Below are 545284 nucleotides of genomic sequence, written 5' to 3'. Positions count from 1 at the left end.
GCTAGTTTTTTCTTAAGTTTTTTTTTTTTTTTTTTAGACGAGGTCTCGCTATGCTGCCAAGAAAATGCTATTATTCATAGAGCACTTAGTCTGCACCAGGCCTGGTCATAAGTTTTTTTTTTTTTTTTTAATCTATTTTAACTCATTTACTCCTTAAAACATCTGCAATGATGTTGTCATTCCCATTTGACAGAGGAGGAAACTGAGGCACAAATGACTCACCCAGCTGAGAAGATCCACAGGTGGGCAGCCCAGCCCCGGAGTCCCTGCGATGAGCCCAGGGGACAGTCTCTACTGGGCACTAACATATCTTTAGCGCCTCCGTGACCCTGAGGCTCAGCAGGCGTCTGTATCCAGCCAGAATTCAAGGACTTGGTTTTGTGTTCCTTATATTCATATTTATTTTTAGGTTTCCCTACTATTTGGGGCAATGAGGAGGGTTTTTCAATGAGGATGCCGAAATCAAGTCTCCTTGTTACATGAATAAATTCAAGATGCAGAAGTGATGAATGCTAAGGAAAATATAGTTCAATTGTTCAAAGGGGGAGATTGCGGCAATGGGGAAAAAAAGTCACTAATGACTGAAGTCAGAGAACTATTGTCCTGGGAGTAACCAAACATCCCCAGTCCGAGAATTTACCCCTTCCTGTCCCGGGCTCCTGTAGGGGTGGCCTAGGCTGTGGGGGAGGGGAACGAACACCAGCCTAAGCAGGAAGGAGAGAGGGCCAGACCAGCTCTGGAGGGATTTTGCCTTTTTTTTTTTTTTTTTCTCAGAAAGCCAGAAACTCCAGCTAGAACCCCAGGGCACAATGTCCCTTCTCTGCAGATCAGACGGGCAGGTCAGACAGCTGGCGTCTGCAGAATCTCAGGGAGGCAGGAGGCGCTTCCTGATGCCAAGGGTTGTCCCTACACCCCTTCATAGTGATCATCGACACTATTTTATTTTATTTTACTTTATGTTAGAGACGGAGTCTGCTGTTGCCCAGGCTGGAGTACAATGGCACGATCATAGCTAAGTCCAGCCTCAAACTGCTGGGCTCTAGTGATCCTCCTGCCTCAGCCTCCCGAGTAGCTGGGATTACAGCTGAGCACAACCAGGTCCTCATTTTTAAATTTTTATTTATTTATTTATTTTTATTATTATTATTTTTTGAGACAGAGTCTCTCTCTGTAGCCCAGGCTGGAGTGCAGTGGCACGATCTTGGCTCACTGCAGCCTCCGCCTTCCAGGTTCAAGCGATTCTCCTTCCTCAGCCTCCCAAGTAGCTGGGGTTACAGGCATGCACCACCATACCTGGATAGTTTTTTGCATTTTTAGTAGAGATGAAGTTTCATCATGTTGGCCAGCCTGGTCTCGAACTCCTGACCTCAAATGATCCACGCACTTCAGCCTCCCAAAGCGCTGGGATTACAGGCGTGAGCCACCATGCCTGGCGGCTTTCTTGAGTCTCTCCAGTACTTCTCACCATCTCCCTTCTTCCCTTGCAACCATCTGCCCTTGAGCCGCATTAGGCTGTCAGCCCCCTGAGTGACTTTTGTCTTGTTCTCTGCAGAGCACCAGCACAGAGCCTGTGCTGAGTGGGGTACTATATGGTAAACCATGCAAATTAGTAGTACTCCTGCCACTCCACTCCGCTGCCGCCCAGCTAAAGGAAGCCTCCTTCAGCCTTGCTGATCTGGTCCCTGCCGGGGTGTCTGCCCATGTTTCTCCGCCTTCTCTTTGTCCTGAAGTCTCAGTCCTGCTGACCTATTTTGCAGCTTCTGGACAACCTCATGACTTTCGTTCTGCAATGATGGGGGTCGGGAACATGGTCCTCATTTGTCAAAAGGGAAACTGGCACCTGGGGGTTTCGGGCCACTGGCCCCAAGTTGCTCAGCTCAGAAGTAACACAAGATTGCCTGTAATCCCAGCTGCTTGAGCGGCTGAGGCAGGAGAATTGCTTGAGCCCAGGAGACGTAGATTGCTGTGAGCTGAGATCGTGAGATCGCGCCACTGCACTCCAGCCCGGGCAACAGAGCAAGACTCCATCTTAAAAAAAAAAAAAAAAAAAAAAAAAAAGAAGCAACCCAAGATCCAAGATTTTCCAACCAGTAATAATAATTACTATAGTATAATAATAATTATATAATATAATAATAATTATAATCTATAATTATATAATATAATGATTGTAATATATAATTATATAATATAATAATAATTGTAATACATAATTATATATAATTATATCATATAATTATATGATATAATTATAATTATAACATATAATTATATGATATAATTATAATTATAATTATAATAATTATATTAGTATAATTGTTTTTTGAGACAGAGTTTCACTCTTGTTGCCCAGGCTGGAGTCCAATGGTGCGATCTCGGCTCACCACACCCTCCACCTCCTGGGTTCAAGCGATTCTCCTCCCTTAGCCTCCCAAGTAAGCTGGGATTACAGGCGCCTGACACTGCACCGGGCTAAATTTTTTTTTTTTTTTTTTTTTTTTTGTATTTTTAGTAGAAATGGGATTTCTCCATGTTAGTCAGACTGGTCTCAAACTCCCGACCTCAGGTGATCCGACTGCCTCAGCCTCCCAAACTGTTGGGATTACAGGCGTGAGCCACCACGCCCTGCCTAATTTATTATTATTTTAGAGACAGGGTCTCCGTTGCCCAGGCTGGAACTCAGTGGCACAATTATGGCTTGAGGCAGCCTGCACCTCCTGGACTCATGCCACCCTCCTGCCTCAGCCTCCCACGTAGCTGGGACTACAGGCGCATGCTGCCATGCTGCCATGCCTGGCTAACTTTTTTTACTTTTTTCTTTTTTTTTTTGAGATGGAGTTTCGACCTTGTTGCCCCGGCTGGAGTGCAGTGGCACGATCTTGGCTCACTGCAACCTTCGCCTCCCGAGTTCAAGCGATTCTCCTGCCTCAGCCTCCTGAGTAAGCTGGGATTACAGGCACCTGCCACTGCACCAGGCTCATTTTTTTGTATTTTTGATAGAGATGGGGTTTCCCCATGTTGGCCAGGCTGGTCTCGAACTCCTGACCTCAGGTGATCCACCCTCCTCAGCCTTCCAAAGTGCTGGGATTACAGGTATGAGCCACCACGCCCAGAGCTCCCTTTTGGGCTGTGTGGTCTCAGGCAGGTGATGTGGCCTCTCCGGGCCTCAGTTTCCCCATGTGTGAAATGGTCAGCACTTCTCCAGGTGCCTGTGAGGACCAGACTGGAGGGAACGCATTGCAGAAGTGCAGCTGGGCATGGACACTCAATAAACAACAGGAGCCGCGGTTAGGATGATCCCAGAGCGGGGTGAACTGTCTCTTTGCTGCCCTCTGCAACGGGGAGGGACACCAGGAGACCCCAACGCCCCACTCCCTGGCTTCTTATGCCGCCAGCCCATGCTCAGCACCCGCACAAGCCTGGGCTGAGGCGGGGGGTCAGATGGGGTCTCCGGGTGGAGGGGGGCATAACAGGATGCCCCCTGGCTGGGAGACAATGGCAGAGGAAGGGGCCGGGCAGCCCCCACGCGGATGAGCCCCGCAGCTGGCTCCAGGAGGGCGGCGCAGCTATTGTGAGACCAGACAGCTGTCCCTGCGCCAGGAAGCCCCAGAGAACGGGGAAGAGGGTGGGAAGCCCGCTGGCCAACCCTGATCCCCCACCGAGGGCAGGTCCCACTATGGTCTCTTTGTCTCCTCCAGCAGGCTGAACAGCTGGGTTCCTGGGATCCTGGCCTGTCAGTGGGCACCTGGACCAGGGGGCCCTCACTGCAGACTCCATCTGGCCCCACTGACATCTCCCTAACTCCTTGCTCCCTACTCATCTCAGCCTGGCCTGGGGATTTTGGAGGCTGCACTGATCTGGGCTGTATTTATAGTTCCCTGGTGCTGCTGAGCCAGCTTCTAAATATAGAAGTCCAGCTATTTGGGGCCTCGGCCCTGGAGCAGAGTGGGGAGGAGCCAGTCCTGCACATATGTGCCTCCCCGCCCATCCCAGAGACCACCTAGGCCTCTCAGTCTCTTGGGGTCAGGGCTGCAGGGGTCTCTGATGCTGAAGGGAAGTCCAGGAGGAGCCCAAACATAATGAGGGCAGACGCGAGAGGCCGCGATGGCTCAGAGGGACAAGGCAGCGAGGCCCCGTGCTCCGGGGCTGAGGGGGAGTGCATGTGTTTGTGACCTGGCACCTGGTTTGTCTTCTTCCTCCTTGGCCCCATCACCCACTGCGGGAAGGAAGGGGGGTTGATCTGTCAGCTCAGTGTTCTCAGCTTCTAGGAAATGAAGCCCTTCAGGAAGCGGCAGAGGCACCCCCAAACCCCAAACAAACTCTAGCACCTAGTAACCCACTTCCCCTTCCCCATGGGCACTGAGTTCACTGGTTGCCCTGGCAGGGGACGGGTGACGTGAGGTGGGGGGGTGGGGTTATAAATAGACGGTATATAAGCAACCGCGGGGATAGCTGAGCAGAAGTGGCTGAAGCAGAAGTGGGGTCCCCATGGGCAGCTGGGCCCAAAAGTATCCCCAGTCTTGGCCCCTCCCAGAGATCACCAAGATTTGGGGCAGTAAGGAGGAAGACGGGTGAAATGCTTAAAAGGGCATCATTAATCCTTCAAAGCAATCTATGAACATGATGGTCATTAAGTCATTAATAAAACCCTGGCACTTCCTCAGCGGTAACTTTATAAAGCACTTGGAATATTATACAGCTGTGAAAAAATAACTCCAGGGGTGTGCAATTTTTTGGGGGGGGGCGGGGGACAGAGTCTTGCTCTGTTGCCCAAACTAGAGTGCAGTGGCGAGATCTCGGCTCACTGCAACCTCTGCCTCCTGGGTTCAAGCAATTCTCCTGCCTCAACCTCCCTAGAAGCTGGGATTACAGGCACATGCCACCATGCCCAGCTAATTTTTGTATTTTTAGTAGAGATGGGGTTTCACCATGTTGGCCAGGCTGGTCTCAATCTCCTGACCCTCAAGTGATCTGCCCACCTAAGCCTCCCAAAATGCTGGGGTTACAGGTGCATGCCACCATCCCTAGCCACACCCCTTTCTTAAATTTAAAAACTGAGTGAAGTCAGGAGAAAAAAATTTTAAATTGCAGCGTGACAGATTCCATACTAGAATCTTGAAAAAGTCTCCAAAGCCCCATAGGAAAAAGCCACCTTGCGAAAAAGCTCAGACACAAAGATCATAAAAGATTTGGTTTCAGGATACAAACATATGCAAGAAGACTTTGAAAAATAAACAAGGCGGCTGGGCTCAGTGGCTCACCCCTGTAATCTCCCAGCACTTTGGGAGACTGAGGCGGGTGGATCACCTGAGGTCAAGAGTTCAAGACCAGCCTGGTCAACATGGTGAAACCCCGTCTCTACTAAAAGTACAAAAATTAGCCAGGTGTGGTGGCAGGCACCTGTAATCCCAGCTACTCGGGAGCCTGAGGTCAGAAAATCACTTGAATCCAGGAGGCGGAGGTTGCAGTTAGCCGAGAAAGCGCCACCGCACTCCAGCCTGGGTGACAGAGCAAGACTCCACGTCAAAAAAATTAATAAATAAAAAAAAATAAAAATAAATAAATAAAAATAAACAAGGCTGGGCCAGGTGCAGTGGCTCATGCCTATAATCCCAGCTACTTGGGGAGGCCAAGGTGGGAGGATCGCTTGAGCCCAGGAGTTCGAGACCATCCTGGGCAACATAGTGAGACCCCCCATCTCTCCAAAAATACAAATAAAAAATTTGCCAGGTGTGGTGACTCGCACCTGTAGTACCAGCTACTCAGGAGGCTGAAGTGGGAGGATGGCTTGAGGCCAGGAATTAGAGGCAGCAGTGAGCTGTGATCACGCCACTGCACTCCAGCCTGGGTGACAGAGCAAGACTCTGTCTCAAAAAAAAAAAAAAAAAAATTAAGTAACTGAGCAAAGGAATAAGGGGCAAAGAATATTCAGAGTGGTGGTAATCAGCAAGATAAACATGGGAGCATGGGAACAAGGTCATGTCTCAGTTCTTGGTGACGAGGGAGGCTCATGAGTGTGCCTTCCTTCCCTTTTATTTTTTAATTTACATATTTTTTGCAAAGTAAAATTCTTCATTCCCACAAATTGTGAATAATACACATAGAAGTTTCCACGTGTAAATGTTTCCTAAAATGATGGCTGGTTGTTTTTTGTTTTTTGTTTTTTTTTTTTTTGAGACAGAGTCTCTTGCTGTGTCGACAGACTGGAGTGCAGTGGCACAATCTTGGCTCACTGCAACCTCCGCCCCCCGGGTTCAAGCCATTCTCCTGCCTCAGGCTCCCAAGTGGCTGGGATTACAGGTGCACACCACCACGCCCGGCTAATTTTTTTGTATTTTTAGTAGAGATGGGCACGAGTCACCGCGCCCAGCCAAAATGATGGGTGTTTAACATAACGCCACGTAACGCAGGCATGTGGTGTTTTGCGGTTATATTCAAACGTAATTTTATCAGAGACCAAAGCAAAAACAAAGAGAATTCTGAAAAGAGTTTGTATCAAGGAAGATAAAATGGGCCAGGGACAGTGGCTTATGCCTGTGATCTCAGCGCTTTGGGAGGCTGAGGCAGGAGAATCCCTTGAGCCCAGGAGTTCTAGACCAGTTGTAGATGGGGTAAAACCCCGTCTCTACAAAAAAAAAAAATGCAAAAATTAGCAAGGAGTGGTGGCGTGTACCTGTAATTCCAGCTACTCAGGGGGCTGAGGTGGGAGAATCTCTTGAGCCTGGGAGTTTGAGGTTGCAGTGAGCTATGATCTCACCCCTGCACTCCAGCCTGGGCCACAGAGTGAGACTCTGTCTCAGTAAATAAGTAAGTAAAATAAAGCTGATCATGGATAGACCGATGGTCCCAAGAATTACATTGTTTCATGTATTCTATAAACCTGAGGCTCTATACAAATATTTAGAAAAGAATTTTAAAATGTTTAAAGGTTTTAAGGAGAAGCGTTTAGAGGAAGCAAAGGAGAGAGTAGGGTGGGGGAGGGGAACAGCTCGAGGTGGCTGTGGGGGTGGGGAACTGGTGGCAGCCAACAAGAAGCCCCGAGCTGGGAACACCGTGTGACACTTGGTGGCATTTTTGTCACTTTCTTGCACTCTCAGTGTCTTCCCCATTTGGCAAAGGCTTCTGAGCTGGGTGGTGCCGATGTCCCGATACGGATGGGGTCAGTCTTCTGGGGGGCACTGTGAGGACGGGGGTCTCAGAATCCTTCCTTTGACTTTCGATGGGTGGGGAAGGGCAGGGGAGGACAGGGGCTTATTTAGGCTGGGTGCCCACCCGGGTCAACCCCTCCTCATGCCTCTGGGCCTCTTCTGTTGTGGACTTGTGGGTTCCCGAGAAATAGGGCCACAGATGGCACTGACGGTCCCAGCCAGTTCCAGAAAGAAGCGATGGGAAAGCATTGGTGAGAATCAACCCATCCCCAGGGCTCTGTCCCTTGGATGGAGGTCTCCCTTTCACTTCTTTCCAGGCATAGAAAACAGTTTGCAGCTCCTCAAAAAGTTACGTGTAGAGTGACCCTGTGATCCAGCCATTCTGCTCGTGAGTATACACCTGAGAAAACTGAAGGCAGACACTCAAATGGATACTTAGGTTTATTTTTATTTTTTGAGACGGAGTCTCACTCTTGTCCAGGCTGGAGTGCAGTGGCGCGATCTCAGCTCATTGCAACCTCCACTTCCTGGGTTCAAGTGATTCTCCTGCCTCAGCCTCCGGAGTAGCTGAGATTACAGGCACCCACCACATTCCCTGGCTAAATTTGTATTTTAGTTAGAGACAGGGTTGCACCATGTTGGTCAGGCTGGCCTCAAACTCCTGACCTCAAATGATCTGGCCGCCTCGGCCTCCCAAAGTGCTGGGATTCCAGGCATGAGCCACAGTGCCTGACCTCAAACAGATACTTGCACACCCATGTTCACAGCAGCATGGTTCACAATTACCATAAAAAGCAATTTTTAATTCAACCATAAAAAGGAATGAGGCTCTGATCCATGCTACAGGGTGGATGAACCTTGAAAACATGATACTGAGTGAGAGAAGCCAGACACAGAAGGTCACATAGTGCACGATTCCATTTATATGAAATGTCCAGAATAGGCAAATTCATAGCCAGAAAGCAGATTGGTGGTTGCCAGGGGCTGGGGAGGAGGAATGAGGAATGACTGGTAATGAGGACGGGGTTTCCTTTTGCGGTGTTGAAAACATTCTGGAACTAGATAGAGGTGATCGTTGCTCAATGCAGTGAATATACTAAATGGCGCTGAACCATGCACTTTAAAAGGGTCTATTTTATGTCATGTCAACCTCACCTCCATAAAAACAACAACAACAACAGAAAAAAACAGGCCGGGTGCAGTGGCTCATGCCTGTATTTCCAGCACTTTGGGAGACTGAGGAGGGCAGATTGCTTGAGTCCAGCAGTTCAAGACCAGCCTGGGCTACATATTGAGACCTTGTCTTTACAAAATCTCCAAGAATTAGCTGGGCATGGTAGTGTGCACCTGCAGTCTCAGCAACTTGGGAGGCAGAGGTGGGAGGATCGCTTGAGCCTGGGAGGCAGAGGTGGCAGTGAGCCGAAATCGCACCACTGCACTGCAGCCAGGGTGACAGAGTGAGACTCTGTCTCAAAAAAATAAAATAAAATAAAATAAATACATAAATAAAATAGACCAGACATGGTGGCTTATGCTTGTAATCCCAGCACTTTGGAAGGCTGAGGTAGGTGGATTATTTGAGGTCAGGTGTTCGAGACCAGTCTGGCCAACATGGTGAAACCCTGTCTCTACTAAAAATGCAAAAATTAGCTGGGCGTGGTGGCACATGCCTGTAATCCCAGCTACTCAGGAGGCTGAGGTAGGAGAATTGCTTGAACCTGGGAGGCAGAGAGGTTGCAGTGAGCCGAGATGACGCCACTGCTCTCCAGCTTGGGCGACAGAGTGAAACTCTGTCTCAAAAAAAAAAAAAAGAAAGTCTGAGTTTTTCACAGCTATATCTCTGACACCTCTAAACACTTCAGTCGCCGCTTTCGGTTTTTAATTTCCTTCTCCACTTTTTTTTTTCTTTACGTTTTTATAATGAGACGGGGTCTCATTATGTTGCCCAGGCTGGTCTTGGACTCCTGAGCTCTAGCGATCCTCCCGCCTCTGCCTCCCAAACTGTTGGCATTACAGGCATGAGCCACTGCGCCTGGCCTATTTCTTTCCCTCTTTGTCTCTTTTCAATTTTTTTTTTAAACAAAAAGAGCAGTCTCTTTGATCCAGAGCTTCACTGGAGGGTGAGGCTGCGGCTCCCAGGGTCCTGCGAGTGAGCGACTCATTACATTTTATGCCTGGGCACCTCCCTCTCCGTACCCTAGTCCCAGCTCTGAAGCTTCAACCAGGCAACAGCAGGAAGCAAATTTAATTTCACCCCCACCCCTACCAATATAGGTCCTTTTGCTGTTGCTTTCTACTTATGGAAATGGCCCTGGTTTCTGGTTTCCTTTTGTTTCCTTTTGTGGTGGTGGCATAAAAGTTCCTTCCCAAATAAATTCATTTAAGTTTTTTTTTTTAAAGGAAAAGCAAGTTGATTGAAGGAAAAATCTGTGGTCCGGGGAGATGTTCCAAATCCTGGAGGTGGAGAGGAATGAATGACGTTTGTGGCTTGCAGATCAACTCCCCGCAGCGGGCGTGACGTTGCCACAGCCAAAATTGTCCTCCACGCGCTGCTACGGTGAGTCAGGGGGAGAGGGGCCCCCTGGGCAGACGGCAAAAGGCATTTTTGAGTGTACAAGGAGGCATTTTTCTGAGGGCATTTCCTGTCGGTACCCTCCTATCTAGGGGCAAAGGTGTCACTGGGGCTTTCTGGGGCCTTTAGTGTGGGTCTTAGTGACAAAGTTCAGTGGCAATCTGGCATTCCCCTAATGGAACTGTTGCCCCCACGACAGCCTCTCATGCCTAGCTTCTGTCCGGCTCCAGGAGCCAGCTCTGGGCTGCCTGCTATCCACGAGGTCAGGCGGCCTTGACATTGGCAAGAAGATTGACACCCATGCTCTGTGCTTCCTTTGAAACAGAGTCGTTAAAATTCCAGGCCAGACAAATGTTCAATAGGCCTATGAAAAGATGCTCAAAGTCACCAATCATTAGGGAAATGCAAATCAAAACCACAGGCCAGGTGCGGTGGCTCACGCCTGTAATTCCAGCACTTTGGGAGGCCGAGGTGGGAGGATCACTTGAGGCCAGGAGTTTGAGACCAGCCTGGGCAACATAGCAAGACTCCATCTCTATAAATAAATGAATAAACAAATAAAAACCACAGTGAGATACTACCTAACGCCCATTAGGATGGCTACTATCAAAAAAACAGAAAATAGATTAGAAGTGGTGACTCACAACTGTTATCCCAATGCTTTGGGAGGCCAAGGAGAGAGGATCACTTGGGCCAGGGGTTCAAGACCAGCCTGGGCAACAAAGGAAGGCTTCATTTCTAAAAATATTTAAAAATTAGCTGAGCATGGTGGCATGCCCCTATAGTCCCAACTACTTGGGAGGCCAAGGCAAGAGGATCGCTTGATCCCAGGAGGTCAAGGCTGCAGTAGCTATGATCGCACCATTGCACTCCAGCCTGGGCAACAGAGAGAGACCCTGTCTCCAAAAGCAAAGCAATATGGGCATGATGGCTCATGCCTGTAATCCCAGCATTTTGAGAGGCCGAAGCAGGAGGATCACTTGAGCTCAGGAGTTTGAGACCTACCTGGGCAACGTGACAAAACCCAGTCTCTACAAAAAATACAAAAAAATATAGCCAGGCATGGCAGTAAGTGCCTGTAGTTCCAGCTACTTGGGAGGCTGAGGCAGGAGAATTGCTTGAGTCCAGGAGGTCGAAGCTGCAGTAAGCTGTGATCTGTGATTGCACCACTGCACTCCAGCCTGGGCAACAGAGTGAGACCCTGTCCAAAAAAAAAAAAGCAAAACAAAACAAAACCCCATAAATTGAAACCGTTGTGGGTTGCTGGTGACAATGTAAAATGGTGCAGCCACTGTGGAAAACAGTATGGAGAGTCCTAAAAAAATTAAACATAGAGGCCAGGTGTGGTGGCTCATGCCTGTAATCCCAGCACTTTGAGAGGCCGAGGTGGGTGGATCATTTGAGGTCAGGAGTTCGAGACCAGCCTGGCCAACATGGTGAAACCCCGTCTCCACTAATAATACAAAGATTAGCCGGGTGTGGTGGCAGGTGCCTCTAATTCCAGCTACTTGAGAGGCTGAGGCAGGAGAATCTCTTGAACCCGGGAGGTGGAAGTTGCAGTGAGCGGAGATCACGCCACTGCACTCCAGCCTGGGTGACAGAGCAAGACTCCATCTCAAAAAAAAAAAAAAAAATTAAACATAGAATTGTCATATGATCCATCAATTCTACTTCTGCGTATACACCCGAATTGAAAGCAAAGTTCAAAGAGACATCTGTACACCTATGTTCACGGCAGCATTAGTTAAAATAGCCAAAAGTTGAAAGCAACCAGTTTCCATGGATAGATGAATGGGTAAACAAAATGTGGTCTATCTATACAGTGGAATATTACTCAGCCTTAAAGAGGAAGGAAATTCTCGTACATATAACATCAATGCACCTTGAGGGCATTATGCTAAGTGAAATAAACCTGCCACAAAAGAACAAATACCGTATGATCACATTTACAGGAAGTAACTAAACTCATCAAATTCATAACAGAAAGTAGAATTGTGGTTTCCAGGAACTGGAGGGAGGAGGAACGGGGAGTTGTTTTCTGGATACAGTTTTAGTTTTGCAAGATGAAAAAGTTCTGGAGATGGATGATGGTGTCGGTGGCAACTATGAGAATTTTTTTTTCTGGTTTTTGTTTTGTTTTGTTTTGTTTTGAGACAGGGTCTCACTCTGTTGCCCAGGCCGCAGTGCAGTGGCACAATCTCTGCTCACTGCAACCTCCGCCTCCTGGGTTCAAGTGATTCTCGTGCCTCAGCCTCCCAAGTAGCTGGGATTACAGGTGTGCACAACCACTCCTGGCTAATTTTTGTATTTTTAGTACAGCCAGGGTGTCACCATGTTGACCAGGCTGGTCTCAAACTCCTGATCTCAGATGATCTGCCCACCTCAGCCTCCCAAAGTGCTGGGATTACAGGTGTGAGCCACTGTGCCTGGCTGAGAATTTTCTTTTCTTTTTGAGACCGAGTCTCACTCTGTTGCCCAGGCTGGAGTGCAGTGGCTCGATCTTGGCTCTCTGCAACCTCTGTCTCCCGGGTTCAAGTGATTCTCCTGTCTCAGCCTCCCAGTAGCTGGGACTACAGGTGCACAACACCATGCCTGGCCAATTTTTGTATTTTTAGGGGAGATGGGGTTTTACCATATTGGTCAGGCTGGTCTTGAACTTCTGACTTCAAGTGATCTGCCCATCTCGGCCTCCCAAAGTGCTGGGATTACAGGCATGAGCCACCACGCCCGGCCTGAGAATTTTCTTAATGTAACTGAACTGTACACTTAAAATGGTTAAGATAGAACATTTCATGTCATGTGTATTTCACCACAAATTTTATCCAGGCTGAAGGACAGGCACAGTGGCTCACTTTGGCAGGCCGAGGCAGGAGGATCACTTAAGGCCAGGAGTTAGAGACCAGCTAGGGCAACATAGCGAGACCCACACCCCCGTCTCTACAAAAAAAGTTTAAAAATTACGCAGGCCTGATGACACATGCCTATGGTCCTAGTTACTCGGGAGGCTGAGGCAGGAGGATTGCTTGAGCCCAGGAGGCTGAGGCTGCAGTGAACTATATGGTTGCACCACTGTACTTCAGTGAGATCCTGTCTCAAAAAAAAAAAAAAATTCCAGGGCCGGAGGGTTCAGAGGAGACTGGGGCAGGAATCCCATCCTGTGGGTCCTGGCAGGTGACCCCCATGTCTCCTCCACAGTAGGGGGTGATCAGGCCCTCCAAGAAGTCAATACCAATTATATCCCAAAGCCTCTTACGTGTCTCCACCTGGACCTCCCTGTCTACCTCCAGACATCCAGCTGCCCTCTGGACCTCACCCAGGGATGCTGCTATGATGACTGAGCCATTCCCTAATATTCCAGCTCTTTCCAGGTACAAGGTAGGAAGGCATTGCTCCACCCACTTGTGTGGCCACGTGACTTGTTCTGACCAATGGCACGTGAGCAGGTTTGACGTGTGTCACTTCTGGGCAGAGGCTTTAAGAGCTGCTGCAGAGCATGCTGTATGTTCTTTTTCTTCCGCCTTGGCAACGGGCAACATGCCAGATGCTGGCTGAGTGAAAAGTGAAACCTCTGATGTTTTAAGCTCCTGAGATTTGGGGCTTAAAGTAGCTGGGACTACAGGTGTGTGCCACCACGCCTGGCTCATTTTTTTTCCCTGGCTTGTTACTACAGCAGAACTGAACCTGTCTTGAGTCCAGTGTGGCAGCAGAATCTGTAGATGTCACTCGTCCAGTCCTCTCTTGTGCATGACGATAGTCTCATATCATTAAGCTCTAGGGCTGGAATGAGAGGCAAAGTGGATGCTTGACTTGGGAACAAAATTTCAGGGGGTGTCAAAGAACTCAAGAACTCAAGAACTTTGTCCTGAACTCATAAATATTATTTTATTGTGATATTTTGTAAAAGTCAAGATTAATGCAAAACCATGATGAATAAAATAATAACTTTAAATATATATATATATATATGTATATATATACACATAGGCCAGGCGCGGTGGCTCACGCCTGTAATCCCAACACTTTGGGAAGCCGATGCAGGTGGATTGCTTGAGGCCAGGAGTTCGAGACCAGCCTGGCCAACATGGTGAAACCCCGTCTCTACTAAAAGTACAAAAAATTAGCAGGTCCTGATACCGCACGCCTGTAATTCCAGCTACTTGGGAGGCTGAGGCACGAGAATCGCTTGAACCCAGGAGGCAGAGGTTGGAGTGAGCAGAGATCACACCGCTGCACTGCACTCCAGCCTGGGCAACAGAATGAGACTGCATCTCATCTGATATATATATATCTCCATCTGATACATATATATATCAGAGAGACAAGGTCTCACTCTGTCACCCAGGCTGGAGTGCAGTGGCACAATCATAGCTCATTGCAGCCTTGACCTCCTGAGCACAAGCAATCCTCCCACCTCAGCCTCCCGAGTAACTGGGACTACAGGTGTGCACCACCACACCTGGCTAATGCTTTAATTTTTATAGAGATGGGGTCTTGCTATGTTGCCCAGACTGGTCTTGAACTCCTGGGCTCAAGTGATCCCTCTGTCTCAGCCTCCCAAAGTGCTGAGATTATGGGCGTGAGCCACTGCTCCTGGCCTACATTGTCCTAGTCTATTGTTAGAAGCAAGTTATTGGGTCCAGCTCACACTCGAGGGATCACACAGAGTGCAGACATCAGGAGGTGGGAATCATGGAGGCGTCTTGGAGCCTGTCTGCCTCACCTCCCCTCCTCTAATATCCCTAATTTCTTTTTTTTTTTCTTTTTGAGATGGAGTTTTGCTCTTGTTGCTTAGACTGGAGTGCAATGGCAGGATCTCGACTCGCTACAACCTCTGCCTCCCGGGTCCAGGTGATTCTCCTGTCTCAGCCTCCTGAGTAGCTGGGATTACAGGCACCCCCTATCACGCCTGGCTATTTTTGTATTTTTAGTAGAGACGGGGTTTCACTATGTTGGTCAGGCTGGTCTTGAACTCCTGACCTCAAATGATCCGCCTGTCTGGGCCTCCCAAAGTGTGGGGTTACAGGCATGAGCCACCATGCCTGGCCTCTTTGCTGATTTTCATCTGTACCTTTCACTGTAATAAACCATAACTGAGAGTAACACCACTTTTCTGAGATCTATCAATTTCAGGAAATCATTGACCCTGAGGGTGGTCTCAGGGACCCCCGACACAAGCCCCATTTCCCAGCCACCGTCTTTTGCAATCTCTATTGCCCTAGTTACCGAATGGCATATACTTATCCATTTGCTATTTCCTGCCTCTTTCCTCTGGATTGAAGGCTCCAGAAGGTCAAAAACTCATCTGTCTTTCCCATGAAAGGCTGTAGAACAAAATGATCAGGGGTCAAGTCCTGGCTCTGTCACTTTTTTGTTGTTGCTGAGTCAACGTCTCAGCCAGGGTGGAGTGCAGCAGTGCAGTCATAGCTTACTGCAGCCTTGAACTCCTGGGCTCAAGCAATCCTCCCACGTCAGCCTCCCTTGTGGCTGGGACTACAGGCACATGCCACCACACCCAGCTATTTTTTTTTTTTTTTTTTGAGACAGGGTCTCACTCTGTCACCCAGGCTGGAGTGAAATGGCATGATCTCGGCTCATTGCAACCTCCGCCTCCCAGGTTCAACCAATTATCCTGCCTCAGCCTCCCGAGTAGCTGGAATTACAGGCATGCACCACCACACTTGGCTAATTTTTTTTTATCTTTATTAGAGACAGGGTTTCACCATGTTGGCCAGGCTGGTCTTGAACTTCTGACCTCAGGTGATCTGCCCGCCTTGGCCTCCCAAAGTGCTGGGATTACAGGCTTGAGCCACCGCACCCGGCCCTACACCCAGCTAATTTTTATTTTTTGAGATGGAGTTTTGCTTTGTTGCCCAGGCTGGAGTGCAGTGGCACGATCTCAGCTCACTGCAATCTCCACCTCCCAGGTTCAAGCGATTCTCCTGCCTCAGCCTCCCCAGTAGCTGGGATTACAGGCATCCGCCACTATGCCCAGCTAATTTTTTTGTATTTTTAGTAGAGACGAGGTTTCACCTTGTTGGCCAGGCTGGTCTTGAACTCCTGACCTCAAGTGATCCGTCCGTCTCAGCCTCCCAGAGTGCCTGAAGGTTAGCTTTTAAGTGTTGGTTACTTTATCTCCTCAGTAGCTAGATCAGGGTCCAGGTGGTCAGGATTCAGTCAAAAGCAGGTAATTAAGGAGACTCCTCTGGGGAATTTGCGATAGAGAGGCAGGAGGGGCCACGAGCGGGGGTGGGGAAGAGGAGAGGGCACAGAGGCCAGCGGATGAGAGAGACACCAGGGAGCGTGGGATGCCTGCCCGAGTCTCCGGCCACGCCCATGCCCTGCATGTCCGGCTAAGGTGAGCTGGTCCCTCTGTGATCACCCGGGGAGGAGGCCTACAGGAGCTGCAGAGCTGAGTAGAGAGGGAATGCGCGGGGGAGGCCAAGTCCCACCGGTCTGGGCTTCCAGGAGGAAACGTGTGGGAGGTTGGGACGGGAGGCGTGGGGGCGGAGGACAGGCAGGGCAGCTGGAGCCGGAGCTGTGGTCGGGCGCCGGCCAAGCCCCAAAGAAAGCCTGTGTTGGGCAGCGTCCGGTCTGGCATGGCCTGGGAGGATGCCTCCCTGCTGCTGGGAGGCCCTGGAGATGCCGACATAGCTCTGCACTCCCAGGAGGAATGTGACCCCCTCCTCACCCCCACCCTCCAGATTTTTCCACATAAGGCTTCGGGGGGTGCTCATGCCGCATGAGTTCAGGACAAAGGAATCAAAAGCACATGGACTGGATTCCCTAGGGAGGAGAAATTCTGGAAATAAGACCAAGAGGAGGACAAAGGGGCCCGGGGGCGCGTGAGGGTGCTGGGACAGAAGCGGGGGGCGCGAGGAGGGAGCGGGGATTGGGAGGCAGCGGGGGAAGTTTCCTGGCTCTGAGTGGCCTTAGACTGGGGACACATCGCAGCTGGGGATGAGAGCCACTGTGGCCCCGGACCGCCAGGGCAACTCCTTGGACCTCTCTGAGCCTTGTTACCTTTCTTTTTTTTTTTTTTTTTTTTTTGAGATTGAGTCTTGCTCTGTCGCCCAGGCTGGAGTGCAGTGGCGCAATCTTGGCTCACTGCAAGCTCCGCCTCCCGGGTTCACGCCATTCTCCTGCCTCAGCCTCTCCGAGTAGCTGGGACAACAGGCGCCCACCACCACGCCCGGCTAATTTTTTGTATTTTTAGTAGAGACGGGGTTTCACCGTGGCCTGGATCTCCTGACCTCGTGATCCGCCCGCCTCGGCCTCCCAAAGTGCTGGGATTACAAGCGTGAGCCACCGCGCCCGGCCTTGAGCCTTGTTTCTTTTTTTTTTTTTAGACGGAGTCTCACTCTGTGGCCCAGGCTGGAGTGCAGTGGCACAATCTCGGCTCACTGCAAGCTCTGCCTCCCAGGTTCACGCCATTCTCCTGCCTCAGCCTCCCAAGTTGCTGGGACTACAGGCGCCCGCCACCACGCCTGGCTAATTTTTTGTATTTTTAGTAGAGACAGAGTTTCACCGTGTTAGCCAGGATGGTCTCGATCTCCTGACCTTGTGATCTGCCTGCCTCGGCCTCCCAAAGTGCTGGGATTACAGGCGTGAGCCACCACGCCCAGCCACCTTGTTTCCTTTCTTTTGGCCCAGATGCTCGGGGCAAAATACTTGGAGTCCTCCATGTCTCTGTCTTTGTTTTATTTTCATCTATCTCTTTCTGTTTCCTTCCTTCTTTCTTCTCTTTCTTAGTTCTCTATCTCTCCTTCCTTCCTTCCTTCCCTCTCTTTCTTTCTTCTCCTTCTTTCTTTCCTCTATCTGTATCTCTCCTCCCTTTCTTTCTCCTTCCTCCCCTCCCCTCCCTCCCTCCCTCCCTGCCTTCCTGCCTGCCTGCCTGCCTGCCTGCCTGCCTGCCTTCCTTCCTTCCTTCCTTCCTTCCTTCCTTCCTTCCTTCCTTCCTTCCTTCCTTCCTTCCTTCCTCTCTTTCTTCTCCTTGTCAGGTCTCACTTTGTTGCCCAGGCTGGTCTTGAACTCCTAGGCTTCGGTGACCCTCCTGCCTCTGCCCCACAAAGTACTGGGATTACAGGCGTGAGCCACCATGCCTGGCCTCTATCTCTGCCCCTGTCCCTTTCTCTCTCTCTCTCTCTCTCTCTCTATTGTATCAGCAAATCCCGAGGGCTCTATTTTCAAATCCAGCATCTACCCACTTTTCACCTCCTCCACGGCTCCTACCTGGTCCGGCCCCATCAACTCCCCGTGGCCCAGTGCAGGCTCCTCTGCCCTGGTCTCCTTGCTCCTGCCCTTCCTCACCTGCTGCATGCTTTTCTGTCAGGGCATGTCCCTCCTCTACTCAAGGACCCTCCAGGGCTCCCACCTCACTCAGTGCAAAAGCCAAATTCTGGCCGGGCGCGGTGGCTCGCGCTTGTAATCCCAGCACTTTGGGAGGCCGAGGCGGGCGGATCACGAGGTCAGGGGATCGAGACCACGGTGAAACCCCGTCTCTACTAAAAATACAAAAAAATTAGCCGGGCGCGGTGGCGGGCGCCTGTAGTCCCAGCTACTCGGAGAAGCTGAGGCAGGAGAATGGCATGAACCCGGGAGGCGGAGCTTGCAGTGAGCCGAGATTGCGCCACTGCACTCCAGCCTGGGCGACAGAGCGAGACTCCATCTCAAAAAAAAAAAAAAAAAAAGCCAAATTCCTTCTTGTGGCCCACAGGGCCCTGCAGGATCTGCTCAGCACTTATCTGCCCTCACCTCCTCCTTCTCTCCTCTTTGTTCATTGCCTTCAGCCAGGCCAGCTTCCTTGCCGTTTGGGGCATGCTCCTACCTTAGGGGCTTTGCAGGGCAGTTCGCTCTCCACTTGTGGCACCACCTCCTCCTCCAGATCCCCACATGGCTTTCTCTCGCCCCCTTCAGGTCTTTTTTTTTTTTTTTTCTGAGACAGAGTCTCATTCTGTCACCCAGGCTGGAGTGCAGTGGCACAATCTCAGCTGGCTGCAGCCTCCACCTCTCGAGTTCAAGTGATTCTCCTGCCTCAGCCTCCTGAGTAGCTGGGATTACAGGCACGCACCACCACACCCAGGTAATTTTTGTATTTTTTTTTTTTTTTTTGAGACAGAGTCTTGCTTTGTCGCCCAGGCCAGAGTACAGTGGTGCGATCTCGGCTCACTGCAAGCTTTGCCTCCCGGGTTCACGCCATTCTCCTGCCTCAGCCTTCCCAGTAGCTGGGACTACAGGGACCCACCACCACGCCCGGTTAATTTTTTGTATTTTTAGTAGAAACGGAGTTTCACCGTGTTAGCCAGGATGGTCTCGATCTCCTGACCTTGTGATCCAACCGCCTCAGCCTCCCAAAGTGCTGGGATTACAGGCGTGACCCACTGCGCCCGGCCTAGGGCAACATTTTTATAGCCTTATTGAGGGATAACTTATATAGCCTATAATTCGCCCATTACAAACCTACAGGTAGATGACTTTTAGTACACTCACCTAGTTGTGCAGGTATTACTACAATCCAGCGTTTGAGAACACTTTGATTTCCCCCCAAATCCCCACATTTGCAATCCATGCTCACTCCCAGCCTCAGCTCCAGGTAATCACTAATCTGCTTTCTGTCTCTAGAGCTCTGCCTTTTCTAGAAATTTCATACAAATGGAATTGTACAATATGTAATATTTTGAGTCTGGCTTCTTTCACTCGGCATGATGTTTTTGAGGTTTATCCATGTTGCTGTGTTTATCAACAGTTTGTTGCTTTCTATTGCTAACCAGTGTTTCCTTGCATGGGAGGACCACAGTTGTTTCTCCATTCATCTATTGATGGACACTTGAATTTGTCAACATAAAAGGAAGAGGCTGGGCCGGGTGCGGTGGCTCAAGCCTGTAATCCCAGCACTTTGGGAGGCCGAGGCGGGCAGATCACGAGGTCAGGAGATGGAGACCATCCTGGCTAACGTGTGAAACTCCGTCTCTACTAAAAATACAAAAAATTAGCCGGGCGTGGTGGCGGGTGCCTGTAGTCCCAGCTACTCAGGAGGCTGAGGCAGGAGAATGGCGTGAACCCGGGAGGTGGAGGTTGCAGTGAGCCGAGATAGCGCCACTGCACTCCACACTCCAGCCTGGGCAACAGAGCGAGACTCCGTCTCAAAAAAAAAAAGAAAAAAGGAAGAAGCTGAAGCATAAAAGATGATTTAAAGAGTTTACTTGGGGCCGGGTGTGGTGGCTCATGCCTGTAATCCCAGTGCTCTGGGAGGCCAAGGCGGGCGGATAACCTGAGGTCAGGAGTTCAAGACCAGCCTGACCAACATGGAGAAACCCTGTCTCTACTAAAAATACAAAATTAGCCAAGCATGGTGGTGCATGCCTGTAATCCCAGCTACTCGGGAGGCTGAGGCAGGAGAATCGCTTGAACCCAGGAGGCGGAGGTTGCAGTGAGCCGGAGATGGTGCCACTGCACTCCACTCCAGCCTGGGCAACAAGAGCAAAACTCCGTCTCAAAAAAAAAAAAAAAAAAAAGAGTTCACTTGAGGCCAGGCACAGTGGCTTATGCCTGTAATCCCAATACTTTGGAAGGCTGAGGAAGGAGAATCACTTGAGCTCAGGAGTTTGAGACCAGCTTAGGCAACATGGCAAAATTCCGTCTCTATAAAAAATACAGGCCGGGCGCGGTGGCTCACGCTTGTAATCCCAGCACTTTGGGAGGCCGAGGCGGGCGGATCACGAGGTCAGGAGATCGAGACCACGGTGAAACCCCGTCTCTACTAAAAAATACAAAAAAAAATTAGCCGGGCGCGGTGGCGGGCGCCTGTAGTCCCAGCTACTCGGAGGCTGAGGCAGGAGAATGGCGTGAACCCGGGAGGCGGAGCTTGCAGTGAGCCGAGATTGCGCCACTGCACTCCAGCCCGGGCGACAGAGCGAGACTCTGCCTCAAAAAAAAAAAAAAAAAAAAAAAAATACAAAAAAATTCTCAGCACCTTGGGAGGCTGAGATGGGTGCATCACTTAAGGCCAGGAGTTCACGACCAGCCTGGCCAACATAGCAAAACCTAGTCTCTACTAAAAATACAAAAAAAAAAAACAAAAAAAATAGCTGGGTGTGGTGGTACATGCCTGTAATCCCAGCTACTCTGTAGGCTGAGGAAGAAGGATCACTTGAACCCAGGAGCGGAGGTTACAGTGAGCTGAGATTGTGCCACTGCATTCCAGCTGGGCAACAGAACGAGACTCTGTCTCAGACAAACAAAAAATTAATCAGGCAGAGTGGCGCATGCCTGTGGTTCCCAGCTACTTGGGAGGCTGAGGTGGAAGGATCACTTGAGCCCAGGAGTTCAAGGCTGCAGTGAGCTATGATCGCACCATTGCACTCCAGCCTGTGCGACAGAAATAGACCCTGTCTCAAAAAAAAGAAACCCCAAAACACAACTTAGCCAGGTGTGGCGGTGTCCACTTGTAGTCCTAGTGACTTGGGAGGCTAAGGTGGGAGGATCGCTTGACTCAGGAGGTCGAGGCTGCAGTGAGCTATGATTGCACCACTGCACTCCAGCCTGGGTGACAGAGTGAGACTCCGTCTCAAAAATAAAAAATAAAAAATAAATCTTAGCTCTTCTAATAGATGTATGAAGTGGTATCTCCTTGTGGTTTTAATTTGCATTTCTGTAACAACTAATGCTGTTGAGCATCTTTTCATATGCATATTTACCATCTAAATGTCCTCTTTGGTGAAGCATCTGTTCAAATCTTTTGCCCATTTTTAAACTGGGATTTTTTTTCCTTCTTATTGTTGAGTTCCGTATATATTCTTATATAAAGAGTTTTTATTTTAAGAGTTCTTTATATATTCTGGATACACATTCTTTCAGAAAAATGATTTGAAAATATTTCCTCCTAGTTGGCAGCTTGTCTTTTTATTTTCTTTATGTCTTTTGAAGAGCAAAAGTTTTCATTTTGATGAAGTCCAATTCGCTCATTTTTTTTTTCTTTTACAGATTGTGGTTTTGGTGACATAGGTAAGAAAACTTTGCCTAAACCATGGTCTCAAAGATTTCTTTTTCTTTTTTTTCTCCTGAGACGGAGTCTTGCTCTGTTGCCCAGACTGGAGTGCAGTGGTGCAATCTCGGCTCATTGCAACCTCCGCCTCCCCAGTTCAAGTGATTCTCAGGTCTCAGCCTCCCGAGTAGCTGGGATCACAGGCATGAGCCACCACGCCTGGCTACTTTTTAAATATTTTTAGTGCAGACAGGGTTTTGCCATGTTGGCCAGGCTGGTCTCGAACTCCTGACCTCAGATGATCCCCCAACCTGAGTCTCCCAAAGTGCTGGGATTACAGGCATGAGCCACAACGCCTGGCCTCATTTAGTTACTTTTTGTGTATGGTTATGAGGTAGGGTCTAAGTTCTTTTTTTTTTTTTTGAGACGGAGTCTCGCTCTTGTTGCTGGAGTGCAATGGTGCACGACCTCGGCTCACTGCAACCTCTGCCTCCTGGGTTCAAGTGATTCTCCCTCAGCCTCCCGAGTAGCTGGGATTACAGGCACCTACCACCAGGCCCGGCTAATTTTTTTTTTTTTTTTTTGAGATGGAGTCTCCGCTCCCATCACGCACGGTGGAGTGCAGTGGCTCAATCTTGGCTCACTGCAACCTCTGCCTCCCAGGTTCAAGTGATTCTCCTTCCTCAGCCTCTCAAGTAGCTGGGATTACAGGCATGTGCCACCAAGCCTGGCTAATTTTTGTATTTTTTTTTTTTTTTTGACGGAGTCTCGCTCTGTTGCCCAGGCTGGAGTGCAGTGGCGCGATCTCGGCTCACTGCAAGCTCTGCCTCCCGGGTTCACGCCATTCTCCTGCCTCAGCCTCTCCGAGTAGCTGGGACTACAGGCGCCCGCCACCATGCCCGGCTAATTTTTTGTATTTTTAGTAGAGACGGGGTTTCACCGTGGTCTCGATCTCCTGACCTTGTGATCCGCCTGCCTTGGCCTCCCAAAGTGCTGGGATTACAAGCGTGAGCCACCGCGCCCGGCCAATTTTTGTATTTTTAGTAAAGATGGCGTTTCACCATGTTGGCCAGGCTGGTCTCGAGCTTCTGACCTCAAGTGATCCACCCACCTCAGCCTCCCAAAGTGCTGAGTTTACAGGCATGAGCCACCATGCCCAGCTGGGTCTAAGTTCTTTAATTATTATTATTTTTTTTGCATGTGTGTATCCTATTCTTGGGAAAATTTAAAGGGGATTATTTCTGTTTCTGGTAACGCGAGCATTCAGCGTGTGCTCCCCTGCCTGTAATTCTCCCAGTAGGGTCAGAACAGGGCTGGAGAAGCAAAAACCATAACTAGAAGAGACTTCCCCAACAGGATGTTGCCCAACCCTGGCCGGGCTGACATTCAGCCTCGAGGGTCCTTATCGGCAGTGCAATCGCAGCTGTGACCAAACCCAGCCACCCACAGCCTGACGCCCCCACACCCTTGACCTTCCCTTTAGCTTCGGGCTTGAGCAGGCCTTTGATACTCAAATAGAGAAAGGAGACAGCAAGACCTCTGTGCCTTCTCAGAGGGGGCGCCCCTTCCCTGATGCCTTCACGGGTCCTGCCTCTCCGGGACCCAGCTTCCCTCCTAGCCCCCCCCACCTCCCCAGGCACACCCCATTTCCACCCATCTAGAGAGGGCGAAACACAAACACTCCTGGCAGCCTGCCCGAGTGTGTCCTGGGACATGGTGGGGTGGGGGCTCCCTGACTCCTGGGAAGGGAAACTCTGGGGTGGCCTGTCCTCCCAGCTCCTCGCCCCCCCACTGGTGCCTCTCCCCATGAGTCGTGGGAAAAGGCAACAAAACCAACCGCAGGGACATATAAAATCTCTTCCTGTATCTGTGACAGCTGTCTTGTTGGTCTGGCCGTCTATTCTTGAGAGCACCTGAATCCGTTCAGACCAAGCTCTTCCTCTCCTCGAGAACCCTCTATGGCTCCCACCTCACCCAGTAAAATCCAGTCTTCTCCAAGGCCCACAAGGCTTGGCTGTGTGATTTGCCCTGTCACCTCCAGCTCTCTTCCCCTCATTCACTTGGCTCCAGCCACCCCAGCTTCCTCACTATTCCCCAAATAAATATACCAGGCCCAGTCCAGCCTCACAGCCTTTGCATGCACTGTTCCCTCTGCTTGGAACACCTTTCCCCCAGATATTTTTTTATTTTTTTATTATTTTGTTTTTTTGAGACAGAGTCTTGCTCTGTCGCCCAGGCTGGAGTACAGTGGCGCAACCTCAGCTCACCACAGCCTCTGCCTCCTGGCTTCAAGCCATTCTCCTGCCTCAGCCTCCCGAGAAGCTGGGACTACAAGTGCGCATCACCACGCCCGGCTAATTTTTGTATTTTTAGTAGAGACGGGGTTTCACCATGTTGGCCAGGCTGGTCTCAAACTCCTGACCTCAACTGATCTGCCTGCCTCGGCCTCCCAAAGTGCTGGGATTACAGGCATTAGCCACTGCACCTGGCCCCTCTCACTCTTTCGTCTTCCTCACGTTTGCTCAGAGGTCACCTCCTCAGTGAGGCCTTCCCTGACGACCCCCATATTTGAAATTTTAGCTTCCTTCCCCCAGTCCTTTCTAACCTTTCCGCTCTGTTTTATTTTTCTCTATAGCACATTACCTTCTAACATTTTAATTCATGAATTTACATAGAGTGTCAGTCCCATGAGGGCAGGGGTTTTTCTGTCTTGTTCACTGCTGTATCCTCAACACCCAAAACAGGGCCAGGCACACCACAGGTGCCCAATTAATATTTCTCAGCCAGGTGCAGTGGCTCAGGCCTGTAATCCCAGCACTTTGGGAGGCCAAGACGGGCAGGTCACCTGAGGTCAGGAGTTCGAGACCAGCCTGGCCAACACGGTGAAACCCCGTCTCTACTAAAAATACAAAAATTAGCTGGGTGTGGTGGCACGTGCCTGTAATCCCAGCTACTAGGGAGGCTGAGGCAGGAGAACTGTGTGAACCCAGGAGGCAGAGGTTGCAGTGAGCTGAGATTGCGCTAGTGCATTCCAGCCTGGGCAACAGAGCGAGACTGTGTCTCAAAAAATAAATCAATCAAAATAAATAAATAAATGTTTCTTGAATAAATTGTCAGTTTCGCTTACATTCTTTGTCTACTGAGGTCTGTAGGGCCATCCCCACCCTTATCAACAGGAGTGGCTCATGGACTCATTCTGTCCTTTCTAGCCACTGTGATTGGTTTCTAAATGACATGTGACCCCAGACTGTCCAATCAGAGGGAGCCTGGGAATTATTATTTTCTTTTTGTGAAGGAGGGCTTCACTTTGTCACCCAGGTGTGAGTGCAGTTGCACAATCATGGTTCCATTGCAGCCTCAATTCCCAGGCTCGAGTGATCCTCCCTCCTTATTTTTTAATTTTTTTTATAGGGATGAGGTCTCACTATGTTGCCCGGGCTGGTCTCAAACTCCTGGGCTCAAGCGAGCCTCCTGCCTTGGCCTCCCAAACTGCTGGGATTACAGGCATGAGCCACCACACCCAGCCAGATTACTTTGAGTCCGTGAATCCAGCTGTCCCTGAAGCCAATATATCTTAAACTTTTCAATGACACAAACCAACAAATTATCATTATTTTTTCTTTAAGCCAGTTTGGGTTTGGATTTTTTACTTGCAACTAGAATAGTCTTCCCCAATTGACCACCTCTCCCTCCCTCCCTTGCTCACTGCTCACTCCCTTCCTTCTTCTTTCCCTCCCTCCTTCCTTTTTTCTCTCTTTTATTTTTTTTCAGGACCAAGTCTCTCTCTCTCGTCCAGGCTGGAGTGCAGTGGCATGATCTTGGCTCACTGCAATCTCTGCCTCCCGATTCAAGCAATTCTCCTGCCTCAACCTCCCGAGTAGCTGGGATTACAGGCACCCGCCACCATGCCTAGCTAATTTTTGTATTTTTAGTAGAGACGGAGTTTCGCCATGTTGGCCAGGCTGGTCTCAAACTCCTGACCTCAAGTGATCGGCGCACCTTAGCCTCCAAAAATGCTGAGATTGCAGGCGTAAGCCAGCGTGCCTGGCCTCTGTCTTTAACTTAATCTCTACTATATCTTGGCAGAGTCACCATCTCCAACACAGCTGAGTCAAAACCGTATTTCACCTTTCTGCCAAACAGCTCTCCACCCATCATTCCCTCCCCCGCCTTCCCCTGCCAATCCCTCCCCCCTGTGTGGGGGATTCTGCCCAATGTGGGAATGAATTATGGCTCCCCCACTAGAGGGCTGTGTGCCCTCCCTAAGTGACTTCACCTCTCTGGGCCTTACTTTCCCCATCTGTAAAACGAGGTCATAACAGTATACTCATTGTTCCCAAGTCTGCCTCCTCTCTAACCCCACCCCCCCTTTTTTTTTTTGAGACAGAGTCTCGCTCTGTCACCCAGGCTGGAGTGCAGTGGTGCGATCTTTGCTCACTGCAATCTCCACCTCCTGGGTTCATGTGATTCTTGTGCCTCAGCCTCCTGAGTAGCTGGGACTACAGGAGCCCGCCACCATGCCCAGCTAATTTCTTTTTCTCTTTTTTCTTTTTTGAGATGGAGTCTCCCTCTGTGAGGCTGCCAGTGGAGTCCAGGCTGGAGTCCAGTGGCATAATCTAGGCTCACTGCAACCTCTGCCTCCCGGGTCCAAGCCGTTCTCCTGCCTCAGCCTCCTAAGTAGCTGGGACTACAGGTGCATGCCACCATGCCCATCTAATTTTTGTATTTTTAGTAGAGACGGGGTTTCACCACATTGGCTGGGATGGTCTCAAACTCCTGACCTCCTGATCCACCCACCTCAGCCTCCCACAGTGCTAGGATTACAGGCGTGAGCCACCGCGCCCAGCCTCTAATTTTCTTATTTTTAGTAGATACGGGATTTCACCATGTTGCCCGGGCTGGTGTTGAACTCCTGATGTCAAGTGATCCCCCCGCCTTGGCCTCCTAAAGTGCTGGGATTACAGGCCTGAGACACCATGTCAGTCCTCCAACCCCTTCTGACTGACCCATCACTTGAGCCTTGCTCACTTGCCCTGCTCCGGCCCTCTGGCCCCCTGTCCTAAAAGTTTGTGTAGAATCCCCCAAGTCCACTCCTTGGCCAGTAGAAGAAGGTCTCAACCCACCGGACCCCCACGGCCACCACAGTCAGGTCTGGAACTCTGAGGGGGCTGTCATCACCCCCATTTCACAGATGAGGAAACTGGGCCCTAAGTCACCCAGCCAGGATTACATAAAAGAGGTAAAAGTGTGGCCAGGGGCAGTGGCTCATGCCTGTAATCCCAGCACTTTGGGAGGCAGAGGTGGAAGGATCTCTTGAGGCCATAAGTTTGAGACCAGTCTGGGTAACATAACAAAACCCCATCGCTACAAAAAACTATTTGTAAATTATCTGGATGTGGTGGTGCGTGCTTATAGTCTCAGCTACTTGGGAGGATCGCTTGAGGCCAGGAGTTCAAGGCTGTAACGAGCTATGAGCACACCACTGCACTCCAGCCTGGGCAACAGAGTGAGACCCTGTCTCTGTAAAAACAGAGAGCGAGGGCCGGGAACGGTGGCTCATGCCTGTAATCCCAGCACTTTGGGAGGCCGAGGTGGGTGGATCACTTGAAGTCAAGAGTTCGAGACCAGCCTGGCCAACATGGTGAAACTCCATCTCTACTAAAAATATTAAAAAATTAGCCAGGTGTGGTGGTGCGCGCCTGTAATCCCAGCTACTCGGGAGGCTGAGGCCTGAGAATAATTTGAACCCGGGAGGCGCAGGTTGCAGTGAGCCCAGATCATGCCACTGCACTCCAGCTTGAGTGACGGAGTGAGACTCCATCTCAAAAAAAAAAAAAAAAAAAAAAAGAGAGAGAGAGCAAAAGAGAGATACAAGTGTGATAAGCTGGAGAATTCCCAGGAAGGAGTGGTTCAGGAGGAGAAAGGGTGGTCAGGGAAGTCTCCCTGGAGGAGGTGACATTTCAGGACAAAAGCTTCTCAGACACAGCACCATCAGGGGGAAAGTAAGCCAGGCAGGGGGAACTCCAGGGACAAAAGTTCTGAGTTGGGAACCAGTGCGGTGTGTTCAAAGCCCATCAGGGGGGTTAGAAGGAAGGCAGGGAGATGAGGGCTGGGAAGTGGGCGGGCCCTAATTCTTACATTACTACAAACCCAGGCAGGGGAGCAACAAGCTGGATGAGCTGCAGATGAGTGATGTCTCCTCGGTGCCCACCAGGATTTCCTCTCCGAGGGCAGCCTTTATTCCCTGCTCACTCTGCCTGGCTCATCGCAGCCTTGGCCCCATTTAACAGGTGAGGAAACTAAGACTCCAGGCAGCACACCCATGCCTGAAACCATCAGCTCCAGCTTCCCCAGGCCCTGCTACCCTCTAGGTGGCACAGAATTCTAGGAGCCCTTGGCTTACCTGGGAGGTTGACTTGGGGTCCTTAAGACCAACCCATGGCCACCTCTTCCAGGAAGTCTTCCTGCCTTGAGCTGGCTGGGAACCTCTCTCCTCTGAATCCTGCTCTTGCCTGTGGCAGGCCTGGCAAGTGTGTTCTCTGAGGCGAGACTGGTGGTTCCCAATCCTCCAGACCCCACCCAGCTCATCGTGCCCCTCCTTGCAGGGAAATTAGAAAAAGCAAAAGGGAGGAGGCACTTCTGGAAGGGAAAATATTTTGATTCTCTGAAGGCACAAAAATTGCCTGATTCCCGACCAATTAGGGGTAATTAACCCTTCACAAGGTAGTAATTAAGTCGGTGTCTCTGAAGCCTTAATTACAAGCTCCAAGAGGCTCTGCCCTCTCCCCAATAGCCAGGCAGCCCCCAGAACTGAGGCCAGGCTGTGGAGACCGGGTGTACCCTTTCTGCACTGGCGGGGAGTCAGGGACAGGGCTCTGCTCCTCTCCTGGGGCTGAGCGAGACCCACAGCCCCTCTCCTGGCCACCCCCAGGCAGGGATCCCAAGAGCAATGTTCATCAAACCAGATCTTTTCCCTGCATAGTCCCTTTTGGGGTTGTCAGGCCACACGGGGAGACTTTGCTCTTGGGGGTATGAAGGCAAAGGGGGCAGGCCGGGCTGGAGTTCGTGTGTGGGGCTGGCAACTTTTTTTTTTTTGAGGCAGAGTCTCACTCTTTCACCCAGGCTGGAGTGCAGTGGCACAATCTCAGCTCACTGCAACCTCTGCCCCCCAGTTCAAGTGATTCTTCTGCCTCAGCCTCCCGAGTAGCTGGAATTACAGGTGCCTGCCGCAACACCCGGTTAATTTTTGTATTTTTAGTAGAGACGGGGGTTTCACCACGTTGGCCAGGCTAATCTCGAACTCCTGACCTCAGGTAATCCGCCCACCTCGGCCTCCCAAAGTGCTGGGATTACAGGCATGAGCCACCGCGCCTGGCCAAGCATTGGTCTTGGAAGGCACATTGCCTGGTTCCCTGTGTCTCCCAGGGAGATGGGCAGGGGGTAAGAAGGAGACTTTGCAAGCAGAGCCGACCACGTGCACCTTAACTGTGTAATTGGGGTCAATATGGTCAGAAGCAAAGTCCTGGGAGAGTGGCAGGGTGGGTAGGGGGACAGTGCATGGGCCAGGGTTTCTTTCTGTGGGCGACACCACATCTGTGGGTGGGTGATGAGGAGGGTGCAGCTGATGGTGTTGGAGGGCTTTTAGCTCAATATGAGCCGCCTTCTTCTCCCCTCGGGCTTTTAGGAGGTGACTCCTCAGGGGGAGTGAGAGGTCAGATTTGTCTCCAAAATAGGCCTTGACATCGCGGCCCACCTGTTTCTCCATCTCTCGGCTATGGCTACTGTGACCTCCTTTCCCACTGTCCAACACCCAAGCTCCTTTCTGCCGCAGGGCCTTTGCGCTGGCTGCACCTTCTACGGGAAATCCTGGCTCCACACTTGGCATGGCTGGGGTTTTATTCTTCTCAGGCCTCAGGACAAGCGTCACTTCCTCAGAGCCCACTCCACCCACTCTACCCACAGCAGGTGCTTCAGTGACATCCCTGTATATACTTTCTCCTTCGGAACACTTACTGCACTTACTGCCATCAGCAATGATCTTGCAGCCCGTTGTCCTCTTCCTCCTCTCTTTTCTCTCTTCCCTTGGACTATAAGCTCCAGAAGGGCATGGAGGTTTATCTGTTTTGTTCCCATTTTTTTTCTTTTTTTTTTTTTTTTGAGATGGAGTCTTGCTCTGTCGCCCAGACTGGAGTGCAGTGACACGATCTCTGCTCACTGCAACCTCCGTCTCCTGGGTTCAAGTAATTCTCCTGCCTCAGCCTCCTGAGTAGCTGGGATTACAGGCACCCACCACCACGCCTGGCTAATTTTTGTATTTTTAGTAGAGAGGGGGTTTCACCATGTTGGCCAGGCTGGTATCGAACTGCTGACCTCATGATCTACACGCCTTGGCCTCCCAAAGTGCTGGAATTACAGGCGTGAGCCACCACGCCTGGCCGAGCCACTGTACCTTGCCTCTTTACTTTTAGAGACAGGATATCGCTGTGTTTCTCAGACTGGAGTGCAATGGTGCGATCATGACTCACTGCAGCCTCTATCTTCTGGGCTCAAATGATCCTCCCACCTCAGCCTCCTGAGTGGCTGGGGTTACAGGTCTGAGCCTGCCCCATTCTGTCTTCTGTGTACGGTAAACCTAGTGCAATGATCTAGGCTTGCTCAATACACACAGTAGGTGCTCAATAAATGTTGCATGAATACATGGACGACGAGTTCTAGCTGGGAAATGGCAGCTGGGAAAACTGGTTTGTGGAGGAGAATTTAAGAGATGAGAGCTGTTTCCGAAACTCCTCGGGGGCCCCAGGCCTCCCGGGTTGGGGAGAAACGGGGGCGACCATCCACTGGGGGAGGGGGGAACTGACCGCAGCAGCCAGGCCAGAGACGGGGCTAAAGCTCGGGTTTTTCCACCTCCGCGTCGCACGCACCTCCCCTTGGAGGCCCACAGGTGGCGCTCGCTCCCCGCGCTGCAGTGGCGGGAAGCGGAGGTGGAAAAACCCGAGCTTTAGCCCCGTCTGCGGCCTGGCTGCTGGGGTCAGTTCCTGGCCCGGATTTGGACGCCAAGCCCTGGGACCCTGCTTGGGGTCCTCCCTCCTGGTAGAGGGGCTTTTTGGTCAAACGAGGGGGTTCTGAGAAGAGTGGGGGTGGTGGGCTGCAGAGTCCGGGCAGCTGAGGGCTCCCTCCGTCTGTCCACGCATGCTCTGATTCCCCCATTCCCAAAATTAGTTCAGCAGCTCCATGCCTGGGGGAGGGGGGAACGCACTTACCATGTTCGTGTTCTGCCTTAACTTTATATAGGTTAGAGCTGGGCGCAGCGCTTGGTGTCAGTGGGTCCTGGGTGCACATTTGTGGAACGGTGAATGAGTGAATCCCCGTTTTACAGATGGGGAAACTGAGGCTCAGGGAGGCGATGTGGCTCACCCAGGTTCATAGAGCCAGAAAATGGCAAGGCTGGGATTGGAGACACCAGGCCTGTGTGAGTTCAGAGTCAGCCCGTTTTGTTTGTTTGTTTGTTTGAGACAGGGTTTTGCTCTGTCACCCAGGCTGGAGTGCAGTGGCAGGATCTTGGCTCAGTGCAACCTCCGCCTCCTGGGTTCAAGCGATCTCCTGCCTCAGACTCCCGAGTAGCTGGGATTACAGGCACGCGCCACCATGCCCAGCTAATTTTTTGTATTTTTAGTAGAGACAGGGTTGCACCATGTTGACCAGGCTGGTCTCAAACTCCTGACCTCAGGTGATCTGCCCGCCTCAGCTTCCTAAAGTGCTGGGATTACAGGCGTGATGCTTGGCCAAGAGTCAGCCAATGTTTAAAAAACATTGTATTTGGTGTGGTGGCTCACGCCTATAATCCCAGCACTTTGGGAGGCTGAGGCAGGTGAATTACTGGAGGTCAGGATTTCAAGAGCAGCCTGGCCAACATGGCGAAACACCGTCTCTACTAAAAATACAAAATTAGCTGGGCGTGGTGGCGTGTGCCTGTAATCCCGGTTACTCGGGAGACTGAGGCAGGAGAATCGTTTGAACCCGGGAGGCAGAGGTTGCAGTGAGCCGAGGTCGTGCCATTGCACCCCAGTCTGGGCAAAAAGAGCAAAACTTTGTCTCAAAAAGCAAACAACCAACAACAACAACAAAAAATTGTATTTTATTTATTGCAGAGATGAGAAGTCTTGCCATGTTGCCCGGGCTGGTCTCCAACTCTTGGGCTCAAGACATCCTCCTGCTTTGGGCTCCCTCGGTGCTGAGATTTCAGGTGAGCACTACCTCGCCCAGCCTAAAAACATTTTTCAATGGATTTTCTAGTTACCCAAAGTGATACAGGATTCCCTCTGGAAAGCTAAAGTCCTTCCTGTCCCTCTTTATCTCAACTCCGAGATGATGGTGGGGAGGGTCTCCTTTCATCCTGCCCTCTTTGCCTTCAAAAGCGTGTCTACACATGCCTAAGGGGTCTCTGGGTTTCTAGCCGGGTCATAAACTTCTCCTGTCTGAGCTGGGCACAGTGGCTCATGCCAGTAATCCCAGCACTTCAGAAGGACGAGGTGGGAGGATCATTTAAGGTCAGGAGTTCGAGACCAGCCTGGTCAACATGGTGTGACCCTGTCTCTACTAAAAATACAAAAATTAGCTGGGTGTGGTGGCACGCGCCTGTAGCTACTTGGGAGGCTGAGACATGAGAATCGTTTGAACCCAGGAGGCAGAGGTTGCAGTGAGCTGAGATGGTGCCACTGCACTCCAGCCTGGGCAACAGAGCAAGACATCTCAAAAAACAAAAACAAAAACCCAACAACAAAAAACTTACCCTGTCTGGGCCTCAGTTGCCTCATCTGTAAAATGCTTTTAATGGTCATTGAACCACTTTCCAGGGTGTCTGTGAGTTGCACAAAAAGCTGGTCTGGGCAGGGCCCCACACCTGGGTGGAATTGGGGGTCTCCTCTGGTGGTCTGTACATCTTGGTAGGAAAACACACCAGGTGTAGATGATCCTGCTGTTTCCTTAGTTCGAGGGCTTGGTGCACAGTGGGTATGTGTGGTCTAATGCTGCCGGTGCACCCACTGTGTGTCTGCATTGTGTGTGCATTGAGCTGTTTCCACGTGGGGCCCAGTGGCTTCCCGCAGACCAGGGTTTCTCAACCTCAGCACTCTTGACATTTGGGACCACATCATTTTTTGCTCTGGGGGACTGTTCTGTGCCTTGTAGGATTTTTTTTTTTTTTTTTTTTTTTTTTTTGCAGAGGAGATGAGGTCTTGCTATGTTGCCCAGGCTGGCCTTGGACTCCTGGTCTCAAGTGATCTGCCTTGACTTCCCGAAGCGCTGGGATCACAGGCCTTAGCCACCTTGCCCAGTCCCTTGTAGGACATTGAGCGTCCCTGAACTGGACCCACTAAATGCCAGGAGTACCCCTGCCCCATTTTTTTTTTTTTTTTTTTTTTTGAGATGGAGTCTCACTCTGTCGCCCAGGCTGGAGTGAGGTGGAATGATCTTGGCTCACTGCAACCTCTGCCTCCCAGGTTCAAGTGATTCCCCCACCTCAGCCTCTTGAGTAGCTGGGATTACAGGCACTCACCACCATGCCTGGCTAATTTTTGTATTTTTAGTAGAGATGGGGTTTTCCCCATATTGGCCACGCTGGTCTCGAACTCCTGACCTCAAGTGATCCGCCCACTTCGGTCTCCCGAAGTGCTGGGGTTACAAGTGTGAGTCACTGTGTCTAGCCCCCTGCCCCAATTTTACAGCCAGAAATACCTTCAGACATTGCCAAATGTCTCCTGGGTGACAGAGTTACCCTCATTGAGACCCATAGCTGTGTACACTTCTGGGAGGTACACATACAGGTCAGAAACAGACCCTGATAGAGGGTTGGAGGGCAAGTGGTTTATTTGGGAAATGAACACAGGAAACCTGAGAAGGGGAGAAGAGAGATGACAAGGGATATCAAACAGGTTGTCACTACGGAAAACTGGAGCCTGATCCCTCCAGGGGTCTCTGGGAGACTGTGGATTAGGCATCTGCTGGGGAGGGAGCTGGGGTATTTATCCACCAACTCACTCCATTTCTGGCTCAGGGCTACTCCCAGGGATGTTAATTTCCCCCACTCTGTCTCCTGTTCAAGTACACTGAAGTGATCAGGTCCCAGATGTGGCCAGGGTCCAGCAGGACATCTCTGCAGTGGTTTCTCTTCCTTTTTGTGTGGCTGTTCCTGGGGGTCTCTTTGGGCTGTGTGAGCTGGGCTGTGGAAGCCCACCCGGATGTCTGCAGCCGGCTGTGTGTATATTTGGTGTGCCAGTGTGTGTTTATCTGCCATGCATGTGTTTGCGTCTGTATTTATCTGGCACGAGTGTGCTTGTCTTTGTTTTCCCTTCTGCTCCGTCTCCACGAATGTGGGGAAAACTTCTGTTTTTAATCAGGGGCCAGGGAACTGTCTTACTGCCACATTAGCAACTGTGTTATTAATGAGGCTGATCGGAAGTGATTTATTGTACTTGCCCCGAGGTCTGAGTCAAGGCACCATGCCCGAAGCCCTCCCAGGTAGCTGGGACTACAGGCGCCTACCACCACGCCTGGTTAATTTTTTGTATTTTTAGTAGAGACAGGGTTTCACCATGTTAGCCAGGATGGTCCCGATCTCCTGACCTCATGATCTGCCCGCCTCGGCCTCCCAAAGTGCTGGGATTACAGGTGTGAGCCACCACGCCTGGCCAGGAGCAATTTTTTTGCAGGCAGGGGGTGGATAGTACAAAGTACATTCTCAAAGTGGGCGGGGAGAATATTACAATGTACCTTCTCAAGGGTGGGGAGGGTGTATCGTACAAAGTACATTCATAAGGGCAGGGGGAATATCACAAAGTACATTATCACAAGGGCGGGGAGGGTATATTGTCACAAAGTCAATTGATCAGTTAGGGTTGGGCAGGAACAAATCACAATGGTGGAATGTCATCAGTTAAGGTAGGAACTGGCTATTTTCACTTCTTTTGTGGATCTTCAGTTGCTTCAGGCCATCTGGATGTATATGTGCAGGTCACAGGGGATATGATGGCTTAGCTTTGGCTCAGAGGCCTGACAGTCTCGAACTCCTGACCTCAAGTGATCCGCCTGCCTCGGCCTCCCAAAGTGCTGGGATTACAGGCATGAACCACCATGCCTGGCCTCAAATGGCAACCATTCTTAAAGCTCTCCAGGACTGTTGGTGCTCAGCAGTGCCTCAGTTTCCCCTTCTGGTCACCATGAGTCCTTCCCAGCTGGCCCTGGGCAAACCAGCCCTTGGGTGTCTGAAGAATCCCTGCTGTTTGGCAGGGTGCCAGGGTTCTTGTACTTTCCTCCTGTGGATGCTCCAGGCCCAGGGGCCTGCCTGGCTCTGTGAACACAGATATTAATTAGCATTCATTAATAACCCCCTGTGCGGTGAGAGCGGCTCTGGTGGATCGTCGGGCTCTGAAATACCTAGAAGCTGACTCAGGTCCCCAGAGCGTGGCAGTTGCTGCCTGGACCAAGAGCAGGGCCTATGGGCAGTGCCACCTGAAACGTCTTTTTTCGTTTTTTTGAGATGGGGTCTCGCCATGTTGCCCAGGCCGGTCTCAAACTCCTGACCTCGTGATCTGCCTGCCTCAGCCTCTCAAAGTGCTGGGATTACAGATGTGAGCCACCACGCCTGGCCTACCTGGAAGGTCTTAACCAGTCAGGGCTTCTCCGTGGCCCAGTCCTGAGGAACTAGGCTGCAGTCCCTGTTTCTCCCTATGGCTATGGAACATTTGTGCTGAAAGAGACCCTCACTCCACCGCCCAGGAGATGGAGCCTGTGGTCCCCCAGAGGGTCCCGTGGTCAGCTACCGAGGCTCAAGTCCCTGCTCTGGCACCCACCTGACCTCAGGCAAGTTGCTTACTCGCTCCTTGCCTCCGTTTCCTCATCTATAACATGAAGGTATTTTCTGCCTTGCAAGGTTGTTGGAATACATAAATGACCATGTGTGTTTCATGTCATATACATGTAAGGGCTCAGCAGCCACTGAGACCAGCTCTGCCTCTTACCAGCAGTGTCATATGCTCACAGGGAATCCATGTACTTGGGTATCAGTTTTCTGTCTGTAAAATGGAGCTGTCGACCAGGTGCGGTGGCTCACACCTGTAATCCCAGCACTTTGGGAGGCCAAGGCTGGCAGATCACCAGAGGTCAGGAGTTGGAGACCAGCCTGGCCAACATGGCGAAACCCTGTCTCTACTAAAAATACAAAAATTACCCGGGCGTGGTGGCCCTTGCCTGTAGTCCCATCTACTCAGGAGGCTGAGGCAGGAGAATCGCTTGAACCCGGGAGGCAGAAGTTGCAGTGAGCCGAAACGCGCCATTTCACTCCAGCCGGGTGACAAAGCAAGACTGTGTCTCGGGAAAAAAAAAAAAAAAAAGATATTTTCATGCGCGTCCGTGTGAAGAGACCACCAAACAGGCTTTGTGTGAGCAACATGGCTGTTTATTTCACCTGGGTGCAGGTGGGCTGAGTCTGAAAAGAGAGTCAGCAAAGGGTAGTGGATTATCATTAGTTCTTACAGGTTTTGGGATAGGCGGTGAAGTTAAGAGCAATGTTTTGCGGCCAGGGGTGGATCTCACAAAGTACATTCTCAAGGGTGGGGAGAATTACAAAGAACCTTCTTAAGGGTGGGGGAGATTACAAAGTACATTGATCAGTTAGGGTGGGGCAGGAACAAATCACAATGGTGGAATGTCATCAGTTAAGGCTATTTTTACTTCTTTTGTGGATCTTCAGTTACTTCAGGCCATCTGGATGTATACATGCAAGTCACATGGGATGCGATGGCTTGGCTTGGGCTCAGAGGCCTGACAGATATGTTGATTCAGGTGCGGTGGCTCATGCCTGTTCCCAGGCTATAATTTGAATTTTGAGAGGCTGAGGCAGGAGGATTGCTTGAGTCCAAGAGTTTGAGGTTGGTCTGGGCAACATAGCAAGACCCTATCTCTATTAAAAACAAACAAACAACAAAAAACAGAAGGCTGAGTGTAGTGGCTTATGCCTGTAATCCCAGCATTTTGAGAGGCTGAGGTGGGTGGATTGCTTGAGGTCAGGAGTTTGAGACCAGCCCAGGCAACCTGGTGAAACCCCGTCTCTACCCAAAATGCAAAAATTAGCCGGACATGGTGGCATGCAGGAGGCTGAGGCACAAGAATTACTTGAACCCAGGAGGCAGAGGTTGCAGTGAGTGGAGATCATGTCACTGCACTCCAGCCTGGGCGACAGAGCGAGACTGTCTCAAAAAAAAAAAAAACATGAAGTCCTAACCCCCGGTTCTCCTGAATGAATTATTTGGAAACAGGGTCTTTGCAGATGTAATCAGTTAAGTTAATGTGAGGTCACATTGGATTAGGGTGGGATCTAAATCCAATATGGCTGGTGTCTTTATTTATTTATTTAATTTTTTTTTTTAGACAGTGTCTTCCTCTGTTGCCCAGGCTGGAGTGCAGTGGTGCGATCATAGCTCACTGCAGCCTCAACCTCCAGGGCTCAGGGGATCCTCCCATCTCAGTCTCCCAAGTAGCTAAGACTACAGGTGAGCACCACCATGCTTGGCTAATTTTGTATATTGTTTTGTAGAGACGGGGTTTTGCTATGTTGCCCAGGCTGGTCTTGAACCCCTGGGCTCAAGCGATCCTCCCGCTGCACTTCACTTTTTTTTTTTTTCTTTTTTCTGAGACACAGTCTCACACTGTCGCCCAGGCTGGAGTGCAGTGGTGCGATCTTGGCTCACTGCAACCTCCGCCTCCCAGGTTCAAGTGATTCTCCTGTCTCAGCCTCCTGAGTAGCTGGAACTACAAGCGCATACCACCAAGCCCGGCTAATTTTTGTATTTTTAGTAGAGATGGGGTTTTGCCATGTTGGCCAGGCTGGCCTTAAACTCCTGACCTCAAGTGATCCACCTGCCTCAGCCTCCCAAAGTGCTGGGATTACAGACATGAGCCATTGCACTCGGCCTGCACTTCACGTTTTAATGCACTCTGCCAAGCTGCTGCCCAAAAGTGCTGTGCACGTTACACTCCCTTCCAAATGGAACCTTTCTAAGAATTTATTTCAAATATAGGTCATAGCTGCCCAGCGATGCTGCATTCTGATCATAATAGTGGTTTTGTCCAGAGTGAGAGAGGTGCAGAGGCTTTATTTTGTTTTATTTTATTTTTTAAAAGATGGGGTCTCTGTCACTCAGGCTAGAGTGCAGTGGTGGGATCATAGCTCACTGCAGCCTCAAACTCCTAGGCTCAAGTGATCCTCCCATCTCAGCCTCCCAAATAGCTGGGCCTATAGGCATGCATTACCATGCTCAGCTAATTCTTTTTGTTGTTGTTGTTGAGACGGAGCCTCGCTCTGTCACCCAGGCTGGAGTGCAGTGGCGCAATGTCAGCTCACTGCAAGCTCCGCCTCCCAGGTTTGCGCCATTCTCCCGCCTCAGCCTCCCAAGTAGCTGGAACTACAGGCGCCTGCCACCACGCCCTGCTAATTTTGTTTTGTATTTTTAGTAGAGACGGGGTTTCACTGTGTTAGCCAGGATAGTCTCAATCTCCTGACCTTGTGATCCGCCCACCTCGGCCTCTCAAAGTGCTGGGATTACAGGCCTGAGCCACCTTGCCCGGCCCATTCTTTTTTTTAGAGGTGGGATCTCACTATGATGCCCAGGCTGGTCTTTTTTTTTTTTTTTTGATGTGGTATCTCGCTTTGTTGCCCAGACTGGAGTGCAGTGACATGATCTCGGCTCACTGCAGCCTCTGCTTCCTGGGTTCAATTGATTCTCCTGCCTCAGCTTCCCAACTAGCTGGGACTACAGGCATGAGCCACCATGCCCAGCTAATTTCTGTGTTTTTAATAGAGATGAGGTTTCACCATGTTGGCCAGGCCGGTCTTGAACGCCTGGCCTCAAATGATCCTCCTGCCTCTGCCTCGCAAAGCACTGGATTACGGGCATGAGCCACCATGCCTGACCTTGCAGAGGCTTTCTTAACCTGTTCCTAGGGTGTTGAGACCCTCTCTGAGATGTGGTTTGCCTGAACTCCAAAGGGGCTGGGAGATCTAGGATATGGTTGATCTGAGAGATGATCTCAGTAAGCATGGGTAGGGGAGAAGGGGAGTGAGGAAGGGAAGGGCAGGTAGCCAATGAAGGGTGTTTATGAGCCAGTTTCCACTGTGGGCAACTCAGTTATGCTGGAGAATGCGGAAGCCAAATAGAACACAACTCTTCAGAGGGTGCACACCTAGGGGCGAGGGAGCTGGGATATTTATCCACCAACTCCCATCAGCCATTGCTCAAGGTCTGCTCCAGGAGCGTGTTTGTTCTCCATACTTTCCACCCACTCAGCAGCCAGAGCCACTTCTCGGGAGCTGGTTCTTAGAAGCTGTGGGGTCAGCGTGCCTAGCAGTGCCTGGGGGACATGAGTGGGTGTTGACATTCTGGGGAAGGGGAGACAGAGGATAAAAAGAACAAATAAAGCATAGAGCATGTTCTAAGGGGGCTGGGCGCAGTGGCTCACACCTGTAATCCCAGCACTTTGGGAGGCCAAGGCAGGCGGATCACTTGGGATCAGGAGTTTGAGACCAGCCTGGCCAACCTGGTGAAACCCCCTCTCTACTAAAAAAAAAAAAATACAAAAATTAGCCAGGTGGTGGTGCACGCCTGTAATCCCAGCTACTCAGGAGGCTGAGGTGGGAGAATCGGTTGAACCCGGGAGGCGGAGGTTGCAGTGAGCCGAGATCGCACACCTGCACCCCAGCCTGGGTGACAGAGTAAGACTCTGTCTCAACAAAACAAAACAAAGCAAAAACAAAAAGGGGTCAGTGTTGGGGAAAAAAAGAAAATCAGACCAGACCAAGATAAGGTGAAGAGGCTGTGGGGGAAGGTTCCTAGCATCCAAATTGGCACCCAGTAGGCGACAATAAATGTTCTGTTGCTTCTCTCTGGTCCATGGGGTGAAGGAGAGAGAGAGAGAGAATGCCCTGGTGTAGTGGGAGCCTGGGCAGGGGAGGAGGAAAGTGGGGAGGGAGCCAGTGTTAATGATGCTGAAAAGTAATCGGCCCTTCTCTCTGGGAGGCGGTGAAACTCTAATTAGAATGAAAATGTAGTTTAATGAGGATGAAAACGGTAATTGTGCCAGGCAGTGCAGTTCAGAAGTGTTGCTTTCCCTTGGGGCACCTGGCCGGCCTCTGAGGCTCTGGGCATGGGTGAGAAGGACTCAGGGCTGGGAAGGCAGGGGATTGTCAGTGCCTCGGTTTCCCCCCAAAGTGTCCTCCCGCTGGCATGGGGTAAAGAGCCTGTGCAGAGCCCCACGTGTCCCTGGGGCTGGTTCCAGGTGCCCAGAGCAACGTTTTTCCATCCCACACTTTATTCCTATTAATAATACAACCATCTGTGGAACCATATCAGTGATGCCATTTATTGAGTGCCTTCTATGTGCCAGGTACCATTCTAACCCCTTCACAGATGCTAATCCTTAAAATTATCCTCATTTTACAGATGGGAACACTGAGGCACAGATAAACCATAGACCCTGGTAGGGATATTTTAAAGAGTAGGTGAGGGCCAGGCGTGGTGGCTCACACCTGTAATCTCAGCACTTTGGGAGGCTGAGGCAGGCGGACCACTTGACGTCAGGAGTTCGAGACTAGCCTGAAAAACATGGTGAAACCCCATCTCTACTAAAAATACAAAAATTAGCCGGATGTACTGGTGCATGCTTGTAGTCCCAGCTACTTGGGAGGCTGAGGCAGGAGAATAGCTTGAACTTGGGAGGCAGAGGTTGCAGTGAGCTGAGACTGTGCCACTGCACTCCAGCCTGGATGACAGAGAAGGACTCCATCTCAAAAAAAAAAAAAAAAAAAAAGGGTGAAGAGAAAGGTGGAATACGGTAGCCAGGTGCCTCCTTTCTTTATTTTATTTTCTTTTTCTTTCCTTTTTTTTTTTTTTGAGACAGTCTTGCTCTGTTGCCCAGGCTGGAGTGAAGTGGTGTGATCTTGGCTCACTGCAACCTTCGCCTGCTGAGTTCAAGCGATTCTCGTGCCTCAGTCTCTTGAGGAGCTGGGATTACAGGCATACACCACCACACCCGGCTGATTTTTGTGTTTTTAGTAGAGATGGGGTTTTGCCATGTTGATCAGGCTGGTCTTGAACTCGTGGCCTCAAGTGATTTGCCTGCCTCGGCCTCCCAAAGTGCTGGGATTACAGGAGTGAGTCATTGTGCCCGGCCATCCTTCTTTCTTTAACCAGGTGGGTGCTGGGGGCATGAAGGAATTGCCAGCCATCGAGGCCAGGGGATCTTCTCCCTCCTCCTCCCCCTGGCCCAGGATCCTCACTATTTCGGTTCTTCACTTCTCTTTAATGCTCTGATCACGCCTCTCCACTCGAAGGTGGGCGTGGCTAGATGATTGGTGGGCGTGACTAGATGAGAGGGCGTGGTTTATGTACAGTGGGCATGGTTTGATACACAGCGGGCGTGGCTAGAAGCACATTCTGCGTGGCAGAATTTACCAACCCATCTTAACTTGGAGGAATCAGAAACTGGAGCCATAGCAGTGAACTACAGAACCCAGACACAAAGCCGTGGCTTCTGGCTCCAGGGCCTGAGCTTTCTTGCTATGGAAAGCTGAAGGGTTCTTCAAGTGTTCTGAGTAAGACTGAGGTTCATAAGACCTCAAAGTCTCTGCTTTTGTTTCTGGAGGAACCGCCAATAAAACGCAACCTGCAGTGAGGCCTAGATAGAAGAGAAATGTTCATTGAGGCCAGTTGGGCAATAAAAGGAGATCTAGCTGGACTTTCAAAGGAGTCTCAGATCAGAGGAGATGGCCAGCCTGGGCAACATAGTGAGACCCCATCTCTACAAAAATAATTTTTAAAAAATTATCTGGGCATGGTGGCACGCACCTGTAGTCCCAGCTACTCAGGAGGCTGAGGCAGGAGGATGGCTTGAGCCCAGGAGGTTGAGGCTGCAGTGATTGCGGTGAGCTATGATGGTGCCACTGCATTCTAGCCTGGGCAACAGAGTGAGGCTCTATCTCAAGAAAAAAAGGAAAAGAAAAGATCAAGGGAGATTAGATTGTTTGCCACGTATGTGGCAGACAAATCATTAAGAGCTTTAATATACAAAAGGCACATATGAATCAATAAGAAAAAAAAAAAGACAAACATCCCAAATGTGAAATTGGCACAGGGCTTGAATAGGGGGTTCACAAAGGAATGGGAGAGCTTAACAAACCTCTGTAAAGATGCTCAATCTGACCGTTCAGCTGAAGAATCACTTTTCCTTGTCAAGCTTATGAGTGTGTGTGTGTGAAGTTTTGGGAATGTACACTTGAGCACAGTCATGGGAGTTTAAATTGACACAACTTTCTTTTTTTTTTTATTTTTTGAGACAGGGTCTCACTACGTCACCTATGCTGGAGTGCAGTGGCACAATCATGGCTCACTGCAGCCTCAACCTCCTAGGCTTAAGGAATCCTCCTACCTCAGCCTGCCAAATAGCTGACTACAGGTACACATCACCACACCCAGCTAATTTTTTAAAAACTTTTTGTAAGATGGGGTCTCACCACTTGCCCAGGCTGGTCTCAAACTCCTGAGCTCAAGTTATCCTCCCTCCTCGGCCACCCAAAGTGCTAGGATTACAGATGTGAGCCATTGCACCCGGCCACAATACAACTTTCTTGGGATGGTGTTCTAGATATTAGTATTAAACCTTTAAGTGTGTGGATTCTCTGACCCAGCAAATCCACCTCTAGGAATTTATGTCAGGGAGATAATCAGTCAAATAGGTGGAGAACTATAAAGAATAGGCTGGGCACGGTGGCTCACGCCTGTAATCCCGGCACTTTGGGAGGCTAAGGCGGGCAGATCACCTGAGGTCAGGAGTTCGAGACCAGCCTGGCCAACATGGTGAAACCCCATCTCTATTAAAAATACAAAAATTAGCTGGGCGTGGTGGCAGGCGCCGGTAATCCCAGCTACTCGGGAGGCTGAGGCAGGAGAATCGCTTGACCCTGGGAGACAGAGGTTGCAGTGAGCCGATATTGTACCATTGCACTCCAGCCTGGGGGACAAAAGCGAGACTTCGTCTCAAGAAAAGAAAAGAAAAGAAAAGAATAACTAACACAGGGTGGTTAAGAGCTCTGGAATCAGACAGCCAGGGTTCGAATTCTGGCTTCACCACCTTCAAGCTGTGTGATCTAAGTCATATGGTTTATTGTTACGGTTCCCAGATTTTCTCATCGGTAAAATGGGCCTCTCATGAGGACTCCATGAGGCAAAGTGTGTGAAATGCTTAGCCTTCTGCCAGGCACATAGAGGGTGCTTGCTGTTATCATCATTAAGAAAAGCTTTAAAAGAGGCTGGAAACAATGGAGGTACCTGGGCTCTGGGGATTGGTTACAAGCATAGTAGAAAATAAAAGTGGGCTGGGCATGGTGGCTCATGCCTGTAATCCCAGCACTTTTGGAGGCCCAGGTGGGAGGATCGCCTGAGCCCATGAGTTCAAGACCAGCCTGGGCAACATAGCCAGATCCCAACTCTACAAAAACTAAAAAATTAGCCAGGTGTGGTGGCACATGTCTGTACTCCCAGCTACTTGGGAGGCTGAGGGGGGAGGATTGCTTGAGCCCAAGGAGGTGGAGGCTGCAGTGAGCCGCATATTGCACCACTGCACTCCAACCTGGGTGACAGAATGAGACCCTGTCTCAACAAAGAAAAGGAAATTAAAAGCTGGGTGTGGTGGCTGACACCTGTAATCTCAGCACTTTGGGAGGCTGAGGTGGGTGGATCACTTGAGGTCATGAGTTCGAGACCAGCCTGGCCAACATGGTGAAACCCCATCTCTACTAAAAATACAAAAAATTAGCCGGGCGAGGTGGCGCACGCCTGTTCCAGCTACTAGGGAGGCTGAGGCATGATAATCGCTTGAACCCAGGAGGCAGAGGTTGCAGTGAGCCGAGATCGTGCCACTGCACTCCAGCCTGGGTGACAGAGGGAGACCCTGTCTCAAAAAAAAAAAAAAAATGAATCACTCTTTTGCAGCAACATGAATAGAGCTGAAGGCCATTATCTTAAGTGAAACTAACCAGACACAGAAAAACACTGCATGTTCTCACTCCTAAGTGGGTGCTGAAATCTAAGCACACATGGACATAGAGAATGAAAAGATGGACAATAGAGACTCAGAAGAGTGAGGGGGTGGATGATGAGAAATTTCTTTTTTTTTTCCCCCAAGACAGTCTTGCTCTGTGGCCCAGCTGGAGTGCAGTGGCGTGATCTAAGCTCATTGCAACCTCCACCTCCCAGGTTCAAGCAATTCTCCTGCCTCAGCCTCCCGAGTGGCTGGGATTACGGGTGCCCGCCACCAAACCCGGCTAATTTTGTGTGTGTGTGTGTGTGTGTGTGTGTGTGTATGTGTGTGTGTGTGTTTAGTAGAGACGGGGTTTCACCATGTTGGCCGGGCTGGTCACGAACTCCTGACCTCGTGATCTGCCTGCTTTGGCCTCCCAAAGTGCTGGGGTTACAGGCATGAGTCACCGCACCTAGCCTCTTTTTTTTTTTTTTTTTTTTTTTTTTTGAGGCGGAGTCTCGCTCTGTCGCCCAGGCTGGAGTGCAGTGGCGCGATCTCGGCTCACTGCAAGCTCCGCCTCCTGGGTTCACGCCATTTTCCTGTCTCAGCCTCCCGAGTAGCTGGGACTACAGGCGTCCGCCACCACGCCTGGCTAATTTTTTGTATTTTTAGTAGAGACGGGGTTTCACCGTGTTAGCCAGGATGGTCTCGATCTCCTGACCTTGTGATCCGCCCGTCTCGGCCTCCCAAAGTGCTGGGATTACAGGCGTGAGCCACTGCGCCCGGCCTTTTTTTTTTTTTTTTTTTTTTTTTTTTTAAATATAGTGATGGGGTCTTACCACGTTGTTCAGTCTGTTCTCAAGCTCCTGGGCTCAAGCGGTCCTCCTGTCTTGCCCTCCCAAAGTGCTGGGATTGCAGGCCTGAGCCACTGCGCCTGGCCGTGGTAACCATTGAATGGGGGAAAAGTGGGCACAGACGGGCCCCACGATGGTCCAGACTCCAAAGCGCAGCCGCCTGAGTCTTCCTCTCCAGCCTCCGGCACAAGGGGAATCTCAGTGGCTGAGACTTTTGGGGATGGAGGAGAAGCGGCATCCGGGGAGGGTGAGCCGAGCCCGGCGTGCGGCTGCGGAGGAGGCTCCGCCCGGCTCCGCTCCCTCCCGGGGGCTGGGCTGGCGGGAAAGGCCCAGGCTGCCGGGCAGTCAGAAACGGAGCCTGGGAGTCTGCTATCGACCGCCTGGGCCGCAGTAGGGAAGCTTTTAGATCTGCCAGCTCGTCCCGGAGGGGGGCAAGGGCGAGGCTCCCCCTCCCCTAAAGAGGGGAGGCCCGGGGGTTTCCTGTCACCCCCACATGCCACCCACCAGCAAGGCTTGCAGGCTAGCCTCCGAACTGAGCCCAAAATCCGGTTGCTGGAATTGGAATTACTTTTCCTGGAACTTTATTGAGGGTTAATTTACATGCGGTGAAGTCCCAAGCCTGCGCATATTATTTGCATGCACGATCCCGTGCCCCCACCCCATCAAAGTAAGGAACATTTCCATTCAGACGGCCCAGAAGTCAATCGCCCTTCATCCATTCCCCACCCACAGCCACTCCACTGATTTATTTTTCTTTTCTTTTCTTCTTTTCTTTTTTCTTTTTTTTTGAGACGGAGTCTGGCTCTGTCACCCAGGCTGGAGTGCAGTGGTGCGATCTCGGCTCACTGCAAGCTCCGCCTCCCGGGTTCACGCCATTCTTCTGCCTCAGCCTCGGGACAAGCTGGGACTACAGGCGCCGGCCACCACGCCCCGGCTAATTTTTTGTATTTTTAGTAGAGACGGGGTTTCACCGTCTTAGCCAGGATGGTCTCGATCTCCTGACCTCGTGATCTGCTCGCCTTGGCCTCCCAAAGTGCTGGGATTACCTGCGTGAGCCACCACGCCCAACCTCTTTTCTTTTTAGAGACAGGGTCTTGCTCTGTTGCCCAGGCTGGAGAGCAGTGGTGCAACCATAGCTCACTGCAGCCTCTACCTCCTAGGCTGAAGTGATTCTCCTGTCTCAGCCTCCGAGTAGCTGGAATTACAGGCCCTCACCACCAAGCCCAGCTAATTTTTGTATTTTTTGTAGAGACAGACAGGGTCTTGCTGTTATCCAGGCTGATGTTGAATTCCTGGCCTCAAGCGATCCTCCTGTCTCAGCCTCCCAAAGTGCTGAGATTACAGGTGTGAGCCATAGGGTCGGGCCCACTATCCTGAATTCTTTTTGTGTGTGTGACAGAGTTTCACTCTGTTGCCCAGGCTGGAGTGCAGTGGCGCGATCTCAGCTCACTGCACCCTCCACCTCCCAAGGTCAAGTGATTCTCATGTCTCAGCCTCCCAAGTAGCTGAAATTACAGGCACACGCCACCACACCCGGCTAATTTTTGTATTTTTTGTAGAGATGGGGTTTTGACATGTTGGCCAGGCTGGTCTTAAAGCCGTGGCCTCAAGTGATCTGCCCACCTCGGCCTCCCAAAGTGCTGGGATTATAGGCGTGAGTCACTGCACCTGGCTACTATTCTGATTTCTATCACCCTAGATTAGTTGAGCCTTTTGCAAAATTTCAGATAAATAAAATCACACAGTGTGGTCTCTCTTCCACTCAGCATCATGCATTCTGAGATTTATCAACATTGTGTGAATCAGTAGTTTGTTCCTTTTTGTTGCTAAGAATTACTACATCCTATGGATGGGCCTTAATTTATATTCTCCTGTCTGTAGATATTTTGATTGTTTCCAGTTTTTCAGCAATAATTGAACAAATCTGCTATGAACATTTGCCAACAAGTCTTTATATGGACATATTCTTTCATTTCTCTTGGGTAAATATATAGCAATGGAATTGAAGGGATGAATGGTAAGTCTAACTTTATTTTTTTTAATTAATTATTTTATATATTTTTTGAGACAGAGTCTCACTCTGTCACCCAGGCTGGCGTGCAGTGGTGTGATCTTGGCTCACTGCAACCCCCACTTCCCTGGTTCAAGCGATTCCCCTGCCTCAGCCTCGTGAGTAGCTGGGATTACAGGTGCCCGCCACCACACCCAGCTAATTTCTTTTGTATTTTTAGTAGAGATGAGGTTTCACCATGTTGGCCAGACTTTTCTCGAACTCCTGACCTCAGGCAATCTGCCTGCCTTGGCCTCCCAAAGTAACTTTATTTTAAAAACTGTTTTCCGCCTTCCTTCCTTCCCTCCCTCCCTCCTTCCTTCCTTTCTTCCTTCCCCTCTGTGGCCCAGGCTGCAATCTACTCGGCTCCCTGCTGCCCGCACCGCGGACTGCCTGGGACTGCCGGCGCGCGCCACCGCTGCCTGCTTTTTCTCCTTTGGCTGCAGGCACGCGTTCGCCATCTTGGCCACACTGGTTGCCAGCTCCTGACGCGGAGTGCTCTGCCCGCCTCAGCCTCCCGAGGTACTGGGACTGCAGACGGAGTCTCGCTCACCCGGTGCTCGCTGTTACCCGGGCTGGAGTGCGGTGGCGTGGTCTGGCCTCGCGGCAGCCTCCGCCTCCCAGCCGCCTGCCTTGGCCTACCAGGGTGCTGGGATTGCAACCTCTGCCCGGCCGCCGCCCCGTCTGGGAGGTGGGGAGCGTCTCTGCCCGGCCACCCATCGTCTGGGAAGTGAGGAGCGCCTCTGCCCGGCCACCCCGTCTGGGAAGTGAGGAGCGCCTCTGCCCGGCCGCCCCGTCTGGGAAATGAGGAGCGCCTCTGCCCGGCCACCCATCGTCTGGGAAGTGAGGAGCGCCTCTGCCGGGCCACCCATCGTCTGGGAAGTGAGGAGCGCCTCTGCCCGGCCGCCCCGTCTGGGAAGTGAGGAGCGCCTCTGCCCGGCCACCCATCGTCTGGGAAGTGAGGAGCGCCTCTGCCCGGCCACCCATCGTCTGGGAAGTGAGGAGCGCCTCTGCCCGGCCACCTATCTTCTGGGAGGTGAGGAGCGCCTCTGCCCGGCCGCCCCATCTGGGAGGAAGTGAGGAGCGCCTCTGCCCGGCCACCCATCGTCTGGGAAGTGAGGAGCGCCTCTGCCCGGCCACCTATCTTCTGGGAGGTGAGGAGCGCCTCTGCCCGGCCGCCCCATCTGGGAGGAAGTGAGGAGCGCCTCTGCCCGGCCGCCCCGTCCGGGAAGAAGTGAGGAGCGCCTCTGCCCGGCCGCCCCGTCTGGGAAGTGAGGAGCGCCTCTGCCCGGCCGCCCCGTCTGGGAAGTGAGGAGCGCCTCTGCCCGGCCGCCCCGTCCGGGAGGAAGTGAGGAGCGCCTCTGCCCGGCCGCCCCGTCCGGGAGGAAGTGAGGAGCGCCTCTGCCCGGCCGCCCCGTCCAGGAGGAAGTGAGGAGCACCTCTGCCCGGCCACCCATTGTCTGGGAAGTGAGGAGCGCCTCTGCCCGGCCACCCATCGTCTGGGAAGTGAGGAGCGCCTCTGCCTGGCCGCCCCGTCTGGGAAGTGAGGAGCGCCTCTGCCCGGTTGCCCCGTCTGGGAAGTGAGGAGCGCCTCTGCCCGGCCACCCACCGTCTGGGAAGTGAGGAGCGCCTCTGCCCGGCCGCCCCGTCCGGGAAGAAGTGAGGAGCGCCTCTGCCCGGCCGCCCCGTCTGGGAAGTGAGGAGAGCCTCTGCCCGGCCGCCCATCGTCTGGGAAGTGAGGAGCGCCTCTGCCCGGCCACCCATCGTCTGGGAAGTGAGGAGCGCCTCTGCCGGGCCACCCATCGTCTGGGAAGTGAGGAGCGCCTCTGCCCGGCCGCCCCGTCTGGGAAGTGAGGAGCGCCTCTGCCCGGCCACCCATCGTCTGGGAAGTGAGGAGCGCCTCTGCCCGGCCACCCATCGTCTGGGAAGTGAGGAGCGCCTCTGCCCGGCCACCTATCTTCTGGGAGGTGAGGAGCGCCTCTGCCCGGCCGCCCCATCTGGGAGGAAGTGAGGAGCGCCTCTGCCTGGCCACCCATCGTCTGGGAAGTGAGGAGCGCCTCTGCCCGGCCACCTATCTTCTGGGAGGTGAGGAGCGCCTCTGCCCGGCCGCCCCATCTGGGAGGAAGTGAGGAGCGCCTCTGCCCGGCCGCCCCGTCCAGGAAGAAGTGAGGAGCGCCTCTGCCCGGCCGCCCCGTCTGGGAAGTGAGGAGCGCCTCTGCCCGGCCGCCCCGTCTGGGAAGTGAGGAGCGCCTCTGCCCGGCCGCCCCGTCCGGGAGGAAGTGAGGAGCGCCTCTGCCCGGCCGCCCTGTCCGGGAGGAAGTGAGGAGCGCCTCTGCCCGGCCGCCCCGTCCGGGAGGAAGTGAGGAGTGCCTCTGCCCGGCCGCCCCGTCCGGGAGGAAGTGAGGAGCGCCTCTGCCCGGCCGCCCCGTCTGGGAAGTGAGGAGCGCCTCTGCCCGGCCGCCCCGTCTGGGAAGTGAGGAGCGCCTCTGCCCGGCCGCCCCGTCCGGGAGGAAGTGAGGAGCGCCTCTGCCTGGCCGCCCCGTCTGGGAAGTGAGGAGCGCCTCTGCCCGGCCGCCCCGTCCGGGAGGAAGTGAGGAGCGCCTCTGCCCGGCCGCCCCATCTGGGAGGAAGTGAGGAGCGCCTCTGCCCGGCCGCCCCGTCCAGGAGGAAGTGAGGAGCACCTCTGCCCGGCCACCCATTGTCTGGGAAGTGAGGAGCGCCTCTGCCCGGCCACCCATCGTCTGGGAAGTGAGGAGCGCCTCTGCCTGGCCGCCCCGTCTGGGAAGTGAGGAGCGCCTCTGCCCGGTTGCCCCGTCTGGGAAGTGAGGAGCGCCTCTGCCCGGCCACCCACCGTCTGGGAAGTGAGGAGCGCCTCTGCCCGGCCGCCCCGTCCGGGAAGAAGTGAGGAGCGCCTCTGCCCGGCCGCCCCGTCTGGGAAGTGAGGAGAGCCTCTGCCCGGCCGCCCATCGTCTGGGAAGTGAGGAGCGCCTCTGCCCGGCCACCCATCGTCTGGGAAGTGAGGAGCGCCTCTGCCCGGACACCCATCGTCTGGGAAGTGAGGAGCGCCTCTGCCCGGCCGCCCCGTCTGGGAAGTGAGGAGCACCTCTGCCCGGCCGCCCCGTCTGGGAAGAAGTGAGGAGCACCTCTGCCCGGCCGCCCCGTCTGGGAAGAAGTGAGGAGCGCCTCTGCCCGGCCGCCCCGTCTGGGAGGTGAGGAGCGCCTCTGCCCGGCCGCCCCGTCCGGGAAGAAGTGAGGAGCGCCTCTGCCCGGCCGCCCCGTCCGGGAAGAAGTGAGGAGAGCCTCTGCCCGGCCACCCATCGTCTGGGAAGTGAGGAGCGCCTCTGCCCGGCCACCCATTGTCTGGGAAGTGAGTAGCGCCTCGGCCCGGCCGCCCCGTCTGGGAAGTGAGGAGCGCCTCTGCCCGGCCACCCATCGTCTGGGAAGTGAGGAGCGCCTCTGCCCGGCCTCCCATCGTCTGGGAAGAAGTGAGGAGTGTCTCCGCCTGGCCACCCCGTCTGGGAGGTCTACCACGGAGGCCAGAAGCAATGTGGGGGCTGGACGTGGTGGCTCACGCCTGTGGTCCCGGCACTCTGGGGGGCGAGGCGGGTTGATCACTTCGGGCTAGGAGTTCGAGACCAGTCTGGCCAACTTGGCGAAACATGAAAAATACAACAGACAAAGCAACCAACCAACTCAGTGACAACAAAACAGGTCTACCCTGGAGTCATACTCTAATTTTTTCTATTTTCCTCCCTTTCTGATCCTTTATCCCACTTTCTTTTTCTTCCTCTTCCTTCTCCCTCTTCTTTGTCAATAGAGGATTGAGTTGTTATCACTGATCCATATAAAGTCCCTCTCTCATTTATTTTTAACTCCCACCCCCCATTTCTATTCCCCGACTTCCCATGTGCAACCTTCCTAATATGTTTGATACGCATCTTTTTGTTTGTATGTATTTTTAGAAAATGTTTATTGTTTTTGTGTGCAAAAAAATTTAATTAAAAAAATAAATAAATAAAAAAAATAAAAACTGTTTTCCGGCTAGGTGCGGTGGCTCACGCCTATAATCCCAGCACTTTGGGAGGCTGAGGTGGGCAGATCATGAGGTTAGGAGATCACGACCATCCTGGCTAACATGGTGAAACCCCATTTCTACTAAAAATACAAAAAATTAACTGGGCGTGGTGGTTCGTGCCTGTAGTCCCAGGTACTCTGGAGGCTGACGCAAGAGAATCGTTTGAACTTGGGAAGCGGAGACAGCAGTGAGCGGATATTGTGCCACTGCACTCCAGCCTGGGCGACAGCGCAATTCCGTCTCAAAAATAAATAAATAAAAATAAAAACTGTTTTCCAAAGTGGTTGTGCCATTTCACACGCAAACCAGCAGCAGATGAGCAAGTGATTATCCTGCCTCAGCCTCCCGAGTAGCTGGGATTACAGACACGTGCCACCACGCCCAGCTAATTTTTTGTATTTTTAGTAGAGACAGGGTTTCACCATCTTGGCCAGGATGATCTCGCTTTTTTGACCTCGTGATCTGTCCACCTCGGCCTCCCAAAGTGCTGGGATTACAGGCGTCAGCCACCGCACCTGGCCTTTTTTTTTTTTTTGAGTTGGAGTCTCTCTCTGTCGCCCAGGCTGGAGTGCAGTGGTGGTGATCTCGGTTCAGTACAACCTCCAACTCTCAGGTTTACACGATTCTCCTGTGTCAGCCTCCCGAGAAGCTGGGATTACAGGAGTGTGCCACCACGCTGGGCTAATTTTTGTATTTTTAGTAGAGACAGGGTTTTACCACATTGACCAGGCTGGTCTCAAACTCCTGACCTCATGTGATCCACTCGCCTCAGCTGGGATTACAGGTGTGTTAATTTTTTATTTTTGTAAAGATGGGGTCTCACTATGTTTCCCAGGCTGGTCTCCAACTCCTGGCCTCAAGCCATCCTCCCGCCTCGGTGCTGGGATTACAGGCATGAGCCACTGTGCCCTGCTCACCCAACTTTTAAAATAATGAGCTTTCAGCTGGGTGCGGTGGCTCACACCTGTAATCCCAGCACTTTGGGAGGCCGAGACAGGTGGATGACCTGACGTCAGGAGTTCGAGACCAGCCTGGCCAACATGGTGAAACCCCGTCTCTATTAAAAATGCAAAAATTAGCTGGGTGTGGTGGTGCACCCCTGTCATCCCAGCTACTTGGAGGCTGAGGTGGGACAATTGCTTGAACCCGGGAGGCAGAGGTTGCAGTGAGCCAAGATCGTGCCACTGTACTCCAGCCTGGGTGACAGAGCAACACCCCATCTCAAAAAAAAAAAAAAAAAAAGAGCTTTCTTAAATCAAATACCAAGGCCGGGCGCGGTGGCTCACGCTTGTAATCCCAGCACTTTGGGAGGCCGAGGCGGGCGGATCACGAGGTCAGGAGATCGAGACCACAGTGAAACCCCGTCTCTACTAAAAATACAAAAAAATTAGCCGGGCGTGGTGGCGGGCGCCTGTAGTCCCAGCTACTCGGAGAGGCTGAGGCAGGAGAATGGCGTGAACCCGGGAGGCGGAGCTTGCAGTGAGCCGAGATCGGGCCACTGCACTCCAGCCTGGGTGATAGAGCAAGACTCCGTCTCAAAAAAAAAATAAATAAATAAAATCAAATACCAGATACCATATTACTTCAGTAGATATCGTAGGAATCTTAAATCAGATGACATCATGTGTTGGCTTGAAATTGCACTGTGGTTTCTCATGGTTCTTAGGAAAAATTCAGAAAGTTACTTCTCATATGGTCCCCAGGACCGCTACTGGCCTCTCTGTCTTCATGTTCTACCTCTTCCACCCCCAAATTCCTGCTCCAGCCACATTGCACTCCTTGTCCTGACCACATGGCTTCGCTTATTCCTGCTTCAAGGCCTTTGCACTTGCCATTCCTTCTGCCTGTAATGCTGTTCCCCCTGATGGTTCCTGTGGGAGGCAGTATCTAAGACAGCCTCCAGGGGTCCCTGCCTCCTGGCCTTCATGCCCTTGTCTAATCCCCTCCCCTTGAGTGTGGGCTGGATCGAGTGACTCATTTCTTTTTTTTCTTTTTTTGAGACAGAGTCTCATTCTGTCACCCAGGCTGGAGTGCAGTGGCATGATCTCAGCTCACTGCAACCTCAGCCTCCCGGGTTCAAGCGATTCTCCTGCCTCAGCCTCCCGAGTAGCTGGGACTACAGGCGTGAGCCACCATGCTCTGCTAATTTTTATATTTTTAGTAGAAATGAAGTTTCACTAGGTTGGCCAGGCTGGTCTCCAACTTGTGACCTCAGGTGATCCACCCACCTCGGTCTCCCAAAGGGCTGGGATTACAGGCACGAACCATCGCGCCCAGCCTAGGGGCTCCCTTCTAACCAAAGAAAATGGCAAAAATGATGGATGTCACTTCTAAGATTAGGTTATAAAAGACCGTGATGTCTGGGCCAGGTGTGGTGGCTCACGCCTGTAATGCCAGCACTTTGGGAGGCTGAGGCAGGCAGATCGCTTGAGGTCAGGAGTTTGAGACCAGCCTGGCCAACATGGTGAAACCCCGTCTGTACTAAAAACACAAAAATTAGCTGGGTGTGGTGGTGCCTGTAGTCCCAGCTACTGGGGAGGCTCAGGCATGAACCCAGAAGGCAGAGGATGCAGTGAGCTGAGATCGCACCACTGCACTCCAGCCTGGGCAACAGAGCGAGACTCCATCTCAAACAAAACAAAACAAACAAAACAAAACCATGATGTCTGTCCTGCTGAATTTCCTCCTTCTTGTCAGCACTCTCTCTTGCCCACTGGCTGGCTTGCTCTGATGAAGTCAGTGGCCATGTTCTGAGACGCTCTTTGGAGAGACCCACGTGTCAAGGAACTGAGACTAGCCTTCAGCCAACAGCCAGTAGGGAACTGAATTCTGGCAGCAGCCACATGTGTGAGCTTGGAAGTGGGTCCTTCCCAGTTGAACCTTGGGAAGGCTATAGCCCAGCAGATGCCTTGACTACAGCCTTGTGAGTGGCCCTAAGCCACATCCAGATTTCTGACCCACAGACACTGTGAGATAATCCATGTTGTTGATTTAAGCTACCAGATTTTGGGGGTGGGGCAATTTGTTAGGCAACCATAACTGACTAATACAACTCCCTCACCTTCTTCAACTCTTTGCTCCAGAGTCACCTTCAGGCGGGGCGCGGTGACTCATGCCCGTAATCCCAGCACTTTGGGTGGCCGAGGCAGGCAGATACCCGAGGTCAGGAGTTCAAGACCAGCCTGGACAACGTGGTGAAACCCTGTCTCTACTAAAAATACAAAAGATTAGCCAGGCGTGGAGGTGGGTGCCTGTAGTCCCAGCTACTCAGGAGGCTGATGCAGGAGAATCACTTGAACACAGGAGGAGAGGTTTCAGTGAGTCGAGATTGGGCCACTGCACTCCAGCCTGGGCAACAGAGCGAGACTCTGTCTCAAAAAAAAAAAAAAAAAAAGGAGTCACCTTTCTCAGTGAGGCCTTCCCTGGACACCCAATTAAAATTGCAACCCTGATCCTCAGCACTTCCTATTTGTCTCCTTTGCTTTATTTTATTTTTTTTCTTTTTCTTTCTTTCTTTTCTTTTTTGAGATGGAGTTGCACTCTGTTGCCCAGGCTGGAGTGCAATGGTTCAATCTCGGCTCACTGCAACCTGTGCCTCCCAGGTTCAAGCAATTCTTCTGCCTCAGCTTCCCAGGTAGCTAGGACTACAGGTGCACGTCACCATGCCTGGCTAATTTTTTTTTGTATTTTTAGTAGAGACAGGGTTTCACCATGTTGACCAGGATGGTCTCAATCTCTTGATCTCGTGATCCTCCCGCCTCAGCCTCCCAAAGTGCTGGGATTACAAGTGTGAGCCACTGGGCCTAGCCTATTTTTTTCTTTATTTTCCTTGTTGAACCTACCACCTATTTTATTTAACTAACTCATTGCTGCCTTCCCCCACTGGAATGTTGTCTCTCTGAGGACAAGGGACTTTGTCTGTTTTGTTTACTGAATTTAATGAATTAATTTTTATTTTTATTTTTTGAGTTGGGATCTTGCTCTGCTGCCCAAGCTGGAGTGCAGTGGCACAATCATAGCTCACTGCAGCCTTCATCTCCTGAGCTCAAGCAGTCCTCCCACCTTGGCCTCCCAAAGTGCTGAGATTAACAGGTGTGAGCCACTGTGCCCAACTTAAAGGGGCAATTTCTATTTTATTGATTGATTGATTGATTGACTGATTGATTGAGACAGGGTCTCATCTTGTCGCCCATGCTGCAGTACAATGGTGTGATCATAGTTCACTGCAGCCTCAACCTCCTGGGTTCAAGCCATCCTCCAGTCTCAAACTCAGATAATCAGCTGGGGCAACAGACATCTGCCACCACACCTGGCTAAATTTTTAAATTTTTTTTTCTTTAGACAGAATCTCGCTCTGTCACCCAGGCTGGAGTGCAGTGGCCAGTGACGCAATCTGGGCTCACTGCAAGCTCCGCCTCTCGGGTTCACACTATTCTTCTGCCTCAGCCTCCCGACAAGCTGGGACTACAGGCGCCTGTCACCATGCCCAGCTAATTTTTTTGTATTTTTAGTAGAGACAGGGTTTCACTGTGTTAGCCAGGATGGTCTCGATCTCCTGACCTCATGATCTGCCCGCCTCGGCCTCCCAAAGTGTTGGGATTACAGGCGTGAGCCACCATGCCTGGCCATTTTTAAATTTTTTGTAGAGACACGTTCTCACTATGTTACCCAGGCTGGTCTTGAACTCCTGGCCTCAAGCAACCCTACTGCCTTGGCCTCCCAAAGTGTTGAGACTACAGGCATGAGCCAACATGTCTGAACTGTTTACTGGATTATTATTTTTCTTTTTTTTGAGACAAGGTCTCGTTGTGATGTGGAGTGCAGCGGCACGATCTCGGCTCACTGCAGCCTCCACCTTCTGGGTTCAAGCAATTCTCCTGCCCCAGCCTCCTGAGTAGCTGGGACTACAGATGCATGCCACCATGCTCAGCTAATTTTGGAGACAGGGTTTCACCATGTTGCCCAGGCTGGTCTCAAACTCCCGACCTCAAGTGATCTGCCCACTTCTGCCTCCCAAAGTGCTGGGATTACAGGTGTGAGCCACTGTGCTTGGCATTTTTTTTGTTGTTGTTGTTGACATGGAGTCTCGCTCTGGCTGGAGTGCAGTGGTGCGATCTCAGCTCACTGCAGACTCCGCCTCCCGGGTTCAAGTGATTCTCCTGCTTCAGACTCCCAAGTAGCTGGGATTACAGGTGCGTGCCACCACATCTGGCTAATTTTTCTATTTTTATTAGAGACGGGATTTCATCATGTTGGCCAGGCTGGTCTTGAACTCCTGACCTCAAGTGATCTGCCCGCCTTGCCTCCCAAAGTGCCGGGATTATACGTGTGAGTCACCGTGCCTGGACTGCTGGATTTAATTTAAATATACACCTACCATGCTCTTCTGCCTCCCTGGGGTGTGGGGCTCCATCACAAGCTTCTGGTTTTGCAGCCAGACTTTGCAACTTGGGGTCCTAGTTGTCCTCCTCTCATTTGAGCTGAACTGTCTGCATATGATTCCTTCCCCTCCCTGCCCCCCTCAAATTGCCATGGCTTTCACATCTTCCCAGGATCTCAGGAATTTTTTCAAGGACAGGAAATCCTCCTCCTGACCAAATATAGAACCAGAAAGCAGTCACCCATGTCTGCTGAGCCTGGACTTGGAGAGGTGGAGAACTGGGCTGGTGCACCACCCACTGGGGCTTTCTTGTTCTTTATGCAGCTGCCTCTGTATAACCTTGTTGGGCAGGGGGGCTGGGAACCCATATCATGGGGGTGGGGGATGATTTTCAGCTCTGGAACACTGTCCTGCATGAATTACACTTTTGGGGGGCTTCTGACAGCCGTTTCCAAACACTCCATCCATATGTGTACCAGCCACTGCGTGCAGCCCAGCAGACCCCCACTCCAGCTCTCCTGTCCTTGATCTACAAACTAATGAGGAGACCCAGCCCCTATTCATGAAAGATCTGTGAGTCTGTATGTACCTGGGGAGCTCGCAGGCTGGCTGTGTGCTGAATGTTTTTCATTTGTCCCATTATGGACTGAATTGTGTCCCTCCAAATTAAAATGTTGAAGTCCTAACCCCCAATGTGACTGTATTTGGACATAGGGCCTTTAAAGAAGCAATGAAAGTTACATGGGGTCATCAGGGTGAGGCCTTAATCCAATAAAACTGGTGTCTTTATAAAAAAAGGAAGAGGTGCCAGAGATCTATCTCTCTTCAAGCACACAGAGGAAAGGCCATGTGAGGACACAGTAAGAAGGCGGCTGTCTGCAAGCCAAGAAAAGAGTCCTCACCAGGAACCAACTCTGCCGACACCTTGCTGTTGGACCTCCAGCCTCTATAAGTGTGAGAAGGAAATTTCTATTGTTTAAGCCACTCAGTCTATGGTATTTTCTTTGTTGTTGTCGTTTTTGAGACAAAGTCTCGCTCTGTTGCCCTGACTGGAGTGTAGTGGCATGATCTCGGCTCACTACAACCTCCACCTCCTGGGTTCAAGCAATTCTTCTGCCTCAGCCTCCCAAGTAGCTGGGATTACAGGTGCCCACCACCATGCCTGGCTAATTTTTGTATTTTTAGTAGAGACAGGGTTTCACCATGTTGGCCAGGCTGGTCTTGAACTCCTGACCTCAAGTGATCCACCTGCCTTGGCCTCCCAAAGTGCTGGGATTACAGGTGTGAGCTACTGTGCCCAGCCCACTTATGGTATTTTCTTATGGCAGCCTGTGATGTTTATTCTGTTATCAACTTAACTAAGGGATACCCAGAGACCTGGTGAAACATGATTTCTCCATGTGTCTGTGAGGCTGTTTCTGGAAGAGATTAGTGTTTGAATTAGTAGACTGAGGAAAGAAGATCCACCCTCCCTAGTGTAGGTGGGCATCATCCAATCCATTGAGGACATGGCTAGAACCGAAAGGCAGAGGAAGGTTAAATTCATTCTCTCTGCTCCAGCTGGGACATCCCTTTTCTCCTGTCCTCAGATACTGGCGATCCTGGTTCTCAGGACTTTGGTCTCGGACCCGGGACTTACCCCATCTGCTCTCCTGGTGTGCAGGCTTTGAGTTTGGGCTGGAATCACACCACCAGCTTTCCTGAGTCTCCAGCTTGCAGATGGCAGATTGTAGGACTTCTCAGCCTCCATAATTACATGAGTCAATCTCTCATAATAGATCTCCTTCTCTGTATCTATATATATCCTATTGGTTCTGTTTCTCTGGTGAGCCTTGACTAATACACAGTCCAAGCTGACGAAGACGTGCCCCTTGCATCAGTTCAGGTCCTCTGAAAAGCTGATGCTGAGATGGAGTTGAAAGTACAAGAGATTCGGCCAGGCGCCGTGGCTCACACCTGTAATCCCAGCACTTTGGGAGGCCGAGGTGGGCAGAACACGAGGTCAGGAGATTGAGACCATCCTGGCTAACACGGTGAAACCCCATCTCTACTAAAAATACAAAAAAATTAGCTGGGCGTGGTGATGGGTGCCTGTAGTCCCAGCTACTTGGGAGGCTGAGGCAGGAGAATGGCGTGAACCCGGGAGGCAGAGCTTGCAGTGAGCCAAGATCATGCCACTGCACTTCAGCCTGGGCGACACAGCAAGACTCCGTCTCAAAAAAAAAGAAAAAAGAAAAACGAAAGTACAAGAGATTCACGGGGGGAGACACCTGTGAGTGACAGTGGGGCAGGAGCTGATGGGACAGCCTTCAGACAGTGATGGAAGTCTGAAGTCTTTGCATGCAGAGGGGGAATAAGGAGAACTGAGCGGTGTATCTTTGGGATACGGGCCACCCTTCGTCTTCCTCCGCCCTGTTCCATGCCTAGGAGGCTGATATGTAAGAACCCATTGCCAGGCACGGTGCCTCACGCCTGTAATCCCAACACTTTGAGAGGCTGAGGCAGGTGGATCACCTGAGGTCAGGAGTTCAAGTGGCCTGGCCAACATGGAGAAATCCCAGCTCTACTAAAAATACAAAAATTAGCCAGGCATGATGGCACGCGCCTGTAATCCCAGTTACTCGGGAGGCTGAGGCAGGAGAATCACTTGAACCTGGGGGGCAGAGGTTGCAGTGAGCTGAGATCGCACCACTTCACTCCAACCTAGGTGACAGAGTAAAACTCCATCTCAAACAAACAAACAACAACAACAACAAACCCCAAAATTAGCTGGGCGTGGTGGCCCATGCCTGTAATCCCAGCTACTCGGGAGGCTGAGTCAGGAGAATCGCTTGAACCCAGGAGGTGGAGGTTACGGTGAGCCAAGATCACACCATTGCACTCCAGCCTGGGAGACAGAGTGAGACTCTGTCTCAAAAACAAACAAAAAAAGAACCCATTAATAACTCCCTTGTCCTTTGGCTTCAGCCAATAGAAAGCCCCAGAAGAAGGTTAGAAGGCAGAGGAGAGAGGTGGTGGGCACTGACTCTCCGCTTCCTCCCTGTGTGGTTGCCTGCATCCCTGCAGTCTGGAGATACTTGGGGTTGTTGCAACTTGGGATCCTGCTAAACATCCACCAATGCACAGGACAGGACCCCCCAACAAAGAATGGCCCAGCCCCAAATGTCAGTAGTGCTCAGGTCAAGAAACTCCAGCCTGGGCAACATAGCAAGACCCTGTCTCTACAAAAAAAAAAAAAATTAGCCAGGCATGGTGGTGTGCATCTGTAGTCCCAGCTACTCCACAGGCTGAAGTGGGAAGATAGAATGAGCCCAGGAGTTTGGGGCTGCAGTGAGCTATGATTACACCATTGCACTCCAGCCTGGGTGACAGAGCAAGACCGAAAGAAGAAAGGAGAGAGACAGAGAGAAAGAAAGGAAAGAAAAACAGAAAGAAAAAGAGAGAGAGAAAGAAAGAAGAGAGAGAAAGAAAGGAAGGAGGGAAGGAGAGGAAAGGAAGGAAGGAAGGAGAGAGGAAGGTCAGGTTTGGTGGCTCACAACTGTAATCACAGCCCTTTGGGATGCCAAGACGAGTGGATCACCTGAGGTCAGGAGTTCAAGACCAGCCTGGCTAACATGGTGAAACCCCGTCTCTGCTAAAAATACAAAAAGTAACCAGGTGTGGTGGTACATGCCTGTAATCCCAGCTACTCAGGAGGCTGAGGCAGGAGAACCACTTGAACCCGGGAGGCAGAGGTTACAGTGGGCTGAGATCATGCCACTGCACTCTAACCTGGGTGACAGAGTGAGAAGAGAGAAAGCGAAAGAGAGAAAGGAAAAGAGAGGAAAGAAACCCCTGCTCTAGAGGTACAGGAACCAAATGCTCCCTCCCTGAAGCCTCAAAACACTGTATTAGAGGCAGGCACTAATATATACCCATTTCACAGAAGGGAAAACTGAGTCTCCAGGAGGGAAAGTGACAGGGCCAAGCTCAGACAACTGAGCTGGGTGCTCACACTGCTCTTGAGCATACAAGACTTAGTGTTTGATAGATCAGTAGGGTGACTACAGTAAACAGTAATCCATTATACCTTTCGAAATAGCTAGGAGAGGCCGGATGTGGTGGCTCACGCCTGTAATCCCAGCACTTTGGGAGGCCAAGGCGGGCTGCTCACCTGAGGTCAGGAGTTCGAGACCAGCCTGGCCAACATGGTGAAACCCTGTCTCTACTAAAAATACAAAAATTAGCCAGGCGTGATGGTGCTTGCCTGTAATCCCAACTACTCAGGAGGCTGAGGCAGGATAATGGCTGGAACCCGGGAGGTGGAGGTTGCAGTGAGCTGAGTTCACACCATTGCACTCCAGACTGGGCAGCAAGAGCAAAGCTCTGTCTCGAAAAAAAAGAAAAAAAAAAAAAAGCTAGGAGAGCTCTTTTGAACATTCCTAGCATAAAGAAAAACCTTTAAGATGATGGATACTGCAATTACTCTGATTTGATCTCTACACATGATATGAATGTATCAAAATATCACGTACCCTGAAAATATGTACCTCTATTATGAATCAGTTTTAAAAATCCATAAAAGCCGGGTGTGGTAGTGTATGCCTATAGTCTCAGCTACTCAAGAGGATGAGGTGGGAGGATCATTTGTGCCCAGGAGGTTGAGACCAGCCTGGGTAACAATGCAAGACTCTTTCTCTACAAAAACTAAAAAACTTAGCCGGGTATGGTGGAACGTGCCGGTAGTCTCAGTTACTCCAGAGTCTAAGGCAGGAGAATCCCTTGAGTCCAGGAGTGTGAGGCTGGAGTGTGCTATGATCACACTACTGCACTCCAACCTGGGTGACAGAGCAAGACCCCGTCTCTAAAAAAAAAGAGAGAAAAAAAAAGGCAACTGGGCATGGTGGCTCACACCTGTAATCCCAGCACTTTGGGAGGCCAAGACAGGCAGATCACCTGAGGTCAGGAGTTCGAGACCAGCCTGGCCAACATGGTGAAACCCCATTTGTACTAAAAATGCAAAAATTAGCCAGGTGTGATGGCGGGCGCCTGTAATCCCAGCTACTTGGGAGGCTGAGGCAGGAGAATTGCTTGAACCTGGGAGGCAGAGGTTGCAGTGAGCCGAGATCACGTGACTGCACTGCAGCCTGGGCAACAAGAGCAAAACTGCCTCAAAAAAAAAAAAAAAGTGGCAGCAAAGACAGCAGTGGGTAGGGGTCCCCATGTAGCCACTTGGACAAACTCTTGGTTTCCCAGCAGGGGCACTGGATGGCGTCTACTCAGAATGGGTGGGGACAGCTCAGTTATCAGTATCTGATGGAAGAGCATCCCCAGCAGAGGTCCCAGGGAGTAGAATGGCCCCACAATGGAAGGAAGACAGGGAGACTGGCTTCACCCTCCTACTTGTCTTCCCTTCCTCCTAATCCCAAACTGGAGAAAGGGTCAACTCCAGGCCAGGAGATTCCACCCTGCGGTATACTGGAGCTGGGTCAAAGTGGCTCACAAGAGTCATTTCATTATGCAATCTCTTCCTAAGTTGGGATTCAGTGGCGTCACACTCATAGCTTGAATTCAGCAAAGGGGAAAGAATTTATACCATGGAAATTGGCAAATACTACAAATTGGGTCCCCTCCCTGCAGCTGGCTTACCAGCACATCATTGATTACACCCATCTGGACACCACCTCACAATCCCCTTGCCCCCTCAAACTTCCCCCACCCTCTCAAGGAAATCTCACATTCAGAGGTTGAAGTCAGCCAAGGTGGCAGAATTTACACCGCTGGAATTGGCAAACACTACAAATCCGCTTCTCTCCCCACAACGGGTTCACAAGCACACCACTGTTTACACCCATCTAGAAGGCCCCTCCCAGCTCACATCTTTTTTTTTTTTTTTTTTTTTGAGATGGAGTCTCGCTCTGTCGCCCAGGCTGGAGTGCAGTGGCGCAATCTCGGCTCACTGCAAGCTCCGCCTCCCGGGTTCACGCCATTCTCCTGCCTCAGCTTCTCCGAGTAGCTGGGACTACAGGCGCCCACCACCACGCCCGGCTAATTTTTTGTATTTTTAGTAGAGACGGGGTTTCACCGTGGTCTCGATCTCCTGACCTCGTGATCCGCCCGCCTCGGCCTCCCAAAGTGCTGGGATTACAAGCGTGAGCCACCACGCTCGGCCCAGCTCACATCTTTCTGCCCACCTTTCAGGAAGACAGACAAAACTCTCTGCCTTCAGGTGAGGCGAGGTAGGTGGCCAGTCTAATGGGAGAGGCAGATGACAAACATCATGACAGAGGGCGATGAGGAAATCTCACAGAGAAAAATATAGCAGAAGCTGGGCACAGTGGCTGACACCTGTAATCCCAGCACTTTGGGAGGCTGAGGCAGGAGGATCGCTGGAGCCCAGGAGTTTGAGACCAGCCTGGGCAACATAGGGAGACCCCATCTCTACAAAAATTAAAAGATTAGCTGGGCATGGTGGAGCACACTTGTAGTCCCAGCTACTGGGGAGGCTGAGGCAGGAGGATGGATTGAGACCAGGAGTTGGAGGCTGCAGTGAGCTATGATTCCACCACTGCACTCCAGCCTGGGCAGCAGAGTGAGATCCTGTCTCTCAAATCAAAGAAATAAAACAGCCAGGCGCGATTGTTCACGCCTGTAATCCCAGCACTTTGGGAGGCCGAGGCTGGCAGATCACCTGAGGTCGGGAGTTTAAGACCAGCCTTACCAACATAGAGAAACCCTGACTCTACTGAAAATACAAAATTAGCTGGGTGTGGTGGCGTGCGCCTGTAATCCCAGCTACTCGGGGGGCTGAGGCAGGAGAATCACTTGAACCCAGGAGGCAAAGGTTGAGGTGAGCCAAGATTGTGCCACTGCACTTCAGCCTGGGGAACAAGAGTAAAATTCTGTTTCATAAATAAATAAATAAATAAATAAATAAATAAAAAGAAAACAACAGCAGAGAGAGGGTAGAGGGAGAAGCAAGAGACAGGGGCTGCCATTTCAGATTGAGGGGCAGGGAAAACCCCTCTCCACCCATTGTGCAGACCCCAGTATCTTCCTGCCCCCATCCTGCCCCCTTCCTGCCCCCATTCACCACATTATTGCATGTCCCGATCTTGTTTTTCATCCCTTCCCTCCCCTCCTATGCCCCTGAGTCCTTCCAGAGGCTCTTGCTCAGCTGCTCCTGGGTCTGTCCTGCTCCCTGGAATTTTTGTCATGCAGAAATTTCTCGGCCCGGAGCTCATTTCTGCCCACTTAACTCATCTTTCACCTGAAATTGGCTTTGCTGCCTGCTCCGGGAGCGTCTTTGCTGCTGTTGGAATGATGCACATGGGTAGTGACTTGAAGGTCACCGTGTCCTTTCGGGAGCCCCGTGGTCACTGCCTGTTCTCCATCCACCCCACCGCAACACCACGGCCACTGAGGGACCTCCTTCGGCTGGTGCCTGCTCAGGGGGGCACCCCCACCCCCAGCCAGGGCTTATCCACCTGGAAGGAAGGTGAGCTCTAGCTGACTCCAAGTGGGTGGGGAGGGCACCCAATACATATCCTGTGGTCCAGCCTTCTTTGCTGTGCCTCAGTTTCCCCATATGCTCATCTCAGCATCTCCCAGAGGAGCCTCTGAGGAAGAATTTCCAGACATACAAGAATGAGGCAGAGGCCGGGCGCAGTGGCTCACGCCTGTAATCCCAGCGCTTTGGGAGGCCAAGGCGGGCAGATCACCTGAGGTCAGGAGTTCAAGACCAGCCTGGCCAACATGGTGAAACCCTGACTCCACTAAAAATACAAAAATTAGCCAGGTGTGGTGGCGCATGCCTATAATCCCAGCTACTCGAGAGACTGAGGCAGGAGAATCGCTTGAACCCGGGAGGTGGAGGTTGCAGTGAGTGGAGATTGTGCCACTGCACTCCAGCCCAGGTGATAAGAGTGAAACTCTGTCTCAAAAATAATAATAATGAGGCAGAACTCCTCCTCATACCACAGCCCAAATGGGTCCAGGAGATCAGGAAATTCTAGATCTTTCTCAGATCAACACCCCAGTCAACCTGAGCCCATGAACACTGACGATTCCTGCTGAACTTGGATAGAGACCACTTCCATTCTCCCTGTGGTTGGGAACACACTCGCCCAAATATATATATATATATATATACACACATTTTGTTGTTGTTGTTTGTTTGTTTGTTTGTTTGTTTTTGTTTTTCCAGAGACAGAGTCTTGCTCTATCACCCAGGCTGGAGTGCAGAGGCACAATCTTAGCTCACTGCAGCCTCAAACTCCTGGGTTCAAGCCATCCTCCTACCTCAGCCTCCAGAGTAGCTGGGACTACAGGCACATGCTACCATGCCAGGCTAATTTTTAAATTTTTTTGTAAAGATAGGGTCTTGCTATCTTTCCCAGGCTGATCTCCACCTTCTGGCCTCAAGCAATCCTCCCGCCTCAGCCTCCCAAAGTGCTGGGATTATAGGCATGAGCCACCGTGCCTGCCACCCCCCTTCCCCAAATCTTACAGACACCCAGCTACCTTTGCAGGGGGGCCCCTCCCCTGCTGTGGCTTTGCCCCCAACACCCACCCCAGCCAATCCTCACCCACCTAGACTCCCACTGTCAAAGCCAGCAGGCATGGCTCCTGTTTATAGATTGGTGTCAGGGGGTGGGAGAGAGGTTGGCAAGTTTTAAAAGCTCGTTAAGGCCTGAATTCTTTTTATAGATGTAGTTTTCTGCGTCTTTTACTCCACCCCCCTCCAACCCGCCCCGCGTTCTGAACGCCATATTTATTTGAGTTAGAAAAATAATGAGGTCCCTGAGGTCGTACACAACACATCAGCTCTCTAATCAAAATATGGCTGTGGAATTAAAAATATATGGGAAGCTGTGTTTGTGCGCGTGCCGCCGGCCGTGGACGCGGAACACACTCGCCCGTCACCACCCAGACCCCACCAGATGGGCTCGGGGCAGAGATATAATTAGCTCTTTTCCAGCAAAGTCTCTGGGTGGAGAATGGGATTGAATCGCTCACGGTCCTCGCCAGTGGGGACTTGGGGATGGAGTGCCGTCCACTAGAGCGGAACTTAGGTGCTGGATCCCACCAGACGTGGATGTGGTTACTGGTGGGGCCTCAGGGAATAGGGGTCCCAGGTGTAGAGGCCAGGTTAGGTGCAGAGGGCAAGGAGACTATCAGAGAGGAAGTCCCCTGGGGTACACCCAGCCTGAGAGGCCCAGACTCCACTGTTTTTGGTTTTTAATTTAATTTTTTTTTTTTTTTTTTTTTTGAGACAGAGTGTGCTCTTGTCACCCAGGCTGGAGTACAGTGGCTCGATCTTGGCTCACTGCAACCTCTGCCTCCCAGGTTCAAGCAATTCTCCTGCCTCAGCCTCCTGAGTAGGTGGGATTACAGGTGCCTGCCACCACGCCTGGCTAATTTTTGTACTTTTAGTAAAGACGGGTTTTCGCCATGTTGGCCAGGCTGGTCTCTAACACCTGACCTCAGGCAATCTGCTTGCCTCGGCCTCCCAAAGTGCTGGGATTACAGGCATGAGCCACCGCGCCTGGCAAATTTAATTTATTTTGGGACAGAGTCTCGCTCTGTCACCCAGGCTGGAGTGCAGTGTCGCGATCTTAGCTCACTGTAGCCTGCAACTCCTGAGTTTAAACAATCCTCCCGCTTCAGCCTCCCAAGTAGGTGGGGCTACGGTTATGCCAACATGCCCAGCTGGTTTTCTTTTTTATTGTTATTTTTATTTTATTTTGTTTTAAGAGATGGAGTCTCACTCCGTCACCCAGTTGGAGTGCAGTGGTACAATCTTGGCTCACTGCAACCTCTATCTCCTGGGTTCAAGCAATTCTGTTTTTTTTCTGAGACAGAGTTTCACTCATATTGCCAGGCTGGAGTGCAGTGGTGCTATCTCAGCTCACTGCAACCTTAGCCTCCCAGGTTCAAGCAATTCTCCTGCCTCAGCCTCCCAAGTAGCTGGAATTACAGGCATGCGCGCCTCCATGCCCGACTAATGTATTTTTGGTAGAGCTAGACGGAGAAGTGAGTCACCAATGGGCCCCATAATACAACCCATTACACTGCCTCCCACATCCCCAGGAAGCTCTGGTCTCTGGGGAACTTTCTTTCTTTCTTCAGTTGGGGTCTTGCTCTGTTGCCCAGGCTGGTCTCAAACTCCTGGGCTCAAGAGATCTTCCCAAGTAGCTGGGATTATAGGAGCGCAGCAACACACCAGGCTCCTTGGGGAGACATTCTTTTTTCTTTTTTTTTTTTTTGAGACAGAGTCTCGCTCTGTCGCTCAGGCTGGAGTGCAGTGGCACAATCTCGGCTCACTGCAACCTCCATCTCCCAGGTTCAAGTGATTCTCTTGCCTCAGCCTCCTGAGTAGCTGGGACTACAGGCACCTGCCACCACGACTGGCTAATTTTTGTATTTTTAGTAGAGACGTGGTTTCACCATATTGGCCAGGCTGGTCTCAAACTCCTGACCTCATGATCCACCCTGACCATGTTGGTCAGGCTGTTCTTGAACTCCTGATCTCAGGTAATCCGCCCACCTCGGCCTCCTGAAGTGCTGGGATTACAGGTGTGAGCCATCATGCCCAGCTGGGTTCAAGCAATTCTCCTGCCTCAGCCTCTTGAGTAGCTGGAATTACAGGTGTGCACCACCACGCCCAGCTAATTTTTGTATTTTTAGTAAAAACAGCATTTTACCATGTTGGCCAGGCTGGTCTCAAACTCCTGACCCACAAATGATCCGCCCACCTCAGCCTACCAAAGTGTTGGGATTACAGCTGTGAGTCACTGTGCCCGGCCCAATTTAATTTTTTAAATTTTGTGTAGAGATGGGGTCTTGCTATGTTGCCCAGACTTGTCTTGAACTCCTGGGCTCCAGCGAATCCTCCTGCCTCGGCTTCCCAAAGTGTCGAGATTGCAGTCATGAGCCACTGGGCTCAGCTCTTTTTTCCCCTTTTATATCCCTTATTGGGGCTTCTCTCTGTCACACATGCACACCCATACTTTTGTTTATGTCTGACTCTCCACTGGACATCAGCCCCATATAGGCAGGGATTTCTATCTTGGGTGCTGGGGTGCCCCCAATGGCGTGGACAGAATGGGACACTCAGAAACCGCTGGATCTAATATGCAAGATAAGCCGGTTGCGGTGGTTCACGCCTGTAATTCCAGCACTTTGGGAAGCCAAAGCGGGTGGATCACTTGAGGTCAGGAGTTGGAGACCAGCCTGGCCATCATGGCGAAACGCTGTCTCTACTAAAAATACAAAAATTACGGTGGATCACGCCTGTAATCCCAGCACTTTGGGATGCCGAGTCGGGCAGATCCTGAAGTCAGGAGATCGAGACCATCTTGGCCAACATGGTGAAACCCCGTCTCTACTAAAAATACAAAAATTAGCTTGGCATGGCAGCGCGTGCCTGTAATCCTAGCTACTTGGGAAGCTGAGGCAGGAGAATCGCTTGAATCTGGGAAGCGGAGGTTGCAGTGAGCTGAGATTGTGCCACTGCACTCCAGCCTGGCAACAGAGCTAGACTCCATCTAAAAAAAAAAAAGAGAGAGAAAGAAAATTAGGCCTGGCACGGTGGCTCATGCGTGTAATCCCAGCACTTTGGGAGGCTGAGGCAGGCAGATTACCTGAGGTCAGGAGTGGGAGACCAGCCTGACCAATATGGTGAAACCCCGTTTATACCAAAAAATACAAAAATTAGCTGGGTGTGGTGGCGCACGCCTGTGGTCCTGGCTACCAGGGAGGCTGACGCAGGAGAATTGCTTGAACCTGGGAGGTGGAGGTTGCAGTGAGCCGAGATGGTGTCACTGCATTGCAACCTGGGTGACAGAGTGAGACTCTGTCTCAAAATAATAATAATGATAATAACACGCAAGATGAATCAATGAATGAACAAAAAGCAAAAGAATCTCAGGCGCCCTCATCACTCCAGGACTGGAGCCATTCCTCTGTCTGGGAGGGTTTTCCTGCTCCTCCTCACCCCGGAGACCCGGGGGGTGCTGGCGTTGAGGGGTTCTGGTTTTCAAAGGGCGATCCTCTCTCTAAATGGGGCTAGTCAGGAAGCAGAGGGATTTGAGGCATCTTCAGGCCCCTGCTCCCCTCCCACCCGGCCTCCCCTTCTGCACTCCCCTCCTGCTCAGGCCACAGCAGCAGCAGTAGGTGACATTTACAGAGTCTTCGGGCAGCTTTGGGAGGGGGCGAAGGCAGAGGAGGCCACGGGTGTTTGCAGAATATGTGTGTGTACGCATGTGTGTGAGAATGTGTGAGACTGTGAGACTATGAGTGTGAGTGCCTATAGGTGTGAGTCTGTGGTTGTGTGTTCTTATGTGAATGTGTGAGTCTGCATTTGTGCAACAATGTGTGTGATGCGAAGGGTATGAGACTGTGTGAGGATGGATGTGTGTGAGGCTGTGGGGCTGTGTGTGAGGATGGGTGTGAGTGTGAGAGGCTGTGGGGCTGTGTGAGGGTGGGTGGGAGTGTGCGAGGCTGTGGGGCTGTGTGAGGATGGGTGTGAGTGTGAGAGGCTTTGGGGCTGTGTGAGGGTGGGTGGGAGTGTGTGAGGCTGTGGGGCTGTGTGAGGGTGGGTAGGAGTGTGTGAGGCTGTGGGGTTGTGCGAGGGTGGGTGTGAGTGTGTGAGGCTGTGGGGCTGTGAGGATGGGTGTGAGCGTATGGGGTGTGAATGTGAAACTGTGTGTGTGAGACCACGTATGAGCATGCGTGTGACTGTGTGTGACAGAGCATGAGTGTGAGTGTTGACTGTGAGTGTACGTCCTGGGGACAGGGCCCCCTGTTTGCTGAGAATGCACATGTGCTCCAGGCCTGGCCACCGTTCTCTTCCATCCTGCCCCTCCTGCCCTAAGTTCTCTCCTTTCACACTTCACACCCGGGTTACTTCTCTCCCCTCCCGAATTCTTTTTTTTTCGTTGAGACAGAGTCTTGCTCTGTCACCCAGGCAGTGGCGCCATCTCGGCACACTGCAACCTCCACCTCCTGGGTTCAAGCGATTTTCTTGCCTCAGCCTCCTGGGCAGCTGGGATTACAGGTGCCCCCCACCACGCCTGGCTAATTTTTGTATTTTTAGTAGAGACGGGGTTTCACCAGGTTGGCCAGACTGGTCTCGAACTCCTGACCTCAAGTGATCTACCTGCCTCAGCTCCCCAAAGTGCTGGGATTACAGGCGTGAGCTACCATGCCCGGCCCCCTCCTGAATTCTTATTCCCTTTGTTGGCCCCATTCCTGTCTCTCTCCCTAGCCAGGGCAAAGAGGCTGAGGGAGAGGAAGTCCTGAGCAGCCTCGGGAGGCCTCTGTGGGCCCAAAGGAGGTCACTGGGATCCCCTAGTGCAAGCCAGGCCACCAGGCCAGGGATCCGCAGAAGAACTTGGGCCTGGGGCTGGGGGCTCAGAGGCTGAGGCTGTTTCCACCAGCAGATCTTCCCACCCCCTCTATCCACAGACGCCCAGTAGAAGGGGAACCAAGAGAGAGGTTCCAGGTGGTGCAGCTGGGGACCGGATGGGAGAACTCTCTGACCCTCTGCACTGGCGGTCCCCAAGCCTGGCTGCACCTGAGAGTCACCTTGGGGAGCTTTAAAATGTTTCTGGCAGGGTGCGGTGGCTCACGCCTGTAATCCCAGCACTTTGGGAGGCCGAGGTGGGTGGATCACCTGAGGCTGGGAGTTCGAGACCAGCCTGGCCAACATGCTGAAACCCCATCTCTACTAAAAATACAAAAACTAGCTGGGCGTGGTGGTGTGCACCTGTAATCCCAGCTACTCGGGAGGCTGAGGAAGGAGAATGGCTTGAACTGGGAGGAGGAGGTTGCAGTGAGCCGAGATCGTACTTCTGCACTCCAACCTGGGTGACAGAGCAAGTCTCCGTCTCAAAAAAATAAGTAGCCGGGTGCGGTGGCTCATGCCTGTAATCCCAGCACTTTGGGAGGCCAAGACGGGTGGATCACGAGGTCAGGAGATTGAGACCATCCTGGCTAACACGGTGAAACTCCATCTCTACTAAAAGTACAAAAAAAAAAAAAAATTAGCCAGGCGTGGTGGCGGGTGCCTGTATTCCCAGCTACTTGGGAGACTGAGGCAGGAGAATGGCGTGAACCCAGGAGGCAGAGCTTGCAGTGAGCCGAGATCGTGCCACTGCACTCCAGCCTGGGCAACAGAGTGAGACTCCGTCTCCAAAAAAAAAATAAATAAATAAAGTTAAAAAATAAAATAAAATAAATAAAATGTTTCTGATGTCCTGGCACCCCCACCCCCACCCTGGCTGCACCTCCTGTCTGAGGCAGAGCCTAGGCACTAGGGAAATTTGGAACCAGACCATTCACTCTCTGTTTTGGGAACCGTCATAGGATCCCTAGCCTCTACCCCGAGACGCCAGTAACAATCCCCACCTCCAGTTGTGACCACTAAGTACGTCTCTAGATGGTCCCCGTGGGAGACAGAATCACCCCGGGTGACAACTTCCGGGCTAGATGGAGAAGTGAGCCACCAATGGGCCTCATAATACAACCCATTACACTGCCTCCCACATCCCCAGGAAGCTCTGGTCTCTGGGGAACTTTCTTTCTTCAGTTCGGGTCTTGCTCTGTTGCCCAGGCTGGTCTCGAACTCCTGGGCTCAAGAGATCTTCCCAAGTAGCTGGGATTATAGGAGCGCACCAACACACCAGGCTCCTTGGGGAGACATTCTTTTTTCTTTTTTTTTTTTTTTTTTGAGACAGAGTCTCGTTCTGTCGCTCAGGCTGGAGTGCAGTGGCACAGTCTCGGCTCACTGCAACCTCCGTCTCCCAGGTTCAAGTGATTCTCTTGCCTCAGCCTCCTGAGTAGCTGGAACTACAGGCACCTGCCACCACACCTGGCTAATTTTTGTATTTTTAGTAGAGACGTGGTTTCACCATATTGGTCAGGCTGGTCTCAAACTCCTGACCTCGTGATCCACCCGCCTCAGCCTCCCAAAGTGCTGGGATTACAGGCATAAGCCACTGTGCCTGGCCTGGGGAGACATTCTTTTTGCCACATTTTCCCCCAAACTCACTGGGGTGAGGTGGGTCCATGGGGGGAACAGTGGAGAAGTGGCACTGGGCTCTGCAGGGGGGCCACAGACCCAGGACTGTGAAAAATGGGAATTGGGGGGTTCCCCCAGATGCCCTGTGCCCTGGCAGGTGCTGGAGGAAATTATTTCCACCTACCTTCTCAGCAGCGCTGCCCAGGGCTGCAGACTAAGAATCAATTAAGAGGGGGATGGAGGATTTGCCAGGCAGAGGTGATGACAGCTGGGGGCGCTGGACCCAAGATGGATAGGGGCGGCCTGCAGGGACAGGGGGCGTGGGGGGAGTTGGTGGGTCCCAGGCAGTGAGGGGGACACTTTTGGAGACCGGAATCCAGAGTGGTGGTTGAAACTGGTCTGTTTTCTTAGGTTGTTGTGAAGATGCCAATGTGTGCAGTTCATAGGATAAAGCTTGGCACCCAGAAGGTGATATAGACAAATGTTTGCTAAGTAAGGATAAGATGGCCAGGCGCGGCCGGGCGCGGTGGCTCAAGCCTGTAATCCCAGCACTTTGGGAGGCCGAGGCGGGCGGATCACGAGGTCAGGAGATCGAGACCATCCTGGCTTACACAGTGAAACCCCATCTCTACTAAAAATACAAAAAATTAGCCGGACGTGTTGGCAGGCGCCTGTAGTCCCAGCTACTCGGGAGGCTGAGGCAGGAGAATGACATGAACCCGGGAGGCGGAGCTTGCAGTGAGCCGAGATCGCGCCATTGCACTCCCGCCTGGGAGACAGAGCAAGACTCCGTCTCAAAAAAAAAAAAAAAAAAAAAAAGAAAGATGGCCAGGTGCAGTGGCTCATGCCTGTAATTCCAACACTTTGGGAGGCCAAGGCAGGAGGATCACTTGAGGCCAGGAGTTCGAGACCAGCCTGGGCAACATGGAGAAATCCCATCTCTCCAAAAAAAAAAAAAAAAAAAAAACAAAATTAGCCAGGCCTGGTGGTGCACACCTGTATTCCCAGCTACTTGGGAGGCTGAGGCAGGAGGATCATCTGAGCCCAGGAAATTCAAGACCGCAGTGACCTATGATCAGCCTGGGTGACAGAGTAAGACCCTGTCTCTAAAAAAGTAAAGATAAATTTTTTTTACAAAAGGAAATATTCCATGAAAGATATGCTGTCAATATCCACAACCAAATCTACTGGAACCCTGTCAGGGCAGGGCTAGAGTTTACAGCCATGCTCCAAAGAGAAACCTGAAGGCCAAAGAGTTTACAAAACAGTAAGGAACCGAACCTCAGAGGGTCACCTTCATAGTATACGAGGTCAGCAATTCACACACCAGCTTGCACACAGTCCTAAATAGACTCCCCATCCCTATGGTGACCTCCCTATGTCCCCATAATTCCAACTCCTATTTCTTTTTTTTTTTTTTTTGAGACAGAGTCTCGCTCTGTCGCCCAGGCTGGAGTGCAATGGCGCGATCTCAGCTCACTGCAAGCTCCGGCTCACTGCAAGCTCCACCTCCCGGTTTCACACCATTCTCCTGCCTCAGCCTCCCGAGTAGCTGGGACTACAGGCGCCCACCACCATGTCCGGCTAATTTTGTTTTTGTTTTGTTTTAGACATATTTTAAAACCACTGCACTCTGCTTTATTTTTCTTCTCCTCTTAGAGAGCCACATAAAATCATGCATATATCACTGGCTTATTTTTTTGAGACAGAGTCTCACTCTCTCGCCCAGGCTGGAGTGCAGTGATGTGATCATAGCTGGCTGTAGCCTTAAACTCCTGGGCTCAGGCAATCCTCCCACCTCAGCACCCCTAGTAGCTGGGACCACAGGTGAGCACCATTAAATCTGGCTTTTTTTTTTTTTTTTTCTGGTAGATACAGGGTCTCATTATGTTGCCCAAGCTGGTCTCAAACTCTTGGGCTCAAATGATCCTCCTGCCTCGACCTCCCAAAGTGTCTTTGGTTTTCTTATTTATGGTTTATGTCCACTGCTTCTAGAATGTAAGATATCCAAGAGCAGAAACTGGGTCTTCTTTGTTCTCTAGCATAGAGCAGATGCCTAATAACTAGATCTTAGTCTGGGTTCCTCAGGAGCAGAAACCAAGGCAAGGATTCAAGGGCAAATAGTTTATCTAGGAGATGACCCCAGGAAACACCAGTAGGAGGGTAGGGAAGCAGGACAGGGAAGGGAAGGTAGCTGGTGGTAGTGGGTGTGATACCAAATAGGCTACCACTATAGGGAACGGGAACTCACACCTGGTGGGGACCTCTGGGAGGCAGCATAGGACCCCTCTGAGAGGTGAGAGAGGTGGCCATGTGTCCACACATTCCCATCAGTTTGAGAGATGCTCCAGGGAAGGCCAATTCTTCCCGTGATACTCCCAGCCTGCCATGCTCCATACAGAGTCCCCTTCAATAGCTTCAGAGAAAGCCCTCAGGCCAGGAACTGCTGCAGATAGCGGCTGGACATTGGCAAGAGCCTGTTGAAATGGTGAGGCCAGAGAGATATGAATTGGGCATCAATAGCTTCTGCTCCAAACTATTAGTTGAATAATTGAATACCAATTTTTAGTACCTCCTTATAGCCCAAAGGACAAAACCCAGACTTCTGAGCTGGCACATAAAACCACTGTGACACAGCTTTATGTCCTGATCTACAGAATGTCTTTATTAGGGCATAAAAACACACAGCAAAATGTGCACATCATAAGCACACAACTCAAAGAATTTTCATGAAGCAGACACCCCTGTGTGACCAGCACCAGATCAAGAATGGAACATTCCCAGCTTCCAGAGACCTCCTGTGTTCCCTTACAGCCACCACCTCCTTCCCTAGGAATAACCATGATCCCAATTTCTATCACCATGGAATAGTTATGCCTGTTCTGGAACTTCATATGAATGGAATCATTCTCTACGTCCTCCTCTCTATTTGCTTCTCTTCTCCAATATAAAGCTTGAGAGATTGATTCACGTTATTGGTTCATAGCAATGATTTGCTCTTTTTCATTGCTGCATACTATTCCATCGATCCATTAAATTGATTCTTTTTTTTTAAGAGATGGGGTCTCACTACATTGTCCAGGCTATCCCAAACTCCTGGGCTCAAGCGATCTTCCCACCTTGGCCTCCCAAGTGCTGGGATTACAGTCATGATCCACCATACCCAGCCCACACTATTCTTTTTTTTTTTTTTTTTTTTTTTTTTGAGACGGAGTCTTGCTCTGTCGCCCAGGCTGGAGTGCAGTGGCGCAATCTCGGCTCACTGCAAGCTCCGCCTCCCGGGTTCACGTCATTCTCCTGCCTCAGCCTCTCCGAGTAGCTGGGACTACAGGCGCCCGCCACAACGCCCGGCTAATTCTTTGTATTTTTAGTAGAGACGGGGTTTCACCGTGGTCTCGATCTCCTGACCTCGTGATCCGCCCGCCTCGGTCTCCCAAAGTGCTGGGATTACAAGCGTGAGCCACCGCGCCCGGCCCACACTACTCTTTAAAACAAAAAAAAAAAATGTTTTGAGACAAGGTTAGGCCTCTCTCAGTTGCCCAGGCTGGAGTGCAGTGGTGCAATCACAGCTCACTCTAGCCTCGATCTCTCAGGCTCTAGTGATCCTCCCACCTCAGCCTTTCAAGTAGCCGGGACTACAGGCACTCGCCACCATGCTCGGCTAATTTTTAAAACTTTTTTGTAGAGATGGGGCCTCACTATGTTGCCCAGGCTGGTCTCAAACTCTTGGGCTTAAGTAAGTGATTCCCCCACCTTGGCCTCCCAAATTGCTGGGATTACAGGCATAAGCCACCGCACCCAGCTAAAAATTTTTAATTTTTATTTTATTTATTTATTTTTTTGAGACGGAATCTCACTCTGTCGCTCAGGCTGGAGTGCAGTGGCGCTATCTCGGCTCACTGCAAGCTCCGCCTCCTGGGTTCACACCATTCTCCTGCCTCAGCCTCCTGCCTCCTGAGTAGCTAGGACTACAGGCACCCACCACCACACCTGGCTAATTTTTTTTTTTTTTTTTTTTTTTGGTATTTTTAGTAGAGACAGAGTTTCACCGTGTTAGCCAGGATGGTCTCGATCTCCTGATCTCGTGATCCACCCGCCTTGGCCTCCCAAAGTGCTGGGATTACAGGCATGAGCCACTGTGCCCGGCCACCAAAAACTTTTTAAAATATATATCCCTCTTGGGAACATTCTATTCTTGTGGGCATTTTGGGGAGTTTCCGGTTTGGAGCTATTTTCCCAAGAGTGGAACTGCTGGGTCATGGAGGAGGTGAATATTCAGCTTTAGGAAATGGTATGACATAATTTTCCAAAGTGGTTTTTATCATTCATCCTTCCACTGCCTGTGTGTGGGATTCTGGGGGTAGAGCTGCTTTCTTAAAGTGCAAACCATCAGATCAAAGCCTTCGTGGCTCCTTGTGGCTTTTCTTATTTTTTATTTCTTGAGCTGGAGTTTCACTCTTGTCGCCCAGGCTGGAGTGCAATGATGCGATCTCAGCTCACTGCAACCTCTACCTCCTGGGTTCAAGCAATCCTCCTGCCTCAGCCTTCAGAGTAGCTGGGATTATGGGTGACCACCACCACGCCCAGCTAATTTTGTGTTTTTAGTGGAGATGGGGTTTCACCATGTTGGCCAGGCTGGTCTCGAACTCCTGACCTCAAGTGATTCACCCGCCTCAGCCTCCCAAAGTGCTGGGATTACAGGAGTGAGCCACTGTGCCCGGCCTGGGGAGCACTGTTCTGAAACATACCTAGGATGTGTTTAATCAGGCATGGTGGTAACACATGCAGACATGGAAATGAGTGTCATGAAGGAAGAAGGTAAAAGTCACAGATCCCTAGAAACAGGAGGCACAGCACACCACGTGGGGCCATGTGGGCAAGCCCTGGGGTTGGTCAGGAGACAGACGGGGAGAGGGAAGGGCATGGTCTAGAACCTTTATTGGGGGTTTTCATGGGAAGGAACAGGCAAGGCAGAGTAGGTACACTGAGTAAGCTTAAGATTTGATGGTTTGAGGCCAGATGTGGTGGCTCACATCTGTAATCCCAGCACTTTGGGAGGCTGAGGTGGATGGATCGCTTGAGGTCATGAGTTTGAGACCAGCCTGACCAACATGGTGAAACCTCGTCTCTACTAAAAATACAAAAATTAGCCAGGCATAGTGGTGCACACCTGTAATCCCAGCTACTTGGGAGGCTGAGGCACGAGAATCACTTGAACCCAGGAGGTGGAACTGAAGTGAGTTGAGATCACGCCACTGTACTCCAGCCTGGGCAATGGAACAAGACTCTGTCTCAAAAAAATATAAATAAAAATGAAGATTCAGCCAGGTGCGGTGGCTCACGCCTGTAATCCCAGCACTTTGGGAGGCTAAGGCGGGTGGATCACCTGAGGTCAGGAGTTCCAGACCAGGCTGGCCAATATGATGAAACCCTGTCTCTACTAAAAATACAAAAAAATTAGCTGGGCGTGGTGGCAGGCACCTGTAATCCCAGCTACTTGGGAGGCTGAGGCAGGAGAATCACTTGAACCCGGGAGGCAGAGATTGCGGTGAGCCGAGATCACGCCATTGCACTCCAGCCTGGACAACAAGAGCGAAACTCCGTCTCAAAAAAAAAAAAGAAGATTTGATGGTTCAAATAATTTTGGCAGTCTCTGAGTTATAGGGGTGATCCCTAGTTGTCCATACCTGATTCTGGGGTGATTTAGGGCAGGAGGAATGTTGTCTTGGTGTGTGAGAGTTTGATAAAGGAGATAGTTGGGGGTTGGGCTCTGGACTGCTTGGTTTGTATATTAAACGTGCGCTCGCAGCTGTGATGTTTACTATCTCTAGGAACTAGCTAGCCCTGGGAGGAGCAGTCTTTCCAGGATCAGTAAGCCTCCAAATGTCAAAGCATCATAAAATTCAGAAAATAAAAAAACGTAATGAATACAAACAGCGGCCTGGCACCGTGGCTCATGCCTGTAATTCCAACACTTTGGGAGGCTGGGGTGGGAGAATCGTGAGACAAGCCTGGACAACATATTTTCCCATGGGGGTTGCGGATGGACTTGTTTAAATAAAACTAGTTTAAAGAAAAGGGAACTTATTTATATAGCTCTAGTGTTGGCCATTAGGTTTCACTGTGGTTGGCAGTTGTGGGATGTGTTATGTTTTGGGTTAGTAAGATGAGGAACAAGTGAACTACATCACAAACAACCACACAGAAAGGGAAAGTTGGTGGGGTTTTTTTTGTTGTTTTTTTGTTTTTTGTTTTTAGATGTTGTTTCGCTCTTGTCCAGGCTGGAGTGCAATGGCACCATCTCGGCTCACTGCAACTTACACCTCCCAGGTTCAAGTGATTCTCCCGCCTCAGGCTCCCAAGTAGCTGGGATTACAGGCACCCGCCACCATGCCTGGCTAATTTTTTTGTATTTTTTAGTAGAGACAGGGTTTCACCATGTTGGCCAGGCTGGTCTCAAACTCCTGACCTCAGGTGATCCACCCGACTCGGCCTCCCAAAGTGCTGGGATCACAGGCGTGAGCCACCGCACCCAGCAAAGAAGGGGAAGTTTTTGTTGTTGTCGTTTGGTTGGTTGGTTTTGTTTGTTTGTGTTTGTGTTTGTTTTTGTTTGTTGTTGTTTTTTTTGAGACAGAGTCTCACACTGTAATCCAGGCTGGAGTGCAGTGGTGTCATCTCAGCTCACTGCAACTTCCATCTCCTGGGTTCAAGCATGAGCCACCGCACCCAACCAGGAAGGGGAAGTTTTTTTTTTTTTTTTTTTTGAGACGGAGTCTTGCTCTGTCACCCAGGCTGGAGTGCAGTGGCACTATCTCGGCACACTGCAAGCTCCACCTCCCGGGTTCATGCCATTCTCCTGCCTTAGCCTCCCGAGTAGCTGGGACTACAAGCGCCCGCCACCACGCCTGGCTAATTTTTTTTGTATTTTTAGTAGATACGGGATTTCACTGTGTTAGCCAGGATGGTCTTGATCTCCTGACCTCGTGATCCGCCCGTCTTGGCCTCCTAAAGTGCTGGGATTACAGGCATGAGCCACGGCACCCAGCCAGGAAGGGGAAGTTTTAACTAAGCCAAAGGTGATGGGATACAACTGTGCTTCAAACAACTTAGGTCAGGCCTAAAAATGGCTGCTGAGGCAGCAACTAGATTAAACAAATCTATGAAGAGATGGACAAAAACAGACTCCTGGTGACATCATCTCAGCACCTGGATCCAGCCACACCTGAAGATATACTGCTGCTTTACATTTTTCAGTTGTGTGAGCAAATCTCTTCTCTTTAAAAAAAAAAATTTTTTTTTCAGGCTGGGCGAGGTGGCTCACACCTGTAATCCCATCACTTTGGGAGGCCGCAGCAGGTGGATCACTTCAGGCTAATAGTTTGAGACCAGCCTGGGCAACCTAGTGAAACTCTGTCTCCACTAAAAATACAAAAATTAGCCAGGTGTGGTGGCACACACCTGTAATCTCAGCTACTCGGGAGGCTGAGAATTGCTTGAACCTAGGAGGCAAAATTTGCAGTGAGCCGAGACTCTGTCTCAAAAAAGGGTCTTGCTCTGTTGCCCAGGCTGGAGTGCAGTGACATCAGTCATAGCTCACTGTAGCCTCAAACTTTTGGGTTCAAGGGATCCTCAGGTCCCAGCCTCCTGAGTATCTAAGACTACAGTTGCTCTCCACATTGCCCAGCTAATTAAAAAAAGATCTTTTGATAGAAACAGAATCTTGCTATATTGCTCAGGCTAGTCTCGAACTCCTGGGCTCCAGTGATCCTCCTGCCTCGACCTCCCAAAGTGCTAAGATTACAGGAATGAGCTACCATGCTCAGCCTCTTCTCTTCTTAATTAGTTGTGGCAGGTAAGGATTCTCTTATGTGCTAACAACAACAAAAATGTTCTGTCTGCTGCAACCCCAGCTGTAATCTCCCCTAACCAGAAAGGTGTACATTTTTCAGTTGTATGAGCGAATCTCTTCTCTTTAAAAAAAAAGGAGCACCTGTCTTTACTCCATTGGATTAATCATCCACCCTCCCACTTCAGGCCTCACCTCTGTCAGAAAGGAAGATGAAAATCCCTACACAAGCTACCATAAACAATAATAATAGTCACCATTTCACAGAACAATAAATTCAGGGTTAGGGCAGCTCTAGAATTGGTTAATTCTGTGGCTTCATGATACCATCAACCAGGTTCTTTCTGTCTGTCCAGTCCACCTTCCCTAGCATCTCAGCTTTGTCCTAAGGGTATTCCCTCCTCATGGTCCCAAGACAGCTTCCAAGACTCCAGCCATCACATGCAGAAATAGCAGATTCCAGAGGAAGAAGAGGCCTTCTAGAAGGAAGGAAGTCCTTCCTGGTACTTGCCTTCAGTTCTCCCTAACCTGAAATCTGTCATGTGGTGTCTTGATTTGAGGCCTCCCAGAAGTCGATCCAGGAATAAGAATTTGAGTGCAAGCAGTTTATCTGGGATGGAATTGAACTGTGCATGCCCCTCCAAACTCACATGTTAAAGTCCTAACCCCTAGTGTGGCTGTATTTAGAGATGGAGCCTTTAGGTAATTAGATAGAGGTAATTAAGGTTAATCGAGGTCATAAGTGTGGGGCCCTTGTTCAATAGGATTGGTGTCCTTAGAAGAAGAGACAACACAGAGCCCACTCTCTTTCCCTGTGTGCACTCTGAGGAAAGGCCACAGGAGGATGCACTGAGAAAGCGGCTGTACACAAGCAAGGAAGTGAGCTCTCACCAAGAACTGAATTGGCAGACACTGTGATCTTGGACTTCCCAGTCTCCAGAACTGCATGAAAATTAGTGTTGTTTTGTGATATTTTGTTAGCCCTACCAGACTAAGACTGAGTGATTCCAGGAATCACTGATAGGGGAGAAGAAAAATGAGACAGGAACATGAGAACAGCCCATGCAAGGTATAAATAAGTAGTTACTGCTCAGAGCCGCTGGGTCCCAATCCCACTGGGGCTTGCTGTGAAAACTGTGTGACACATGCGCCTTGGAGACATCCCACCCAAGTGGAGAGGGAGCTGAGGTTTGGTTTTGTTTTGTTTGAGACAGAGTCTCACTCTGTTGCCCAGGCTGGAGTGCAGTGGTGTGATCTCAGCTCACTGCAACCTCTGCCTCCTGGGTTCAAGCCATTCTCCTGCCTCAGGCTCCTGAGTGGCTGGGATTACAGGTGCCCACCACCACGCCCTGCTAATTTTTGTATTTTTAGTAGAGATGGGGTTTCGCCATGTTGGCCAGGCTGGTCTTGAACTCGTGACCTCAAGTAATCCACCCACCTTGGCCTCCCAAAGTGGGGGGTTTACAGGCATAAGCCACCGCACCACCCGGCCGAAGCTGAGATACTTGACAGTTACCACCCGTCCTACACTGAGGGCTGTGCCCTGGGCACTTCTGACCTGTCCCACATGTGGGCCAGGAGAAAGCCCCCAGGCAGAGAGGTGTAGGCAGCACATGCTGTTAGTATACACTAGCCCAGGGCTCAGCAACATCTTTCTGTAAAGGATCAGATAGTATTTTCAGCTTTGCAAGCCAGATATTCTCTGTTGCAACTACCAATTTTCCTTGACTTCCAATGGAACTATGTTCCAATAAACCCATTGTAAACTGAAAACATTGCTGAAGTGGGAGGATCACTTGTGCCCAGGAGTTTATCAGCCTGGGCCACATAGTGAGACCCCATCTCTACCAAAAAAAATTTAAAATTAGCCAGGTATGGTGACACATGCCTGTAGTCCCAGCTACTTGGGAGGCTGAGGTAGAAGGATCACTTTAGCTGAGAGTTCAAGGCTGCAGTCAGCTGTGATGGAACTACTGCACTCTAGCCTTGGGTGACGGAGCAAAATTCTGTTTCAAAAGGAAGAAAAGAGAAGGGGAGGGAAGGGGAGGGAAGGGGAGGAGAGAGGAAGGAAGGGAAAAGGTAAAGGAAAGGAAAAAGGAGAAAGGAAAGAGTCACAAGTTGAAAATACATGGAATACACCTAACCTAGTGAACATCACAGCTTAGCCTAACTTACCTTAAACACGCTCAGAACACTTAACATTAGCCTACAGTTGAGCAAAATCATCAAACACAAAGCCTATTTTAAAATAAAGTGTTGAATATCTCACATAATTCTTTGAATACTATACTGAACGTGAAAAACACAATGTATGGGTACCCGAAGTAGGGTTTCTACCAAATGTGTATCACTTTCACACCATTGTAAAGTTGAAACATTGTAAGTTAAACCATCCTTAAGTTGGGACCCTCTGTATTTAGTTCTGTCCTTGAGTGAAAGCTGCCCCAAACGACGTGCAAACAGATGAGCACAGTTGTGTGCCAATAAAACTTTATTTACAAAAACAAGTGGTGGGCCATCCCTAAGTCAATTACGAGGGAGGAAATGGAGCATTAGATGGATTTGAACCGACCAGGGCTGACCCTCTGAAGCATGTGACCACTCAGGATGGAAATAGATTTGCCCTGCTGCATCTTCCTAGCCTGTTCTCTCAGAGCAGCTGCCCTTGACAATGAGGTCTGCACAGCCTCACAGCAGGTCCCAGTCCCAATAAACTATGTCCCAAGAAATGCACTTGGCTCTGGGGTTTGGTTTGGCTTTTTTTTTTGCTCCACGGACTGCTGATGGCTGGAACAGGAGCTTGGCACCTCCACCCTGACCCAGGCACAAGCCTGTCTGTCCCACTCAAATCGAGCTGGCCAGAGACTACAACTGTGTTGGTTCCCAAGACATAGAAAAGCCAGAAGAGGCTGGGCGCAGTGGCTCACACCTGTCAGCACTTTGGGAAGCCGAGGCAGGCAGATTACCTAAGGTCAGGAGTTCAAGACCAACCTGGCCAATGTGGTGAAACCCCAGCTCTACTAAAAATACAAAAATTAGCTGGGTGTGGTGTTGCACCTATAGGCCCAGCTACTCGGGAGGCTGAGGCAGGAGAATCGCTTGAATCCAGGAGGCAGAGGTTGCAGTGAGCCGATATCGAGCCACTGCACTCCAGGCTGGGTGACAAGAGCTAAACTCCATCTCAAAAAACAACAACAACCAAACAAACAAACAAAAAACAAGCCAGAAGAGATGGGGAGGAACTGGAGTGTGATCTCCCATTCCATTAACCTAGATCTGGGACTACCAGGTGGAACATTCCAAACATATCATTTTTTATTTCCTCTCTCCCTCTCTCTTAAGGCACATCTTCCAGTACTCTGCAGTCATTAAGCAGAATGAGGCAGGTCTGGATGTGCTGATTTGGGGAAGGTGTCCACAGTATATAATTAACTAGAAAAAGCTATCATGGAACCGTGTGCCTGCAACGATCCCTATTTGTGAAAGTAAAAGGAGGATATTTGAATAGACTCTGGTGTGCAAACAGAAAATGCCAGGGCGCATGCACCGGGCAGCTTTTAGCAGAGCTATATTAGGGGGAAGGGAGGAGCTGAGAGGGAGACTCCATTCAGTATGCTCCCTCTTCAATAGGGTTTGAATTCCTTGCATTTTATCATGAGCATGTATTGCTTTTCTAAGAAAAGAAATCCACCAGGTGCAGTGGCTCATGTATGTAATCCCAACACTTTAAGAGTGTGAGGTGGGAGGACCGCTTGAGGCCAGGAGGTGGAGGTTGCAGTGTGCTATGATTGCACCACTGCACTCCAGCATGGGTGACAGAGGGAGATCCTGTCTCATTAAAATTAAAAAAAAAAATCAGAAAATGAAGGCCAGGCATGAGCCACCACTTTAGGAGGCCAAGGCAGGCGGATCACTTGAGATCAGGAGTTCGAGACCAGCCTGGCCAACATGGTGAAACCCTGTCTCTACTAAAAATACAAAAATTAGTTGGGCATGGTGGCGTGCGCCTTTAATCCCAGCTACTTGGGAGGCTGAGGCAGGAGAATTGCTTGAACCCAGGAGGCAGAGGTTGCAGTGAGCCCAGATCACGCCATTGCACTCCAGCCTGGGTGACGGAGCGAAACTCCGTCTCAAAAAAAAAAAAGGAAGCAAAGAAAAATGAGACACTGTCTCAAAAAATAAATAAATCTCTCTCTGTCTCTCTCTTTGTGTGTTTGTCTCTCGCCTGTGGATTCTGTTTCTCTGGACAACCCTGACTAACACAGCAGAACTTTACAAATTGTCTCTCTAGTCTGCAGCTACCCATTTTATAGATGAGAAAACTGAGGCCCAGGGAGGGGAATGGCTGCTCAGGGCCTCTGGAGTCCAGGACGCTTTCTGTTCCAATCCCACAGCCTCCCCCTTCCCTGTTTCCCATTGGAAGGAGCAAAAAGGGTTTAAACAGCAGAGAGATGAGGGAAGATCTGGAGTCAGCTCCTCTCCTGGCTGGCTGGATGACCCGGAACATCCATTCGCCCACTTGCCCCCTGGGTACCAGGCCCTGGGTTCAGTACCACAGAATCACTAGTGAGAAAGTGACTTCCTTTACTGAACTATCAATCCCTCTAATCCCTCAAAAAAAGCAAGTCTCAGGCCGGGCGTTGTGGCTCACACCTGTAATCCCAGCACTTTGAGAGGCCGAGGCAGGGGGATCACCTGAGGTCAGGGGTTCAAGACCAGTTTGGCCAACATGGTGAAATCCCCCCTACTAAAAATACAAAAATTAGCGAGGCGTGGTGACACATGCCTGTAATCCCAGCTACTTAGGAGGCTGAGGCAGGAGAACTGCTTGAATCTAGAAAGTGAAGGTTGCAGGGAGATTGCACTATTTCACTCCAGCCTGGGTGACACAGTGAGACTCTGTCTCAAAAAAAAAAAAAGCAATTCTTAGAGAAGTGCTAGCTAGCATGATTTTCACACCCCTCCGATGCTTCCTAATCCAATTTTTTTTTTTTTTAGCAAAAAAAAAAAAAAAAAGGCTGGTCCCAGCCTTACAGTCTTGACAAAGTATAGGGAGAATGTCACGACACTCTCTGCACTTTCATTATTTTTATTTTTCATTTATTATTTTCTTTTCTTTTTTTTTTTTTTTTTTTTTTTTTTTTTTGAGACGGAGTCTCGCTCTATCGCCCAGGCTGGAGTGCAGTGGCGCGATCTCGGCTCACTGCAAGCTCCGCCTCCTGGTTCACGCCATTCTCCTGCCTCAACCTCTCCAAGTAGCTGGGACTACAGGCGCCTGCCACCACGCCCGGCTAATTTTTTTTTTTTTTTTTTTTTTTTTGAGACGGAGTCTTGCTCTGTCACCCAGGCTGGAGTGCAGTGGCGCAATCTCAGCTCACTGCAAGCTCCGCCTCCCGGGTTCACGCCATTCTCCTGCCTCAGCCTCTCCAAGTAGCTGGGACTACAGGCGCCCGCCACCACGCCTGGCTAATTTTTTTTTGTATTTTTTTAGTAGAGACGGGGTTTCACCGTGGTCTCGATCTCCTGACCTCGTGATCCGCCCGCCTCGGCCTCCCAAAGTGCTGGGATTACAAGCGTGAGCCACCGCGCCCGGCCTTTTTTTTTGTATTTTTAGTAGAGACGGGGTTTTACCGTGGTCTTGATCTCCTGACCTCGTGTTCCGCCCGCCTCGGCCTCCCAAAGTGCTGGGATTACAAGCGTGAGCCACCGCACCCGGCCTATTATTTTCTTTTGAGACAAAGTCTCGGCTCTGTCACCCAGGCTGAAGTGCAGTGGCACAATCTCAGTCACTGCAACCTCTGTCTCTTAGGCTCAGGTGATCCTCCCACCTCAGCCTCTCAAGTAGCTGGGACTACAGGTACACGCCACCATGCCCAGCTAATTTTTGTAGAGATGGGGTTTTGCTATGTTGCCTTGGCTGGGCTTGAACTCCTGAACTCAGGCGATCCTCCACCCTCAGCCTCCCAGAGTGCTGGGATTACAGGCATGGGCCACTGCACCAAGCCTCATTTTGTCTATTTTATACTTGTTTGTGGCCACTCGTGGTGGTTTTTCTTTCATGGCCATGAGAGAACATTCCTTTTGTGAGTGAGTTGGGTTAAGTTTAAAACCGAGTTAGTCCATTTTAGAAATAAAGTAAAATCGCTTGTGTGTAGCCTGGGGCCCCGAAGAGCTTGCACTCAGCCACACTGGCCACACTGGCAGACTTACACAGCTGCATTCTGGAAGCAGTTCTTCAGCAATGGGGCACCCTGCAACTCATCCTTCAGACACCTGGTCCCTTTTCTTTTATTACTATTCTTTCTCTTTTTCTTTCCTTCTCTCTCTTTTCTTCCTTTCCTTTCCTTTCTTTCCTTCTTTTCTTCCTCTCCTCCTCCCCTCCCCTCCCCTCCACTCCCATCTCCTCCTGTCCCCTCCTCTCCCCTTCCTTTCCTTTCCCTTTCTTTTTCTTGACAGAGTCTTCAGTCTTGCTCTGTCGCCTAGGCTGGAGTGTAGTGGCTTGATCTCAGCTCACTGTAACCTCCACCTCCCGGGTTCATGCCATTCTCCTGCCTCAGCCTCCTGAGTAGCTGGGACTACAGGCATGCGCCACCACGCCTGGCTAATTTTTTTTGTATTTTCAGTAGAGACGGAGTTTCACCATGTTAGTCAGGCTGGTCTCGAACTCCTGACCTCAGGTGATCCACCCAGCTCGGCCACTCGAAGTGCTGGGATTTCAGCTGTGAGCCACCGCGCCCGGCTCCTTTTTTCTTTTTTTAGAGATGAGATCTCTCTCTGTTGCCAAGGCAGGAGTGCACTGGTGTGATCACAGCTCACTGCAGCCTCAAACTCCTGGGTTCAAGTGATCCTCCCACCTCAGCCCCCTGAGTAGTTGGGACTACAGTTGCACGACACCACACACGACTAATTTTTAAAATTATTTTTTGTAGAGATGGGGTCTCACTCTGTCGCCCAGGCGGGGAGTGCAGCGGTGCAATCTCGGCTCACTACAATCTCTGCCTCCCGGGTTCAACCAGTTCTCCTGAGTCAGCCTCCCGAGTAGCTGGGATTACAGGCGCACACCACCACGCCCAGCTAATTTTTGTGTTTTTAGTAAAGACAGGGTTTCACCATGTTGGCTGGGCTGGTCTCGAACTCCTGACCTGATTATCCACCCACCTCAGCCTTCCACAGTGCTGGGATTATAGGTGTGAGCCACCGTGCCCAGCTGGCTTCTTGTATTTTTACCGGGCACACCTGTCTGGCCTGCCTGCTGTGTGCTCGCCAAGGTGATGTGTTTGGGAAGATGGACGGAAAGTGATGAAACCAGGCGACCCTTGGGCTGCCTCAAGCCCAGACCTATTTGCTCTATTTTTATTTTTAGAGGTGGGGGTCTCACTCTGTCACCCAAACTGGAGTGCAGTGGCATGATCATGGCTCACTGCAGCTTTGACCTCCTGGGCTCAAGTGATCCTCCCACCTCAGCCTCCTGAGTAGCTGGGACACAGGTGTGTGCCACCACACCCAGCTAATTTTTTTCTTTTTCTTTTTTTATAGAGATAAGGTCTCACTATGTTTCCCAGGTTGGGGTCTCAAACTCCTGGCCTCCAGTGCTCCTCCTGATGCAGGAATAAGCAGGCCCCCAAAAGTGGGGCTTAGGCCGGGTGGGTGATTCATGCCCGTAGTCCCAGCACCTTGGGATGCGAGGCGGGTGGATCATTTGGACCCGGGAGTTCGAGACCAGCCTGGGCAACATAGCGAGATCCCATCTCTACAAAAATTACAAAAATTAGGTGGGTGTAGTGGCACAGACCTGTACTCCCGGCCACTCGGGAGGTTGAAATGGGAGGATTGTCTGACACCCAGAGGTCAAGGCTGCAGAGAGTTGAGACTGCACCTCTGCATTCCAGCCTGGGTGTTGAAGACCCTTTCTCAAAAAAAAAAAAAAATGCCAGGTGCAGCGGCTTACGCCTGAAATCCCAGCACCTCAGGAGGCCATGGTGGGTGGATCACCTGAGGTCAGGAGTTCGAGACCAGCCTGGCCAACATGGCAACATCCCATCTCTACTAAAAATACAAAAATTATCTGGGCTTGGTGGCATGTGCCTGTAATCCCAGCTATTCAGGGAGGCTGAGGCAGGAGAATTGCTTGAACCCAGGAGGCAGAGGTTGCAGTGAGCTGAGATCGAACCACTACATTCCAGCAGCCTGAGCTACAGAGCGAGATTCAGTCTGAAGAAAAAACAAAAAAAAATTAGGGCTTAGCCCTGGAGGGTTCTTAGATTCACCCAAAAAGGAATTCAAGGGTGAGCTGGTGGTGTTAAACAGAAAATTTAGTGAAGAATCAGGGCTACCCAAAAGGCAGTGTGCCCAGAGTAGCAGCTCAGAAGTGCTGCTGTATTCACTCATATTTATAACCATTTTTAATTATATGCAAATTAAGGGGCAGTTTATGTAGAAATTTCTACGATGAGGGTGGTAACTTCCAGGTTGTTGGGTAGTTGCCATGGAAAGGGGCGGGGAATTCCAGGTGTTGCCATGGTAATCGTAAACTGACATGGCATGCTGGTGGGCGTGTCTTATGGGGAGGTGCTACACACACACACACACACACACACACACACACACACCTGCTTTAGCTACTTGTTTGTTTGTTTTTGGAGACGGAGTTTCACTCTTGTCTCCCAGGCTGGAGTACAGTGGTGTGATCTCGGCTCACTGCAACCTCCACTTCCTGGGTTCAAGCGATTCTCCTGCCTCAGCCTCTCGAGTAGCTGGGATTAGAGGCACCTGCCACTACACCCGGCTAATCTTTGTATTAGTAGAGCCGAGGTTTCACCAAGTTGGCCAGGCTGGTCTCGAACTCCTGACCTCAGGTGATCCACCCACCTCGGCCTCCCAAAGTGCTGGGATTACAAGTGTGAACCACCGCACCTGGCCATCAATTTGGTCCGGTGTCTGAACTTCACCTCCAGAGTCCCTTCCAGCCTCCTACCTTGGCCTCCTGAGTAGCTGGGACAACAGGCTTGCGACACCATTAACCAGCTAATTAAAAAAAGGTTTTTTTCTTTGTAAATATGGGGTCTCCCTATGTCTCCCAGACTCCAAACCTATTTCCTAACCTTTATCATTATCTGCTTCTGTGGGATGTGAATGGAAGTGAGGTGTGCTACATTCAGGCTTTTAACGCCTCCCACCTGCACCTTCTAATTCTTCCTTTGCATCTGCTGGCTGGACAAAGAGGGTCTTGTGGGGCCTCTGAGTCACTGGAAGAAGGTGAAGCCACAATATAGCCAGAGCCTGGTTCCCAGGTGCAGCAGTGTGATGTGAGTGAGAAAGAAGCCTTTAGTGCATTAAGCCACTGGGATCTACAGGTTGCTTGTTACAGCAGCTGGTGTGTCCTTGTTCTAGTACACAGTTTGTCTTTTGTTTTGTTTTTGGATTTTTTAGGGACAGAGTCTTGCTCTGTCCCCCAGGCTGCAGTGCAGATCCTCTCGCCTTAGCCTCCAGAGTAGCTGGGACTAGACCTGGGGGTGTGGATCCTCTCACCACAGCCTCCAGAGTAGCTGGGACTACAGATGTGGGGGCGCCATCATGCTCAGCTAATTTGTTATATGTTTATTTAGAGATGGGGTCTTGCTATGTTGCCCAGGCTGGTCTCAAACTCCTGGGCTTAAGCAATCCTCCCATCTCAGCCTCCCAAGTAGCTGGGACTGCAGGTGCATGCTACCATGCCCAGCTAATTTTTAATATTTTTTTCTGTAGAGATGGAATCTTGCCATATTGCCCAGGCCAGTCTCGAACTCCTGGGCTCAAGCAATCCTCCCATCTCAGCCTCCCAAAGTGCTGGGATTATAGGTGCAAGCCACTACACCCAACCAGTTGCTTAATTCTTATAACAGCCCTCGGAGGTAGGTTCCATTGTTAGCCCCAATCTTATTTATTTATTTATTCATTTATTTATTTATTTATTTACATGGAGTCTCACTCTGTTGCCCAGGCTGGAGTGCAGTGGCACGATCGCAGCTCACTGCAACCTTCGCCTCCTGGGTTCGAGTGATTCTCCTGCCTCTGCCTCCCGAGTAGCTGGGATAACAGGCACAGGCCACCATGATTGGCTAATTTTTTTGTTGTTGTTGTATTTTTAGTAGAGACAGGGTTTCACCACGTTGGCCAGGTTGATTTCGAACTCCTGACCTCAAATGATCTGCCCACCTCAGCCTCCCATAGCCCCATTCCTTAAATGAGGAAATTGAGGTGCAGAGAGGGTCGGCCACTCACCAAATGGGAAAAGCTAGAATTCTAACCCAGACCATTTGCCTTCAAAACCTACCCTGACCACCACAGTAACCTGTGATAAGGTGCAACTCAGAGGAAATTACCTTCTCCTCTCTGGGCCCTGATGTCTCTCTGCCTACAACGGATTTCCTGTTCCTGTGTGGGGAGGGAGGTGCAACACCAGCCCCCGAGCTTTGAGCCTCGCCTCATCCTCCCTGTATATTAAGGAGTGCTCAGATGTGGCTGTAGCTGCACCTCTTCCTCCAAGATGGAGCCCACCCAGAGATGCTGTGTGCAAAAGGCTTGACTCACAGCCGGCGCATAATAAGCCCTCAATAAATGTTAGAAATTGTTATTATCGATGGTGTCAGGGTGCTGGCTGAAAGGCAGCATAGCTCAGCAGTTAAGCCAGACGGGCTGGGTTCAAATCCCATCTCTACCATGTAATAGCTGTGTGACCTTGGGTAAGTTACTCAACGTCTCTGTTCCCCCATCTATAAAATGGGGGAAATGACACTATCTATTTTATAGAGCTATTGCAAGGATTAGCATAGAAAATGCCTCAACCATGCCTGCCACTGATGTCAGGTTTTGTTAATGCTGTAGCACTTTCCCTATTCAGAGTTTCATCTCCTAGGTCCCCGGGCATGGCAACAGCTGGCTTTCAGATCAGGGCCTCCCTGGGAGGTTTTAGTCTCAGCACAAGTCCCCTGCCTTCCCTCTTTCTGGCTCCCAGCAGCCCCATCCTTCCCCCAGTCTTGGCCCGGCTTCCAGCACCGTCTCCTCCCCTCCCCTTTGCCCCTCAGCCCCAGGGTGACCAAAGCCTCTGCCTCGTGGGACAGCTTTCTAGCACTTTCCTCCTTTTAAGAGATTGACTGCAATTTCTATAATAACATCACATTAGCCAGAAATTAATGTCCTCATTAAGATAGCAATTAGGCACATTAGCGTGGCAATAAAAGAGAAGCTTATGAAATAATTGCTGGTTCCAAAATGCCTTTAATTTAGTATTTTATATTGTGCCATGTTATTAATTTTTTTCCCTCGGCAGAAGATAATAAGAGAAACGTTTGAATTGTGGGGAGGTTTAAAATAAAAAAAAATTTTGAGAAGGAAAGCAATGTTGATACCTGTAGACAGACGATCTCTCTTCTCCCCAAAACCCCACTGGTCCTGAGTCCATAGGGTGACTCCATGGGGTGTCAGAAGAGGGAGAGCGTTGATGGGTAGGGGGCCAGGCCATGTCCTGGGAGTTTTGGCCAGGCTTGGCATCCAGCAGAGATGGAGTGGAGCAGCCTTTGATCCTAGAAGCAGGAGAAATGGTGCCATGTTTCTTTGCCCTAAACAACAAATACCTGTTTGTTTGGGTTTTTACCCCCAATAGGCTCCATCTCCTGAATTCAAATTCTTTCAGCCAATGTTTCCTTGGTACCCTGTGGCTCTGACTCTGCTGTTGAGGGGTTTCCAGATTGTTGGAGACGACAGATGTATAAATGGGAAAATGCCATCATAAACTGGGAATGCAGTATTTTGCAACTTGTAATGAAATCATGGCTCTAGGCCGGGCACCGCGGCTCACGCCTGTAATCCCAGAACTTTGGGAGGGCAAGGTGGGAGGATCGCTTGAGGCCAGGGGTTCGAGATCAGCCTGGGAAACATAACGAGACCCCCCAACCCCGTCTCTTAAAAAAAAAAAAAAGAAAGAAATCATGGATCTAGGACATGATTAGCCGTGGATAGTAAAATCATTAGGGGAAAGGTGGATGAGGAATGGTTTTGTGTGGCCGAGCACAGTGGCTCACACCTCACACCTGTAATTCCAGCACTTTGGGAGGCTCAGGCAGGTGGATCACCCGAGGTCAAGAGTTCGAGACTAGCCTGGCCAACATGGTGAAACCCTATCTCTACTAAAAATACAAAAATTAGCCCGCTGTGGTGGCAGGTGCCTGTAATTCCAGCTACTCGAGAGGCTGAGGCAGAAGAATTGCTGGAACCTGGGAGGCAGGGGTTGCAGCGAGTCAAGATCGCACCACTGCACTCCAGCTTGGATGACAGAACAAGACTCCATCTCAAAAAAAGAAAAAAGAAAAAAAAAAGGAATGTTTTAGGGGAGGCCTGTTCTCCCATCTGAGCCCTGGGTCAACTTTAGCGTCCTAGGCTGGACATGACGTGGCTCCCATTGGGAGCAGTAGTAGGTTGGTGAGGGCCTGGGAGGAGATGTATCTATCTCAGTTAAGGAGGACACCTGAGAGGATCAGGCACATGAACAGAGACCTGAAGGAGTAAAAGCAGAGGATACACATAGAGATCTGGGGGAAGAAGATTCCAGGCAGGAGGAACAGCGGGTGCCAAGACTCTCAGGTGGGAACTAGCATGGAGAAGTGGAGATCAGCTGGGAGGCTGATGTGGCTGGACGGAAGTGAAAGAGAGAGGAGAGGAGGTGCAATCAGAGAGATACCAAGGAAAGAAAACATCAGGGGCCAGGCACGGTGGCTCACGCCTGTAATCCCAGCACTTTGGGAGGCCAAGGCGGGCGGATCACCCGAGGTCAGGAGTTAGAGACCAGCCTGGCCAACGTGGTGGAACACCGTCTCTACTAAAAATACAAAAATTAGTGGGGCATGGTGGTACATGTAATCCCAGCTACTCAGGAGGCTGAGGCAGGAGAAATGCTTGAGCCTGGGAGGCAGAGGTTGCAGTGAGCCGATATCGCGCCACTGCAATCCAGCCTGGGCAACAAAGCGAGACTCCGTCTCAAAAAAAAAAAAAAAAAAAAAAAGGAAAAATGGGGAATTTCATTGGAAGGCCATGCCAAAAAAACAAACATAAAATAAACAAAGGAAAAATGGGGAAGGATTCCTCAGGAAGTTAAAGAGTTGACAATTTCAGGGACCCCAGGATTTGAGTCTAGCTCCTTTGTGGGCAAGGGGACGTTCTGACCAATGCACACCTGTGCCTGCCAGGCTCCTTGTCAGTTACCTATTGCCAGTTAAGCTAACAAAGGCCAGGCACAGTGGCTCATGCCTGTAATCCCAGCACTTTGAGAGGCCAGGCAGGTGGATCACTTGAGGCCACGAGTTTGAGACCAACCTGGCCAACACGGCAAAACCTCGTCTCTACTAAAAATACAAAAATTAGTCAGTCGTGGTGGCGGGTGTCTGTAATCCCAGCTACTCGGGAGGCTGAGGCAGGAGAATCGCTTGAACCCGGGAGGCGGAGGTTGCAGTGAGCCAAGATTGCACCACTACATTCCAGCCTGGGCCACAAAGTGAGACTGAGTCAAAAAAAAAAAAAGCTGCCTAACAACACCCAGATCCAGCAGCTTAGGACAATCAGCATTAATTTTGGCTTCGCAGGCTACAGGGCAGTTTTTCTGCTCCTGGCTGGGCTCACCCACCAATGTCTATGGGTCCAAGAGGCACATGGTATTTATTCAGGCTGGGTCTTTTCGTATATTTGGGGCCCGGCTGGCTGTAGGCTGGTCTAGGACGGCTTGGCTGGGATAACAGGATTCTTCCCTGATCCTCCAGCAGGCTAGCTCGGGCTTGGTCATCAGACAGGGGCAGGGTTTTCAGACCTTGAGCAGAAACATGCACCACGTATTCAGGCCTAGACTGGGAAGTGACTTCCCTTCTGCTGCAATCCATTGATTGGCCAAAGGAGATCACGAGACCAACCCAGATTCAAGGGGTGCGGAAATAGGCTCTACCTCCCAGTGGGAGGAGCTACCTAGGCAAAGAGTATAGATGGTGGGCGGTAGAATTGGGTCCATGAAGCCAACTTGACCAGCCCCATGATTCGTTTGGAGCTTTTGATAATCATTCCCTGCCTCTCCCTGGGTACCCCAAGGCATTCTACGGTCCTCGACCCTAGCTTTGGCCCCTGTAGAAGTTCTTTTTTGTTGTTGTTTTTTTGAGACGGAGTCTCGCCCTGTCACCCAGGCTGGAGTGCAGTGGTGCAATCTTGGCTCACTGCAAGCTCTTCCTCCCAGGTTCACGCCATTCTCCTGCCTCAGCCTCCCGAACAGCTGGGACTACAGGCGCCCACCACCACGCCCGGCTAATTTTTTCTATTTTTAGTAGAGATGGGGTTTCACTGTGTTAGCCAGGATGGTCTCGATCTCCTGACCTCCTGATCCGCCCGCCTCGGCCTCCCAAAGTGCTGGATTACAGGCATGAGCCACCGTGCCTGGCCCCCTGTAGAAGTTCTTTCTGCCCAGGTTTGCTCTCTCTAAGCTCCCACAGGAGCTGTGGCTTGGGTTGTTCAAGACCCCAAATTCCCGACTGGACTTCCCTTCTTCAGCTCTGCATTGGGGTGTGACCAGGACTGAAGTATTTTATTGAAATCATTGGCTCTCCTGATAGCAAACAGAGAGTTGGTGTCAGTAAGGCAGAGGAGAGGTTAGTCTGTAGTGTGCTATGGAGTAAGGGAGCAATGGAAATTGGGAGCTTAGTTTGAACACACTCAGTATCCCCTTGTGCAGTGTCCAACCTGCCCAACCGTACCAGCCCACCCTGATTGAGGGACTAAAGAGTGGAGGAAAGGAAGGGGAAAGGGATTTCACTGAGAGCTGGAGCCTTAGCCCTCGGGCCAAATGAAGGACCTTCCCAGAACAGAGTGACCCAGAAGGAAGCTGTGGCCCAACCACCCAGATGGGTAACCCTGACAGGGCAACCTGCCCTCTTGTTGATCAAGGCTGGACCAGGTGGTGTGGGGGAGAGGTGGAGGACTAAGAGAGGGGGCAAAGGGGAGGGTAGGAAGGTCCTGGCCTAAACGACCCAGTTAGTTTCCCCATCACCCCCTACCCCCATCCTGTATCCCAGGGAAGTAAAGTGCAGCTGGGTTCTTGGTTGCCATGGCGACTGACGGGGGTTGGAAAAAAAGACTTGGGGGGAGGAAAACACCCCGGGGGCATGAAGAAGCAATTTGCTCTCAGGTCTGGGAGTCAGCACCGGAATCAGAATGTCCTAAGGAGGAAAGAAAACTGAGCGAGCCGGGCTTGGGTAGGTGGCAAACCTTCCCAAGGCCTCCTGCCAGCCATCCTAAGGGAGAGAGGGTAGGGGCGACCCCAGCTCTGTGTGGGAGGCGCCAACTCTAAGCCCCCACCCCCGAGGCTGCCCCTCCCACCTGAAGCGTTTAGCACCCAGGGTCTCTCGGGGGGGCGGGGCTCCCCAACGGATTGCTTTTTTTTTTTTTAATTTCCTTCTTGGGACGAGGCCCTGGCTGGGGGAACCGCGTCAGGCCTGACACCCATCCCATTCCCCCCTAAACCCAGAACGAGATCCAATCTCACTCCCCAGCCCTTCCCGACCTCGCCGCTCAGGGTGTGATGGAAAGGTCCCTGGGAGTGGGGAGGAGGGCGAATTTAAACCCGGAGAGGGATCCTGTAGCCCAGTTCTCCTCGGTTCCCTAAACCTCCAGGAAAGCGGAGAAAGTCACATTGTGGTGGCAGCTGCGGGTTTTTTTTTTTTAATCTGTTAATAAAACGCAAGTGAATCAAATCCGCCCTAAGGGAAGGGGGGGGCGCGGCGAGGCAGGGGCCATGGTGTTTGCAGAAGTTGGAAATTTAATAAGAAGGAAAAATAAAAATAGCCACTGTGCTGGAGAGAGAGAGAGAGAGAGAGAAGGTTGGGAGAAGCAGGCAAGTGTGGGACTCCTGGCTGAGTGGAAACGTGCAGAGGGGGCTGGGGAAGGGGAGGGCACCCCTAGTCTGGAGGAGCAAGGGAGACACTGCTGGGGATACCAGGAGGGGAGTCTTTGGGGTGTCACCCAGAACAATCCAGTTCCTTGGCAGATTTTTCACCAGCAGTAAGCTGGGCACAGAGGGTGGGGTTTGGCCCTCTAAACACCTGGGTGTAGAGGTCCAGCCTCTGGTTACTTGGTCTTCACAGCGCCCCCCACCTTCTGAGCTACTCAAGAGATGGGGGACAGGAGCAGTACTGCCAAGAACAGTTGTGCAAGTTGCGCACTGCACAAGCATACCAGACAGAAGCTAGAGCAGAAGCTGACGTCATCTGTTCCCCTCACCACACATTGCATCTGCCCAGAGGAAGAGGTACGTTTTACTTATTTATTTTATTTTATTTTTTGAGATGGAGTCTCACTGTTATTGCCTGGGCTGGAGTGCAATGGCACGATCTCGGCTCACTGCAACCTCTGCCTCCCAGGTTCCAGCAATTCTCCTGCCTCAGCCTCCCGAGTAGCTGAGATTACAGGCGCCCACCACCATGCCCAGCTAATTTTTGTATCTTTAATAGAGACGAGAGTTCACCATGTTGGCAAGGCTAGTCTCGAACTCCTGACCTCAGGTGATCTGCCCACCTCAGCCTCCCAAAGTGTTGGGATTACGGTCATGAGCCACGGCGCCCGGCAAGGAAGGGGTACCTTTTAAAGATCTACACAAGGCCGGGCGCCGTGGCTCATGACCGTAATCCCAGCACTTTGGGAGGCCAAGACAGAAGGATCGCCCAGGACTTGAAGACCAGCTTAAGCAGCATAGGGAGACGCCTATCTCTACAATAAATAAATAATGAAAAAATAAACATCCTGGCCGGGCTCACGCCTGTAATCCCAATGCTTTGAGAGGCCCAGGCAGGCAGACTGCTTCAGCTCAGGAGTTCAAGACCAGCTTGGGCAACATGGTGAATCCCTGTCTCTATGAAAAATACAAAAATTACCCAGGCATGATGGCGCACAACTGTGGTCCCAGCTACTCAGGAGGCTGAGGTGGGAGGATCGCTGGAGCCTGGGAAACCAAGGCTGCGGTGAGCTGTGATCACGCCACTGCACACCAGCCTATGTGACAGAGTGAGATCCAGCCTCAAAAAAAGAGAGAAAAGTCCACACAAAGTTGACAGTGAATCAGCTGCATCTCTGAACACATCCAGTGACACCCCCTCCACCCCCCTCCAGGAAACCCAAGATTGCTGACAGGCCCAGCCAGAGCAGCTTTGCGCTGGCTGCAGCCTGCAGGGCGCTCCGGGAGCAGCTGAGTGGAATTTGTTCATGAATTCACTCAACAAGTATTTACTGGGTGTTTATTTCATGCCAGGTGCCGTGCTGGGCAGTGAATGAATGAACCCTTGCCCTGGGATTAACACTCCAGTGGGATGAACAGACAAACCCCACAAGCACTGCATACGGTATGCAAAATGGGGTGCATGCTATGGAGCGAAATACAGCTGGAGGGGTGGGGGCGGGCAGGGGCCCTGGGTGCAATTTTTGCAAAGTGACCTCACTGAGGAGGGGACATTGCAGCAAACCCAGAGGCAGGCAAGGAGGAGTCACATGGCTGGCTGAGGGAACAGCATTTTAGGCAGGGGGAACAGCCTGGGCAAAGCACTGAAACCTTGTTTTGTGAATTGAGCGCCTTGAAATATGGGTTGCTTGGCCCTAGTTAAGGTTCTGAAAGAGCCTTTAATTTTTTTTCCCCTAGACCTGGGTGTGGTGGCTCATGTCTGTAATCCTAACTACTCAAGAGGCTGAGGTGGGAGGATTGCTTAAGTCCAGAAGGTTGAGGCTGCAGTGAGCCAAGATCATACCACGGCACTTCAGCCTGGGTGACAGAGCAAGACTTTGTCTCAAAAACAAAAAACACAAAAATCCAATTCTGGCCCGGTGCGGTGGCTCACGCCTATAATCCCAGCACTTTGGGAGGCCGACGCAGGTGGATCACAAGGTCAGGAGTTCGAGACCAGCCTGGCAAAGATGGTGACACCCCATCTCTACTAAAAATAAAAAAAAAAAATAGCTGGGCGTGGTGGCACGTGCCTGTAGTCCCAGCTACTCGGGAGGCTGAGGCAGGATAATTCCTTGAACCTGGGAGGTGGAGGTTGCAGTGAGCTGAGATCATGCACTGCACTCTAGCCTGGGCGACAGAGCGAGACTCCATCTCAAAAAAAAAAAAAAAATCAAATTCCAACCTATACAAAGCAGCAGCTGTGAGGTGACACAAGTATGAACCCCATTAAGTCCCCCCAAAAGCCAAGAATCTTGGATTTCTTTCACAAGTGAATGACCCCCCCCAGTCTTGAAGGAAAATCATTCTAGCAGCAAATCCTAGACAGGACTTACTATCAGCCAGATATTGCCATCTGCCTTAACTGGTTTAATCCTGACACAGTGAACCCCAGTGATGCAGAAAATGTTACCACCATTTTTTTTTTTTTTTAATACGGAGTCTCGCTCTGTCCCCCAGGCTGGAGTGCGGTAGCGCAATCTCGGCTCACTGCAACCTCTGACTCCTGGGTTCAAGTGATTCTGCTTCAGCCTCCCAAGTAGCTGGGATTACAGGGGCACGCCACCACACCTGACTAATTTTTATATTTTTAGTAGAGATGGGGTTTCGTCATGTTGGCCAGGTTGGTCTCGAAGTCCTGACCTCAGGTGATCTGCCCGCCTCAGCCTCCCAAAGTGCTGGGATTACAGGCATGAGCCACCATGCCCGGCTGTTATCACCATTTTACAGGTAGTGAAACCAAGACACAGAACAATGCAGTGGCTCCCATGTGTGGATAAGAAGTAGCTTGTGGATCTGAACCCAGGACACCTGTCTGTGCATTAAGCCAGGCCAATCTGCACCCAGGCACCTGCCCAGGTGGATGCAGGGCCTGTGAGATTCTTCCAAGGCCTCCCATTTTGATGCGGTCCCCAGGCCTGCATTGGAGCTGGTCTGCTTCCAGGTGGAGCCAACGGAGGGTCCTGGTGCGGGGGAGTCAGCGTTGGCGGGTGATTGATGGTTTAATATCTTGCGCTGCGACCCGGGCCCCTCCTCGCCCACGCCACTGCGGGCGGCCCCCAGTGAGAGGCAGAGATGGGATAATTCAGTTACCAAAAAGAGAATGAAAATTCCAGAGAGAGAAAGAGACAGAGAAAGAGGTGCAGACCAGGGAGTGAGCTGGGAGTTGATTTGGCAGGGCTGGGCTTGGATAGGAGGGAGGAGGCTGACTCTCAAATCCGGAATCCCTCTGGGGGCCTGGGGACTCACAGGTCCCAGCCATCTTCAACTCCCATCTGACTTCCTGTCTTGAGAACAGAGACAGCAGATGTGACAAGTGAGAGGTCACAGGCAGGGGCAAGGCCTCACAGGAGAGGGAAGCATGTGGCCTCCGCCTGGGACAACTGCTGGCAGGTGAGGCCAAGGGGAGGTAGGGACTGGTGGAGTTGGGGTGGAGGGAACAGGAGACTCCAAGTTCCCAGCTCAGAGGCTCTGGTCATCCTTGACTCGAGTCCTCTCTCTCTCTTTTTTTTTTAGATGGAGTCTTACTCTGTCGCCCAGGCTGGAGTGCAATGGCATAGTCTTGGCTCACTGCAACCTCCGCCTCCCGGGTTCGAGCAAGTCTCCCGTCTCACCCTCCCGAGTAGCTGGGACTACAGGCGTGCACCACCACGCCTGGCTATTTTTTGTATTTTTGGTACAGACGGGGTTTAACTGTGTTGGCCAGGCTGGTCTCAAACTCCTGACCTCAAGTGATTCTCCCACCTTGGCCTCCCAAAGTGCTGGGATTACAGGCATGAGCCACCGCGCCCCGCCGGAGTCCTCTCTTTTTTTCTCTTTCCATCCACATTCAAACCTCGGACTTCATTTCTTCCCCACCGCCCCGGCCCTCACCTGGTCCAGCCCAGCATCCCTCACCTGGACTGTGCAGTTCCCTCTACCCTTGCTCAGGTCTCCAGCCTGGCCCTGAAGCCTGTTCCCTCCGCAGCCTCCAGAGGGCGCGAGCGAACACCTGAGTCAGGACGCCCCCTCCTCCCGCTCAGAACCCGGAAGGCTCCCACCTTGTGTTAATTTCCCATGGTTGCCTTCACGAACTAGCATTTTTTTAACGACGCAAATTATCCTACAGCTCTCGAGGTCAGAGATGTGGTTCGGGTCTCACCTGCCTGAGACCAAGATGTCAGCAGGCTGCAGTCCTTTCTTGGAGGTTTTAGGGGACGATCTATTTCTTGCTCATTTAGGGGTGCAAGATTCAGTTCCTTCGGGTTGTAGAACTGAGGCCCCTGTTTTCTTGCTGGTTGTCCGTTCCCCGTTTCTAGAAGTTACCTGCATTCTTTGGCTCGTGGGCCCTCCCTCCATTTTCAAAGCCAGCAATGAGGGGTCAAGTCCTTCTCATATGACAGCCTTCAACTCCCCTCTGCCGCCTCCTTGTACTTTAAGGACTTGTGTGATTAGATGATCCAAGGTCATTTCCCTGTCTGAAGATCCTTAATTACCTAATGAGCAAAGTCCCTTTTGTTACATGAGGTAGCAATTCACTAACTCTGCTTCTCAGGGCCTGGCTGTGTCCAAAGGAGTCTCCTTTAGACACTTTTAAGTGTCTGACCTGTCCTCTGCCTCTCCCTGGGCACCTGCTCCCTGCTCAGCCTGCCTCTCCCACAATTCAAACCAGTCATATGCTTGACACTCCTCCAGGAAGCCTCCCTGAAGTACCCATGTTTATCAACCCCCTGGAGCAGTTACCAGCTGCTTTCTCCTATCCTCCCCAGGCCACGAGATCTTGAAAGTTTAGGATGAGGAAGTAGATATCTTGGGAAGGAGGGCATTATTCTCCTTACCAACTGTCTCACTCAGAGCAAAACTCCAGTCCTCACGGAGGCCAGAAAACCCAGCTTTCTCCAGGCAGATGGGTCTCCTTACTGTTCTCCAAACTCTCCAAAGACATCCTGCCTCAGGGCCTTTGCACAGGCTGTTCCCTCTGCCTGAGTCATCCTCCCCCAGATATCCACATGGCTCCTCCCTCACCTCCTCCAGGTCTCCCCTCACTTGTGTCCCTCTCCAGGGAAGCCTTCCCTCATGCACACACACCCGATTTACAATATCCACTGACTCTTATTGCTGCTTTTTTTTTTTTTTTTTTTTTTTTGAGACAGGGTCTCGCTCTGTTGCTCAGGCTGGAGTGCAGTGGCATGATCTCAGGTCACTGCAACCTCCACCTCCGAGTTCAAGTGATTCTCCTGCCTCAGCCTACCGAGTAGCTGGGATTACAGGCATGCTCCATGACACCTGGCTAATTTTTGTATGTTTAGTAGAGATGGGGTTTTGCCATGCTGACCAGGCTGGTTTTGAACTCCTAGCCTCAAGTGATCCGCCCGCCTTGGCCTACCAAAGTGCTGGGATTACAGGCCTGAGGCTGCTGTATTTTCTCTATTGCACTGGCTGCTTTTGGCTACACCACAGAATATTCACTCCTTGTTCATCTTGTCATCGCCCAGGTCCCCCACTGGAAAGTCAGCTCCAAAAGGGAAGTTCCTCCACACTGTTCCCTCCTGGCTCTGTATGCCGCCCCCTTCCCTGGCCCTTGGCATACAGCAGGTGCTCAATAAGTGTTAGGGCTGGACGCAGTGGCTCACACCTGTAACTACCAGCACTTTGAGAGGCCAAGCGGACAGATTTGAGCCCAGGAGTTCAAGACCAGCCTAGCCAACATGGCAAAACCCCGTCTTTACTAAAACTACAAAAATTATCCAGGTGTGGTGATGCATGCCTGTAATCCCAACTACTCAGGAGGCTGAGAAATTAGAATCGCTTAAACCTGGGAGGCAGAGGTTGCAGTGAGCAGTGATCGTGCCACTGCACTCCAGCATGGGCGACAGAGCAAGACTGTGTCTCAAAAAATAACAATAGTAAGTGTTTGTTGAGTGAATGGATGGCAGGCAGGCAGGGCCCCAACCCAGAGGAGGATGGGGACGCAGTGGAAGGTGGGAGCGTCAGGTGGAGAGGGATTGGTGTGGAGATAGTAGAGAAAAAGACCTTCTAGAACAATCCTGGGGGTCAGGTGGTCCCTGTGATGAAATGAACCAGCACTGTGTGAATTCTGGTCAAGGGCTGATCTCTCATGATCTCTATAACGTGCTTTTCACGGGGAAATGTGTCCCCCCTGCCCCGCAGTCCCCTCGATAAAATCTTAGCCTTATGACTTTGTTCTCTACTCATCTCAGATAACAGATGTTCCTGGAGTCGCCTTAGTCACAGGGCAGCTTGGCTTCGATTCAAAACAAGGAATGTCCAGATCCAAGCTGGGGCCTTGATTTAGACTTAAATCCTATTTCCTTCTGCCTCTCCTCCATCCCCACCAGCGTCAGGTTCTGGGGGCCTAGGTGGTGCAGGGGCCCCTTCCTTTCTTTCTTCTCCTTTCCTTTCACGGCCAGGGCTGCAGCTCCAGGAGGGAGTATAGTGTGTCAAATGGTGGCCCCTCAAAGGGATGTGCCCATACTCTGGTCCCTGCAACCTGTGAATGTGATGTTTTTATATTAACTCTTTTTTTTTCTTTTGAGATGAAGTCTTGCTCTTGTCTCCCAACTGGAGTGCAATGGTGCGATCGAGGCTCACTGCAACCTCCGCCTCCCGGGTTCAAGCGATTCTCCTGCCTCAGCCTCCTGAGTAGCTGGGATTACAGGTGCCTGCCACCACGTCTGGCTAATTTTGTATTTTTAGGAGAGACGGGGTTTCCCCATGTTGGCCAGGCTGGTCTCGAACTCCTGATCTCAGATGATCTACCTGCCTCGGCCTCCCAAAGTGCTGGGATTACAGGCAGGAGCCACCATGCCTGGCCAACTTTTTTTTTTTTTTTTTTTTTGAGATGGAGTCTCGCTCTGTCACCCAGGCTGGAGTGCAGTGGCGCAATCTCGGCTCACTGCAAGCTCTGCCTCCCGGGTTCACGCCATTCTCCTGCCTCAGCCTCTCCGAGTAGCTGGGACTACAGGCGCTCGCCACCACGCCCGGCTAATTTTTTGTATTTTTTAGTAGAGACGGGGTTTCATCATGGTCTCGATCTCCTGACCTCGTGATCTGCCCACCTCGGCCTCCCAAAGTGCTGGGATTACAAGCGTGAGCCACCGCGCCCGGCCAGCTTATTTTTTTTTTAAAGACATGGTCTTGCTCTGTCACTCAGGGTGGCTAGAGTGCAATGGCATGATTTTGGCTCACTGCAGCCTCGACTCCCAGGCTCAAGTGATCTTCCCACCTCAGCCTTCCAAGTAGCTGGGACCACAGGCATGCAACACCATGCCCGGCTAATTTTTGTATTTTTTGCAGAGAGATTCTTGCTGTTTCCCGGGCTGTTCTTTTTTTTTTTTTTGAGACGGAGTCTGGATCTGTCGCCCAGGCTGGAGTGCAGTGGCGCAATCTCGGCTCACTGCAAGCTCCGCCTCCCGGGTTCACGCCATTCTCCTGCCTCAGCCTCCCGAATAGCTGGGACTACAGGCGCCCGCCACCACGCCTGGCTAATTTTTTGTATTTTTAGTAGAGACGGGGTTTCACTGTGGTCTCGATCTCCTGACCTCGTGATCCGCCCACCTCGGCCTCCCAAAGTGCTGGGATTACAAGCGTGAGCCACCGCGCCCGGCCTCCCGGGCTGTTCTTGAAGTCCTGGCCTCGAGCGATCCTCCCACCTCGGACTCCCAAAGTGCTGGGATTACAGGTGCGAGCCACTGCGCCTGGCCTGAATGTGATCTTAGGTGGATAAACTGTAACTGTCATAGGCCCATTGTTCGAGGCACTGGACAAGTCAACATGCTGAGATACCAGTTTGCAGCAGAGAAGGAGGTTTAATCATAGGGCCACAGATCGAGGAGATGGGAGCAAATCTAAAATCCATCTCCTCGGTGGGCGTGGTGGCTCACACCTGTAATCCCAGCACTTTGGGAGGCTGAGGTGGGCAGATCACTTGAGGCCAGGAGTTTGAGACCAGCCTGGCCAACATGGCAAAACCCTGTGTCTGCTAAAAATACAAAAATTAGCCAGGCTTGGTGGTGCATGCCTGTAGTCCCAGCTACTTGGGAGGCTGAGGTGGGAGAATCAGTTGAACCTGGGAGATGAAGGTTGTAGTGAGCCAAGATCGCGCCTCTGCACTCCAGCCTGGGTGACAGAGTCAGACTCTCTCAAAAAAAAAAAAAAAAAAAAAAAAAAAAAAAAAAAAAAATTAATAAATAAAAATGAAATAAACAAATTTATCTCCCCTAGGAATCTGGGGCTGGGGTTTTTAAGGGCTATAGAGTGGGCCCAAGTGTGGAGATCCTTTGATTGGTCAAAGAGTGCAAGGTGAAGTCTTGGGATGGGGGATTGGGTGGGAGTTGAGGCACAGGGGGTGGGTGAAGAAGCTGTATTCTCATGCTGATCCCATTCCTATATAGGGGGTCTTCTTCAGACTGGTTGCTGGAATTCAGGATCTGCAAAAGCATCTGAAGTGATCCTTAAGCAATAGCCATATGATCCTGACTGGGTGCAGTGGCTCACGCCTATAATCCCAGCACTTTGGGAGGCTGAGGCAGGTGGATCACTTGAGGTCAGGAGTTCAAGACCAGCCTGGCCAACATGGTAAAACCCCTTCTCTACTAAAAATGCAAAAATTAGCCAGGCATGGTGGTGCACACCTATAATCCCAGCTACTCTGGAGGCTGAGGCAGGAGAATCGCTGGAACCCGGGAGGCAGCGGTTACAGTGAGCCGAGATCGCATCAGTGCACTCCAGCCTGGGCGACAGAGCAAGACTCCATCTCAAAAAAAGAAAGCCATATGCACTTAGGTGAGAGTATGTCAGAGATCCTGTCTGTAGAAACAATGGGATGTATTTGTGTTTTGTTTTGTTTTGAGACAGAGTTTCGATCTTGATGCCCAGGCTGGAGTGCAATGGCGCGATCTCGGTTCACTGCAACCTCTGCCTCCCGGGATCAAGCGATTATCCTGTCTCAGCCTCCCCAGTAGCTGGGCTTACAGGCATGCACCACCATGCCTGGCTAATTTTTGTATCCTTGGTAGAGATGCGGTTTCTCCATGTTGGTCAGGCTGGTCTCGAACTCCCAACCTCAGGTGATACACCCGCCTTGGCCTCCCAAAGAGCTGGGATTACAGGCGTGTGCCACTGCGCCCGGCGAAACAATGGGGTGTAAAAGTGCTACCTGACTTTTAGCAGCAAGGAAGGGGGCCCTAGTGCAGCCTGATTCATGGTTCGTTGTAACTGTATTTCTGTCTGGAATCTGGCATGCAATGCTTGTCAACTCTGTGGGAGGGGTTTTGAAAGGGTCATTGCAGATATTAGAATTCTCAAGATGAGATCATCCTGGAAAACACGGTGGTCCTAAATCCATAGATGACTCTCCTTAGGAGAGACACATAGAGGAGACACAGTAGAGAAGGACCCATGAAGACGGCAGCAGAGGTTGGAATGCTGTGGTCGCCACCGAGGAATGCCTGGAGCCCTCACAAGCTGGAAGGGGCCAGGAGGGATTCTTCCCTAGAGCCACTGCGGGGAGTGTGGCCCGGCAGATGCCTGGATTTCAGACTTCTGGCCTGCAGAACTGTGGGAAAATAGGTTTCTGTTGTTTTAAGTGACTCAGTTCGTGGTACTGTTATAGCGGCCACAGGAAGGAAACAAATCCAGGGGTCAGATGGTTCTCATTAAACTGGGTCTGCTGTCAGCCAACCTTGCCTCTCAGAGCCTAGTGGTGTTCAGAATGAAATCTTTCACTTTTGCTTTTTTTTTTTTTTTGAGACAGGATCTCACTCTGTCACCCAGGCTGGAGTGTAGTGGGGTGATCTCGGCTCACTGCAACTTCTGCCTCCCAAGTTCCAGCGATTCTCCTGTCTCAGGCCAAGGCAGGTGGATCACTTGAGGTCAGGAGTTCAAGACCAGCCTCACCAGTGAAACCTCGTCTCTACTATAAAAAAAAAAAAAAATACAGAAATTAGCCGGGCGTGGTGGTGTCTAACTGTAGTCCCAGCTACTCGGAGGCTGAGGTGGGAGAATCACTTGAACCCAGGATGTAGAGGTTGCAGTGAGCTGAGATTGTGCCACTGCACTCCAGCCTGGGCAACAGACTGAGACCCTGTCTGAAAAAAAAAGCTGGGTACAGTGGCTCACGCCTGTAATCCCAGCACTTTGGGAGGCTGAGGCGGGTGGATCATGAGGTCAGGAGTTTGAGACCAGCCTGACCAACATAGTAAAACCCCGTCTCTACTAAAAATACAAAAAATTAGGCCGGGTGCGGTGGCTCACACCTGTAATCCCAGCACTTTGGGAGGCTGAGGCAGGCAGATCACGAGGTCAGGAGATTGAGACCATCCTGGCTAACATGGTAAAACCCCATCTCTACTAAAAATAAAAAAATAAAAATAAATCAGCCGGGCATGGTGGCGAGCGCCTGTAGTCTCAGCTACTCCAGAGGCTGAGGCAGGAGAAAGGCGTGAACCTGGGAGGCAGAGCTTGCAGTGAGCCAAGATCGCATCATGGCACTCCAGCCTGGGCAACAGAGTGAGACTCCGTCTCAAAAAAATTTATCTTCTGAGTAATGTGCAAAGGAAATGAAATCAGTATTCGGAAGGGCTATCTGCACTCCCAAGTTCTTTGCAGCACTATTCACAATAGCAAGATATGGAAGCAACCTAAGTGTCCATCAGTGAATGAATGGATAAAGAAAATGTGGTGCATATACACAATGGAGTACTGTTCAGCCTGAAAAAAGAAGGACATCTTGTCATTTGCAACAACATGGATGAATCTGGAAGACACTATGCGAAGTGAAATAAGCCTGGCGCAGAAAGACAAATAGTGCATGATCTCACTTGCATGCAGAATCTAAAAAAAAAAAGTCACATTCACAGAAGTAGAGAGTAGAACAGTGGTTACCAGAGTCGGGACAGGGAAAACATGTTGCCCAAAGGATACAAAGTTTCCATTAGGAAGAGTAAGTCCTGGTGATCTATTGCACAACAAGGTGGCTATAGCTAATCATAATGTATATTTCTTTTTTTCTTTTTTTTTTTTTTTTTTTGAGACGGAGTCTCGTTCTGTCACCCAGGCTGGAGTGCAGTGGCACAATCTCGGCTCGCTGCAACCTCCACCTCCTGGGTTCAAGCAGTTCTCCGCCTCAGCCTCCTGAGGAGCTGGGACGACAGGCACCCGCCACCACACCTGGCTAATTTTTGTATTTTTAGTAGAGACGGGGTTTCACCATCTTGGCCAGGCTGGTCTTGAACTCGTGACCTCGTGATCCACCTGCCTCAGCCTCCCAAAGTGCTGGGATTACAGGCGTGAGCCACCGTGTGACTGCGCCCCGCCCCATAATGTATATTTCAAACTTGTGAAATGAGTGGATTTTAAATGGTCTCACTATAGGGTCTGTTGCAGTAGCTCACATGTGTAATCCCAGCACTTTGGGAGGCTGAGATGGGAGGATCATTTCAGCCCAGGTGTTTAAGACCAGCGTGGGCAATATTTTAAAGACCCTGTCTCTAAAAAAACAAACTGTTCTCGCTACAAAGAAATAAGTATGTGAGGTGATGGATATGTTCATTAGCGCAATCTGCTTTATAATATATACAGTATTGAAACAGCATATCATACTCCATAAACATATGCAATTACTTGTCAATTAAAAATAAAAATTAGGGATCAGATGTGGTAGCTCACACCTGTAATCCCAGCACTTTGGGAGGCCAAGGCGGGTGGATCACTTGAGGTCAGGAGTTTGTGACCAGCCTGACCAACATGGTGAAATCCCAACTCTACTAAAAATATGAAATTAGCCGGGCGTGGTGGCACGCACCTCTAATCTCAGCTACTTGAGAGCCTGAAGCAGGAGAATCGCTTGAATCCAGGAGGGGGAAGTTGCAGTGAGCCAAGATTGTGCCACTGCACTCCAGCCTGGGCAACAGAGCAAGACTCTGTCAAAAAAAAAGAAAGAGGCTGGGCACGGTGGCTCACGCCTGTAATCCCAGCAATTTGGGAGGCAAAGGCGGGCGGATCATGAGGTCAGGAGTTTGAGACCAGCCTGGCCAACATGGTGACACCTCGTCTCTACTAATAATACAAAAATTAGCCAGGTGTGGTGGTGTGCACCTGTAGTCCCAGCTACTCAGGAGGCTGAGGCAGGAGAATGGTGTGAACCTGGGAGACAGAAGTTGCAGTGAGCCGAGATTACCTAGTGACAGAGGACGACTCTGTCTCAAAAAAAAAAAAAAAAGAAAGAGAAAAGGAAGGAAGGAGGGAGGGAGGGAAGGAGAAAGAGGAAGGAAGGAAGGAAGGGCTGGGCTCAGTGGCTCATGCCTGTAATCCCAGCACTTTGGGAGGCCAGGCGAGCAGATCACAAGGTCAGGAGATTGAGACCATCCTGGCTAACACGGTGAAACCCCGTCTCTACTGAAAATACGAAAAATTAGCTGGGCGCGGTGGCAGGCGCTTCTAATCCCAGCTACTCAGGAGGCTGGGGCAGGAGAATGGCGTGAACCCGGGAGGAGGACCTTGCAGTGAGCTGAGATCGCGCCACTGCACTCCAGCCTGGGCGACACAGCGAGACTCCGTCTCAAAAAAAAGAAAGAAAAGAAAGATAGAGAGAGAAAGGGAGGGAGGGAGAGAGAGAAAACAGAAGAAAGAAAGAAAGAACGAACGAAGGAACAAAAGAAAGAAAGAAAGAAAGATGTTCACTGTGGTCTGGCTTCTGTTGCTAGTCGTTGTGTCTGCCTGGTTGAAACGTCCATCTTAGCATCCTGTTACTCTATCGGCATTCAGCTCTGGTAGTCACTGGTGTGACATTATTGCGTAAATGTTCCTGGCCAACAGAGAAGAGGAAAATTTGTGGAAGGGAAGAAAGAATGGATGAAGGAGCATGGGTGGAAAACTTAAGAGTGGTCTGAGCTAAACCCAGGAAGCCTGGGATCTGGAAAACCCAACTCTCAGCGCCCTTGGGGCTGAGAGCAACATAAGGTTTAGCAGCCTTAGTAATTTCTTTAAAATCTAAATTGGGGCCAGGCGCGGTGGCTCGCGCCTGTAATCCCAGCACTTTGAGAGGCTGAGGTGGGTGGATCACCTGAGATCAGCAGTTCGAGACCTGCCTGGCCAATGTGGTGAGACTCCATCTCTACTAAAAATACAAAAATTAGCTGGGTGTAGTGGCGGGCACCTGTAATCCCAGCTACTTGGGAGGCTGAGGCAGGGATAATTGCTTGAACCCAGGAGATAGAAGTTGCAGTGAGCCAAGATGGCGCCACTACATTCCAGCCTGGGCAACAGAGCAAGACTCCATCTTAAAAAAAAAAAAAAAAAAGAGGCCGGGTGCAGTGGCTCACACTTATAATCCCAGCATTTTGGGAGGCCGAGGCAGGCGGATCACGAGGTCAGGAGATCGAGAGCACGGTGAAACCGTCTCTACTAAAAATACAAAAAATTAGCCGGGCGTGGTGGCAGGTGCCTGTAGTCCCAGCTACTCGGAGAGGCTGAGGCAGGAGAATGGCATGAACCCGGGAGGCGGAGCTTGCAGTGAGCCGAGATTGCGCCACTGCACTCCAGCCTGGGCAACAGAGCAAGACTCTGTCTCAAAAAAAAAAAAAAAAAAAAAAAAAAGAGAGTCTAAATTGGACCATGCATGGTGGCTCACACCTGCAATCCCAGCACTTTGGGAGGCCAAGGAGACCAGCCTGGACAACACAGCAAGACCCCATCTCTACAAAAAACTTTAGAATTTGCCAGGTGTGGTGGCACAACGCCTATAGTTCCAGCTACTTGGGAGGCTGAGGTGGGAGGATCGCTTGAGCCTAAGGAGGTCAAAACTGTAGTGAGCCATGATTGTGCCCCTACACGCTAGCCTGGGCGAGAGAGCAAGACCCTGATTCTATATTAATAAATGAAATTCTCTATTCCTTAAGCCACTGTGATTTTGGCTTTTGTCCTAGCAGCCAACAAAGAAAAAGGATTCCTTCATTGACCTGTGGGGATTCAATGAGGTCGTACACATAAAGCACTTAGCATATGCCTGGTACATACCAGGTGTTCAGCAAATGTTCATTATTCCCACCCCCGCTTTGGTTTTGGAAAGGAGATGCCTTTGATCTCCAGACTGGCTTCTTAGGGGCGTCCCTAAGGTGTATGAGGAAGTTACGACATGTGACTTCTGTGCAGGTCATTCTCTGTTCCTGTTACCTACCCCAAGTTCCATCAATCTGCAGTCCAATCCTGTTTTTTTTGTGTGTGTTTTTTTTTAGACAGTCTTGCTCTGTCTCCATCTCCTAGGCTGGAGCGCAGTGGAGTGATCTTGGCTCACTGCAACCTCCGCCTCCCAGGTTCAAGCAATTCTCCTACCTCTGTCTCCCACAGTGCTGAGATTACAGCCATGAGCCACTGAGTTCGGCCGACCATCCTGTTCTGTGTCCTGGGAGCTGACCTCTAGGGCCACACCACTGGGCTCCACTGCCCTCTGCTTTGGGGTTGGATTCAGCCAAAAGGAGTTATTGGTGGGAAGGAAAAAGCCTTGGCGTTCCCCCGCAGCTTCACCCCGTCATGAGCAGATCTTCTGCTTCTTCCAAAGGGAACCTCTATTCTTCAGTTACATCCATTTTTTTTCTTTTTATTTTTTTTTTCTTGAGACAGAGTTTCACTCCATCACCCAGGCTGGAGTGCAGTGGCGCAATCTCAGCTCACTGCAACCTCCACCTCCCGGGTTCAAGCAATTCTCCTGCCTCAGTCTCCTGCGTGGCTGGGACAACAGACAAGGCATGTGCCACCATGCCCGGCTAATTTTTTGTATTTTTAGTATAGACGGTGTTTCACCATGTTGGCCAAGCTAGTCTTGAACTCCTGACCTCAAGTGATCCACCCGCCTTGGCCTCCCAAAGTGCTGGTGTCCGGAATCGGTGGTTCTTGGTCTCACTGACTTCAAGAATGAAGCCATGGACCCTCGCGGTGAGTGTTACAGTTCTTAAAGCTGCTGTGTCCGGAGTTTGTTCCTTCTGATGTTCCGATGTGTTCGGAGTTTCTTCTTTCTGGCGGGCTGGTGGTCTCGCTGGCTTCAGCAGCGAAGCTGCAGACCTTCACGGTGAGCGTTACAGCTCTTAAGACGGCGCGTCTGGAGTTGTTCATTCCTCCCTGTGGGTTCCTGGTCTTGCTGGCCTCAGGAGTAAAGCTGCAGACCTTCCCAGTGAGTGACACAGCTCATAAATGCAGTGCGAACCCAAAGAATGAGCAGCAGCGAAATTTATTGCTAAGAGCAAAAGAACAAAACTTCCACGCTGTGAACATAAACACAAATGGGTTCCCGTCGGCTGGGGCAGCCCGCTTTTATTCCCTTATCTGGCCCCACCCACACCCTGCTGATTGGTCCATTTTACAGAGAGCTGATTGACCCGTTTTACAGAGAGCTGATTGGTCCGTTTTGACAGGGTGCTGATTGGTGCATTTACAATCGCTGAGCTAGACACAAAAGTTCTCCAAGTCCCCACTAGATTAGCTAGACACAGAGCACTGATTGGTGCATTTACAAACCTTGAGCTAGACACAGAGTGCTGATTGGTGTATTTACAATCCCTTAGCTAGACATAAAGGTTCTTCAAGTCCCCACTGGACTCAGGAGCCCAGGTGGCTTCACATAGTGGATCCCGCACCAGGGCCACAGGTGAAGCTGCCCGCCAGTCCCGCACGGTGCACCCGCATTCCTCAGCTCTTGGGCGGTGGATGGGACAGGGCACTGTGGAGGGGGATGGGGTGGGGGGAGGGGAGATCCCAAGCCCTGCCCCGTGGGGAGGCAGCTGAGGCCCAGTGAGAATTTGAGGGCAAGGCTGGGCACGGGAGGCGGAGCTTGCAGTGAGCTGAGATCGCACCACTGCACTCCAGCCTGAGGGACAGAGAAAGACTCCGTCTGAAAAAAAAAAAAAAAAGAATTTGAGGGCAGCGCTGGCAGGCCGGCACTGCTGGGGGACCCAGCGCCCCCTCCGCAGTTGCTGGCCCAGGTGCCAAGTCCCTCACTGCCCGGGGCCGGCAGCGCCCGCCAGCTGCTCCAAGTTCGGAGCCCGCCGAGCCCACACCCACCCGGAACTCGCGCTGGCCTGCAAAGGCAGCCCCAGTTCCCGCCCATGGGCACCTCCCCGCAAGCTGAGGGAGCCGGCTCCTGCCTCGGCCAGCCCAGAGAGGGGTTCCCACAGTGCAGCGGCGGGCTGAAGGGCCCCTCAAGCGCAGCCAGAGTGGGCGCCGAGGCACAGGATGCGCCGAGGCACAGGATGCACCGAGAGCGAGTGAGGGCTGCCAGCACGCTGTCACCTCTCACTGGGATTACAGGCGTGAGCCACCACAGCCGGCCGACATCCTTTTCTTAAATGCCCCTCCACTAAACCCCTTGAGGCTGCCCCGCGTGCTTCCCTCCAGCCCCAAACCCGCCAGCAACCCCAGGCACAGGGCCTGGACTGGTTTCTTTTTTTTTTTTTTTTTTTTTTTTTTTTTGAGACGGAGTCTCGCTCTGTCACCCAGGCTGGAGTGCAGTGGCGCGATCTCGGCTCACTGCAAGCTCCGCCTCCCGGGTTCACGCCATCCTCCTGCCTCAGCCTCTCCGAGTAGCTGGGACTACAGGCGCCCGCCACCACGCCCGGCTAATTTTTTGTATTTTTAGTAGAGACGGGGTTTCACCGTGGTCTCGATCTCCTGACCTCGTGATCCGCCCGCCTCGGCCTCCCGAAGTGCTGGGATTAGAAGCGTGAGCCACCGCGCCCGGCCTGGACCGGTTTCTTGCAAAACTTTTTCTGAACCTGCTCTGACTACTAAGTGGTTAAAAATATCCACTCCGCCCAGGCAATTTTGCTAAGCTCATGTCAGGGGGAGAAAGGGAGACTCCCGAGAGCTCACAAACGAAGCAAATTGCTGAAAATCGGATTTTTACTGTCTTATCTCGGAGCCACATGAGAGGAGAGGAGATTGCAATTTCTGCCAGAACTTTCTCACATCCCCGAGTTTGAAGAGAGCAAGTGGCAGGGGAGGAGGTGCAGAAAGAAGGCTGGGAGAGGGAACGAGAAGAGAAGAGAGAGGTGTGAGAAGGAAAAAGCAAGTAGAGGCTGGGCGCGGTGGCTCACGCCTGTAATCCCAGCACTTTGGGAGGCTGAGGTGGGCAGATCACTTGAGGTCAAGAGTTCAAGACCAGCCTGACCAACATGGTGAAACCCCGTCTCTACTAAAAATACAAAAATTAGTTGGGCATGGTTGCGTGCTCCTGTAGTGCCAACTACTCGGGAGGCTGAGGTGGGAGAATTGTTTGAACATGGGAGGCAGAGGTTGCAGTGAGCTAAGATCACACCACTGCACTCCAGTCTGAATGACAGAATGAGACTCTGTCTCCAAAAAAAAAGGCAGGAAGACAGAGGGGGAGGAAAGAATACACAAGAGAAAAGTAAAACAGCCACATGAGACATTAAGGCAGAACTGAGAAAGGTGGCCAGGTGCAGTGGCTCATGCTTGTAATCCCAGCACTTTGGGAGGCTGAGGAGGGAGGATTGCTTGAGGCTAGGAGTTCGAGACCAGCCTGGCCAACATGGCAAGACCCCATTTCCACTAAAAAGAAAGAAAAGGGCCAGACACAGTGGCTCACACCTGTAATCCCAGCACTTTGGGAGGTTGAGGCAGCCAGATCACCTGAGGTCAGTGTTACGTGTGTCCGTGTGATGAGACCACCAAACAGGCTTTGTGTGAGCAATAAAGCTTTTTAATCACCTAGGTGCAGGCAGACTGAGTCCAAAAAAGGAGTCAGCAAAGGGGTGGGGCAGTTTTATAGGATTTGGGTAGGTAGTGGAAAATTACAGTTAAACATGGTTTTCTCTTGCGGGCAGGGGCAGGGGTCACAAGGTGCTCGGTGGGGAGCTCCTGAGACTCCTTGTCCAGGAGAAGGAATGTCACAAAGTCAATTGATAAATTAGGGTGGGGCAGGAACAAATCACAATGGTGGAATGTCATCCACCATTAGCCAGTTAAGGCAGGAACTATTTCACTTTTTTTGTGGTTCTTCCGTTGCTTCAGGCCATCTGGATGTATACGTGCAGGTCACAGGGGTTATGATGGCTTAGCTTGGGCTCAGAGTCCTGACAGTAAGGAGTTTGAGACCAGCCTGGCTAACATGGCGAAACCCCATCTCTACTAAAAGTACAAAAATTAGCCGGGCTTGGTGGTGGGCGCCTGTTATCCCAGCTACTCAGGAGGCTGAGGCAGGAGAATAGCTTGAATCCGGGAGGTGAAGGTTGCAGTGAGCTGAGAACATGCTACTGCACTCCAGCCTGGGCAACACAGTGAGACTCCGTCTCAAAAAAAAAAAAAAAAAAAAAAAAAAGAAAGAAAAGAAAAGAAAGAAAAGGGCTGGGCACAGTGGCTCACACCTGTATTCCCGGCACTTTGGGAGGCCAAGGTGGGCGGATCACCTGAGGTTAGGAGTTCGAGACCAGCCTGGTCAACATGTCAAAACCCTATCTCTACGAAAAGTACAAAAATTAGCTGAGCGTGGTGGTGGACGCCTGTAATCCCAGCTACTCAGAAGGCTGAGGCAGGAGAATAGCTTGAACCCAGGAGGCAGACGTTGCAGTGAGCCAAGATCAAGATCAAGATCACGCCACTGCACTCCAGCCTGGGTGATAAGAGTGAGACTCTCAGAAAAAAGAAAAAGGAAGGAAGGGAGGGAGGGGAGGGGAAGGAAAGGAAGGAGGAAGGGGGAAGAAAGAGAAAAGAAAGAAAGAGAAAAAAGAAAGAAAAGAGAGAAAGAAAAAGAGAAAGAGAGAGAAAAAAAGAAAGAGAAAAGAAAGGAAAGATGTGGGGATTACTGGGGGTTTTGGATCCTGTGACTCCAGCCAAGAGCACCTGCAGGAGCTGTCCCACTTTCAAAGTCCCTTGGCCCATGACATGCAATTTTAATTGCAGAGCAAGCTCGTGCAGTTAAGTAGGGGCCACTCACCCCATTTTACAGAGGACAAAATGGAGCCTTAGAGAAAGAACACTGACAAGTTTGACTGTGTCTCCACCCAAATCTCATCTAGAATTGTAATCCCCACGTGTCCAGGGGAGGGACCTGGTGGGAGGAGATTGGATCACGGGAGCAGTTCCCCCTTGCTGTTCTCCTGACAGCGAGTTCTCACCAGATCTGGTTGTTTTAGCGTCTGGCACTTCCTCCTTCTCTCTCTCTCTCCTGCCTCCATGTAACATGTGAGTTGCTTTCCCTTCACTTTTTGTCATGATTGTAAGTTTCCTGAGGCCTCCTCAGCCATGTGGAACTGTGAGTCAATTAAACCTTTTTTCTTCATAAGTTACCCACTCTCACATAGTTCTTTATAGCAGTGTGAAAACAGACTAATACAGACATGTTTGCTCAAGATCCTAGAACTAACTTATTCATTGTGGGAATGACCAAATGAAGTCAAGAGCAGAGGATAGAAAACTTTTTCCATCAAGGATCAGAATCTAAATATTTCTGCCTTGGCAGGCTGCATGTTCTCTCTCTTTTTTTTTTTTTTTTTTTTTTTGAGATGGAGTGTCACTCTTGTCACCCAGACTGGAGTGCAATGGTGTGATCTCAGTTCACTGCAACCTCTGCCTCCCAGGCTCAAATGATCCTTCCGCCTCAGCCTCCAAAGTCACTGGGATTACAGGCGTGTGCCACCATGCCCTGCTAATTTTTTGTATTTGTAGTAGAGACGGGGTTTCACCATGTTGCCCAGGCTGGTCTTGAACTCCTGAGCTCAAGCGATCCGCCTGCCTTGGCCTCCCAAAGTGCTGGGATTACGGGTGTGAGCCACTATGCTGAGCCAATGCTCATTTATAGAATCCACCCCGTAACCCTCCTGGCAAGAGAATCTTAAGACAAGGAGTAGTTGCCAGAATTCCAGTCTCTGAAATACGCAGGAAAACAAGATGCAGATAGGATAACAGATAATCCAACACATTCAAAAAAGTGACAAATGGCAGTGTTGGCCACAGGGTTCAAAACATGCTGGAGGGAGGAATTGGGAGTGTTCTGGGCCGTGGTGGAAATCCAACTCCATTCCAGATGTCCAACACAGCTTCCTTGTTCCATGAGGTCATTGCCTCCTGGTGTCTCTTTGGTTGCGTTCCTCCCCACAAAGCAATAAAAGTTGGATGACAAAGTTGAGCCCTGGTGAATGAAGGGGATATTAAAAAGTAAAGAATGGAGAATTGTTGGTAATAAAAGGAAATGAACAGGGCAGGGCACTGCGGCTCACGCCTGTAATCCCAGCACTTTGAGAGGCTGAGACAGGAGGATTGCTTGAGCCCAAGAGTTTTGAGACCAGCCTGGGCAACATAGTGAGACCCCATCTCTACAAGCAGTAAAAAAAAAAAATTAGCCAGTCATGGTGGTGTGCACCTGTGGTCCCGGCTACTCTGGAGGCCGAGGATGGGTTGAGCCCAAGACTTTGAGGCTGCAGTGAGCTATGATTGCTCCACTGCATTCCAGCCTGGATGACAGTGAAATCTCATCTCAGAAAAAAAAAAAGAATAGCCAGGCATGGCGGCTCACACCTGTAATCCTAGCACTTTGGGAGGCCGAGGTGGGCATATCACCTGAGGTCAGGAGTTTGAGACTAGCCTGGCCAAAATGGTGAAACCCCGTCTCTACTGAAATACAAAAAATTAACCGGGCATAGTGGCACACGCCTGTAGTCCCAGCTACTCGGGAGGCTGAGGCAGGAGAATCGCTTGAATCCAGGAGGCGGAGGTTGCAGTGAACCAAGATTGCGCCACTGCACTCCAGCATGAGTGACAGAGTGAGACTCCATCTCAAACAAAGAAAAAAGAAAAGAAAAAGAAATGAGCTATGAACTAGGCAAAGGCATGGAAGAATCTGAAACGAGTATTGCTAAATGAAAAAAGCCAATCTTGGCCGGGCACGGCGGCTCACGCCTATAATCCCAGCACTTTGGGAGGCACGAGGTCAGGAGATCAAACCCATCCTGGCTAACACAGTGAAACCCCGTCTCTACTAAAAATACAAAAAAATTAGCTGGGTGTGACGGCGGGCACCTGTAGTCCCAGCTCCTCAGGAGGCTGAGGCAGAAGAATGGCGTGAACCTGGGAGGCGGAGCTTGCAGTGAGCTGAGATCGCGCCACTGCATTCCAGCCTGGGCAACAGAGCGAGAATCCGTCTCAAAAAATAAATAAATAAAAAGAAAAGAAAAAAAGAAAAAAGTCAATCTCAAAAGGCTGCATGTATGGACCGTGTCATTCCAACTCAGTAACATTCTGGAAAGGGCAAAACTATGGATTCAGTGAAAAGATCAGTGGTTACCAGGGGTTCAGGAGGAAGAATGAATAGGTGGAGCGCAGAGGACTTTTAGGGCAGTGAAATTATTCTGTATGATATTGTAATGGTGGATACATGTCAGACATTTGTCAAAACCCACAGAAGGTGCAACACAGAGTGAACCATAATGTAAACTACAGACTTCAGTTAATAATAATGCATCAATCTTGGCTCATCGGTTGTGACAAATATACCACACTAATGCAAAATGTTAATAATAGCAGAAAGGGCAGGCGGGAGTGGCCCATGCTTGTGAGCTCCACACTTTAGGAGGCTGAGGCAGGAGAATCACTTGAGCGCAGGAGTTTGAGACCAGCCTGGGCAACAAAGCAAGACCCCATCAGCTCAGCTACTCGAGAGATTGAGGTGGGAGGTCTGCTTGAGCTAGAGAGGTCGAGGCTGCAATTAGCTGTGATGGTTTCACTGCATTCCAGCCTGGGTGACAGAGCAAGACCATGTCTCTAAAAATAAAATAAATAATAACAGGAGAAAGAGGGGAGGGGATAGAGCGGGTATATGGAAACTGTCTGTACTACCTGTATAATTTTGCTGAGAACCTAAAATTGCTCTGACAAGTGAAGTCTATTAATTAATAACAACAACAAAAGGATAGAGTGGCTTTTTTCTTTCTTTTTTTTTAGACGGAGTCTCATTCTGTCACCCAAGCTGGACTGCAGCGGTGTGATCTTGGCTCACTGCAACCTCTGCCTCCCGAGTTCAAGCAATCCTCCTGCCTCAGCCTCCCAAGTCGCTGGGACTACAGGTGTGTGCCACCCACACCCGGCTAATTTTTGCACTTTTAGTAGAGATGGGGTTTCACCATGTTGACCAGGCTGGTCCTGAACTCCTGACCTCAAGTGATCTGCCCACTTCGGCCTCGGCCCACAGTGTGAGCCACTGTGCCTGGCCAGAGTGGCTTCTTGAGGCTGGACTGGAGGAGGTTTGAAAGGTGATAGAAGCTGGGTATAGCAGCTGGGTATAGTAGCTCATCCTAGCTACTCAGGAGGCTGAGGCAAGAGGATTGTTTGAGCCCAGGAGTTCAAAACCAGCTTGGGCAACATAGCAAGACCCCATCTCTATACAAAATATGAAAATTATCTGGGCATGGTGGCATGTGCCTGTAGTTCCAGCTACTTAGGAGGCTGAAGTGGGATGATTGCTTGAGCCCAGGAGTTTCAGGCTGCAGTGAGATAGGATTGTGCCATTGCACTCCAGTCTGGATGACAGTGTGAGACCCTGTCTCTTAAGAGAGACAGAGAGAGAGGCTGGGCACGGTGGCTCACGCCTGTAATCCCAGCACTTTGGGAGGCCAAGGCAGGCAGATCACAAGGTTAGGAGTTCAAGACCAGCCTGGCCAAGATGATGAAACCCTGTCTCTACTAAAAATACAAAAAAATAGCCGGACATGGTGGCAGGCGCCTGTAGTCCCAGCTACTCGGGAGGCTGAGGCAGGAGAATCGCTTGAACCTGGGAGGCGGAGGCTGCAGTGAGCTGAGATCGCACCACTGCACTCTAGCCTAGGCAACAAAGCGAGACTCCATCTCAAAAAAAAAAAAAAAAAAAGAGAGAGAGAGAGAGAACGTGATAATTCTGTGATCTCTAATGAACAGAAATGAGCTGACTCCTTGAGCTGCCAGGGATGTACTAGGCATTGATTTCCAGCCTCTATGGCTGCAAGCTATGAACCCTTCATGGCCTCACCTAGGTTTGTATGCAAACTGGGCCTCTGTTGTGAAACTGAGGTCAGGGTGATGGGGGTGGATATTTCCAAGTCACCACCACAGAATCAGCAAACATGACAGTTGTCAATGTTTTTGCACACGCCTCCATCTGTCTCCTGCCCAGAGGAGAAAATTACCTGGGCATGGTGGCATGTGCCTGTTTCACCAACTATGAAGTGGAGATACAATATGTAATAGTCAGATAACCTAAGTTATGCTACGTAACAAGCGATCCCATACAAGGCCAGATTGTTGAACTGAAAGAGGCTGTATTTCCAGATTCAGGACATGCTGCCTGCCAATAATTTGGGAAGTAGGACTATAAAACACACTTGATTATGGGAGGGCAGTCCTGGTTCTGTAGCAGGTCAGGGTGGTGGGGGTAGATATTTGCAAGTCCCCACTGCAGAGGCAGCAAACACACAGATGTTAATGCTTTTGCACACCCCCCCATCTGTCTCTTGTTCAGAGCCCAACTAGGAGACAGCACAGCTCCAAACCCACCCTCTCCCTGGGTCCAATCTCCTAATCTGGAAAACTCTCTTCTTTCCTTCCCTCTCCCCTGCCCCCACATTCCTTCAGAGCTGGAGGTTAATAAACTCATCACTGCTGAGCAGGGAACACGTCTGCAGAGGTTTTAATTACAGCAGAAAATTGGTCCAATTGGTATTTAATGTAGAATAAGTGTCGCGTTAACTGGTCAGGGCGGGAGGAGCGGAGGTTTGCCTGGAAGTGTCCTGAGCCTTGTCTGGCTGGTCCTCCCTGGGTGCTTCTGAGTGCAGAGGGGACTCAGAGACCCTGGGAAGTGACAGGAGGCAGCCCAAGGGGTGACGAGGTGAGAAGACATTTCTGAAACCTCAGCTCCGGGCTCTCCTCAGGACCCAGGAGTCTAGTGGCTCAGCTCTCTGGCTTGAGGATTTTTCTCCCTGTAGCAAACAATTGCTCTCCAGCCCTTAGGAGGAAGTGTTAGGGCTCACGTGATCAGAGCGTAGGCAGAGCAGGGGATTGGCAAGATCAGAGGGGATCCGAGGTGTAAGTCTGAAGGAACTAAAGGGTCCAGGTGAGTGTTAGAGGGAAGAGAATGCTACTCAGTCCTCTTGTCCAGCCTCCTAGATCTCCCCCAGGGGAGGTGCTAGAGAGAGACCAACCAAGAGAGCCAGTGCTCGAGAGGGAAAGAAACAAGAAGCCAAAATTGATCAGGGGTGGCAGAGTGAGATGGCTCGTGCCTGTAATCCCAGCACTTTGGGAGGCTGAGGCAGATGGATCAACTGAGGTCAGGAATTCGAGACCAGCCTGGCCAACATGGTGAAACCCCGTCTTGGTCAGGCGCGGTGGCTCACGCCTGTAATCCCAGCACTTTGGGAGGCCGAGGCGGGCGGATCATGAGGTCAGGAGATCGAGACCATCCTGGCTAACACGGTGAAACCCCGTCTCTACTAAAAATACAAAAAATTAGCCGGGCGTGGTGGCGGGCGCCTGTAGTCCCAGCTACTCGGAGAAGCCGAGGCAGGAGAATGGCGTGAACCCGGGAGGCGGAGCTTGCAGTGAGCCAAGATTGCACCACTGCACTCTAGCCTGGGCAACAGAGCAAGACTCCGTCTCAAAAAAAAAAAAAAAAAAAGAAAAAAGAAACCCCGTCTCTACTAAAAATACAAAAATCAGCCAAGCATGGTGGCACATGCCTGTAGTCCCAGCTACTAAGGAGGCAGAGGCAGGAGAATTGCTGGAACCCAGGAGGTGGAGGTTGCAGTGAGCTGAGATCATGCCACTGCACTCCAGCCTGGGCCGCAGAGCGAGAAACCATCTCAAAAAAAAAAAAAAAAAATTATCAGAGGCAACAGGACAGCAGAGGCCAACCTCATCCAGAATCTGTTGCAGTTTGTGAATTTTCCATAAGTTTAGGGACCTCCCCCAAGATAACGGTTTAGAAACAACAGCAGACCAGGCCTGGTGGCTCATGCCTGTAATCCTAACACTTTGGGAGGCTGAGGCTGGAGGATCGCTTGAGGCCAGGAGTTTGAGACCAGCCTGGGCAACATAGTGAGACTTAGTTTCTACAAAAAAATAAATAAATAAAGCCAGATGTGGTGGCACATGCCTGTAGTCCTAGCTACTTCAGAGGCTGAGGTGAGAGGATTGCTTAAACCCAGAAGTCTGAGGCTGCAGTGAGCCATGATTACACCACTGCACTCCAGCCTCAGTGATAGAACAAGACTCTGTCTCTAAAAATAAAAAAAAGGTTTGAGGCTGCAGTGAGCCGTGATAATACCACTGCACTCCAGCCTGAGTGACAGAGCAAGACTCTGTCTCTAAAAATAGAAAAAGAGGTTGGGTGTGGTGGCTCATGCCTGTAATCCCAGCACTTTGTGAGGCTGAGGTAGGTAGATCACCTGAGATCAGGAGTTTGAGACCAGCCTGGCCAAATGGTGAAACCCCGTCTACTAAAAATACAAAAAAATTAGCCGGGCATGGTGATGTCCGCCTGTAATCCCAGCTACTGGGGAGGCTGAGGCAGGAGAATCATTTGAACCTGAGAGGCAGAGGCTCCAGTGAGCCAAGATCGTGTCACGGCACTCCAGCCTGGGTGACAGAGCGAGACTCCTCCTCAAAAAAAAAAAAAAAAAAAAGCCGGGGCCAGGCATGGTGGCTAACACCTGTAATCCCAGCACTTTGGGAGGCCGAGGCGGGCGGATTACCTGACCTCAAGAGTTCGAGACCAGCCTCAGTAACACGGTGAAACCCCATCTATACTAAAAAAAAAAAAAAAAAGCCGGGCGTAGCTTCGTGCACCTGTAGTCCCAGCTACTCGGGAGTCTGAGGCTGGAGAATTGCTTGAACCTGGGAGGCGGAGGTTGCAGTGAGCCAAGATCACACCACTGTACTCCAGCCTGGACGACAGAGTGAGACTCCGTCTCAAAATAAATAAATAAATAAATAAATAAATAAGTAAAGCCAGGCATGGTGGCTCATGCCTGTAATCCCAGCACTTTGGGAGGCCGAGGCGGGAGGATCACCTGAGTTTGGGAGTTCGAGACCAGCCTGACCAACATGGAGAAATCCCATCTCTACTAAAAATACAAAATGAGCCAGGCATGGTGGCGCATGCCTGTAATCCCAGCTACTCGGGAGGCTGAGGCAGGAGAATCGCTTGAACCTGGGAGGCGGAGGTTGCGGTGAGCCGAGATCACACCATTACACTCCAGCCTGGGCAACAAGAGTGAAATTCCGTTTCAAAAAAAAAAAAAAGAAACAAAGAAAAGAAAGTACGAAAGAAAGGAAAGAAAGGAAGAAAGAAAGAAAAGAAAGAAAGAAAGAAGAGACTTTAGAGTCAGACTGTGTGGATTCTAACCTTAACTCTATCACTTTGTCACTTACTAGCTGGGTGACCAAGAACAGTGATTAACCTGTCTATGCCTCAGTTTCTTCACCTGTAAAAAGGGGTGTGTAATTTGTAATGGTTAAGATAGGCTAGGTCATGCTGCAGAAACAAACTAGCCCAAGAACCTTAAAACTACAACGTTTATTCCTTACCCAGGCTTCATGTCCATTTTGGGTCGTTGCAAGGAGGTTCTGCTCATCATACTCTCCAATGGAAAAGCCACATTCTGGAACATTATGAAACATTGCTTGCTGTCATGCTGGAAGGAAATAAGAGCTTTTGGGGAGCTCACACAGGTAATTAAATGCTGTAGTTTGGGAATAATGCCTGTCAATTTCACTCACAGCTCATTGGTTAGAGCTAGTCACATGAACTCATCCAACACAAGGTGGGCCGGAAGTACAGCTACTGTAACCAAAATGTGGGTTAGTCACTTGCCAGCTTGCAAAGTCCAATTAACGAGAGCTAGGTCTGGTCTAAAGAAAGTGATTTATTCCAAAACTAGCTTAGGGGAAGAAGCACAGGCGTCCCACCTTTAAACATACTGCTTCCGTTTTGGAGCAGAAAGCCAGCACTTTAAAAGGCAGGGGAAAAAGTAGGGTGGGGGGCACATGTTAGCTCTGGTGCCTTATCTACTGGGCGGTTGAGCTGGTGGCTGCTGGCACCTTTGTGGACAGGACTAGGCCAAAATCTCCCCAGGTGGGAGTTTTTCGAGGTAGTCTCCTGGTGGAGGGAGCTTCGTAGATTTGGCTGTTACCTCTTGAGGCAACCTCCTGATGGGTGAGAGTTCTGTAGCAGGCATGCTTTGGTCTCTAAATCAACTGTCAACTCTTGAGGAGTTTGACGAACTTGCCCTGTAGGGAGTGTCTGGTGAATAAAGGGGGGGGTTGGGGGAGGAAGGTGTAAAAGGTTATATTTGTTTTTTTGTTTGTTTGTTTATTTTGTTTGGGTTTTTTTGTTTGTTTTTTATTTTTGGAGACAAAGCCTCGCTCTGTAGCCCAGGCTAGAGTGCAGTGATGTGATCTCGGCTCACTGCAACCTCAGCCTCCCGGGTTCAAGAGATTCTCCTGCCTCAGCCTCCCGAATGGCTGGAATTACAGGTGCGTGCCACTGTGAGATGGGGTTTCACCATGTTGGCCAGGCTGGTCGTGAACTCCCGACCTCAGGTAATTCTCCCACCTCGGCCTCCCAAAGCGCTAGGATTACAGGAGTGAGCTACCAAGCCACGCCTATATTTGTATTTCTAAAGGGCTGAGTAGGAAGTGGGGAACCAGGGGAATGATAAAAGAGAAGAGAGAGAGAAAAAAATAAACCATATCTTAGAAAAATGGGGGTGGCTGTGTGCAGTGGCTCATGCCTGTAATCCTACCACTTTGGGAGGCTGAGGCAAGTAGAAGGCTTGAGCTCAGGAGTTCAAGACCAGCCTGGGCAATATAATGAGACCCTATCTCTACAAAAAATTAGCCGGGCATGATGGAACACTCCTGTAGTCCCAGCTACTTAGGAGGCTGAGGTGGGAGGATCACCTGAGCCTGGGTGATAGTGGCTGCACTGAAGTGAACCATCATCATGATTGTGCCACTGCACTTCAGCCTGGGTGACAGAGTGAGACCCTGTTTCAAAAAATAAACAAAAAGAAAGAAAGAAAAGAAAAGAAAAAGAGAAGTGGGGGTACTCAGTTACACTACCTTGCTCACAGGAAAGGTGAGAGCAGGAAATATCTAGCCAACAGAACGAATGGCCTCCAACTAACAGGATGTTGTGAAAACAAAATGAGTTAATGAAAGTTAACTCACTTAAGACAGTACCTGGTATATAGTGAGTGCTCTTTATGTGGTTCCCAATTTTGTGTTTCATCAAGAAAGGTGATCTCACTCAGGTACCTGATGCCTCTCTGACACTGGGTGAGCAAGACCAAGATGGATCAGTGGCTGAAAGCCTGAAAGATATATGCCATGCGTACACCAAGTGTATGCCAGGCATAGAACAGGTGTGCACCAGGAATGTGGCAGGCGTGTGCCAGGTGTACACCAGCTGTGCACCAGGAATGTGGAAGGCGTGTGCCAGGTGTACACCAGGTGTACATCAGGAATGTGGCAGGTGTGTGCCAGGTATATACCAGGTGTGCATCAGGAATGTGGCAGGTGTATGCCAGGTATACTCCAGGTGTGCACCAGGAATGTGGCAGGTGTGTGCCAGGTATACTCCAGGTGTGCACCAGGAATGTGGCAGGCATGTGCCAGGTGTATGCCAGGTGTGCACCAGGAATGTGCAACCACTGAGGCACAGGTCAGGGCACACTGGTGCCTGGTTCTGAACTCTGACCACACTCATGTCTGGTCATAGAGCTCCATCGCACATTCCTAGGGAAATATAAACTGAAGACCCAGATCCTTTACCTAGACCCTTTACCACTGGGCCAATAGACACCCACCTCCTCCCCACCAAGAGACCCCCTGGGCATCCACACCCGCTGGGCAAAAGCAGGTATTCATGTCAGTTTTGGCCTACAGCCTGGGAGCTCTAAAAGGTAGGAGCTGGCAACCTCCCCAACCCACCAGCCCCGATCCCTACAGCTGTCCCACCCACCCCTGTCCTTCCTCCTTCTCTCTTGGCCAGGAGGAGCACTCATTCTGAACCAGGCCCTTTTAGTCATTCAGTTCCCGACCCAGAGCAGCTGAGAAGTCAGAGGCGAGGAGAGAGCTCCAAGAAGCAGTCACTCACTCAGGATCTCCCAGTGCTGGGTGGTGGAGGCAGGATTCGAACCTAGGCTGCTCTGTCTTCCAAGTTTTTGTTTCTTATTTTATTTTATATTTTATTGTTATTATTATTATTATTTTGAGAAAGGGTCTCACTGTGTTGCCCAGGCTGGAGTGCAGTGGCACGATCGTAGCTCACTGCAGACTCAAACTCCTGCTCTCAAGTGATCCTACTACCTCAGCTCCCCGAGTAGCTGGGACTACGGGTGTGCCACCATACCTGCCTTTTTTTTTTTTTTTTTTTTTTTGTAGAGATAGGGTCTCACTATGTTGCCCAGGTTGGTCTCAAACTCCTGGGCTCAAGCAATCCTGCCTCAGCCTCCCAAAGTGCTGATTACAGGTATGAGCCACTCATGCCCAGCCTGCCACAGTCTGGACAACATAGTGAGACCCCTTCTCTACCAAGAAAGAAAAAAAAAATTAGCATAGCATGGTGGCATGCACCTGTAGTCCCAGCTACTCAGGAAGCCAAGGTGGGAGGCTCACCTGAGCCTAGGACTTCGAGGCTGCAGTGAGCTATGATCACGCCACTGCACTCCAGCCTGGGCAACAGAGCAAGGCCTGGTTTCAAAAAAAAAAGAAACAAAAATTTTAAAAACATTTTTTAAAATGTTAGCAGGCTGTCTCTTTGACACTGCCTCTGTTTCCCCCATTAACCCCCCGCATTTCCCGCGAATTCCTCCCAGACCCGGCCCAGCAGAACACCCCGCCCCCCCGCCCCCCACCATCCAACCAGAGCTCACTTCAAAAGTGGGAACAGAGGGCTGCCAGGCACCCAGAGAGCCCCCTGAACAACCGACATCGCCCGGGGCCCGAAAAGCGCTGGCAACTCGGGTTAAAGCCGTGCGCCCTCGGAGGACGCATCCTAATCACCCCGGCAGAGGGCCGAGCCAGGCCGGGGCTCCACTCCCTCCAGCGGCGCTGGTTTCTTTAAGGAAAGGAGAACAGCAAGTCAGGGCGGCTCCCCAGCTCCTAAATCCTCCTTCCCCTGATGGGGACCAAGGGAGGCCACGGCTGGCCCAGGGGGAAGTGAGGGCGGTGTACCTGGATTCTGGAGCCACAAGAGGTGTCTTCCAAGATCGGGGATTGGGAGGGGCAGAAACGGGCGGTGTCCTCGCCCACAGGTGGGTAGGGGTTGGGAGTCCCGAGATGCTTGTGGGGGGGGGAGTCACCATCCCTTCTCTGTTTTAGGGGGGCCCCAGAGGTCTCCCAATGCGCTCCAGTTTTCCAGCCCTCATTCGCTGCGAGCTAAACCTAGCCCGGGGGCCTCCCTGCCCGGAAAGGGCAGGAACGGAGAGTTAAGGAGGATTTAGAGGCCCGCCCGCCTGCGGAGAGATTAGATGTGATCAATAAACAGAGGGCTGGGCAAAGATCCCCTCGGAGGGGCTCCTTAAGACCGGTGACCCTGAGAAGTAATTAACAAGCTTGCTGGGGTTGGGCCAGGCCCGGGGCAGCCCCACCCCCAAGGCAGCTCCTCTGAAGCTGGGGCTGGGGTCTGGCTGCTTTGGCTCCAAGGCTTCTGGGGGTGTAAGTGGGGGGCTCACCAGGCTCCCTCTTCCTCTTCCATGCCAACTCTGTGGGTTCAGAATCTGGGTCCTCCAAACTGCTACTCCCTGGAGAGCCCAAGGGATCACTGTGATGGAGGCTTCACTGATTGATTGCTTGCCGCCAACCAGTCACTGTCTAAAGCTTTGCATAGCTCCCTCAGTTCACACCACAATTCTAGGAAGCAGGTTACTAAGACCAGGTCTACTTTACAGATGCAGAAACTGAGGCAAGGGACAATGAGAGGCCTTGTCCAAGGTCACACCACAAGTAAATGATGAATCTGGGATCCAAATGCAGGCATTTGGGGACCAGGGCTTCAGACCTTATCCCTAGGGACTACAGTCAGTTTCTTTTGTCCCCTTCCCACTCCCAAAATTGCTCCCTTCCTAGACAAGGCATCACCAGTGACAGCACCTTACTGTCCCCCAGCCATTGTTCTGACACCTTTATCTGAAACTCAACTTAGCATCCAGTGCAAAGAAAAACTCTCTAAGAACGGAAGCACGTATTTAAAGGTCTGCGCAGGCCAGGCGCGGTGGCTCACACCTGGAAAGTAATCCCAGCACTTTGGGAGGCCAAGGAGGGCAGATCCCTTGAGGTCAGGAATTTGAGACCAGCCTGGGCAACATGGTGAAACCCCATCTCTACTAAAAATACAAAAAGTAGCCAGGCGTGGTGGCACATGCCTGTGGTCCCAGCTACTTGGGAGGCGTGTCACTTGAGCCCAGGAGGTTGAGGCTGCAGTGAGCCAGATCACACCACTGCATTCCAGCCTGGGTAACAGAGCGAGACCCTGTCTCGAAAATAAATAATAATAAAATAAAAGTCTATGCATAAGCTAAAGGATGTGTCCCGGAAGTCTTACAAGCTCCAGGAAGGTGGGAGATCTGAGCTGTTTTTCCTTGACAGATATAAGGTCTAGCATGTGGTGGGTGGTTACTATATTCTGGTCAAGTTGAACTGATGGTTATGGCCCTTACTTATAGCCAATTTGCTTGTGGTTTAGACACAATAATAACAAGTTTGGTGATGTCAAATGAAGGCAAGGCACAACTTAGGGGGATATACCGACAGTGCTCATGGCAAAGGATGGAGTGAAATCTTGCCTCCTCCTCCACTTACTTGCACTGCCTTGATCCTCCTTTCTTTCTCTTCTTTTTTCCTTTTTTGAGACAGAGTCTTGCTCTGTTGCCCAGGCTAGAGTGCAGTGGCACTATCTCCGCTCACAGCAACCTCCACCTCCCAGGTTCAAGCGATTCTCCTGCCTCAGCTTTCCGAGTAGCTGGGATTACAGGCGCCAGCCACCACCCCCAGCTAATTTTTGTATTTTTGGTAGAGACCGGGTTTCACCATGTTGTCCAGGCTGGTCTGGAACTCCTGACCTCAAGTGATCCGCCTGCCTCAGCCTCCCAAAGTGTTGGGATTATAGGCGTGAGCCACGCGCCCAGCCCTCCTTTCTTTCAAATGGGTTCTTGTGACTGTTATAGAAAATAATGTCTGTCAAAGTGTTTAGCCTTTGTGCATGGAACTTAGTAAGCACTCAATGAAACATTCACTTGATTTTTTTTTTCTTTAAGAGATAAGGTATCTAGCATTCTGTGGCCCAGGCTGGAGTGCAGTGGCACGGTCATAGCTCACTGCAGCCTTAGACTCCTGGTCTCAAGCCATCCTCCCACCTCAGTCTCCCAAAGTGCTGGGATTACAGGCATGCACCATTCTACCTGGTCTCACATTTATTTATTTATTTATTTATTTATTTATTTATTTATTTATTTATTTTTTGAGATGGATTCTCACTCTTGTTGCCCAGGCTGGAGTGCAGTGGCACAATATCGTCTCACTGCAACCTCCGCCTCCTGGGCTCGAGCAATTCTCCTGCCTCAGCCTCCTAAGTAGCTGGGATTACAGGCATGCGCCACCATGCCCAGCTAATTTTTGTACTTTTAGTAGAGACGGGGTTTCGTTATGTTGGCCAGGCTGGTCTTGAACTCCTGACCTCAGGTGATCCGCCCGCCTCAGCCTCCCAAAGTGCTGGGATTACAGGCGTGAGCCACCGCGCCCGGCCTTAAATTTTTTTTTTCTTTTCTTTTCTTTTTTTTTCTTTTGAGACAGAGTTTCGCTCTGTCGCCCAGGCTGGAGTGCAGTGGCACGATCTCGGCTCACTGCAAGCTCCGCCTCCCGGGTTCACGCCATTCTCCTGCCTCAGCCTCTCCGAGTAGCTGGGACTACAGGCGCCCGCCACCACGCCCAGCTAATTTTTTGTATTTTTAGTAGAGACGGGGTTTCACCATGGTCTCGATCTCCTGACCTCGTGATCCGCCCGCCTCGGCCTCCCAAAGTGCTGGGATTACAAGCGTGAACCACCGCGCCTGGCAATTTTTTTTTTTTTTTTTCAACAGAGTCTCACTCTCTTGCCCAGGCTGGAGTGCAGTGGCATGGTATCGGCTTACTGCAACCTCCAACTCCCGGGTTCAAGTGATTCTTGTGCCCCAGTTTCCCAAGTAGCTGGGATTACAAGCGTGCACCACCTCACCCAGCTACTTTTTGTATTTTAAGTAGAGATGAGGTTTCACCATGTTGGGGAGGCTGGTCTCGAACTCTTGACCTCAAGTGATCCACCCACCTTGGCCTCTCAAAGTGCTGGGATTACATGTGTGAGTCACCATTCCTGGCCCAGACATAAGATCTTAAAAACCAATGGCAGGTTTGAAACCCCGTCTCTACTAAAAATACAAAAAAATTAGCCGGGTGTAGTGGCAGGCGCCTGTAGTCCCAGCTACTCAGGAGGCTGAGGCAGGAGAATGGCGTGAACCTGGGGGGTGCGGAGCTTGCAGTGAGCTGAGATGGTGCCACTGCACTTCAGCCTGGGCAACAGAGCAAGACTCCGTCTCAAAAAAAAAAAAAAAGGCAGGTTCTAGGACTGTGGAACAAGACCAAAACTTGGCCTGGGTCACATAAAAGAGGGGCTGAAATCCTGTTATCTATAGAAAGCCTGAACAAGAATTTGAACATCTATTATATAACATTCCTGTAGCCAGGGTGGTGGCTTGTGCCTGTAATCCCAGATACTTGAGAGGCTGAGGAAGGAGGATCACTTGATGCCAGGAGTTCGAGACCAGCCTGGGCAACAAAGCGAGACCCCTGTCTCTAAAACAAATATTTTAAAAAATTAGCCAGGCATGGCTGGGTGCAGTGGCTCATGCCTGTAATCCCAGCACTTTGGGAGGCCAAGGCAGGCAGATCACAAGGTCAGGAGATTGAGACCATCGTGGCTAACACGGTGAAACCCCGTCTGTACTAAAAAATACAAAAAATTAGCCGGGCGTGGTGGTGGGTGCCTATAGTCCCAGCTACTTGGGAGGCTGAGGCAGGGGAATGGCGTGAACCTGGGGGGCAGAGCTTGCAGTGAGCCGAGATCGTGCCACTGAACTCCAGCCTGGGCAACAGAGCAAGACTCCATCTCAAAAAAAAAAAAAAAAATTAGCCAGGCATGGCATACTACTACTAGGGAGACTGAGGGGAGGATCGCCTGAGCCCAAGAGTTTGAGGCTGCAGTTAGCTATGATAACACCACTGCACTCCAGCCCGGTGACATAGTAGGAACCGACATTTATCAACCTCGGGGCATTTACACCCAGCAATCCGACAAAGTTGACACTATGCTTACCCCGTTTATAAATGAGGAAACTGAAGCTCAGAGAGGTTGAGACACTGTCCCAAGCTCACAGAGCATATCGTGGTCAGGCAGGCATTCAGGCCCGGTTTTGTCTGATCCCAAAGCCCTGTCCCGAGAAAGACAAGAGGGAGGGTGGCTGCGGCGGCTCAGGCTTGTAATCCCAGCACTTTGGGAGGCTGAGGCAGGCAGATCACCTGAGGTCAGGAGTTCAAGACCAGCCTGGCCAACATAGTGAAACCCCGTCTCTACAAAAAATGCAAAAAATAGCCAGGTGTGGTGGCACGCCCTTGTAGTCTCAGCTACTCAGGAGGCTGAGGCAGGAGAATGCCTTGAATCCGGGAGATGGAGGCTGCAGTGAGCCGAGATCACACCACTGCACACCAGCCTGGGCGACAGAGCGAGACCCCATCTCAAAAAAAAAAAAGGGGCCAGGCGCGGTGGCTCACGCCTGTAATCCCAGCACTTTGGGAGGCCGAGGCGGGCGGATCACGAGGTCAGGAGACAGAGACCATCCTGGCTAACATGGTGAAACCCCATCTCTACTAAAAGTACAAAAAAATTAGCTGGGTGTGGTGGCAGGCGCCTGTGGTCCCAGCTACTTTGGAGACTGAGGCAGGAAAATGGCGTGAACCCAGGAGGCGGAGCTTGCAGTGAACTGCGATCGCACCATTGCACTACGGCCTGGGCGACAGTGCGAGACTCTGTCTCAAAAAAAAAAAAAAAAGGCCGGGCGCGGTGGTTCACGCCTGTAATCTTAGCACTTTGGGAAGCTGAGGCAGGCAGACCACGAGGTCAGGAGATCGAGACCATCCTGACCAATATGGTGAAATTCCATCTCTATTAAAAATACAAGGCCGGGCGCGGTGGCTCACGCTTGTAATCCCAGCACTTTGGGAGGCCGAGGCGGGCGGATCACGAGGTCAGGAGATCGAGACCACGGTGAAACCCCGTCTCTACCAAAAATACAAAAAATTAGCCCGGCGTGGTGGCGGGCGCCTGTAGTCCCAGCTACTCGGAGAGGCTGAGGCAGGAGAATGGCGTGAACCCGGGAGGCGGAGCTTGCAGTGAGCCGAGATCGCGCCACTGCACTCCAGCCTGGGTGACAGAGCAAGACTCCGTCTCAAAAAAAAAAAAAAAAAAAAAAAAAAAATACAAAAATTAGCTGTGGTGGCAGTCGCCTGTAGTCCCAGCTACTTGGGAGGCTGAGGTAGGAGAATTGCTTGAATCCGGGAGGCAGAGGTTGCGGTGAACCAAGATCACGCCACTGCACTACAGCCTGGGTGACAGAGGGAGATTCCATCTTAGAAACAACAACAACAACAACAACAACAAAAAAAAAAAAAAAAGAAGGGCAGGCGTGGTGGCTCATGTAATCCCAGCACTTTGGGAGGCCGAGGCAGGTGGATCGCCTGAGGTCAGGAGTTCAAGACCAGCCTGGCCAACATGGTAAAACCCTGTCTCTACTAAAAATGGAAAAAGTATCCAGGCATGGTGGCAGGTGCCTGTAATCCCAGCTACTCGGGAGGCTGAGGCAGAGAATCACTTGAACCTGGGAGGCAGAGGTTGTGGTGAGTGGAGATTACACCACTACACTCCAGCCTGGGCAACAGAGCAAGACCCTGTCTCAAAAAAAAAAAAAAAAAAAAAGACAAAAAAGATAGACACCTAAAGATCAGCAGTGGTTTCCTCAGGGCTGGAAATGTGGAGATCTTTATTGTCTTGGTTTACACATAGCATATTTCCTGCCTATAATAACAAAGAAGAAGAAAAAGTTATTTTTAGATGTTCCCAAGATCTAACGCTTTTGGTATCAGGAAAAGCTCCTGGGGAAGAATGCTTTTTGGTTACGATCCCCTTGGGAAGCATCCTGCAATCACAGTGGGTGACTGAGGTCTGTCATAAAGATAAGAGAATTTGCAGGAAAAGCTTCAAAGGCCTGCACAGTGGCTCACTCCTATAATCTCAGCACTTTGGGAGGCCAAGGCGGGCAGATCACTCCTTGAGTCCAGGAGTTCAAGACCAGCCTGGATGTGGCAATACCCCATCTCTAGAAACAAATTAAAAAATTAGCCAGGCGTAGTGACCTGCACCTGTACTCCCAGCTACTCAGGAGGCTGAAGTGGGAGGATCGTCTGAGCCCAGGAGGTCGAGGCTGCAGTGAGCCATGATTTTGCTGCTGCACTCCAGCCTGGGTGACAGGATGAGACTCTGTGTCAATAACAAACTAACAAACAAACAATAACTGACTAACTAAATACATAAAAATTTTAAAAGCCTTCAATCACAACCCTAGCACCCTGGGACACTGGGCAGATGTTGCCATCTCCAGAAACCATGGCTCTGGGTCAGGTGAGTGACCCGTTCTCAGGACAGGCTTGAAGCTGAATTCACTCCCCTCCTGCCATCCATCTCCTCTCAGTTGTCTGACCCCAGATGGAAGGCAGAGGACCAGGGAACCCCAGATCTGTCCAAAGAACCAGAGCCAAGTAGAGGCGCGTGAAAAGTGGATCTAGAAGGCCAAGTGGGTACTATCTTATCCTACCCAACTCAGAACACAAAAACAGCCCATCGGCCGGGCACGGTGGCTCACACCCATAATCTCAGCACTTTGGGAGGCCAAGTTGGGCAGATCATGAGGTCAAGAAATTGAGACCATCCTGGCCAACATAGAGAAACCCTGTCTCTACTAAAAAAAAACAAAAATTAGCTGGGTGTGGTGGGGCACACCTGTAGTTCCAGCTACTTGGGAGGCTGAGGCAGGAGAATCACTTGAACCCAGGAGGCGGAGGTTGCAGTGAGCCGAGATCACGCCACTGCACTCCAGCCTGGTGACAGAGCAAGACTGTGTCTCAAAAAAAACAACAAAAAAACCAAACCAGCCCATCAGCAGGGCGAGGTGGCTCACACCCGTAATCCCAGCACTCTGGGAAGCCAAGGCAGGCGGATCACCTGAGGTCAGGAGTTCGAGACCAGCCTAGCCAACATGGTGAAACTCTGTCTCTACTAAAAATACAAAAATTAGCTGGGTATGGCGGCAGGCGCCCATAATCCCACCTACTCGGGAGGCTGAGGCAGGAGAATCATTTGAACCCGAGAGGCGGAGGTTGCAGTGAGCCAAGATGATGCCATTGCACTCCAGCCTGGGTGACAAGAGTGAAACTCTGTCTCAAAAAAAAACACCCAAAAACCAAAAACGAGCCTGTCCTTCCACCAGTGGGAACACTTCTTGGAGAAATATTTGTTCTCCAGTACAATACAGTGCAGACAAAAAACTAGGAAAGAACAGAGTTGGCAACAACGTACAGTTCATCAATAAAAGGAAATGGTTTAAATGAATTGTGGCCCAGACTGTGAAAAACAAGACAAAAAAAAGAAAGAGGTGGAAAAATCACATCTATTGTGATTGTAGCAGGTTGAATTGTGGCCCCGAAGCAGGTATGTGTGGGCCAGGCATGGTGGCTCACGCCTGTAATCCCAGCACTTTGGGAGCCTGAGGCAGGAGGATCCCTTGAGTCCAGGAGTTCAAGACCAGCCTGGGCAATATAGCAATACCCCATCTCTACAAAAAAATTTAAAAATTAGCCAGGTGTGGTGATGCATGCCTGTAGTCCCAGCTACTCGGAAGGATGAGGCAGGAGGATCACCTGAGCCCGGGAGGTCAAGGCTGCAGTGAGACATGATGGTGCCACTGCACAATCACTGCCTAGGCAACAGGGTAAGGGCCTGAAAAGAAAGAAGAAAAGAGAAGAGCAGGAGGAGGAGCAAGGGGAAGGGAAAGGAAGAAAGAAGAAGAACAAAGGGAAGGGGAGGGGGAGGAGGAAAAGAAGGGGAAGGAAGAAAGAAGAAGAAAGGGAAGGGGAGGGAGAGGGGGAGGAGGAGGAGAAGGGAAAGGGGAAGGAAAAAAGAAGAAAGAAGAAAGGGGGCCGGGCGAAGTGGCTCACGCCTGTAATCCCAGCACTTTGGGAGGCCGAGGCGGGCAGATCACAAGGTCAGGAGATGGAGACCATACTGGTTAACATGATGAAACCCCGTCTCTACTAAAAAATACAAAAAATTAGCCAGGTGTGGTGGCGGGCCCCTGTAGTCCCAGCTACTGGGGAGGCTGAGGCAGGAGAATGGCGTGAACCCGAGAGGCAGAGCTTGCAGTGAGCCGAGATCGCGCCACTGCACTCCAGCCTGGGCGACAGAGCAAGACTCCGTCTCAAAAAAAAAAAAAAGGTAGAGGAGGAGGAAAGAAGAAGAAAGAAGAAGAAATGTGTAACCTTTGGTATCTGTGAATGTGGCCTTACTTGGAAATAGGGTCTTTGCAGACGGAATTAAGTTAAAGATCTCACTATCAGATCATCTTGGATTTTAGGGTAGGCCCTAAATCCAATGACTGATATCCTTAGAAAGAAGAGGGCTAGGTGCAGTGGTTCACACCTGTAATCCCAGCGATTTGGAAGGCTGAGGCAGGAGGATCACTGAGCCTAAGAGTTGGTACATGCTACCCACCCTCTGGCTAATATTTTAGGAGAGCTGGGAGGATCCTCGAGCCCAGGAGTTTGAGGCTGCAGTGAGCTATGACTGCAGCTATGATTGCACCACTGCACTCCAGCCTGGGCAATAAATTGAGACCCTGTCTCTTTTTTTTTTTTTTTTTGAGATAGAGTCTTGCTGTTGCCCAGGCTAGAGTGCAGTGGTGCGATCTTGGCTCACTGCAACCTCTGCCTCCCAGGTTCAAGCGATTCTCCTGTCTCAGCCTCCAGAGTAGTTGAGACTACAGATGCATGCCACAACGCCCAGCTAATTTTTGTATTTTTAGTAGAGACAGGGTTTCACCATATTGGTCAGGCTGGTCTCCAATTCCTGATCTCAGGTGATCCACCTGCCTTGGCCTCCCAAAGTGCTGGGATTACAGGCGTGAGCCACTGCGCCCGGTGAGATCTTGTCTCTTTAAAAAAAAAAAAAAAAAAAAAACAGTTAAAAACCACCAGACAGAGTGGCTCATGCCTACAATTCCAGCTACTCTAGAAGCTGAGGCAGGAGGCCGGGCGCGGTGGCTCAAGCCTGTAATCCCAGCACTTTGGGAGGCCGAGGCGGGTGGATCACGAGGTCAGGAGATCGAGACCATCCTGGCTAACACGGTGAAACCCCGTCTCTACTAAAAAATACAAAAAAACTAGCCGGGCATGCTGGCGGGCGCCTGTGGTCCCAGCTACTCGGGAGGCTGAGGCAGGAGAATGGCGTGAACACAGGAGGTGGAGGTTGCGGTGAGCCGAGATCGCACCACCGCACTCCTCCAGCCTGGGGGACAGAGAAAGACTCCGTCTCAAAAAAAAAAAAAAAAAAAAAAAAAGAAGCTGAGGCAGGATTTGAAGCTCAAAGTTCAAGACCAGTCTGGGCAACATAATGAGACGCCCATCTCTACAAAAAAAATTTTTTTTTTTGAGATGGAGTTTTGCAGGCAGGAGTGCAGTGGCACAATCTCAGCTCACTGCAACCTCCGCCTCCCAGGTTCAAGCGATTCTCCTGCTTCAGCCTCCCAAGTAGCTGGGATTACAGGTGCCCACCACCCCCACCAACTAATTTTTGTATTTTTATTAGAGACAGGGTTTCACCATGTTAGCCAGGCTGGTCTCAAACTCCTGACCTCAGGTGATCCACCTGCCTCAGCCTCCCAAAGTGCTGGGATTACAGGCATGAGCCACCACGTCTGCCACAAGACTCCATTTCTACAAAAAATTTAAAAATTAGGCAGATGAGGCACCATGTGCCTGTAGTCTGAGGCACTGGGGAGGCAGGGGAGGATCACTTGTGCCCAGGAGTTTGAGGTTGCAGTGAGCTATGATGGCACCACTGCACTCCAGGCTGGGCAGCAGAGAAAATAAGAAAGCAAGCAAGCAAGCAAGAAAGAAAGAAGGGAAGAAAGAAAGAAAGAAAAGAAAGGAAGAAAGGAAGGGGAGGGGAGGGGAGGCGAGGGAAGGCGAGGGAATGCAAGGGAAGGCAAGGGAAGGCAAGGGAAGGGAGAAAGAGAGAGGGAGAGAGGGAGGGAGGGAGAGAGAGGGGAAGTGAAGAAGAGAGGGAGGGAGGGAGGGAAGAGAGAGAGAGAGAGAGGGAGAAAGACAGGCCAGGTGAAAGCCATCTTCTACGACTCAACCTTCAAAACCTCATTGACTCACTTCCTTCATACTCCATTGGTTGGAGCAGTCACAAGTCCCACCCAGGTTTAGGAGGTGGGAACACAGATCCTGTGATATGGTTTGGATTTGTATCCCCCCCACAAATCTTATGTTGAATTGTAATCCCCGGTGTTGGAGGAAGGGCCTGGTGGGAGGTGATTGGATCATGGGGTCAGAGTCCTGCCTTGCTGTTCTTGTGATAGTGAGTGAGTTCTCACAAGATCTGGTTGTTTAAAAGTGTATAGTACCTCCCTCCTCTTTCTCTTGCTCCTTCTCCAGCCATGTAAGACATACCTGTTTCCCCTTGGCCTTCCACCATGATTGTAAGTTTTCTGAGGCCTCCCCAGCTATGTTTCTTGTACAGCCCACAGAACCATGAGCCAATTAAGCCTCTTTTCTTTATAAATTACCCAGTTTCGGGCATTTCTTCATAAAAGTGTGAGAAGGAACTAACACACCCGCCTCTCATGAGAGGAGCACCAGCACTCTGTAAGAAGAGCCTGTGTTGGCCGGGCGCGGTGGCTCAAGCCTGTAATCCCAGCACTTTGGGAGGCCGAGGTGGGCGGATCACGAGGTCAGGAGATCGAGACCATCCTGGCTAACACGGTGAAACCCCGTCTCTACTAAAAATACAAAAAATTAGCCGGGCGTGTTGGCGGGCGCCTGTAGTCCCAGCTACTCGGGAGGCTGAGGCAGGAGAATGGCGTGAACCTGGGAGGCAGAGCTTGCAGTGAGCCCAGATCGCGCCACTGCACTCCAGCCTGGGGGACAAAGAAAGACTCCGTCTCAAAAAAAAAAAAAAAAAAAAAAAAAAAGAAGAGCCTGTGCAATATGATCAATGTCAGGGCTGGCAACCTTTGCAAATCACAACCTGTCATTCCTTTCTCACTTCCCAGCTTCCCTGTCGCTATTTCCTGGGATCTGCTCCCAGGTCAACAACTTATCCCTGCAAATCTTTGTCTCAGGGTCTCTGCCTTTGTGGGGACCCAAACTAAGATATCCCACAAAATCAATAGTGTGTTTATATAGCTGGTATAGGTGTATGTAAACATTTAGAAAAAGGTCTGTAAGGATACACTCCAAACAGACATCAGTAGCTTCTGTAAGGAGGGAACTGGGATGGGAGTTGAGAGGGTTCATGTATTAGGCCGTTGCCTATATGGGTAAATTTGCTATAAAGAAATATCAAAGAATGGGTACATTTTATTTTGTTTATTTTACTTTATTTCACTTTATTTTATTTTATTTGAGATGGAGTCTCACTCTGTTACCCAGGCTAGAATGCAGTGACACGATCTTGGCTCACTGCAACCTCCCCCTCCCGGGTTCAAGCAATTCTCCTGTCTCAGCCTCCCAAGTAGCTGTGATTACAAGTGTGTGCCACCACACCTGGCTAATTTTTGTATTTTTAGTAAAGATGGGGTTTCACCATGTTGGCCAGGCTGGTCTCAAACTCCTAACATCAAGTGATCCGCCTGCCTTGGCCTCCCAAAGTGCTGGGATTACAGGTGTGAGCCATCACACCTGGCCAGAATGGGTAATTTATAAAGAAAAGAGGCTTAATTGACTCACAGTTCTGCGGGCTGTACAAGCACAGTGCTGGCATCTGCTTGGCGTCTGGGAAGATCTCAGGGAGCTTTAACTCATGGCAGAAGGTGAAGGAGGAACTTCACATGGCAAAAGCAGGAGCAGGAGAGAGAGTGGGGTGGAGGGGAGGTGCCACACACTTAAACAACCAGATCTCCAGGCCAGGCGCAGTGGCTCATGCCTGTAATCCCAACACTTTGGGAGGCCAAGGCAGGTGGATCATTTGAGGTCAGGAGTTCGAGACCGCCCTGACCAACACAGTGAAACCCCATCTTTACTAAAAATACAAAAAAATTAGCTGGCCGCAGTGGTGCAGGCCTATAATACTGGCTACTCAGGAGGCTGAGGCAGGAGAATCGCTTGAATCCAGGAGGCGGAGGTTGCAGTGAGCTGACATTGCACCACTGTGCTCCAGCCTGGGTGACAGAGTGAGAATCCATCTCAAAAAACAAACAAACAAAACAACTAATTCTCCAAAGAACTCACAATCTTGTGGACAGCACCAAAGAGATGGCGCTAAGCCATTCACGAGGGATCCGCCCCCATGATCCAATCCCCTCCCACCAAGTCCCACCTCCAATATTGGGAATTACAGTTCAACGTGAGATTTGGCAGGGACACAGATCCAAACTACATCAGTTCATCTATAATATATGGATTTTTTTTTTTTTTTTTTTGCCCCGAGGGAGGAAGAATTTTCTGAATCCCTGTGGTTACTAAAAGAGAGACGCGGCCGGGTGCGGTGGCTCACGCCTGTAATCCCAGCACTTTGGGAGGCTGAGGCAGGCGGATCATGAGATCAGGAGATCGAGACCATCCTGGCTAACATAGTAAAACCCCGTCTCTACTCAAAATACAAAAAAGTTAGCCGAGGGTGGTGGTGCGTGCCTGTAGTCCCAGCTACTAGGGAGGCTGAGGCAGGAGAATGGCGTGAACCCAGGAGGCGGAGCTTGGAGTGAGCCGAGATCCTGCCACTGCACTCCAGCCTGGGTGACAGAGCGAGACTTCATCTTGAGAAAAAAAAGAGAGAGAGAGCTCCATGATCAGGAAGCCGTCATGATGACTCGTGGAGACACTGGCCCTGAAGTAGCTGCAACCCTCTTAATACACAGGATGCAGGAAGAAAGGGCTGGGGGGCAGGCACAGGCAGCCCCTCTGTGAACCCTCAGGTGGGAGCCACCACCCCATTTTACTGCTGAGTTTAGCATGTGGGGTTGTTCAAGAGTCCAGGGCTTCTGGGAAACTAGAGAATGCCCTCATCTCCAGGGCACTAAAACCTCAGTTACCTAATCTGTGAAATGGGTATGATCATAGCAATCCCACAAAACTGCTGGTAGGGTTACATGTAATTATTTCTTCTTCTTTTTTTTTTTTTTTTTTTTTTTTTTTATAAGAGATGGGTTCTCCCTATGTATGTTGCCCAGGCTGGACTTGAACTCCTAGGCTCAAGTGATCCTCCCACCTTGGCCTTCCAAAGTGCTAGGATCACAGTAAATTTTTTTTCTTGTAGAAACAGGGTCTCCCTGCTGGGCACGGTGGTTCACGCCTGTAATTCCAGCACTTTGGGAGGCTGAGGCGGGTGGATCACCTCAGGTCAGGAGTTCGAGACCAGCCTGGCTGACATGGTGAAACCCCGTCTCTACTAAAAATACAAAAAATTGGCCGGGCACGGTGGCTCACGCCTGTAATCCCAGCACTTTGAGAGGCCGAGGTGGGTGGATCATGAGGTCAGGAGATGGAGACCATCCTGGCTAACACGGTGAAACCCCATCTCTACTAAAAATACAAAAAATTAGCCAGGCGTGGTGACGGGAGCCTGTAGTCCCAGCTACTGGGGAGGCTGAGGCAGGAGAATGGTGGGAACCCGGGAGGCAGAGCTTGCAGTGAGCCGAGATCGCGCCACTGCACTCCAACCTGGTTGGGCACCTGTAATCTCAGCTACTCAGGAGGAGGAAAATCGCTTGAACCAGGGAAACAGAGGTTGCAGTGAGCCGAGATCACACCATTGCACTCCAGCCTGGGTAACGAGTAAAACTCCATCTCAAAAATAATAATAATAATAATAATAATAGCAATCGATTGGTTGAGAGATCACCGTATGCCAGAAGTTGCTTTAAGCATATTGCATGTGTTAATCCATTTTACACCTCACAATGTCGCTACCAAATAGAAACGATTATCTTGATTTTGTAAAAGGTGAAACACGAAAAAACCACTAGAGCAAAGCTGCCAGACCCTCAACCTTCTTTTCCTTCTGACTCCAAATGACAGGCAGCATTCTTTCCATCTCTCACCTCCTCATGCCTCCTGTGGAAAAAATGAATGAACAGATGAGAAAAGTTGGAGCTGGAGAAAGACCGTGTTCCTCGTGTTCTGTGGAACCTGGGAAGGCTGCTAAAACCCTGGGAGCAGGAGTTCTCCTCCTTCCATCCTTATCCACAGTCTGGGTCCCATCCAGACCCTCCTCTCCAAACTGGGGGTTTGAGACAAAGCAGGTGAGGGAGGCATTTCATTCCAGAGCAGAAGGGGGTTCCTCCCCCGTCCCACTCCCGTTTCATTTTTAAGGGGGAAAAGCAGCTCCCCATACGGTGAGGCAATGAGGCGGACCAGCAGGTTCCTGGGGATCTCCGCAGCCCTGTTGCCATAGCAACCGAACTCACTGGCAGCCTCTGATAGGGGAGTCAGCTGGGACCACAGCTTGGGCAGGAAAGGGATGAGGGAGTAGGAAAGAAACTTCAAGATCAACCACTGGCCCTCACACCGAGCTGCCCACACCCCAAGGCCAACGGAGGCTGGAAACCCTTATTATCTTTGGGAAACTGGGGAGGGCACTCGTATCCCTGGGACCTCCCTCCTGAATCTGGGCAGCTTTAAACATTTTTTTTCCATCTTTGGAAGACGGTTGTACAACCTCGAAGGAGAGGAGGTGTCAGGATTCACAAAGCGTATGGATCACACATGGCTCTAGGGGACATTCTCTTTGCTCTGTTTTATTTTTATTGTATATTTTACTCTTTTATTTTTTGAGACAGGATCTTGCTCTATTGCCCAGGCTGGAGTCCAGTGGCGTGATCACACCTTACTACAGCCTCAAATTCCTGGACTGAGGTGATCCTCCTGCCTCAGCCACCCAAGTAGCTGGGACTACAGACGTGCACCACCACACCTGGCTAATTTTTAAAATATGTATTTTTTTTTTGGCCGGGCGCGGTGGCTCACGCTTGTAATCCCAGCACTTTGGGAGGCCGAGGCGGGCGGATCACGAGGTCAGGAGATCGAGACCATGGTGAAACACCGTCTCTACTAAAAAAATACAAAAAATTAGCCGGGCGTGGTGGCGGGCGCCTGTAGTCCCAGCTACTCGGAGAGGCTGAGGCAGGAGAATGGCGTGAACCCGGGAGGCTGAGCTTGCAATGAGCCGAGATCGGGCCACTGCACTCCAGCCTGGGTGACAGAGCGAGACTCCATCTCCAAAAAAAAAAAAAAAAAAAAAAAAAATGTATGTTTTTGTAGAGATACGGTTCTGCTACATTGCCCAGGTTGGTCTGAAACTCCTGGCCTCAAGTGATCCTCCTGCCTTGGCCTCCCAAAGTGTTGGGATTACAGGCATGAGCCACTGCATCCAGCATGATTTCTTTTCATTATTTTATTATTATTATTATTATTATTATTATTATTATGAGATGGAGTCTCGCTCTGTCACCCAAGCTGTAGTGGAGTGGTGTGACCTCGGCTCACTGCAACCTCCACCTCCCAGGTTCAAGCGATTCTCCTGCCTCAGCCTCCTGAGGAGCTGCGATTACAGGTACCCTCCACAACGCCTGGCTAATTTTTTTTTTTTTCTTTTTGAGATGGAGTCTTGCTCTGTCACCCAGGCTGGAGTGCAATGGCATGATCTCAGCTTACTGCAACTTCTGCCTCCCGGGTTCAAGCAATTCTTCTGCCTCAGCCTCCCAGGTAGCTGAGACTACAGGCTCCCGCCACCACACCTGACTAATTTTTGTATTTTTATTTTTATTTTATTTTATTTTTATTATTATTTTTTTTATTTTTTGAGACAGAGTCTCGCTCTGTTGCCCAGTCTGGAGTGCAATAGCGTGATCTCGGCTCACCACAACCTCCGCCTCCCAGGTTCAAGCAATTCTCCTGCCTCAGCTTCCCGAGTAGCTGGGATTACAGGCGCCTGCCACCATGCCCGGCTAATTTTTGTATCTTTATTAGAGACGGGGTTTCACCATGCTGGCCAGACTGGTCTCAAACTCCCGACCTCAGGCGATCCGCCCGCCTCGGCCTCCCAAAGTGCTGGGATTACAGGCGTGAGCCACCATGCTGGGCCTAACCTGGATAATTTTTTTTTTTTTTTGAGATGGAGTCTCACTCTGTCGCCCAGGCTGGAGTGCAGTGGCGCGATCTCAGCTCACTGCAAGCTCTGCTTCCCAGGTTCACGCCATTCTCCTGCCTCAGCCTCCTGAATAGCTGGGACTACAGGTGCCCACGACCTGCGCCCGGCTAATTTTTTGTATTTTTAGTAGAGACAGGGTTTCACCGTGGTCTCAATCTCCTGACCTCGTGATCCGCCCGCCTCGGCCTCCCAAAGTGCTGGGATTATAGGCATGAGCCACTGCACCCAGCCTAATCTTTTTTTTTTTTTTTTTTTTTTTTTTTTTTAATGAAGACAGGGTCTCACTACATTACCCAGGCTGGTCGCGAGCTCCTGGCCTCAAGCGATCCTCCCATCTCAGCCTCCTGAGTAGCATGGATTACACGTAAAGCCACCATGCCTGGCTTCCTTTTTTTTTTTTTTTTTAACGTATATGGTAAAGTACACAAATCATAAATTTCAGCTTAGTGAATTTCTACACGTGTATACCTGTATATCCACTATGCAGACTAGAAGAACATATTTGTCCCTCCAGAAAATTCCCAAATGCTCTTTCTCAGTCAATATCCTCCAATTTGACATTTTCATCACAGATGAGTTTTGCCTGCACCTGAACTTTGTGTAAGTGGAAATACATGGTGTGTCCTCTTTGGCGGCTTGCTTTTGTGCAACATTGTATCTGTAAGACTCTATTGTCATGGCTGTTTTCCTGTTCTTTTTCTTTGTTGTATAATACTCCATTGTGGAGATGTATCACAATGTATTTATCTTACTGCTGATGGATATTTGAGTTGTTTGCAGTGAATGGTTATTGTAAATAAAGCGGCTATGAACATTCTTGTACACGTCTTTTGATGAACATAAGTTTACCTTTTGTGGGGGTGTGGACAGGGTCTTAGTCAGTAACTCAGGCTATACTGCATGAACCTGGCTCACTGCAGCCTCAACCTCCCAGGCTCAAGTGATCCTCCCACCTCAGCCTCCCAAATAGCTGGGACCACAGGCGTACACTATCACACCCAGCTAATTTTTTTGTAATTTTTGTAGAGACAGGGTCTTGCTATGTTGTCCAGGCTGCTCTTGAACACCTGGTTCAAACTATCCTCCTGCCTTGGCCTCCCAACATGCTGGGATTACAGGCATTGAGCCACTGTGCCCAGCATCTTGGTTTATTGAATGCTGGTGACCTGCCAAGAACTTTACATCAGTTATATCCTTACATAGTCACAACATTATTTATTTAATTCACTAATTCAACACATATTTGAAAATCTAGTAGGTGCCAGGTATTGTGGGACACACCGCAAATAAGAGTCAAGGTTTAGAAATAAATTTGGGGGGCTGGGCGTGGTGGCTCACGCTTGTAATCCCAGCACTTTGGGAGGCCCAGGCGGGCGGATCACAAGGTCAGGAGATCGAGACCACAGTGAAACCCCGTCTCTACTAAAAATACAAAAAATATTAGCCGGGCGTGGTGGCGGGTGCCTGTAGTCCCAGCTACTCGGAGAGGCTGAGGCAGGAGAATGGCGTGAACCCAGGAGGCGGAGCTTGCAGAGCCGAGATTGCGCCACTGCACTCCAGCCTGGGCGACAGAGCGAGACTCCGTCTCAAAAAAGAAATAAATATTGGCCAGGCGCGGTGGCTCACACCTGTAATCCCAGCACTTTGGGAGGCTGAGACAAACGGATCACTTGAGGTCAGGAGTGCAAGACCAGCCTGGCCAACACGGTGAAACCCCGTCTCTACCAAAAATACAAAGATTAGCCGGGAATGGTGGCACCCACCTGTTGTCCCAGCTACTTGGGAGGCTGAGGCAGGAGAATCACTTGAACACGGTGGAAGTTATAGTGAGCCAAGATCACAACACTGCACTCCCGCCTGGGTGACAGAGTGAGACTCCATCTCAAAAAAGAAAGAAAGAGCCTGGCTCAGTGGCTCACACCTGTAATCCCAGCACTTTGAGAGGCTGAGGTGGGCGGATCACCTGAGGTCAGGAGTTCAAGACCACTCTGGCCAACATGGTGAAACCCAGTCTCTACTAAAAATACAGTAATTAGCTAGGGGTACAGCCGTGCCTGTAATCTCATCTACTTGGGAGGCTGAGGCAGGAAAATCGCTTGAACCCGGGAGGCAGAGGTTGCAGTGAGCCGAGATCGTGCCATTGCACTCCAGCCTGGGTGACAGAGCAAGACTTTGTCAAAAAAAAAAGGAAGGAAGGAAGAAAAGAAGGAAGGAGGGAGGGAGAGAGGGAAGAAAGGAAGGAAGGAAAAGAGAGAGAGAGAGATGTTATTCCAGCAGGGAATGGTCATGAAAACAAGTAAGTAGGCGATATCAGAGAGTTGGAGATTGACTGGGGGTAGTGACATGGAGCTGAGGTGTGAAGAAGACAGAGCTGGTTGGCCATGTGAGATCTAGAGAGAAGGGTGTTGCAGGAGGTGGGAACAGCCAGTGCGAACGCTCAGTGTAGCTGGAGTGGACTACGTGATGGAGAGAGGAATCCCAAGGAGGCTGAGGGAGAGATTTGGGTCTTAATCTAAGAGCCATGGGGGTGCATTGCAGCGTTCTGAATAGAAGGAAAATGTGAACTTCCTCATCTTTTCAAAGATACCTCTGGGCTGTGGTAAGGACGGATGGAGGCCAGGGCAGAAGCCAGGAGGCTGTGGCCAAGGCAACCTCAGTAAATCCAGGCAAGTGATGAAGGAGTTGGGAAGCACAAAAGTGGAAAGAAGTGGGTGAATTCATGTTCTTTCTCTCTCTCTCTTTTTTTTAGAGACAGGGTCTTGCTCTGTTGCCCAGGCTGGAGTGCAGTGGCGCAACCTCTGCTTACTGCAACCTCTGCCTCCCAGGTTCAAGTGATTCTCGTGCCTCAGCCTCCCAAGTAGCTGGGATTACAGGCATGCACCACCACACCCGGCTAATTTTTGTACTTTTTTTTTTAGTAGAGACAGGGTTTTGCCATGTTGGCCAGGCTGGTCTTGAACTCCTGACCTCAAGTGATCCACCTGCTTTGGCCTCCCAAAGTGCTGGGATTACAGGTGTGAGCCACTGTGCCTGGCCCTTTTTTTTTTTTTTTTTTTTTTTTTGAGACGGAGTCTCGCTCTGTCGCCCAGGCTGGAGTGCAGTGGCGCAATCTCGGCTCACTGCAAGCTCCGCCTCCCGGGTTCACGCCATTCTCCTGCCTCAGCCTCTCCGAGTAGCTGGGACTACAGGCGCCCGCCACCATGCCCGGCTAATTTTTTGTATTTTTAGTAGAGACGGGGTTTCACCGTGGTCTCGATCTCCTGACCTCGTGATCCGCCCGCCTCGGCCTCCCAAAGTGCTGGGATTACAAGCGTGAGCCACCGCGCCCGGCGTCTGGCCCTTAACTTGACTAATTTTTTTAAAAAGTTTTGTTTTTTAGAGAAAGGGGTTTCACTACGTTGCCCAGGCTGTTCTCCAACTCCTTGCCTCAAGCGATCCTCCCACCTCAGCCTCAGGTTCTTTGAACATAATTATTCCCAAATTACAAGAACAGAGAACTGAATCTCCGAGAGGTTAAGTAATTTGCCTAAGGTCACACAGCTATCAAATGGAGAAAGGGTAAGAAAATCCGTCTGACCTTCCTTCAGTTATGCAAAAGATGTCATGTGGTGGGTGGTGTGACCTCAGAAAACCTAGAGGAGTGGGGGGTCCATGCTGGTGGTGGGGTAATAAGACCCAAGGGAACACACCTGTCCTGCTGGGGTAACTACTCGCCTCTAGGCCACAGGGCAAGCAAAGTGGCATGCCGCAAATTGAACTGGGGGGCTGGAGGGGGATGTTTCATTGATGCCACAAATGAGCCTGGACCCCGTATCTGCAGCAGGGATGATTCAGGGCCAGTCAAGGAGATGATCGGGGCCCACGGACCCTCAAACGCGTCAGGAAGCCAGGTTGGTCCCTGAGTGTGTGTGATGGGGTGTGTGTTTGTGGGGGGGACTGCCGGGAGCTGCCGCCGCCGGCCCCATTAGCAGCACCGTCATTATCCCAGATTTATGTATGTATAATTCTTCTTCCTCCCCCTCCCCAAACCGCTCCAACATCTCCACTGGCTGCAAACCCGCCTCCCCCGGAAACAGCCACGGAGCCGCCTGCCACCGGGCCATTAGCACGCAGGGAAGGGAGCGTGGAGGGAGGAGGCAGGCAGCAGGGAAGGGGAAGGGGGGAGCCAGGAGAGGATGAGGGAGGCGGGAGCTGTAAGGATGGGAGTGAGGCGGCAAGATGGAAGAGAAGAGGGGAAGGAAACAGGGCTTCGAGGAGATGGGGAACCTCGGAGGGTTCTGGGGGGAGAGGGGGCACGTGTCCCAGAGGACCCGGCCGCAGACAGCTGGCCCCAGGGGCAGCCGAAGGTCTCCTGCGCCCTTTCTGGCCAGTGCCAGGGCTGATAATGGGGGGTGTGGGGGTCCCATCGGCCGGGACTCTGTGGCTGGGTCTCAGCCCAGAAGTTACTAGAGGGCCTCGCGTCGGAACCCCCCTCCGCCTCTGGGAACCTCCACCTGCGGGGTGGGGTGGGGGTCTCCGGGCGGGGCGCGGGGAGGGCGCCGGCTGCAGAGCTGGGAGCCCGGAGCGATGCCTCCATCGCCCTCCACTTTTCCCTCCCCGCCCCCGAACCTGGCCCCCTCCCTTCTTGCGCCCCTCGGGTTGGGGGCGCGGGAGAGCCCCCTGTATTACTAGGGAAATCAATGCCGCATTAATGCAAGGTTTCCAGGCGGGGAGGGGGGAATCGCTTCATAAAAGATGCATTGTTTCCATTGCCTGCACGCGGCTCCCTCGCCAGCATCCTGCAAGATGGCGGCGGCCCCAGGGAGGGAGGGGGAGGGGCTGGGGGGGAGCGCGGCCCCCTCTCTCCTGCTGGAGAAGGTGGGAAGAGAGGCCAGGATGAAGGAAGGAAGGGGAGAGAGAGGGAGGGAGGAGGGGGCTGGGAGGCTGGGAGAGCGTTGGGGAGGCGGGAGCCAGTCAGAGGGAGGAGGGCGGGCTGGGGAGGGGGAGAGAGGGGATGGCTGGGAACTCGGAGGAGCGAAGAGAAACGCAGCCCAAGGAGGTGGCACGGGGGAGGCAGGAGAAGAGGCCGGGGGGTTGGGAGTGAGGGGCGCTGGCACCTGGAGGGGGGCAGGCGGGGGTGGGGGCAAAAGGGGAGGGAAAGGGGAGAAAAAGGCCGACTGGGCAGCGTGGCCAGGAGAGAGAGGAAGACAGTACCACTTCAACTGTCCCTAGGCCCCAAGCTCCCCTCCATCGGGGCCCCTTGGTTCTCTCTCCTGGTACCCGTGCACCCTCCCGCCGAGGAGATGATCCAGGGAGCCCCCATTTTCTGGCAAGGAGGCCGCTGCACCCCATTGGCTTGCCTCCCTACCCTCCTTCCTGCCTTGGCACCACGGCTGCCATGCTGAGAGGGATCAAGCCTCCTCCATCTACCTCCCAAGTTAAGGCCTCCAGAATTGACCCGAAAGAGCTCCTTTGGAAGAAACTGCCGTTTGGGCATATCTGCATCCGTCCTACCTGCTGAGGACGGTTCCAGAAACCAGGCAGAGGTTCCAGAGAGGGAAACTGGGGCAGAGGAGAGCCGAGAACTGAACACGGGTCTCTACCTGCCCAGCGCCCCACCGTGACCCCAGACCAACCTCAGCCCCCCTTCTTCTCCCCGCCTTTTTCTCCATCCTCCGCGGCAACCACGAAGAGAGTTTCAAGGCCCCCCACTTCCCAGCCTTCCTGCTTCGCCGTAGGGGAGCTCCCAAACGCCTGAAAATATCTTTAAATTAGGAAAAAGAGCTAAGCCGCCAGAGTCCTTTGGTCTATTAAAGGAAGAGCAAAGGCCACTGGCGCCCCCACCCCATCCCCAGCCCGGTTTTGCATTTGAAGCCCTGACCGCGGATCTAGCCGGAACAATGACAGGGCCTGCCCAGCCGGCCCCAGCTGAATCCCTTTCAGTGGCCCTGGGCCCCCTGCCAGGTGTGCCAAAATTAGGACGGCTCCCCTCCTAGGCCCTTTTCATCCCCCCGGGGCTGCTGGGGCCTCAGAGGCGCTAATGAAGTGCCTCTTGCCGCCTTCCCTCTAGGAAGAGGGGGCCTGGGGGAGCGTCGGAGGCAGGGCCACATTGGGGGCAGGCGCCTGGAAATCTGCCTTCCAAGAACTACCCCAGGAACATGTTTTTGTGCCGAGGTCAGCGGCAGCTCTCTCCCTCCCTGCTCCTCAGGGTCCTCCCCCAGGTCCTGGTGACATCCACCTTCTCCAGGCAGCCCTCCCAGCCTGCTGGCATTGGCTCCCTACTGTTCCCCTTGGGGTTCGGCAGTGGGGGCAAGCTGCCTGGATTCAGATTGGAGCTCCATTGCTTTCTGGCTGTGGCTCAGTTAGCCACCCTGGGCCTGTTTCCTCGCCTGTCAAGAGGGGAGAATTATAAAAACCTATGTCATGAGACTGTTGTGAAGGAGTCGCTGTGTGAAGAATTGTGGAAGGTCACACGTGCAAAGTGGGTGCAATAATCCCTAGACTTTCGCCTCAGCCACAGACACACCCAGTGTGTGCCCATTTCTGGGACTTCCCACTGGCTGTTCTCTTTATTTTATTTTTATTTGTATTTTTTCTTTTGAGGCGGAGTCTTGCTCTGTCGCCGAGGCTGGAGTGCAGTGGTGCAATCTCGGCTCACTGCAACCTCCACCTCCTGGGTTCAAGCAGCTTCCTGAGTAGCTGGGATTACCCGCGCATGCCACCACGCCCAGCTAATTTTTGTATTTTTAGTAGAGACGGGGTTTCACCATGTTGGCCAGGCTGGTCTAGAACTCCTGACCTCAGGTGATCCACCTGGCTCAGTCTCCCAAAGCATTGGGATTACAGGCATAAGCCACCGCGCCGGCCTTTTTTTTTTTTTTTTTTTTTTTTTTTGAGATGGAGTCTCACTCTGTCGCCCAGGCTGGAGTGCAGTGGCCCCATCTCGGCTCACTGCGAGCTCCGCCTCCCGGGTTCACGGCATTCTGCCTCGGCCTCCTGAGTAGCTGAGACTACAGGCGCCCACCACCACGCCCGGCTAATTTTTTTTTTGTATTTTTAGTAGAGACCGGGTTTCACTGTGTTAGCCAGGATGGTCTTGATCTCCTAACCTCGTGATACGCCCGCCTCGGGCCCCCAAAGCGCTGAGATTACAGGCGTGAGCCACTGCGCCCGGACCTTTTTTTTTTTTTTTTTTTTGAGATGGAGTCTCGCTCTGTCACCCAGGCTAGAGCACAGTGGTGTGATCTCACTGCAGTCTCCACCTCCTGGGTTCAAGCGATTCTCCTACCTCAGCCTCCCATGTAGCTGGGACCACAGGCACATGCCACCACGCCTAGCTAATTTTTGTATTTTTAATACAGACAGGATTTCGCCATGTTGGCCAGGCTAGTCTCAAACTCCTGACCTCAGGTGATTTGCCCACCTCTGCCTCCCAAAGTGCTGGGATCACAGGTGTGAGCCACCTTGCCAGGCCCAATGGTCCGTGTTATTTACCATCATCTGTCTTAGAGCCAGCTGACATTGTATTACTTACCTGAACTCAGGATCTTAGGCTCTCGAATCCAAGGACCTGGGTTCAAATCCTGGCTTCACAGTTATTAGCTGTGTGACATTGGGCATGTTACTTAACTTCTCCGAGCCCCTTTCCTCATTTATAAAATGAGGATAGTAATAAAACCTACCTGAGCTGGGTGCAGCGTCTGGAATCTGTAATCTCAGCCACTCAGGAGCCCAAGGTAGGAGGGTCGCTTTAGGCCAAGAGTTTGAGACCAGTCTGGGCAACATAGCGAGACCCTATCTCTACAAAAAAGAAAAGCCAGGCACAATGGCTAACACCTGTAGTCTCTACAAAAAAATCCGCAAGGCCGGGCGCGGTGGCTCACGCCTGTAATCCCAGCACTTTGGGAGGCCAAGGCGGGCAGATCACGAGGTCAGGAGACCAAGACCATCCTGGCTAACAAGTGAAACCCCGTCTCTACTAAAAATACAAAAAATTAGCCAGGCGTGGTGGCAGGCGCCTGTAGTCCCAGCTACTGGGGAGGCTGAGGCAGGAGAATGGCGTGACCCCAGGAGGCAGAGCTTGCAGTGAGCTGAGATCGCACCACTGCGCTCCAGCCTGGGTGACAGAGCGAGACTCCGTCTCAAAAAAAAATCCGCAAAAACAAAAAACCTGCCTTATATGGCTTTTGTGATGAATAATTGACTTAGCGAATGAGAAGTCCTCAAAGCAGTGCCTGGACCACAGTACAAGTTGTTCCCGTAACCAATATTATTTCTGAGCCACCCCATCCCTCAGCAACTAGAATATAAGCCCTCCTGAAAGCTAACTCTGCAGGGATGGTATTGGCTTTATTTATTTATTTATTTATTTATTTGAGAGTTGAGGTCTTGGCCAGGTGTAGTGGCTGATGCCTGTAATCCCAGCACTTTGGGAGGACAAGGTGGGCAGATCACTGAGGTCAGGAGTTTGAGACCAGCCTGACCCACATGGTGAAACCCCGTCTCTACTAAAAATACAAAAAATTAGCTGGGTGTGGTGGCATGTGCCTGTAATCCCAGCTACTCGGGAGGCTGAGGCAGGAGAATCACTTGAACCCAGGAGGCGGAGGTTGCAGTGAGCTGAGATCACAACACTGGACTCCAGCCTGGATGACTGACTGAAACTCCGTCTCAGGGAAAAAAAAAAAAAAAGAATTTGCCTTGAAGGCTGGGTGCATTGGCTCACACCTGTAATCCCAGCACTTTGGGAGGTCGAGGTGGGCAGATCCTCTGAGGTGAAGAGTTCAAGACCAGTCTGGCCAACATGGTGAAACTCCATCTGTACTAAAAATACAAAAATTAGCCAGGCATGATGGTGTGCACCTGTAATCCCAGCTACTCATGAGGCTGAGACAGGAGAATCACTTGAACCTGGGAGGAAGAGGTTGCAGTGAACCGAGATCGTGCCATTGCACTCCAGCCTGGGCAACAAGAACAAAACTTCATCTCAAAAAAAAAAAAAAAAAAAGGAATAATTTGCTTTGAGTCTGTAGCATAGTGCTTAGTCCTTAGCAGGCACTCAATATACTTCATCCAGATTCAGAGGCAGGAAGAATTGTGGGAGACACAGTTTGTTGCATTCACACCTATCTCTTTCCTTTGCTAACACAGGGCTCCTTAAGTGTCAGTGTGCCTTGCCTAATCCTTGCCCTCCAGCCCCCCTTGCTTCTATTTTATTTATTTATGTATTTTTTTTTGCCTTCCAGCCTGTCTTCCAGCCCCCCTTGCCATTATTCCAGCCTTCAAGTCCCGCTTGCTTCTATTTTATTTATTTATTTATTTTATTTATTTTTGGGGACAGAGTCTCACTCTGTTACCCAGGCTGGAGGGCAGTGGTGCAATCTCGGCTCACTGCAACCTCTGCCTCCCAGGTTCAAGCTACTCTTACCTCAGCCTCCCAAGTAGCTGGGATTACAGGTGCCCACCACCACGCCCGGCTAATTTTTTGTATTTTTAGTAGAGACGGGGTTTCGCCATGTTGGCCAGGCTGATCTCAAACTCCTGACCTCAAGTGATCTGCCTACCTCAGCCTCCCAACTCCCTTCCTTCTAGAGATGGCTGTGTAACACTCTTCCGGCCAATAAGACTCCAGCAGAAGTCTGCTGGGTGGTTCCGGGAAGAATGAGCATGTTATTTTCCAAGCCTCAGTAGCTTCATCTATAAAATGGGGCTAAAAATTGCAACTTGCCTCAGGTCTCGAACTCCTGACCTCAAGTGATCTGCCCACCTCAGCCTCCCAAAGCGCTGGGATCATTGGCGTGAGCCATCGCGCCCAGCCAATACGACCAGTGTCTTGGTAAGAAGAGAATAGACACAAGTACACGAGGGAGAGTCCATGTGATGGAGGAGGCAGAGACTGGATGATGCAGAGACTGGAGAGATGCATCATCTACAAGCCAAGGAGCACCCAGCATTGCTGGCCACCACCAATGCCCGCTGGCCGGACAGAGGCAAGGAAGGAGTCTCCCTTGCAAGTTTCAGAGGGAACATGATCCTGTCAATACCTTGATTCCAGGCTTCTGGCCTCCAGATGTGGAAGAGAATAAATCTCTGTTGCTTTAAGCCACCCAGTGGGTAGCACTTCCTTACAGCAGCCTGAGAGACTGACACAAGAGGGTGGAAAGCAGCAAGGTTTCTTGCAAAGTCTCCTTCGGACTTTCAGGCTGCATGACCCGCAGCGAGTCATTTACCCACTTTGGCATTTTTTTTTTTTTTTTTTAGATGATGTCTCGCTCTGTCACCAGGCTGGAGTGCAGTGGCGTGATCTTGGCTCACTGCAACCTCCGACTACCTGGTTCAAGTGATTCTCCTGCCTCAGCCTCCCAAGTAGCTGGGATTACAGGCATGCGACACCACACCCAGCATGTATTTGTAGTAGAGACGGGGTTTCACCATGTTGGCCAGGATGGTCTCGATCTCCTGACCTGGTGATCCACCCACCTTGGCCTCTCAAAGTGCTGGGATTACAGGCATGAGCCACTGCACCCGGCTTTTTTTTTTTTTTTTTAAGAGACAAGGCCTCATTCCGTCACCCAGGCTAACAATCTCCCAGGCTCAAGGAATCCTCCTGCCTCAGCCTCCCGAGTAGTTGAGAGTACAGGTGTGTGCCACCACATCCAGCTAACTTTTTGTTATTTTTTAAGAGATGGGGTCTTGCAGCCGGGCGCGGTGGCTCACGCCTGTAATCCCAGCACTTTGGGAGGCCGAGGCGGGCGGATCACGAGGTCAGGAGATCGAGACCATCCTGGCTAACACAGTGAAACCCCGTCTCTACTAAAAACACAAAAAATTAGCCGGGCGTGGTGGCGGGCGCTTGTAGTCCCAGCTACTAGGGAGGCTGAGGCAGGAGAATGGCGTGAACGCTGGGGGGCGGAGCCTGCAGTGAGCTGAGATTGCGCCACTGCACTCCAGCCTGGGTGAAAGAGCAAGACTCCGTCTCAAAAAAAAAAAAAAAAAAAAAAAGAGATGGGGTCTCGCTATGTTGCCCAAGCTGGTCTTGAAGCAATCCTCAAGCAATCCTCCCACTTTGGCCTGCTGAAATGGTGGGATTACAGGCATGAGCCACTGTGCCCTGCCCCAGCCTGGCCTTTGTGTGTTTACCTGGCTCAGAATACAAAGATGGGCCAGCTGTGGTGGCTTACGCCTATAATCTTAGCACTTTGGGAGGCCAAGGCAGGTGGATCACTTGAGGTCAGGAGTTCAAGACCAGCCTGGCCAACATGGTGAAACCCCATCTCTACTAAAAATACAAAAATTAGCCAGGCATGGTGACAGGCACTTGTAATCTCATATACTCAGGAGGCTGAGGCAGGAGAATCGCCAGAAAGGCAGAGGTTGCAGTGAACCAACATCTCACCACTGCACTCCAGCGTGTATGACAGAGCAAGACTCCGTCTCAAAACAAACAATAATCAAAAAAAAAAAACCAACAAAGATGAACAAAAAGAGTCCTTCCAGCCTTTCCAAATCTCTCCCAGGCAGAATTAACACATCCCAGGTGCTCTTACACAGGGTTGAGTAGTTCCTGTGGATTTAAGTTTAGTGATACCTCCTTTGTCTCCCCTGCTACGCTAGACTCTATCTCTGAGGACAAGAAATGGGCCTGTTCATCAGTGCAGCTGAGAAAGACCAAACCACCTTCTGTTCTCTTCTTTTCTTTTTTTTTTTTTGAGACGGTGTTTTCCTCTTGTTTCCCAGGCCGGAGTGCAATGGCGCGATCTCAATTCACCACAACCTCCGCCTCCCGGGTTCAAGCGATTCTCCTGCCTCAGCCTCCCGAGTAGCTGGGATTACAGGCATGTACCACCACGCCCAGCTAACTTCGCATTTTTAGTAGAAATCTCCATGTTGGTCAGGCTGGTCTCAAACTCCTGACCTCCGGTGATCCGCCCACCTGGGCCTCCCAAAGTGCTAGGATTACAGGTGTGCGCCACTGCACCCAGCCTTGAAGACCAAACCACCTTCTGGATAAAGCCAAGGGATGTAAACCTGCCGGGGTCTCTGGGCACTTGGAAATGCCCATCTGTTTGGAAGTGAGAGAATTAACACATTGGATGCATAAGCTGAATGTCAATGAAGACCCCAGGGCTGGTATAGAAACTGCATGGTTCAAATACCAGCCCTGGGGTCAGGCACAGTGGCTCATGCCTGTAATCCCAGGACTTTAGGAGACTGAAGGGGGCAAGTCACTTGGGGTCAGGAGTTCAAGACCAGCCTGGCCAACATGGTGAAACCCCGTTTCTACTAAAAATACAAAAATCATTTTGGAGGCCGAGGTGGGCAGAGCACAAGGTCAGGAGATTGAGACCATCCTGGCCAACATGGTGAAACCCCCGTCTCTACTAAAATACAAAAAATTAGCTGGGTGTGGTGGCATGCACCTGTAGTCCCAGCTACTTGGGAAGCTGAGGCAGGATAATTGCATGAACCCAGGAGGTGGAGGTGGCAGTGGGCCAAGATCACACCACTGCACTCCAGCCTGGTGACAGAGCAAAACTCCATCTCAAAAAAAAAAAAAAAAAAAAATGCCAGTCATGGTGGTTCACGCCTGTAATCTCAGCACTTTGGGAGGCCCAGGCGGGCAGATCTCCTGAGGTCAGGAGTTCGAGACCAGGCTGACCAACATGGAGAAACCCTGTCTCTACTAAAAATATAAAAAATTAGCTGGGCATGTTGGCGCATGCCTGTAATTCCAGCTACTCGGGAGGCTGACGCAGGAGAATCACATGAATCCAGGAGGCGGAGGTTGCGGTGAGCCGAGATCGCGCCACTGCACTTCAGCCTGGGCAACAAGAGTGAAACTCCGACTCAAAACAAAAGAAAACAAACAAAAAAATCAGCTAGGCATGGTGGTGCACACCTGTAATCCCAGCTACTTGAGAGGCTGGGGCACGAGAATCGCTTGAACCTGGGAGGTGGAGGTTGCAGTAAGCTGAGATAGCACCACTACACTTCAGCCTGGATGACAGGGCAAGACTCCGTCTCAAAAAAAAAAAAAAAAAAAAACCTCTACAAATCCCAGTCCTGCCTGGCATTGACTGAGTCACCTTAGGTAAGTGGTTTTGCTGGTCTGTGCCTCTGTTTCTCTGGCTATAACACAGGTACAATGACAGTAGGGTCATTTCAAGGATTAAATGAGAAAAATGCCTGTTGGATACTCAGAGGTCAGGTACATACAGTAAGTGCTTAATGAGTACTGGTCCCATGCATGAATGGAAGCACTGGGTGAGGATGTGCTTGAGGAAGAAGTGCAGGAGGTGCTCCCAGCATTTTGGGAGGTGGAGGTGGGAGGATCGCTTGAGGCTAGGGGTTCGAGACCACATCTTTATGAAAAATTTAAAATTAGGCCAGGCACAGTTGCTGACGCCTGTAATCCCAGCACTTTGGGAAGCTAAGGCAGGCAGATCACTTGAGGCCAGGAGTTCGAGACCAGCCTGGCCAACATGGCAAAACCCCATCCCTACTAAAAATATAAAAATTAGCCACGCGGGGTGGTGCAAACCTGTAATCCCAGCTACTTGGGAGGCTAAGCAGGAGAATCACTTGAACCTGGGAGATGGAGGTAACAGTGAGCCAAGATCACACCACTGTACTCCAGCCTGGGCCACAGAGTGAGTGAGACTCCATTTCAAAAAAAAAAAAAAAAAAAAAAAAAGCTGAGCACAGTGGCATGCACCTGTAGTTCCAGCTGCTGTGGAGGCTAAGGCAGGAGACTCATTTAAGCCCAGGAGGTTGAGGAATAAAGGATTAAAAAGCCTACCCTGGCTGAGGAGATCCACCTGGATAGAGCTTGATAGGGAGGAGAGATCTTTGCTTCAATTCAGATGACAGACAAGAATGACTTGCCTCAGGCTGGTGGCAGTGCAGGTGAGGAAGGTTCTATGGGCTTAGGGTGGGTCTTGGAGTTGGAGTGGATAGGGCTGGCTAATGGATTGGATGTGAGGGATGACAGAAAGAGAGGAGTCTACAGTGATGGGGTAGAGATGGGTTACTATCCGGGTGCAGTGGCTCACGCCTATAATCCCAACACTTTGGGAGGCCGAGACGGGCAGATCATGAGGTCAGGAGTTCAAGACCAGCCTGACCAACATGGTTAAACCCCATCTCTACTAAAAATACAAAAATGAGTCGGGCATAGTGGTGCATGCCTATAATCCCAGATACTCAGGAGGCTGAGGCAGAATAATCGCTTGAACCCGGGAGGCAGAAGTTGCAATGAGCCGAGATCGCGCCACTGCACTCCAGCCTGGACGACACTGTGAGACTCTGTCTCAAAAAAAAAAAAGAGATAGGTTACCAGCCACTGTTCCCATACCCTCCCCCCATGCCTCTGTGGCAATCAGCATTTCTAGTTATCTATTGGCTTGTAACAAATTACTCTAACACAGCTGGGGGCAATGGCTCATGCCTCTAGTCCCACCATTTTGGAGGCTAAGGCAGGAGGATCACTTGAGCCCAGGAGTTGAAGACCAGCCTGGACAACATAGTGAGACCCTGTCTCTACAAAAAAAAAAAAATTAAAATATTAGCTGGGCATGGTGGTTCACACCTGTAGTTCCAGCTACTGGGAAGGCTGAGGCGGGAGGATCACTTGAGTACAGGATTTCAAGGCTGCAGTGAGCTGTGACTGCACCACTGTACTCCAGTGGTGACAACAGAGTGAGACTCTGTCTCAAATAAAAAAAAAAAAAGAAAAAGAAAAATTACCCCAAAAGTTAGTGGCTTAAGATAACATTTATTATTTATTATTTGACAGTTTCTGCAGGCAGAAATCCAGGTGTGAGTTTTCTGAGTGCTCAGGGTCTCTCCTGAACTTTCAGTCAAGATGGTGGGTGGGTAGCTCACACTTGTAATCCCAGCACTTTGGGAGGCCAAGGCGGGAGGATTGCTTGAGCCTAGGACTTCAAGATCAGCCTGGGCAACATAGCAGGACCCCATCTCTTAAATTTAAAAAAAGGGTTGGGCATGGTGGTTCGCGCCTATAATCCTAGCACTTTGGGGGGCCAAGGGAGGTGGATCGCTTGAGCTCAATAGTTGTAGACCGGCCTGGGCAACATGATGAAACCTGATCTCTACAAAAAATACTAAAATTAGATGGGCATGGTGGCGTGTGCCTGTAGTCCCAGCTACTTGGGAGGCTGAGGTGGGAGGATCACTTGACCCCAGGAGGTTGAGGCTGCAGTGAGCCATGATCATGCCACTGCACTCCAGCCTGGATGACAAAGTGAGTCCCTGTCTCCAAAAAAGAAAAAAGAACAGAGAGTGAATGGTGGTTACCAGGGGCTAGAGTGGAGGGACTGGAGAGATGTTAGTCAAAGGCTCTACACTTTCAGTTAGACAGGAGGAATACTGTCAAGAGATATCTTCTACAGTATGGTGACTATAGCTAATAACAATATATTGTATACTTGAAAATCACTGAGAGAGATTTTAAGTGTTCTTGTCACACACAAAAATAGGCATGTGAGGTAATATATATGTTAATTCACTCCATTTAGCCATTCTGAAATGTATATGTACTTCGAAACATCATGTCATACACCATAAATATGTACAATTTTAATTTGTCAATTAAATAAATTTTAGGCCAGTGCAGTGACTCACCTCTATAATCTCAGCACTTTGGGAGGCTGAAGTAGGCGGATCACTTGAGGCCAGAAGTTCGAGACTAGCCTGGCCAACATGGTGAAACCCCGTCTCTATTAAAAATACAAAATCTAGCTGGGCATGGTGGCATGGGGCCTGTAGTTCCAGCTACTCAGGAGGCTGAATAGGAGAATCACTTGAACTCAGGAGGCGGAGGTTGTAGTGAGCCAAGATTGCACCACTGCACCCCAGCCTAGGTGACAGAGTGAGACTCCATCTCAAAACAAAACTAAACTAAACAAAAAATTAGCCAGGTGTGGTGGCATGCGCCTATAGTCCCAGCTACTTGGGAAACTGAGGTGGAAGGATCACTTGAGCCCAGGAGTTCGATACTGCAGGGAGCTATTGATCGCACCACTGCACTCCAGCCTGGGCAGCAGAGTGAGACCCTGTCTCTATTTTTTAATTAATTAATTAACTAACAACAACAAAAAGCAAACGGGCATGGATGCATTTCAATTAAAAAGAAAAAGTTGGTGGCTAAGGCCATGATCTCATCTGAAAGCTCGACTGGGGAGGATCCACTTTCAAGCTTATGAGTTGGCAGGATCAGTTACCCACTGGCTGTTGGTCAGAGGCCTCTTCTGGTTCCTGGCCTTGTGACCCTCTCCAATGGGCAGCTCACAGCCTGGCAGGTGGCTTCCATCAGAGTGAGCAGAAGAGAGGGCAAAAAAGGGAGTGGATCCAGCTGGGCACAATGGTTCATGCCTGTAATCCAGCACTTTGGGAGGCTGAGGTGGGTGGGTGAGGTCTGGAGTCCAAGACCAGCCTGATCAACATGGTGAAACCCCATCTCTACTAAAAATAAAAAATTAGCTGGGCATAGTGGCCCATGCCTGTAATCCCAGCTACTTGGGAGGCTGAGGCAGGAGAATCACTTGAACTGGGAGGTGGAGGTTGCAGTGAGCAGAGATTGCACCACTGCACTCCAGCCTGGACGACAGAGCAAGACTCCATCTCCAAAAAACAAAAAGGGAGTGCACCCAAGATGAAAGGCAGGGTCTTTTTTGTGACCTAATTTTAGAAGTGACATTGTATCGATTTTGCCACATTGTATGGGCAGGAAGCAAGTCATAGAGTCTAACCACACTCAAGGGTAGGGCATTAATACAAGGGCTGGAACATTGAGGGCCATCTTAGAGGCTGTTCCCACACCATGCATGTCAATCCAGTGGCTTCATACCACCTGTACCTGTGACTCTTTGCCTGATGGCTTTGCTCTGGTGCATGCAGGCAGCCAGAAGTTGTGGAGAATTCATTTTCCCTGCTAGCATACCTCAACTAATAAAGGCTGGGGAGTTGGAGGATAAATACCCCAGCTCCCTCACCCTTTGCACAAGTTAACTCTCAGGGTTTGTCCAAGATGAGTTAAGACCTAGATATCCCAGGATAACCTGCTCATTTCTACATGACGTATTGGCTGCCCTCCCTTCTGCATCTCACCTCCTCCATCCCCTGCCAGCACTTTCTGCGATGACCTTCCAGGTAAACCACTTTTACTCAAATCAGAGTGTCTCAGGTACACTTCTGAAGCACCCAACTGTATTAGTTTTCTAGCACTGCTGCAATAAATTACCACAAACTTGGTGGCTTGAAGCAACATAAGTTTGTTATTCTCTTACGGTTGTAGAGGCTCAAAGTCCAAAGTCAAGGTGTTGGCAGGGCTTGGCTCCCTTTGAAGGCTCTAGGGAAGAATCCTTCCTTGCCTCTCTCCTAGATTTTGGTAGCTCCTTGTAATCCTTGGTGTTCCTCAACTCAAAGCTGCATCATTCCAATCATTCCATGGAGAGGCTTCCATGGTCTCTGTGTGTCTCTGTGTCCTCTCCTCTTCTTAGATGGACATTTGTCATTGGATTTAGGGCTCATTCTAGTCCAGTAAGACTTCATCTTTTTTTTTTTTTTTTGAGACAGGGTCTTGCTCTGTCCCCCAGGCTGGAGTGCAGTGGCGCAATCTCGGCTCACTGCAAGCTCCGCCTCCCGGGTTCACGCCGTTCTCCTGCCTCAGCCTCTCTGACTAGCTGGAACTACAGGCGCCTGCCACCACGCCCGGCTAATTTTTTTTGTATTTTTAGTAGAGACGGGGTTTCACCGTGGTCTCGATCTCCTGACTTCGTGATCTGCCCACCTCGGCCTCCCAAAGTGCTGGGATTACAAGTGTGAGCCACCGGGCCCAGATTTTTTTTTTTTTTTTTTTTTTTTTTTTTTTTTAAGAGACAGGGTCTTACTCTGTCACCCAGGCTGGAGTGCAGTGGCACAATCATGGCTCACTGCAGCCTCCAATTTTTGGGCTCAAGCAATCCTCCCATCTTGGCCTCCTAAGTAGTTGGGACTACAAGTGTGTGCCACATGCCTGGCTAATTTTTTAAAATTTTTGGCTGGGTGCGGTGGCTCACTACTGTAATCCCAGCATTTTGGGAGGCTGAGGAGGGTGGATCATTTGAGCTGAGGAGTTAGAGACCAGCTTGGCCAACATGGTGAAACTTCATATCTACTAAAAATACAAAATTCGCTGGGCGTGGTGGTGCATGCCTATAATCCCAGGTACTTGGGAGGCTGAGGCAGGAGAATCACTTGAACCCAAGAGGCGGAGGTTGCAGTGAGGAGAGATCGTGCCACCGCACTCTAGCCTGGGCCGCAGAGTGAGACTCTGTCTCAAAAAACAAAACAAAACAAAACAAAAAGCCCAGGTGTGGTGGCTCATACCTGTAATCCCAGCACTTTGGGAGGCCGAGGCAGGCGGATCATGAGGTCAGGAGATTGAGACCATCCTGGTTAACATGGTGAAACCCCGTCTCTACTAAAAATACAAAAAAAGAAAAAAAAAATTAGCTGGGTGTGGTGGTGGGCGCCTGTAGTCCCAGCTATTCGGGAGGCTGAGGCAGGAGAATGGCGTGAACCTGGAAGGTGAAGCTTGCAGTGAGCCGAGATCGCACCACTGGACTCCAGCCTGGGCGACAGAGCAAGACTCTGTCTCAAAAAAAAAATTTTTCTTTTTGTAGAGACAAGGTTTCATTATGTTGCCCAGGCTGGTGTCAAACCCCTGGCCTCAAGTGATCCTCCCACCTCAGCCTCTTGCATAGCTGGGAATACAGGCTCAAGCCACAGTGCTGGGCTAGTAAGATCTTATTTTAACTTTAACTAATGACATCTGCAAAGATACAATTTCCAAATATGGTCACATTCTGAGTCTCCAGGTAAACATGAATTTTGTCAGGGGAGGAAGACACTATTCCATCTCCTGCACCAATAGAGGACAATGATGTGTCATTAACTGAGTTGGGGAGGACAGAGGAGGAAACAGGTCTGGAGTGTGATGAAGAGTCTGCTTCCGATGTGATGCTTGGGTGTGCCCACTGGGTCTCCAGCAGAGACATCTAGGGGGTATAGGTGAAGGTCCCCAGAGAGGTGAGAGGTGGGGACGCCATTGGCAGCTGTCGGGTGTAGGTGGCATTTAATTAATTAATTAATTTATTTATTTATTTATTTTTGAGATGGAGTTTTGCTCTTGTTGTCCAGGCTGGAGTGCAGTGGCGCGATTTCAGCTCACTGCAACCTCCGCCTTCCAGTTTCAAGTGATTCTCTTGCCTCAGCCTCCTGAGTAGCTGGGATTACAGGTGCCTGCCACTACTACGCCTGGCTAATTTTTGTGTTTTTAGTAGAGATGGGGTTTCACCATGTTGGCCAGGCTGGTCTCAAACTCCTAACCTCGGCCTCCCAAAGTGCTAGGATTACAGTGAGCCACTGCGCTCAGCCCAGCATTTATTTTAGTTTTATTTATTAATTTTTTCCTTTTTTTTTTCTTTTTAGACAGAGTCTTGCTCTGTTGCCCAGGCAGGAGGGCAGTGGTGCGATCTCGCCTGACTGTAAGCTTTGCCTTCCGGGTTCACGCCATTCTCCTGCCTCAGCCTCCCGAGTAGCTGGGACTACAGGTGCCTGCAACCACGCCCGGCAAATTTTTTGTATTTTTAGTAGAGACGGGGTTTCACCATCTTGGCTAGGCTGATCTCGAACGCCTGACCTCACGATCTGCCCGCCTCGACCTTCCAAAGTTCTAGGATTACAGGCATGAGCCACCGTGCCCAGCCTATTTTATTTTATTTTAATCATTTTTTTCTTGAGACAGAGTCTCGCTCTGTCGCCCAGGCTGGTGAGCAATGGTGCAATCTCAGCTCTTGGCTTTCTCTTCAAGGCTAAGATTGGGAGATGAAGAGGAATCACAGAAGAGACTAAGAAGTGGTGGTCGGCCGGGCGCGGTGGCTCACGCTTGTAATCCCAGCACTTTGGGAGGCCGAGGCGGGCGGATCACGAGGTCAGGAGATCAAGACCACGGTGAAACCCTGTCTCTACTAAAAATACAAAAAATTAGCCGGGCGTGGTGGCGGGCGCCTGTAGTCCCAGCTACTGGGAGAGGCTGAGGCAGGAGAATGGCATGAACCCGGGAGGCGGAGCTTGCAGTGAGCCGAGATCGCGCCACTGCACTCCAGCCTGGGTGACAGAGCAAGACTCCGTCTAAAAAAAAAAAAAAAAAAAAAAAAGAAGTGGTGGTCTTGGAGGTGGGAGGGGAAGCTGGGAATGCACAGTCTTAGAGGCTGAGAAATGACCATCAGGTTGGGCAGGATGGAGCCCTTCTAGTGACTGAGTGGGAACAAAATACTGAAAGGAGAGGATCAGAGAGAGGACGAGAGAAGAGCAGCTGGACCCAGTGATAACTCTTGGGATGTTTTGCTAGGAAAGGGAATGTATTCTAGTCCTCTCTCTGCATCCTGCAGGATGGTTCCAGGACCTCCCTGGATACCAAAATCCACAGATGCTCAAGTTTCTTTTATAAAACAGCATAGTATTTGCATATCACCTATGCACATCCTGCTGTATATATACATACATATGTATATATGCTGTATATATACATACATATGTATATATGCTGTATATATGTATGTATATATACACATATATGTATATGTATACATATGTGTGGCTAGAGTGCAGTGACGCGATCTCGGCTCACTGCAACCTCCACCTCCTGGCTTCAAGCGATTCTCAGGCCTCAGCCTCCCGAGTAGCAAAGATTACAGGCACGTGCCACCATGCCTGGCTAATTTTTTTGTAGTTTTAGTAGAGACGGGGTTTCACCATGTTGGCCAAGCTAGTCTTCAACTCCTGGCCACAAGTGATCCACCCGCCTCATTTTTATTTTTTAATTTTTATCATTTTCTGAATCTGGGCTGCAGAGAATGTATTTTTTTTTTTTTTTTTTTTGAGACGGAGTCTCGCTCTGTTGCCCAAGCTGGAGTGCAGTGGCACAATCTCGGCTCACTGCAAGCACCACCTCCCGGGTTCACGCCATTCTCCTGCCTCAGCCTCTCCGAGTAGCTGGGACTACAGGCACCCGCCACCCCGGCTAATTTTTTGTATTTTTAGTAGAGATGGGGTTTACACCGTGGTCTCGATCTCCTGACCTGGTGATCTGCCCGCCTCGGCCTCCCAAAGTGCTGGGATTACAAGCCTGAGCCACCGCGCCCGGCCCGAGAATGTATTTTTTTTTTTACTGTTGTGATATTTTTAACAATAAAGATAACTTAAAATAATAAAATAATTAAACACAGGCTGGGCGCGGTGGCTCACGCCTGTAATCCCAACACTTTGGGAGGCCGAGTTGGCGGATCACGAGGTCAGGAGATCAAGACCATCTTGGCTAACACAGTGAAACCCCATCTCTACTAAAAATACAAATAAATAGGCCGGGCACGGTGGCTCACATCTGTAATCCCAGCACTTTGGGAAGCCGAGATGGGCGGATCACGAGGTCAGGAGATCGAGACCATCTTGGCTAACACGGTGAAACCCCGTTTCTACTAAAAATACAAAAAAATTAGCCGGGCGTGTTGGCGGGCGCCTGTAGTCCCAGCTACTCGGGAGGCTGAGGCAGGAGGATGGCGTGAACCCAGGAGGCAGAGCTTGCAGTGAGCTGAGATCGCGTCACTGTACTCCAACCTGGGGGACACAGCGAGACTCCGTCTCAAAAAAAAACAAAAACAAAAATAAATAAATAAATAAATAGCCGGGCGTGGTGGCACATGCCTGTAGTCCCAGCTACTTGGGAGGCTGAGGTAGGAGAATCACTTGAACCCAGGAGGCGGAGGTTGTAGTGAGCTGAGATTGTGCCATTGCACTCCAGCCTGAGTGACAGAGCGAGACTCCATCTAAAAAAAAATAGAAAATAATAATAATAGGCCGGGCGAGGTGGCTCACGCTTGTAATCCCAGCACTTTGGGAGGCCGAGGCGGGCGGACCACGAGGTCAGGAGATCAAGACCACGGTGAAACTCCGTCTCTACTAAAAATACAAAAAATTAGGCCGGGCGCGGTGGCTCACGCCTGTAATCCCAGCTCTCAGGGAGGCAAGAGGCGGGAGGATAGCTTGAGCCCAGGAGTTCGAGACCTGCCTGGGCAATATAGCGAGACCCCGTTCTCCCGAAAAAGAAAAAAAAAAATATACAAAAAATTAGCCGGGCGTGGTGGCGGGCTCCTGTAGTCCCAGCTACTTGGAGAGGCTGAGGCAGGAGAATGGCATGAACCTGGGAGGCGGAGCTTGCAGTGAGCCGAGATTGTGCCACTGCACTCCAGCCTGGGTGACAGAGCAAGACTCCGTCTCAAAAAAAAAAAAAAAAAGGCCGGGCGCGGTGGCTCACGCTTGTAATCCCAGCACTTTGGGAGGCCGAGGCGGGCGGATCATGAGGTCAGGAGATCGAGACCACGGTGAAACCCCGTCTCTACTAAAAACACAAAAAATTAGCCGGACATGGTGGCGGGCACCTGTAGTCCCAGCTACTCGGAGAGGCTGAGGCCGGAGAATGGCGTGAACCCGGGAGGCGGAGCTTGCAGTGAGCCAAGATCGCACCAGTGCACTCCAGCCTGGGTGACAGAGCAAGACTCTGTCTCAAAAATAAATAAATAAATAATAATAATTTAAAATAATAAAAACAGTAAATAGATAAAATATGGTTTTGTTTGTTTGTTTGGATAGAGTCTTGCTTCATCACCCAGGCTGGAGTGCAGTGGTGCAATCATCACTCAGTGCAACCTCAACCTCCCAGGCTGAAGCAATTCTCCTGCCTTGGCCTCTCGAGTAGCTGGGACCACAGGTGTGCGCCACCCACTGGACTTATTTTGTTAATGTTTTTTGTAGAGATGGGGGTCTTGCTACTTTGCCCAGGCTGCTCTCCAACTCCTGGGCTCCAACAACCCTGCCACCTCAGCCTCCCAAATTGTTGGGACCATAGGCATGAGCCAGCATGGCTAGCCAGGGTTTTTTGTTGTCGTTTTTTATTTTTCTTTTAGTTTTTTTTGAGACAGGATTTCACTCTGTCACCCGGGCTGGAGTGCAATGGCATGATCTTGGCTCGCTGCAACCTCTGCCTCCCAGGTTCAAGCGACTCTCCTGCCTCAGCCTCCTAAGTAGCTGGGACTACAGGTGTCTGCCACCACGCCCAGCTAATTTTTTTCTATTTTTAGTAGAGACAGGGTTTCACCATGTTGGCCAGGCTGGTCTCGAACCTCCTAACCTCAAGTGATCTGCCTGCCTCACCCTCCCAAAGCGCTAGGATTAGGGTTTTTTTCCCTAATGTTTTCCATTCGCTGTTTGTTGAATCCTGGATAAGTGGATATGGAGGGCCAACTATAATATTTCCTGTAACTGTTGTAACCAATGCCCACAAACTGGGTGGCTTCAGGACAGCAGAAAACAAAACAATACAACTATTATATATCAATAAAATATAATTTCAAAACAAAAACAAAAAACAGACATTTATTTTCTTACAGTTCTTACATTTATCTCTTAGGTCCCAAATCAGTATCATTAGCCCCAAATCAAGGTGGCCCTCTGGAGGCTCTAGGGGAGGATCCTTTCTGCCTCTTCAAGCCTCTGGTGGCTCCCGGCATTCCTTGGCTTGTGGCTGCATCACTCCAGTTTCTGCCACCATTGTCACATGGACTTTTTCCCTGTGTCTCTGTGTCTGTTTCCCTTTTTTTCTTTTTCTTTTCCTTTTTTTTAAATTTTTTTGAGACAGAGTCTCGCTCTGTCACCCAGCCTGGACCGAAGTGGTGCAATCATGGCTCACTGCAGCCTCCACCTCCTAGGCTCAAGGGATCCTCCCACCTCAGCCTCCTGAGTAGCTGGGACTACAGGCACACACCACCAAGCCCCACTAATTTTTAAAAACTTTTTTCTAAAGACAGGAGTCTCACTATGTTTCTCAGGCTGATCTCAAACTCCTGGGCTCAAGTGATCCTCCCAACTCAGCCTCCCAAGGCTCTGGGATTACAGGTGTGCGTCCCGGTGGCCTCTCTTTATTCTTTTCTGATGACATTTTTTCTTTTTTTCTTTCTTTTTTTTTTTCCTCTGGCTCTGTCACCCACGCTGGAATGCAGTGGTATGATCTTGGCTCACTGCAGCCTCTGCCTCTCCAGCTCAAGCGATCTGATCCTCCCACCTCAGTCTCTCGGGTAGTTGGGACTACAGACGCCTGCCACCACACCCGGCTAATTTTTGTATTTTTAGTAGAGACGGGGTTTCACCATGTTGGTCAGGCTGGTCTTGAACTCCTGACCTCAGGTGATCCAACTGCCTCAGCTTCCCAAAGTGCTGGGATTACAGGCGTGAGCCACTGCACCAGGCCAGGACACTTGTTAATAGATTTAGAGCCCATTCTAATTCAGGATGATCTCATGTCAGGATTCTTCACATAAATACACCTTCAAAGACCCTTTGTCCAAATAAGATCACACTTACAGGCTCTGGGGGTTAGGATATGAACGTACATTTTTGGAGGACTGTCATTCAACCAACTATAGGGAGGAAAGGGATGGGGCTGGGGTGGGGAGGTGACTTGGCGAGCCAAGTGCTTTGGTGTGAATGTTTGTGTCCCCCCATATTTATATGTTGAAATCTTTTTTCTTTTTCTTTTTTTTTTTTTTTTTTTGAGATGGAGTCTCATCACCCTGTTGCCCAGGCTGCAGTGCAGTGGTGCAATCTCGGCTCACTGCAACCTCCACCTCCTGAGTTCCAGTGATTCTCCAGCCTCAGCCTCCTAAGTAGCTGAGATTACAGGCACCTACCACCATGCCTGGCTGATTTTTCCATTTTTAGTAGGGATGGGGTTTTTGGCATGTTGCCGAGGCTGGTCTTAAACTCCTGAGCTCAAAGCAATCTGCTCACTATGGCCTCCTAAAGTGCTGGGATTATAGGTGTGCACCACCACGCCTGGCCAATATATGTTGAAATCTTAACCCCCGAGGTCGTGGTGTTAAGAATTGGGGCCTATGGGAGGTGAGGAGGGTGGAGACCTCATGAATGGGACCTGTGCCTTTACACAAGAGGCTGGAGAGAGACCTCATGCCCCGTGAGATTAGAGGGCGAGAACACTAATATCTTCGTCCATAAAGAGAGCCTGGCTGGGCGTGGTGGCTCATGCCTGTAATCCCAGCACTTTGGGAGGCCAAGGTGGGCAGATCACCTGAGGCCAGGAGTTTGAGACCAGCCAGTTCACCCATAGTGAAACCCTGTCTCTACTAAAAATACAAAAATTAACTGGCGTGGTGGTGCATGCCTGTAATCCCATCTACCAGAGAGGTTGAGGCAGGAGAATCACTTGCACCCTGGAGGCAGAGGCTGCAGTGAGCTGAGATCTCGCCACTGCACTCCACCGTGGGCAACAGAGTGAGACCCTGTCTCAACAACAACAAAAAAAAAAGTCTCAATGCCGGAGGAATGGAATACTCTGCTCAGGAACAAGACAGAAGTCCTCAAGTCTCTGGCCACTCCCCACGCCATTCCCCAGGACCCCAGCATCCCCCGCCCCCGCCCCAACTATCCTTGGCTCCATGACTGTTCTCCCAGGTCAGAGCCTGCATCACACTCCTTCGACCTCCAGAAGTTTGCCCAGGAAGTCTCTCTACCTGACTGGCCTTCCCTCCCACAACTCCCTCTGTCTGCCTATCCTTAAAGTAGCAGCCAGGGTGATCCTTCTGAAGGGGACTTGGGTTATGCCAAGATCTCTTCTTCCCTCCCCTCCTCTCCTCCCCTCTCCCCTCCCCTCCCCTCCCCTTTCCTTCCCTTCTCTTCTGACAGAGTCTCACTCTGTCCCTCAGGCTGAAATGCAGTGGCACAATCTCGGCTCACTCCAACCCCTGCCTCCCGGGTTCAAGGAATTCTCCTGCCTCCTTCTGAGTAGCTGGGATTACAGGCATGAGCCACCACACCCGGCTAATTTTAGTATTTTTAGTAGAGACAGGGTTTCACCATGTTGGCCAGGTTGGTCTCAAACTCCTGGCCTCAAGTGATCCACCCACTTCGGCCTCCCAAAGCGCTGGAATTACAGGCATGAGCCACCATGCCCAGCCTTCTTTTCTTTTTTGAGATGGGATCTTGCTCTGGCCCAGGCTGGAGTACAATGGCATGATCATAGCTCACTGCAGCCTCAAATTCTTAGGCCCAAGTGATCCTCTTGCCTCAGCCTCCCAAGTAGCTGGGACTAGAAGGCATGTGCCACCACACCCAGCTAACTTTTTAATTTTTTTTTAGAGTTGGTGGTCTCGCTATGTTGTCCAGGCTGGTCTCAAACTCCTGGCCTCAAGCGATCCTCCTGCCTCAGCCTCCCAAAGTGCTGTGATTGTACTTGTGAGCCACCATGCTCAGCCCAGCCCTGCCAAGATCCATTTTCCATTCCCGTGGCACTCAACACTCTCCTCAAAGCAGTTTCCACAATTGTAATTACCTAGTTTGGCAGAGTGATGTCTTAATGTTGCTCTCTCTGCTTCTAGAATGTGAGCCCCCAGGGAGGTCAGGGCCTGGGAGATTTATTCATTTACATATCCCACGCACCTAGTCAGGCATAGCACACAGTAAGTGCTTAATATATGTGCCCAGGGGGTTTTCAAATGAATGCCTTTCGGCCAGGCACGGCGGCCCACGCCTGTAATCCCAGCACTTTGGGAGGCCAAGGTGGGTAGATTACTTGAGGTCAGGAGTTCGAGATCAGCCCGGCCAATATGGCAAAACTCTGTCTCCATTAAAAATACAAAAATTGCCGGGCGCTGTGGCTCACGCCTGTAATCCCAGCACTTTGGGAGGCCGAGGCGGGCGGATCACAAGGTCAGGAGATCGAGACCATCCTGGCTAACACGGTGAAACCCCATCTCTACTAAAAATACAAAAAATTAGCCGGGCGAGGTGGCAGGCGCCTGTAGTCCCAGCTACAAGGGAGGCTGAGGCAGGAGAATGGCGTGAACCCCGGGGGGCGGAGCCTGCAGTGAGCCGAGATCGCGCCACTGCACTCCAGCCTGGGTGAAAGAGCGAGACTCCGCCTCAAAAAAAAAAAAAAAAAAAAAATACAAAAATTAGCCGGGCATGCTGGTGGGTGCCTGTAATCCCAGCTACTCAGGAGGTTGAGGCAGGAGAATCGCTTGAGCCAGGGAGGCGGAGATTGCAGTGAGCCCGGATTGCACCACTGCACTCCAGCCTGGGCAACAGAGCAAGACTCAGTCTCAAAAAAAAAAAAGGAATCCCTTTTGTCCAGGCAAGCGGGACGCACTGGTTCTCTGACCAGCAATTCCCCAATTCCTCAACTGGACAGGTCACTTGGTGTCCCAGTGGAATATTCAGGAATCTTCTCTGAGGCAACGGGACACACACACACACACACACACACACAATCACACACAGACACACACAAAATGAACACCCCCTCCTCAATTTCTTTACCAACTATTTTTCCCCCCAGGCAGAAAATGAACCATTATTAAAACAACACGGCAACCGGCCGGGAAAACCCATTTACAGCGATTTATATCGCGTCGCCGCGGCTGCCGAGAGGAAATGGGAGGAGAAGCTCGAGGTTTAAGCACTGGGTGAAAAATCACATTCCATCAGAGGAAGAACAGATGGGTGTTTTTTTCCTCCCCTTTCTCCCCCTTGCTTGGGCTGGGTGTCAGGAATCTATGTCAGCCGTGGGTTTGTTCTTGGTGTGATAGGGTGATTCTGGGGAGACGGAGGCCCAGCCAGGCTGCTGGGTCCCAGGGAGCAAGGGGTGGCTTGTGAGCCACTGAGGACCCCCGCTCCCCATCCTGCATCCTCCTGCCCACCCGCTCTGTCTCCTGGGCCTGTAGGCTGCCGGTCTGAGCCCCATCCCCCATCCTGCTATTTTAATTTTTACATTTTCTCATCACCCCCTGGAATTACCGTCTCTCCTTATTTCCTTCCTCCTTCACAGTCTTTTTCCTTGAAGGCAGGGCCATGTCTGTCCTGTTTGTCGTTGCATCCTTAGTGCATTGAACACATAGCAGTGGCTCCCATATCTGCAGTCAACCACTAACCCTCTGCCACGGTTCCACCATCACGCCTGCCATCCTATCCTAACCTTACTAAGGACGCCCTCCCCCACTCCCCAGCAGGCTGTGAGCGCGCTGGAAGACGGGGGCTGTTTAGTTTGTTTCCTTCATGGATGGATCTACGGTCCCTCCACCCCCAAAGAAAGCCTGATTCACAGCTTTCTGGGTGTTGGGATTGGGGGATGGGGACAGACAGGCATGACTGAGTCATTCAGCTGTTTAAAAGCTATCACTGACTTCTTCAAAATTGAAAAATGTTATCGTGGCTCCAAAGGTCCTTTCCAACCTAGACCCAAAACACCTGTTCAGTTTAAACCACCCCCCCCTTCCCCACGCCTGCCCCCATAAACATGTTGGCACCCACCTAGGCACCACCTAGTCAAACCCCCTGGCCCATGTGGTCCCCAGCTCACCCATGATGCTTTGCATCGCCTTCACCAAATGCCCCGCTCCTCCCTCTGTGTCCACCCCAGAGCTGAATCCAGCCCACAGATGTAATTGGCTTGGTCCATGCAGGGTTTAAAAACATTTTGTAATGACTTGCTAGCTTTTATTTATTTATTTATTTATTTATTTATTTTTGAGACGGAGTCCTGCTCTGTCGCCCGGGCTGGAGTGCAGTGGCGCAATCTCGGCTCACTGCAAGCTCTGCCTCGCGGGTTCACGCCATTCTCCTGCCTCAGTCTCCCTAGTAGCTGGGACTACAGGCGCCCGCCACCACGCCCAGCTAATTTTTTGTATTTTTAGTAGACTCGGGGTTTCACCGTGTTAGCCAGGATGGTCTCCATCTCCTGACCTCATGATCCGCCCACCTCGGCCTCCCAAAGTGCTGGGATTACAGGCGTGAGCCACCGCGCCAGGCCCATGACTTGTTAGCTTTTAAATATAGGCTGCTTTTTCATTGTTGTTGTTGTTGTTGTTGTTGTTTTTGAGACGGCGTCTCCCTGTGTCGCCCAGGCTGTAGTGCAGTGGTGTGATCTCTGCTCACTGCAACCTCCGCCTCCTGGGTTCAAGCGATTCTCCTGCCTCAGCCTCCCAAGTAGCTAGGATTACAGGCGAAGGCCACCAGGCCCAGCTAATTTTTTTCTATTTTTAGTAGAGACAGGGTTTCACCATGTTGGTCAGGCTGGCCTTGAGCTCTTGAACTCAAGTGATTCGCCCCCCTCAGCCTCCCAAAGTACTGGGATTACAGGCCTGAGCCACCAGTGCCAGACCTCAGGTGATTTTTGCATAAAAATCTGGATGCCTGACTTCCCCCAAAGATGAAACCTTGTCTGGGTGCGGTGGCTTATGCCTGTAATCCCAGCACTTTGGGAGGCCTAGGTGGGCAGATCACCTGAGGTCAGGAGTTCGAGACCAGCTTGGCCAACATGGCGAAACCTTGTCTCTACTAAAAATGCAAAAATTAGCCAGGCGTGGTGGCACATGCTTGTAACCCCAGCTACTCGGGAAGCTGAGGCAGGAGAATTGCTTGAACCTGGGAGACGGAGGTTGCTGTGAACCGAGATTGTGCTACTGCACTCCAACCTGGGCGACATAGCAAGACTCGTCTCAAAAAACAAAACAACAACAAAAAAAACAACCGAATTAAATGAGTTCATGCTATATAAGGAACGGGCTTAGCAAGTGCTGATAAATGTTACTCATTCTTATCATTATTTGCCATAGTCCCACCCGTCCTTACTGTCCCTGACACTGAAGTTGTTCCATTGCTGGTGCAGTCAGTCTTTTTTTTCTTTTTTTTTTTTTTTGAGGCGGAGTCTCGCTCTGTCGCCCAGGCTGGAGTGCAGTGGCGCGATCTCGGCTCACTGCAAGCTCCGCCTCCCGGGTTCACGCCATTCTCCTGCCTCAGCCTCTCCGAGTAGCTGGGACTACAGGCGCCCGCCACCATGCCCGGCTAATTTTTTTTTGTATTTTTAGTAGAGGCGGGGTTTCACCGTGGTCTCGATCTCCTGACCTCGTGATCCGCCCGCCTCGGCCTCCCGAAGTGCTGAGATTACAAGCGTGAGCCATCGCGCCCGGCCTCAGTCAGTCTTTTTATCTTGGCTGCTTGACGTATTTATATTACCTACTGTGTGTCCCTGTAGGTTTGTGGCATGCTCCAGCTCAGTTCTGCGTCATCACCTCTGCTATAAAGAGGTTCCCCAGTCTGGGCACGGTGGCTCAAGCCTGTAATCTCAGCACTTTGGGAGGCCAAGACAGGAGGATTGCTTGAAGCCAGGAGCTCAAGACTAGCCTGGGCAACATAGTGACACCCCAACTCTACAAAAAATAAATAAATAATTAGCCGTGCATGGTAACATGTGCCTGTAGTCCCAGCTACTCGGGAGGCTGAGGCAGGAAGATCGCTTGAACCCAGGAGGTTGACTGCACCACTGCATTCTAGCCTGGGCGACGAAGAGAGGCCCTGTCTAAAAAAAAAAAAAAGAAAAAAAAGGCTCTCTGGTCCTCCACCTCACTGCCCATCCGTCTCTCAACACTCCCCATTTTCGAGTTTCCCTCCCCCTCCGCTGTGCCACGGGCCCCTCCAGACGCTTCATCAAGTGCTTGTGGAATTGGATATCAGGGCCTGTGTTCATTTCCTGGGGCTGCTGAAATACATTACCATAAACTAGGTGGCTGGAAACAACAAGAATTTATTATTTCACCATTCCGGAGACCAGAGGTTGCAATCAGGGTGGTGCAGGGCTGCAATCCCTCCAAAGGCACTAGGTGAGGATTCATCCTTTCTTCTTCCAGGCTCTGATGGTTCCTTGCCTGTGGCTGTACTGCTGCAAGCCCTGCCTGTCTTCACTCGGCCTTCTCTGTGTCTTCCCCCTTCTCTTCTAAGGTCATTTATCATTGGATTTCGGGCCACCCTAATCCAGGATGATCTCATTGCAAAATCCTTAACTTAATTACATCTGCAAAAACGCTTTGTCCAAATAAGGTCACTGCTATGGTTTGAATGTCTGTGTCCCTTCCAAATGCATATGTTGGAAGAGTTGGGGTTCTTGGGAGGTGATTAGGCCAGGAGGGCCCCACTCTCATGGGTGAGATTATTGCCCTTATAATTGAGTGTGACAGTTTGGAGATTTCTCAAACAATTTAAAATTCTTCTATTTTATTTGACCCAGCAATCCCATTACTAGGTATATACTCAAAGGAATATAAATTGTTCTACTATAAAAACACATGCACATCTATGTTCATTGCAGCACTATTCACAATAGCAAAGACTTGGAATCAGCCTAGGCGCCTGTCAATGGAGGACTGGATAAAGAAAATATGGTACATATGCACCATGGAATACTATGCAGCCATTAAAAAAGAATGAGGCCGGGCATGGTGGCTTATGCCTGTAATCCCAGCATTTTCAGAGGCCAAGGTGGGTGGATCACTTGAGGCCAGGAGTTCGAGACCAGCCTGGCTAACATGGCAAAAGCCTGTCTCTACAGAAAAATACAAAAATTAGCGGGGTATGGTGGCAGGTGCCTGTAGTCCCAGCTACTCGAGGGGCTGAGGCAGGAGAATTGCTTGAACCTGGGAGGCGGAGGTTGAGGTGAGCCGAGGTCATGACACTGCACTTCAGCCTGGGTGACAGAATGAGACTGTCTCAGAAAAAAAAAAGAATAGAATGAGATCATATCCTTTGCAGCAACATGGATGGAGCTGGAGGCCATTCTCCTAAGCCAACTAATGAAGGAACAGAAAACCAAATACCACATGTTTTCACTTATAAGTGGTAGCTAGACACTGAGTACACATGGACACGAAGGTGAGAACAACAGGCCAGGCACGGCGGCTCACGCCTGTAATCCCAGCATTTTGGGAGGCTGAGGGAGGTGGATCACTTGAGGTCAGGAGTTTGAGACCAGCCTGGCCAACATGGTGAAACCCCATTTCCACTAAAAATACAAAAACTAGCCAGGCGTGCTGGCACACGCCTATAATCTCAGCTACTAGGGAGGGTGAGGCAGGAGAATCTCTTGAACCCGGAAGGCAGAGGTTGCAGTGAGCCGAGGTCACGCCACTGCACTACAGCCTGGCGACAGAGGGAGACTCCGTCTGAAAAAAAAAAAAATCAGTTGGGTGTAGTGGTGCGCACCTGTAGTCCCAGCTGCTCCCCGGGAGGCTGAGGTCGGGGGATGGCTTGAGCCCGGGAGGTGGAGGTTGCGGTGAGCCGAGATCGCGTCACTGCACTCCAGCCTAGGTGATAGAACCAGATCTTGTCTCAGCTAAACAAATAAATAAAATAAAAATAATTTGCTTGGCCAGGTGTGGTGGCTCACACCTATAATCCCAGCACTTTGTGAGGCTGAGGCGGGTGGATCACCTGAGGTCAGGAGTTCAAGAACAGCCTGGCCAACATGGCAAAACCCCATCTCTACTAAAAATACAAAAATTAGCCAGGCATGGTGGTGCACACCTGTAATCCTAGCTACTCAGAAGGCTGAGGCAGGAAAATCGCTTGAACCTGGGGGGTGGAGGTTGCAGTGAGCCGAGACTGCACCACTTAACTCCAGACTGGGTGAAAGAGCGAAACTCTGTCTCAAGAAACAAAACAAAACAAACAAACAAAATCTTGCTTGAGGAAGAGTTAGTCTCTTGCCTTTCCATCCCTTCCTCCATGTGAGGACATAGTGTTCATCCCCCTATAGAGGATGAAGCAACAAGGTGTCATCTTCGAGGCAGAGAGTGGGCTCTCACCAGACACAAAATCTGCTGGTGCCTTGATCTTGGACTTCCCGGCCTCCAGAACTGTAAGCAATACATTTCTACTGGCTGGGCGCAGTGGCTCACACATATAATCCCAGCACTTTGGGAGACTGAGGTGGGCAGATCACCTGAGGTCAGGAGTTCCAGACCAGCCTGGCCAACATGGCAAAACCCCGTCTCTATTAAAAATACAAAAATTAGCCAGACGTGGTGGCAGGCGCCTGTAATCCCAGCTACTTGGGAGGTTGAGACAGGAGAATCGCTTGAACCCAGGAGACCGAGGTTGCAGCGAGGCGAGATCGCGTCACTGCACTCCAGCCTGGGTGACAGAGCGAGACTCTGCCTCAAAAAAAAAATAAAAAATAAAAAATTCTATTACAGTTGACCTTTGAACAACACGGGCTTGAGCCATAACTTCCTGAGTCCCCTTGTAACTGGATGTTCTTCCGCCTCTGCCACCCCGAGACAGCCTCTCTTCTTCCTCTTCCTCCTCAGCCTATTCCATCGGAAGACTCGTGGATGAAGACGGTTATGATAATCCACTTCCACTTCATGAACAGTAAACACATTTTCTCTTTCTCATGATTTTCATAACATTTCTTTTTTCTAGCTTACTTTATTCTAAGAATACTGTATGTAATATATAGAACATACAGAATACGAGTTCATGGATTGTTTATGTCATTGGTAAGGCTTTTGATCAACCATAGGCTATTAGTGGTTAAGTTTTTGGGAAGTCCAAAGTTATATGCAGGCCAGGTGCAGTGGCTCACACCTATAATCTCAGCATTTTGGGAGGCTGAGGCGGGAGGATCACTTGAGCCAGGAGTTCAAGACCACCTTGGGCAACATAGCGAAACCCTATCTCTACAAAAAATATGAAAGTTAGCTGGGTGTGGTGGTGTGCGCCTGTGGTCCCAGCTACTCGAGAGGCCTTAATTTTCTTTTTTTTTTTTTTTTTATTAATTTTTTTTTGCATAGAAAAACAATAAACATTTTCTAAAAATACATACAAACAAAAAGATGCGTATCAAACATATTAGGAAGGTTGCACATGGGAAGTCGGGGAATAGAAATGGGGGTGGGAGTTAAAATAAATGAGAGAGGGACTTTATATGGATCAGTGATAATAACTCAATCCTCTATTTGACAAAGAAGAGGGAGAAGGAAGAGGAAGAAAAAGAAAGTGGGATAAAGGATCAGAAAGGGAGGAAAATAGAAAAAATTAGAGTATGACTCCAGGGTAGACCTGTTTTGTTGTCATTGAGTTGGTTGGTTGGTTTGTCTGTTGTATTCTTCATGTTTCGCCAAGTTGGCCAGACTGGTCTCGAACTCCTAGCCCAAAGTGATCAACCCGCCTCGCCCCCCAGAGTGCCGGGACCACAGGCGTGAGCCACCACGTCCAGCCCCCACATTGCTTCTGGCCTCCGTGGTAGACCTCCCAGACGGAGCGGCCAGGCAGAGGAGCTCCTCACTTCTACCCAGACACGGGGCGGCCGGGCAGAGGGGCTCCTCACTTCCCAGACGGGGCGGCCAGGCAGAGACGCTCCTCACTTCTTCCCAGACGATAGGTGGCCGGGCAGAGGCGCTCCTCACTTCCCAGACGATGGGTGGTCGGGCAGAGGCGTTCCTCACTTCCCAGACGATGGGTGGCCGGGCAGAGGCGCTCCTCACTTCCCAGACGATGGGCGGCCGGGCAGAGGCGCTCCTCATCTCCCAGACGATGGGTGGCCGGGCAGAGGCACTCCTCACTTCCCAGATGGGGCAGCCGGGCAGAGGCGCTCCTCACTTTCCAGACGATGGGTGGCCGGGCAGAGGCGCTCCTCACCTCCCAGACGATGGGTGGCCGGGCAGAGGCGCTCCTCACCTCCCAGACGATGGGTGGCCGGGCAGAGGCGCTCCTCACCTCCCAGAAGATGGGTGGCCGGGCAGAGGCGCTCCTCACCTTCCAGACGGGGCGGCCGGGCAGAGGCGCTCCTCATTTCTTCCCGGACGGGGCGGCCGGGCAGAGGCGCTCCTCACTTCCCAGACGGGGCGGCCGGGCAGAGGCACTCCTCACTTCTTCCCGGACGGGGCGGCCGGGCAGAGGCGCTCCTCACTTCTTCCCGGACGGGGCGGCCGGGCAGAGGCGCTCCTCACTTCCCAGACGGTGGGTGGCCGGGCAGAGGCGCTCCTCACTTCCCAGACGATGGGTGGCCGGGCAGAGGCGCTCCTCACTTCCCAGACGATGGGTGGCCGGGCAGAGGCGCTCCTCACTTCCCAGACGATGGGTGGCCGGGCAGAGGCGCTCCTCACTTCTTCCCGGATGGGGCGGCCGGGCAGAAGCACTCCTCACTTCTTCCCGGATGGGGCGCCCGGGCAGAGGCGCTCCTCATTTCTTCCCGGACGGGGCGGCCGGGCAGAGGCGCTCCTCACTTCCCAGACGGGGCGGCCGGGCAGAGGCGCTCCTCACTTCTTCCCGGACGGGGCGGCCGGGCAGAGGCGCTCCTCACTTCTTCCCGGACGGGGCGGCCGGGCAGAGGCGCTCCTCACTTCTTCCCGGACGGGGCGGCCGGGCAGAGGCGCTCCTCACTTCTTCCCGGACGGGGCGGCCGGGCAGAGGCGCTCCTCACTTCTTCCCGGACGGGGCGGCCGGGCAGAGGCGCTCCTCACTTCTTCCCGGACGGGGCGGCCGGGCAGAGGCGCTCCTCACTTCTTCCCGGACGGGGCGGCCGGGCAGAGGCGCTCCTCACTTCTTCCCGGACGGGGCGGCCGGGCAGAGGCGCTCCTCACTTCTTCCCGGACGGGGTGGCCGGGCAGAGGTGCTGCTCACTTCCCAGACGGGGCGGCCGGGCAGAGGCACTCCTCACTTCCCAGACGGGGCGGCCGGGCAGAGGCGCTCCTCACTTCCCAGACGGTGGGTGGCCGGGCAGAGGCGCTCCTCACTTCCCAGACGATGGGTGGCCGGGCAGAGGCGCTCCTCACTTCTTCCCGGATGGGGCGGCCGGGCAGAGGCGCTCCTCACTTCTTCCCGGATGGGGCGCCCGGGCAGAGGCGTTCCTCATTTCTTCCCGGATGGGGCGGCCGGGCAGAGGAGCTCCTCACTTCCCAGACGGGGCGGCCGGGCAGAGGCGCTCCTCACTTCTTCCCGGACGGGGCGGCCGGGCAGAGGCGCTCCTCACTTCTTCCCAGGCGAGGCGGCCGGGCAGAGGCGCTCCTCACTTCTTCCCGGACGGGGCGGCCGGGCAGAGGCGCTCCTCACTTCTTCCCGGACGGGGCGGCCGGGCAGAGGCGCTCCTCACTTCCTCCCGGACGGGGCGGCCGGGCAGAGGCGCTCCTCACCTCCCAGAAGATGGGAGGCCGGGCAGAGGCGCTCCTCACTTCCCAGACGATGGGTGGCCGGGCAGAGGCGCTCCTCACTTCCCAGACGGGGCGGCCGGGCAGAGGCGCTCCTCACTTCTTCCCGGACGGGGCGGCCGGGCAGAGGCGCTCCTCACTTCTTCCCGGACGGGGCGGCCGGGCAGAGGCGCTCCTCACTTCTTCCCGGACGGGGCGCCCGGGCAGAGGCGCTCCTCACTTCCTCCCGGACGGGGCGGCCGGGCAGAGGCGCTCCTCACCTCCCAGACGATGGGAGGCCGGGCAGAGGCGCTCCTCACTTCCCAGACGGGGCGGCCGGGCAGAGGCGCTCCTCACTTCCCAGACGGGGCGGCCGGGCAGAGGCGCTCCTCACTTCCCAGACAGGGTGGCCGGGCAGAGGCGCTCCTCACTTCCCAGACGATGGGTGGCCGGGCAGAGGCGCTCCTCACTTCCCAGACGGGGCGGCCGGGCAGAGGCGCTCCTCACTTCTTCCCGGACGGGGCGGCCGGGCAGAGGCGCTCCTCACTTCTTCCCGGACGGGGCGCCCGGGCAGAGGCGCTCCTCACTTCTTCCCGGACGGGGCGGCCGGGCAGAGGCGCTCCTCACCTCCCAGACGATGGGAGGCCGGGCAGAGGCGCTCCTGACTTCCCAGACGGTGGGTGGCCGGGCAGAGGCGCTCCTCACTTCCCAGACGGGGCGGCCGGGCAGAGGCGCTCCTCACTTCCCAGACGATGGGTGGCCGGGCAGAGGCGCTCCTCACTTCCCAGACGGTGGGTGGCCGGGCAGAGGTGCTCCTCACTTCCCAGACGGGGCGGCCGGGCAGAGGCGCTCCTCACTTCCCAGATGGGGCGGCCGGGCAGAGGCGCTCCTCACTTCCCAGACGGGGCGGCCGGGCAGAGGTGCTCCTCACCTCCCAGACGGGGCGGCCGGGCAGAGGCGCTCCCCACCTTCCAGATGGGGCGGCGGCCGGGCAGAGGTGCTCCTCACCTCCCAGACGGGGCGGCCGGGCAGAGGCGCTCCCCACCTTCCAGATGGGGCGGCGGCCGGGCAGGGGCTGCAATCCCAGCACCCTGGTAGGCCAAGGCAGGGGGCCGGGGGGTAGAGGCTGCCGCGAGGCCAGACCACGCCACCGCACTCCAGCCCGGGCAACACCGAGCACTGGGTGAGCGAGACTCCGTCTGTAGTCCCAGTACCTCGGGAGGCCGAGGCGGGCAGAGCACTGGGCGTCAGGAGCTGGCGACCCTGCATCCAAAGGAGAAAAGGCAGGCAGCGGTGGCGCGCGCCGGCAGTCCCAGGCAGTCGGCGGCGCGGGCAGCAGCAAGCCGAGTAGATTGTAGCCTGCGCCAGGGAAAGAAAGAAAGAAAGGAAGGAAGGAAGGAAGGAAGGAAGGAAGCCTTAACTTTCTTCTTCTTTTTTTTTTTGAGATGGAGTCTTGCTCTGTTGCCCAGGCTAGAATGCAGTGGTGCGATCTCAGCTCACTGCAAGCTCCGCCTCCCGGGTTCACACCATTCTCCTGCCTCAGCCTCCCGAGTAGCTGGGATTACAGGTGCCCGCCACCACGCCTGGCTAATTTTTGTACTTTTTGGTAGAGCAGAGTTTCACCATGTTGGCCAGGCTGGTCTCAAACTCCTGACCTCCAGTGATCTGCCCACCTCAGTCTCCTAAAGTGCTGGGATTACATGCATGAGCCACCGTGCCTGGCCTCCTTAATTTTCTTTCTGTCTCTTTTCACTTATTCAGTTTTTTATTTTATTTTATTATTATTATTATTATTTTTTTTTTTTTTGAGACGGAGTCTCGCTCTGTTGCCCAGGCTGGAGTGCAGTGGCGCGATCTCGGCTCACTGCAAGCTCCGGCTCCCGGGTTCACGCCATTCTCCTGCCTCAGCCTCCCGAGTAGCTGGGACTACAGGCGCCCGCCAACACACCCGGCTAATTTTTTGTATTTTTAGTAGAGACGGGGTTTCACCGTGTTAGCTAGGATGGTCTCGATCTCCTGACCTCGTGATCCGCCCGCCTCGGCCTCCCAAAGTGCTGGGATTACAGGCTTGAGCCACCGCGCCCGGCCTATTTTATTATTTTTTGAGTGGAGTCTTGCTCTGTCGCGTAGGCTGGAGTGCAGTGGTGCAATCTTGGCTCATTGCAACCTCTGCCTCCAGGGTTCAAGCAATTCTCCTGCCTCAGCATCCTGAGTAGTTGGGATTACAGGCACCTGCCACCACACCCAGCTAATTTTTGTATTTTTAGTAGAGACAGGGTTTCACCATATTGGCCAGGCTGGTCTCGAACTCCTGACATCTGGTGATCCGCCTGCTTCAACCTCCCAAAGTGCTAGGATTACAGGCGTGAGCCACTGCGCCTGGCCATCATTCAGTTTTTTGAAGCCAATGCAGACTCAGACCCTGCACCCGCAGCTGTGCCCCTGGAAGCCCGCTGTCCTCTCTCTTCCTTGCACCCACGGGAATGGCTCTCCCTCCAGGAGGGATGGGTATGGGCAAATGCCACCCCGTCCGCCCTTTGTTACCAGGAAGGGCGAACCCACCTCTCTTCACATTGTAGAAGAACTCGGGTGAGCACCCCACTTTCCCGCAAGCTCGCAGAGAGCATCCTCCGCCCACCCTGGCAAGCACCACTTCATCACGCCACCGCCAGGGTGTCAGGCCGGGCGGGGCTGAGCGGTTGTCATTTCTCTCTCACCCATCAGAACTCTGCACTTCCTTGACAGTTCGCTGGCTGGCCTCCGACCCGTAGCTGATTTCTTTCCAGGGCTGACAGGTTGGGTTAAGAGGGAGCGCTCCCCTGAGCCGAGACATACTTTCTTTTGCCTCCAAGTTGCTTCATCCCCCACCCTTCACCAAGAACGCCCACAACTCCTGGATGGTGCATTACCCTCCAACCCCCCCACCCCGTCCCCTTCCTTTCCCTCCATTCCCAAATGACGGCAGCCCTGGGTCCAAACTGGCCCTGGATGTGTTGTTTGGCCTGTATGGTTAACTCCTTGTTTTTAAAAAATTCCTTTTTAAAAAAAATTAAAAAAAAATTTAAATCCTTTTTGGAATAAAATTCACCTAACATAACACTCGCCATTTTATTTTATATTATTTTTAGAAACAGAATCTCTCTCTGTTTCCCCCAGCTGGAGTGCAGTGGTGCAATCACAGCTCACTGCAACCTCAAACTCCTGGGGTCAAGCGATCCTCCCACCTCAGCCTCCCAAGTAGCTGGGATTACAAGCAGGCTCCACGTTGCCCAGCTAATTAAAAAAATTTTCGCCGGGCACTGTGGCTCACGCCTGTAATCCCAGCACTTTGGGAGGCTGAGGTGGGTGGATCACCTGAGGTCAGGAGTTCGAGACCAGCCTGGCCAAGTGATCTGCCCGCCCCGGCCTCCCAAAGTGCTGCGATTACAGGCATGAGTCACTGCGCCTGGCCCCAATTGTACATTTTAAAATGTACAATTCACTGGACTTTTGTATACTCAAAGAGTTGTGCAACTATCACCTCTAAATACAGAACATTTCCATCACCCCCAAAAGAAGTCCTATCCCCACTAGCAGTCAATCCCCATTCCCCATCCCCCATCCCCTGGCAACCACCAATCTGTTTCTGTCTCTATGTGTTTACCTGTTTTGGGCATTTCATATAAAGGAAGTCATACACTATGTGACCCTCTGTGTCCGGCTTCTTTCACTTTTCCAAATGTTTTCAAGGGTCATCCATGTCGTAGAGTTAATGCCATTATTGTGAAACACATAAATCTTAGGGGCACAGGTCTGTGGATTTTTGAAATACATTTCACCCTTATCACTGCCACCTAGTTCAAGATCAAGAACATTCCAGTCTCCCAAGAGGCTCCCTGGGCTACTTTCCAGGAAGTGGGCTGCCTCAAAACATCACTAAGCCAGTGGCTTTTTTTTTTTTTTTGAGACGTAGTCTTGCTCTGTTACCCAGGCTGGAGTGCAGTGGTGCTATCTTTGCTCACTGCAACCTCTGCCTCCTGGGTTCAAGCGATTCTCCTGCCTCAGCCTGCACATAGCTGGGACTATAAGCGCACGCCACCATGTCTGGCTAATTTTTTTGTATTTTTAGTAGAGACAGGGTTTCACCATGTTGGCTAGGCTGGTCTTGAACTCCTGGCCTCAAGTGATCCACCCGCCTTGGCCTCCCAAAGTGCTGGGATTACAGGTGTGAGCCCCCACGCCCGGACCAGTGGCTCCCATCTGATGGTGATTATGCCCCTAACAACAGACATTTGTCACAACTGGGAGGTGCTGCTGGTACGTAATTGTTGGAGGCCAGGGATTCTGCTCAACATCCTACAGTGCACAGGACAGCCCCCATCACGCAGAATCATTTAGCCACAAATGTCAATGAAGCCGAAGTTAGGAAACCTTGGGCTTCCCCAACTCTTTTCATAGGTTACTTCTGCCTGGCCTTGAACAACACAGGAATGAAATCACTCGGGGTATTCTCTGTTATCTTGCGTCTCCTACTGAACATTATATCTCTGGGGTTCTTCCATGCTGTGAATGCGTTAGTAGTTTATTCTTTTTCATTGCTGCGTTATATTCCATTATATGAATGTCCTCCCATTTCTTTTCCACTTGCCAGTCGATGGTCAACTTAGGGGGTGTCTGGTGTCTGGCGATCATGAATGAAGCTGCTAGGCACATCCATGGATATGTCTTTAGGTGAACCTAAGCTCCTGTTCCCACTGGGAATCAACCCAGGAATGGAATTGCTGGGTCGTAGCAATTTAACTTTAGTAGATCCCCATGGGATATTTAAAGCTCAGGGAATTTTGCACAACAACCGTGATTTCTGGCTTCTCTTGAAGAAGCTATTCTGGCAACATTGAGCCTGAGTTCCCACGCGGTAGCGCACAGCTGGAGCTGAGTGGTAGCAAGCGGGTGCCCACGGAAAAGGGGGGGGTGCAACTTCAGCTACCCTGTCCTTCACCACTGCCTCACCCCTGCCCAATTTCTGCATTTTCATTCCCTGGTCCGCATTTGGCTTTGTGTCCCCTGAAATGAGCTCATGCAAGGTTAGGAGTCACCTTCTACCTTCCTGTGGCCATCACCTCTACCTCTCTGGGACCCACCTATAACCCCTCACTCCTATTCCCAACCCCCTTCCCAACCTATCTCCATTCCACAGAGCCTGCAAGCCCCCACATCCACCTTGATCCCAAACACAGGATCCCTTTAGACCTGGCAGGCATTTCCGGGTTGCCGCAGACCCCACCACTCCCTATCACACTATTGCAGTTTGGATCCTGCCAGCTTTTTTCTTGGTAGCACCCTCAGAGCCTCCATATGAGTGGTCCTCTCTGTCCAGATCACCATGAGGGGGACTGCTATTTAAAGCCAGCAGGTGCCTGCCTCAGTTTACCTGTCATTTCCCCAGGACTGGGCAGCCTTCTTTGTGCTGGGACTGGCCAGTGCCGGGACTGCATCTATCTCATTCATTGCTGTTTTCCCACCACTCAGTTCATTACACAATGAATCCTGGCCCTGGTGCATGAAGGAGAGAGAGGGAGAGTCAGTGCCAGGTTGAATAAGTCACTTACTGGCCACATGTTCTGCAGAAGCTAGCTGGTGAGCTTGCCAGGCACATCTCACTCCTCAAAGGGGAAGTCCCTCACCGTTGCTGGTCCGAGGGATCAGGGTCTGAGAAATCCCTCTTCCTCCCCAGAACACACTGGCCAAGTCCAAGTCCGGCAAAGCTTAGGGCTTCTTCCCTGGGATCCTTAACCCCATAGGCCAACCCCACCCCTTCAATCGTCCCGGTCTTTTCCATGCATGGTCCAAATTTCCTCCGGTGGAGCCACCAGGGCAAGGCCTTCCGGCTGCCAGACTTTCCCGCACCTCCCTCAACTCTCCGCTCCTCTCTCCCTAACACCGGGCTGTCTTCTCACCCTCTCACACCTCCCAACCTCCCCACGCATTTTTCCCTTCCTTTCGGCAGCCCCCCACCTCAAACACGCTCACCTCTCTCCCTTCACCCCCACTTTGTCCCCTCACACCCCAACTCCCCCAGCTCTGCGCTCTTCACCCCCCTCCCTTCCCCGGGCTGCCCCTTCCGAGCACCTGAGGAGAAGGGGCGGGGCCCCCTCACCTGGCGGCCAGAGAGCAGCGGGGAAGCGGCCCCTAGCGGCCGGGGAAGGAAGCGCAGCCCAGCAGGGCTCCCCTTCCAGTTGGTGCCTAACTAGGAATCCGCCTCCACTTAAACGCCCGCCTGCTGCTCAGGCTGGAACCCGGCGGCTTCCGGGATTCTCGCTTTCCTTCACTCCCCCGCTTTCTCCTGAGCGCCTACTATGTGCCAGGATCGGTCCTAGGCTCTCGGTAGACAGCAGTGAACAAGAAACAAACATCCCTGGACTGCGGAGTTGGTATTCTAGTGAGGGAGACAGATAAATGAATGAAAACGAAACTAGGTCAGGATATGCGTGGGGACCAGGAGTTCAAGACCAGCCTGGACAACATAATGAGACCCCCCCCCATCTCTGGGGCTGGGGAGAGATAAAGGGGAGAGGGGAATCAAGGGAGTGAGGAGGGTGGAGGTGTTTGCAGTTTTCTTTTTTCTTTTTTTTGAGACAGTCTTGCTCTGTCACCCAGGCTGGAGTGCAGTGGCGTGATCTTTGCTCACTGCAAGCTCCGCCTCCCGGGTTCACGCCATTCTCCTGCCTCAGCCTCCCGAGTAGCTGGGACTACAGGCGCACACCACCAGGCCTGGCTAATTTTTTGTATTTTTAGTAAAGACGGGGTTTCACCGTGTTAGCCAGGATGGTCTTGAGCTCCTGACCTTGTGATCTGCCCGCCTCGGCCTCCCAAAGTGCTAGGATTACAGGCGTGAGCCACCGCGCCCGGCCTTGTGTTTTGCATTTTCAGTAGAGTGGTCAGGAGGTAACATATGAGCAGAGTTCAAGGAGGGTGCAAAGTAAAGGGTCCTGTTGACTCTGCCCCTAAGACATGCCCAAAACCTAACGTTTTCCCCTAGCATCCTGTTCTGGGCCTCCATCACCTGCCTCTCACCTGGATGACAGTGGTGATCACCTTGCGAATCTCCTGGCTCCCTCTCAAATTGACTATATAATTTATTTATTTATTTAGAGACCAGGTCTCGCTATGCTGCCCATGCTGGTCTCGAACTCCTGGGCTCAAGCGATCCTCCCGCCTTGACCTCCCAAAGTGCTGGGATTACAGGCATGAGTCACTGCGCCCGGCTGACCTGTATAATTAAAAAATAATAATAATCAATAAATAATATATATTTTTTAAGAGATGGGTATCGCTCGGTCACCCAGGCTGGAGTGCAGTGTTGCAGTCATAGCTCACTGCAGTCTCTAACTCCCAGGCTCAAGTGATCTTCCCACTTCAGCCTCCCAGGTAGCTGGGATTACAGGAGCACACTAGCATTCCTAGCATTTTCTTTCCTTCCTTCCTCCCTTCCTTTTTTTTTTTGGCATCTCACTCTATTGCCCAGGCTGGACTGCAGTGGTGCGATCTCAGCTCACTGCAACCTCTGCACCTGGGTTCAAGTGATTCTCCTGCCTCAGCCTGTGGAGTAGCTGGGACTACGGGCACGTGCCACCATGCCCGGCTTTTTTTTGTATTTTTAGTAGAGATGGGGTTTCTCCATGTTGGCCAGGCTGGTCTTAAACTCCTGGCCTCAAGTGATTTGCCAGCCCCAACTTCCCAAGTGCTGGGATTACAGGTGTAAGACACCGTGCCCCGGCCCCTAGCATTTTTTTTTTTTTTTTTTTGAGGCAGAGTCTCACTCTGTTGCCCAGGTTGGAGTGCAGTGGCACAATCTCAGCTCACTGCAACCTCTGCCTCCCGGGTTCAAGTGATTATCCTGCCTCAGCCTCCCGAGTAGCTGAGATTGCAGGCGCCCACCACCACGCTCGGCTAATTTTTGTAGTTTTAGTGGAGACGGTGTTTCACCATCTTGGCCAGGCTGGTCTTGAACTCCTGACCTTGCGATCCACCTGCCTCGGCCTCCCAAAATACTGGGATTACAGGCGTGAGCCACCGTGCCCACCAGCCAGCATTTTTAATTGAGCTAAAATTCCCACAACAAAAAATTAACCACCAACCATTTTAAGGTGGACGATGTCGTGTCATGTCATAGTACATTCATCATGTCTAGTTCCGAGACATTTTTCATCATCTCCTAAAGAAAACTCATACCCGTTAGCAGTCACTCCCCATTCCCTGCTCCCCCAGCCCCAGGCAACCACTCGTCTGCTTTCTGTCTCTATGGATTTGCCTGTTCTGGACATTTCATATAAATTTCATATAAATAGAACATATAATGGTACACTATGGGAACGTTTGTGCCTGGCTTCTTTTGAGCATGGTGTTTTCAAGGTTCGTCTGTGTTGTAGTGTGTACCAGGATGTCTTTCCTTTTAATGGTTGAATAATATTCCATTGTATGAATATACATTTTGTTTATCTGTTCATCTACTGATAAACATTTGGATTGTTTTCACGTTTTTACTATGGTGAGTAGTGCTGCTAGGAACATCCACGTACAAGCATCTGTTTTTTTTTTGTTTTTTTTTTTTTTGAGACAGAGTCTTGCTCTGTCGCCCGGGCTGGAGTGCAGTGGCGCAATCTCGGCTCACTGCAAGCTCCGCCTCCCGGGTTCACGCCATTCTCCTGCCTCAGCCTCCGAGTAGCTGGGACTACAGGCGCCCGCCACCGCGCCCGGCTAATTTTTTGTATTTTTTAGTAGAGACGGGGTTTCACCGTGGTCTCGATCTCCTGACCTCGTGATCCGCCCGCCTCGGCCTCCCAAAGTGCTGGGATTACAAGCGTGAGCCACCGCGCCCGGCCACAAGCATCTGTTTAAGAGGCTGTTTTCAATTCTTTCGGTTATACTTAGGAGAGGATTGCTGAATCATACAGCATTTTTTTTTTTTTTTTTTTTTTTGAGACAGGGTCTTGCTCTGTCGCCCAGGCTGGAGTGCAGTGGTACAATCATAGCTCACTGCAGCCTCGACCTCCCAGGCTCAAGTGATCCTCCCATTTCAGCCCCCGATCCTGAGTAGCTGGGACTATAGGTGCAAGCCACCCTGCCCCGGTAATGTTTGTATATTTTGTAGAAACTGTGTCTCACTATGTTGCCCAAGCTGGTCTTGAACTCCTGGACTGAAGCGAACCTCCCACCTTGGCCTCCCAAAGTGCTGGGATTACAGGCGTGAGACACTGTGCCCTGCCTCATATAGTAATTCTGTGTTATACTTATTGAGGGAGCACTCATATAATCTTTTATTTATTTATTTATTTATTATTTTTTTTTTTGAGACAGAGTCTCGCTCTGTTGCCCAGGCTGGAGGGCAGTGACATGATCTCGGCTCACTGCAAGCTCCGCCTCCCCGGTTCATGCTATTCTCCTGCCTCAGCCTCCCGAGTAGCTGGAACTACAGGTGCCCGCCACCACACCCGGCTAATTTTTTGTATTTTTAGTAGAGACGGGGTTTCACTGTGTTAGCCAGGATGGTTTCTATCTCCTGACCTCATGATCCACCTGCCTCGGCCTCCAAAAGTGCTGGGGTTACAGGCGTGGGCCACCGTGCCTGGCCTATTTTATTTATTTTTATTTTAACATTTTGTTTTAGAGACAGGGTTGGGGAGTTTTAGAGAGGATAGGTTGGGGGCAGGGAATAATTCCAACTGTAGTCTTTTCCTTTTCTCATCCTGTTGCCCAGGCTGGAGCGCAGTGGCTATTCACAGATGTGATTCCACTACTGATCAACACAGGAGTTTTGACCACTCTGTTTCCAACCTGGGCCAGTTGACTCTTCCTTAGGCAACCTAGTGGTCCCCTGCTCTTGGGGGTCACTACATTGACGCCGATGGTCATGGCACACACCACCTCCCGGAAGTCCTAAGCTCAAGCCTGTGTGCGTGAACCCTCCTGCCTCAGCTATGATACAGGATCACACCACCAAGCCCAGCCCTATAATCTTCTCAACATGCAAGTAAGATCATGCCACCCACTTCTGAAAGCCCTCTTGGGGTTCCTAGTATCACTGGGAATATAATCTAGACCCTCTCCTGGCCTCCCGCCACGCTGGCCTAGCCCTGGTGCCTTTCAAATAGTCCTGCCTGGCCAGGCGCAGTGACTCACGCCTGTAATGCCCGCATTTTGGGAGACCGAGGCGGGAGGATCGCTTGAGCCTGGGAGTTTCAGAACAGCCTGGGCAACATTGTGAAACCCTGTCTCTACAAAAATACAAAGTTAGCCAGGCATGGTGGTGTATGCCTGTCGTCCCAGCTACTCAGGAGGCTGAGGCAGGAGAATTGCTTGAACATACGAAACGGACGTTGCAGTGAGCTGAGATTGAGTCACTACACTCCAGCCTGGACAACAGAGTGAGAAGAGAAAAAGACCACAGTTGGAATTATTCCCCGTCCCCATCCTATCCTCCCAGCCCAAATCTGGGACCCAGCTCAGAACCTAACTACTTTTTTTTTTTTTTTAGACGGAGTCTTGCTCTGTTTCCAGGGTGGATTGCAGTGGTGCGATCTCGGCTCACCACAACTTCCAACTCCTGGATTCAAGCGATTCTCTTGTCTCAGCCTCCCGAGTAGCTGGGATTACAGGCACGCGCCACCATGCCTGGCTAATTTTGTATTTTTAGTACAGATAGGGTTTCTCCATGTTTGTCAGGCTGGTCTTGAACTCCCAACCTCAGGTGATCTGCCCACCTCGGCCTCCCAAACTAATGGGATTACAGACATGAGCCACTGTGCCCAGCCTATAACTACATTTTTAAACTACTTGGGCATGTTCTGGAGCCTTCGTTGCCTCTTCTGTAAGATGGGGAGAAAGTCCCCTGTGCACAGAGTTACCATAAAGTATAAATGAGAGCATTCGTGCTCATTTGAGCCATTTCTCAGCCAGTCTGAACCTCTCCCCGGGCACCAACTTCATGCCTCCACTTGGATATATCAAACCAAAGGCTTGGATCTAACCTACAAAACTGCCCCCTCTCCATCTTCTCCATCCTTCCAGGGACTCACTCAGCTCACAAATTTTGACTTACCTCTTTCCCTCGTATCCCACTTCCAATCCATCTGCCCCACCTTCAAAATATACCCCCTGAGGACAGGCGCCGTGGCTCACGCCTATAATCCCAGCACTTTGGGAGACTGAGTTGGGCAGATCACCTGAGGATGGGAGTCCAAGACCAGCATGACCAACACGGAGAAACCCCATCTCTGCTAAAAATACAAAATTAGCCGGGCATGGTGGTGTGTGCCTATAATCCCAGCTACTCTGGAGGCTGAGGCAGGAGAATGGCTTGAACCCGGGAGGTGGAGGTTGTGTTAAGCCAAGATCACACCATTGCACTCCAGCCTGGGCAACAAGAGCGAAACTGCGTCTCAAAAACAAAACAAAACAAAAAACAAACAACAAAAAAACCTGGCCGGGTGCAGTGGCTCATTTCTGTAATCCCAGCACTTTGGGAGGCTGAGGCGGGCAGATCATTTGAGGTCAGGAGTTCAAGACCAGCCTGGCCAACATGGTGAAACCCTGTTTCTACTGAAAAAAAAGAAAAAAAAAATCAAAAATTAGCCTGGCATAGAGGCGCATGCCTGTAATCCCAGCTACTTGGGAGGCTGAGGTAGGAGAATCAGTTGAATCTGGGAGGCAGAGGTTGCAGTGAGTCGAGATCATGCTACTGCACTCCAGCCTGGATGACAGAGATGACAGAGGGAGACTCTATCTCAAAAAAAAAAAAAAAAAAAGAACACAGTTGGAATTACTCCCTGCCCCCAACCTATCCTCCTAGCCCAATTCTGGGACCTCTTTATCTTGCCCTCCACTTGGCTTGGCAGTGGGGGTGGAACTGAATGGAGCTCAGAAATCGCCCAAGGTTGGCCGGCCACCATGGCTCACACCTGTAATCCCAGCTCTTTGGGAGACTCAGGAAGGAGGATCATTTGAGTCCGGGAGTTTGAGACCAGTCTGGGCAACATAGCAAGCTATGAAAAAAAAAAAAAAAAATCAGCTGGGTGTGGTGGCTCTTGCAGTGAGCTGCAGTGAGCCATGATTTCACCACTGCATTCCAACCTGGGCGACAGAAAGAGACCATGTCTCTAAAAATAAATAAATAGGGTGGCGCGGTGGCTCACGCCTGTAATCCTAACATTCTGGGAGGCCGAGGTGGGCGGATCACTTGAGGTCAGGAGTTCGAGACCAGCCTGGCCAACATGGTGTAACCCTGTCCCTACTAAAAATACAAAAATTAGCCGGAAATCACTTGAACCCAGGAGCGGGAGGTTGCAGTGAGCAGAGGTCATGCCACTGCACTCCAGCCTGGGCAACAGAGCGAGACTCCTCAAAATAAATAAATATAAATATAAACAAAAAATAATTATACAGGGAGCCTCTGGAAAGGCCAGGGACACACAAAACTTCACCCACACCTCGAGGCTTGGATAGGTCCATCCTCCACTCCCTGGCGCCTGCTGACTTTCCAGGGCTCATTCCATCACGCATTCTGTGTCCATCTTCTCCACGATGAAGGGAGCGCCCAGAGAAGGCTCCCTGCCTCGTTCCCTGTGCACTGGAGGCACATCCTCAATGCATCACACTGCACCTGACAGGTAAGGGCATATAAGGTGCGTGCTGTGTGTTTGAGGTGTAAATGGAAGGAATGAATACGTGCACTGAGCAGTGAAATGAACAGCAGGATTGTGCATCCTATACCGAGTGGGCTCTAGGAAAACACGGGCTGAGGGCGCCTTCTGGGCAGTGGCTGTCTGGCGTTGCCCTGACCTGTCCAGGAGCCTGAGGCAGGGCACCCGGGAACGAGGGCGCTGGGCCTGAGGCAAAGGGAAGCCGAGCACTGGGGCGAAGCAGAGCCTTCAGGACGGTGAGGCTGGGGGCCCAACCGAGGCAGTGGGCGCAATACATGGAAGGCACAGAGAGGGGACAGACAAGGCACAGGCGAGCCCAGCTGTGTCTGACGCTGGGATGCTGGAGGTGCTAGGCGTACAAAATGTGGAGTCCCAGATACGCAGGAGAACACAGGCTGCCCTAGGCATAGGGCACCCTGGGCGTGCGGGTTCTCTAGCACAGGGTGCACAGAAGATGGGGCGTCCAGGTGCAGGGTTCATAGAACATGGGGTGCTCGAGGCGGTTGGCACCGTGGGCGTGGAGGTCCCGTGGGACGGAATACACAGAGCGTGGGGTGTCTCAGGCGCGGAGCTCATGGGGATCCCAAGGCGCAAGGTGGGAGGCTGGAGGCGATGAGCGCCCTGGGAGCAGGGTGTCCGAAGCGCGGGTACCGACCCGGGCAGCGCGGGGCACGCGGCGCGCTGGCGAGTCTGCGTGCGCGCGCGGACGCCTCGGTTCCAGGAGCCCAGTTGCTGGCGCGGCCTCCACTGCGGCTGCGCAGCCGAAGGTCTGAGGGGCGCCAGGGCTCTTTACGCGCCCCCCAGCCTTTCCGTCCTCTTTGCCTCCTGAGCACGCCGCTCACAAGTCCAAGAGTCATGGATCAGATGGAGGCTGGAGAGCCGATCCCAGCTGGGACCAGTGGGGTTTAGAGGGTCTAGAAAGGGGTGAGGGGGTTCAGGCTGGGGTTTTCCAAACTAAGCTGAGGGTGCCTTAAAGAATGTCGTTGCTTTCCCTCATGTAAGTAAAGGCCACTCCTTCTCGTAGCCTCTGGAGAATGCAAGTTAGAACCACCTCCTAGGCTAGCTCTGTAGGGGGAAGTGGGTGGGCTGCTCAGGGCTGGAGGGTGCGGTGGGGGCAAAGGCCTGGAGCAAGAGAACAAGGAGGTGACCAGCTTTTCCTGAGCGTCAAGTTCTACTCCCTTTTCGGTACTGCTGGGTTTATAGAAAGCTGGCTGCCTGAAGTGCCCTGCATCTCAAAGCCTTCATGGGTCTTACTTGGTGCTGTCAGTATCTCAAACTGGGAAATTGAGGCTTAGAGAGATGGGATGCCCTCCTCCATACCCAGTGGGTCTGCAGTCAACCACAGATGGATGGGATCCGTTTTGCACTCACCAACTCCTACTTTATACCCCTTTGGTACCCCAGATCCAGGTGCCCAGCCTGGCCACCCAGATTCAAGGCTGGACAGCTCTGCAGCCATGAAATCCTGGGCATGAAGGAGGAACGAAAGTGACCCATCCCTCCATTTTGACGTTCTCTGGGGCCAGATTTACCTAGGTTCTGGCTTTCAAGAATCCCTTCCCAGTCGTGAAAAGACAGCTGTCCATAGAAGGCGGTGGAGGGTGACAGGCTGCCACAGCAGTGGCGTGTGGTCACCCGGCCAGCCTGGAAGTCTGGTGTCCCTGCCCTTCCTCCAGTTAAGCCACAGGAACGTGCTTCTAGGAAGGGATTCTTAGAGGCCAAGTTAATTCCCGTGCAGATATTCAATTCAGGCTTTCTTAGATACTCATTTTTCCCAGCCGGATATGCCTCAAGTTTTGTGGATTTACCACTCCTACTCAGGAACCCTTTTCCCTTTCTTCATTCATTCTGCAAAGCGCCTGGTTAGCAATGCACTCTCTTCCCTGGACATGTAGGGAATGGGGGTTTCCCCCATCCCCATCCTCAGCCCATCCCCCTCCTCTAAAACTCAGATCAGGGTTTGTCTGCCCTGCTGCTAAAATGCAGCCCAACTTTGAACTTTGAGCTGTCTGCTTTAACATTTGGGCCTCACTTGAATGGATTCCCTTCCCTGAGGATCCAAGCCCGGGTTTTGCTCCTCCCTAGCCATCAGTCTTCCCATCTTTCATAAAATGGAGCCAGCAGCCCCGCTTCAGGGACTCCCCGCTCCCCCCCCGTTCCCTCCACTCCAGGATTCTTCCCCCTACTTCCATTTCCCTCCAGCCCCCACCCTGCACAAAGTTGCCTGTTCTGCCGAAGTGCCTATTTTTGGCTTGGGGCCCAGTTTTATAGCCCCAGCTATAGGTCTTGGCAGTCATAACTTTCGCTCTCCAGAGAGCCAAGCCGGGTCCAACAGCCTTCCCCACCCGCCCAGAGAGGGGGTGCGGGGGCTCCCTCTGCAGCCTCAACCCGAAACCTGCCCCTCGCCTCACTTGGTCTGATGCCTGGGAACCCAAGCCTGCTTCTTGCCCTACTTCTTAGAGTCCACCAGCTGCAATGGAGTTGTTAGGTGTTGAAAATCCATGCCGGGTTTTTACTCTTTCAGAGAACATAAAATTCAATTTTTCCCCCCACCCACTCCCCAAAAGCAAGACTTTGAGGGGTTTATAGATACAAACCTCCCCCTAACGCTTCCCTCCGCCCCTGCTGCCCGGTCAGCTCCAAGCCCCTGTCCCGGTGGCCCAGGATCTTCTGCTGAGGGTCTCGTCCCGTCCCGCGCTCCAGTCCTGGCTTTGCGTGCCTCCCTCGCCTTTTATTGTAGGTCTGGTCTCCCAGGGTAGCGGCCTCATCGCATTCCCTTCGCAGCGCCCCTGGATCCAGAAACCGCTTTTACCTGTCCACTCCGGTGCAGCCAGCGCGCCGAATCCCTTCGTACCCGAGTCCAGCCCTCCTTTTGCCCCTCCCCCTTGCACGTCGCTGCCAGGAAGATGAGGGCAGCCCAAGTCGCCTCGGCCACTAAGCATCCTCCTTCCAGAACCCCCCAACCATGCGAACCCAGGTCTCGGGAGTTCCGGGCCGGGTCTTGCTTGTTTCCACTGCGTTAGGCCTGACGCATTACTCCGTCTCCCGAGAAAGAATCCGGCCCGAAATTTGCGTGCCCCGGGTGCATTTGGCCATGTCGCATCTACCCCCCAACCCCCCGCTCCAACACCGTTCCTCCCATCTTTATCTAATCCAACTCGGGTTTTGCACAACCCTTCCAGATCTCCCCATTTGCGCCCTCCTTCCCCGGGCTCGGCGCCTTTCCTTTTACTTCACTGGAAAATCCGCTCCGGGTCTTCCTTACGCCTGTCTCCCTTCCCCCACTCCCCGCTCCAACGCGGGGCTCTAGCACGTCGCCTTCCCTCTCCCTGCTTTTTCAGGGAGGAAGCAAGAGGAGGCGAAAGGAAGGAAAGTCCAGCCCGGGTTTTCGGGCCGGCGCCTGGGGCGCTCAAGCGGGTTGCGGCGGCCAGTCCCGGGCGGCGACTCCGGGCCGGGTTTTGCGCGCGCCCACCGCCCCCCTCCCGGAGCGGGTGCGCCGGGGAGCGGGGCTAGCAGGCGGCTTGTCATTGCTGGTGCCCGGCGCCGGCTCGGTCCGCGCGTCCTGCGGTGCCCACGGGCCCGGCCCGGCGCCCCCCCTCCGGCCGCACCGGGGGCGCGACGCCGCGGCACCCGCCTCCAGCCGCGCCGCCCCCCTCCGCCAGCTTCGCGCCGCCCGCCCCCAACCCGAGCTCCCCGCGGCCACTGCGGGGAGCCCGAGCCGTCGGCGCGGGAGCTGTCGGCGCTGCGGTGCCCCCGCCCCGCCATCTGCCGAGGAGGCCCCGGCTGATGGGGCCGCGCGGGCCCCGGAGCGGCGCCGCCGGGCGGCGGGGGCCTGCAGGGGCGCCCCGGCTGCCCCGTTAACCCCTCGTCCACCGCCGCCGTCGGAGGGGGCTGGGAAGTCGCCTGGGCGCACACGTGCCGCCTCCGTCGGGGCCGCGGAGTTGCGGGGGAGATGCGGGCCGCTGCCGGCGCCGCCTCGGGGCGCTCCGCCTCGCCCCAGCCCCTGGCGCTCTGACGCCGCCCCCGCCCCACCGCCTCCCTCCCCGGGAGGGGCGCAGACCCGATCGCCCCCAGTCCCGAGCCTCCGCCGCCGCGAGGGGGCCGCCTTTGGATCCGTGTAATCCGCCTCTTTTTTTTTTCTTTTCTTTTCTTTTTTTTTTTTTTTTCCTAATTTTTGGTCGGTGGCAGCGGTGCTGGGCCAGGGGAAGGAAGGGACACGGAGGCCGCCCTCGCCCCGCCACCTCCTACCCGCTTCCCCCCAGCCCCGGCTCCGGGAGATGTGCCGGGCGGGGGGCCCGGGTTCGCGGAGCCGCAGGAGAGACACGCTGGGCCGACCCCAGAGCGGCGCTGGACAGGTGAGTGTCTGCCGGCCCAGGGCGAGGGGCGAAGCCGCACCTGGGCCAGGTGTGCGGGGCGCGCGGAAGAGGGGAGGCGGGAAGGATGGGAGGCCGGGGCCTGTCCTGGCCGCGAGGGGGGAGGGGACGCTGGAGCCGCGCGGGGCACCGCACCTGAGCGGGAGGGGCGTCGGGAGCAGCCCGCACCTCATCCCCACTGGCGAGGGGCCCGGGAGGGGCGGCCCCCACGGAGCGCCCGGGGCGCGGGGGTGCGGACGGGCGGCCGCAGGGTGCCTGGCGGGGGGAGGGGACCGCGAGTGTGCCCGCGCGTGGCTGCGTGTGCCCGCGCGCGCGCCAGCCTTTGTGGGGAAGCGGCGCGGCGGTGCCTGCGTGTCCCCGGTGCGTGTGCGCGCGGGTGCTTGGCGCCCTGTTTGTGTAGGTGTCTGGGTGTGAGCGGAGGGGGTACGTGTGCGCGCCGCGCGCCGGCCCCGGGCCCCAGAGGAGCCGTGTCGGGGGCTGGCACCACAGGATGCTGGGCGAGGGGGTTGTTTTTCTCTGGGAGGCAGTGGCGCGGGGGATGGGGAGGGGTCCGTCTGGGTGTCGAGCGGGCCGCAGTCCGGGGGGCGCCGCTGTCAGGAGGAAGGGGTGCAGCCAGGCAGCACGTTCTCTCCGTGGTGCCGGGTTAAAGCACGGGAGGCCGGCAGGTTTGATCTACTGGGATTATTCGTGCTTTGAGGACAGCTCCCCACCCCCACCCCAGGTGCGCATTGGATTGAGCTACGAGGGTTCGGTTGTCATCCTCCCATCTGACGGTCCTGGGACCCGAATCCAGGCCTGAAGTGGTGGGGTGAGGGGGTGCTGTGTTTGCTCCAGCCGTGTCCAGAAAATGCTCTCCCAGGTATCTCTCCAGTGCACCCCCGGCCCCCATCTGAAGACAGCCGCTGGCTACACACACCCCTGTCTCTACACTTCCAGTCCGGGTCCTCACACTGCCCCATCCCTGGCCAGCACCTCACTGTACCTGCCTGGACCCTTTCCTCCTATTCCAACCCCCATCCACCCCCAGCCATGGCAGCTGCGTGGGTGTTTCTGTATCCCAGTTCCAGGCAGGGCCCCCCTTTCCGCCTGGCTTCCACCGGACTCAGAGCTGGGGTCTGTCTTCCCACATCCGACATCCCAACATGTGTGCCTGGGGGCAGGAGGGGGAGGGGTTCAAAATGGCTGCCAAGATGGCTGGCTGGCTCTCTCTTTCTCTCGCTCTGTCTCTCTCTGTCTTTCTCTATCTCTCTCTGTCTTTCTCTCTTCCCCTCTCTGCTTGCCGGGCTCCCTTATCCTGGTAGGGAGTCACTGCTTAGAGGAGGTTGGACCCAGTGGGGCACACCTGAGGGTGAATGTCTATTCCGGGCCGTTGACCTCCATGCTGTTTGGGGACAGGCCATTGGTTTCTGCTTCTCTCTCCAACACCCCAAGGGCTGGCATGAGTCTAACCTGACCCCAGACCCCACTCCTTCACCCTGGCTCACAGCCTGAAAGCTCCCTGCCCTCCACCTGCTCTCCAGGGCCTGGCTCCCTGAATTGCTCAACCCCACGGAGGGTCCACACCCCTCATTCTCTTCTCCAGCCTGCCCCACGGCCCGGGGGCAGGGGACTCTGCGTGGGCCCCTCTCAGGCCCCAGCTTTGGGGGGGCAGGTGACTTCTCCTTCCTCCCTGCTCCTCTCTCACTAATGCCAAATTTATTATTTAAAAGTAGGATGAAAACAGGGAGAATAAGAGAAGGATTACAACCTTCATTATCATATCGAGAAAATTATCCGTGATTTTCCTAACTAGCAATTTGCCTGCCATGCCGTTCAGAACTGACTTGCCCATTAATTACAGAGATGAAAAATCATCTGGAATTCGGAAAAGGGAACTAATTCCATGGCTGGCAGCGATCGCACCCGTGCACGGAGCCACATACGTGTGCGACATACGTGTGCGCTTACATGTGGGTCCCGGCCCTCCTGCTGGTCTTGCCACCATCTTCCTCCCCAGCTGGTGACCTCCCTCATGGCCTCGCTCGGTCCACCCCATGTGTGTGTGTGGCACCTGCCCTGGGACACCCCTGCAGGCCCTCTTTCTCTCCAAGGGGCGCCCATCTCAATCCCCACTTCTGCGAGGCTTGCGTACCCGTGATCACCCACGCTGATGCCTGCTCTTGGGGGTGTAGCTGGCGCCCAGGGTTGGGGAGGATGGGGAGCTGGGGACCAGCACACCTGGGCTGTGGAGCCTGCAGGGAAGGGGTGGAAGAGGGGGGACTCGAAGCCCAGCTTCTATTCCCAGCCTGCCCAGGGGAGCGCTTTCTCCTGGGGGGCCTAGGGGGACCCTGTGGGCACGTTGGGGAGGAGCCTACAGGCGCCTCAGCTGCACGGGAGTGTGTTTGCATCCAGCAGTTTGGGCTCCTGGCGGGTGGCGTCTCCACCTGCATGCCAGGCTGTGTGATGCTTGCATCTTGGGGCGTCTGCGTCCTCCCTGCCCTGCCAGGCTGGTGGCAGAGCGTGTGTTGCTTCAGCCCCAGCGCAGGCATCTCGGTGGGGTGGGTGGCAGCGGATGCCCCTCAAGAGGAACGGGAGGAGTGGGAGCAGTGCCATCCCCGCCGGAGCATCGTCTTTGCCCTCCACCCCCTTCTTCCTCCCCGGCGAGACATGTGGCCAAGGACACACAAGGCTCTGGTTTCTGTGTGGGTTCCTCTCACAGATCTGATTTCCAGATGCCAGACACTTCCCCTCCTCCAGCCCCTCCGTGGGGAGGTAGGGGGAGGGGCTCCCGAGGCAGGGGTTCCCTGGGTCTGAAACTCTGACCCCAGTGACCCTGGAGGTGCCGTGGCAAGACAGACGGCTCCTCCCAGGCTGGGCTGGAGCAAAGTGGTTGCTATTGGGCACGCTAGTGGAAGGGGAGAGACGGGTCCTAGAGTAAGGTGGGAGGCCAAGTAGAAATACGGAGGGGGTCCCGGTGTCCCCAGAATCCAGATGTCTGTCTGTCTGCATCTGTGTTTAGGTGTCCTCTGCCTGTATGGCCTGGATGGTGATCTAGCCAAGGGTGCATGTGGCCATGTGTCCATCAGGCTCATCCGGTGTTCATAAGGGTCCCTTGTGTGCTGGTGTTTGTGTTTTGCAGAGGGAGTGGTCATGCTGGGGGAGGCAGGGCTACAAGAAGGAGCAGCTGTCTGTGTGCACACGTGAGGCTGTCTGCATCTTCTGTGCACCTGCAGTTGTGTGCTCAGGACTTCTTGGAGCAAGGCTGGGTGCACCTTGTCATGCAAGTGCCAAGGCACTTGCCAAGTGCCTTCCCCACCCAGCACCATGCGGGGGGCACCATGGGAGGTGGTGGCCATGTCCTGTCCTCGTGGAGCTCGCTCTCTAGCAACACATGTGGGGTTTCCGTCAAAGCTCTCCTGTCAGCTGGGCATGGTGGCTCATACCTGTAATCCCAGCACTTTGGGAGGCTGAGGTGGGTGGATCACCTGAGGTTAGGAGTTCGAGACCAGCCTGGCCAACACGGTGAAACCCCATCTCTACTACAAGTGCAGAAATTAGCCAGGTGTGGTGGTGTGCACCTGTGGTCCCAGCTACCAGGGAGGCTGAGGCGGGAGGATCGCTTGAATCCAGGAGGCGGAGGTTGCAGTGACCCGAGATTGCGCCACTGCACTCCAGCATGGGCGACAGAGCGAGACTCAGTCTCAAAAAAAAAAAAAAAAAACCCAAAACAAAAAAGCAAAACTCTCCTGTCATGCGAGTTGGGGAGAAGGCATGTGTCTCCTTTTCAAGGGTAGCCCCAAATTCTGACTGCAGTAGCCCACAGGCTTGGACTGTCCTGGGGTCTGGCCCTTCACTGTCTTTCTGGGCCACCTCCTCGCTCCTCGTTGCTCCTCCAATGTGCTAAGCGTGATCCTACCCCGGGGCCTTTGCACTGGCTGTTCTGCCACCTAGGACCATTCCCCAGATATTTGCATGGCTTTTTCTCCCCCACTGTCTTGAAATATCACCTCCCCAGTAACGTTTACTCCCAGGCACCTTCTGCAAAGTCTCAGCTTCCCACACCCCTCCTGATGTTAAGTACAGCGGACGGCTTTTCACATAGTCTGTAATTTCCTGATGTTCTGCGCTTGTTTGTTTACTGTCTGTGTCTGTGAGGAGGATCCAAGTGCGGGAGGATGTTGTGATTTGCTTTGCTTTGGGAATCCCAGGTGTCAACAGTCATCGCTGGCCCACAGTGTGTGTTCAAGAAGTCTTACCTGACCCAGGTGTGGTGACTCACACCTGTAAACCCAGCACGTTGGGAAGCCGAGGTGGGAGGATTGCTTGAGGACAAGAATTTGAGATCAGCCTGGGCAACATAGCAAGACTCGTCTCTAGAAATTTTTTTTTAGTAGTTGGGCATCGTGAATATGCACCTGTAGTCTCAGCTGCTCAGGAGGCTGAGGTGGGAGGATCGCTTGAGCCCAGAAGTTGGAGGCTGCAGTGAGCTATGATTGCACAAGTGCACTCCAGCTTGGGCGATGAAGCAGGATCCTGACTCTTAAAAAAAAAAAAAAGCCCCTGCCTTCCCTGTCTCCTGTTCCAAAATTTGGGGGAAGATGAAAATTCAATAAATAGATGCCCAGGCCAAAAATACCCTTGCCCCCACCGCCAAAAAAAAAAAAAAAAAAAAAAAAAAAACTCAGAATAGCCAATGCCCCTCCCTCAGAGGCTAAAAATACCCTGCAGGTCACAAATGATCAGGCCAGGAAGCCAGGTGGATTCTTCTTCGTGTCCCTTGAGGAGGTGAGGGGTCCGGGGCTGGCTTTCCCAGACAGGATTTCCCAGACGATTTCCATTACTCCTGACATTGGTGCTGCGTCATTCTCTGTGGGAGGCTGTCCTCTGTACTATAGGATGCTCAGAGGCCACCCTAGCCTCTCTCCGATGGATGTCAGTGACACCTCCAGCCCCACAGTTGTAACACCTCAGAAAGTCTCCAGACATTTCTAAACATACTGGGATCAGGGGCAGAATTGTCCTGGGTTGGCAGCGATGGCTGTAGAGCAGAGGTTGCCAGTGGGGCAAGGTGGCTCACGCCTGTAATCCCAGCACTTTGGGAGGCTGAGGCAGGAGGATCACTTGAGTCCAGGAGTTCAAGACCAGCCTGGGCGACAAAGTGACACCCCCTTCTTTACAGAATAAAAAATTAAAAAATTAGTTGGGAGGCCAGGCGCGGTGGCTCATGCTTGTAATCCCAGCACTTTGGGAGGCCGAGGCGGGCGAATCACGAGGTCAGGAGATCGAGACCACGGTGAAACCCCGTCTCTACTAAAAATATAAAAAATTAGCCGGGCGTGGTGGCGGGCGCCTGTAGTCCCAGCTACTCGGAGAGGCTGAGGCAGGAGAATGGCGTGAACCCGGGAGGCAGAGCTTGCAGTGAGCCGAGATCGTGCCACTGCACTCCAGCCTGGGCGACAGAGCGAGACTCCAGCTCAAAAAAAAAAAAAATTAGTTGGGCATGGTGCTGCACGCCTGTGGTCCCAGCTACTCGGGAGGCTGAGGCAGGAGGATCACTTGAGCTGGGAGGTCAAGGCTGCAGTGAGCTGTGATCACGCCACTGCATTCCAGCCTGGGCAACAGAGCAAGACCCTGTCTCAAAAAAATATATACGTAAATAAAATAGAGTAGAGGTTGGCTGACTTTTCTGTAGAAAGCCAGATGGTAAATCCTGCAAGCTTTGCGGGCCGCAGACGGGTTCTGTGGCCTGTTCTCTTTTCTCTTCTTCTCTTCAGTCCTTTAAAAATGTAAACACCATTCTTAGCTCACCAGCTGTACAAAGGCAGGCAGGGGCCTGACCATGGTTGGCCGACCCTGCCCCAGAACGCCCCCCAGTGGCTTCTGGGAGTGAAGGCTGGGCAGAGGGGCGGCCCCATTTGGGGAGCAGTTGTGTGCTTAAAGTACAAGGCGAGTCCCGCACAGTCTGTTCCCGGCACCTCCCTGCTCTCACCTCCTCCCACTCTCCTCAACAGCTCACAACCCGCTTCCTCGATGCAGCTGCCACCGTTATTCAAACATACAGGCACGGTCTAGCCCCAGGGCCTTTGCACGGGCTGTGACCCTGCCTAGGACGCTCTTCTAACTCTCCTGAACTGAACACCTGCGTGCTCCTCCCTCAAATTCACAGGGGTTTGCTAAAATGTCATCTTCTCCAGGGGAGATGACCTTTCCTGATCATCCTGTTGAAAATTGCAACAGCCAGGTACAGTGGCTCATGCCTGTAATCCCAGCACTTTGGAAGGCCGAGGTGGGTGGATCACCTGAGGTCAGGAGTTGGAGACCAGCCTGACCAACATGGTGAAACCCTGTCTCTACTAAAAATACAAAAATTAACTGGGCGTGGTGGTGGGTGCCTGTAGTCCCAGCTAATCAGGAGGCTGAGTCAGGAGAATCGCTTGAACCCGGGAGGCGGAGGTTGCAGTGAGCCAGGATCACGCCATTGCACTCCAGCCTGGATGACAGAGCAAGACTCTGTCTCAAATAAATAAATAAATAAAATAAAATAAAATAAAATTGCAATAGCCGGGCACAGTAGCTCATGCCTGTAATCCCAGCACTTTGGGAGGATGAGGCGGGAGGATTGCTTGAGTTCGAGACCAGCCTGGGAAACATAATGAGGCCCCCATTTCTACAAAAAAAATTAAGAATTAGCCGGGCACGGTGGCACACGCCCTTTGGTCGCAGCTACTTGGGAGGCCGAGGCAGGAGGATCCCTTGAGCTCAGAGGCTGTGGTGAGCTAAGATCCCGCCAGCGCACTCCACCCTGGGCAACAGAGCCAGACCCTGTCTTTAAAAATACTATTAAAAAAAAAAACACACTCCCAAACCCACACACACTCATAGCCACTTTTCCTGGCTTTATCTTCTTTCACAACACTGGTACGCTATAGAATCGACTTTTTTGTACCCAGCCCCTCAGTGTCTGGCACATAGAAGATGCTCCAAAAAAGATGTGTGGAATTGCCGAAAATTATTTCTAACCCCCACAGCCACCCTGGGAGGCTCTCGTTCCCCAGCTCCCCCGTGGAGAGACAGAATTGAGAGGAGTGACGTGGGTGTCCTGTCGTGCCGACATGATGGCGCACAGCCGGGATTTGAACCCGCAACTTAAGGGCGCTATGCCCGGGGCCTCTTCTCTCCTACCCTGCTAGGCACCATGCCTCCGTCTCCTGGTCTCTGCAGTCCCCACCCTGCCCCTTAACTGCCAGCATCTGATGGGGCAGGGGGATCCCGCCTCTGTGCCCTCTGCTCGGGTCCTAGCTTCTAGAACTCTTTTCAGCTCTGCTCTGCTGAGCTCAGAGTGCAAAGCTTGGGGCTGGACAGTGAACACTTTGGAGTGGAAACAGACCACAGGCCACTGTGGTGTGGACCTGCCCTGATGGTGAGCACAGCAGAGGTGCAAGTCAGGGAAGGCTTCCTGGAGGAGGGGGCTTCCCAGCTGCAACCTGGAGGGGGAGGAGGGGTATGGTGGAGGGGAAGGAGCATCTGTGAGAGAGAGGGGCTGCCCTGAGGTCAGACAGAAGGTGGTGGCTCAAAGGGGAGGAAGGAGAGATGTTTCACAACTGCATATGGAAAGAGGCTGGAGGCTGCTGGCTGGCCTTGTGACCGTGAGTCCGTTGGGGCTGCCAGGGCCTGTGGCAGGGGTGGGGGTAGAGGTAGGGGGTTTGCGTCAGGATCCGGATGGTAGGGTGAGAATGTTTAGCATGAGCTCCCTCTAGCTGCTACATGGGAGAGAGCCGTAGTTGGCAGGAAGGGAGGCCAGGAGGCCAGAAGGGAGGCCAGGAGGAAACCAGCAAGGTGGGGGCCAGAAGCAGCCAGCACTTGGTGGAAGCTTCAGATTTCTGGTTTTGACAGCCCTGTAGACAAAAGGCAAGGGACAGGTCGGGTAGGGAGTACCCTCCACTCCCAGCAACCCTCCCCGCACACAGTCGGATCTCCACCTTTGCGGCCAGAGGACACCTGTGAACACCCAAGCCAGATCCCATCCCTCCTTTGTTCAGGATTCCTGATGGCTCCCACCTCTCTAGAAAGCCAAAGTCCTCCCTGAGGTCCACAAGGCCCTGCATGGCCTCTGTGACCCCCCTCCCCGGCCGCCCTCACCTCCTTCTTCTCTTCCCCTTGCTTGCAGCACCGCAGCCACATCTCAGCACATTCCTACCCCAGGACCTTTGCACGTGCTGTTCCCTCTGCCCAGAATGCTCTTTCCACAGGTACCTAGATGGCTCACCTCCTCAAGACCTCTGCTGAAATGCCACTTTTTAGGGGAGGCATTTCCTGGCCACCCTGTCTACAGTTGCACCTACACGTATACCCCCTCTCAAGCACACCTTCCTCCATTGCACTGGTGACCAGTTGGGAACTCGGTAAACATCCACTGAATAGATGATCTGCTTTTTGGGTCTATTTCATCTTCATTCATTAAACAAATGAACCAGCATCCACTCCTTGCCCAGGGCTGGGTACGCAACAAGAGCCAGCCCAACCCACAGTGGTACTTTCCCCTCAGAGTCCCTCGATGGTGGGGAAGACAGACATTTAACAGCTGAGCCCAAGTCCAGTTAGGGGAGCAAAACACAGAGGCCTTGTGTGCTGTGAGAGTGGATATGAGAGATACGAATGCTGTCCTCTGGGCAGAGCCCTTTGGAGGGAGAGCAGAATAAGGAACTGTGTGAGAGAGAGACAGACGCTGAGTAGAAGTGATGGGAATGTGGCAGGACAGCAGGGCCTGAGATGCCATGTTAGAGCATCACAGGCAATAGGGAGCCATGGAGTGTTGTATGCAGGGAGGGGTGTAATTGGATTTCCATTTTGCAAAGATCGTTCTGGCCTCAGGGTAGAGATTGGATGGGACAGGGGTGGCAGATAGATGGGGAGACCAGGGAGAAGGTGTCCGGGGTGGGGCAGGGAATTTTTTGAACGACCCCTACCCCTCTGCAGTCCAGTGCTGCTTGGTGGCTGGGGTGACCTTTATGTTATGTTATGTTGTTTTAGAGACGGAGTCTTGTTTTCTCACCCAGGCTGGAGTGCAGTGGCATGATCATAGCTCACTGCAGCCTTGACTTTTTGGGCTTGAATGACCCTGCCGCCTCAGCCCCCCGAGTAGCCAGGACCACAGGTGTGTGCCACCATGCCCGGCTAATTTTTAAATTTTTGTAGAGACAGGATCTCACTGTGTTGCCCAGGCTTGTCTCAAACTCCTGGCCACAAGCAATTCTGCATTGGTCTCTCAAAGTGCTAGGATTATAGGCATGAGCCACTGTGCCCAGCTCCAGGGTGACCTTTAAAAGGTTCTTCATTGAACAATTATATTTCAGCTTCCTGCTTGTGCCAGGCGCTGTGCTGAGTGTAGTATGCAAACCCCACCCTGCAGAGCCAGCATCTAGTAGCAGAGAGTTCATAAGCAAATAAAATGCATGGCGTGCTGGTGATAGGTATGGAGAAATCAAGCCAGGACAAGGTGTAGGAGTGCGGGGACCAGCAGGACCTTGCGGAGCTAGTGATGTTTGAGGAAAGACCAAAAGGAAGATGCAGGAGGAGCTGTGAGGGGATCTGGGGAAGAGAGAAACAGCCCGTGAAGAAGCTCTGAGGCAGAACAGTGCCTGATGTTTCACATTGTACAGGGCCTGTTTGTTTTTTGTTTTTGAGATGGGGTCTTGCTCTGTTGCCCAGGCTAGAGTGCAGTGGCATAATCTCAGCTCACTGCAACCTCCACCACCCGGGCTCAAGAGATCCTCCCACCTAAGCCTCCCGAGGAGCTGGGACCACAGGCGTGTGCCACCATGCCCGGCTAACTTTTTGTATTTTTGGTAGAGACAGGGTTTCACTATGTTGCTCAGGCTGGTCTGGAACTTCTGAGCCCAAGCAATCAGCCCGCTTCAGCCTCCCGAAGTGCTGGGATTACAGGTGTGCGCCGCCACATCCGGCCCAGTGCAGAGCCTTTGTATGATATAGACTTTGGCTTTTGGTCGAGTGAGGTGGGAGCCACGGAGGGTTCTGAGCAGAGGAGGGAAGCAGCTGACTTACATGCTCACAAGCGCCCTCTGGTGGCCACGGGGGAAACATACTGTAGACCGTTTCATTTTGCAGATTGTTCTCGACTCGGGGAAGAGATTGGATGGGACAGGGGTGGCAGATAGCTGGGGAGACGAGGTGTAGACAGTGAGGCGGGGAAGTGGGGTCCAGCCGGGAGATGATGCTGCTGGACCAGAGAAGCTGAGGAGTGGCGAGAGGTGAGCAGACTCTGAAGGAGTAGCCACAGGACCTGACGGGGCTGGATGTGATGTGAGGGGAGAGGGATCCAGGATGACTGTCCGGTGCCTGAGCACCTGGAGGGACTGGGCTGCCATCCGCTGAGCTGGAGGATGGGGCAGGGACTGGAGATGCCGCGAGAACCCTGCCCTGCCCGAGGACCATGTACCCGGGCCCTCTCTGGGCACGTGCTCTGTCTCTGCGAGGTAGGTCTATTAGTTCCTGAGCAGCAATGGGGAAATAGGTTCAGAGAGGCCAAGTGCTTGCTCTGAAGCTACACAGCTGATTGAAATCCAGGAGCTTCGATTCTCAGCTGGTCCTTCATAGTCACCCCGGGGCCTGCAGCTTCCTTATGGACCTGCCGGATGCCAGAGGGCTTCCTGGAGGAGGCGTGCTCATGGGCGGCTGGGTTTGGGGAGTGGGCAGGAGGCAGGAGATGCAGCCAGAGGGCCGTGTGTGGAGGGGCCGGCTGCTGCTGGGAAGGGAGGAGACCATGATGGGGGACCAGATCCCAGATCCCCACCTTGGTTCCCCCCCACCCCCCACCCAAGGCACTCAGACTCCCACCCACTCGAGCGCGCAGAGGGTTGCCATGGCAACTGCAGGCTAGGGCAGGCTAGAGGCGCCCCCCTCTCCTCCAGCAGCCGCTTCTCCTCCTGTCGCTCTCCCCATCCCCATCCCAGGGCACCCAAGGACAGAGTCTGGGCCTCAGTGGCCCACCCTGCCGCACCGACCCTTGACTTGAGACAGACGTAGGGCTTAGATGTGAACATACAGGCAGGTGTGCAGTCCCCCGTTTCCCATGGGTGGAATAGGGTCACCTATGGCTGGTTGCAATGGATTCCTGGGTACACCTGTAATCCCAGCTCTTTGGGAGGCTGAGGTGGGAGGATCGCTTGAGCCCAGGAATTCAAGACCAGCCTGGGCAACATGGTGAAACCTCATCTCTACAAAAAAACAGAAAAATTAGCTGGGCGTGGTTTTGTGTGCCTGTAGTCTCAGCTACTCGGGAGGCTGAGCTGGGAGGATCACTTGAGCCTGGGAGGACGAAGCTGCAGTGAGCTGAGAGTGCACCACTGCACTCCAGCCTGGGCAACAGAGCAAGACCCTGTTGTCTCAAAGGAAAAAAAAAAAAAGAGAGAGAGAGAAGAAAGAAGGAAAGGAAAAAGAAAGACAAATAAGGTGACCGGAGACTACTGAGGTGCAAGGTGGGGACAGACACAGGTGTGGGCTCACCTGGCCTCCCAGGTGTAGAACGTCCAGGCGTGACCAGCTCTGAGGATGCATAGTCACTCGAATACAGTGTGGGCCTGGGGGTGGAGGCTCTTCTGGCCCCCCAGGATCCCCCCACAGCTCACCAAGCCCAACCTGGGGAGCCAGCCCTCCCTGGATTCAAGCCCCCTTACCAGTTGAGTGTCCCTGGGTATATCTCTTCAATGACAGGACCTCACTTTCCTCCTCTGTAAAATGTGGGTACAAGCATCTCTCTTTCCTAAATGGTTATTAGGATCACATGAGCTACACGTGGAAGCTGCTCGGGCTGGGACATGGAGGTGTCTGCCACTGTCCCAGGCATCTCAGGTGGTTCCTTGCTGGAGAGCCCAGCTAGACCCCCACCCTGTCGTTTGCTGTTTCCTGTAAATGGTTTCTTTAAAGTTCTGCGGCTCAGGCCCTTGCCCCCATCTCTGCCTCCCTCCTCACTCTCTGTGTGTCCCGACTCCCTATATGAATTTCCTAGGCTCCCACAACAAATTACCACAGATGAGACAGCTTTAGCAACAGAGACTTTATTGGTTTTTTTGTTTATGTTTCAGAGATGGGGTCTTGCTCTATTGCCCAGGCTGAAGTGTAGTGGTGTGGTCACAGGTCACTGCAGTCTCAACCTCCTGGGCTCAAGTGATCCTCCCGCTTCAGCCTCCCGAGCAGCTGGGACTACAGGTGCATCCCATCATGCCCAGCTACTTTTTTATATTTGTTTATAGAGCTGGGGTCTCACTCTATTGCCCAGGCATGGTGGGCACTCAAACTCTTGGGCTCAAGCAATTCTCCTGCCTTGGCCTCCCAAGGTGCTGGGATTACAGGCGTGAGCCACTGCAGCCAACAGCAGAATTGTGTCGCCTCCCAGCTCTGGAGGTTGGAAGTGCAAGATCAAGGTGTCGTCAGGGTTGGTTCCTCCTGGGAGCCTTCAGGGAGAATCCGTTGCAGTCCTGTCTCCTGGCTTCTTTTCGTCATTAACTGGCAATCTTCCTGGCTTCTAGAAGCATCACTCTGATCTCTGCCTTCATGGTCACATGGTCTTCTGTGCCTGTCTGTGTCCAGGTTTCTCCTTTGTATAAGGGCGTCAGTTGTTGTATTAGGACCCACACTAATGACCTCATTTTAACTTGATTATCTCTGCAAGGACTCCAGATGTTCCCAACACAGTCACATTTGAGTTATCAGGAGTTGGGACTTCAACATATCTTTTGTATTTTTGATATGGGGTCCCAGTCTCTTGCCCAGGCTAGAGTGCAATGGTGCAGTCAGAGCTCACTGCAGCCTCAACCTCCTGGGCTCAAGCAACCCTCCCACCTCAGCCTTCCCAGTAGCTGGGACTATAGGCACATGCCACCATGCTCGGCTAATATTTGTGTTTTTTGTAGAGATGGGGTCTCACTATGTTATTCAGGCTGGTCTCAAACTCCAAGGCTCAAGTGATCCTCCCACCTTGGCCTCACAAAGTGCTGGGGTTGTAGGTGTGAGCCACTGTGCACTGTGGCCAGCCTGACATTTTTTTTTTTTTTTTTTGGCGGTGGGGGCAGGGGTCCGTAATTCGATCCATAACACCTCCCTCTCAAGAGGCCTCAGGGATGGTCAGGCCTGGGTCTCCCAGGGGACACCCACCATCTGCCAAGCTGAGGCTGGTCCCTGGGGGTGTCTGGAGCTTCCTAGGGGAGCCACTCTGGGGAGAGGGTGTCATGCTCCTGGGGAACTCTGTCTGTACCCCTAAGGCAATGGCACCCTGCCTGTGGGAGTCAGGTGTGGCCCCCCAGGTCACAGGGCAGACACCCCATCTCCAGCTATCCTCACTGCCGTCATTAGTCACTCCCCTGTCTTCAGTAAGTTTTTGCTTGGGGACCCACTGTATGTTCAGTGGACCAGGAGACAGGAGTCAGGGAAACCAAGTTCCAGCCTCAGGAGTTTCCATTCTCCTGGGAGTAGAAAGGAAATCTAGAAGGCTGGGTGCGGTGGCTCACGCCTGTAATCTCAGCACTTTGGGAGGCCAAGGCGGGTGGATCACCTGAGGTTGGGAGTTCGAGAGCAGCCTGACCAATACGGTGAAACCCCGTCTCTACTAAAAATACAAAAATTAGCCAGGTGTGGTGGCCTGTGACTGTAATCTCAGCTACTCAGGAGGCTGAAGCAGGAGAATCACTGGAGGTTCTTGAATCACTTGAGGCGGAGGTTGCAGTGAGCCAAGATTGTGCCAATGCATTCCAGCCTGGGCGACAGAGCAAGACTCCGTCTCACAACAAAACCAAAAAAAGGCTGGGTGCAGTGGCTCATGCCTGTAATCCCAACACTTTGGGAGACCAAGGCAGGCGGATCACCTGAGGTTGGGAGTTCAAGACCAGCCTGACCAACATGGCAAAATGTCGTCTCTACTAAAAATACAAAAATTAGGCAGGCGTGGTGGCGTGTGACTGTAATCCTAGCTACTCAGGAGGCTGAGGCAGGAGAATTGCTTGAACCCGGGAGGTGGAGGTTGCAGTGAGCCGAGATCATGCCACTGCACTCCAGCCTGAGTGGCAGAGTGAGACTCCATCTCAAAAAATAATAAAATAAAGGAACTCTAGGAGAGGTCAAGTAAAAGTATGGAGCAGGGATGGGATGGATGAGGTTATGGACTAAATTGTATCTTCCCACCTCCCTCCCAAATGCAGAGGTTGAAGCCCTGATTCCCAGCGTGAGTGTATTTGGAGGTAGGCCCTTGAGGGAGGTAATTAAGGTTAAATGAGATCTTAAGGGTGGGGCGCCCTACTCCGAGAGGACTGGTATCCCAATAAGAAGAGAGAGGCTGGGGCTTGTGGCTCATGCCTGTAATCCCAGCACTTTGGGAGGCCAAGGCAGGAGGATTGCTTGAAGCCTGGAGCTCAAGACCAGCCTGGGCAACATAGTGAGACCCCATCTCTACAAAAAAAATAAAAAAAGTAGCTGGGCACAGGAGCACGCACCTGTAGCCCTAGCTACTCAGGAGGCTGAGGCAGGAGGATCGCATGAGCCTGGGAGGTTGAGACTGCAGTGAGCCGGGATTGTGCCACTGTACTCCAGCCTGAGCAAGAGAGCCAGACCTTGTCTCAGAAAAAAAAAAAAAAAAGAGAGAGACAGCAGGGATCTGTCTCCCTTTGTGCATGTCTAGAGAAGAGGCCCTGTGAGGATACAGTGAGAAGGTAGAAGAGAGTTTCCACAGAAACTGAATTTGCTGGCACCTTGATCTTGGCCTTCTGGCCTCCAGAACTAGGAGGAAGTAAATTTCTGCTGTGTAAGCCGCGCAGTCTGTGGTACTTTGTTATGGCAGCCCGAGCTAATGGAGAAGGTGACAATGGGGACAAGGGATGCTTCACCCTGTCTGTGCCAGGAGCATCCTGAGTGTCTCGTGTGTGAGAATTTGTCCTGTTGCACAGCTGCCCTCTGAAGTATCACCGTTTTACCAAGAAGAAAACAGAGACACAAGAGGTCACAGCATGGCGAGGGATGCACAGGCAGGCGGTGACTGCAGGGCGCTGTGATACAGGGTGGCGGAGGCCCATGTCTGCGTCTCTGGGGAGGACACCTCTGAGTCTGAGGGACACCGATGGGGACAGGCTGAGGCTGCAGGGTGGGAACCCGCATGGCTGGAGAGAGACAAGGCGGGAGTCAGAGGTGTTGGAGGGGTTAAAGCAGAAGACCCACCACTCAACATTGTCCTTTGTTTTTGTTTTTGTTTTGAGACAGAATCTTGCTCTGTCGGCCAGGCTAGAGTCAGTGGCGTGATCTTGGCTCACTGCAACCTCTGCCTCCCAGGTTCAAGCAATTCTCCTACCTCAGCCTCCCGAGTAGCTGAGATTACAGGTCCCCGCCATCACACCTGGCTAATTTTTGTATTTTTAATAGAGATGGGGTTTCACCATGTTGGCCAGGCTGGTCTTGAACTCCTGACCTCAGGTGATCTGCCCTCCTCGGCCTCCCAAAGTGCTGGGATTACAGGTGTAAGCCACTGCGCCCGGCCAAGATTGTCTTTTAAAACACCCCTCTGGAATGGATGAACCTGGAGGACATTATGCTAAGTGAAATAAGCCAGACACAGAAAGACAAATAGTGCATGACCTCACTTATCTGTGGAATCTAAAAAAGAACTGAACTCATAGAAGCAGAGTAGAGCAGTGGTTATGGGGGTGAGGGCACAGGGGAAGGCGGGGGATGTAAGTCAAAGGGTACAAGCTTTCAGCTTTCAGATAAACACGTTTTAACCAGGCAGAATGCCTTGTGCCTGTAATCCCAGCACTTTGGGAGGCCAAGGCGGGAGCATTGCTTGACGCCAAGAGTGCAAGACCAGCCTGAACAACATAGCAAGACCCTGTCTCCACAGAAAAATTTAAAATTAGCCAAGCATGGTGGCACACACCTGTAATCCCAGCTACACGGAAGGCTGAGGTGGGAGGATCTCTTGAGCCCAGGAGTTCGAGGCTGCAGTGAGCTATGATGGTGTCACTGCACTCCAGCCTGGGCAACAGAGCAAGACCCCATCTCTAAAAAAAAAAAAGTTCCAGAGACCTAAGGTACAGGACGGTGACTATAATTAATAGCAGGCCAGGTGTGATGGCTCATACCTATGATTGCAGCACTTTGGAAGGCCAAGGCAGGCAGATTGCTTGAGCTCAAGAGTTTGAGATCAGCCTGGGCAACATGAGACCCCATCTCTACTAAAAATACAAAAATTAATCAGGCACGGTGGTGCCCACCTGTAGCCCCGGCCACTTGGGAGGCTGAGGCGCGAGAATTGCTTGAACTGGGAGGGAGAAGTTGCAGTGAGCCAAGATTGCACCACTGCACTCCAGCCTGGGTGACAGAGCAAGACTCTGTCTTAAAATAATAATAATAATAATTATAGCATATTGTTTTCTTGAATCTTGCTGAGGAATTAGACTCGAGTGTTCTCACCACACACACCAGAAAGGTATCTAGGTGAGGTGTTGGATATGTTGTTAGTTAGCTTGGTTGTAGTAATCATTTCACAACACATAACGGATATCAAAATACCATGTAACCTTAAATATATGTAATTTCTATTTGTCAGTGATGCCTCAGTAAAGCTAGGGAGAAAATAAAAAGGACCCTTCTGTGCAACAGCCCACAGGTCCATTACTGATGACTAGATAAAGAAAATGTGGTCCACCCATGCAGTGGAATACTATGCAGCCATAAAACGGAATGAAGCTCAGATCCAGGCTATAACGTAGGTGAGCCTTGGAAACGTGGCGCTGAGTGAGAGAAGCCGGACACAAAATAAGGCCAGGAACAGTGGCTCACACCCGTAATCCCAGCACTTTACGAGGCCAAGATGGGCAGATCACTTGAGTCCAGGAGTTTGAGGCCAGCTTAGGCAACATGACGAAATCCTGCCTCTACAAAAAATACAAAAATTAGTCAGGAGTTAATTTAGTGCGGTCATGTGACTATAGTCCCAGCTACTCAGGAGGCTGAGACGGGAGGATCACTTGAGCCTGAGAGGTGGAGGTTACAGTGAGCTGAGATTGGGCCACTGCACTCCAGTCTGGGCAACAGAGTGAGACCCCCATCTAACTGGGAAAAAAAAAAAAGACCACATAGTCTGTGATTCCATTTGTATGAAATGTCTAGAATACGTAAATCCATGGAGACAGAAAGTAGATTATAAGTTACCAGGGCTGGGCGACGAGGGGAGTGGGTACGGAGTTTCTATTTGGGGTGATAAAAAAGTTTTGGAGGCCAGGCACGGTGGCTCATGCCTGTAATCCCAACATGTTGGGAGGCCGAAGCGGGTGGATCACTTGAGGTCAGGAGTTCCAGACTAGCCTGGCCAACGTGGTGAAACTCCATGTCTACTTGTGGTGGTGGGCACCTATAATCCCAGCTACTCAGGAGGCTGAGGCAGGAGAATCGCTTAAACCCAGGAGGTGGAAGTTGCAGTGAGCCAAGATTGCGCCACTGCACTTCAGCCCCGGTGACAAAGTGAGACTCCGTCTCAAAAAAAGAAAAAAAAAAAGAAAAAGAAAAAAGGAGGTGGTGCCTCTGGCTGCCAGGAGAGCCTGGACATCGGAGGCAAAGGGGCCAGAGGGCACTTGGGGAGTGGCCAGGGCCCAGGACTAGAGGGGCAGATGCTGAAGACAGATGTGTGGACCAACACTGGGGTGTTCTGGAAGTATACACAGCCCAAAGACTTACTCTTGAACTGGATTTAGGGGTGAGGGAAAGAAGAGTCAAGGGGTTCAGCTCCTGGGGTTCTGACTGGAGGGCCTGGGAGGATGGTGGCATGGTACACTGATGTAGGGGCTTGTTTTGGTCTGGTTGGGCTGAAGATGCCTTGGAGTTCCCGGTGGAAGTATAGATGCCTCGGGGGGCTCCACTCTGGAGTCTCAGCATTCCAGGGTGCAGCCTGGGAGGAACAGAGGGACTGCCTCTTCCGTGGGTGTCTTTGTGCCCTGACTGGCGCCAGGCTGTGCACAGTACCCTCTGATAGGGCCTGTGTTGGCCCAGCGTGTACGTGCACTGCTCTTCTTACTAGAACCCTGCAGAATAGCAGCGCAGAGGGAACCAGGGCCAGGGAGGTGAGGAGACCAGCTCAAGGTCACACAGGGCACGTATAAGGCAAAATTGGGATCTAGACCCATGTGGATTCTCTGCCCACACAACTTGGCATCGGGTGGCTTCCTGCCATTTTTTTTTTCTTTATTGAGAGAGGGTCTTGCTCTGTTGCCCAGATTGGAATGCAGTGGCAGGATCATAGCTTACTGAAGCCTTACACATTCCTGGGCTCAAGTGATCCTCTTGCCTCAGCCTCCCGAGTAGCTGGGCGCCACCACACCAAATTAAAAAAAAAAAATTTGGCCGGGCGCGGTGGCTCACGCCTGTAATCCCAGCACTTTGAGAGGCTGAGGCGGGTGGATCATGAGGTCAGGAGATCGAGACCATCCTGGCCAACATGGTGAAACCCCATCACTACTAAAAAATACAAAAAAATAGCTGGGCGTGGTGGCACATGCCTGTAGTCCCAGCTACTCAGGAGGCTGAGGCAGGAGGATCGCTTGAACCCAGAAGGCAGAGGTTGCAGTGAGCTGAGATCGCACCACTGCACTCGCCTGGTGACACAGCGAGACTCCGTCTCAAAAAAAAAAAAAAAATTTCTAGAGACATGTTGCCCAGGCTGGAGTGCAGTGGCACGATCATAGCTCACTGCAGCCTTGAACTCCTAGGCTCAAGTGATCCACCCACCTTAGCCTCCCAAAGCACTGGGATCACAGGCATGAGTCACCGTACCAAGCCAGCCATTTTTACTTCCCCTAACCAGTTCCTCTGCTAGGATGCCTGTTGCAGTGTGAAAGAAAGCGCTTGGAGACCCTGGGAGGGGAGTACTCCTCAGCTTGGGGACACTGCCTCCCCTGAACCTTTCTGTGGCTGGGCAGTTGGGGGAGAAATGAGGAAGTTGAAATAAGGAAGCCACTCCCCATCCCCAAGGTAACATGCTGGAAAATGATCTGAAAGTGACACCGGCCACGTCTAGTCACAGTTGTGGGAGATGCAGATGGGGGCTGGTGGCGACTGGGGGGGTAACACGCTGTAAAATGAACTGAAAGTGACACCGGCCGTGTCTAGTTAGGGATGTGGGGGGAGATGCGGATGGGGGCTGGAGGTGGCTGGGGGGGATTTACTGAGGAAGCTGGGGCAGTGGAGAGGGAGCTGGTATCAGGAGTGGGCATGAGAGGGGAAGCTGGCAGAGAGCTACAGGGCTGGAGAGGGCATGTTCAGGGCTGTCTAGCAGATATCTTCCCATTTCCCATGTGAGGAGACTGAGGTCTGGACCAGGTGTCCTGCCCTGTGGGGATCTTTATTGAGGGCCCGTGCCGATTTGTTTTATTTTATTTATTTATTTTTGAGACTGTCTAGCTCTGTTGCCCAGGCTGGAGTGCAATGGCGCAATCTCGGCTCACTGCAACCTCTACCTCTCGGGTTCAACCAATTCTCGTGCCTCAGCCTCCCGAGTAGCTGGGATTACAGGCACCCACCACCACCACGCCCGGCTAATTTTTTGGTATTTTTGGTAGAGACGGGGGTTTCACCATGTTGGCCAGGCTGGTCTCGAACTCCCGACCTCTGGTGATGCATCCGCCTCGGCTTCCCAAAGTGCTGGGATTACAGGCATGAGCCACCGTGCCCAGCCATGTGCTGATTTATAAGAGCCTCTCTCAAGAAGCTTGTGTTGATAAAAAGGTAATTTCAGGTGCTCACTTGAGAGCTGTGAATTAAAAACAGGGAAAAGGATGGCGGGTGAGGGCAGCAGGCGAGGACTGTTTTGTTTGCAGGGGGCCAGGGTAGATCACTCTGCTGGGGTGACCTTGCGGCTGAGCCCTGAACAATGAGCAGCCGCAGCCGACATGCAGGGATCCTGCTTGGGGGCTGGAACTAGAATGTTGAATGTTTCAGGAACAGGAGGGAGAACAGAATGGGGCTTGGAGAGGTTGGTGGCACCAGTTCACCCACAGCCTCTGGGCTCTAGTGAGGAACTGAGACCCCAGCAGAGACCAGGGGGTCAGTTAATGTTCGGATCAACGTCATTATGTGGTCCCTTATGTCTGAGTGAAGGGCGGATTGGGAGGCGGGCAAGGAGGCCGGGACAACATACAGGTGACATAGAATGGTGGCATGGGCCTGGGTGCTGTGCTTGGAGCCAGAAGTGGGCAGGTCGGCGAGATACTTTAGAGGCAGAGCCCACAGGACTTGCTGATGGCTTCTGTGAGGGGGATGACAGGGAAGGTGAGGAATCAAGGCAGAGTCTTACCTTTAGGATCTGAGATTCATTCAACAGATAATTCACTGCTGCATGCCAGGCCTATTCTAAAAGTTGAGGATGTAAAGACAACCATGGTGATGGCCTCACGCAGTAATCCCAGCACTTTGGGATGTTGAGGCAGGAGGATCTCTTGAGGCCAGAAGTTCATGTTCAGCCTGGGCAACATAGCAAGACCTCATCTTTGCAAAATAAAATAAATTAGCTGGACGTGATGGTGCATACCTGTGGTCTCAGCTACTAGGGAGGCCGAGGCGGGAGGATCGCTTGAGCCTAGGAGGTGGAGGCTGCAGTGAGCCATGATTTCACCACTGCACTCCAGCCTGAGTGACAGAGCAAGACCCTATCTCTAAAAAAATAAAAGTAAATAAAAGTTGGGGATACGGCCACCATGAGCAAAACAGTTCAATGATCCCTGCCCCATGAAGAGGACATTCTATACACCAGGTGAATAGTTCCATCTGAGCAGAGGCCTGAAGGAGCTGGCCATGTGGACAGTGGGTTGGCAGAAGCCACAGGTGGAGGGAGCGACAGGTGCAAAGGCCCTGGGGCAGGGCCTGCTGTGGTCCAGGAATAGCAGGAGTGGCTGGAGCAGAAATGGGGTCAGGGAGCTAACTGGGCCAATTACAAGGGTTTTGGTTTTCAGCAGGGAAATAGTAGTGGGGGCTCTGATGAGAGATTCCAGGCTGGACATAAGAGATTTGAAAGTGCTGGCTCAATGATGGTACCGAGAGCCCAGGACAGCCTGAGATGGGACAGGCTGCGATGACAGCTGGATGTGACAGAGCAGGGGTTCCCACGCTGGAGGGCTCGCCTCAGAGAATGTGTGTTTCTGGCCAGTACAGTGGCTCACGCCTGTAATCCCAGCACTTTGGGAGACTGTGATGGGAGGATCATTTGAGGCCAAGAGTTCAAGACCAGCTTGGGCAACATAGCGAGATCCTGTCTCTATAAGAAATTTAAAAATTAGCCAGGCATGCTGGCGAGAGCCTGTGGTCCCAGCTACTCGAAAGGCTGAAGTGGGAGCATCACTTGAACCCAGGATCTGGAGGTTGCAGTGAGCCGTCGTTGTGCCACTGTACTCCAGCCTGGGCAACAGAGCAAGACCCTGTCTCTTAAAAAAAGAGAGAGAGGGCCGGGCGCGGTGGCTCACACTTGTAATCCCAGCACTTTGGGAGGCCGAGGCGGATGGATCACGAGGTCAGGAGATCGAGACCACGGTGAAACCCCGTCTCTACTAAAAATACAAAAAAAATTAGCCGGGCGTGGTGGCGGGCGCCTGTAGTCCCAGCTACTCAGAGAGGCTGAGGCAGGAGAATGGCGTGAACCCGGGAGGCAGAGCTTGCAGTGAGCCGAGATCGCGCCACTGCACTCCAGCCTGGGTGACAGAGCAAGACTCCATCTCAAAAAAATAATAATAATAAAAATAAATAAATAAATAAAATAAAAATTAGCTGGTGGTAGTGGTGCAAGCCTGTCATCTCAGCTACTCGGGAGGCTGAGGTGGGAGGATTCCTTGAGTCTGGGAGGTCGAGGCTGCAGTGAGCTATGATTATATCATTGCACTCCAGCCTGGGCAACAGAGTGAGACCCGGTTTCTAAAATTTAAAATAATAATAATAATAATAATAAAAACTGAGCCGCTATGCCTGGGGACAGAGCAGGTGGGGAGGATGGCAGGGGACGGCACACAATTCTCACCCCTCCCCCATCTCCCCTGGTCCCCCCTAGAGGGGGAGGCAGTGTCCCCCCTCCCACCCCGCCTGCCTGTCTCCAGCTTACCCTGAAGGTCCCCCAGAGAGGAAAGAGGGGACTCGGGCGTCCCTGGTTCCCGATCTGTGGCGCCAGCTGGATTCTAATTAGCCACCAGAGCTTGAGAGACAGGAAGCAAGGGGCTGGGGGCGGGGGCTTGGATTCCTGCCCAAGATGGGGAGGCTGCAAGTCAGGCTGCACGCCTGGGTCCCTCACTTGGGAGGACGCTCATTACCTCCTTGCTCACGGTGAGGATGCGAGTAGGGGAGATGAGTGGGTAGGGTCAGGACAGGGGCATGGGGAAGAAGCTTCCAGAGGGTCCAAGGCCTGCCTGGGATCTCCCCATGAGCTGTCCCAGGAGGTTCTGGCGGGGAAGAGTTGGCAGTCTCTTTGCCCAGTCTCTTTGCCCAGAGGTGCCCAGATGGGTGGGTCTGCCTGCTGGGTGTAAGAGTGGGGGGTGTGGTGTGAGCTGCAGGCCCTGGAGGGGGCCCTACAGATAGGGCTGGCTCGAGGGACATGCTGGACCTCAGCCTCTCAGAGCCACTCAGCCACCAGCAGGAGGAGAGGGGAGCGACCTGGAGGCCCTATCCCCACCTCACTCTCCCTGTCCTCCCTCAGGCTGGTGGTCCAGGCCGTGGTGCCTGCCAGGTGATGCGGGGCGAAGCCCCCCACACAGGCCACTGAGAGCCCCGGACACGCACCCGGCTGCTACCATGGCCCGCCTAGCCGCAGTGCTCTGGAATCTGTGTGTCACCGCCGTCCTGGTCACCTCGGCCACCCAAGGTAGGTGCTGCTGGGGCCAGGGAGGGGCCGTGGCTCCCAAACCCTGCTGGGAGGGCAGATAAAATGTTGAAAACCCTCCTGATCACTCAGTAAAGAATTACAGCCCCCTGCCCCGCCCCAGACCTCAGCTGGAGCAGGCCAGTGGAAGACTCAGTGGTAACACACACCCCAGTGCCACCAAGAGGCCCCTGGACCATCCCCTTACCTCCAACAAGTCGGCTGGGCCAGGTTGGTAGGGGCCATCCCGCTGTGGCCCCTGGGACCAGGACAGGCCTTGGTGAGCCGATGCTCCTCTCTCTCTCTCTCTCTCTCTCTGTCTGTCTCTCTGTGATTACATCTTCAAGGCTCTCACTGGGAAGAAGGCTTAATTAAAGCATGCCCGCTGACGTTTATTTAAAAACAACTAATTACCCGGCTCGGCCCTATGCCGGCCCTGGGATCCTGCACACGCCACTATTAGTGCCCCAAGCCTGCCCGCCCACCCTCACCAATTACTCAATTACTGGCCCCGTGGCGGGCCCAGGCCGGGGGCAAGGGCGGGATAAGGTGAGAGGCCAAGAGAAGAGGCCAGTGGGCCTGGTCCCTCACTCTGGGATGTGCCCCCTGCCCACCCCAACATCCCTCTATGAAGGGCATTGGTGGGTGACTGCTCCCTCTGGCCCTGCCCTCTGGAAAACTCCAAAGGTTGGAGGGACACAGTTCGGCTGGGACCCAGGGCCTTGGCACTGCCCCGCTGGCCAGCAACCTCACTCCTCTGCTGCTACATTCTCTGCCCATCCAGGTCCTGCCCCATAGCCCCTGCTGGGCCAGGAGGGACTGCTTCCACCCCCAGACCCATCTGAGCCAGCCTTCCACCCCCGGCCCTCCCTCCCAAGCCAGGGAAGGCTAAAATTAGATGAGGAGGCAGATGGTGCTGGAAGAACACATGTGAAATGTTCCCCCCGCTGGGACTCAACTCACCCCAAAAAACCCCAAGGGCCTCCCTGCCATACCCCTGGGGTACCCACCCAGATCTCTGGAAAGGCTCGGCTCTGTCACTGTCTCACACGAGTGCCCTCCCGAAACCTCGTACAGCAGGTGGTCACTTCCTTCACCTACAAGCGACGGTCCCCACATTGGGACATCTGGGCCCCTGGCTGAATCCCCGCTCCCCTCCAGCACCTCGCAGGGCCTGGCTGGAACCAGCGTCACAGAAGGTGCTGCCCCGGCCAGCATGGACCCTGCCAGGCACCCTCTGTTGTGCGGACAAACCGCCTTAATAATATTCATAATAACAATAATTAGCATTCATATCATCTCACTGCGCTCTGTGCACATTAACACCCTGGAGCCATCACAACAGTCCTGTGAGATGGGAATTGTCCTCTCTGCCCCTCGGGAGGGACAGAGGCACAGAGGCAGTCAGTGACTTGGATGAGGCTGCAGCCAGGGAGTGGCCGGGCTGGAATTCCAACCCCAGCCGGCTGTCTGGCTCCTACATTCTAGTTCTCCATCTCCGTGTGGTACAACATGATGACCAACATGGGGCAGCGCAACCCCCCAGGGAGCTCAGCCTGCTCAGGACATGTCCCTTCCTTGTCACAGTGAAACCCCGGGAGGTTTACCAGTTGATACTGATCAGGCACCCTCCGTGTGCAGGGTGCCATGCTCAGTGCTTCCTTCAAGAGCATTTTCTAAGGCACAGGATCCCTGCAGGATGACCTGGGGCTGTAGGTGCTCATTTTACAGATTGGGAAACTGAGGCTTGGGGAGAGAAGAACAGTGGCTGTTCAAACTTTTTTAAATGTTTTTATTTTGAGACGGAGTTTTGCTCTTGTCGCCCAGGCTGGAGTGCAGTGGTGTGATCTCAGCTCACTGCAACCTATACCTCCCGGGTTCAAGCGATTCTCCTGCCTCAGCCTCCCGAGTAGCTGGGATTACGGGCGCCTGCCACCACGCCCAGCTAATTTTTTGTATTTTTAGTAGAGACGGGGTTTCACCATGTTGGCCAGGCTAGTCTCGAACTCCTGACCTCCGGTGATCCACCCACCTCGGCCTCCCAAAGTGCTGGGATTACAGGTGTGAGCCACTGCGCCCGGCCACTGTTCGAACTTGAGCATGCATCACCATCACCTGGTTGGCACATAGCCCTGCAGGCTCCTGGCCTCACCCCTGGGATTTTGATCCAGGAGGCCGAGCATAGGGCCCGAATCTGCATTCTGAACCTGCCCTCACATCTGCCCTGTCAGCGGCAAAGCCAGTCTCTGTGGTTTCTTCTAGAAACATGAGTTCACTCCCGTGCTTTCTGTGCTCCTCGCATGGGGTGGGGTGAAGTTAGGGAAGTCCCCAAGACAAGCCTCCCTTCTGACACCAATGACAAGTTTGGGGGTCCCCCGAGAACACTCAGGTATGATCATTCACTAGAAGGACTTGGAACTAACTCGAACATGTTACGCTCACAGTTTATTTATTATTTATTTGTTTTTTCGAGACGGAATCTCGCTCTGTCGCCCAGGTTGGAGTGCAGTGGCGTGATCTCGGCTCACTGCAAGGTCCACCTCCCAGGTTCACGGCATTCTCCTGCCTCAGCCTCCTGAGTAGCTGGGACTACAGGCGCCCGCCGCCACCCAAGGCTAATTTGCTCACAGTTTATTACATCAAAAGGATACAGATTAAAATCAGGGCCGGGTGCACTGGCTCACTCCTGTAATCCCAACACTTTGGGAAGCCAAGGCAGGAGGATCGCTTGAGCTCAAGAGTTCGAGACCAGCCTGGGCAACATAGCAAGTACCCCATCTCTCCGAAAAATAAAAAAAATTAGCCAGGCATGCTGGTATGTGCCTATAGTCCCAGCTACTTGGGAGGCTAAGGCAGGAGGATCCCCTGAGCCCAGGAGTTTGAGGCTGCAGTGAGCTATGATCACACCACTGTGCTCTAACCTTGGTGACAGGGTGAGACCCTGTCTGAAAAAACAAACAAGCCAGGCATGGTGGCTCACGCCTGTAATCCCAGCACTTTGGGAGGCTCAGGCGGGCAGATCACCTGAGGTCAGGAGTTTGAGACCAGCCTGGCCAATATGGCAAAACCCCATCTCTACTAAAAATACAAAAATTAGTGGGATGTGGTGGCAGGTGCCTCTAATCCCAGCTACTCGGGAAGCTGAGGCAGGAGAATTGCTTGAACCTGGGAGGCAGAGGTTGCAGTGAGCTGAGATCGTGCCACTGCACTCCAGGCTGGGTGACAGAGCGAGACTCTGTCTCAAAACAAATAGAAGTCAGGCAAGGGAAGAGGTGCATAGGGCAGAGTCCAAGAAAGTTCCATGCATGGAGTTTCCAGTTACCCCCTTCAGTGGAGTCTTGGACAGTGTTAACTCTCCCGGCAACAATGTGTGACAACACACATGGTGTATTGCCAACCATAGAGGCTCCCCCAAGCCTTGTTATCCAGGGTCTGTATTGGAGCTCAGTTCTGTATTCTGTAGCCCTGATTGACCACCTACAGGGCTGAGCTGAATCTCTAGCATCTCTAGAAGTCAGCTGAGACTACGTGACCCAAAGCTCCTGCCCTAAGTCCTGTTAGCATATTCATTAACTAGGGCCGCCCTAACAAAGTACCAGAGACCATGTGTCTTTGTTTGTCACCCAGGCTGGAGTACAATGGCATGATCTCTGCATGCCATCACTGCAACCTCCACCTCCTGGGTTCAAGCAATTGTCCTACCTCAGCCTCCTGAGTAGCTGGGATTACAGGCGCCTGCCACCACACCTGGCGAATTTTTGTAGTTTTTAAATTAGAGATGGGGGTTTCGCCATGTTGGCCAGGCTGGTCTCAAACTCCTGACCTCAGGTGATTTGCCCACCTCGACCTCCCGAAGTGCTGGGATTACAGGTGTGAGCCACCGAGCCCGGCCTAGACCATGTGTCTTAAGCAACAGACATTGATTGTCTCACAGTTGCAGAGGCCAGAAGTCTGAGGTCAAGGTTTCCGCCAGGGTTGGTTCCTTCTGAGGCCTCTCTCCTTGGCATTTATTTATTTGTTTCTTTGTTTGACGGAGTCTCGCTCTGTAGCCCAGGCTGGAGTGCATTGGTGCAATCTCAGCTCACTGCAAGCTCCACCTCCTGGATTCAGGCCATTCTCCTGCCTCAGCCTCCTGAGTAGCTGGGACTACAGGTGCCCGCCACCATGCCTGGCTAATGTTTTGTATTTTTAGTAGAGATGGGGTTTCACTGTGTTAGCCAGGATGGTCTCCATCACCTCACCTCATGATCTGCTCGCCCTGGCCCCCCGAAGTGCTGGGATTACAGGCGTGAGCCACCGTGCCCGACCTATTTATTTATTTATTTATTTATTATTTATTTTTGAGATGGAGTGTCACTCTGTCACCCAGGCTGGAGTGCAGTGGCACGATCTGGGCTCACTGCAACCTCTGCCTCCCTGGTTCAAGTGATTCTCCTGCCTCAGCCTCTCAAGTCGCTGGGATTGCAGGCACGTGCCACCACGTCCAGCTGATTTTTTTATTTTTAGTAGAGATGGGGTTTCACTATGTTGGCCAGGCTGGTCTCAAACTCCTGACCTCAGGTGAGCCACCGCCTCAGCCTCCCAAAGTACTGGGATTACAGGTGTGAGCCACTGCGCCTGGCCTCTCCTTGACTCATAGATAGATGGCCGCCTGCTCCTGTGTCTTCACATTGTCTTCCCCCTGTACACATCTGTGCCCAAATTTCTCCTTTTAGCCAGGTGTGAGGACTCAGGCCCATAATCCTAGCACTTTGAGAGGCCAAGGCAGGAGGATTGCTTGAGACCAGACTAGTTGGGCAACATAGAAAAGGGACCCATTTCTATGAAACAATTTTAAAAATTAGCCGGACATGGTGGCGTGAATCTGTAGTCCCAGCTGCTTGGGAGGTTGAGGCAGGATCACCTGAGCCCAGGAGGTTGAGATTTGCAGTGAGCCGTGATCGCACCACTGCACTCCAGCCTGGGTGACAGAGGAAGATCCTATCTTAACAACAATCCCCCACCCCCTCTTTTTTTATTGAGATAGGGTCTCACTCTGTTGCCCAGGCTAGAGTGCAATGGCACAATCATGGCTCACTGAGCCTCAACCTCCTGGGCTCAGGTGATCCTCCCACCTCAGCCCCCCCAGTAGCTGGGAATACAGGTGTGTGCCACCACGTCTGGCTAATTTGTGTATTTTTGGTAGAGACAGGGTTTCACTATATTGCCCAGGCTGGCCTCAAACTCCTGGGCTCAAGCAATTTGCTCACCTCTGTCTCCCAAAATGCTGCGGTTACAGGTGTGTGCCTCTGCGCCTGGCCAAAATTTCCTGTTTTTATAAGGACCACAGTCTTATTGGATTGGGGCCTACCCTAATAGCTTCATTTGAATTTACCTCTATGAAGACCTTATCTCCAAATAATGTCACATTTTCAGGTTCTGGGGATTAGGACTTCAGCATATGAATTTTCGGGGGGACACAGTTCAATCCATAACAGCGTATCTGGTGTAGCCCGAGGGCCCCAGGAAAACAGACACTCTTATCAAGCAGAGCATTCCAAAGGCTCAGACATCACCTCCTAGGAGCTGAGAGTCCGGGCACTCTCTGGGCCAGGTTAATGTCCTCACTACACAAGTGGGCACACTGAGAGGCCCATTCTACAGCTGAATCAAAACTGAGGCTGCCTCAGCCAGCTTCCGGGACACAGGCGAGCTACAGGTGGTGTTTTCTCGGCAGTGGGCAGGGTCTTCCCTTCCTGGCCCAGGCCCAGGAGTGACACCGGCCCCAACCCTCCCTGCAGGCCTGAGCCGGGCCGGGCTCCCGTTTGGGCTGATGCGCCGGGAGCTGGCGTGTGAAGGCTACCCCATCGAGCTGCGGTGCCCCGGCAGCGACGTCATCATGGTGGAGAACGCCAACTACGGGCGCACGGACGACAAGATTTGCGACGCCGACCCTTTCCAGATGGAGAATGTGCAGTGCTACCTGCCGGACGCCTTCAAGATCATGTCACAGAGGTGAGTGGGCTCTCGTGGCAGTTCCTGGATGAAGCACCCGCCTAAAAGCACTGCACACCTGCCAGCGCACCCGTTCACCTTACATCTTTTTTTAATGCATCAACACGTTTACTGAGCACTTAATAGGTGCTGGGCCCTATGCAGACGAGAATAAGACCCAATACATCTCCCCACAGCCAGCCTGTGCCCCCGACAGAGGCCTATATACCCATACATACACTGGCAAGTCCCTCCCCCCACCAGCCTCTTGCTTCCAAAAGCTTCCATCCCAAGATTAGCCAGGGCAGTTTGTTTGTTTGTTTTTGAGACGGAGTCTCACTCTCACCCAGGCTGGAGCGCGGTGGCATCTCAGCTCACTGCAACCTCCAGCTCCTGGGTTTAGGCGATTCTTCTGCCTCAGCCTCCCAAGTAGCTGGGGATTATAGGCGCACACCACCACGCCTAACTAATTTTTTTTGTATTTTTAGTAGAGACAGGGTTTTGTAATTGGCCAGGCAGGTCTCGAACTCCTGACCTCAGGTGATCCGCCCACCTCGACCACCCAAAGTGCTGGCATTACAGGCATGAGATGAGCCACCACGCCCAGCCTTAGCCAGGGCAGTTTGGAGCTTGTAAAATACAAAGAACAGCAGGACAGAGTGAAGGTGTCATGGGAGGACTTTTCCCTTTATCCCAGACTTTTTTTTTTTTTTTTTTGAAGATAGGGTCTCACTGTCGCCCAGGCTGGAGCACAGTGGCACAATCATAGCTCACTGCAGCTCTGACCTCTCAGGCTCAAGCAATCCCCCCGCCTCAGCCTCCTGAGTAGCTGGGACTACAGGCGCATGCCACTATGCCTGGCTAATTTTATTTTATTTTTTGTAGAGGCAGGGTCTTGCTATGTTGCCCAGGCTGGTCTTAAACTCCTGGCCTGAAGCAATCCTCCTGCCTCGGCCTCTCAAAGTGCTGGGATGACAGGCATGAGCCACTGCACCTACCCATCCCAGATTTGAGAGCTCATCAGGCTACTCCAAAGAGGAGACACCTGAGCACAGATGATGGCAGCACAGGCCTGTGTGAGTGATTGTGTGTGGGGTGAGTACTTGAGCATGCAAGACTGTAACTTGGAGTGTGTCTGTGTGATTGCATGCATCTATGAGTATGATGGTGTATTTGTTTTGTTTTGTTTATTTTATTTAGTTATTTAATTTTTGAGAGAGTCTCACTCTGTCACCCAGGCTGGAGTGCAGTGGTGCGATCTCGGCTCACTGCCACCTCTGCTTCCCAGGTTCAAGCGATTCTCCTGCCTCAGCCTCCCGAGTAGCTAGGACCACAGGCGCGCACCACCACGCCGAGCTAATTTTTTTGTATTTTTAATAGAGACGGGGTTTCACCATGTTGGCCAGGATGGTCTTGATGTCTTGACCTCATGATCCGCCCGCTTGGCCTCCCAAAGTGCTGGGATTACAGGCGTGAGCCACTGCGCCCGGCCTATTTTGTTTATTTTTGAGACAGAATCTTGCTCTGTTGCCCAGGCTGCAGTGCAGTGGTGTGATCTCAGCTCACTCAGCAACCTCCAGGGTTCAAGCAATTCTCCCACCTCAGCCTCCTGAGTAGCTGGGATTACAGGCACGCACCATCATGCCCGGCTTATTTTTGTATTTTTGTAGAGACAGGGTTTCACCATGTTGGCCAGGTTGGTCTTGAACTCCTGACCTCAGGTGGTTCGCCTGCCTGCCTTGGCCCCCTTAAGTGCTGGGATTACAGGCGTGAGCCACTACGCACGGCCTGTGTGTGTATTTGAGTGTGTGTGTGCATTTTTGAGTGTGTGACTAAATGTGTGTGATTGTGACTGTGTCTGTGTGTCTAAGTGTATGTGAACAGGCGCAGGTGTGTGCAGATGTGTGTGACTAAACATGTCTGAATATGTCTGAGTGTGTCTGTCTTTATGAGTGACTGTATTGGAGTGTGTATCTGGGTGTGTGTGTGTGTGTGAATGTGGGTGTTTGTGGGTGAATGGGTGGTTATATGTCTGTGAGTGTGTTCGGGTGTGTTTAAGTGTACGTGAGCGGGTGTGGGTGTGAGTGTGGGTGTGAGCATGTGTGTGAGCGTATATCTTTGAGAGCATGTGTGTTAGAGTGTGTGGCTGACTGAGGTGTGTGTTTTCGTATCTGTGGTGGGGTGGATGGGTGAGCGTGTGGGGGTGGGTGGATGTGGCTGTGTCTTTGTGTGTTTAAGTGTGTCTGGGCAGATGTGTGTATGTGGATGAGGGTTTGTGTGTGGTTGACTGAGAGTGTATTTGTATTTCTTTGAGTGTGTTTGTGACTGTGTGTGTGAGTGTGGAGGGGTTGCCCCAGGCTGAGGCACCACGTGTGCAAATCTGCACAAGCCTCTCTCACACCCACAGTCAGTCCACGTACAGCTGATCAGCCTTTCCTTCAAATTACACCCAGGCTGGATGCGGTGGCTCATGCCTGTAATCACAGCACTTTGGGAGGCTGAGGCGGGGGATCGCTTTAGGTCAGGAGTTCGAGACCAGCCTGGGCAACATAGCAAGACCCTGTCTCTACTAAAAACTAAAAAATAAATTAGCCAGTCATGGTGGTGTGTGCCTGTGGTCCCAGCTACTCAGATGACTGATGCAGGAGGATCACTTGGGCCCAGGAGTTTGAGGCTTCAGTGAGCTATGATCCCACCACTGCACTCCAGCCTGGGTGACTGAGCAAGACCCTGTCTCTAAAAATAAAAAAAAAAAAAACAGACCAGTCACGGTGTTTCACGCCTGTAATCCCAGCACTTTGGGAGGCCATGGCGGGTGGATCACTTGAGGTCAGGAGTTCGAGACCAACCTGGCCAACATGGTGAAACCCTGTCTCTACCAAAAATACAAAAATTAGCCTGATATGGTGGTGTGAGCCTGTAGTCCCAGCTACTTGGGAGGCTGAGGCAGGAGAATCACTTGAACCTTGGAGGCGAAGGTTGCAGTGAACCAAGATAACACCACTGCACTCCAGCCTAGGTGACAGAGTGAGACTCTGTCTCAAAAAAAAAAAAAAAAAAAGAATGTGTGTTACTAGGGGAGGAGCGGGTCACTGAGAGCCCCAGGAGAGCAGGAGAGGTTTGGGCAGGGGATGACAGTGTTCAGGTGGCTGAGACAGCTGGGCTGGGCTGGGCTGGGCTAGAGGCGCCTCATCATCTCCTCCTCCTCTCTGTCTCTCTCTCAAACTACCATTCCCCTCCAGCAATCTTGCCTCTCTTCCCTGCTTCCTGTCTCCTGACACCCCTGCCGAGGGTGCCCTGCATAGGCATTCCCAGTCCAGGCTCCAGCCTTTGCTTAGGCTGTGGGCCCCCTCCCTGGGAGCCCCCTTCCTCCCACCTCTCCAAATTCTCCCTGCTGACTTCATTCAACACCAGCTTTGGGGGACTGCATTCTTCTCCATTATCTCTCTAGCACCTAGTACAGCATCTGGCCCAGTTCCCATGTCCGTGGGGAATGCTGTGCAGAACAGTTACCGGGGCTGCGGGAGTGTGATGCCTCTCGAGTCACATCCAGAAGGACTTGTAGGGGGCCTTAGTCCTGCTTCCTCTCTGCTGAGTCCCCAGCCCCCATTGCTCCACAACCAGGCCTGGAGGCTTTTTTTTTTTTTTTTTTTTGAGACAGAGTCTTGCTCTGTCCCCCAGGCTGGAGTGTAGTGGCATGATTTCGGCTCACTGCAACCTCCGCTTTCTGGTTCAAACAGTCCTCCTGCTTCAGCCTTGCAAGTGGCTGGGACTACAAGCATGCACCACCACGCCCAGATAATTTTTGTATTTTTAGTAAAGACGACATTTCACCATGTTGGCCAGGCTGGTCTCAAACTTCTGACCTCAATTGATCTGCCAGCCTTGGCCTCCCAAAGTGCTGGGATTATAGCCATGAGCCACTGCGCCCAGCCTAGCTGTTCATTTGTTGGTGGACATTTGGGCTGCCTCCACTTTTTTGGTGATTGTGAATAATGCAGCTGTGAAGGTGCATGTACAATGATTTGCTTAAACACTTGTTTTAAATTATTTTGGGTACAGTAGTCCCCACTTATCCACTGGGGAAATGCTCCAAGAACCCCAGTGGATGCCTAAAACTGCAGAGAGCTACTGAACCTTGTATATACCATGTTTTCTCCTATACAGTTCTAATTATAATAAAGTTTAATTTACAAATTAGACACAGCTAGATGCGGTGGCTTATGCCTGTAATCCCAGCACTTTGAGAGGCCAAGGCAGGCTGATGATTTGAGCCCAGGAATTTGAGACCAGCCTGGGCAACATGGCAAAACCCCATCTCTACTAAAAATACAAAAAAATTAGCCAGGCGTGTTGGTGCCTGCCTCTAGTCCCAGCTACTCAGGAGGCTGAGGCAGGAGAATAACCTGAGCCTGGGAAGTTGAGACTACAATGAGCCATGATCACACCACTGCTCTCCATCCTGGGCAATAGAGTAAGACCCTGTCTAAAAAATAATAAAATAAAATAGGCTGGGTGTGATGGTTCATGATTGTAATCCCAGCACTTTGGGAAGTCAAGGCGGGTAGATTGTTTGAACCCAGGAGTTCGAGACCAGCCTAGGCAACATGGCAAAACCCCATCTCTACTAAAAATAAAAAAAATTAGCAGGGCATGTGGCACATACCTGCAGTCCCAGCTCCTTGGGAAGCAGAGGCTGGAGGATCACTTGAGCCTGGGAGGCTGAGGCTGCAGTGAGTCAGGATTGTACCACTGCACTCCAGCCTCAGCAACAGAGCGGGACCCTGTCTCAAAACATAATAATAATAAAATACATTAGGCACAGTAAGAGACTAACAACAACAATAATAATTTTTAGTAGTAAAATATTGTTACATAAACTAAGGGCTACCTGAACATAAGCACTGTGAAACCGTGACAGTTGATGGATAACTGAGATGACCACCAGTGACTAACGGAGCAGATACAGCATGCCCCATACAGCATGAGATTTCATCAGGCTACTCACAACAGCACACAACTTAACATGTATGAATTGTCTACTTCTGGAGTGCAGTGGTGCAATCTCGGCTCACTGCAACCTCTGCCTCCTGGGTTCTAGTGATTCTTGTGCCTCAGCCTCCTGAGTAGCTGGGATTACCAGTGCGCCCCACCACACCTGGCTAAGTTTTGTATATTTAGTAGAGATGGGGTTTTACCATGTTGGCCAGGCTGCTCTCAAACTCCTGGCCTCAAGTGATCCATCCACCACAGCCTCCCAAAGTTCTGGGATTACAGGCGTGAGCCACTGCACCCTGCCCCAGTGTTCTATTTTTTTTGTTTTGTTTGAGACGGAGTCTCGCTCTGTCACCCAGGCTGGAGTGCAGTGGCTCAGTCTTGGCTCACTGCAACCTCCGCCTCCTGGGTTCAGGTGATTCTCTTGCCTTAGCCTCCTGTGTAGCTGGGATTACAGACATGCACCACCACGCCTGGCTAATTTTCGTATTTTTAGTAGAGACGGGATTTCACCATGTTGGTCAGGCTGGTCTCAAACTCCTGGCCTCAGGTGATCTACCCGCCTTGGCCTCCCAAAGTGCTGGGATTGCAGGCGTGAGCCACCACACCCAGCCAGTGTTCTATTTTTAAAGAAGAGGGTGAGGTGGATGGATACAGACAGATCTTCCCATGCCCCATCCTGCCCCCCATTTTTCTCTCTCCCTGCTAGATCATTAGTCCTTTCTCAAGTGTCTGCCTGTGTTTAGTACCCTTGGTTAAGAGCAGGATTGAAGGGGAGACACAGGGCCTCTTCTGCCCCATACCTGTCGGGAAGCCTCTCAAACTATGTCCTGCATGCCCGTGTCCTGCCTGGCCTAGCCCCAGCCTGCTGCAAGGGACAGGGACCCTGACAGTGGGGACAGACAGCAGATGAGACACATCTTTTTGTTGTTGTTAAATAGGTTCCCCCTTACATGCTAGCCAGCCCCCTGGGAAGTTGACAGTGACTTGGAGGAGTTCCCTCTTGGGAACTGAGAATGGCTTTCCCCTGGGGACGCTCTCTCCTGGCTGCCCTGGCTATAAGTCTGCACAGCAGCACTGCCCAAAGGGTGGGACGTGTCCACGAGATGGTGTGAAGTGGACACAGCTGGACACTGAACATTTCATTGATCGTAAGTTTGCAGAGGCACCACCTCACGTGCATGGCTTCACATGTATTACTCTCTAGTGAACAGTGAAGGGGCCTTAAAGTCCATTTAAAGAAAAATGCCAAGGATATAATAGTGTCAGCTACACTCACAGTGAAAGAGATGAGGGGTGGCCAGGAAAGCACTGTTTAGCGGGTGACTCCTTCTCAGCCCTGAGGATGATGCTGTGCTGGGGCTGAAAGTGGAAGAACCCTGGTGGGAAAGAGAGAGCAGGCAGGAAACAAAAAGTGCCCACACAAGGCCTCTGGGCTTGGTGTATTAGTTTGTTCTTATACTGGTATAAAGAAATACCTGAGATTGGGTAATTTATAAAGAAAAGAGGTTTAATTGGCTCATAGTTCTGCAGGCTGTACAGGAAGCATAGTAGCTTCTGCTTCTGGGGAGGCCTCAGGAAACTTACAATCATAGCAGAAGGTGAAGGGGAAGCAGGCACGTCTTACATGGCTGGAGTAGGAGGAAAAGAACAGGGGAAGTGCTACACACTTTTAAACAACTAGATCTCAACAGCACGGAGGGGATAGTGCTTCATCATTCATTAGAAACCGCCCCCGTGATCCAATCACCTCCCACCAAGCCCCACCTCCAACATTGGAGATCACAATTCAACATGAGATATGGGTGTGGACACAGATCCAAACTATATCACTTGGTTTCCAGCTCCACTGCCCCTTCCCAATTTTAGGGTGTCTATGACACCATGACCTTGGAGCATGCACCCCCACCCCCACCACCCCGTCTATGTGTTTCTTTCCCAATGCCCTGTTTCTCCTCTGAAGGTGTAACAACCGCACCCAGTGCGTGGTGGTCGCCGGCTCAGACGCCTTTCCTGACCCCTGTCCCGGGACCTACAAGTACCTGGAGGTGCAGTACGACTGTGTCCCCTACAGTGAGTCATCTTGTTCCTTGTGCGGATGCGGGCCCTTCTCCCATGAGTGAGTGAGGAGGAGACACCTTGACTCATCACACATGTGCACACATGCATGGGGCCTGGCCACAGTGGGGAGAGCCGGGCCTGCTCTCTCCAACACACATTCTCTTCTCCCAGACACCAGTGTCCACACTCAGTGCTTGCTCCCCCTCCTCACAGACTCTGTCCCCTCTTGTGGGGGCACCTTCTCCAGCTCTCCTTACCCCAGCCCACTCACCCTGCTTCTTCATGCACCCTGTACTCATTTCCACACTGCCAGGCCATGGTCCCGTGCTCTGCCTGGCACACTTACATCTCTCTCTTCTCCCTTGGCCTCGATGCTTTTCTCGCCCATCTGCCTCCCTCCTCTTCTCACATCCCTTCCTTTTCTGACTCTTCTCATCTACCTTCTCTTCCCTCTCACTTACCCCACTGCCCCTCTCAGCACCTTTCTCTCAGCACCCTCACTCCCCACACACTCCTTCCCAATCATGGAAACTGGACTCTACACCCATAGAGCGGGATACCACCCTCCGAGGCCTGGTGGCAGATTCAGGGTGAAGGGCTGGGGGGCATTTTCAACAGATTCATAGCTCCTCACTGGTTTCCCCATTACCATGTGGCACTTCCTGTCTGCAAAGGAAATGCCGCCATGTTGGACTGAGGGTGGCCTCTAGGCAGCCTGAAGAAAGTGATCTGGGGAGCCAGGAGCCTGGCCATCTTGCACCTGGCCAAGGGGATCAGACAAAGACAGGGTCTCTCCTCCTCAGCACCCCACCCTTGACATCACCTTTTTCCTGCCCTCTCTCCTCCCTCCCTCCTTCCCGTTATCCCTTCCCCTCTCCTTCCACAATGGGTTCCATGTAGCCAACCTAGTGGTAGGGCCTCCGGGCAGAGTGGGGAGAAGGCAGGGCCATCAGGGTGTCTGAGTGTGGCGGGCCGGGGTTGGGGACCAAGAGGCCCTGTAACTCTCCCTCCTCTCCCTTCCCACCCCAACCTTCCCCGCCAGCCTTTGATTTCTCCTCACAGGTGACTCGACGCTGGGGAAACAGGATCCCTTCTGTGCTTCCGTAATTTTCTTCTTTTACTCCTCGTCCTTTCCTTTCAGCGCCTGAGGCCTTCAGCCACCACTGAGGGGGACGCCCATCTGCTCCTTGAAGCCTCCCCACAGCACTGGGGACACGGCCGACTCCCGTGGCTGGGGCAGCAGGGAAGGGGGGTGGGAGGCAGCGAGCTCAGCACAGGGGAGCAGTCAGATGGGTGTAGGTTCAAGACTCGACTGGGCTCTTGAGTTTTCTGGCTCTGAAACCTTGAGCAAATGACTTAATTTCTCTGGGCCACTACGGAAGGAGGTGTGAGTCTGCGAGATGACATGTGAGAAGCGCTTGGCCCAGGGCCGGCCACAGAGTCGCTCCCGGTGGCAGGGTTTTGAGTGCCGAGTGTAAACTTCCCAAGGGCAGAGGCTTCGTCTTTACCCGCCGACCCAGCGCCCAGACCCATGCCTGGTTCAGGATGTGCTCAGTAATATTACCAATGCCCTTTAAGCCAGCTGAGCCTGTTTATTCATCTGTGATGGGGTGGAGAGGGGTCAAAAGCCTTCCCTGGGAAGCTGCAAGGAGTAGCGACAATGTGTGTCAAGCTTGTGTGCACCCGAGCTGTAGATGCAAAGGAAATGGTGCCTGCTTCCGCCAGCCATGTGGCCTCACTTCACTGTACCTCAGTTTTCCTATCTGTAGACAGGGTTCTCAAAAGATGGCCCATGAGGTGCGTAGCATAGTTGCTGGCCCCTCGTGAGTGCTGGACACTTGGTAGTCGTTGCTTTTGTTGCAACTCCTTGTAATGCCTCTTGTCAATTACGATTATTGCTATGGTAATCAAAATTAAAATAACAACGGATAATGAACCCAACTTCTCCCGAGGCAGGTGAGATAAAGAGCAGGAAGAACTCCCCGGTCCAAGTGGAAGCCAAAGCAAGTAAGATGAGAGGCCCAGGTCAAGCCGCAGGAAAGAAGCTAGGGGAGGAGAGGAGCTGAGAGACCTCCTGGAGCCGAGGCCCTGAGCGTGGTCCAGGGGCCACAACCAACAGAGACCAGGCAGGCTCCAGGGACAGAGGGCTGTCTGATGGAAGAGAGATAGCCTGAGCCCTTGGGGAGACAGGAGATACAAGCACACACACACACATGCACGCACACGTGTGTGCACACATACGGTGTGGACGTTGGGGGCAGAGCTAACTCCTGATCCTCCAGAGGAAGGAGGCTGGAGTTAAAGGGGGGACAGGAGGTAGCTAGAGGACAGGGAGGCCAGGCACTCGTCCCCAGAATGTTCGCTGAGCATCTCCTGAGTGCCAGGCCCTGGGTGAGGCGCTGGGAAGGGAGCCAGAGGCTGCCCCTGCGGAGCTCCCTGCCAGAACCTTCAAGAGGGGCCAGGAGAGCCAGTCCCTCCGGTCAGAAGTTCCTGAGGGGCCAGGAATGCAGTGGGGAGCGGCCTGGGCAGCCACCTGGCCCAGGGCTTCAGAGGCTGGGATGACCCCAGTGCTGGTGATGGTGGGTCAGGGGTGGGTGGCAGGGGGCACGTGATGTGTGGGAACCCTCCCACACACTGGACAAGCCCGACTAATGCTGGATTTGCTTTGCAGCTGAGCACAGTCTAACCTCGCCCCTTCCTCCCCTAGGTGCCGCCCGTCCTCAGGGCAGCGGGCAGGGCGGAGCTCCCAGCTCCTGGGCCCTGGGTGGGTTGAGCAGAGAAGCCGAGCCTCAGGCTTGCCCCTGGGGAGCCTGGGAGCGTGTCTGTGCCCCCACCTGCTGTCCCACCCAGTCTGTGTTCCCCACCCCCGCCACCTCTCTGCCTCCGTCTCCCCGACCCTGGCTCTCTCTGGGGCCTGGGTGCAACTGCCCGTCTGCCTCTCTGTCGTTCTGTGCCTGGCTCTACCACCTTCTGTGTTTGCTTCTTCTGGGTTGTGAGAGCTTGGGGGAAGTCAGCTGGACCTGGGTGAGGCCAGCACAAAGGGGAAGGAGTTCAGCTTGTTTCTTGGCTGAGGGTGGGCCCAGGCCCTGGGAGACACTGAACCCCTTCCTCTAGGGCCCCTGGTTCTAGCAGGAGGGCAGCAGGCAGGGTGGGAAGGGAGCCGAGTGGCTTATCCACCCCACCACTCCCTGGTGCCCCCTCTGACCGGAGCCTACCTCCCAGCTGGGGCTCCCTACTCCCTGCCCGCCCTGCACCAAGGGTGCCCCCTCCCACCTGAGGGCTCTGTCTGCCTGCCTGCCTGTACCCCCCTACCACTCCTGTGTCTTTCTGTGTCTTCTCCCTCCTGTGTGTGTCCCCCTCGTCCCTCTGACTGTCTCCCCAGCACCCTCTGGCCCCATCTGACCACCCCCAGAGGAAGGGACCTGGGGGCGGGGGCCCGAGCTGTTGCTACGGAAGGGGTTGGGGAAGCAGGAGCGAGGAAGGAAAGGAAAAGGGGGCGTGTTGCCAGAAAAGAAACGAAAGCAATTTAATCTCTTTTTTTTTCTCTTTTTTTCTTGCACATTTTTTTTTTCAATTTGTTTTCTCTCTCTCTTCCGATGCTTAAAGTAGAAGTGGAGCAGAAAGGTAAACGCACTGTTACCAATGCTAACCCCTAACTCACACTTTGTTCTACCTGTACCATACTTATGTGACCCGCCCTCCCTCCCGGCCCCTTCTTCTCTCCCCCACCCACACTTGGTCCGGTCAGTATCCCCCACCCCGGGTTGTCCTCCCAGCGGGGCCAGCCCTGGTGCGGCCACGGGCATCTCCACCCTCCAGATACCCACGGAAGCTCCTCTCTGAGCTTGGGCAGGATTTTCTCTCTCTCGCTGTTTCTGTCTCTCTCTGTCCCTCCTTCCTGGTCCCTGGCCCTTTCGGGGGACCTGGCCTTCTCTCATACTTCTTTTGCCTCCTTCAGGAGAAGTGTATAAGCATCCAGGGCGGGTGGGGAGGGAGGGACTCCCTTCCCCGGCTCCCCCACTGGGGCACCGGGTGAGCTGTCTCTCTCTCTCTTTCTATCTCTCTCTCTGTCTCTCCCCTCTCTCTTCCTCCTTCCCCTGCACCTTTTATAACATGTTTCTGGTTCAGGGGAGGCGGGCTGGAGGGGACACCACTGTTTTCCTTCCGGGGAGCAGATTCTTCTATGTCTCGGGCTCCTGGTGGCTTAAGTTCCTTCTGGTTTGATGTTTCCAAGGCCCAGAGCTGTTTTGGAGCATGGAGCACCAGTCTTCCCCACCCCCAACCTGATCCCCATCTCTGACCAGCTGGGGGCCCAGCCCTGGGGAGGGGTGTCAGCTGTCCCCAGCCCTGGGAGGGGGCAGCCTGCCAAAAAATGAAAAAATGAGGGCGAGGGGGCGGGGGCGGGCCTCGTGGTTGGGGGAGCGAAGGGTGGGGGAGCGTGTTCTCTGTTTCTTTCACACTTGCAAAGCTGCAGTCAGGGTTTCTTCTGGGCTGTTGTGGTTAGAGGACCAGGGAGAGGGGCGGTGGGCGGCGGGGGCACAGTCTGGGGACTTCCACAGACTCCGTAATTTCTGGCAGAGAACTCCCTAGTGGATGGGGCTGGCCTTTACTGGCTGTTACTGGGGGGGCAGAGGTGCTGCTGCTGAGGGGCTTCTAGGGTGAGACGTTAGGGATGACCATTTCCTCTCCAGAAAGTTTTGGGAAATTTACCCATCTGAGGCCAGCAGCAGCAGGCGGGGCTGGAGGACATGGCCTTTAGGGATCCCTTTTGCCTTGAAATTACAGTGGTCTGTGGAGCATCCCTTCCGAAGGAGGTGGGGCAGGGTCCCTCTGAGCTGCTCCCCTCCCCGTCTTCCCCTCTGCCCCATCTCAGAGAGGCCTGGGCTGCTGGCCCGAGGTCCGCCCCCTCACCACACCCCTCCACTCTCCTCTCTTTCTCCTGGAGTCTCTCTCCCTCCCAGCACCAGCCACTCTTCTTGCAGGCCCACTGGTTTGGATGCGGCACCACTGGAGCTTTTCTCTTCGAGGGCCAGGGCAGGGCGGGTGGGGTGACGGGGCAAGGGAGGCAAGAGGAGGGATTGGGAGCTTGGTGCTGGTGAAGGGTCCTTGCTGTCCAAGGCCCTAGACAGACTCTTCCTCATCTCCCCCTTCCCCTGGGTTGACCTCTAACCACGTTTTTCCTCCCCTGACACCCTCTGAGCAGGTTAGGCTCTGAGGCCTCCCACCGTCCCCTTCACACAAACACGTCCCCTCAGATGCCACACACCTGGCGGGGGTGGGGACCGGCTTGGGCATAGGCCAGTGTGCTGGACGGAGTGTGCAGGCCGACCCCTCGGGGCATCAGGGACAGGGGGATGGCCAGTCCCCAGGGCCCAAGCCAGCGTCGTTCTGGCTCCTGCCCAGCTCTATGTCCCAGGCTCCTCTCCCTCTACAAAAACTACATCCTCCTGGCTCCTTTGTGCCAGGGGGCCCCTGAGCCACATTGTCCCCATGCTGTGAAGGGAGTGCTGCCTGTCCCCCACCCTCCCAAGCCTGCTGGAGGTGGGGAATGAGGACTAGCCCAAGCCCCTCTTGCCACTGGGGCTGCCCCCCAAGCCGGTGCCAGGTCCTAGCCCCCCCCCCGGTTCCCTCGGGGCCAGCTGCTTTGGTGACATGCCAAGCAGGAGCAGAGAATTCACTGCAAACCCTCCACCCTCGCCCTGTGCCTTCGCCCTGGCCTATGTGTGGGTACCGCCAGCCGGGAGGTGAGGGAGGCCCGGCCATCCTGGATGGAGGGGCGCACTCTGGGAGATGGGGGGGTCTGGCCACACTGACACCCAGATCAGTCAAGGGGAGGTTAGGAGTAGGTGGCGCTGGGACGTGACTGGGCAAGGGTGGGCCGGCCAGCAGTGGCCAACGAGATGCAGTTGAGGTTTTCCTCCTTTTCAGGGATTGGGGGGGTGGGGCGGGGCCCCCCACCTTTCTGACATCAGCGCTGCCTTGGTCCCTCCTCCCGAGCCGGGGATGGTCGCAGGTAAATCGGGGTCCGGGCCAGGGGAGGTGGGGGGCCTGGCTGGGGCGGGCTGGGTCTTTATCCTAGCGCCTGGTTCCCTCCCCTGCCCCCTCCGAGCTGGACCTGGGACTGCCCCCCTGAGGGACCCTCAGTCGGGCCTAGGCCTTGGAGTGAATTCTCTGCTCACCCCTCTCTCCTCCGCCAGCACTAACCCTTTCTTCCCAGGTGGTTTGCAGCGCAGCCTCCCACGGAGCCAGGACCTCGCCAAGCCCCATACGCCCTTGTCTCTCTTCCCTCTGCACAGCTCTCCTCTCCCTCCCCAACTCTCCCGGGAGCCCTGTCCCTTTCCATGTCCCCACCCCCACCCCTGTGCACAGTGCCACTGTCTGCTGCTGAGCCAGACCCCATGAGAGACCCTGCTGGCTGGGGGCAGGGCTGGGCGCCCTCCAGGAGGGGCCAGACTCTTCCATTCCCTGTCCTAGCCTGGGAGCTGCCTCTGGGAATCCCTTCCTCGGCTACTGACTTCGTGGGTACCGGGTGGGGGGTGGGGAGCAGGCTGTATCAGGAACCTGGGGAGAGAGTTGAAACCCCTATCCTTCCCCCAGCCTGGAATAGGGGGACACTCCTGACACCCACAGTGGGTATGGAAACATCACTCTACCTTGCAATTTTTGCAGGAGGAAGAAAGAGGAGTTAAAAAAAAAAAAATCTGTCCGGGTGTGGTTGGTGAAGGATGGGACCTTGGACCCTAGCTCTTCCCTAAGTGGCAGAGAAGAGGGAGAAGGGGCCGGGTGCTGATTCCCTGGACCGTCAAAGTCAGGAGTGACTGTAGTGGGGAGATTCTGCCCCCACTTAAATCACACGGGACCACCTCTGGGAGGGCTCTTGCCAAACTCCTCCCCAGCCTGTGGGGTCTCTAGCAGCCAGGGAAGGGAAGAGGGGCACCACTTCCCCTCACTAACCCCGCTCTTAATGGCCTTCAGGGTTCACATTTCCAGGGAGAGGGGCAGCTGGGCAGGGCGTGGGGAGGGGGTCGGGTCCCAGCCCGGAAACCCCCTTCCCATCACCAGCCCTACCAAGCAACCGTGACTGCAGCAGCAGGAGGGGACAACCTGGCTCCCCACTGGCAGCGTGACCAACTTGCCTCTCTCCCCCCCACCCTTTTTCCTCCCTCTCGCGTCTGTCCCTTCTCTCCCGTCTCCGCCCCTCCTGCCCACTCTGCCCAGTCTTCGTGTGCCCAGGGACCCTGCAGAAGGTGCTGGAGCCCACCTCGACACACGAGTCGGAGCACCAGTCTGGCGCATGGTGCAAGGACCCGCTGCAGGCGGGTGACCGCATCTACGTGATGCCCTGGATCCCCTACCGCACGGACACACTGACTGAGTATGCCTCATGGGAGGACTACGTGGCTGCCCGCCACACCACCACCTACCGCCTGCCCAACCGCGTGGATGGCACAGGCTTTGTGGTCTACGATGGTGCCGTCTTCTACAACAAGGAGCGCACGCGCAACATCGTCAAGTATGACCTGCGGACGCGCATCAAGAGCGGGGAGACGGTCATCAATACTGCCAACTACCATGACACCTCGCCCTACCGCTGGGGCGGCAAGACCGACATTGACCTGGCAGTGGACGAGAACGGGCTGTGGGTCATCTACGCCACCGAGGGCAACAACGGGCGGCTGGTGGTGAGCCAGCTGAACCCCTACACACTGCGCTTTGAGGGCACGTGGGAGACGGGTTACGACAAGCGCTCGGCATCCAACGCCTTCATGGTGTGTGGGGTCCTGTACGTGCTGCGCTCCGTGTACGTGGATGATGACAGCGAGGCGGCTGGCAACCGCGTGGACTATGCCTTCAACACCAATGCCAACCGCGAGGAGCCTGTCAGCCTCGCCTTCCCCAACCCCTACCAGTTCATCTCCTCCGTTGACTACAACCCTCGCGACAACCAGCTGTACGTCTGGAACAACTATTTCGTGGTGCGCTACAGCCTGGAGTTCGGGCCGCCCGACCCCAGTGCTGGTGAGGACGACTTACTTCCAGGCATGGAGCCTGCTTGCCTTTGTCTCCTCCACCCCCACCCACCCCTGGGTCCCAGGGTGGGGAGCCCCATCCTGTGAGCTCTTGGGGATTGGGAGGTAAAGGAAATTCACAGCATGTGACAGACGCTGTTCTAAGCACCTCACAGTCATTAACTCATCTCCTCACAGTCTATGACACAGGGATCCTTACTGCCCTGTTTTACAGATGAGGACACTGAGGCACTGTGTGGGTAGGGGATTAAGTTATTTGAGGATCTGAACCCAGCTTCCCAACCACTGAACTGCAGTGCCTCTCCCAGGGACTTGGGCACCTTTACTCCAGGAACCCTTGGATCCACCAAAATCCTGGGTGGAAGTCCAGTATCCACAAAAGAGCTGAGCTGCTGATGTTGACTGGGCTGAGGGCAACTCTGCAGTCTTCTTTTGCCTCCCTTAGCTGCCCTGCTAGCTCTGTGCCGCCCCAGGGCTCCAGGGAGCCCTATCTAACCCCATCTTGTTTGCAAAAGGGGGAGTTGAGGCCCCCAGAAGGAGGGAGCCTAGCCAGGTTACATAAGCCAAAGTCAGCTAGAACGAGAATGGGAGGCGGTGGTATTCAGCCTCCGCCTGGTGGCGGGGCTGACCTGGATTGGGGAGGGCTCCTGCCCTCAGGGGCTCAACCTGGGAGGGTTCCTGTCCCCCAGACACCTCCGTCCCTGCCTCTCCCGACTGTTCTCTCAGAACTTACGGTACACATCGTGGATTTTTACCACCCTTTGCTACTTTGTATGGTCCCATGGGCATAAGGGATTTTGGTGGGCACAGAGAGGCCAGGAGAGATCAACTCTCAGACCCAGTGGGGCCTAGCACGTGTTTCCACGTCAGTAGATGAGGAAGATGCTAGGATGGCCTGGGACCCCTGCCCAGGCATGCTGTGACATGGCCCTGAGCACGGGGATGACCCTGTCTCGTATCCCCTCTCCAGGCCCAGCCACTTCCCCACCCCTCAGCACGACCACCACAGCCAGGCCCACGCCCCTCACCAGCACAGCCTCGCCCGCAGCCACCACCCCGCTCCGCCGGGCACCCCTCACCACGCACCCAGTGGGTGCCATCAACCAGCTGGGACCTGATCTGCCTCCAGCCACAGCCCCAGTCCCCAGCACCCGGCGGCCCCCAGCCCCGAATCTACACGTGTCCCCTGAGCTCTTCTGTGAGCCCCGAGAGGTACGGCGGGTCCAGTGGCCGGCCACCCAGCAGGGCATGCTGGTGGAGAGGCCCTGCCCCAAGGGGACTCGAGGTGAGTACAGAGGCTGCAGCCAGGCGAGGGATGGGGGCCATGCCCCCAGCAGCTTAGCACAGATGCATGTGTGGGTGGTGGTCTGTACTGCGGAGCAGAGGCTTTCTGAGGGCAGGGATCATCCCCAGTGACCAGCAGAGCTCTCACGGCACAGGAGCCACTCAGTGCCTCCAGCCCCACCTGCAGAACCTGCAGGGAGTCTGCAGGAGGTGACCTGGCTCCCAGCCTCAGGCTGACCTGCAACAGCCCCGGGCACAGCTTCACATGGATGGCCAGCTGAAGTGTGAAAAGGGCAGGGCCGCGTGTCCTGGAGATCTGAGGGGAGGGTTGGCAGGTGCTTCGTGGAGAGGGGGCGTTCAAGATGGGCCTTGCTGGAAGGTTCTAATTCTGGAGGCAAAGACAGAAGGGGGCAGGAGGGAGAGCTCAGGGCAAGTGAGTGGTGCCTCTTTCGACTGTCCAGCCTGCTTCATGTCTGTTTCTCCGTGTTTCCCTCACCTCCCTCTTCGCCCGCTCGTCCCCCTCTCTCTGTCATCTCCTTTCCCCCTCTCCGTCCCATCCTTCTCTTCTTCCCTTTGGCTCCCTTGTCTGTTCCTGTCTGTCTGTCCCTGCAGGAATTGCCTCCTTCCAGTGTCTACCAGCCTTGGGGCTCTGGAACCCCCGGGGCCCTGACCTCAGCAACTGCACCTCCCCCTGGGTCAACCAGGTGGCCCAGAAGGTACCAGCCACCACCCCTCGCAGGCAGGCACATGTGCTCAGGCCCAGGGCCCAGGGCCCAGCAGGGGTCGTGGAGCAACTGGGGAGACATGGGCTGTCAGGTCTGGAAGGCAGGACTGTGGGGTCACCTCCCTGGCCTACAAAGGGAGCAGGGACAGATGGGGTGGGAAGGGGCAGATGGTGACGGGGAAGCAGAGAGAGAAATAGGAGAGGCTGCACAGGCCAGGGAAGCCGGGGAGGGCAGGATGGTCCCTGACAGTCCTGGGATTCCCCCTCCCTGCCCCCACCTCATGCAGATCAAGAGTGGGGAGAATGCGGCCAACATCGCCAGCGAGCTGGCCCGACACACCCGGGGCTCCATCTACGCGGGGGACGTCTCCTCCTCCGTGAAGCTGATGGAACAGCTGCTGGACATCCTGGATGCCCAACTGCAGGCCCTGCGGCCCATCGAGCGCGAGTCAGCCGGCAAGAACTACAACAAGGTGGGGCCTGGTGGTGGCGGTGGCGCTGACCTGGTGTGGGGAGGGCGCCTGCCCCCAGGGGCTCGGGAAGTATCTGACCTGGTACCTCCCAGCCAGGCTGCCACCTCCACTCCTTTCCTCAGAGAGGAAGGACCCCCCACCCCCGCCAAGGACTGCTGGGTCTCACTCCTGTGCTGCCCCGGATGGTCCTGGGGGTTGGGGATCCCTGAGGAATGTCTTGCTGATAGCCCAGCCCTGGGTCAGCGGTAGCCACAGACAAGAGAGCTATCCAGATGTGACAGTATTTGGGTGAGGGAACCGGCACCCAGAGGCCTGGCCTGACATCACCTCCATCTCTTTCTAGATGCACAAGCGAGAGAGAACTTGCAAGGATTATATCAAGGTGAGACCCTAAGGACCGTGGGCTCCAGCTGATGGGGTGATCAGGGGTGGAGGTTGAGAAGAGGGCACGCAGAGCCCACCCCGAGGAATTGGAGGGTGTTGGGGGCTCACAGCACCATGCCCCCTGCCTGTGCAGGCTGTGGTGGAGACAGTGGACAATCTGCTCCGGCCAGAAGCTCTGGAGTCCTGGAAGGACATGAATGCCACGGAGCAGGTGCACACAGCCACCATGCTCCTGGACGTCCTGGAAGAGGGCGCCTTCCTGCTGGCCGACAACGTCAGGGAGCCTGCCCGCTTCCTGGCTGCCAAGGAGAACGTGGGTGAGTGCCACAGTCACCCAGGGCAAACTCAGATACGAACCTTAAACCACGGGGTTCTGGCCTGGAGGCCACAGGGGGGCTACCCGACCCTTGGGCATCTTGCCACAGGGTCTTGTTCTGCAGCCTGAGCCCCTGGACCGGGAACAGACCCCAACTGTGTGTGCCTTGCCTTCCCCTGTCCCCACAGTCCTGGAGGTCACAGTCCTGAACACAGAGGGCCAGGTGCAGGAGCTGGTGTTCCCCCAGGAGGAGTACCCGAGAAAGAACTCCATCCAGCTGTCTGCCAAAACCATCAAGCAGAACAGCCGCAATGGTTAGTGTCCCTGGCGGGGCCTCGGGTGGGGAAGCAGCCCCACCCCCAGCTCTGTGCTAGCGTCTCTGTGAAGACACAAGTGTGCCATTTGTGGAGGGCAGCGGTGCTGAACTTTTCTCACGCTAGTGTAAAATTGAGGGGATTCATGGGCCCTGAAGTGCTGCAGAGCCCCAAGGGTGAGCCTTACAGTTGCAAAGCTGGCTCCTGGGCCTCACAGCTCAGAGAGGATGGGGCCATTGAGACGAAGGCTCAGAGAGGTCAGGGGCTTGCCCAAGGTCACACAGTGAGAATGGGTGGGTCGGAGGCCCAGCTTGTGTGTCCTGGCACGCTCGCTGCCCTGCTGTTTAGAACTGCCTTCAGCTGAGTAGTGGTCTTGTGGACAGGGCTCCCTGACCCCCGCCTGCCTGGGCTATGGATTGGCTTCAGAGGTCCCAGTGGCCAGCGTGGCCAAGGGCTGAGGAGCTGGCTGAGCTGGGAAGCCAGGGGCCTGGACGGAGGTGCGCCAGCTTAGGATGCTGACACATCCAAACGTGCCTGTTCTCACCAGGGGTGGTCAAAGTTGTCTTCATTCTCTATAACAACCTGGGCCTCTTCCTGTCCACGGAGAATGCCACAGTGAAGCTGGCTGGCGAAGCAGGCCCAGGTGGCCCTGGGGGCGCCTCTCTAGTGGTGAACTCACAGGTCATTGCAGCATCCATCAACAAGGAGTCCAGCCGCGTCTTCCTCATGGACCCCGTCATCTTCACCGTGGCCCACCTGGAGGTGAGCTGAGCCGTCCCCCTCCATCCATGGGGGTCCCTGTACCCTCTGTGTTCCCAGGCTGTGTACCTGCCCCTCCATGTGCTCACCTCCAGAACAAGTTATGGGTTCTTCCACTTTAGTAGCTTGGGCCATTTGTCCCCAGAGCTCTCAGAATGTCAACTGGAGCCCCAGACCCCAGGCACTTCTTTGATACTTGGCACCATCCCTGTAGCCAGGTGTGGGGGGCCGGAATGGGACTCCCCGGTTCTGACTCTAGTTCTGACACCCTGGCGCCACCACACAACAGGACAAGAACCACTTCAATGCTAACTGCTCCTTCTGGAACTACTCGGAGCGTTCCATGCTGGGCTACTGGTCGACCCAAGGCTGCCGCCTGGTGGAGTCCAACAAGACCCATACCACGTGTGCCTGCAGCCACCTCACCAACTTCGCCGTGCTCATGGCTCACCGTGAGATCGTAAGCTGGCTGGCGCTCTGCTCCTCCAGGCAGGCCCGCTTGCTGGCCTGGCTTTGCATGGCATCCTAGAGAGATCATGGGCAGTATCAGGGGAGGCTGGCCTCATGGGTGTGGGGGGCCCCAGTCTTGCCTGGGGCATGAGGCCATGCGTCTGGTCCTCTATGGCCATGGTCCCACCGTCTCCCAAGGCACTCTGGAGAAGCAAGTTGGTGTCACGTTGGTCATCTCTCCACAAGCCTTCCAGAGCATGAGGAAGTGAGCGCATTGCTGCTTGCAGAGGAGTTGGGGCTGCCAGGTTGGCAGCACCAGAGGTCCTCGCGGCCCATGGCCTTGCCCAGGGCCCTGTCTGCGGCTGGCACCTGGCTGAGCCCAGCGTGCAAAACCAAAGGCCCTGAGCATGCCCCCTGCTCCTGTCCCCAGTACCAGGGCCGCATCAACGAGCTGCTGCTGTCGGTCATCACCTGGGTGGGCATCGTGATCTCCCTGGTCTGCTTGGCCATCTGCATCTCCACCTTCTGCTTCCTGCGGGGGCTGCAGACCGACCGCAACACCATCCACAAGAACCTGTGCATCAACCTCTTCCTGGCTGAGCTGCTCTTCCTGGTCGGGATCGACAAGACTCAGTATGAGGTGGGCTGGGACTCTAGGGCAGGTGACGGCCAGCGCCTGGGGGGCCGGGAGAGGAAGGGGGACGCCTGCCTGGGCAGCAGCCCCTCACCCTTGGTGCTCCCCGCAGATTGCCTGCCCCATCTTTGCCGGCCTGCTGCACTACTTCTTCCTGGCCGCCTTCTCCTGGCTGTGCCTGGAGGGTGTGCACCTCTACCTGCTGCTGGTGGAGGTGTTTGAGAGCGAGTATTCCCGCACCAAGTACTACTACCTGGGTGGCTACTGCTTCCCGGCCCTGGTGGTGGGCATCGCGGCTGCCATTGACTACCGCAGCTACGGCACCGAGAAGGCGTGAGTTTCCACCTCCCAGCCCTGCACCCTCCCGCCTGGTTCCCTGCTTGGCGGCACCCCTTGGACCAGGACCTTCAGGGCGGTAGCCTCCCTTCCTCCTCCTGATCCCAGAGGCTGCAGCCTGCAGAGTCCTAGGCCTTCATGGGTCGCTGGGAATGGCTCCTCGGCTTCTTTCTATACCCCGGCCCTGTTTCCTTTACAGCTGCTGGCTCCGAGTGGACAATTACTTCATCTGGAGTTTCATCGGGCCGGTCTCCTTCGTTATCGTGGTGAGTTGGGAGGTGACACCCCTAGCACCACATCTTCCTTCATCCAGGCTGGCCTTGACCCCAGCCCCTGCCCCCACCACACACATACACGCACGCGCGCACGCACACACACACACACACACACACTCTCTCTCTCTCTCTGTCTCCACACATTGGAACTGAGCCACCATCTGAGAGGATGAGAGCATGCTGGGTCCATGGAGCTCCTATGCTGAGGGCTGCTCGCCTGGGGGGCTGTGATTTGAGCCCCTACCGTGTGTCAGGCCATGGGTCTTGTCCTCCCAGCAGCCAGGAGTGGCATTAAATTGCCAGTCATGCCAGTCAGCTCACTGCTGCACAGCGGGCACCTCAGGGGCAGGTCTGGGGTTCTCCCAGCAGAGGCGAGCCGGGCCCTAGCCTCAGTGCTCACTGAGGGAGGCAGGGCCACTCTCAGCCCAGCCTGTCCCTTGTCCCGCCCCCAGGTCAACCTGGTGTTCCTTATGGTGACCCTGCACAAGATGATCCGAAGCTCATCTGTGCTCAAGCCCGACTCCAGCCGCCTGGACAACATTAAGTGAGCCTCGCCCCTGCCTGCCCCCTGCCCCATCACCCACCCCCGCCCCGCACCGGGTCCACCTCTTCCAGGGTGTCCTAAAAGGTAGTGCTGTCACCTCTGGTGACACACATTGCAATTTTAAGTACCAAGAGGGGTGTTTTGTTGTGTTTACTATGTACCTACTTAATGGGTCTTAGCATATCATTAGCACGTCCAACCTGTGGCTTTGGGGGCATCACTATGTAGAGTGAGGCTAAATTGAAAAGGTGAGTCTGTTTAAGGGCAACTTAAAGAGAAACAGGCAGCAAATGTAGCCTAGGTGGTCTGGAAATTTGGCAGAAACAATGAAGTTGGCAGAGGAATAACTGATGTTCACAATACCCTGACCCCTAAGCCAGTACCTTTCCCTCAGTCCCAGGCTGGGGTGGAGGTGTCCTGGGCAGGCCACTGCCCCCAAGGCCCACTCGGCCTGCTCAGGGCTTTGCAGACAGTGCCCAGGCCCACCCAAGGGCCCCCCTTGTAGGCTGCAGGGGAGGCCTGGGCTGAGGCCGTCCTCTCCGGCGGGTACTTTGACACCCCTGTCGCCCCACCCCCAGATCCTGGGCGCTGGGGGCCATCGCGCTGCTGTTCCTGCTGGGCCTGACCTGGGCTTTCGGCCTCCTCTTCATCAACAAGGAGTCGGTGGTCATGGCCTATCTCTTCACCACCTTCAACGCCTTCCAGGGGGTCTTCATCTTCGTCTTTCATTGCGCCTTACAGAAGAAGGTGAGGTCGAGGCGGGGTCCTGGGTCACAGCTTCCCTAGGAGATGTTTCCTGGGCACCCAGGAGAAGGCGGCGAGGGTGGAGGGGATTCAGGGGCTCCCTCAAGCCCCCAGTGAGTACTGCAGGGCTTCTATGGTCAGGTCTGCATCCACCGGGAGGGGAGCACAAGCTCAGGGTTAGGGAGGGTTTAACCACAGGTGAAGAGGGTTCTGAAAAAAGCAAGATACAGCAGCTTAGAGGAGAGCAGAACAGATTTGGTAATGGGGAACCCTCACCACCATGAGGGCCACAAGTCAGGCCTGGGAGAGGGAGGACTTTGGGAGCCACCCTGAGGAAGCACTGCCTACATTCATAGTTCTGGAAAGAATTGTGAATTTTGTGGTGATAGAAAGGATCTTTTTAAAATAAATGTGTTAAAATCTGAATCATAAAAAAACATACAGTCCGGACGCGGTGGCTCACGCCTGTAATCCCAGCACTTTGGGAGGCTGAGGTGGGCAGATCACCTGAGGTCAGGAGTTCCAGACCAGCCTGGCCAACATGGTGAAACCCCGTCTCTACTTAAAAATATAAAAATTAGCCTGGTGTGGTGGGCGCCTGTAGTCCCAGCTACTTGGGAGGCTGAGGGGCTGAGGTAGGAGAATCACTTGAACCCCAAAGGCAGAGGTTGCAGTGAGCCGAGATTGCGCCACTGCACTCCAGCCTGGGCAACAGAGCAAAACTCTGTCTCCAAAAAAAAAAAAAAACAAAAAAACAAAAACAAACAAAAAAACACCACACATACAAAGGGCTGGGTGCAGTGGCTCATGCCTGTAATCCCAGCACTTTGGGAGGCTGAGGCAGGAGGATCGCTTAAGCCCAGGAATTCGAGACCAGCCTGGGCAACAGAGACCCCGTCTCTATTTAAAAAAAACAAAGGGGACAACAGTAGCGGGGGAACATGGGCAGGGAGTGGGGATACTGGCAGCACCCTCAGGACTGAAGCTGGGGAGACGGAGCTGAGGCATTTGTAGAGTCAGTCCTGGCAGCAGTGCGGGCCATGGAGACTGCTGTTGGACTTGGGGAGTGGTGAGGCAGGTAAGGCTTAAGGCAGGGGATGGCGGAGGCAATGATCATGAGAATCCTGGTTGCAAGGGAGGAGGTGGCCTGTGTGCCTGCTCTGTCCAATGCTGTCCTGGCCCCTCCTTGGACACATGGTCAAAGGCAGTGTCTGCACAGCCCCCACCTCACACGCAGTGACAGCAATGTCCTTTCAGGGGACCCCAGGCCCCTATGGTCTGATCTGGGCCCCTCGGCTCCCCTCCCTCCAACCTCTGCTCTCAGACACCTAGATGTGGACACTCAGGGTGCAGCCCCCGTTCTTACCAGCCCCCGTTCTTACCTTGGCTTAAATGAGGCCTCCTCTGATCTATTTATTTTTTTAGGTTTTATTTTTTATTATATTATTTTTGAGACAGAGTCTCGTTCTGTCCCCAGGCTGGAGTGCAATGGCGCGATCTCGGCTCACTGCAACCTCCACCTCCTGGGTTCAAGCAGTTCTCCTGCCAAGTAGCTGGGATTACAGACGCCCACTGCCACGACCAGCTAATTTTTGTATTTTTGGTAGAGGTGGGGTTTCACCATGTTGCCCAGGCTGGTGTCGAACTCCTGACCTCAGGTGATCCACCCACCTCTGCCTTCCAAAGTGCTGGGATTACAGGTGTGAGCCACCGTGCCTGGCCTCCTCTGATCTATTTAAAATCACGACCAGTCTGGCCAACATGGTGAAACCCCGTCTCTACTAAAAATACAAAAAAAAAAAAAAAAAAAAAAATTAGCCGGGTGTGGTGGTGTGCGCCTGTAATCCCAGCTACTCGGGAGGCTGTGGCAGGAGAATCATGTGAACCAGGGAGGTGGAGGTTGCAGTGAGCCGAGATTGCGCCATTGCACTCCAGCCCTAGTGACAATGCAAGATTCCGTCTCAAAAAAAAAATTACAACCTGCTCCCAAGTCAGCACTGCCTAACCCCCTTTCTGGCCATAGTTTTCTCCACAGCACCTAACACCATCCAACAGCCTGCATGTTTATATTTTCATGTATGTTCTGTCTCTGTCTACTGAAATATAAGCTCTCAGAGGTAGGGATTTGTGTCTGTTGTGTTCCATACCTTCCCTGAGGCCTAAATTGTGCCTGGCACATAGTGGATGCTCAATAATGCTCTGCTCATTTTATGAATGAATGAAAAACTGTCAGAGGAGGTGGAGAAGAGGATGGGCCTGAGTAAGAAGAGAGTGAAACCTGATCGGCTAGCTGTTGGGGGACAGGGGACATCACGGTTTCCGTGGCCTGCAAGTCTCTGAACAGGGGAACATAGTCATTGGAAGCTCGGTCTCCGACCTCCCAAGGCTGCCTGTCTTGTGACCAGCCCTGTGGGAGACTGGATCACAGAGGTGGCTAGTGTCCCGACCAGCTGACTGTCCTCCTCACCTCCCAGGTGCACAAGGAGTACAGCAAGTGCCTGCGTCACTCCTACTGCTGCATCCGCTCCCCACCCGGGGGCACTCACGGATCCCTCAAGACCTCAGCCATGCGAAGCAACACCCGCTACTACACAGGGACCCAGGTATCGGGCCAGACAGGGCTCCCTGGGGCTGAATGTTGGAACCTGGAGCCTGAGAGGTGGGGAGTGGCTTGGCCTGGGTTTCTGATTGTGATGATCGGGTGAGCAGTCTCAGAAAGACGCCAGAGGGTGGGTGGCCCAAGGACCCCCTTGCATCTGGGTTGTGTTCCCAGAGCCGAATTCGGAGGATGTGGAATGACACTGTGAGGAAACAGACGGAGTCCTCCTTCATGGCGGGTGACATCAACAGCACCCCCACCCTGAACCGAGGTGAGAAGGCATCCCTCTGCCTCTGGCTCCAGTCTCTGGAGGCTCCTGGTTGCCTTGTGACCTCTGATCCCTTGGCCAGGTACCATGGGGAACCACCTGCTGACCAACCCTGTGCTGCAGCCCCGTGGGGGCACCAGTCCCTACAACACCCTCATCGCTGAGTCAGTGGGCTTCAATCCCGCCTCGCCCCCTGTCTTCAACTCTCCAGGTGAGAGCACAGGGGAAGCATCCCAGGTTGGGAAATGGAGGGTTTGTGTCCCAAGGGACCTCCGCATGGGATGTTCTGTGCCCCAGAACTGGAGCCTGGACTTGCATTTCAAACTCATCCTTGCCTTTTCTCTTTTCTCTTCTGGCTGCCACCTGCAGGGAGCTACCGGGAACCTAGTAAGTGTGACTCTTCCCTGGGGATGTTTCTGAGGCTGGGAGAGGGACAGACAGTGTCCTTCTCAGACGGCCTCACTTAAGGAGGAGGACTTGGGATGCCTCCCCATGCCCACATCTCCCCACCCCCCAACACACAGACTCTGGCAGCTGAATGGAGGATAGTGGATGGTGTTCATTGAGTTTGGGCTGTAAGTGCTGAGGGTCTGAGCACAGGAAAGCGATCCTGTCACCCAGGCCTCCTCACACTGCTGAGACCCTGAGGGAACTGGTCCTTGTCCCCCACCTTTCATCAATCTGCTGCTGGGCTGGTGTGTCTACTGCCAGTGAGGGAGAAAGGGAATGTGAGACCAGAGATCCAGGGGGCAGGGGGAAGCCTATGGAAAACCAACAGGAATCGAGCCCCACTTCTCCACACGGACCACACCCCCTCACTGTCCCCTAGTGCATCCAGGGCCCCTCTTCCACCTGACCAGCCCCTTTCTGCCCTGCAGAGCACCCCTTGGGAGGCCGGGAAGCCTGTGGCATGGACACCCTGCCCCTGAATGGCAACTTCAATAACAGTTACTCCTTGCGAAGTGGGGATTTCCCTCCCGGGGATGGGGGCCCTGAGCCGCCCCGAGGCCGGAACCTAGCCGATGCGGCGGCCTTCGAGAAGATGATCATCTCGGAGCTGGTGCACAACAACCTGCGGGGGAGCAGCAGCGCGGCCAAGGGCCCTCCACCGCCTGAGCCCCCTGTGCCACCTGTGCCAGGGGGCGGGGGCGAGGAAGAGGCGGGCGGGCCCGGGTGTGCTGACCGGGCCGAGATTGAACTTCTCTATAAGGCCCTGGAGGAGCCTCTGCTGCTGCCCCGGGCCCAGTCGGTGCTGTACCAGAGCGATCTGGACGAGTCGGAGAGCTGCACGGCCGAGGACGGCGCCACCAGCCGGCCCCTCTCCTCCCCTCCTGGCCGGGACTCCCTCTATGCCAGCGGGGCCAACCTGCGGGACTCACCCTCCTACCCGGACAGCAGCCCTGAGGGGCCCAGTGAGGCCCTGCCCCCACCCCCTCCTGCACCCCCCGGCCCCCCCGAAATCTACTACACCTCACGCCCGCCAGCCCTGGTGGCCCGGAATCCCCTGCAGGGCTACTACCAGGTGCGGCGTCCTAGCCACGAGGGCTACCTGGCAGCCCCAGGCCTTGAGGGGCCAGGGCCCGATGGGGATGGGCAGATGCAGCTGGTCACCAGTCTCTGAGGGGACCTCATGGACCAGGGGCTGGTGGCCCAGGCCAGGGAGGGAACCCTGGGCAGGGCTCTGGTGGGAGAGGGAAACAGATGGAGGCAGTGGCTGGTGGGCCACTCTCTCCAGGTGCCCCTCAGCCATGGGCCCTACAGTCCCCTCAGGGGACTCTGACCTGGGGGCCTGAGGTGCCAGGGTTCACAGACAGGGTTTCCCACCAGCCACACGCACCAGCTCTATTTGGGGGAAGTGTAGTGAGGAGGAGCCCAGAGGTCCCCAGGGGAGTGAGGAGGGAGAACTTGGAAGGGTGCAGCCCACTTCCAGACTCTCCCCTCTCCCACCCTTCTACCCTGTGAAGGGAAATGAGGGCTTTAGTTTCCCTGGGCAGGGAGGGGCAGCCTCTGAGGTTGCCAAAGGCCCCCACTGGATCGAACCTGTCAGCTGCTCCTCTCCGCAGCCAGAAATGCTGCGGGCTGCTCCCTGGAGACTGGGAAAAGGCCGAAGGGCAGGGGGACTGGGCGGTGGTGGCTGGTGGTTTAAAGGTTGAACTTTCTCTGAAGCTCCTTTCCCCTTGCTCTTGGTCCCTGCCCCCCAAGCAAACCTGCTCCCTCTGCCTCCCAGTGCACCCAATGACCCCCTCCCTTGGGGCGACTCCTGATGAAGCACAACTCCCCGCAAGGCCCCCAGCCCACAGGGGTGGCCATATTTGGGCACTTCCCAGTCCTGTGGGCTCGGCTATCTGGGGAGCAGATTTTGGGTCTGGATCTCCCTGGGGAGTGGGTCCTGGGCTTGGATCTTTCCCTAGGGGGCCCTCTTACTCCTTCCTCTCTCCTCCTCCTCCTTCCCCTTTGCTGTAAATATTTCAACGAAATGGAAAAGGAAAAAAAAAAAGACAAAAAAAAGAAAAAGAAAAGAAAAAAAATCTCATCACTTGAAGCCACCGGGAGCCTGCGGCCCGGGCCAGCCCGGGCTTTCTCCGGAGCAGAGCGGCGCTGCTGGCCTGGCAGCCAGGACTTCTCCGTGTACGTGCATCCCCAGTCCCCGCCGGGGCGGGCAGGCCGCCAGAGCAGCTTTTTACAATCCAGAGACAAAACAAAATCTAGATGCAACAGCGAAACAAAGAACCCATTTCCTTCCTGGCACCCGTTTCTGTCCCCTCCTTTCCTGCTCCGCCTGCCCAGCATCATCAGCCCTTCTGGGGCGTGTACCTCACTGCCTGCCCCAGGACCAGAGGCCTGTCTCCCCCTTCCCTCCCCACCGGCCCGGGGGAGACGTCTTCACACCCAAAGATGCTTTGTCAAGATGACTGCGCTGTCCCTTTGAGTTCCTACTTCTTATATATTGCTTTGGGGACTCTAACCGGGAAGATGGGGCTGATTTCCCACCTACAGAGGTTGATGGAGGAAGGAAAATGGGGAGGCACTGGGGTTGTGGAGGGCATGGGTATGGATGAGGAGGGTGCTGGGAGCGGCAAGGCGGTCTGTCTGCGGGGGAGGGGCAACGGTGAGAGATCACCTTCCCTACCCTCCACCTTCCCTCAGGGAAGACGAAGCCAGGTGCCAGGGCTGGGGTCGGGACACCCATGGTCTGGGGGGCTTGACCGCAAATCCCAGACCCTGGAAGCTCCAGGCTCGGGATGTCTCCTGAGCACCTCTCCGGGCCCCCTCCTCTCCAGCCTGTCAGCCCAGCCTCCCCAGCCCCCTCCCCTCAACTCTAAGGGTAGCGTAGCCCCAGGCCACCCTGGCCCAGCCCCTGCATTGCCATTTCCCCAGAGGTGGCCCCTCCACCTCTGCTCTGACCTCTCCCCGTCTCTCTGCCCCTCCTTTTCTCACAAGTGCCATGAGTTTTCAAACATCTTCGGGTCTCAGCCTGCTGCTGCCATGAACTTTGTTGGGTTAAGGGGGAGGGGCTCTAGGAAGGAACTGGGGGGAAGGGGACAGGTAGGTGGCTGGAGGGACCCTTTTTGCTGCTAGAAAGCCCCTCCCTTCTCCTGGGGAGCTGGGGCTGGCTTGTCCCCATCAATTAGGGGAGAAGGGGTCAGACCAAAGATGGTGGTTTGTCCCGAGTAAGGGAACAGGTGTGGGGAAGAGGTGGGGTTGGGTTCCAACTCTGGCTTTTTCTGGTAGAAAGGCCTAACCCATTACACTAGAAGACCATGGGTGAAGTCTAGATGGGGAGGAGAAGTGAGGCCAGGGACAGTCTTGCCAGACGACTGAGGAGGGCAGGGGACAGTTCCATGGCCCTTCCTGGACTGCACTAGGCTGGGAGCTCTGTTGTGTGGAGGGGTGGTCAGAGGTCTGTGAAGAGCGGGCAAGAGGCATGGGCAGGCGAGGAGCCGGCCCGTCCCGGGAAGCAGCCCAGCCTGTGGCTGCCCCCGAAACCAGGAGGAGGGCCGGGAGAGTTCTGGGGGGGCTGAGGCACATAGGGAGGCCCACTCCCTACCTGCCCAGCCTTCCTTGTATCTCTGCAGACTTGGACAATCAAAGGGAGAGAGGGTGTACCAGGTCCTGTTCCAGCCGGCATCGCCCGGTGGCTTCCAGGCCTCAGAGCTGTGTGGCAGGGCCCCCTGCTGGGGCTGGACACCACTGCAGTCCAGTGCAAAGCCGCCCCCAGAGCCCAGGTGTCCCCCCCACCTAACCAGACCTGGTGCCTTGACGCCCCCACCCCAGCTGGGACGGTACAGAGAAGGGTCTTGGTTTCCTCTCCTACTCCCTTCCTTGGGCTCCTGAACTCATTTGCTCCTAAATCTTGTTAATTCTTTTTCTCTGGATTTTGGTTTCTTTTGGCTTTTCCTTGCCTTCCCCTTTCTGTCTCCAACTCTCTTTCCCCATGTCTTTCTCGCTGTCTCTATGTTCCTCTTCTCTCATCCTCAACTTTCTGTCCATTCGGGCCTCCTCCCCACCGCCCACGCCCCTAGCCCCTCCCTCCTTGGTCTCCTTTTCGATATGCCAAACCAATTTTGGGTCGAGTGCATTTAACGAGAACAAAACAAAAGGCTCATAACAACAAGAACGTTTCAGAAAAAAACAAAAAGTTTAAAAAAAAATGTTGAGTCAAAAAGTCAAACAATAAAGAAATTAAGATTTCTTGGAATGACAAGAGTGGTGTGACTTCTTGAGCCGGGGAGTAAGAAATGGGTGAATAGCTGGGTGCGGTGGCTCAGTCCTGTAATCCCAGCATTTTGGGAGGCTGAGGTGGGTGGATCACTTGAGGCCAGGAGTTTGAGACTAGCCTGGTCAACATGGTGAAACCCTATCTCTACTAAAAAGACAAAAAATTAGCTGGGCATGGTGGCAAGCACCTGTGGTCCCAGCTACTCGGGAGGCTAAGGCAGGAGAATTGCTTGAACCCAGCCGGAAGGCAGAGGTTGCAGTGAGCCAAGATCGTACCACTGCACTCCAGCCTGGGCTACAGAGTGAAATTCTGTCTCAAAAAAGAAAGAAAGAAATGGTTGAGCAGATCTGCACAGGGGCGTCCCTATGGGCTCTGGTCTGCACTCGAGCATTCAGAACCCCTGGCAGAGGCCTGGCAATTATAGAATCATTCATGTTTATGAGACCTCAGTAAGTTCCTGGGCCTGGTGGAGCATTTCATGTGCAGTTTCTCTGAATCCTCACAAAATGCTCCTGGATGGAGACAGCGATGAGAGTTCCATTTTACAGATGGGGAAACTGAGGCTTACAGCCCTCAGATGCATGCCCCAGTCTCTCTGACCAGGCCACTGTCCCACGCTGTCTCACAGAAGCCCTTCTTGGCCCAGATGTCTGTCCCCAGGCTGTACTAGAGCAGAGCTCAGGAATTGTACACTGTGATGTCTCATTACAATTGCCGTTCCTACACTCCCACATGCTACTGGCAGGGAGTGCTTTCAAACTTGACACACGGTGGAATTGCATCATGTGTATTTCACATTGTCAGTTCACCAACGAACTGCCCATGCTCAGAGAGAGAGGAATAACTACTCAAAACTACAAGGATCCTTTTCCGGGCCCCTCTGCCCTAAAAAGATACTTGTGTCTAGGACACTACCCACCTCCCCACAGCCACTCCTTCCCAGTGGATGGCTCCTTCTTGTCTGACCTCCTAATGATGGGGAACGCAGGGGCTCAGTCCTTAGACCTTTTCTCTCACTCCCTGGAAGGTTTCACCCCATCTCATGGTTTGAAATGCCACCGGGTGGGCGCAGTGGCTCATGCCTGTAATTCCAACACTTTGGGAGGCCGAGGCAGGCAGATCACGAGGTCAGGAGTTCGAGACCAGCCTGGCCAACAAGGTGAAACCCTGTCTCTACTAAAAATACAAAAATTAGCTGGGCGTGGTGGCGAGTGCCTGTAGTCCCAGCTACTCAGGAGGCTGAGGCAGGAGAATCGCTGGAACCCAGGAGGCGGAGGTTGCAGTGAGCCAAGATTGCACCACTGCACTCCAGCCTGGGCGACAGAGCGAGACTCCACCAGAAGAAAGAAAAAAAGAGAAGAGAAGAGAAGAGAAGAGAGGAGGGGAGGGGAGGGGAGGGGAGGGGAGGGGAGGGGAGGGGAAAGGAAAGAGAAAGGAAGAAGGAAGGAAAGAAAGAAAATAGAAAAGGAAAGAAGGAAAGAAAGAGAAAGAAAGAATGAAAGAAAGAAAGAGATGCTGCCTATACACTGATCACCCCCAAACGTAGCTCTCCAGCCTGAACTCCTACCTGAGCTCCAGATTTACATATATTCACCTACCTACCCCATCTCTCTTCCTGGTATCTGGTAGGATCTCAAATTAACCTGTCCCAAACTGAGACCCTGGCCTCTCCCACCCCCATCTCTAACACTGCCACCACTGTAGTTCTTCCCATGTGAGGCTTTGAGCTTCCTCACCTCAACTAAAAGTGAGTCCATCCATCCTTTGATTCAAGCTAAAGACCTTGGAGCTTCTCTTGAACTCATCTTGTTTGATGCCCCACATCTGATTTGACAGCAAATACAATGATGGCTCTAACTTCTAAATATCCAGAATTAATTAGTTCTCACCCATCTTTCACCACAGCCACTACAACAGTCCCCTAAATATTATAGCTCCTTTGTCCCTCTTCAGGTTTTTCTCAACACAGAAACCAGAGTGATCTTGGTAAACATATTTTGTCCCTCCTCAGCTCAAAACTCTCCAATGCTCTCCTATCTCACCCAAAGCACAGGTCAAGGTAAACACAATGACCTATAGGCCCTCCAACCTCACCCCCTGGCTTCCTCCCTACCTTCCCTCCACTCACTGGGCTCAAACATGCAGGCACCCTCTTGCCTGCCTTAGGGCCTTTGCACCAGCTGTTCTCTCTGCTGGCTTGGGCCCCCTCCCCCATCCCCATATCCACAGAGTTGACTTCCTCTCTTGCGGAGTTTATGAAAATGAAATCCTGCTTCCCAGAAGGCCTTCCCAAGCCACTCCAGAACTTCCTAGTCTGTGCCTTGCTCTGTCTTCATAGTACTACTGGCTAGCAATTACGTTTTGCTTATTTGTTTATCATCTGCCTCTTGGCTAGAATGTAAGATCTGGAAACGCAAGGGTTCTTGGTCTGAGCCTAGCACAGCATCTGGCACACAGGCGATCTGTAAATATCTGTTAAAGAATGAGAGCTAAATTCAGCACAAGACCCAAAGTGAGCACAAGATAAGAGTGAAGGGCGATGGAAGCTCTTCAATGAGGATAAAGAAATATATTAAAAAAAAAAAAAGAATGATGGAAACTGTGAATCTGCCATTCCCTCAGCTGGTTCAGTTTCACTGTGTGATGCTAAGGTTTTAATTCAGCATGGCTCCAAAAACCTAAGATCAGTATTTCCTCTGGTGCCCAGCTGAAGAAGAGGTAATCTGTTCTCACTGGAGGATAAAATGAATCTACTAGACTTTCTGAGAGATGCACTGTGGGCAAGCATGGGGACTTTTAAGAGTAGATAATTTTAGCCAGGCACGGTGCCTGTATTCCCAACACTTTGGGAGGCCGAGGTGGGCAGATTGCTTGAGGCCAGGAGTTTGAGACCAGCCTGGTCAACATGGCGAAACTCTACTAAAACTACAAAAATTAGCTGAACGCGGTGGTGCCTGTAATCCCAGTTATTCAGGAGGCTGAGGCAGGAGAATTGCTTGAACCCGAAAAGGCAGAGGTTGCAGTGAACCAAGATCACACCACTGCACTCCAGCCTGGGTGACAGAGCAACACTCCGTCTCAAAAAAAAAAAAAAAAGAGTGGATAATTTTAACTATATGTGATTTGACCTCATACTCTGATTTGAAATCGAATCCCGCATACAGTGAGAGTCAAATATGACCAGTCCTTCTGTGTCTTTTACTCTCCCCTTCACTACACACAACCTAAACCCACTGTGCCTGACTGGATGCGGTGGCTCACCCCTGTAATCCCAACACTTTGGAGGCCAAGGCAGGCGGATCACCTGAGGTCAGGAATTCAAGACCAGCCTGGCCAACATGGCGAAAACCCGACTCTACTAAAAAAAAAAAAAAAAAAAAAAGAAAAAAAAATTAGCCGGTCGTGGTGGCGGGCGCCTGTAGTCCCAGGTACTCGGGAGGCTGAAGCAGGAGAGTCACTTGAACCTGGGAGGCAGAGGTTGCAGTGAGCCGAGGTCACGCCACTGCACTCCAGCCTGGCGACAGAGTGAGACTCTGTCTCAGAAATAAAAATAAACCTGCTGCGCCTGACAACCTCTGACCCTCAGGTAGTTAGTTGTTAGTGGCACCCATTCATCTGCATGTGCCCAGGGACGGTACATTTATGCTGAAATGTATCATTTCAAAACTCCTTCCTACATTTTATCTCATTTAATTCTCAGAATATATGTTTTGTTTCTTTGTTTTTGAGACAGAGTCTCACTCTGTTGCCCAGACTGGAGTGCAGTGGTGCAATCTCAGCTCACTGCAACCTCAGCCTCCCAGGTTCAAGTGATCCTCCTGCCTCAGCCTCCCGAATAGCTGGAATTACAGGCACCCACCGCCAAGCCCAGCAAATTTTTGTATTTTTAGAAGAGACAGGGTTTAGCCATGTTGGCCAGGCTGGTGTCAAACTCCTGACCTCAGGTGATCCGCCCGCCTCGGCCTCCCAAAGTGCTGGGATTACAGGCGTGAGAGACCGGTCCAAAAAGCTACTCGGGAGGCTGAGGCAGGAGAACTGCATGAACCCGGGAGGCGGAGGTTGCAGTGAGCCAAGTTCACACCATTGTACTTCAGCCTGGGTGACAAAGCAAGACTTTGTCTCAAATAATAATAATAATAATTTTTAAAAACCGTGAACATCAAAACATTATAAAAATTAAAAGACGTCTGGGTGCAGTGGCTCATGCATGTAATCCCAGCACTTTGGGAGGCTGAGGTGGGAGGATCACCTAAGGTCAGGAGTTCGATACCAGCCTGACCAACATGGTGAAACCCCACCTACACTAAAAATACAAAAATTAGCCAGGCGTGCTGGCGCACACCTGTAATCCCAGCTACTCAGAAAGCTGAGGCAAGAGAATCGCTTGAACCCGGGAGGCGGCAGTGAGCCGAGATCGTGCCATTGAACTCTAGCTTGGGCAACAAGAGCGAAACTCTGTCTCAAAAATAAAAATAAAAATAAAAATAAAAAGATAAGGACACTGAGCAACAGGAACACTAACGGTGGCAGTGAGAACCAGTACCATCATTCTGAAGAGCAGATTAGCAGTATCTTGAAAAGGTGAATACTTCCGCAACCCCCCATCCAGCACTTCAACTCCTAGGTTTATCTCCCAGAGTAACTCCTACATATGTTCAAGGACACATAGATACCAACGCATACTGCAGCACTGTTTGTAATAGTAGAAAACTGAAAACACCCTAAATTTCAACCAAGTGAATTGATAAGTAAATGCTGTCCAGCAAAACTTTCTGTTCTCATGGAAATGTTTCCTCTCTATGTTCTCTATACACCATGGTGGCCACTAGCCACAGGCTCCTGCTGAACATGTGAAATGTGACTAGTGTGTCTGGGGAAGTGGATTATTTGTTTCGTCTAATTTTAATCTAAATAGTCACATGTGGCTAGTGGCTACCTTATCAGCACAGCTGTATAGTAGTGAAACTAAGTGAATTAGAGCTATACACGTTTCCACATAGATAAATCTCAAAAGCATTACACTGGATAAAAAAAAGCAAGTTTCAGAAGGCAGGACCCAGTGCCACCTTAGTGCCAGCTCTGTCAGGATACACCCAGTATGATCCTGCTATCAGAGGTCCCCAAGACCACCCTGAGGTTCAATGACTCACTGGGAGGAGTCACAGGATTTTGCTTGGAAGTGTAGGCATGGCTGTGATTTATGATAGTGAAGAGACACAAGGCACAATCAGCAAAGGGAAAAGGTGCAGGAGCTGAAGTCCAGAGGAAACCAGGACAAGCTTCTAAGAGCCCTCTCCTAGTGGAGTCACACAGGACTCCATCAATTCCTACCGCCAAGTATGACAGCACGAGGGATATGCGGTCTACCAGGGAAGCTCGTTACTCAGTGACCAGAGTTGTACATGGGGGTGGTCGTGTACCAAAATGCCAGACTCCAGAAGGAAAGCAGGTGTTCAACATGAACCACATTGGCCGGGCACGGTGGCTCACGCTTGTAATCCCAGCACTTTGGGAGGCCGAGGTGGGCGGATCACGAAGTCAGGAGATCGAAACCACGGTGAAACCCCGTCTCTACTGAAAAATACAAAAACTTAGCCGGGTGTGGTGACGGGCGCCTGTAGTCCCAGCTACTCGGAGAGGCTGAGGCAGGAGAATGGCGTGAACCCGGAAGGCGGAGCTTGCAGTGAGCCGAGACTGCGCCACTGCACTCCAGCCTGGGGGACACAGCGAGACTCCGTCTCAAAAAAAAAAAAAAAAAAAAACCCAAAAAACATGAACCACATTGTTGGTGGAAACAGTTTAGGCACTCATCATTTGGGGAACGGCAGGAACCCTCCTAAAATCCAAGTTCCTAGATATCAGCCAAGGGCCAATCTTGCAAATAGGTCTTTCTAAGGATAGCAGTCTCAGGCCTGCTAGGTTAACTCTAAATTGCACAGACACCATTTATATAAAAGTATAGAACATGACAAACAATACTATATATTGTTTAAAGATACATGCCTATATGCACAGAAGACTGTAAACACCAAATTCAGGGTTGCAGTTACATTTGAGGAAAAAGGAAGAGGAATGGGTTTGATGCAGGGGTATAAGGCCCTTCAGTTGCATCTCTAATGTTTTAGCTCTTAAGCTGGGTAACAGTATTTTGCTATAGCACTTCTTATACTTTCTCGAGCATGTGTGCACCTGAAGTATTACACAAGAATGAAGACGTATCTGCTTATTACTATATGCTACTAACAGTTCAGTCTTTTGTTTGTTTGTTTTTAGACAGGGTCTCACTCTGTTGCCTAGCTAGGCTGGAGTGCAGTGGTGAGATCTCGGTTCACTGCAACCTCTGCCCCCAGGACTCAAGCAATCCTCTCACCTCAGCCTCCTGAGTAGCTGGGACCACAGACACATGCCACCACACTCAGCTAATTTTTTTATGTTTTGTAGAGACAGGGTTTTGCTATGTTGCCCAGGCTGGTCTCAAACTCCTGAGGTCAAGCAATCCACCTGCCTCAGCCTCCCAAAATGCTGGGATTACAGGCGTGAGCCACCGCACCTGGCTGGTTCATGTTTATTGAGTACTTTTCACATTCCAGGTACTATGCTAAACTAAACCCCCGCTTTACGCAGATTTATTCTTTTTTTTTTTTGAGACGGAATCTTCCCGTCACCAGTCTGGAGTGCAGTGGCGCAATCTCAGCTCACTGCAACCTCCACCTCCCAGGTTCAAGCAATTCTCCTGCCTCAGCCTCCCAAGTAGCTAGGACTACAGGCACGCACCACCATGGCTGGCTAATTTTTTGTATTTTAGTAGAGACAGGTTTTAATCATGTTGGCCAGGATGGTCTCGATCTCCTGACCTGGTGATCTGCCCACCTCGGCCTCCCAGAGTGCGTGACCCACTGCGCCCGGCCAAGAAAGCGCTACTTTAAATAGGGTACTTTGGGAAGTTTTCTTTCAGAGGACATTTGAGCTGAACCACAAGCGAAGAGAATGAGACAGCCATGCAATTATCTGGAGGAAGCACATTCCAGGCAGAGGGAACGGCAAGTGCAAAGCCCTGCGGCAGAAATAAGCTGGATGTGTTGAAAGAAGGGAAATAAAGCCAGCTGGGCTTGAGAACGGTGACAAGAGGAAGAATGGTAGATGAGTCCTGAGAGGTCAGCTAAGGCCACCACGCAGGGCCGCCTAAGCCATAGGAAAGATCTTAGGTTTCATTCTAAGTAGGATAAGCCTTTGAAGGTTTTAAGCAGAGTAATGACATGATCTGGTTTACAAGTGAAGATCATTCAGCCAGCTGTAAGGAGAATGCATCATAGACAGGGCCACATTCTTCATTAGCGCCACGGAAATAATGCTGGTGGCTCATGAGCTTCTCAGGGGCTACGAAAAGGTCAGGGACAGGGATAAAGGGAAAAAAGTTCCACAATGCAAAGAGAAAACTACAAAGTTGGAATGAATAAATGTTTAATTAAGCATCTAGAAATGTGACATCATGACAACTGCATTAATCATTAAATTTAGTATTCATAAGCAATCGAATTACATTTGGAAATTAGATTTTCTCAAATCACAAATATCCCCAAGTATGCAATGATTGCCAAGAAATCAAGCGAATCATAATGTGAGTTTCCTTGAAGCCAAATAATTTCAAAAGAATAAAAACAAAGCTTTCAATTTTTTAACAGCTAAAAATAATTCTTCTTAACTTAATGTGAGATGTAGATACCAAAAATGGGCTACGCGCTGTAATCCCAGCACTTAAGGACAAGATAGGTGGACTGCTTGAGGCCAGGAGTTTCAAGACCAGCCTGGGCAACGGCGAGACCCCGTCTCTACAAAAAATTTAAAAAGTAAAAGAGGCAGGGCATGGTGGCTCATGCCTGTAATCCCAGCACTTTGGGCGGCCAAGGCGAGTAGATCACCTGAGGTCAGGAGTTTGAGACCAGCCTGGCCAACACGGTGAAACCCCGTCTTTACTAAAAATACAAAAATTAGCCAGGTAAGGTAGCGTGTGCCTGTAGTCCCAGCTACTCCGGAGGCTGAGGTGGGAGAATCACTTGAAGCTGGAAGCAGGGGGTTGCAGTGAGCCAAGATCGCGCCACTGCACTCCAGCCTGAGTGACAGAGCAAGACTCCCTCTCAAAAATAAATAAATAAATAAATAAATAAAATCTATAAAACGAGTTAGGCATGGTGGCACGCACTGGTGATCCCAGCTACTCGGGAGGCTGCGGTGGGAGGATCACTTGAGCCCAAGAGTTCCAGGTTATAGTGAGCCACGATTATGCCACTTGCACTCCAGCCTGGGCAACAGAGCTCTATTTAAAAAAAAAATCCCACAGGAACTAGATTGTTTAAAAAGAAAAGGAAAAGGAAAACATACTAGCACAGTGAGTGAGTCCTAGTGAGCCCACAGAGGTGACTGAGTAAGAAATACTAGTGCCTTGGATCAGTGCTGTTCAGGCTTACGGCCTGTGAGTTTGAACACTGTCCGGAGCACCCTTAGAAAGGCCTCTCTGGGAAGAGGACATTTGAACAGAGACTTGAATGACAAGAAGGCATAAGCCATGCCAAGAGCCCAGGAGAAGAGGTTCTGGGCAGAGGCTTTGCACTGGGAGTGGCTTGTCAGAATTTTAACAAAAAGAGGGTTACTTAGGCTGGTTTGAAGTTGGAGCTGGGTGGTTAACAGGAGACAAAGCATAGAGTTTCAAAGACAATGCTCTCATCCTGAGAAGTGGCCTGGTCAAATGTGTTTCCGACCTTCGCTGTCCAGTAATACAGGAGCCACTTGTCACAGGGGCTCAGGAGCACTCAACTGTGGCTATCAAGACAGCTAAACTGAACTTCCTTTTTTAAAATTTAATTTTAATTTTTAGAGACAGGGTGTCACTCTGACACTCAGGCTGGAGTGCAGTGGCTGGAGCATCCTGGGCTCAAGAGATCCTCCTGCCTCAGCTTCAGGAGTAGCAGAGACTGCAGGTGTGCACTACCACACCTGGCTTATTTTATTTTTTGTAGATATGAGGTCTTGTTATGTTGCCCAGGCTGATCCTGAACTCCTGGCCTCAAGAAATCCTCCATGACCAGACTCTAAAATTAAAAAAAAAAAAAAAAAAAAAAAAAAGATATGGCCGGGCACAGCGGCTCACGCCTGTAATCCCAGCACTCTGGAAGGCTGAGGGGGGCGGATCACTTGAGGTCAGGAGTTCGAGACCAGCCTGGCCAACATGGTGAAACCCCCGTCTCTATTGAAAATACAGAAAAAAAATTAGCTGGTTGTGGTGGTGGGCACCTGTAATCCCAGCTACTCAGGAGGCTGAGGCAGGAGAATCGCTTGAACCCAGGAGGTAGAGGTTGCAGTGAGCCGAGATCGCGCCATTGCACTCCAGGCTGAGTGACAGAGAGAGATTCCATCTCAAAAAAAATTAAAAAATGGCTTCCAAAAAATGTAAAATTAGGTGCGCGGCTGGCATTATTTTTCCACTGGGCAGCGCTGATCGCCCGTGAGGGCAGAGACTCTGCGACCTGGAGTCTCCCAGGCCGGGGGCGACGGCCCAGACGGGATGCGGTGGAGAGAAGTTTCCGCATGTATTATGTGGTCATGAATCATGTCAGGGAATTGCCACGGCCCCCGTTGAATGGGGAGGCGCTGCCTCGGGCGCTGAGTAGCAGAGCCCGGACTCTGAACACTGGTCTGCCCCCGAACTGGAACTCCCATTTTCAGTATCGTCCGCTTGAAACCTCCCAAGAGCCCTCGAGGGGGCGAGAGCGGGATCCAAACCCCTCGGGGGCGAGAGCGGGATCCGAACCCCTCGGCGGCGAAAGCGGGATCCGAACCCGGCCGGACTCCCGAGGTCCGAGCGCGCCGCGTGACCGCCACTCCGAACGTTCGCAACGTTCACAACGGACCCGGGCCGCTGGACCTCAAGGGTCAGGCGCCACTCAGAAAAGCTCCAGGATACGCTCACCTGTTGACAGACGCTGAGGCCGCAAACGCTCCTCCTCTCTCTTCACACTAGCCAACACCGCGGCGGCGCTCGACTTCCGCTTCTTTCCAGCGAATCCCCAGCTGAGCCTTCTTCTGCTCCCGCCACCATTACCAATCCAGCCAATCAGCTCTCAGAAAACCCGTTTATCTCCGCCCCCCCACTCCCTCCTGCCAATCACTTAGGGTGCGAGCACCGCCCTTCCCGCCTTCTTTAGCGAGCGCCGCGCGCCACCGCTCGGCGGTTGGCGGCGCTGCGCGCTGCGGGATACATCTCCCGGAAAAGCGAGGCGAGGGGCGGGCCACGCCGGTGCGGGAACCCTCAGGATTGGCCAGAAGGAGGCCGGCGCTGTGACTCCGTCCATTCCCGCCGTTGACATCCAAGTCGGAGACGCTGGGGATTGGTTCCCAGAGGACACGCTAAGAAGCCTGGAGACAGTTTCGCCCTCCTCACACGCTGCGGAGAGGGAGCTCCGCTGATTGGTCCAGGGAGGCTGGGCGCGCGCCGATCGGCGCTCCCGGATTGGCTGAGGGGGTGCGCGCGCCGCCGGGGAGCGTTGGCGGTGATTGGCCAGAGGGCGGAGGCCGGCTATTTGAAGGCGGCGCGCGGACTAGGTACGTACTTCAGTCAGCGGAGAGAAGAGGCGGGAGTGGACCTTGTCAGCCCTACCTCACTGACCCCACCGGACCCAGGAGCGGCCTCCGCCACAGCCACAGCCCCTGCCCCTGCTGCGGCGCGGCGAGGCGATGGCCAAGGTGTCGGTGCTGAACGTGGCGGTCTTGGAGAACCCGAGCCCTTTCCACAGCCCCTTCCGGTTCGAGATCAGCTTCGAGTGCAGTGAAGCCCTGGCGGACGGTGAGGCTGGGCCTGTGCGGGGACCCCCACCCCCGGGCCGACCCCGGCCTCCCCTCGGAGAACCGCTCCCATGGCCAACTTGATCTCCCCCATGAAATCCCTCGTCCCCCTTCTGCCAACTCCGATCTCCCCCAGCCCGCCAGTCAACCAGATCTCCCGGTGGAGAACCCCCGCCACCAGCCAACACGGACCTCCCCGTGACCTCCTCCCCCACTGCCCGCCTTGACCTCCCGGTTGGAGACCCCCCGCTAGCTAACTCGGACCTCCCCGTGACCTCTTCCCCCACTGCCCGCCCCGACCTCCCCATAGAGATTAATCCCCTCCAAGCCCCATTTCCCGCGTGGGGAACCTCATCCATCTTTTTTCTCTGGAGCTCTTCCTAGGTACCCGTTTTCATGGGGAGACCTTCTCGGCCTCCATTTCTTAACCCACGGAGATCTTCAGCCACCGTGGTTTCCCTGTGGCAAGACCCCCGCTTCAACCACCCACCCACTTTTGCCCACTTATTCCCTCTTTCCTGTAGGGAGATACTCACACCTCCCATTTTCCCTCTGGAGACCCCCAGTATCCAGCCCCTTGCCATTTTCCCCGGGGGGAAATCCCAGTCATCTCCTATTTTCCCTATGGAGTCCTCTCACCCAAGCTCCTTTCTGTCCTCACCATGAAGACCCTCCCCTCCAGTAACCTTTTTTTCCCTGTGAAAACCCCTCAACCCCTTTTCAGGACCGCTCTCACCCCCATCTTCCCATTTGTGTCCCACCAGTCCCCTCCCCAACCTGCCAATATTTCAATAACCCCACGCCTACCAGTTGCTGCTGCTTTTCTGCCCCAATGCACATACCCTGGAAACTGGTTTCCCTCCTTCGTTGGGGCCCAACCCCACTATGCTTGAGCTCTCCCTGGGAAAGGATGCTACCGTCTTTGAGGGGAACTTGGTCTCCCCAGCTCCCCTTCCCCACCTTCTTCTGTGGGCTTGGATAAACACACTGAGATCCGAGGGGTGGCATAGCCAGGCAGGCATTAGCTAGTTCTCCAGGTTTGCCCACCCGTTTCCAGCTGAGTTACTGCAGCAATTTTTCTGTCTCTTTTTCTTTCTTCTTCTTCTTTTTTTTTTTTTTTTGAGATAGAGTCTCGTTCTGTTGCCCAGGCTGGAGTGCAATGGCATGATCTCGGCTCACTGCAACCTCCACCTCCCGAGTTCAAGCGATTCTTCTGCCTCAGCCTCCCGAGTAGCTGGGACTACAGGCGCCTGTCACCACGCCCGGCTAATTTTAGTATTTTTGGTGGAGGCAGGGTTTCACCACGTTAGCCAGGCTGGTCTCGAACTCCACACCTCAAGTGATCCACCCACCTTGGCCTCCCCTCAAGTGATCCACCTGCCTTGGCCTCCCAAAGTGCTGGGATTACAGGCGTGAGCCACTGCGCCCGGTCTTCTTCTTCTTCTTCTTTTTTTCTTTTAATATAGCTGGATAATCAGTGCCAAGCTCCCATTGCTTTTGATGGTCTGACCTAGTCTGGGGGATGGGTGGGTTGGGCTGAGCTGTGACGGGCTCCAACTTCAAACAGTCGGCTGGAGCTCGGAGGTCACAGCCTCCTGTACATCTTTTCCAAGGTGCTTCTGCAGATGTACTTATTAATCTGTGTGACTTAAAGGTGGACATGGCTCTCATCTCATAGATGAGAAGACAGGAGCCACAAAGCGCAAAAGACCTTTCATGTCAAGGCCTGTACATATCCAAAATCTAAGGTCACCCAGGGAGCCTTGGCACCGCTAAAAGGCAAGTCTTGCTTTCAGGAAGAAGTACTCCATTAGGCCATTTTTCTGCTTGGTGGTTAAAAGAGAAAAGGCAGCAGCCGAGGAGGTGGTGATCTGGGGGCCTGTGAAGCCAGGATACGCTAACTAGTGCCTCTCGGGGGCAGGTAGGTGTTTTGCCCTCAAAGCTGGTCGCCTGGACTAGCTTGGGGCTGATAGAGTGAGATGTGGATGTGCTTTGGGTAGGCCAGTGGGTCTGTCTCTCCCCAGTCTCTCTCGCTCCTTTTTTTTTTTTTTTTTTTTTTTTGAGACGGAGTCTCGCTGTCGCCCAGGCTGGAGTGCAGTGGCGCAATCTCGGCTCACTGCAAGCTCTGCCTCCCGGGTTCACGCCGTTCTCCTGCCTCAGCCTCTCCGAGTAGCTGGGACTACAGGTGCCCGCCAACACGCCCGGCTAATTTTTTTGTAGTTTTTTAGTAGAGACGGGGTTTCACCGTGGTCTCGATCTCCTGACCTCGTGATCCGCCCGCCTCGGCCTCCCAAAGTGCTGGGATTACAAGCGTGAGCCACCGCGCCCGGCCTTCTCGCTCCTTTTTAAATTAAGGAGTCTACTTGTGGCTAACTATAGAATATGCCGAGTTAAATCCTTTCTGGAACAGGGCAGCGGGTAAATAAATAAATAAAGTAGAATGACGCTGTGGAATAAGATTTAATTTAAAAGCCAGGAGGAGATGGAAGGAAGTAATAGGTTGAGGGATTCCCAGCTCCCAGACGGCAGGAGATCAGGTTTCAATCAGCCTGTTGGTGTTCCTTGCATTTAAAAATGGTTGCGTGGTCATTATCTGGTACTTCTACTCCTAGGAAGCCCCTGCCCTGTGACTTTACTAACTTATTTATAGAATTAGAGCCGGAAGGGCTAAATTCAACCGCTGGTCCTTTTTTTGTTTTTTTGGAGACGAAGTCTCGCTCTTGTCCCCCAGGCTGGAGTGCAGTGGCGTGATCTTGGCTCACTGCAACCTCCGCCTCCCAGATTCAAGCGATTCTCCTGCCTCAGCCTCCCGAGTAGCTGGGATTACAGGCGCCTGCTACGACGCCCGGCTAATTTTTGTATTTTTAGTAGAGATGGGGTTTCACCATGTTGGCCAGGCTGGTCTTGAACTCTTGACCTCAGGTGATGCGCCCTCCTCAGCCTCCCAAAGTGCTGGGATTACAGGCGTGAGCCACTGCGTCCAGCCTCTGCTGGTCGTTTTTTAATAGAAATGGAGTGACTTCACCAGAGTCACACAGCCAGTTTGTAGAAGTATTGGCACTGAAGTTTTGAATCTAAATTTTCTTTATCTTTGCTCCAATCCAGGGAAAGAAAGGAAGGATTCCCTATTTCAGGGGTGGAGCATAGATAGGAATGACCACAGAATTTATTGCCTAATCAGGACACTCAAAACGCAGTGAAGAGAAGTGCTATTATTATTATTATTATTATTTTTAATTATTTATTTATTTTTGAGATGAAGTCGCGCTGTGTCACCCAGGCTGGAGTGCAGTGGCGCCATCACGACTCATTGCAATCTCCGCCTCCCGGGTTCACGCTATTCTCCTGCCTCAGCCTCCCAAGTAGCTGGGACTACAGGCGCCCGAAACCACGCCCGGCTAACTTTTTGGATTTTTAGTAGAGATGGGGTTTCACTGTATTACCCAGGTTGGTCTCGATTTCCTGACCTCGTGATCCGCCTGCCTCGGCCTGGGATTACAGGCATGAGCCATTGCGCCCGGCCTATGATTATTATTATTATTAGAAATGGAGTCTCACTATGTCACCCAGGCTACAGTGCAGTGGTGCGATCTCAGCTCACTGCAATCTCCACCTCTCGAGTTAAAGCGATTCTCTGGCCTCAGTATCCCAAGTAGCTGGGATTACAAGCTTGAGCCACCATGCCCAGCTAATTTTTGTGTCTTTAGTAGAGACGAGGTTTCACCATGTTGGCCAGGCTGGTCTCAAATCTGACCGCAAGTGATCTGCCCACTTCAGCCTCCCAAAGTGCTGGGATTACACTTTGAATCCTAAGTGCCTGGCCAGGGAATGCTATTGTTAATTGCACCTGGATGATAAAGCTTTTCCTTCGAGTAACTCAAGTGAGAAATCCTGGCTCTTCCAGTCCTAGGGCTCTCTGTGACTGATCTGCCAGCTTGCTTTCTGCCTCTTTCTGGACTCCTCTCCCTGAAAAAGAGAATCTGCCTCACTCTCAGCAGTGTCAACTGAAAATCTGACGAAACCCCTAACCCAGATGTGTGAGGTAGCATATACCTGTAATTCCAGCACTTTGGGAGGCTAAGGAAGGAGGATCTCTTGAGCCCAGGAGTTTTGGGCCAGCCTGGGTAACATAGCAAAACCTTGTCTCTACAGAAACATCAAAAAATTAACGGGGCTTGGTGGCACGCGTGGTCCCAGCTACTCAGGAGGCTGAAGTGGGAGGATTGCATGAGCCCAGGAGGTCAAGGCTGCAGTGAGCCATGATTGCACCACTGCACTCCAACCTGGGTGAGAGAGCAAGACCCCATCTCAAAAAAAAAAAAAAAAACACCCTAACCCCTAAGCCCCAGTTGGGTGACCCCTATTTCTCAGGGGCCCCAAGCCCCCTTTGCACTTTTATCTTCCATATCTGGAAATAGATTCTTCCACGTTTAGCTGAGAAATTCAACAGACACTGGTTGAATAAGTCATAGAAGCCAGATGTTCTGACCCAGAACTAACGAAGTTGTTATGGCAGCAGAGCTCATCTTTTATTATGAACAAAGGCAAAAAACAAACAAACAAAAAAAGGAGGCCGGGCACGGTGGCTCACGCCTGTAATCCCAGCACTTTGGGAGACCAAGGCAGGCAGATTACTTGAGGTCATAAGTTCGAGACCAGACTGGCCAACATGGTGAAACCCCGTCTCTACTAAAAATACAAAAAATTAGCTGGATGTGGTGGTGGGCGCCTGTAGTCCCAGCTACTCGGGAGGCTGAGGCAGGAGAATGGCGTGAACCCAGGAGGCAGAGCTTGCAGCGAGCCAAGATTGCGCCACTGCATCCCAGCCTGGGCAATAAAGCAAGACTCCATCTCAAAAAAAAAAAAAGAAAAAGCCAGGTGCGGTGGCTCACATCTGTAATCCCAGCACTTTGGGAGGCCGAGGCGGATGGATCACGAGGTCAGGAGTTCGAGACCAGCCTAACTGACAATGGTGAAACCCCGTTTCTACTAAAAATACAAAAATTAGCCAGGCATGGTGGCACGTGCCTATAATCCCAGCTACTCAGGAAGCTGAGGCAGAAGAATCGCTCGAACTTGGGAGGCAGAGGTTGCAGTGAGCTGAGATTGTGCCACCGCACTCCAACCTGGGTGGCAGAGCGAGACTCTGTCTCAAAAACAAAGCAAAACAAAATGGCCAGGCACAGTGGCTTGCCCCTGTAATCCCAGCATTTTGGGAGACCAAGGCAGGTGGATCATCTGAGGTCAGGAGTTTTGAGACCAGCCTGGCCAATGTGGTAAAACCCTGTCTCTCCTAAAAATACAAAAGTTAGCTGGGCTTGGTGGCAGGCGCCTATAGTCCCAGCTACTTGGGAGGCTGCGGCAGGAGAAGCGCTTGAACCCGGGAGGTAGAAATTGCAGTGAGCCCAGATTGCGCCATTGCATTCCAGCCTGGGCGACAGAGCAAGACTGTCCCAAAAAAAACAACAGCAACAAAAAAGCAGGAAGCAGGCTTTTTAGCTAGTTCAGCTACAATAACTGTGTACGTCTTTAGTCTTATCATATATATATATATATACACACACATACAGTGGAGGTATGTCTTGCACAGGGACTAGCTTGTGAAGTTAGCGCAGAGAGATAACATGGAGCACAGTCGAGTTGCCTTGACATTGCTCAGAAGGTTAGGTACCCACGTCATATGTACAGCTGTGTCGTGTACTCATAGCTATGAGTTCCTGCTGTATTGGTGATTTGTGTCCCATGTATAATTCTAAAGAAAGATTATATTTAGAGATGAAATCATACACATATGTCTCTACTTACAACACTGCAGCCAGATTTTTTTTTTTTTTAAAGAGATAGGGTATCACCATGTTGCCCAGACTGGACTTGAACTCCTGGGCTTAAGCAATCCTCCCACCTCAGCTTCCTAAGTAGCTGGAACCACAGGTGCACATCACCATGCCTGGGCACTTCAGCAAATTTAAGATGATTCTCGACTGGGCGAAGTGGCTCACGCCTGTAATCCCAGCACTTTGGGAGGCCAAGGCGGGCAGATCACAAGGTCAGGATATCAAGACCATCCTGGCTAACACAGTGAAACCCCGTCTCTACTAAAAATACAAAAAAATTAGCCGGGCATGGTGGTCGGCGCCTGTAGTCCCAGCTGATTGGGAGGCAGAGGCACGAGAATGGCATGAACCCGGGAGGCAGAGCTTGCAGTGAGCCGAGATTGTGCCACTGCACTCTAGCCTGGGCGACAGAGCGAGACTCCGTGTCAAAAAAAATAAATTAGAATTACAGGTGCACACCACCACGCCCAGCTAATTTTTTTTATTTTTAGTAGAGATGGAGTCTCACTGTGTCGCTCAGGCTGGAGTGCAGAGGCATGATCTCAGCTCACTGCAACCTCCGCCTCCCAGGTTCAAGCAATTCTCCTGCCTCAGCCTCCTGAGTAGCTGAGACTACAGGGGCATGCCACCACGCCTGGCTAATTTTTTGTATTTTTTGTATCGCCGTGTTGCTCAGGCTGATCTCAAACTTATGAACTCAAGCAATCCACTCGCCTCAGCCTCCCAAAGTGCTAGGATTACAGGCATGATCCAATGATCCACCTCGCCTGGCCCTATACCTATAACTTTTTTTCTTCCTTTCTTTCCTTCTTTTTTTTTTTTTTTTTTTTTTGACAGATGCTGGCTCTGTTGCCTAGGCTGGAGTGCAGTGGCATGATCTCAGCTCACTGCAACCTCTGCCTCCTCCCAGGTTCAAGCAGTTCTTATGACTCAGCCTCCTGAGTAGCTGGAATTACAGGTGCACACCATCATGCCCAGCTAAATTTTTATATTTTTAGTAGAGATGGGGTTTCACCATGTTGCCCAGGTTGGTCTCAAACTCCTGAGCTCAGTCAATATGCCTGCCTCGGCCTCCCAAAGTGCTAGGATTACAGGCATGAGCCGCCATGCCCAACTAGCTGCTGTAACTCTTGAGTCAGTATTTCTCTACAGCCCTCAGTTAATTCTTCAGTTTCTTTCCGACCCTGGTTAAAAGAACCATTTCAGCCCATGTGCCTGACAGTCAACACAGTACATTTTTTCTTTTTCTTTTTTTTCCTTTGAGATAGGGTCTCTGACGTCCAGGCTGGAGTGCAGTGGCTCGATCATGGCTCACTGCAGCCTTGAACTCCTAGGCTCAAGTGATCCTCCAACCTCAGCCTCCCACATAGCTGGGACCACCGGCACGCCCCACCACACCCAATTAATTTTGTTGATTTTTAATAGAGTCGAGTCTCCCTATGTTGCAAGGGCCCATTTCTTTCGGTGAGTTTCCACATGCTCTTTGTTTAGGTTTTGCCAATTAGTATTGACCTCAGCTGGACAACATCAGGTGCTCGTGGGTACCCTTTAGTCTTTTTTGTCTACCTTCCCAGGACATGAATTAAATGCACCCGTACAGGATTCTACCGGCTATGAGAGGAAAGGGCTGAAGGAAGTATACCAAAATGATACAACTGCTTTAGAAAGGAGAGAGCAGGGCTGGCTGGCTTTTCTGTCTTCCCCCAAAACTTGATTCCAGTTGTGTCACTACTTGTAACAAAAATAAATCAACAGGCTGGGCATGATGGCTCAGACAAATTACAGCACTTTGGGAGGCCAAGGTGGGAGGATTGCTTGAGACCAGGCTGGGCAACCAAGCAAGACTTCATCTCTAAAAACAATTTAAAAATTCCCTGGGCGTGTGGCACAAGCCTGTGGTCCCAGCTACTTGGGAGGCTAAGGCAGGAGAATCACTTGAGCACAGGAATTTGTGGCTGTAGTGAGCTATGATTACGCCACTGCACTGCAGCCTGGGTGATAGACCGAGACCCCGTCTCTAGGGGTCTAGGAAGAAAAAAAAGTCAACTTCCTCCCTGCAAATAATAAGAGGCTAGTTTGACCAAACACCTGTGAGTTCAATGGTCACCTGTATCCTACAGACCTGCTATAGGGTTCCTGAGTGAAACCACAAAGGGACGGGTAACCAGTGCATCAAAGAAGGGCGTGGGGCTCAGGTGACAAGCCTCTGTAGTCATGACCCAGCAGCAGTGTGCTTCCAAAGTTGGATGCTTTTGTGGGACACTGGACCAAGGAACAGGGCGGCTTCTGAGAGAGTTTGCTTCCTGTGAAAATCACAGCTTGTGAAACTTCCCCCAGCTGCTAGAGCTGAAGGGTTGTGTAATTTCTAAAGAGCCGAAAATAAGTTTCAAGCCTCTTGCCAAGCCTCCCTGTACCAGCATGACCTTGCCCCTGATACACTTGGACCTCCTGCAAGAGGCCATGTTGACCGGAATTTCCTGTGATTGACAGCCAGAGGCTCCATAAGCAGTTTCCTTTCATCTCAATGGAGCATATTCAGGGGATTGGGGCCCTCCTGCTGGATGGGGTGCAAGAGTTAGGGTTTGAGGCCGGGCACGGTGGCTCACACCTGTAATCCCAGCACTTCGGGAGGCCAAGGCGGATGGATGACCTGAGGTCAGGAGTTCGAGACCAACTTGGCTAACATGGTGAAACCCGATCTCTACTAAAAATACAAAAAATTAGCCAGCTGGCCAGGCGCGGTGGCTCACGCTTGTAATCCCAGCACTTTGGGAGGCCGAGACGGGCGGATCACGAGGTCAGGAGATCGAGACCACAGTGAAACCCCGTCTCTACTAAAAATACAAAAAAAAAAATTAGCCGGGCGTGGTGGCGGGCGCCTGTAGTCCCAGCTACTCGGAGAGGCTGAGGCAGGAGAATGGCGTGAACCCGGGAGGCGGAGCTTGCAGTGAGCCGAGATTGCGCCACTGCACTCCAGCCTGGGTGACAGAGCGAGACTCTGTCTCAAAAAAAAAAAAAAAAAAAAAAAAAATTAGCCAGCTATGGTGGCAGGCGCCTGTAATCCCAGCTACTCAGGAGGCTGAGGCAGGAGAATCACTTGAACCCGGGAGGCAGAGGTTGCAGTGAGCCGAGATCTCACCATTGCACTCTAGCCTGGACAACAAGAGTGAAACTCTATCAAAAAAAAAAAAAAAAAAGTGTTTGGAGGATCACCCCGGGATGCCGCATTTATTGACTGAGTTGCCCAAATGTCTCTAAGTAGGCATGACTTGGTGCCAGATCTGGAAGACCATGGTGGCTGGCTCCCTGAGCAGCCTCACCTTCCCCCTCCTGCAGGCTGGCTCTCCTGCCGGATTGGAATCTGCCGCCCTGCCCCAGTTGTCGAGGGATCCACTTCGTTGAGTGGCACCGGTCCCTGTGTGTGAAAGAGGATGCTGCTTCCTATCCCAGCACCCAGTGGGCAGGGCCCTGAAATGACCCAACTCCCTGCCGTTCCCTTCTCAGCATGTCTGTGTCACGTGGCTCTTAATTCAGCCTCTGCCATACAGTTCACGCTCAGGCCTTGAGAGGCCCAGGTTTCCCTGGAGGTACAGTCAAGGTCACCTGTCATAGCTAGGCTTACAAAACAGAATTCCCTAATGGAGGTAGAGCTTCTTGCCCACCTCAGCATTAAAGACTGCAGTGCCTGGCACTAAGTGTTTGACAGATGGAATAATAGTCTTTTAACATATTAAGGATCTGTCTAAAATTACCACAAGGCTGGGCACAGCAGCCCACACCTGTGATCCCAACATGGTGGGAGTCCGAGGCAGGAGGATCGCTTGAGCCCAGGAGGTTGAGGCTACAGTAAGCCATGAACATACCACTGCATACCAGCCTAGGCAACAGAGGGAGACTGTCTCAAAAAATAAGTAAATAAAATACAAGATGTGGCCAGGTGCAGTGGCTCACACCTGTAATCCCACCAGTTTGGAAGGCTGAGGCGGGCAGATCACTTGAAGTCAGGAGTTGGATACCAGCTTGGCCAACATGGTGAAACCCCATCTCTACTAAAAATACAAAAAGAGGCCAGGTACAGTGGCTCACACCTGTCATCCCAGCCCTTTGGGAGGCCGAGGCGGGTGGATCACCTGAGGTCAGGAGTTATAAACCAGTCTGATCAACATGGTGAAACCCTGTCTCTACTAAAAATAAAAAATTAGCCAGCCGTGATGGCGGGCGCCTGTAATTCCAGCTACTCAGGAGGCTGAGACAGGAGAATCGCTTGAACCTGGGAGGCATAGATTGTAGTGAGCCAAGATCACACCATTGCACTCCAACCTGGGTGACAAGAGTGAAACTCCATCTCAAAAAAGAATCAGCTAGGTGTGGCAGAGGGCACCTATAATCCCAGCCACTCGGGAGGCTGAGGTACGAGAATCACTGGAACCTGGGAGGCGGAGGTTGCAGTGAGCCAAGATCGCATCACTGTACTCTAGCCTGTGTGACAGAACAAGACTCCATCTCAAAAAAAAAAAAAAAAAAAAAATACAAGAGCCTTTCCCTGCCTTCTTTCTGTTGAGCTATTTCAATTCGTTAACCCTCCTATGTCTTTGCAGACCTGGAGTGGAAGATCATTTATGTTGGCTCGGCTGAGAGTGAGGAATTTGATCAGATCCTAGACTCGGTGCTGGTGGGCCCTGTGCCAGCAGGGAGACACATGTTTGTCTTTCAGGTAAGAAAGATGAGGCCTTAGGCCTTAGCCCTTAGCCCTTGACTCCTAGAAACATCTTTTACCTGAAATCCCAGAGTGCTTCAGGAATCAAAAGTTCAAGTTCAGCTGGGCACAGGGGCTCACGCCTATAGACCCAGCTACTCCAGGGGCTGAGGTGAGAGGATTGCTTAAGCCCAGGAGTCTGAGGCTGCAGTGAGCCACTGCACTCCAGCCTAGGCAACACAGTGAGACCCTGTCTCTAAAAAAAGAAAAAAACAAGTATTAAAAAAATAGAGGCCGGGCACAGTTGCTCATACCTGTAATCCCAGCACTTTGGGAGGCCGAGGTGGGAGGATTGCTTGAGGCCAGGAGTTTGAGACCAGCCTGGGCAATATAGTGAGACCGCATCTCTACAAAAAATTTAAAAATCAGCAGAGCATGGTGGTGTGCGCCTGCAGTCTCAGACACTTGGGAGGCTGAAATGGGAAGATCATTTGAGCCTGGGAGATGCAAGCTACAATGAGCCAAGACCACACCACTGCACTCCAGCCTGGGCAACAGAGTAAGACCCTATCTCAATCAGTCAATTAAAAAAAAATTTAGAAGTTCAGGTTCAAATCCTAGTTCTACTGTCGGGAACTATCTGACCTCTCAGAGGCCGTCAGGCCCTCCCTTCCCCGACCTCTGTGTCAAAGCTGCCACTGATTTACAGGCAATTCTCGTTATTCACAAGAGTTACGTTCTATAAAGTTGCCAGGAACACTGAATTAGTGAATACTGAACCATTGCCCCAGGGGAAATACAGGGTTAGATTCTTGGAAGTCACGTTTTCGTCAACCGGTCAATAAGTAAACTTGTATGTGTGTTTCTGCTGAAAAGACACCAGGCCGGCTATGGTGGCTCACACCTGTAATCCCAGTACTTTGGGAGGCTGAGGTGGATGGATCGCCTGAGGTCAGGAGTTCGAGACCAGCCTGGCCAACGTGATGAAACCCCGTCTCTACTAAAAATACAAAAATCAGCCAGGTGTGGTGGTGCGTGCCTGTAATCCCAGCTACTCAGGAGGCTGCGGCGGGAGAATCGCTTGAACCTGGGAGGTGGAGATTGCAGTGAGCTGAGATCGCACCAGTACACTCCAACCTGGGTGATACAGCGATACTCTGTCTCAGAAAAAAAAGAAAGACACCTTATTTAATATATACAGTGGTTCATTTATGTTGAATTTACAGCCAACAGCGCTATAATTCTCCTGAATGAAACTTCTCTAATACACATATTTTCCATAAGGCCTTTCTTGTACCCTACACTGCACTTCAGCACTACCGTTGGGTGCCATCATAGACAGCAAACTCACCAACAAAAAGCACAAAACATGGAAAAAAGCACTAAGTAGGCTGAGGAAAGGACGCTCATTCACAGTGAGAGCTGAGACCAGAAGACAGAGTGTTGCCTTGTTTGACCTCAGATGGGAACAGGCGTGGTAGGTAACTCTAGGTGGGAACAGGCATGGTAGGTAACTCCAGTTTTTCCCTGCTCTGTGCATGTCCGCAAGTGACTGTGAAAGCACGCAGATATTCATCTTGGGGTTACAAATAAATTTAGCAGGTAGGTGAACTTGCACATATGGAACCCATGAATAATGAGGATGGACTGTAACTCCTAAATGGCTCTCATGCAGCACCCTACCTGGGTTTTCAAATGTAGATTCTGGCTGGGTGTGGTGGCTTCCAGCACTTTGGGAGGCAGAGGCGGGAGGATTGCTTAAGGCCAGGAGTTCCAGACTAGCCTGGGCCACATAGCGAGACCCCCATCTCTACAAAAAATAAAAAAATTAGCTGGGTGTGGTGGCTTGCACCTGTCGTTCCAGCTACTTGGGAGGCTGAAGCAGGAGGCTTGCTTGAGCCTGAGAGTTTGGGGCTACAGTGAGCTATGATTGCACCTCTGCACTGCATTCTGGGTGACAGAGCGAGACCCGTCTCTACAAAAAATTAAAAAATTAACCAGGCATAGTGATGCAGGCCTGTAGTGCCAGCTACTAGGGAGGCTGAAGCAGAAGACTCTCTTGAGGCCAGGTGCCATGGCTCACACCTGTAATCTCAACACTTTGGGAGGCTGGGGCAGGCAGATCACTTGGGGTCAGGAGTTAAAGACTAGACTGGCCAACATGGTGAAACCCTGTCTCTACTAAAAAATACAAAAATTAGCTGGATGTGGTGGTGCACATCTGTTATCCCAGCTACTTGGGAGGCTGAGGCATGAGAATTGTTTGAATCCGGGGGGTGGAAGTTACAGTGAACTGAGATTGCACCACTGCACTCCAACCTGGGCAACAGAGTGAGACCCTGTCTCTAAAAAAAAAAAAAATAGGCTCGCTTGAGCCCAGGAGTTCCAGGAGTTTACAGTGACCTGTGATTGCACCACTGCACTCCAGTCTGGATGACAGAGGGAAACGCCATCTTTTTAAAAAAAGAAGGCGGCCGGGCGCGGTGGCTCACGCTTGTAATCCCAGCACTTTGGGAGGCCGAGGTGGGCGGATCACGAGGTCAGGAGATCGAGACCACAGTGAAACCCCGTCTCTACTAAAAATACAAAAAAAAAAATTAGCCGGGCGTGGTGGCGGGCGCCTGTAGTCCCAGCTACTCGGAGAGGCTGAGGCAGGAGAATGGCGTGAACCCGGGAGGTGGAGCTTGCAGTGAGCCGAGATTGCGCTACTGCACTCCAGCCTGGGCGACAGAGCGAAACTCCGTCTCAAAAAAAAAAAAAAAAAAGCTGGCGCAGTGGCTCACGTCTGTAATCCCAGCACTTTGGAAGGCCAAGGTGGGCGGATCACGAGGTCAGGAGATTGAGACCATCCTGGCTAACATGGTGAAGCCTTGTCTCTACTAAAAAATACAAAAAATTAGCCCGGCCTGGTGGCGGGCACCTGTAGTCTCAGCTACTCGGGAGGCTGAGGCAGGAGAATGTCGTGAACCCGGGAGGCAGAGCTTGCAGTGAGCTGAGATCACGCCACTGCACTCCAGCCTGGGTGACAGCAAGACTCCGTCTCAAAAAAAGAAAGAAAAAGAAAAAAAAAAAAACAAATGGAGATTCTGAGTTCTCCAGGTGATTTTTCAGGATCCTCTGCTCGGATACACTCCCTTACCTCCATCACTGCTGTTACCTCCCTAATCCAAGCTACCACATCCTATCTAACCCCTTCAGCCACCACTACTAAATCCACTGACAGGCCCTATCTACTCAACAATCAGGACTGGCCTGGGTGTACAACCCAGGCAGCTGCACAGGACCCCACACTTGGTGCGATACTCTGCTGTCACCGTCTGAAACCTAATAGGTTTTCCAGAGGGGCCCGGTGTTTACATTTTGCGTTGGTTTTATTTTGCACCAATTACGTGGCTGATCTTGTTTGCAGCAGTACACCCTGAATCTGTCCTTTACTGCCCGGTCTAGGCCAAGTCCACTGCCTTTCCAGGATGACTGGTGTAAGCCTTCTGCTTCCACTACAGTCTCCTCCTGTCACAGCTCCACACTTTGCCAGTGGCTTCTTTTCAGATCACAAGAGTGATGTGGCACTTAACCTCCTGCTTACCCTCTTGCCCTTTCCCAATCCCTTATCTGGCCCCTGGGTGGCCTGATACCAACTGCCTCACCTGTTCAGCTTTATGCCACTGTCCCCTGGCTCACCATGCTCCTCCAGAGCACCACACACCTCTCCCTGCCACAGTCAACATTTTGTAGTCATTTGTGGGATTGATTCTGTCTTTCCATCAGTTGACAACTGGCTGGGCACAGTGACTCACACCTGTAATCCCAGCCCTTTGGGAGGCTGAGGTCAGAGGATCGCTTGAGTCCATGAGTTTGAGACCAGCCTAGGCAACATGGAGAAACCCTGTCTCTACAAAAAATAATTGACTAGACATGTTGGCACACACCGTGGTCCCAGCTATTTGGGAGGCTGAAGCGGGAGGATTGCTTGAGCCCAGGAGTTCAAGGATGCAGTGAGCCATGATGGCGCCATTGCACTCCAGTCTGGGTGACAGAGGGAGACCAGACCCTGTGTAAAAAAAAAAAAAAAAAAGTCCAGGCATGGTGGCTCACACCTGTAATCCCAACACTTTGGGAAGCCAAGGTGGGCAGATCACCTGAAGTCAGTTTAAGACCAGCCTGGCCAACATGGTGAAATCCTGTCTCTACTAAAAATGCAAAAAAAAAGGCTGGGCGTGGTGGCTTATGCCTGTAATCCCAACACTTTAGGAGTCCAAGACGGGTGGATCACCTGAGGTCAGGAGTTCGAGACCAGCCTGGACAACATGGCGAAACCCCGTCTCTACTAAAAATACAAAAATTAGCCGGGCATGGTGGTGGGCACCTGTAATCCTAGCTACTCGGGAGGCTGAGGCAGGAGAATCGCTTGAACCTGTGAGGCAGAGGTTGCAGTGGGCCGAGATCGCACCATTGCACTTCAGCCTGGGCAACAGAGCAAAACTCCATTGAAAACAAAACAAAACAAAACAAAATTAGCCGGGTGTGATGGTGTGCGCTTGTAGTCCCAGCTGCCTGGGACGCTGAGGCAGAATTGCTTGAACCCAAGAGGCAGAAGTAAAAAAAAGAAAACTGAGGGCAGAGAGCATACTTTTTGCTCAGTAAATACATTTTGCTTGGGAATCTTTGTACTAATGACATCGAGGCATGGCTGTGGCACTGCTAAGGCCTAGGATGTGTCTCCCCTAGGCCGACGCCCCCAACCCATCCCTTATCCCAGAGACTGATGCCGTGGGTGTGACTGTGGTCCTCATCACCTGCACCTACCATGGACAGGAGTTCATCCGAGTGGGCTACTACGTCAACAACGAGTACCTCAACCCCGAGCTGCGTGAGAACCCGCCCATGAAGCCAGATTTCTCTCAGGTGGGGCCTGTTTCCACTTCCTGCTTCCCACAAGGCCGTTCTTTATACTTGGGGGGAGTTCAGCCATTCAATTTGGGAGTCAAGGTCACTTCTTAAAGTTTTCAAGTAATGTTCAGTTCTTACAGTACAGAGTTAGAACAGGAGAAAAAGGCCTTTGTTTCTCAAAGGCATGTCTTAGAGAATTAAGATTAGATAGGCCAGCCTGGGCAACATAGTGAGACCCTGTCCCTAACCCCCGCAAAAAAAGAAAAATGAGCCAGATGTGGGTGGTGTGCTCTACTCTGGAGGCTGAGGTGGGAGGATTGCTTGAGCCCAGGAGTGAGGCTGCAGTGAGCTCAGATCGTGCCACTGCATTCCAGCCTGGCCAACAGAGTGAGACTGTCCCTTAAAAAAAAAAAAAGAGAGGTTCTGGGCCAGGCGCAGTGGCTCATGCGTCGTAATCCCAGCACTTTGGGAGGCCGAGGCTGTCGGATCACCTGAGGTCAGGAGTTTGAGACCAGCGTGGCCAACATGGTGAAATGCCGTCTCTACTAAAAATACGAAAATGAGCCAGGTATGGTGCCTTGCACCTGTAGTCCCAGCTACACAGGAGGCTGAGGCAAGAGAATCGCTTGAACCCGGAAGGCAGAGGTTGCAGTGAGACGAGATCACATCATTGCACTCCAGCCTGGGCAACAAAAGCAAAACTTCTCAAAAAAAAAAAAAATAAAATAAATAAATAAATAAAAAGGTCCTGGCCACAGGTGTTTTCTGGAGTTCCATATGTAGGTTGCTCTTGCTGGGCTTGAGATGGGTGATTGGGGGTGTCCTGGCTCTATGGGAGCAAGGAGAGGGCGTACCAACAAGGGTTGATGTTCCTCTTCCTGCCCCAGCTCCAGCGGAACATCTTGGCCTCGAACCCCCGGGTGACCCGCTTCCATATCAACTGGGACAACAACACGGACAGGCTGGAGGCCATAGAGACCCAGGACCCCTCCCTGGGCTGCGGCCTCCCACTCAACTGCACTCCTATCAAGGGCCTGGGCCTCCCTGGCTGCATCCCTGGCCTCCTCCCTGAGAACTCCATGGACTGCATCTAACTGCAGGAACCGAGTGTCCCAGCACACCGGGAGGGGCAACCAGGCCTCCCAGCGAGTCCTGCAGGGCCCATCTAGAGGACTTTGGGGGCCATCAGCTGCATCCAGGTCTAACTCAGCCCCTTGGAAAGAACAGGCTTCGGGTCTCCCCTAGTCCTGGCCAGAAGGATGATCTCACTTTTCCTCTACAGGCCTATAAGAAGCAAGGTACTTCAGCTCTAAATTCTGACTTGTGTTCTTTTCGTCTTCATAAATTCTACCTAAGGCCACTGTGCCACTGTGCACCCTTGAGTACCATTGACCCAAAGCTTTCCCACAGACCTCCCTGGCCCGCCTTGAGGCTTTCTTGGTCAGTGCCTGTCAAGGCTCCGGTCCTGCTGAGCCAAAGGCTCTGTCATTCCTTTCTCTTCCTGTACATCTGAGCAGAACCACTCCAGCTTTCTGGTGTCACAGGCAAGAATCTTGGTTAGTAGGTAGACTTAGATCCCATTTTTGTCCTGCTCCCAGGAAGATATCTTAGGTCTTCTTCAATCCAGCAGCCCCTCCCAGAGGTGTGATCAGCAGGATGCTGAGGAACCATGTTGCCTTTCCTGTCAATCACAGCCACCTTCCTGTTATCTCCTAAATGGATCTGGCTTTTCCTGGAGGCTGCCGTGGTTGGAAGATGGTATCAGAGGGCCTGCCTGTGCAGTCTGTCTCCAGGCCAGGGTCAGGGACCCTCTGCCTCTGGCAGTCTTAACCTGTCCTCTGCTAGGACCAGGGTGATTTCAAGCCAGGGAAGCAACTGGGACCCTGAAAACTGTCCCTCCCCAGCCCGCTCCCCCTCTCTGTGCCCTGGTCCCCTTGCTGCCATGTGGATGCTGTTGTGATTGCTGTTTGTATATTATTAAAATGTTTTTATATTAAAAATGTTTGGTTGGTCTGAAAATTAAAAGCACTTCGTTTAGAATTATTGTTTGTGCTTTTGTCTCTGGTGGACTGAAGAAACTTTGTCCACTCTTCCCCAGAAGTGGCCTCTTGCCCTGTCCAGTGGGTTGGCTGTCCCATGTCTTCTTCCCAGCTTCCTACTCCAGTCTTAATTGGTTCTACAGTTGTATTCCAGACCGAGGTTCCAGGAGGGGTTTTTCTTTGTCAGAACTTAAACCAGCTGTCCTGCAGACAGATTATAATGAGTGATTTTTCAGACTTTGCCCTTGACCCACAGGAAGAAATTAACATTGTGATCCCAACACACAAACAGCAATGCCTTTATTAAATTTTACTAAACCTTACCATGTAACCATCCAGAGGCGGAGTGGTCAGCCATTTCCCCATAATTCACAGAAAGGCTCTGACTCTCCCTCCCTGGAACCGTGGTTGACCTGGGAACATGGGGGCACACAGCAGCTGGAGATGGTGGAGGCTATTCAAGTCGAAGCAGCAGATCGGCTTGTAGTTGAGCCCAGCTAGCCCTTCCGAGTCGGGGTGACCTGGCTTTTCCCCTCCCCTGACCGTCTCTTGAGTGCTTCTCAATCAGGAGCAGTTCGGCCCCGCAAGAGCACATTCACCAACGTCAGGAGACAGCGGTTGCCACAGCCAGCAGGAAGACAGAGGAGGGGCTGTTGGCGTCCAGTGGGTAGAGGCGGGGGATGTTAACACCCAGTGGTGCACAAGACACCCCCTAGCAGAAAATGATCCAGCCTCACTGTCAGTAGTGTCGCAGTTGGGAAACCCCGACTGTCCTCTGCTAAGTGTGTACTGAAAGAGGATCCTGAAGGAAGGGGCACGTTCCCTTTGCATTGCCCAAACAGGAAATACAGACGGGGAATAGGAGCAGGGAATCTGCCTGGCTGTACCCCAGATTCCTCATCTGTGCAATGGGAGTGATGATGGTAGCACCTACGCGATGGGAGTGTGGTGCGAAGGAGCGTTAAGTGGGTGCCAGCTCTTACTACTGGCAGGAGCCCAGGGCTAGGGCCCAGCAAAGGGGTGGACACTGAGCGCCCCTTCCCAGCCACCCCTTGCGCCGGGCCCGGCATCCTCCTGACTGCGGCTGGGAAAACCCAGGAGGCCTCGCGGCCTGGCCCCCAAGCAGGCCTGGCCACGGCTGCCCAGCGCCAGGCCTTATGAATGACGCCGGCGGCGGCCGGGCGACCTCTGACCTGCGCGCCGGCCGCGCCCCTCCCCCGCTGGCAGGTGGACAGCGGCTGCGCCGGGCAGGCCGCGGCGCCAACCCCGGCTGGCCGACAGCCGCTGCCGCACTGAGCGGGGGCGGGGGACTGCGGCGCGCGCGGGGCCGGCCGGGCGCCCGCCGGGGCCGCCTCCTGAGCCTCGGAGCGCTGCGCGGCCGCCAGCCAGCCTCCGCCGCCCCGCCCCGCCCCGCCGGCCCGGGCCCGCAGACTGTGCCTCCGCCCCGCCCTCTCACCCCCGGATTGACACTGAGTGTTCTGCTGGGGGCTCGGCGAACAGGGCACCTCCGCCAATCGGCGGCCTCGCGGGGCGGACCCCGGGCCCAGGCCAGCATCTCGGCCAATCGGACGCGTCTGCCCGCCCAGTTGCGGCCTCGCGAGTGCGTGAATGGCCGAGAGTCCGCGGTGCGTGTCACGAGGCTGAGAGCCTATAGTGGCGCGGGAAGGTCGCGGGAGGGCCAATGGGCGGCGGCGCTGAGCCGTCAGTCAGGGCGGCCTAGGCCAATTAGCGGCGGTCTGCGGGGGCGTCACGGACAGCAGCAGAGATCTTGGGCTGAGGTTCCCGGGCGGGCGGGCGCGGAGAGACGCGGGAAGCAGGGGCTGGGCGGGGGTCGCGGCGCCGCAGCTAGCGCAGCCAGCCCGAGGGCCGCCGCCGCCGCCGCCCAGCGCGCTCCGGGGCCGCCGGCCGCAGCCAGCACCCGCCGCGCCGTAGCTCCGGGACCGGCCCCGGCCGCCGCCGCCGCGATGGGCAACGCCGCCGCCGCCAAGAAGGGCAGCGAGCAGGAGAGCGGTGAGTGCCCGGGCCGTGACCCCAATCCTGGCCCTGCGCTGGCAGCCCTGGCCTTGTCCATCATCGCCTGGCCCCTCCCCCTACGGGGCCCCCCCATCCCTCTCTGCCTACCCCCCAGCGCCCCTTGCCCCGGCCTGTCCAAGGCTGGGGCCCGCGGGCCCGCAGAGTACCCCCTGTAGGGGTCCCCTTCCCCTAGGGCCGCCCCACACTGCAAAGACCGTGCTCCCCCCCAGCTGTCACTGCCAACCATGCACGTATGACCGCTGGGGCCCCACATAGGCCCCTGTCACCAGCCTACCCCCTCCTTTCCTGGCCCCTCTCCCCAGATTCTAATCCCCCCACTTCTTCACTCACCTCTCTCACCTATGGGATCCTCTGCCTGACCCTGACTCAGGTTTCTACCAGTTTGGGAATGCGATGGGGTCTGTCTGCCTCCACCGCGCAGGGACCTTGGCCACTTGCTGACCACACCCCTCCCCCCTCCAGCCCCCGCCATCTTTCTCCTGCCCTTCCCCTCTTCACCTTAGCACAGCCCCCACTTCCAAACCCATCTTGCCCCCTAAGCATTTCCCAGAGCCACCTCCAGCATTGTTTTTTTTTCTTCTGTGTCACTTGGCATGGGGGACAGGATCTTTCTGGGTCCCTCTGCCTTTCTCATCCTGTCACTCTGTCATTCTGCTTCTCTGCTTGTGCTCCGTCCTCCAAGCAAGCGTCTGTCCCTGGCTGGGGTAGCAGACTGTTTATGAACGTAGAGAATTGCTTCAGTGCTTCCAAACCCAAGTTTGAGCTGGTCTTGTTGGGATTCATTGCGTCCTCTTTCCTGCGTTGGGGTAAGGGAGTGGTGGCAGAGCCCCCTCGCATTTTCTGCCTTGCAGTGAGCTCTAGGCTCCATGGAGGGCCCCTCAATAAATGGTCGTTTCACAACTGAGGCTCCGTCATTCACCCAGTCCCTGGGGCTTCTTCCACCGCTCCTGGCTTGGGATGAAAAGTGTCTGGGTTTAGCGAGGTTCATTCGGTTTTAATTGAGATGGTCAGAAAGAGCACTGGGGAGGAGGAGGCAGTCAAAGAGAGTAATGGGTGACGTCTAGTGATTTGCTTTGACGTCTAGTGATTCTGATCATTCCCAGGGCTCAGCCAGAGAGAGACCTGTTTCACCCACTTGCCCACACATTATGTTGGGCTTTTCCAGCCAGCCAGAGAAAGAGATTCTCTATCTGGAAATGCCATCAGAAATGGTCTTGAACCCCATTCCCAATTTTTACAGCTCTTAAATTGTTGTCACTCCAGTCTGAAAGCTGGAAGGCGGCTGGGATCCCCTGTCCACTTACCCAGAAATAGTCGGAACTATTAGTCGAAAAGAAAGGCCAGTTTTTGGTTTCAAACCCCAGCATCTGAGTTTCCTGAATGCCCCCTCCCAGAAAGGTATGAAAGCCAGGGAACTTTATTCCCATACGGATTCAAATAGCAGAACTCAGAGTCACAGAGCAATCATGAAGAGGCCTGACATGTCACCAATGGGCGGGGGCCGGGGAGGGAAGTGCCTGTAGCTGAGTGCTTGATGACAGAGGAGCAGGTGGGTAGTGTCCAAAAAAGGTCTGGGCATGAGCTTGGAGGGGACTTGGCAAGGGGGGAGGAGTCAGGCCCCCCAGCAGGTGAGGCCAGCTGGGAGGTAGAAGGTAGAGGCAGGTAGCTATGTATTGCGGTGGCTCAGTTGAAAGTTGGGGAGATGACAGTCCTGGAAAACCTTCAAGGCTATCAGACACATGTGGTGGGGTTGGAAAGCCGCACAAGAAAAAGGATCCCAAGAAAAAGATCAGAGGCTCTGGAAGGAACCACTGATTCTCTCAGAGCACAGGTCAGACACCCAGGAATGAATGATCATGATAAAATAGAGCTACTATTTATTGGGCATCTAGGCTATTCCACAGGCTAAATGGCCAGGCGGATAGATATATCTACTCTGGTGACTTTCATAACAGGCTGTTATCCAAATTTTCCAAAGGAGCCCTCTGGTAGAAATGACATCCATGACATAGATGATATCACAGAGGCAGGATTCACATCCAGATCCATCTACCAGCAAACTTCTTGGACCCCAGAATTTCCCGACTTTGACATTTTTCAGCAGCCTCCCAGATTTTTACTCTATCATATTTTCTTAATTTAAAATAATAAAAATTTTACTCACTTCTGTTCAAACGTAAACTTGGAGCTCATTCTAAACAATAATATAAATGAAATCATGAGATTGCCATGCCAGTTATATTTTCTCTGATACATATTAAATACAGTGTAACTAGATAAACATCCCGAAAATCATGTCATGTTCTGCCAATGGGACCATGTCACACGTTGAGAAACGCCCGAAGCTGTACTTCCTCCCAGAGGCTCCCAGAGAAGGAAATAAGATGAGGAAGGAAGTCCCTCTTTGCTTTGAGGCGCTCTGATTCTGAGAGGATGGAGTTAGACAAAATTTGCCCTCTTATAAGGGTGGGGCAGGGGCGGGGGCAGTAGCCAGGCCAGCCTGCAGGGGGCACCTGGATTTCATCTGCCAGACGCCGGCCCGACTGGGGTCAGGAAAATGCCCAGGCCTTGGGAGGCACCAGTTAAGCATCCTGCAGTCCCTTGTGGTACCATCTCTGTGCCAGGGCAGGACAGAGTCCGCCTCCTCCCAAGAGGCCAGGGATCTAGAATGAACCCTGGAGTGGAATGGGGGGAATCTACACCCAAAGATGGCAAAGCCATTGGGAGAGCTGAGAGGGCCGAGAAAAGACTAAGCCCCAGGCTCTGGCCAAGTTGGAAGAATGGAGAGGGAGCAGCGGCCCCAGGGGCAGGCGCCCAGGTCAGACAGCCAAGTGGGGCTCAGGTCGTGGCTGGCACTGGCTGAAGATACCCCTGGGAGCTGGCCCACAGGGGAAGGAGCAGAGCTGGTAAAAGGGAGCCCCCCATCCCCAGGACACAAGCAGATCCTGGCAAAGAGAGAAGAGCACCCCCTAAGAAGACCCTAGATGGGAAGAACTAGTGCCGTGTAACATCCTATGGATGCCTAAGACGGCCAGACACCTTCTGTGCCTTGGCAGTTGTATGGGTGCCCAAGAGGATCTTATCAAAGCAGCTCTCCCCTTAGCGCAACCGCGTCTACAGAAATTTGGAGGGCCCTATCTGTCCCTCCTCCACACCCAGTGGCCTCTGGGTTGGGTTTCTCTTCCTGCTCCCACCCCACGTCTCCCTAGCTCCCCCCGCAGGCAGGGTTCTGGGGATGGACAGCCGAACAGACACGGCAGGTCCCATGAGCCTTCCCAGCCACCGTAGTCCCGGTGCCCTGAGAACAGGACTGAGCGATGGCTTCCAAGTCCAGCGATGGTGAGGCTGAGCCCTGTTGCTATAGCAACTTCCCAGGCACACACTGCCCCTCAAGTCAGGGAAGGGCTGCAGCGGGGTCTGGGGCACAGGCGAAGAGGAGGAGGATGTGAACCCCTGGCTGTCCCTGGAAACGCCTCCTGTACAGCCCCGGGCTGGGCGGCCTGGGGAAGAGCAGAGGGGATCGGTGGCCCAGTTCAGACAAGGGAGGCTGGTCCACCCAGCAGGGGGGCCAGCTCAGAGAGGGGTAGTGGAGCGGTCCATCCCAGTGTGGGGGTTCAGCTCAGACTGTAGGATGAGCCATCTCAGTGTTGGGGTCCAGCTCAGAATTGGGGTCGTTCTAGCCCAGTGTTGGGGTCCAGCTCAGAATGGGGGTCGTTCCAGCCCAGTGTTGGGGTCCAGCTCAGAATGGGGGTCGTTCCAGCCCAGTGTTGGGGTCCAGCTCAGAGTTGTGTCATTTAGGTAAGCCCAGAGCAGGGAATCCAGGCTCCACAGGAGGAATCAGCCAGCTTCGAGTAGGGGGCCCGGCCCAGGCTGGGCATTCCTGCCCCAGAATTCCCAGGACAGCCAGATTTCAAAAGGGCAGAAGGTCTGAGATTGTTGTCTGGAGGAAGGGGGTTCTGAGGCTGGGCTCCTTCCGAGGGAGACTCCAAGCCCCTTGCCCAAATTGATATTCTGCTCTTGCAATTCCCTATTCCCAGGGCGAGTTTCTAGATTTCTGACTTCTGCTGTGGCCCTGGCTTTTCAAGGGATGTCAAGGAGTTTTCTCTATGAGCCCAAATGGAATCTGGACCAGAGTGAGAGCTGGCACCCCCCATGTGGAAGATGTGGGCAGGGCGGCAGGCTGTACAGGCCAGCAGCTGGCTGGGTTACCATCCTCTGCCACTTCCTGTTGCTAGCAGGGGTCCTGGGTGCTGGGCATACTCAAAGAGGCTGCCACTGACCCTGTGCTTCTTTTGGGATCTGGAAAGAAGGAGGAAGATGGTCAAGGCTGCCTCCCCCTCCCCCACCCCTGGGTTTAGCCGCTCGTTTCCGGTTTGGACTTTCATGGCCGAGAGTAGAGCCAAGCACAGGGCAAGGTTTGAGAGAGGCCAAGGACATCCCGGGATGCCTTTCCCCTCTCCACCCCCGCATAGGAGCAAAACAAAGAGCCAGATGTACCCATTTTCTCTCTCAGGATAGCAGGATTTGGGGGTTCCACATTGAAAGGGAGTTCAGGGGAGGAGGCAGGGTGGCTCTTGTTACCCCCCGCCCCAAGCCTGTCTCTCCAGCTGTTCTTTCAGCGAATTTTAAAGGAGCTCTGGGGCGTCTTTAGCCCCCAGGGAGTCTCTGGCTGTTGCCTGATCCTGAACCTTAACTCTTTACCCTCTGCCCAATGGGCACTGCTCTGGGCACATCAGGCGCTGTCCTCTGCACAGTCCAGTGCCCACTGAGGAAAGCAGGGCCTGGCATCCCGGGAGCAGTGAAGTCCCTGGAAAGGGAAGTTAGTTTTATCGCCCCGCCCTGGGGCACGCAGGCAGCCAGAGGGACACCCTCGGGAGAATCTTCCCATCGCCTCCTGCCAAGGAAGCCCTCTGCAAACCTTGGCCAGCTTGGAGCAGGTACCTTTAAAAGCTTCTGTGGCAACCAGCTCCTCCTCCCTGGTCCCCTGAGGCCATCCCAAGGAGGCTGACTTAGAGGCTCTGCATTTTCCTGGTTTCTCAGCAAAAAGAAGATTCCAGGGAGAGCCCGGGGGGCCGGGGATGGATCTGGGATCAGGCAGTAGCCAGGGTGGGGACTCGGAGACCACCTTCCAGCTGTGGCTGCAGCTGCTCCTCTGGGCCCACCTGGCTGTACGTTTCCTGGGCTACCTGCACCACACCTTCTGGGGGCCTAAGCCACAGCCAGCACCCTGAGCCTCCCTGGCCAGGGGGCAGAAGGCCCCCAGATCACCCCATCCCACCCACCCTTTATTCTACCCTTTGCTGGAAGAGGCAGGAAGCAGAGGTGAGTGTGGGGCCTCTTGATTGAGGTTACGTGCCCCTCCCCGCCATCATCCCTCTCTTTGCCTGCTCCTCCTGGCACTGGCCTCCCCCATGCCCCATCCCCAAATCTGACAAGCTAACAGGGCTAGTGGCACGAGAGGCACAGAGCCTGGGCACTCTGGTCCTTTGAGAAGCCAGAGAAGGGCCATGCTAACAGTAAGGCACCCTGTGGAGCTACTCCGTGGGGCACCAGCAGACAACCAGAGGCTGAGAGCTCAGCAAGTCGGGGAGGTGCAGGATTCAGCAATTCTTTCCTTTTTGCTAAGAGCAAAGGGAAAACGGACCAGACCTTTTGGATTCCCTTCAAGCCGGGCACCTCTCTGCCTTCTTGTGTGGGTGAAGGTAGAATCCCAAGAGGGCACCCTCCACCCTCCCCACCCACTGCTGAATTCTGTGTGGATTATTTGGAGGTTTCCAAGGAAGATGTTTTCTGTCACAAAGGTTCTATTACTGAAGCCAGGCACAGTGGCTCACGCCTGTAATCCCAGCACTTTGGGAGGCTAAGGTAGGGGAATCCATTGAGGCCAGAAGTTGGAGACCAGCCTGGGCAACATAGCAAGACCCCATCTCAAAACAAAACAAAACACACAAAGGTTTTGCTAGTGAAAGCGTTGGATTTGGTGTGACCCCCAGGCTCAGGCCCCTGGGCTAGTTGGTAGCGCAGCCAGGCACCCATCTAGGACTCCTGGCCACTCATTGCCTGTCCCCTCTCCGCCTGGTCATTCATTGTGGGGCCTTCTTGGCCACGGTCTCTCTCTGTCCGCCATCTACCACTTTTTTTTTTTTTTTGAGATGGAGTTTCGCTCTTGTCGTCCAGGCTGGAGTGCAATGGCGCGATCTCGGCTCACTGCAACCTCTGCCTCCCGGGTTCAAGCAATCCTCCTGCTTCAGCCTCCTGAGTAGCTGGGATTACAGGCATGAGCCACCACGCCCAGCTAATTTTGTATTTTTAGTAGAGACAGGGTTTCTCCATGTTGCTCAGGCTGGTCTGAAACTCCCAACCTCAGGTGATCCGCCTGTCTCGGCCTCCCAAAGTGCTGGGATTACAGGCGTGAGCCAGCGCATCCGGCCACCATCTACCACTTTCTAGCCCCATGGCGGTTCTTCTCTCTGAATGCTGAGGGAGAGCTGCGGAGACAGGTAGTGGGGGTGGCTCCCCACAAGGCCACGTGGGATTCCTGGCAGGCAGACAACCAGCAATGCCAAAGGGCAAGTGTACAGGGCCCCTCAGGGTGGCAGCAAACCCAGGAACATCAGGGGGTTGAAGGCAGCTCTGTCCACATTGGCCACCCTGGTGCACTGGACTCAGCGCTGAAACCAATGGTTGAGTCGGCAGTGAAGTCGTTAATCTCATTGGGACGTGGGGGCAGGCAAGTGACCTCAGACCTGATCAGTCTTCTCCTGTGTACAGTGGGAATAACAGCAGCTCCTACTCCACAGGGTGAGAACGAAGCATAGAAAATACTCAGCGAGGGGCTGGTCCCTTGAGCCCTAGGTGGTGGTTAAAAGGACAAGTCCATAATGCAAGAATCTGTGAGGCTGCGCATTTAGATTTGGGCACTCGATGTATCTCCTATATTTGTTTTTGGGGTTTTTTTATTATTACTTTTTTTTTTTGAGACAGGGCCTCACCCTGTCACCCAGCCTGCAGTGTAATGGCTCAATCACGGCTCACTGCAGCCTCTATGTCCCACCTCTGCCTCCTGAGTAGCTGGGACTACAGGTGCACAACACCACATCTGGCTAATGTTTTATTTTTTGTAGAAGGTTTTGATGTTGTCCAGGCTGGTCTCGAACTCCTGTATTCAAGCAATCCCCCCAACTCGGCCTCCCAGAGTATTATTATTTTTTTGAGACAGAGTCTCACTCTTGCTCAGGCTGGAGTGTAGTGGTGCAATCATAGCTCACTGCAACCTCAATCTCCTGGGCTTTAAGCAACCTCAATCTCCTGGGCTTTAAGCGATCTTCCTGCCTCAGCCTCCTGCGTAGCTGGAACTGCGGGCATAGACCACTATGCTCAGCTAATTTTTTAATTGTTTCATTTTTTGTAGAGATTGGGTCTTGCTATGTTGCCCAGGCTGGTCTCTAATTCCAGGCCTCAAGCGATCCTCCAACCTCGGCCTTCCAAAGCACTGGGATTATAGGCATGAGCCACCGTTCCCAGCTCTCCCTGTATATATATATATATATATATATGTGTATTTTTTTTTTTTTTTTGAGATAGAGTCTCACTCTGTCGCCTAGGCTGGAGTGCAGTGGCATGATCTCAGCTCACTGTAACCTCTGCCTCCCAGGTTCAAGAGATTTTCCTGCCCCAACCTCCCAAATAGCTGGGATTACAGGCATGCGCCACCGTGCCCAGCTAATTTTTGTATTTTTAGTAGAGATGGGGTTTCACCATGTTGGCCAGGCTGGTTTCAAACTCCTGACCTCAAGTGATCTGCCCGCCTTGGCCTCCCAAAGTGCTGGGATTATAGACATGAGCCACCATGCCCGGTCTCTCCCCATATTTTATTTTCTTTTTTCTTTTTTTTTCTTAGACAAGTCTTGCTCTGTCGCCCAGGCTGGAGTGCAGTGGCACGATCTTGGCTCACTGCAACCTCAGTCTCCCGGGTTCAAGCAATTCTTCTGCCTCAGCCTCCCAGGTAGTTAGGATTACAGGCACACACCACCACGCCTGGCTAATTTTTTTGTTTTGTTTTGGAGACACAGTCTCGCTCTGTCACCTAGGCTGGAGTGCAATGGCATGATCTCAGCTCACTGCAACCTCTGCCTCCCAGGTCGAAGCGATTCTCCTGCCACCATGCCTGGCTAATTTTTTTGTACTTTTAGTAGAAACTGAGTTTTACCATATTGGCCACGCTGGTCTTGAACTCCTGACCTCAAGTGATGTACCCGCCTCGGCCTCCCAAAGTGCTGGGATTACAGGCATGACCCACCGTACCTGGCCTAATTTTTTTATTTTTAGTAGAGATGGGGTGTCGCCATGTTGGCCAGGCTGGTCTCAAACTCCTGACATCGTGATCCACCCACCTCGGCCTCCCAGAGTGCTGGGATTACAGACGTCAGCCACCGCACCCAGCCTCTCTCCCCATGTTTTATACCTCAATTTAGAAAATAATAGGCCAGGCGCGGTGGCTTATGCCTGTAATCCCAGCACTTTGGGAGGCCAAGGCGGGCAGATCACCTGAGGTCAGGAGTTCGAGACCAGCCTGGCCAACATGGCGAAACCCTATCTCTATTAAACATACCAAAATTAGCTGGGTGTGGTGGCAGGTGCCTGTCATCCCAGCTACTCGGGAGGCTGAGGCAGGAGAATCATCTGAACCTGGGAGGCGGAGGTTGCAGTGAGCTAAGATTGTGCCACTGCACTCCAGCCTGGGCAACAAAGCAGGACTCCATCTCAAAAATAATAATAATAATAATTTTAAAAAATAAATTGGCCGGGCGCGGTGGCTCACGCCTGTAATCCCAGCACTTTGGGAGGCCGAAGCGGGTGGATCACAAGCTCAGGAGATCGAGACCATCCTGGCTAACACGGTGAAACCCCGTCTCCACTAAAAAAAATACAAAAAATTCTCCAGGCGTGGTGGCAGGCGCCTGTAGTCCCAGCTACTCAGGAGGCTGAGGCAGGAGAATGGCGTGAGCCTGGGAGGCGGAGCTTGCAGTGAGCGGAGATTTCGCCACTACACTCCAGCCTGGGCGGTAGAGGAGACTGTCTCAAAAAAATAAAAATAAAAATAAAAAAATTTAAAAAAAGATAGATAAAAAATAATAATAGCTGACATTTATCTGGCACTACCATCACACAGGCCACTGTTCAACTCCCTTTGTCAAGATGAACTCATTCATTCCTCAAAACCACCCCACTTTACAGATGAGGAAAACTGACGCCTAGAGAGGTGAGATCAGTTACCCAAAGTCACAAAGTTCATCAGAGACCAGGCTGGGCTCTGAACTGGATCTTGTCCCCAAGTCCTGGCCCTTAGCCACTTTGCTGGGATGTGTCTCAGCAGAGACCAGAATGACTGTTTTCAAGCCTGTTTCCTGGGTTGTTAAGTGGAGACAATGGATACAAGGCAGGTTGCTGAGCGAGTCAGATGAGACAGTGTAGACAGCAGCCGGCACAGGGTCTGCCGGGGAAGTTTCAACATTAGCCAGGCAGTGATGTTCACCTTGGGATGCCGTGGGGCTGAGGAGTGGGCATCGGGTGAGACTTCCCTTGAACCAGCTCTGGAGCAATGCCCTTGCGATTGCCACGGAGAGGAACAGGGCCAGCTGGGTGCCAAGGTGACAGCTGAGCCCCCCAAGGGCGCCTGCTACCCGAGCCCCCGAGGCCTCCATCCCAGGCCCAGCCTCCCCAGAGAAGGGGCCAGAGGAACAGCCAAATCCCAAGGCTATAAATACCTCGGCTGGCGTCGGCCCTGGCCGTGGAATGTCGGTCAGAACTGGGGCGAGTGGGGGTGGGCTGGCCTGCCTGGGCGCCTCCCTCCGTTCCCCTGGGAGTGACCCCTGAGACTCTCTGTACCCCACTTTGGATGGAGTGGCAGCTGGATCCCACCTCTCTGTAGCAAGGGAGGCCCAGGCTACGGCCCAGCCAGGGCCCCCAGAGGCACCAGAAAAAGGTCAGGTTCTGGGTTGGAACTGCACCCCACTTTCCACCAAGTATCTCCCCAGAAATCACCTGAACCCACCCCGGTGAGACGGGGGTCTCTAACTCTCCCCTCTCTCCCTTTCAGTGAAAGAATTCTTAGCCAAAGCCAAAGAAGATTTTCTTAAAAAATGGGAAAGTCCCGCTCAGGTAAGGCTGCTGGGTGCAGAGCCCAGGGAGGGGTGAGCTGGCGACCCCCAGCTCCCTGGCTGTGTCCCAGCAACACAGCTAGAATTTCAGAAACCCCGTAGAAGGCTTCAGACCCTCCCCATCTGCTCCCTAGGTGCCCATAGGGGCTCCTGTGTGGAGACACCTGACTGCCCAATGCCAGGCACCCCCATCCCACTACCCCTTCCAACGGCCCGCCCCTGCCCCCAGCACAGCTGCCAGCAGCTTCCAGGCCCCAGGCCAGGGCCAGATCTGGCCCCTGCCACCTGCCTTAAGGAATGTACCCTCTGCCATCTTGATTTTCCGCCCCCTGTCCTCACCCCGCTGACCCCACGTGCTCCCCGGGGCCCCCTCTGCCGGTGGCAGAGGGGATGCCCCAGACCTTAGCCAAGCAGGCCGCGGGGAGGGCACACCCTGAGCCAGCCGACCCCTCTGCCCACAGAACACAGCCCACTTGGATCAGTTTGAACGAATCAAGACCCTCGGCACGGGCTCCTTCGGGCGGGTGATGCTGGTGAAACACAAGGAGACTGGGAACCACTATGCTATGAAGATCCTCGACAAACAGAAGGTGAGGTGGCCCGTCCTCGCTCAGGGCCTGCCTGTCAGGCCTTTGCCTGGACTGTGCCCACTCCTTGGAGTGCCCTATCCACCCGTTCACTCACTTGCTTTTTTTTTGATTCAGAGTCTCGCTCTGTCGCTCAGGCTGGAGTATAGTGGCGTGATCTGCATTAGTGGGGGCTCATATAGTGGGGGCTCACTGCAACCCCCACCTCCCTAGTTCAAGCGATTCTCCTGCCTCAGCATCCCGAGTAGCTGGGATTACAGGCGCCTGCCACCACACCCAGCTAATTTTTGTATTTTTAGTACAGATGGGTTTTCGCCATGTTGGCCAGGATGGTTTCGAATTCCTGACCTTAGGTGATACACCTGCCTCAGCCTCCCAAAGTGCTGGGATTACAGGCGTGAGCCACTGGGCCTGGCCGCTTGGTTTTTTTGCAGGGGACAGGATCCTGCTCTGTTGCCCAGGCAGGAGTGCAGTGACGTGATCATAGCTCACTGTAGCCTCAAACTCCTGAGCTCAAGAGATCCTCTCGAGTAGCTGGGACCAGAAGCGCACACTACTATGCCTGGCTAATTTTTGTTTGTTTTTTGTTTTAGACAGGGGGTCTTGCTGTGTTGCCCAGGCTGGTCTTGAACTCCTGGCCTCAAGTGATCTCCTACTTCAGCCTCCCAAAGCACAGGGATTACAGGCATGAGCCACCATGCGAGGCTCACCCACTATTCCCCGAGCCCCCATAATGTGCCCGCCCCAGGGGTCAGAAGGGCCCTGTGCTGCCTTCCCAAAGCTCCCTCTCCAGGCCGGCCATGGATTCAAAGCCAGGCACTGTGACACAGGGTCAGACACCAGCCCAAAGGGAGGAGGACAAGAGCACTCGGGGGAAGTGGTGTTTACGTGCACTTTCTTCCCGTAAGTATTTTTGTGATCCAACTTTATACCAGGCACTGCTATAAAGCAGCAATGTAACCAGCAGAAATGTAACCTGAGCCACAGAAGCGATTTTAAATTTTCTGTTTGCTCCATCATAAACAGTAAAAACAGCCAGCATGGTGGCGCATGCCTGTAGTCCCAGCTACTAGACAGGCTGAGGCGGGAGGATCACTTGAACCCAGGAGTTCAACTCCAGCCTGGACAACACCCCATCTCTTAAAAGAGCCAGACCCCATCTCTTAAAAAAAAAAAAAAATTTGTAATCAAAAAAGAAAGTGAAAGAAACAGGTGTCATTCATGAAATTCATTTTAATGACATGTTTGGGGCTTTTTGTTTTGTTTTGTTTTGTTTGAGATAGAGTCTCACTCTTGTCGCCCAGGCTGGAGTGCAGTAGCGTGATCTCAGCTCACTGCAACCTCCACCTCCCAGGTTCAAGTGATTCTCCTGCCTCAGCTTCCCAAGTAGCTGGGATTATAGGTGCCGCCACCACGCCCGGCTAACTTTTGTATTTTTAGTAGAGACGGGGTTTCACCATGTTGGTCAGGTTGGTCTTGAACTCCTGACCTCAGGTGATCTGCCCGCCTTGGCCTTCCAAAGTGCTGGGATTACAGATGTGAGCCACCGCACCTGGCCTAATGATATGTTTTAATTAATCCAGTATATCTACAGTATTACCCTTTCCATATATTGTCAATGTGAAAATATCATTAATGAAACATTTTACATTCCTTTTATTTTTTTCCCAGTCCTCCATGACTTCGGAAATATTTCCTTTTCTTCTGTACTGAAGTGTCTTTAAAATCCAGTGTCCATTGTATGCTTAAATTTTTCCTGGAAAGATGAGAAAAAGTAGGGAAGTTGAAAAAGCAGATTCACATGCCCAGGTTGTTCCAACCATGCCTGAAAGTCACCAGTACCTGCATCAAGGGTTTAATTTTTGTTTTGTTTTTGAGATGGAGTTTTGCTCTTGTTGCCCAGGCTGGAGTGCAATGGCACGATCTCGGCTCACTACAACCTCTGCCTCCTGGTTTCAAGCGATTCTTGTGCTCCAGCCTCCTGAGTAGCTGGAATTATAGGCACCGGCTACCATGCCCAGCTAATTTTTTAATTTTTTTTTTTTTTTTTTTGAAATGGAGTCTCGCTCTGTCACTCAGGCTGGAGTGCGGTGGCACAATCTTGGCTCACTGCAACCTCCGCCTCCCGGGTTCACGCCATTCTCCTGCCTCAGTCTCCTGAGTAGCTGGGACTACAGGTGCCTGCCACCACGCCTGGCTAATTTTTTGTATTTTTAGTAGAGACGGGGTTTCACCATGTTAGCCAGGATGGTCTCGACCTCCTGACCTTGTAATCCGCCTGCCTTGGCCTCCCAAAGAGCTGGGATTACAGGTGTGAGCAACCGCACCTGGCCAATTTTTTAATATTTTTAGTAGAGACAGGGTTTCACCATTTTGGCCAGGCTGGTTGTTTTTTGTTTGTTTTTGTTTTGTTTTGTTTTGGAGACGGAGTATCGCTCTGCCGCCCAGGCTGGAGTGCAGTGGCACGATCTCAGATCACTGCCAGCTCCACCTCCCGAGTTCATACCATTCTCCTGCCTCAGCCTCCTGAGTAGCTGGGACTACAGGCACCCACCACCACACCCGGCTAATTTTTTGTATTTTTAGTAGAGACGGGGTTTCACCGTGTTAGCCAGGATGGTCTCGATCTCCTGACCTCGTGATCCGCCTGCCTCAGCCTCTCAAAGTGCTGGGATTACAGGCGTGAGCCACCGTGCCCGGCCTGGTTGTTTTGTTTTTGGGACAGGGTCTTGCTCTATTGCCCAGGCTGAAGTGCAGCTGAGCTCAAATGATCCTCCTGCCTCAGCCTCTGGAGCTGCTGGGACCGTAGTCGTGCCATGCCCAGCTAATTGCTTTTGTTGTTGTTGTTGTTGTTGTTTGTAGAGATGGGGTCTCGCTACATTGCCCAGACTAGTCTCAAACTCCTGGGCTCAAGCGATTTACCTGCCTGGGCCTCCCAAAGTGCTGGGATTACAGGCGTGAGCCACCGTGCCCAGCTGGTGTCAGTTTTAAAATTTATATTTTAGATACTTAAAATTTTTGAATTTGGCTCCCCATCCGACCAGCCATATTTCAAGGGCTCACCATCCCCCTGTGTCTAATGGGGACTGAACTGAGTAGGGCAGGTGTAGACTCTGAGGACACAGCTATGTGAGCAAAGCAGTTGACAGCTAACCGAGAGACCAGGCTGGCCACATGTTACACACCAGCCTGACATCAGCCAGCTGTGTGACCTTGGGCAAGTCACCTCCCCTCTCTGTGTCTGGTCTTCCAAACTGGCATACTCCCAGCATGGGCCTCTAGGGCTTCTGTCCTGATTCAGTGAGAGACTAGGTGCCAGGTGCCTGCTTATGGCATCTGCTACTAGGGGACAGGTGATGGCTGAGGAGCTGTCAGCCTGAGGTTCAGGTTGCTGTGTGGAGTGTTCTAGACAAGGGTAAGGCAGTTCCTAAACCTCCCACCCCTTGGGCTTCTCCTGCCTGTCTTTTCAATTTCAGTTCAGCTCCCCCTTCCTCCAGAAAGCTCTCTCTGATTCCCCCTTCCCCAGACCATGCCAGGTACTTTACATGGGCTTCTTGGGGGCTGCTTCTCCACAACCCCAAGATACCCTCCACCACGGCTCTGACCTCTCTGGGGGTAACCCATGTATTCTTTGCCCTGGACTTTGTGCCGTGCAAGGACAAGCAGCCCCTAGCCTCCCTGATGCTGTGTCCTCAGCATCAGCCAAGGGCCCGACAGGCCACAGGCACACAAATGATTCTGGCTGAAGGAACCGGCCTGGCTCTGGCATTCCTAGTTCCAGGCATCAGGGGAAATGAGGCCCCTCTCACCTCCCCCTCCTTTCTGCCCTCCCCTCCTACCCTTCCCAGGTGGTGAAACTGAAACAGATCGAACACACCCTGAATGAAAAGCGCATCCTGCAAGCTGTCAACTTTCCGTTCCTCGTCAAACTCGAGTTCTCCTTCAAGGTGGGGTCCCAGTGGCCAAGGGGCGGGGTCACTGCATTGGGTCCCAGCCTTCTGGCCCCCAAGGCTTGGGTCGGAGCTGAGGACAATCAGTGGCTGCCCTCTTTTGTGGAAGAACAAGATCCCTGGAGGAGGGAGATCAGGGGACGGGAGTCAGGCTGGGACTCTGGTAGACCCAAGTTCAGTTCCTGGTCCAGCCAGTTTGTAGTTCGATACCCTTGGCAAGCCACCCAACCTCAGTAACATCCCTCAAAAGCAGCACCTGGTTTATGGCAAGAGCCTGACCCAAGAGCACAAACTCTGCCCCAGGCAGCCAGGGTTCAGTTCCCAGTTCAGTACTTCCTGATGTGTGGCCCCGGGCAAGAGACTTATCCCCCCAAGCCTCAGTTTTCTCATTGGTAAAATGGGGATCATACCAGTTCCAGCCTGGTGGGGTTGTCATGATAGTTCCAGGCACGTCTTGAGCGCCCTTTGGGAGCCATTTTGGGTGCCATCCAAAGCTGTGGTCATGAGAAACAGGAAAGGCCACTCAGGGCCAGCTTCATGGGCGTTTGACCCAGAGAAGCACAAGGGCCTGTGCTCCGAGGGACCCCACACTGGTTTAACGCTTTGCTGCTGCTGCTGTCTTGAGATCCGTAATAATTTTTTTTTGTTGAGACAGTCTCACTCTGTTGCTCAGGGTAGAGTGCAGTGGTGCAATCTTGGCTCACCACAACCTCTGCCTCCTGGGTTCAAGCAATTCTCCTGCCTCAGCCTCCTGAGTAGCTGGGATTCCAGGTGCCCACCACCATGCCCAGCTTATTTTTGTATTTTTAGTAGAGACAGGATTTTGCCATGTTGCACAGGCTGGTCTTGAACTCCTGACCTCAAGTGATCTGCCTGCCTTGGCCTCCCAAAGTGCTGGGATTACAGGCATGAGCCACTGTGCCAAGCCTAATTTTTATTTCTTTTTTTTGAGACGGAGTTTGGCTCTTGTTGCCCAGGCTGGAGTGTAATGATGCGATCTCAGCTCACCACAACCTCCGACTCCTGGGTTCAAGCAATTCTCTTGCCTCAGCCTCCCAAGTAGCTGGGATTACAGGCATGTGCCATCACACCTGGCGAATTTTGTATTTTTTAGTAGAGACGGGATTTCTCCATGTTGGTCAGGCTGCCCTTGAACTCGTGACCTCGGGTGATCCGCCTGCCTCGACCTCCCAAAGTGCTGGGATTGCAGGTGTGAGCCACCATGCCTGGCCGTTTTGTTTTGTTTTGTTTAGGATAAGGTCTCACCCTGTTGCCCAGGCTGGAGTGCAGTGGTGCAATTACAGCTTACTACAACCTTCACCTCCCAGGTCAAGCGATCCTCCCACCTCAGTCTCCTGAGTAGCTGAGACTACAGGTGCACGCCATGATGCCCAGCTAATTTTTGTATTTTTGTAGAGACAGGGTCTCACTATGTTGCCCAGGCTGGTCTCAAACTCCTAGGCTCAAGTGATCCACCCACCTTGGCCTCCCAAAGTACCGGGATTATACAGGCATGAGCCACCACACCCGGCCCTCTGTAATAATTTTTTAACCAGGGGCCACCTTTTTTATTCTGGGCCCCACTAATTCTGCAGCCTGTCATGATCCCATTTTACAGATGACAAAACTGTGGCCTCAAAGCCTTACTCAAGCTCCCAGAGCAAGGTACTATAGAGTTCTCTCTCCAGCCAAGGCAGGCTAACCAGGTCCCGACATACCTCTGAGCCAGCCCTTACTTTCACCCATTAACAGCAGGATAAGGGTCGCCCCTATAGAACACGATTCCTACAGGGAGCCAGGTTCACTGTTGTCATTTAATGTTTGAACACCAGCCGGGGAGGCCCCCAGGGCCTTCAGATAGGGTCCAAGTCTCAGGGAGTGGGCCCTTGACCAGCCACTGCTTCCCACAGGACAACTCAAACTTATACATGGTCATGGAGTACGTGCCCGGTGGGGAGATGTTCTCACACCTAAGGCGGATCGGAAGGTTCAGGTAAGCAGGCCACCCACCATCACATCAGGCTGTCAGGGTGTCCACAGGTGGCAGTGCACGACCAAGCCCCCTGGGGATGCAGAGGAGTCCAGCATACTTCAACATGCAGGTGGTCTCCCAGGATACTGTGGGTTTCTGTTTCCCCTGTGCTGAGGAATATGTGATGTTTCAACCACCACAAAACAAAACACAGCAAACATGGCAACTTAGGTGTCCAAACTGAAGTTGGTGCCAGGTCCGGTGGTTCTCATCAGTAATCCCAGCACTTTGGGAGGCCGAGGTGGGCAGATCACCTGCGGTCAGGAGTTTGAGACCAGCCTGGCCAACATGGCGAAACCCTGTCTCCACTAAAAATACAAAACTGAGCTGGGCGTGGTGTTGGGCACCTGTAATCCCAGCTACTTGGGAGGCTGGGGCAGGAGAATCACTTGAACCCAGGAGACAGAGGTTGCAGTGAGCCAAGATCACACCACTGCACTCCAGCCTGGGTGAGAGAGTGACATGCCGTCTCGAAAAAAAAAAAAATTGAAGTTGTTGATTTTGTGCATTTTTTGAGCCCCAAAAGGTGGCATGCATCTGTAGTCCCACTACTCCTGAGGCTGAGGTGAGATCATTTGAGCTCAAGAATTTGAGACCAGCCTGGGCTGCATAGTGAGGTTTTATCTCTTTTTAAAAAAAAATTGGCCAGGCGCGGTGGCTCATGCCTGTAATCCCAGCACTTTGGGAGGCCGAGGTGGGCGGATCACGAGGTCAGGAGATCGAGACCATCCTGGCTAACATGGTGAAACCCCGTCTCTACTAAAAAAATACAAAACAATTAGCCGGGCGTGGTTGCAGGCGCCTATAGTCCCAGCTACTTGGGAGGCTGAGGCAGGAGTATGGTGTGAACCCGGGAGGCAGAGCTTGCAGTGAGCCAAGATCGCGCCACTGCACTCCAGCCTGGGTGACAGAGCGAGACTCTGTCTCAAAAAAAATAAGTAAATAAATAAAATAAAATAAAAATTATACTATTATTTTATTTTATATAGATCAATAGTTTCATATGTGTAGATTTTAATATATATTTTTATACATAAAATAAAGCTATATACAGAAATTTGTAAGTTTAAGATACAGGCCGGGTACAGTGGCTCATGCCCTATAATCCCACTTTGGGAGGCCGAGGTGGGCAGATTGCTAGAGCCCAGGAATTTGAGACCAGCCTAACATAGCAAGACCCCATCTCTACAAAAAAATACAAAAAAAAAAAAAAAGTAGTCAAGTGTGGTGGCACATTCCTGTAGTCCCAGCTACTGGGGAGGCTGAGGTGGGAAGATCACCTGAGCCTGGGAGGTCAAGACTGCATGAGCCATGATCACGCTGCTGCACTCCAGACTGGGTTGTAACAGAGACCCTGCTGAAAGAAAAAAAATTTTTTTTAACTTATAAATTTGTCTTATTAACTTCTAAGTTTACAAATGTAGTTTTATTTGATTTTATTTTTTGAGACAGAGTTTCACTCTTGTCACCCAGGCTGGAGTGCAGTGGCACGATCTCAGCTCCATGCAACCTCTGCCTCCGGGGTTCAAGTGATTCTCTTGTCTCAGCCTCCCAAGTAGCTGGGACTACAGGCACATGCCCCCTTGCCTGGCTAATTTTTGTACTTTTAGTAGAGATGGGGTTTCACCATGTTGGCCAGGCTGGTCTCGAACGCCTGACCTCAGGTGATCCGCCCCCCTTGGCCTCTCAAAATGCTGGGACTACAGGCATGGGCCACCGCACTGGCCTTGTAGTTGTATTTTAGACAGATAACTATAGATTCACTTTACATACAATAAAATGCACAGTTCTTCAATGTTCCATGCCACAAATTTTGACAGTTGTATACAGCTACCTAACCTCCACCCAAAACAGTATATGGAACTTTTCTATCACCTCAGAAAATTCCCTTGAATCCCTTTCTTTTTTTTTTTTTTCCAATAATATACAGAGGTGGAGGCCGGGTGCCGTGGCTCACGCCTGTAATCCCAGCACTTTGGGAGGCCGAGGCGGGCGGATCACAAGGTCAGGAGTTCGAGACCAGCCTGACCAACATGGTGAAACCCCGTCTCCACTAAAAATACAAAAATTAGCCGGGCGTGGTGGTGCACTCCTGTAATCCCAGCTATTCAGGAGGCTGAGGCAAGAGAATCGCTTGTTTCTGGGAGGGCAAAGGTTGCAGTGAGCCGAGATTTATGCCATTGCACTCCAGTCTGGGCAAGACAGCGAGACTCCATCTCAAAAAAAATCAATCAATAAAAAAAAAAAAATATATATATATATACACACACACACACATATCTACATACACACAGAGGTGAAGTCTTGCCTATATTGCCCAGGCTGGTCTCGAACTCCTGGGCTCAAGCGATCCTCCCACCTCGACCCCCCAAAATGCTGGGATTACAGGGGTGAGCCACCACACTGGGCCGAATCCCTCTCTTGACACGTCACCTCCCTGCCAAAGGCAGTTGCCCTTTCTGACTTCAAACACCGTGCCTTTGTTTTGTCTGGGCGTGGACATGATATAAATGGCCTCATTCATGTTCTTTTGTGTCTTCTTTTGCTTAACATAATCAGTTTGAAATGCAGCCACATTATTGAGTGGATGCATGGGCTGTCCTGTTGGCGGTGGTGGTGGTGAGTGGAATTCCATTGTATGACTATAGCTCAGTCTGTGATTCCATTCCCGTGTGGATGGACCCACAGGCTGTTTCCCGTGTCGGGCTATCTAAGAATCAGGTGCCTTGCGTTTCTGACGGCTGGAGTGGAGGTGTCTTCCTCTGGGGGAGGCTCTGCAGGGCTACCTGCTGGACCATTTTGGGGCATGGCCACTGATGTTCACCTCCCCATTTGTCCCCATCAGCGAGCCCCATGCCCGTTTCTATGCGGCCCAGATCGTCCTGACCTTTGAGTATCTGCACTCGCTGGATCTCATCTACAGGGACCTGAAGCCGGAGAATCTGCTCATTGACCAGCAGGGCTACATTCAGGTGCCCACCAGGCCGGGCGAGGGGCAGCCCTGGGGAAACCGTGGCCTGGACCCTCCTTCCCTGCCAACTGCCTGTTCTTGTGCCCACAGGTGACAGACTTCGGTTTTGCCAAGCGCGTGAAGGGCCGCACTTGGACCTTGTGCGGCACCCCTGAGTACCTGGCCCCTGAGATTATCCTGAGCAAAGTAGGAGCCTCCCCAGCCCTCCCCTTCCCCTGAGGCTGGCTCTGCTCTCCTGCTCTCGCCCCCTCCTCACCCTGTGCCCCCCCATCTTGCTCCAGGGCTACAACAAGGCCGTGGACTGGTGGGCCCTGGGGGTTCTTATCTATGAAATGGCCGCTGGCTACCCGCCCTTCTTCGCAGACCAGCCCATCCAGATCTATGAGAAGATCGTCTCTGGGAAGGTGAGGTCCGGATGTGGGGACACAGCCCTGGAAGAAACAGACCCTTCCCTGCTCACCCATCCTACTCCCTGGGGAGACCTGCTTGTTGTCAGAATAATCTAGAAGTTCCTTAAGTCAGGCCAGGTGGTGAAGCTGGACGCATCGGCCACACTGAGGCCAACACCTCAAGCCCCCTCGCTGTCCAGCCCCAACCCTGCGGTTCCAGAATCCCATGGCTTCCAAAATCCCGAGCCTCACGGGAACTTCTTGGCCACAGAACACAAACCGCCCTGCCAGACAACCCTCCTTGTCACTCCTCGTCCCAGTTAGTGCGAGTTTTCGCAAATTCCAAGGCAGAAAAACGAATGTATTTGGTTTCTGTTCCCAGGTGCTGTCCACAGCCTCACCCGAGAGTGCCCTCACTTAGCGTTTATAGCCCATGCTTCCTCTCCCAAACCCAAATTTGCCTAACTCTGAGGGTTCAGATGAGGGGTGGTGAAGCCATCTCAGCTCACATCTATGACAGGTGCAAAGTGCCCACCATCCACCAGGCCTTAGAATCCCCATCAGTCACACCCTGAGATGGTGGCACCCTCTGTAGGAGAGGTGAGGAAACGGGCTGGGAAAAGGGATGTGTCTTGGCCAAGATCACACTTTGGTGAGTAGGTAATCATCGTAGGCAATCATCGTAGGCACTGATGGCCGGAGAGAGGTTGGGGACGCCAGTTCTGCCCTCAGCTCAACCACCTTGCTGGGAAGACCCGACCATCCCCCCACTTGGTCCAGCATCTCCTACACAGGAGCTTTTGGTTGGCCCGGAGTCACGACACTGTGGTGGGAGCACCCTCAGGCTCAGCCTGGGCCCCAGTCCCAGCTCTGCCACTGACTAGCTTTGAAACTTTGGGGCTGGGTACAATGGCTCACACCTGTAATGCCAGCACCTTGGGAAGTGGAGGCTTGAGGCCAGGAGTTCCAGACCAACCTGGGCAACATAGCCAGACCCCATCTCTAAAAAAAAAAAAAAAAAAAAACTGGCCGGGCGCTGTAGCTCACACCTGTAATCCCAGCACTGTGGGAGGCCAAGGCGGGCAGATCACCTGAGGTCAGGAGTTCGAGACCAGCCTGACTAACGTGGTGAAACTCTGTCTCTACTAAAAACACACACACAAAAAATTAGCTGGGTATAGTGGCGGGCGCCTATAATCCCAGCTACTTGGGAGGCTGAGGCAGGAGAATCGCTTGAACCCAGGAGGCAGAGGTTGCAGTGAGCCAAGATCACACCATTGTACTCCAGCCTGGGCAACAGGGTGAGACTCTGTCTCAAAAAAAAAAAAAAAAAAAAACCTAAAAATTAGCTGGGCGTGATGGTGCACCTCTGTATTCCCAGCTCATCGGGAGGCTGAGGCAGGAGGATCACTTGAGCCCAGAAGTTCGAGGCTGCAGTGAGCTGTGATTGTGTCACTGCAATCTAGCCTGGGTCACAGAGCCAGACTCTGTCTTTTAAAAAAATTCAGGCAAGTGGGGTGCCCTTGCTGGACACATAGCATCACTAAAAGGGAAAGATGAAGGCCAGGCACAGTGGCTCACGCCTGTAATCCCAGCACTTTGGGAGGCCGAGGCAGGTGGATCACAAGGTCAGGAGTTCAAGACCAGCCTGGCTAACATGGTGAAACCCTGTCTCTACTACAAATACAAAAATTAGCTGGGCGTGGTGGCAGGCACCTGTAATCCCAGCTACTCGGGAGGCTGAGGCAGAGAACTGCTTGAACCCGGGAGACAGAGGTTGCAGTGAGCCGAGATTGCGCCATCGCACGTCAGCCTGGGTGACAGAGCAAGACTCTGTTTCAAAAAAAGGGAAAGATGAGGCATCTGCCACGGGACCAAAAGAAACTGCCAAGAAAATGGCCCAGAGTTGGCCAGGTGTGGTGGCTCACACCTGTAATCCCAGCACTTTGGGAGGCCGAGGCGGGCGGATCACGAGGTCAGGAGTTTAAGACCAGACTGACCAACATGGTGAAACCCCATCTCTACCAAAAATACAAAAATTAGCTGGATGTGGTGGCGCACACCTGTAATCCCAGCTACTCAGGAGTCTGAGGCAGAAGAATCACTTGAAACCGGAAGGCAGAGGTTGCAGTGAGCTGAGATTGCGCCACTGCACTCCAGCCTGGGCAACAGAGCAAGACTCCGTCTCAAAAAAAAAAAAAAAAAAAAAGAAAAGAAAAAAGAAAATGTCCCAGAGTAGGAAAAAAAAAGAAAGAAAAAAAAAAACACAGAAGATCCCATAGGAGAAGATGCACATGACTCCCTTCTTTGTAGCATTTTCTAGTTCCCCCGCACCCTCAGTGGTATTATCTCCCTTGTGCAGCCCTGGGATATCTGCCCCACATCTGAGAGGCATGCGCAGGCCCAGAGAGGTTAAGGGCCATGGCCAAGGTCACACAGCGTGTAAGAGGCACAGCAGGAACAAAAAGTCGTTTCTTGCAACTATAACTCCAGTGATGACTTGCATACAAGGCTGTGGGCTCAAAGCGTTTGGGGAAAACTTTCAAGAAGAGTTGAGCTGGGTTGTAAAGAATGGAAGAGCCTTAGCTATGCAGAAAGAGGAGAGAAAAAGTTTATTATAAGCATGAATATTTCAGAAGTCTCCGGACCCCAGCAGAGATGCCTTAAGCAGCAGCAGCAGCAGCTGAGAATGCAAGTTCTAGAGTCCAGTAGACCTGAGATGGAATTGCCCCATCCCACGCCTCAGTGTGACCTAGGAAGAGCTGTTTAACCCAAGCCTCAGTTTCCCCTTCTCTGAAATGGAAATCATCATAGCACTTGCCTTAGAGCAATGGTTCTTAAAGGGGATCCCTTTCCAGCAGCACCATTGCTGGGGAATTTGTTAGAAATGCAGATTCTTGGGCCAGGCACGGTGGCTCACACCTATAATCCCAACACTTTGGGAGGCCAAGGCAGGTGGATCACCTGAGGTCAAAAGTTCAAGACCAGCCTGACCAATATGGTGAAACCCCATCTCTACTAAAAATACAAAAATTAGCCAGGTGTCGTGGCGTGAGCCTCTAATCTCAGCTACTCAGGAGGCTGAGACAGGAGAATTCCTTGAGCCCAGATCACACCACTGCACTCCAGCCTGGGCTACAGAGTGAGGGTTTTTTTTTTTTTTTTTTTTTTTCAAAGAAATGCAGATTCTTGCTGGGTGCGGGTGGCTCACGCCTATAATCCTAGCACTTTGGGAGGCCGAAGCAGGAGGATCGCTTGAGCCTAGGAGTTCAAGACCAGCCTGGGCAATGTAGTGAGACCCTGTCTCTACAAAAACTTCTTAAAATACCTAGCTCTTGAATTTTTAAAGTTTTTAAATAAATGCAGATTCTTAGGCCACAGTATCAGATTTCCTAAATTGGAAACTGTAGGGTAGGCCCAAGGAGCTGTTTTACAGGATGCTGGCAGGCACTCTGCTTTGGAGGCCCCCACCCAGTAGGACCGTTGGATGGAGAAAGAAGCCTCATGGGCTCCCCAAGTTCCAGACCAGCTTCCCACCCTGTCCTTATACCCCTTCCTCCAGGTGCGGTTCCCTTCCCACTTCAGCTCTGACTTGAAGGACCTGCTGCGGAACCTCCTGCAGGTAGATCTCACCAAGCGCTTTGGGAACCTCAAGAATGGGGTCAACGATATCAAGAACCACAAGTGGTTTGCCACAACTGACTGGATTGCCATCTACCAGAGGAAGGTGGGCCTCCCCTCCTTAAGCCTGCTGAGGGTTTGGGAGCAGGCCAAGAGTCAGGGAGGACAGCCAATAGAGAGATAGAGAAGAGAACACAGGTTCAGGAGCAACCTAAAGTAGAGAGCTTAGAGCAGTGGGGTCTAGAAATGGGAATCTGGGGTCATTTGGCCATCCCGTGACCTTGTGCAGCAGATGCCTCTCTCTGGGAAGTAATTTCCCCTTTGATGAGTTGGCTACATTAAGAGTTTCGGGCTGTTAAGAGGAATCCATCACCTAATGGTAAGCACAGGCCTGAGTCAGAGTAAATATCTCTTGAATGTTAGGCCATTCACATTTATTGTTGTAATAATGATTATGTTGAATGCTGAGGTCTGGGTGATTCTTGATCCCTCTCCAGGTGGAAGCTCCCTTCATACCAAAGTTTAAAGGCCCTGGGGATACGAGTAACTTTGACGACTATGAGGAAGAAGAAATCCGGGTCTCCATCAATGAGAAGTGTGGCAAGGAGTTTTCTGAGTTTTAGGGGTGTGCCTGTGCCCCCATGGGTTTTCTTTTTTCTTTTTTTTTTTTTGGTGGGAGGGTGGGAGGGTTGGATTGAACAGCCAGAGGGCCCCAGAGTTCCTTGCATCTAATTTCACCCTCACCCCACCCTCCAGGGTTAGGGGGAGCAGGAAGCCCAAATAATCGGAGGGACAGAAACACCAGCTGCTCCCCCTCATCCCCTTCACCCTCCTGCCCCCTCTCCCACTTTTCCCTTCCTCCTTCCCCACAGCCCCCCAGCCCCTCAGCCCACCCAGCCCACTTCTGCCTGTTTTAAACGAGTTTCTTAACTCCAGTCAGACCAGGTCTTGCTGGTGTATCCAGGGACAGGGTATGGAAAGAGGGGCTCACACTTAACTCCAGCCCCTACCCACACCCCCATCCCACCCAACCACAGGCCCCAGTTTCTAAGGGCAAATGAACGAAGCGCCAACCTTCCTTTCGGAGTAATCCTGCCTGGGAAGGAGAGATTTTTAGTGACATGTTCAGTGGGCTGCTTGCTAGAATTTTTTTTAAAAAACAACAATTTGAAGTCTTATTTAAGTTCCACCAGTGCCTCCCTCCCTCCTTCCTCTACTCCCACCCCTCCCATGTCCCCCCATTCCTCAAATCCATTTTAAAGAGAAGCAGACTGACTTTGGAAAGGGAGGCGCTGGAGTTTGAACCTCCCCGCTGCTAATCTCCCCTGGGCCCCTCCCCGGGGAATCCTCTCTGCCAATCCAGCGAGGGTCTAGGCCCCTTTAGGAAGCCTCCGCTCTCTTCTTCCCCAACAGACCTGTCTTCACCCTTGGGCTTTGAGAGCCAGACAAAGCAGCTGCCCCTCTCCCTGCCAAAGAGGAGTCATCCCCCCAAAAGACAGAGGGGGAGCCCCAAGCCCAAGTCTTTCCTCCCAGCAGCGTTTCCCCCCAACTCCTTAATTTTATTCTCCGCTAGATTTTAATGTCTAGCCTTCCCTCAGCTGAGTGGGGAGGGCATCCCTGCAAAAGGGAACAGAAGAGGCCAAGTTCCCCCAAGCCACGGCCCGGGGTTCAAGGATAGAGCTGCTGGGGAGGGGCTGCCTGTTTTACTCACCCACCAGCTTCCGCCTCCCCCATCCTGGGCGCCCCTCCTCCAGCTTAGCTGTCAGCTGTCCATCACCTCTCCCCCACTTTCTCATTTGTGCTTTTTTCTCTCGTAATAGAAAAGTGGGGAGCCGCTGGGGAGCCACCCCATTCATCCCCGTATTTCCCCCTCTCATAACTTCTCCCCATCCCAGGAGGAGTTCTCAGGCCTGGGGTGGGGCCCCGGGTGGGTGCGGGGGCGATTCAACCTGTGTGCTGCGAAGGACGAGACTTCCTCTTGAACAGTGTGCTGTTGTAAACATATTTGAAAACTATTATCAATAAAGTTTTGTTTAAAAAAAAAAGTGTCGCCTGGTGTTCTCGACTTCGATCACCCACCCACACACCCCCAGGGGGTTGGAAAGGGAATTTCGGACCCCAGCGTGCAGACCGATCAGGTCCTGGCTTGAAGTCCTTGTAACCAGGGTTTAGCTGAAATTCCGGCACTCCTTCGGCCCCGCAGGAGAAACGAGCGTCAAACTGCCCTCTGACCCCAAATTCGGGGTCCCCAAATCTGCGGCGCGCCCCCTCGGCGTCCAGCCCGGGACCGAGAGGGCGCTCTAGGGAGGCGCTGGGGCCGGCGCGCCAGGAGGCCGAGCGGCGGCGGGGGCGGCCCTGGCAGGGGGAGTAGAAGGGGGAAAGGGTGCGCTCCCCCCTCCCCGCATCCTCAGCGCCGGGCCAGGCGCGCCTGAGGGACGCGGGGGCGGCGGCAGCAGGAGGGTCCCCGCAGCACCCTGCGAGCGCGGCAACCCCGGCCCGCGGGCGGCGAGTTCCCGGTAAGTGCGGTCCCGAGAGCGGAGCGCGCCGGGGAGGCGTGGAGAGGGGGGCTGGGCGCCGGGGACGTCTGGGTCCCGCGCCCAATGGCTGGAGGGCGGCCGAGCGCCGCCCGCCCGCCCTGCCCGCCCCCTCTCCCCTCCCCCCGGCACTCCCCTCCCCCTCCCCCGCCCGCCGCTTTCCCCCGCCCCCGCCCCGGCGCCAACTCCGCGGCGCCTCCTTAAAAAGCGCGCGGGAGTTGTAAGGGGGGGCCGGAGCGAGCCGGAGTGAGCGAGAGCGCAGGGTAAAGGGGGCGGGCGGGGGGCCCGGGCTCCACCTTAAAAGCGGGCGCGTGGGGGTGGGAGGGAGGAAGGCGGGCGGCGGGGAGGAGGGAGGGAGGGAAGGAAGGGGGGCCGGAGTGTCCCGGGCGCAGGGCGCGCGTGCGGCGGCGGCGGCGGCGGGGAGGGGCTGGCCGCGCCGCGCTCCCCTCCTCCCCTTCGCATCCCCGGCCCCGCGCGCGCCCAGCAGAAGCGGGTCTGTGTGTGCGTGCGTGCGAGTGAGTGAGTGTGTGCATATTTTTTTCTCTCTTTTCTTTCTCTCTCACTGTTTTTTCCTCTCTCTCTCTCTCTCGCTCCCTCTCTCTCTTTTTTTTTTTTTTTTTTTTTGCAAAGAAACAGCAGCGCCGCCGCCGCTCCGCCGAGGCGCTGCGCCCCCCCGGGGGGGAGGCGGAGGAGGCGGGCAGCGGCGGAGGGAGGGGAGCCGGGGAGGGGGGCGCCGCGCTGGGAGGGAGGCAGCGCGCACGGTGCAGCCGGGCCGGGCGGGAGGCATGGCGGGGCCCCCGGCCCTACCCCCGCCGGAGACGGCGGCGGCCGCCACCACGGCGGCCGCCGCCTCGTCGTCCGCCGCTTCCCCGCACTACCAAGAGTGGATCCTGGACACCATCGACTCGCTGCGCTCGCGCAAGGCGCGGCCGGACCTGGAGCGCATCTGCCGGATGGTGCGGCGGCGGCACGGCCCGGAGCCGGAGCGCACGCGCGCCGAGCTCGAGAAACTGATCCAGCAGCGCGCCGTGCTCCGGGTCAGCTACAAGGGGAGCATCTCGTACCGCAACGCGGCGCGCGTCCAGCCGCCCCGGCGCGGAGCCACCCCGCCGGCCCCGCCGCGCGCCCCCCGCGGGGCCCCCGCTGCCGCCGCCGCCGCCGCCGCGCCGCCGCCCACGCCCGCCCCGCCGCCACCGCCCGCGCCCGTCGCCGCCGCCGCCCCGGCCCGGGCGCCCCGCGCGGCCGCCGCCGCCGCCGCCACAGCGCCCCCCTCGCCCGGCCCCGCGCAGCCGGGCCCCCGCGCGCAGCGGGCCGCGCCCCTGGCCGCGCCGCCGCCCGCGCCAGCCGCTCCCCCGGCGGTGGCGCCCCCGGCCGGCCCGCGCCGCGCCCCCCCGCCCGCCGTCGCCGCCCGGGAGCCGCCGCTGCCGCCGCCGCCACAGCCGCCGGCGCCGCCACAGCAGCAGCAGCCGCCGCCGCCGCAGCCTCAGCCGCCGCCGGAGGGGGGCGCGGCGCGGGCCGGCGGCGCGGCGCGGCCCGTGAGCCTGCGGGAAGTCGTGCGCTACCTCGGGGGCAGCGGCGGCGCCGGCGGCCGCTTAACCCGCGGCCGCGTGCAGGGGCTGCTGGAGGAGGAGGCGGCGGCGCGAGGCCGCCTGGAGCGCACCCGTCTCGGAGCGCTTGCGCTGCCCCGCGGGGACAGGCCCGGACGGGCGCCGCCGGCCGCCAGCGCCCGCCCGTCTCGCAGCAAGGTGAGCGCGCCGGGGAGCGGGGGCGCCGCGCGGTGGGCAGGTGCGGGCGAAGTTGGTGGTGGGGGCGCGAGTCCCGGGAGGAAGTGGGTGGCGGGTGGCTGGGGCTTTGCGCGCGTTTCCTGCGGGCTCGGTGCGTGGTGACCTTGGCAAGTGATTGAATCTCTCGGAGCCTCAGTTTCCTCCCCTGTAAACGCGGCTTAATAACAGTAGCGACCCCTTGGGGTTGTTGAGTGAGTTTAGTAAGATTCGGTTATCGAGGGCTTTAGTTAACACAGAGCCTGGCACGGAGTGAATGCGTAAAAGTTAGTCCGTATTGTTCTTAAAGGTGGAATCGGTCCCTCCTCTCCACCGCCCGGATGCCACAGTCAGGGTCCGGGATTAGAACAGCTACTAATCTTGCATGCTTCTCTCCTCGGCCCCAGAGAGGTGGAGAAGAGCGAGTGCTTGAGAAAGAAGAGGAAGAAGAAGATGATGAAGATGAAGATGATGAAGATGATGTGTCAGAGGGCTCTGAAGTGCCCGACAGTGACCGTCCTTCGGGTGCCCAGCACCACCAGCTTAACGGCGAGCGGGGACCTCAGAGTGCCAAGGAGAGGGTCAAGGAGTGGACACCCTGCGGACCACACCAGGGCCAGGATGAAGGGCGGGGGCCAGCCCCGGGCAGCGGCACCCGCCAGGTGTTCTCCATGGCAGCCATGAACAAGGAGGGGGGAACAGGTAAGGATTCTTCTGGGTGGGGGAAAGTGCTAGGTGGAGAGGAACTCAGCCCGAAGACAAAGCCAAAGGCAGGTGTTTTTTTCCTTCCCAGCTTCTGTTGCCACTGGGCCAGACTCCCCGTCCCCCGTGCCTTTGCCCCCAGGCAAACCAGCCCTACCTGGGGCCGACGGGACCCCCTTTGGCTGTCCGTAAGTTGGGGTGTTGGAGACATGGGGGTGCTGCCCAGGTGTGTGGCACAGCCAGAGGGACATCCGTGTTCACTGGTGCCCATCTGTTTTGATGCAGTCCCGGGCGCAAAGAGAAGCCATCTGATCCCGTGGAGTGGACGGTGATGGATGTCGTCGAATATTTTACTGAGGCTGGCTTCCCGGAGCAGGCGACAGCTTTCCAAGAACAAGTGAGTTTCCAGACCAGGACTACACACTGACAGACACAGAGGGCCTCCCTGGGATGTGCCCTGACCCCGGCTGTCTCTCTTTGTCCCTGTCCCACCCAGGAAATTGATGGCAAATCTTTGCTGCTCATGCAGCGCACAGATGTGCTCACCGGCCTGTCCATCCGCCTCGGGCCAGCCCTGAAAATCTACGAGCACCACATCAAGGTGCTTCAGCAAGGCCACTTTGAGGATGATGACCCCGATGGCTTCTTAGGCTGAGCGCCCAGCCTCACCCCTGCCCCCACCCATTCCGGCCCCCATCTCACCCAAGACCCCCCAGAGTCCAGGAGCTGGACGGGGACACCCTCAGCCCTCATAACAGATACCAGGGAGGGGGCACCCTCTTGTCCTCATCTTTGCCCCTTGTGTCTCTCTCACACACATCTGCCCCTCAGCACGTCGGTGTGGGGAGGGGATTGCTCCTTAAACCCCAGGTGGCTGACCCCCCCCCCCGTCCAGGACATTTTAAGAGAAAAAAAAATGAAATGTGGGGGGCTACTCATCTCCCCAAGATCCTCTTCCGTTCAGCCAGATGTTTCCTGTATAAATGTTTGGATCTACCTGTTTATTTTGGTGGGTGGTCTTTCCTCCCTTCCCTACCAGCCATGCCCCTCTTCTCAGTCTGCCTCTGGCCTCCAGCCCCTAGGGGACTAGTTGGGTTGGGGTTCCTCGGGCCTTTCCTCTCCTCCCTCTTTTCTTTCTGTTGATTGTCGCTCCAGCTGGCTGTATTGCTTTTTAATATTGCACCGAAGGTTTTTTAAATAAAATTTTAAAAAAAGGAAAAGGGAAAAAAAAGCCACGGAGTCCATTTTATGAATGGGACGGGGAGAGGGCACTAAAGAGCCTCCTAAGAGAGCCTCAGGGTAGGACAGAATTGTTTGGGGAGGGAGAAAAACAGAAACAATGAATTATAGCTGCCTCACAGCCACGTATAACAATAATTGCTCCAGGAAGGTGGGAATATTTTCTTTTTTTCTCTGTAATCTCACCATGTCCCGAACAGAGCTAGGCACACAGCAGGTGCTCAATTTTTGTTTTTCTTTTAGAGATGGTTTCATTCTGTCACCCAGGCTGGAGTGCAGTGGTGCTATCATAGCTCACTGTAGCCTCACACCCCTGGGCTCAAGTGATCCTCCCACCTCAGCCTCCTGAGTAGCTGGGACTACAGGTGCACTCTGCCATGCCCGGCTAATTTTTAAAAATTTTTGTCCGGGCATAGTGGCTCACGCTTGTAATCCCCGCACTTTGGGAGGCCAAGGCGGGTGGATCACGAGGTCAGGAGTTCAAGATCAGCCTGGCCAAGATGGTGAAACCCTGTCTCTACTAAAAACACACAAAAAAAATTAGCTGGGCGTAGTGGTGGGCGCCTGTAATCCCAGCTACTTGGGAGGCTGAGGCAGAGAATTGCTTACACCTGGGAGGCGGAGGGTGCAGTGAGCCAAGATTGCGCCACTGCACTCCAGCCAGGGGCGACACAGCGAGACTCTGTCTCGAAATTTTTTTGTGGAGATGAGGGTATCACTTTGTTGGCCAGGTTGGCCTCGAACTCCCAGCCAAGCGATTACTCCTCCTGTAATCCACGCTGGGATTACAAGCGTGAGCCACCATGCCTGGCCTCAAATATTGTTGAATGGCTAGCAGTTAAGTCTTTGGGTTTATAAGCATTTTCTCAACTGTCCTCCCCAAGTCTCCATAAGACAAAGAACTCATAAAATCCCACCTTACAGAAGAGGCAGCTGGCCTGGCACAAGATGCTGTCTGCTCAGGGTCACACAGGGTGGCATGTGACACCTGTCCGAGTTCTTCACTCAGTCTTTAAATATAATTAGCGTATTTGACATAATGTACATTAAAAACTATAAACCTGTCAGCCTTTGTCTACTGCAAAGAATCCACTACAAATATTGGGGGCAAGGATCTGTTCTAGAACCATAGTAGGGTCTCCAGACCTCATGATCCTCTTCATTAAAACAACAGAAAATTCTTTCTGGGCCATCAGATGAAATCATGAGATAGGAGATTTCCAAGTGAAGATTTTGTTTGTTTCAAGACAGAGTCTTGCTCTGTCACCCAGGCTAGAGCACTGGTGCAATCATAACTGTGGTGACAGCCTCGAACTCTTCGGTACAAGTGATTCTCATACCTCAGACAACACCCAACTAACGTTTTGTTTTTTGTATAGACAGGGTCTTGCTATGTTGCTTAGGCTGGTCTTGAACTCCTGGCCTCAAGCAATCCTCCCGCCTCAGCCTCCTGAAGTGTCAGGATTACAGACATGAGCCACCAAGTCCAGCCTGAAGATTTTTTTAAAGATTTTTTAAAATTATTGTTAGTAGTAGTCGTCAGAGCTACTACATCCAAAGTCCCTACTAAGTTCTAAGGCAGTTTCTCAACTCCATTAGAGTTGTTTTTTGTTTTTTGGTTTTTTTTTTTTAAAGAAAAAAACAGGCTGGGCACTTTAGGAGACCGAGACGAGAGGATAGCTTGAGTCCAGGAGTTTGAGACCAACCTGGGCAACATAGAGAGGCCCCCATCTCTAAAAATTTTAAATTAAAAAAATTTTTTAACAACCAAAAGGGTTCTGGGAGTGAGGGGCTGGGGCCTGGGCGGCCTCATTCCATATACCTGTGCCGGGTTGAGGGATTGGAGACACGTTTAGAGATCCCTCCACTCTAGGAATCCACCTGGAGAGATAAAGGTCCCGGCCCTAGCCACACCCCCAGGACACCGCCAGAGGCCACCTCCCTAGGCGGGTCCCTCCCCACCGCCAGGTTCCCGGAGCGCGTGCGGCGCGTGTGCAGGGGTTGGGGGCCGCGGGCGCGCGGACTGGAGCGGCGCGCCCCTCCCGCGTGTTGAAATTCAAAAGAGGCGAACGTCCCCCGGCGCGGCGGCGCGGCTCCGGTGGAGAGGTCAAGGCAGGGGCCAGTCGGAGGCTCCCGGGGCGGGGTCGAATCCGCGGCCAACCTGAGCAGCAGCGGAAGCTTAAAGAGCTCAGGTTCCCGCCCCCCGGCCCTACCATGGCTACAGAGCAGTGGTTCGAGGGGTCGCTCCCCCTGGACCCTGAAGAAACACCGCCTCCAGACTCCTTGGAACCTGGGACGCCGCCCTGCGGAGACCCCTCCTGGTCGACGCCCCCTGGCAGGCCTGGGAACCCACCTGAGCCAGATCCTGAAGATGCTGAGGGGCAGTTGGCCTCGGCCTCGGCCTCCACGCCCTCCCCCGAACCTCTGGTACCCCGGCCCGGGCCAGCACCTCTTCGCCTATCCCTGGACACTTTGTTCAGCCCCATCACCCAACAGCTGCGCTACCTACTGAAGAAGGCGGATGATTTCCAGAGTTACTTGCTCTACAGGTGATGCTGGACAGGGTCCCAGGTCCCCATGGGTAAGGAGACTTGGAGGGGAGGCGACAGGATGGGTGACACACACCAGGGTCGCAAAATTACAAGCGCTAGGAGCCAGAGGGAGACAGTGGAAGAAGCTAACATATTAGAATCCAGTTTAAGAGAGTGAGGAAGACTGTAGGATTGCGGGTAGGGGATGGCTATTACTGTCCTGGCAGTGTGGGCCTGGGGTTGTCAAGTCTCTAGGACTTTTTCTCCCAGTTTTTAAGTGCTGTCTTAGATTTTGAGCCCTGTGCTGGCTAAACAAGACCCACCTGAGCCAAACTTGGCCTGCAGGACATCAGTTTGAGACTCCAAAGGATAATGTGATTCCCAGACCAGGTTTCCCTGTGACTCTCCAATTTCAGCGTCCATTGGAATTTCCTAGGAGGCTGGGTTGGATTTTGTTTGTTTGTTTTTGAGATAGAGTCTCACTCTGTCACCCAGGCTGGAGTGCCGTGGTGCAATCTCGGCTCACTGCAACCTCCGCCTCGTGGATTGAAGCAATTCTCTGTCTCAGCCTCCCGAGTAGCTGGGATTACAGGCGCCCACCAACACGGGTTGCCCGGCTAATTTTTTTCTTTTTAGTAGAAACAGTTTCACCATCTTGGCCAGGCTGGTCTTGAGCTCCTGACCTCATGATCTACCTGCCTTGGCCTCCCAAAGTGTGGGGATTACAGACGTGAGCCACCGCGCCTGCCCAAAGCTGGGGTTTTGTTTTGTTTTGTTATGTGTTTTTTTTGAAATGGAGTCTTGCTCTGTCACCTAGGCTGGAGTGCAGTGGGGTGAACTCAGCTCACTGCAACCTCCGCCTCCCAGGTTTGAGGGATTCTCATGAGGCTGTTTTTTTAATGAGACGGAGTCTCGCTCTGTCACCCAAGCTGGAGTGCAGTGGGGCAGTCAGCTCACTGCAGCCTCGAACTCCTGGTCTCAAGCAATCTTCCCACCTCCACCTCCTGAGTAACTGGGACTATAGGTGCCAACATGCCCAGCTAATTATTTTTGTGCTATGTTGCCCAGCCTTGTCTGGAACTCCTGGCCTCAGGCAATCCTCCAGCCTCAGCCTCCCAAAACTCTAAGATTGCAGGCGTGAGCCACTGCGCCCAGCTCCTGCAGGAAGCTCTGGGTCCTAAGTGTTGTGAGACTCAGGTGTCAGCACTTTAACAAGTGTTCCAAATGGGCTCGATGCAGGTAAACCAGAAAGATGTTCAGAAAAGACCTGAAACTGGGGGCTTTTCTAACAGGGGTCAAAGCCAGGGATACAGGTTGGGGTTGAGTAGAATGGGGAGAACTGCGAGGTGGGGAGGGGTTGTGAGGGATTCCAGGCAAAGGCCCCCTTCTTCCTTCAGCAGAGACCAAGTACAGAAGGAGCACCTGGCCAAGGCCATGCCCACCTTCTTACAGATGTGTGAGCCCTACTTCCTGTACCTGGAGGCAGCCGCGAGAAGCGTACCCCCCATCTATGGACCCCTGCAGCAGCTGGTCCGAAAGGGGGTGTGTGGAGGTTTCTTAGACCCCACGCCCCTTTCTTCTTGCAGCTCTGAGCCTGCGGGGATGGTGGAGGGGGAGGCCCACTCCTCTCAGGCCAGCTGATCTCACTGTAACCCCCCTCTTGTATGCAGCTGTTAGAGATCTCCCAACAGCTGACCCTGCGCCTGGAACAGCTGGTCCTCATGTACGCTTCCTTTGGGTTCGTGGACCTGGAGGAGACAAACCCCCTTAGGTAAAATGGTAGGAGACTCCGATGGGGGGATGAAGGAGTCCAAGGCCCGGCCTTACCCCTCCATTCTCTCATGTCTCGCCAGCATCTCCTGTTTCTTTTGCGGGAGGTTCTCCATCAGCCTGTCCCATGAGGTCTCTATCTTCAGATACTGTGCCCCAACCGCCTACACTGCCAGCCGCTTCCCCCGCTACCTCTATAAGAAGATGCGCTGGCACCTGGAAGCCACCCTAGAGGCCCCTGGTCGGGGACAAGATTCCCTTGTGGATTAGTAAGTCCTCTTACCCAAATCAAAATCCTCCCCTTTATGATGAATGCCAATATGGCCCTCCAAACCATCACCAGCAAAGTGAAAAGTGAGCCAGGGCCCAAGGCAGTGGCTCACGCCTGTAATCCCAACACTTTGGGAGGCCGAGGCAGGAGGATCACTTGAGCTCAAGAGTTTGAGATCAGCCTGGGCAAGATGGCAAGACCCTGTCTCAACAACAACAAAGAAATTCGCCAGGCGTGATGGCTGGCGCCTGTAGTCCCAGCTACTTGGGAGGCTTAGGCAGGAGGATCACTTGAGCCCAGGAATTCAAGGCTACAGTGAGCTGTGATTGTGCCACTGCACTCCACCCTGAGTGGGAGGAATAATCTCTCTTAAAAAAAAAAAAAAAGTGAACCAGGAAACTAAAGGCTTTTGAAAGGCTACCGCTATTTTCTTAAAGCCCACCCTCCCACCAAAATAAAAGTTCTCATCTTAAAAGTAGGCTGGCAGGGAGAAAAGGCCTTGGAGTCACATTCCTACCTGAGAACTTCAGGGCAACTTCTGATGAGTTCCCACCTCACCTCCAAAATTAAAGCTCTCAACAGAAGTAGCTAGGAAACCGATCACTTCTAATTACAGCTCCCTCCCCTCCTAGCTACTTTCTGTGCTATCGAGATACTTGGGAAGACACAGGCCAGAGTCCAGCCAATTCGTGCCCACAGATCCAGAAGCTGTGGTCCATCGGCCGATGGGTGCCCCTAGGACCAGCCGAGGATGACCTTTATTCATGGTAGGAGCTAGGGCAATAGCAACGTGGGCCTGGGCGCTGGAGGGGGAGGCAGAACCCCAACAAAGACAATCCACTTTCCCACTTTGCTTCCCTTAGTAATGATAGCATTTTATTGTGCCCTGAAAAGCACTTCATGCAGACCCCAGTAACAACCCATGGAGATCTATGCTATTGGCCCCATTTAACAAAGAAAACAGGGTGCTCAGAGAAGTTGTTACCTGCTCAAGGACACACAGCTAGCAGTGCGATTGGACAGGTCCCAGGACCAGTTATTCAGCCTCTAGGAGCCATTACTAAGTTTCTGATCAACAAGGAAACAAGTTTCCCCCGGGGGTTTTTCCCACCAGCAGCTGAAACAAAGCCTCTTTCACCTGAGCCTCTCACTCAAAGGGAGGGACTCCCGAGGGGCAGGGGCCACTCAAGTACAGGCCTGTCTATCCCTGGCCCCCCCACCCCAGGATTTTGTGCCCGCAGCCGCTTGGGGACTACCAGCAGCTGCTGACCATCGGCTTCCAGGAGCCCACGCCCACGCTGGCCACCGACCTGCTGGTGCAGATCCTCACGGGCCAGGCAGGCCAGGCCCGGCCTCCTAGCGCAGCCGGGCCCGCGGGATGGGCAGCGCAGGGGTCTTGAACCTGGGGAAGAGGGTAGGAGCTGGAACTTGACAGTTCCAAACTCCAGAAGAGGGGGCAGGGGAGGGGCTCACTCGTTCTCGCAGTGCAGCCCGGCCTCGCCTTCCAAAAGGCCAGGCCGAGCTGACCTGTCTGCACCGAGTCCGGCTCGGCCATGGGGCCCTGAATGCGGACACGTCAGTTTTGTGTTAAATAAAAGAAAGAAAGAGGTCACAGGCTCTGCGTCCGCTGCGAATGCCGCGCCCCTCCCCCAGGGGGATTTCCCCACCCACTCGCGTGGCCTTCTGGGAAATGCAGTCTTTTGAAAGAAGCCTGGAATCCGCCAATAGGCGGACGAGAGTTTGGCGCATGCGCATAGGCGCATATGAAGCAAAAAGGGAAGTGGTGTCCGTCAACACCGGAACCCAGAAAACTGCAAGTTTAGGGTAGCGGGGAAATTCAACGTCCACTGGAGGAAGAGACTTAAGGCTACGCCCACTCCCATATTTTGACCCGGAAGTTATTTCTTTTAGCTTAAAAGACTACTTTTCCCGACGCTCCCCAGGAAAGTGCGCTCGATCAGTTTCCAAAGGGCCCGAGTTAGATTTTTTTTTTCTCTTCCAGCTTTTGGGACTTAGGGGCCAGACAGGTCGTCGTCTTTCTTGGGGTATCCGGGGTGCGGACAAGGTGGGAGAGCCCTATGGAATCCAAGCTTAGGATCTCTTAGCCTCTCTCCAACCTCGGACTGGAGAGGAGACTCTGGCTGAGAGAAATGAACTCACCTGCTCAAAGCTCCTGCGAGCAAGTGGCGGACCTTGGACCTGAACCGGGTACTTGTAGCCCGTTGCAAGGGGAAGGTGTCCTCCTGAGCCAGGTGTCACTCAGCTTCGGGTTTTCCCCCTTTAATCCAAGAGGGACCCTTTTGGTTCTCCTCCCCTCCCCTCCCCCCGCAGCATTTTCATAGAGGAGACACCCAGAGCCCTGCCCTTATTTATGATTTTGAGCAAAGCACCTACCTTCCAGTCCCTGGCACATAGTATTAGCCTCCGTTTCCAGATGATAAAAAAGGACGTTAGAGGTGAAATCAATCAATATTGGATGCCAACACTAGTTTCGCTCTTGTCGCCCAGGCTGGAGTACAATGGCGTGATCTCGGCTCACTGCAACCTCCGCTTCCCAGGCTCAAGTGATTTTCTTGCCTCAGCCTCCCGAGTAACTGGGATTACAGGCTCATGCCACCACGCCTAGCTAATTTTTGTATTTCTAGTAGAGACGGGGTTTCGTCATGTTGGCCATGCTGCTCTCCAACTCCTGACCTCAGGTGATCCTCTCGCCTTGGCCTCCCAAAGTGCTGGGATTACAGGCGTGAGCCACCGCGCGCGGCCACTATTGCTCTTCCATGGGTATTTCTGGTGACAATTTCTGACTGCATCAAGGATATTTTTTAGTCCACAGCTGTGGTCTGAATGACATCAAGGAAATCCTGATGCTCCCTGATACCGCCTTGAGGGAGTCCCTGTGAGTTTTCCTGTGGCTCTAAGATTTTTTGGGGGGAGGGAAGGGTCTTGCTCTGTCACCCAGGCTGGAGTGCAGTGGCGCAATCCTGGAAACTCAAACTCCTGCAAACTCTAACTCCTGGTTTCAAGTGATCCTCCCACTTCAGCCTCCTAAGCAGCTGGGAGTACAGGCAGCGACGGTGCCCCTATTTTATTATTATTATTGTAGAGAAGGGGGTCTCCCTATGTTGACCAGGCTGGTCTTGAACTCCTGGCTTCTAGCTATCCTCCCGCTTCGGCCTCCCAAAGTGCTGGGATTACAGGTGTGAGCCACTGTGCCCGGCCTTTAAGATACTTTAGACTCGTGGGGTCCAATAGAAATATCAAGTGAGCTGCAAACGCAAATCACGTATGTAGTTTCAAATTTTCTAGTAACCACATAAAAAAATTAAGAGGTTAGGGCCAGGCACGGTGGCTCACGCCTGTAATCCCAGCACTTTGGGAAGCTGAGGCAGGCAGATCACAAAGTCAGGAGATTGAGACCATCCTGGCTAACACGGTGAAACCCCGTCTCTACTAAAAATACAAAAAATTAGCCGGGTGTGGTGGCGGGCGCCTGTAGTCCCAGCTATTTGGGAGGCTGAGGCAGGAGAATGGCATGAACCCAGGAGGCGAAGCTTGCAGTGCGCCATCACGCCACTGCACTCCAGCCTGGGTGACAGAGCAAGATTCCGTCTCAAAAAAAAAAAATTAAGAGGTTAAGATTCATTTTCGTGAATGAAAAAAACCTGTAACCTGTTATACCCAAAATATTATTTCAATGTATAATCCACGTACGAAAATTATTGAGGTATTTTCCTTTTTTGTACTGTCTTAGAAATCTTGGCCGGACATGGTGGCTTATGCCTATAATCCCAGCACTTTGGGAGGCCGAGACAGACGGGTCACTTGAGGTCACGAGTTCGAGACCAGCCTGGCCAACATGGCAAAACCCTGTCTCTACTAAAAATGCAAAAAAAAAAAAAAAAGTGGGTGTGGTGGTGGGCGCCTGTGATCCCAGCTACTCAAGAGGCTGAGCCAGGAGACTCGCTTAAATCTGGGAGATGGAGGTTGCAGTGAGCCAAGATCGCACCACTGCACTCCAGCCTGGGCAACAGAGCGAGACTCCATCTGAAAAAAAAAAAAAAGCCAGACGCAGTGGCTCACACCTGTAATCCCAGCACTTTGGGAGGCCGAGGCAGGCGGATCATAAGGTCAGGAGTTTGAGACCAGCCTGGCCAACATGGCGAAACCCCATCTCTATTAAAAATACAAAAATTAGCCGAGCATGGTGGCAGGTGCTGGTAATCCCAGCTACTCTGGAGGCTGAGGCAGGGGAACTGCTTGAGCCCAGGAGGCGGAGGTTGCAGTGAGCCGAGATCGTGCCATTGCACTCCAGCCTGGGCAACAAGAGCAAGACTCCATCTCAAAAAAAAAAAAAAAAAAAAAAAGAAATCTAGCATTTCACTTTTACAACATATCTCAATTCAGACTAGCCACAAGCAGCTCTAGACGGTCTCCTTTAAGTCAAATCCACTGTCTCTTAAGACAGGGTTTCGGGTGGGTGGTGACAATACAGTACTGGAAGGGGAAGGAAATAAGCTTTGTTTCCTGGGTCCTGTTGCTCAGCAGCTTTCTACACCCTTAATTCTCAAACTTCCTAGTGTGCATCAGAATCACATGGAGAGTTTGATCATTAAGTCTGGGACGAGACCCAAGAAAGTGCTTTTTTTTTTCTCTCTCTTTTGTTTTTTTGGTAGAGACTTTGTCTTGCTATACTGCCCAGGCTAGTCTTGAACTCCCAGATTCAAGCAGTTATCCCACCTCAGCTTCCCAAAGTGCTGGGATTATAGGCATGAGCCACCACACCTGGCCCCTGGAAGGCACATGTCTAGCAATTCCCCAAGCATTGCGGATACTGCTGGTCCTGGTGCCACTACGTTGAGAACTGCTGGTTTACGTTTACTTCATGGTTCTCAGACTCAGCTGTATATTGTAATCACCTGGGAGCTTCAAAAAATACTGATGTCAACCCTTCCCGCATTCTGATTTACTTGACATATGGGGGCCTCAGTTGAGTTTAATATTCAGAAGTTAGAGAATCCCTCATCTGTACTTAAGTAGTCCTGTCCACTTTTTTTTTTTTCTTTTGGAGACGGAGTCTCGCTCTGTCACCGAGGCTGGAGTACAGTGGTGCAATCTCGGGGCTCACTGCAACCTCTGCCTCCTGAGTTCAAGTGATTCTCCTGCCTCAGTCTCTTGAGTAGCTTGGACTACAGGCATGCGCCACCATGCCCAGCTAATTTCTCGATTTTTAGTAGAGATGGGGTTTCTCCATGTTGGCCAGGCTGATCTCGAACTCCTGACCTCAGGTGATCCACTCGCCTTAGCCTCCCAAAGTGCTGGGATTACAGGCATGAGCCACTGCACCAGGCCTAATTTTTGTATTTTTAGTGGAGATGGGTTTTCACCATGTTGGCCAGGCTGGTCTCAAACTCCTGACCTCAGGTGATCCACCCACCTTGGCCTCCCAAAGTGCTGGGATTACAGGCATGAGCCACCGCGCCCGGCCCCTGTCCACTCATGACATACTTAGTTCTTGGCTCCCCTGCTGGAAATTAAGACCAGCCTCTAGGTGTTTCCATTTCCCACCTTGCCAGGCTCTCTCCGCCTTTCTCTGCATAGCTCCCACAGTCACAGTGAAGTATGCTGAGGATGGGGTCACTGGGCTGAGGATGGGGTCAGCTGATGAGCCCTTCATAGGCTGAGCTGCTCTTGGGTGCAGCCTTGTATCAGCGTGACCTCTCTGTATTTTATGCATACGGATTTCACTAGACATTTGATGCTCCTGTACGAGAGACAGAGTTGGACAGAGCCAAGAATTTGTTTTTGTTTAAGACAGAGTTTCGCTCTGTCACCCAGGCTGGAGTGCAGTGACAATGATCTCAAGAGCCAAGAGTTGAAACAGCGATTCTAAAATGTTCCTGGGTTGGGTGTGGTGGTTCACACCTGTAGTCCCAGCTACCCAGGAGGCTGAGGCAGGAGGATCACTTGAGCCCAGGAGATCAAGGTTACAGTGAGCTATGATCATGCCACTGCACTGCAGCCTGCATGACAGAACAAGACCTTGTCTCCAAAATAGAAAACATTTTTAAATTTAAACTTCCTGAGTCTCCCCTTTTCTGGTCTTAGTGAATTTTTTTTGTTGTTTTTTCTTAGGTTACAGATCTCACTCTCACCCAGGCTGGAGTGCAGTGGCTCAATCATAGCTCACTGTAGCTTCAACCTCCCAGGCTCAGGTGATCTCCTGCTAAGCTTCCAGAGTAGCTGGGACCACAGGCACATGCCACCACACCCAGTTAATTTTTTGTAGAGATGGGGTGGGACAGTGTCTCGCTATGTTGCCCAAGCTGGTCTTGAACTCCTGGGATCAAGTAATCCTCCTGCCTTGGCCTCCCAAAGTGCTAGAATTACAGGCATGAGCCACCGCGTCTGGTCCTCAGTGCACTTCTTTTTTTTTTTTTTTTTTTTTTTTTAATACGGAGTCTTGTTCTGTCACCCAGGCTAGAGTGCAGTGGCGCAATCTCGGCTCATTGCAACCTCCACCTCTGGGGTTCACGCCATTCTCCTGCCTCAGCCTCCTGAGTAGCTGGGACTACAGGCGCCCACCACCATGCCCAGCTAATTTTTTTTTTTTTTTTGGTATTTTTAGTACAGATGGGGTGTCACCATATCAGCCAGGATGGTCTCGATCTCCTGACCTCGCGATCCGCCTGCTTTGGCCTCCCAAAGTGCTGGGATTACAGGCATGAGCCACCGCGCCCGGCCCTCAGTGCACTTCTAAGACGCTGTAAAACTAGTCCCAGAATGTTAACCGCGCAGATACAGTTTTAGAGACAATTTAGGATGTTCACCCACCCTCTTGAACCCCCATCCAGGGTAGAGAAGTTAACCAGAGCTTGCAGATTGACGGCCACAGGCCCTATTGCAAACAGGTATTGCTTGCCACCTTCCTTCCTTCCTCTCCTCCCACATAACTTTAAAAGTTTTTTCTAGGCAGGGCGCCTAGAAAAAACTGAGAGGCTGAGGCCCGCAGATCACTTGAGGCCAGGAGTTCAAGACCAGCCTGGACAACATGGTGAAAACCCATCTCTACTAAAAATATAATAAATTAGCCGGTGTGGTGATGTGCACCTGTAATCCCAGCTACTCGGGAGGCTTAGGCAGGAGAATTGCTTGAGCCCAGGAGGTGGAGGTTGTAGTGAGCTGAGATCGCACCACTGCACTCCAGCCTGGGTGACAGAGCGAAACTGTCTCAAAAAAAAAAAAAAGTTTTTCCTAAATAGTCACAATCATAAAAATGCAGATTTCTCTCTTAAAAGCTAGGTTTCAGTTGCCTTTTTAAATTTTTTCGAGGCAGAGTTTCACTGTGTCACCCAGGCTGGAGTGTAGTGGCCCGTTCTTGGCTCACTGCAACCTCCGCCTCCCGGGTTCAAGTGATTCTCATGCCTCAGCCTCCTGAGTAGCTGGATTACAGACATGCACCACCACGCCCTGCTAATATTTTGTATTTTTAGTACAGACGGGGTTTCACCGTGTTGGCCAGGCTCGTCTCAAATTCCTGGCCTCAAGTGATCCAGCCACCTCGGCCTCCCAAGGTGCTGGGATTACAGGCGTGAGCCACCGCGTCCGGCCACGGATGCTTTTGGAAAGCAGAAACTCTTGACCCAACACCACGAATGGGCACGTCTCATAGTGAGGACCCATGAGGTCAAGAAGAATGGTGATCATTAGGAAATAATAATGTTGAGAAGCCTGCACCCTCACCACCTCTTTTTTTTAGTAGCTATTGTTTACGTTCCCAGGGTAGGAACAGCTTCTTATCACCACTGTCAGGCCAGTGCCCAGCGCAGGGCACACCGTTGGCACCAATAAATGTTGACGAGGAAGCCTGGAAACAAGAGGGTGTGAACTCGGTCCGCGCGCCACATTTTGCGCCCGGGCCGCCAGGGGGCGGTAGGACCTGGGCCAGGCCGTGTCTGGCCGTGAGGGGGGAGGCGGGCAGCCCCAGAACAGGGCGGTAAGGGCGCATTCCCGCATTCCGGACCGCACCTCTTGGGGTTTTCTCGGGCCTCCCTCGGCCCGCCGTGCTCCCGCCCCACCCCAGACGAAGAGGACCCAGAAAAAAACAGGCTGCAGTGCCCTGAAAGAAGAGGCTTTATTGGGGGTGGGGGGAGTGGGGCAATCGAGGCGGTAACTCCGGCCCTCTTAACAGTCAAGGGAGAGGGTAGTTCAGTTTGCAATTAGGCAGAGAAGGGCTGGGCAGTTTCACTGGCGGAGTTGTGGGTGGTGGTCAGTTTCCCAATGGGGGACTGTAAGTTTTATAGAGGGGACTGGTTAATTTCACAAAGGGAAGTCGATTTCATCTTCCCCAATGCAGAGGGCCGACCCTTCTCCAGGCCTTCTGCTAGACGCCCCCCGCCCTGTTCCTCTGACGCGTATGTTACTTCCGGCCGGGGGTCCCAGCCTTTTCAAACCTCAAGGTTTGCGCTCCTCCTGGGGACAGAGGGCCAGAAGGAAGGCCGGCCTCAGGGACCTGCGCACTGCATCCAGGCTCAGGGTGGCGGTTTGGGCCCCAAGACCACCGTCTCCTCTTCACCCCGGGGGTGCGTCCCAGACCGAGTTCTGACCAGAGTGGCCCTCCAGGAGGGATGCACCTTTCCCCACCCAGCGTCCTGGCACCGGAGGGGTGGGGGGACCGACAAGCGCTAGAGGCGCACGGGTAAGGGGGCTCCCACCTGCTCCAGGCCGTTCTCTGAGACCTTTCTGCGGGGGGGCCAGATCACCGCCAACTTTCCGTCGCCCCTGCTCGCTGCGGGGGAAGGGGCGCTCAGCTCACCAGCTTGCGGCAGCCAGGATAAAAGAGGCCGGCCGCACCCCTTAAACACACACAGGTGTTCACCCTCCGCCTCCCCATGAAAGCCTCCATTCAACTCCAGGCACCCAGGAACCCGAGGGAGGAGGGAGGTGAACCCAGAATGGAGAAGCAGGAGCCCGAAAATTCAGAGGGAGGACCCAGGAGTGCCAGAACCCAGTCAGGGTTCCCTGGAACCCGACAAAAAGGAAGACATCTGGAATGCCCCCACCCCTGCGCAGCCTGGGTGGTGTGGATCAGAGAGTCCATCACTCCCGGTGGAGGGGTGGATCACAACGAGTAATGGAGCTCCAGAGGGGTAGGCAAGAGACAAAGTTGAGAGGGAGTCTGGGAGCTTGGAGGGAGAGACCCCGAGAATCGGAGGGCCACAGGAGGGGCCACTGAAGTTGGGCAATCGGTGGGGGCGGCTGGAACCCTGGGGGTCCCCGGCGTTGCTACGCCCGCGGCTTACCGGTGAGGCTCGGCGTAGGCTCCTTGAACTCCGCGGTGCCATAGACGCTGCGCCGCTGGCGCTGCAGCTCCTGCTCGCGCTCGCGCACCGCGCGCACCTCCTGCTCCAGCAGTGACGGAGTGAAAGGCGGCGGGGCGCTGCCCAGCACCGGGCACCCGCCCTGCACGGCCGAGCGCGGCCGTCCCCCAGGCTCTGGCAGCCTCTGCGGACCCGCGCCGTCCCCCGCCCCCAACGAGGAGCCGCTCCCCGCCGCGGCCTCGAAGAAGCGCTTGAGTTCGCCCAGCGGCTGCGGCGGCGACCGGGCGCGCGGCTCGGGGGCCGCGGGGCGCGCCAGCGCCGCCTGCCGGTGGGCCTCTCGCTCGATGTCCCGCTGCATCTGCGCGCCCGCCCGCGCCCGCTCCAGGGCGCGCGGGAGCGCGGGGCCAGGACCTGGCAGGTTGAGCACCGGCCGCACGCGCAGCTCGACGAGTTCACGGCCTGCGCGGCCCGGGCTCAGGCCCCGGCTCCGGCGCAGGCTCTCCTCGCGTTCGCAGCTGCGGCGGATTTCGCGCTCGATGGGCGTCTCCATGAACCGCTCCTCCGGGGGACGCTGGGGAGCCTCGGGGCACGGCGGAAAACGCGGGTGGGGGGCTTCCGAGTCGGACCTGGAGGAGGAGGTCTTAGGGCCTGGACAGGGACGCTGCCCCTGGACCTCCGCTCTTTGCGCTTCGGACGGCCCAGGGTCGTCTCTGCCTGGCTCGGGACTCTCAAAGCCCGCAGCTGTGGACAGCCCGGGGCTCTCTGCGTCCTGCTCGACTGATGGCTCGAGGACTTCGCTCTCTTGCTCCAAGATCAACACGTCCTTTGCGGGGGGCTTGGGGACCTCGGTGTTTAGCTCCGCAGCAGCTCTGGGGCTTCGCTGTCTGGCCCTGGGGACTCCTGGCCCCCCTCTTCAGACAACCCCAGGGTTTCGTTCTCCGGCCGGTGGGGGCCTTGGTGTCCAGGGTTGGAAGCAGCTCGGAAGCCTCAGTTCCCAACCGGGGTTTTGATTCCCAGAGCGAGGACAGAGGGCACTGTGAGGCACCTGTGGCGGCAGTGGCGGCCTGTGGGTTCCAAGGCGTCGCCCGCACCGGCCGCTTCTCTGACCCGCCTCTGGCCTCCAGGAACGGCCCCCGGGGGCAGGGCCGGGCACCGCCCCCGGCACCTGCCAGGAAGACTCCCGCCCCGCCCTGGCCCCGCCCTCGGGACAGGGGCGCCTCGGTGGGGCACTCAGTTTCGTCAACTAGCGCGCCCAGTCACCTCAGGGCACAGGACTTCTTGGAAGAGGGCTTCCCTAGACCCGGCCCCGCTCTCTGGGGGGCCATTCTGGGTGCTGGGTTCTACTGAGCGCACCCTGGCACTTTTTCAGAGCCATGTCCTCGTCATCGTCCCGGAGACTGGGCCCAGCAGCGCGTCGGACTGGGGTTCTGAACCACTAGCCCCTTGGTGAGGTGTCCCCCGAAGCCGTCTTTTCGGGACCCGGGCAGCCCCGCTCAGTCGTGTCAGCCGGCAGGCAGCGACTCCTCAGGCCCCTGGGCCCTCCTTCCGATCCAGCCTTGCAGCGCACAGCTCCGGCCCAAGGGGGCGCCAGGAGCCGCCTTACTGCGCGCTGGGGTCTCCCTACCAGTGCTTGGGCTCAGCGAGGTTCCCAGCCGCGCGCCACTGCCCCCGCCAAGCCGAGAAGCGGCTTCCCCTCTCCTCCCGGAAAAATCCGGGAGGTGTCCGCGGCCAAGGGCACTCGCGGATTGAGGGAGGAGGGAGAGACGGACACAGCGCGCCCCGGGCGCAGCTTAGCGGTTGCGGTTGAAAGGCGGTCACCTTGGGCCCGGGCGCCTGGGGAGGCCCAGACAGGAAACAGGAGGCGTCCAGAGTAGGGGGAGAGAGCAGCTGGGGCCAGATCATGCGGTTCAAGGGCAGGATCGATGCCCTTGCGCGGGCCACCCTCCCCTAGGGACATTTTCCACTTTTCCCCTAATGGAAGCAGACTCTTCCCAGAACCTGCCCCCAACCCCACCATTCTGGGGTGACCAGAAGGAAAAATACAGTTACCGGCTGGGCACAGAGGCTCATGCCCGTGATGCCAGCACTTTGGGAGGCCAGGGCGGGAGGATCACCTGAGGTCAGGAGTTCGAAACCAGCCTGGCCAGCATGGCCAAACCCCGTTTCTACTAAAAATAAGAAAAAATTAGCCAGGCCTGGTGGTGGGCGCCTGTAATCCCAGCTACTCGGGAAGCTGAGGTGGGAGAATCACTTGAACCTGGGCGGTGGAGGTTACAGTGAGCCAAGATCGCACCACTGCACTCTAGCCTAGGCAGCAAGAGCAAAACTCTGTCTCAAAATATATAAATAAATAAATTAATTAATTAAATAAGCTGTATACTTCTGGGAAAAAAGTTGTCTCTATAGGACCTTCCCCACTGTATCATCTCCTGGTCCTTCCTCCAGCCATGCCAACTGGGCTGGGTTCTTGGCCCCCATTCCCAGGAACATTTTTTTCTTTTTCTTTTTTGAGACGAAGTCTCGCTCTGTCACCCAGGCTGGAGTGCAGTGGCGTGATCTTGGCTCACTGCAACCTCTGCCTCCCGAGTTCAAGCGATTCTCCTGCTTCAGCCTCTGGAGTAGCTGGGATTACAGGCGTGTGCCACCACGCCCAGCTAATTTTTTTGTATTTTTAGTAGAGACGGGGGTTTCACCATGTTGGCCAGGCTGGTCTCGAACTCCTGACCTCATGATCTGCCCGTCTCAGCCTCCCAAAGTGCTGGGATTACAGGTATGAGCCACCGCACCTGGCTTCTAGGAGCTTTTTCTGACAAGGGCACCTATGATGTCCGTTTGGCAGATTCAATCACTGACTTCATTCCCTGTCCTCCTCTTCATTAGCCCCTTGGTCTTTGGGCACACCACCCCCTCCTGATTTCCTCCTACTTCACACTCCTACTTGAGCCATCTGCCATTGAGTTCTAGACCAGCCTGGGCAATGTAGTGAGACCCCATCTCTACAAAAAATGCAAAAATTAGCAGCACGTTGTTGGTGTGTGCCTGCAGTCCCAGCTACTCAGGAGGCTGAGGTGGGAGGATCACCTGAGCCCAGGGAGGTCAAGGCTGCAGTGAGCTGTGATCACACCACTGCACTCTAGTCTGAGCAACAAAGTAAGACTCTGTCTCAAAAAAAAAAAAAAGTTGGCCAGGCACAGTGACTCATGCCTGTAATCCCAGCACTTTGAGAGGCCGAGGCAGGTGGGTCACCTGAGGTCAGGATTTTGAGACCAGCCTGGCCAACATGGCAAAAACCCATTTCTACTAAAAATACTAAAAATTAGCCGGGCGTGGTGGTGGGCACCTGTAATCCCAGCTACTTGGGAGGCTGAGGCAGGAGAATTGCTTGAACCTGGGAGATGGAGGTTGTAGTGAGCCGAGATCGCACCATTGCACTCCAGCCTGGGCGACAAAGCGAGACTCTGTCTCAAAAAAAAAAAAAGTTTATCCCATGTCCCCTCCCTCCAAGCCCCATTGGTGACATCCCTCTGCTACAGGCAGTAGCTCTACACAGCTCTCTCCAGGGCAAAGAGGTGGTCACAGCTCCCAGGCATTGCTAACCCAGGGTGTTTGTACTGTGCCTTGATGGTTTCCCCTCCAGCTTTATAAACTGGGTCTTTATTAAGTTCTCATCAACCACTGTGTTCAGGTGCACAATCTTTTTTTTTTTTTTTTTTTTTTTTTGAGACGGAGTTTTGCTCTTGTTGCCCAGGCTGGAGTGCAATGGTGCGTTCTTGGCTCACGGCAACCTTTGCCTCTCGGGTTCAAGCAATTCTCCTGCCTCAGCCTCCCAAGTACCTGGGATTACAGGCATGTGCCAGCACGCTCACCTAATTTTTTGTATTTTTAGTAGAGACGGGGTTTTACCATGGCCAGGCTGGTCTTGAACTCGTGACCTCAGGTGATCCACCCACCTCAGCCTCCCAGAGTGCTGGGATTACAGGCAGGAGCCACCGCGCCCAGCCTTTTTTTTTTTTTGAGAAAGGAGTCTTGCTCTGTTGCCCAGGCTGGAGTGCAGTGGCACCATCTTGGGTCACTGCAACCTCCACCCCCTGGGTTCAAGCAATTCTCTGCCTCAGCCTCCCGAGTGGCTGGGATTACAGGCACCCACCATTACGCCCAGCTAATTTTTGTATTTTTAGTAGAGACAAGATTTCACCATCTTGGCCAGGCTGGTCTTGAACCCCTAACCTCATGATCCACTCGCCTCGGCCTCCCAAAGTGCTAGGATTACAGGCGTGAGCTACTGCGCCCAGCCTCAAGTGCACAATCTTTCCTGTCAGGACTCAGGCTCTGACAAATTTCAATCTCATGTTTTAAATATCTAGGCTGGGCTGGGCACAGTGGCTCATGCCTGTAATCCCGGCACTTTGGGAGGCCGAGGTGCTGGATCACTTGAGGTCAGGAGTTCGAGACCAGCCTGGCCAACGTGGTGGAACCCCGTCTCTACTAAAAATACAAAAAAAATTTAGGTGGGCGTGATGGCGTGGGCCTGCTACTCAGGAGGCTGAGGCAGGAGAATCCCTTGAACCTGCGAGGCGGAGGTTGCAGTGAGCCGAGATCGTGCCACTGCACTCCAGCCTGGGTGACAGAGTGAGACTCAGTCTCAAAAAAAAAAAAAAAAAACTAGGCTGGGTGCGGTGGCTGACGCCTGTAATCCCAGTGCTTTGGGAGGCTGTGGCAGGAGGATCACTTGAGGAAAGGAGTGTGAGACCAACCTGGGCAACATGACAAGGGCGAGACTCCACTTCTAATATATATATATATGTGTATATCTATATATATATGTGTATATATATATATAATCTTTATGCTGATGTCTCCCAAATTTATATCTCTAACTCTGACTCCTCCCCTAGGCTTTGAACTCATATCTAGAAGTCTCCGGTCTAATAGACATTTCAGACTGAACACTTCCAAAACCACATTCTTGGTTCTTCCAACCCTACTCCTCCTCACCATGTGTGTCAATTTCACCCATTCAGTTCTTTGTGCCAAAAAGTACCTCAGGAGTCAGCCTTAATTTCTTTCCTTTAGCCACCCTCCAATTCATCAGCAAACTCTCTTGACTCCGCCTCCAAACAGATTTTGGATTCATCCACTTCTCTCCATCCTTGTTCCAGCCACCTCCTCCCTCTCAAAGGTTCCCATCAAGCCACGCACAGTGGCTTGCTCGTAATCCTAGCTACCCTGGAGGCTGAGGCAGGAGAATCGCTTGAGCCTAGGAGTTCAAGAACAGCCTGGACGACATAGTGAGACACCATCTCTAAAATAATAATAATAATAATAATAAAACAAAGGCTCCCACTAAATTTAGAATAAAAATACGAATTATCTACCTTGCCCCAGCAGGCCCTGCCCACTTCTCAGGTCACATCTTCTCACACTGTCCCTTTGTGTCACTTCATTTCAGATTCGTACTTCCCTTAACCCCACCCCCAACTGCATTCCCACCTCAGGGCCTTTGCACTGCCGTTTTCTCTGCTTGAAATGACAGTCACATGGCTGGTTCCTCTATTCAGGTCTCACCTCAAATGTCGCTTCTTCAGGGAAGTGGTCTCTGATAACCCAGCCTACAATAGCACTCCTTCTTTAGCCTCATTCCAGGTATTCTCAATAACTCACCCTCAATTGCGGTTGCCACCAATTGCTTTTATTTTTATTTTATTCTTTTTTTTTTTTTTTTTGACAAAGAGTCTCACTCTGCCGCCCAGGCTGGAGTACAGTGGCGCGATCTTGGCTCACTGCAACCTCTGCCTCCAGGATTCAAGCAATTCTTCTGCCTCATCCTCCCGAGTAGCTGGGATTACTGGTGCGCACCACCGTGACCGGCTTATTTTTCTATTTTTAGTGGAGACGGGGTTTCACCATGTTGGCAGGGCTGGTCTTGACCTCCTGACCTCATGATCCACCCACCTCGGCCTCCCGAAGTGCTGGGATTACAGGCATGAGCCACCGCACCCAGTCATCTTTTTTTTCTTCTTTTTTATTTTTTTTGAGAGGGAGTCTCGCTCTGTCGCCCAGGCTGGAGTGCAGTGGCGCAATCTCGGCTCACTGCAAGCTCTGCCTCCTGGGTTCATGCCATTCTCCTACCTCAGCCTCTCCGAGTAGCTGGGACTACAGGCGCCTGCCACCGTGCCTGGATTTTTTTTTTTTTTTTTTTTGTATTTTTTAGTAGAGACAGGGTTTCACCATGTTAGCCAGGATGGTCTCGATCTCCTGACCTCATGATCTGCCTGCCTTGGCCTCCCAAAGTGCTGGGATTACAGGCGTGAGCCACCGCGCCTGGCCCCAGCCTTCTTCTTCTTCTTCTTATTTTTTTTTGAGAAGGAGTCTTGCTCTGTTGCCCAGGCTAGAGTGCAGTAGCGCCATCTCAGCTCACTGCAACCTCCGCCTCCCAGGTTCAAGCGATTCTCCTGTCTCAGCCTCCTGAGTAGCTGGGATTACAAGTGCATGGCCAGCTAATTTTTTGTATTTTTAGTAGAGTCGGGGGTTTCGCCACGTTGGCTAGGCTGGTCTCGAACTCCTAACCTCAGATGATTTGCCCTGCTCGGGCTCCCAAAGTGCTGGGATTACAGGCATGAGCCACCAGACCTGGCACCAATTGCTTTTATATTGCTTTCTATTTGTGTATTATCTGTCTCTCTCCCCATACGAGAAAGTGAGCTGCATAATAGCATTTTCTGTTTGTCTAGTACATCTCTATACCCAATGCCCCCATGCCTAGAATAATGCCTTATTATTATTATTATTTGAGATAGGGTCTTGCTCTGTCGCCTAGGCTGGAGTGCAGTGGCGTGATCACAACTCACTGCAGCCACAACCTCCTGGACTTAAGCAATCCTCCTGCCTCCGCCTCCTGAGTACTTGGAATTACAGGCATGAGCCACCACGCCTGGTTCCGACATCTAAATATTTAACAGTTATAAAATCAATCTACAAACAGTTAAATAGGCTGGACGTGGCGGCTCATGTTTGTAATCCCAGCACTTTGGGGGGTGGATCACTTGAGGTCAGGAGTTCAAGACCAGCTTGGCCAATATGGTGAAACCCCACCTCTACTAAAAACATAAAAATTAGCCAGGTGTGGTGGCGCACGCCTGTAATCCCAGCTACTCAGGAGGCTGAGGCAGGAGAATCACTTGAACCTGGGGGACAGAGGTTGCAGTAAGCCAAGATCACACCACTGCACTCCAGTCCAGACTGGGCGACACAGTGAGACTGTCTCAAATAAATAAATAAATAATAAATAGAATATTTTATTTCCTCCAAAAGGTGGAAATAACTCAAATGTCCATCAATGGATGATCAATGGATCAGCAAAATATAGTATAGTCATATGATGAAATATTATTCAGCCATAAAAAAAGAATTAAGGGGGCTAGGCGCGGTGGCTCACGCCTGTAATCCCAGCATTTTGGGAGGCTGAGGCGGGCAGATCACGAGGTCAGGAGATTGAGACCATCCTGGCTAACACAGTGAAACCCTGTCTCTACTAAAAATACAAAAATTAGCCAGGCATGTTGGCGGGCACCTGTAGTCCCAGCTACTTGGGAGGCTGAGGCAGGAGAATGATGTGAACCCGGGAGGTGGAGCTTGCAGTGGGCCGAGATCACGCCACTGCACTCCAGCCTGGGTGACAGAGTGAGACTCTGTCTCAAAAAAAAAAAAAAAAGGGATTAAGGAACAATAAATACATGCTACATGGATGAAATTTTAAAATGTGATTCTGAGTGAAAGAAGCCAAACACAAAAGGCCACATAGTGTGTGAGTCTTTTTTTTTTTTTTTTTTTGAGACCAAGTTTCGCTCTCGTTGCCCAGGCTGGAGTGCAATGGCGTGATCTTGGCTCATCGCAACCTCTGCCTCCTGGGTTCAAGTGATTCTCCTGCCTCAGCCTCCCAAGTAGCTGAGATTACAGGTATGCACCACCAAGCCTGGCTAATTTTTGTATTTTTAGTAGAGATAGGGTTTCTCCATGTTGGTCAGGCTGGTCTCGAACTCCCAACCTCAGGTGATCCACCCACCTCGGCCTCCCAAAGTGCTGGGATTACAGGCATAAGCCACTGCGCCCAGCCTGTGAGTCCATTTTTATAGAACTATCCAGAATAGTCCGGGCACGGTGGCTCACGCCTGTAATCCCAGCACTTTGGGAGGCCAAGGAGGATGGATCACCTGAGGTCAGGAGTTCAAGACCAGCCTGGCCAACATGATGAAACCCTGTCTCTACAAGAATACAAAAATTAGCTGGGCATGATGGCGGGTGCCTGTAATCCCAGCTACTTGGGAGGCTGAGGCAGGAAAATTGCTTGAGCCCAGCAGATGGAGGTTGCAGTGAGCCGAGATTGTGCCATCGCACTCTAGCCTGGGCAATAGCCTGAGGCTCCATCTAAAGTAAAAGAGTTCAGAATAGGCAAATCCATAGAGATGGACACAGATTGGTGGTTGCCAGGGACGGGAGGCAGGGGAATGAGTAGTGACCACTTCCTTTTGGGTTGATGAAGATATTCTGAACCAGACAGTGGTGAGGATTGCATAATATTGTGAACATACTAAATGCCACTAATAGTAAATTTTGTTATGTGTATTTTACCACGATCAAAAAGTAATTTTTTTTTTTTCAGACAGAGTCTCGCTCTGTCACCCAGGCTGGAGTGCAGTGGCACGATCTCAGCTCCCTGCAATCTCCGCCTCCTGGGTACAAGCAATTCTCCTGCCTCAGCCTCCCGAGTAGCTAGGACTACAGGTGTGCCACCACACCTGGCTAATTTGTATTTTTAGCAGAGGCAGGCTTTCTCCATGTTGGCCAGGCTGGTCTCAAACTCCTGACCTTGTGATCCGCCCACCTCGGCCTCCCAGAGTGCTGGAATTACAGGCATGAGCCACTGTGCCTGGCTCAAAAAGTGGTTTTTTTTTTAGACAGAGTTTTGCTCTTGTTGCCCAGGCTGGAATGCAATGGTGCGATCTTGGCTAACTGCAACCTCTGCCTCCTGGGTTCAAGTGATTCTTCTGCCTCAGCCTCCCAAGTAGCTGAGGTTACAGGCCCGGCTAAGTTTTTTTTTTTGTATTTAGCAGAGACAGGGTTTCACCATGTCGGTCAGACCGGTCTCGAACTCTGCCCTCAGGTGATCCACCCACCTGGGCCTCCCAAAGTGCTGGGATTACACGCGTGCACCACTGCGCCTGGCCTCAAAAAATAATTTTAAAAAATGTTATCTGCCAGGTGTGGTGGCTCATGCCTGTAATCCCAGCACTTTGAGAAGCCAAGGAGGGAGGATTGTTTGAGCCCCGGAGTCTGAAACTGCAGTGAGCTATGATCACACTACTGCATTTCAGCCTGGGCAACAGAGTGAGACCCCCATCTCTAAAAAAATAAAACAGTCTCCAGCCTGTGTGCTATGCAATGGTGCTCTCGTGTGGGTGAGTCTTGGCCGGCAGTCAGACTCAAAATGATTGGGGTGCCAAGTAGAAATGCCATTCTCTGGTGGCAGGGGGAGTCACCGACTCAGTACTCTCACCCCCACGCTTGACCACGCGTGTGTGAAAGCGTGTTTTCCGGGAGGCAGCTGAGTGCAACAAAGAGGCCAGAGGCTGGTGAATAATTTATCAGGACAGCTGATAGTACCTCCCCAGAACTGCCCTCCAGCCCCCAGCCCCCCTCTCTGGTGTGCCTCCCGCCTCCCTGGCCCAAACCCGCTGGACCAGCTCTCCCGGTGCCCGCCCGCAGCCCCCCCCCACTCCAGGCAGCCAAGCCACAGCCTCCGGGGCACCTTCAGGCAGGCGGGTGGTGGGTCCAGAACTCGGAGACCAGAAAGTGAACTTCTGGGCAGAGATGGCCCTGCAGAGCCAGGTGTGGTCTCTGGCCACACCCATGTAAGTGTCTGGGGGGTCAGGGGGGCTGGTGGGCAGGGCCTTGGGAGGGGCTCATGGGGGATGCTGGCCTTGTCTGGGAGCTGAGAGCTCCAGTGGCCTCTCCTAAGGGGACCCGGGGAGTGGAGTGGGTGGCCAGCCAACCCCATAGGCTCGTCAATGTCACCCTTCCTTAAAGAGTCATGGGGTGGGAGAGAGATATAGGTTCCCCCTGCCTCTTCCTCTTCGGGAATTTTCCGCTGCCAGGGCTGAGAACCCAAAGTCCAGCCAGAGGGTGGGGCTATTGCTGTGGTGCGGGGAGTGGGGAAGGTCAGGGTCACTGGGTTCCACGTTTTGCCTCTAGAATCACCCCCTCAGCGTCCAGGGTGGGAGAAAAGGCTTGAGATCCAACAGAAGTTAAAAGCTCCCAGCCTGCAAAAGACAATGGCAACATTGCAAGGATGACCTCCTTCATGAAATGGCCACCAACTCTTGCGGGTGGCCAGAAGCCCGGGCCGCCTACATTGTTCTTCCGGACTTAGTTAGAGAGAAGCAAGATGGAATGGGGTGTGTGAAGTCTTTTCATAGCTGAGGGGTTTTTAAGGTTAAAAGGGTAGAGGGGGCTTCAGAGGTTTGGAAAGAGTTTTGGAAAAGGGGCTTTCCCCCACACTAGGGACCCCAATTCGGTTCCTCACCCTTCTAGGTCCTCCATTGCATTATTCACCAACTACAAACCTGGTTGCTTAGCAATGGGAACCCGATCCCCCCCAGCAAGGAAGAGGCAGGGAGATTACATCTTGGGGGTGGTACAGGAGACCACGGGACTTCAGCCCTCCCCCAGGGGCAAACCTATAAGCACCGAATCTGGGCTTCCTTTGGGATATCTTGCAAAGCATGACTTCATGGCCAGGCGCGGTGGCTCGCGTCTGTAATCCCAGCACTTTAGGAGGCCGAGGCGGGCAGATCACTTGAGGTCAGGAGTTCGAGACCAGCCTGGCCAGTATGGTGAAACCCTGTCTGTACTAAAAATACAAAAATTAGCCGGGCATGGTGGTGCATGCCTGTAATCTTAGCTACTCAGGAGGCTGAGGCAGGAGAATCGCTTGAACCCAGGAAGTGGAGGTTGCAGTGAGCTGAGATTGAGCCATTACACTCCAGCCTGGGCGACAGAGCGAGACTCCAACTCAAAAAAAAAAAAAAAAAAAAGAGAGCATGGCCTCAATTCCTTGCCCCAAACAGCATTCAGGGTCTTCTGGCTGATCTCTTAGCTACCTTGATGGGGGTTCCTGGACCTGCACCCCTGCCCGCCTCACCAGCTGTGTTTTCAGTATTTTGGATCTGACAGCTTCAAGTTCTGATCTTGGCTCCATGACCTTGGACACTGCTGCCACTTCTCAGAACCTCAGTTTTCTCATCCATAAAATGGACACATTCATATAGCTTACCTCCTAGAGTCATTGGGAGGATTCAATGAATTACATTGCACCTGACACGTGTTACGGGCTAGCTAATGGTTGGCTGATTTTGTTCTTAGCTGGAATGTCAATTCAGCAAAGAGTTGACTCCACTGTGTCATGATAGAGGCAGGGAGGGGGAGGCAGAGGTGGCTGTGGGAACCCAGCGGAAACCCCGTAGGGCACTTAGAACACTATATGCTATATATAGTGTATATATATATATATCATATATATAGCACTATAAGTGCTATTATGCCTTCACGTTGTGGCCACAGAAGATCTGGGAGGTCCTAGCTGGAGTTTGAGCAATGAGGCTTACCCAGTAGGGTGACTGTTCAAATTAATAAATGTTTGAGGGTTTGATCAGTGCCTGTGCATGCCGGGTGATGGAGATGACAGGCAGAGACATTGCTTTCTACATACTGGCCTGTGACATGGTCAACATAGTGACATAATCAGGGGTGCCCAATGCATGTCTGTGTTGATAAGGTTGGTGTGACACTGACTGCCCCCTAATCATCTTGCAGTATGACAGTCACCCTCCAGCTTCCAGGGGGAGCTTAAGTGGGTCCACAGGCCACTCTGGAGGCTGAGAAGTAGAGATGTTTTGAGGAAGACAACGACAGGGGAATCTCGAGTTAAAGCTTAAATGGCAAGTCCCCCTCCTCCCAGCTCAGAGTCCAGTCCTAGGCAGAGTGACCCAGTGATCCTTGTCCCCAGGGAGGGGGGTTAGCAGGTGGAGAAGGCAGCTCTGGAGTTACCATGGCAACAGTGGGAGGGCCACAGACTCCCTTACCCCACAGCGCTTGAGAAATTCTGGGTAGGAGCTGAGGTCCAGAGAGGGTGTGGGGCTGGGAAGAGAAAGAGGCACACAGCCTGTTAGGGGCCTGGTGGCATTTGAGAGTTTCTGCAGGTCGGACTGGGGATGGTTATGATAATTAATCATACATATTATTCATCATGGAATTTTATAAATTATGATTATTCATAAACAATGGGACTACTTTTGTAGCACTGTATCCTAAGCTTTTGCCTGCATGAATAGCTCTTTGCAAGGGTCCTCTGAGATCGGCGGTGGCGAGGACAGGGTGGTCAAGCTATTCCTGCCCATTTTACAGATGAGGAAACTGAGGCTGAGAGAGGCAAAGCCAGATTTAGGAAGGGCTTTAGCCTCACCAGTCATGGTCACTGCTCAGTTCCCCTCCCAAGACCCTCGCCCCCTGCCCAGACTCTTCCCAGGTGAAAAGGGGGAAACAGAGGCAAAGTGCTGGGCTCGGGGCAGTTTCCACACTGCTCAGGGATCTTGGCCAAGAGAGGGGCATTCCAGACGGGTACGGCCTCTGGGAGCCCCTCGAAGCCCCTGCCCTCTCCCAACAGGCCTATGGCGGAGAGCTCCCTCTACCGGCAGCGGCTAGAAGTCATCGCTGTAAGTGACGCCCTCCCCGCGCCCTGGGCACCCCCAAACTTTCCCACATGCTCCCTCCTCGTCTCTCCGTCATCTCTGCGGAGAGCGCCCTCAGCTCCAGCCCGCCCAGGGCTTCCCACACCAATTCTCAGCCCTCTCTGCCCCCCAGTCCCTGTCCGGTCACTACCACCCTCAGAATGGGGAGCTGTGGCCCCCGCACTTCCAGAACCTGCATCGTCTATGCCTCATTCCCGAACCCCAGCCTCCCAAAAACCCCATGCCTGAGCCGCATCTCTCGGACCGCCGTTTATCAGACCGCTATCTCTCAAATCTCCCTACCTCGCAGCCCCCATCCTGAGAGTCCTTCCTTGGGAACTTTGATCCCTCTCTGGACTCCCCCATCTCTGGGTCTCTACCACTGTGATCCTATCTCTGTCTCGCATCCTTCCCTCCTCCATCTCCCTGAACCCCAACTTTCCGCACCCACTTACATACCCCACCTATCCATACCTCCACTTCTGTACCCCATATTTCTGACCCCTATCTCTGTATCCCATCTCCCTGATCCCCACTTCTACACCTCAGTATCTCTGGACCCCCGTGGCTGCACCCCCATCTCACTACTCACTAGCATCCTCCTTTTGATCCCCATCTCTGCACCCCATGGCTGCACCCCCATTTTGGATCCCCATCTCACTAGCACCCTCCTTTTTATTCCCCATCTATGGAACCCCATCTCCCTGCACCCCATCTCTCTATACCCCACTTCTGTACCCTATCTCTCTGCACTCAACTTCTATACCCCAGCTATCTGCACCCCACTTCTGTACCCCACTTCTGTACCCCATCTCTCTGCACCCCCACCTCTGCACCCCATCTCTCTAGATTCCATGTCTACACTCCATTACTCTGGGCTCCGATGGCTGCATCCCCATTTCGGACCCCCATCTCACTAGCACCCTCCCCTCCTTTTTTCTTTTTTTGAGACGGAGTCTCGCTCTGTCGCCCAGGCTGGAGTGCAGTGGCGCGATCTCCGCTCACTGCAACCTCCGCCTCCCGGGTTCAAGAGAGTCTCCCGCCTCAGCCTCCCCGGTAGCTGGGATTACAGGCGCGCGCCACCACGCCCAGCTAATTTTTGTTTTAGTAGAGCCGGGTTTTCACCATGTTGGCCAGGGTAGTCTAGAACTCCTGACCTCAAGTGATCTGTCCGCCTCGGCCTCCCATAGTCCTGAGATTACAAGCGTGAGCCACCGCGTCCGGCCGCACCCTGCCTTTGATTCCCGTTTCCTGAACCTCATATCTCGGAGCTCCCCAGCTCTGCCCCTCCCCCTGATCGCTGTCCCAAGGCCCCACCCCCTACACCCCCCATCCACAGACCCCCATTGGGCGCGGGCGAGGCCTCCGCAGCATCCCGGGCGCGGCCGGCCCCGCCCCCGCCCCGCCCCGCACCCCCCCACTCCGCCCGCCGCTGAGTCAGCGCCTCCGCAGCCCCCTCCCCGCCCTGGGTGCAGACCCGCGCTGGGCCACCCGCGCCGGGCTCGCTGCCTCGGGAGCCCCGGGAGCTCCCGGGAGCCCCGCGGAGGAGGGAGGGGAAAGGGAGGGAAGAGGAGGTGGTGGAGGCCGCGCCCGGCCGGCGGGCAGCTCCGGGTCCTCTGTGCGCAGGAGAAGCGGCGGCTGCAGGAGGAGATCCGCGCCGCGCGCCGGGAGCTGGAGGAGGAGAAACTCCGCGTGGAGCGTCTCAAGGTTGGGGGCGGGCGGGGGCGCCTGCCTAGCCTGGGGAATGAAGTGGGGGGTGTCTGTGCAAGTCAGTTTGGGGGACGATAGGAGCCTCTGTCCAATTTTGGGGGGGAGCGGGCAGTTGGGGGCGTTGGTTCCAGCTTGGCCGGGGCGGGGGATGTCTTTCCCAGCCTGGGAGGGACGAAGTGGGGTGGTCATGGGGACATTTGTTCCATTTGGGGAAAAGTCTGGGACAGTGATGCCGTTTGTCCCAATTTGGGGGAGATGGAGAGGAGCCAAGTCCAGTTTTGTGGTAGGGAGGGGCCCGTAGGGAGGGACACTGATTTCACTTTGGAAGTGCCCGTTTCATTTTGGAAGGGTTTGGAACAAGGGATGTCTGCCCACTTGCAGCGCTGGGGGGCACTGTGGCCATGTATCCCAGCCTGATGTATGTCGCATCTGGTTGTGAGGTGGTGATAAGATAACCTGCCCAGCCTGCAGAGGTCGGGAGGGGACTTTACATGGACCGGGGTAGTCTGTATGCCCAGTCCCGACTCCCTTCCCCTACCCAGAGGAAGTCTCTCCGGGAACGTTGGCTAATGGATGGGGCAGCTGCAGGGCCAGAGCCATCCGAGGACCCCACCTCGAAGGACCCCCAGTCACCCGAGGGCCAGGCTCAGGCCCGAATCCGGAACCTGGAAGACAGCTTGTTCACGTGAGTGGAGACCTGCTAGCTCTGCCCGAACCCTGCCCCAGCGGGGTGAGATCGAGACTGGGCACATTCCAAGGAGGTGGTAGCTTGAGCCTAGGAGCCCAAGGAGCCTGGGGGCCCAGCTCCTAGCAGCCCTCTCTCTTCTTCAGACTCCAGTCCCAGCTGCAGCTGTTGCAAAGTGCTTCCACAGGTGCCCAGCACAAGCCCTCAGGCAGGCCGAGCTGGCGCAGACAGGTGAGGGGGAGTTGAGGGGAGTGGGATGGGGGGGCGTGGCCAGCAGGCCTCAAAGCGGGACATGGAACCAGGAATGCAGCTTTCTCCAAGGGCAGCCTGGCCACTAGGTCTGCATTCAGATCCGCTTCCCGCTGTTACTTTGCTCTGTGGTCTTGGCAAGTCAATTTCCTTTCCCAAGCCTTAGTTTCCCCATCTCTAAAATGGGAATAACAATAGTACAGGCCGGGCTTGGTGGCTCATGCCTGTAATCCCAGCACTTTGGAAGGCCGAGGTGGGCGGATCACTTAAGGTCAGGAATTGGAGACCTGCCCAGCCAACATGGCGAAACCCCGTCTCTACTAAAAACACAAAAATTATCTCGGTATGGTGGTGTGTCCCTGTAGTCCCAGCTACTGGGGAGGTTGAGGCAGGAGAATCACTTGAACCCTGGAGACAGAAGTTGCAGTGAGCCGAGATCACACCACTGCACTCCAGCCTGGGTGACAGATTGAGACTCTGTCTCAAAAAAAAACAAAAATTAGCTAGGCGTGCTGGCAGGTGCCTGTAGTCTCAGCTGCTAGGGGAGGCTGAGACAGGGAAATCGCTTGAAACCAGGAGGTGGAGGTTGCAGTGAGCTGAGATTACACCACTGCACTCCAGCCTGGGCGACACAGCAAGACTCCGTCTCAAAAAAAAAATTAATTTGTATTTATGTTGATTGGAATGTAAGTGCCAAAAACAAAAGGCTTAAGTGTCCCTTGTCCATGGTAACCAGTAACTGGCAAAGTAGGCCCCTAATACAGATTGGCTATGGGAATGCAGTATTGTTTAAGCACCTACTGTGTGCAAGGCCCTGGAACATAGGGCAATAAGATAGATGAGGAAGGCGGAGGTACAATGTGGAGTTTGATCCTGAAGGTAATAGAGAGCCATTGGGGGTATTTGGGGGTGGTGGGTGGGAGCCTAGCATGCAGGGAGGCCGGAGGTGGGGATGAGGGCCAGCCTGACCTTGTCTCCGTCATCTCTGCAGGGTCACCGTCCTCTCTCCCAGTCCATTGTCGAGGCAGGTTCTGTAGGTAAGTGTGGGAGCCCCTAGGTCTGGGGGTCAGGTCACCCCAGAGCATGGGTGTGAGAGGGTGACTTAAGGGGAGTGTGGATGGCGGTCCTTTTGTTCCAACTTAACCCTGTCTTCCCTTTTGTCCTCTCCCCTCCGCCTCTGACTCCCCCAGGCCAGACTGATCTGAACAAGAGAGCCTCCCTGCCGGCCGGACTAGTGGGCACGCCTCCAGAGTCCCCCTCTGAGCCCAGGGAGGATGTCTTAGGGTTTCTGCCAGCCCCGAGGCAGGTCCCCGGGGCAGCAGGGGACTCCTCAGAAGCCAATGGCCCATGCCCCAGCCTCATCCCCACTCCAGAGCAGGGGCTAAGTCAGAGGGCGGTGCCATCCGAAGGGCGGGTGGGCGAGGCCAAAGGAGGGGGCGTGGTGAGTGTGGTGTGGGAAGGGCTGAGGGCCACAGAGGACTGTGCCACAGGGGCCACGGGCCCCGAGCTGGAGGCTAAGGTGGAGGAAGTGGTACTGGAAGCCATCGGAGACAGGAAGGGAGCTGGTAGCCTGGAGCTCCCGGCCTGGGTGAAGGAGGACAGGGGCATTGTGGAGGTGGTCTGGGAGGGGGTGGGCGGCAGCGATGCAGAGATCACAGGGAAGGTAGGCAGGGTCCCTGAGGTCGTGCAGACCAGCTCGACTAGGCTCCAGGAGAGATTAGAGGCAGCAGCTTCCATAGAAGGGGAAGATATGCCCCAGGGCAGCCCTGAGGGTGACGGGCAGGGAGGCTCTGGAGGAGAGGAGGGATCCTTCATTTGGGTTGAGAGAGTGACCCTCAGTGAAGAGTGGGAGGAGCTGCTGGTGGAGGGGTTGGAAGGGCCCGAGGTGGCAGGGAGGGAGAGAGGAGATGAAAGCCCACTGGGGGCTGAGAGGGCCGAGACGGGAGGAGGCGAGGAGACCTGGGAGGCAGGGAAGAGAAAATCGGAAGAATCCATGAGAATAGGAAGTGAGGAAAAGCCAGGGACAGGGAGGGATGGAGCGGAGATGTCGCCAGTGGTAGAGAGGAAAGGAGGAGAGAAGTTGGAGCTGGAGAGCAGAGGAGGTGCAGAAAAGCTGGGAACAGAGAGGGAAGGAGTTGAGGAACCACTGGGCGTAGAGAGAAAAGTTGAGGGACATTTGAGGGCAGAGAAGGAAGGAGATGAGGAAAAGCGAGGGGCAGAGGAGGAGGAGGTAGAAGAACCATTGGGAGTAGAGAAGAAAGGAGGTGAGGAAGAGCCAGAGGCAACCGAAGAACCACTGGAGGCAGAGAGAAAGGGAGGGGAGGAGACACTGGAGGCAGAGAGAAAGGGAGGGGAGGAGACACTGGAGGCAGAGAAAAGGGGAGGGGAGGAATCATTGGAGACAGAGAAGACCCAAGGGACCGAGGGAGATCTGAATCTAGAACAACAGGGGTCCAGGGAAGGAAGTGAATCCCAGGCAGAGGAGGTGAATGAGGCAGGGCCTCCCCTTGAGGCTAACACGGAGACAAGGCCAGAGGAGGAAGGACCCCAGGCGCAGGAGAAGCCAGTAGGAGCCCCGGAGGAGGAAGGAGTGAAGCCCCAAACTGCTGCTGAGGGCCAAGGCCCCTTGGGGGATGCCATACCCCTTCTGGCAGAGACCCCAGCCCCACAGCAGCCCACCGAATGCCAGCCACTGCTTCAGGGGGAGGGGCCCAGCGCCAACCCCAGTGCCCACCCTGTGCCCACCTATGCGCCTGCCCGGCAGCCTGAGCCATCTGCCCCCACTGAGGGTGAAGAGGCAAGCGGCCCTAAGCAAAAGACGTGCCAGTGTTGTGCGGTCATGTGAACCCACGCCCCTCCACCCCATGTCCAGCTCCTCTCACAGCTACCTCGGCCTCTTGGCACCCAGAAGAAGGTCCCAGGCGCAGACAGGGCACCACAGGACTGGCCGTGGCACCTGGGAGCCAGCTAGCCTGCACATCCACCTACACCTGGGCTTCCAGACCCCTTGCCCACTGCCTGTGACCCTGGCCTCCTTCTGCGATGAAGCCTTTATACTTGAAAATAAAACGTGAAAGCACTCAGACGGCTTGAATGTGTGTGTAGTCAGCACAGAATCACAGCATCACCTCCTGGTGGGAAATTTGAGGCTTAACCCTGCTACAGTCAAAGATTATCAATCAGTGAGAGTATAGATTGAGCTGCTGTAACAAAAAGACCTCAAAGCTACAGTAGCTATAAAAATATAAAAGTTTATTTTTCTCAGTGGTTCTGATCCATGCGGTCATTCAGGGATTCAGGTTCCTTTTCATTTCTTGCTCCACCTTCCCCTTGGGTATGACCAAAGCTGGATCATAGGCCTGTGTTATGTTCCAGCTCATAGGCAAGGAAAGGGTGTGGGGGAGCTCCCACCCAGACCCCGTGTTGGCACGTCACTTCTGACCACATTCTGTTGTCAAGAACTCAGTCCACGCTGCACCTGGCTGCAAGGGAGCTGAGATGGTGCCCAAATGCAGTGTTTTCTCTTCTTCTTCTTTTTTTTTTTTTTTGCTTTTTATTAATTTATTTATTTTTGAGATAAGGTCTCATTCTGTCACCCAGCCTGGAGTGCAGTGGTGCAATCAGAGGTCCTTGCAGCTTCGAACTCCTGGGCTCAACCAATCCTCCCACCTCAGCCTCCCAAGTGGCTGGGACTACAGGTGTGTGCCATCATGCCCAGCTAAGGGGTCTTGCTGTATTGCCCAGGCTGGTCTCAAACTCCTAGCTTTAAGTGATCCTTCCACCTTGGCCTGCCAAAGTGCTGGGATTACAGGTGTGAGCCACTGTGCTGGGGTCTAAATGCAGTTCTGTTACAGCGGAACAGATTTTGGCAGGCAGCTGCCACTCTCAATTTCATGTATTTTCCTTTGCTCCATCTTCCATCTATATCTTCCCCATGGGGGCCAAGCCCTTCTCTATAGGGGTCCTTCAATCCCGGCTCTGCCTGGCTGGGTGTCCTCAGGCAAGTGACTCAGCCTCTCTGAGTCCTCAGTGTCTTCATCCATCAAGAGGGCTAATCCAGGACTGGGGTGCAACCTGCATGAGCATCCCTCTGGCCTGGCTGGCAGCCCCCAGCCAGACGTGTGGTTCAGGCCAGAACCTGTGGCCTGGCGGGCCCCAGAAGGCCCAGCTCCTCAGGTGTGGGCAGGAAGTGCTTCTCATACCCAGAGTCGAGGTGGCCAGTGGCCTGTGGGGGCTGGGAGGACTCCATAACCGGCGGGGGCTCCATCTCCTCCACTTCCAGGATGGGCAAGTCCCCAAGGGGCTGGGCCTCAGGCACTTGCTGGGAAGAGATGAGCCTGTAATCCTGCCCTGGCCTCCCCCACCCACACCTCACCCCCTCCCCACTGCCCCAGGACTCCCCAGTCCCCCAGAGGGCTCCGACTAGCGGGCCGTTTGACTCACCTCCATGTGGGGCTGGCCTGAACTGCTGTTGGCAGGATCAGGAACTTTCTCCCAGACCCAACGGGGCAGCACTTTGTGCCTTAGGTGGTAGCACCTGGCAAGACAGGAAGAGTCAGGGCAGCGGATCCAGATGGCCAGATGCCCCAGCCCAGGGTGCAGGGTTCATGAATGCGACTGCACCCTGAGGCCTCCCTTCAAGCCCCCTGGAACCTCAGCGAAATGCCCAGCTGCCTTCCCCATGTGGGTAGAGATGCATGTATCCGACAGCCTCACCTTCCAGAGGTGGCCAGGCTCAGGCCACACCCCATCAGGAACAAGCCCCACAAGAATAGGACGCCCGGCAGAACTTTCCACCTCAGGGTGTTATCTGATAGGGTAGGGAAGAGATCATTCTTAATTCTTTATTTTATTTTATTTTTTATTTTTATTTTTGAGACGGAGTCTTGCCCTGTTGCCCAGGCTGGAGTGTAGTGGTGCGACCTCAGCTCACTGCAACCTCCGCCTCCTGGGTTCAAACAATTCTCCTCTCTCAGCCTCCCAAGTAGCTGGGATTACAGCTGCACGCCACCACGCTCAACTAATTTTTGTATTTTTAGTAGAGACGGGGTTTCACCACATTGGCCAGGCTGGTCTTGAACTCCTGACCTCAACTGATCCACCCGCCTCGGCCTCCCAAAGTGCTGAGATTACAGGCGTGAGCCACTGCGCCTGGCAATTCTTAATTTTTTAAAGACAGGGTCTTGCTTTGTTGTCCAGACTGGAGTGCAGTGGTGTAATCGGTGTACTGCAGCCTCCAACTCCTGGGCTGAAGCGATCCTCGAAACTCAGCCTCTCCAGGAGCTGGGACCGCAGGCACATGCTACCACATCCAGCTAATTGTTTTATTTTTTGTAGAGATGGGGGTCTCACTATGTTGCCCAGGCTGGTCTCAAACTCCTGGGCTCAAGTGATCTATCTGCCTCAGCCTCTCAGAGTGTTAGTATTACAGGGGTGAGCCACCGCAGCCAGCTTCCAAGTAATGACTCCAGATGCTACCTCTCCCCCGAGTGGAGCACATCCCCTCCCTGTGGCAATCCCATCCCAACCCCTCTACCTGGTAGATGAAGCTGGAGGATGGGACCAGGAGGGCCCTGTCCAGCGATGGTAGATGCTGTCACCCACAGCTCACAGGGACCCCAAGGAAGGTCAGGCAGGGTGACACTCTGTGTGTTGCCACTCACTGGAGAACACAACCAAAGAAGTTGGGGAAGTGGTCAAGCCTACCACAGGGCCTTTGCATGTGCTCTTCCTGCTGTCTGCAACACTCTCTCCCAGGTATCCACATGGCTCCCTCCTCATCTCTTTTAGGTCTTTGCTCAAAGGTCACCTCTTCCATGAGGCTTTCCTTGACTCCGCTCTATTTGAAATTGCACCCCCTTCACCACCCACCGTCCTTGTTTGATTTTTTTTTTTTTTTTGAGATGGAGTCTTGCACTGTAACACTCTGTTGCAAGAGTGTTAGGATGGAGTATAGTCGTGTGATCTCAGCTCACTGCAACCTCCGCCTCCTGGGTTCAAGCAATTCTGCTGTCTCAGCCTCCTGAGTAGCTGGGACTACAGGTGCCCACCACCACATCTGGTTAATTTTTATATTTTTAGTAGAGACCGGGTTTCACCATACTGGTCAGGCTGGTCTCAAACTCCTGACCTCAGGTGATCTGCCCACCTCAGCCTCCAAAGTGCTGGGATTATAGGTGTGAGCCACCTTGCCCAGCCCCTTGCTTCATTCTCTACTCATTGCTTATCACCATCTCATACACTGCTTAGATATTATTTAGTTTGTCTTTGCATGATCTCGGCTCACTGCAACCTCCACCTCCTGGGTTCAAGCAATTCTAGTGCCTCAGCCTCTTGAGTAGCTGAACTACATGCTGTGCCACCAGGCCTGGATAATTTTTGTATTTTTAGTAGAGATGAGCTTTCCCCATGTTGGCCAGGTTGGTCTCGAACTCCTGACCTCAAGTGATCTGCCTGCCTTGGCCTCCCAAAGTGCTGGGATTACAGGCGTGACCCACCATGCCGGCCTTCTATATATATTTTTAAAATTATATATAGACCGGGTGCAGTGGCTCATGCCTACAATCCCCGCACTTTGGGAGGCCGAGGCGGGTGGATCACGAGGTCAGGAGTTCGAGACCAGCCTGACCAACATAGTGAAACCCTGTCTCTACTAAAAATACAAAAATTAGCCAGGCATGGTGGCGTATGCCTGTAATCCCAGCTACTCAGGAGGCTGAGGCAGGAGAATTGCTTGAACCCAGGAGGCGGAAGTTGCAGTGAGCCGAGATCATGCCATTGCACTCCAGCCTGGGTGACAATTCAAGACTCCGTCTCAAAAAAAAAAAAACAGAAAAAAAAGAACCATACCATGGAATTTTGACATCCTTTTATCTTTTTCACTAATAAAATATGACAAGCATCTTTCAATGTCGATAAATATAGATTGACATCCTCATTTTTAATGGCCGAATGAAAGCTCATTACACTGATAGCCAAGAGGGAATTGAGGACACCATGTATGGTCCCTGGGCCAAAGAGGCCCACGTGGGGACAAGGGGTGGGGTTGACTGATGGGTGGGTCTTGTGGGGGCTGGGATGACAGGTTGGCAGGCAGGGAAGCTCACCATTCATGCAGACGGAGGGGCTGGTTCCACTCTGTGCACACAAGGTGTAGTGGGTGAGGTGGCCTCGAAGCTGGTGCCTTGGGACCTCTCCCCACGCTATGACGGGGGTCCCTGGAGGGGCATCTTGGAGTCGCCAAAGCGTTGGCCCCACTAGGGGTGCTGGGGAGGAAGGCAGTAGATCAAGGTCGGCCTGGGTTACAGGAGCCCCCCATCCTCCAGCCCCACTCTTACCTAGTTCCTCCCTGAACCCCCAGATGGAAGGTGCAGAGGCCAAGCCTGAAGCAGAGACTGCGGTCACAGTGATTCGATAGGGGACCCCGACAGTGAAATTCTCTGAGTGACAAAGGGATAAAGACCAGTTAGAGTTGGCTCTCCTTCCCATGCTCATTTCCTACTTGCTAGGTGTCTTCATTGGGGTCCCCAGAAGGACACCCTGAGATAAGGATCTGAGTGTATGTCATTTATCTAGGAGGTAATCCTAGAAAACCCCAATAGGGCAGTAGGGGAGTGAAATGGGGAAGGAACAAGTTCTCACTGTGGACAACTGAGACGCAGTCCCATGGGGGACCTCTTGGGGGCAGCAGAGAGCAGGCATCGCAGAGTCAGCCCAGCTCAGGAGTAGGGAGCTGGGGTATTTATCCACCAAGCTTCACTAGTCATGCTGAGGGCTGTTCCTGAGGGCTCTTAACTTCTCAATATTTCCATCTTGCTTCTCCAGCAGGCAAAATGCCTCAGTGACTAGAAATAGCCCTTAGGCCAGGAAACATAAGTGTGGGCAGCTGGGAGAGAGGCCTAAAGACTCTGAGGTGGTCAAACATATGAGCAGGCAACTGACAGCACCTACCATGGTAGCTGAGGCTGCTGCAGTCCCTCCTCTAAACGCTATCACATCCACATAGCCTTCCCCAACTGGGAATTTTCCATGATTAGGCCTTCGCTTCTTTGGTTCATATATCCTTGTGGGTCTTGGGACTGTGTCCTAAATTTCTCACCCAACATCTTCGCAGCTCTTCCAAGTCCATTAATTAATTAATTTATTTATTTATAAAGATTTCTTACCAGGTACAGTTGCTCATGCCTGTCACCCCAGCACTTTGGGAAGCCAAGGCAGGTGGATTGCCTGAGCTCAGGAGTTCAAGAACAGCCTGGGCAACATGGAGAAACCCCACCTCTACAAAAAATACAAAAACTAGCTGGGCTTGGTGGTACATGCCTGTAATCCCAGCTCCTCAGGGCGCTGAGGTGGGAGGATTGCTTGAGCCATGGAGGTCGATGCTGCAGTGAGCTGAGATCACGCTACTGCACTCCAGCCTGGCTGACAGAGTGAGACTCATCTCTTAAAAAAAAAAAAAGGCCAGGCACGGTGGCTCACGCTTGTAATCTCAGCACTTTGGGCAACTGAGGCTGGCGGATCATTAGGTCAGGAGATCGAGACCACGGTGAAACCCCCGTCTCTACTAAAAATACAAAAAATTTAGCCGGGCGTGGTGGCAGGCGCCTGTAGTACCAGCTACTCGGAGAGGCTGAGGCAGGAGAATGGCGTGAACCCGGGAGGCGGAGCTTGCAGTGAGCCGAGATTGCGCCACTGCCTCCAGCCTGGGCGACAGAGTGAGACTCTGTCTCAAAAAAAAAAAAAAAAAAAGCCAGGTGCGGTGGCTCACGCCTGAAATCCCAGCACTTTGGGAGGCTGAGTAGGGCAGATCACGAGGTCAAGAGATCGAGACCATCCTGGCTAATATGGTGAAACTCTGTTTCTACTAAAAATACAAAAAAAAAAAAAAAAAAATTAGCTGGGTGTGGTGGCAGACGCCTGTAGTCCCAGCTGCTCAGGAGGCTGAGGCAGGAGAATGGCGTGAACCTGGGAGGCAGAGCTTGCAGTGAGCCGAGATTGTGCCACTGCCTCCAGCCTGGGCAACAGAGCGAGACTCCGTCTCAAAAAAAAAAAAAAAAAGGGCCAAGCGTGGTGGCTCACCCCTGTCATCCCATCATTTTGGGAGGCCAATGCGGGTGGATCTCTTGAGGTCAGGAGTTTGATACCAGCCTAGCCAACATGGTGAAACCCCATCTCTACTAAAAATAAAAGAATTAGCCGGGCATGGCGGTGGGCGCCTGTGATCCCAGTTACTCCCCAGAGGCTGAGGCACGAGAATTGCTTGAACCCGGGAGGTGAAGGCTGCAGTGAGCTGAGATTGCGCCACTGCACTCCAGCCTGGGTGACAGAGCCAGCCTCCATCTCAAAAAAAAAAAGAAAAGAAAAGTTAGGCTGGGCACAGTGGCTCATGCCTGTAATCCCAGCACTTTGGGAGGCCAAGGCATGCAGATCACTTGAGGTCAGGAGTTGGAGACCAGCCAAACCAACATGGTGAAACCCTGTCTCTACTTAAAAAAAAAAAAAAAAAAAAAAATTAACCGGGTGTGGTGGCACACTCCTGTAGTCCCAGCTACTCAGGAAGCTGAGTCACGAGGATCACTTGAACCCAGGAGATGGAGGTTGCAGTGAGCTGAGATGGCACCATTGCACTCTAGCCTGGGCCACAGGGTGGGATCTTGCCTCCAAAAAGCAAAAAAAAAAAAAAAAAAGTCTTGTGTGAATTCACGCTACTTATTTATTTATTTATTTTTTGAGACTGAGTCTCACTCTGTCACCCAGGCTAGAGTGCAGTGGCACAATCTCAGCTCACTGCAACCTCCACCTCCCAGGTTCAAGCGATTCCCCTGCCTCAGCCTCCCGAGTAGCTGGGACTACAGGCATGTGCCACCATGCCCCAATAATTTTTATATTTTTAGTAGAGACGGGGTTTCACTATGTCGGTCAGGCTGGTGTCGAACTCCTGACCTCAGGTGATCCGCCCCTTTCGGCCTCCCAGAGTGCTGAGATTATAGGCGTGAGCCACCAAGCCCGGCCATCACACTACTTTAATCATAGCGCTCCCTCTTACAAGTCCACCCACCCATCAATGTGCTTTAACAGCTGGGATGGAAACCTAGGTGTCCCAGGGCCTCACCTGGTAACAGAGCACTGAGGTTCCCAGGGGGAAGCCGGACCCAGTTGAGTTTCTCCAGGGGATCCCCATCTCTAGCCCAATCCACTACATGCTCCCGTGGCTCCCCAGGCCCCGGTCGCCAGGTCACCAGTAGCTCCGTGCTCCCAGCGATGCTGCTGACCGCCACGCTATGGGGGGCAGAGGCTGAATCTGGAGGGTGGAGAGAAGTCTCAGCTGCCCACTCAGGAAGTCACCTCCCACCCCTCCAGGGCGCCAAGCTGAGGAAGGTCACAGTCTCTTACCCAAACAGACCAAAGAGAGGTTGGTGAGAGGCTCCCAGCTTGTGGCGTTGACAGCGGACACCCTGGCCCACTCCGCCCCACTGGGAATTAGGGAGCAGCAGCAGGTAATTCCTTCGGGATTCAGCTCACGACCTCCAACCCAGAACCAGACTTTGTAGCTCACCTGCACACAGGGCCCTGGGGCCTGAGGGATGAAGGGAAAAAGGATTAATGTCTCCCGTTAATCAGGCACATATATGTGTCTGCCTGAGGTCACCTGATAAACCACCGGTCAGTGAAGCATTTTTTGTTTGTTTGTTTGTTTGTTTTTTGACACTGAGTCTCGTTCTGTTACCCAGACTGGAGTGCAGTGGCGCGATCTCGGCTCACTGCAACCTCCACCTCCCGGGTTCAAGCGATGTTCCTGCCTCAGCCTCCTGAGTAGCTGGGATTACAGGCGCCTGCCTTCACGCCTGGCTAATTTTTGTATTTTTAGTAGAGACAGGGTTTCACCATGTTGGCCAGGCTGGTCTCAAACTCCTGACCTCAAGTGATCTGCCTGCCTCGGCCTCCCAAAGTGCTGGGATTACAGGCGTGAGTCAGCAAACCTGGCCAGGTGCAAAATTTAAAAGAGAGTGGGGGATACCAAAAACCCAGTAAGTGAGATAAATAATATTTTAATGCAGTATTATAATAAATCAAAATTAATGCCAAAAAACCCATGACAAAATATCAAGTTTTTTTTTTTCTTTTTTTGAGACAGAGTCTCGCTCTGTTGCCCAGGCTGCAGTGCAGTGGCGCCATCTTGGCTCACTGCAAGCTCTGCCTCTGGGGTTCACACCATTTTCCTGCCTCAGCCTCCCGAGTAGCTGGGACTACAGGCGCCTGCCACCATGCCCAGCTAATTTTTTGTATTTTTAGTAGAGATGGGGGTTTCACCGTGTTAGCCAGGATGCTCTCGATCTCCTGACCTTGTGATCCGCCCGTCTTGGCCTCCCAAAGTGCTGGGATTACAGGCATGAGCCACCACGCCCGGCCATCTTTTTTTTTTTTTTTCTTTTTGACATAAGTTCTCACTATTGTACAGGCTGGAGTGCAGTGGTGCAATCATAGCTCACTGCAGCCTCAACATCCTAGGCTCAAGTGATCCTCCCACCTCAGCCTCCCCAGTAGCTGGGACTATAGATGCACGCCACCACACCCCGCTAATTGTTTTTTTTTTTTTGAGACAGTCTCACTCTGTCACCCAGGCTGGAGTTCAGTGGCACAATCTCAGCTCACTGCAACCTCCCCGGGTTCAGGCGATTCTCCTGCCTCAGCCTCCCAAGTAGCTGGGATTACAGGTGCCTGCCACCACGCCCGGCTAATTTTTGTACTAAAAAGTAGAGATGGGGTTTCACCGTCTTGGCCAGGCTGGTCTTGAACTCCTGACCTTATGATCCACCCACCTCGGCCTCCCAAAGTGTTGGGATTACAGGCGTGAGCCACTGTGCCCGGCCCCTGCTAATTTTTTATTCTTTGTATAGATGAGTATCTTGCTATGTTGCCCAGGCTGGTCTCGAACTCCTGGGCTCAAGTGGTCCTCCTGCCTCAGACTCCCAAAGTGCTGGGATTACAGGCGTGAGTCACCACACTTGGCCCAAAATACCAAGATTTTAAAGTAAAAACAGGATTTGATCCTGCACCTGTGTGACCCTACCCTGCTCACCTCCCTAACCCTGGTCTTGGTTCCAATCAAACTGTGTTTCTGAAAACAGGCAGTTGGTCCTTGAACTCTAGTTTGCTGACTTAATTTTTTAAAATATCGGCCGGGCATGGTGGCTCACACCTGTAATCCCAGCACTTTGGGAGGCTGAGGCGGGCAGACCACCTGAGTTCAGGAGTTCGAGAACAGCCTGGCCAACATGGTGAAACCTCGTCTCTACTAAAAATACAAAAATTAGCCGGGTGTGGTGGCAGGCGCCTATAATCCCAGCTACTCAGGAGGCTGAGGCAGGAGAATCGCTTGAACCCAGGAGGCGGAGGTTGCAGTGAGCCGAGACGCGCCATTGCACTCCAGCCTGGGCAACAAGAGCGACACTCCATCTCAAATACATAAATAAATAAAAGATATTGGATTGTGTGGTCTAAGAAGGTGGAAGACCACACCTGTCATCGTGTTCCTTTGCTTATTTACTGAGAGCAAGGGTCAAGCAATGCCGCCTGGCACATAGCAGGTGCTTCACAGATTTGCATCAGTGAAGATAAATGCACCTTCTCAGCCATTTTATAATACTTTTTTGTGTGTGTGTGTGAGACAGAGTCTTGCTCTTGTTGCCCAGGCTGAAGTGCAGTGGCTTGAGCTCAGCTCACTGCAACCTCCACCTCCCAGGTTCAAGCGATTCTCCTGTCTCAGCCTCCTAAGTAGCTGGGATTACAGGTGCCTGCCACCATGCCCAGCTACTTTTTGTATTTTTAGTAGAGATGGGGTTTCACCATGTTGGCCAGGCTGGTCTTGAACTTCTGACCTCAAGTGATCTGCCCACCTGAGCCTCTCAAGGTGCTAGGATTACAGGCATGAGCCACCATGCCCGGCCTATTAATACCCTTTGGATACTAGCATTTAAACTCTTAGCACAGGCCAGGCGCGGTGGCTCATGCGTGTAATTCCAGCTCTTTGGGAGGCCAAGGTGGGTGGATCACGAGGTCAGGAGTTCAAGGCCATCCTGGCCAAGATGGTGAAACCCCCATCTCTACTAAAAATACAAAAAGTAGCTGGGCGTGGTGGTGGGCACCTGTAATCCCAGCTACTTGGGAGGCTGAGGCAGAGAATGGCTTGAACCTGGGAGGTGGAGGTTGCAGTGAGCTGAAATCATGCTGCTACACTCCAGCTTGGGCAACAGAGCGAGACTCCATCTCAAAATAAATAAATGAATAAATAAACCCTTGGCACACTGTGTTATATTTTCTGGAGCTGAGCTCCAGTCTCACTGTCAGGTTTTTGCATCTGCTGCCCCCGCCTGGAATATCTGCACCCATCCTTATGGCTCAGACCTCTCCGAAGCAGCTGACATTGGTGGAGACTTGCTCCATGCCCCACCCTGTGCTGACCACTCTAGCAACCCATCCTTGAATCTTCGAAGCAACCTCTAGAGGGCAGCACGGTAAACTCTGCCTTGTTTATGTCATTGGTGTTTTTTGTTTGTTTTTTGTTTTGGAGACGGAGTTTCACTCTTGTTGCCCAGGCTGGAGTGTAGTGGCGTGATCTCGGCTCACTGCAACCTTCACCTCCAGGGTTCAAGCAATTCTTCTGCCTCAGCCTCCAGAGTAGTTGGGATTACAGGCGCCCACCACCACTCCCGGCGAAGTTTTGTATTTCTAGTAGAGATGGGGTTTCACCATGTTGGCCAGGCTGGTCTCCAACTCCTGACCTCAAGTGATCCAACCTCCTCGGCCTCCCACAGTGCTGGGATTACAAGCGTGAGCCACTGCATCCGGCCTTATGTCATTGTTATTTAGGGGTTTCCTGACACGTGCAGAGAAATGTAACTGGTCCCTGAAGCTCACCTTCCATAGAAGCAAAGGTTCGTCTCCTCCAGGCGTCCCACAGAGGTTCCCTGATACCCACACATCTTTTGGAGCTGGCAAGGATGAGGAAACGGGGGAACAAATGAGTGGGACATGAGTGGACAGACTTCTGGGGGTGGGAGGGGCGTGGATTGAGGACAAGCCCAGATATCCTCACCAGAAGGTGGTGTCTGGAAGGACAAAATGGGGCTCCACTCGCCCCACAAATCCTCTTCTTTCTCCATTCGGCAGCGGCCATACACTTTGTAGCCAGTGGCTAGCTCCAAATCTTGGATCGCAACAGGGGCCAGGGGTATGGTCTTCAGCTCCGGTTCCAGCTGGGGGAGAGACAGGTGAGCGTGACGTGCCCAGAGCCTGAGTCAAGGGTATTTGAACTTATCTTTTTTTTTTTTTTTTTTGGCTTTGTTTTTCGTTTTGAGACAGTCTTGTTCTGTGGCCCAGGCTACAGTGCAGTGGTGCAACCTTGGCTCACTGCAACCTCTCCCTCCTGGGTTCAAGCAATTCTCCTGCCTCAGCCTCCTGAATAGCTGGGATTACAGGAGCCTGTCACCACACCTGGCTAATTTTTTTTTTTTTTTTTTTGAGGCGGAGTCTTGCTCTGTCACCAGGCTGGAGTGCAGTGGCATGATCTCAGCTCACTTCAACCTCCGCCTCCCGGGTTCAAGCGATTCCCCTGCCTCAGCCTCCCAAGTAGCTGGGATTATGGGCACGCGCCACCACACTCGGCTAATTTTTTGTATTTTAGTAGAGACAGAGTTTCACCATGTTGGCCAAGATGGTCTCGATCTCCTGACCTCGTGATCCGCCCACCTCGGCCTCCCACAGGTTGCTGGGATTACAGGTGTGAGCCACCGTGCCCAGCCAATTTTTGTATTTTTAGTAGAGACGGGGTTTCACCATCTTGGCCAGGCTGGTCTTGAACTCCTGACCTCAGGTGATCTGCCCACGTTGGCCTCCTAAAGTGCTGGGATTAGAGCCACTGCACCTAGCTGGTACTTGAACTTATCTATCAGCAGAGCAAGCAACCATTTGTATTTGCCCAGGACCAAGGGGGTTTCCAGAACATGGGCCTGTCAGAAAAATTGCCACAGTCCCGAGCAGACAGAGAAAAGATTGTCACTCTACGTGCCAGGTATAGCAGGAAGTGGTAACTTCTATTATTATCTCGTTTTACAGACGAGGGAACTGAGGCCCAGAGAGGGAAAGTGACTAGCCCAAGGTCACAGAGCTGGTGTGCTGGAGGTGAGCACTGAGGTAGTCAGAGTCCAAAGTCTACATCTCAGCCGGGTGAGGTGGCTCACGCCTGTAATCCCAACACTTTGGGAGGTGGAGGGGGGTGGATCACCTGAGGTAAGGAGTTCGAGACCAGCCTGGCTAAATAGCGAAACCCCATCTCTGTTAAAAAAAATACAAAAACTTAGCTGGGCATGGTGGCACATGCCTGTAATCCCACCTACTTGGGGGGCTGAGGTGGGAGAATCGCTTGAACCTGGGAGGTGGAGGTTGCAGTGAGTCAAGATGGCGCCACTGCACTCCAGCCTGGGCAACAGAGCGAGACTCCATCTCAAAAAAAAAGGGGACTGGGTACAGTGGCTCACGCCTGTAATCGCAGCACTTTGGGAGGCCCAGGTGGGTGGATTGCCTGAGGTCAGGAGTTTAAGACCAGCCTGACCAACACGGAGAAACCCCGTCTCCACTAAAAATACAAAATTAGCCGGGCACGATGGCACATGCCTTTAATCCCAGCTACTCGGGAGGCTGAGGCAAGAGAATCGCTTGAACCCAGATGGCAGAGGTTACAGTGAGCCGAGATCATGCCATTGCACTCCAGCCTGCACAATAAGAGCAAAACTCCGTCTCAAAAAAAAAAAATTCTGCATCTCAGTGTTGCTCTGAATTGCATGAATAAGCACAATTCTCAACTCTTCTTCTTCTTTTTTTTTTTTTTTTTTTGAGACAGAGTCTTGCTCTGTTGCCAGGCTGCTGGAGTGCAGTGGCACGATCTTGGCTCACTGCAACCTCCATCTCCTTGGTTCAAGTGATTCTCCTGCCTTAGCCTCTCAAATAGCTGGGACTACAGGCACCACCACCACGCCCAGCTACTTTTTTGTATTTTTAGTAGAGATGGGGTTTCACCATGTTGGCCAGGCTGGTCCCGAACTCCTGACCTCAGGTGATCCACTCTCCTTGGCCTCCCACAGTGCTGGGATTACAGGTGTGAGCCACTGCACCTGGTCAGATTACTTTTTAACTTCTTAGAGACGAGTCTTGCTCTCCTGCCCAGGCTGGTCTCAAACTCTTGACCTCAAACAATCCTCCTGCCTCAGCCTCCTGAGTAGCTGGGACTCCAGGCACCAGCCACTATGCCCTGCTAATTGTTTCACTTTTTTTGTAGAGATGAGGTCTCCCTAAGTTGCCCAGGCTAGTCTTGAACTCCTGGCCTCAAGTGATCCTCCTGCCTCAGCCTCCCAAGGTGCTGGGATTTTAGGAATGAGCCACTATGATCGGGTGATAGATTATTTTGGCAGGAGAAAAAAAAATTTTTTTTTTGAGACTGAGTCACTCTGTCGCTCAGGCTGGAGCGCAGTGGCCCAGTCTCGGCTCACTGCAACCTCCGCCTCTCGGGTTCCAGTGATTCTCCTGCTTCAGCCTTCAGTAGCTGGGATTACAGGTGCCCACCACCATGCCCAGCTAATTTTTGTATTTTTAGTGGAGATGGGATTTCGCCATGTTGGCCAGGCTGGTCTCGAACTCTTGACCTCAAGTGATCCGTCCCCCTCAGCCTCCCAAAGTGCTGGGATTACAGGCGTGAACCACTGCGCCCGGCCATGGGAGGCGAATTTTTAGCTGAACAAGAAGCACGTGCAGGCATTTTGTGTGGGATGCAGACAGGCTCAGGGGCAGGCACAGAATGAGTCCTGGGCTGGGTCTCAGATTAGGAGATGTTGCCTCAGTCCCTGCCCGGAATAGGGTGGGGAGAAAAGGACCCCAGCACTCACCAGGGTCCAGGCCGCCTCCTGACATCTTCGGTAGTGGAACTGGCAGATCAGAACTTTATGAGATGGCCACGTAGGTGGGGCCCAATGGACAGTGGCCTCCAGGGGGTCATCCTCGGAAAAGTCCACGTCAGGGCCCAGCCGGGGGGCATTTGGCTTCACTGGGGAAGGGGAAACCAGGGTGTAGTGAGCCATGCCCTCCAAGAGCACCCACCCCGCACAGAGCGCCCACCCTCCCGCCACATTACTTTGGGTTTCTAGGTTCACGAAGACGGGGGGCCAGAGAGGCTGGCCAGCCTTAGTGCCCCAGACAAGGAGTTTGTCAGACACGGTGAGCTGTTCCCGAGGAATGGCCACCCAGCTCCGTCTGGCCGCCACTGCCACAGTTTGGGTTTTGTTGCAATGGCTGTGAGGAGAGAGGTGGGGATGAGATGTACACTCGTCTAGAGCCAGAGCCACTGATAACCACCCTTGTGCCAACAGAGTGGCTGCAGCCTGCTCTGCTTGGGTTCAAATCCCACCTCTGCTGCTTCAGAGCTGTGTGACCTTGAGTAAGTGACTTAACTTCTCTGTGCGTCAGTTTCCTCATCTACAAAGTGAGGGTAATAAAAGTAACTGCTCTTTTTCTTTTTTTTTTTTTTTTTTTAAGACAGTCACCTAGGTTGGAGTGTAATGTCATGATCTTGGCTTACTGCAACCTCTGCCTTCTGGATTCAATTGATCCTCCCACCTCATCCTCCCAAGTAGCTAGAATTATAGGCATGTGTCACCACACCTGGCTAATTCTTTTGTATTTTTAGTAGAGATGGGGTTTCACCATGTTGGCTAGGCTGGTCTCGAACTCCTGACCTCAAGTGATGCACACACCTCAGCCTCCCAAACTGCTAAGATTACAGGCATGAGCCACCATGCCTGGTCATAACTGCTCTTTTCTCTCTCTCTTTTTCTTTCTTTCCTTCCCTTCCTCTCCCTCTCCCTTCTTTCTTCCCTCCCTCCCTTCCTTCCTTGCTTTCTCTCTTTCTTTCTTTTTTTTCTTTTTTGATACGGATTTTTGTTCTTGTTGCCCAGGCTGGAGTGCAATGGTGTGATCTTGACTCACCGCAACCTCTGCTTCCCAGGTTCAAGCGATTCTCCTGTCCCAGCCTCCCTAGTGGCTGGAATTACAGGCATGCACCACCACTCCCGGCTAATTTTGTACTTTTAGTAGAGACAGGGTTTCTCCATATTGGTCAGGCTGGTCTCGAACTCCCGACCTCAGGTGATCTGCCTGTCTCGGCCTCCCAAAGTGCTGGAATTACAGGCGTGAGCCACTGCATCCAGCCCTTTCCTCTCTTTTTTTTTTTTTTTTTAGACACACAATCTCACTCTGTCACTGGAGCAGTGAGATCATAGATCACTGCAGCAATCCTCCTGCCTCAGCCTCCAGAGTAGCTGGGATAACAGGTGTGCATCACAACGCTCAGCTAATTTTTAAATTTTTTGTAGAAATGGGGTCTTGCTATGTTGCCCAGGTTGGTCTCCTCTAACTCTTGGCTTCAAGCAATCACATGCTGAGACCCCCATCTCTACAAAAAATGTTTTAAAAATTAGCCAGGGGTAGTGGCACACACTTGTGGTTTCAGCTACTTGAGAGGCTGGGGTGGGAGGATCGATTGAGCCCAGGAGGTTAAGTTGCAGTGAGTTGCAATCATGCCATTGCACTCCAGCCTGGGTGACAGGGTAAGACCCTGTCTCAAAAACAGCAACAAAAACACCATATATAGCCGGGCGCGGTGGCTCAAGCCTGTAATCCTAGCACTTTGGGAGGCCGAGGTGGGTGGATCACGAGGTCAGGAGTTCGAGACCATCCTGGCCAACATAGTGAAACCCTGTCTCTACTAAAAATACAAAAAAATTAGCCGGGCGTGGTGGCGGGCGCCTGTAGTCCCAGCTACTCGGGAGGCTGAGTCAGGAGAATGGCGTGAACCCCAGGGGCGGAGCCTGCAGTGAGCTGAGATCGTGCCACTGCACTCCAGCCTGGGCAACAGCGAGACTCCATCTCAAAAAAAAAAAAAAAAAAATTAGCCGTGTGTCCTGGCAGATGCCTGTAGTCCCAGCTACTTGGGAGGCAGGAGAATCGCTTGAACCCGTGAGATGGAGGTTGCAGTGAGCTGAGATTGCGCCACTGCTCTCCAGCCTGGGCAACAGAGTGAGACTCTGTCTCAAAAAAAAAAAAGTAAAAATAAATATATAAATAAGGAAATGAAATCAGTTTGTCCAATGGACGTGTCTTCCCAATGCAGCACTATTCAAAACAGCCAATATATGGAATGTGTCCATCACCAGATGTATGGATCAAGAATATGTGGGGCCGGGCACAGTGGCTCATGCCTGTAATCCCAGCACTTTGGGAGGCTGAGGCGGGCAGAGTTCGGGTCAGGAGTTCGAGAACAGCCTGACCAACATGGTGAAACCCCGTCTCTACTAAAAATACAAAAATTAGCCGGGTGTGATGGCGCATGCCTGTAATCCCAGCTACTCAGGAGGCTAAAGCAGGAGAATCGCTTGAACCCGGGAGGCAGAGGTTGCAGTGAGCCGAGATCACGCCACTGCACTCCAGCCTGAGCGACAGAGCGAGACTTTGTCTCAAAAAAAAAATGTGGTATACGTACACGACGGAATAATATTCAGCCTTAAAAAAAGAAGAAAATACACTGTGCCTGGTGGCTCACGCCTGTAATCCCAGCACTTTGGGAGGCCGGGGCAGGTGGATCATTTGAGATCAAGAGTTTGAGATCAGCCTGGCCAACATGGTGAAACTCGGCTCAACTAAAAATACAAAAATTAGCCAGATGTGGAGATGCCCACCTATAATCTCAGCTACTTAGAAGGCTGGGGCACGAGAATCGCTTGTACCGGGGAGGCAGAGGTTGCAGTGAGCTGAGATCGCGCCACTGCACTCCAGCCTGGGCGACAGAGCCAGATTCTGTCTCAAAAAAAAAAAAAAAAAAAGGAAATCCTGTCATTTGTAACAACATGGATGGAAATGGAGAACATTATGTTACATGAAATAAGACACGGAAAGACAAACACCACATGTTTTCATTGATATGTGGAATCTAAAACATCCGAACTCCTCCTAGAGGCAGAGTAAACTGGTGACTACAGAGGCTAGGGGGAGAAGATGATGGTCAAAGAGTACAAAATCTCAGGCTGGGCATAGTAGCACCTGTAATTTCACCATTTTGGGAGGGCAAGGTGGGAGAATCGCTTGAGCTCAGGAGTTCGAGACTAGCCTAGGCAACAGAGCAAGACTCTGTCTCTACCAAAAAAATTATTTATTTATTTACTTTTAAAATTATTCTTACTTTTTTCCCTCCTCTTCCTCTTCTTCTTATTCTTTCTTTCTTTTTTTTTTTTTAGTAGAGATGGGTTTCACTATGTTGCCCAGGCTGGTCTCCAACTCCTGGGCTCAAGCCATCCTCCCGCCTTGGCCTCCAAAGTGCTGGGATTACAGATGTGAGCTACCACTACAAAAAATTTTTAAAAATTAGCTATGGTGACACATTCCTGTAGTTCCAACTACTGGGAAGGCCGAGGAGGGAAAATGGCTCGAGCCCAGGAGTTTGAGGTTGCAGTGAGCTATGATCACATCACTGCACTCTAGCCTGGGTGACAGAGCAAGACCTCTTCTCAAAATAAATAAAATCAATACATAAATCAATAAAACTAAAATAAAAATAGAAAAGAGGCACCTTCTCTGACTTCCCCCCCGCACCAATTAAAACTAGGTCCCCGCCAGGCGCAGTGGCTCGTGCCTGTAATCCCAGCACTTTGGGAGGCCCAGGCGGGCTGATCACCTGAGGTCAGGAGTTCAAGACCAGCCTGACCAACATGGAGAAACCCCGTCTCTACTAAAAATACAAAATTAGCCACGCGTGGTGGCGCATGCCTGTAATCCCAGCTACACAGGAGGCTGAGGCAGGAGAATTGCTAGAACCCGGGAGGCGGAGGTTGCAGTGAGCCAAGATCGCGCCATTGCACTCCAGCCTGGGCAACAAGAGCGAAACTCCATCTCAAAAAAAATAAACTAGGCCCCCTTCTGGAGGTGAATGGTAACCAGGATAGCAGCATGGGAATGTACTTAATGCCACTGAACTGGACACTTAAAAATGGTTAAGATCATAGATTTTGGCCAGGCACAGTGACTCACGCCTGTAATCCCAGCACTTTGGGAGGACGAGGGAGGTGGATCTCTTGAGGCCAGGAGTTCGAGATCAGCCTGAGCAACATGGTAAAATCCCGTGTCTACTAAAAAATATATTTAAAAAATTAGCTGGGCGTGGTGGTGCATGCCTATAGTCCCAGGTACTTGGGAGGCTGAGGTGGGAGGATCACCTGAGCCTGAGAAATTGCTGCAATGAGCTGACTGCCCCACTGCACTCCAGCCTGGGCGACAGGAGTAAAACCCTGTTCCCAAAACAAATTTTTAAAAGTATCATAAGTTTCACGTTGTATGAATTTTTTTTTTTTTTTGAGACGGAGTCTCGCTCTGTTGCCCAGGCTGGAGTGCAGTGGCGCGATCTCGGCTCACTGCAAGCTCCGCCTCCCGGGTTCACGCCATTCTCCTGCCTCAGCCTCCTGAGTAGCTGGGACTACAGGCGCCTGCCACCACGCCCAGCTAATTTTTTTGTATTTTTAGTAGAGACAGGGTTTCACCGTATTAGCCAGGATGGTCTCGATCTCCTGACCTCGTGATCCGCCCGCCTCGGGCTCCCAAAGTGCTGGGATTACAGGCTTGAGCCTCCGTGCCCGGCCTTTTTTTTTTTTTAGACAGAGTCTTGCTCTGTCACCCAGGCTGGAGTACAGTGGCGCGATCTTGGCTCACTCCAACCTCTGCCTCCCAAGTTCCAGCGATTCTCCTGCCTCAGACTCCTGAATAGCTGGGGCTACAGGCATGTGCCACCACGCCTGGCTAATTTTTGTATTTTTAGTAGAGATGGAGTTTCACCATGTTGGCCAGGCTGGTCTCCAACCCCTGACCTCAGGTGATCTGCCCGTCTTGGCCTCCCACAGTGCTGGGATTACAGGCGTGAGCCACCGTGCAGGGCCTGTTGTATTTTAACCATTAATATTAAAAAGAAAAAAAAAATCCAGGACCTCTGTCTCCCATTCTTATCTTTCACTGACCCTTTTCCTCTTCCCTCACTTAGACCAATTTGAAATTATGAGTTTCCAGGTATGATTCATCATGAAGAAACACAGGTCTCTTCCTTGGACTGTGGGCAGGGCTTTCGGTCTACCTCTTTCACTGCAGCATCCCCAGCACCACACTGAATAATCTTTTAACATGCTCAGAGAGGTTAAGTGACTTGCCTAATGTCACACAGCAATAAAAAACAGTTTCACATTATGAAGCAACTTTCTCCTTGCCAAGCACCTAACTCTGAATTCTCAGACTTAACCTTCGGAGGCAGGTTCTGTTATCATTTTCCTTTTTTATTTTTTATTTTTATTTTTATGTTTCTGAGATGGAGTCTTGCTCTGTCGGCCAGGCTGGAGTGCAGTGGCACAATCTTAGCTCACTGCAACCTCCACTTCCTGGGTTCAAGCAATTCTCCTGCCTCAGCCTCCTGAGTAACTGAGACTACAGGCATGCATCACCACATCGGCTAATTTTTGTATTTTTAGTAGAGACAGGGTTTCACCATGTTGGTCAGGCTGGTCTGGAACTCCTGACCTCGTGATCTTCCCGCCTCGGCCTCCCAAAGTGCTGAGATTACAGGCGTGAGCCATCGCGCCACTATTTTTTATTTCTTTAAATTTTTGAGACAGAGTCTCACTCTGTCACCCAGGCTGGAGTGCAGTGGCACGATCTTAGCTCACTGCAACATCTGCCTCCTGGGTTCAAGTGATCCTCCCACCTCAGCCTCCCGAGTAGCTGGAATTACTAAGCTGGTCTTGAACTCCTGACCTCAAGTAATCTGCCCACCTCGGCCTCTCAAAGTGCTGGGATTATAGGTGTGAACCACTGCGCCTGGCCTATTTCCCTTTACTTATATTATATTTTATTTTTTTAAGAGACGGGCTCTCGGCCAGGTGCAGTGGCTCACGCCTGTAATCCCAGAACTTTGGGAGGCTGAGGCGGGTGGATCACCTGAGGTCAGAAGTTCAAGACCAGCCTGGCCAACATGGTGAAACCTCCCCCCTCTACTAAAAATACAAAAATTAGCCAGGCATGGTGGCACATGCCTGTAATCCCAGCTACTCGGGAGGCTGAGGCAGGAGAATCGCTTGAACCCAGGAGATGGAGGTTGCAGTGAGCCGAGACCACACCATTGCACTCTAGCCTGGGCAACAAGAGTGAAAATTCCATCTCAAAAAAAAAAAAAAAAAGAAAAGTGACGGGCTCTCTAAAACTCTGAACTCCTCCTGGGCTCAAGCGATCCTCCTGCCTCAGTCTCCCAAAATGCTGGGATGACACGTGCAAGCCACCTCGCCTGGCCCTATGATTGCTATTTAATAGAGAAATGAAAAGGAGACTCAAAGAGGGAAAGTGACTTGCCCAGGGTGACACAGCAAAGAAACGAGGTAAGATAGAATTGAAGGGCTTTGGAGTGGAGGAGTATTGGGAGAGGGGGGCAGACTCCTGGGACTTTCTTTTCTTTTCTTTTCTTTTTTTTTTTTTTTTTTTGAGACAGAGTCTCACTCTGTTCCCCAGGCTGCAGTGCAGTGGCGAGATCTTGGCTCACTGCAACCTCCGCCTCCCGGGTTCAAGCGATTCTCCTGCCTCAGCCTCCTGAGTATCAGGGACTACAGGCGCGCGCCACCACCCCCGGGTAATTTTTTTTTTTTTTTTGTATTTTTAGTATAGACAGGGTTTCACCATGTTGGCCAGGCTTGACTCCTGGAACCTTTCAACCAAAGCAGTCTGGGGCCTGAGCGGCCACCTCCAAAGCCTGTTTCCCCACGTCACCTCCCTGTACTCACTACTTTTGGCTCTGGAGGTGTAACTCGGAGGGGGCTCCCAGGTCCCCAAGAGGCTCCCACGAGCAGTTCAAGTCGCCCAAGGGTCCAACTCCGTAGCACTGCAGTGGCCCGGCGCTGCCTGGAGAGGGAGTCAGAGGGTCTCAGGAAAGGGGGTCGAATCCCCCCTTCCGCCTGCACACCCCAGAACTTGGACTTCTGACAACTGCAAGGTGGGGGGGGGTGCTTAGGGAAATGAGCAGCAGGAAGGGAGGCGCTAGGCACCCCTCCCCAGGCTCCGTGCAAACCCCCCCTTTCCCTGTGCTCGCCACATCCTGTTAACCACCCAGAGAGCTCCCCCCACCCCGCCCCGGGGCTCCGGTTCGACCTCGCTGCCGCTCATTCCCCAGTGTCGCCGGGTCCCTGCCCCGGGAGGAGCCGAGTGGCGCCTGCACCTCTGCCGTTCGCTCTGCAAACGCGTGGCTTATCCTGGAGCGTCGGCGCCTTCGCGGGGGGCGCAGCGGCAGCGCCCGGGACACGAGCTCCCTCCAGCACTCACCTTGGGGACGCGTCCGCTGGAAAAGCATCCACAACAGAGGCAACAGCGCCAGCTTGGGCAGCGGCCACGGCCAGAAAGGGGCGCCCCTACCTCCCCACATGGCGCCCCTCGCGAGCCCCAAGTCCGGCCCAGCCCTGCCGGGCCCGCGCGGCCGCGCTGCTCCGCTCCCAGCTCTGGGTACAGCGCCCGAGGCGGCAACGGGAAGCCGAGCCACCCCTGCAGGCCGCCTCCGCACCTTTCGCTCCGGGTCCCCGCCCCTTCCCCGCGACGGAAAGTCCCCGGCTGCGGCTGCTGAGGGGGAGTGGGGAGGCGGCCTGGGCGTCTGGGGGTGGGGGCCTCCAAGGGGGGGTACCGCGTACTGCGCATCCCTGACACCTGTCCTACGCCCAACAACCATATACACACACACACACACACACACTCTCTGCCAAAGTCTTGGAATTTTTATTGTTGGAGTTTGGGAAGATTCTAATGTGCCCCGAGCTCTCCTAGGGGGGCCACCTGCCACCTTCTCTGGGGTCCATAGCCTTGGAACTCTGGCAGGGGAGTTGGAGGGAGAGGGGATGGAAAGCAGGGAAAAGGAAGCGTGCGTGCAAAGGCTGGACTGAGACAGAGGCTTAATTTTAGCTGGCCAGGGGACAACGGCCACAGTATGGACTGGGAAGGGGGCAGTGGTCTCTGTGTGGCCAGTCTAGGTAGAGTAAGGACCCGGTTGTGGCAGTGGAGTGTGTAGGCCAGGCAAATGCATGGTTAGGGCTGGGGAGAGGTCAGGGGTCAGGATCAGGGGTCCCCACTTGACCAGGCAGGGGCACAGCTTGCTCAGGGGCCAGGGTCATGATAGGCTGGTCAAAGGGCAGGGTTGGATAGGTGGTGTTGGGGGACTGCCTGAGCCCACAGTGCCTGGCCTCTGTGACTTGCAGATGAATGAATGAATGTGTGAGGCTCTAAAGACAGGTGCCCAGCCAGACACTAGTTGAGTGGATGGCAGGACTGGGACATTGGTCCTGGCGCCCACGGCTGCCCAGCCCTCAAACTAGCAAAGGCTACTGATTTCACTTTTGCTACACCCCCACTTGCAGCAGCTGCTGGAAAGGCCAGCCAGGACATCTCGGCTGCCCCGAAGAGCCCCAGGGGTTCCTTGCCAGCTGGGTCGCCCTCTGTAAAAGGCCTGGGGTGACTTGGTCAGGGCCAGCCATTCGCTGGACCCCATGGCCTCATCCAGCTCGCCTGCCAGACTGTCTCCATCAGCATCTGCATCCGGGAAGGTATCTCCTGCAAAAGATGAACAGAGTTAGTGCTCAGGGCTCAGCTGCTGCTGCACCCACAGTCCTGGCTCCTGGCTGGTCTAGCTCTGATCTTGTGACAACAGTCATAGACATAGTTCAGAGTTTTGATTCCACTCAGTTCTGGGTTCAAGTTCTGGCTCTGCCAGAGTAGGTGGGGTTACAGGTGTCTGCCACCAGGCCTGGCTGATTTTTGCATTTTTAGTAGAGACGGGGTTCACCATGTTGGCCAGGCTGGTCTCAAAGTCCTGACCTCAAGTGATGTGCCCACCCAAAGTGCTGGGATTACAGGCATGAGCCACCACACCCAGCCCTGTCATTTATTTTCCCTTGCTCTTTATTAATTGAGGATCTGGTACATTTGGGAGCTTGGCTGACTGAGCATGAATCCAGCCTCTCCAAGCTGTAATCGTGAGCAAGTAAATTTATTTGTTGGAGCCTCAATGTTCTTTTCTGAAAAGTGGAAAAAAATAATTACTCCAACCTTCTCAAGTTTTATAAGGAGTAGAGGAGTTAATATTCATTAAAAAAAACCTTAGAACAATGTCTGGAACATGATGAGCACTCAAAAATGATTATTGAGTCCAGGCATGGTGGCTCACACCTGTAATCCCAGCACTTCCGGGGGCACATGCTGGAAGATCACTAGAACCAGGAGTTCAAGAACAGCCTGGACAACACAGCACTACCCTGTCTCTACAAATAATAAAAAGTTAGACCTGGTGGCACAAGCCTGTAGTCCCAGCTACTCATGAGGCTGAGGCAGGAGAATTGCTTGAGCCCAAGAGGTTGAGGCTGCAGTGAGCTGTGATCACACCACTGCACTCCAGTCTGGGCAACAGAGCAAGACCCTGTCTCAAAAATAATAATAATAATAATAATAATAATAATAATAATAATTTATTGATCACTTACTGTGTGTCAAACAACGTTTTAAGTGCTTTAGCAGGTTAACTTTATTCTTCTCCGTGACAACCAGTTGAGGTGGGTGCACTTATCACCCGTATTTTCCAGAGGAGACCACTGAGGCAGTACTCAGTAAAGAATTTACATGGCTGGGTGCAGTGGCTCATGCCTGTAATCCCAGCACTTTGGGAGGCTGAGGTGGGTGGATCACCTGAGGTCAGGAGTTTGAGAACAGCCTGGCCAACATGGTGAAACTCTGTCTCTACTAAAAATAAAAAGATTAGCGGGGTATGGTGCCACACACCTGTAATCCCAGCTACTTGGGAGGCTGAGGCACGAGAATCACCTGAACCCAGGAGATGGAGGTTATAGTGAGCTGAGATTGCACCACTGCACTCCAGCCTGGGCAATAGAATGAGACTCTGTCTCAAAAAAAAAAAAAAAAAAAGATTAGCACACGAACACACAATTATTACATTGTAGAGCTACTATCTGAATCCAAGTGGTGTGTCTTCTAGGTCCACGCTCATACCTATCCACCTTCTCACCATCATGAATATCTATTTGCCAGGCCCCTGCCCCTCATGAAGCTAGGTCTTCTGTTCCCTCCAACTGTCCTGATAGATCCCAGACTGTGCCACTGCCCTGCTTAGACTTTGCCCTAATCTGTTTTGACTTAATCATACCACTTAATCCCGCAAGATTCAGGAACTGTGTCTCCCATTTGAAGATAAAGACACTCAGAGACTCTAATCTCAGCACTTAGGGAGGCCAAAACAGGAGGATCACTTGAGCCCAGGAGTTCGAGACCAGCCTAGGCAACATTGTGAGACCCCTGTTTCTACAAAAAAAATTTTTTTTTAAACTAGCCAGGCGTGTTTTCAGGTGCCTGTGGTCTCAGCCACTCTGGAGGCTGAAGCGGGAGGATCGCTTGAGCCTGGGAGGTCGAGGCTGCAATGAGCAGTGATTGGGCCACTGCATTCAAGCCTGGGCAATGGAGTGAGACCACATCTCAAAAAAAAAGACACTCAGAGATGGGAGGAAAAACCGACTTGCTGGGGAGAGGTCATGCATTAGGTGACAAAATCCAGCTATGTGTATACCACACCCTTCACATTACCTGCTGGAAAGGGTTGGAAAACACTTCGGTGTTGTCTTTGTGAATGGCGCACTTCCCGCCCCCGTCTCTGAAGCAAACAAGCAGCAGCTTTGCTTTGCACAGGGCACATAGGAGGTGCTCAGAAAAGAGTAAACTGTCCTCGGACTTCCAGCCCCCATGGATGGCTTGCAACCCCCTATCCCAGCTCTGCAGCTCTGCTAACTCCTGAGCCCTTGTTTCAAGGCTGGGCAGGTGTCCCCGGCTGAATGTGGCAGGACAGAGACCCTCCTACTCCAGCAACCTCTTCTCATCTCTGTCCTTAGCTCCTGGGACCCATCCAGCCACCCATTCCCCTCCTACATCCACTCTTTCCTCAGCCTCACCCATAGCCTCGTGGGCCAGGATATCCGATCGTCTCCACCGGGAGCCCCCGCAGGTGAAGATGACCGCTCGGATGAATTCTCGGCCGCAAAGCTTGACTCCATAAGGCGCTGCCCGGCCCTCGGTCCCCGGCCACAGCTCCCTGGTCAGCACCCACACTGCCAGGAGCAGCAGCAGCCTGTACCTGGCCATGCTGGACGGAGACGCTTCAGACAGGAGAGTGGGCCAGTGTCTCCGCTGCCTCTTGGCCCCCCATTTATACATCGTGGCTCCCCCACACTCTGCCTGAAGAAAGCTGAGTGCCTCTCTTATCTTCTCCAGCAGAGGGGAGACAGGCACGGCCCCCCCAACCCGACCTTTCCCATGTCCCCAACGAAGTGATAACCTTTTGCTAGGGACAGGGTGACGTGGCCCAGCTTATTGTCATCATCATTGACAGAGAGGCGAGAAGGTTTCCATCCTGCAGAGACCAGAAACTCATAATCCCAAAAGGCGGGGCAAGATGACACAACCAGACCCCCACAACGGTAGGGTCCTGGACCTCTTCGAAGATCATAATAACAGTGAACGCCCATGCAGTATGTGCTACGGGGCCAGGCGCACTACTGTAAGCATTTTATTGTTTGTTTGTTTATTTATTTATTTATTGAGATGGAGTCTCGCTCTGTCACCCAGGCTAGAGTACAGTCCCAATGGCACAATCTTGGCTCACTGCAACCTCCACCTCCCAGATTCAAGAAATTCTCCTGCCTCAGCCTCCCAAATAGTTGGGATTACAGGCACCCACCACCACACCTGGCTAATTTTTCTATTTTCAGTAGATACGGGGTTTCACCATTTTGGCCAGGCTGCTCTCGAACTCCTGGCCTCAGGTGATCAGCCCGTCTCAGCCTCCCAAAGTGCTGGGATTACAGATGTGAGCCACAGCGTTCGGCTGCTCAAAGCATTTTATATCTCTGTAATGTATTTAATTCTCCCAACAACCCAGGGTAATGGTTCCCAAATGTGAGTGAGCTTCAAACTCTTTGGGTGGGCTTGTTACAACAGAAATCAGGCCAGGCACGGTGGCTTACACCTGTAATCCCAGCACTTTGGGAGGCCGCGGCGGGCAGATTACCTGAGGTCAGGAGTTTGAAACAAGCCTGGCCAACATGGTGAAACCCTGTCTCTACTAAAAATACAAAAAATTAGCCAAGTGTGGTGGCTCCTGTCTGTAGCCCCAGCTTCTCGGGAGGCCGAGGCAGGAGAATTGCTTGAATCTGGGAGGTGGAGGTTGCAGTGAGCTGAGATGGCGCCACTGCACTTCAGCCTGGGTGACAGAGTGAGATTCTGTCTCAAAAACAAACAAACAAAACACATATCTTTGTGTCCTACCTGCAGAGCTCCTGACTCAACAGGTATGGAACATATCTAAGAATATGCATTTCCAACCAGTTCCCAGGTGGCACTGATCCTGCTGGTTCAGAAACCAGACTTTTTCTTTCTTTTTTTTCAGAGACAGGGTCTGGCTCTGTTGTCCAGGCTGGATTGTAGTGGTGGCAACATAGCTCACTGCAGCCTCGAACTCCTGGGTTCAAGTGATCCTCCTGCCTCAGCCTCCTGAGTAGCTGGGACTACAAGTGTGTACCACCATGCTCGGCTCATTTTTGTATTTTTTGTAGAGATGAGATCTCACTATGTTGCCCAAACTGGTCTCAAACTCGTGGGCTCAGGGGACCCACCTGCCTCAGACTCTCAAAGTGCCGGGATTGGCCGGACACAGTGGTTCACACCTGTAATCCCAGCACTTTGGGAGGTTGAGGCGGCTGGATCACCTGAGGTCAGGAGTTTGAGACCAGCCTGGCCAACATGATGAAACCGTGTCTCTACTAAAAATATATAAATTAGCCGGGCATGGTGGCGGGTGCCTGAAATCCCAGCTACTCAGAAGGCTGAGGCAAGAGGATCGCTTGAACCCAGGAGGCAGAGGTTGCAGTGAGCCAAGATTCTGTCATTGCAATCCAGCCTGGGCCACCACGCCCAGCCCAGAAACCACACTTTCTTTTTTTTTTCCTTGAGGTGGAGTCTCGCACTGTAGCCCAGGCTGGAGTGCAGTGGCATGATCTCGGCTCACTGCAAGCTCCCCACTTCCTGGGTTCACGCCATTCTCCTGCCTCAGCCTCCCAAGTAGCTGGGACTACAGGCGCCCACCACCACGCCCGGCTAATTTTTTGCATTTTTAGTAGAGACGGGGTTTCACTGTGTTAGCCAGGATGGTCTCAATCTCCTGACCTCGTGATCTGCCCACCTCGACCTCCCAAAGTGCTGGGATTACAGGCGTGAGCCACCGCGCCTGGCGGAAACCATACTTTTAAGAGCATGGGGTTATGAATTCAGGACTAAGATAATTCCCATATTACAAATGAGGAAACGGAGACACAGAAGGGTGTCCTGAGGCAGCAGATCCCAACGTTTTTGACACCAGAAACCGGTTTCGTGGAAGACAATTTTTCCATGAATAGAGTGTCAAGGGGATGGTTTCGGGATGATTCAAGCATATCACTATTTTTTTTTTTTTTTTTTTGAGACAGAGTCTTGCTCTGTCACCAGACTGGGGTGCAATGGCTCAGTCTCGGCTCACTGCAACTTCTGCCTCCGAGGTTCAAGCGATTCTTCTGCCTCAGCCTCCTGAGTAGCTGGGACTACAGGCACATGCCACCACGCCCAGCTAATTTTTGTATTTTTAGTAGAGACAAGGTTTCACCATGTTGGCCAGGTTGGTCTCGATCTCTTGACCTCGTGATCTGCCCGCCTCGGCCTCCCAAAGTGCTGGGACTACAGGCATGAGCCACCGTGCCTGACCAAGTGCATCACATTTATTGTGCACTTTATTTCTATTATTATTATACTGTAATTGTATATTGAAATAATCATACGACTCAGCATAATGTAAAATTAGTGGCAGTGCCAGGCACAGTGGCTCATGCCTGTAATCCTAGAACTTTGGACAGCTGAGGCGGGCGAATCACTTGAGGTCAGGAGTTCGAGACCAGCCTGGCCAACATGGTCAAACCCCATCTCTACTAATAGTACAAAAATTAGCTGGGCATGGTGGCACATGCCTGTAATCCCAGTTACTCAGGAGTCTGAGGCAGGAGAATCACTTGAACCCAGGAGGCAGAGTCTGCAGTGAGCTGAGATTGAGCCACTGTGCACCAGCGTGGGCGACAGAGTGAGACCTTGTCTCAAAAAATAATAATAAGCATCATAATAAAATGAAAATATATATATTGAGAGGCTGGGAATGGTGGCTCACGCCTGTAATTCCAGAACTTTGGGTGGCCAAGGCAGGAGGATTGCTTGAGCCTAAGAGTTCCAGACCAGCCTGGGCAACACGGTGAAACCCCACCTCTACAAATAATGTAAAAATTAGCCGGGTGTGGTGGCACACGTCTGTGATCCCAGCTACTCAAGAGGCTGAGGTGGGAGGATCACTTTTGCCTAAGCGTTCAAAGCTGCCATGAGCTGAGATTGCATCACTGCACTCCAGCCTGTACAACGGAGCAAAACCTTCTCTCAAAAAAAAAAAAAAAAGGCCGGGCGCGGTGGCTCACGCTTGTAATCCCAGCACTTTGGGAGGCCGAGGCGGGCAGATCACGAGGTCAGGAGATCGAGACCACGGTGAAACCCCGTCTCTACTAAAAAATACGAAAAATTAGCCGGGCGTGGTGGCGGGCGCCTGTAGTCCCAGCTACTCGGAGAGGCTGAGGCAGGAGAATGGCGTGAACCCGCGAGGCGGAGCTTGCAGTGAGCCGAGATTGTGTCATTGCACTCCAGCCTGGGTGACAGAGCGAGACTACATCTCAAAAAAAAAAAAAAAAAAAAAAAAAAAAAAAAAAAAAAAAAAAAAAATTGAGGCCGGGAATGGTGGCTCATGCCTGTAATTCCAGCACTTTGGGAGGCTGAGGAGGACAGATCACTTGAGGTCAAGAGTTTGAGACCAGCCTGGCCAACACGGTGAAACCCCGTCTCTACTAAAAATACAAAAATTTGCTGGGCATGGTGGTAGATGCCTGTAATCCTAGCTACTTGGGAGGCTGAGGCAGGAGAATCTCTTGAACTTGGGAGGCGGAGGACGCAGTGAGTGGAGATCACGCCATTGCACTCCAGCCTGGGCAACAAGAACGAAACTCTGTCTCAAAAAAAAAAAAAAAGAGAGAGATAAGATCCATATAAAATAAAACTAACCAGGCCAGGCACGGTGGCTCACGTCTGTAATCCCAGCACTTTGGGAGGCCACGGCGGGTGGATCACTTGAGTTCAGGAGTTTGAGACCAGCCTGTCCACCGTGGTGTAAAACCCAGTCTCTAACAAAAATACAAAAATTAGCCAGGCGTGGCAGCACATGACTGCAGTCCCAGCTACTTTAGAAGCTGAGGCAGAATTGCTTGAAGCCGGGAAGCGGAGGTTGCAGTGAACTGATATTGTGCCACTGTACTCCAGCCTGGGTGATAGAGACTCTGTTTCCAAAAATTAATAAAATAAAATAAACAATTTTAATACTATATACACACAGTGTTCATAGCAGCATTATTCACAAGAGCCAGAAGGTGGAAGCAACCCAAATGTCCACCCACAGACGAAAAAAACACAACATGTTCCATCCGTACAATGGAACATTATTGAGACATAAAAAGGAAGGAGGCCGGGCACTGTGGCTCACACCTGTAATCCCAGCACTTTGGGAGGCAGAAGCGGGTGGATCACTTGAGTCCAGGAGTTCCAGACCAGTCTGGCCAACACGGTGAAACCCCATCTCTACCAAAAAATACACAAATGAGCCAGGCTTGGTGGCGCATGCCTGTAGTCCCAGCTACTCTGGAGGCTGAGGCACGAGAATTGCTTAAACTCAGGAGGCAGATGTTGCAATGACCTGAGACTGCACCACTGAACTTCAGCCTGGAAGACAAAACAAGACTCTGCCTCAATAAATAAATAAATAAATAAATAAATAAATAAATAAATGGAGGAAGCACTGCTCCATACCGTGATGTGGAAGAACCTCGAAAACATAATGCTGAGTGAGAGAAGCCAGACACAAAAGGCTACATAGTGCATGACTCTACTTATATGAAATGCCCAGACCAGGCAAATCCAGAGATAAACAGTACATTACTGGTTGCCAGGGGCTGGGGAGATGGGGCATGGAGAGCCACTGCTTACTGGGTATGGATCTTCTTAGCAGTGATGAAAATGTTTTGGCACTAGAGATGGTGGTTGCACAACACTGTGAATGTACTAAATGCTATTGAATTGTGCAATTTAACGTGGTTAATTCTATGTTATGTCAATTTCTTTTCTATTTTTTTTTTCAAGATGGCCTCTCACTTTGTCACCCAGGCTGGAGTGCAGTAGTACATTCTATCTCAGCTCACCACAACCTCCACCTCCCAGGTTCAAGTGATGCTCCCGCCTCAGCTTCCCGAGTAGCTGGCATTACAGGCATCTGCTACCATGCCTGGCTAATTTTTGCATTTTTAGTAGAGATGGTGTTTCACCATATTGGCCAGGCTGGTCTCGAACTCCTGACCACAAGCGATCGGCCTGCCTCAGCCTCCCAAAGTGCTGGGATTACAAATGTGAACCACTGCGCCAGGTCTTTTCTTTTTTTTTTTTTTTTTTTTGAGACGGAGTCTCGCTCTGTCGCCCAGGCTGGAGTGCAGTGGCGCGATCTCGGCTCACTGCAAGCTCCGCCTCCCGGGTTTACGCCATTCTCCTGCCTCAGCCTCCTGAGTAGCTGGGACTACAGGCGCCCGCCACCACGCCCGGCTAATTTTTTGTATTTTTAGTAGAGACGGGGTTTCACCGTGTTAGCCAGGATGGTCTCGATCTCCTGACCTCGTGATCCGCCTGCCTCGGCCTCCCAAAGTGCTGGGATGACAGGCTTGAGCCACCGCGCCTGGCCAGGTTTTTTCTTTTTTAAAGAGATGAGGCCTGACTGTGTTGCCTAGGCTGATCTGGAACTCCTGAGCTCCAGTGATCCTCCCCCTTTGGCCTCCCAAAGTGCTGGGGCTACAGGCATGAGCCACCAGGCACAGCTATGTTAATGTCAATTTCACCTCGACTTTAAAACACAGCAAAAACAAGAGCTCTGGTAAGGGGGGCAAGCTTGGCTTCAAATTCCACCTCTGCTTCTTTCCTGCTGTGTGACCTTGGCCAAGTCACTTAACCTCTCTGTGCCTTGGTTTCCTCACCTGCAAAATGGGAAAGATTTAATGAGTGAGTCAAATTTTTACAACAATCTCTGGCATGAAGTAAGTGCTGTTTAAATGTTATTTCTACTGGACACATTCCCTTTGGATTAGAACTTCATCTCTTTGTCCTTTTCTCTGTCACAAACTCCTGGCCCCAGTTGCCTGCTGTGGATGTCACAGGCCAAGGGCAACATTCCAGAGGCAGAGGTCACCTCTGATTGTTCTGCTTCTAAAGGGCTGATGACTAATACTCTCTTCCCTTCTGCCTCTTCTCCAGGAACCTCCTGTAGGGAGGTACCCTTCTGCCCTTTTCTCCTGCACCCCCAGTGCCTGGCCTGGGGACTGGGGAAGAACAAGCATTCAGGAAATATCTGCTGCCTGCCTGCCTGCCTGACTTAACTGATGGGCCTCAAACCAGAAGCCTCTTTTCTCTTTTCTTTACTTTTTTTTTTGACACAGGGTCTCACTCTGTCGCTCAGACTGGAGTGCAATGGAGTGATCTCGGCTCACTGCAGCCTCTGTCTCCAGGGTTCAAGCTATTCATGTGCCTCAGCCTCCCGAGTAACTAGGATTGCAGGTGTGCGCCACTATGTCTGGTTAATTTTTGTATTTTTAGTAGAGACGGGGTTTTGCCATGTTGGCCAAGCTGGCCTCGAACTCTTGACCTCAAGTGATCTGCCCACCTCAGCCTCCCAAAGTGCTGGTGTGAGCCACTGCACCCAGCCCAGAAGCGTCTTTTGTGTCTCACATAGAATCAGAGTTTTGGGCCCAACATAGCTAGGTTCAAATCTCTGTTCCTGTGTGTCCTTGGGCAAGACCCTATACCTCTCTGAGTTCATTGTGAAGATGGAGATGTTAAGTATACCTGCTTCATGAGGCTCTTGGGGACTTTGGTGAAATTCTATAGAGTCCTAAGGATTCTGCACAGCACTCGTCGGTGTAGTGTGTAAATGGTGATCTGCAGAAATCTATGTCCACATCCTAAACCCTGGGATCTATAAATGTGATCTTACTAGAAAAAAGTCTTTGAAGCCAAGCGCGGTGGCTCATGCCTGTAATCCCAGCACACTGGGAGGCCAAGGAGGGCGGATCACCTGGGGCCAGGAGTTCGAGACCAGCCCGGCCAACATGGTGAAACCTGTCTCTACTAAAAATACAAAAGATTAGTTGGGTGTGGTGGTGGGCGCCTGTAATCCCAGCTACTCAGGAGGCTGAGATGGGAGGATTGCTTGAGCCCAGAAGGTCATGGCTGCAGTGAGCCATGATTATGTCACCCAGCCTGGGTGACAGAGATCCTATCTTAAAACAAAACAAACGAAACATTAGCCAGGTGAGGTGATGTGCACCTGTATTCCCAGCTACTTAGAAGGCTGAGGCGGGAGGAACACTTGAGCGTAAGAGTTTAAGACCAGCCTGGGCAAAACGTCAAGACCTGGCCTTTAAAAAATAGAAAATATTAGCCAGGTATGCATGCCTTTGGTCTCTGCTACTTGGAAGACCAAGGCAGGAGGATTGCTAGAGGCCAGGAGTTCAAGACCAGCTTGGACAATACAGTGACACTGCTGTCGCTACAAATACAAAATGTAGCTGGGTATGGTGGTGTGTTCCTGTAGTCCCAGCTACTCAGAAGGCTGAGGTGGGAGAATTGCTTGAGCCCAGGAATTTGAGACTATAGTGGGCTGGGATGGTGTCACTGCACTCCAGCCTCGGCAGCAGAGTGAGACCCTGTCTCAAAAAAAAAAAAAAAAGAAAGAAAGAAAGAAAGAAAGAAAAAGAAAAAGAGCCTTTCCAAATGTAATTAAGAACCTTAAGATGGCCTGGCATGGTGGCTCACGCCTGTAATCCCAGGACTTCAGGAAGCTGAAGCAGGCAGATCACCTGAGGTCAGGAGTTCGGGACCAGCCTGGCCAACATGGTGAAACCCCATCTCTACTGAAAATACAAAAATTAGCTGGGCGTGGTGGTGGGTGCCTGTAATTTGAGCTACTCAGGAAGCTGATCCAGGAGAATCGCTTGAACCCAGGAGTCGCAGGTTGCATTGAACCCAGATCGCACACCACTGCACTCCAGCCTGAGCAACAGAGTGAGACTCCATTAAAAAAAAATGAAAAAGAACCTTAAGATGAGCTCATCCTGGATTATCTTCGTGGGCCCTAAATCTAATTATGAGTGTCCTTTTAAAAAACAAAAGAGTTGAAGACACAGACGAAAGAGGAAAGTCCGTATGAAGACAGAGGCAGAAATTGGCTTAATGCCATTGAGGAAGCCAAGGAAGGCCTGGAGCCTCCAGAAGCTGGAAGAGGCAAAGAGGGATCCTCTCCTAGAGGCCTCAGAGGGGGCGCAGCCCTGCGACGCCTGCATTTCAGACTCCTGACAACCAGAACTGGAAGGGAATAAATGTTCATTGGTGTAAGCCACTTGGTTTGTGGACATTGGTTACAGCAGCTACAGTGAAATGAGTGTAGTCAGAACGGGAAATGTCACCTGCGAGGAATATGGGTGTCATGATGATTTTGTTCACTATAAAAATGCAAGCCGCCGGGCGCGGTGGCTCACGCTTGTAATCCCAGCACTTTGGGAGGCCGAGGCGGGCGGATCACGAGGTCAGGAGATCGAGACCACGGTGAAACCCCGTCTCTACTAAAAATACAAAAAATTAGCCAGGCGTGGTGGCGGGCGCCTGTAGTCCCAGCTACTCGGAGAGGCTGAGGCAGGAGAATGGCCTGAATCCGGGAAGCGGAGCTTGCAGTGAGCCGAGATTGCGCCACTGCACTCCAGCCTGGGCGACAGAGCAAGACTCCGTCTCAAAAAAAAAAAAAAAAAAAATGCAAGCCAATTTTACCAATTCTAAATAAAGCCCTGATTTCCAAACTTTATATATAAAATACATATTTATAAGTTTATAAAATTATTATAATATACATTTATAAATTATATCTATAATATACACAATATAACATCTATAACATATAAATATATTTATATATCATAATATATAATATATTATGTATAATATATAATATATAATATATTATATTATAGTATAATATATAATATATATATAATATTATATATATATAATATATAATATATAATATAATATATATATTATATTATAGTATAATATATAATATATAATATATTATATTATAGTATAATATATTATATTAAGATAAGCTCATCCTGGATTAGCTGGGTGGGCCCTAAATCCAATTATGAGTGTCCTTTTAAAAAAAACAGTTGAAGACAGACTGTATATATATATTATATATATATAATATATATAAAATATATATATAATATAATACATAAATATATTTATTATATGTAAATATTATATAAATATATTATACATAATATATTAAATATAGTTATTATATTTATTTGTTTATTTATTTATTTATTTATTTTTTTTGAGACAGTCTTGCTGTCACCCAGGCTGGAGTGCAGTGGCGCGATCTCGGCTCACTGCAGGCTCCGCCCCCTGGGGTTCACGCCATTCTCCTGCCTCAGCCTCCCGAGTAGCTGGGACTACAGGCGCCCACCACCTCGCCCAGCTAATTTTTTGTATTTTTAGTAGAGACAGGGTTTCACTGTGTTAGCCAAGATGGTCTCGATCTCCTGACCTCGTGATCTTCCCACCTCGGCCTCCCAAAGTGCTGGGATTACAGGCGTGAGCCACTGCGCCCGGCCTAATTATTATATTTAAAAAACAAAACAGTTGAAGACACAGACTGTATATATATAATATATAATATATTTATTATATGTAAATATATAAATGTATTATACATTACATATTAAATATAATTATTATATATCATGTATGATATATAATGTATATTATATATCATATTATATTATATATGTTATACAATATATCATATAGCATTTATATATAACATATTACATAACATATTTATATAATATATAAATATTTATATATAATATATAATAAATATATAATATATTAATATAATATAATATATGACAATATATCAATATATTATAATATAATATAATATAATATAATATAATATATAACATATTAATATATTATATATCATAATACATTATAATATATAATGTAATGTATTAATATATTAATATAATATATTATAATACAATATATAATATATTATAATATATTAATATATTATAATATAATATAATATAATAATATACAATATTATAATATAATAATATATAATATTATAATATGTTAATATATTATAATTATACTATAATATAATACAATATAAAATATTATAATAATATTAATATAATATATTATATATCATAATACATTACTTTTTTTTTTTTTTTTTTTGAGACAGAGTCTCACTCTGTCGCCCAGGCTGGAGGCAGTGGCGCCATCTCGGCTCACTGCAAGCTCCGCCTCCCGGGTTCACGCCATTCTCCTGCCTCAGCCTCTCCAAGTAGCTGGGACTACAGGCGCCTGCCACCACACCCGGCTAATTTTTTGTATTTTTAGTAGAGATGGGGTTTCACAGTGGTCTCGATCTCCTGACCTCGTGATCCACCCGCCTCGGCCTCCCAAAGTGCTGGGATTACAAGCGTGAGCCACCGTGCCCGGCCCTACATTATATATTATAATGTATTATGATATATAATATATAATATGTAATATGTAACATAAATGTTATATAATGTATAATATAGATTTATATTTCCTGACTATCTCTGGTGACATGTTAAAAAATAAAGAAAAAATATATAATATAAAATATGTAATATTTACATTATATATTAAGTTACATATATGCTATATAAAATATAAATATATAGCATAATGTAACATATTTTTATGATATATTATTTATATAATATAAGCATAGCACATATAAATATAGCCTAGGACATAATGTAACATATTTTTATAATATATTAATATATTGTATGCAGACATATATGTAAATTAATTAATACATCTTATATTAATATAATTTAATTAATATAATATAATTAGTATAATATTTTAACTTAATATAAATTAATATATTGTATACATATATGTGTGTATACAATATATTAATATGTTATATATATATATTGAGACGGAGTCTCTCTCTGTCATCCAGGCTGGAGTGCAGTGGCACCATCTCAGTACACTGCAACCTCCACCTCCTGGGTTCAAGTGATTCTCCTGTCTTAGCCTCCTGAGTAGCTGAAACCACAGGCACCCGCCACCACTTCCGGCTAACTTTTGTATTTTCAGTAGAGACGGGGTTTCACCATGTTGGCCAGGGTATTCTCAAACTCTTGGCCTCAAGTGATCTGCCCGCTTCGGCCTCCCAAAGTGCTGGGATTACAGACATGAGCCACTGTGCCCAGCAATAAATAAATAAATAAATATATATATGTATTTTTTTTTTTTAAGAGACTGGAGTCTCTCTGTGTTGCCAGGCTGGTCTTAGTTCCCTTTCCTAAAGTGATCTTCCCACCTCAGCCTCCCAAACAGCTTGGATTAGAGGTCTGTATCACTGCCCTCGGCTTCTCCAAACTATTTAATTTATCTTCGAATAGTTAATACATTTACATGCTTTGAAAAGCAAAGCATATAAGGTTTATGAAGCAGCATCTGCCTTCCAAGTTTCAGTTCCTCCCCTTTCTCCCATGAATAACCACAGCTCTTAATTTCCTGAGTATCTTTCCAGAATTACTTTGTACACATAAAAACAAATATGAATACAAGTTTTTCTTTCTTTATGAGACAGGGTCTCACTCCGCTGCCCAGGCTAGAGTGCAGCCGCAATATCACGGCTTACTGCAGCCTCGATCTCCTGGGCTCAAGTTAACCTCCCACCTTAGCCGCCTGAGTAGCTGGGACCACAGATGCATATCACTCTCAGCTCATTTTTTAATTTTTTTGTAGAGACAGGGTCTCAGTATGTGCCCCAGGCAGGTCTCAAACTCCTGGGCTTTATTTATTTATTTATTTATTTATTTATTTATTTATTTATTTATTTTTTGAGACAGGGTCTTACTCTATTGCCCAGGCTGAAGTGCAGTAGCACCATCCCAGCTCACTGTAGCCTTGACCTCCTGGGCTCAAGTGATCCTCCTGCCTCAGCCTCCCAGAGTAGCCGAGACCACAGGCACATGCCACCACGCCCAGCTAAATTTTGTAATTTTTTTGCAGAGACAGGGTTGCACCATGTTGCCCAGGCTGGTCTTAAACTCCTGAGCTCAAGCAATCTGCCTGCCTCAGCCTCCCAAAGTGCTGGGATTATAGGTGTGAGCCATTGTGCCCGGCCAGTATGTTAAAAACATTTTTTTCCCTCTTTGGCTTTGTGTGGCTCTGGCTCTGTCACTCAGACTGGAGTGCAGTGGCACGATCATAGCTCACTGCAGTCTCAAACTCCTGGGATCAAGCCATCTTCCCACCTCAGCTCACTACTATGCTTGGCCAATATTTTTCTTTTTCTTGTATTTTTTTTCTTTTTTTTTTTAGAGACAAGGCCTCAATATTTTGCCCAGGCATGAGCTGCTGCACCTGGCCTAAATATTTTTTGTTAATATGGCAAAATACATGTAAAATTTACCATTTTAACATTTTTTTTTTCTTTTGGCATGGAGTTTTGCTCTTGTTGCCCAGGCTGGAGTGCAATGGCGCAATCTTGACTCACTGCAACCTCCGCCTCCCGGGTTCGAGCGATTCTCCTGTCTCAGCCTCCCAAGTAGATGGAATTACAGGCATGTGCCATTACATCCAGCTAATGTGTTTTGTATTTTAGTAGAGACAGAGTTTCACCATGTTGGCCAGGCTGGTCTTGAATCCTGACCTCAGGGGATCTCCCCACCTCGGGCTCCCAAAGTGCTGGGATTACAGGCGTGAGCACTGCGTCCGGCTGTTTTAACTATTTTTAAGTGTACGATTCAGTGGCATTACCCACATTTACATTATTGTGCAATCATCCATCTCCAGAACATTTTGTCTTCCCAACAAAACTCTGTCCCCATTAAACACTATCTCTCCATCCTTCCTCCTTCTACCCCTGGCAACCACCATACTACTTTCTGCCCCTATGAATTTTTTTTTTTTCTTGAGGTGGAGTTTCCCTCCCATTGCACAGGCTGGAGTGCAGTGGCGCCATCTCGGCTCACTGCAACCTCCACCTCCTGGGTTAAAGTGATTCTCCTTCCTCAGCCTCCTGAGTAGCTGGAATTACAGGCACCTGCCACTACACCCAGGTAATTTTTTTTTTTTTTTTTTTTTGAGACAGAGTTTCACTCTGTCGCCAGGCTGGAATGCAGTGGTGGACCTCAGCTCACTGCAACCTCTGCCTCCCAGGTTCAAGGGATTCCCCTGCCTCAGCCTCCCGAGTAGCTGGGATTACAGGCACATGCCACCAGGCTCGGCTAATTTTTTGTATTTTAGTAGAGACGGGGTTTCACCATGTTGGCTGGGATGGTCTCGATCTCCTGACCTCGTGATCCACCCGCCTCGGCCTCCCAAAGTGCTGGGATTACAGGCGTGAGCCACCGCACCTGGCCTAATTTTTGTATTTTTAGTGGAGATGGCATTTCGCCATGTTGGCCAGGCTGATCTTGAATTCCTGACCTCAGGCTATCCACTCACCTCGGCCTCCCAAAGTGCTAGGATTACAGGCCTGAGCCACCGCGCCCGGCCTTTTAAAAATTTTTTTCCAAGATGGAGTCTTGCTCTGTCACCTAGGCTGGAGTGCACTGGTACGATCTCGGCTCACTGCAACCCTCACCTCTCGGGTTCAAGAGCTTCTCCTGCCTCAGCCTCCCAAGTAGCTGGGATTACAGGTGGGCACCACTAGGCCCAGCGAATTTTTGTATTTTTAGTAGAGATGGGGTTTCACCATGTTGGCCAGGCTGGTCTCGAACTCTTGACCTTGCTATCCACCCACCTCAGCCTCCCAAAGTGCTGGGATTACAGGCGTGAGCCACCACGCCTGGCTGAGACTTCATTTCTCCAAAAGAATTTTTAAAAGTTGGCCCAGGGTGGTGGCGTGTGCTTGTAGTCCCATCTACTTGGGAGGCTAAGATGGGAGGATCACTTGAGCCCAGGAGTTGGCAGCTACAGTGAGCTATGATTGTGCCACTGCACTCCAGCCTGGGTGACAGAGCAAGATCCTGTCGGGTCTCACTAGAGACGAGGTCTTATTATGCTGCCCAGGCTGGTCTCAAACTTCTGGGCTCAAATGATCCTCCCACCTTGGCCTCCCAAAGTGCTGGGATTATAGGCATGAGCCAGCATGCTTGGCCCAGAATTTCATTAAAAGGTAGCACGTTCTACACATTCTTCTGAATGTTGCTTCTCCCACATGACTTAACAAGTGTTGGAGATCTCCTCTTAACAAAATTTTATTTTATTTTATTTTATTTTTTATTGAGACGGAGTCTCGCTCTTGCCCAGGCTGGAGTGCAGTGGCGCCATCTCGGCTCATTGCAACCTCTGCCTCCCAGGTTCAAGGAATTCTCAGTCGGGATCAGTGGCTCACGCCTGTAACCCCAGCACTTTGGGAGGTCAAGGCGGGCAGATCACGAGGTCAGGAGATCGAGACCATCCTGGCTAACACGGTGAAATCCAGTCTCTACTAAAAATACAAACAATTAGCCTTGGGTGGTGGCGGGCACCTGTAGTCCCAGCTACTCAAGAGGCTGAGGCAAGAGAATGGCATGAACCCGGGAGGTGGAGCTTGCCGTGAGCCGAGATCAAGCCACTGCACTCCAGCCTGGGTGACAGAGCAAGATTCCGTCTCAAAAAAAAAAAAGAAGAAAAAGAAAAGGAATTCTCATGCCTCAGCCTCCCAAGTAGCTTGGACTACAGGTGCATGCCACCACGCCCAGCTAATTTTTTTATTTTTTAGTAGAGATGGGGTTTCACCATGTTGGCCAGGCTGGTCTCGAACTCCTGACCTCAAGTGACAGGCCCGCCTTGGCCTCCCAGAGTGCTGGGATTACAGGCGTGAGCCACTGTGCCTGGACGCATCCTTGTTATTTTTTATTTTTATTTTTTCACAGCCACATAGCATGCTGCTGTGTGAATGCTTTATAGTTAATTTCACTCCCAGAGATGGACATTTTTTCCATTTGTTTCTTCTTAGGCTGATGTTGCCATGCAGAATGTCATTTTACACATATGCAAGTGTCTCTATGGATAAATTTTCCAAAGCAGAATTTCTGGCTCAAAGACTGTGTGCATTTGTAATTTTTACACATATTGATGAATATTCCCCCTCAGGTGCTAGAGCAATTCACACTCTCTCTAGCAATGGGTAAGAGTTCTGCTGCCTTACAGCCTTACCAACAGAGTGTGTTATCGAACTTTGGTTTCTTGCCAACATGATGTGAAAAATAGTATCTGAGTAGAGAAAATTTGCATTTTCCTGACCACAAGCGAGGCAGAGCAAAGTCCCATGTGTTTAAGGACCATTAGTTTCCTCTTTACTCTCTGGTAACCTCCCTTGCCTAGTATACTTTTAGATTATTGATCTTCTTCCTTCTTTTTACAATTTTTTTTTGAGACAGTGTCCCGCTCTGTTGACCAGGCTGGAGTGCAATGGCATGGTCTCGCTCACTGCAACCTCCAACTCCCAGGTTTAAGCAATTCTCTTGCCTCAGCCTCCCAAGTAGCTGGGATTACAGGCAACCGCCACCACGCCCAGCTAATTTTTCTTTTTTTTTGTATTTTTTTTTTTTTTTTTTTTTTTTTTTTTTTTTTGAGACAGTCTCGCTCCATCACCCAGACTGGAGTGCAGTGGCGCAGTCTCGGCTCACTGCAAACTCCGCCTCCCGGGTTCACGCCATTCTCCTGCCTCAGCCTCTCCGAGTAGCTGGGACTACAGGCGCCCGCCAACACGCCCGGCTAATTTTTTGTATTTTTAGTAGAGACGGGGTTTCACCATGGTCTCGATCTCCTGACCTCGTGATCCGCCCGCCTCGGCCTCCCAAAGTGCTGGGATTACAAGCGTGAGCCACCGCGCCCGGCCTTTTTTTTTGTATTTTTAGTAGAGATGGGGTTTTGCCATGTTGGTCAGGCTGGTCTCCAACTCCTGACCTCAGGTGATCTGCTCACCTCGGCCTCCCAAAGTGCTGGGATTACAGGCATGAGCCACCACCCCCGGCCAAATTTTTTTTTTTTTTTTTTGAGATGGAGTCTTGCTCTGTTGTTCAGGCTGGAGTGCAGTGATGCAATCTCGGCTCACTGCAACCTCTGTCTCCCGGGTTCAAGGCATTCTCATGCCTCAGCCTCCCGAGTAGCTGAGATTATAGGTGCCTGCCACCTCGCCTGGCTAATTTTTGTATTTTTAGTAGAGACGGGGTTTCGCCATGTTAGCCAGGCTGGTCTCGAACTCCTGATCTTAGGTGATCTGCCTGCCTCGGCCTCCCAAAGTGCTGAGATTACAGGCGTGAGCCACCACGCCCGGCCTCTTTTTTAAAAAAACTTTTTTTTTTTCCACAGGTTATTGGGGAACAGGTGGTGTCTGGTTACATGAGCATGTTTTTAGTGGTGATTTGTGAGATTCTGGTGCACCCATCACCCGAGCAGTGTACACTGCACCCTATTTGTAGTCTTTTATCCCTCACCCCCTTCCCACCCTTCCTCCACTGAATCCCCAAAGTCTATTGTGTCATTCTCATGCCTTTGCATCCTCATAGCTTAGCTCCCCACTTATGAGTGACAGCATACGATGTTTGGTTTTCCATTCCTGAGTTACTTCACTTAGAATAATAGTCTCCAAGTCCATCCAGGTTGCTGCGAATGCCATTAATTCATTCCTTTTTATGGCTGAGTAGTATTCCATTGAATATATAGCCATAGTTTCTTTATCCACTTGCTGATTGATGGGCATTTGGGTTGGGTCCACGTTTTTGCAATGACAAATTTTGCTACTATAAACATGTATGTGCAAGTATCTTTTTTGTAGAATGACTTCTTTTCCTCTGGGTAGATACCCAGTAGTGGGATTGCTGGATCAAATGGTAGTTCTACTTTTAGTTCCTTGAGGACTCACCACACTGTTTTCCATAGTGGTTGTACTAGTTTACATTCCCACCAGCTGTGTAGGAGGGTTCCCTGATCACTGCATCCACGCCAACATCTACTGTTTTTTTGATTTTTTGATTATGGCCATTCTTGCAGGAGTTGAAGGTGGTATCACAATGTGGTTTTGATTTGCATCTCCCTGATCATTAGTGACGTTGAACATTTTTTCATATGTTTGCTGGTCATTTGTATACCTTCTTTTGAGACTTGTCTATTCATGTCCTAAGCCCACTTTTTGATGAGATTATTTGTTTTCTTCTTGTTGATTTGTTGAAGTTCATTTTAAATTCTGGGTATTAGTCCTTTGTCGGATGTTTACATTGTGAAGATTTTTTCCCACTCTGTGGATTGTCTGTTTACTGACTGTTACTTAGCTTTTTAGTTTAATTAAGTCCCAGGACTTTATCTTTGTTTTTATTGCATTTGCCTTTGGGCTCTTGGTCATGAAATCCTTGCCTAAGCCAATGTGTAGAAGGCTTTTTCCAATGTTATCTTCCAGAATTTTTATAGTTTCCAGTCTTAGATTTAAGTCCTTCACCCATCTTGAGTTGATTTTTGTATAAGGTGAGAGATGAGGATCCAGTTTCATTCTCCTACATGTGGCTAGCCAATTATCCTGGCATTACTGTTGAAAAGGGTGTCTTTTCCCCCCTTCTATGATGTTTTTGTTTGCTTTGTTGAAGATCAGTTGGCTGTAAGTATTTGGATTTATTTCGGAGTTCTCTATTCTGTTCCATTGGTCTATATGTTTTTTTTATTTTAGACAGGGTCTTACTCTGTCACCTAGGCTGGAGTACAGTGGCGCGATCTTGGCTCACTGCAACCTCTGCCTCCCGGGTTCAAGTGATTCTCCTATTTCAGCCTCCCTAATTGAGATTACACGCACCTGCCACTGCGCCCACCTAATTTTTGTATTTTTAGTAGAGACGGGGTTTCACCATGTTGGCCAGACTGGTCTTGAACTCCTAACCTCAGGTGATCCACCTGCCTTGGCCTCCCAAAGTGCTGGGATTACAGGCTTCGGCCACCACGCCCGGCCTATGTGCCTATTTTTATACCAGTACCAGAGCACGGCCTATTTGAATGTTTGATTTACAGTTAGTTGAATCTTCCAATGTGTAACCTGTGGATACAGGGAGGGCCGACTATATGCTGTACAACCTCCACCAGATAAAAATATAGAACATTTCAGCCTCCACCTTGCATTTCCAGCCACAAAGTCTTATAACGAACTTTTTTTTGAGACAGAGTCTCTCTCTGTCACCCAGGCTGGAGTGCAGTGGTGCGATCTTGACTCACTGCAACCTCCACCTTCCAGGTTCAAGCCATTCTCCTGCCTCAGCCTCCCAAGTAGGTGGGATTATGGGCGCACACCACCATGCCCAGCTAACTTTTGTATTTTTAGTAGAGACGGGGTTTCACCAGGTTGGCCAGGTTGGTCTCAAACTGCTGACCTCAGGTGATCTGCCAGTCTAGGCCTCCCAAACTGCTGGGATTACAGGTGTGAGCCACTGCGCCCAACTGAATATTTTTGATGGATGACATAGCCTCCGGGCTTGGTCCAGCTACTTCTGGGCATTGGAGAAATGGGTAGGAGGTGGAAATAGGGCTTCTAGTTTCCCTCTCCACAATGAAGACCCCATGGCTGGTCCTGGGACCCTGATGTGACTCGTATTGCCAGCTGGGATTCATTCTTGGGCACTGCCTACCTGGAAGTCTCATTAATTCTTGGGGGTACTGTCAGGGCTGGGACTCAGCTGGCAATTCCAGGCAGACTGGAGCTGCTGCTTCTCCTCTTCTCCCATCCAGGGTCACACCGAGGGCACTGGAAAGTCCCATGAAAAGCGATGGGCTCTGATTCCTCCAGCTTCGTGATCCTGGGGTGGAGATGTCACAGGAAAGGGGTCCTGATCCAGACTCCAAGAGAGGGTTCCTGGATATCACACAAGAAAGAATTCAGGGCCTGGTGCGGTGGCTTACACCTGTAAACCCAGCACTTTGGGAGGCCGAGGCGGGCAGATCACGAAGTCAGGAGTTAGAGACCAGCTTAGCCAATACGGTGAAACCCCATCTCTACTGAAAATACAAAAATTCGCCAGGCGTGGTGGCGCTCGCCTGTAGTCCCAGCTACTCGGGAGGCTGAGGCAGGAGAATCGCTTGAGCCTGGGAGGCAGAGATTGCACTCAGTCAAGATCGTGCCACTGAACTCCAGCCTAGGTGACAGAGAGAGACTCTGTCTCAAAAAAAAAAAAAAAAAAAGAATTCCAGGTGAGACCGTAAAATGGAAGCAAATTTGTAAGGAATAAAAGAATGGCTACTCCACAGAGCAGCCTCGAGGGCTGTATTTCTTTTTCTTTTTTTTTTGAGATGGAGTCTCTGTGTTGCCCAGGCTGGAGTGCAGTGGTGCAATCTTGGCTCACTGCAACCTGTGCCACCCGAGATCAAGCGATTCTCTTGCCTCAGCCTCCTGAGTAGCTGGGATCACAGGCATGCAACACCACACCCGGCTAATCTTTGTATTTTAAATAGAGACGGGGGTTCGCCATGCTGGCCAGGCTGTTCTTGAACTCCTGACCTCAAGCGATCTGCCAGCTTCGGCCTCCCAAAGTGCTGGGATTACAGGCATGAGCCACCACACTCAGCCTTATTTCTTGATGATATGCTAAACAAGGGGTGGATTATTCCATGCCTCTCGTTTTTAGTCCATATAAAGTAACTTCCTGGCGTTGCCATGGCATTTGTAAACTGTAATGGTTCTGGTGGGAGTGTAGCAGTGAGGACCAGAGGTTACTCTCATGGCCATCTTGGTTTTGGTGGGTTTGAGCCGGCTTCTTTACTGCAACCTGTTTTATCAGCAAGGTCTTTATTTATGTATTTTTAAATTATTTTTTAAATTTTTATCTTTTTTGAAATGGAGTCTCGCAATGTTGCCCAGGCTGGAGTGCAGTGGCGTGATCCTGGCACATTGCACTCTCCATCTCCCAGGTTCAAGTAATTCTTCTGCCTCAGCCTGCCGAGTAGCTGGGATTACAGGCGCACGCCACCATGCCCGGCTAATTTTTGCATTTTTAGTACAGATGGGGTTTCACCATGTTGGCCAGCCTGGTCTCAAAATTCTGACCTTGTGATCTGCCCACCTCAGCCTCCCAAAGTGATGGGATTACAGGTGTGAGCCACCTCGCCCAGCGAGGTCTTTATTTTCATTTATTTACTTGAGATGGAGTCTCACTCTGTCACTTAGGCTGGAGTGCAGTGGGGTGATCTCGGCTCACTGCAACCTCTGCCTCCCGGGTTCGAGCGATTCTCCTGCCTCAGCCTCCAAGTAGTTGAGATTACAGGCGCCCACCACCACGCCCATCTAATTTTCATATTTTTATTAGAAATTGGATTTCGCCATGTTTTCCATACTGGTCTCGAAATCCTGACCTCAAGTGATCCGCCCGCTTCCGCCTCCCAGTGTTCGGATTATAGGCATGAGCCACTGCACCCAGCCAGCAAGGTCTTTATGAACTGTATTTTGTGCTGACCTCCTGTCTTATCCTGTGACTAAGGATGCCTTAACCATTCAGGAATGAAGCCTAGCAGGTCTCAGCCTCATTTTACCCAGCTCCTGTTCAAGATAGAGTTGCTTTGGTTCACATGCCTCTGGCAGAGGGGGCACCTACTTCCTCTGTCTGGGCCTCCATTGCCCACCTGTCAAGAGGGGGGAATGTCCCACTTTGCTGGGTTTGCTGGGAATTATCTGGCTATTATTACCTCTACAACCTCACCTCTCCTGGCTTTAGCAGAAGTTCCTGTTCCCAGCTTTGGAGGCAGTTCTCTCCACCTTTTTTTTTTTTTTTTTCCGAGACAGAGTCTCACTGTGTTGCCCAGGCTGGAGTACAGTGGTACGATCTTGGCTCACTGCAACCTCTGCCCCCCAGGTTCAAGTGATTCTCCCACCTCAGCCTCCCCAGTAGCTGGGACTACAGGCACGTGCCACCACACCCAGCTATTTTAGTATTTTTAGTAGAGACGGTATTTCGCCATGTTGGCCAGACTATTTTCAAACTCCTGAACTTGGCCTCCCAAAGTGCTGGGATTACAGGCATGAGCCATCGTACCCGGCCCCTCCACCTGGATTTATGAGGCTTGCTTCGTCTCTCGCCACTCAGGCTCATTCTGTGGGACCCCCCCCCCTCCCCTCAGACAACACTGGCTACAGCATCCTCTCATTCTCCTACCCCATTCTCTTATGTTGCTCTCAGGACTCTAAGGAGCCTATCTTACATATTTATCTGTTTATTGTGTATCCCATCCTAGAATGCAAAGTCAAGGGAGTTGTTTGCTTTCTTTTTTTATCCTTTTTTCCTTTTTTTCCTGAGACTCAGGCTGGACCACACGATCATTGCTTACTGAGGCCTCTACCTCCGGAGCTGAACCAATCCTGCCAGCCTCCGCCTCCAGAGTAGCTGGGACCACAGGCGCATGCCACCACGCCTAGCTAATTGCTTTTTTTTTTTTTTGAGACAAAGTCTCGCTCTGTCGCCCAGGCTGGAGTGCAATGGCAGAATCTTGGTTCACCGCAACCTCCACCTCCCGGGTTCAAGCAATCCTCCTACTTCAGCCTCCGGAGTAGCCGGGATTACAGGCATAAACTACCATGCCCGGCTAATTTTTGTAGAGACGGGTGTGTTGCTTTGTTGCCAAGGCTGGTCTTGAACTCCTTGGCTCAAGCAATCCTCCCAGCTTGGCCTCCCAAAGTGCTGGGATTACAGGTGTGAGCCACCATAAATGAAGTCACCTTTCTTCACTTTTACAGCCCAGGGCCTTGCACCCAGGAAATATAATGTTGGTTGAATTAGGAAACAAACTTAGGTGGAGTCACTTTCTGAATGCCACACAGCAGGGCTGGCATTAGACTTCATGGCTGTCTGAGCCTGTTTTCTTTTCCCCTTGCTGTTCTAGGGCCTATCTGGGATGAGAGCGCAAAATTTAAGAGAAGGCCAAAGAGCTCAGTCATAATTGATATTTAAAACATAAAAAGTAGGCCGGGCGCGGTGGCTCACGCCTGTAACCCCAGCACTTTGGGAGGCCGAGGCGGGCGGATCACGAGGTCAGGAGATCGAGACCATCCTAACACGGTGAAACCCCGTCTCTACTAAAAATACAAAAAATTAGCAGGGCGTGGTGGCCAGCACCTGTAGTTCCAGCTACTCGGGAGGCTGAGGACAGAGGATGGCGTGAACCCGGGAGGCGGAGCTTGCAGTGAGCCGAGATTGCGCCACTGCACTCCAGCCTCGGCGACAGAGTGAGACTCCGTCTCAAAAAATAATAATAATAAATTTATTTTAAACACAAGATCTGACCCTGAGCTTGCACAACGCATCTCACCTTAATCCCTGTGTTGACGGATCCTGTCTTTATTTAAAATTGTGATGTTTTAGGCAGGGCACGGTGGCTCAAGCCTGTAATCCCAGCACTTTGGGAGGCCGAGGCGGGCGGATCACGAGGTCAGGAGATCAAGACCATCCTGGCTAACACGGTGAAACCCTGTCTCTACTAAAAAATACAAAAAATTAGCTGGGCGTGGTGGCGGGCGCCTGTAGTCCCAGCTGCTTGGGAGGCTGAGGCAGGAGAATGGCACGAACCTGGGAGGCAGAGCTTGCAGTGAGCCGAGATCGCGCCACTGCACTCTAGCCTGGGCGACAGAGCAAGACTCCGTCTCAAAAATAAATAAATAAATAAATAAATAAAATAAAATTGTGATGTTTTGTTCATCATAGATTTTTTCCCATTAATTTGGATATTTAACAAATATTGAATTAGAAGATTATTTATCTTGATGACTGAGTTTTTGCTCCCAAGATGTTCACCCTAGTCCGGGCCCTGTTTCTGTCTCTTCTCGTCCTGCAGCACCCGGACAGTCCCTTGAGGAAACTGAGGCACAGAGGAACGTATGTGTGGGTGTGTGTGTGACGGGGGTTGTAGTGAGCTCTCCTGGGCGAACCGAGCTCCCTGGGCTGGGCCGGGAGCTAACCTTTGCTTATCTACCGCGGTTGAAGCCGCTAATGAAGTCCCCCGCCTTGCAGAGACCTTTCCCAGGGCGGCCGCACCGCTCTGCGGGGCAGAGATAGCCGCGGTCACCCCGGCAGCGGTGACCTTTTCCGGCTGGAGGGTACCGGGAGGCGGGAGAGGGCGCGGCGGCCGCGCTGTCTGGCAGGCTTGGGCGGAGGAGGATGTCACCCCAGCGGGTGGGTGCTGGGATCGAACCCCGCCCCGGCCTCCCGAGTCCACCCAACCCCGACGGGGCCATGGGCAGTGGGGAAGGGGGACGCGCGCCCAGTGACGTCATCGAACCCCGAGTCCAGCCTTCGCCGCTGTCGTCACAGAGGGGCTGCGCTGCGTCACTGCATTCCTCCCCTGACGTCAGCGCAAGAGGCCAGAAACTGGCCCACCCAGCGAGAGAGAAGTCTGGAGCGGAGCCTGCCTTTCTCGCCTTTTTAATTTGGTAAGACATGTAAAGTGTACCCAGGAGCGGACTACAACTCCCAATCGGCCTTGCGTGCCGAACATGCGCACGGCCTCCAGCCAGAGAGCGCGGCAAACCTTTGGTAGATTGATGTCCCTTTAGTCGAACCAGGCCAGTTTTACGGCGGCAACCCAATCCCGTCCTCACGAGTCCCACCCCTTTATTCTTAGCCAGCTACTTCCCTGCCGGAGTGACGGGCCCGGCTGCCTTTGAGGGTTCAGTTTCTTTTGATGGACATTCATACCGATGAATCAGATCGCCGGGAAGTCGAGAGGGTGTTGAAAAGCGTGCATCGGAACCAATAGTTTAGGGGCAAGGCCTGGCGCCGTCCAATCACTTCTCCGACCGCCGCCAATCACCCCGGGCCACGCCCCCGGCGCGTGACGTAACTAGGGTGGGTAGCAACAGTTGCCCCGGTGAGGGAAACGGAGGCGCCATAGCCACGGTAGTCGTGGCGACCAAGCAACCCGGCAACGCGAGTCAACAACAACAACCGCCCGGCCGACCCCCACCCCCTACCCCCCAGGCCCGGCCCGGGGACCCCAGCACGTCCCGCCCCCTTCCCAACATCGACTCCGAGACCTCCGAAAAGCCTTTCCGCAGACAGAAGTGGGGAGAAGCGGAGGTAACCAGGGCGGCCCCGGGGTGGTTGGCCGGGCCGGGGTGGGCGGCGGGGCCGGGGCGGCGGGTGTCTCTGTAATCACAGTCCGGGGGAAAGGGGCGGGCGGTCAAAATGGCGGCGGCGACTGTCTGGACCGTGGGGGAGGGGGCCGGGGCCCGGCTGGAACGACACCACCCGCCCCCGTCCCCGCGGCCCGGCCCCCGCGAGGGGCGGGCGCTCGCAGGCCCGCGGCGAGTGGAGGTCGGAAGGCCGGGGCGGGGGGCTTTTATATGTCGGGAGCGCGAAGGGGCGGGCCTGGGGAGGCTGGGCCAATGGGAGCGAGGGAGGGACGAGGCGGGGCCAAGGTGGGTGGGCGGGACCAGGAGGGAAGGTATGGGCGGGGCCGGCTGGGTCTCCCCAACCTCCACCTCGGGAACCAGGGTGGGCAGCCACCACCCGGTCCACCTTCCAGATCCTTAAGCGACTCCCTTCTTCCTTAAGAGCCTTGCAGTTGTCCCAGGACTCAGAACTTGGACAAGTGCCTGTCCATCTGAGGCCTCAGTTTTCCATCCTGTAAAATGGGGAGAATCATTGACATCGCCCTTTTTCTGCAGTACGGGGACTGTTCATTCCTTCCAGGAATTTTACTTACGGCTTATCTTTGAACCTTTTCCTCGTATCTACCGTTTCTGAATGTGGTTTGATAAAATAACTGTTAGCTAGTCCTGATTTCAACACTGCAGCCCACTCCTTAACCTGCCACCTTCTCTCTGGGAGGAAGCAGAGTTTCATGGAGGAGCTAGGAGTCGATTTGGCTTTAACGTGGAGGATTTGGTTTGCAGAAATCAAAGTCCATGGTAGGGAGGAGTGATCATGAGGGACTGCTTTAGAGGAACAGAAACCTGAGTGCTTTTCTCTGGGCTGCTGTTTGAGACCTGATGTTTGCTGGTTTGAGGATGCGGGGGTTTGTTCCTGGAGATGGGACGTTTCTGGGTTCTGCCCATCGAGGTCTCCCCTACTGGGAATGGGGGAGCAAATGGCGCCTGAGGAAATTTCTTAGATTTTTTAAAGCCACTTCTCTTGGCCAGACGCATGTTTTTGTGTCAAATGAGTGTCAACCGAGTCACATGTCACTGACAAGGTCCCAGCCTCTAGGGCCACGTGGGCAGGAGCGGTCAGAGGGAAGGGGAAGCTATCCATATTTGTGAGAGGAGAATCTTTGCCACTGCTTTTTAGGGTGACAATATCCTGCCAGCTCGAGGAAGAATTTTTTTTTTAAGTAGCCAGCCAGGCTAAGTCTACTTGGCTTATTCTCCATCTTGCTTTTGAGCTTAGTGTCGCTGTGCAAACTGCAGCCATTTCCTTTTAAATCAGTCAATAAATTCCAAGGAAAAGGATCATTTCAGGCTTTTTCCCAAGAGTTTGAAATTGGTCTGGTGGGGGTTGACGGGTCCTCACTTCTCTAGGTACTTTTTCTAGGCCTGGCCCTTTTTAGAGGAGGCAGGGACTCTTTGAAAGTTAGGACAGGTGGAGATTAATTTTCAGTAAAACAAACAAAAAAGCTAGAAATGCCAAGTTGCTAGAAGGATCATCGGCACTTTTTTTTTGGAGACGGAGTCTTGCTCTGTGGCCAGGCTGGAGTGCAGTGGCTTGATCTCAGCTCACTGCAGCCTCCGCCTCCCGGGTACAAGTGATTCTCCTGCCTCAGCCTCCTGAGTAGCTGGGACTACAGGCGCACGCCATCATGCCTGGCTGATTTTCGTATTTTTAGTAGAGACAGGGTTTCACCATGTTGGTCAGGATGGTCTTGATCTCTTGACCTCGTGATCCGCCCGCCTCGGCCTCCCAAAATGCTGGGATTACAGGCATGAGCCACCGCGTCCGGCTAGCCCTTCTTAAAAAAGCTAACTGAGGCTGGGCGCGGTGGCTCACGCTTGTAATCCCAGCACTTTGGGAGGCCGAGGCGGGCGGATCACGAGGTCAGGAGATCGAGACCATGGTGAAACCCCGTCTCTACTAAAAATACAAAAAAATTAGCCGGGCGTGGTGGCGGGCGCCTGTAGTCCCAGCTACTCGGAGAGGCTGAGGCAGGAGAATGGCGTGAACCCGGGAGGCGGAGCTTGCAGTGAGCCGAGATCGCGCCACTGCACTCCAGCCTGGGTGACAGAGTGAGACTCCGTCAAAAAAAAAAGAAAAAAGAAAAAGAAAAAAGCTAACTGAGCAGGCTGGGCGTGGTGGCTCACGCCTGTAATCCCAGCACTTCAGGAGGCAGAGGTGGGCGGATCACCTGAGGTCAGGAATTTGAGACTAGCCTGGCCAACATGGTGAAACCCTGTTTCTACAAAAAATTAGCCAGGTGTGGTGGCACATGCCTGTAATCCCAGCTACTTGAGAGGCTGAGGCACAAGAATTGCTTGAGCCTGGGAGGTGGAGGTTGCAGTGAGCTGAGATCACAGGCCACTGCACTTCAGCCTGGGCAACAGAGTGAGACTAGTCTCACAAAAAAAAAAAAAAGCTAACTGAGCAGAAAGTGATGTTACCAATTATCTGGTCTTGTTGACTGCCTCAGTCACCAGTTACAATTACAGGTGAAGGGGCTGAGGAGTCATTTGACTAGGAAGAAAACACTAGATTGATTTGAAGCTGACTTGAAACAGTCAGCTTTTCTAGCTGTGTGCTCTTAGGTGAGTTACTTAAGTTTTCTGGGCCTCAGTTTCCCCTCCTTTCATCTAGGGGCAGTAATCCTTGGTAATCCTTTCAATCTCATGTTTCTGTGCTATGGATCCCAGAAAATAATACCTGTTGAACATCAAATACATAGGAATTGCTGAAACTAACTAAATACAAAGTAATTGCTAACGTAGTTATGTTAGCCTCTGCTGTTATGGTGATTGTTGCTTCCTGTTCAACCCTTGGAAATACACCGTTGGCTTTTATTTTTATCATTTTGAATCCAGTGAGAGCCCTCGTGGCTTTAAAGGTTGACTTGCTTCTCGCTTGCTGGGCTGTGTGGGTCTATGACAGGGATCCAGGAAGCTAGATACCAGGAATCCAGTTTGTAGTGGGAAAGTCACTCCCCTGGCTGCTGAATGGCCGTTCTCTGGCTTTAGGAGGGTCACTAGAAAGAAAAATCCTGGCCGGGCACAGTGGCTCAATTTGGGTGCTCACTCCTCCAGCACTTTGGGAGGCCGAGGCGGGTGGATCACTAGAGGTAAAGAGTTCGAGACCAGCCTGGTCAACACGGTGAAACCCTATCTCTACTAAAAATACAAAAAGTAGCCAGGCGTGGTAGCACATGACTGTAGTCCCAGCTATTTAGGAGGCTGAGGCAGGAGAATCCCTTGAACTGGGGAGATGGAAGTTGCAGTGAGCCAAGATCGTGCCACTGCACTCGAGCCTGGGTGACAGAGCAAGACTCTGTCTCAAAAAAACACAAAAAACATGCTACTTGGGCTCAGGCCCAGACTCAGTCCCAAGCCTTCCAGGAGGCAGCTGGATGAGGGGGGATGTGGACACTGTGGGAACGGTGGGGAGCTGGGAATGGCGTCTCTGGAGCCGAGGTCCTCACCCTTCTCCTCTGTCATGTATCTGAACATCTCGGGGAAGGGGATGGCCAGGCTGCCCCTCCCAGAGATGCTGCCTTCGATAGCAGCTGCACAGGACGTGGTCTTCCTAGGTGAGAAAGACTTTCTCCCACCTGCTCCCCAGGCCTCTTCTGGACCAGAAGGCATTGCCTGGCTCTGTAGCACAAGCCGGCTTCTGGCAGGAGGAAGTAACTTTCTCACACGGTCTCAGCAGTCTATAGACTGGAACCTGCCTTTGATGCTCACTAGCAGTGTGTTCTGGTGCATCATTTATGCTGCCTGGACAGTAAGAGTCAAAACCCCCACTATTTGCCTGTCAGTTTTCTTTTCTTTTTTCTTTTTTTTTTTTGAGACAGAGTCCTACTCTGTCGCCCAGGATGGAGTACAGTGGAGTGATCTCAGTTCACCACAACCTCCACCTCCCCAGTTCAACCAGTTCTCGTGCCTCTGCCTCCCGAGTAGCTGGGATTACAGATGCCTGCCACCATGCCTGACTAATTTTTTTTTTTTTTTTTTTTTTTGAGACAGAGTCTCACTCTGTCGTCCAGGCTGGAGTGCAGTGGTACGATCTTGGCTCACTGCAACATCCACCTCCCGGGTTCAAGTAATTCTCTTGCCTCAGCCATCCGAGTACCTGGGAATACAGATGCCCACCACCATGACTGGCTCATTTTTGTTTTGTTTTGGTTTGTTTTTTTTGAGACGGAGTTTCTCTCTTGTTGCCCAGGCTGGAATGCAATGGCGCAATCTTGGCTCACCGCAACCTCCACCTCCCGGGTTCAAGAGATTCTCCTGCCTCAGCCTCCTGAGTAGCTGGGATTACAGGCACCCACCACCACGCCTGGCTAATTTTTGTATTTTTAGTAGAGACAGGGTTTCACCATGTTGGCCAGGCTGGTGTCGAACTCCTGACCTCAGGTGATCCACCCGCTTTGGCCTCCCAAAGTGCTGGAACTACAGGTGTGAGCCACCACAGCAGCCTAATTTCTGTTTTTAGTAGAGACAGGGTTTCACCATGTTGGCCAGGCTGGACTTGAAATTCTGACTTCAGATAATCTGCCTGCCTCGGCCTCCCAAAATGTTGGGATTATAGGCATGAGCCACTGCTCCCGGCCTTGCCTGTCAGTTTTCTAGGAGCTGAGACAGAGTGAGGGGCAAGGCCCACCGGGTCTCTGCCTGTGGGGAGCTTACCTTTCCAGTCATGAAGAGAAGAGGAACTAGGAGGAAGAAAATAAATCCAGCCAGACACAGTGACTTATGCCTGTAATCCCAGCACTTCAGGAGGCTGAGACATGAGGATCACTTAAGCCCAGGAGTTTGAGACCAGCCTGGGCAACATAGCGAGACCCCATCTCTTAAAAAGATTAAAAAATTAGCCAGGTTTCGTGGCACAGGCCTGCAGTCCCATATACTCTGGAGGCTGAGGTTGGAGGATCACTTGAGCCCAGGAATTCAAGGTTACAGTGAGCTGTGATTGTGCCACTGCACTCCAGCCTGGGCAACAGAGTGAGGCCCTGTCTCTAAAAAACGAAAAAGAAAGAAAGAAAATAAACTCAACAGGGAAACACAGTGTCAGGAAGCAAATAAAATAGTAGTATGTGCTTGAGGGTACCTTCAGACCCAAGGAAGTGTGTATGAGCTGAGATGAGACCTGAATAAGGAGGAGAAGCCAGCCATGAAGGTGGCAATGGGGATAGCATGCCAGGTGGGAGGAAGAGGTGGGGCCAAGGCTGTGAGGCAGGAATGGATCTGCAGCATTCTTTTTTTTTTTTTTTTTTTTTGCAGAGGCTCACTGCAACCTCTGCCTCCTGGGTTCAGGCAATTCTACGTCAGCCTCCTGAGTAGCTAGGATTACAGGCACACGCCATCATGCCCACCTAATTTTAAAAATTTTTTTGTTGAGATGGAGTCTCGGCTATGCTGCTAAGACTGGTCTCAAACTTCTGGCCTCAAGCAATCTTCCTTCCCTGGGCTCTCAAAGTGCTGAGATTACAGGAGTGAGCTGCCATGCCTGTCCAGGATATATTTTAAAGAGACAGGGTCTTGTTCTGTTGCCCAGACTGGAGTGTGGTGGTGTGATCATAGCTCACTGAAGCCTGGAACTCCTGGGCTCAAGTGATTCTCCCACCCCAGCCTCCCGAGCAGCTGGGACTTCAGGTGTCAGGTACTATGCCTAGCTGATTTTTTCAGTTTTTTATAGAGATAAGGCGTCACTTTGTTGCTTAGGCTGGTCTTGAACTCCTGGGCTCAAGTGATCCTCCAATCTTGGCCTCCCAAAGTGGTGGGATTATAGATGTGAGCACTGCGCCCAGTCATTAGGAGATGTGTGCGTGTGTGTGTGTGTGCGTGTGTGTGTGTGTGTGTGTGTGTGTGTATGCATGCAGTGGCACAATCTCAGCTCACTGCAACCTCTGCCCTGCCAGACTCAAGCGATCCTCCTACCTAAGCCTCCTGAGTAGCTGGGATTACAGCCACACACCACCACACCCAGCTAATTTTTGTATTTTTAGTAGAGACGGGGTTTCGCCGCATTGGCTAGACTGGCTTCAAACTCCTGACTTCAAATGATCCGCCCGCCTCAGCCTTCCAAAGTGCTGGGATCACAGGCATAAGCCACCACTCCCGGCCTCTAGGATATATTTTGGAGGAGTAATTGACAAATCTTCTAAATGAATTGGATATAGAGGATGAGAGAAACACACATCATCCCATTTAATTTTGCCATTCTTCTGCAAGTTCATTATTGAAGCCATTCTACAGATGAAGAGAGTGAGTTTTCTTTCTATATCTTTGGGAGGGCCTTGCCGAGGATGTAAACCATTGGATTAGAGAATCTGGCATCCAAAACGGGTCAGACCAGGCGCGGTGGCTCATGCCTGTAATCCCAGCACTTTGGGAGGCCAAGGTGGGAGGATCACCTGAGGTCAGGAGTTCTAGACCAGCCTGGCCAACATGGTGAAACCCCATCTGTACTAAAAATACAAAAGCTAGCCAGGCATGGCGGCGGGCACCTGTAATCCCAGCTCCTCAGGAGTCTGAGACAGGAGAATCACTTGAACCCAGGAGGCAGAGGTTGCAGTGAGCAGAGACTGTGCCATTGCACTCCAGCCTGGACAACAAAAGCGAAACTTTGCCTCAAAAAAAAAAAAAAAAAAACCACAGGGGTCAACAACTATGGCCTGCTGCCTGTTTTTGGCTGGTGAGCTAAGAATGATTTTTACATATTTAAATTATTGGAAATATCAACACCGGAATTATATTTCATGATATGTGAAAATTACATGAAGTTCAAATCTCAGTGTCTAGAAATAAAGTTTTATTTGCACACAGCCTGCTCATTTGTTTACCTATTGTGCATGGCCACTTTCACATTACAGTGGCAGAGTTGAACAGCTGCTGCAGAGACTAGCCACAAAACTAAAAACGTTTACTGCTTGGCCCTTTACAGAACTTTGCGGAGCCCTCATTTAAAGTAATAGATTTAAACTGTCTCCATAAGCAGCTGCTGGCTTTGAAGATAGGTGCAGCCACTAGTGCTTTTCTTGGCAGATTCATTGCCAAGGAACAGTTTGTTAAGTAATTCCCTTGTTTTGTGTGCTGGGCTCCATAAAGAAAGGGTTCTCATGCTCAAATATATGGGCAATACCTTATGCTATGTATGTATATGTGATTTATTTCTGTCTAGGGAACAAACCTGTATAATTGCTTAATGTAGTCTCCTTAAAAGGTAGAAAAGGGTTCTTTGGTCAAATAATTGTAGGAAAAAGATTGACAATCACAGTGCTGAGAAGGCCTCCAATAGAGAAGTTGGTTTAGTTGTTCCTCGATCTCCCACCTCCTCCTTTTGAGCTCAGTCTTTTAGAAATTAATCATTGCCGGGCCAGGCGCGGTGGCTCATGCTTGTTATCCCAGCACTTTGGGAGGCCGAGGCGGGCGGATCACGAGGTCAGGAGATCGAGACCACGGTGAAACCCCGTCTCTACTAAAAATACAAAAAATTAGCCGGGTGTGGTGGCGGGTGCCTGTAGTCCCAGCTACTCGGAGAGGCTGAGGCAGGAGAATGGCGTGAACCCAGGAGGCGGAGCTTGCAGTGAGTCGAGATTGTGCCACTGCACTCCAGCCTGGGTGACAGAGTGAGACTCCGTCTCAAAAAAAAAAAAAAAAAAGAAAGAAATTAATCATTGCTTTCTCTTCTTGCCACTGAGTGGAAGGGATGAGGCCCATGGGCTTTGTGTCCCTGGAAGGAGAAAGAGCCAGTAAGTGAGGAGCTTTTAAAGCCCTTTCTTTGTGGGAGGGTCCACAAGGGGCCAGGTCTCTTAGGGCTGAGAAAGCCAAGGCCAGCATTTCTCAGAGTGCTGTCAGGACTGTCTGCCTCAGAACCATCTAAGGGACCAGCTAAAACAGACTCGGGCCATTTCAGACTCACTGGGCAGTAGAGCTCAGGAATCTGCATGATGTTGCTGATGAAAGCTTAGGTTGGATTTCCTCTTGGTGTCTGCTCCCAAGAGCTTGAAGATCCTGTCTCCTTCCTCCTCTGTCCCAACCTGGCTTGGATATTTGTTGAATGAGTAATAACACCTGCCACTTACCAGTGTTTATTGGGTACTGAGCTGATCTCATTGGATCTTTTTTTTTTTCTTGAGACAGAGTCTTGCTCTTTCACCTAGTCACCCAGGCTGGATTGCAGTGGTGTGATCTCTGCTCAGTGCACCCTCTGTCTCCTGGGTTCAAGTGATTCTCCTGCCTCAGCCTCCTGAATAGGTGGGACTACAGGCACACGCCACCATACCTGGCCAATTTTTGTATTTTTAGTAGAGACAGGGTTTTGCCATGTTGGCCAGACTGGTCTCGAACTCCTGACCTCAGCTGATCCACCTGCCTGGGCCTCCTAAAGCGCTGGGATTATAGGTGTGAGCCACTGTGCCCGGCCTCATCTCATTGGATCTTTGCAGCAATTTGATGAATTGGGTGTTCTCGTTATCCCCAGGTGACAGGCAACTGAGGCCCAGAAGAAGGTTGATAATATGTTCATGAGTTAAGACACGCGCCAGGGTTCATGTGGGTGAGGGTCTGACACCAGGCAGATGAAGGGTTGTCGGCTACAGTGACTTGAGTACCCGAGCTGGGCCAGATTTGGACCCGATGGTGTGAGGAACCTCCTCCCCTCTAACTGTGGCAGAAAGGAGTTTGGGGAGGGCAGGGGCTGGAGGAAGATGGTCTTTGCCTTGTTCAAGGCAGGCAGCATCCTTTTCCCTCTCACGGTGGACAAGTTTCCCTGCTACCCGAGTCCCTGGGCCTTGGAGCACTAAGGCTGGCCACCTGCTAGGTGCAAAGGCCCCAAACAGCTTATCCTGCCTGCCTCCACTCCTACTGGAATGACCTCACCTGGCAGGGAGGGTGGCCCCAGGGCCCTGTCAGCTCTGTTCCCGCCAGCCAGGAGGGTCCTGGAGTCCCTCCCAAGCCTGCCGCAAGCCCAGAGGGCACACCCAAGAGGCAAGTGTAAGCTCCTGTTTCCTTCATCCTCAGCAGCACAAAGCTCTGGACGCTGAAAGGGAGGCAGGGCCAGGAGGTATTTTCATCTTTCCTGGAACTGCGTTAAAGGGCCCTGGGCAGTGAAGGGAGCCAGAGCCATTTCCTGCGTGCTTATAGCATGCCAGATGCCCGGCCACGCGCTGCCCACAGGATCAGGTTGAACTCCTTAGCAGCCCCACCTGGTAGGGCCAGCTGTCCCCCCATTTCACATATGGAGCCGTAGAGGCTCTCCTCAAAAGTCACACAGCTAGGAGGTAGCCAAGTTCAAATCATGGTGCATCCATCCCCGTCCAGGGCTTGTTTCTCACCTGCCTTGCCCCCCTGCTAACTCGGACACCTCTTGAGTTTGGCATCCAAGAGCAGAACCTGGATCCCGGGGGAGGGAGGCACAGGGAGGAGTGAAGGATGGGAACAGGCCTCCTCTGGGCTGCTCGGGCCGGCTTCCCCCTTGCCAGTTCTGCTGCCCTTAACTGCAGCTTTGGGCAGGGGCGTAACCTCTGCAGGTGACACTTGGGTCTCCCTGTTGGAAGAACCCGCAAGATGCCGTGTACTGACCTTAAGAAGCAAATGAAGGTTGGGCGTGGTGGCTCATGCCTGTAATCCCAGCAGTTTGGGAGGCCGAGGTGGGTGGATTACTTGAGGTCAGGAGTTCGAGACCTGCCCAGCCAACATGGTGAAACCCTGTCTCCACTAAAAACACAAAAATTAGCTGGGTGTGGTGGTAGGCTCCTGTAGTCCCAGCTACTCGGGAGGCTGAAGCAGGAGAATCGCTTGAACCCGTGGGGGCAGAGGTTGCAGTGAGCCAAGATCATGCCGCTGCTCTCCAGCCTGGATGACAGAGTGATACTCCATCTCAAAAAAAAAAAAAAAAAAAAAGCAAATGAGCCCTGTGCCTGGCATCCTGAGTAGGGCTGGGGACTGACAGAATGTATCTGGGGGTCAGAGAGACCTGGGTTCAATCCCCCCCTCACCAGTTGCTAGGGGCTTTCAGCAGCCTACCCCTCAGTCTCGCTCAGCTCGTCTGTAAAATGGGCATGATGATGCCTCCCTCACACGGCTGCCGGGAGGAGGTGACCTCAGTGGAGGGGTCTGGGGGCTCCTGGTCAACCAACAGCAGTTGTTGTTTTTTACCTCCTCCTTCCCTTGAGGGTCACCCTGCAGCTGGAGGGCGACCTGGGCACATCGTGGCATAGAGATGCTGATTGTTAGTGCAGAAGAGGCTCTGGTCCAGTTGCCAGCCAGGATGCAGTACTGCCCGGAGTCATGGCCAGCTGTAGGCAGGGCTCTCAGACCCAAATGCCTTCTGGGGCCAGGCAGGAGCCACAAAAGCACGGAGCTGGAGCCTTTCCTCTTAACCACTCGTGCCTCTGTCCCACTCTCCCTCAAATGCTTCGGACCTGGGGATAGGGCTCATGAGTACAAAGGTCCCCAAACCATCTGCCGATCCCCTGCTACAGTGGGGCTGAGCCAGAGGGAGGCCATGCCCAGCCCGGCACCTGGGAGAGGGACACACCCTTTAGCAGGCAGGCCCACCTTGTTCTTTCCTTTTGTTTTGTTTTGCTCTGAGACAGGGTGTTGCTGTGTCACTGAGGCTGGAGTGCAGTGGAACAATCTCAGCTCACAGCTCTCTGCAACCTCCACCTCCTGGGTTCAAGCAATTCTCCCACCTCAGCCTCCTGAGTAGCTGGGATTACAGGCGCACGCCACCACTCCCGTTTAATTTTTTTTTTTGAGACAGAGTGTCGCTCTGTTGCCCAAGCTGGAGTGCAGTGACAAGATCTCGGCTCATTGCGACCTCCGCCTCCCAGGTTCAAGTGATTCTCCTGCCTCATCCTCCTAAGTAGCTGGGATTACAGGCACGTGCTACCATGCCCAGCTGATTTTTGTACTTTTAGTAGAGACTGGGTTTCGCCATGTTGACCAGGCTGGTCTTGAACGCCTGACTTCAGGTGATCCAGCCGCCCCGGTCTCCCAAAGTGTTGGGATTACAGGCATGAGCCACCGTGCTCGGCCAAGGCCAGCCCTGTTCTGAGGTCAGCCGCAGCTGCCAGGTTCCCAGTGCAGCCTGGGTCTGCTCCCAGCCCTGTCGCCTCTGGCCACAGAAGGGCACTGTCCCACTGATGAGCTTACATCTGGTGTCAAGACCCATAACTGCTCCCGGGCAGAGGGCCCAAAAAGCCCCTGTGGCCCCATGCAGCTCACAGGGGGTTTTTGGACTCAAACACCTTCCCACTGGGAATGCTACTCAGCCGAGAATCCCAAGTCCAGATAGCAGGCACGTAGGGAACTGGCATGGGTCCCTGGGAGGCAGCTTTCCCCATGACTCTGCTTTCTGGCAATAAACTGACGAGTCAGGAGCATAGAACACCCAGAGTTCAAACGCAGCCCTGCCACCACTTCCCCGCTGTGTGGCTTGGGGCAAGCACCTTAACCTCTCTGAGCCTCAGCTCCCTATCTAGCAGACAGAACCCAAACCCAGACATGGTTGTTGGAAAGTTTAAAATGAAATAGGCCGGTCGTGGTGGCTCACACCTATAATCCCAGCACTTTTTGGGAGGCTAAGGCGGGAGGATCGCTTGAGCCCAGGAGTTCAGATCAGCCTGGGCATAATGAGACTCCCATCTCTGAAAAAAATAGTTATATATATGTATATTTCTATGTACATTATGTATATTTCAATATACATGCATGTATATCTACATATAGGTGTGTGCATGTGTGTGCATGCATGTGCATGTGCGTATATGTATATTTTGATGTATGTATACATGTACTATATGTACATGTACATATGTACATATATGTACATTTCAATGTACATATGTATATTTCATATAGTTCAATACATGTATAATTTCATATAGTCGATACATATGCATAATTCGTATAGTTCAATACATATGTACATATGTATATTTCAATTTGTATTTTTAGTAGAGATGGGGTTTCACCGTGTTGGCCAGACTTGTCTCGAACTCCTGACCTCAGCTGATTCACCGGCCTTGGCCTCCTAAAGTGCTGGGATTATAGGTGTGAGCCACCATGCCCGGCCTGATCACATTGGATCTTTGTAGCAATTTGATGAATTGGGTGTTCTCATTATCCCCAGGTGACAGGCAAACTGAGGCCCAGAAGAAGGTTGGTAATAATTTCATGACACAGCGCCAGGGTTCATGTGGGTGAGGGTCTGACACCAGGCAGATGAAGGGTCGTTGGCTACAGTGACATGAGTACCCGAGCTGGGCCAGATTTGGACCCAATGGTGTGAGGAACCTCCTCCCCTCTAACTGTGGCAGAAAGGAGTTTGGGGAGGGCAGGGGCTGGAGGAAGATGGTCTTCGCCTTGTACATATGTACATATGTACATTCACATATGTACATTCACATATACATATTGTATATGTATATTGAAATATATACATATGTACACATGTATATTGAAATATATACATATGTGTACACATGTATATTGAAATATATACATATGTGTACACATGTATATTGAAATATATACATATGTGTACACATGTATATTGAAATATATATGTACATATGTATATATGTACATATTGAAGTATACATATATGCACACATGTATATTGAAATATATATGTACATATGTACATATATGTATATTTCAATATACATGTGTGCATATATGTATACTTCTATATGTGTACATATGTATATATTTCAATATACATGTGTACATATGTATATTTCAATATACATATGCAATATATAAATGTACATATGTACATGTATGTATAGTGTATATATGTGTGTGTATATATACTATATATGTATATATGTATATTTCAATATATAAGTAAAAAAATATATACACACACACGCATATATATATATATATATATATATATATATATATATATATATTTAGACAGTCTTGTGTCGCCCAGGCTGGAGTGCAGTGGTGCAATCTTGGTTCGCTGCCACCTCCGCCTCCCAGGTTCAAGTGATTCTCCTGCCTCAGCCTCCCGAGTAGCTGGGACTACAGGCATGCACCACCATGCCCAGCAAATTTTGTATTTTTAATAGAGACGGGATTTCACCATGTTGGCCAGGCTGGTCTCGAGCTCCTGACCTCAAGTGATCCGCTCGCCTTGACCTCCCAAAGTGCTGGAATTGCAGGCGTGAGCCACTGTGCCCGGCCTAATATATATTTTAAAAAGATGAAAGGGAAAGTGCCCAGCCCCGTGCCTGGCCTACAGGAGCCCTCAAGAAGTGCCCACTTGGGGTCCTCAGCTAAGGAGATGGAGGCAAGGGAAGGGAGAGCCCCTGGTATTTGAGAGTGACCCAGTGAGAACCGTATCATTTTTCTCTGGGTGAGGGCACAGAGCAACCACATGGGCCCAAGCTCCCCCCGCAGTGTGGGGAAATGCGATCCTACGTGGATGTGGGGGTCTCTGGGTACCAGGGACTGGGAAGGCAGGAGTCCTGGCTTGTGGTGAGTGGGGGTATGGAGTGGGGCTCCAGCCCTGGTCTACAGCTGGTCCCCCTGCAGTGACGGGTTGGATATTTCTGGCCACCAGCCTGGGGATTTAATTAAGTGTGATGAACCCAAGCACATCTCTAAGGAGCCCAGAGCTGTCCCTGCTTTCTCTGCCTGTGGATTAATTCCTGTTTTTCTTTCTTTTGTTTTGTTTTGTTTTTCTCTCCCCCCTCCCTGTCTTTCTTCCCAAGGAATTAAAAAAAAAAAAAAAGCCTTATTTATTATCATTTTCCCCACCGTTGGCATGGCAACACAGGCGTATACTGAGCTACAGGCAGCCCCGCCACCATCCCAGCCGCCACAGGCCCCGCCACAAGCCCAGCCCCAGCCGCCACCGCCACCACCCCCAGCGGCACCCCAGCCCCCGCAGCCACCCACCGCTGCTGCCACCCCTCAGCCCCAATATGTCACCGAGCTGCAGAGCCCCCAGCCCCAGGCACAGCCACCGGGCGGCCAGAAGCAGTACGTGACGGAGCTCCCGGCTGTACCCGCACCCTCGCAGCCAACCGGTGCACCCACCCCTTCGCCTGCACCCCAGCAGTACATCGTGGTCACTGTCTCTGGTAAGTGCCGCACTCGTGTGTCCTGAAAACTCCTCTCAGAGTTGTTCAGATAGCCTAGCCCCTGGGTGTGAAGGCACAGGGCTGCCATGCCCCCCAAGGTTTCTAGATGGGACTTGGGGTATCACTAGGGCAGGGGTGCTCAAGCCATGCAAGGAGGCCTCTGTCCCCCCAAACTCCTTCCCACCAGAGCAGCTCTTAGAGCTTCTTTTTTTGGTTTTATTTTGTTTTTTGAGATAGAGTCTCATTCTGTTGCCCAGGCTGGAGTGCAGTGGCACAATCACAGCTCACAGCAGCCTCAACCCTCCAGGCTCAAGCAATCCTTCCACCTCAGCCTCCCAAGTAGCTGAGACCACAGGTGCCCACCACCATGCCTGGATAATTTTTTAAATTTTTTGTAGCTGTGGGGTCTTCCCATGTTGCTCAGGCAGGTCTCAAACCCCTGGCCTCAAATGATCCTCCCGCCTCAGTCTCCCGAGTTGCTGAGACTACAGGTGTGCAGCTGTGCCCAGCTAATTTTTTTTTTTTTTTTGTAGAGATGATGTCTCACCATATTGCCTAGGCTGGTCTCGAACTCCTGGGCTCAAGCGATCCTCAAGCCATAGCCTCCCAAAGTGCTGGGAATACAGGCATGAACCACCATGCTCAGCCTCTTAGAGCTGTTCTGACCTCTCTTTTCAAGTAAGATGTCACTGGAAGAAGGGTTTGGGCAGTGGCATCAAAGTTTGCACGCACCTGTGGGAGACAGAGGCCTGGCCTGGCTACACACATCTTTGGCCTCCCTGCTCTGGTTTCCTCATTTGTGATGGGATCATCATAGCTCCTCGCTCTCAGGGGACACATGCAAGGGTCTCATAGCCAGGATGGCCTTGAGTGGGCACTTCAGGGAGGTCAGCTGGGGGTGGGGGCCTGGACATGTCACCTCCCCTTCCTAGAGCAGCCACCCTGTTGTTTTGGGCAGGATCCAGGGACCGGCCCTTTTCTTTATTTTTGCTTTTCTTTCTCATGACATAAGCTAAGGCACGCAGGACATGTGTTGAGAGCAGGCCATCTTGGACAGACCTGTTGCCCTCTGAGCATTTCCCACAGTAAACATAGTGATGATGTTTTGACTTGTTTAGAGTCTGCCTGAGGCCTGGTCTCTGTCTCGACTGACTCAGTACTCTGATGGGAATGGCAGCACAGCCTGGGCATTAGGCTAGATTCGTGTTTTTTTGGTTTAGAGATAGGGTCTTGCTATGCTGTCCAGACTGACCTCGAACTCCTGGGCTCAAGTGATTCTCCTGCCTCAGCCTCGTCGGTAGCTGGGACTACAGGCGCCTGCCACTGTGCACAGCTAGTGTGTTTTTAATGTGCTCTGTGGTGGACGGAGGCCTCAGTGGGAGCCTGGATCAAAGCTGGCCCTGGTCCTTCTCAGAGTGGGAATGGAAGGGGTGAGACCATCAGGGCATCCTGAGGGGCTGTGGAAGGGGGGGGTCAAGATGGGATTGGGGACCATCAGGTCATAGTCATCAAAATATGTAGCAATTGGCCGGGCGTGGTGGCTCACGCCTATAATCCCAGCACTTTGGGAGGCCGAGGCGGACGGATCACTTGAGGTCAGGAGTTCGAGACCAGCCTGGCCAACATAGCGAAACCCCGTCTCTACTAAAAATATAAAAATTGGCCGGGCGCGGTGGCTCACGCCTGTAATCCCAGCACTTTGGGAGGCCGAGGCGGGTGGATCACGAGGTCAGGAGATCGAGACCATCCTGGCTAACACAGTGAAACCCCGTCTCTACTAAAAATACAAAAAATTAGCCGGGCGAGATGGCGGGCGCCTGTAGTCCCAGCTACTCGGGAGGCTGAGGCAGGAGAATGGCGTGAACCCCGGGGGGCGGAGCCTGCAGTGAGCCGAGATTGCGCCACTGCACTCCAGCCTGGGCGACAGCGAGACTCTGCCTCAAAAAAAAAAAAAAAAAAAAAAAAAATATATATATATATATATAAAAATTAGCTGGGTGTGATGGTGCGAGCCTGTAATCCCAGCTACTTAGGAGGCTGAGGCAGGAAAAATCACTTGAATCCGGGAGGCAGAGGTTGCAGTGAGCTGAGATCGCGCCACTGCACTCCAGCCTGGGTGACGGAGAGAGAATCCATCTCAAAAAAAAAGTAACGAAAAGTGTAGCAATTGGCCCCGTCGTAGAACAGAGCAGATGGGGCTGGGGCCCTGGGCAGTGTCCCAAGGCTTCTGGCAGTGTCTGCATGGGAGGTCCAGGGTCTCTGGCAGAGGTTTGGGGCAGGAACATGCAGGGACTCAGGGCAGTGACTCTTTACTGTATGGACGGAGTAGAGGTGTCGGCATGAGCGCGACACTTAGTGCCCCCCCGACCTGTGTAGACACAGCCCTGCCCTGGTTGAGGTCGGGCTGCAGACATGGGCAGGATCTTCAGTCCACAAACCTCTGGTGGGTTCTCAGCGCCGCTCCGAAATCCTGCAGCATTTCCTTAACAGTGAACTTCATGCTCCAAGAAACCCATTCTCCCTATGCCCCGCCTTCACCTCCATCACCTCTGTCTCATACTATGCTCCTGGTCCCTGACCCTGCAGGCAACCTTACTGGGGACAGAGTACCGTCAGGGCAACCACAGGGACCCCTTCTCCTGCCCAGCTCCTGGGGTGCATCTGCACCCACCACCTCTGCCTTCTCCTTGGATTAAGCAGCACCACCCATATCCAGAACATGCTCCTGCCATTGCTCCTTCTAGTTCCTTCCGCATGACTTAATCCCCCTCTTGCAGATCTTCCCATCCACCCATCAAGGTGGAACAGCACCCATTTTGTTTATTTTTTATGTATTTATTTTTTGAGACACGGTCTTGCTCTGTCGCCCAGGCTGGAGTGCAATGGTGCAATCATGGCTCACTGTAACCTCCAACTCCTGGGCTCAGTGATACTCTCAACTTAGCCTCCCAAGTAGCTGAGACTATAGGCATGTGCCACCACGCCCAGCTAATTTTTTTTTTTTTTTTTTTTTTTTTTGAGACAAAGTCTCGCTCTGTCACCCAGGCTGGAGTGCAGTGGCAGGATCTCGGCTCACTGCAAACTCTGCCTCCGGGGTTCACGCCATTCTCCTGCTTCAGCCTCCCAAGTAGCTGGGACTACAGGTGCCTGCCACCACGCCTGGATAATTTTTTGTATTTTTAGTAGAGACGGGGTTTCACTGTGTTAGCCAGGATGGTCTTGATCTCCTGACTTCGTGATCTGCCCGCCTCGGCCTTCTAAAGTGCTGGGATTACAGGCGTAAGCTGCCACGCCCAGCCTAATCTTTTAATTTTTTTGTAGAGACAGAGTCTCACTATGTTGCCCAGGCTGGTCTTGAACTTCTGGCCTCAAACAATCCTCCCACTTCAGCCTCCCAAAGTGCCGGAATTTGTGTGAACCACCGCGCCCAGCCAAGCCCCCATTTTATCCAGGAGCTGAAAAGCTCCTGGACCCCCTGCAGCCGGCCCCCTTTTTCCCAAAGATCTCCTCCTGTGAGGCCTCCGGGAACCCACACTGCCCTGGTCTCTGCCCACCTCCCTGCAGCCCCTCCATGGTCCCCTCGGTTGCTTCTCTTCATCTCCCTGACCTTGTCAGCAAAGGATGGGGAGTCCTAGACTCAAGCCTGGGAACCTCTCTTAGCTCCTGTAGTTCTCCCTTCATGATGGCCTCATCCTGTGTCCCAGATCTCAATGCCCACACTGAGGTCTCCAGCCTGGGCTGCAACCCTGAACCCCAGGACCCCACATCCAGCCACTCTTGACTCATCCACTCGATGTTGAACTCGCTGCCGGCCAGTGCAGCCACATTGAATTCTGCATTTTTCCCTCTTCAGATCTTCTCTCCTTCAAGACTTTCTCATCCTCCCAGGCCCATGGTCAGTCTTGCTTCTGTCCTACTCCTCCTTGAGTAAGCCCTCTTGGCTCCACCTCCTAAACTCTTCCAGAACCCACCCGCCTCTTCCACTTCTACGACCCCAATCCTGGTCCAGCCTCCGCCCTCACAGTCTGACCCCTCCCAGCAGCCAGAGGGAGCTGGTTCACAGCTGTCCGTTAGGTCCCGTCACATCCTAGCTCAACCCCGATGGCTTCAAGCCAGGTGGGTCCACGGGCACTCTTTGAGAAACCCCAGCCTAGGTTTTCTCAGCTCTGAGAGAGCAGGCTCCTTCCCCGCCCCCGATACCTGACAAAAAAGGACTTTAAAAGCTACACACACACACACACACACACACACTCTCTCTCTCTATATATATATATATACACACACATATATACATATATACATATATACGTATACACATATACATGTATATATACACGTATATACACACATATACACACATATATATATACACATATATACATGTATATACACATATACGTGTATATACGTATATACACGTGCATATACGTATATACACGTGTATATACACATATACGTGTATATATACATATATACATGTATATACACATACGTGTATATATACATATATACACATATATATATACACGTATATATATAAAAGCTGGGCGTGGTGGCGGGCGCCGTAATCCCAGCTACTTGGGAGGCTGAGGCAGGAGAATCGCTAGAATCCAGGAGGTGGAGGTTGCAGTGAGCCAAGATTGCACCATTGAACTCCAGCCTGGGCAACAAGAGTGAACCTCCGTCTCAGAAAAACAAAAAACAAAAACAAAACCAAAAATGCTCCACACACCCTGTGCCCCTACTAGCAAATGCCAAGCCCCTTCAACTCTGGCCTGCCAGCCTCCCAGCCTCGCCCACTTCCACCCATCCCCTCACATGCCTGGTCCAGCCCCTCTGGCCTTCCTACAGCTCCACAAACCCACCAGGCTCAGTCCTGCCTCCTGACCTTTGCACTCTCAGTACCCTCTGCCAGGAGCACTCCCTGCCCCAGACCTTCTGGGAGCTTGCCTCTTGTCTCCCTCAGGTCTCTGCTCAGACACCACCTTTCCGACTCCCACACCTCCCTACCCCTACCCCCATTGCTCACTCTCTGTCTTCTCGTTTGTTTGTTTTTGAGACAAAGTCTCACTGTGTCACCCAGGCTGGATGCAGTGGTGCGATCTCAGTTCACTGCAACCTCTGCCTCCCGGGTTCAAGCGATTCTCCTGCCTCAGCCTCCCGAGTAGCTGGGATTACAGGGGCGCACCACCACGCCAGGCTAATTTTTGTATTTTTTGGTAGAGATGGCGTTTTGCCATGTTGGCCAGGCTGGTCTCAAACTCCTTACCTCAAGTAATCTGCCTGCCTCGGCCTCCCAAAGTGCTGGGATTATAGATGTGAGCGCCCCACTGGTCTTAACACTTATCACTACTTGAAGTTATGATAATGGGATGGTGGGGCTGCCCACCTGCAGGCAGGGCTCTGTCAGTGCTCAGTCTCTGTGGAATGACTGGGGAGCACCAGCCTGACCCAGAACAGCCTAGAGGAGCACCTAGCACAGCCATCATGTCCCATCAGCTCCTGCATGGCTGACTGTTTGCAGGAGGCCTCGCATGTCACCAGTGGATGACTCCGCTTGGCGCCCAGAGTGTCTGATGGGTCCTGATCCACGCCCTGGGTGTGGGTCTTACCTGCTTCAGGGTCCAGGCTCCCTAGAGCCAGGGTCTGGAGTGGGCACACAGCTCCAGGCTCCACCACTCCCCAAGTCCTTCCACTCTTGATCTTGGCTTCTCCAGCTCTTCCCGCACTCCCCCAGGGGGGCCCTGGTGCTTCAAAGTCAAGACCAAGTCCCCGCACTTTGGAAGGCTGAGGCAGGTAGATCACCTGAGGACAGGAGTTCAAGACCAGCCTGGCCAACATGATGAAACCCCGTCTCTAATAAAAATACAAAAATTAGCCGGGCGTGTTGGCGTGTGCCTGTAGTACCAGCTACTGGGGAGGCTGAGGCAGGAGAATTGCTTAAACCCGGGAGGTGGAGGTTGCAGTGAGCCGAGATCGTGTCATTGCACTCCAGCCTGAGCAACAGAGCAAGACTCTGTCTCAAAAAAAAAAAAAAAAAGAGCAAGAAGTCAAGAGCAAGTCATGGTCTTTGGGTCAGACAGAGCTAGGCCGGACTCTAAGTAGCTTTGAGGCATGGGGAGGTGGCCTGTGTCTCCCCCATCTTGGTATGTTCCCAGGAGGGTACTCTGTACCCACAAGGGCAGGCTGCAGCAACCCTGCTGTCCACAGAACTCTCTGGGGCTCACTTTGGTCAGGCAGTGGCTTAGTCGCCTTTCACAGTGGTCCCAGGGAATTTCATTTCCCTGCCACTCCACATTCTGGCAGGTGCCAGCCTGTCCCCAGAAGGGTCACTGGGCAATGCTTCCTGGATTTGTTCTGAGGAAGAGGAGGTTGGCTTGTGCCCTGCCAGCTGTCCCCTCCCCCACCCCTTGCAGTAACTCCCCAGCCTTCCTCCCTGACCCTCTGCCAGGTTAGCGTCCTTCCTCATCTAAGGGTGGCCGGGGCCACGTGAGCGCTGGGGAAGCGGGAGTAACTGACACCAGTGAAGGCTGCCACAAGGCACCTGGGACTTCTCCCAAGCCAGGAGCAATCGGAGCTGACCAGGGACCCAGGGAGTCGGCAGGGAAGAGGAAGGGAGGGGCCTGGACCCAGACTTGGAGCCTGGGGCTGGATGCCAGCCAACACCAAACCAGACACAGCTCACCCAGCCCCGGTCCCCGCCTGCCCTGCCTAAAGGTGACTTTGGAGGTGGTAGGAAGGAAGATCAAGTTTCCCTGGTCAGGAACAATACTAGATCCATAAATCCCTGTCCTCAGAGGCCATCAGACTCTCCCAGAACCCAAGGCGGAAGGAGAGTGCTGTGGGCTCTGGCAGCCACTCCCGGGAAGGTGAAACCGAGCTGGCCTGCAGGGAACAGGGGCCGCCTCGAAGGAGGGGCTGAGTCCAGCCCTTCTTCCCTGCTTCTCTCTCATTGGAGTTCTAGGGGGTCCAAGAAGACTTGTGTCCAGACAGAGAAGTGGAGGGTGTTTGTCAGCATTCCCAAGCACAGATGGGGAAACTGAGGTTGGAGCAGACAAGGGACAGAGGACACTGGGGGCAGCAGGAGCCCCTCCAGGAGCCCCTGACTGACATCATCCCAGGGAGCCCAGAGGCAGGAGGCAGAGGGTCAGGTGGCCCCATCTGTCCATGGGGAAGGGGGCCAGGCCCCCAGGGTGAATGCCAGGAGCCCAGCCTCTCGGGCCTCCCCTGGGCTCCCCCAAGTAGCTCATTTAAGGTTTGAGTAGGTCTAGATGGGGAAGTGCGGGGCCTGGGGAGGAGGGGTGCCCACTTGTCAGAGTCATTCCACTGCTCAGAGATGTTAATTTGTCAGATTCAGAGACAGGAAATCGGCCGCCGTTTCCTGAGACAGTGGGGGCCTCCCTGGCCTCCTGCACATGCCCAGAGTGGCGATCTCCGGCAGATAGATGCAGACGCTCGCTCACAGACTCAGTGCCACCCCCCACTTCCCCTCCTGGCTTCTCCTCCCTGAAACACAGCGAGGGCCAGACCCAGTGGTAGAGGGGCCCGGCCACAGCCGCAGGCAGACAGGGACGGCTGCACAGGAAGCCCTCATCCGCACGAGTCGCTCAGGCTCACCTGTTCAGCCTCATGGCGCATCCCCTGGCGCCCTTCTGGGCTGGCAGGCGGGGTCCCAGCCTTGAGGGCTACCCCAGAGGCAGGAGACGGGCAAGGCTGCTTCCTGGAGACAGCCACCTGGTCCCAGCAGGTCCCCAGGCCTCTTCCTGCTGTGGGTCCTGCTCAGCGACCAGCCCCTGAGCCCTGGAGGTGGTGGGGGCCAGCCCCCCACTCCCTGCCCACCTTGAGCTTCCTGGGTGAGACACCATCCCTTAGGCTGGGCCTGAGTCCTTGGGCCCCACGGACCCAGGTGTGCAGGGCCGGTCACATGACTCGGGGCTGTCTCGGGTTTCTCCCAGGAGGGGCCCTCTCAGCAAGGACCTCCTCCCTGCTTTAGGCTGGGAAGCCTAAAGCAGATGCCAGGGAAGATTCCAGCAAAACATAGGGATTGGGGCCTGTAGAATTGGCTGCACAGGTAACTGGTCAGGCAGGCATTGGATTGACCAAATGCCCCACAGCCCACATGCGGCTACGCGGAGGCCTCCCCCAACACCTCCTCCCACATCTGGCAACCCCCGCCCCCAACACACACTCCTGCGCTTTGCCCTTGACTTGGCCTTTGCATCTGCCCTGGATAGCCCTCCTGCCCTGTCCAGGCCCCTCTCCTTCCTGTGCCCTGCCTGGACAGCCGAGACCCAGTCTGGATGCTTCAGACTTTGAGGGGTCCCCATAGACCCCCAGCTTACTTTCCTTCCTGTGCCCATATACCCAAGTTCACACATCACTGCCCTTGGGGTATAGCCCAGGCAGAACCAGTGACTCCGGTTCCATATGTGGTATGAGGTTTGTGTGGGCCCAGAGGGGAACCGGTGTCATGGCCTGGATGGTGGATGGTGCATTTGACCTTGGACAGATCACTTCCTTGCTTCTGGTCTCTGTTGCCTTGTCTGAAAATGGGTAATAAAAGCTCTTACTGTCAGCCGGGTGCAGTGGCTCGCGCCTGTAATCCCAGCACTTTGAGAGACCGAGGCAGGCGGATCACTTGAAGCCAGGAGTTCAAGAGCAGCCTGGCCAACATGGCAAAACCCCGTCTCTACTAAAACCACAAAAATTAGCTGGGCGTGGTGGCGGGTGCCTGTAGTCCTAGCTACTCAGTGGGCTGAGGCAGGAGAATCACTTGAACCGGGAGGTGGAGATTTCAGTGAGCTGAGATTGTGCCACTGCACTCCAACCTGGGCAACTGTGAGACCCTGTCTCAAAAAACAAAACAAAACAAAACAAAAAAACGGAAAGCTCTTACTGTCAGCCAGGCACAGTGGCTCAGGCCTGTAATTCCAGCACTTTGGGAGATGGAAGCAGGTGGATTGCTTGAGTCCAACAGTTCGAGACCAGCCTGGGCAATATAGCAAGACCCCCGTCTCTACTAAAAATACAAAAATTAGCCAGACATGGTGGTGCATGCGTGTAGTCCCAGCTACCTGGGAGGCTGAGGCAGGATAATTGCTTGAACCCCAGGGGACGGAGGTTGCAGGGAGCCAAGATCGTGCTACTGCACTCCAGCCTGGGTGACAGAGCAAAACCCTGTCTCAAAAAAACAAAAAAGCTCTTACTATCTCTGGCTGTCCAGAGTCTAACATAACACCTAGTGTGCCAGAAGCAACACTAGTGTCTGCAGTGATAACTCCTTGCTCGTGGCCCTTCAGTCCTGCCAGGGGTGGGATAAACCCCTCTAAATCCCCAAGAAAGGTGGGCCTGGGCCCTTGGCTCCTTGGTGGTGGAGGAAGGACAGGTACATGTCCACCCCCAGCCCCACCTCGGCCTCTGGAGCTGCTGGGGGTAGGCCAGGTCACATGGAGGGGATGGGATGTGTCCCAGCTGGGGTGAGGGTCTTCTAGCCAGCGCCTCTTGGGGACACTTGCCTCTACCCTCAGCACCCCTGCTAATCACTCAGCAAGATGTGCATGAAATTTGACCTGCGCCTGCCTGATAGCATCTCCGGGTACCAACCTCCCTCCTCACCCCGCAGTGCTGCCCCAGCCCCGCGAAGGCCCTGCTCTGCTGGGGAGGGGAGTGTTTTCCCAAGAGGGCAGGCAGGCTCTCTGCATCCACCGGGGGGGATTAGCGCCCCAAGGTTGCGGGTATAAAGCTGCCTGCACACCCTGCTGTTCTATAGAGGCAGGCAAGGAGCAAAGAGGGCCAGGCAGGCCCCCCTGGACGGTCAGACGGACAGGGGGGGCAGGTGGGGTGGGGGAAGGGACAAGCGCCATGTTCTATGATTGTCTCTTCTCAGCTGCCTGTCAGCGTGAGTACCTGCCTTCCCCCACTCCAATCCCCTTGTGGTCCCCACCCCAGTGAGGACAGAGGGGCAGGGAGGGAGGACTTGGCCACAGGCTAGCTAGACCTTCCAGGGACCACTCTTCCGAGCAGCTTCCATTCCCAGGAAGCCAGGGGTAACCCTAGAGAAGGAGGCCCCAGCGCCTCGGTCCTTCCAGCGCTGCTAGGACCCTGGAGTGGACAGTCAGTTCCCTGCCTGTCCACAAGTCCCGTCTGCTGGGAAGGGTCCAGACTTCTGGGTCTTGAGCATCATAGCTCTTCAGTCACCCTATCTGGCCTGACTTCAGGATGAGGAAAGCTGATGAGGGCTGCTTCCAGGTATTAAGGATCCTGGGTCCTGCAGGCCCCAGCCTGCTCTGCCACATGGGCCCCTGATCAGTGCAGTCAGGGCTGGCCGGGGGTAAGCAGGACTCTTGGAGGGGCCTGACCTTGCTGGGGGTTGGCTTCAGGCTGCATCTTCCCCTCCAGGTGGGCTCAGGCTTAGGCTGGGGCGGGGACAGCAGGAAGAGCTGACCTGGTGGCCTCTCCCCACAGAAGGTGCCATGCGGGCCAACGAGACTGTGTCGGAGGCCAGCCCCGGCTCCACCGCCAGCCAGACCGGCGTTCCTACTCAGGTGGTTCAGCAGGTGCAGGGCACCCAGCAGGTAGGATGTGGCCCTCCCAGGGGGCAGGGGAGGGACTGTGAGGGGGGCAGTGCAGGCTGCAGCCTCGGGGGCCTTGCCTCCCCTCCCCGGTTCCTGCTGGAGCCATATGCTCACCTGTTCTTATCAAGATGTGCACAGCAGCCGCCGGCCACCCAACCACGCCAGGCCTCCCTGGGGGAAGCGGCAGCTCAGCTCCTCCTGCCTTGTCTCCACAGCGGCTGCTGGTCCAGACGAGCGTGCAGGCCAAGCCAGGCCACGTGTCGCCCCTCCAGCTGACCAACATCCAAGTGCCCCAGCAGGTAAGGCTGCTGCACCTGGCCACCACCCTGGAAGGCTCCCTCAGGGGAGGACCAACCCTGTGGCAAGCCTGGATCCGTCTTCACCAGGATCGAGGGAAGAGTCCCCATCCAGGGGCTGCCCTACCTCCTGGCTCTGGGCAGTCACCTCCCCAGGGTGAGACTATCAGGCAGGGGCCATTGGGGACAGAGGAGCTGCAGGAGCCATCTCAGCAGAGAGAACAGGATGTATAGTTGGGAAGGTGGTTTTCGGGTCCAACCCGGTGTCCTGAAGCAGAGAACCCAAGGCCGGGTTTAGAGTCAGGAGTCCACAGCCAGCACAGGGTGGTCTGTCCCCCAGAAGGCTGCACATGAGGTGCCGCGCACACCCGTTTACGACTGATCAGCGCAGAACTGGACAAAGTACTGTTGGGTTTTACAATGGCTCGATCTCGGCTCTCTGCAACCTCTGCCTCCAAGGTTCAAGTGATTCTCCTGCCTCAGCCTCCTGAGTAGCTGGGACTACAGGTGTGTGCCACCACGCCCGGCTAATTTTTGTATTATTAGTAGAAACGATATTTCACCATGTCTGCCAGGCTGGTCTCGAACTCCTGACCTCAGGTGATCCGCCTGCCTCGGTCTCCCAAAGTGCTGGGATTACAGGTGTGAGCCACCACACGCAGCCTAGTACTATTGGGTTTTAAGGATGACAGCACATTCCACATGGCCTGACAACAACTCCGGCTCTGCCGCTTCCTGGCTCTAGGACCTCAGATAAGCGCCTTTGCCGTCCTGAGCCTTGGTGTCACCCTCTGTGAAGTGGGGGCAGTAGCTGAGCTTCATCAGGGCCGTCAGGGCGATTCTGTGAGCTAACAGGCGTGAAGCACTTAGAATGTCGCCTGGCACTGCGCAGATGCTCGGTGCAACTGCACGGGCTGTCATCAGTGATCTGCCCTCCCTCTCCCTCCCTGGCCCCAGGCTCTTCCCACGCAGCGTCTGGTGGTGCAGAGCACAGCCCCAGGCAGCAAAGGTGGCCAAGTCTCCCTGACGGTCCATGGTACCCAGCAGGTGCACTCGCCCCCAGAGGTAAGTGGTGGTCCTGTCGGCTGCCCTCCCCCCTGCTGTCTCCCCAGGTCAGCAATGTATCCCCATAGTATATTTTGGGCTCCCTGCCCCACCCTCCAAGCCCAGTTGCTCCTCCAAAGTCCTGCCTCCCTCTTCACTCCCAGTGTGACGCCCTTGTTGACCCCAGGTAGGGTGGCTTAGCTGCCCCATTCCTGGCCCTGCCAGCTCTGAGCTAAGCGGCTGTGGAGCTCCGCTCTGGGAGAAGGAGGTGATTTCCTGGGTTGAGATGGCCCTGGCAGCTCCAGTGCAGGGAACTGCGTTCCAAGAAACAAAGTGGGTTCCTCTTCCCTCCGGAGGGTGGGACAGTCTCTTCCAGGAAGCCTCAGACCACAGGGTAGATTCTGGGGACCCACAACACCAATGAGGGTGTTGAAGACAGGCTGTGGATGCTGTCTGCATCAGAAGCTCGGGGTCAGATGGCTGGCCCAGCCACTTCCTCTTGTGGGACTCTGGGCAGGCCTCTGAGCCTTGTTTTGTTTTGTTTTTGAGACAGAATCTCGCTCTGTCCCCCAGGCTGGAGTGCAGTGGTGCGATCTCAGCTCACTGCAACCTCCGACTCCTGGGTTCAAGCGATTCTCCTGTCTCAGCCTCCCGAGTAGCTGGGATTAGAGGCATGTGCCACCATGCCCTGCTAATTTTTGTATTTTTAGTAGAGATGGGGTTTCGCCATGTTGGCCAGGCTGGTCTTGAACTCCTGACCTCAGGTGATCTGCCCACCTCAGCCTTCCAAAGTGCTGGGATTACAGGCATGAGCCACCACGCCCGGCCCCTTTGAGCCTTCTGAGCCCTGAGTTTTCTCTGTGTCAAACAACTGATGGTATCAACCACCCCTCAGCTTGCTGTGAGAATTACAGCCTGAGGCACAGTGGGGCTCAGAGCAGACACGGGGCTCTATGGCCAGCCGGGCTCTATGGCCAGCCGCCGGCTGGGCTCAGCCCTGTGCCTCACCACCTGCAGCCGTGTGACCCAGGGCTTGTCCCTTCCCCTCTGCCCCTCCATTGGGAAGTGGGGGTGCCATGAGATTCCAGTGAGTACATTTAAAGCGCTCAGTGCAGTGTCTGGTGGGAGTCAGCCCAATATCACACCAGAGGCTGCTGTTGTCATTGCTATAACCTTTGAGGATCAGCCCCAGGAGAGCTTCAGGGGTGCTGGGGGCACCACCCACCATCAGCCAACCTTGCTGGGGAGGGTTAAACCCCCATCGTTGCCGGGAGTTTACTGGGGCTGTTTCGGGGAGTAGGCATTTGGATGCTTGGGACGCGGTCAGTTACAAGCCTGGGTGGTTGGGATAGGTCCCCACAGACTGCCGCCCTCCCCAGACAGCTCTCCTGAGAAGGGTGTGTGTGAGGGCCCAGGTGTCCCAGAGGGGGTGCGAGCCCACTTCAGAGAGGATGCAAGCCCACCCCAGAGAGGATGCAAGCCCACCCCAGTGGCACTCCTGTGTCTCCTTCCCTTACAGCAGTCACCGGTGCAGGCCAACAGCTCTTCCAGCAAGACGGCCGGGGCCCCCACGGGCACGGTGCCACAGCAGCTGCAGGTCCACGGTGTCCAGCAGAGTGTCCCCGTCACCCAAGAGGTGCCAGGCCAAGGCGGGCGTGGCTCAGGCCAGGGGTACTGGCCAGGCAGCCTCTGCAGCCCCCACAGCTGTGCCTCTGGCCTATTAGAGCCCAGCCCATGTGGGTCCAGCTCCCGCCTGCCACCCTGGCCTTTGATAAGCATCTCTGCCTGTCTCCAGACTCAGCATCCTGGGGCTGGAGGATGGGGGAGCCATGGGGAGGACAAAATTTGAACCTCCTGGAAGGAGACTGGGGCATAGTGGGCCATGGGAACCACTTGGAGAAGCCACCTGAGCCTCTTTGGGCCCATTTGCCTGAAGGAAGCCCCGAGGCCACATCCTGGCTCCTTCTGGGGAGGATTTCAGAGAGGGGACCCAGCCCCCAAATCCACACCCAGCCTCTGCAGGAGGCAGACCCCTGAGCTGGTGCAGGTTAAGACGCTGGGGCTTCGCGCCACCTGGTTGTTACCACTGAAGTTGAGGGGGTTCCCAGCCCCTTGAAAAAACAGATGAAATCCATAGACCCTTCTCCAAGTGTGAACAGAAACCCTATCCCAGAGGATTCACAGATACTCCCCCGCCTGGCACTAGAGCCCCCGGAACCTCCAGACCTAGGTCCAGGCCCCAGCTCCTCCACTCAGCACCCTCCTCCGCCAGCCTCTGTCCCTGGCTCTGCGCCCCTAGGATAATCCCCGCATGCCCGCCACAGCACAGAACAGGGCAGACAGTTGACATTGGGGGGTGTGGGGACGAAAGATAACCCAAGGCCTTGCCTGCGGGTTCTTGGCACAGCTTCAGGGGCCTGTAGGGAGAGGGGGCGGAGAGCGGAGACCCCGAAGTTAGTCCCAGGTTCAACTCAGCCCTGCCGCTTCTTGGGATCCTCACTTTGCCCCTGTGAGTAGATGCCCATTAGTAATGGATCCAGCACCCTCTTTGCTTGGCTGGAGAATGGCAGCCTCTTGCTTACGGGTCTGCTGTGAGCTTTACAGAAGTTCAGGTGTGCAGGGACTGGGTGGGTTGACGGCCATCGTTGCCATGGTCATCTTAACGTTGCCTTTCCCCTCCCAGAGATCTGTGGTCCAGGCCACTCCACAAGCGCCCAAAGCCGGCCCGGTGCAGCCGCTGACCGTGCAGGGCCTCCAGCCAGTCCACGTGGCTCAAGAGGTGTGTGTCTCCCCCTCCTACCCCAGGAGCAAAGGGGCTGGTCCCGGGCTGGGGCTGGGGAGTGCAGGCCCCTGAGGCCGCAGGGAGGGAAATGCCTCTGTGAGCTGCAGACCCTGCCCTAGATCCTTCCCCTTTCCTGGCCCCCTGGCAGCTCAGGGTCCAGGTTTTGCTAAGAGAGATCTGGATTCAAATCCCGCTTCTTTCTTGCCCTGGGTCAGTTCTAACCCCTCTCCGAGACCCCGGGCGGCAGGGATCTTCCCTCGGGTGGCTGCGTGCGCGCTCAGCAACCCGGTGGGTGGAGGCCTGGAGCCCCGCCCGCGGCCGCCCCCGTTGACCCCCCAGTGTCTCTGTTTGTCCTCCAGAGCTCAGGCAGTCAGTTTCCCGCTAGGAAGGCAGAGCAGCGAGATCCCCGGCCCACGCCGCCGCCGGAGCCGCCGCCCCGGCCGCCCGCGTGCAGCGGCGAGGCCCCGCAGCTAGGCAGCCCCGAGCAGCCGCCGCCCCATTACGAGCCGGGCGCCGAGCAGTGGGTGGAGCTGGTGGGCGTGCTGCCCCCACACCTGCTCCTGCCGCAGCAGAAAGTGGTCTTCGAGCCACTGCCCCGGCTCCCGGCCCGAGCCAGCCCCGACCAGAGGGTCAGGATCCAGAGAATCCCCCAGGTGCTAGTGTTCGGCACGGCCGCCACGGCCCTCAAAGTAGGTGGCGGACGCACGGTCGGGGGGCAGCGGGCGGGCGGGGGCGGGGGCGCCCGGTCTGGGCCGCCCACCAGGCCCCGCAAGCCCTGTAGACCCCACCTCCGCCCGACGGGTCGGTCTGGGGACCCGCCTCTGACTCCCCACCCAAGCCCCGTCCAGGTCCCAGCTCCGCCCCTGCAGACGAGGGTGGGGGGATGGAGGTGGGGGACTCAGGCCCCGCCCCTAAGGCCCTGTCAGTGATTCCAGCTTCTGTCCCACCAACCGGGGCCCCAGGCTCCGCCCCTCACATCCTGTGCCCGGTTTCCAGGCCCCACCCCTGAGGCCCTTTCTGTAGCTCCAGGCTCTGGCTCCAGCGATAGCCTTGCCCCTGTGCCTGGGGTCCAACTTTCACGCCCACCGCAGGACCCTGTCTCGGGTCCCCTCCACTGCCCGTCAGGCCCCACCCTTGCTGGCCCCAGCCGAAGCCGAGAGTCCTGGCTTCTCCTGACACAGCTCTTCCTGATCCCCAGCCCTGGCCTCCTCCAGGGTGTTTTGTTGAGAGTCCAGAAGCCACCCTTGGGTCCGGGAGCTGGACGTCAGGGATAGCCTGGGTGGGCACCAGCCCTTTAGAGGGAGAACCGTAGGAGCTGGCCCACCCCTGACCCTCCACGTGCCCTTCCTCTGCCCCAGGTGCAGCAGCTCCAGCAGGTGCCTGTCCCACACGTGTACTCCAGCCAGGTGCAGTATGTGGAGGGCGGCGATGCCAGCTACACGGCCAGTGCCATGTAAGTGAAGGGAGAGGGGTGGGTGAGGGACTCAGGTCTGTGTTGGACCCTCCCCAGGCTCCCAGGACACCAGGCCCCAGTCCCAGCCCTCAGCAGGCCATCCGGCCTTCAAGGCCTCAGGTGACAGACACACAGGTGGGCACTCCCCAGGGGCAGCCACACCAACTAAAAGTAGTGAAGCAGAGGGACCCTCGAAGGTTGGGAGAGGCACCCTGGCATAGCTTAGGGCTGGGGAGTCAAATGAGCCTGGTTTTTAACCAAAAAAAAAAAAAAAAAAAAAAAGGCCAGGCTCGGTGGCTCACGCCTGTAATCCCAGCACTTTGGGAGGCCTAAGCAGGTGGATCACTTGAGCTCAGGAGTTCAAGACTAGCCTGGCCAACATGGTGAAACCCTGTCTCTACTAAAAATACAAAAGTTAGCCAGGCATGGTGGCAGGCACCTGTAATTCCAACTACTTGGGAGGCTGAGGCAGAAGAATTGATTGAACCCAGGAGGCAGAGGTTGCAGTAAGCCAAGATCGTGCCACTGTACTCTAGCCTGGGTAACAGAGCCAGACTCCATCTCAAAAAAAAAAAAAAATCATTTGACTCTCAACCCTGTCCCAGAGGGGATGCTGTGACCCGTTTCTTTGTTTCTTTCCAGAGATACTCTAAGAACAGAAATTCTAGCTCTCTACCCATTTTTTTCTTTCTCTTTTTTTCTTTTCTTTTTTTTTTTTTTTGGAGACAGAGTCTTGCTCTATCGCCAGGCTGGAGTGCAGTGGCATGATCTCAGCTCACTGCAACCTCTGCCTCCTGGGTTCAAGCGATTCTTGTGCCTCAGCCTCCTGAGTAGCTGGGATTACAGGCAGACACCACCACACCCAGCTAATTTTTGTATTGTTAGTAGAGATGGGGTTGGTCCGGATGGTCTTCAATTCCTGACCTCGTGATCCACCCCCCTCAGCCTCCCAAAGTGCTGGGATTACAGGCATGAGCTACCGCACCGGCCTCTTTTTCTTTTCTTTTCTTTTCTTTTTTTTTTTTTTTTTTTTTTTTGAGGCAGGGTCTCACTCTGTCGCCCAGGCCAGAGAGCAGTGGTGCAATCAGGGCTCACTGTAGCTCACGGGCTCAAGCAATCCTCTTACCTCAGCCTCCCTAGTAGCTGGGACTACAGTTGTGCACCACCATGCTCAGCTAATTTTTGTATTTTTGTAGAGCTGGGGTTTTGCCACGTTGCCCAGGCTCATCTCCTTGAACTCTTGGACTCAAATGATCCTCCCCTCTTGGCCTCTGAAAGTGCTGGTATTACAGGCATGAGCCACTGTGCCCAGCCTCTACCCGCTTTCTTTGGTCAGAAATAGACGCAGGACATTCCATCCATACCTTATTTCTTTCCTGGCTCTTCTCCCACGTGTCCTTGTGGGTCCTGGTCACCCTCTTAGCTGCTGTGTAATAACCCCTGTGCAGATGTAGCAGCCACGATGTCATCAGTTCCCACCCAGTGATGCGTAGGGGGCTTCTTCCCCTCCCTGGGTACAGCGCTACCATTCCTGTGTATGGGCCGTGCCAGGCAGGTGCCACGTCCTGGCCCCGCTTCAGTCCCGGCTCTGGCTCCTCACCGGGGGTCCTCCATGCTACCTTCCCTCTCCCATCTCCACAGAAATCGCTGCAGTACTAGAGTTACTGTTGGTTTAGTTTCTAGAGGTTTCACTTGGTTTTCTTTGCATTTGCGTGATTTCTTTTTTTGTTCCTGCCACTTATTCCTCTGGGGACAACGCTGGGATTGGTTAGCTCATAGATTGACTTAGTCCTAGGGTCATGATGCTCTGACCGACCCCAAGGGGCCTGGTCCAGGCACCTGAATCGTGAGGTTTGGTCCCCGGCATCTGGCTACCTCACAGTTGCATCTGTTTCTTTCCAGTGCTGCTAATCTTTTCACTTTGTGGTTGAGCCAAGCTGGCAGGGGCCAGACAGGCATTGCAAAGAGGAGCCCAGTGTCCAAGGGTTCCTGCTGCCATCCCTGGTAGCGTCTCTCCTGTCTCTCCTTTGCTTCTGTCTGAATTCCTCTCTCAGTGATCGTAGTGTGATTGCACCTAGTTCATCGTTGCTATTGGATTTTTCTGCTGAGAGAAGTTATTGCGGGCCACTCCTGCTGTCAACTGCCCACTGCTTCTGTCTCTCCCTCTGAGTGAATTACTGTGAGTTCCCGACCCTTTGCCAGCCCTATCCCCACCCTGGCCAAAGCCACAGCCCCTGGGCCTCCATCCCTGGTCCTGTTCTGGGGGGCATCCAGAGCCGCACACATTCATTTATTCAGTCGTTCAGCAACCATCTACTGAAGCAACGTTTTTGCAGCACACATTGCATGCTGGGTGCGCAGGAGTGAGCAGGCTGCGGCCCCCGCCTTGGAGAAGTGGGGGCTCTTGCTCAGGTCATGTGCTCTTGGTGTCACTTTGTGTGGTAGACATAGGGCAGGACAGAGGGATCGAGAGCTAGACCTCGTGTCTGACAAAGACCATGCGTCCATATCTCCTTCCACTGTCCCCCTCAACTCCTTCTCTTTGTTCACCCACAATCACTCGGGCATGCACTGCTCCCTCCCCTACCACCTTTTGACTGACCGCACTGTCTTTCTGGATGTTTAATTTTTTTTTTTTTTTTTGAGATGGAGTTTCCCTCTTGTTGCACAGCTGGAGTGCAATGGTGCAATCTCGGCTCACTGCAACCTCCACCTTCAGGATTCAAGCGGTTCTCCTGCCTCAGCCTCCCAAGTAGCTGGGATTACAGGCGCCCACCACAACACCCGAGTAATTTTTTGTATTTTTAGTAGAGACAGGGTTTCATCATGTTGGCCAGGCTGGTCTCGAACCCCTGACCTCAGGTGATCCACCCGCCTTGGCCTCCCAAAGTGCTGGGATTACAGGTGTAAGCCACCGCGCCTGCCCCCCTCCTTTTTTTTTTGAGATGGAGTTTCACTGTGTCACCCAGGCTGGAGTGCAGTGGCATGATCTCAGCTCACTACAGCCTCTGCCTCCCAGGTTCAAGTGATCCTCCTGCCTCAGCCTCCTGAGTAGCTGGGACTACAGGTGTCTGCCACCATGCCTGGCTGATTTTTGTATTTTTAGCAGAGATGGTTTCACCATGTTGGCCAGGCTGGTCTCGAACTCCTGACCTCAAGTGATCCACCCGCCTCGTCCTCCCAAAGTGCTGGGATTACAGATGTGATTACACTGCACCTGGCCTAATGCTATGTTTTTAATCACTAGTACATTGAAAGAGTTCAAAGATCAAAACTATGTCCAACGATGTTTAGTGGGATGGTGAGAGGTGCCCCCCACCTGTCCCCCTCGATGGAGCCCTCCACACCCACAGATGACAGACATGCATGCCACATGCAACGCATTCTTCCCTATTGTTCGGTCACACCGTCCCCACCCTTCTCTGCCTCTTACCTGCCCTGTGGGAGGTTCTGGAGCTTGTTCTTTTGGGGGACGACGAGCCCTACCTCCTCTTTCACCCCTGCATAGGATTCCATCATCTTTTATTAACAGCCCCTTGAGGTTGAACCCCTGGTGGTTTTTATGTTTGTGACGATTTGCAGCCTCAAGCCTGTGTCACCGATGTCCATCCCATCACGGGGTATCTGAAGGAGAGAGGATTCCCCAGCCTGGGATAGGTAGCTTGGCTCAGGGGAAACATATCTGCATTCCTGATGGTCTCCTCCAATCACAGCGTCGCCTTCTCTAGTCCCTTCAAATCACAGCGTCGCCTTCTCTAGCCCCACCCCCTTCCTGCCTCTGTCACTGCTCCATCACCTTCTGTTATGATTTCTCCTTTACCTTTGCACGTGGCTTCTTGCTTGTCTCCCCAACTAGACGGTCAGCTCCTCCAGGGGCCGGGGCTTTTCATTATTGTCCATTGCTGTGTCCAAAGTGTGTGAAACAGTGCCTAGCACACAGTAGGCACTCCAAGCACTTGCCAATTTTATTTTTTTAATGAAGTGTGTAGCATTGCAAGTTCCCTAACCCTTCAGTATATATATATTTTGAATTAAAAAGACAGGGTTGGCCAGGTGTGGTGGCTCATGCCTGTAATCCCAGGACTGTGGGAGACTGAGGCGGGCGGATCACTTGAGGTCAGAAGTTCGAGACCAACCTGGCTAACATGGGGAAACCCCGACTCTACTAAAAAAATACAAAAATTAACCTGGCGTGGTGGTGTGCCCTGTATTCCCAGCTTCTTGGGAGGCTGAGGTGAGAGGATAGCTTGAACCCAGGAGGTGGAGATTGCAGTGAGCCAAGATCGCGCCACCGCACTCTAGCCTGGGTGACAGAGCGAGACTCTGTCTCAATAAGTAAATAAATAAATAAAATAACAAAAATAAAAAGCCAGGGTCTCACTGTCACCTAGGCTTTGCTGCAGTGGTAGTATGGTTATAGCTCACTACAGTCTTGAACTCCTGGACTCAACTCCTGCCTCAGCCTCCCAAGTAGCTGGGATTGCAGGTGTGCACCACCACGCCTGGCTAATCTTTATATTTTTTGTAGAGATGGGTTTTCACTATGTGGCCCAGGCTAGTCTTGAACTCCTGGCCTTCAACGATCCTCCTGCCTCTGCTTCCCAAAGTGCTGGGATTACAGGCAGGAGCCACCATGCCCGGCTGAGTTCCCTCACCCTTCTATCTCAATTTCCTAATTTCCAAAGTGGGGAAGGTGACTCTGATGCCAGAGGACTGACTGGCTGCTTTGATGATTATATGAAACACTGCCCATCGGGCACTCAGGATGGTATCCAGTCCGTTGTAGGTGAATGCTAGGATCTGCTCCTTGCTGCAGGGGTGCTGCTGCTTCCCCAGTCCCCTCCTGGGACCCCCCTTCCTGCACAGTCATGCCCCTTGGCCCCGCAGTTCTCATCCCCCTAACTCTCCCCCGGCTTTGCCTCTTTCCCAGCCGTTCCAGCACCTACTCCTACCCCGAGACACCGCTGTACACACAGACGGCAAGCACCAGCTACTACGAGGCCGCGGGCACGGCCGCCCAGGTCAGCACCCCCGCCACCTCCCAGGCAGTGGCCAGCAGTGGCTCCATGCCCATGTACGTGTCCGGCAGCCAGGTCGTCGCCAGCTCCACCAGCACTGGGGCTGGGGCCAGTAACAGCAGCGGAGGTGGTGGCAGTGGTGGTGGCGGCGGCGGCGGGGGAGGCGGTGGCGGGGGTGGCAGTGGCAGCACCGGAGGCGGCGGCAGCGGAGCAGGCACCTACGTGATCCAAGGCGGCTACATGCTGGGCAGCGCCAGCCAGTCTTACTCTCACACCACCCGTGCCTCGCCAGCCACGGTAAGTGCCGCAACGCGGGCCCCAGAGGAGGCAGGCAGTGGTGGGTGGTGGGCACTAGAAGCCCAGTCCATGACGGTGGTTACCAACCACCGTTAGCAGGAGCCTGTGTGGCCCCCAATGAAGAGTACATATGCAGATGTCCTGGGATTGAATGCTGTGTGGCCTCAGATAAATTACTCAGCCTCTCTGGGCCTCAGCTGATATGCATGAAGTTCTTAATACTACAGAAGTGTTGCCTGTTGTTGGCTGGGCGCTGTGGCTCACACCTGTAATCCCAGGACTTTGGGAGACCGAAGTGGGTGGATCACCTGAGGTCAGGAGTTCAAGACCAGCCCGACCAACATAGTGAAACTCCATCTACACTAAAAATATAAAAATTAGCTGGGCATGGTGGTATGCACCTGAAATCCAAGCTACTCAGGAGGGTGAGGCACAAGAATTGCTTGAACCTGGGAGGTGGTTGCAGTGAGCGGAGACTGCGCCACTGCACTCAAGCCTGGGAGACAGAGTAAGATTCTGTCTCAAAAAAAAAAAAAAAGTGTTATCTATTCTTTTTTTTTTTTTTTTTTTTGAGACAGGGTTTTGTTCTGTCTTCCAGGCTGAAGCACAGTGCTGTAATCATAGCTCAGTGCAGCCTCAAACTCCCAGGCTCAAGTGATCCTCCCAGCTTACCCTTGCAAGTAGCTGGGACTACAGGTGTGCCCCACTATGTCCGGCTAATTTTTTTTGTTTGTTTAAGATGGAGTCTCGCTCTGTCGCCAGGCTGAAGTGCAGTGGCACGATCTCGGCTCACTGCAACCTCCACCTTCTGGGTTCAAGTGATTCTCCTGCCCGAGCCTCCCGAGTAGCTGGGACTATAGGCGCCCGCCACCACGCTCAGCTAATTTTTGTATTTTTAGTAGAGACAGGGTTTCACCATGTTGGCCAGGATGGTCTCGATCTCCTGACTTCATGATCCACCCTCCTTGGCCTCCCAAAGTGCTGGGATTACAGACGTGAGCCACCACGCCTGACCGATTTTTAAAAATTTTTTTTGTAGAGACAGGATCTCACTTTGTTGCCTAGGCTGGTCTCGAAATCCTGGCCTCAGGCGATCCTCCCAGCCATCTATTCTGATTAAAATTGATGATAGAGAATAGATAATGAGGGCAGAGAGAAGCCAGCACTGCCATGGGGAGCTTCCTGAACAGGGTTCTTCCACCATCAGGAAGGCTGGTGCTGGAACCTCCCTGTGCCTAGAAGTGGTTGTGTGAAGTCCCTGAGGCAGCCCTGGATTCCAACCCCTACCGGGCCCTTCGACATTTGTGCGATTGTGGGGTGGGTCAGTGCTGGTGGTCCTGGTGGTCCCTCATGGTCCTGATGTAGCCTGGCTTCTAGTCTATTCTAGTCTTTTTTTTTCTTTTTTGGAGATGGAGTTTTGCTCTTGTCACCCAGACTGGAGTGCAGTGGTGCAATCTCAGTTCAGTGTAACCTTCCCACCTCCCAGGTTCAAGCAATTTTTGTGCCTCAGCCTCTTGAGTAGCTGGGATGACAGGTGCCCACCACCGCACCTGGCTAATTTTTGTATTTTTAATAGAGACAGGGTTTCACCATGTTGGCCAGGCTGGTCTCTTTAACTTCTGACTTCAAGTGATCCACCTGCCTCGGCCTCCGAAAGTGCTGGGATTACAGGTGTGAGCCACCACTCCTAGCTTGGAAATTTGATTTTTTTCACTCTGCATAAATTCATATAATTTTTTTTTTTTTTTAGAAGGAATCTTGCTGTCACACAGGTTGGAGTGCAGTGGTGCGATCTTGGCTCACTGCAACCTCTGCTTCCCTGTAACCTCTGCCTCCTGGGTTCAAATGATTCTCCTGACTCAGCCTCCCAAGCAGCTGGGACTACAGGCGCAGACCACCAATCCCAGCTAATTTTTGTATTTTTAGTAGAGACAGGGTTTCACAATATTGACCAGGCTGGTCTCAATCTCCTGATCTCGTGATCCACCCACCTGCCTTGGCCTTCTAAAGTGCTGAGATTACAAGCATGAGCCACCGCGCCCTGCTAATTTTTTTTTTTTTTTTTTTTTTTTTTTTGAGACAAGGTCTCACTGCTATCCAGGCTGGAGTACAGTGGCTCGACCATAGCCCACTGCAGCCTTGAACTTCTGAGCTGAAGGGATCCTCTTGCCTTACCCTCCCAAATAGCTGGGACTGCAGGTGTGCACCATGACATTAGCTAATTTTTAAAAAAATTCGTTGGTAGAGACAGGGTCTCCTTATGTTGCCCGGGCTGGACTCAAGTGATCCTCCCACCTTAGCCTCTCAAAGTGCTGGAACTAAAGGGGTGAGCCGTGCCCAGCCTTTAATGTATTTAGCTGCACAAGGCAACTGTATTGGACAGTACAGTTCTAGAGAGTTCTGTGGGACATAGTTCCTGGGGAGGATGGCAGTAGGATGTGCTAACTTATGTGGGTGTGGCTGTCAGGATCCCAGCTGGAAGTCGATATGGGGCACTCAGCCTCAGCACTCACAGATGACGGAAGCACCTCTGACTGGTGCTCTCCCATCTCCCTCCGGCCCCAGGTCCAGTGGCTCCTGGACAACTATGAGACGGCTGAGGGCGTGAGTCTGCCACGGAGCACCCTCTACTGCCACTACCTGCTGCACTGCCAGGAGCAGAAGCTGGAGCCCGTCAACGCCGCCTCCTTTGGCAAGCTCATCCGCTCCGTCTTCATGGGCCTGCGAACCCGCCGTCTGGGCACCAGGTAGGGCCGTCCGTCTACTCCAGCAGCCCCTGGGGAATTGGCGGGCATGCCAAGGCCCACCCCCACTCCGAGTCATCTTAGGCAGTCTAGTCCAGCCCAGCCCTGCCTGCCTCCGCCAGCCTCCTCAACAGCCCCGCTCACTCCCACCCCAGGCCTTTGCACTGGCGGTGCCTTCCACCGCATGTGCTTCTCACCCCTCCTTACTTGCACGTCCCCTGACTGCCTCAACTAAAACCGCAGCCTCCCCCTCTCCCCTGCCCGACACCCCCAACCCTGCTTTATTTTATTTTTCTATTTAGCATTGAGCACCCTCACATGTGCTTTTTTTTGTTTTTGTTTTTGTTTTTTGTTTTTTGTTTTTTTTTTTTTTGGAGACAGAGTCTCACTCTGTGGCCCAGGCTGGAGTGCAGTGGCTCAATCTCGGCTCACTGCAACCTCCGCCTCACGGGTTCAAGCCATTCTCATGCCTCAGCCTCTTGAGTAGCTTGGGACTACAAGCATGTGCCACCGCGCCCAGCTAATTTTTAAAAAATACTTTTAGTAGAGACAGGGTTTTGCTATGTTGGCCAGGCTGGTCTTGAACTCCTGTCCTCAAGTGATCCACCTGCCTTGGCCTCCCAAAGTGCTAGGATTATAGGCATGAGCCACCGTGTCCGGCCCACGCGTGCCTTTTACGCGACTTATTTCAGTTGTTGTGGTCCGTCTGCAATGCTCGTACCTTGATGACCCGGGGTTGTACCTAGTCAATGCTTCATCAGGGCCTGTGAGTCAGTGAATTCATGCGGGAAGGAACAAGAAGCCATCCCACGAACCCACCCCTCTCTTCCTCTCCTTTGCAACCCCCGTGGCTCACCCCCACTCACGTCTCGGTTCCCGTTCCCAGCTTCAGCGTCACCTCATTCAGCCATTCAGCCATTCATTTATACATAATCTTGGGCAAACTACTGGATCTCTCCTGACACCCACAGCCCCTGTGCCTCCTCAGTGCAGCACCCCTGGCTCTGCAGGGCAGGCGTCTCTCCATCCATTCTCCTAACAGAGGAGACGGGTGTGCTGTGAGGCACTCCATGGCCGGCCAGCCGGCAGACCCCCAGCCCAGCCCATCCCCTCCACCTCCCTCCCAGGGGCAACTCCAAGTACCACTACTACGGCCTGCGCATCAAGGCCAGCTCACCCCTGCTGCGGCTGATGGAGGACCAGCAGCACATGGCCATGCGGGGCCAGCCCTTCTCGCAGAAGCAGAGGTAGGAGGGCAGGGCCGGACCCAGGGCAGGGCAGGGCAGGCGGGGAAGGGCACACAGGCCGGCCCCCAGCAGCCGGCCCACTTGCCCATTCTACTGCAGGCTCAAGCCCATCCAGAAGATGGAAGGCATGACCAACGGTGTGGCGGTGGGGCAGCAGCCGAGCACGGGGCTGTCGGACATCAGCGCCCAGGTGCAGCAGTACCAGCAGTTTTTGGGTGAGAGCTCCCTGGCCTGTGTTTCCCCAACCATCGCCCTCCTGCCCCGTGCAGACGGTTCCCAAAGCCAGATGGCGGCAGGCAGCCTCTGAGCTGGAGAGGGCTTGGTGAGAAATGCCCGAGGACCTGCAGGGGGTGGGGGAGACATCACAGTCTCTGTCCACAGTGACAGTTCTGTTCCCAGAATCTTTCTTCAAAGTAGATTCTCATTTCTTTCAGTGCAAAGCATTTCTTGGGGGTTCTGAGCTTCCCAGTGAATCCCCTTTATACTACATGAGATTTTCTTTATTTTTGTATTTGTTTATTTTTTTGAGACAGATTCTCTGTTGTCCAGTCTGGAGTGCAGTGGCACCATCCTGGCTCACTGCAACCTCCGCCTCCTGGGTTCAAGTGACTCTCCTGCCTCAGACTCCTGAGTAGCTAGAATTACAGGCATGTGCCACCACACCCAGCTAATTTTAGTAATTTTAGGAGAGATGGTGTTTCACCATATTGGCCAGGCTGGTCTCAAACTCCTGACCTGAAGTGATCCTCCCGCCTTAGCCTCCCAAAGTTCTGAGATTACAGGCGTGAGCCACCATGCCCGGCATACATGAGATTTCAAATCCCACCCAGTTGGACATGGTTACTCGTTGGAGATGTGACGGCAGGTCCTCTTCCCTCGTGAGTCCTGTGAGGCCCACTCGCTTTCTCATCCAGCCATCCCACAGCCATGGTGTCCACGGGCTAGGACCACTCACTCGCCAAGAAGGCAGGCGTGTACCCAGTGTTTCTAAAAGTAAGGCCTGGTGCAGTGGTTCATGTCTGTAATCCCAGCACTTTGGGAGGCCAAGGCTGGAGGAATCACTTGAGGTCAAGAGTTCGAGACCAGCCTAGTCAACATGGTGAATCCCCATCTCTACTAAAAATACCAAAATTAGCCGGGTGTGGTGGCGGGTGCCTGTAATCCCAGCTACTCAGGAGGCTGAGGCAGGAGAATTGCTTGAACCCAGGAGGCGGAGGTTGCAATGAGTCAAGATCACGCCATTGCACTGCAGCCTGGGTGACACAGTGAGTGAGACTCCGTCTCAGGAAAATAAATAAGGCCGGGTGCAGTGGCTCACCTGTGTAATCCCAGCACTTTGGGAGGCCGAGGTGGGAGGAATTGCTTGAGTCCAGGAGTTGGAGACCAGCCTGGGCAACATAGCAAGACCCCATCTCTTAAATAAAAAAAAAAGACAAAGTAAACAACAATCCATGAAAACAGGGCCAAAGGATGCTAAGTAAACAAGCAAACCCTTGGAACCCACAGTGCAGCCACACATCCTCGATCCTGAGCACGTGGGAGCTCATTTCCCCACCTGCCCTGGAGGCTGGGACATCCCATTTGTCCCATCCGTGTCTGGGGACATAGGGGAGGGTGGGGAACGATACTTCTGGCAGAGTCGAGGGGCATCCCCAGGGCGACTGTCCATGGCTAGCCCCAACCTGGGGTGCTCAGGCTCAGGGCAGTGTCCTGTGGTCCTGACTGTGCCCTGGGGGCCTACCCATTCCCTGGCCAGGTGGGTACTGTGTTGCAGCCGGGACTCAGAGGCCCACGTCCTGAGGGCTGGTGCAGTGCTGCCACTCAGCAGACAGGTGGGGCTGGCACAAGACTCTCATGTCCTCTCTGCCAGAGGAGTGTGGGCCCTCACTCCTGGGCCCGTCCTGGGCCCGGGCCAGGCGCTCGCCCCGCTGAGCATTGTCTCACCGGCACATGGGGGACCCCAGTCTGATGGGAAAGGGACAACTCAGTAGGACCCCAGGGTGGGCAGGCAAGGGGGATGAAGGACTTCATGGTTCCCCCCGGTCCCCCAGATGCCTCTCGGAGCCTCCCTGACTTCACAGAGCTCGACCTCCAGGGCAAGGTGCTGCCTGAGGGCGTCGGGCCTGGGGACATCAAAGCCTTCCAGGTCCTGTACCGGGAACACTGTGAGGTAGGGCGGCCAGGTGGGCAGGCAAGTGGACGGGGATGCGGCCACGGGCATGGGAGGGCCACGCTGCCCCCCAGCCTCCCTGAGCATCCGCCTCTGCCACAGGCCATTGTCGACGTCATGGTGAACCTGCAGTTCACCCTGGTGGAGACGCTGTGGAAGACCTTCTGGAGGTACAACCTCAGCCAGCCCAGCGAGGCGCCGCCGCTGGCCGTGTGAGTACTGCCCGGTGACTGTGGGAGAGGGGGGGGGAGGAGGGCGTGACCCCCAGGTGATTTTGACGCCCAGGGTTGGGGCACCTGCTTGTCCCCTGCAGTTTGTGGGGTGCATGTGTCCTTGGCTGTGTGGAGTGTGTGTGTATAGCCACCCGACACTCAGAGTCGGGGGTGGCGTGCCTGACTAAGCCCAGGCGTGGGGCAGGGCACCATCTTCTCCCTGGAGTGGCAGGTTCTGGAATCTGTTTGACCCCTGTATGCAGGGTAAGGCATAGGATCCCGTCCCACGCCTCGGGCCTGTGCCAACCAGACCCTGGGGATCTTCGGGACGCAGGGGGTACTTACCTGGGACGGGGGTACCCGTGCCCTTCTGATGCTGGGGGCAGGGCCACAGAGTGCCCCAGTGACCCTGGGTTGGGGGCAAGGTATATCTGTGCCTTTCTGGCACTTGGGACAGGACCATAGAGTGCCCCACTGACCCTGGAGTGGGGGCAAGGGGGTACCTGTGCCTTCTGACGCTGGGGGTAGAACCACAGAGTACCCCAGTGACCCTGGGTCAGGGACAGGGGCTACCTGTTCCCTTCTGACAATGGGGGCAGGACCATAGAGTGCCCCAGTGACCTGGGGTTGGGTGGGTGCCCGCAGGCATGACGAGGCTGAGAAGCGACTGCCCAAAGCCATCCTGGTGCTCCTCTCCAAGTTCGAGCCCGTGCTCCAATGGACCAAGCACTGTGACAACGTGCTGTACCAGGGCCTGGTGGAAATCCTCATTCCCGATGTGCTGCGGCCCATCCCCAGTGAGTGCTCGGCCTGCTCAGCATCCCCTGCCCCACATACACCTGCCCTGCCCTGACCGGCCCCCCGCCCCCGCCACTGCCCACAGGTGCCTTGACCCAAGCGATCCGGAACTTTGCCAAGAGCCTGGAGAGCTGGCTCACCCACGCCATGGTCAACATCCCCGAGGAGATGCTGCGGGTGAAGGTGAGGGTGTGAGGGGGTCCCTTTCTCTTATCTTGGGGGCTTAGGCCTCCGTCTCCTCTGCTCCCCAGGGGCAGTAAGATTTGTCCCCACGCCCGTTCCAGGGATGATGCCCTTGGGGGAAGGGGAGACCTTCTCTGCCTCAGGGAGCACCCTGGGCATTGTCTTTATAAACCAGTGTCCTGAGGCACCCACTTCTGAAATGCAACCCCCTTTGTGGTGTTACTGTACTCAACACAGCATCTTTCAAAAATAAAAACCAACTGCAAATGTACAGTAGTTCCCTTTAGACAGCCTTGCTAGAAAGTGCTTCAGGTGTGCAGAAACAGGTAAAACTTTTTAAGAAAGGCAACAACATCTATAAGGAAACATAATACTTGCCTTTTTCATCAAAAGATGCCCATTAGCTGACTACTTAGATGTGAGGAATTTGATGGGATGTGGTTGGAAAAAAACAAACAAAAACAAAACAAAACAAAAAAACCACTGCTTGGCCCAGGGCAGGGACTGGGGCCTGTGGAGACAGTAGATGCCAGATTCAGGAGCAAACCCTTCAGAAGAACCAGCAAGACTCGTGTATTCATGTATTCACACAACCTCCTTCTCAGTAGACAGCAATGAACAAGATGGACAAAACCCCAGTCCTCTCCCAGAGCTGAGATTGCAGGGTACGAAAGAAAATGAGGCAGGGCGCAGTGGCTTTTGCCTGTAATCCCAGCACTTTGGGAGGCCGAGGCGGGCGGATCACTTGAGGTCAGGAGTTCAAGACCAGCCTGGCCAACATGGTGAAACCTTGTCTCTGCTAAAAATACAAAAATTAGCCTGGCGTGGTGGGGTGCGCCTATGATCCCAGCTACCCAGGAGGCTGAGGCACGAGAATCGCTTGAACCCACGAGGCAGAGGATGCAGTGAGCCGAGATCGCGCCACTGCACTTTAGCCTGGATAGAGTGAGATTCAGTGTCAAACAAAAAAAAGAAAAAGAAAATGAAACATGTTTATCAAAGCAGTGTTTGCCCTTTCTGTGCAGTGCCCTCCATATTATCTATTGTGTTCTTTCTTTAAAAAAAAAAAAAAACGCCTTTCCTGGCACGGTGGCTCACTCCCAACATTTTGGGAGGCAAAGGCAGGAGGATCACTTGAAGCCAGAAGTTCGAGACTAGTCTGGGCAACATGGCGAGACCCTGTCTCAATTGTTATTTTAAAAAATAAAAATAAATTAAAAAAAATATTGTGCCCTGGTCAGAACACAATAAATTGGATTTTGGGGGGGCGCATGTGAGTGGACACCCAAAGTTTGAAGGTCCCGATCCTTCTGTGTCCCAACAAAAGTAGCGAGGTACATCCCTCCTTTTTTAGGAAAAAGGAAACAGGCTTAGGGAGGTTGCAGCGGGGTGGGGCCAGGGCTGGCGGGCTGCGGTTCCTCGGAAGCAGCAAGCCCCTCAATCCCTGCACGCAGGTGGCCGCGGCCGGCGCCTTTGCGCAGACACTGCGGCGCTACACGTCGCTCAACCACCTGGCGCAGGCGGCACGCGCTGTGCTGCAGAACACCGCACAGATCAACCAGATGCTGAGCGACCTCAACCGCGTGGACTTCGCCAACGTACAGGTGAGCGCGCGGCGGGGCGGGGCGGGCGAATGAGGGGCAGCCTAACGGGGCGGGGCGGGCCAGGCAGGGGTGATGGCGGCTGAGCCCCGGGCGCCCGCCCACCCGCTGTGCCCCAGGAGCAGGCCTCGTGGGTGTGCCGCTGCGAGGATCGCGTGGTGCAGCGGCTGGAGCAGGACTTCAAGGTGACGCTGCAGCAGCAGAACTCGCTGGAGCAGTGGGCGGCCTGGCTGGACGGCGTGGTGAGCCAGGTGCTCAAGCCCTACCAGGGCAGCGCCGGCTTCCCCAAGGCCGCCAAGCTCTTCCTCCTCAAGTGGTCCTTCTACAGGTGCGCGTGCGGCGGGATCGGGCCCGGGCGGCACCAGGGAAGGCCCCGCGTCCCTGGGGGTCTCAGGTGCTCTTCTACAACGACCCGAGCCTGCAGGCAGGGCGGGCGGGCTAGGGCCCTGGGCTCATGCCCCGGGAAGGCTGTGCGGGATCCAGCCTGAGTCGCTGGGCTGGCGCGAGGCCCGGGCTCATCGTAGCGGGGAGGAGGAGAGGGGGTCGGGCTGGAAGGGGCCTGACGGTCTCCTCTCCGTCGGCATCCCCAGCTCCATGGTGATCCGGGACCTGACCCTGCGCAGCGCCGCCAGCTTCGGTTCCTTCCACCTCATCCGGCTGCTCTACGACGAGTACATGTACTACCTGATCGAGCACCGCGTAGCCCAGGCCAAGGGCGAGACCCCCATCGCCGTCATGGGCGAGGTGCGCGCGGCAGGCCACTGGGCGCGCGGGCGGGGCGCCTGGCGGCGGGACCCTCACCCATTTTCTTCTCTTCTTCCTCCAGTTCGCCAATCTGGCCACCTCCCTGAACCCCCTGGACCCCGACAAAGGTAGGCGAGGCGCGTTCCCACCCAGGGCGCGGGTCCCGGGGGTGGCGGACAACGGAGGGGCTCGGGAGGAGGAGGAAGCCGGGGGCGTTGCCACCCCGCCCCGAGCCGGACTTGGTCCCTGTGTCCCAGACGAGGAGGAGGAAGAGGAGGAGGAGAGCGAGGACGAGCTGCCGCAGGACATCTCACTGGCGGCTGGCGGCGAGTCACCTGCGCTGGGCCCAGAGACCCTGGAGCCGCCGGCCAAGCTGGCGCGGACTGACGCGCGCGGCCTCTTCGTGCAGGCGCTGCCCTCCAGCTAAGCCCTTGGCCTCCCCGCCCCACCCGCCCCCGCCACCCCTCCACGCCAGGGTCCCTCACAGCTTCTGTGGCTTCGTGGTCACTGCTCCAGCCTCAGCCAGGGCAGGGAGGGGGAGGCCGCGGCCCTCCTCCCTTATGGGGCGGGCACAATCAGTGGGCTGGGCGGAGCCGCAGCTGCAAACTCTGACACAAAAAACGTGCCTTAAGGAACCCGCCGCGTGCCCAGGTGCCCCGCGGGGCATCCAGCTCGGCCCCTTGGCCGCCCCCCTCCCAGGCCGCAGCATCTTCTCCCCAGCCCCGTCCTCCCACCACCCCAGGGGGCAGGCAGGCAGGCCCCCTCCCGTGCGGAACTGTTAACTTATTCAGCTCGCTGGCTTTGCACAGCCTGTCCTGGGCCCAGCCCTGAGCCCCGGGCCGGCGCAGGTGGGCGTCACCTGGGGACTCCCCACTGTCAGCAGCAGCCCTGGGACCCCCTACCCTCAGCAACCCCACTGCTTCCCCTTCTTGGTATTAAGTGCAATTAAAGCCGTGGGTGTCGCATCTTCTCCAGCGCTGGGCCTTCCCTTGCCCCCAAGCCCAAGAAGGGAGCACTGCCCGGCCCGGCTGTGGGGAGGGCGGCAGGGGGCACGGCCTCCAGCTTCCAAAGAGCAGCGGGCCACGGGGCCGGGGAGTGCCCACAGACCCCAGCCCCCGCGCCCCCGCCCTCCGCCGCTGGTTTGTAATGGAACCTTTTCTGTGCCCCTATCTTCCCGGAGACCGTGCTTCTCCTCCGTGCCGTGCGACCCCCCCACCCCATGACTATTGTGCGATTCGTGAGCGCCGCCCAAGCGGAGTTGGTAACTTGTTGGGTTTTTTTCCAACCATCATGGCCTTATCTGTTCCAGTTTTCTCAGTGTTTTCAGCCTGTGAGATAGATGTTTATGGCAAGAAAAAGAAAAAAAAAAATGGAAATCTGACCTATTGTATAAAAATCACTATTTTGTGTGCTCCGCGTGCTATAGCTTTTGGGGCGGCCCTGCCCAGTACCCATGCCCACGGGGCTCCCTCTCCCGGCGGTGAAAGTGTCCACACGTGTGTGGTAGTCTAGTGTGCCGAGCTGTTTTCTACCTTTTTGTAGTCTTTCTTAAAACAATAAATTCCGCTGTGATATTTGCCTACTGCTGACTCGCCGGGCCTTGGTGGGGGCCTTGGGGCCGGGGCTCCAGCTAGGCCCCAAGCTGCAGTGACAGGACCTCAATGAGGTTCAGAAATTAAAACATTTATTACATGAAGAATGGAGTGGGGATGGCCAGGTTGCCGGCCTGGGTGGGGAGGCTGGGGGCGGGCAGGGCAGGGGGAATGGGGTCCATTCAACCTCCCCGAGGGCAATGTCCACAGCTGTAGCCGAGGAAAGGGGCAAATGCACGAGGGGCCAGGCCCATGCCCAGCTCGGGGTGAAGGCGGGGCACTCAGGCTGGTGGGGCAGGGGGCGCCCTCTCTCTGCCCCTTCCCAACTTAAATAGGCATAAATAAAAAGCGTCCAGACCCTCAGGCCAACAGAGACTGCCCTGCCCAGCCCCGTTCCGCAGCCTAACACTAGTGCCGGTCATCAGTCGGTGGGCCAGCCGGCCAGGAAGAGGCCACCCCAGGGAGGCGGCCGGTCCCAGGCCACGGAGGTAGTTGGAGTCAGTGTCCGGGGCGGCCCGGCCCTCACAGCACGATCCACGTGTATCGCTCGCTGTCCGCCAGAACCTTCAGGGAGCACCCTACAGGGACAGGTGGGGGCAAAGCATAGAGCCCCTGCCTGCCTGGCCCTGCGGCCACACCCTCCACCTGACTTGCTTCTGGCCCAGAAGGTTCCAGAAGGCAGGGACCTTGCTGAGTTGCCCTCCGCCTCTAGCCTGCAACTACCCAATAAATGTCTGTAGCGTGAATGAGTGACCAGCCAGGCCATGACTGGTGGGAGGCTCCTAGGCCCCACACTTTCAGGGCTGCTGAGCTGGGCCTGGCCTGGGCCGCCCTCTCCTCACCAGCCTTCCCACCCCTTTCATCAGCGCTCAGGAATCAGCTCCTGGGTGAGGACAAGTGTCCCTGGAGACCCTGACCATCATGGGGTCACTGAGCCTCACCTTTGTGCAGCGCCTCATTGGTCATCCTGTTGACGTAGCGGCCGCTGCTCTCGGGCACCAGCCACTTCATGACCATGTCCACGCAGCTCTTGCGGTAGGAGCTCCAGACACTGCCGCTGTGGGGGCCAGGGGGTGAGTGGCTCTCATCGCCTTGGCCGCCCCCGACCCTGCCCCCCAGCCCTGCCTCACCTGGTCTGCCCTTTGACCTCAGTCAGGTCGCCTACACTGACTGTCTCGAAGATCCCTGTGTTGAGGTCCCATGCCACCTTGAGGCTGGTGTGATAGGTCTTTGGTCTACAGTGGAGAGGGACACAGGACAAACGCTGGGACAGCCGGGCTCCTGAACCAGGCCCCAGGCTACCCTGAAGGCCTTTTGTCTTTGGAGCAGCTATGGAGGGGCCCAGCCAGGTTGTGGCACATGGAGAGCCTTCTCACGTCCCCACGCCCCCACCCTGAAGTGTCTGCCAGTGGCCCCCCTAGTGGACAGAGAGGGCAGGATCCCCGCGCTCACCGGAGCTGGCCCTCCTCAGTGGGGGACGGGAAGGCCAGGAGCAGCAAGCCAATGTTGATGAGGACCTGATTGGTTTCTGGGCAGACCTGGGGGTGGGGGTGGACGATGCCAACTGCTGAGGGCGACCCCAGAGTGCAGGAGGCCCTGGGCCCACCGTGCCCACCCTGGGCCCACCTCTAGAATGACGATGTCATAGTCGCTGAAAGAACAGAACTGGTGGCCCCAAGTAGCGTCGTGGCGGATGACCTCATTGATAACATATTCGAAGTCTAGCGTGAGCTGCTCCACTGTCAGGTACTGGCCCTGCGGGTGAGTGGGTAGGCGCAGAGGACGGTGCCAACTGCCCCCCAGCAGCTCCCCGGGACTGTCTGTGGCCCGCCCACCACCCACACCCACCTGGACAGCAGTCCGCTCCCGCATGGGCCGCAGGTTGCGGCCACGAAGATCAGTCACCACGAAGGGCAGGGAGATCTTGTCGTCCTCGAACTCTGGGGAGGCAGGAAGTGGGGGTGGGGTGGACGGAGGCCAGGGGCCCCGTCTGGGTTGGTCTCCCCATCCCAGGCCCCGCCACATGCCTGTCCCCCGCTCACCATCCTCCGGCTCCGTCCCCTCTCCGGACTCCAGCACATAGTACAGCTTGGTGTAGTTGACGTAGCCAGGCTCGGGGGCAGGCGCCTCCGAGGCAGGGGGGCTGTCCCGGGATGCCGCCTCTCCACACAGGGCTAGGGGCTCAGAGTGCGCACGGCAGCGGCTGCCAGAGGGTCCTGGGCACAGGGCAGGCCGGGCTTCCTCAGGGGCCCCGCCCTTGGCCTCTTTGGCCCGGCGGAAGATGTCAGCCACAAACTCCTTGGCTTTGGCAATGGCGGGCGAGGGCTCGGGAGACCCAGAGGAACGGGCTGGGGCCGCCTCAGGGCAGAAGCTGAGGAGGGCAGGGGGCAGCTCTGGGCTCTGGGGTTCAGGGGGGCTGGCAGGTGCCGGGGGGCAGGTGCTGTGGTCATACAGGATTTGGCAGAAACTCCTGTCACCTAAGAAGAGATAGGGGTGGAGAAGTGTCAGTCTGGGGTGCTCCCAGCCTCGCTCAGTGTCCACAGGGGTTTTCAGAAACCCACCTTAAGGAGACACTTCTAGGAGACTTGGCTATGCTGAGATCAGTTTGAAACACCCAGAAGGGGAAAGACCTTTCTGTGCATGCACACCATGCATTCATGCGTGCAGACGTTCATGCAAACCCCTTTCTTAAGCTGTCTGCTGAGTGCCCCACACTGAGGACACAGGAGTGAACCAGGCAGACAGAACCCTGCCCTGAGGGAGCCGACACTCTACAGTGTAGAGTGTTCACTACAGTGGCATCCAGGCTCCTAACATCTGCCACTCTGTCAAGGGACATCTTGTGATTTTCACTGGCATTTCTCTGATATGGAAGACCTAAGGCAAAGCCCTCGGTCCTTCCTGACACAAGCCAGACCGCTGCGGGCACACTTCATTCAATCGGGGCCTCTGTCTCTGCCTGCCTAGAGACGACTCCCCCAAGGAATGTGGGGAACACATGGAGAACCCCAGCATATTCACTGAGCAGCCCTGTGGATGGGCCCCAACCCAGGTTTCCTCCAAGCCCCCTACAAGCAACCCCTAGAGAGGGGCCACATCCCCCAGAATGCAGCTCAGGGATGAACTTGCCCAAGGTCACATCTGAGATAAATCAAGTCCGGGCTCCCCTCCACCACCGTGACAGCCCTTCCACAACAGCGCGGGGAACAGACGGTGACAACGGCCAAGGAAGAAAGCACCTCTCTGTGTCAGCAGCTCCCACTGATGACCACGCCCTTTCCCTGGGCTGGCACAGAGCTAATCGTCCGCTGTGGTCGTTCCTAACAGGACTCACAGCCAAAAGGGCAGAGCTGTGTCAACCCTCGCAAGCTGGGGGGTTCATGGCCAAAAACCGAGTAGCCGAGCCTCAGCAAGGGACAGCACCTCACCCTGGTATAGATTGGGGGTGAGGACAGAAGGCCCCAGATATGTCTGGGGACAGAGTGCCCTGGCCCCTGGCTTATTTGTGGGCTGCGTTATATACATTTAATCCTGCCCATTCCCCAACCACCCCCAGGGACAACCATTTCCATGGGGATTTAATGGACGTCTTTGCATCTGAGTTCTTGCAAAATTAAAACGTCTTTTTTTTTTTGGAGATGGAGTCTTGCTCTCTCCCAGGCTGGAGTACATTGGCACAATCTTGGCTCACTGCAACCTCCGCCTCCCGGGTTCAAGCAATTCTCCTCCCTCAGCCTCCTGAGTAGCTAGAATTACAAGCATGTGCCACCATGCCCAGCTAATTCTTGTATTTTTACTAGAGACGGGGTTTCACCGTGTTGGCCACACTGGTCTTGAACTCCCTGATCTCATGTGATCCACCTGCCTCAGCCTCCCAAAGTGCTGGGATTACAGGCATGAGCCACTGTGCCTGGCCTAAAGCGTCTTTTTAATTTATATGAAGTGGTTCCAGTTATAGATTCCTTGTGTTTCACCCACATGTGCACACATCTGACACATGCTCCATGGATGCACATGCAGGGGCCTTCATTGGTGTTCCACAGATGCCCCCAACCCCTTGCCACCTCCTAACTCACTCCCCAATCCCCAGGGAGGGTTCTTCAGGTGGCCCCCAACTCCCCCCAGCAGTCTTGGACATACGGACCCAGTGAGACTCTGCCGGAGGGAGAGACCCGGGCACAGGGCAGCTGGGTCAGTCATAGTCACAATTCTGTTGCCAAATGGCCCCCGGGGCCCCCTCCCTCCTGTTGCTGCCAGCCGGTGGCATGATCCAACCTCCTGACATTTGTCACTGTCAAGGGACATCTTGTGATTTTCACTGGCATCTTTCCGATATCAAACATATAAGGCAAGTGCCTGCCCACTAACCACACCCCGAAATGTCACATTAGCATTTCTCTTCTTAAGAGAAAGGGGCGCTACCCCGTCCAGCTAGCCACCTGTGGCTATTTCAGCTTAAAACAACTGCAATTAAATCCATCACAGGCCAGACACGGTGGCTCACGCCTGTCATCCCAGCACTTTGGGAGGCCAAGGTGAGTGGATCACTTGAGGTCAGGAGTTTGAGACCAGCCTGATCAACATGGTGAAATCCCATCTCTACTAAAAACACAAAGATTAGCTGGGTATGATGGCACAGGCCTGTAGTCCCAGCTTCTCGGGAGGCTGAGGCAGGAGAATTGCTTGAGCCTGGGAGGTTGCAGTGAGCCGAGATCGCGCCACTGGACTCCAGTGAAAAAAAAAAAAAAAGTATCACAAGCTCAGTTCCTCAGTCACATGAGCCACATTCCAAGTGGCTGCTGGAGGCAGCCATGGTGGGACATCTCAGCCACTGGAAAGATCCCGTGGGCAGGGCTGTGGTGGGCGTGGCCACATTTGGACCGCAGCATTCCCACGACCAGGCTGTGTGACCTAGGGAAGTAGCTCCCACTTCTCTATGCCTGGGGCCCCTTGTCTGTGTGGTGGGGTAAGGAGAGGACCCGCTTCACGCGTTGCCAAGTGGCCACGAGACCGCAGGGCCTACCTGCCGAGTGGACGGAGACGGCACAGGCCACCAGGGAGTAGCTGGTGTTGAGCAGCACCACCTGGTCCTTCTTGAGCTGGAAGGCGGGCTGGAAGGTGGGGAAGGGGTAGACCACCTGGTACTTGGTGTGCAGCATGAAGCCATGCCGTAGGCACTGCGCATTCGGGTCTCCTGCAGCAACACACGCCACAGCGGCTCACTCTCAGCCCAGGGCAGGGGGGGAGGGGGCCAAGGGGGCCCTCGCCCCCTCGGCCCCCTCACCTGGGTGGGCCCGGCTGGCATCCTGGCAAGCAGCACAGCGGCCCGGCGGCGGCACGGCCACGGTGCTGACGTAGATGTCGCGGTGGTTCTCGTCGCTCATCATCATCATGTTCATGAGCATGCCGTTGGCCGAGCGGGTGCTGGGGGCAGCACACCCTCAGCGGCCTGGTCGGCGCCTGGGGCCCCCACTGCACACCCCCTGCCCCAACCAGCCAAGGCTCCCCCAGGAGCCTGGTCTCACTTGAAGCCGAAGACGATGACCTTAGAGGCGTCACTGGGCCACTCGCATACGGTCAGGTACAGGTCACTGTAGATCTCCTCGTCCTGGAATAGCCGAACCTGCCGGACCTGCGAGGCACGTTCAGGGTCAGCACCGGATCAGGGAATCTGCGGGGATCCCCCGAAGCTGTAGGATGCAGTCCCTCATCAGGGCTGGGGCTGGGCAGGTAGAAGCACGCCAACAGCACCCGCCACACCCCTCCACCTTGCCTGAGGACAGCCGTGGAGGCTCCTTTCACCAGTGGGGGAGACCAGGCCAGGGCGGGCTGCAGCCGATGGGAACAATGTCCTGGGGGAGACTGCGCCAGGCACTGGTTCCAAGCCCAGCCTACCCTGAAGCCCCTTCAGCTGAGTTCACATGTATGCTGAGGTAACAGCACCCACCTCCTGGGGGGGTTCCAGGAGTCAAGGCTCAAGGCTAAAGCCAGGGTGGGTTGGTCCTAATAAAGCTAACTGGCCTAAGCCAACATGTTCTATAGCTTCATAGGGTGTGTTGAACCAAATGGAATTGCTGCTACTTACCCATTTTGAACCATAAAAATGGTAATTTCTTTTTCTTTTTTGAGACAGAGTCTCACTCTGTAGGCTGGAGTGCAGTGGTTCGATCTCGGCTCACTGCAACCTCCACCTCCCAGGTTCTAAGCGATTCTCCTGCCTCAGCCTCCAGAGTAGCTGGGATTACAGACATGTGCCACCATGCCCGGCTAATTTTGTATTTTTAGTAGAGATGGGGTTTCACCATGTTGGCCAGGCTGGTCTTGAACTCCTGACCTCAGGTGATCCACCTACCTTGGCCTCCCAGAGGGCTGGGATTACAGGCGTGAGCCACTGCACCCAGCCTTCTTTTTTTTTTGTTTTTTTTAGAGACAGAGTCTCACTCTGTTGCCCAGGCTGGAGTGCAATGGTGTGATCACGGCTCACTGCAGCCTCAAACTCCTGGGCTCAGATGACCCTCCTGCCTCAGCCTCCAGAGGAGCTGACTACAGGCACACGCCAATATGCCCAGCTAATTTTTAAAATTTTTAGTAGAGACGGGGTTTTGCCATGTTGCCCAGCCTGATCTTGAACTCCTGGGATCAAGTGATTCTCCCGCCTTGGCCTCCCAAAGTGCTGGGATTACAGGTGTGAGCTACCATGCCAGGCCCTGGTAATTTCATATGGTTGGATCTAACACATGGAATCTTGACGATGACCCCATGAGTACATGATGATCATTTTACACTCAAGGAACCTGAGGCTCAGAGGGTGCTGTGACCTGCCGGACCACATCATCTGAAGGGCCAGTCTGGTGCTGAAGTCTCCCTACCAGCTTGAGCTTGCTGTGAACGTTGAACTCCCACCAGTACAGATGGTAGATGTAGAAGGAGAAGTCGTCGTCCCCACTGCTGCTGGTATAGGAGAGGACGTAGCGGCCGCATTTGGAAAAGCCCAGGAAGATGTGTCTGTGGGGGTGGAGGGGGCAGAGTGGCCAGGTCAGGGCAAGCCCACCACCCCTACCCACCTGCCCCCTTTGCCTGGGCTCAGCCTCACCCTGCATAGAGGAAGTCCTCATCCACAATGTTCTTGAGAGACACGCAGACCCGGGGAGGCAGCTTCCGGAAGAGGCGAGGGGAGAGCTGTCCGCTGATCTGGGGAAGGGGTGGCCAGGGCACTTCAGGCACCATCTGCAGCCCCCACCCTCCTCACCCACGGCAGAGAGGCAGAGCAGCTCTCACCCGGTCCAGCCCAACCCAGCCCAGCCCACCATAATGGTCAAAAGAAGGCCAAGCTCTGGAAGGTGGGAACAACTGAGGCAGATGGGGACAGTAAAGCCAGGTGGACCTCGCTTGAGCCTTCATCTCCACCAGGGACCCACGCCACCTTCCCAGTTCCATCTCTTCAGCCTCAGGTCCCTCTTGACTGAGCCCAGCGTCACCACCCCCCAAGAAAGTTCCCCAATCACCCTGTCCCACGCTGGGCCACTTGCTTCCCTCCCTGAAGGCTGTCCCTAAGCTGTAGGTATTTATCCTACTAAGGAGGCTGGGACAGGGTCCTGACCTGCACCCATCTGTTCCCAACCCACCAGCCTTCAAACAAGGGGGCTCCTCCTGCTGGGGGCCAGTCGAGGCAGATAGAAGGGTGAGCCTAACCAATGACCCAACTCCCTGTTCCCAATTAACTACCGCCATCCACCGGAATCCAAGGGAATCCCTCATCCCCAAAACTTCACCACGGAAGGATCTGCAGGGACTGACAGGCAGAAGCCAGGCACAGGGATATCCGAGCAGCCTCAGTCTTGCTACCCAGGCTGACTGAGGAGACACAGCTCTGCCTTCAAGACATTCCAATCTGATGGGACGAGTCCTGTCTGGGAAGCTCCCTGTCTGATGGGAGATAGCCCTGTCCACATGGAGGTCTCAGTCTGATGGAGAAAACAGCCCGGCCAGCCAGGCCCAGGCCGACAGGGGAGACACAGTCCCTGCCCAAGGAGCTTCCAAGCTAAGGGCGGAACCACAGCCAAGCCCAGGGAGCTCCCAGGCTAAGGGTGGAGACTGTCCCAGCCCAGGGAGCTCCCAGTCAAAAGGGGGAGACACAGCACTGTCCTTACAAAGCTACTAGCCTCACGGAGAAGGCGCAGTCCCTGTCCACAGAGACACAGCCTTGCCCCAGTTACTGCCCACCTGCAAGAGATCCACATTTCTGCCCTCCAGAGCTCCCAAACTGATGGGGGAGAGAGACATCATCCCCCAGCTCTGGGAGTTTACAGTCTGATGGAGGAGAAAGAGCCTGCTTCGGTAACTCTCACTTTGCGGGGGAAGACTCAGCCCTATCCAGGGAGCTCCCACACTTTCAATGGGGAGGCCCACCCAGGTACAGGAACTCCCAGCTCATGTGTGGTCGGGGCTCGGGCAGGGAGAGTAACATCAGGGGGAGGAAGCCCAAAGCCAGCGGCAGGGGCTCTGCAAAGGGGGCGGGAAGGTTCCATTACGGAGGGGCCATGGGAGCAGGGCTTTGAAAAGCCTGAATCGACCCCTTCCTCCTGATTCTCCCTGCGGCCTCTGGGGTCGCCTCCCTCCGAGCCCCCTCCCTGGGGCCCCGCCCCCAACCCCCTCCATCCCAGCCCCTTTGCCGGTCACCCGACACAACCTCCTGCTTCCAGGCCCCCGACTGAGCCCCCTCCATCCAAGCCATCTCCCCCGGGCCCCGCCCAGGCCCTGCATCCGAGCCCCCTCCCCTGGGGCCCCGCCCCCAACCCCTCACCCCGCGAACGCCCTCCTCCCTCCGCCTCCCTCGTCCCTATTCCCCACCCTCCGGCGCGCTCCCCACTCCGGCTCCAGGCCTCACCTTGACCCGCTCCAGCTGCCTGAGGACGTGCTCCCGCCGCCGCCCTGCTGCCCGCTTCCCTCCGGCTCCCCCGGGGCCGCCGCCGCCGCTCCCAGCCCCGCTGTTCCGCTCCGATTTCGAGCTGGGCGCCATTTTCACCCCCTCCCTCCACTTCCGGAGCAACCGGCCCCTTCGCCCCACCCCTGCCGCCTCCTCATTGGTCCTTTTTCGGGACAGCGGCCCGCCGGTTGGGTGAAAGCCCGCACTCGCGCTATGCCTGTCCATCAAAGCCGCCTCGACTCTTGATTGGTAGCGACAGTAACAGCCCCCGCGGCCGGTTGCCGTATTCCCGCCCTGCCTTAAGGACGTACCACTCGGAAGTCCCGTTTGTTCGCCTAGCCCAGACAACTTTGACCTGAATGGTGGATATCTCTGTCTGTCTCAATGGCGTCACGCCCCCTGTGGCTAGCGGGTTTCCATGGAGACCACAGGCGGTCCAGGCCCTTGGGCTGGGCAACGGGAGCCTGTGGTCCACCAAGGCTCGAGAATCCTTAGCCCCGGGCTGCCCGCGCCCAGTCTGGGTGGGCAAAGGCCTGACGAGCATACTTGGGCGGCAGAGCCAGGCCGAGGAAAGAAATTTACAAAAAAGGAAAAAACGATGGGATTCGATGAAAGCTTGTTTCCGATGGGCGGGTTGGTGGGATGATGGTGGTGATAATGATAGCATCAATCATGGATCGCTCCACATGTGACAGACACGGTTCTGAGCTTAAACAGTTCGATGTGGCAGGGCCCTGTTGTGCCCATTACGCAGATGATGGCAATAAAAATAATTGTTGAAGGTCCGCTCCGTGCATCATATTCGTTTACATTACCTCATTTATTTTATTTTTTTTAGACAGAGTCTCACTTTGTCACCCAGGCTGGAGTGCAGTGGCTTGATCACGACTCACTGCAGCCTCGACCCCGGGCTCAGATGATCCTCTCACCTCAGCCTCTCATGTAGCTGGGACTACAGGCGTGCGCCACCACGCCCGGCTAATTTTTTGTATTTTTAGTAGAGACGAGGTTTCACTATGTTGGCCAGGCTGGTTGCAGACTCCTGACCTCAGGTGATCCGCCCTCCTAGGCCTCCCAAAGTGCTGGAATTACAGGCATAAGCCACTGCGCCTGGCCCAATTTTTTGTATTTTTTGTAGGGACGGAGTTTCACCAAGTTGTCCAGGCTGGGTCTCCAACACCTGGGCTCAAGTGATCCTCCCACCTCTGCTTCCCAAAGTGTTGGGATGACAGGTGTGAGCCCCCACCCCTGACCAGCCCGTTTAATCCTCTGAACAATCTAGAAGATAGGTTTTTTTATTATCTTCATTAAAAAAATTTTTTTTGTAGAGACGGGGTCTCACTATGTTGCCCAGGCTGCTCGAAAACTCCTGACCTCAAGCGATCATCCCATCTTGGCCTCCCAAAGTGCTGGGATTACAGGCATAAACCAATGTGCCCGGCTGATTTCAAGGGTTTTAGGAGTTACGTGCCAGAAAACCTAAGACCAAAATATATGGTTTTTTAAAATATTACAACACAATATCACAGTATCACAACATATCTTTTTTTTTTTTTTTTTTTTTTTGAGATGGAGTTTCACTCTTGTTGCCCAGGCTGGAGTGCAATGGCACAATCTTAACTCATTGCACCCTTCACCTCCCGGGTTCAAGCAAGCGATTCTCCTGCTTCAGCCTCCCAAGTAGCTGGGATTACAGGCAAGCGCCACCATGCCCAGCTAATCTTTGTATTTTTAGTAGAGACAGGGTTTCACTATGTTGGCCAGGCTGGTCTCAAACTCCTGACCTCAAGTGATCCACCCACCTCACCCTCCCAAAGTGCTGGGATTACAGGCGTGAGCCACTGTGCCCTGCCATCACAATGTATCTTTAGCCAAAGGTTCCCATGCTTCTTGCATACCCTACGTCTATGGAGAACAAAGCTGTCCCCAAGACAGTGGGGACACCTGGCAGCTACTGCCTTAACAAGTGATCAAAATCAACATCACCAGTGATAAGTCATATTGACATCATGGACCCCAGCTATGTGATAGGGAGGACATTTGTAACTGTCTGATATTATCCCCAAACCTAGAACCTCAATCTAACCATTAGACAACATCAGACATTTATCCCAGATTGAAGAATGTTCTCAAAATACATGACCAGGCCGGGTGCGGTGGCTCATGCCTGTAAGCCCAGCACTTTGGGAAGCAAAGGAGGGAGGATCACTTGAACCCAGGAGGTCAAGACCAGCCTGGGCAACATGGTGAAACCCTCATCTCTATAAAATATCAAAGAAATTAACTAACTCTACTGGGACACATCTATAGTCTCAGCCACTCGGGAGGCTGAGGCAGGAAGATTACTTGAGCTCAGGAGGTCAAGGCTGCAGTGAGCTGTGATGGTGCCACTGCACTCCAGCCTGGGAGACAGAGCGAGACCTTGTCTCAAATAAAAAACAAAACAAGGCCAGGAATGGTGGCTCACGACTGTAATCCCAGCACTTTGGGAGGCCGAGGTGAGCGGATCACAAGGTCATGAGATTGAGACCATCCTGGCTAACACAGTGAAACTCCGTCTCTACTAAAAATACAGAAAATTAGCTGGGCCTGTAATCTCAGGTGGCACACACCTGTAGTCCCAGCTACTCAGAAGGCTGAGGCAGGAGAATCACTTGAACCTGGGAGGTGGAGGTTTCAGTGAGTCGAAATCACGCCACTGCACTGCAGCCTGGGTGACGGAGCAAGACTCTCAAAAAAAAAAAAAAAAAAATTAAAAAAATTAGCGGGGTGTGGTGGCGTGAACCTATAGTCCCAGCTACATAAGAGGCTGAGGTGGGAGGATCACCCGAGCCCAGGAGGCTACAGTGAGTGGAGATCGAGCCACTACACTCCAGCCTGGGCGACAGAGTGAGATCCTGTCTCAAAAAAAACCCAAAACCCAAAAAACATTACAGGAAATTGAGTGAAGGGAATAAAAGAACTCTCTGTACCTTCTTTGCAGATCTGAAAATGTCTAATTTCAGGCTGGGCACAGTGGCTCACACCTGTAATCCCAGCATTTTGGGAGGCTGAGTCAGGAAGATGGCTTGAGGAGAAGAATTTGACCAGCCTCAGCAACTATCAAGACCTCATCTCTACAATGACAAAACATATTTTTTCATTAGTCGGGTGTGCGGTAGCACGTCTCTAGTCCTATGTACTTGGGAGGCTGAGTCGGGAGGATCCCTTGTGCCCGGGAGTTTGAAGTTACAGTGAGCTGTGATTGCATCAGTGCATTCTAGCCTGGGTGACAGAGCAAGACCCTGTCTTTAATAATAATAATAATAATAATAATAATAATAAAATTAAAAATAACAGCCGGTCGCGGTGGCTCACGCCTGTAATCCCAGCACTTTGGGAGGCCGAGGCGGGTGGATCACGAGGTCAGGAGATCGAGACCATCCTGGCTAACACGGTGAAACCCCATTTCTACTAAAAATACAAAAAAAATTTAGCTGGGCGTGGTGGCGGGCACCTGTAGTCCCAGCTACTCGGGAGGGTGAGGCAGGAGAATGGCGTGAACCTGGGAGGCGGAACTTGTAGTGAGCTGAGATTGCGCCACTGCACTCCAGCCTGGGCGACAGAGCGAGACTCCGTCTCAAAACAAAGCAAAACAAAACAAAAAAATAACAAAAATAAAATAATGTTGTTTCAAAATTCAAAGGGGCCGGGCGCAGTGGCTCACGCCTGTAATCCCAACACTTGGGCCAAGGTGGGCGGATCACTTGAGGCCAGGGGTTCAAGACCAGTCTGGCCAACATGGTGAAACCCTGTCTCTACTAAAAATACAAAAATTAGCCGGGCGTGATGGTGGGCTCCTATAATCCCAGCTACTCAGGAGGCTGAGGCATGAGAATCGCTTGAACCTGGGAGGCAGAGGTTTCAGTGACACAGAGCGCAACTCTGTGTCAATAAATAAACACCTAAATAAACTCTAAGTTTTTAAAAGAGCATGGGGGAGGATTTTTTTTTTTTTTTTCTGAGACAGAGTCTCACTCTGTCACCCAGGCTGGAGTGCTATGGCACCATCTCGGCTCACTGCAACCTCCGCCTCCCAGGTTCAAGTGATTCTCCTGCCTCAGCCTCCCAAGTAGCTGGGACTACAGGTGCATGCCACCATGCCTGGCTAATTTTTTTTTTTTTTTTGTAGAGGCAGGGTTTCACCATGTTAGCCAGGATGGTCAGGATGGTCTTGATCTCTTGACCTCGTGATCCTCCCGCCTTGGCTTCCCAAAGTGCTGGGATTACAGGCGTGAGCCACTGTGCCCAGCCAAGAGGATGTTATGACTGCTATGTGCAGAATGGTCTTGGGGGATGAGGATGGGGGCAGGAATAGCCTTGGGGGAGCTAGGAGGGTAGGTGATGCTGACTTAGATTCATCTACTAGCATTGAAAATGGAGAATACGGCCGGGCGCGGTGGCTCACGCCTATAATCCCAGCACTTTGGGAGGCTGAGGCGGGTGGATCACGAGGTCAAGAGATCGAGACCATCCTGGCTAACATGGTGAAACCCTGTCTCTACTAAAAATACAAAAAAAAAAAAAATTAGCCAGGCGTGGTGGCGGGCGCCTGTAGTCCCAGCTACTTGGGAGGCTGAGGCAGGAGAATGACGTGAACCTGGGAGGCGGAGCTTGCAGAGAGCCCAGATTGCGCCACTGCACTCCAGCCTGGGTGACTGATCAAGACTCCATCTCAAAAAAAAAAAAAAAAGAAAAGAAAAGAAAACGGAGAATACTGGCCGCGGTGGCTCACGCATGTAATCTCAGTGCTTTGGAGGACCAAGGCAGGAGATGGCTTGAGTGGGAGGATTGCTTAAAGTCTCCCTTGATTGCCGGAGACCAACCTGGGCAACATAGCGAGATCCCATCTCTATAAAAATTTTAAAAATTAGCATGAGGGCCTGAGCCTGTACTCCCAGCTACTTGAGAGGCTGAGGTGAGACGATCGCTTGAGCCCAGGAGTTCAAGGCTGCAAGTGAGTCGTGATCGCACCACTGCACTTCAGCCTGGGCAACAGAATGAGATGCTGTCTCAGAAATAATAATAAAAATAAAGAAAGAAAATGGAGAAAAGTGGCCATAGCCAGAGCCAATGGGGTCATTTTCAAGGACAAGATATTGGGATAGGGGCAAGGAGAGAGGAGTTAATGATAACTTTAGCATCTGAGTAGAATATTCAGCAAAATGTTAGTGCCATGTTTTGATATGAGGAGACTAGGGAGAAGTCAGTTTGGGCCAAGTCAATTGAACACGTACATGGGACAAACAGACTGTTTTTCCTTCTATATCACGTCACTCTCAATCCTTCGCTTCTGACACCAGATGCTGGGGGGGGCTTCTCCCAAATCAAGTAATTCCCCAATTCTTTGTGGACGCCAACACGATGTCCTGCAATTTACCTCAATTCTTTTTTTTTGTTTTGAGATGGAGTTTTGCTCTTGTCACCCAGGCTGGAGTGCAATGGTGCGATGTCAGCTCACTGCAACCTCCGTCTCCTGGGTTCAAGTGATTCTCCTGCCTCAGCCTCCCAAATAGCTGGGATTACAGGCTCGTACCACCAGGCCCAACTAATTTTTGTATTTTCAGTAGAGACGGGGTTTCGCCATGTTGGCCAGGCTGGTCTTGAGCTCCTGGCCTCAGGTGATCCGCCTGCCTTGGCCTCCTAAAGTGCTGGGATTACAGGCATGAGCCACCATGGCCAGCCCTTTTTTTTTTTTTTCTGAGGTGGAGTTTGCTCTTTCACCCAGGCTGGAGTGCAGTGGTGCAATCTTGTTTCACTGAAACCTCCGCCTACAACAATTATTATCAAGGTGTTTTTATGGTTTTTTTTTTGTTTTTTTTTTTTGAGACAGGCTGGAGTGCAGTGGTGTGATCATAGCTCACTGTAGCCTTGACCTCCCAGGCTCATGCAATTCTCCCACCTTAGCCTCCCAAGTAGCTGGGACTACAAGTGCATACCACCATGGCCAGCTAATTTTTGTATTTTTAGTAGAGACGGGGTTTCACCGTGTTAGCCAGGATGGTCTTGATCTCCTGACCTCGTGATCTGCCCGCCTCGGCCTCCGAAAGTGCTGGAATTACAGGTGTGAGCCACTGTACCTAGCCAAGACTTCCCGTATTTCTGATCGTTGGTCACTTGGACTCTCCCTTAATATGCATATGTATTTGTTTTCAAATAACTCAACTATACAGGTGCATTTAGACCACTCTTTCTAGCCTATGAATTAAATCATACCTGGAAAATGGCCATAAAACAGGATGAGGCAGGTAAATAGAACTAGAAATTATGATTCATTTCCCACACCCAACTTTGGAGACCAGTGGCTTTGAACACAGAAAGCCTTGGGCTCAGTTTTCCTCGTGGTCCCAACTCCTCATTGCTTCTTTTTTACAGGTCATCCCAATTTTATGCAGTAGTGATAGAAACTCAATTTTTTTTTTTTTTTTTTTTTTGAGACAGAGTCTCGCTCTGTCGCCCAGGCTGGAGTGCAGTGGCGCAATCTCGGCTCACTGCAAGCTCTGCCTCCCAGGTTCACGCCATTCTCCTGCCTCAGCCTCTCCGAGTAGCTGGAACTACAGGCGCCCGCCACCACGCCCAGCTAATTTTTTTGTATTTTTTAGTAGAGACGGGGCTTCACCGTGGTCTCGATCTCCTGACCTCGTGATCCGCCCGCCTCGGCCTCCCAAAGTGCTGGGATTACAAGCGTGAGCCACCGCACCCGGCCTCAATTTTTTGTTTTCCAAGACAGAGTTTTGCTCTGTCATCCAGGCCGGAGTGCAGTGGCTCGATCTCGGCTCACTGCAACCTCTGCCTCCCAGGTTCAAGCAGTTCTCTTGCCTCAGCCTCCCGAGTAAGCTGGGATTACGAGTACCCACCACCACATCTGGTTAATTTTTGTATTTTTAGTAGAGACGGGGTTTCATCATGTTGGCCAGGCTGGTCTCAAACTCCTTACCTCGTGATCCGCCCACCTCGGCTTCCCAAAGTGCTAGGATTACAGGCATGAGCCACCTCACCCAGCGAAGAAACTCCATTTTTATCTGAACATGTGGCTTCCCAGTAGAAAGATGGTATTTCTCAGCCTCCCTTGAAGTTAGCAGTGTGTATCCACCATTTCCTTTCTTTTCTTTTTTGGAAACAGGATCTTGCTCTGTTGCCCAAGTTGAAGTGCAGTGGCACTCCACCCAGGCTCAAGCAATCTCCCCACTTCAGCCTCCCGAGGAGCTGGAACTACAGGCATGCACCACTGTGCCCAGCTAATTAAAAAAAAAAAAAAATTTTTTTTTTTAAATGGAGTCTCGCTCTGTCGCCCAGGCTGGAGTGCAGTGGCGTGATCTCGGCTTACTGCAACCTCTGCCTCCCAGATTCAGGTGATTCTCCTGCCTCTACAAGGCCAGGTGCAGTGACTCACGCCTGTAATCCCAACACTTTGGGAGGCTGACGTAGGTGGATCACGAGGTGAGGAGCTCAAGACCAGCTTGGCCAAGATGGCGAAACGCCGTCTCTACTAAAAATACAAAAATTAGCTGGGCGCGGTGGCAGGCACCTGTAATCCCAAGTACTCAGGAGGCTGAGGCAGGAGAATCACTTGAACTCAGGGGACAGAGGTTGCAGTGAGCTGAGATCATGCCACTACACTCCAGCCTGGGCGGCAGAGTGAGACTCTATTTCAAAAAAAAAAAAATTGTAGAGACAGGGTCTCACTTTGTTTCTCAGGCTGGTCTTGAACTCCCAGGCTCGTGCAATCCTTCCACCTCCACCTCCCAAAGTGCTAGGATTACAAGCGTGAGCCACCTTGCCCAACCTAATTTTCTGAATTTTTTTTTAGAGATGAGGGGTCTCACTATGTTGCCCAGGCTGGTTTTGAACTCTTGTCCTCAAGTGTTCCTCCTGCCTCAGTCTCCTGAGTAGCTAGGATTACAGGTATGAGCCACCGCACCCTGCTTAACTTTTTTGCTATTTAATTCAACAGATGTACAGGGCACAGTGGTGCATGCCCATGGTCCCAACTACTCAGGAGTATTGCTTGAGCCTGGGAGTTGGAGTTCAGACTGGGAAACAGCCAGCTCCTGTCTCTTAAAAAACAAAATAAAACAGGCCAGGTGTGGTGGCTCATGCCTGTAACCTCAGCCCTTTGGGAGGCCAAGGTAGGTGGATCACCTGAGATCAGGAGTTCGAGACCAGCCTGACCAATATGGTAAAACCCTGTCTGTAATAAAAATACAAAAATTCACCAAGCATGGTGGTGTACTTCTGTAGTCTCAGCTACTGGGAAGGCTGAGACAGAAGAATTGCTTGAACCCAGGAGGCAGAGATCACAGTGAGCCGAGATCGTGCCACTGCACTCCAGCCTGGGCAACAGAGTGAGACTCCCTCTCAAAAAAACCCAAAAACAGGCCGGGTGCGGTGGCTCATGCCTGTAATCCCAGCACTTTGGGAGGCTGAGGCGGGCAGATCACAAGGTCAGGAGATCGAGACCATCCTGGCTAACACGGTGAAACCCCGTCTCTACTAAAAATATAAAAAATTAGCTGGGTGTGGTGGCGGGCGCCTGTAGTCCCAGCTACTCCGGAGGCTGAGGCAGGAGAATGGCATGAACCCGGGAGTCGGAGCTTGCAGTAAGCCGAGATCGCACCACTGCACTCCAGCCTGGGAGACAAAGCGAGACTCCGTCTCAAAACAAAAACAAAAACAAAAACAAAACAAAACAAAACAAAAAAAACCCCAAAACAAACAAGAAAACCCCAAACAGGCCAGGAGAAGTGGCTCACATCGGTAATCCCAGCACTTTGGAAGGCCAAGACGGGCGGATCATTGTCAGGAGTTTGAAACCAGCCTGGCCAATGTGGCAAAACCCGTCTCTATTAAAAATACAAAAATTGGCCGGGCATGATGGCGTGCGCCTGTAGTCCCAGCTACACGGGAGGCTCAGACACTAGAATCGCTTGAATCCGGGGATAGGAGGCTGCAGTGAGCAAAGATCCCGCCACTGCACTCCAGCCTGGGCAACAGAGAGAGACTCTGTCTCAAAATAAATAAATAGGGCCAGGTGCAGTGGCTCACGCCTGTAATCCCAGCACTTTGGGAGGCCAAGGCAGGCAGATCACAAGGTCAGGAGATCACGACCATCCTGGCTAACACGGTGAAACCCCATCTCTACTAAAAATACAAAAAAATTTAGCCGGGCATGGTGGTGGGCACCTGTAGTCCCAGCTACCCGGGAGGCTGAGGCAGGAGAATGGCATGAACCCGGGAGGCGGAGCTTGCAGTGAGCCAAGATTTCGCCACTGCACTCCAGCCTGGGTGACACAGACTCTAGCTTAAAAAAAAAATTAATTAATTAATTAAATTAATAAATAAAACAAAACAAAAACAGATGTACAAAGATATCCAGTGGCAAGCCTCTCTTTGCCCCCAGCCACAACCACTCGGGTCTCCCCGCGGAGCTAGCCAATATGTATGTTTTAATATGGAAATGATCTATATTGTTAGCATCATTCTGCAATTTTTTTTTCCCCACAAGATTATGTCTACCAGGTTAATCCATGTCGTGGTTTGAATGGTGGCCCTCAAATAGACAGGTAGATGTCCTGTCTCCCCAATGCCGTGAATGTGACCTGATTTGGAAAACAGGTCTTTGCGATGTAATTCAGTTAAGGATCTTGAGATGAGATTATCCCAGATTAACTCAGTAGACTCTAAATCCAAAGACCAGTGGCTTTATAAAAGACAGGAGAGGCCGGGTGTGGTGGCTCACGCCTGTAATCCCAGCACTTTGGGAGGCCGAGGCGGGCGGATCACGAGGTCAGGAGATTGAGACCATCCTGGCTAACATGGTAAAACCCCGTCTCTAATAAAAAATACAAAAAATTAGCCGGGCGCGGTGGCCGGCGCCTGTAGTCCCAGCTACTCAGGAGGCTGAGGCAGGAGAATGGCGTGAACCCGAGAGGCGGAGCTTGCAGTGAGCCGAGATGGTGCCACTGCACTCCAGCCTGGGCGACAAAGCGAGACTCTGTCTCAAAAAAAAAAAAAAGAAGACAGGAGAGGAGAGGGCGGGCGCGGTGGCTCACGCCTGTAATCCCAGCACTTTGGGAGGCCGAGGCGGGTGGATCACAAGGTCAGGAGATTGAAACCATCTTGGCTAACATGATGAAACACCGTCTCTACTAAAAACGCACAAAAAATTAGCCAGGCGTGGTGGCATGCACCTGTAGTCCCAGCTACTTGGGAGGCTGAGGCAGGAGAATGGCGTGAACCCAGGAGGCGGAGCTTGCTGTGAACCAAGATCACACCACTGCACTCCAGCCTGGGCCACAGAGCGAGACTCCATCTCAAAAATAAATAAATAAATAAAGACAGGAGAGGAGAAACAGACTCAGTGAGGAAGGCCACGTGGAAACTGAGGCAGAGATTAGGGTGATGCAGCCACAAGCTAGGAAACACCAACAATTGCCTGGAGCCACTTCCAGCCTCCAGAACTGTGAATACATTGCTTTTCTTTCTTTTTTTTTTTGGAGTTTCACTCTTGTTGCCCAGGCTGGAGTGCAATGGCGCAATCTCATCTCACCACAACTTCTGCCTCCCAGGTTCAAGCGATTCTCCTGCCTCAGCCTCCTGAGTAGCTGGGATTACAGGCATGCGACACCATGCCTGGCTAATTTTGTATTTTTAGTAGAGACGGGGTTTCTCCATGTTTGTCAGGCTGGTCTTAAACTTCTGACCTCAGGTGATCTGCCCGCCTCAGCCTCCCAAAGTCCTGGGATTACGGCGTGAGACACTGTGCCCGGCCCTTTCTGTCTTTTTTAATAGAGAGTCGTGCTTTGTCACCCAGGCTGGAGTGCAGTGGTGTGATCGCGGCTCACGGCAACCTGTGCCTCCTGAGCTCAAGCGATTCTCCTGCCTCAGCCTCCTGAGTAGCTGGGATTACAGGCGTGCGCCACCATGCACAGCTAATTTTTTTTTTTTGTATTTTTTAGTAGACATGGGGTTTCACCATGTTGGCCAGGCTGGTCTCAAACTCCCAACCTCACATGATCAGCCTGTCTCCGCCTCCCAATGTGCTGGGATTACAGGTGTGAGCCACTGGGGCACACAGCCAATCCTATGTGCATTCCGTAAATATTTACTAAATACTAATTATGCCAGGCTCCATGCTGGACACTGGGGCCACACTGATGGACCATACTCCATTGTTACCACTGCAGAGGACCCTGCTGGGTAGTGCAGAGCTGGGCAGGACTGGGCAGGACTGGACAGGACAAGGTGGCAGAAGGGGAGTTTGTTGCAGGGAGATAAGGCCAGTGGGTTATTTATAGGAACAATGGTTAGGTTCCTAGCCAATTAGCACATTCCATCCCTCTGGCCCCAGGGATTGGTTCTGGATGGACATGTGACCAAATTTAGGCCAATGAGATTTAAGTTTGAGGCTTTCTACTAGGGCCAGGGAAGAATGCCTGTTGGTTCTGGGAATGTCTTAGCACCACATGCAGAAGCCTGCAGGTAGAGTTCAGAGTTCAAGAGAGAATTCATCTAGAAGATATCACTGGGGCCCCTGGATCCAGCTGTGCCTGAAGGATACAGGTTTTCTGTTCATGAGCCAATAAATGCCCTTGTTTGTATTAGCTAGTTCAGTTTGGGTTCTCCTTCTTTTGCAATGGAAAGAGGCTTGCCAGGAACTCAAACATCTTGGTTCTTATTGCTGCTTCCCTGGGGGCTAGGACTGGTACAGTAGTCCTGTCTCCCTAGGGTTAGCCCCATTACTCTGTTAAAGAGACTGAGGAACCTCCACCCAATGTCCAAGCTAATGGCCATCCATCCCATGGGGAGTACTTGAGATAGGACCTGTTGTTCTCTTCTGGCCAAAACTAAGACCCGTCTCCTGTCTCACCCCATGAAGAGGGACCCTCAGGATGTCACACAGCCCTAGGAAACATGAACAGATAACCACCTGTCTTGGCCCATGTTTCTTAACTTTTTTTTTCTTTGAGATGGAGTCTCGCACTGTCGCCCAGGCTGGAGTGCAGTGATGCAATCTCGGCTGGCTGCAACCTCCACCTCCCAGGTTCAAGAGATTCTCCTGCCTCAGCCTCCCAAGTAGCTGGGATTACAGGTGCCCGCCACCACTCCCGGCTAATTTTTTTGTATTTTTAGTAGAGACGGGGTTTCACCTTGTTGGCCAGGATGGTCTTGAACTCCTGACCTCAAGTGATCCACCTGCCTTGGCCTCCCAAAGTGCTGGGATTACAGGCATGGGCCACCGCGCCCAGCCACTGTTTCTCGATCACTTCCTCCCTCCCCTGTATCACTGCCTGCCTTCTCTGGGATAAATGCACTAAATGCCTGTCTCAAGCTCTGCTTCTGGGAGACTCCAACTCAGGGCCTTGGCCACTCCCAAGCTGAGCAGACACTATACTTTTTTTTTTTTTTTTTTTGACGGAGTCTCACTGTCACCCAGCCTTGAGTGCAGTGGTGTGATCTCGGCTCACAGCAGCCTCCAGCTCTCGGGTTCAAGCAATTCTCCTGCATTAGCCTCCTGAGTAGCTGGGATTGCAGGCACGCACCACCATGCCCAGGAAATTTTTGTATTTTTAGTAGAGACGGGGTTTCACCATGTTGGCCAGGCTGGTTTCGAACTCCTGACCTCAGGTGATCCACTTGCCTTGGCCTCCCAAAGTGCTGGGATTACAGGTGTGAGTCACTGCATTTGGCTGACACTATACTTTTATTTTTATTTATTTATTCATTTTTGAGACAGGGTCTCACTCTGTCATCCAGGCTGGTGTGAAGTAGCATGAACACGGCTCACTGCAGCTTCAACCTTCTGGGTTCATGTGATCCTCCCACTTCAGCCTCCCTGGTAGCTGGGACTACAGGCAAGCACCACCATGCCTCACTAAGTTTTGTTTTGTTTTGTTTTGCATGAGACAGAGTCTCGCACTGTAGCCCAGGCTGGAGTGCAGTAGCACAGTCTCTGCTCACTGCAACCTCCGCCTCCCCAGTTCAAGCCATTTTCCTGCCTCAGCCTCCCAAGTAGCTGGGATTACAGGCACGTGCCACCACGCCCAGCTAATTTTTGTATTTTTAGTAGAGACAGGGTTTTGCCATGTTGGCCAGGCTGGTCTTGAACTCCTGACCTCAGCTGATCTGCCCGCCTCGGCCTCCCAAAGTGCTGGGATTACAGGTGTGAGCTACCGCGCCTGGCCCCTGCTAAGTTTTTAAAAAAATTTTTTAGAGATGGGGTCTCACCATTATTGCCCAGGCTGGTCTCAAACTCCTGGGCTTAGAGCCATCCTCCTGCCTCAGCCTCCAAAAGTGTTGGGATTACAGGAATGAGCCACCACACCCAGCCACCATTCTTAAAATGTTCTACCCACTGCCTCGTTCTGCTTCAAGACAGCTCTTTGAGGGAGGGGGTTTGTCATCCCCCCTACTTTTTTTTCTTTGTTTAATAACAGGGTTTTACTCTGTTGCCCAGAGTGGCGTGCAGTGGCACATAGCTCATTGTAACCTCAAACTTGAGCCCAGGGGCTCAAGTGTTCCTCCTGCCTTGGCCTCCTGAGTAGCTGGGACTATGGGTGTGCACCACCATACCAGGCTAGTTGTTATTGTTATTATTATTATTATTGAGGCAGAGGCTCGCTCTGTTGCCCAGGTTGGAGTGCAGTGATGTGATCTCCACCTCCCAGGTTCAAGCGATTCTCGTTCCTCAGCCTCTGGAGTAGCTGGGATCACAGGCACGTGCCATCATGCCCAGCTAAGTTTTGTATTTTTAGTAGAGACAGGATTTCACCATGTTGGCCTGGCTGCTCTGGAACTCCTGACCTCAGGTGATCCGCCTGCCTAAGCCTCCCAAAGTGTTGGGATTACAGGTGTGAGCCACGGAGCCCAGCCCAGGCTAATTTTTTTAAAATTTATTTTTAGAGACAGGGTCTCACTATATTGCTCAGTCTGGTCTCAAATTCCTGGCCTCAAGACATCCTCCTAGCCAGATGCGGTGGCTCGCGCCTGTAATCCCAGCACTTTGGGAGGCCGAGGTGGGCAGATCACCTGAGGTCAGGAGTTCCAGACCAGCCTGGCCAACTTGGCGAAACCGTATCTGTACTAAAAATACAAAAATTAGCTGGGCATGGTGGCAGGTGCCTGTAATCCCAGCTACTTGAGAGGCTGAGGCAGGAGAATCACTTGAGCCCCGGAGGTGGAGGTTGCAGTGAGCCGAGATCACGCCACTGCCCTCCAGCCTAGGTGACAGGGTGACAGAGTGACAGAGTGAGACTCTGTCTCAAAAAAAAAAAAAAAAAAAAAGGAGAGAGAGAGAACCTCCTGTCTCAGCTTCCCAAAGCACTGGGATTACAGGTATAAGCCACAGCACCCAGCCTGTCAATCCCATTTTATGTGTGGGAAAGCTGAAGTCTGGGCAGGAGAAGGACGTGTCTGAAGCCGCCCTATTGGTAAGTGGAGGGTCTGGGAGATTTGACCTTAGGTGGAGACCAGCTTGTCACCCCCATCCACGGGTGCGAAAGCCCTGGGATATGCCAAGCACTGTTCTGAATGCACACTTCATATAATCCTTACAACACTGTGGGGGAGTACGGGGCGGTGAGCCAACCATTACCCCACTTGACAGAGAGGGAAACCAAGGCCCTGAGAGGTGGCACAGCCCAGGTTCAAACCCAGGCAGGTTGGCACCAAGCTCACACTCTTAACCACCAGGCTGATGCCTGGATATATGTAATTTCCTTCCAGGCGGCTGTGGCCATTTGCGGGGGGAGGAGGGGGCGGGTGTCTGGAGCAAGACCAGCCAGCAGAGGGGAGGTGGGTGCTGGGCAGCAGACCTGGTCAGGAGCTCCCAGGCTGGCATCTGGGCTGCCAGGCTAAGCTCAGGCCTCCGTAATCCCTCACTGCTGCCCCCCCCTGCTTCTCGGAACTCTCCTGTGCCCCGAAGCTCCCCCCATCCCTCCATCCCCACCCCTACTCCTGCGGTCGTCCCAAATACCAGACAGGACGAATCTCAGCTTTTCCCCAAACATTCCTTGTTCTTGTGGCCCGGCCCAGGCTGGCTGAGGTTACGAAAGCAGAGATGGGGTGGTTGTTGGGGGGGACCAAGGGGACGGGCTGGCCTGTCCTCACCACCCCATCCGGCCGCCTGCCCGTCCTCCCCAGGGCGGGAAAGGGGGTGGGCCAGCTCCCCCAAAGCCCCAGGAGAACAGGCTGTTGTCGGGGGTGGCCTGGGTCTGGAGATGGGGGGTGGTGGTGGCCACAGCAGAGGCTCCAGGAGGTGACCGCCTGGTTTCCATTAGGGAGTCCTGGTCAGCAGCTTGGGCGAGACGGCAGAGTCAGGGCTGGCCATGGTAAGGTGGGGCACGGGAGGGTCTGAGGGTGGGGCCTGCCTGCCCCCCCACCCCCACTCTGCCAACTGGCCGCTGCCTCCCCACCAAGACCCTCCCCGAGGAGGGGATGCTCCAGTCACCATGGCGACCCTGCGCTCAGCCTGGAGACACCCTGACCCTCCCTCCCCTGCAGTGGCCGAGCCTGCTGCTGCTCCTGCTGTTGCCGGGCCCCCTACCCGTTGCCGGCATGGAGGACGATGCGTTCCCCCACCTGGGGGAGAGCTCGCAGCCCCCGCCCCGGGCCTGTCCCCCTCGCTGCTCCTGCCCCCGAGTCGACACTGTGGACTGTGATGGCTTGGACCTTCGAGTGTTCCCGGACAACATCACCAGAGCCGCTCAGCACCTCTCCCTGCAGGTGGGGCTCAGGGAGGGGAGTGGGGGCACCCAGGGCTGAGACCCAGAGTTGAGGGGAGCGGGAGGGGTGCTCCCGGGCTGAGGAGCGTGGTGGGGTGTAGGAACACACGTGCGGGAGGGCGGTACAGAGCTGGCTGTGATGGAGCTTCGCCTTGGCAGATTGGCTCTGCATGCCCAAGATGAGAGGGGTGAGTGTGGACGTGCTGGAAGTTGTCGGGGACTGAGGATTAGTGGTGTTAGGGTCAACATCTTGGCGGTTATAGTGTTGTCTGGAGTTAGTGTGATGGGGAGTTTGGGGTTATGGGAATGTTGTGGCATGTGGGGTTGATGGTGGGGGTGATGGCACATTTGGGGTCTATTGTGGGGGTGTTGGGGCATGTGGGGTCGATTGTGGGGATGTTGGGGCATTTGGGGTCGATTGTGGGGGTGATGGCGCATTGGGGTCAATTGTGGGGGTAACGGCACATTTGGGGTCGATTGTGGGGGTGACGGCGCATTGGGGTCGATTGTGGGGGTGATGGCGCATTTGGGGTCGATTGTGGGGGTGATGGTACATTTGGGGTTGATTGTGGGAGTATTGGGGCATGTGGGGTTGATGGTGGGGGTGATGGCATGTTTGGGGTCAATTGTGGGGGTGATGGCACATTTGGGGTCGATTGTGAGGGTGTTGGGGCATGTGGGGTTGATTGCAGGGGTGATGGCACATTTGGGGTCGATTGTAGGGGTGTTGGGGAATTTGGGGTCGATTGTGGGGGTGTTGGGGCATGTGGGGGTGATGGCACATTTGGGGTTGATTGTGGGGTGTTGGGGGATTTGGGGTCGATTGTAGGGGTGATGGCACATTTGGGGTCGGTTGTGAGGGTGGTGGTGCGTTTGGGGGTGATTGTGGGGGTGATGGCACATTTGAGGTCGGTCGTGGGGGTGTTGGGGGACTTGGGGTCGATTGTGGGAGTGCTGGGGCATGTGGGGTTGATTGTGGGGGTGATGGCACATTTGGGGTTGATTGTGGGGTGTTGGGGGATTTGGGGTCGATTGGGGGGGTGTTGGTGCATTTGGGGATGATCGTGGGGGTGATGGCACATTTGGGGTTGTGGGGGTGTTGGGGGATTTGGGATCGATTGTGGGGGTGATGGCGCATTTGGGGTCAGTTGTGGGGGTGATAGAACATTTGGGGTTGATTGTGGGGGTGTTGGGGGAATTGGGGTCGATTGTGGGGGTGATGGCACATTTGGGGTCGATTGTAGGGGTTTGGGGTTTGACATCTTGGCAGTTATAAGACTGGGTCAGGGTGACAGGGTGTTTGGGATTAACTGTGGGGGTGATGATGGTATGGGGCTGGTTTGGGCTGATGGGAAGTTGAGAATCAGTGCTTAGGGTCACTTGGTCATGGGGTCATGGGTGTGAATACCCCAACTCTCACCCTGCAGAACAACCAGCTCCAGGAACTCCCCTACAATGAGCTGTCCCGCCTCAGTGGCCTGCGAACCCTCAACCTCCACAACAACCTCATCTCCTCCGAAGGTGAGGGGGCAGAGGGAGGCAGCCTCTCTGGGGCTGTAGGACCGACCGAGGTCTCAGCTGCCATCCCCCTCCCCCGCCCTGTCTGCGGGCAGCTCTGTGGCAGTTCCCAGAACTGCCCTTTGCTGAGCAGGATGGAAACTCAGGGGCTGGGGTGGGGGTTGGGGGCTGTGGCTTTTGAGTAGGGATGGGGAGGAGGGGATCTGAGGGACTGGGGAGCCTCCGCCAGTTCCCGGCCGGCCGAGAGTCCTGGGGCAGCTGGGAGCCCAGACTCCCCCTCCACCCAAGACAGGCCTGGGGTCCCTTCACTGCCCCCCCACTCTCCCAGGCCTGCCTGACGAGGCCTTCGAGTCCCTCACCCAGCTGCAGCACATCTACGTGGCTCACAACAAGGTGAGCCCCCAGCCCCACCCGCAGGCCGAGCCCAGTGAGGGTGCAGCTTCGGCCACTCAGCCCAGGGTGTGGAGGGGACAGCTCTGCTGGGGAAGGGGTGGGGCCAGGGTGCACCAGAACCAGTTCGGCTGTGGGCTGTTTCCCCACAGCTCTCAGTGGCCCCTCAGTTTCTGCCCCGGTCCCTCCGAGTCGCAGATCTGGCTGCCAACCAAGTGATGGAGATCTTCCCCCTCACCTTTGGGGAGAAGCCGGCACTCAGGTAGACCCTGGCCCAGCCCAGGCCCCCAGGCCTCAGATACGTCTGGGTCACGCCCCGGTTCTAGGAGCAATGCGGGAGTTAAGAACTTGCCCTTGGCCGGGCGCAGTGGCTCACTCCTGTAATCCTAGCACTTTGGGAGGCCAAGGTGGGAGGATCATCTGGGGTCAGGAGTTCGAGACCAGCCTGGCCAACATGGTGAAACCCTGTCTTTACTTAAAATACAAAAATTAGCTGGGTGTGGTGGCATGCGTCCGTAATCCCAGCCATTCAGGAGGCTGAGGCAGGAGACTTGCTTGAACCCAGGAGGTGGAGGTTGTAGTGAGACGAAATCGTGCCACTGCACTCAAGCCTGGGTGACAGAGTGAGACTCTGTCTCAAAATTAAAAACAAAAACAAAAACAAAATGCCTTGCCCTGGAGGGCTTAACTGGGGGCAGATCCCTAGCCTTGGAGAGTGGGAAGACGGCATAGTTCTACCCTGGGAGGAGAGTGAGGCGGGAGACAGGGCCCTGTACGCTGTGTCAGAACTCCAGAGTGAGGTGGAGACAGTATGTGCAGGGACACACACACACACACACACAGACTCACATACACACCTGCACACACAACCACATGAACACATGCTCATGCACACACACACAATCACATGCACACACAAGCACACACACAGACTCACACACCTGCACACACTTCCAACCACATGCACAGAGGCACACACTCATGCATGCACACGCAATCACATGCACACACACACTCATGCACACACATTCACATATGTACACACATGCACACACTTGCACACGATCACATGCACACATGCACATACATGCATACACACAGTTGCACACTCGGATGCACACACACAATCACGCACACAACATGCACACTTATGCACAGGCATGCACACATGCACACCCACACTTACAATCACATGCACACACACACGCACACTTATGCACACATAGCACACACTTGCATATACATACACACATGCACGCCCACACACTCACAATCACATACACACACGTGCACACACACTCCACATACGCACACTCATTACACTTACATATGCACACTGCTCACACATGCAAACACATCTATTCATACAACACACCTGCACACCTACACACAGTCACATGCACACATACACAATTACACTCTCAGACTCCAGACATGCGCGCGCGCGCGCGCACACACACACACACACACACACACTGAAGGCGACCCTGAGCAGGGTGTGGTGCAGGAGTGGGGAGGTGGGAGGAGAGGGGCAGGCTGGTGGCCGGAGCCTGGCTCTCCTCAGGTCCGTGTACCTCCACAACAACCAGCTGAGCAACGCTGGCCTGCCCCCCGACGCCTTCCGCGGCTCCGAGGCCATCGCCACCCTCAGCCTCTCCAACAACCGGCTCAGCTACCTGCCGCCCAGCCTGCCGCCCTCACTCGAGCGGCTCCACCTGCAGGTAGCCCTGCTATAGGTCCCACCCTGGGCCAGACTCTCTTCACCTCTTTCCAGGGGGACCCCTCCAGTTCCTAGCTTTCCATCCTTCCCAATTGTCCCTCAGAATGCCAGTGGTCGGAGTTATCTTTCTTTGAATCACTTTATTGGAAATCACTTTGAGCTCAAGGCAAGCTCCCTGTCACTCCCTTACTCAAGAGCCGTCTGTGGCTTCCCGCTGCCCTCATCCCAGATTCAAGTCTCATTCTCTTCTCCCTTCTCCAGAACAATCTCATCTCCAAGGTGCCCCGAGGAGCCCTGAGCCGCCAGACTCAACTCCGCGAGCTCTACCTCCAGCACAACCAGCTGACGGACAGCGGCCTGGATGCCACCACCTTCAGGTACAGGCTGGTGGGGGCGCAGGAGGGGCTGAGAATTTACAGTCGGGGGTCCCAACCTTCAGTCCCCCTTCCCTGGCTGGCTCCTAAGCCATGACCTCATTTACTGAGTGCCTGCTGCTCACTGGGCTCGGCAGAGCACTGGGTAGGTGTCCCTGTTCCCCACAGCCCTACACTGACATCGTAAGTCTCACATGCATTTCCATCTTGGCTCTACCCTGGTCACCCCCATAGCTAACTCTCAGGCTGGAATCTGACCTGGGCACCCCAAGTTTACCTCCCACCCAGCTCTCTCAACGCATTACTCCCAAGTCGAAATCTGCAGCTTAAATCTGTCTCAGGACCCCTCCCCAGCCTCCCCGCCAAAATCTGTCAGGAACCCCACTCCAAGTGCCCCACCTGACACCGACCCTCTCCCCTTCCAGCAAGCTGCATAGCCTTGAATACCTGGATCTCTCCCACAACCAGCTGACCACAGTGCCCGCCGGCCTGCCCAGGACCCTGGCTATCCTGCACCTGGGCCGCAACCGCATCCGGCAGGTGGAGGCGGCTCGGCTGCATGGGGCGCGTGGTCTGCGCTATTTGTTGCTGCAGCACAACCAGCTGGGGAGCTCAGGGCTGCCCGCCGGGGCTCTGCGGCCGCTGCGGGGCCTGCACACGCTGCACCTCTATGGCAATGGGCTGGACCGCGTGCCTCCGGCCCTGCCCCGCCGCCTGCGCGCCCTGGTGCTGCCCCACAACCACGTGGCCGCGCTGGGTGCCCGCGACCTGGCCGCCACACCGGGCCTGACGGAGCTTAACCTAGCCTATAACCGCCTGGCCAGCGCCCGCGTGCACCACCGGGCCTTCCGCCGGTTGCGCGCCCTGCGCAGCCTCGACCTGGCGGGGAATCAGCTAACCCGGCTGCCCATGGGCCTGCCCACCGGCCTGCGCACCCTGCAGCTGCAACGCAACCAGCTGCGGATGCTCGAGCCCGAGCCTCTAGCCGGCCTGGATCAACTGCGGGAGCTCAGCCTGGCGCACAACCGGCTCCGGGTCGGCGACATCGGGCCAGGCACCTGGCATGAGCTCCAGGCCCTTCAGGTCAGGCACAGGCTGGTTAGCCACACTGTCCCCAGGGCCCCTCCATCCCCCTGCCTGCCCTGCCACGTCCCATTCTAGTTAGCTGGTAAAGCAATCAGAACAAGCAAATGGTAAGAGTGGGTTGGAAGGTGCTGAGGAGGCTGGGTGAGGCGGCTCATGCCTGTAATCCCAGCGCTTTGGGAAGCCAAGGCAAGAGAATCGCTTTAGGCTATGGGTTTGAGACCAGCCTGGCAACATAGCAAGACCCTATCTCTACCAAAAAAGCATAGACAAGCATGGTGGCACATGCCTGTAGTCCCAGCTATTCAGGAGGCTGAGGCAGGAGAATCGCTTGAGCCCAGAAGTTTGAGGCTGCAATGAGCCGTGATTGGGCCACTGACTTCCAGACTGGGCAACAGAGCAAGATCCTGTCTCTTGAAAAAAAAAAAAAAAAAGTGATGAGAGGTATGGTGCAATTCAATGACTGACTCATTTTATCAAGTGGGGACCTGTCTGTGCCTTCCCAGGAAGGGCCTTAGTTTACCTCTGCAGAGGGGAGGAATTTGGCAGTCATGGGGGGTGGGGGGCAGAAGGGCTGGGCTGGTATGAAGGCGGCAGGGGACTCTCAAGGAGAGAGGTTGGGGGCTGGCTGCACTGAGTGGCCCAGGCCTGGGGCTGCCATGACACCATCTATAACCCCCTGCCCAGATGCTGGACCTCAGCCACAACGAGCTGTCCTTTGTGCCCCCGGACCTGCCTGAGGCCCTAGAAGAGCTGCACCTCGAGGGCAACCGCATCGGCCACGTGGGCCCCGAGGCCTTCTTCAGCACACCCCGCCTGCGTGCCCTCTTCCTTAGGTGCCCCAAGGGTGGCCGGAGGGGTGGAGGTGGGCAGGGGAGGGCCTGGGAGAGTCATGACCGCCTCTCTGTGCAGGGCCAACAGGCTTCACATGATGAGCATCGCGGCCGAGGCCTTCCTGGGGCTCCCGAACCTGCGTGTGGTGGACACGGCAGGGAATCCAGAGCAGGTCCTGATCCGGCTGCCTCCCACCACCCTACGTGGGCCACGGGCAGGGGGCCTGTGATCCTGGAGAGGCCCAGCAGAGCAGCCCAGACTCCTGGGGCTCTGCTGGGCCGTGGACTGAGGAGACAACGCCCACCGGGGGCCCTCGGTCTGGCCCTCCTGGGCCTCCAGGGCTGGGCCTGCTCTGCCTGGCACTGGCCGAGGCACCGAGGCACACAGCTGGCATACTCCAGGCTCACAGACCACGCTGGCCTGGCAGGACACACCCTACCCCAAATTCCCAACACAGATGGAGGCAGCAACAATAAAGCCAAACCCTACCAGCGCTCAGCACAGACCAGGCACCCTTCGGGGGCTCTGTCCACGGACTCTTCCCCACAACCAGTCCAGCTGGGGAAACTGAGGCTCTGGGATGCTAAGTGGGTCAGGACTGAATTTTGAGGTCTTGAGGCACACACTGGGGTCACCAAACAGCACCCTGTGCGACCCAGCCACGTGTGATTGCAGGGATGCCCAAGGCCACCCACTGAAAAAACACTGGGTGACAGATATAGGGATCCTCACATGTATCCCCCCAACAGCAAGCATGGGAATAAAGTGCATCCTTCAAGCTGGGTGTGTGGTGGTGCCCTTCTGTAATCCATTACTCAGGAGGCTGAGGCAGGAGGATTATGTGAGCCCAGGAGTCGGAGGCTGCAAAGAGCTGATTGTGCCACTGCACTCCAGCCTGGGTGACAGAGGAAAACCCGGTCTCTAAAAAAAAACACCTTTCACAAGCACACTGCCCCTCCCCAAAACTGCTCCCCTAACAGGCGCCTCCCCATCCACCTCCAAGGGAACTGGGGATGGGTGGGGAGACCTAGCCTGGCCACCAAGGGTCCGAGCAAGAAACAGACAGGAAGAGCTGGGCTGAGTGTGGCCCTGGCTATTTTATTCCATGTGCTGGCCCTGGGGACCCAGCTGGGCCAGGTCGAAACCCCTGGGGAGACGATGGGGCTCGGCCAGCCTCAGCGGCTTCTTTGGGGTGCAGGAGGGCTTTGGGGTTAAGGCTGGGGAGGAACAGGAAGTAAAGTGCTTGCAGGGGCCCTCGGGGCTTGGTCCCAGCCACCCTCCCTGCTCCGGGGCGGGCCAGAGGCCGGACACCCCCAGGCTGTGCAAACAGGACTCTCCGGGGCCCACCCAGGCCTGGGTGAGGGGCACATACTGGCTGGCAGGCATCGTTCCCAACACCCGCAGCCACAGAGGCTCTGGCTGGGCTGGGGGCCCGGTTGAGGGGTGAGTCCAGAACCGATTGTCCGCTGATTGTCTGCTTGTCTGGTCCGTGACTGTGTCGGCTTTTCCCGGTGTCGGGGCCTGCTGCCCACTTTCTGGGGGCTGCCCGCCCCATAGGCTCTTCACCTGCGGAGCCGCTGCAGCTGGGGGAGAAGAGGCCACTGGGGTCACGGAGGTGGGCTACGACCACAGTGATCCCCTAACCACCCCATCTCCTAAGCTGCTCACCTCACTCTCTACCAGATTCCGCCTGTAGAGCGCCTCCTTTGCAGCCTCCTGTGGGGGACGGGCATTCAGCAGGTAGTCCCTGTAGGCCCCACCCTGCTCGCTGCCCAGCGCCCACCCGGCCCACGCCCAGCTCACCCTGCTGCCATCGTTGCCCAGGCGCCGGGCAGCCTCTGTGTAGAACTGCAGCTGCCGCTCCAGCTGGGCTGCGTATTCTGAGAATGAATGGTGGGGGAATGGGGGCTTAGGGTGGGGCCTCGCTGCCCACAACCCTCCTGGACTGTGCCCATCCCCAAGCCCGTCCCCCGCCAGATGTGCATCCCCGAGCCCCTCCCCCTCCAGGTGCCCATCCCCGAGCCCATCCCCCTCCAGGTGCCCATCCCCCTCCAGGTGCCCATCCCCGAGCCCCTCCCCCTGCAGGTGCCCATCCCCAAGCCCCTACCCCACCAGCTGCCCATCCCCAAGCCCATCCCCCTCCAGGTGCCCATCCCCCTCCAGGTGCCCATCCCCCACCAGATATGCATCCCTGATCGCCTCCCCCACTGTGCCCATCTTGGAGCTCCTCCCCCACCAGATGCCCATCTCCAAACCCCTACCCCGTCGGATGCCCACACCCCCCTGCTCCAGCTGTGCCCTCTGCCACTGGCTGCGTTGCATGATGTCCTGGTACTGCTGGGCCACTTCTGGGGGCACAGGCCGCCGCGCCTGCCTGAGGGCCAGGATCTAGAGGATACAGAGGGTCCTGTGAGGATCCCGCCTGGGCCTGCAGACTCCCCAGTCCTGCCCCATGTAGCCCGGCAGGATGGATACCCACCTTCCGCTCCAGACGCTCTTGGTCAAAGGCCAGCACACTGAGGCTATGCAGGGGCCGGGCTGATCTAAAGGGTGGAGGAAGGATAAGGGACTGCAGAGATTCCCCCCGCCCAACCCTGTTAATTCAAAAGACGCACTGGGCCGGGCGCGGTGGCTCACGCCTGTAATCCCTGCACTTTGGGTGGCCAAAGCAGGTGGATCACTTGAGGTCAGGAGTTCGAGACCAGCCTGGCCAACATGGTGAACCCCATCTCTACTAAAAATAGAAAAAAAATTAGCTGGGCATGGTGGCGTGCTCCTGTAGTCACAGCTACTTGGGAGGCTGAGGCAGAAGAATTACTTGAACCTGGGAGGTGGAGGTTGCAGTGAGCCGAGATCACACCACTGCACTCCAGCCTGGGTGACAGAGCGAGATTCTGTCTCAAAAAAAGAAAAAAAGAAAAAAGGCTGGGCACGGTGGCTTATGCCTGTAATCCCAGCACTTTGGGAGGCCGAGGCAGGCAGATCACCTGAGGTTGGGAGTTTGAGACCAGCCTGACCAACATGGAGAAACCCCGTCTCTACTAAAAATAGAAAAATTAGCTGGGCGCGGTGGCGTGTGCCTGTAATCCCAGCTACTCAGGAGGCTGAGGCAGGAGAATCACTTGAACCCAGGAAGTGGAGGTTGCTGTGAGCCGAGATCATGTCATTGCACTCCAGCCTGGGCGACAGAGCTACAGTCCATCTCAAAAAACAAAAAAAAGGCCGGGCGCGGTGGCTCACGCTTGTAATCCCAGCACTTTGGGAGGCCGAGGCGGGCGGATCACGAGGTCAGGAGATCGAGACCACGGTGAAACCCTGTCTCTACTAAAAATACAAAAAATTAGCCGGGCGTGGTGGCGGGCGCCTGTAGTCCCAGCTACTTGGAGAGGCTGAGGCAGGAGAATGGCGTGAACCCGGGAGGCGGAGCTTGCAGTGAGCCGAGATTGCGCCACTGCACTCCAGCCTGGGCGACAGAGCGAGACTCCGTCTCAAAAAAAAAAAAAAAAAAAAAAAAAAAAAAGACACACTGGGCACTGGGGGTGTGGCGAGAGATAAGCGAGACCCATCTGGTGTTGCTGATCCCAAAACCTAGTGGGGATGATGGCTGCACACCCAGGAAACTATGATGCCTAGTGGTCAGGGAGGGCTTCCTAGAGGAGGGAACAGCCAAGTTGGGATCCAAAGAAGGAATCAGAGGTGGGCAGAGGAACAAGGAACACCCCTACGCTAGGTAGGGGTGTTCAGGGCATTGGAACCCACAGAAGTCCAGAGGCCAGTGAAAACTATTCATGGCCATGAACCACAGGAGGGAGTGGGGAGAGAGAAGCCTGGATATGTTGACAATGGTCATATCACAAAAGGTTTTAAAGCCCAAACCAAGGAGTTTAAACTGGATCCTCTGGGAAAAGGGGTGCCAGGAAAGGTTTTGCAGCAGGAGAGGGACGTGGTCCAATTTGTGCCTGGTGGGAAACTGTCCAGGTGGGGCTGAGAGGGGAATTGGGTGTTTTCTCCAGCATGCCCTGGCCCAGATACCTACCTGTTCCCTGACTCCCTTGCAGGGGCAGGCACAGGAGGGGCCTTCCCTTTGGGCCCAGCAACCTGCTTCAGAGGAGAGAACCAGTCCTGTGAGTCCTGGACCCCTGAACCAAGCTTCCCTCCCTGGGGTTGCTGATGGGTGGGGGTGGGGGGTCTCACTGTGGGCACAGCTGCCGGCACAGGGTCAATGACCAGCCACCTCTCCGTCGTTGTCTCCAACTGCTGGGCTGTCAGTGGCTCACGAATCCGGACCATCACCTCCAGTCGCCCCCCTGTGGGCCGGCGACCATCCAGGACCTGGGTGGGGGTAAGGAGAAACTGTTGGTGGGAAGCAGGAAGTGACTAGAGGCCCAGGGCCAGGATCAGGGAGAACAAGACCGGTTTCTTTTCTTTTTTTTTTTTTTTTTGGAGACAGAGTCTCACTCTGTCGCCCAGGCTGGAGTGCAGTGGCGTGATCTCAGCTCACTGCAAGCTCCGCCTCCCGGGTTCACGCCATTCTCCTGCCTCAGCCTCCCGAGTAGCTGGGACTACAGGCGCCCGCCACCACGCCCGGCTAATTTTTTGTATTTTTAGTAGAAACAGGGTTTCACTGTGTTAGCCAGGATGGTCTCGATCTCCTGACCTCGTGATCTGCCCGCCTCGGCCTCCCAAAGTGCTGGGATTACAGGCGTGAGCCACTGTGCCTGGCCAAGAGTGGTTTCTAAAATATGAGCCCATGGTATGGCTGAGATACCAGTTGATCATAATGGAGTGGGGTGCTGCAAGTATTTAGGGCTGGGCAGTAGGGAGGTCTGGGGCTCTGAGGGGAGGGGCTGGGTCAACAGACGGGCTCATAGAGGGCTCAAGGCAGGAAGTGTGTTAATAATGTTAACGAGTAGCATGGCCATACTGCAGCGTGCGGATGAATGTCCACCTCTCACCTCAAGGATCTCCCGGACCTCACATGCTGTCTCCAGTGCATCCAGCTTCAGCTGGGCTGTCCCCAGCACCCGGTCAGTCTTGAACAACCCCCTGTGTGTACGTGTGTATAGTGGGGACAGGATGGTTGGTTCAGAGGAGCTCCCCTCCCCTGGAGCCCACCCAGCGGCCATGGCTCTCTCTAGCTCACCCCTTGTGAACCACTTCGAACTTGATGCCCTTGGTCTGGATGGCCCTTCGGAAGCCACGGTGGCTGCGGTTGATGCAGAGTTTGAACTGCTCCTTGAACTCTGCAGGAGGAAGGAGGGAGAGGAAGTCGGGTGGGGTCAGGCCACGGTCTTACGTCCCTTCTGCTGCAAGGGAGTAGGGGTAGGGTGCTTCCAGCCGAGGCTCACCAGGGGAGTCTGTGTTCTTGATCACACTGGTCTTGTCTTTCTGAGCTTCTTCCTGTGACCAGAGAGGAGGCAGGAAATCTTGGGGGCCTGGGACCTGGCTTTGGCCCACGAAGGCTGCAGCCCTCCCCTCCTCAGCTCCCCACGTACCACGTTGGGATAAGGGAAGTCAAACCGAACAAAGACATCCAGATCACCAGGGGACAGTCCTGTGGTCAGACAAGGGTCAGAGCTGGGCAGAGAGGGGGTCCCCATGACCCTGACCCCTTCCTATAGCCCCCTCACCTGGGGGTGTGGGCAAGTTGATGCCCTTCACGATGAAGAGGAGCATGTCGTTGCTGCTGACATCAGGGAAGATCCTTCCGGGTGGGCAGGTGGGCAGGGAAACAGAGGCAGCTCAGTCCCACTGCCGGCCTGCCTTCTCTTCACCCAGTGGGGGCAGGGAACAAACCCCACCCTGGCCTTTGGGGTGTCTCAGCTCCTGGGCTCATTTTAGAATCAGACAGACTAGAGTTCTCTGTTCAGGTTGGCAATGAATCACTTTTGAGTTTTTTCTTCAGTCTGCGTATATTTATTTGGTACCTACTATGTGCTAGGTACCCTAGCTGCTGGGTGACATTCCCTTCACTTAATAGTTCTTGAGTCCTACTGAGCATCAGCCAGTGCCCTAGCTGCTAGGAGATCTTCCCTTCATTTCCCAATATATCTTGAGCACCTACTATGTGCCAGCCAGTTTCCTTTCACTTAATATATATGTGTGTGTATGTGTGTGTGTGTATGTATATATATATATATATATATTTTTTTTTTTTTTTTTTTTTTTTTTGAGACAGAGTCTTGCTCTGTCGCCCAGGCTGGAGCGCAATGGTATGGCCTCAGCTCAGTGCAACCTCCACCTCCCAGGTTCAAGATATTCTTCTGCCTCAGCCTCCTGAGTAGTTGGGATTACAGCTGCCCACCACCACTGCTGGCTAATTTTTATATTTTTAGTAGAGATGGGGTTTCACCATGTTGGCCAGGCTGGTCTCGAACTCCTGACCTCAAATGATCTGCCTGCCTTGGCCTCCCAGCCTGGCCTCACTTAATATTTTTTGAGTCCTACTAAAGCACCAGCTAGTGCCCTAGTTGCTGGGGGACCTTCTATTCATTTCACAGTATTTCTTTTTTTTTTTTTTTGCGACAGAGTCTCGCTCTGTCGCCCAGGCTGGAGCAGTGGCGCAATCTCGGCTCACTACAAGCTCCGCCTCCTGGGTTCACGCCATTCTCCCGCCTCAGCCTCCCGAGTAGCTGGGACTACAGGCGCCCGCCACTGCGTCTAGCTAATTTTTTGTATTTTTAGTAGAGACAGGGTTTCACCATGGTCTCGATCTCCTGACCTCATGATCCGCCTGCCTCGGCCTCCCAAAGTGCTGGGATTACAGGCGTGAGCCACCGCGCCCGGCTTTTTTTTTTTTTTTTAGACAGAGTCTCGCTCTGTCACCCAGGCTGGAGAGCAGTGGCGCAATCTCTGCTCACTGCAAGCTCCACCTCCCAGATTCATGCCATTCTCCTGCCTCAGCCTCCCAAGAAGCTGGGACTACAGGCGCCCGCCACCACGCCCGGCTAATTTTGTGTATTTTTAGTAGCGATGGGATTTCACCGTGTTACCCAGGATGGTCTCGATTTCCTGACCTCGTGATCCACTCACCTCGGCCTCCCAAAGTGCTGGGATTACAGGTGTGAGCCAGAGCGCCTGGCCTCATTTCACAATATTTCTTGAGCACCTACTGTGTGCCAGTCAGTACCCTAGCTGCTGGGGATTTAGAAGTAAATACCCATACCCCATGCTCAGTCTAGCTGAGGGGACAGATGAGCATAAGCACATAAACAGGAAAACAATAAAAAACTCAGCAGAGAGGGGAGAGTGGGGTGTCTCAGAAGAGACTGCTTGGATAAACAGGGAGGGCCTCTTAGAGGGAAGGTGACATCACAGGTGACTCTAGATGTCCAGAGGGAGCTGCCACATGGAGACCTGAGGAAGAGGGTGAAGGCAGAAGAAATAGCTGATGCAGAGGCTTGGGGCAGAAACACACTTGGTTTGTAGGAGGGACCAAAAAGAGTCCCGTGTGGCCAAAGCTGAGTGAAGCGGGGACAGGAGGCAGAGAGTAGGTGACAGGGAGCCAGGCTGTGTGGAGATGGGGGAGCCAGGGTAAGGGGTGGGGGCTATCCCAGGGGCAGCTGGGAACCACCAGAGGGCCAGTGGCTGCACCTAACCTCGTTTAGAAAGTGGAGAAAATGGGCCGGGCGCAGTGGCTCACTCCTATAACCCCAGCACTTTGAGAGACCAAGGCAGGCGGATCATTTGAGGAGACCAGCCTGGCCAACTGAGTGAAACCTCGTCTCTACTAAAAATATAAAAATTAGCTGGGCGTGGTGGCGGGCACCTGTAGTCCCAGCTATTCGGGAGGCTGAGGCAGGAGAATTGCTTGAACCTGGGAGGCAGAGGTTGAAGTGAGCTGAGACTGAGCCACTGTACTCCAGCCTGGGTGACAAAGTGAGACTGTCTCAGAAAAAAAATTAAAAAAAAAAAAGGCTGGGAGCGGTGGCTCACGCCTGTAATCCCAGCACTTTGGGAGGCCGAAGTGGGCGGATCACGAGGTCAAGAGATCAAGACCATCCTGGCTAACACGGTGAAACCCTGTCTCTACTAAAAATACAAAAAATTAGCCAGGCGTGGTGGCGGGCGCCTGTAGTCCCAGCTTCTAGGGAGGCTGAGGCAGGAGAATGGCATGAACCCGGGAGGTGGAGCTTGCAGTGAGCAGAGATCACGCCCCTGCACTCCAGCCTGGGCGACAGAGCGAGACTCTGTCTCAAAAAAAATTAAAACATTAAAAAAAAGTGGAGAAAACAATCCCCACTCCTCCGGGCGTGGGAAGACTTGATGGTACCAAGACTAACACCCACCAAAGCCGTAACTCATCTCTGGTCCCCTGTGGACTCACCCAGGCCCTGGGACAAGATACACCTTTGCACTCTCTAGATCTTTCCCAAATGTGTCACTGTGACTGCACCCTCGCCATCCTTCACTTGTATCTCATGCCTGCCCCAGGGCCTTTGTATGCTCTGTGCTCTTCCACCTATCCAAACTTTCCTTCAGATGTAAATCTTGTGCCAGCTTCTGGAGAGCACAACCCCCCTCACCGCCACCAAAGGGCCACTGGGGCCACGTGGTGGGGCGTAGATCAGGAGCCTTACTTGATGACGCTGAAGGTCCTTTGCTCAAAGCGGGCAGTGGGCGTGGGGAGACCCCGGGCGAAGGCTTGCTTCAGAATGTCCATGCTCCGCTTACAGTCCTCCGCCAACTTTTCAAACCTGCCGGTGGGAGGGCCCTGCTCATGTCCCTGGCCCTGGGGATGGGTGGCTGGGGGTGCAAGTGTCTGGCACAGGTCGGGGCACTTACTTGGTGGTTTCAGTGATGTTGCCCAGCTGGGTGAATTGGTTTGAGTGGTTCAGGCACATCTGGGGAAACAGAAGGCAGTGAGTCGAGGGAAGAGAAGAGAGGGGAAGGAGGGTCACACCCCTAGGGGATGGGCTGGGGGCCTCCCCCTCACCTCATGCTGCTGCCGTATGAGCTTGGTGAGTTCACCATAGCGCCGGGCGGCCTCCTGAGACAGACCCGGGCCGGGCCGTTGGACCAGGGCAAAGTCGTCCTTGTTGACAGGGGCGGGCGGCACCTGGGGAGGATAAGGCTGGTGGCGGGGGTAAGGGGGACAAGCAGGCCCACCTAGGGCTCTGCAGAAATGTCGTTCTTCCTTGACAGGGGGCATTTCCTGACCACGGCTCTGTCACCCTTTTCTGGTCTTTCTTTTTTTTTTTGAGATGGAGTCTCGCTCTGTTGCCCAGGCTGGAATGCAGTGGCGCAATCTCGGCTCACTGCAACCTCCGCCTCCCGGGTTCAAGTGATTCTCCTGCCTCAGCCTCCTGAGTGGCTGGAATTACAGGCGCCTACCACCACACCTGGCTAATTTTTGTATTTTTAGTAGAGACAGGGTTTCACCATGTTGGCCAGACTGGTTTCGAACTCCTGACCTCAAGTGATCCACCAGCCTTGGCCTCCCTAATTGCTGGGATTACAGGTGTGAAAGACCACACCCGGCCTCTGTTCTTTCTTCTTGATCCTTCCATTGTCCCATTTAACAAGGGCATCTTTCAGTCACCCCAGAAATCATGTATGGTGCCGGGTGCGGTGGCTCATGTCTATAATCCCAGAACTTTGGGAGGCCGAGGTGGGTGGATTGCTTGAGCTCAAGAGTTCGAGAAATCATGTATGGAGCCCCTACTGTGCGCTAGGCTCTGCTCTGGGGCTGGGGACACAGGGATGAAGAAGAGAGAACAAAATCCCTGCCCTCGTGGGGCTGACATTCTCTTAGGGGAGATGGGCAATAATCAGAAGAAATAATGAGAGTAGAAGGTGATACATGCCACAGGGAGAGGCAGAGTTGGGAGGAGGAGCAGAGGGATCTGGGTGACAGGGAGGGATTTTAGACAGGTCAGGGTAGGCCTCCTGGAGATGCTGATGTCTGAGCAGAGACCTAATGAGGGGAGAAAGTGAAGCACACAGGTGTCTGTGGGGAAAGCATTCAGGCAGAGGGAACTGCATGTGCAAAGGCCCTGAGGTTGCAGAGTGCCTGGTGTTTGAGGCTACCAGACAGCAAGGGGAAGAGTGAGTGAGGGGGCGAGTGAAAGAGACCAGGCAGGCCGGGCACAGTGGCTCATGCCTGTAATCCTAGCACTTTGGGAGGTCGAGGCAGGTGGATCGCCTGAGGTCAGGAGTTCAACGCCCAGCCTTGCCAACATAGTGAAACCCCATCTCTACTAAAAATACAAAAATTAGCTGGGCGTGATGGCGCGTGTCTGTAGTTCCAGCTACTCAGGAGGCTAAGGCAGGAGAACCGCTTGAGCCTGGGAGATAGAGGTTGCAATGAGCTGAGATTGTGCCACTGTGTTCCAGCCTGGGTGACAGAGTGAGACTCTGTCTCAAAACAAAACAAAACAAGAAAGAGACCAGGCAAGGGAGGTGATGGGGCAGATGGTGCAGGCTTCATGGGCCATGATAAGGTGCTGTATTTATTTGTGTGTTTCTAGTGGTCTCTCAATTAGAATATCCACTCCATGACAGTGAGTCTCACTGTGTTTCCCAGGCTGGTTTTGAACTCCTGGCCTCAAGCGATCCTCCCACCTCAGCCTCCCAAGTAGCTGGAATTACAGGTGTAACCCACCATGTCCAGAGAGAGTGTGGATTTTTGCCTTTTTTGCTCAAGGCCATGTCTCCAGTGCCCAGCAAAGACTACATATCCCAGGCTCCTCTGAGGCTAAATGTAGCCATGTGACTGTTTGGGCCAATGGGAGGCAAGCAAAAGTGATGTCACTTCCTTGAACTGGGTGGCCTTTGCTGGGCGCCCAGTTCAAGTTCTTCAAATGTTTCCTATTATGAGTACTATTCTATCACATGAGGAATCCTGGTTGTCTTTCTTTCAGGCGGGGGTCGCCATCCCCACTTCTCTGAGAAAAATGATGCTCAGAGAGAAAGGAATGGTCCTGTCCAAAGTGGTGGAATCTAAGTGTCTCCCCAAATCTGATCCCCTCCCCTTCCCTAGTAATGGAGCTCAGGCTGGTCACACAGTGCACCAACAAGAGACTACATGTCCCAGGCTCCTCTGTGGCTAAATGTGGCCATGTTACTTAGTTCTGGCCAATGGGAGGCAAGCAATAGTGATGTCACTTCCTTTAAAAGGGACTATTAGCTCTGCCTCTTTCTCTAATCCTTCTGACAGGATCCACTTGGATCATGTGGACAAGGACGACCCCCTCGGGTGCAGCAAAGCAATAAGGTGGAAGGAACTCCGGCCCTGGAGGACCTCCCATTTGCAGAGCCCAGACTGCCCTGAGTGGTACATGCAAGAAACAATAAATGTCTGTCTCGTTTCAGTCACTGTCTTGGGAGGACCTATTTGTTACAGCAGCTGGACCCTGACTAATACTTCTTCAGTTCATGTAGCTGCTAAGGGGCAGGAGCCTGACCAGTGGGTGCCTGGGCAGTTCCGGCAAGCCCAGAGGGTTCACCTTGGTGATGTCCACAGGAAGCCCATTGTGCGAGGCCTCCAGCATAGGCTCCAGTCCCTTGGCCTGGCGCAGATGCATCTTGGCGCCCTCCACGTCGTTTTTCTGCTTGGCTCGCAGTGCGGCCTGCAGGAGCTGCTTCTTGCGGCCCTCTAGGAAGGCCAGCTGCTGCTGGGCTGTGGGCATAGGAGCTGCTATGGGTGCTGCCCAGGCCACAGCCAGGCAACAGGGAGCTGGGGCAGGGAGGGGGAAGCTTACCTCTGGTGGATGTGGCTTTGGGGGGCGCTTTGGCTGCTGGGGCTGATCCTGACTGGGGAGCCCTTGAGGGTGGGGCTTTGGGCTGGGCTGTGGGGGCCACGGGGCTGTTCTGCTGTAGAGGAAGAGAGAGGATGTTAGAGATTTCGTAGCGCCTGTGGAGTCCAGTCCCCAAGGATCAGGGTCTGATGCTGACAACAGTGGTCATTTAGTGGGCCCCCAGGACTTTGCTACTCCCCTGCCTCACTCAAAGCCCCTGGCCCCAAACACCTTTTTTTTTTTTTGAGACAGTCTGACTGTATTGTCCAGGCTGGAGTGCAGTAGCACGATCTTGGCTCACTGCAACCTCTGCCTCCCAGTTCACTGCAACCTCTGCCTCCCAGTTCAAGCAATTCTCACCAAACACTTTTTTTTTTTTTTTTTGAAAAAAAATGGTCTTGGCGATGAGGTCTTGCTCTGTTGCCCAGGCTGGAGTACAGTGGCACGACCGTGGCTCACTGCAGCCTTGAACTCCTTAGTTCGGGTGATCTTCCCCCCTCAGTCTCCCAAGTAGCAGGGGGACTACAGGTGAGTCCCACCATGCCTGGCAAAAATTTTCTGTAGAGACAGGGGTCTCACTATGTGGCCCAGGCTGGTCTCAAACTCCTGGCCTCAAGTGATCCTCCCACCTTGGATTCCCAAAGTGCTGGGACTACAGGTGTGAGCCACTCCGCCCAGCCCCAACCCTCAAACCTTCTTAGGCACCTCATCCTCTTCATCCTCTGGGCCTTCATCCTGGTTGGCCAGCTTCATGGCAGTCTCCAGGACGCCCACCAGACTCTGCTGGGTGGGCTTGGTGGCCTCCAGGCCCTGGATTGGGGGGAAGCCTAGGTGGCCAGTCAAGGCCTGGTTATTGTGTGTCAGGATGGAGACCAACCCACACCATTATGGTGGAGATGCAGATTCCTCCCCCACCTACAGAGTCTTGGGCCTTTATTTTTTTTAATTTTTTTTTTTTGAGACAGGATCTGTTGTCCAGGCTGGAGTACAGTGGCATGATCTGGAGTGGGACTGCAGGCATGCACCACCACACCAGGCTAATTTTTAAATTTCTTGTAGCCATGGGGTCTTGCCATGTTGCCCAAGCTGGTCTTGAACTCCTGGCCTCAAGTGATGCTCCCACTTCAGCCTCCCAAAGTGCTGGGATTACAGGCATGAACCGCCTCATCCAGCCGGTTTGCCAATTTCTAGGGTGTAGACACATCATGTCCAATGTCAAGCTCCCACTGATTAACAAGTTTACAACACCCCTGAATATGTTGTATTCAGCTCCCTGAGCTTGTGCCATGGGGAGTAATAGCATCTGCCAAGGCTCAGAGGCTGGAGCAACAGGAGTTTGGGGCACAGCCTGCCAGTGACGGGGCCTACTGGGGACGGGGCCTACTGGGGCGAGGCCTACCTGGGGGCACGGGCAATTCAGCAACATCCACGGCTCGGCCAGCCTTGTGAGCTCGGATGGCATCTTGGTATTGCTGCGAGGGCCACAGGTGTTAGGGCTGCCTGTGGGAGGGCTCCGGGGCTGCCCATTCGCCCCACCTCCCCCAGAACCCCCGGGGCACCTTGATGATGCGCTCGTGCATTCGAGCTTTCCGCTGGTCCCCCTTGCTCTTGGCCTGGGCTGCGGCCACCTGGTACCGCTCCATCCGCTGCTCCAGTGCCTCCAGCAGGGTCCTCGGGGGTGGGGGGACCTCTGGGCCGGACAGGGGGACAAGGTGAGGAGTCAAGGGATGGGTAGACAGTCTGGCTCCAGCCTGTCCCCAAACCCAGAGGGTCCCAGAACCTACCTGGTGTGGAGGGCGCCGTCGTGGGGGTTGGAGGCTGCGACGGTGGTGACGGTGGGTCTGGGGGCAGCTGGTCTGGGGACAGAGAGGTCCAGGCCGATGAGGGGCTTGTTTGCTGCACCCCCCACAAGTTGGTCTCGCCTGATGGTGGTCTCTGGGCCTGACCAACAAGGGTGGCAGCATCAAGGAGAACTTAGTGTATGCCTGAAACCAGCCCAGAGAGTGGGCATGGCAGGATCCTCACCGGGTGGAGGGGGCAGGCAGGAGAGGTCCATGGGCTCACCCCGGCTCAGGGCCTCCAAGACAGCATCAAAGCTCTGGGAGAAGGAAGAGGACATTAGAAGAGGAGCTGCAGTTGGGGGCTGTGACCCCGTGGGGAGCCCCCAGGCCCTTCCATGCCACTGAGGACTTTTAGCTCCCTCCCTTCCATTTGTGCCATCTTGCTTAATCCTCTTCCAACACATGTGCCCATTTCACAGAGGGGGTAAACTGAGGCTCCAAGACTTACAGCAAGCTATTGCTAGGGAGTGACCAGGCTAGGATGCAAATTTGGGTGCTTTGCCACCAGGCCTTGAGGGAAGCATCCTGCCCTGTCCCTCTAGTCCTGTCAGGCTGGACGCACCTTAGCCACGCACAAGTGTCTGGCGGCAGCAGCGATATCTCCTTGCTGCTTGGCGTGGAGGGCAGCCAGCTTGTACTCGCGCTGGCAGCTCTGCAACTGGGCCAGAGGGCCAGGGCTGTAGGGACCTGGAAGGAAGAACAACATACAGGAAGCCTCAAGGGCCTGGGCCAAGTTCACCGTGTAAACCATTTGTTATTTATTTAATGTTTTTTTTCTTTTTCAGACAGAGCCTTGCTCTGTTGCCCATGCTGGGGTACAGTGGTGCAATCTCAGCTCACTGCAACTTCCACCTCCTGGGTTCAAGCGATTCTCCTGCCTCAGCCTCCTGAGTAGCTGGGATTACAGGCGCGTGCCCGGCTAATTTTTATGTTTTTAGTAGAGACAGGGTTTCGCCATGTTGGCCAGGCTGGTCTCAAAGTCCTGACCTCAGGTGATCCGCCCGCCTCGACCTCCCAAAGTGCTGGGATTACAGGCGTGAACCACCGCGCCTGGCCTCAATGTTTTTTTTGAGACTGAGTCTTGCTCTGTTGCCCAGACTGGAGTGCAGTGGCACAATCTCCGCTCACTGCAAGCTCCGCCTCCCGGGTTCACGCCATTCTCCTGCCTCAGCCTCCCGAGTAGTTGGGACTACAGGCGCCGCCACCATGCCCGGCTAATTTTTTGTATTTTTAATGGAGATGGGGTTTCACTGTGTTAGCCAGGATGGTCTCGATCTGCTGACCTCATGATCCGCCCGCCTCTGCCTCCCAAAGTGCTGGGATTACAGGCATGAGCCACCGCGCCCGGCCTAATGTATTTTTTTAAAAGAGATAGAGTCTTGCTTTGCTGCTCAGGAGTAATCATACCTCACCGCAGCCTCAAACACCTGGGCTTAGGCTAGCCTCCCACCTCAGCTTCCTGAGTAGCTAGGGCTACAGAGCATGCACCTGCAAGCCCGGCTACTTTTAAAATTTTTTTTGTAGAGATGGGTTCTTACTATGTTGTCCAGGCTAGTCTCGAACTCCTGGGCTCAAGTGATCCTCCCACCTCAGCTTTCCAAAGGGCTGAGATTACAGGCATGCGCCACCATGCCCGACTCACTTTTTAAATATATCCTGGGACTCACTTTAAGCAGTTGGGAATTTTGAGTCTTCTCTTATTTCCATCCACGTCCCCCACAGAAATTTATGCTAACATGATATAGCTGTGTGTTTGAAAGCCTTTTTTGCCTACCCTATTGTATATTTATACAACCAAAATACGTTTATGCAGTGTGTTTGCAAAGTTAGGAAACCCAGTATTCACTGCTTTTTAAACAGTGTGTTAGTTACAGTTTCAAATAATATGCTCAATATGTTTTCTGGGGAAGTACCTCAAAATTTAAAGCTATAAGTGCAATTCTTAGTATAAAATAACACAGTACAATAAAGACACCACCCAGTGTCTACAGAATCTGGAAACACCTAGAAAATGGCACGCAGTATCTTTTTTTCAGACTAACAACTGGACTCATTGCTTTAAACTTAGGCTTACTTCCCTGAAAATATGTTTGGAGGTAGAAGTGACACACCTTTGACATTGTATTGGTTTTATTTCCTGTGATCATAAATCTTTCAGGGTTAAAAACAATGTTTTTCCGGGTTGAATTATTGTTATAATTATTACTAGCATGTAATTGAGCAAAACCTAAATATATCAAGTTTATTTTATTTTATTTTATTTTTCTTGGAGACAGGGTCTCATTCTGTCACCCAGGCTGGAGTGCAGTGGTGCAATCACAGCTCACTGCAGCCTCAACCTTCCAGGCTCAAGTGATTCTCCCACCTCAGCCTCCCAAGTAGCTGGGACTACAGGCATGCACCACCATGGCTGGCTAATTTTTAACTTTTTGTAGAGACGCAGTTTCCCTACGTTGCCCAGACGGATCTTGAACTCCCGGGTTCAAGCGATCCTCCCACCTTGGCCTCCCAGAGTTCTGGAATTATAGGTGAGAGCCACCATACCTGGCTGAGCTTTTTGGGTTGGTTGGTTTGTTGAGACAGAGTCTTGCTCTGTCACCCAGGCTGGAGTGCAGTGGTGTAATCGTGGCTCACTGCAATCCCTGCCTTCTGGGTTCAAGTGATTCTCTTGCCTCACCCACCCGAGTGGCTGAGACTACCAGCATGCGCCACCACGCCCAGCTAATTTTTGTATTTTTAGTAGAGATGAGGTCTCACCATGTTGGCCAGGGCTGGTCTTGAACTCCTGGCCTCAAGTGATCCGCCTGCCTTGGTGTCCCAAAGTGCTAGGATTATAGGCATGAACCACCACGCCCAGGCCCTGCTGAGCTATTTGATAGTTTTTGTACACCAAGAGCAAAATTCTACCAGAAATGTACCTCTTGCTGACATAATTGGAGCTGGGTCGAATCCCTAACAATCAACTTGTTTCTCCCATTCAATCGTTTTCTTTTTTTTCTTTTTTTAGAGATAAGATCTTGCTCTGTTGTCCAGACTTGGAGTGGCACGATCATGGCTCACTGCAGCTTTGAACTCCTGGACTCAAGCGAACCTCCCACCTCAGCCTCTCGAGTAGCTGGAACTGTAGGCATGCACTACCACACCCGGCTAATTTCTTAATTTTTATGTAGAGATGGGTTCTTGCTATGTTGCCCAGACTGGTCTTGAACTCCTGGCCTCCCAAAGTGCTGGGATTACAGGCATGAGCCACTACATCTGCACTTTTTTTTCTTTTTTAAAGTGTTGAGGCCAGGGGTGGTGGCTCACGCCTGTAATCCCAGCACTTTGGGAGGCGGAGCAGGCGGATCACCTGAGGTCAGGAGTTCGAGACCAGCCTGGGCAGCAACATGGTGAAACCCCGTCTCTACTAAAAATACAAATATTAGCCAGGCTTGGTGGTGGGCGCTTGTAATACTAGCTACTCGGGAGGCTGAGGCAGGTGAATCACTTGAACCTGGGAGGCGGAGGTTGCAGTGAGCCGAGATCGCGCCATTGCACTCCAGCCTGGAAACAAGAGGGAGACTCCGTCTCAAAAAAATTAAAGTATTGAGAAACCTACTTCACATCAACAAATAGATTGGAAGACACCAGAATTTTGTTACTGTGATGTCTTTGTATTCTTTGAACTCCTGACAAGTTTTATGCCAAACTTCCATTGTGAAAAATTTTTGGTCGTTTCAGTTGACAATTTCAGGTGACAATTCCAGTAATCCTTGAACTTTGCCAAAAACAATGGCTTGGAAACCAGCTTGGTTGCAGAAGGATTTAGTGACCCAGTGTTTGCTTTCTCAAACCCACGCCAGTATTTTGAGTTGTCTCTTTGCTTCCTGCCAGGGAAGTGTTTGGACCTAGGGCAAAGCCCCGTGTTCATATCATGAAGAGAGGGAGGGAGGCCTTCCTTTCCTAGGGGAAGGTTAGGAAGAAAAACCTCTTAGAAGATATGTTCTAGTTTGGGCAACATGGCACCTCTACAAAAAGTACAAAAATTAGCTGGGCATTGGGCATGGTAGCATATGCCTGTAATTCCAGCTACTCAGGAGGCTGAGGCGGGAGGATTGCTTGAGCCCAGGAGGCAGGTTGCAGTGAACTGGGATCACACTACTGCACTCCAGCCTGGGCAATAGAGTGAGACTCTGTTTCAAAAAAAAAAAAAAAAAAAAAAAGGTGATGAGGCCTGGCGTGGTGGCTCATGCTTGTAATCCTAACACTTTGGGAGACCGAGGCAGGCGGATCACGAGGTCAGGAGATCAAGACCATCCTGGCTAACACGGTGAAACCCCGTCTCTACTAAAAATACAAAAAATTAGCCAGGTGTGGTGGCATGCGCCTGTAATCCCAGCTGCTCAGGAGGCTGAGGCAGGAGTATTGCTTGAACCCAGGAGGTGGAGGCTGCAGTGAGCCGAGATCGCACCACTGCACTCCAGCCTGGGTGACAGAGTGAGATTCCAACTCAAAAAAAAAAAAAAAATTAGCCAAGTGTGTGGTGCATGCCTCTAGTCACAGCTACTGGCGAAGCTGAGGGAAGATCCCTTGAGCCCAAGAGGTTGAGACTATAGTAAGCTATGATCACGTCACTGCACTCCAGCCTGGGTGACAGAGTAAGACCCTGTCTCAAAGAATTAAAAAAGGCCGGGCACAGTGGCTCATGCCTGTAATCCCAGCAAATTGGGAGGTCGAAGTGGGTGGATCACCTGAGATCAGGAATTCGAGACCAGCCTGGCCAACAAGGTGAAATTCCATCTCTACTAAAAATACAAAATTAGCCAGGTGTGGTGGCATATGCCTGTAATCCCAGCTACTTGGGAGGCTGAGGCAGGACGATCGCTTGAACTTAGGAGGTGGAGGTTGTAGTGAGCTGAGATCGTGCCATTGAGCTCCAGCCTGGGCAACAAGAACGAAACTCTATCTCAAAAAAAAGAACTAAAATAATTTTTAATGGCAAATGTGATCTATATTTTATCATAATATCATAATAACAACAAAAAAACTCTCTGGGTATCCATGTCCTGCTTGGGAGGTATTCATGAACTCCAGGGGCTTGAAGACCCCAGGACTCAGGGTGCTGAAAATATCTCACAATCAGTGCACAGCCTGCACCCCCCTAGAGCAGCATCCTGCCAGACGGCCCACTCGGATCCCATATCAGCCCGGCCCTGCCCATCACCTACCTGGGGGCATCTGGGGCTTAGCCAAGCCTGGAGATGAGGCTGGGGCGGTGGGAGAAGGTCCCTCCAGGGTGACCCTGGGCTCTGGGGCTGACGCGATTCCAGGGGCCGGCTGGGTGGGTGCAGGGCTGTAGCTAGGCGTGGACGCCGGGCCTTTTCCTATGGCCACTGGTGGCGGGATGTCCGCTTCGTCAATGGCATTGCCCTTCCGGATGGTGGCCAGCAGGTTTTCCAGTGTCTGAGACAAGGCGTGAGTATTGGTTTGGGAGAAGCCAAGAGCTTGGTGTGGGGCATCGGGGTGGGGGGGTCCCTGTACCCTGCCCTCTGCCCACTTACTTTAAGCCCCCGGTCGTAGCGCCGCATCTTGGCACTGTCTCCAGCTTGTCTGGCGCTTTCAATTGCTGTCCGATAGAGCGTCAGCCTCTCCTGCAGGGTGGTCTCCAGCCCTGGATGGGGGGCCTCAGGCTTCGGCTGTGGGAGGGCAGGGATACAGTGTGGGTGGTGACCCCACTTGGGATGCCCCGTTAGCCCCTTCTGCAGTTAACAGTCAGCCCCATGTCATCCCTGGACCAGCCTCCCCCGCCCCAGTGAGGCAGAAATCATGGTCCTCATTTCCCAGTGGAGGGAATGAGGTTTCAGAAGCGTCATTGTCACCCGCCTGATATGGGTCACATGGCTGTGAAGGACAAGGGTGGGCCAGGCGCGGTGGCTCATGCCTATAATCCCAGCACTTTGGGAGGCCGAGGCAGGTGGATCACTTGAGGTCAGGACCAGCCTGGCCAACACAGAGAAACCCCATCTCTACTAAAAAATATATAAATTAGCCAGGCATGGTGACACACACCTGTAATCCCAGCTACTGGGGAGGCTGAGGTGGGAGGATCGCTTGAACCTGGGAGGCAGAGGTTGTAGTGAGCTGAGATGGCACCACTGCACTCCAGCCTGGGTGACACAGCAAGACTCCATCTCATAAAAAAAGGCTAGGCCTTGAACCCCGGGCTGTCCGTTGGGTTGTGGTTCAAGGGAGTGGGGTCATCCGCACTGTACCTGGGCCACAGGAGGTGGGGTCTCTGAAGCCTTCTGCTCCTCTCCAAGGACCTCATTTAGCTCCGCCTGCAGGGACACATGGCCGGGGGCAGGACATGAGGGCCTGCTGGATGGGGGCAACCGGATAAGAGCCCCCACTCTGCCCTCAGTGCTCACCAGCAGGTCGTCATCAGCCTCCAAGTCGTCCTCATCCGTCCCCTCCTCCTCATCCTCATCCGGGTCTCTCATGCACAGGCTGGCCATCTTCTCAATGGCCTCCATCGGCAGGGGACCTGGCAGTAGGGGGATGTCCCAGGTGGACCAGGGTCGTACACCAAGAGCCCCCATTTCCCATCCTGGACACGCTAGGTGATCCCACCTCTCGCTGACTTCCCCATTTCATCTCTTCCTTATTCAGCCTCAGGTCTGGGGCCCGGCTACCTGAATTCAAAACCCAGCTCTGCAGACCAGGCACAGTGGCTCACGCCTGTAATCCCAGCACTTTGGGAGGCCGAGGCAGAAGGATCACTTGAAGTCAGGCGTTCGAGACCAGCCTGGCCAATATGATGAAACCCCATCTCTACTAAAAATACAAAAATTAGGCCGGGCGCGGTGGCTCACACCTGTAATCCCAGCACTTTGGGAGGACGAGGCGGGTGGATCACAAGGTCAGGAGATCGAGACCATCCTGGCTAACACGGTGAAACTCTGTCTCTACTACAAATACAAAAAATTAGCCAGGCATGGTGGCGGGTGCCTGTGGTCCCAGCTACTTGGGAACCTGAGGCCGGAGAATGGCGTGAACCTGGGAGACGGAGCTTGCAGTGAGCCGAGATTGCACCACTGCACTCCAGCCTGGGCAACAGAGCGAGACTCCATCTCATAAAACAAAACAAAACAAAACAAAAATTAGCTGGGCATGGTGGCATGTAATCCCAGCTGTTGGAGAGGCTGAGGCAGGAGAATCACTTAAGCCCAGGAGGCAGAGGTTGCAGTGAGCTGAGATCGTGCCACTGCACTGCAGCCTGGGCAACAGAGCAAGGGTTTGTCTCCAAAAAAATAAAAACACACACACACAACAACAACAACAAAAAAAACCCAGCTCTGCAACTTTCTCTCTGTGAGACCTTGGGCAAGTGATGTCACCTCTCTGAGCCTCAGTTTCTCAGTCTGTGACATGGGGATGACAACCGTTCCTCCTTCATAGGTAGGTTGGAGCAGAGGTCAATGAAGCTCTTAGAATAGCATATTGCCCATATCTTGTTATTAGTTATGTTACATTCTATAAAGCTGCCTTGAAGACTAAACTAATGACTATAGGACTGTTGCTCCTTGGGGAAATTTAAGCTTAGGTTCCTGTGAGCCTCCAGTCATAACCTTTTTTGGAGACAGGATCTTGCTCTGTCATCTAGGCTGGAGTGCAGTGGCCCGATCAGAGCTCACTACAGCCTCAAACTCTTGGCCTCAAGTGATCTTCCTGCCTCAGCTTCCCGAGTAGCTGGGATTACAGGCATGCACCACCACACCCAGCTCTGGTCACAAAATTTTAATCAACTGATCAATACACAGCCTTGCCCTATGTGTGTTTCTGTTTGAAGACACCTTACTGAATAGATATCGTTCATTCATTAACTTTGAATTCACAGCCAACAGCACAGTAATTCATGACTGAATGAAGCTTCTCTCTTTTTTGTTTTTTTGGAGACAGGATCTTGCTCTGTTGCCCAGGCTGGAGTGCAGTGGCACAATCTCTGCCCACTGCAACTGCTGCCTCCTGGATTCAAGCGATTCTCATGCCTCAGCCTCCCAAGTAGCTGGGATTACAGGTGTTCGCCGCCAAGCTTGGCTAATTTTTGTATTTTTAGTAAAGATGGGGTTTCACCATGTTGGCCAGGCTGGTCTCGAACTCCTGGCCCCAAGTGATCTGTCCACCTTGGCCTCCCAGAGTGCTGGGATTACATGCATGAGCCAATGTGCCCTGGGTGAAATACTTACGGACTCCAGATTAACTCCTGTAACATGGTTATTATTTCCAGTTTTACAGATGGGGAAACTGAGGCCAAAGCACATGATGTGACGACTCCTCAAGTCACATAACCAGTAAGTGGCAGAGCTCGGATTCCAACTCTCAGTCTGGGTCCAGAGTTGATCTTTTTTTTTTTTTGAGACGGAGTCTCGCTCTGTCGCCCAGGCTGGAGTGCAGTGGCGCAGTCTCGGCTCACTGCAAGCTCCACTTCCCTGGTTCATGCCATTCTTCTGCCTCAGCCTCCTGGATAGCTCGGACTACAGGCGCCCGCCACCACGCCCGGCTAATTTTTTTTTTTTTTTTTTGTATTTTTAGTAGAGACGGGGTTTCACCGTGTTAGCCAGGATGGTCTCGATCTCCTGACCTCGTGATCTGCCTGCCTTGGCCTCCCAAAGTGCTGGGATTACAGGCTTGAGCCACCGTGCCCAGCCTCAGAGTTGATCTTGACCCTCTTACCCAGATCATCGGCTCCAGGAGAACAGGGGTCTTCTCTGTCTTCTTTCCCCTACCTACCCAGTGCCCCCAGTTCTGCGCCCAAACCACTTGCAGGAGATCAGAAAATGTTCTGAAGGTGTGTTAACCATCTCACCTTTGCCTTTGAGCTTCTCCAGGGCTGGGGGCTGGCCCCCGACCAAAGCCAAGAACTCAGCCTCCAGTTCTTCATCGTTAGCTCTGTCCTCAGGGATCATCAGGCCATCTGGGGAGAGGTCAACCAGCAGGCCCAGCTAGGGGGACAGCAAGGCTTCAGTCAGACCTTTGGTTTGCCACATGGCTAGAGGCAGCCATGATGGCCAGAGAGTCCCCTTGGGAGGAAGGAAACAAGGTCTCCCAGGGAAAGCCATTTCCCTGGAGAGTGCCAGGAGGCTGGAACAAGCCCAGAACAGGTGTTCCAAGATAGGCCAGGCCCTCTGGCACAGTTCAACCTGGGGCAAAGGGCAAGAGACCTAGCTCTCTGATCTGAATCCACACTTATGATGTGCTGCTGGGCCAAGTTCAGTGGGAAAAAGCAGGCCCCTGGCTGGGCACAGTGGCTCACGCCTGTCATCCCAGCACTTTGGGAGGCCAAGGCAAGAGGATGGCTTGTGTCTGGGAGTTCCAGACCAGATTGGGCAGTACAGTGAGACCCCCATCTCTACAAAAAAAAAAAAAAAAATTTTTTTTTTTTTTTTCCTGAGGCGGAGTCTCGCTCTGTCGCCCAGGCTGGAGTGCAGTAGTGCGGTCTCAGCTCACTGCAACCTCCGCCTCCCAGGTTCATGCCATTCTCCTGCCTCAGCCTCCCGAGTAGCTGGGACTACAGGAGCCCGCCACCACGCCCGGCTAATTTTTTTTTTGTATTTTTAGCAGAGACGGGGTTTCACCTTGTTAGCCAGGATGGTCTCGATCTGACCTCGTGATCCACCTGCCTCGGCCTCCCAAAGTGCTGGGATTACAGGAAAAAAAAACTTTTTAAAATTAGCTGGGAGTTGTGGTGTGTGCCTATGGTCCCAGCTACTCGGGAGGCTGAGGCAGGAGGATCACTTGAGCCTGGTGAGGTCAAGGCTGCAGTGAGCCATGACTGTGCTATGGCACTCCACCTGGGCAACACAGTAAAGCCCTGTTGAAAGGAAAGAAAGAGAGATGGAGCAGGGGAGGGAGAGAGGGAGGGAGGAAGGAGGGAAGGAAGAAAAAAAAGAAAGAAGGGAGGGAGGGAGGGAAGCAGGCCCCACACTTTGCCCAAAGCAAAGCTACTCTGTACACTTGGGCTTTTCTTTCCAGCATCCTCAGCAGAGGGGGCTGTGTGGGAAGGTTGGGCTTCAAGAGCATGATGGCTTCATGTGGTGGCTCACACCTGTAATCCTAGCAATTTGGGAGGCCGAGGCAGGCAGGTCACCTGAGGTCAGGAGTTTGAGACCAGCCTAGCCAACATGGTGAAACCCCGTCTCTACTAAAAATACAAAAATTAGCTGGGCGTGGTGGCGGCGTCTGCAATCCCAGCTACTCAGGAGGCTGAGGCAGGAGAATTGCTTGAAACTGTGAACCTGGGAGATGGAGGTTGCAGTGAGCTGAGACTGCGCCACTGAACTCCAGCCTGGGCAACAGAGTGAGACTCTGTCTCCAAAAAAATAAAAAATAAAAATAAGAGCAATTAGAAGCCCTGACGACAGGGCCAGGTGCGGTGGCTCACACTTGTAATCCCAGCACTTTGGGAGACCAAGGTAGGGGGATCACCTGAGGTCAGCAGTTCGAGACCAGCCTGGCCAACATGGTGAAACCCCGTTACTACTAAAAATACAAAAATTAGGCCGGGCACAGTGGCTCATGCCTGTAACCCCAGCATTTTGGAAGGCTGAGGCGGACGGGTCACCTGAGGTGGGGAGTTCGAGACCAGCCTGACCAACAGGGAGAAACCCCGTCTCTACTAAAAAATACAAAATTAACCAGGCATGGTGGCGCATGCCTGTAATCCCAGCTACTCGGGAGGCTGAGGCAGGAGAATCGCTTGAACACAGGAGTTGGAGGTTGTGGTGAGCCAAGATCGCGCCACTGCACTCCAGCCTGAGCAACAAAAGCGAAACTCCATTTCAAAAAAAAAAAAAAAAAGAAAAAAAACCATACAAAAATTAGCCGAGTGTGGTGGTGGGGGCCTGTAATCCTAGCTACTCAGGAGGCTGAGACAGCAGAATCGCTTGAACCCAGGAAGCGGAGGTTGCAGTGGGCCGAGACTGCACCACTGCACTCCAGCCTGGGGCGAGAGAGCAAGACTCCGTCTCAAAAACAAACAAACAAAAAAAGAAGCCCTAACCACAATGCAGGTTTGCCATGCAGACCCATCTTCCTATCTTGGTTAATGACCAATCATGATGTGATAACATTGTGTTTAACCATATGAAATTGCCTTTCCTGTAGGTAAAAAATGGCCAAATATTGGCAATTATGTATGGCTCCACCAACTAGTAATAATGATAATAGTAACATTTATTGAGTGCTATGTTGTAGCACTTTCCATAAACTATCTCAATGACTCTTTACAACTGTCCTGTAATGTAGGGTCTCTTGGAGGTCTCCATTTTTTATTTTTTATTTATTTATTTATTTTCAGAAGGAATTTATTTATTTATTTATTTTGAGAAGGAGTCTCGCTCTGTCACCCAGTCTGGAATGCAGTGGCGCGATCTCAGCTCACTGCAACCTCCGCCTCCCGGTTCAAGCGATTCTCCCACCTCAGCCTCCCGAGTAGCTGGGATTACAGGTGCCCGCCACCATGCCCAGCTAATTTTTGTATTTTTAGTAGAGATGGGGTTTTGCCATGGCCTCCCAAAGTGCTGGGATTACAGGTGTGAGACACCACCCCGAGCTTCCATTTTTAATTTTTTATTTTAGAGAAAGTCTTGTTCTGTCACCCAGGCAGGAGCAGAAGTAGTGCAATCATAGCTCACTGCGGTCTTGAACTCCTGGGCTCAAGCAATCCTCCTTAGCCTCCCAAGTAGCAGGACTACAGGCACATGCCACCATGCCCAGTTAGTCTTTTTATTTTTTGTTGAGACGGGGGTCTCGCTTTTGGCTGGTCTCAAACTCTGGCCTCAAATGACTCTCCCGCCTCTGCCTCCGCCTCCATCTTCTGAAGTGCTGGGATTATAGAGATCTCCATTTTACAGATGAGAAAGCTGAGGCTCAGAGCTGTAAAGTCAAGTGTCCAATGTACAGAGGCCAGGAGGGAACTTCAGGTTAGCCAGACTCGAATATCTGAACACCAAGCTATGTCCTGGGCTCCTTCTATCAAAACTGAGAAAAATCAAACTATCTGGTGCCTGGGGCAGAGGAGTCAGGAGAGTGAGAAGGGGCCCAGCCACAGTGCCATAAGCTTATGGCTGCAGCCCTGGATTTGTGTTTAGCCCTGGCCAAGCTGTTAATCCCTATGACCTTGGGCAGATGTCTTCACGTCTCTGAGTCTCAAAGTCCTCATCTGTACAATGGAATAAAAAGAGTCTGACATGGCCCCACTGATGCAAGGGTTTGATGTGTCAAGTCCGAGGACTGCCCCTCCCCGACTGGAGCAGCTGTGGCAACAGGTGGCCCCGAAACCGGGGCAGGGCCCCAGGAGCTGGGGAGCCAAGGCCAGTAGGCCACACTTGGGTGGGGTTGGAGCCTCACCTGGGGGGCAGGGACCGGGGCTTACCTGGAGGGCGGAGATCGGGCTTCCCTGGGGGGTGGGGCCCTTCCCTGAGCGAGTGACGGGGGTGGGGAGGGATCCCCAGGTCGGGCCGTGGGGCGCAGACTCACCTGGCGGGCGGCCGCGGCGCCTCTGCCCGGGGGTCCCGGGGGTCCTTTCCTCTTGTGCATCTTCAAGGCTGGATGCCCGGACCGCCTGTCCCCAAGCCCGGCCTTGCCCTGCCTCCTTCCCCGGGCCCTGTCGCCGTGCACTCGCCCTTCCTGAGTCCTGCACCCCTCGTCGGCGCCCCGCGGCCGTCGATCCCGAGCCCTCGCCTCCCTGCTTGGCCGTCCCACTTCCGCCTCGGGCCTCGGGCGCCGCCGCACCGGAGCGCGGCCACTGGACTCGCCGGGTCCGCCGAGCCGAAACTACAACTGCCGGCAGGTAGTGCGTGGGCGCGCATGCGCCTGGCGGAGGCGGTGCTAACTCTCGCGGGCCGCGTGGGCGGTGTTCGCGTCGCGCATGCGCGGGGCGGGACCTCGCGAGGCGCGGGAAAAAAGCAGAGCGTCCGCAGGTGTGAGGGGCGGCGACCTCTGTGGGGTTCACGGCGTCCCTCAGTCACCGACGGGCTCCGGCTTCATGTGGGCTCTCGGCCTGTGGAGTCCTCACTTTTCGGTGGTCGGCGTAGTGTCAGTGTGGGGCTTGTCACCGGGAGCGGGGTCCACAGCGCCCACCCTCAGGCCTTTCCATCCTTCACCTCCCATCTCGAGGCCTCCAGGCTTCTGTGAGGGCCAATTTGGCCATTTATTTTTTCCAAAAAGAGTAACGCGGATAATTCAAGCGACTTATTCCCAACTGATCCAGGCAGAGCTCGTTTCTGATAAGGACAGAGGGTCCTCAAAGACTTCTGTGGCCCAGGTCCGTTTTGGTTTGCCTCGCCCCCAAGGCTGGGAGAAACCGGCCTATGGCAGCTCTTGCCCCTCCAAGGACGCAGCTGTCCCCTTTAAAGTGGCACGATCTTGGCTCACTGCAACCTCTGCCTCCTGGGTTCAAGTGATCCTTGTGCCACAGCCTCCTAAGTAGCTGGGATTACGGGTGTGTGCCACCACACCTGGCTAATTTTTTTTTTTTTTTTTTTTTTTTTAAGAAGGAGTCTCGCTCTGTCGCCCAGGCTGGAGTGCAGTGGAGCGATCTCGGCTCACTGCAACCTCTGCCTCATGGGTTCAAGGAATTCTACTGTCTCAGCCTCCGGAGTAGCTGGGATTACAGATGTGCACTACGATGCCCAGGCTAATTTTTGTATTTTTAGTAGAGAGGGAGTTTCACCATATTGGCCAGGCTGGTCTCCAGAGGCCCCTGGAGAGTCCTCAAGTGTCCTTGGAAGGGCCCCCAGATAACCCAGTCTGGAGGGAGGGGCTTCACACAGGCTGTCTCATCCTAGGGACCAGAGTCTGGGTCCCTGGGGCTATCTATAAGTACCCCCCCAAGGGCCCATTTGTCTTTCAGGTCCTGGGCATAAGATCTTAAGTTTGGAGGAGGTTTGAATTCCTACCTGGTCATGGCCCAAAGTGGCTGTGACTCTGTGTCCGAATGGGAGCCATCTGACCCCTGGGGCAGCCAAATGAGCTGAGGTGGAGGTGGGGGTAACCTCTGCTCTCAGCCAAAGCCACTGGATATGAACAGAGACAGAGACTGCTTATAATGATGAGAGATTTTGCTTGTTTTCACATTTCTCAAGGGGAAGATAAAATGACTAAGAGGAAGAAGCTGCGGACCTCAGGTACGTTCATTCAAATGGACACTTCTTGATTTCTGCTTCTGCTTGTGGGAAGAATGTGGGCATGTTTATTGCAGATCTGGCTAACATAACTGCCCCAACCTCCTTAAAAGCAAGCAAGGATTGGCCAGGTGCTGTGGCTCGCGACTGTAATCTCAGCACTTTGGGAGGCCAAGGCGGGCAGATCACAAGGTCAGGAGTTCAAGACCAGCCTGACCAACATGGTGAAACCCCGTCTCTACTAAAAATACAAAAATTAGCCAGGTGTTGTGGCACGTGCCTGTAATCCCACCTACTCAGGAGGCTGAGGCAGGAGAATCGCTTGAACCTGGGAGGTGGAGGTTGCAGTGAGCCGAGATGGTGCCACTGCACTCCAGCCTGGGCAACAGAGCAAGACGCTGTCTCAAAAAAAAAAAAAAAAGAAAAAGACAAAAAGGATTTAATTCATGCTGGTAAGAAAAATAGGCGGCCAGGCGTGGTGGCTCACGCCTGTAATCCTAGCACTTTGGGAGGCTGAGGTGGGTGGATCGCTTGAGTCCAGGAGTTCAAGACCAGCCTGGGCAACATAGCGAGATCCTGTCTCTACAATGTAAAGTAAGGAAATTAGCTGGACATGGTGACAGGCACCTGTAGTCCCAGCTACTCAGGAGGTTGAGGCAGGAAGATCGCTTGAACTGGGAGGTGGAGGTTGCAGTGAGTCAAGATCATACTACTGCACTCCATCCTGACTGATAGAGTGAGGCCCTGTCTCAAAAAAAAAGAAAGAAAAATAGAAATAACGGAGAGGGCATACAGGAAAAGTAAAAGTGAAAGTTTTTAGAGATTCTACAAGCCTCTGGTGGGGTCCCACAGCTTAGAGGAGGCCTCCCCGGGCTTCAGGGCAGCGGGACAGCCTCCCTGCGGAACCAGTCCCAGAGATGACCCCTGGAATAATGCTTGATGTACTACAAGGCCACCTGGTATGTGGCTGAGTGTTTTACTCTGGGGCCCAAAACCTGGGTTCATCCCAGTTCTGCTCACTGTGTGGTGGTGGATGAGTTCCTCTGTGCCTCAGTTTCCCCTTTTGTACATTGGGGATAATAAAAGCCACTACCCTTTCCTTTAGAGCAGTGTTTCTCAACTAGGTGAGAGGAAGGGATTTTGACCCCCAGGGGACAGCTGGCAATGTTTGGAGACTTTATTTTTTTTTTGGAGACCAAGTCTGACTCTGTCGTCCAGGCTGGAGTGCAGTAGCAAGATCTTGGCTCACTGCAGCCTCCACCTCCCGGGTTCAAGCGATTCTGCAGCCTCAGCTTCCTAAGTAGCTGGGACTACAGATGTGCACCACCATGCCCACCTAATTTTTGTATTTTTAGTAGGGATAGGGTTTCACAATGTTGGCCAGGCTGGTCTCAAACTCCTGACCTCAGGTGATCCGCCTGCCTCAGCCTCCCAAAGTGCTGGGATTACAGGTGTGAGCCCCCGCACCTGGCCTAGAGACTTTTTTTGGTTTTCATAACTGGGGAAATTATACTGACATCTAGTGGGTGGAGGCCAGGGATGCAGCTCAAATATCCTACCATGCATAGGATGCCCCCCAGCCACAGAGAATGATCCAGCCCCAAAAGTCCTCCAAGGTGGAGAATCCTGCCCTTAGAGCTCACACGTGGATTAGTATCTGTAATGCACCCAGAACTGACCTAAGGTAGTACACAAATGTATGCTGCTGTTAACAATTCTTCTTACAGACTTTTAAGAAAACTTTTATTTTGAAGTAATCTGGGACTTAAAAGTTGCAAAAATAATTCAGAGAGTTCCAGCTACCCTTCCCCAAGCTTTCCCTAATGTTGACATCTAGCATAGCCATAGGACAGTGATCAACTATAGAACAGCATGAAAAACAGGACAGGACTCCAACCTCGGTACACTGCTTCTAGACTTTTTTTTTTTTTTTTGAGATGGAGTTTCGCTCTTGTTGCCTAGGCTGGAGGGCAGTGGCGCGATCTCAGCTTACTGCAACCTCCACCTCCCAAGTTCAGGCAATTCTCCTGCCTCAGCCTCCCAAGTAGCTGGGATTACAGGCACCAGGTGATCTGCCCGTCATGGCGTCCCAAAGTGCTGGGATACAGGAGTGGGCCACCGCGCCCAACCCAGACTTTTTTGTTTTTGTTTTTGAGACTGAGTCTTGATCTTGTTGCCCAGGCTGGCACGATCTTGGCTCACCGCAACCTCTGCCTCCCAAGTTCAGGCGATTCTCCTGCCTCAGCCTCCCAAGTAGCTGGGATTACAGGCACCCGCCACCATGCTCAGCTAATTTTTGTATTTTTTTAGTAGAGTCAGGGTTTGGCCAGGCTGGTCTTGAACTCCCGACCTCAGGTGATCTGTGCGCCTCGGTCTCCCAAAGTGCTGGGATTACAGGCATGAGCCAGCACGCCCAGCTTAGACTTTTTTTTTAAGATGGTGTCTCACTCTGTCGCCCAGACTGGAGTGCAGTGGCACGATCTTGACTCACTGCAGCCTCCGCCTCCTGGTTTCAAGCGATTCTCTTGCGTCAGCCTCCTGAGTAGCTGGGATTACAGGTGTCTGCCACCACGCTTGGATAGTTTTTATATTTGTAGTAGAGATGGAGTTTCACAATGTTGCCCAGGCTGGTCTTGAACTCCCGGCCTCACATGATCTGCCCGCCTCAAGCCGAAGTGCTGGGATTACTGGGGTGAGCCACCATACCCAGCTTTTTTTTTTTTCTTTTTTTTGAGACAGAGTCTTGCTTTGTCACCCTGGCTGGAGAGCAGTGGCACAATCATAGCTCGCTGCAGCCTCGACCTCCCCAGGCTCAGGTGATCTTCCTGCCTGAGCCTCCCGAATAGCTGGGACTATAGGTGTGTGCCACCATGCCTGGCTAACTTTTGTATTTTTTGGAAGAGATGAGGTCTCACTATGTTGCCCAGGCTGGTCTTGAACTTCTGGGCTCCAGCAGTCCACCTGCCTTGGCCTCCCAATGTGCTCAGAATTACAGGCGTGAGCCACCATGCCTGTTCAGACTTTTTCTGTATATATACAGATACAGGGTTGTTGTATTTTTTTTTTGAGACAAAGTCTCACTCTGTCACCCAGGCTCTAGTACAGTGGCACGATTTTGGTTCACTGTAACCTCTGCCTCCTAGGTTCAAGTGATGCTCATGCCTCAGCCTCCTGAGTAGCTGGGATTACAGGCACCTGCCACCATGCCTGGCAAATTTTTGCATTTTTAGTAGAGACGGGGTTTCAACATGTTGGCTAGGCTGCTCTCTAACTCCTGACTTCAAGTTATCTGCCTGCCTTAGCCTCCCAAAGATTACAGGCATGAGCCACCATGCCTAGCCCAGGTAAAATGTTTTTATTGGAAAATAGAATCATCACACTTATGATCTGCAACCTCCATTTTTCATTTTGCGGTAGATCATGACCTGACCATGTTTACTTGTCAACATACCTATACAATTTAATCATTTGAAAAGAAAAACACCCCAAAATAGCCAGGCTTGGTGGTATGCACCTGTACTCCAGGCTACTTGGGAGGCCGAGGTGAAAGCATTGCCTGAGACCAGGAGTTCGTGACCAGCCTGAGCAATATAATGTTACCCAGTCTCTAAAAAAAAATTTTTTAACTAACCCGTGTGGTGTCGCCTACCTGTAGTCCTGGCTACTTAGAAGATTGAGGCAGGAGGATGGCTTGAGCTGAGGAGTTCCAGGCTGCAGTGAGCTATGATTGCACCTGCACTCCAACCTGGGCCACAGAACAAAACCCTGTCTCTTAAAAAAAAGAAAGATTGTTGGGCACGATGGCTCATGCCTGTAATCTGAGCACTTTGGGAGGCCGAGGCAGGTGGATCATTTGAGGTCAGGGTTCGAGACCAACCTGGTCAACATGGTGAAACCCCATCTGTACTAAAAACACAAAAATTAGCCAGGCATGGTGGCATGTGTCTGTAAGCCCAGCTACTTGGGAGGCTGAGACATGAGACTCGCTTGAGCCCGGGAGAGCTGAGATTGCGCCACTGCACTCCAGCCTGGGCGACAGAGTGAGACTCTGTCTTAAAAAAAAAAAAGGAACAAACCAAGTCAGAAAGACAAACTCCCAATATGATGTAGTAGAGTTCCATTTGCCTATCATTTTCTAAAGTAAGTTAAATTTCTTCAAAATTTTGAAATGACTTTTTAATTTAGTGGCTGATGAATTTAGGGAATGGTGTTCATGTTTTTTCCCCCAAGATATGGGACAGAAGAGGAAATGATCAGCAGATTGAACATGTTTTGTGCAGAGATGAGCAACAGGCTGCTTGGAGGCATCAGAATTTCTCTGACCTTGGAGGAGAAGCTGGGGACAGCCAGGCCCACCCACAGCAGGTCACTTGGGGCCTCTGTTGGCGGTAGACTCCCCAGCTCAGTGGACCTCTGGGCTGGCCCTGGACAGCCCTTTCTGTGTGTGCTGGAAGGGTGGAGAGAGAGGAACAAAATTCTGGCAGGTGGTGAAGAGGCCTTTTCCCTCCCAATGTCTTTAGTCTTTGGTGTCGAACACAAGGTTCTGCCTTATTTTTTCTTAAATTAGTCCCATGTGGATAGATCACAGGAAGGAAAGAGAAGACTCTTCAATGCCATTGATATTTTTTTGCTTTTTATTCGGTACAAATGGCCATTCAGTCAGCCAAGTGAGCAAGTGTTTGAGAATCTCAAGAAACCAAATAAACAAAGCAGCTATATTTTGTCTTTTCTGACAGACCACAAGGTCGTGTTTCTTTTGAAACAGAGTCTTGCTCTGTCACCCAGGCTGGAGTACAGTGGTGCAATCTTGGCTCACTGCAACCTCCGCCGCCTGGGTTCAAGCGATTCTCCTGCCTCAACCTCCTGATTAGCTGGGACTACAGGTGCCCACCACCACACCTGGCTAATTTTTTGTATTTGTAGTAGAGACGGTTTCACCATGTTGGCCAGGCTGGTCTTGAACTCCTGACCTCAAGCAATCCGCCCACCTCACCCTCTCAAAGTGGTGAGATTACAGGCATGAGCCACCGCGCCTGGATGGTTAGGAATATGTTTCTATAAGCAATGTCCTTCGGAGCTTTACTTGTGGTGGTACGTCCTTTGAGGTGGGCACCTGAGGGGGCGGGGCAGGGCGAAGAGGAGATCAAAGGGTGCAGCGCACTCAGTTCCTGCCCTGGAGATCCTCCAGCTCTAGTCAGGGGACAAAGGAAAATGCTTCTCACGGGGAGAGCTAAGCAAATATACAGCAGTGGGATAAAGTTATAAATGGGCACTCCTGAACCGTAACTGACAGAATTACATGCAATTGACCGTGCGCCATGGCTCACACCTGCAATCCCAGCACTTTGGGAGGCCAAGGCAGGCAGATCACTTGAGATCAGGAGTTCAAAACCAGCGTGGCCAACATGGTGAAAACCCATCTCTACTGAAAATACAAAAAAATTAACCAGGCATGGTGGCTTGCGCCTGTAGTCGCAGCCAATCGGGAGGCTGAGGCAGGAGAATTGCTTGAACCTAGGAAGTGGAGGTTACAGTGAGCTGAGATCATGCCACTGTACTCTAGCCTGGGTGATAGAGCAAGAGTCTATCTCAAAAAAAAAAAAAAAAAGAAGAAGAAGAATTAGAACCAATTACAGGAAGATTGCTGTGGTTTAGTGGAGGGCAAACAGCTGAATGAGGACTGATGCAGACGCTAGCAATTGGCGTCGAGGAAAGAGAGACTCATTCAGTAGGTTTACTTCATGACGTATAAGTGTGTAGTGTAGAGCTGAGGTTGGAAAGAGTCCATCTGGGGTTTGGATAGTGTTATTCTTTTTTTTTTTTTTTTTTTTTTTTTTTTTTTGAGATGGAGTTTCACTCTTGTTGCCCAGGCTGGAGTGCAATGACGCGATATCGCCTCACCGCAACCTCCGCCTCCCGGTTTCAAGCGATTCTCCTGCCTCAGCCTCCCGAGTAGCTGAGATTACAGGCATGAGCCACCATGCCCGGCTAATTTTGTATTTTTAGCAGAGACAGGGTTTCTCCATGTTGGTCAGGCTGGTCTTGAACTCCCGACCTCAGGTGATCCGCCCGCCTCGGCCTCCCAAAGTGCTGGGATTACAGGCATGAGCCACTGTGCCCGGTCCTGGATAGTGTTATTCTTTAGTTTTTTTTTAGAGACAGGATCTAGCTCTGTTGCTGAGGCCAGAGTGCAGTGGCACAATCACGGCTCGCTGCAGCCTCAACCTCCAGGGCTCAAGCGATCCTCCTGCCTCAGCCTCCTGAGTAGCTGAGACTACAGGTGCATGCCACCACCCTCAGCTAATTTTTAAATGTTTTATAGAGGTGGGATCTCACTGTGTTACCCAAGTGAGATCCTGGACTAAAGCGATCCTACCCCCTCAGCCTCCTGAGTAGCTGGGACTACAGGTGTGCACCACCACACCTGGCTGTTGGTTTGTCTTTTTGTTCTCCCTGCCTTGGCAGAAATCTACTACATAGTAGGCATTCAGTAAATGCTCAAGTATTCTTAAGTGTGCTAGTTCTGGAGTTGGACCGGGTGTCAGCCTCGGTTCCTTGGCCTCCGTGTGCCTTAATGTTTTCACCTCTCTGGGAACTTGGGGCCCTTGGGTGTCAATTCTCGAATCTTTCCTTTCCTTTTAATTTAATTTAATTATTTATTTTTTTTGAGATAGAATCTCACTCCCTTGCCCAGGCTGGAGTGCAGTGGCGCTATCTTGGCTTATTGCAACCTCAGCCCCCCTGATTCAAGCCATTCTCCTGCCTCAGCCTCCCAAGTAACTGGGATTACAGGTGCCCACCACCATGCCCAGCTAACTTTTGCATTTTTAGTAGAGATGGGGTTTTGCCATATTGCCCTTTTATTTATTTATTTATTTTAATTTAAATGTTTAATTTAAACATTTTTTTGAGACAGGCTCTAGTTCTGTTGCCCAGGCTGGAGTGCAGTGGCACAGTCTGGACTCACTGCAATCTCTTCCTCCAGGCTCAAGTCATCCTCCCCCTTCAGCCACCCAAGTACGTGGGACTACAGGCATGCACCACCATGTTTGGCTAATTTTCGTACTTTTTAGACAGGGTTTCACCATGTTGCCCAGGCTGGTCTTGAACTGCTGAGCTCAAGCAATCCACCTGCCTCGGCCTCCCAAAGTCCTGGGATTACAGGATGGCATCTTTCCTTGCTGGTGACAAAGGCTGATACTTTAATCATGGACAAAGATAATATTGAATTGCTCAAGGTTACTTCTGTAAGGCAGGCATAACAGCAGCACCCTGCCTTGAGCTTTTATCTTAACACACACAAGTTCTTAGGACAGCATCTGGTGTGGCACTCACTAGAATCAACCCTTATCATTTGTTCACTGAATACATGATTAGGTTTGGGGAAGTCTTACAAGCCGGCTACTATTGAAAGTTTTGATGTGGCTGGGCACGGTGGCTCATGCCTGTAATCCCAGCACTTTAGGAGGCCAAGGTGGGCGGATCATGAGGTCAAGAAATCGAGACCATCCTGGCCAACATGGTGAAAGCCCGTCTCTACTAAAAATACAAAAATTAGCTGGGCGTGGTGGTGCACGCCTGTGGTCCCAGCTACTCAGGAGGCTGAGGCAGGAGAATCACTTGAACCCAGGAGGCAGAGGTTGCAGTGAGCAGAGATCGTGCCATTGCACTCCTAGCCTGGTGACAGAGTGAGACTCTGTCTCAAAAAAAAAAAAAAAAGAAAAGAAAAGAAAAGTTTCGATGTAAGGGAGTTTTCTTAATTCAAAAAATGAATGCTGGCCAGGCAAAGTGGTTCATGCCTGTAATTCCAGCACTTCAGGAGGCTGAGACAGGAGGATCACTTGAGCGCCAGAGTTCATGACCAGCCTGGGCAACATATGAGACCCTGTCTCTACAAAACAAAAGCAAAAGAAAACTTAGCCAGGCATGGTGGCACACACCTTTTGTCCCAGCTACTCGAGTGGCCTGAGGCAGGAGGATGGCTTGAGCCCATGAGGTCAAGACTGCAGTGATCCACAATTGCACCACCACACTCCAGCTGGGGAGACAAAGCCAGACCCTGTCTCAAAAAAAGAAAAAAAAATATATAGTATATATAATACATAAATACGTATATATAAATACATATGTATGTATAAATACATATATACATATTTGGCTGAGGCTGAATCCTGAGGTGGCATGGCCTGGCTTTAGATCACATGGAACAACCTGGCAATATAATGGGATATATAATATATATTGTATATATTTAATAAATGTATAATATATCATATATAAATATATAATACAAGGATATATTTTTATAATATATTAATATATCATAAGCATAATTTAAATAGTATGTATTTTATAATTATAAATATATAATATGTAAATACATTATAATTATATATTTTATATGTATGTATATGTTAAATATGAATACATATGTATTTTTATATATGATTTATAATATATATTAATTTTTTTTTTTGAGACAGAGTCTTGCTCTGTCAACCAGGCTGGAGTGCAGTAGCGCAATCTCAGCTCACTGCAACTTCTGCCTCCCGGGTTCAAGCGATTCTCCTGCCTCAGCCTCCCAAGTAGCTGGGACTATAGGTGGGTGCCACCATGCCCAGCTAATTTTTGTATTTTCAGTAGAGACGGGGTTTTGCCATGTTGGCCAGGCTGGTCTTCAACTCCTGACCTTAGGTGATCCACCCGCCTCGGCCTCCCAAAGTGCTGGGATTATAGGGGTGAACCACTGTGCTATATATACAAAGATGTCAATAAGCATCTTTAGCCTCTTAAATGCCAGAAGAAGACACATCGCAATTGCTTTCAGTGATGGGGAAGTTAGTGCAGAAATGCAAGGGGCCAGGACGTGGCCAAAGCATCATCTCTTCAGCACCCGGTGGCTGAGAGTCCCGGTTTTCCCAGGACGGCTATTTTGCAGATGTCTCAGCACACTAGAGTGGTACATAATTTAGTCTTGTCTGCCCTTGGTGGTGTGCATTTATCCAGTCACATGCTAAGTATTTATTGAGCACCAACAGTATACAAGATGCTCTTACAGGCACTTGGGACCCCGCAGAGAGTGAAATGGATTCGGCTCCTTCTCGCATGCAGTGTGGTCGTAGTGGGGGAGACCTCAGTTGTCAGCCATGGCAGTGGCTGTATCCCCAACCCCTTCATCTTCCTCTATCTCTAAAACAGGAGACGGACTCTGTCCTCCAAAACCCCTAAAGAACCCAAGGCTAGGAGACTCTGATGGGGACCCCCAGAGTTCCATGTTGGGCTATTTACATCACCCTGAGGAGCCAGAGAGCAAACTGGGACCTGTTCCCTCTACACAGCAGCACAGGGAGGAACCAGGAAAGGCCGTGTCCAGGTAGGTGGCTCTGAACATTCCGGCAGGTCTCCCCACTGACAGTCCACATAGCACAGCAGCTCAGCAGACAGCAATGCTTTGGGAAAGAGACCCACAACCTATCCAGTGCTGTGACCCACTCCCTCCCAGAGCTCAGGGCCCTCGGATCTCGCTTCTCCTAGCTTTCCTCGCTGGTAAGAAGGGTTGATGTTTTAGCCGGGCATGGTGGCTAATGCCTGTAATCCCAACACTTTGGGAGGCCGAGGGGGGAAGATCACTTGAGGTCACGAGTTTGAGACAAGCTTGGCCAACACTGCAAAATCCCATCTCTACTAAAAATACAAAAATTAGCCGGGTGTGGTGGCACACCTGTAATCCCAGATACTCGGGAGGCTAAGGCAGGAGAATCCACTGAACCCAGGAGGCAGAGGTTGCAGTAAGCTGAGATCATGCCACTACACTTCAGCCTGGGCAACAGTGAGACTCCATCTAAAAAAAGAAAAAAAGAAGTTTTAACTGTGGGCAAGGATAACATTGAATTTTTCAGGGTTACAGAACTCATATTCTATAACTCATATTCTGTCTGCTGGTCAAACCCATCTGTCTTCCACATTCCTCCTCCTCCTTAATCAAGAAGGGACAAAGGAATTGTTATGTGAGCTAACAACCAATAAAAAAGAAACGCAATCAGGGCTGGGTGCAGTCGCTCGTGCCTGTAATCCCAGCACATTGAGAGGCTGAGGCAAGAGGATTGCTTAAGCCCAGGAGTTCAAGAGGAGCCTGTGTAACATAACAAGGATAACCCCATATCTACAAGAAATAAAATAATTAGCCAAAACAAAACGATATACATATCCTTATTTATTTACTTATTTATTTGAGACAGGGTCTTGCTCTGTCACCCAGGCTGGAGTGCAGTGGCACGATCTCGGCTCACTGCAACCTCCACTTCCTGGGTTGAAGCGATTCTCCTGCCTCAGCCTCCTGAGTAGCTGGGATGAAAGGCGCCCGCCACCACACCCAACTAATTTTTGTATTTTTAATAGAGATGGGGTTTCACCATGTTGGCCAGGCTGGTCTCGAACTCCTGACTTAAGGTGATCCACCTGCCTCGGCCTCCCAAAGTGCTGGGATTACAGGCCTGAGCCACCACGCCTGGCCCTTATTTATTTAAATATAACCCTAAGTTTCACTAGTTTTTAAAGTCGCTATGTTTCTTGCATCCACGATTTCCTTTCCCTAGAATGTGCTGTGTCAGGGCTGGAGTGTCCGTCCAAATGAGAATATCCCTATTCCCAGTTCAGAAGGCAATACCTGGGATTATAACTGTAACAAAGTCACCTGTTGAGGCAGTGTATTCTCCAGGTGGGACTCTGCACCCTCCTTGCCAGTTAAATGTTCTCAGGTCACTGCTTCTCCATCCCCATCCCATTCTTTTAAAGCAGGTTTTCCAGGGCCTTCCATCTAGCAGACATTTTTTTTTTTGAGACAGGGTCTTCCTCTGTCACCCAGGCTGGAGTGCAGTGGCGTGATCATAGCTCATTGCAGCCTGAACTCCCCTGGCTCAGATGATCCTGCCCTCTCAGCCTCCCAAGTAGCTGGGACCACAGGCACGCATCACCACGTCCAGCTAATTTTTAAATTTTTTGTAGAAAAAGGGTCTCACTATGTTGCTCAGGCTGGGCATCCACCCACCTCAGCTTCCCACAGTGCTGGGATTAAAGGGATGAGCCACTGCGCCCAGCCTAGGAGACTCTTAGCACCGGTTTCCTCTTGGATTTTGTTTTGCATTTGTCTCAATAGGTGAGTGACAACCTAGGAAGATTTCAGATCCCCCTCGTTTATTTGTTTGTTTGTTTGTATTTGACACAGAGCCTAGTTCTCTCGCCTGGGCTGGAATGCAGTAGCACAATCTTGGCTCACTGCAACCACTACCTCCTGAGTTCAAGCCATTCTGCCTCAGCCTCCCGAGTAGCTGGGATTATAGGCGTGCGCCACCACATCCAGCTAATTTTTGTATTTTTAGTAGAGATAGGGTTTCACCATGTTCCCCAGGTTGGTCTCGAACTCCTGGCCTCGGTGATCTGCCCACCTCAGCCGCCCAAACTGCTGGGATTACAGATGTGAGCCACCATGCCCGGGCAGATCTCCCTCAGTTTTATCTTTTCCTACACAGCTCCCCCGATGAGGAAACAGGATCTCCCTGCCGGCTCCTCCGTCAACCAGAAAAGGAGCCAGCTCCCCTTCCTCCTTCCCAGGTGAGCTCGTCCTGTGGCCTTGTGGATATCGAAGCACCACTGCCTCCCTTAAAGTTTCGGCTCTGTGTCTCCCTTCTTTGTCACCAATTGCTCACTCATGGTCTACAGGGGCTGGAGGGAAGGTGCCCAGAGGCAAGGGCGGAGTTCTCCCAAGGCTACAAGAAAGGACCAGGTTTGGGGTTGCTTCTTTCCTGAGACCTCATTCCTCTCTTATCTTTGTTGCTGCTTTGTTCTTGTATCCGGTTTACAGAACTCAGTCGGGAGGTTTGTTCCCCAGTTTGCAAAATCCAGGAAGACAGTGGCAAGAAAAGGAGAGATGAAGGATGAGGACCGTGGGAGTGAGGCCTTTAGCCTGGTAAGGCTCTAAAATCAGCCAGGCTGAGCCCAGCGCAGGTGCAGCCTCCTGGCCCAGCCTCGGCAGCCCCATTTAACCCTGGAGTTCTTTGGCAATGGTGAGGCCCGCACCTCTCCACCCGCCGTTTTCAGTACATTGCACTATGGATGTGTGTTGTGTATGCAACAATTCTTTATTTTTTTTTCTTTTTTTTGAGACAGAGTTTCACTCTTGTCACCCAGGTTGGAGTGCAATGGCGCCATCTTGGCTCACTGCAACCTCTGCCCCACTGGGTTCAAGCAATTCTCCCATCTCAGCCTCCCGAGTAGCTGGGATAACAGGCGCCTGCCAACTGCGCCCAGCTAATTTTTGTATTTTTGGTAGAGACGGAGTTCCACCATGTTGGCCAGCCTGGTCTTGAACTTCTGACCTCAGGTGATCTGCCCGCTTCAGCCACCCAAAGTGCTGGGATTACAGGCATGAGCCACCGTGCACGGCCTTACCACAGTTTTTTAAAAAACACAAAATGGTACAGAGTGAAGTTCCGGTGTTCTCTGTTTTAGCTTTGCCAAGTGGTAACACCATGCATAACTATAGTCCATCGTCAAAACTAGGCAATTGGTCAGGTGCAGTGGCTCATGCCTATGATCCCAACACTTTGGGAGACCTCCCTTGACCAGCCTGAGCAACATGGCAAGACTCTGTCTCTACAATAATTTTTTTTTTTTTTTTTGAGATGGAGTCTTGCTTATCGCCCAGGCTGGAGTGCAGTGGTGTGATCTCGGCTCACTGCAGCCTCCATCTCCTGGGTTCAAGCGATTCTCCTGCCTCAGCCTCCCCAGTAGCTGGGACTACAGGCGCCCACCACCACACCTGGCTTATTTTTGTATTTTTATTAGAATAGGGGTTTCACCCTGTTGGCCAGGCTGGTCTCAAACTCCCAACTTCAAATGATCCACCTGCCTCGGCCTCTCAAAGTGCTGGGATTACAGGCATGAGCCACTGCATCCAGGCTACAATAATCATTTTAAAACTTGGCCAGGTGCAGTGGCTCCCACCTGTAATCCCAGCACTTTGGGAGGCCGAGGCGGGAGGATCACTTGAGCCCAGGCATTCAAGACCAGCCTGGGAAACATGGCACAACTCCATCTCTACAAAAAAACCCACAAAATTTAGCCAGGTGTGGTGTGTACCTGTAGTTCCAGCTACTTAGGAGGCTGAGGTGGGACTGTCACCTGAATCTAGTAAGGTCAAAACTACAGTGAGCCGTGATCACACCACTGCACTCCAGCCTGGACGAAAGAGTGAGACCCTGTCTCAAAATTATGAAAAAGAAATAATAAAAATAATGATAGCCGCTGGGTGCGGTGCCTCACGCCTTTAATCCCAGCACTTTGGGAGGCCGAGACAGGCAGATCACCTGAGGTCTGTAGTTCGAGACCAGCCTGGTCAACATGGAGAAACTCTGTCTCTACTAAGTATACAAAATTAGCCGGGCATGGGGGTGCGAGCCTGTAATCCCAGCTACTTGGGAGGCTGAGGCAGGAGAATTGCTTGAACCTGGGAGGTGGGGGTTGCGGTGAGCCAAGATGGCACCATTGCACTCCAGCCTGGGCAACAAGAGTGAAACTCTGTCTAAAAGTAATAATAATAATAAACAGGAAATTGACATTGGTGTGGTCTGAATGCCACCTTGGTTTTCATATCCCTGATCTGATTGAGTGCCTGGTGCTGGCAGAGAGAAGAGCTTGGTGGAAGGAGAGGTTTCTGTGCTTCCAGATCCCCCTCCAGTCACCGGCCCTGGTACTGATGCCTATTTCCATGCATGATGGCCGGTGCCAATATCTGAGTCTTTGAACAGGGCAGTCACAACTATTAGATCGGTGTAAAAGTAAGTGCAGTTTTTGCCATTAATTTTTGTGCGTGTGTGAGACAGAGTCTTACTCTGTCGTCCAGGCTGGAGTGCAGTCCTATCTCGGCTCACTGCAACCTCCGCTTCCCGGTTTCAAACAATTCTCCTGCCTTAGCCTCCTGAGTAGTTGGGACTACAGTCACCTGCCACCACGCCTGCCTAATTTTTCTATTTGTTTAGTAGAGACGGGGTTTCACCATTTTGGCCAGGCTGATCTTGAACTCCTGACCTCAAGTGATCCGCCCACCTCAGCCTCCCAAAGTGCTGGGATTACAGGCGTGACCCACCACGCCTGGCCAGTTTTTGCCATTAAAAGTAATGACAAAACCCGCAATTACTTTTACACCAACCTAATAGAAAACTCTTCAGAGAACTTGGTTATCAAAGGCCCCAGGGCTGAGTCTTTTTCTTTCCACAGGAAACACTCCCAGAGTCCAGTGCCCAGAGTCCAGGATGCCAGCTGCTAGTGGAGACCCTGGGAGCCCCCCTCCAGGATGCCACGGAGCCGGGGGACCCAATGCAGGCAGACAGTGCCCGCCCTGAGCAGAGCAGTCAGAGCCCTGTGCAGGCGGTGCCCAAAAGTGGGGATTCTCAGCCTGATGACCCTCCAGACAGGGGGACAGGGTTGTCCGCCTCACAGAGGGCCAGCCAAGACCACCTGTCAGAACAAGGGGCCGACGACAGCAAGCCTGAGACAGACAGGGTTCCAGGTGATCGTGGCCAAAAGGAACACCTACCAAGCAGTGATTCTGAAGGGGAGAAGCCAGACAGAGTAGCCCACCAGGAGGGAGGGGCCCAAAGGACAGCAGGGGCTGGTCTGCCTGGAGGGCCCCAGGAAGAGGGAGACGGTGTCCCCTGTACCCCAGCATCAGCTCCTACCTCGGGCCCTGCTCCGGGACTGAGCCCTGCCTCTTGGTGCCTGGAACCTGGGTCTGTGGCCCAGGGCTCCCCTGACCCCCAGCAGACTCCCAGCAGGATGGGTAGGGAAGGGGAAGGGACTCATAGCAGCCTGGGATGCTCCTCCCTCGGGATGGTTGTCATCGCAGACCTGAGCACAGACCCCACTGAGCTGGAAGAGAGGGCTCTGGAGGTGGCTGGGCCCCATTGGCAGGCCAGTGCTATATCACCTGCCTCTCCCAGGAGGCAGGCCGCTGATGGAGGCCACAGGAGGGCCTTGCCAGGCTGCACCTCGCTCACTGGGGAAACCACAGGAGAAAGCGGGGAGGCAGGGCAGGATGGCAAGCCCCCCGGCGATGTCCCAGTGGGCCCTATGGCCTCCCTGGCTCTGGCATCCGGGAGCGGAGAGTCCATGATGGGTGCTGGAGATTCCGGCCATGCATCCCCGGACACAGGTCCATGTGTCAATCAGAAGCAGGAGCCAGGCCCTGCTCAAGAGGCAGCCGAGTTAGGTGGCCAGAACCTCGAACGAGACCTCGAGGGGCTCCGTGTGTCCCCACAAGCCTCTGTTCTGCTGGAACACAGAGAAACAGCAGACGGCCCTCTCCAGGAGCCCGGGGCTCAGCAGGGCATTCCAGACACCACCTCAGACCTGGCAGGGCAGCGAGACCATCTGCCTCATTCTGCAGACCAGGGCACCTGGGCAGACTCTTTAGCTGTGGAACTCGACTTCCTGCTGGATAGCCAGATACAGGATGCCCTGGACGCCTCTGACTTTGAAGCCCCACCTGAGCAGGTAAGAGCTGCCCCGAGTGACAGACATACCTGCCCAGGGCAGGCACCCAACCTCCACAAGCCCCCTCCTCACTCGGCGCAGCGGTGGAGGGGGAGCTGGGGCTCAGGGCTTACCATTTACACAGCCAACAACTCTAGGAGTCCGAGTCGCAGCTCTACTGGGTGTGGAGTCGGTGGTTTTCCAGAAAGTGTAGACCTGCCTTTCGGTGGTTGTCGACATGTCCAGGGATGGTAACACACAGCTGCTTTCTCAGCCGGGCCTCCCACGTTGAACTGGAGTCCCCAGGAGTGCCAGCCCCTGGCAGCTTCTGCTTCAGTGCCTGACCCTGGCTGTGGGGTCCCAGGGGATGTATTGAGGGGGGTAGACACAGATGGAGAGAAGCTGGGTCTGGGGACTGCTTCATAGCTGGGCCTGGGGAGGGGGCTTCACTCCCAAGCTGCAAAAGAGCCTTTGCCCATCTCCTTAGGGTCCTCTGGGGGTCCTGATGTGATTCTTTCCCAAACATACATAAGTCATTTTGTTTTTCTGCCAGAACGTGTAAGGGCTTTGCCTCCTTCAGGGATCTGCCCGCCCCACTGGCTGCCGGGATGTGGCCTCCTCTGGCTCCAGAGCCAGTGTCAGCCGTTGGCGTTCGTTCTCCTGTCTGGGCAGGTGGCAGCCTTGCTTCAGCCCTGCCCCCAAGGGAAAGAGCGACCTCCCCAGCCATTGGCACACCTGAGCCTGGGCCGAGAGCGTCACAGTCACGCCCAGGGAGGTAGGCAGTTCTCTGTCCACACACTGGGTGTGGCAGCAAAGACTCTAGAGGAGTTCGTGCACCTGCTAGAGGTGAGGCAGGTGGGAGGGGAGGAGGCCAGGCTGGCACCCAGGTCATGCCTCAGCCGCCACGTCCTGGAACACAGAGCCCAGTTTGCTTTTCAAATGTCAGCCTCTGTTTCTTTGGCTGCCCCTGTGTTGAGATGTAAAAAAAAAAAAAAAAAAAAAAAAAAAAATTCTCGGTCTCCCAAAGTGCTGGGATTACAGGCCAGGCACAGTGGCTCCCACCTGTAATCCCAGCACTTTGGGAGACCGAGGCGGGAGAGCAGGACCAGCCTGGCCAACATGGTGAAGCCCCATCTCTACCAAAATACAAAAATTAGTTGGGCATGGTGGCATGTGCCTCTAATCCCAGCTACTCCAGAAGCTGAGGCAGAAGAATCACTTGAACCCGGGAGACTGAGGTTGCAGTGAGCCAAGATCATGCCACTGTGCTCCAGTCTGGGCGACAGAGCAAGACTCTCTCAAAAAAAGAAAAAATTAGCCAGGCATGGGGATGCACGGCTGCAGTCCCAGCTACTTGGGAGGCTGAGGGGGGAGAATCACTTGAGCCCAGGAGGTTGAGGTTGCAGTGAGCCGAGATTACGCCACTGCACTCCAGCCTGGGTGCCGGACACCCTGTCTCAAAAAAAAAAAAAAAAAAAAAAAAAAGTGAGTCACAGTGCGGTTCAGTGGTAGAGGCTGAACACGAGCATGTGGGAAAGGCAGGAGTTCTGATGCTGGGCACAGCTGAAATTTTATGAGAGCCTCATGCCTTGCAAAATGCAAATCCCTCGCTTGAGAGAAGAGCCGCCTCCATTGCCTCCAGTCTGTGGTCTCGTGGGTGGTGGCTTGGAGAGAAGGCTGGGAAATGGTTAAGGTGTTTGGGGCCAGGTGTGCCTAGGTAGCATCCAGCAGGTAAAGCCCCTAGCCCTCCTAAACGGGCTGCCAAGCTGCAAGCTTGGAAAAAGACCCTGAAATCCAGACTTGGGGGGGATCCAGACAGACAGCCAGGCTGGTCAGACCTGACCAGCATCGGCAGCCTTTCCCCAGCCAGGGGAGGAGGCACTGCCCTGACAGCACTGCCAAGGCCTGGGCGTGTTTGGTTTTGACACGAGGCGTTCCCCAGCAAGTTGAGGCGACCCAGGCAAGGAACACATTCCCGTGGGAAGGTTCCGGGTGGCTCCCGGCAGAAGGCCGAGGCCCATGTCTCCTGGCATGGGCAGGGGCACGGGGAACAGCAAAGATAGATCGAGAGGGCTGTGCCAGCACCTCCTCCTGACCTCATCATAGCCACACACCGTGCTAGAGGAGGGGACTCAGAGGTGACACAGTAGAGACAGAGCTTTCAAGCCTCAAACCAAGGTCTCGTCACGGGAGGGTTTGGTGTTACTTTCTCATAGCTCCTTTGCACTCACTCTTGGACCGATGGAGCTTCTGCAATCTGCATATGGAGTCATTTAATGTAAATTTTAGAGACAGGGTCTTGCTCTGTTGCCCAGGCTGGAGTGCAGTGGCACAATCACAGCTCACTGCAGCTTCAACCTCCTGGGCTCAAGCAGTTGATCCTCCTGCCTCAGCCTCCCGAGTAGCTAGGACCACAGGTGCGTGCCACCATGCCCAGCTAATTTTTTTTTTTTTTTTTTTTGTACAGACAGGATCTCCCCGTGTTGCCCAGGCTGGTCTGGAACTCTTGGCCTCAAACAATCCTCCCACCCCAGCCTCCCAAAGTGCTGGGACTACAGGCGTGCCTAGCCTGGCTCATTGCCTCTTTTCTGAGGGACATTGTAGGTCACCACTGTAATGGAGCTTGACATTTTCCATGGAAATTAAACCACGATTGACGATTAGAAGCTTAAGCGCCTTGGAGTTACCAGGCTTCCCCTGTGTTCAGTGGGAGTTTTCCCCTCATGTTATATTTGCAAACTCCTTTCCTAACAGGATGTGTGTGGCTCATGCAGCCAAGGTGGACGACTCCACTTCACCACAGTTGCCACCCCTTGGCGTTTTCTCTGTACCCGTAAAGACAGTGAGGGGCATGCAGGAGACTGCAGTGCTGTCAGGGCCAGAGATCATGGCACAGTGGTACCCCCACTGCCCAGATCAGCCTGTGGGAGGCCCAGGCCTAGGAGCAGACACCAGGGTTGGCTTGGCCTTTCTCTTTCCAAGGGGAAAGGACGGGCGCAGCCCAGGCTGGTAGCCCCAGGTCTACCCATCGTGGATTTCCTCCCCGTTACCGCTCTTCCTCTGCAGGAGTCCCAGCCGGCCCTGGTGTGACCTGCTGTGGCTGTGGTGAAGCCAAAGGCATCGGCGTGACTTCTGGTTCCCCTGCACAGAGCTTGCTCGACCCGGGCCCCGACCACTCACACCTCGTGCTCTCTTTCCAGCTCTTTCCTTTGGGGAACAAGCCGGGCCCTTGCTGGCGGGGCCCCAGCCCACGTGCCAGTGGAGACCCTGTTGCAGCGGCCAAGGCCCAGCCGAGGTAGGTGTGGCGTGGGTGAGAAGTGGCTCCAGGACCCTCACCAATTTTACCAAGGAGGGTGACAGATGGAGGAGACAGACCCCAGTTCTCCCTCCCTAGGCCTCGACTTCCTCAGTCCAGCAGGGGAGCTGAGCCCTGTCTTTCAAACTGTATACGTTCCCCTGCTCTCCGAAAGCAGAGAATGGGCGACAGTGACCAGTGATTGGCACCCAACCCAGCGTCTCCCCAGCAGCCTGGGACAGTGCCTCCGGCTCTGTGGGCTGTTTCTCTCTGGAAAGAGGGGCCAAAGCTTCCTCCTGAGTCCCTGGGAAGGGGAGGGGACCCAGACAGGGCTCAGAACTGTTGGCTGAGACCATCTTGGAGCCGTTCCTAGCTCTGGCACCAGGCGGGCACCCGAGTGAGTGTAACCTGCCCTCACCTCCTCCGCTCCCCACTTGGCTCTTGCCCTAGGCGAACCACCTCCTCCCTCCCGCAGGCCACCAGTGAGCCATCCTCCAGCCTGCTGTGTGTGAGGAGGGCACCCTCTCCCCCGCACCATGCCCGGGGTCCCCTCCTCCCGTGCCCTCCCACAGCCCTCCTCGAAGCCAGCGCTGGGTGGCCGCCCTCCCTGTTACCTGGCACTTGAACCTGCCTCTCTGCAGAGGCGGCAGCTTATCAATTATTTATGGCCAAGTTTCTGTTTCTGTCTAGCAGGGGTGGAGGAGGGTTTGGGACTCAGCCCTTGGCTGTGTGTGGCCCCCACACCCTCCTCCTCCTTCTCCTCCCCTAGCAGAGGGCGGCTCTGTCCCCGCCTCCTGCCCTCACTCCCTGTGACTGGTACCTGCTCTGCCACTGGCCACCTCCGCTAGCCACACACACAACCTGCACGTGGACCAGAGGCAGTTCATCAGAGCGGCCCACTGTGGTTTGAGTGAAGAGCGGGGAGGGTTCACATCTGAATCTCCGACAGCGTCCCAGGGCCAATGCAGCTCCCCTCCCCACCGCCCTGGATGTCTGGAAGCTCCCAGAGGGCCCTGGGTCTGGTTTGGTGGCTTGAGGCTGAATGTCACACACAAGAGGCTAAGGCCCAGGGGCTGCCAGACACCTCAGGGTGACCAAGGCAGGAGCAGCAGGACAGCAGTTTCCATAGTGACAGCCCTGGAGGTGCTGCGAAGCCTGGGGCATGGGCGGGTTTAGGGTGAGTGGCCCCCACTTACCCGCCTGGCCCCCTGTACTGCCCGTGTCTGAGAGCGGCACCTGTTCTGTGTGTGGGGGGGAGGGGGGGTTCTGTGGCTCCTTGGCTCTTCCATGATTTTGTTTTTGTTTATTTGTTTTATTTGTTTTGTTTTTTGTTTTTTTTTGAGACACAGTCTCACTCCCATCACGCAGGCTGGAGTACAGTGGCGCAACCTCAGCTCACTGCAGCCTCGATCTCCCAGGCTCACGTGATTCTCCCACTTCAGCCCCCTAAGTAGCTGGGACTACGGGTACCCGCCCCCACACCCAGCTAATTTTGTATATTTTTTTTAGAGACAGGATTTTGCCGTGTTGCCCAGGCTGGTCTCAAACTCCTGGATTCAAGTGATCCACCCGCCTCAGCCTCACAAAGTGATGGGATTACAGGCATGAGCCACCGTGCCTGGCAGGATATTTTTTAGATGGAGTCTTGCTCTGTTGCCCAGGCTGTTGTGCAGGATCATAGCTTACTGTAGCCTCCATCTCCCGGGCTCAAGTGATCCTCCCACTTCATCCTCCTGAGTAGCTGGGACTACAGGCGTGCACCACTACGCCTAGCTAATTTTGTATTATTTGTAGAGACAGGGTCTCACTACGTTGCCAAGGCTGGTCTTGAATTCCTGGGTTCAAGCCATCCTCCCACCTTGACCTCCCAAACCTTCCATGGATATGAATGCCATCTGGGCTGGCTTTTCTAGCACTGCCCTGGGTGCTGGGGAGGCAGTGTGGGACAAAACACAGAGTTGAGTGCTAGTGGGAGATTCCGGGTGTGGCAACATTAGAGACAGCAGATTAGATCGTCACATGGCAGAGTGTTGGGGAAAAAAAGGCAGCGGAGAAGGGGTTAAAATGTAAGGGGTGATCAGGGAAGCCACCACCCACCACCAGGAGGAGACATTTGGGAAAGAACATTCCGGAATCCTGAGAGGTGATCAAGGAATGGCCAGGAGTCTAGTGTGGCTAGATCAGAGGGGAGGGGAGAAGCGGGGGATGAGGGGAGGGCACGGGGCAGGCAGGTGGTGCACAGCTGTGGGAGGAGAGAGCTTGCCTCTGAGCTAGGTTTCCAAGTTCACAATCCCCGGTGCCTGTGGGGGACAAGCCACAGGGGCAGGAGCTAGGGAGGCGGTGGCAGCAGCATCCTGAGAGGGCAGGGGAGGTAGGGGAGAAGTGGTTGGGTTCTGGGCCTGCTGGGCAGTGGAGCCAGCTGGGTTGGCCATCAGGGTTCTGTCGTGAACAGAGGAGGACAGGCTGGACACCTGGAAAAGATGGCGTGAGGCCCGGCGGAAACCGCTCCCACTGGAGAGCTCTGGTAGTCCAGTGAGGTCGGGCCACTCTCAATTTCCTTCCTTGCTGGCCAGGACCTTCGCGGGGATCCAGGCCTCTGAGGCCTCCAGGATGGAGGACGCCACCAACGTCGTGCGTGGCCTCATCGTTGAGCTCTCCAACCTGAAGTACGGGCTGGGCTTGGACTCACAGGGCACAGGGGCTGCGGGAGGCCAGTGGGGACTCAGAGGAGCAGGGAGGGACTGAAGTGTGAAGCCCCTAGGTGGGCAGCGAGGGTCAGGCACCCCACTGCTGCTGGGTCCTCACTGTGGCCCCCCTCCCCCGTCCTTTGCAGAACACAGGCTCTGAAGAAAGGCTGGAACAGGCCCAGCCTGTGCTGCAACAGGCCCTTTCTGGTTATGTGCACGTGTGTGAGCCGTGCGTGTGCACCTGACTCATTGGTGACCATGTGGCTGTGAGGCACGGCCCTCTCTGTCACCTGGTGACCACTGAGCCCCACACGCATGCCTGCGTTTCCCCCACAGCCGGCTGATCATGGGCACCCACCGGGACCTGGAAGCCTTCAAGCGCCTCAACTACCGGAAGACAAAGCCAGGAGGCAAAGCCCCCCTGCCTTACCCTTCGAAGGGGCCTGGGAATGTCCCTCGAGGGGACCCACCCTGGAGGGAGTTGTAGGCCACTTTGAGCTCTGTGTTTCCTTTTCCACCCAGCCCCCATGTCTGCAGATCTCCTCCAAAATGCTCCAGGGGGTCCTAGTGGATCCTACCAACCTCCCTTCAGTTGCCCAGAAGTTGGTCTTCCATGGACAACACAAAGGAGGCCCTGAGGTCCTGGCCTCATCTGGCCAGGGTCAAGGTCAGTTGCCTCCCTTGGCTTCAGGGAGGAAAACTGTTTCCAACAGCCCCAGTGACTTCAGGCAGGCCTGGGCTCCAGGAAGCTGGCCACCTCCAAGCAGGGCCCATCCTGTCCGGATTTGCAAATTTTAGGGTCCTGAGCCAAGTATGGATGGTTCAGAATTTGTTTCTTTCCTGGAGGAGAAGAGAGCTCCCTTTGTTTTCTTTCTCCCCATTTCCATTTTATTTCTTCTGGGAAGACCCATAATAAATGATTCTGTAGAGGCCCCGTGACCTGCTGTTTGGGGCTGAGGCTTCAGTTCCTTCACCTTCCGCCCACAAACCTCTCTACCCACTTCCTCCTCCTTGCCCTCTACGAGTTTTACACCTCAGCTTCCCTGGGAAAGCCGGGGGCGGGGGGGGGGGGGGGGGAGCGAATCTCCAGGCATGGGTGACTGTGTGCCCGCATCTGTGTGCAGGCTCTTGAGCACACACACGGGTCGAAGCCTAAGAGACGCCCTGGGCGATCATCCAGCTGCAGGGTGAGTCCTGCGCTCAGGTGGCCTGGCCCATCATCCAGGACAAGCTGCCTGTGGGCCCCAGCCAGGAAGGAGGCCATCCCAGGAGGTTGTTATGGTTGCAAACATGGCTAAAGTCGTGGCACTTCTCATCCCACGCAAGCCTCTCAAGAGCCAGATGACAGTCCTGTTAGCAGCCACAGGGGCTGCTGTCATCCCCAGTTTACAGAAAACAATGCCTCTATGAAATCTGTCACTGAAAGGCTGACTGGACCTTCGACATCATGAAGCACTCTGTGACTCCTGCACCCCAGCTCCCATGGCTTAGGCGGGTCCTCCTCCCACCCTGCAGCCTTACACCCCGGAGACCTGATGCAGGAGGGGAAGAAAGAGCAGGGTGGGTTCACACCCAGGTGAGCCCCCTGCCCACCAGGACATGCCCTGGTGTAAGCTCAGTTCCCCGGGTCTCCAGCCCCAGCGGCTTTGCCCTAGGAAACCGAAACTCCATTCCCAGACCCTGGGAGCTGCTGGGATCCTTCTGTTTTCTTTCTCCTCCTCCCCACTTCCCCCTCCATGACCCAGCTGTCTGCAAGAGCCCACCCTCACCCCCAGGGCCTCCGGTTCCAATTTAAGTCTTTAACTCAGAAAGCCAAGGGTAGGGTGGACAGCAAAGCTCCATTCCTGCTCCCCACCACCAGACCACAGGCCTCAGGGCTGGTTTGTGGACCGGGGGTAGGAATGTGGACTGCACAGTGGGCGCACTGGCTTCCTGAGCACTGCCACCTGTTGCCCCAACAGGACAAGATCTGGAGGTGGAGGAGGCAGGCAGGGGTGTGGGGATTCCCCCACATGCATTCCCCCTGCCCTGCCAGAACAGCCCCATTCTTCTCCTGCCTAAGCCCACCCAGGCCACCACCCCTGCCCAACCACCCAGGACATGGTCCCATTCACTGCCCCCTAAATGTCCCTCCCTTGCTCTAAACTGCCTGGCTTGTCACTGGGGCATCCATGGTGATATAAACATTCACTTTCCTTAGTGATGAGGATGGGGGGGCTCTGTCTAGTTGTCTGTAATTTCTTCCTGAAATGAAGCTCCCACCTCCAGTACAGAGCTGGGGGTGGGATGGGAGGAGTCCACCCATCTTGCATGTCAGTGCAGGGGGTGGCTGAAAGACCAAATGTCCACAGAAAGGGTCTCACGATGTCCATCTGGCTTCGAGATGCCAGAACCCCCCAGCTACCCCAAGGCACCCACTTGTGTTTCTCTGCACAAAGCAACTCACCCCAGCACGAAACTCGAGGAGAAGGGGAGATCTAGGTACAGGACTCCCAGCAAGGTTCACACTACACCTTGTCCCAAGACCAGGCCTTATCTGTTGTTGATCATTCATAAGCATTTATTGAGGGCTGACTGGATGCCCAGCACTGGGGAGATGGCAGATGGCACAAAGGGCGGGGTCCCCAAGGATGGGGCAATTTCAGCTGTTCCCTTGCCAACCCCGGGTCAACCCCAGGGCTCAATCCCAGGCTGTGGGGAGGGTCTGGGAGTGGGGGCAGTCGTCATAGGGTGGGTCTTCCTGGAAATCCAGCTGAGCCTGGGTCCCCTTGCCCAGGTGTAGGCAGCCTCCTAGGTGGACATGGAGGGAGAGCAGGAAGGAGAAGGCTCAGACTTCCCGGCACCTCTGAAACCTAGCGGAGGGGGAGGGAGAGAAATGCTTAATCACAGGCGACGATGACTCAATGCTCCCCAAGTTGCCCACGGACTTGGCCTCTGGGCCTGTTGGGCCTCTGGCACCACCCAGGGGCTGCTCCGGAGACAGTGACCCCGTGACGTCTCTGGCTCCGCCGGGTGGCCCCACTGGGACCTAGAGCCCGAGACAAAGCGCAGGAGTTCCGATTCTGTGACTGTGGTGCCCTCTTGTGGCCGCCGTGTCTGGGGTCCCCGGATCTGTTACTCCCAAAAGGTGTTAATCAGAAAGGCTGGCCGCATGACACCATCTTCCCTATGTCCTTTTGGCCTCCAGCATCTCCCAGTGACACAACATCAAACCTCACAGGAAACACTATCTTCTCCTAGAGGCAGTCTTTCATGCTTTTTTTTTTTTTTTGAGATGGAGTCTCACTCTGTCGCCCAGGCTGGAGTGCAGTGACGTGACTTCAGCTCACTGTGATGTCTGTCTCCCGGGTTCTGGCGATTCTCCTGTCTCAGCCCCGAGTAGCAGGGATTACAGGCGCATGCCACCACGCCCAGTTAATTTTTTGTATTTTTAGTAGAGACGGGGTTTCACCATGTTGGCCAGGTCACCATCCTGACCTCAGGTGATCCACCTGCCTCAGCTTCCCAAAGTACTGGGATTACAGGCGTGAGCCACCATGTCCAGTGCTTTTTTTTTAAAGACGAGGTCTTGCTGTGTTGCCCAGGCTGCAGTGCAGTGGCACCATCTCAGCTCACTGCAGCCTCTGCCCCCTAGACCCAAGCGACCCTCCCTGGTCAGCCTCCCAAGTAGCTGGGACTACAGGCACACACTACCATGCCCAGCTAATTTTTTGTAGACACGGGGTTTCATCATGTTGCCCAGGCTGGTCTCAAACTCTTGGGCTCAAGTGATCCTCCTGCCTCGGCCTCCCAAAGTATTGGGATTACAGGTGTAAGCCACCACACCTGACCCTTTCATGACTTTAACAAATGTTCACTGCAAAGCTGCCTGAGAGTAGATGGGAGGGGTCGTCCTCTCCCAGTCACTATCCTCCAGGAGCTCACAGTCTGCTGGGGGAGGCAGTGCCCAAACACACCTAGTCAGACTGGCCCCTCCTCTGTTAGCTGACTTCCTCAAAAGCAATTTAAGTTGCTAGAATGAGTTTCTCTTTTAAAACCTCACTGGGGGCCAGGCACGGTGGCTCATGCCTGTAATCTCAGCACTTTGGGAGGCTGAAGCAGGTGGATCTCGAGGTCAGGAGTTCGAGACTCAGCCTGGCCAAGATGGTGAAACTCCATCTGTACTAAAAATACAAAAATTAGCCGGGCATGGTGGCGGGTGCCTGTAATCCCAGCTACTCAGGAGGCTGAGGTAAGAGAATCGCTTGAACCCGGGAGGCAGAGGTTGCAGTGAGCCAAGATCGCGCCACTGCACTCTAGCCTAAGTGACAGAGTAAAACTCCCATCTCAGAAAAATAATCAAATGAAAGAAAGAAAGAAAACCTCACTGGGGACAGACATGGTGGCTCACGCCTGGAATCCTAGCATTTTAGGAGGCCTAGGCAGGAGGATCACCTAAGCCGTGATTGAGACTGGCCTGGGAAACATAGTAAGACCATGTTTCTACGGGAGGAAAAAAAAAACACGCCAGGTGTGGTGGTGCACGCCTGTAATTCCAGCTACTCGGGAGGCTGAGGCAGGAGAATCGCTTGAACCCAGGAGGCAGAGGTTGCAGTGAGCCAAGATTGCACCACTGAACTCCATCATCCAGCCTGGGTGATAGAGCGAGACTCTATCTCAAAAAAAAAAAAAAAAAAAAAAAAAAAAAAAAAAAAGGAAGAAAAATCAATCAATCAAATAAAATAAAAGTCTTCTTTCTGCATCTATAATAACCACTGCGGGCCGGACGCGGCAGCTGATGCCTGTAATCCCAGCACTTTGGGAGGCTGAGGAGGGCGGATCACAAAGTTGGGAGTTTGAGACCAGCCTGGCAACATGGTGAAATCACATCTCTACTAAAAATACAAAAATTAGCTGGCCGTGGTGGCAGGCGCCTGTAATCTCAGCTTCTCAGGAGGCTGAGGCAGGAGAATCGCTTGAACCCGGAAGGCAGAGGTTGCAGTGAGCCAAGATCGCACCACTGCACTCCAGCCTGGGTGACAGAAAGAGACTCTGTCTCAAGATAAATAAATAAATACATAAATAAACTGGCTCAGTGCGGTGCTCACGCCTGTAATCTCAGCAGTTTGGGAGGCTGAGGCGGGCGGATCACGAGGTCAGGAGTTCAAGATCAGCCTGGCCAACATGGTGAAACCCCATCTCTACTAAAAATACAAAATTTAGCCGGACATGATGGCAATTAGCTGGGCATGGTGGCGCGCGCCTGTAATCCCAGCTACTCAGGAGGCTGAGGCAGGAGAATCGCTTGAATCCAGGAGGTGGAGGTTGCAGTGAGCCGAGATGGCGCCACTGCACTCCAGCCTGAGCGACAGAAAGAGACCTGTCTCAAGATAAATAAATAAACAAATACGTAAATAAAATAACGGTTCTAAGCTCTCTTTAAGGTCTTCCCCTTAACCCTTGGAGGTGGGTACTGGGGCTAATCTTACTTCACAGGGGGGATCAGCCACTACCCTCTGACAGGTCCCCCCCAGCCACCTGTGCAGGCACCTGCTCCTCCTCCTCCTCCTCCTCGGCGGTGGCCTGTGTCCTGTGTCTTCGCCTTGTCAGGCCGGACCAGCTTCTTGCCTGCCGAGTTTCGGGTGGTGTGGCTGTAGACGGAGGTGTAGCCCTGGCCAGTAAGTGGGCAGAAGCGTCGAGTGTGGGCGCGCTCACGCGTGGCGCCGCACTGGGGGCACACGTAGTCCCGCAGGATGGGACACAGCACCCTGCCGGCCTCGTCCTTCAGCACGTGGGACTGGTAGATGGCCCGGGACTCGCCGTTGTGTTTGCAGAAAGAGCACAGGCGTTCGGGAGCTGGCGAGGACTCCAGGCTGCGCTTCTGATCCTTGGGTCCTGGCACTGGCACCGACTCTGGTGCTGGCATCGGCTCCAGGGCTGACACCGGCTCCGGCGCTGACACCAGCTCCAGCACTGGCTCTGGCTGGGGACTCAGCCTGGTCTCAGGACATTCTTTCCCACTCAGAGCCCTAACCAGGTGTGCCAAACCCAGGTAATCTGTCCACAGGTCAAAGGTCCCCATAGCTGGGCAGCATGTGCCAGGCAGAGGGAATCACAGAGACAAGTAACCCTGCCTGGCTTAAGCTCCCTCCTTCTGACCCCTCTCTGCTGCCCCTTCCTTCTCCTCTCTGGAGCCTGGGAGTCTGGGCTGGCCGACCCTCCTTTTACCTCCAAGGGGGTGTGAAGGGGGAGGAGCAGGCTGTGGGAGGTTCCTTATTGTCACGGTGGGGCCTGATGCCCCACTAATGCACCTCCTAAAGGGCTGTATGGCCTCTGGCTGTGCTGGGGGACTACAGGACACAGGGCCTGTGTGGGGGCATCCTGCGATGTGCACCACACCCCCACGTACACACCTCCAGGGAATTGGGGGGCTACTCTGCCTCCCCTCCTTGTAGGAGTCCTTAGCTCTCCAGCCCCACTGGAGGATGGGGAGAATGGGTTGGAAACCCCACCCCCAAAGGCTAGCAGTTACTAGTAACTTAAAGAAGTTAACTTAGTAACTTCTTTATAACTTTTTCTTCCTTCCCCTGGGCGGGGGAGTGGCCAGGTGCCCCTGGGCTCTTTGTGTGTGTGTGTCCAGGGGGAAGGTAGCTGATTCTCCAGCTGTCTCTGAAAGGAGTGTGGTAGTCCCAGGCTCTTGGGCTGGTTGCGCGGGTAGGGGGGAAGGATCATGCCCCCCCCGCCCCAGCTCTGGTCTCCCTCCAAGAGTTTTCACATCGGTTGTCTTAGTGGAACCCCCATTTAATGGATGAGCAAACTGAGGTGTGAAGCCACCTGCCCATCCAGTTATTTATAAAGACATGCACCAGGCCAGTGGGTGGTGGCTCATGCTTGTAATCCCAACACTTTGGGAGGCCAAGACGGGCGGATCACCTGAGGTCAAGAGTTCGAGACCAGCCTGGCCAACATGGTGAAACCCTGTCTCTACTAAAAATACACACACACACACACAAAATTAGCTGGGCATGGTGGCGGGCGCCTGTGATCCCAGCTACTCAGGAAGCTGAGGCAGGGCCGGGCGCGGTGGCTCACGCTTGTAATCCCAGCACTTTGGGAGGCCGAGGCGGGCGGATCACAAGGTCAGGAGATCGAGACCACGGTGAAACCCCGTCTCTACTAAAAATACAAAAAATTAGCCGGGCGTGGTGGCGGGCGCCTGTAGTCCCAGCTACTCGGAGAGGCTGAGGCAGGAGAATGGCGTGAACCCGGGAGGCGGAGCTTGCAGTGAGCCGAGATTGCGCCACTGCACTCCAGCCTGGGCGACAGAGCGAGACTCCATCTCAAAAAAAAAAAAAAAAAAAAGGAAGCTGAGGCAGAAGAATTGCTTGAACCCAGGAGGCAGAGGTTGCAGTGAGCCAAGATCAAGCCACTGCACTCCAGCCTGGATGACAGAGTAAGACTGTCTCAAAACAACAACAACAACAAAAAGCACCAGATCTGCCTCCTTCTTCTAGTTACTGGGGCCCCCTGAGGCTAGGTGCTGGGGAGGGAGCCCTTTCCTGGCTGGGGCTGCAGAGGGATGAGAAAGAATCTTCTGGAGTGGGGAGGTGGGGGATAGCAAGTTGGGCTGTTAGGAGGGGACCCCTAGTACCTACAGATCTTCAATGTCCTTCCCCAGATGAGATCTGAGCTCAGTCCCAGGAGGGTAGGGTGTGCTCAGGACTTGGACACAGAGGAGAGAGGCTGTGCCGCTTACACAGCTCAGCCACCCATCCATTCATTTAAGAAACTTTTATTGGCCAGGCGCTGTGGCTCATTTTGAGAGGCCGAGGGAGGATTGCTTGAACCCAGGAGTTGGAGACCAGCCTGGGCAACATTTTGAGACCCTGTTCCTACAAAAACACGTTTTCGAAATAAGCTGGGTGTGGTGGCGCGTGCCCGTGGTTCTGGCTACTGGGGAGGCTGAAGCGGGAGGATCAACGCTTGACTCCAGTTATTAGAGGCTGCAGTGAGCTAAGGTCGCACCATTGCACTCCAGCCTGGGTGACAAGAGCGAGATCCTGTCTCTAATTTAAAAAACAAAACTATGGAGCACTCCAGGGAGCAGAACTTACCACCCACATTTCAGAAAGGGATTTTAGGCCAGGCAAAGTGGCTCATGCCTGTAATCCCAGCACTTTGGGAGGCCGAGGTGGGAGGATTACTTGAGGTCAGGAGTTTGAGACCAGCCTGGCCAACACAGTGAAATCTCGTCTCTATTAAAAATACAAAAATTAGCCCACCGTGGTGGCAGATGCCGGTAATCCCAGCTACTTGGGCGGCTGAGGCTGGAGAATCACTCAAACCCTGGAGGCAGAGGTTGCAGTGAGCTGAGATTGAGCTACTGTACTCCAGCCTAGGCAACAGAGTGAGACTCTGTCTTAAAAAAAAAAAAAAAAAAAAAAAGAAGAGGGGATTTTAGCTGCTCTGCCCCAGCCTGTTTACCCCCAACCCTCTAATATTTAGTCCCAAATCCAGCCAGAGTCCATCCAGATCCTAGACACCAGCTCTCCTCTCCAAAGAGGAGTGGTTGGGGTCAGGGCAAAAAACAGGCTGAGTGACTTTGGTGGTGGGGGGTCCTGTCCCCAGTCCCCATTCCCCTTAAGCCGTGTCTGGCCCAGCCACAGTGACATTCATCCCCCGGTGGGTCTGGCCTGGGTCCTCACAACCCACCGACAACAATGAATGTTGATTGTGACCTTGGCTGTGGCCTAGGGGAGGGGATGTGCCCAGGCTGGATTGGGGGCTCCCCTGGCCCCCCTAGATCTGGAAGGTCAGAGTCACCGGCAGGAGGATGGCAATTCCAGGTCTCAGGGTCCACTCAACGGTCGATGGTTTGCCTGAGCTGCCCAAACTCACCGACAGGTTGAATGTTCCCCCAAACCCTTGGCAAATTTTCCGGGACCTGGAGTCGGGGTTGGGGTAGGTGGCAGGGAACCAGAGAGTGTGAAGAGGGAGAGGAGGAGAGAGTAAGGGACCCCTTGCGTCTCATGAAATCAACAAACGCTTTTCAGGTGCTGTTTGCACCTAGATCTGGGAAAAACACAAGGCAAATATAAATGATAGTAAATAAAATGTAGCCTTTGCTATGGGGATGGAGATGTAGCAGTGCAGGGGAGTGCTGGCCTCAAGCCCGCTCCCTAAGTAATTCACAAAGTGGTCCTGGAGGTACAGATTACCCCCCCCTTTGTCAACTGGGGAGACTGAGGCCAAAAGCCACTGCTAGTCCGAGGTGGAGGAGGCATTCCAAGTGGCCCCGGGAAGTCTGGCAACCAAGGATCCTGGCCCCGAGGGCACTGATGCAACGTGGAGATAAACAAGCCATTTTAATACAATGTAATACGTTCTGGGAGCTTCACTGAGTTCCGGGCACGATGGCTTAGGAATCACAACAGCGTGAGTGGGCGCTTGGGGGTGGGGGGTCGTCAGGTCTCTCCACTTTGCAAGTGCACTGGGGCCCCACTAGACAGGGGAGAGGCAGGAGGTTCAGAGAGGGCGCCGCTCGCCCCGCGTGCGCGGTCGCACAGCATCGGAACTAGGGCACTTCCGGAGGGAGTCCGCGCAGCCACGTGGGGGCTGCCCCTTGGGCCCCAAAACCGGCTGCGGCGCCCCCTCTCCATTTCCTCATCCCTCAAATGACCCCCAGTCCTTTCCTCCAGTGATCGCACAGAGTTCGGCGACCACCCCCACGCCCCGGGTGCCCCCAGGCCTGCAGGTACGCACCCCTATCTCCCACCCCCCGGAAGCCAAGCAGTGACTAGGGATGGGCGAGCGCGCCTTCGCCCCCGACCTGGGTCTGCGGACGGCCTAGGAAGGTGCATTCAGATTTCCTGGGCATGGCCGGGTGCTGCGGCTCACGCCTGTAATTCAGTATTTTGGGAAGCTGAGGCGGGAGGCTCTTTTGAGCCCAGGAGATGGAGACCAGCCTGGGCAACGCAGCGAGATTCCTGTCCCTACAAAAAAATTAGCTGGGTGTGGTGTAGTGAGCCTGTAGTCTCAGCTACTTAGGAGGCTGAGATGGGAGGATCGCTTGGACCCCAAGAGTTCGAGGCTGCAGTGAGCCGTGATCGCGCCACTGTATTCCAGCCTGGGTGACAGGGCGAGACCCCGTTGTCGCAAAAAATAAGTAATTTCCTGGCCCCTGGCATTTCACCGAGGGGAATACTGAGGCCCAAAATAACCGCCTGGCATAACCCCAAGGCACATGAGGGACCCCCAAGTGTGCCGAGCTGGATGAACCACCTCCCCCACGACACCCCTCCCGGTGGTGGCGATAGGACTCGGTCCAGCCCCCGAGGCCGCGCCCCCGAGAGCCCCACCCACAGTCTGGAGCCACCAGCCAAGGCCTCACCCCAGGCCCTGCCCCTTAGAGCCCCGTAGCTTTTGACCTGTTCCCCAGAACACACTCCCTCTAAAACCCGCCCATATAGACTCCCACGGAGCCCACCGCCAAGCCCCTAAGCCGGTCTTCAAAGAGCTCAGCTCCCCTAGGGCCCGCCCCCTTAGAGCCCTCCACAAAAGCCTGCTCTATAGACGCCCCGGACTGCGTCCTGACCCCACGAAGCCCAGCCCCCTACTAAGGTCCGCCCCGACCGGGCACGCCCCCAAACCGAACTTCGTAGGGCCCCTCAAAGCCCGATCCCGGCTAACTCGCCCTCCCGAAGCCCCCCTCCCGCCTCCGAGCACCTTCTAGAGCCCTTTCCCCAGAACCCGCCCTCTCACCCGCCCCGGGTCGGGTTCACGTTCCCACCCCTGTCTGGAGCTGGAGTGGGGCGCCCTCTCTCGCAGCTCATCCGCCACGTCCGGCAGATCCTCCCATTCAGGCTGTAGAGTGGGGGGGCCTGATCGGCTTCTCTTTATCCGCCACCTCCACCCCAGGTGTCCAGGCCCTTCCGAGGGAGGTGGCCGGTCCCCTGCCTTGTGGATCATCATTCTAAGAAGGAGAACGCCTAGGACTTGGGAAGGAGAGTGAATTGGGAGCACAGGTGTTAATAATTACATTACTGATGATAACGCTACATTCATCACGCCATGAGTAGGATATACCCATTTTGTGGACCGAGAAGGTAAGTGGCTCTGTTAGTCCAGAAGTCTCAAGGTTCCTCAAAAGCTTGGTTCTTGCCTGTAGTCCCAGCTAGTTGGGAGGCAGGAGGATGGCTGGAGCACAGAAGTTGAGACTAGCTTGGAAAACAGTGAGACTCCCATCTCTCTCTCTTTCTCTCTTTTCTTTTTTCTTTTTTTTTTTTTTTTTTTGAGATGGAGTCTTGCTCTGTCACCCAGGCTGGAGTGCAGTGGCGCGATCTTCGCCCACTGCAATTTCCACCTCCCGGGTTCAAGCAGTTCTCCTGCCTCAGCTTCCCGAGTAGCTGGGACTACAGGCACCTGCCACTATGCCCAGCTAATTTTTGTATTTTTAGTAGAGACGGGGTTTCACTATGTTGGCCAGGTTGGTCTCCAACTCCTGGGCCTCCCAAAGTGCTGGGATTACAGGCATGAACCACTGCACCCAGCAGTGGTTCTTTAAAACCCTGTTTCTTTAAAAAAGAAAAATCTTTATTCTCTCTCTCTCTCTTTTTGTTGTTGTTTTGTTTTGAGACGGAGTCTCGCTGTGTTGCCCAGGCTGGAGTGCAGTGGCGCAATCACAGCTCACTGCAGCCTCGACCTCACAGCCTCAACCAATCTTCCCACCTTAGCTTCCCAAGTACCTGGGATCACAGGTGCCTGGCCTGGCTAACTTAAAACAAAAACAAACAAACAAAAAAAAGTTTTGTAGAGATGAGATCTCACTATGTTGCCCAGGCTGGTCGCGAACTCCTGGGCCTCCCAAAGTTCTGGGATTACAGGCGTGAGCCACCTCGTCCCACCGGACTCTTTCTTCTTGATGACTGTGAACAGCTGTAGTGTTGGGGGCGGCGGGTCATCAGGCAGGAGACATTCTGGCTATGTTGGAGGGGGTTCCCCAGACACCTCCTGTGTGTCCTCTCTGCCTCCCACTCCTCCCTCTGAGGGCTTTGGCCTTGAACTGCCAAGGAGGTTGTTCCCTGTGAGGTTTCTCCCTAAGACAAGACACAAGACCATAGTGGAGGAGGGGGCTGGTCTTGAAGGCCAGGAAGCTGGGGCTGGGGCGACAGGAGGCCGGCAGCCCCAATCCTGGGTCTGACTGTCTCTCTTCTTTGCCTGTGGTCCGTGCAGGCTTCCGGCCCTCAGTGTCCATCTGGGTCCACCTGTCTCTTGGTCATCCCAGGGTCGTCTGTCTGGGTCGGGCTATGCCCCTCACACATCTGTTATGGGTCTGGGTCTCCTGCCCAGCCCGTGCACCTGCCTCATACTGTCTGGATCTGCCTGTATGTGTGTCTAGCTGTTTACCCCCCATCTCCCCTGTCTGTGACTGGTGACTATGGTGCCTGTCCCCTCCTGTCCCCTGAGGGAGTCTGCAGCCCTGCCCTGCTTGTCTGGCTGAAGCTGTCTGCTGGTTTGACTTTGAAGTCCCTCAGAGTGGGAGGTGACAAGCTGTCTCCTCCTACTTGTGACCCTGAGCCTCTGTGCATGGGGGGTAGGGGTGTCTTTCAGGGCCTTCATTTTGCTTCTTCTTTATCCTTAGTTCCTGGGACCCCTCACCTGACCCCAGTGCAGCTGGGAGGGTCTTTCTGGGTAGGGGAGCTGGGGATAAGTGGGGTGTAGGGGATGGCCCTCTAAAAGCCATGTTATGAGCAGGGCACGGTGGCTCATGCCTGTAATCCCAGCACTTTGGGAGGCCGAGGCGGGCAGATCACTTGAGGTCAGGAGTTCGAGACCAGCCTAACCAACATGGTGAAACCCCATCTCTACTAAAAATACAAACAAACAAAAAAAAAGTAGCCAGGCATGGTGGCACACACCTGTAGTCCTAGCTACTTGGGAGGCTGAGGCATGAAAATTGCTTGAACCTGGGAGGCAGAAATTGCAGTGAGCCGAGATTAAGCCACTGCACTCCAGCCTGAGTGACAAAGTGAGACTCCATCTCAAAAAAAAAAAAAAAAAAAAAAAGAAGCCACGCTATTCCAGGGCCCTGCCCCCACCCCGCCACACTTAGCACCAGGAAGGTGCAGGGCAGCTGGCACAAGTTGGGGTATCAGAGTCAGAGGTGAGAAGTCCTAGCAGAGGCAGATGAGCAAGTGATGGATGGATGGATGGATGGATGGAGGCAGCTCTACCGACAAGCTGAAGAACAAGGCTGGACGCCGGGTGGCTCATGCTCGTCATCCCACTGCTTTGGGAGGCCAAAGCAGGAAGACTGACTGAGGACAGGAGTTCGAGACCGGCCTGAGCAACATGGCGAAACCCTGACTCAACTAAAAATACAAAAACTTAGCCGGGCATGGTGGTGTGCGCCTGTAGTCCCAGCTATTTGGGAGGCTGAGGTGGGAGGATCACGGAAGCCAGAGAAGTCAAGGCTGCAGTGAGTGAGATGCAGTCACGCCACTGCACTCCAGCCCAGGCTACAGGAGTGAGACCCTGTCTCAAAAAAAAAAAAAAAAAAGTTGAAGAACAAGGTGGGCGTGGCTAGAAGGTCAGCGTCTCCAAGCTCCCAGGGGTGTCTGGTGGCCTGTGTGTCCTGCCTGTGATTCTTGAAGTCTTGACTTTGAAGTCCCTCAGGGTGGGAGGTGGTAAGCTGTCTCCTCTCGATCTCGACCCTGAGCCTTGGTGCATGGGGGTTGGGGGTGTCTGTATGTTCACGCATGAGTTCCTATATATATGCTCCTGTGTATCTGTGTGTTGTATGTAACTGTGTGTGTGTGTGTGCGCGTGCACATGTGTGTGTGTGTACTTGGGCCTGGAAGGGGGACACGGGGGAGGAGGTGGTCAGGACCTGGCAGACAAAGAGCCCATTATGGCGGTTCCAGCAACACCAAGAGCCCTGTGGGGGTCTCCGCGGGGTCACGGTGATGGCCCAGGCTGTCTAGACTGGCAAGCAGGGGTGCCTCATTTCAGTGATACCTGCGTGGGCTCTGAGGTTCCCACCCCACCCTCCGCAGGCCGTCTCCCCCACTTCCTTTCCAGCTGCGGGAGTCTTTCATGCCAGGGGTCCTCAGACAAGGGGCTCCTCTGTCCCACCCAGCCCGTGGGCGGTAGGTGGGCTAGGAGCCCAGCTTCCTTCCCAGGCCTGCCAGATGTGAGGCCAGGGCTGGGGAAGGCGAGGAGGTTCTGGCTTCTCCAGGATTGGGATTGGGGGCTATGGAGGGGCCAAGCTGAAGGAGAATTCAGGCCGGGCACGGTGGCTCACGCCCATAGTCCCAACGCTTTGGGAGGCCGAGGCAGGAGGATCACTTGAGCCCAGGAGTTCGAGATCAGCCTGGGCAACGCAGCGAGACCTCATCTCTACAAAAAATAAATCAAAAAAAATTTTTAATAAGGGAAATTCAGACACTTCTACTGAGGCTTATGGTGCTGGGTGACCCTGGGTCTGGGGTCAGGTGGGCTCTGTCTCAAGAACTCTTGTAGGATGTTTCTATGGGTCTATAAATAGGGGCTTCAGGTCCAAGCTACTTTGCTGAGCTATTTTGGGGGGTTCTGTGGGTGTCTGTAAGTCCAGGTGGGAGTGTGCTATAGCAGGTGGCTGTCTCTCCACCAGCTGTGTGTGTGTGTGTGAGTTCCTGTGGGCTTCTGTTTGTGTGTGGATGTCAGCGTTCCTGTGGGTGTATATCAGGCTAATTGTGCGTAATTCCAGGTCGACGTGTGAGCCAGTGTGCGTGGGTGTCTGGTGTCTGTTGGTGTCACTATGAGTGACTGGAGTCTGTGTATCATCCAGTCATGGTGTCCCCCCCATCCCATTCCCCATTAAAATGTCAGGTGTGGGAGGAAAGGGATTTCACTCTTTTTTTTTTTTTTTTAAGAGACTAGGTCTCGCTGTCACCCAGGCTAGAGTGCAGTGGTGCCATCATAGCTCACTGCAGCCTCAAACTCCTGGGCTCAAGTGATCCTCCCGCCTCAGCCTCCCTAATACCTGGGACTATAGGCGCACACCACCACGCCCAGCTAATATTTTTTTTGAACTCCTGGTCTCAAGTGATCCTGCCACCTCGGCCTCCCAAAGTGCTGAGATTACAGGCGTGAACCACTGTGCTCATTCAGATTTCCCTCTTGTTCACAGCTGCATCCCCAGTGCTAGAACAGTGCCGGGTACATAACAGATGCTCAATAAATGAGTACTGGGGCCGGGCGCAGTGGCTTACGCCTGTAATCCCGGCACTTTGGGAGACCGAGGTGGGTGGATCACCTGAGGTCAGGAGTTCAAGACCAGCCTGGACAACATTGTGAAACCCCGTCTCTACTAAAAATACAAAAATTAGCCAGGCATGGTAGTGGGCGCCTGTAATCCCAGCTACTCAGGAGGCTGAGGCAGGAGAATCACTTGAACTTGGGAGGTGGAGATTGCAGTGAGCTGAGATTGTGCCACTGCACTCCAGCCTGGGTGACAGAGCAAGACTCTTTTTTTTTTTTTTTTTTTTTGGAGACAGAGTATTGGGTTTGTGGGCATCCAGGTGACAGGATTTCTGCCTGCCCGTGTGTCACTTCCCCCTGAGTCTGTGCACGCCAGTGTGTATGCATGTGTTATTGTGTCTGTGTGTATGTCAGTATTATTGTAGATGTGCAGGTGTCTGAGTGCCTAAACAAGTCTCAGCGTAGGTGACGATGGGCATATGACCACTGGGTTCGTGCTCATATATCTTTGTGGGTGACAGTGTCTTTGTGGGTGGCTAGGAGGATCCATTTTACTGTGGACAACTGTGTGTCCATGTGTGCAGTTGTGCTCTTGGGTGGGGGTGGTCGGTATGTGTGTATGTCAAGATTACTGAGACCCACTACTCGGGAGGCTAATGTGGGAGGATCACTTGAGCCTGCAAGTTTGAGGCTGCTGTGAGCTATGATCGTGCCACTGAACTCCAGCCTGGGCGACAGAGCCAGACCCTGTCTCAAAAAACAAAACAAACAAAAATTTGGGCCAGGCATACGGTGGCTTGGTGTTCTGGGAGGCCGAGGTGGGTGGACAGCTAGAGCTCACGAGTTGGAGACGAGCCTGGGCAACCGGCAAAACTCCATCTCTACAAAAAATACAAAAATTACCCACGTGTGGTGGTGTGCACCTGTACTCCCAGCTACTTGGGAAGCTGAGGTGGGAGGATTGCTTGAGCCCAGGAGGTGGGCCTAGATCGCGCCACTGCACTCCAGCCTAGGCAGCAGAGTGAGACCCGGTCTCAAAAAAAAAATAAAAAAATAAAAAAGAAACGGTGGCTGGGTGCAGCAGCTCACACCTGTAATCCCAGCACTTTGGGAGGCTGAAGCCAGCGGATTCCCTGAGGTCAGGAGTTCAAGACCAGCCTGGCCAACATGGTGAAACCCCGTCTCTACTAAAAATACAAAAATTAGCCTGGTGTGGTGGCGTGCGCCTGTAATCGCAGCTACTCAGGAGGCTGAGGCAAGAGAATTGCTTGAACCCGGGAGATCGTGCCAAGGCATTCCAACCTGGGCAGCCAAGAGGGACTCCATCTCAAAATAAATAAGTAAATAAAAATTAAAAAGATGACTGTGTGACCTGCTGTCAGATGTTGAGTGTTTCTGCAGGCCTTGTACCATCTGTGTGTGTGTGTGTGTTTGTGTGTGTGTGTGGCGGGGTGGGGGGTGACTGTGGGTGACTGTGAGTGTGCAGGAGTGAACTTGCTTGGGAGGACACATGGATGTCTGTGTGTGTCCCAGGTATTGTGAACAATGGAGTCAGAGTCTGTGTGTGCCTGACTGGTGATCTCCTGCGTGTCCGTGTGTCTTGTGTGAGCTGTGTGCGCCCGGGGTTCAGCCGTGTTTCTGCATATTTCGGTTCCAAGGACCTTCCCTCCTGCCCTGGATGTGGTGTGTCTGTGTATCTTGCATGTGTCTGGTGCCCCCGGGATCTGCGTTTGTCATTGCTACCCTGAGTGACATGCTGTGTGTGAACACCCACTTCTGTGTGTCAGTGTTTATGCGAAAGGCTGTGTCTATGTTGTAGCTGCCTTCGTTGGTGGCTTCATTTCTGTGTGGCAGCCTTTCAATGGGCACTATCTCTGGATGTCCGAGCCCTTGTGGGTGACGTGTCTACACACGTGGCAGTGTTATTGTGGGGACTGTATGTGTCAGCATCACTTTGGGCTGTGTATTAATGGGGGTGCTGTATATCTGTGTATAGCGTGTAATTTTGGGGGTCTCCATCAGGGCCTTGGGAATATCTAATCGTGGCTGGGTTAATGCATCTGTGAGAGGTCCAGGGGTGTGGAATGGGTAGGGAAGGAGATGGGGGGAGGGGAACCTAAGTGTGGGGCCATGGGGGGGACGTCTCAGTCCCTATCAGCCAATGAGGTGTCTTCACCCCTCCACCCCCAGCCTGCCCTCCAGGGCAGGTCGCTGTGAAAGGCGCCCTGTAGCTTTAAAAGGGCTCCCTGGCAGTGGGATTCGGGGCCATTTTTCGTTTTTATGGCCAGTTTTGGAGGGCGCGTTCCTGTTCGCAAACCTTGGCCCCAGTAAATACCCTGCAGCTGCTGCCGGTAATGACAGGCCGGAGGGGCGGCCCGCGCAGGGCGCCAGGGCTTCCGGAGGCGGCGCGGCTGCAGCACCCCCGGCCCGCGGCCAGGCCTGAGCTGGGCCCCCGCCGGGATCGGTCTCCGCAGGCCCGAGCGCCCATGAACTTGGCCGGGGCAGCCTTCACGAACGCGCGCGCGCCGGGCTGGACTCTGTCCTGGCATTCGATTTCCGAGCGCCCCACCCGCCCCGCGCCCCCAAGAACAAAGCTCGCCGCCGCCCCGGCCAGTGGCCTCCCCGCGCGCGGTCAGGTGTCGGGCGGTCGGGGCGCCGCTGTCCCCACGCCCCCCATTGCGCGTCCCCGCCCCGCGGGGGCATCTCCGCTTGCCCTTCCCCTGGCGGCCCCGGCTCCGGGACTCGGGGGTCTGTCCCCTTTGCAAAGTCCGACCCTCCCGGCGCCCCCTCTCCGGAAAGGCGAGACACAGAGATGCCGCCGGGGCCTCCCCGCCCCCCTTCCAAGCCCCAACAACAATGGAGGGCCGGGCCGCAGAGGCCGGGGTGCCCGCCCCGGGGCTGCAAGCAGGTGCGCGAGGGGACTGCGGCCGCTTCCCGCCCCGCCCCGCCGCGCCCCCTGCCCGCGGGCTGCCCCCGCCCCGCCCGTGCCCCCGGCGCCCGCGCTCACCTCGATTGGGGCCGCCACCGCATTTCCCCCTCTTCTTTCCAAAACCCGCCCGGAAAAGCCCCCCGGGCCCGAGGCGCCTGCACGGGAAATTGCATTTCGGCGGCTCCGGGGCCGGGCGGGGGCTCCCTAGGGCCGTGGGCGGGGGGGGGAGGGGGCCGCGGGGCTCCGGCGCCGGCTCGAACCCGTGGCCGCCGCCTCCCGCCCGCCCGCCTGTCTGTCTCGGTGACGTGCCCGCGCTCCCCGCCGCCGCCCCCCCCCTCCTCCCCGCGCCGCGCCGGGCGGTGGGTCCAGCGGCGGCCGTGCGCGCCCCAAGGCCTCCCGCCAGGCGCACCGGGACGCACTCGGGGGATGCCCGTGGGTCTCCAAGACGCAGCTCCCGGGGCCCGCGCGGGGGAATCAGGGACACGGGGGCGCGGGCGGGCACACGCAGGGACCCAGACGCACGCAGACCTCAAAGGCGCCGGGGGGAGCACACGCGCACAAAGGCACGCGGGCCACAGACATAGGGAACGGTGTGCAGGGGGCTGCGAGACACACACCCAAGGGAGGGGGTGGCAGGACGTGCAGGCGTGCCGGGCCGCACGGGGGTGGTCATAAAACCCAGCTACACACAGAGGGACACCCGGGGGCACCAGACACATGCAAGATACACAGACACACCACATCCAGGGCAGGAGGGAAGGTCCTTGGAACCGAAATATGCAGAAACACGGCTGAACCCCGGGCGCACACAGCTCACACAAGACACACGGACACGCAGGAGATCACAGACGCACTGGGGTATCCACAGACCCAACATATACACACACAGTACCCCAGGTACACAGCCACAGGAACACCGTGACACACACAAAATAACCTAACACATGGATATAGAACCAGAACACACCCATGGAGACAGACACACACAGATCCACAAAGTTCACAGACACACACATATATGCACAGCCACTCGGGTCAAATGGACCAGTCGCAGAGGCAGAGAAACACAACCAACAGCCACATGCACAAGACCCCCAGCAGGTCCCAGAGCCACAGGGGTCCACATGGACACACATGCAATTCAGGGGCACGTGGGGACGTGTACCTGGGACCACGAGGCACAAGCATGTATACAGGCCAGGTGCACAGACCACATGCAAGCTGTACAAAGGATGGGGCTCCCCGGATCTCCCAAAGATCCTTGCACAGATTATCACCTCATACTCCCCCCAAGACATCCCCCCTCCTCCCGCCCAGGTATAAGAGCATGCACAAGGCAGGAATGATCGTACCCTGGCTGAGGCTCCACACACTGCCCTGCCCGCAGTGGCCACCGCGGCTGGTAGAGGAAGGTCACATCAGGGCAAACCATGGCGCCAGGCAGCCTCCCATTGGCCCGGGCTGAGCTGACAGATTTCTCATTCTGTTTATTTATCCCCCACCCCAGTCTGAGAGGGGGATGGAGAAACCTTTGACTGGCCCCCTTCCAAGCCCAGACCTTAACCCTTATGGGGCCATGGCCCTTCCCCACCTGATCGTGCACCCCTCACTTCCTTTCAGCCCCCTCCACCACAGTCCTGCCTCAGTTTCTCCTTGACAGGTTCACCCTCCCACATCGTCCAGCTGCCTTCAGGTCTCAGCCCAGAAAGTCTGGTTCCAGGTCCAGGAGACTGGATGTCTCCAGGACCACTCCCCCCAGCCCCAACCCCACCAAAGGTTAGAGGGGCCAGCCCTAGTCTATACCTAACCTCTCCCAAAGGAAGTCTTCCCCCAGAGTGGGGATGGAGAGACAAGTGCAGGGGAGAGAATGGGAGTTCATTGCAATCTAGTAATCATACCTCCATGGGGTGGGGCGGGCAGTCAGCTCTGTTGATGCCCCTTGTGTGCCGCCTGCCCCCCTGCCGGCCAGCCCTTCTTACAGAAAAGGGGCAAGGGGGGCCAGGCACGGTGGCTCAAGCCTGTAATCCCAGCACTTTGGGAGGCCGAGGCAGGAGGATCGCTTGAGGCCAGGAGTTCAAGACCAGCCTGGGCAACAGAGTGAGACACTGTCTCTACAAAAATAAAATAAAAAAAAAAAATTAGTGGCGGGCGCCTGTAGTCCCAGCTTCTTGGAGAGGCTGAGGCAGGAGAATGGCGTGAACCCGGGAGGCGGAGCTTGCAGTGAGCCGAGATTGCGCCACTGCACTCCAGCCTGGGCGACAGAGCGAGACTCCGTCTCAAAAAAAAAAAAAAATAAAATAAAATAAATAAATAAATAAATAAATAAATTAGCCAGGTGTGGTGGTGAGTGCCTATAGTCCCAGCTACTTGGGAGGCTGAAGCAAAAGGATCGCTTGAGCCCAGGAGTTCAAGGCTGCAATGAGCTATGATGGTGCCACTGCACTCCAGCCTGTGCAACAGAGAGAGACTTCATCTCTAAAAAAGGAGGGTATTGGGGAAAGAGTTCCTGTCCTAGAAAAAGAGGGGGAAGGGGTTGGGGAGGGACTTGCTCTGGAATACGCAACATTCACATTTATTCATTCACTCATTCATCCACTCATAGACATGTATAAGCCTCATCTCCCATCCAGACCAGAGCAACCCCTGAGGCAGGGACTATTCTCTTTATCTAGAAGGGTGGGGGCCCAGGGTAGAGTTCTTCACAGCTGTATTTTGGAACCTTCTTCCTGGTCCCAGGAAGGCCTATCATCATCTCAGATTCTTCCCAGCAGGCCAATGAAGTGAATACTGCCCTTTCCACAGATGGGCAACCGAGGCCCAGATGGGGGCTGCCCTTGCCCAAAGTGGTACCGCCTGTAAGAGGCAGAGCTGGGGCCGGGTGTGGTGGCTCACGCCTGTAATCACAGCATTTTGGGAGGCCGAGGCGGGCGGATCACGAGGTCAGGAGTTCGAGACCAGCCTGACCAACATGGTGAAATCTCTTCTCTACTAAAAACACAAAAATTAGCTGGGCGTGGTGGCACACGCCTATAATCCCAGCTACTCAGGAGGCTAAAGCATGAGAATCACTTGAACCCGGGAGGCGGAGGTTGCAGTGAGCCGAGATCGCACCACTGCACTCCAGCCTGGGCCACAGCACAGAGCGAGACTCCATCTCAAAAAAAAAAAAAAACAACAACAACAACCAAAAAAAAAACAACAAAAAAAAACACGCAGAGCTGGAATTCTTTCTGTGCGAGGCCTTTTCCCCCATCTCTTTTCCAGGACCGGCCAGCGGTCCTGCTCGCTGAATTTCCTGCAGCCACCAGCAGGGGGCAGCAGAGTCCAGCGCCCTCCCAGCTGTGGAGGCCGGCGGGACTGATCTCAGCTCTCAGCGCAGTCTCCTCCCCCTCCTCCCCGCCACCTCTCACTCCACGGTAGCTGAGGACTCTGCCTGGACACCCCAGGCTGGAGCCTCCACTGCCCAAATGCAGAGGCCCCAGAAGGAAGGGCCCCTTCTTAAATAAAGCCCCCTAGAACTGCCGTCCACACAAATGTCCAACTCACTCGGTGTTTCTCTAACTCTCCTTGCTGCAACGCATTTGCCGGGGCGGGCGGCCTCTGCATTCCTGAACTGGGTCAGACCAGGAGAGAGGATTCCTGGATCCTGGCCCAGTGGCCAATCCGCCCTGGGCTTCTCACCCCCCAGACTCCTCTGAAGATCCCCAGAGCCCAGCACAGGATGGGAGGAGCGGTGGGGGAAGCCCCAGCGCTCCAGACGCCTTAGGGCGTGGGAACTGCCCTCCCCCCTACACACCCCCGGTCCCCAGTTCCTGGGGCCCCTGCCAGTGCTGACTCATAGGGGGAGCCCAGGGCTGCGACACAGCAGCAGCTTTTCCTGAACCTCTCCCTGGGAGATTTCACCTCCTGTCCCCTTGGGGGTCTCCGTGGGGACCCAAGGTGGGTGTGAGAGCCAGGCAGCCCTTCTCAACTCCATCAGCCCGGAACTCCAGCCCCCGAAGTCCCCCAAGGCTGTGGCCATTGGACACTGGGTGGATGTGTCAGGCCGCGGGGGTCTTGGGTGGTGCCCCTGTGTACTCAGATGTGGGTGTAGCTTGCACACTCAGGCATCGACCGAGAGAAAGCCCCGAGGAGGCAAAGCCAAGGCCGTGTGGGTGCTTTCCTCCGCACCCCACCAGAGTCTGGGCAGGGACGCTCCAGGGCCAGAACGAAGCCCTGGGTTCAGAGCTCATTTCCTCAACCGCAAACCATCTTCTCCCGCCATCTTCCCGGTCTCCGGAAATGGCAGCTCCATCCTCCCAGCTGCTCAGACAAAAACCTTTATTAACAGATGCAACCCATTAACAATTTTGCTTACTGTCCTTTTTTTTTTTTTTTTTCCTGAAACAGGGTCTGACTCTATCGCCCAGGCTGGAGTACAGTGGCACGATCTCTGCTCACTGTATCCTCTGCCTCCTGGATTCAAGCCATCCTCCCATTTCTTTCAGCCTTCCAAATAGCTGGGGCTACAGGCACCTGCCACCACGCCTGGCTAATTTTTTGTATTTTTAGTAAAGATAGGTCTTGCTATGTTGCCCAGGCTGGTCTCGAACTCCTAGACTCAAGCAATCCACCTGTCTTGGCCTCTTAAAGTGCTAGGATTACAGGCATGAGCCACCGCTCCCAGGCTGGTTACTGTCCCTTCTAATGCATCCAGAATCCTGCCTTTTCCAGGGCCCACCTTGGTCTGGCTCCCATCATCTCTCCCCAGAATTGCTCCAGTTGCCACCTCTCTGCATGCCTTGCAGACCCCGACAGTCTGTCCCCATCCCCTCAATCCCCTGTTCTCCCCTCCCCACCACAGCAGCCGGGGCGGGGCGCCTGTGAGCACCCAAGTCAGGTCCA

At 53.0% G+C, this 545284-nt stretch overlaps 19 protein-coding genes and 2 long non-coding RNA genes across 65 annotated transcripts; 12 read left to right on the top strand and 9 right to left on the bottom strand.

The window, feature by feature from the left end:
• Nucleotides 1-34545: 34545 nt before the first annotated feature.
• Nucleotides 34546-44881, bottom strand: LOC129459194 (uncharacterized). The gene is made up of 2 exons (XR_008649945.1): nucleotides 44605-44881; nucleotides 34546-35045 (listed from the first exon to the last, which is right to left on the bottom strand). It is a non-coding gene; the product is annotated as an uncharacterized lncRNA (long non-coding RNA).
• An 11984-nt stretch (nucleotides 44882-56865) lies between these two features.
• LOC134732167 (putative uncharacterized protein FLJ38264) lies at nucleotides 56866-63361 on the top strand. Its single transcript, XM_063614908.1, has 4 exons — nucleotides 56866-56879; nucleotides 57254-57407; nucleotides 60865-60897; nucleotides 63269-63361. Exons 1-4 carry the CDS (start codon nucleotides 56866-56868, stop codon nucleotides 63359-63361), a joined length of 294 nt encoding a protein of 97 aa, XP_063470978.1.
• Nucleotides 63362-145158: 81797 nt separating this feature from the next.
• ADGRL1 (adhesion G protein-coupled receptor L1) lies at nucleotides 145159-253343 on the top strand. 7 transcript variants are annotated; one of them, XM_055236160.2, is made up of 24 exons: nucleotides 193794-194602; nucleotides 217320-217484; nucleotides 223262-223475; nucleotides 230413-230522; nucleotides 234120-234134; nucleotides 237729-238529; nucleotides 239511-239825; nucleotides 240437-240540; nucleotides 240836-241021; nucleotides 241365-241403; nucleotides 241539-241722; nucleotides 241910-242035; nucleotides 242583-242797; nucleotides 243084-243254; nucleotides 243675-243884; nucleotides 243991-244211; nucleotides 244414-244480; nucleotides 244942-245033; nucleotides 245612-245780; nucleotides 248252-248380; nucleotides 248551-248647; nucleotides 248727-248855; nucleotides 249014-249031; nucleotides 249523-253343. In XM_055236160.2, exons 2-24 carry the CDS (start codon nucleotides 217415-217417, stop codon nucleotides 250263-250265), a joined length of 4425 nt encoding a protein of 1474 aa, XP_055092135.1. In that variant the 5' UTR covers nucleotides 193794-194602; nucleotides 217320-217414; the 3' UTR covers nucleotides 250266-253343. The 7 variants fall into 7 exon arrangements, with proteins under 7 accessions (XP_063472220.1, XP_055092135.1, XP_055092134.1 ...); XM_055236159.2 differs by having other exon boundaries at nucleotides 234117-234134; XM_063616150.1 differs by lacking the exons at nucleotides 193794-194602; nucleotides 234120-234134 and adding an exon at nucleotides 145159-145395.
• LOC134732306 (uncharacterized) lies at nucleotides 245152-263424 on the bottom strand. Its single transcript, XR_010115333.1, has 2 exons — nucleotides 263329-263424; nucleotides 245152-245987 (listed from the first exon to the last, which is right to left on the bottom strand). It is a non-coding gene; the product is annotated as an uncharacterized lncRNA (long non-coding RNA).
• LOC129459447 (uncharacterized) lies at nucleotides 251354-253343 on the top strand. Its single transcript, XM_055236163.1, has one exon. It carries the CDS (start codon nucleotides 251354-251356, stop codon nucleotides 252221-252223), a length of 870 nt encoding a protein of 289 aa, XP_055092138.1. The 3' UTR covers nucleotides 252224-253343.
• Nucleotides 263425-263714: 290 nt separating the features above from the next.
• ASF1B (anti-silencing function 1B histone chaperone) lies at nucleotides 263715-281660 on the top strand. The gene is made up of 4 exons (XM_055236165.2): nucleotides 263715-264201; nucleotides 274633-274748; nucleotides 279459-279635; nucleotides 280508-281660. The coding sequence occupies exons 1-4, from the start codon at nucleotides 264093-264095 to the stop codon at nucleotides 280712-280714; spliced, it is 609 nt and encodes a 202-aa protein (XP_055092140.1). The 5' UTR covers nucleotides 263715-264092; the 3' UTR covers nucleotides 280715-281660.
• A 1744-nt stretch (nucleotides 281661-283404) lies between these two features.
• On the top strand, nucleotides 283405-309448 carry PRKACA (protein kinase cAMP-activated catalytic subunit alpha). 3 transcript variants are annotated; one of them, XM_055238166.2, is made up of 10 exons: nucleotides 283405-283669; nucleotides 293793-293854; nucleotides 294315-294443; nucleotides 298289-298387; nucleotides 300301-300383; nucleotides 303268-303394; nucleotides 303484-303579; nucleotides 303675-303797; nucleotides 307345-307509; nucleotides 307901-309448. In XM_055238166.2, the coding sequence occupies exons 1-10, from the start codon at nucleotides 283624-283626 to the stop codon at nucleotides 308024-308026; spliced, it is 1056 nt and encodes a 351-aa protein (XP_055094141.1). In that variant the 5' UTR covers nucleotides 283405-283623; the 3' UTR covers nucleotides 308027-309448. The 3 variants fall into 3 exon arrangements, with proteins under 3 accessions (XP_055094141.1, XP_055094143.1, XP_055094140.1); XM_055238168.1 differs by lacking the exon at nucleotides 283405-283669 and adding an exon at nucleotides 286974-287032; XM_055238165.1 differs by lacking the exon at nucleotides 283405-283669 and adding an exon at nucleotides 292817-293494.
• Nucleotides 287039-289239, top strand: SMIM46 (small integral membrane protein 46). The gene has a single exon (XM_055238183.2). It carries the CDS (start codon nucleotides 288772-288774, stop codon nucleotides 288922-288924), a length of 153 nt encoding a protein of 50 aa, XP_055094158.1. The 5' UTR covers nucleotides 287039-288771; the 3' UTR covers nucleotides 288925-289239.
• Nucleotides 309449-310321: 873 nt separating the features above from the next.
• Nucleotides 310322-313630, top strand: SAMD1 (sterile alpha motif domain containing 1). The gene is made up of 5 exons (XM_055238164.2): nucleotides 310322-311682; nucleotides 312105-312399; nucleotides 312491-312587; nucleotides 312685-312796; nucleotides 312896-313630. The coding sequence occupies exons 1-5, from the start codon at nucleotides 310723-310725 to the stop codon at nucleotides 313052-313054; spliced, it is 1623 nt and encodes a 540-aa protein (XP_055094139.1). The 5' UTR covers nucleotides 310322-310722; the 3' UTR covers nucleotides 313055-313630.
• Nucleotides 313631-315605: 1975 nt separating this feature from the next.
• C13H19orf67 (chromosome 13 C19orf67 homolog) lies at nucleotides 315606-319841 on the top strand. Of its 2 annotated transcripts, none has more exons than XM_055238176.2 (6): nucleotides 315606-316187; nucleotides 317570-317711; nucleotides 317840-317940; nucleotides 318023-318208; nucleotides 318843-318977; nucleotides 319436-319841. In XM_055238176.2, exons 1-6 carry the CDS (start codon nucleotides 315853-315855, stop codon nucleotides 319608-319610), a joined length of 1074 nt encoding a protein of 357 aa, XP_055094151.1. In that variant the 5' UTR covers nucleotides 315606-315852; the 3' UTR covers nucleotides 319611-319841. The 2 variants fall into 2 exon arrangements, with proteins under 2 accessions (XP_055094151.1, XP_055094150.1); XM_055238175.2 differs by having other exon boundaries at nucleotides 317567-317711; nucleotides 319436-319840.
• Nucleotides 319842-326322: 6481 nt separating this feature from the next.
• Nucleotides 326323-328726, bottom strand: MISP3 (MISP family member 3). Of its 2 annotated transcripts, XM_055238177.2 has the most exons (3): nucleotides 327510-328717; nucleotides 326922-326995; nucleotides 326323-326679 (listed from the first exon to the last, which is right to left on the bottom strand). In XM_055238177.2, the coding sequence occupies exons 1-3, from the start codon at nucleotides 328075-328077 to the stop codon at nucleotides 326662-326664; spliced, it is 660 nt and encodes a 219-aa protein (XP_055094152.1). In that variant the 5' UTR covers nucleotides 328078-328717; the 3' UTR covers nucleotides 326323-326661. The 2 variants fall into 2 exon arrangements, with proteins under 2 accessions (XP_055094152.1, XP_063472539.1); XM_063616469.1 differs by having other exon boundaries at nucleotides 326323-326995; nucleotides 327510-328726.
• A 27-nt stretch (nucleotides 328727-328753) lies between these two features.
• Nucleotides 328754-346036, top strand: PALM3 (paralemmin 3). Of its 3 annotated transcripts, XM_055238147.2 has the most exons (8): nucleotides 336848-337435; nucleotides 340246-340294; nucleotides 341936-342016; nucleotides 342562-342704; nucleotides 342851-342935; nucleotides 343945-343990; nucleotides 344144-345255; nucleotides 345289-346036. In XM_055238147.2, exons 1-8 carry the CDS (start codon nucleotides 337395-337397, stop codon nucleotides 345796-345798), a joined length of 2067 nt encoding a protein of 688 aa, XP_055094122.1. In that variant the 5' UTR covers nucleotides 336848-337394; the 3' UTR covers nucleotides 345799-346036. The 3 variants fall into 3 exon arrangements, with proteins under 3 accessions (XP_063472389.1, XP_055094122.1, XP_063472388.1); XM_063616319.1 differs by lacking the exon at nucleotides 336848-337435 and adding an exon at nucleotides 328754-328973 and having other exon boundaries at nucleotides 344144-346036; XM_063616318.1 differs by lacking the exon at nucleotides 336848-337435 and adding an exon at nucleotides 337742-337978 and having other exon boundaries at nucleotides 344144-346036.
• Nucleotides 346037-346188: 152 nt separating this feature from the next.
• Nucleotides 346189-367699, bottom strand: IL27RA (interleukin 27 receptor subunit alpha). 5 transcript variants are annotated; one of them, XM_055238151.2, is made up of 14 exons: nucleotides 367392-367675; nucleotides 366857-366974; nucleotides 360136-360293; nucleotides 359891-360048; nucleotides 357049-357208; nucleotides 356871-356944; nucleotides 353346-353529; nucleotides 353065-353253; nucleotides 350291-350392; nucleotides 350060-350218; nucleotides 348490-348615; nucleotides 347670-347763; nucleotides 347397-347490; nucleotides 346189-347274 (listed from the first exon to the last, which is right to left on the bottom strand). In XM_055238151.2, the coding sequence occupies exons 1-14, from the start codon at nucleotides 367489-367491 to the stop codon at nucleotides 347080-347082; spliced, it is 1911 nt and encodes a 636-aa protein (XP_055094126.1). In that variant the 5' UTR covers nucleotides 367492-367675; the 3' UTR covers nucleotides 346189-347079. The 5 variants fall into 5 exon arrangements, with proteins under 5 accessions (XP_055094126.1, XP_063472424.1, XP_063472425.1 ...); XM_063616354.1 differs by lacking the exon at nucleotides 348490-348615 and having other exon boundaries at nucleotides 367392-367645; XM_063616355.1 differs by lacking the exons at nucleotides 356871-356944; nucleotides 357049-357208 and having other exon boundaries at nucleotides 367392-367699.
• Nucleotides 367700-367819: 120 nt separating this feature from the next.
• Nucleotides 367820-371310, bottom strand: RLN3 (relaxin 3). Its single transcript, XM_055238180.1, has 2 exons — nucleotides 371063-371310; nucleotides 367820-368663 (listed from the first exon to the last, which is right to left on the bottom strand). Exons 1-2 carry the CDS (start codon nucleotides 371250-371252, stop codon nucleotides 368425-368427), a joined length of 429 nt encoding a protein of 142 aa, XP_055094155.1. The 5' UTR covers nucleotides 371253-371310; the 3' UTR covers nucleotides 367820-368424.
• Nucleotides 371311-394760: 23450 nt separating this feature from the next.
• RFX1 (regulatory factor X1) lies at nucleotides 394761-442375 on the top strand. 5 transcript variants are annotated; one of them, XM_055238131.2, is made up of 22 exons: nucleotides 394761-394827; nucleotides 409269-409640; nucleotides 420105-420214; nucleotides 420430-420513; nucleotides 421468-421575; nucleotides 423074-423190; nucleotides 424238-424333; nucleotides 424696-425025; nucleotides 425695-425789; nucleotides 430720-431104; nucleotides 433670-433851; nucleotides 434976-435095; nucleotides 435195-435310; nucleotides 437147-437265; nucleotides 437368-437477; nucleotides 438123-438274; nucleotides 438361-438458; nucleotides 439913-440062; nucleotides 440179-440387; nucleotides 440650-440803; nucleotides 440886-440931; nucleotides 441061-442375. In XM_055238131.2, exons 2-22 carry the CDS (start codon nucleotides 409322-409324, stop codon nucleotides 441228-441230), a joined length of 3270 nt encoding a protein of 1089 aa, XP_055094106.1. In that variant the 5' UTR covers nucleotides 394761-394827; nucleotides 409269-409321; the 3' UTR covers nucleotides 441231-442375. The 5 variants fall into 5 exon arrangements, with proteins under 5 accessions (XP_055094106.1, XP_055094109.1, XP_055094107.1 ...); XM_055238132.2 differs by lacking the exon at nucleotides 394761-394827 and adding an exon at nucleotides 395214-395473; XM_055238134.2 differs by lacking the exon at nucleotides 409269-409640 and having other exon boundaries at nucleotides 394806-394827.
• LOC129460192 (uncharacterized) lies at nucleotides 394804-406714 on the bottom strand. Its single transcript, XM_055237842.1, has 9 exons — nucleotides 406696-406714; nucleotides 406000-406061; nucleotides 405697-405816; nucleotides 404903-404931; nucleotides 404714-404812; nucleotides 404419-404623; nucleotides 404151-404203; nucleotides 395431-395914; nucleotides 394804-395237 (listed from the first exon to the last, which is right to left on the bottom strand). The coding sequence occupies exons 1-9, from the start codon at nucleotides 406712-406714 to the stop codon at nucleotides 395100-395102; spliced, it is 1209 nt and encodes a 402-aa protein (XP_055093817.1). The 3' UTR covers nucleotides 394804-395099.
• Nucleotides 442376-442470: 95 nt separating the features above from the next.
• DCAF15 (DDB1 and CUL4 associated factor 15) lies at nucleotides 442471-451452 on the bottom strand. Of its 9 annotated transcripts, none has more exons than XM_055238154.2 (13): nucleotides 451283-451452; nucleotides 449489-449586; nucleotides 449265-449400; nucleotides 447921-448027; nucleotides 447680-447819; nucleotides 447419-447589; nucleotides 444438-444872; nucleotides 444244-444335; nucleotides 444022-444150; nucleotides 443848-443933; nucleotides 443526-443630; nucleotides 443337-443452; nucleotides 442471-442973 (listed from the first exon to the last, which is right to left on the bottom strand). In XM_055238154.2, the coding sequence occupies exons 1-13, from the start codon at nucleotides 451412-451414 to the stop codon at nucleotides 442918-442920; spliced, it is 1803 nt and encodes a 600-aa protein (XP_055094129.1). In that variant the 5' UTR covers nucleotides 451415-451452; the 3' UTR covers nucleotides 442471-442917. The 9 variants fall into 9 exon arrangements, with proteins under 9 accessions (XP_055094129.1, XP_055094132.1, XP_055094131.1 ...); XM_055238157.2 differs by having other exon boundaries at nucleotides 443337-443446; nucleotides 451283-451447; XM_055238156.2 differs by having other exon boundaries at nucleotides 444022-444144; nucleotides 451283-451447.
• A 14998-nt stretch (nucleotides 451453-466450) lies between these two features.
• On the top strand, nucleotides 466451-473783 carry PODNL1 (podocan like 1). 2 transcript variants are annotated; one of them, XM_055238150.1, is made up of 10 exons: nucleotides 466451-466689; nucleotides 466862-467083; nucleotides 468510-468603; nucleotides 468929-468993; nucleotides 469143-469252; nucleotides 470555-470711; nucleotides 470972-471087; nucleotides 471510-472167; nucleotides 472855-473003; nucleotides 473080-473783. In XM_055238150.1, exons 1-10 carry the CDS (start codon nucleotides 466687-466689, stop codon nucleotides 473228-473230), a joined length of 1725 nt encoding a protein of 574 aa, XP_055094125.1. In that variant the 5' UTR covers nucleotides 466451-466686; the 3' UTR covers nucleotides 473231-473783. The 2 variants fall into 2 exon arrangements, 1 of the variants encoding a protein (XP_055094125.1); XR_010115313.1 differs by lacking the exon at nucleotides 473080-473783 and having other exon boundaries at nucleotides 466585-466689; nucleotides 471510-472611; nucleotides 472855-472913.
• Nucleotides 473784-474079: 296 nt separating this feature from the next.
• On the bottom strand, nucleotides 474080-499389 carry CC2D1A (coiled-coil and C2 domain containing 1A). Of its 8 annotated transcripts, none has more exons than XM_055238136.2 (29): nucleotides 499097-499389; nucleotides 495426-495561; nucleotides 492988-493103; nucleotides 492832-492897; nucleotides 492121-492255; nucleotides 491788-492022; nucleotides 487143-487267; nucleotides 486765-486837; nucleotides 486524-486595; nucleotides 486299-486429; nucleotides 486139-486211; nucleotides 485433-485566; nucleotides 484704-484815; nucleotides 484449-484621; nucleotides 481937-482059; nucleotides 481786-481844; nucleotides 481581-481697; nucleotides 478632-478705; nucleotides 478497-478555; nucleotides 478350-478401; nucleotides 478145-478244; nucleotides 477957-478047; nucleotides 477196-477333; nucleotides 477038-477102; nucleotides 475481-475544; nucleotides 475263-475389; nucleotides 474805-474881; nucleotides 474670-474717; nucleotides 474080-474584 (listed from the first exon to the last, which is right to left on the bottom strand). In XM_055238136.2, the coding sequence occupies exons 1-29, from the start codon at nucleotides 499154-499156 to the stop codon at nucleotides 474564-474566; spliced, it is 2856 nt and encodes a 951-aa protein (XP_055094111.1). In that variant the 5' UTR covers nucleotides 499157-499389; the 3' UTR covers nucleotides 474080-474563. The 8 variants fall into 8 exon arrangements, with proteins under 8 accessions (XP_055094111.1, XP_055094112.1, XP_055094113.1 ...); XM_055238137.2 differs by having other exon boundaries at nucleotides 477038-477099; nucleotides 499097-499228; XM_055238138.2 differs by having other exon boundaries at nucleotides 484704-484812; nucleotides 499097-499228.
• BRME1 (break repair meiotic recombinase recruitment factor 1) lies at nucleotides 499081-522893 on the top strand. Of its 7 annotated transcripts, none has more exons than XM_063616316.1 (9): nucleotides 499081-499409; nucleotides 500704-500745; nucleotides 509941-510115; nucleotides 512271-512352; nucleotides 512603-512707; nucleotides 515017-516291; nucleotides 519471-519565; nucleotides 522139-522231; nucleotides 522589-522893. In XM_063616316.1, exons 1-9 carry the CDS (start codon nucleotides 499169-499171, stop codon nucleotides 522737-522739), a joined length of 2259 nt encoding a protein of 752 aa, XP_063472386.1. In that variant the 5' UTR covers nucleotides 499081-499168; the 3' UTR covers nucleotides 522740-522893. The 7 variants fall into 7 exon arrangements, with proteins under 7 accessions (XP_063472386.1, XP_055094120.1, XP_055094116.1 ...); XM_055238145.2 differs by lacking the exon at nucleotides 499081-499409 and adding an exon at nucleotides 499504-499539 and having other exon boundaries at nucleotides 500694-500745; XM_055238141.1 differs by lacking the exon at nucleotides 499081-499409 and adding an exon at nucleotides 499522-499883 and having other exon boundaries at nucleotides 500694-500745.
• A 1891-nt stretch (nucleotides 522894-524784) lies between these two features.
• Nucleotides 524785-541173, bottom strand: NANOS3 (nanos C2HC-type zinc finger 3). Of its 3 annotated transcripts, none has more exons than XM_063616468.1 (2): nucleotides 540479-541173; nucleotides 524785-525104 (listed from the first exon to the last, which is right to left on the bottom strand). In XM_063616468.1, the coding sequence occupies exons 1-2, from the start codon at nucleotides 541141-541143 to the stop codon at nucleotides 525080-525082; spliced, it is 690 nt and encodes a 229-aa protein (XP_063472538.1). In that variant the 5' UTR covers nucleotides 541144-541173; the 3' UTR covers nucleotides 524785-525079. The 3 variants fall into 3 exon arrangements, with proteins under 3 accessions (XP_063472538.1, XP_055094153.1, XP_055094154.1); XM_055238178.2 differs by lacking the exon at nucleotides 540479-541173 and adding an exon at nucleotides 527770-529514; XM_055238179.2 differs by lacking the exon at nucleotides 540479-541173 and adding an exon at nucleotides 527782-529511.
• Between the last annotated feature and the right edge of the window lie 4111 nt (nucleotides 541174-545284).

This window comes from Symphalangus syndactylus, chromosome 13 (assembly GCF_028878055.3).
Source record: "Symphalangus syndactylus isolate Jambi chromosome 13, NHGRI_mSymSyn1-v2.1_pri, whole genome shotgun sequence".
NCBI lineage: Eukaryota > Metazoa > Chordata > Mammalia > Primates > Hylobatidae > Symphalangus > Symphalangus syndactylus.
Note: the sequence above shows the minus strand (reverse complement) of the source record. Positions and strands in the feature narration are given on the sequence as shown.

Bases quoted from the DNA above. Each gene is read 5' to 3' on its own strand.
- LOC134732167 (XM_063614908.1), top strand. The intron at 57,408-60,864 runs GTGAGCTACTGT...CAGTTACTCCAG, and splicing joins AAAGTGCTGGGATTACAGGT to AGTCTAAGGCAGGAGAATCC. The intron at 60,898-63,268 runs GTGTGAGGCTGG...GTCCTTCCAGAG, and splicing joins AGAATCCCTTGAGTCCAGGA to GCTCTTGCTCAGCTGCTCCT.
- ADGRL1 (XM_063616149.1), top strand. From the start codon at position 217,415: ATGGCCCGCCTAGCCGCAGTGCTCTGGAATCTGTGTGTCACCGCCGTC. The intron at 240,541-240,835 runs GTACCAGCCACC...CACCTCATGCAG, and splicing joins TCAACCAGGTGGCCCAGAAG to ATCAAGAGTGGGGAGAATGC. The intron at 244,481-244,941 runs GTGAGTTGGGAG...TCCCGCCCCCAG, and splicing joins CGGTCTCCTTCGTTATCGTG to GTCAACCTGGTGTTCCTTAT.
- LOC129459447 (XM_055236163.1), top strand. From the start codon at position 251,354: ATGCAACAGCGAAACAAAGAACCCATTTCCTTCCTGGCACCCGTTTCT.
- ASF1B (XM_055236165.2), top strand. From the start codon at position 264,093: ATGGCCAAGGTGTCGGTGCTGAACGTGGCGGTCTTGGAGAACCCGAGC. The intron at 264,202-274,632 runs GTGAGGCTGGGC...ATGTCTTTGCAG, and splicing joins CAGTGAAGCCCTGGCGGACG to ACCTGGAGTGGAAGATCATT. The intron at 274,749-279,458 runs GTAAGAAAGATG...TGTCTCCCCTAG, and splicing joins GACACATGTTTGTCTTTCAG to GCCGACGCCCCCAACCCATC.
- SMIM46 (XM_055238183.2), top strand. From the start codon at position 288,772: ATGGATCTGGGATCAGGCAGTAGCCAGGGTGGGGACTCGGAGACCACC.
- PRKACA (XM_055238165.1), top strand. From the start codon at position 293,221: ATGTTCACCTTGGGATGCCGTGGGGCTGAGGAGTGGGCATCGGGTGAG. The intron at 303,395-303,483 runs GTGCCCACCAGG...TTGTGCCCACAG, and splicing joins ACCAGCAGGGCTACATTCAG to GTGACAGACTTCGGTTTTGC. The intron at 303,580-303,674 runs GTAGGAGCCTCC...ATCTTGCTCCAG, and splicing joins CTGAGATTATCCTGAGCAAA to GGCTACAACAAGGCCGTGGA.
- SAMD1 (XM_055238164.2), top strand. From the start codon at position 310,723: ATGGCGGGGCCCCCGGCCCTACCCCCGCCGGAGACGGCGGCGGCCGCC. The intron at 312,400-312,490 runs GTAAGGATTCTT...TTTCCTTCCCAG, and splicing joins GAACAAGGAGGGGGGAACAG to CTTCTGTTGCCACTGGGCCA. The intron at 312,588-312,684 runs GTAAGTTGGGGT...GTTTTGATGCAG, and splicing joins GGGACCCCCTTTGGCTGTCC to TCCCGGGCGCAAAGAGAAGC.
- C13H19orf67 (XM_055238175.2), top strand. From the start codon at position 315,853: ATGGCTACAGAGCAGTGGTTCGAGGGGTCGCTCCCCCTGGACCCTGAA. The intron at 317,712-317,839 runs GTGTGTGGAGGT...TCTTGTATGCAG, and splicing joins AGCAGCTGGTCCGAAAGGGG to CTGTTAGAGATCTCCCAACA. The intron at 318,978-319,435 runs GTAGGAGCTAGG...CCCCCACCCCAG, and splicing joins GAGGATGACCTTTATTCATG to GATTTTGTGCCCGCAGCCGC.
- MISP3 (XM_063616469.1), bottom strand. From the start codon at position 328,077: ATGGAGACGCCCATCGAGCGCGAAATCCGCCGCAGCTGCGAACGCGAG. The intron at 326,996-327,509 runs GTAAGCCGCGGG...CTTCCCCCGCAG, and splicing joins GCCTACGCCGAGCCTCACCG to CGAGCAGGGGCGACGGAAAG.
- PALM3 (XM_063616318.1), top strand. From the start codon at position 337,890: ATGGCCACCAACTCTTGCGGGTGGCCAGAAGCCCGGGCCGCCTACATT. The intron at 337,979-340,245 runs GTGTGTGAAGTC...CTCTCCCAACAG, and splicing joins GAGAAGCAAGATGGAATGGG to GCCTATGGCGGAGAGCTCCC. The intron at 342,705-342,850 runs GTGAGTGGAGAC...TCTCTTCTTCAG, and splicing joins CTGGAAGACAGCTTGTTCAC to ACTCCAGTCCCAGCTGCAGC.
- IL27RA (XM_055238151.2), bottom strand. From the start codon at position 367,491: ATGTGGGGAGGTAGGGGCGCCCCTTTCTGGCCGTGGCCGCTGCCCAAG. The intron at 353,530-356,870 runs GTGAGCTTCAGG...TTCATCCCTCAG, and splicing joins AACCTTTGCTTCTATGGAAG to GCCCCAGGGCCCTGTGTGCA. The intron at 347,764-348,489 runs GTAGAGGGGTTG...CTACCCTATCAG, and splicing joins CCTCCAGCTTCATCTACCAG to ATAACACCCTGAGGTGGAAA.
- RLN3 (XM_055238180.1), bottom strand. From the start codon at position 371,252: ATGGCCAGGTACAGGCTGCTGCTGCTCCTGGCAGTGTGGGTGCTGACC. The intron at 368,664-371,062 runs GTGAGGCTGAGG...CATCTTTTGCAG, and splicing joins CCTGGCCCACGAGGCTATGG to GAGATACCTTCCCGGATGCA.
- LOC129460192 (XM_055237842.1), bottom strand. The intron at 404,932-405,696 runs GTAAAAAACAAC...CCCGGGATCCAG, and splicing joins ACCCTCAAGGGAAGGAGGAG to GTTCTGCTCTTGGATGCCAA. The intron at 404,813-404,902 runs GTGTCCGAGTTA...GCTACCTCCTAG, and splicing joins TTGGATGCCAAACTCAAGAG to CTGTGTGACTTTTGAGGAGA.
- RFX1 (XM_055238131.2), top strand. From the start codon at position 409,322: ATGGCAACACAGGCGTATACTGAGCTACAGGCAGCCCCGCCACCATCC. The intron at 437,266-437,367 runs GTAGGGCGGCCA...CCTCTGCCACAG, and splicing joins TGTACCGGGAACACTGTGAG to GCCATTGTCGACGTCATGGT. The intron at 440,804-440,885 runs GTGCGCGCGGCA...TTCTTCCTCCAG, and splicing joins CCATCGCCGTCATGGGCGAG to TTCGCCAATCTGGCCACCTC.
- DCAF15 (XM_055238154.2), bottom strand. From the start codon at position 451,414: ATGGCGCCCAGCTCGAAATCGGAGCGGAACAGCGGGGCTGGGAGCGGC. The intron at 444,336-444,437 runs GTGAGCGGGGGA...CTGCCTCCCCAG, and splicing joins GGGGACGGAGCCGGAGGATG to AGTTCGAGGACGACAAGATC. The intron at 443,453-443,525 runs GTGAGGCAGGGC...TGGCCCCCACAG, and splicing joins GAGGTCAAAGGGCAGACCAG to CGGCAGTGTCTGGAGCTCCT.
- PODNL1 (XM_055238150.1), top strand. The intron at 467,084-468,509 runs GTGGGGCTCAGG...CTCACCCTGCAG, and splicing joins CTCAGCACCTCTCCCTGCAG to AACAACCAGCTCCAGGAACT. The intron at 468,994-469,142 runs GTGAGCCCCCAG...GTTTCCCCACAG, and splicing joins TCTACGTGGCTCACAACAAG to CTCTCAGTGGCCCCTCAGTT.
- CC2D1A (XM_055238136.2), bottom strand. From the start codon at position 499,156: ATGCACAAGAGGAAAGGACCCCCGGGACCCCCGGGCAGAGGCGCCGCG. The intron at 493,104-495,425 runs GTGAGATGGTTA...CCCTACTGCCAG, and splicing joins GGAGAAGCTCAAAGGCAAAG to GTCCCCTGCCGATGGAGGCC. The intron at 485,567-486,138 runs GTAGGCCTCGCC...CTGGCCACCTAG, and splicing joins TGAATTGCCCGTGCCCCCAG to GCTTCCCCCCAATCCAGGGC.
- BRME1 (XM_055238141.1), top strand. From the start codon at position 499,605: ATGTGGGCTCTCGGCCTGTGGAGTCCTCACTTTTCGGTGGTCGGCGTA. The intron at 500,746-509,940 runs GTACGTTCATTC...TCTCTAAAACAG, and splicing joins GAAGAAGCTGCGGACCTCAG to GAGACGGACTCTGTCCTCCA. The intron at 522,232-522,588 runs GTACGGGCTGGG...TTTCCCCCACAG, and splicing joins GTTGAGCTCTCCAACCTGAA to CCGGCTGATCATGGGCACCC.
- NANOS3 (XM_063616468.1), bottom strand. From the start codon at position 541,143: ATGTGGTGTGTCTGTGTATCTTGCATGTGTCTGGTGCCCCCGGGTGTC. The intron at 525,105-540,478 runs GTGAGCGCGGGC...CCCCTCCGCTAG, and splicing joins CGGTGGCGGCCCCAATCGAG to GTTTCAGAGGTGCCGGGAAG.